This window comes from Myxocyprinus asiaticus, chromosome 18 (assembly GCF_019703515.2).
Source record: "Myxocyprinus asiaticus isolate MX2 ecotype Aquarium Trade chromosome 18, UBuf_Myxa_2, whole genome shotgun sequence".
NCBI classification, from domain to species: domain Eukaryota; kingdom Metazoa; phylum Chordata; class Actinopteri; order Cypriniformes; family Catostomidae; genus Myxocyprinus; species Myxocyprinus asiaticus.
Genome location: NC_059361.1, coordinates 9,039,925 through 9,485,631, shown reverse-complemented (window position 1 = coordinate 9,485,631; position 445,707 = coordinate 9,039,925). Strand labels below are relative to the sequence as shown.

The window sequence follows — 445,707 nt, the reverse complement described above, 5'->3', positions numbered from 1 at the left end:
AATGAGAATCTCAAGAATTTTCAAAAGAGAATGGTGGGAAGGGTTTGGGATTCGAAAACCGGTTCTGATCCATTTTTAAAAAAAATACCAGGGGCCTGAAGTTTAAACGTTGCAAACGCACAAAATGGGCATTGAAATGTACGTATGCAGTTTCCCAAGCACACATTAGGATTTATAAAAAATAAACGTCGTAAATATGTGCGCATTGCCTGTACACTTTTAATTGTGTGTATGCACTTTTTTTTTTTTTGTGGTGTGTGTGAATTGCTGACTCCAAGTAATGAACTAAAAAGACTGATTATAAACTCTCTTTTATATGTCTTTTATACAATAACCCGCATTTAGATGTTTGGAGTTAAGCACTCGAATTTGAACTGTTATGCAGTCGATATTAGGCTATATTAGTCATTTAGAGAGTGCACTTCCCGAACAAATGACTCTTGTGAGCTGCCTTTTTAAGTGAATCAAAAACACTTATAAATCAGTAAGAGCAGTTACTGAATTGATCTTATACTCTTGTGCAAGTTGTAAGTATCTAATTCGAAATGAAATAAGACCTGTTGAAGACTTACAAGCCTGAAGTGCAACATTACGCCCGTTTCGCATCACAAGCGTGATCGGCACGTGAGCAGAGCGTATTTTTTTCGACGTCCATAATAACGGATTAGAGTATTCACATCAGAAGCATCAGCAGTGCGTCTGAGAGTAGTGTGAGCATTGCCTGAGCTGCAGTGCAGTGTGGGTTTCGGCTCAGAGTCTACTTTTGCAATGCCGCTCGCGCTCAATTAAAGTAATCAAATCTTAATCAGAAGTATGGTTTATCATTTAAAACTACAGTAAACTACAACTTATGAGCCTGAAAATATGGGACAAAAAATAGTCTTATGTACTATTAAACATAGAACAGGTCATAGGGTTCAGCAATACCCACTCACAGCTGAGTTTGCTTTCACTTGCAAGCACATGCATGTGACAGACCGTGACATCGGTAGATTCAGAACTTACCTCATTTGTGTTCAGCAATGGATGATACAAGACTGATTGTGGAGGTGGAAAAGCACAAACTGCTTTATTGTTTACCTTTTAGGGTGTGTTCACACTTGTAGTTCGGTTCTGGTCCGCACCAAAAAAGAAAATGATACATTTAGTCCTGGTTCGCTTAGCGTTCACACTGGCATTTTTACACCGAACCTAAGCTACAAAACAAAAGGCAGAAGGATAAGGTCACAAACTGATTGGACAGCTTTTATGACGTATATTTTGCAACGGAACTTGCCGAACATCCAAAACAATGCTGGCCGCTGGGCTAAATGCGCTCGTTGGATTTATGTATATATATATATATATATATATATATATATATATATATATATATATATATATATGGTGGTATTTTTACCAGCTGAGAACAAATGAAGAGCTAATAAAATGTGTAAAGGAGTCAAGGCCAGGAATTCCTCTGTTGCACACTAAGGTGACCAGATTTCTGAAATGAAAAACGGGGACATTTCAAGTTCAGTGGTCAATAGGTCATTGCAATTTCATGTTACTTACTGAAAAAGGGGACAATTTGGATTTTATGTATTTTGACCATGGTGATTGTGGTAATGTGCTGAACTGTAAGAAATTATTTGGTTTAACTTAAAAAAGTAAGTAACGTGTTTGCCTTAAATTTTAGTTCATTTAAACAAAATTTGATGATAAAATAAAAGAAATAAATAATAATTTGTATAAAAAGGTATAGTAAATAACAATTAGTGGAATTATTTTTATTATTATTTTAAAATTATATCAGTGCATTGCCATTGTGCCATTAGTTTACTCGATAAAAACACAAATTCTTATATTATCTGAACACGTTAGTGAATCTAAGTTTATTTGGCAAAAAAATATAGTTAACAAATCATTGAAATAATATTTACGGTGTTGTGTATCATGCTCTATTGAATACTGTAGCCTTTGTCACAATGAAATTCAAACACGGAGGTAAAGTTTATCATTTTTAGTGGTCTAATAATAATAATAATTATTATCATAATACTATTTTACCTAACTGTTTGCGTATCTCATATGGACCTGTTTTTTCTTAATTACTATCTTTTATTTTGATCAAGTCTTATGCATTATGGTGCTCCGTTTCAGTCACTTGCTTCCCTGCAAGGCACAATGTAATCTATGCTGTAATGTACTGACTAACTATATATTTCTTTGCAGATATTTTATTATACATTTTTATGTATTTTTCCATGTTGTTAATGTCATATTCTTCTTTGAAATGTATTTCGGGTAAATATTTGAGAAGGTGCTTCCTTTAATGTGTAAATATTACACTGATTGGTTTTACAGTCCAATACAAAAATAAAAATTGTTGATTTTATTTGTTCATCTGAGGGGATTAATTTGACTACTTTTCACCAGCATGTAATAGTTTGTGCGGTCTGTGCGGGAATTCCCACATTACGAATTCAGAACCTGTTATAAAATACATAACAATATAACTTTATAACATAAATAGCTAGTATGTGCCTTACCTTTAAGTTTATAACAATGATGATAATTCTCTTCAATTGCCTGGTCCAGTCCTTAATGGCAAAATTGGCCCTGACCAATCAGTGAAGGAAGACGAATGAACTGAAGCTGCTATAGCGAGCAGCCCCCTCTGTTGGTCAAAATAAACACCACACGGTAGGCTTTGCTGCTTGAGCTAAGTTTCTTGACATGTAATATTTCACTATGTGGGCTGTTTTGAACACTCAGGAAAAACGGGGATGTTTCCAGGGACAGCTCCAGTCGGGGACAGACCACCAAAAACAGGGACTGTCCCCAGAAAACGGGGACGTCTGGTCACCCTATTGCACACACAAATGAAGATATGCTGCAAGGACGGCTAACGGCGGTTCCGATGCCTGCACCGAACTGTAATGGGCAACATAGCTCCTATGATGAGAAGAACCAGGTATGCTTGAGGATAGTATTACTACCTGTTATTGGTCCGTTTAGACGTCTTTGGTCCATGCTGCATTCATATATCAGTCGAACCACACCAGAGTTCGTTTGGAAGCAGACCGAGACCCACTATTCAGAGGTTCTCGGTCCACTTGTTTGGTGCGCACCAAGGTTCGGATGGCAGCGTTCACACTTGTTCAAATGAACCGCACTAACAGAGCAATTGCACAAGAGTTCGTTTTAATAGAACCAAACCTGCCAAGAGTGAACACACCCTTAGATGCAAAAGGTCCTCCTCATGTAAATAAAATTTCACGATGATCAAGTTTGTAATACTTATCAATAACCCACTCCTGATAACCATTTTATAAGTTATGGTCTTTATTAAAATAAATACTCACCGTAGTAATATAGAAGTCACAGTATTTTTCTATATAGAGCTGCTGCTGTGACGCTATAAAAACGCTTCCAGTGTACTTAAGCTGACACTATGCTCAAGTCTTGCTCAAGCTTGCGATGTGAAACGGGCGTTAAGCTGCATAACATAGTCTAAACTGTCTCTGGAACTGTTACATTTATGTTGTAATTTAGACCATGAGACTTCAATCAGGCAGAGCAGTTACTAACTGGTTGTTCAAATAACAATGTCTAGTTTAAGATACACATGAGTTTTGCTGTATCAATTTATACAAGAATAAAATAATGAATGAAATATATTGGGATGTCCTGATACCGATACTGGTGTCGGAATCGTGTACGATACCGCGCTCATGTACATGTACTCGTGCTCATAATAATTATCCAATACCAAAAACAGATACCACGAATGTAATTCTGTAAACATTCAGCGCACAAATTAAAACTTCGTTATGTCCTAGTATGATTATTAAACCGCGAAGAGAAATACTGTGTATAGTTTGCATGTGCTGCACGCTTCAAATGCGAGTGCTTGTGAATGTGTGGAGCCGGTGTTGTACTGGTGCTCATACCTTTAAGAGCTCCTTGTCCCATACACGGAAAAAACCATCATGAGCATTGCACGCTGTGTTTGTAGCAGATGACAGCGAGCAGAGCGCTAATTCATATTGTAGAGCGAGGCACATAGAGACTGCATATTTATTTAATTAAATAGCAGCCTTTTGTGATTTAATAATCATTTTGGATCACATAGGTGAGAAGCAGGGGTGAGTGATATGACCAAAATTCTATATTATGGCAAAAATAATTTTATATCACGGTAACGGTATCACAATAAAGTTTTTTTTCTTTCAGAAAAATCAACAAAATATTTAATTAAATATCCATGTGATGGGGTGGGCAATAAGAAAAAAATATATATATTGATTATCTTGAAAGTTTTGGTGAAGATAGACCTATAGCCTACATTTACATCTATTTTGATGGAAAATGATTAAAAAAAGTTTTTTTAATCATTTAAAACGATGGCCAAAGTACCCCAATGGTACACCTGTCATGTCCATTGCAGTGAATTTATAATATATATATACACTAAGTGCGCAGCATATAGATGGGAACTTCAATACTGTTTAAAAAACATCCCAGGGTGTTACCTCAAGAAGTTGGTTGAGAACATTTCTGCTAAATCTAGGCAAAGTGTGGCCACTTTGAAGATGCTAAAATATAACATAGTTTGGATTTATTTTGGATTTTTTTTTAGTCACAACATAATTCCCATATTTCCATTTCTATTATTCCATAGTTCTGATGACTTTATTATTATTCTAAAATGTGAAAAAAAAAATAAAAATAAATAAAAAATAAGAATGAGTAAGTGACCCTAAACTTTTGAATGGTAGTGTGTATATATATATATATATATATATATATATATATATATATATATATATATATATATATACATACAGTGGAATGCAAAAGTTTGGGCACCCCTAATCAAAATTTTTGTTGCTGTGAATAGCGCCTGATTTCCAAAAGGCTTAAAGTTAAAGATGACACATTTCTTTAATATTTTAAGCAATTTTACTTTATATTCATCTTTTACAGTTTCTAAATAACAAAAAAAGAAAAGGGCCCGAAGCAAAAGTTTGGGCACCCTGCATGGTCAATACTTAGTAACACTCCCTGGCAAGTATCACAGCTTGTAAAAGCTTTTTGTAGCCAGTGTCTTTAAATTTTTGTTTTGGGGATTTTCACACATTCTTCCTTGCAAAAGGCTTCTAGTTCTCTGAAATTCTTGGGCCGTCTTGCATGCACTGCTCTTTTGAGGTCTGTCCACAGATTTTCAATGATGTTTAGGTCGGGGGACTGTGAGGGCCATGGCAAAACCTTCAGCTTGCGTCTCTTGAGGTAGTCCATTGTGGATTTTGAGGTGTATTTAGGATCATTATCCTGTTGTAGAAGCAATCCTCTTTTCATCTTCAGCTTTTTTACAGATGGTGTGAGGTTTGCTTCCAGAATTTGCTGGTATTTAATCTAATCCATTCTTTCCTCTATCAGTGAAATGTTCCCCTGTGCCACTGGCATCAACACAAGCCCAAAGCATGATCGATCCACCCCCGTGCTTAACAGTTGGAGAGGTGTTCGTTTCATGAAATTCTGCACCCTTTTTTTCTCCAAACATACCTTTGCTCATTGCGGCCAAAAAGTTATATTTTAACTTCATCAGTCCACAGGACTTGTTTCCAAAATGCATCAGGCTTGTTTAGATGTTCATTTGCAAACTTCTGACACTGAAATGTGTGGTGAGGATGCAGGAAAGGTTTTCTTCTCATGACTCTTTCATGAAGGTCATATTTGTGCAGGCGTCGCTGCACAGTAGAACAGTGCACCACTACTCCAGAGTCTGCTAAATCTTCCTTAAGGTCTTTTGCAGTCAAACAGGGATTTTTATTTGCCTTTCTAGCAATCCTATGAGGAGTTCTCTCTGAAAGTTTTCTTGGTCTTCCAGACCTCAACTTGAACTCCACTGTTCCTGTTAACTGCCATTTCTTAATTACATTATGAACTGAGGAAACGGCTACCTGAAAACTCTTTGCTATCTTCTTATAGCCTTCTCCTGCTTTGTGGGCATCAATTATTTTAATTTTTAGAGTGGTAGGCAGCTGCTTAGAGGAGCTCATGGCTGCTGATTGTTGGGACAAGATTTGGGGAGTCACAGTATGTATAAAGCTTTAAAATTTGCATCACCTGGCCTTTCCAAACGATGATTGTGAACAAGCCATAGCCCTAACAAGCTAATTAAGGTCTGAGACCTTGGTAAAAGTTATCTGAGAGCTCAAATCTCTTGGGGTGCCCAAACTTTTGCATGGTGCTTCTTTCCCTTTTTTCACTCTAAAATTGTACAAAATACAAATAATACACTAATTTTGCTTAAAATGTTGAAAATTATGTTTCATCTTTAACTTTATGCCTTTTGGAGATCAGTTCATCTTCTACTCACTTAACTATTCACAGCAACAGAAATTTTGACCAGGGGTGCCCAAACTTTTGCATGCCACTGTATATATATATATAAATATATTTGATTTGATTTGATTTATATTCTATGCATCTTTTTAAATCCAAAAAAAAAGAAAAAGAGGCTTCTGAAGAGCCTGCTAACTGAACATCAGATTATTTTTTTTTTTTTAATTTAGCCTTCCACTGGTCACTGCAAAACTTTTTGGCAACTATATAGCCTACTATATAAATGCATGGTTGACTAAGGTGTCATTTACTTAATAATTCTGGAGGGAATTTACTTAGTGTGATCGCTTCTCTCTCCGTGTTTGCGGAGGTACAGAAGCAGCAGGTAGGAAAGCTTGATGGCGTCAGCAACACTATAAAGAGTAGTAGGGCTTTTAGCGGAGGGTCCACTTCTTACCACGGAGGCCACAGCATTTCATTAACAAGCACTTCCTCGTTTTCTCTTGGAATGTAAAGTGATTAGAACCTTAGGCACGCTCTCACTCCCACACGTTCCTGTGCACATGTGTCAAAAAGAGCACTTTCATCCATGAACGTGAGAAAATGGTGCCTTTAAATGCAAGAAGTAAATTCTTCCGCCTGAGTCGGACTTGATTTGGAGTCGTCCCACGTTCTGTGTTCATCTTTCTCTGTGTTTGTCTCCTGTTATCAGTCTCACGTGCAGCCAGGAGGAGCGTCGCGCACACAGATATTTACATATCGTGATATAGACGATAAAGAAAATTCTCTACCGGTTGACATTTTATTCCATCGCCATGATATATATTGTCATACCGCCCAGCCCTAGTGAGAAGCTACAGTCAAAAACACACAGAAACAGAAAGGGCTTCAAAGTAAAAGCTTCCGTCAAAATAAAAGCCCAATTTAAATGGAAGAAATGTATAATATAAATATATCACTATTGTATAGTTATGTAATATTCACTGTAATACTACTACTAATAATACTGTTAGTAAATCAATAGTAATTGCTTTATACTTTTCCACTGCAGTTTAGTGCCGCCTCAACGTGGGTGGGATTATAGGCTGATTGTCATAGTTGCGCTGCCTCTACTGCCGTGACATCATCTTAAACGTGACACAAACATTACTGACCATATACAATAACACGACCGCTAGCTGTTAGCTACTAGCTCATTGTGCTGCATAAAGCAGTTGTTGCATGGTGATTTTACACAAGTGTAACAGTTAAATTGGCCTGGTTGTTTTAGAAGCAAGCTTTCCAGTAGCTGGTCAACTAAATAAAGTGAAGCTTTCAAGCAGAATATAGAGTTAACGTAACAAAACGTACCATCCTCCATCATGGACTCCAACAATGGCGAGTCCAGGGCACTCTCCCTCCCATTGCTCGCCGGTCTATTCCCATAGATAGCGTCCAATTGGTAGAACCACTTCCACTTTCTTCTGTTTGAACCACTCCGGCTGTTGTGGTGATTGATGGTTCTGTAGTCACTTTTAAGTTTTTTTTTTTTAACTTATCCCTACACTGTTGGTAGATTCGGTGGTAGCCATGTGTGGCCAACAGCTGAGACAGCTTCCTGAAAGACTTTTTCGTTTCGCGTCGTTTCGTTCGTCGCTAACGAGAGGAACATCTGCACCTCGTTTATTGACCACGGCATGGTTTTGCGCACAGCCATTTCTTTTTTCAATTTGAAAGTCGCGTGAACAAATGATATTTCTGTCGCTGTTGTTAACTTTAAAATTAGCGGGTTGACATCCCGTATCGCAAATCCAGTGACGGTGGTATAGACTATTCTCTCTGACCAATCAGTGATCTGCAGGGTTTTGATGTCACATTTAGTATCGGCTCGGCTCGCTTGGAACTTCGACCGAGGTGGTACTAAAAAAAGTATCAGGTACCAGGTACTATCCACAGTGGAAAACCCCCAAAAAGTGAGCAGAGTCGAGTCGAGTTGAGCTGTACTGTGCAGTAGAAAAGCCCCATTAGTCAACTGATCTTTTATTGTTCTGTTATTTTGTGCATACACTAAGCACGCGTCTACAATTAAAGAGACTGTTTTTCTCACATTTGCAATCCAATACAATTCATTGATCATCTGTATCACCTTTTCTTTTGAAATACGTGATATGCCATGATAATGTCTGCACAACAGCACTATTGCTGATGTTGGTAGTGCCAGTCGTTTTTGTTTTGTCTTTTAGCAGTCCCCTATCATCTGATACCTCATTGGCTGCCCAGTGCTCTAAGTCTTGTCCTCTTGGGTTTGCTTGCAAAATTTTGATGTCTAGATCACTAGTCAAAGTGGAATGCATCATTGGTATGATGACCACTTTGATATCCCATTCACCTATGTGTGGGCTATGAATTACTTCTTTTGCTGCCCACTTTGCTACTTCATCTGCAAGCCTGTTGCCCTTTGCTTCTTCTGAGTCACCGGTGGCATGGCCTGCCACTTTGATTACTGCTAATTTGGAAGGCAGCTGTGCTATTTTAATCAAATCAGCTACCACATTGTGATGTGATACTGGTTTTCCATCCGAAGTTTTATAATTTCTTCCCATAATTTTGCAAAATTGTGCACTACCCCAAATGCATACTTTGAATCTGTGCATATATTTATGCATTAGCCTTTTGCCAGTTGACAGGCTCTTGTTAACGCTACTATTGTGCTGATTTGTATGGTAATGAGTATGCTTCTATAATTTGATTGCGTAGCTCTGTAATTGTGTAACCACACCAGTACACATTGTCATTTGGTTTATAGCATGAGCCATCTACATACCAGTGTCTCCCCTCTTGCAGAGCGGATGCAGAAACATCCGGTCTGCATGCAGTGGAAACCTGTATTCTCTCCATACAATCATGTGAGTCATGCTCGAAAGTTCCCTGAACCAACAAATTATGCAGATAGATTGTTGGTCCATGGACCAAACTGGTTGGTTTTAGAGTCAAATTAGAAATAGATGTTAAAATAGCTTCATAACCAGACCATCTTTGTGCAGTTATGTGTTGTGTTGAAATATTGTGCATAATAGCACCTACCTGGTGAGTTGTTTGCACAGTCAGATGATGTGAAAGCACAACTCGTTCTGCATCCTGTACCATCATCGCTGTTGCAGCCACTGCTCGCAGACAACCAGCGAGGCCCTTTGCAACTGAATTCAGAGTTTTAGATAAATACGCCACCGGGAGGTAAGAGCCCCTGTGTTCCTGGACAAGGATTGCAGCAGCAGTCCCCTTGTGAACGTACAGATGGAAAGGCTTGCTGTAGTCTGTAAGACCCAGAGCTGGTGGTTTCCCAAGGCATTACTTCAGATGTTTAAATGCCAAGTCCATTTCCATAGTCCTTTGGATTGCATCATTATTGTTCAGTGTTGTGAAACTGTCTTGATTCAATCTGCAGACATGCGTACAGTCCCCTTTTTTAGCACATGTCCAAGGTATTCAACCTTTTGTTTGACCCACTGCAGCTTCAATGAATAATTGATGCTTTTCTGCAATCCTCTGATGTTTCAGCAGTAACCAGGATGTCGTCGGCATACTGCAACAGGCATGAGTCAGGTGGCAGTTTCACATCCTGTAATGTACAGTGCACAACAGCTGAGAAGACAGCCAGCGAATCTCTGTACCCTTGTGGCAATCTCGTCCATGTATATTGTTGGCCCCCGTAGGTGAATGCGAACAATGGCTGGGTCACAGGCAAAACGGGTACACTGAAAGAACATAAATCAATTACAGCAAAATGACCATGTGTTGATGGCATTAAATTAATAATTGTTTATACATCTAGGACTATTGGAGAAAATGGTTCAATTAAATCATTCTTGTGTCAATCTTCAAGTTCCGTTAGCCTTTCTCACAGGATTTATTGGAGAATTGTATGGAGAGTGTGTTGGTATTAGAATACCTTGTTCAGTCAATTGCTCAATGATTGGCCTAATACCTTCTCCTTTTTCAATCGATAGTGAATATTGCTTACAGTATACTGGAGTGGTTACAGCTAATTTAGCTCTATATGGTTTTACATCTATAGGGCCAGCTTCATCTTTGTGCTGAGCCCATAGTCTGGTGTCAATTATTGCTTCATCATCCTCCATCAGTTGCTGTCTGCTCACTTTCTCCCCCACACCTCCTGTAGGCACAGTGACTGAATACACAGCAGGGAACATGAGTTGAAGAGAAGCATTGTTAAAAACTATTTGTGCACCAATTTTATGCAATAGATCTCAGCCCAGTAAACAAAATGTCTGGTATGATTACAAAAGTGTGCATTTTGAACAAATCTGGCAAAAGATCTTGTTTATGGCCTGATAATTTGATTAGAAATTCTGTCATACGTCTGAACATCTATGTGTTAGCCCATTTAAAATCTAGTGTTCGTTTTAACATTATTTTACCGTCTTTCCCTTTTTCTTGTGATCTTAATTTCGTGGATTTGGCTTCTTCCATTTTTATTTCCGGTGGATTGTGCGTGCTAGCCAATTCGGGGACTTTGTCAATTAATTCTTTCTCGGTCACCTCAAATGATTTTTCATATATTTATAATCTCATTCTGGGTTTCCCCATCCTTTGTTCACCACTGAATTGGCATTGTCTAAATCTATCTTTTTGAATGACCCCTCTCGTGAAATTGGATCTAATTGTGTTTTTACCTCTGACCATCCGGCCAGGTTACTGGCAAACGGTTTGGTTCCGAAACTTTTGTTATTTCTAAACATTCAATGTACGGGTGTTTTGCCTCGTATTGGTCTACTTATGTTTGTCCCATTTTGTTCAAACAACAAAAATGTTTCTTGTTTTGGTTTTTGGTATGTACAATTCTCTGATTTTATCAAAGTTCATTCCTATCACAAAGAGTGAATGCGGCAGTGAAACTCCTACTGACTGTTAGTGGAATCCGCCGCACTTCATCCACAGGACTGGCCCTTTTAACAGTCTTTAACAACAAAGATCCTCACCTCTCATGAGATCTGAATGTGTTTTTTGTGAATTTATCATTCTATGACTAGTGACACACCCACAGTTGTGTCACAGATGGATCCTGACCATCGTAGAGATACGAGTTTAACTGGAATCGTTCTATAACAATGTTTAAAAGATATCTCACAGACAGGCAGATCAATTATAAAAGAGATACCCCACTTCCTGACACCAGGACTGTTAGTAAAATACGATTCGGATGCTTTATTCTGCCTTCCTCGCAGACACTCTTCGATCAGGAGATGAATTCAATGGTGGGAAGAAATACACAGACACAGAATGTCACAAGCAGTTCTTCGATTTGGTTCTTGTCACACAAGGCTGGTTACACCCTTTACCTTGAAGCCCCCCCCAATCCTCCATATTTGGGGTTGTTTCCTCTCGCTTACAGAAGTACACTCTTATCAAGTACATTTTGTGCTCAAGACAGTGCTGAAAACATACAAAGCAGATAAGCAAGCATCAGCATAAAAAGGTTACATTGTTCCATCTGAGGCCTATTTCTCACACAGGCACCGTAACAGAACTGTAATGGGTCACGTTTTCTTTTGTGTACTAGCTTCTAGTTGTATGTAACACAGTGATGTTGTGGCCGTGGTTGTACAGGGCTTTGATAACGATGTCCATGTTCACCCAATGGCTTCCTTCAAATGGAACCACCAGCATTTCCACAGAGGCCAACAGGCACAAAGATGGTTAACAGTGCCAAAGAAAGATGCAACATCCTCATGTTTTGTGCCATTTATAAGCTACAGGAAAGAAGTTCTTATCCTTAGTTTCCATAAATTAAATGGATTGTTCATCTAAAAATCATTGAATCACTCTTATGTTGTTCCAAGCCTGTTTGACTTGTTTTGGCAGAATGTTTAGTCTCAGTCGCCATTCACTTTCATTATATGGAAGAAAGATTAAATGAAAGTGAATGGTGACTGAGGCAAATATTCTGTCTAACATTTTTTTCAGTGTTCAACAGATGAGACAAACTTATGGGTTTGGACGGAACAACATACTGTAAGGGTGAGTAAATGATTTTTGGTGAACTATCCTGTTAAATTATAAATGATAAAACTTAAACGATCATTCAGCAATCATTAAGCATTATTAGCAGTCCATGAACTGTGTAACTTACCATTGTTTGGTGTCTTGGACTCTTGAGTCTGGATAGCAGAATGGTGTAATTTCCCTGAACTTTTACAATGCTGAAATTGTGTTTTTTATTTTAAAGTATGCCATCAACTGACTAGCAGTGTAAGGAACAGGTACATTTTCAACTGCTTTCTCAAATGTGCAAGATCTGCCTCTAAAATACTCAAAGTGGGAGAGCGCAGGGGTTTAGCTTGAAAGAACCACATGAACTTTGACACCTTTCTTCAGAGTGTTTTAGTGGATAATACAAACTCACTTTAAAAACAGCTACAGATTTCTTTCTCTTCATAGATCTACTGATATTTACCCACACATTGCTTTACTTTCTAAACTTGTCATTTTATGGTCATCATTGATAGCTCAAGAAAGACAATATGATCTATTGTAACAAAGAAACACATTTTGTCTTCTGTTTTTGCAGTCTTAGTTTATTTTACAAGTCATGCATGTCATCAGTGTTGTATTGCAGTAAATAAAGAGTTGTTAAAAAAAGGAAGAATCTTTAATAGAAAATGTAAGGTATTACAAACAGTAATTACAAATGCGGTTTTTGAAACCTGATGTTTTTGTTTACATAGATTGTGTCACTCTCTCATAGTGCATTACAAAAGAGCTTATAATACAAACATAAGAGCATTACTACATAGGGGAGACCGGGGCTAGATGGCACGTGGGGAATTTGTCACAAGAGCTATTTATCTCAGTATCTATGCACTGATGAGACATTATGACCACCTGCCTAATATGCTGTTGGTCCTCCGTGTGCCGCCAAAACAGCACTGACCCACCGAGGTATGGGACACTACTAGACCTCTGAAGGTGTCCTGTGGTATCTGGCACCAAGACATTAGCAGCAGATCCTTCAAGTCCCATAAGTTGCAAGTGGAGCCACCGTGGATCAGACTTGTTGGTCCAGCACATCCCACAGATGCTCAATCAGATTGATATTTGTGGAATTTGGAGGCCAGGGAAACACCTTGAACTCTTCATCATGTTCCTCACACCATTCCTGAACAATGTGTGCAGTGTGGCAGGGCGCATTTTCCTGCTGAAAGAGGCCACTGCCATCAGGGAATACCATTGACATGAAGGGGTGTACCTGGTCTGCAACAGTGTTTAGATAGGTGCCATGTGTCAAACTGATGTCCACATGAATGGCTGGACCCAGGGTTTCCCAGCAGAACATTGCTCAGAGCATCACACTCCTTCCATCAGCTTGTCTTCTTCCCACAGTGCATCCTGGTGCCATCACTTCCCTGGGTAAACGGTGCACACGTTCACGGCCGTCCACGTGATGTAAAAGAAAATGGGACTCACCGGACCAGGCGACCTTCTTCCACTGCCCCAAGATCCAGTTCCAACATCCAGGTACTCACCACTGCTGACCGGGAGCACCCCACAAGCCTTGCCATTTCAGAGATGCTCTGACCCAGTCGTCTGGCCAGGCAAGTAGCTCAGGTCTTTACTCCTGCCCATTTCTCCTGCATTCAACATGTTGACTACGAGAACGGATTGTTTGCTTACCATCTAATCTACCCAGACCTTGACATGTGGCCTTGTTAGGAGATGATCAACATCATTCGCTTCACCTGTGAGTGGTCATAATGTTTTGGCTCATCGGTGTAAGGTTTTGAATTAAAAGTCCAATTACTCAAGTGCTTGTTTTTACAAGCAGTGGTTGGTTTCAAGCATCTAGTTCAAAACTGTCTTCGGTTAGGTTTTTCTTTCTCTTGGATGAACACATGAACACAATAAATTACACTGGGATACATCATAATAGGCTGTATAATGGCAGGTTCCTATTGTGACCCGGCTATTGGGGCATGTTGTCACAAAAGGTCAATGTGTGTTAAATAAGTCTTTCTTCCTGCACAATAACAGGGCAAATGTCCAATTGTTTTTTTTTTTTTTTTTTTATAGTTAAGACTTTAAGGTTTGTTTCTATAAAGAAGTAAATTAATGTGACAACTGGGTGTCAAACTTGATCCAAATTCTTTTACTTGATCTCTGGGCAGAGAATCAGAGGATTTTCTGGTATGAATGTGACACAGAAGAGAAATACAAGACAAGAACAATTTATTGGTCAGGCAGGGCTTAATGCTTCTAGATGACCAATCTTCAAGATCTCACACCAAAGTCCATCAAGATCGTCTGTGTGGAAGAGATGAAACAAATAAGCTGGTATTATATTCAACATGACTGTTATGTTCATTATTAATAAAGAGGGAACATGACTGACTACTGTACTGTATATGCAGGTAAACAGAACAGGTGCTATTTGATGATGACTTCTCTTTGAAGATGATTTCAATTTTGTTAATGCATGGTTAAAGATAAAAAAAACAAATAAATAAAACAAATTTATGTATGTACTTAAAGATTCAGATTCAGACCAGAAAGGTCTGGCATTTTTTTTTTTTTTTTTTACATATTTAACATGTATTATATAAGTGTAACATTTCACAGTTTGCACAGTGAAAAAAATTGTAAGAACAAATTAAAAACAAGTTGTCTACTGTAAACGTTTCAGCACATAGCTTTGAAACATAGCATGCTTTAAGAAGATAAAAACTTTTTTTCTGGATAGTGAAAAGCGGTCCTCATCTTGACAGGTTTAATGTCCTGATAGAATGATAGGTTAAACATACAGATGTTACATGTTTGTGACCATTCTGACATAGAAATTAACCCTGTGCCAACCAGAACTGGTCTTTCCCTCTACACAAAAACATGCACTTTTCTTATATGCTTCTTTGGAACCAATGTTATTGTAATGGACTACTGTAAAATGTTAAAATGTCCCTGTTAGGCTATTTATGTATCCTCACTGTTCATCTATGATGACATTACAGAGAAGGAATAGGAAAAGGTTCTTACGTTTGTGTCGCAAGTCTTGAACCTTTACTAATATGCTTACCTTTTGTCTTTGACAGCCCCTTTAACCAATTACTTGGATAACTGTTTTCGAAGTTTTTTGTTTTCCAGTTCGAGTTCATGTATTCTTGCTGTCAGAACTTCAATTTCTTTGGCATTTGCATGAACCTCCTCCAGGTTTTTCGTGGTGTTTAAGACTGAGACAAGGTTTTGTGGAAACTCATCACAGAATCTTTGCAGATCGACCAGCTTTCCGGAGATATTAATCACATCATGAACTTGCTGGTCAACATGTCTGATTGACCACTGTGCGAACAAATTTTCATATCTATCTTGAATTAATCTCATCCATTGGCCTCCATCCAAAGGTCTGAAGAGCAGAACGTGCAGACATTTTCTTCTATAGACTTTGAAGAGAACATCTGGATGGTTTCTCAGCTGAGTATATCTGTGCATCTGTTGTGCCTTTTCAGTCATGTCTCTAACATTCTGTCCTTTATACATGTCTCTGACAACTTCCATTTTCTGTAAGTTAAATATGTCTTTCGTGTGTGAAGATTAAGTCCCTTGTTAAAATTTTCCTTTAACAGCCTCACCCTTATGAAATATGATCCGCCTTTCATCACATGACACCAGGGGCGGACTTGCAATGGGGTAAACTGGGAATTTTCACAGGCGGCGACTAGCTGCAGTGGGCCGCAAAATGACGCCTCGGTGCCACCCACCTATAACTTTTGGGCCGGTTTCTCTTCCCCATCCGCCCATGCATGACAAAGTTCTCTAGCGATTGTGCAAAACAAAGGGAAGTGGAAATCTTGCTCAATCCAGCACAGATTTGACACTGTGCACAGATTAAATTACTCCATATGTTTGTGCCCCTGTAGCCCCCGTTCTGTGCACGTCAGTGCGCATGAGAGTAAGGGAACCAGCTCGCGATCATGATCTGCTCTTCTCTCTGGCGCGCGCCTGCAACAACCGAGCTTCCCTCGATATTGCGATGTACAGACCTCAAAACTGGTGTGACCAGTTTCAATTCTAGTGAGACATTTCTAGTTTATATATATATATATATATATATATATATATATATATATATATATATATATATATATATATATTTCAATTTTTAATTTTTATTGAATAATGTGTATCTATATAGTAAAAAAACAAACAAACAAAAAAAAAAAAAAAAAAAAAAACAGCGTATTGTATACTGTACAGTGTATGTTATTATTTGTATATTGTTGAGTGTAATTATGTGTATAACAGATGTTTAAATTGTGCTGTGTTAATTTGATGTTATTGTAAATTGGTATATGTCTCATCACTGTCACGACTGCTGTTGATCGGAACTGCACCCAAGAATTTCACACACCATTGCACTTGTGTATATGGCTGTGTGACAATAAAGTGATTTGATTTGATTTGATTTGATAGTTTAAAGCGTTATGAGGAAGTCAAGTCGAACCTCTCAAACAGTAGGCAGTCCTGACATGCTAAAAAGCACTGAGGTGGAAAATAAAATAATTACACATCATCACCTTTACAAAATTGTTTCAGGATTTTACATGAGTAAAAGTAACTGTTATATTTTGACAAAATGTTATAGTTTCTTATGAAATAATGTAAAGGTAGAATCTATTAGACCTCATTTTATATCAACAGTGGCAGTTGTAGTTAAAGTTTCAAGATGTGTTTTAGCTAGTATTTATTTTTTCATAAATACTATAATTTATTATTATTACTATTATTTAAGACTAGCTACACTGACCTAACCATGGTAATGAGGAGCCTTTCCTCCTGTGTAATATGTATGTTCTGTTTGAATTATGTTTGAAATTAGGAAACAAACGGGATAATAATGGGCTCATATAAGTAAATATGCTCTTCAATTTTTAAAAGGGGGAGAGAAAACTTCCTGTCGCTTTTGTTGTTGACGTCGACAACAAAAATAATGTCACTTGATGCATGTCCTTGGACTTGAAAACCATGAACAAAACTATGCAACATAAAAGGAATTGTGGAATTTACATTTCCAATGTAAAATCTGTTCTGAAGCAAAACCATTTGAGAACCACTGAGATAAAGATTCAGACAGGAGCAGTCTGGCTGCACTGTCGTGCACCTACTGTGTATGTTAATTATTAATAATCATAGGCAATTACTTTAAAGCTCACACAGCTGATTTTCATTTAGTAGTTAATTTAACATACTATGCTAACATGTAAACTAACATGCTTTAGTTATATAACGTTATAATTACATGCTATTTTTTATCATGTTTATAATTTGGTTTATTATAATACACATACTTCTATTAAAAAATGGTTTCAAGTTTCAATTATAATAAAGCGTTTGTTAAAAAAAAAAAAAAAAAAAAAAAAAAAAAACAACTTCTGTCTTCACTCCTTTAAGGGTCATTGTATCTGGTAATAATAATTATGTAATAGCCTACACCGTGATATTTTCTGAGATAGTTATAGTACTGAGAAAATCTCATACCGTTGCAACCCTAAGTATAAACCGTTGTCACATTCATTTGCTAATTTTAGTAATATTCACGGGTAAATAAAAGAAGTAAAATGTACTTAGCCTTTCCAATCTGGTGTTCCCATCATGCACCGGGCTTGAAAAATTTGAGCTTGAATGGGTTGTCGTTTTTATTGTTGATTTTAAGTTTGGTAACTTCTTGTTTTGTAAAGTCTGAAGTTCATTTTCCTACTAAAAATTACCTTTTTCTGATTAAACAAATCTGTTGATTGTTACTGTCATCGTGTTTTGTGCACCAAGTGTTCTGGTCTCCCTGCACAGCTCTGTGTTTTGTGTTTATTGCCATTTAAGCAAGGTGATGTTATTAATAAACTACATATCATGCACTAAGTATATATGGGAAAGGCTTCTGTGTGTCATGTGATAAATATTAAAAGTAATTGAAATGCAAGTGCACTTTCAAAAGCATGGCTTAATTCAGTACTACATTGCTTGAGTAAAATGTACAAAGATTAAGTAAAATTGACTTAAAATAGAATATTGCAAAGTAAACTTTACTTGGATAATTTCTAATTAGAGCCACCGAGAATTGTGTGTAGCCTTTAATTTTAAAAACATGGTCTGTTAAATGTACTTGCAATTTCTACAAGGGAATATTTTCCTAGGTTTTTATTTATACGTAAACCCACTATACATTGTTTCAGTATAGTCATTTGTAACATTACACATGTTTTTACTGTCATTTTTGATTAAGCCAATCTTGGTGATTAAAAGGATCAATTTCTTCAAAAAACATAAAATTCCATAATGATACCCCACTTTTGGACATTAGTATTTGTTCTTGGACACTGCATTATTAATATTGCACTAAACTCAATACTTAACCTACTAATTTTTCTGATGATCTTAAATCTACTACAAATATGCTGATAACAGGACACAAAGGAACCAATTATTTACTAGTATGCTTGTCATACTAGACATATTACCTTAATAATGATATTAAAACAGTAAATTAACTACATTAGTAAACAACATCTTGAACCCAATTCCAAGATGCTAGAAAAATCAAATGTTTATTACAAAATAAGCATTGCATTGTCTTACAAAATGTGACATGTAGTTTGAACAAAGTTCTTATTGGTCAGCTAAATAGAAATTTAGAGCTGGCCTGATAAAGAGCATCTCTGTCATCATTGAGTATCAAACTTCGAACATGCAAGATCAAATGTTAAAACATTTGCTGCATTATAAGCATATAACAAGCTGCTACATTAATGCATAAATGATCCTGTAATTCATTTGTATAACACTTTTGTTTGATTTGGCTCAGGCAGCTAATACTGAATATGAGCTGAAGGAGTATACTTTCTGTAAAACACCAGATATTGCATATTTTCCTCCATATAATTTATGATTGCTTTCGATTTACAGAGTTAAATATCAAATGGTATTAATTTCCTGAAATACAGACTAAAGCCAGATATGTTGCTGAAAAGGAGTGTCGTTTATCATTTCAGAATTTCTCGCTACTGACTGGACTGAAGGGTTTGGATGTTTCCTCTGCCATGAATGCCTCGATCTCTTCCACGGTTCGAGGAACACAAGTCAGCAACTCCACACCGTCAGCTGTTACTGCTATGTTTTCTTCAATACGCACCTGGATAGTGAGACAGAGAAACACAACTGCTCAGTAACTTTGTAGATACAGTGTCTAAACATTCAGACATTTATATTCTGGTTCATAATGTACAAATAATGCAAATTATTTTCTGAAAACAAAAGGAACTCTTGTCCCAAAAATGACAATTCTCATCAGTTACTCACCCTCTTGCCATGCCAGATGTGTATGAGTTTTTTTCTTCTGCAGAACACAAAGATTTTTAGAAGAATACTTCAGCTCCGAAGGTCCATACAAAGCAAGTGAATGGTGGACAGAAAGCACATAAAGACAGCATGAAAGTAATCCATAAGACTCCAGTGGTTAAATCCATACCTTCAGAAGTGATACGATAGGTGTGGGTGACAGATCAATATTTAAGTCCTTTTTTTACTATAAATCTCTACTTTCACTTTCTTCTTTTGTTTTTGGCATTTCACATTCTTCGCGCATATCGCTACCTACTGGGAAGGGAGGAGAATTGAAAGTACTTAAATATTGATCCGTTTCTCACCCACACCTATCATATTACTTCTGAAGATATGCATTTAACCACTGGAGTCATATGGATTACTTTTATGCTGCCTTTGTGCTTTTTGGACCTTCAAATTCTGGCCACCATTCACTTGCATGGTATGGGCCTACAGAGCTGAGATATTCTTCTAAAAATCTCAGTTTTCAGCATAATAAAGTCAGTCATACACATCTGGGATGGCATGAGGGCGAGTAAATGAGAGAATTAAAAAAAAAAATTTGTGAACTATTCCTTTAAGGGGACTTTGACAAACAATTATTTATAGTCAAATTGAATTGTTCTGACCCCTCCAAAGCCACGGAAATGAGCAAGGATGTCTTTGTTGATGAAGCTGCACTGGGCAGGAGAGTTTAGTGCTTTATCCAGCAGGTTGTTGATGAAATAGATTCCAGGTTCCACCGTGAGGACCATCCGCTCCTGCACCCCACAACCCATACACAGATTGTTCAGTCCCAGCTCATCAGTACGCTCAATGCCCTTATGAGGAGAAAACAATCACTCTGAAATACATGCAGATTAGAGATGAATCACAACGATCGACTAGTTGTTCAACAACCAAGTCATTTAATGAATTTTTTTCTTATATATATTTTTGGTTTGGTATTTTTAGCAGCAGTGCTTTTATTAGTGTGCTGTCCTTTAGCTGTAAGACAAATTGTGCAAAAAACTTCTGGCTGTGTCCAGCACCTGCATATTCTTCTGAAGAAGGCCAATATTAGAAATAAGTCACTGAATCATTTCAGTTTGAGCAGCACATTTTAGCACAGATTGTATCATAAATCTGTCACAATGTAATGCAGCTTTGCAAAGTCTGTTTTTGAAGGATGAGCCAGTTTAAAAACTATAAATCACACATGCAGCAAATGGCTGTTACTTATTTCAAATGTGAAGAGACTGTTCAAGTCAGAAAGGAAAAGCAATACAAAATGACCGGTTTAATTCTAAGTGTCTGAGAGAGGGTGGAAAATGGTCATCACAAACAATATGACCTCACTAACATTATAAGTTGACTTCAAGGAAAAAATTAATAAAAATGTATGACACAAAGAGGTAGTCCGAGTAAAATTGAGAAATACTTTTGAAATGACAGTGTGATGGTAAGCCTGTGAGTCAGTCTCCATCTCAGGATATTTAATGTGTCTAAAGGACTTTATATTTCCTGGTTTTAGCTAGAGTGGGCGTAAACCTCCAATGGAGCACACATCTGTGGGAGATGCTCATTTTAGTTAAGGAAATCTGTTTTAAAGGTGCACTCAGTAAGTTTTTGTTCATGTTGTCTTAGATTTACACTGACACCTAGTGGCATGGATGCAGCATCATTCAAAATCAAAAGTTTTCAGTTACAGATGCCAATGTAAAAATTCACAATTCACAGTCAGACATTATTAATTTAATCCAAACGTAAAAGTGTCCAATAACAGGGCAGTTACTGAGATTAAGCGAGTAGTATTTATCTGGTCATGTGATCCCCCCCATGAGGGGACCCTCTCCATGTTAAAAAAAAAAAAAAAAGCTTATTACTGATGTGACTGGAGTCTTTATCTCTTGTGAGTGGTAATGATTTGACTCATTTTTCAAAATTGCAATTAATTTAAGGAGTAAGACGTTTGAGGAAAAATTACTGATCCACAGATACACCTCCAATTCAGTACACTTCCTATCAGACGCTAATTTGCTCATTGCCTAAAGTCTTGACATCATTTTCTGGAATTTTCCAAGCTGCTTAAAGGCATAGTTAACTTAGTGTATGTAAACTTCTGACCCACTGGACTTTTGATATACTCAAATGTGAAACAATCTGACTGTAAACAATTGTTGGAAAAATTACTTGTCATGCACAAAGTAGATGTCCTAAACGACTTGCCAAATCTATAGTTTGCTAATATAAAATCTGTGGAGTGGTTAAAAAATTAGTTTTAATGACTTCAACCTAAACTTGTATATAAACTTCAGACTTCAACTGTACATGCTGGATTATAACATCCCTGTAATATTCAATATTTTTTCTACTTTATTTTTTGGCAGCTCGGGAGGTAGGTTGAAAAAAATGATAGAAGGTGATTTTGCATTTGAATGCAATACCTACCAAACCACATCGTTCTTGATTTTTTCTATTGTTAACAAGACATGTTAATTTACTACCTGGTTTGATTGCGGCCATCACAGCTCTGGAGGACTTGAGCACGGCTTCATAAATGGCTCTCTGGGCTGGTGTGAACTTGCCATTGGCCGGGAAAGAGCAGGTGATGTCAGAGGAGTAGCAGTATGTAAGACTTCTCAGTGGAAGGAGGCGAGAAGCAGATTTACTGGTTCAGGTAAGCGTTTTATTCTCCTTACTACAGCAAACACACACGTTCAGGGCTCTTGCACTGTTCAATGATTAACGCTCAAAACTATACAAACTACTTCACAAAAATATACTCTTGAAATAATAAACTCATGGCTTTACAATTGGCTCTCTGGTGCCCAGGCTCGCGCTCTCGCTCTCGTCTATCTGCTGTGTGGCTCTATTTATGCCGCTCTGCCCGTGCTCACTGAAATTAGAGACATGTCTTAGACATAATTTAACTCAGGTGTAAGCGCCCTTACCGCTTTCTCTCTCTCCGGAGAGATGCTTGACCACGCCCCCGCTGCCACACAGTAATATTCTCCACCCATGTCAAAAAGACTGTCAGAAAAACAATAAGACAGTAGCAAGATAAGAGTTTTCTTAAGGTGCTTTCCTTTTGACATGCCTAAGATCAGTCTTGTACAGTAATGTATTAGCAAAAGAACAATGTAATTACCGCTAATAATTGCTTTAGTTATCATGCCAAGTACTGTAATGGTGTTCCCAATCAATAAAGGTGATATTAACTGATTCACTGTGTGCTTTCTGACTTGAGAAAATATCATTTAAAAAACCTACATAAAATATATATATATTATATATAAGAATAATGTAAATCTAGCATTTGAAGCATTCTAATTAATGTAAAACAGTAGATGAAACTTTAATAAATAAATTTACATGGCTGAACTAGTCAGATTTTTACATCATTACTGAAATTTGTGTTAAAAGTTCTCCAAATACTGAAGAAAAACTGTTTCTATTTCACAGCCACCAGAGGGCGGTGTGGTACTGCTAATAAAGTCAGCAATATGCTCGTTTACTGTACTAATGTCTGGTTGTAAACACGTGTATCAGCAAAGTGCTCAGTCAGGAATATATCATTCTGTACACTGTATTAAAAAAAATGCATCAAACAATATACAGCTTTATTGACTAAAATGATCATTTAATAAAAATATGGCATACATAATTTCTGTGTGAATGAGGGATGTAAACTCTCACTCACCACATATCTCCGGCCTGGATGGTTTTGTCATTTGGAGCTCCAGCATGTCCATAATACAGGACTGAACACTTATCCCCACTATTAAAATGTCAACATTGTAACTGTTTTGTTTTATTTGGCATTTTATGCAAAGTTGTAAAAATGAAAATATTTTACCAGAATTATCAACAGTATCACTGAACGAATACCAAAAAATATCACTGTAGATCTTAATATCAACCGCACAGTAAGTCTAGCCATTCAGAGCTACTAGGCTGAATATGAAAAGCATAATTTGTCTTCAAAAGACTTTGAATATATGTAGCATACAAATCTCTTCTGTATTGGACACTTGTAGGGGAACCCTGAAGGACAAACTCACTGCCTCCATTAAACAAACGTAATGATTTTATTTCTATCTGTTTTATTGCACTGTAAGCTGTTGTGCTGTTTGTGTAATGCTCGCTAAGAACAGCAGTAATTACAACAACAAGCTCTGAGTGCTGAACGAGCGCTTTTCTTTTCCATACATGGATAATTTGTGAGTTGAGTTTAATTATTTTGTTTGTGTTTGGGTTATCTTCTACAGATATAAGTGTACGAAGTGTGACGCATCCCTCCACGTGAGTAGCAGTAATGCTGGAACAGACTGAAACACACAAAGTGTAAAGTGATTTCAACTTATCAAGATAACTTGTCAAGAGCATGTCCAGGTCATAATTCACCTAAAATCCGAAATAAATAAAATATATTTTGTATTTAGAAAATAAAGAATTGGTTACAAAGTAAAGCAGATTTATGGAGAAACTATGCTTAATTTTCATGAAAATAATGTCACCATGCACCATACAAGCAAATGTATATGTATCAAATATACATCTCATTAGTGTTAAAGGAATATTCTGGGTTCAGTACATACTCAATTGACAGCATTTGTGGCATAATGCTGATAATACACACACATTTATTACGACTTGTCCCTCCATTAAAAAAATAAAAAAGCACAAATCTGGGTTCCAGTGAGGCACTTACAATGGAAGTCAATAGGGCCAATCCGTAAAAGTTACAATACTCACTGTTTCAAAAGTATAGCCACAAGGCATAAACAATATGTGTTAACATGATTTTAGTTGATAAAATCCCTTCTTAACCTTTTCTGTGTAAAGTTATACAGTTGGGAGTCAGAGGTTTACATACACCTTAGCCAAATACATTTAAACTCAGTTTTTCACAATTCCTGACACTGAATCGTAGAAAACATTCTCTGTCTTAGGTCAGTTAGGATCACTACTTTATTTTAAGAATGTGAAATGTCAGAATAATAGTAGAGAGAATTATTTATTTCAGCTTTTATTAAAGCACCCCCACAACATGATGCTGCCACCCCCATGCTTCAAGGTTGGGATGGTGTTCTTCGGCTTGCAAGCCTTACCCTTTTTCCTCCATACATAATGATGGTCATTATGGCCAAACAGTTAAATTTTGTTTCATCAGACCAGAGGACTATCTCCAAAAAGTAAGATCTTTGTCCCTATGTGCACTTGCAAACTGTAGTCTGGCTCTTGTATGGCGTTTTTGGAGCAGTGGCTTCTTCCTTGCTGAGCAGCCTTTCAGGTTATGTCGATATAGGACTCGTTTTACTGTGGATATAGATACTTATCTACCTGTTTCCTCCAGCATCTTCACAAGGTCCTTTGCTGTTGTTCTGGGATTGATTTGCACTTTTTGCACCAAATTACGTTCATTTCTAGGAAACCGAATTATTCTCCTTTCTGAGTGGTATGATGGCTGTGTGGTTTAGACTTGTGTACTATTGTTTGTACAGATGAATGTGGTCCCTTCAGGCTTTTGGAAATTGCTCCCAAGGATGAACCAGACTTGTGGAGGTCAACAATTTTGTTTTCTGAGGTCTTGGCTGATTTCTTTTTATTTTCCCATATGTCAAGCAAAGAGGCACTGAGTTTGAAGGTAGGATTTAAAATACATCCACAGGTACACCTCCAATTGACTCCAATTAGCCTATCAGAAGCTAATTGCCTAAAGGCTTGACATAATTTTCTGGAGTTTTCCAAACTGCATAAAAGCACAGTTAACTTGGTGTATGTAAACTTCTGATCCACTGGAATTGTGATATAGTCAATTAAAAGTGAAACAATCTGTCTGTAAACAATTGTTGGAAAGATTACTCATGTCATGCACAAAGCAGATATCCTAAACGACTTGCCAAAACTATAGTTTGCTAATATGAAATAAGTGGAGTGGTTAAAAAATTAGTTTTAATGACTTCAACCTAAGTGTATGTAAACTTCTGACTTCAACTGTATAAAATTTTGCAACTTTGTTGCCATGACGCAGTAACGGCGTAAACCAAAAACCCCTTAAAACATCCTTAAAAACTACAACTTTACAGCTAAAATAACACTTTTTTTTTAGTACTTTTATTAAATTATAAGATTGACATTTTCTACCTTTTTAAACCCTAAACAAATGGACCCTTACATTGTAAGTGCCTCACCGTAACCGTGGTTCCCTATCTGTCACTCACTCGACGTTGTGTCGATGTAGTGACACTAGGGGTCACTCTTGGGAGCCCGAGACACCTCTGGTCTTTGATAAAAGGCCAATGAAAATTGGCGAGTGGTATTTGCATGCCACTCTCCCGGACATACGGGTATAAAAGGAGCTAGTATGCAACCACTCATTCAGATTTTCTCTTCGGAGCCGAACGGTCATGCTCATTGAGCTGAATTACTACTGTTCATTCACATCTGCTGGATCTGACGGCGCATTTCAGCGGCTTCTCCCTCCTCTGCACTGGTGCACTGCAGAGAACGCCCCTGGGCGCTTTGGCAGAAAAAAGAGAGTATATTTTCTGAAAGAGTTTATTTCTCTAAAAGAGCGGCACACACGGAACGTCTTTTTAAAGATGCCTTTCCGATTGTGTGTTATTCCTGGTTGCGGTCGTTATCTCTCAACTTCGGATGGTCATGATTGCTGTCTTTTGTGTCTGGGCGCGACCCACACGGAGGCAGCGTTCATGGATGGTTCATGTTCTCACTGCGAGAACATGACCATGGCAATGTTGCGGCTCCCTGCCTCGGTCCTTCTATCTACGGGTTTGAGGCCAGCACGGCTAGCACTGGGGGCGATTTGGGGACCCCAATGGGATCGCCTCCGCCGGGTATCCCCTCGCGGACCTCCCATTCCCCAGCACGCTCGTCTGTCCCAGTCGGGCTTCCGGATGAGTCCGCCGGCTCGTCTCATGGCGAGTCTGGCCTCTTGTTCGGAGCCCGCGAAGATGATGAGCTCTCGAGCGCAGCATCGGAGAGCGGGCTTGTCCAGTCGGATGCAGAAGCCTCAGCTGGGCTCCCCCCTTCGGGGACGATTGCCCAGTCACAGGCTGATGCAGAGATGACGGACATGCTTTCCCGGGCAGCCGCGAGCGTCAGGCTAGAGTGGAACCCTCCGCTCTCCCCTGAACCCTCATGGCTCGATGATTGATTCCTGGGATCGCGGCGCCGCTCAAAGCAGCCACGCCCCGCTCCAGTGCCTTTCTTCCCGGAAGTGCACGAGGGGCTGACGAAATCGTGGGGCACCTTTTACTGCCTGGTCCCGATTCCTCAGTTCCCCTGCCCTCGCTACCCTCGATGGCGGGGCGGCCAGGGGCTATACGGCGATTCCCCCGGTGGATAAGGCGCTCGCGGTGCACCTATTCCTGCAGAACGCCATCACCTGGCGCAGACGCCCAAAGCTCCCGTCCAAGCCCTGTAGGTTCACGTCGTCCCTGATGGCTAAAGCCTACAGCGCTGCTGGACAAGCCGCCTCTGCCCTGCACGCCATGGCTCTCCTGCAGGTCCACCAAGCCAAGGCGCTAAAAGAACTGCACGAGGGTAGTTCCACCCCAGATCTGATGCAGAAACTGCACTTGGCGATCGACCTCACTCTCCGAGTGACGAAGGTCATGGCGCGGTCTCTCGGGCGGACGATGTCCACATTAGTGGTCCAGGAGTGCCACATTTGGCTCAACCTGGTCGAGATGGGTGAGGCCGACAAGACACGGCTTCTTGCTGCCCCCATTTCCCAGGCTGGCCTATTCGACGACACCGTTTAGGACTTTGCCCAGCAGTTCTTGACGGTGAAGCAGCAGATGGAGGCTATCCGGCATATCCTGTCCCGGCACAGCTCAAGATCCCGCACCCCATCTGCTCGTCGCCAAGGGCGTCCCCCTGCGGTGACTGCACCGGCTCCGCCACAGCCCCTTCGGCCCGGCCCTGGCGTGGAGCCCACCGCAGGAAGCAAATGCCACCCGTCTCACAGTCGGCCGCTAAGAACCCACGGAGGTCATCGAAGCGCCCCTGAGACGGGCGACCCAGGGTCGAAGAAACCCACTCGTCTGGAGCTGGTAAGAAGACCACTCCATCCCCCAGTGGAGGGCCGGGTGGAGAATCTTTTGTTGCCTTTTTGTTTGATTTCGCCGCATGCCTAACAGTTCAGCAAAAGAGCTGTTTCCTTCTTTCCTGGGTCACAGACCCAGTGTGCACGGTCATCATCACGACTACCATTCACGGGTTTTCCCTTGCAGGATTGGCGCTTCAGCGGTGGTCTCCCTGGCCCCTGAGCGCCCAGCTGTCAGCATCTTGAATCCCGTTCAAGATGCTGACACAAAAATGCATTCTGGTGAGCGTCTGGCATCAAGATTGTTTCACGGCGGTAGACCTGAAGGACGCGTACTTCCACGTCTCGATTCTACCTCGACACAGACCCTTCCTGAGGTTTGCATTCGAGGGTCAGGCGTATCAGTACAAGGTCCTCCCTTTCGGCCTGTCCTTGTCCCCTCATGTCTTCACGAAGGTCGCAGAGGCAGCCCTTGCCCTGTTAAGGGAAGTGGGCATTCGCATTCTCAACTATCTCGACGACTGGCTAATCCTAGCTCCCTCTCGGGACATGTTGTGCGCACACAGAGACTTGGTGCTCTCACACTTCAGCCAACTAGGGCTTCGGGTCAACTGGGAAAAGAGCAAGCTCCTCCCGGTTCAGAGCATCTCTTTCCTTGGTTTGGAGTTCGCCTCACGAACGAGCACTCCCAGTCGGTGCTGGCCTGTCTGAAGGAGTTCAAACAGAATCCACTGAAACTTTTTTAGAGGCTCCTGGGGCATATGGCATCCTCAGCGGTGGCCACCCCGCTCGGGTTGATGCATATGAGACTGCTTCAGCACTGGCTTCAGACTCGAATCCCGAGATGGGCATGGCGCCGCGGGACACATCGCGTGGTCATCACGCCGGTCTTTCCCCATCTTTTCAACCCTTGGACCGACCTCTCGTTTCTATAGGCAGGTGTTCCCCTAGAATAGGTTTCCAGGTGCGTCGTGGTCACGACAGATGCCTCCAAAATGGGCTGGGGCGCTGTTTGCAATGGGCACGCAGCCGCCGGCTTGTGGAAGGGGCCACGACTGAATTGGCACATCTACTGCCTCGAGTTGTTGGCAATTCTGCTCGCCCTGCGGAGGTTTTGGCCGTTGATCCAGGGCAAGCACGTGTTAGTTCGGACAGACAACATGGCAATGGTAGCATATGTCAACCGCCAAGGCGGTCTGCGCTCTCGTTGTATGTCACAACTCGCCCGTCGTCTCTTCCTCTGGAGCCAGCAGCACTTCAAATCGCTGCGAGCCACTCACATCCCAGGCAACCTCAACACTAAATCGGACGTGCTGTCATGGCAGGTTACCCTCAGGGGAGAGTGGAGACTCCACCCTCAGGTGGTCCAGCTGATTTGGAGTCAATTCGGGCAGGCACAGGTGGACCTGTTCGCCTCCCAAGAATCCTCCCACTGCCCTCTCTGGTATGCCCTGACCGAGGCCCCCCTCGGTACAGATGCACTGGCACACAGCTGGCCCCCTGGCATGCACAAATATGTGTTTCCCCCAGTGAGCCTACTTGCACAGACTCTGTGCAAGGTCAGGGAGGATGAGGAGCAGGTCGTCCTGGTAGCACCCTACTGGCCCACCCAGACGTGGTTCTCGGACCTCACGCTCCTCGTGACAGCCTTCCCCTGAGGAAGGATCTTCTTTCTCAGGGACGGGGCACCATCTGGCACCCGTGACCAGACCTCTGAAATCTCCATGTCTGGCCCCTGGACGGGACGTGGAAGACCTAAGCGGTCTACCACCCGCAGTGGCAGACACGATCACTCAGGCTAGGGCCCCCTCTACGAGGCGCCTGTATGCCTTTAAGTGGCATCTGTTCACTAAGTGGTGTTCTTCCAGACGGGAAGACCCCAGAGATGCGCAGTCAGATCAGTGCTTTCCTTCCTGCAGGAAAGGTTGGAAGGGCGGCTGTCCCCTTCCACCTTGAAGGTGAACAGTTCAGCCAGTTGTGGCATTTCGTATAGGGACCCCTAGTGTCACTATATCGACACAACGTCGAGTGAGTGACAGATAGGGAACATCTTGGTTACTTGCGTAACCTCCGTTCCCTGATGGAGGGAACAAGACGTTGTGTCCCTCCTGCCACAACGCTGAACTACCCGCTGAAATGGCCGGACCTTGTCTCAGCTCCTCAGCATAAAACCTGAATGAGTGGTTGCATACCAGCTCCTTTTATACCCATATGTCTGGGGGAGTGGCATGCAAATACCACTCGCCAATTTCCATTGGCCTTTTATCAAAGACCAGAAGTGTCTCAGGCTCCCAAGAGTGACCCCTAGTGTCACTACATCGAAACTCCGGGTTCTGGGCTTTAACAGCTCGCTGTGCAGCTGGATCCTGAACTTCCTGTCAAGCAGACACCAGGTGGTTAGAATGGGCAGCAACATCTCCTCATTACTGACCCTCAACACTGGAGCCCCAAAGGGCTGTGTTTTCAGCCCATTCCTGTATTCCCTGTACACACATGACTGTGTGGCAACACAGCTCCATGCCATCATTAAGTTTGCTGATGATACGGCGGTGGTAGGTCTGATCACTGACAATGATGAAACAGCCTACAGAGAGGAGGTGCACACTCTGACACGCTGGTGTCAGTAGCACAACCTCTCCCTCAATGTCAGCAAGACAAAGGAGCTTGTGGTGGACTTCAGGAGATAAGACAGAGAACACAGTCCCATCACCATCAATGGAGCACCGGTGGAGAGAGTCAGCAGCTTCAGCTTTCTCGGTGTCCACATCACTGAGGAACTCACATGGTCCGTCCACACAGAGGCCGTTGTGAAGAAGGCTCATCAGCACCTCTTCTTTCTGAGATGGCTGAGGAAGTTTGGAATGAACCACCACATCCTCACACGGTTCTACACCAGCACTGTAGAGAGCATCTTGACTGGCTGCATCACAGCCTGGTACGGCAATAGCACCACCCACAACTGCAAAGCCCTGCAAAGTGTGGTGCGAACTGCCAGACACATCATCGGAGGTGAGCTTCCCTCCCTCCAGGACATATATACCAGGCGGTGTGAAAAAAGCTTGGAGGATCATCAGAGACTCCAGCCACCCGAGCCATGGGCTGCTCTCACTGCTACCATCAGGCAGGCGGTATCGCAGCACTAGGACCCGGTCCAGCCGACTCCATGACAGCTTCTTCCCCCAAGCAATCAGACTTTTGAACTCTTGATCTCTCACGATCAAAATACATCAGCACTGCACTTTATTAATCTCACACTGGACTGTCATAAATTATATTCTCTCTTAACAACACACTGGCAACTGCCTATCAACCGATAGCCTGAATGTCATTACAGTACAATACAACCTACAGTGTATTTTATGTATACTATAGATATAGTATATATTATACACTATTGCACTTGTGTATATGGTTTTGTGTCATTTATTTGATTTGAAATAATATTTAAGATTCTGCACTATTTCTAGGTCACTAATCAAGTAAGTACATTTGTACAGACATGTTCAAATTTCCTTTCTTTCACTGAAGCACGCCAGATGCTCTTTGGAACATTATCAAATCATGCTGGTAAAACAGGGATCATCAGGTTTGTTCATGCCAGCTTGAGAACATGGTGGTATTAAACAAAAAGGGGGCATACAGTACCAAATACTTGTGTTAAGAAATCAGAAAAAAGCTACATTTTACAAGTGGACTGTTAGGAAAGGGCAAACAGCAATTGATCGAGCTGCAATTCAAAAATCGAGCCCCTGCCAAATTAAATCAGTCAAATGCAAAATTAAAAGTTCAAAGCATGCATCAGAGCGTGTGTAAAGGTCACATGCTATTTAATTAACTGATTTCAGCTGATTTTTTTTTTTCAGATCAGATGGTCATGAAAATTCTGATGGGTTTGTTTTTCAATATGAGTAAATGCAGTTACTGATCAGGGGAACCTGCCCTTCAGGGTTTTATTTTCTCAAAAGACTCTGAAATGGCCATAATGTACTCTTCAACCTACACGTCACAATCAGGGATCTGTTTATGTTTCTATAAATCAAATTAACTCAAGATACAAAATGGCACCGCGGATGGCCGCCTCATGGGTAGCTCTTCAGTTCTTTTATTGTTTTTATTTGTTTGTCCTGTGTTTAGTAATATTTTTCCAGTCAGTTTTACCAGGGACAAACTGCTGAACATTAGGCAGCATATACCAGACAACCTTTTACTGGTTTTTGAATATTTGGACATTTTGCTGGGCATTTTAGTCAGAGGCACGGCAGTGTTGTTTAAATGTGCTAGGAGACGTAGGCGAGGGAGATGAGCAAGCGCGCTGGTCAGGCTCTGTTGGCGTGGCTTTCGAACAGCACTGCCGAGTATTCATCCGCACAAAGACTTTTCAAACTCTGCTGCCTTGTGCTTCACAGAAACCTGGCTGAGTGAAGCCATTCCGGACAGCGCGTTACATCTGCCGAGCTTTCAGCTGTTCAGAGTGGAAACGCAAACACGTGTGTGAACACAGAGCAGCAACAGCTGACTGATCAAATCACAGACACAGAACACAATACCTGGACACAGTTATTATTATTCTTGGGGATTTTAACAAAGCAAACCTCACACGTGAACTGCCCAAATACAAACAGCACATTACATGCCCCACCAGAGACAGGAACATACTGGATCATTGCTACACAACAATAAAGGATGCATATCGCTCTGTCCCTAGAGCAGCATTGGGACTCTCTGATCACTGTCTGGTTCATCTTCTTCCAACCTACAGGCAGAAATTAAAATAAACCAAGCCAGTAGTAAGGACTGTTAAGAGATGGGCCAATGAAGCAGAGAGGGAACTACAAGCCTGCTTCGATTGCATGGATTGGAGTGTTTTGAGGCTGCAGACACCAATCTGGATGAGCTCACAGATACTGTTACATCATATATCAGTTTCTGTGAGGATATGTGCATTCCTACTAGGACTTATTTAAAGTTCAACAATGACAAACCGTGGTTTACAGCAGAGCTCAGGCAGCTTTGTCAGGCCAAAGAGGATGCTTACAGGGGTGGGGATGAAGTCTTGTACAATCAGGCCAGGAACACACTGAACAAGAAAATCAGAGTGGCTAAAAAAAGATACTCTGAGAAGCTGAAAAACAAGTTTTCAGTTAACGACCCTGCATCAGTGTGGAGTGGCATGAAATAACTCACAAATTACAGGACTCCTACCTCCAACCCTGTGGTGGACCAACAACTGGCTGGTGACCTGTATGTGTTCTACTGTAGATTTGAAAGGCCCAATCTCACACCCCACACTCACTCTGACCTTCACTTCACACAAACACCAACACCTCCTGCAACCCCCTTCCTCCACCCTCCTGCTACTCAACCTGCACTTAAGATCTGTGAAGATGATGTGAGCCGGGTCTTTCGGAAACAAAAGACGAGGAAAGCTTCAGGCCCAGACGGTGTCTCACCTGCCTGTCTGAAAGTCTGTGCTAACCAGCTGGCCCCATCTTCACACAGATCTTCAATAGATCACTCGAGCAGTGTGAAGTTCCATGCTGCTTCAAATGCTCAATCATTATTCCTGTCCCAAAGAAACCAAAAATCACAGGACTTAATGACTACAGACCTGTTGCCCTGACATCTGTGGTCATGAAATCATTTGAGAGACTGGTGTTGGCCCACCTGAAGAACATCACTGGACCCTTTCTATACTGTCTGGTCTGGTTCAGCTATGAAATCAGACATCAGAAGACTACAAAGGACAGTTCGGACTGCTGAGTGGATTGTTGTTTGCTCCCTGCCCCCCTTCAAAAACTATACACTTTCAGATTGAGGAAAAAGGCTGGAAAAATCACGCTGGACCCCACTCACCCTGCCCATTTCCTTTTTGAACTGTTGCCTTCTGGCCGATGCTTCAGAGCTCTGAGCACCAGAACCGTCAGGCACAGGAATAGTTTTTTTCCCTCAGGCTATCCATCTCATGAACAATTAAATTGCCCCATTGAGCAATAACTATGTGCAATACACAGTTTAGTCTTTTTTATATTTATCCAACACATCTACCTCTTCTGCCATTTCATTCCTCTGAAAAAACAAAAAACAAAAAAACATTTGCATTGCAAATACAATCTGTTATGTGCACTGTACATAACAGATAACAGATTTGCATTAGATTTTCCCTACGTATGTGTATGTTTGTATGTATGTATGTATGTGTGTGTTTGTGTGTATGTATGTATGTGTATAATTATTTTTTATTATTATCGATGTCTTGCTGCTGTTTTTGTATGGTTGTACACTGGAAGCTCCTGTCACCAAGACAAATTCCTTGTATGTGTAAGCATACTTGGCAATAAAGCTGATTCTGATTCTCAAGTAAACAATCTTTAATTAGTATTGTTTGCTAAGGCAAGTATCACTATTACTACTACTATTGCTCATACTTGGGTTAGTGATTTGAACAAACCCCCTTACCCTAAGATTACATTTTGTCATGCAACTCATTCTGCATTGTTTGTGCTACAGACATAAATGATGACTCAAATCATGTGGTCTGCTGAGGAGAGGTGTGTTATTACTTTTCTAAGCAATCAGACATATGTATTTCACCTGGTGGACAATAAAACTGGCGTAAAAGTCACATAGACTTACATTGAAAGGGGGACCCGAGCCATGAATAAAAAAATATTTAATACTAAAAATGCACCCATCATGGGAAAACTGCTTCACAGTAACTCCAAATAAGCTGTGTATAATATTAAGAACCCTCCATACACTTGTAATCATAAGGCTGCATTTTCCAACCACTGCAATATCTTGCACAGCACTTCATATAAAATATTGGTCCAGAATAGCACATGCACACAGAGGACTGAGCCTAGTTAAGGGAGAAGGGGTTTTCTTTGAAACATATCCATTCTCCTGGCATCCCAGACTCTTCCTCTGTAAAGGGATATCCTGCAGCACTGGCATTACGGGTGGCATCGGTACAACATGCCAAACTCAGTACTGATCTTAGGCCAACATGCCGCCTTGCCACAGGGCTGAGGGAGACTTTCATCAGCTTTCTTCCTATAAAAGTCTTATGAGAGACAGTCGATACCTGCTGCAGAACATTTGAAACAAGACCAGTCCAATTTTTTCAGTTGAATCAATTCATTGAGAATTTATTTTAATCTGAATTTATTACCTCTTACCTAACATCTCATATTTTATGCGATAATATCTATAACTAGGACTGGAATAGAATATTAAGTACTGTTAAGTACTATATCAAATGCTACAAATTTACAAAAAGAGATACATTTTTGCCCCCACATTTTGGATTTCAGAGGCATTTTTGTCACTTTCTGGGGCATTTTTCCTCCACAAATTGCCCCTAATTTCTGAACACAGGGGGATTTAAACGAACGAGTTCCTGCATTAAAACAAAAACACTAGATGCAGCTCAATGCATATAACAGAACACAAGCGTCTCAAGACGTGCTTTCAAAAGTAGATTTTTTTTCCCCCTGACACAGTGTCTCAAAAACAGAAAAACAGCTGAATGTTTCTCACCCACACTTATCATATCGCTTCCGAAGATATGGATTACTTTTACGCTGCCTTTATATGCTTTATGGACCTTCGGAGTTCTGGCCACCATTTATTTGCATTGTATGTACATACAGAGCTGAAATATTCTTCTAAAAATCTTTGTTTATGTTCTGCAGAAGAATGAAAGTCATACACATCTGGGATGGCATGAGGGTGAGTAAATAATATAATTCAAATTTTTGGGTGAACGATCAATTCAAGTCATTTTTATTTGTATAGCGCTTTTCACAACACACATCATTTCAAAGCAGCTTTAAAGAAATTTATTCATTAACAGAAAATTAAACTGTAATATCTTTAAAGTTTTAGAGTGATCATTGTGTAGTTCAATTAAATATGATTATAAATTGTGTATAAAAATTAATAATTAAATAATTAAAATAATAATTGTATTTAGATCCACAGTGAGCAAGCCAAAGGCGACTGTGGCAAGGAACACAAAACTCCATAAGATGTTGGTTAATGGAGAAAAATAACCTTGGGAGAAACCAGGCTCACTGTGGGGGCCAGTACCCCTCTGGCTAAACAGCATGAATATAATGCCAGTATTAGTTATTTGTGTGCAGTGCATGTCATGGTTTAAAATTTGTAAACTAAGTAAGTGTTAAGGGTCAGTGTTTAAACAAAGGTTTTGTATGAATTGTAAGATGAATAACTAATGTCTTTAAAGTCCATCCTGGATTAACTGCAGAAGTTCATATAGATGCGTTGTCCTTTGTTTGTTGGCTGATGAAGGCTTTTGTTGGCATTAATTGATAGTCTATGTATTCCATTTTAAGAGTGTAGTCCATCATTAGACAAAGGTGATGCAGGCAGAGATCAGTGACTTTATTCATGAGTTCCTTTCTTATCAATATATACAGTATATACAACAGCTTTTTAAATATACAGTATTTTGAAATCTTTGCATGTTATTTACAATATAAGAGCTTATCAACTTCCCTCTAAGGGAAGTTGTTTACAATGTGAGCGGTGTTCAGTGAATGTTCAGATATTATAATGTGCTTTTATATAAATTACTTTATGAATAATATTCATCAGCTATACTTTTTTTTGTGTGTAAAATTGTATTGTTCCATGATCCACACCACCTTTTAGCTAAAATACAATGGATAAACTCTTATATTGTAAATAACATGCAAAGATTTATACACTGATAAGAAAGGAACTCATGAAAAAAAGTTCCTTAAAGACATACCCTCTCCCCCCTACCCCCTTTTTTAATTTTAATTTTAATTTTTATATTGTATTTTTTTTTTTTTACTTTTTACTCTTTTTATAGAATAGTGTGAGATCCATTTTTTGCATTAATTGGCTGCCAACCTTTTGAAACAGCCTTTATATCACAAATGTACCAATGAAATCTTAAAGGAACAGTGACTCACCTTCATGTTGTTCCAAACCTGTATGACTTTCCTTAGAACACAAAAGAAGGAATTTTGAACAATTGTACTGGTCGTTCTTTTTCATGAAGTTACAAAGAATGGGGACTAATGCTTTCGATCTTCTTTGTATTTTTAAGGCTATTTTTATTTTTTACTTTCATTTTGAAGCTTGACATCCCTATTTTTAAAATCACTTTCATGATATGGAAAAGAGCGCCAGGCAATTCTTCAGAAATTCACCCTTTGTGATCCACAGAACAAAGCAAGTCATATGATTTGGAACGACATGAGGGTGAGTAAATGACTGAATTTTCATACTGGGGGAACTATCCCTTTAAATGCTGACTAGGTAGACAGTTCACTAGAGTTTGGAACAGCGCTACTCTCTCTCTTTAAAGGACTGATGATGTACCATGATAACAAGCAACATGGTGGCGGAAGTAACATAAAGCTCTGGTGTTTTGGGGCTGTGGCACATCTGGAAAGAACATCACTGGTGGATCTATCAAACATAGGTCCGCAGAGAGGAGAAAGGCATTACACAGTTTCACCATCTGCCCTTCCTCTTAAATTAACAATCATGCAGCAACTTTCATACGCTGTAGCAAAAGTTATTGAACATCGGGCCAATTTCTTGTTTTAAACCTAGTCCTGTTGTTCAGTACCACCCAGTTCATCTGTTTAAAGCTTGCTGCTCCAAACACATGCAATGAGTAGAACAAGTTCACAGATGTGAAGCTTCATAATTCATTCTTCCAGTTAATGTGACTCCGTTTGATCAAGACTTAAAAAAATAAAATAAAATAATAATAAAATCTGTCATTATTTCCTCACCCTCATGTTGTTCCAAAACCTGCACGTATATGGGTTTGGAACACCATGAGGGTAAGTACATTTTTGGGTGAACAATTCCTTTAAACATCCATGCACAGAAATTACATCAGTTTTGTATATCAAAAAGATAAAACTTATAATGACCCACACACACACTGTCACTCAAGTCCCATGATGTATTTCAGCACAAACAGTGCCCAAACCAAGGCCGGATGCTGGTCTTCATACAGACAGCACACTACTAATGCTACTATATGTGTTTAAAAATGAAACTCAAATGCGGAAAATGCAACAGATGGCATAGAGGGATCAGGATGGATAATCTAATCTCAGCCAAGTAAATCCCAATCAAATGCCATGTTTGTGGCTGGTTAGAGTGACATTTCCCATCAGTAACCTAGGACAGCTGTTTGTTATCACGTGTATTTGCATTTTTAGGACAAGCCGTGTCGTCCTCCACTCAAATTTAATCTGGATTTATCCGCGGTCAGACTTATTTTCATCCGAAGGGATTCCGATCTAAACCCAAATGTTTTATCTGCATAAAATTATTCCACTTATTATGCAAGGAAATCTCAATAAGATAATTACAGCAAAACAGTGCCTCCAAATTCTGATGACATTCTGGAATGGGAATATGAAAAAAGTCTAAACATAAAAACTAGGGCTGTCAAAGTAAACACGTTAACACATGCAATTACGTAAACATGCTTAACGCAGTTTATTTTTAAAAATGCAGTCAGTGCATTCATTTAATTCACCAGTATAACTGTTTAGTCATTTCTAAAAGTAATTTGCAGTGTTTGAATGGCAGAACTGAATTAGCATCAAAGCTCAACAGTCATGAAATTATTGCATTTGATTAGTCATTGCATATTTGCATTGAATGCATTTTTTGTGCATTCAGATGCAATTTGAGAAATATAGAAACTGTAATTTCTGTGTAAGTGAGATATACAGTAGAGAGCTCTATCTATCTATCTATCTATCTACCTACCTACCTATTTTAAACATCTCTAATGCCAGACATGCTGAAAATGTTCTGTGAAGTCTTGTGCATGTATATATTCTGGCTTTTCCAAATTTTATCAATCGAGTTCCCAAAACCAGTTTCCTCAGGTGGCATCTTCATACAAAATGCTGTCTGTCAGCAAGACAGCTGCCTTAGGTTTCAAAACCAGCCTTGTTATTACCAAGTGTAAACAGGGTCAAAACATCTCTCTTTCTATTCTCTGGGAACTCTTTTTCTTTTTCACTTTTTTAAAAATCATTATCCCTTCTTTCTTTCCATCTCTTTTGACCTCAATCTCTCTGATGTTTCTTGAAGAATCACAACAGTAAATACAGTGGGATTTTGCGGTAATTAGTGACTCTGGGGCCTGTCCATCTGCATTCTTAAATCACCCTCAAATATGTGCTTTAACAAGGTGTCTTTTTGTTCAGACAAATTGTAATTAAAACAAATGAGGTCTGCAGTTATAATACGAGGTTACTGGCGGAGAGGCCAGCCAGTAGAGCTTAAGATTACACTGAACACGGCGAAAAAGTAAATTAGAATAAAGATTGAAACTGGATACAGGGTGACCGGCTAAGAATAACCTTGTGATGCACTGAGAACCGTATTTATGGGATTTGGCAAAAGTGCAGCAGACACAGAAACAAGGTAGACATGGTGAGAAACAAGAGACTGAAAATCATTCAAGTGATCAACGAGACATTTAAAGCCTCCTTCATGTATATTTCATATCGTGGGCTGTTTTTGGTCTGAATCATAAAGTCAACTTGAAATCAAAGGTATCATTTCGCCTAACATACTGCTTAACATTGCTTTCTTTGCAGAAGAAAGTCATATGGGTTTGAAACAACATAAGGGTGAGTAAATGATGACAGAAATTTCCCTTTTTTTGGGGTGAACTCTTTAACCTTTAATTTAAATTTATAATGATATTTGAGAAGCTCTGCACTGCTATGATTGAGGTTTTCAGCAGGATTTAAAAAAAATCAAGTCATTAGTTGTTTTTCTCTCCCACGTTGATGCCCACAGAGCCTCAGAGGTCTTGCGCATCACCTGCAGGCATCATTAATGTGGCTGAAGTCCTGATTGATATGATCGGTGTTTGTCTCCTCACACACAAACACAACAGAGCTAAAAGGCTCTCAGAGAAATGAGTAACTCAGATGCTGCATTTGCCTGAAGCTGCAATAAATATGACCACAGGAGGCAGGACACCTATAATACTAATCATCATGGAAATATTTTGATGGTGCTAGGATACACTAATCAGGTTTGACTGAAAGTCAGCACTCGCCACTGTGTCCTTCTCCCTTAAGGTCAATGTGAAAGGGCATTCACAAGCTATTTTACTTCTGTAATGTGGGGTATTTTTGAGTTATTCAACAGGTTAATCAACAAAGATAAAAAAATATGGTTTATCTACCAGTAACTGATTGGATGGTGAAAAGTTGGCGAATTGCATTGACGAACTGTACACAATAAAACATGGAATGTGTGATTACAAAGTAAATGGGTTGATTTTGGTTTCATGACAAAACATGTTCTCATGGCCAGGCTATAATCTAGTCCTATGAATTGTCACCAATTATTTAGATAATTTTCTATGGGAATAAAACAGACGCGACTCGAGGGACTTCTGTTAACATGTCCCCTTAGTTTAAAGATGTTTGAGGTTTAAAGGCCCCTCTAGCGCATAACAGCTCCGAGGGTCTGTATAAACAAAAGGCACATGAAAAAGCCAACTTTTTCCTTAAGAAAAGCATCTCAGCATGGCATCATGCAGATATTACACTACTGACTTGCTACTTCCCGAAAAAGAAGAAATTCCGCTTTGTAATCACTTTCAGGAATCAACGTATTTCCTTGTTAGCACTTATCAAACAGCAATATGACGGCTGAGATCATGTTCTGGCCAGTACTTCCTGGCAGCTGAAATTTTGAAGCTCTTTTCATCTTTATTCTGTTACATAAAAGTAAAACTCATGCATAATCAATCTTATTATGAAACTTATATAATAAATCTAATTTTAAAATGGCTAAATGCAATTGGAGGGCATCTCGCAGTGAGCAGAGTTTTATCTGCAGCAGAATGCATGAGAGACGGAAATGAAGTGGGATGACAAATCATGAGGGGACCGATCTTTTGCTTGTACTCTTTAGCTTCTTTCATCAAAAAAAAAAAAAAAAGAGTTGCAAATTAATGCAGCATGAAATAGCTCAAATGCTCAGTTTCGAGAGGCACAGATTTGAGACTGGGATGTCTCACATGAGAGAGTATTTTTAGAAGCGTGTGAGATAAGAATGAATTTACTCAAATTATACAAAAGGAATTATCTCTGAAACTATGCAATGAGGTCATGAAGTGTAGCATTAAATTAAACTTGAAATAAAAATGTTGACTTTGTATTCTTTCATAAAAATGCCTTTTCACCATGTCACCTACAGCCAAACAGCTTGTTAGACATTGTTTTAAGGCCTATTCACACCAAACCCGAATTTTTGGTAAGAATGTTTATTCCGAATGAGCTTTTGAATAGGAACAATGGATTCCCATGGCGCTATTCAGATCGGATCCGACAAATCGTCAGCCGACAACCCAGTGTTTTTTTTTAAACATTTTTACAGAGAGCAGTCCGAAAATCGGACTGCAATGAAAACTGACTGACCAATGAGATATGAGCTTTTTATCGTTGTTTCACAGTTGCTGCTGCTGCACAATCCAGTCTTCAACTGGCAAACACAACTGCTCTGCTCTTTTACTCCTCTCACGCACTAAAATTCTGAATTCAATGCAAATATGAAATAAATTAGTAGCTGTAAACACATTCTTTCTTTTAAGAATATTTAATATGCACAGTATATCACTGTGCCTGATATATTATCCTGGCTTTTAAAATAGCAGGGAGGTTTGGCAATTTATTTGGACTAAGCTCGTAGTAAAATATCACATAAAAAGTCCTTTTGCATCTAATACTTCACTACGAGTGTAGCCAAACAAATTGCCGAACCTCACTGCTATTTTTATTACAAGGATAAAAAAACACAAAGTATTCCTGTAACAGTGCCCTTTTTCTCACCATGCACAAGAAACCCTGAATTCAATACAAATATGCAATGATTAAATAAAGTCCATGAGGCTGTGTCTTCTTTTATATTATTTTTCATGCTATGCATCATATTTCATGCTATAACTGTACATTACAATGTAATGTATGTACAGTGTATATTATTTCACGTGTATTTAAATCACTGCACCTTTTGTTATATTTTTCAGGCATTCAAAAAGAAAAGATGGGTTCGGGAGTTTGTTTGGAATATATTCATAGCAAAATACATGCATAAATATAAAGACATGCAACGTCTGCAACAGCGCTCTTTACCCATCTCACTCACACAAAAAAACACAGATTCTATATTCCTCAAAATGCATTAAAAACATGTTAAAAACATAATGAAACAGTTATGCCAAATTAGGTAAATAAATGCCTTAACAGCATTAGATACAGTATATTAATCTCATGCATCGACAGCTGAATGCCTAAAGGTCCACGCAGTTACCCAGAATACTTATGTTTGTAGAAAAGTGCCACCTACTGTACAGGGGGTGAAATTGTATTTCATTTTATTCGTTTCGGTCTCCGTGTGAATAGACCTTTTGTTGGGAGTTCGTCTCGCACATTTTTCACGGATTTGATGTGAAGAGGCCTTTAGGCTACTTTAGTTGATAATGCAGCCTTTTAATGTTGGGAAATGTTAATGTAATAAAGATTACAGTGATAACTGCCAATAATAATAGATTTAAAAAGACAGAGTTACCACTGGAATACGTGGAGATGCTCTTGAGAATAAAGCTGACGTTCAGCCTCCACTGCAAACTCACATTCAGATCTGACTCTATGCTGGTATAGATTGCCCACTTTTCACCATCCAATCAGTTCTTGCTGTATAAAATCAAGTCCTGCCTTACATTTCTTTCTTGCTCAACATTAGGTTTCATTCAGAAATATGTCACATTCTGGAAGTAAAATGGTCTGCAAATGCCATTTCATGTTGACTTTTGATTTTTATTAAGGAGGTTATATATTTTTGTCAAAAGGTACAGTAGGGCCATTTATAGAAATGTTAATCTGTCTGTTACCTCCATAGCAAAATATAAATCATATTAAAGATACAGAGAGGATTCTGGAAAATAAATCCTTTTGTTTGTTATTCCACACTGTGTCATCTAGCCCAGGAAATGTAACATCACACAATCAAAGTATTTATAATCCAAAAATCTAAAAACAGGGTTGCTGCAGCGAATTTAAAATCAAATGTAGGACTTTTTAAAAACTTTTTAAAGACCTGAACAAATAAAATTAATACTGTATATCCATACAGAACACGCCCACAAAATCTCACAATAAGTCATGTCTCACAATTATTTTACTTAAACAGGCTGGGGCACACATTCAACAAGGCCTTAGAACTTGTAACACTGCTTAGCAGCAAAAAAGTTTATCTGCAAGAATGTGAAAGTGAAAGAGATTTATAATTAAAAAGGACCTAAATATTGATCTGTTTCTCACCCAAATCATATCGATTCTGAAGATACAGTATGTATTTAACCACTGGAGTCTTGTGGATTACTTTTATGCTGCCTTTTTGTGATTTTTAAAGCTTAAAAGGTCTGGTCACAATTCATTTGCATTGTATGGACCTACAGAGCTGAGATATTCTTATAAAAATCTTAGTTTGTGAAGAAGATATATTTTTATAAAAATCTTAGTCTGTGAAGAAAATTTAAAATCATACACATCCAGGATGGCATGAGGATGAGTAAATGATGAGAGAATTTTCATTTTTGGGTGAATATCTTTAAGACTTATGACAGTTTTTAAAATCAACATATTGAATGTGTTAAAAAATTCTTAGTCTTTCCTTCCTGTGACATGGTGGGCCAGAGGCTACAAGAGTACAAATTGAATTAAATCCCAGAAGCAGATTATAGTGCAACCAAAATACCAATAATAATACATGTTACGTAAATAAAAGTAATGGATTTCTGCATTACACTTGGCCTAAAACTTCAATAGAGCTTTGAGAAAAACAAATCTGCACATTATGTGTGCAATTTCATCAGGGACACAGACACTGGAATACTGGAAAATGACTTCATGATTTAATCTCAAGAACATGTCCGGGTCATATTTCACCCAAAAACAAAATCATTAAATTAAACATTGCATTAAAAAATAAACCCATTTTTGTACCAGTAAGATTTTTGCATTGTAAAATTATTTTCATGTCAATTAAACACATTTGCCCCCAAAATCTCATGGCCGTAATGCATGGAAATCTCTGAATATAATTCTGTCTGGGCAATTTTTATTTCTTTATTTTAAAATCAATTAAATTCAGTACAACAAATACCACCTTAACATATAAATACATGACAAGGTTTGACATGTTGTGCATACTGAGATGCTATTCTGTTCAATACAATTGTACAGAGTGGTTATCTGAGTTTCTGTAGCCTTTCTGTCAGCTCGAAACAGTCTGGCCATTCTCTGTTGACCTCTTTCATCAGCAAGGCATTTTCGTCCACAGAACTGCTGCTCACTGGATGTTTTTTGTTTTTGCCATCATTCTGGATGATGAGAGACTGTAGAGACTGTTGTGCATTAAAATCCCAGGAGATCAGCAGTTGCAGAAATATACAAACCAGCCAGTTTGGCACCAAAAATCATTCCACGGTCTAAATAACTGAGATCACATTTTTTCCCCATTCTGATAATTGATGTGAAAATTAACTGGAGGTCCTGACCTGTATCTGCATGATTTTATGCATTGCACTGCTGCCACACAATTGGCTGATTAGATAATCACATGAATAAGTAGGTGTACAGGTGTACCTAATAATGTGGTCGGTGAGAATACTGAGAATTATGGGGGAAAATGCATCATGTAAACAGTGACCACAATGTAAAATAACTTAATGATCCTAAAAATATTTTCTTATTTTGGGTTAAAATATGACATGGACATTTTCTTGACAGGTTTTGTGAGATTCAAGACACTGAGGCTTCTTTTGTTACTACTCTTGATTGTTCTCCCAGATCTTGTGCAGAGATGCTGAATCTCTGCCATTTTGTCCGCATTTGCTTCTGTCTGGCTGCAAGTTCTGAGGCAAACGAGTCATTTGTAGTTTGCCGTTTGTGACATCCACTGGGAAAAGTGTTTCACAGGGAGCATTTCTCATTTGGAATCATTTTATCACACCATCTGCCAACTTCACAGGGCAAAAAAAAAAAAGGTGCCTTCGTTCTGTGAGAAGTCACAGAGGTCGTTTGCATGCCCTCAGAGTCGCGCCTGCTCTGTTTCCCCATCAAACTCCTTATAACACAAGAGCGACAAGTTATCTTCTCTCAATGCTCCTCTGCCTCAACACGACACAGTCCATATCAGATGCTTTGAAGTCTTAGCCAGTGGCCATCGTGGGAGAAAGAAGTCAAGAAATCTTTGAGCTGCTTTTACATTAATTGCAGTCCATCCGAGGGACGGAGAAGAAGAGAGAGAGAGAGAAACAGAATGTGAAGACTAGGGAGTAAGGGAGCACGCCGACAGACAGAGAACAATGTGCGCAACATTAATGCCAAGCACCAAGGGGAGATCGGGGACAAACACCACTGCAGTGAGAAAATATGCAAGCATAAATTAAGCCAAACTTAAAATCAAGGATATTTATAACCGCAACATACAGAGAAAACACATCTGTGTGTGATTATTATTTTACAGAATTAATTAAATCAATTAAAAGTTACAGTCACACAACCAAGCTATGAATACACAAGGGATGGTTGGTCTTGACTCGTTCATTTTTTATTCAGACAATATGGTCATGCATTCACATTTAAAAAAAGCAAACTAGAATTCATTCTGCAAGGAGCAGGGGAGCAGTGAGTTGTGGGATAGATTTCAACGGTGCCTTTCATCAGTTCCCCGTCACCTGCACTGCCTATTTATAACTTGTAACCATAACAACAGCTATATTGCCTTACAAATACTGTATAAGAGAATCCCTGACAGAGAGCAGGATGCTTTTGCCTCGGAATGTGTTTACAACTATCTTCAAGGCAGAAAATATTAGAAGACGAACAAAACAAATCAGGAGTTCATGTGACATTTTGACTTGGTTTGAAAAGCTCCCATGAAATTAAAGGAGACTGAAACCTTGCAAAGATGCTCAGACAAGGAATATAAAAAAAAAAAAAAACAGACAAAAATCATTCTAAAAAAAAAAAGGTATCCCTTTGTTGCACTTCTAAAATATACCCCATGCTGGCAGATGAAATAAATGACAGCATCCAAGAAGCGTTAGATCTCCTTGACGCATAAGTTGAGATCATGAAATATTGTCAAAACTATAACAAACTAGAACTAAGAGGCAGGGTCCAAATTTAACATTCACCAAGTGCAGAATGTGAGTAAAAAGTAAAAAGTTGACTTATGCCTGTATAATGGTGCAATCTCATGGCATCTACCAGTGCCAGCTGAGCAACTGTAAACTATATGGACAAAAAGATGGAATGAAAGTGAATTGTGACTGTGGCTAACATTCTGCCAAACATCTGTTTTTGTGTTCCATTGAAGAAAGAAAGAAGAATTGTAATTGTCATGAAGAATTTTTATTTTTGTGTGAACTATCCCTTTAAGAGCACATCATTCATACAATAAAAAAGTAGCAAGTTCCAAAACTCTCCTGTTTTAACGGCAATTGTGCTAGCATCCTTGTCTTTTAAAGATACAGCTGACACAACTGTTCTACTTTAACAGAGAGGAATAAACAGGGCGAGATCGACGTAAACGTGGGGAAGGTGGAGGAAATGGAGTGAGAAGAGTCTACTTTGTTTGTGCAGTGGCAGAAAATGGACAGAGAATGCGTGAAAGTGGGCCGCTGTCACATGGGCAGCGAGGCAGAACGGCGCCTCTGCCCCCTCGGCATGCCACGGCTAACAAGCATTTAGCTGACAATGGGTTAAAGCCAAAGGTTTGACGCCTCCTAACTTTCTCAGCTCACGGCTACTTAAATTGGACCTAATTGCTCCCTGAGGGACCAATCCTATGGTCAAACTGTCCTGAACATGGCCCAGTGCATTCTCTCCAAAACATGGATCTATTTCACTTCACTTTCACTTCACTTTTATTGTCACATAACCATATACACAAGTGCAATTGTGGGTGAAAGTCTTGATTTCACCCACTATTTCACCCACTTGACCAGTGTTCAATGTTTTGGACTAAATGACATCAGCTTTCAGAGTTTAGAGCAGTTCAAGTTTCTGTTAACCCTGTTACTTTTCAAAAAAGATGCAAAAAATCATGTCTGCAAGAGCCATGACACAAATTAAATCTCATAATCCCAAAATATTCCAAACAATTTGGGATTAAAGGGAGAACATGTACTACAAAACACGTAAAGTCAGACGAAAATCACATTAATTATACAGGAAAACTCAACTAGATTCTTAAATTTTCTGAAGATAATGTGACTGGTGCTTGCCTCTGCAAAACTCGCCACCACGATGCTCTGTTGTTTTGGGTGGTTGCTAGGGCATTAGTAGATGGTTGCAAGGGTGGTTGCTTACTGGCCCAAATCAAGAGTCCAAGTCTCTAGATATGGCTCGGGACCCTCCTTCAATGCAACTCTATCTGGCACACAAAATTTGTAGTCTGATCACTTTGAAAAGTAATAGGACATCTCTCCTGAAGCTGCACAATTTCATATCATTCATATATTGGTGTCGATTGTTCAGATGATGAACATTAAAAATATGGCGGGCCAAAAGATATTCAGGTTGTTTAAAAAAACGTTAGACCTTCAGACAGATCACAGTTATACCCACCTTATTTTCAATAATGAAAAATTCTACATGCCGTCTAGCCTAAGGTCTATAGTAATAGTGAAGTTTGCCTTAACAAGCACTTGTTATAAAAAAACTCTTGTCATGCAAACTTGTGTTTCGTTGAGTTGACAATGCCCTCTGCGTGAACTTTGGGGATCATCAACTTTTCTAACCCGCTGCTATCATGTATGATACTTCAGCTAAATTTCACTTCTTTATTCAGTGCTTCATGGTTTCAAACCACATGACATAGCAAACACATCGATTTCTCGTCTGGAAGACATGCTACAAAACCCCTCCACTTCATTTTTCCCTTCTTGAAAATAGCTGCATCATTTTTGCCTGGAGACAAAGCCCAGCTCGAGTTTCATTTTACACTGTTCACTATTTGTTCTTGAAAATGTCTGCAGGATAAAGGAAAAAAGCAAAGTCCTCCAGGACCTAAACCAAACTTCATAACAACACACGAAGTGTTTGGAGAGACATTCATCAGCCCGCGGCCATGAGGGAAAGCAGGCACCATAAATCTGAGAATTCAAGTCTTCAAGTTTCAGTTCCTAAAGCTCTGTCTGAGCACACGTTTGTCCTACTTTAGCAGTACGTGACAGAATACAAATGCAGCTTCTGCAACACCTCCATTCAGCTGTTAAACAACTAGAACAACATTAGGATTGCTGCTGTGTATGATGATATCATTAGGACAAATTTAATCAGATTAGATTTCAGTTTTTCTCCACACGCTGTCTGTAATGTAATTTCCCTGGAATTTCAAATTTAATTTCAGTTGTTTGCTGAGGCAAGCATCACTACTACCATTGCTCATGCATTTTTAAAACCCCAAACCCCAAGTATTAAACTTTGGCACATAAATCGTCCCACACCGTTTGAACTACAGACATGAATGATATCTCAAATCATGCAGCTTGTTGGTGAGAGGTGTGTTATTACTTCAAACTTCAAAACATTCAATCCTCATTTGGCGGACGATAAAATGGGGAAACAAATTTAACTGACTTACACTGAAGTAGGGACCCGACCCATATCTAGGACCAGAATAACATAGAGACATGTATATGAACTATTTTGACTGGGGCCATTAAGGAGACAAGAACCCAAAAAACTCTAGCAAATACTTAGCAATGCCTTAGCAACTAGGGCTGTGTAAAAAAAAACAAAAAAAAAAAAAACATTCAGATTTATCGCAGTCTTAATTTGAACACTTCGTCAATCGCATAACAACCATCTCATTAACAGGCCAAAAGGAAAAGAGAGAGAAACTACACCAAAAACAAGAATCTTAAAGACCACTTTTTATTAGAGATGGGCATTTTCAAGTAATTTTGTAGTCAGCTACTCTAACCCACAAAAAACTAGTACTCGATTACTCGTAAATTAAAATGCACATTAAAAATAACATGTATGACCTGCACGTGACTGCACATAGATCAAAGATGGCGCTGGGGATGGCCGCCTCGGTTTGTTGGTGCACTTTGTTTTGTCTTGTTTTGCTTGTAAATACAAGGTTTTGTCAGAACACCAGCAGCTCATTCACTAGAGAAGAGCTCATGAACATCAGGGTCACAACTCCAGCAGATGGTGGCTCAGCAGTTAAGGCTCTGGGTTACTGATCAGAAGGTTGGGGGTTCAAGCCCCAGCACCACCAAGATGCCACTGTTGGGCCCTTGAGCAAGGCCCTTGACCCTATCTGCTCCAGGGGTGCCATATCATGGCTGACCCTGCACTCTGACCCCAGCTTAGCTAGGGTATGTGAAAAAAAGAATTTCACTGTATATGTGTGATAAATAAATATAATTATAAATTATTATAATTACATTCTGGTCAAAGATGCCCTCACCTTTGCACATTCAGTGAAACGCAGGAGGAGAGGGAAATGTGCAGGCGCGCTTGTGCTTCTCCGCTGACGTGGATCTCGCACACCGTTGCCAGGAATATTCCTCTCTAACGTACGTTCACTGAGCAACAAACTGGATGAACTTCAGCTCTTGGTGGGGAAAAACAGAGACTTTTCTTCATCTTCCGTTTTGTGCTTCACGGAAACTTGGCTGTGTGGACTGATACTGGACTCTGTGCTGCAGCTGGCAGCTTCCAACTCTTCAGAGCGGAGCACAACACGGAACTCTCAGGCTAGACGAAAGGTGGAGGAATCTGTTTTTACACTAACCGTGGCTGGTGCAATGATGTTACAGTGATCCAACAGCACTGTTCTCCTGATCTGGAATCTTTTATCATAAAATGTAAACCCTTCTACTCCCCCAGTGAGTTTGTCTTATTTATACTGGTCGGTGTTCACATTCCACCGCAGGCCAACATGCAGGATGCGCAGCGCGTGCTCGCCGACCAGATACTGTGTGTGGAGCGGACAAACCCGGACTCCTTAGTTATTGTCCTCGGCAACTTTAACAAAGGTAATTTCACTCATGAACTCCCCAAATACAGACAGTTTATTAAATGCCCAACCAGAGAGGAGAACATTCTGGATCACTGTTACACTACAGTAAGCTGTGCCTATCACGCCATCCACCGCACTGCACTGGGTCACTATGACCACTACATGGTCCACCTGATTCCTGCATACAGACAGAAATTAAAACTATCTAAACCTGTTGTGAGGACATCAAAGCAGTGGACCAGTGGGGCTGTGGAGGATCTGCAGGCATGCTTGGACTGTGCTGATTGGGATGTATTCAGGACTGCTACCAACAGTCTGAATGAGTACACAGAGGCTGTGACATCATACATCAGCTTCAGTGAGGACTGCTGTGTACCATCATGCATCAGGGTGAGTTACAACAATGACAAACCCTTTGAAAGACAATGGGACATTCCTGACACCATCCCCCGTGACACCATCGATCAGCTCCAGCCCACCCAGCTCCAGCCCTGCTCCACCTCCCCCATCACAGCAGGGGCCTGGTCCTCACCACAGCTCCTTACCTCAGAGGCCCCCTCCTCCCCCACCACAATGTTGACTCTCTTTATCATGGAATGAGACATAAACAGACTATTCAAGAGACAGAACCCCTGCAAAGCAGCCGGGCCAGACTCTGTCTCTCTATCCACCTTGAAGCACTGTGCTGATCAGCTGTCTCCGGTGTTCACAGACATCTTTAACACCTCACTGGAGACATGCCATGTGCCAGCCTGCTTCAAGACCTCCACCATCCCGTCCCTAAAAAAAACAAGGACCACAGGACTTAATAACTTCAGACCTGTTGCCCTGACCTCTGTGGTAATTAAGTAATTTGAGCGCCTTGTGGTGTCCCACCTCAAAGCCATCACTGATCCTCTCCTGGACCCCCTGCAGTTCGCCAACAAAGCTAACAGGTCAGTAGACGATGCAGTTAACATGGCCCTCCACTTCATCCTCCAGCACCTAGACTCCTCAGGAACTTACGCCAGGATCTTTTTTGTGGATTTTAGCTCCGCCTTCAACACCATCATCCCGGCTCTGCTGCAAGACAAGCTCTCCCAGCTGAATGTGCCTGACTCCACATGCTGGTGGATCATAGACTTCCTGACTGAAATGAGGCAGCACGTGAGGCTATGAAAACATGTCTCTGACTCCTGGACCATCAGCACTGGTTCCCCTCAAGGCTGTGTTCTTTCCCCTCTACTTTTCTCCATGTACACCTCCAGTCACCAGTCTGTCAAGCTCCTGAAGTTTGCGGATGACACCACTCTCATTGGGCTCATCTCTGGTGGGGATGAGTCTGGCTACAGGTGGGAGATTGATCATCTGGTGACCTGGTGCAGTCAGAACAACTTGGAGCTCAGAAAACAAGCTCAGAAAACAAGTGGTGAAAGTTGCCTTTTTATCAAATGCGCTTTACCTGTGTTCAGAGGTTTAACACACATACACATATACTGGTCTGATCAGCTTCTGAGTTTGCTTCACATTTTCTTTCCACCAATAAAAGCTGATCCTCATCTGTTGGTTTGCATGACTCAAACAAGAAACAAATACAAATAGAGGAGAATTCAATTAGAATCAAAATATTAGAAGTACTGCCACACAAAAGCACAGACGCCATTATATCTTCTCTCATCCAACACCTCGACGACACATCTACAGCTCCCCCCAACTGAATCAATTGTAACTGCGAGATATGATGAGAGATTCAGAGGGAAAAGTGTAATTCAGCGCTGCTCACGGCAGGCAAATGCGTAAATGAAAATGAATTAGCAGTATTCTAGCAGTATTTTTAATATGAGCAGCTGGTGCAGAATGAATACTCGATTATTTGATTACTCGTGCACATTCCTACTTTTTATTTTCTCATTTTGATACCTATGCTCTGTTAGACTGACTGACAGGCGGCTTATGTGCGTGTGCTCTAAGAACGGTAATGTACAATTCTGTAAAAATGCTGAAATGTGAACGTAGATAGCAGGACAAAAAAAGTGGATTTCTATAAAAATATCAGATTTGAGGTCTAAATGCCTAATAGACCTGCCGCTGTCTAGTATGTTGCTAATAGTTATCAAACAACAATAACAAGAAAATGAGAAAATCACTCACTGCTCTTGGCTGGATGACTTCAATAGGTTTAAAAATAGTTTACACACTCTAATCATTCAGTGAAGACCAGTAAATTAATTATGTTACATTTCATTACTTTTTTAAATTTCTAAATGTTTACTTGAATAATCTTTACTGCTGTTCACTCAAAACACCTTAGCAACTGCAGAGCAATGCCCTTGCAACCACCCACAACACCCAAGGATTGAGTGGTGAGTTCAGCACGTGCAATCCCCACTTCAATTTTCTACATAAAATGTATAAATTGAGTTTTTTCCACTTTGTTCAATCATGCATTCCTTCTCATTCTTATTCAGTTGTGCTCATGGAAGTTGTTGGCAAATTTTAAGACATGACATGCTTATTTACTCATCCTTGGGTACTTGTGCAGATTCCTAGTCAGTGTGTACAGTATGCAATTAAATCTGACTACTGCTGTGCTCCCATGTGTCTGGTGAAACGGCACCTGCCTTAACCTGGCCTTTTCTGTCCTGATGTTATCTCATGTCATCTGTTTGCCACAATCTCTCTCATTACGTCCAGTCAACAATAAGTCATTGGCCCCTAATGGCCACATACGACTCTATGACTACAGCAGACATATAACTGTGCTTAAAGCATTCTGTCGCATTAAAAACCATTGATGATCCCCGCAGGCATATGACATTCACGAAAAAAGAGAAAGTTAGAATGAAATAGGATGGAAATTGGCTTCTTATGGGACAGAGTGAGAGAGATGAATGCAGAGTGATGTCACCAGAGAAGGTCATATCCCAGCATGCAGTGGAGCAGAAAAGGACAATGGCTCTGTTCTTTTTTTTTATTCCCTTTTCTCCCAATTTGGAATGCCCAATTCCCACTACTTAGTAGGTTCTCATGGTGCGGTTACTCACCTCAATCCGGGTGGCGGAGGACAAGTCTCAGTTGCCTCTGCTTCTAAGACTGTCATCCACACATCTTATCACGTGGCTTGCTGTGTATGACACCACGGAGACTCACAGCACGTAGAGGCTTGTGCTACTCTCTGCGATCCAAGCACAACTTACCACGTGCCCCATTGAGAGCGAGAACCCCTATCGCGACCACAAGGAGGTTACCCCATGTGACTCTGCCCTTCCTAGCAACCGGGCCAATTTGGTTGCTTAGGAGACCTGGCTAGAGTCACTCTGCACACCCTGGATTTGAACTCATGTCTCCAGGGGTGGTAGTCAGCGTCAATACTCGCTGAGCTACCCAGGCCCCCCAATATCTCTGTTCTACAACCTACTGAGCTACTATAGCTGTTTCCTAAGTGGCATGTGACTGATTTAAAACATTCTATAGAGGTGGGAACTCCATGCATCTTACTGTACAAACAAATTTATTTGCAGAATGTCCAGGACATTTTATTTGCCCAACGGGTGTAATATTTAAGCTAAAACACAGAGGTCATGATGTGTGTTATGGTTATTGAATGGTTATTTTTTTCTGAATTCATTAGACACATTAATTTGAAAGCGTGCAGCACAGGCAGATTATATATTTAATTGAATTGCAGTCTTTTGCAGTTTAAAAATCACACTAGGACATATCATAGTTTTAATTTGATTATCTGAGCATTCAAGCATTCTTTTTTTGTTGTAAAATTTCGAGACATTCCGCATTTTATACATATAGCTAATGCCATTTTTATGACTGGTGTAACGATGTTGGCTGCTGACAATGATGGCAATGACGAAGACGATGATGAAGATGAGAACCCAAATGCAGTTTATTTACAAAAGTGAATCCAAAACCCTAACTATAAACGTGATTTAACAAAAACATGAACTTGACATAAACTAGACTTGACTATGGCTTGACTATGGCTTGGCTTGACTATGGCTTGGCTTGGCTTGGCTTGGCTTGGCTTGGCTTGGCTTGGCTTGGCTTGGCTTGGCTTGGCTTGGCAACAAAACAACATTCACATCCAATACTTGACAACTAGACAATGAAAACATGAGGGCTTAAATACAAGACATGGGAGAACATAAACCAATAAACAAAAAGAACTCATAACAAGCTAATTAAACAATAAACCAATGAAAACATGACACATGAACATGGAGGGAAAACAGAAATCACATGACAAGGGAAACAGGAACACATGACATAAAACAGGAACTAGAATTTCAAAATAAAAGACATGAATCAACAAAATACACCTGACATTCAATGAATCCGAGTTTTCCACATCCAGGAAATCATAGGGCCCTACACCGCGGTAACCGCGGTATAAGTGGACTCGGATAGCTCATTTATTATTGAAAATTAGTTCACATCCCGAGGCGTAAAGGCCGCATCACCGCGCTACCACCTCAGGTTGTGAACTCATTTTGTCTAAGGTTTACAACTCAAAAGTTTTTGTAGTTAACACAACAGCAATCTTAGAATGATAAAAACATATTTTCACTACATCAATACTTAATATATTTTATCACAGCAAAGCAGAGATGACAGCAGATGAGCAGAGAATGTATGGACAGGGGTTATTTCATGATGGTCAACTGTTGACGTTGTTTCACATTGTGCAGCTGCCGGCAGAGACAAAACAATACAATTTTGTGTATTTGACACACATCACGAGTCCCAGTTGTTACCATTAGGATGTAATGGTATGACGGTATGATGGTATACCGTGGTATTAAAAACAGACGGTTTCCATATCGTTGACTTTTCCTTAATGACGGTATTGTGTGAAAATAATTATATATATATACATTTAAAAAATCCCAAGTAAATTAATTATATTTCCACTTACTAATGGTTCATTTAATAATAATAATAATAAATAAATAAATAAATAAATAATATTTTAAATGAAAGATGAGAAAGTCGTATTCAACACGTCATGTCACTCTGTCAGACCATCGGACAGCAGCACATGAGCCCTGTGTAGAATGAAATGTCGGACTCGGAGGAGCCTCTTTTCCCCCCACCTAAGTGGTTTAAGTCTGCTGTGTGGGAGTATTTCGGTTATTTAAAAGACACAAGAGGCAACATCAGTGTTGACGGACACCCTATTTGCAAAATGTGTCACAGAAAAGTGTCGGCTCAGTCGGGAAACACTTCAAACATAAAGCACCATCTCCGAGAGCACCATCCCACAGAATTTGTGGACATTAAGAAAAAATATATAATACATATATACAAATTAATGCACAAACGTAATATTATATTTAACATTTTGGCAATATACTCCTCTCAAATTTATTGTTCTAGTCAAATAATGAACTACGGGCAATAGATGAGGTAAATGTCGCACGCCAGATGACAAGCCATCTCCCCGCGGTCTGTGTTTCAACCGCGGGGAGTCTGCATGTCATCTAACGCGCAACATTTACCTAATTTAATGCCCATAGTTCATTATTTGACTTGATCATTTGGCATGCAGATTAAACATTTTAGTAATGTATACTGTATCTTTTAAAATCTCTGATATTTTCCATTTTGTGCTACTTGTAATGTACATACAATGATACACCCGCGGGCTGCGAGTGTTGCTCAGTGATGCTGCTCAAACTTTAGGCAAAAACAGTGATTGGTGGTCATGGCAAAGACTGTCAAAATAACATTTATTTAGTGAATTTCATGATTTAAAAAAAATAAAATAAAAATAAAATGAAAATCCTTGTGTCTCATTTTGTTGGAGCTGGTCACAAATGTATCTTGTTTGGCTCAATTTGATTTAATAAACTTTTTAAAATTACATCCATTCATTACACTGCAAAAAATATTTTTCTCAAGATATATTAACTTGATTTAATTTACACAATATATTTACACAATATAATATAATGTTGTGTTTTCAGGGTAATTATCAAAATTCAACAAGGTTTATGCTTAAAACAATGCTCCCGCCTCAGCACAGGTAACATAAATATGCTTACTTTTTTGCATCACAACCTGCCCTGACTTGATATAGAGTATGAATCTGATTTGACATATATTTTACATTTTTCAATTAATTAAAAACCATTTGACTTATTGCAAACATTTTTATTTTTTTTTCACTTTTTTAAAACTTGTTTTATGATTATCTTATGTTTATGTCATGTGATTAAGAAAGTGTTCTAAAGAAATAAAAAATAAAGTAAAAGAACTTATAACTAAAAAAAATTTTCTGTGTGTTTATCAAGCATGTGCCAAACCTAAAACTAAAGGTTTATAAGATAAGCACCATAATACCATGATACTGAGGTATTTTTTGTGATGGTTTTCATATCGTGAAAATTTCATACCGTTACATCCCTAGTGTACATGTAACAAAAACGTCATGGTTACTGGTGTAACCTCCGTTCCCTGATGGAGGGAACGAGACGTTGGTGTCGATGTAGTGACACTAGGGGTCACTCTTGGGAGCCCGAGACACCTCTGGTCTTTGATAAAAGGCCAATGAACATTGGCGAGTGGTATTTGCATGCCACTCCCCCGAACATACGGGTATAAAAGGAGCTGGTATGCAACCACTCATTCAGGTTTTACGCTGAGGAGCCGATATAAGGTCCGGCCATTTCAGCGGGTAGTTCAGCGTTGTGGCAGGAGGGACCAACGTCTCGTTCCCTCCATCAGGGAACGGAGGTTACACCAGTAACCATGACGTTCCCTATCTGTCACTCACTCGACGTTGGTGTCGATGTAGTGACACTAGGGGTCCCTATACAAAACGCCACAAGGCTGAACTGTGTTACGTGAACTGGCGGTGTGTGGTGGGCAGACTTGCTGTGTGCCTCATAGCCAGCACACCAGGTCAACACGTAACCTCCCCCAACACAGTTATGAGTGTCGAACGGCCCTTTTTGGGGACAAGTCGACTACCCAGAGATAGAGACAGGCTTAACCCAGTCATGGCCTCTTTCCCCTTCTCTTTTTCCACTCCCTAAAAAAGAAGGGGGATTATCCGACTGGGCCGCCAGGTCTAGTCGGGGGGTGTCCCTCCCAAGGGGAGGACACCGCGGAGACCACACCTCGCCCCAAGAGAGGGGGGGATATTTAAGTGGAAGAATACATCACATGGTCTTTCCAACCATGTGGAGAGCCTTCAAGGTAGATCCTACCCAATGGGGGAGGAGTTACTACAACATGGAGACTGAGGGGCTCTGCCCAAGGAAGACTCAGTTTGCCAGTAGGGAAACGAACTAGCGGAAGATATAGATCGCATGGGATTAGCCTTACAGGGAACCGCCACATGCGGAGCACCTACCCCAGAACCGGGCTCTTAGTGAGCGCGTGTACTGGGCCGGCAGCGAGTCTCTCCGAAAACTCGACTGCCACAGGGCTCGGAGGAAGTCAACGAGGGAACAACCTTTGTGAACACTACTGGGAATTAACAGCGCACGTCTTCAGCTCAAAAGGAGGTGGAAGGCGCTATGTGCAAGCGATACACCCGGCCGGCTATCCCGGGCTTATCCGCTTGTGTTGCGTGCCACTACCTGGGACGAAACCGGTTCCACCCGGAGGTTGTAGAACCTTGCAAAGGTGTTGGGTGTTGCCCAGCCCGCTGCTCTGCAATGTCTGTTAGAGAGGCACCTCTGGCCAGGGCCCAAGAAGCCGCTACACCACGAGTAGAATGGGCTCGTAGCCCTACCGGGGGCAGCATGTTTTGGGCGAGACATGCCATAGTTATGGTGTCAATGAGCCAGTGGGCGATCCTCTGCTTGGAGACAGCGCTTCCTTTCCGCTGTGCACCGAAGCAGACAAAGAGCTGCTCAGAGAGTCTAAAGCTCTGCATGCGATCCAAATAGATGCGCAAAGCGCGCACCGGACACAGCAACGCCAGGGCTGGGTCTGCCTCCTCCTGGGGCAGCGCTTGCAGGTTCACCACCTGGTCTCTAAAAGGAGTGGTGGGAACCTTGGGCACATAGCCCGGTCGGGGGTCTCAGGATCACATGAGAATAGCCCGGACCGAACTCCAGGCACGTTTCGCTGACAGAGAACGCTTGCAGGTCACCTACCCTCTTGATGGAAGTGAGCGCAGTCAGGAGGGCAGTCTTCAAGGAGAGTGCCTTAAGCCCGGCTGACTGCAAAACTCAAAGGGGGCTCTCTGTAGACCCTGAAAAACTACAGAGGTCCGATGAGGGAACAAGGCGTGGCCTGGAGGGATTCAGCCTCCTGGCGCCTCTTAGGAACCTGATGATCAGATCATGCTTCCCTAAGGACTCACCGTCGACTGCGTCATGGTGTGCTGCTATGGCAGCAATGTACACCTTCAAGGTGGAAGGGGACAGCCTCCCTTCCAACCTCTCTTGCAGGAAGGAAAGCACTGATCTGACTGCGCACCTCTGGGGGTCTTCCTGATGGGAAGAACACCACTTAGCGAACAGACACCACTTAAAGGCATACAGGCGCCTCGTAGAGGGAGCCCTAGCCTGAGTGAATGTGTCTACCACCGCAGGTGGGAGACGGCTTAGGTCTTCCGCGTCCCGTCCAGGGGCCAGACATGGAGATTCCAGAGGTCTGGGCGCGGGTGCCAGATGGTGCCCCTTCCCTGAGAAAGAAGGGCCTTTCTCAGGGGAATTTGCCCGGGGGAGCTGTCACGAGGAGCGTGAGGTCCGAGCACCACGTCTGGGCGGGCCAGTAGGGTGCTTACCAGGATGACCTTCTCCTCGTCCTCCCTGACCTTGCACAGGGTCTGTGCGAGCAGGCTCACTGGGGAAAACGCATATTTGCGAATGCCAGGGGACCAGCTGTGCCAGCGCGTCTATGCCAAGGAAGGCCTCGGTGAGGGCGTACCAGAGCGGGCAGTGGGAGGATTCTTGGGAGGCAAACAGGTGCACCTGTGCCTGACTGAATCGACTCCAAATCAGCTGGACCACCTGAAGGTGGAGTCTCCACTCTCCCTTGAGGGTAACCTGTTGTTACGGCGCGTCCGCCGAAGTGTTGAGGTTGCCCGGGATGTGAGTGGCTTGCAGCGACTTGGTGCTGCTAACTCCGTTGGAGGAGACGGCGGGCGAGTTATGACATACAGCGGGAGCGCAGACCGCCTTGGCGGTTGACATATGCTACCGCTGCCGTGCTGTCTGTCCGAACTAGCACGTGCTTGCCCTGGATCAATGGCCAGAACCTCCGCAGGGCGAGCAGAATTGCCAGTAACTCGAGGCAGTTGATGTGCCAACGCAGCTGCGGACCCGTCTAGAGGCCGGCAGCTGCGTGCCCGTTGCCAACAGCGTCCCAGCCCATTTTGGAGGCGTCTGTCGTGACCACGACGCGCCTGGAGACCAGTTCTAGCGTAACACCTGCTCGTGGAAACGAGAGGTCGGTCCAAGGGCTGAAAGACGGTGACAGACCGACGTAATGGCCACGCGGTGTGTCCCGTGGCGCCATGCCCGTCTCGGGACTCGAGCCTGGAGCCAGTGCTGAAGCGGCCTCATATGCATCAACCCGAGCGGGGTGGCCACCGCCGAGGACGCCATATGCCCCAGGAGCCTCTGAAAATGTTTCAGTGGAACCGCTGTTTTCTGTTTGAACGCCTTCAAACAGGCCAGCACCGACTGGGCACGCTCGTTCATAAGGTGCGCCGTCAAGGAGACTGAGTCCAACTCCAAACCGAGAAAAGAGATGCTCTGAACCGGGAGGAGCTTGCTCTTTTCCCAGCTGACCCGAAGCCCTAGTCGGCTGAGGTGTGAGAGCACCAGGTCCCTGTGTGCGCATAACCCGTCTCGAGAGTGAGCTAGGATTAGCCAGTCGTCGAGATAGTTGAGAATGCGAATGCCCACCTCCCTTAACGGGGCAATGGCAGCCTCTGCGATCTTCGTAAAGACGCGAGGAGACAGGGACAGGCCGAAAGGGAGGACTTGTACCGATACGCCTGACCCTCGAACGCAAACCGCAGGAAGGGTCTGTGTCGAGGAAGGATCGAGACGTGAAAGTACGCATCCTTCGAGTCTACCGCCGCGAACCAATCTTGATGCCGGACGCTCGCTAGAATGCGTCTTTGCGTCAGCATCTTGAACGGGAGTCTGTGTAAGGCCCGGTTCAGTACTCACAGGTCCAAGATTGGCCGCAACCCACCGCCTTTTTTCGGTACAATGAAGTAGGGGCTGTAAAATCCCCTCTTCATCTCGGCTGGAGGGACAGGTTCTATCGCGTCCTTCCGTAGGAGGGTAGCGATCTCCGCGCAAGGTAGCAGCGTTTCCATCTTTCACCAAGGTGAAGTGGACACCGCTGGACCTGGGCGGATGCCCAGCGAAGTGAATCGTGCAGCCGAGTCGGACGGTCCGGACCAGCCCTCGCGACGGACTGGAAAGCGCAAGCCATGCACCCGAGTTCCGCGCAAGGGGGACCAAAGGGACAACGTCATCGGATGTACCGGCGGGTGGGGCCTCGCGGCGGGGTGGAGCTTGAGGTGCCACACCCCATCGTGGCCGTGCTGAGTCCGAGGACATCGAAGCACTTACCTGGCTCCTTGTGACCACCCCCGGAACAGCCTGGGACGGGGGAGGAAGAGGCCTGTCCTCATGACCCGTGGAGACTGTCACATCGGGGGCGGATTTGTGCCACAGCTGGGCGCTCAGGGCGGGAGACCGCCGCTGGAGCGCCAACCTGCCAAATGGAGTGGTGGACGGTGGTCGTGATGCCAGCCGTACACACCGAATATGTGACCCAGGGAACAAGGAAACCACTCTTGTGGAGCTCTTGAGTACTGCAGCCACTTGGGCATGCAGCGCAATTAAATGCAAAAGGTAACAAAAAGAAGATCTGCTTACCAGCTCCAGAGCAGCGGGTTTCGTTGTCCCTGGGTCGCCCGTCTCAGGGGCGCTTCGAAGACCTCCGTGGGTTCTTCGGTGCCGGCTGTGAGACGGGTGGCGTCGGCTTCCTGCGGTGGGCTCCACGCCGGGGCCGGGCCGGAGGGGCGGGCTGCGGCGGAGCCGGTGCAGTCACCGCAGGGGACGCCTTCGGCGATGAGTAGATGGGGGGATCTTGAGCCACGCCGGGGCAGGACAAGCCGGCTAGCATCCATCTACTGCTCTACCATCGAGAACTGCTGGGCAAAGTCCTCGACAGTGTCGCCGAATAGGCCCGCCTGGAAAATGGGGGCAGCAAGGAATCGTGTCCTGTCGGCCTCACCCATCTCGACCAGGTTGAGCCAAAGGTGGTGCTCCTGGACCACTAGTGTGGCCATCGTCCGCCCGGGAGACCGCGCCGTGACCTCCGTCGCTCGGAGAGCGAGGTCGGTCGTCGAGCGCAGTTCCTGCATCAATCCCGGGGCGGAACTACCCTCGTGCAGTTCCTTTAGCGCCTTGGCAGACTTGCAGGAGAGCCATGGCGTGCAGGGCGGAGGCGGCTTGTCCAGCAGCGCCGTAGGCTTTGACCGTCAGAGACGACGTAAACCTACAGGCCTTGGACGGGGGCTTTGGGCACCCACGCCAGGTGGCGGCGCTCTGCGGGCATAGGTGCACCGCGAGCGCCTTTATCCACCGGGGGATTGCCGAATAACCCTTGGCCGCCCCACCATCGAGGGTAGTGAGAGCGGGAAAGCTGAAAAGATCGGGACCGGGCAGTAAAAGGTGCCTCCCGCGATCTTGTCAGCTCTTCATGCACTTCCGGGAAGAAAGGAACGGGGCGGGGCGTGGCTTTGAGCGGCGCCGCGAGCCCAGGAACCAATCACAGAGCCGCGAGGGTTCAGGGAAGAGCGGTGAAATCCACTCTAACCGACGCTCGCGGCTGTCCGGGAAAGCATGTCGTCATCTCCGCGTCAGCCTGTGACTGGGCGATCGACCCCGAAGGGAGGAGCCCAGCCGAGGCTTCCGACTGGACGAGCCCGCTCTCCGATGCTGCGCTCGAGAGCTCATCACTTTCGCGGGCTCCGAATAAGAGGTCGAACTCGCCGTGAGACGAGCCGGCGGACTCACCCGGAAGCCCGATCGGGGCAGACGAGCGTGCTGGGGAATGGGAGTTCCGCAGGGGGATACCCGGCGGAGGCGGTCCCATTGGGGTCCCCAAATCGCCCCCAGTGCTAGCCGCGCTGGCCTCAAACCCGTGGGTAAAAGGACCGAGGCGGGAGCCTCTGGGGTGGCTCGCTTCCTTACGAAGGCGAGCCGCGACCGCAACGTTGCCATGGACACATTCTCGCAATGAGAATGTGACCATCCACGAACGCTGTCTCCGCGTGAGCAGTGCTCAGACACGAAAGACAGTGATCGTGACCGTTAGAAGGCGAGAGATAACGAGCACAACCAGGAATAACACACAATCGGAAAAGCATCTTTAAAAAGACGCGTCTTTAAAAAGACGTTCCGTGTGTGCGCTCTTTTAGAGAAATATATACTCTTTTAGAGGGGAAAAATGCTCTTTCAGAAAATATACTCTCTAGTTTTTCTGCCGAAGCGCCCAGGGGCGTTCTCTGCAGTGCACCAGTGCAGAGGAGGGAGAAGCCGCTGAAATGCGCCGTCAGATCCAGCAGAGGTGAATGAACAGTAGTATTCAGCTCAATGAGCATGACCGTTCGGCTCCGAAGAGAAAATCTGAATGAGTGGTTGCATACCAGCTCCTTTTATACCCGTATGTTCGGGGGAGTGGCATGCAAATACCACTCGCCAATTTTCATTGGCCTTTTATCAAAGACCAGAGGTGTCTCGGGCTCCCAAGAGTGACCCCTAGTGTCACTACATCGACACCAACGTCGAGTGAGTGACAGATAGGGAACCATATTAGCCACACAGTCAAACAGTTTTATTATAAATATTTTCCAGGACAAATCATTATTTTCCAGGACATTTAGGTATTTTTCTCATTTACCCTGACTTTTCCATTCCAGGTTTTCCAGGACACATGGGAACCCTGGGATAATAACGTTACTATTTTGTAAAAATGAAAAACAATCCTGGTGATGCGAGCGGAACTGCGCAATACTCTAATAAACATAAATATACTGTATGTAAATAGCACACACAGATTTGAGGTAAAATAATGATAATTTAAAACAATTTTTATGAACAATTTTCAGTATTTAATTAATTCTATTTATGATCAATATTTCTCTCACTTTGTTGGATATATTTTTAACCTAACATAGTTTCCTATGTTTTTATACAGCCTTTGCATCACAAATGCATCTATGATATCTTAAAATGCTACCAACGTACACAGCTCACTAGTTTTTATCACTAGAGGAAGTAGATCATCAAAATCTTTGAAGGTCTGGGCAAAGCCACTGTTCCAAGGACGGCTTTGAGACCTTTCTCCTCGGACGCCACTGCGGTGTTTCCTCCTAGGACAAAACCAGTCAAGGAAATCAGTCTTATCTTAAAATCCCTGACCAACAGATACAGAGAGAAAATCCCTCGAAAGGCTTCAGCTTATCAGAGCTTTTGTTTGGGGAAGACAGAACATGCGATAGAGTGTGCTGGGGGGATCGAGAGATGTCTTATCAGACAAAAAAACACAGTAACACAGCTTGAAGATCACACCTCATACAGATAAGAACAGAGAATATAGGAGAACAACACAGAGTGTGAATAGACTGGCCCAGTTTTGTGTGTTTCCACAGATGAAAAGTGGTTCTGGGCCAGACAAAAACCTACTGTTCTTGAACCAGGAACAGTTAATGTCAGGGGCTGGGGGAATAATGTCAATTGTTAATTTTGGTGCCTGTATATATTATAGTTCACTACCTTATATATCATTAAATGATATAATGTTATTTTACCAACCTACTGGTACAATAAAAATATGCTTTGCACTTTAAAATATACTGTTAACCACCATACTAACACAGGGGGTAAAACAAAAGGCCACATGATGACTTACATTTTATCAAGAATTTTGTTTGTTCTTTTTCTGGTAAAATTCCAAAAAAATTTTAGTGAAGAAAAAAAAAAAATTGGATCATCATTTAGACAACCTGCATGTATACACAAAGTTTCATGACCATCGGACATTCATAAATGAATTTATTGGCTGCTGAAGTTGATTGGCTGTTGGAGGGCATTTTTGTTGATTTGACCAAATAATAATGTTAGGATATCTATAAGCACTGTTACCAAAGAAAATATGTACAAATGTGTTCTCAAAACAAGGAGAAAGGCTCTTAATTAAAGATGGTATGCTTGTTTGTGGGCAGGTAATGTAGTTACGCCATTGTTCGGGTCTCAAGAAACATGGATCAGTTCAGAGAAAGGTCCACAGATCTTCCAACCAGAACCAGCCAATTTTTCATGGACAGGTTTAGGTTTTGCTCTAGGTTTAATCAGGACATGTGAAAAACGTTTGCTCATTTACATGCACAGCAATACACTGATAAATCCCAAAAATCAGCTAACTTAAAAAATCAGACAAAGAAAACGCTGGTTATGAATGTAACTGTGGTTCTATGACTAAGTGGAAGACTGCCAGAGGCAGCACTGAAAGCACTAGTGGAAAACTCTTACATTTGCGTTTTGACCGAGAATCAAATTAGAAAAGTTGTCACCCTGGACATGACGTGTCATTAGCTATAAAAACCACTGAACAAGTCAGCTCGATCTCTAGATCATTCTTTCGAATTCTGAGTGACCAGAGACTCTGGTGGTCTTCTACTCAGTCATAGAACCACAGTTACATTCGTAACCAGCATTCTGTTTTTTACCTTTCATTCCAAACTGCCAGAGGCAGTACTGAAAGCACTAGTGGAAGATGAATACCTACGCAGTCACGAGGAATCCCCTTGCAATGCATCAGTGCAGGTAGAGAGCACCGCAGCACACATTGCTGGCAGGGGAGTCACATTTAATGTATAGAAATGCGAAAAAGTGCAGGCTGATCCCCATGTTGCTGCTGCACAAATTTCAGAAAGCCATACACCTCTGATGCTGCCCAAGATGTTGTGAAAGCACGTGTAGAGTAACAGTGAATAGACCAGGGGACAGGACGCCCTGAAGACTTATATGCATGAGAAATAACCTGCGTCACCCAGTGCACCAGTCTCTGCTTGGAGAGCGCAGTCCCTTTGCGTGCATCACTAATGCAAACAAACAATTGGTCAGTCTTGCGTCAAGCTGCTGTCCTGTCAATGTAAACCCTCTAAGCCATAGCAATCCCAGTGGCACCACTGCTGTTGCCACTGTGAACTTCCCTAAGAGCCTCATTAAAGTAATGTAGCATTGAGTGTGGCCCACCCGAAGATGCTTCACTGCTGTCAGACTTGAACACGCTTTCCGGTGTGGGGGAGGCCAGCATAGTGTGAGAGTTGTCAGACCTATTAAATGGGTCGACTGAGTTGGGAAAAGCCTGCACTGACAATGTGGGCCTTGGTGTCACATGTGAGACTGATGACCTCATTGTAAGTTGCCACCATGTCTGGCAGGAGGTGGCGGCGGATGGGGGCTCCGACAGCGAAACTGATGAGGCGGCTTAAATGTACCAACATTCTGGTAGCGAGCAACAGGGGTCACTGTAGGTGCCCTGGGGACTGATGCTGTCCTTACATGACGGGAACGAGTCTCTGATATGAAACACGCCAGTTCAGAGCTTCCTGTGCCGCTGGTCCGAAGATTCGACCAGGTACTAGCGGCAACCATCTCAAGTTGTTCCGACAGACCTCTCGCAAAGGGGATTGGGCCAACCAAACCATGGCAGCATGCTTGCACTAGAGTGCCCAAAGCTGTGCCACAGTGGTTGGCAATGACACCCATCACCTGCAACACAAATTTAGCTAGATCCATCACTAAACAGTCAGATGATGTTGCAGTGATTGAGGAGTGCAATGCAACAAGCATGTGAGCCAAAGAATTAGAAACACGACAAATACATGCTGAAGAGTTGTATGTCCATGACAGCAGTTCATCTGTGCATCTGCACTTGACGTTGGCTCAACACACATTCTCATGAAGTGCCTCATCGGGTGACGCGATGAGCGCCGCAACACTGGGTTCTATAGGCGGCATGCTGCCAAGACCAACAGCCGCTGGGTCTTGTATCACAGCCAGTGTGCAGACCAGTTAATCAGGATGTGTGGCCTTTGATGAATTCTGTAATGCAGACACCAATATGGATGTAAAATCATGGCACTGATGCATCATAAAGGAGGCACATTGTGCACAACGCAGAAAAACATTCTCAGAGCCCACTGTTGGTTGTGGGGGGTCCAGATTAATACGAGCGAGCATCGCTTTCAATGTTCCCTCCAAGGACGTTACCACTGAAGAATACCCACCCGATTTGTCAGACACATTATCACTGTCAGAGTTGTGTGATTGGGCCGCAGGCACACTTTCACCAATCACTGATGTTGCAACCGGATTTGCGCCAAAAAGTGAGTAAGAGGCAGCCACTGACATCGCATCTAACCCTTGTTCTGCATGCATATCTGGTGATGATGGCGTGCATGATTCAGGCTCCAATTTGTCCTATGCCTCTGTTGTAGGCTCTAGCCAGGAGCAGCAGTAAAAGTTCTACAGCAGAAGACAGCTGTTCCACTTTGTGTGCCAAATCAGAAGATTTAGTTTTTTTATTTGTTTGTCATGTTGAAGTGTTTGTTTACACTTACGATCAACCATATGGATGCTCGAAGAAAGCAGCAAATCCACTGCACAAGATTCTAGACCTGCCAGTCACGCTCGACACACAGCAAGAGGCATTATGGTGCAATCAGGGCATGGGTCAGACATGGCCTCTTTAAGATGTCCACACAAAGACAAACAGGGCACTGATTATTTCCATCCATGATATCCATAACATTAGGGCATATAGAACATCTAGGTGTATCTGTACTACTTCAATACTCACCTAAGAGAAATCCAATGAGAATAAATCCAGCGCTCGTTAACGACACTCATGTAAGTTTCATGTCAAGCGAGAAACAAAAGATGATCCTGCACTCATTAAGCCTAGGTAGACAGCACTTCCTGATCACGAGCAGCGAATCCCAGAAAAAACTGCTCGCAAACCACACTCCCCGATCACTAGCAGCACTTCACGGAGAAAACCGCTCGTAATCCAATCCGTAATCATGATGACAAATCAGTTCGCGGATGTCAGCTGAAGCACTCTTCAAAACGAACTGCACAAAATCGATTCGGTCAAGCGAGAATGAAGAAGAGATCGAGCTGACATGTTCAGGGGCTTTATAGCTAAAGACACATCATGCGTCATGGGGTGACAACTTTCTAATTCGATTCTTGTTCAAAGCGCAAGCACAAGAGTTTTTCACTAGTGCTTTCAGTACTACCTCTGGTAGTCTGGAATGAAAGGAAATAGAACGGTGTTTACATGAGATTTGAAATAATCGAGTTATTCACCACTTTTGATGTCAAACCTTAAAGAGGTATGTCCACACATTGCGTACATTAGATATGCCGGTAAGAATGCCGGTAAAGGTGTTTACATGTAAATGCACTCACTGACAGATAAAAATGATACTCGATACTCACCTCTCCATTTCATACTCTTTCAGTCCGGGTTTCACACGTTCCATCACCTGTGAGGAAACACACAAATGTAAACAGTCAAATCAGATAAGAACGCTTTACAAATTATTCAATTAGTGATTCATTTAATAACTCTAGTGCTTCTGGCGCCATTCCGAGGGCTTCCCCGTTTCCTCTCCAAAGTATAATCATCTCAATGAACTCTCGCTGACGGTCGGTTTCAGAGCAAGCAGACGCTGCTGAGAGCTGTGGAATGGCTCTGAAAATGACCAGCAATTGCCTTCAAATTACACTCTGTTTCATCCATTTGATAAGAGTAATTTTGTGTTCGGTGAAGAGAAATGTGGATGAGTAAGTGTCGAGGGCAGATTAAAGGGGCTGTTTGATGATTGAAAGTTACAAGGCTTTTATTTTAATCGAGAGAGAGTGTCTGTGTGAGAGTTACACAGCACAGCATCATTGAAAGATACCCTGGAGATTGCGGAGATCAGGTCATTTCAGAGAATTTAAGTATTTGAGGTGACAGAGGTAATAATATTCTTGTAAGAATAAAATGTAAGGCCATATAAATCAAAGTCTGTTACGGATGTCTCATTTAGGATTATGAGATTGAAGTTTATATCGTTCTAAACCCGAATAACTTTCTTTCTTCCCTGGAACACAAAAGGAGATGTTCACGCAACTCTTGAAAGCATGAATAAAATTATTGGTGACAGATGCTGTCGAGCTTCAAAAAAAGACAATAAAGCACCACAAAAGCATCATGAAAGTAAAACATATGGCTTGTCCACAATATTTCTGAATACACATCTTGAATATAGAGAAGCGCAAATGAGACATGAAAGTTTCGTCTTTGAAGTTTTTCTTTGAATAATGACTTCAACTATGGTCAGTTTCTCACTCAAAGCTATCAAATGGCTTCAGAAAACTTGGAATATATTGCACAAGTCTACTTTAAAGGTGCTTTTTTTGTTCTTCTTGGAGGTTGACTGCAATTGGTCACCTTCTACTTTTGTTATATGGAAAAGAGCAGCATGAACATTCTGCCTAACCTCCTGTCAGTCTGACAAATCAACTTTTGTGTTACACAGAATTAAAAAAAAATGTGGTTTGGAGCAACATGATGTTGAGTAAATGACAGAATTTTTTATTTTGGGATGAACTGTTCCTTTAATATTGAGTTAGATAGATAGATAGATAGATAGACAACCAAAGAGAAAGAAAGATAAAAATGAAAACCGAGCACTGTTGACCACTTGACTGATCTTGTGCTAAACTTCACAGTCTCCTGAGACAGTTCACCTGGCACAGGTGAACAGGGACATGGTGCGATTTTAACGACGTCCCGTGAGAGGACGTGGATGAGGAAAGCAGAGCTGAAGCTCACGGACAAAGACACAATAACTTCTCAACACTCTCACTCTGTTCTTCCTGTCTTGAATATAATTTGTCTCATTAACATTATAAAATGTTCAGTTTTGTAATAAGCTGTCTTCTCGTTGAGGAGGGTTTAAAGATATGTAAAAAACAAAAACACAAAGCGGGTCACAAGGTCATAATTTTTACACCAGGCACTGAAGTGAAGAAACCCAATGGAATACATCAACTAATCTGGAGCTGCAAATGGAAATGCAGTTGCGAATTTCTCCCAGCAACATTGTGTTAAAATGTCATTGTGCTCACTCCATGTATTTCAACTTGTGCATAAGATAACAGATGTGCTGCATTCGATTCAGTCTGGTAACGTGCGATAAGTGTGTAATATTTACAGCGCTACAAGTTACACACATCTAAAATAATCCAATGACTCCAGGTTTTTGTGGACAAAAGAGGAGATGAGAGCAATTTCAGCATATTTGGAATGAGGCACTCATTCAAAGGCTGTTAATGCAACGTCACACAGAAAATTTCAGTTTTCCACCAACATAAAGGTTAGAATGCCCCATACAAGTTGATAAATTATTACAGAAATATTATTTGTATAATAATAATAATTATAAAAATAATAATAATTGTTATTATAATACAATTGTGATATGCAGTATTTCTGATTGCTTAATGTAGTAATAATACCTATTTTTGTTATTGTTCATAATAATAACAATATTGTTCATAATAATAACATTCAGTATTATATTATAATGATTTAATATTCAAGTTTACTGGGTACTAAAAAATAATGATGAAAAGTGGGCTTAGTCCCCATCACAAAGTGCACAGTCTGATGAAACCTTGAAGGAATTAACTGAATCAGTGTTGTTCAGTGTTCCTTTGACAACTTGTAGCTAGTCAAAGATAAACTTTTGCAATACAGAGTTTTTGTAGTTAAATAAATGTCAACATTTTGTGTGGGGGGGTTCCAAAAAGAAACTTTTGACTGTTAAATTAAAAGCTTTTGTATAACATTGTGAATAATGAGAATTACCAAAAACTCAAAAGTTAAACGTCCGGACACATCACAGTATTGAGAATGTAGGGAATAGGCAACAAAAATGTTTTGTTGTCGAATAGTCGTTTGATCTCATTTAACGTAACATAAGATCACATTACACTCTAAGGATGACGCGCAAGAGCAGCACTGCAGTTCGCGCCTGACTGACGAAGAATTACACAGATCACAGTCCAGATGCGCTCTAAACTTTCCAAACAGCTTCAGGTGATGTAGATCGCAAATTATGAGGGAATTATAATGCAAAAATACAAAATAAGTAAATAGAGAAGTACTCTCGTTGTGGAATAAGTAGAGCTGGAGCTGCCGCTCCGCTGGAGCAAAACTTGCGACTGATGGCTCGCGACTTATTGAATCATTATATATGTCACTGTGCATTTCTTATTGTGAAGAAAATTGGCAATACGCAGCTTTATTAATAAGAGAGAGTTTGTTTTTTTTGTGAGTTAAAGATGTATAGAAGTAAACAGAAAGGTGAGAGAAGGTAGTCTTCGCCCCATTATACACTGCAACAAAATACGTTTTTGATTTGTTTTTGTTTTGGCTTGTTTTCCAATCAAGATATCTAAAACTCCTTTAAAACAGCGACATTTTCTTTAGCAGCTATACTGCAGAAGAAAAATTTGTTATCTGAGAATGTTGAATATAATATTAAAAATACAAATATTTAAAAATATCTAAAAATCCTTTAAAAAAAAAAGCATATAAGATATTTAGACTTGCTTTTAGAGAATGGTTCTTGAATATAAGTATATTTTGTCTTTACTGCACTCGCAGAAGTATAACCAAGTGAAAAAATACACTTATATACAAAATACACTTATATTTAAGATACATTCTCTTAAAGCAAGTCTAAATATCTTATATGTTGCTTCTCAAGTAAATGTATCTTGTTTTAAGGATTTTTAGAACATGTTAAATGGAAAACAAGACAATTTTTTAACAATTTATAACAATAGGATTTTTTGGCAGTGAATTTCTTTACTGAATTAAACTTAAAAATTATTTTTTCCCCTTAATTCACTGAATGTCATTTAGAGGTATTTTTAAAAGATGATTTTGTCCTCTTTATTGTTAGTAAGCACGTTTAATACCACCTTTTCAGTCGGGGCACAAGCTGAATAATCGGTTAAGAGCTAATGATTAATCGTTGCAATAATCACAGAATAATCACAGAATAATCGTTAGATTAATCGATTATCAAAATAATCATTAGTTGCAGCCCTATTGTGAACTGCTATTAAAAATTTGCACTGATACAGGCACAAACGAGTTCTTAAACCTATTTAATTTACAATGTGGTCCTCTGTGGCTGCTCCCAGAAGGTAGCAATTCATAATGTGTGTACAAAAAATGGGATGATCACTTGACATTTCCACTCGACATTCACCTGGCTAAGTATGCACTGCTCATATAGAGACTGGAGGTTGTGGTACTCTTTCCGTTCCATAATTTTCATTGCTGACTGTACTAAATGTATTAACATAGATTTCAGCTTCACAGTAAGGTTCCCAAACCATACAGTTATTCCATGCCTGACAATACTTTCTAAAGCACAATTTTCTTATCAACCCCATAGCTTAGCTTAGCAAACTACAGATGTGAATCATAAGGAATTGAACAATTCCTGGTGTGATTTAGGTCCACGTAATGTTCTTGCTTCCTTTAAGGTAAGGTGTGGAATTTTTCAGAGTCAACTATACAAGTAAACCATTTGTGGGTTGATTTCCCCAAAAAGCATAACACTGTGAATTTGTGATGCTATTAAATATTGCTCCATTTGTTTAAGCATCCTGAACAGCCCAACACAGCAACACAGCCTCAACCAATAGAGTGAGTTTGGGGTGGGACTATTTGTTTGTCTGACCAATTGCAAATGTGAGGAGTATTTGGGAAACCTGTTTGAAAACAATAATTTTTGCAATTCCATTTGGTAATGCCAGTGACACAGAAATGAAACATTTATCCTTTAATGGTGCCTCTTATGCAGGGTTGGGGAGTAACGGAATACATGTAACGGGATTACGTATTTAAAATGCAAAATATAAGTAACTGTATTCCACTACAGTTACAATTTAAATCATTGGTAATTAAAATACAGTTACATTCAAAAAGTATTTTGATTAATGAAGAGATTACTTTGCATTTTATTGTCATTTGTTTCATTTAATATTTAGTCCTTTCAGATGGAAAACATTTATACAAATAAATGATGCGATCCAAAGTGCATTTGAACAGCGCTGAAACACTTTCTTATGATGTGTTACATTCATACGAGCAGACAGAGAAGTAAGTTTGAAGTAAGTTTGGAGCAGAAGAAATAGAAATAAACCTTATGTAAATTGTCAGCTTTACGCTAAGCTAAAATGCTATTTCTAGCCATTTTACATGCACGTTACCAGGCACGATCATATTTTTTTATCAAGACAAATTCACGTTGGATCATAATTTCTTCTTTTCTAGTAAGACCTTTGATATTAGGGCAAAAATCTTATTCTTGATAAGAATTTTTGTATTGTATTCCTGTAAAAATATCAAAAATCTTCAAAACAAGATCAATTAGATTGATCTTTTTTAGAAACAACACTGCATAAGATATTTAGGTTTTCCAGAGAATGTATTTTTAACATGTGTATTTTGTCTTACTGTACTGGCAGAGTTTTATAGACAAAACAAATGAAAAAAATCTACCAGTGCTGAAGAAGTAATCCAAAGTATTTAGAATACGTTACTGACCTTGAGTAATCTAATGGAATAAGTTACAAATTACATTTTACAGCATGTATTCTGTAATTTGTAGTGGAATACATTTCAAAAGTAACCCTCCCAACCCTGCTCTCATATTTCTTTTAGTAACTTTGGAGGTATGCTTGGGGTCATTGTCCATTTGGAAGACCCATTTGCGACGAGCTTTAACTTCCTGGACTGATGTCTTGAGATGTTGCTTCAATATATCCACATAATTTTCCTTCCTCATGATGCCATCTATTTTGTGAAGTGCACCAGTCCCTCCTGCAGCAAAGCACCCCCGCAACATGATGCTGTCACCCCCATGCTTCAAGGTTGGGATGATGTTCTTTGGCTTGCAAGCCTCACCCTGTTTCCTCCAAACATAACGATGGTCATTATGGCCAAACAGTTACATTTTTGTTTCATTAAACCAGAGGACATTTCTCCAAAATGGAATACCTTTGTCCCCATGTGGACTTGCAAACTGTAGTCTGGCTTTTTCATAGCAGTTTTGGAGCAGTGGCTTCTTCCTTGCTGAGCAGCCTTTCAGGTTATTTCGATATAGGACTCGTTTTACTGCGGATATAGATACTTGTCTATCTGTTTCCTCCAGCATCTTCACAAGGTCCTTTGCTGTTGTTCTAGGATTGATTTGCACTTTTCACACCAAATTACGTTCATCTCTAGGAGACAGAATGTGTCTCCTTTCTGAGTGGTATAATGGCTGCGTGGTCCCATGGTGTTTATATTTGCATACTATTGTTTGTACAGATGAACGTGGTACCTTCAGGCATTTGGAAATTGCTCCCAAAGATGAACCAGTCTTGTTGAGGTCCACCATTTTTTTCTGAGGTTTTGGCTGATTTCTTTCGATTTGCTCATGCTCTCAAGCAAAGAGGCACTGAGTTTGAAGGTAGGCCTTAAAATACATCCACAGGTACACCTTCAGTTCAGTATACCTCCTATCAGAAGCTAATTGGCTAATTGTCTAAAGGTTTGACATAATTTTCTGGAATTTTCCAAGCTGCTTAAAAGACACAGTTAACTTAGTGTATGTAAATTTCTGACCCAAAGGAACTGTGATATAGTCAGTTAAAAGTGAAACAATCTGCCTGTAAACAATTGTTGGAAAAATTACTCATGCCATGCACAGAGTAGATGTCCTAAATGACTTGCCAAAACTATAATTTTCTAATATTAAATCTGTGGAGTGGTTAAAACAATTAGTTTTAATGACTTCAACCTAAGTGTATGTAAACTTCTGAATTCAGCTCTATCTCATATATATATATATATATATATATATATATATATATATATATATATATATATATATATATATATATATATACACACACACACAGTTGAAGTCAGAAGTTTACATACACTTAGCCTGTAATTATTAAAACACATTTTTTAACCACTCCACAGATTTAATATTAGCAAACTATAGGTTTTGCCGGTCGTTTAGGACATCTACTATATGCATGACACGAGTAATTTTTTCCAACAGTTGTTTACAGACAGATTGTTTCACTTTTAATTGACTATATCACAATTCCAGTGGGTCATAAGTTTACATACACTAAGTTAACTGTGCCTTTAATCAGCTTGGAAAATTCCAGAAAATGATGTCAAGCCTTTAGGCAATTAGACAATTAGCTTCTGATAGGCTAATTGGAGTCAATTGGAGGTGTATCTGTGGATGTATTTTAAAGGCCTACCTTCAAACTCAGTGCCTCTTTGCTTGACATCATGGGAAAATCAAAAGAAATCAGCCAAGACATCAGCAAAATAAATTGTGGATCTCCACAAGTCTGGTTCATCCTTGGGAGCAATTTCCAAATGCCTGAAGGTACCATGTTCATCTGTACAAACAATAGTATGCAAGTATAAACACCATGGGACCACGCAGCCATCATACCGCTCAGGAAAGAGACACATTCTGTCTCCTAGAGATGAACGTAAGTTGATGCGAAAAGTGCAAATCAATCCTAGAACAACAGCAAAGGACCTTGTGAAGATGCTGGAGGAAACAGGTAGACAAGTATCTTTATCCACAGTAAAACGAGTCCTATATCGACATAACCTGAAAGGCTGCTCAGCAAGGAAGAAGCTACTGCTCCAAAACCGCCATAAAAAAGACAGATTACAGTTTGCAAGTGCACATGGGGACAAAGATCTTAGTTTTTAGAGAAATGTTCTCTTGTCTGATGAAACAAAAATTGAACTGTTTGGCCATGATGACCATCGTTATGATTGGAAGAAAAAGGGTTTGGTTTGCAAGCTGAAGAACACCACCCCAACCGTGAAGCATGGGGGTGACAGCATCATGTTGTGGGGGTGCTTTGCTGCAGGAGGGACTGGTGTACTTCACAAAATTGTTGGCATCATGAGGAAGGAAAATTATGTGGATATATTGAAGCAACATCTCATGACATCAGCCAGGAATTTAAAGCTTGTTTGCAAATGGGTCTTCCAAATGGACAATGACCCCAAGCATTCCTCCAAAGTTGTGGCAAAATGGCTTAAGGACAACAAAGTCAAGGTATTGGAGTGGCCATCACAAAGCCCTGACCTCAATCTGAAAATTTGTGGGTAGAACAGAAAAAGCGTGTGCGAGCAAGGAGGCCTACAAACCTGACTCAGTTACACCAGTTCTGTCTGGAGGAATGGGCCTAAATTCCAGCAACTTATTGAGAGAAACTTGTGGAAGGCTATCCAAAACATTTGACCCAAGTTAAACAATTTATAGGCAATGCTACCAAATACTAACACAGTGTATGAAAACTTCTGACCCACTGGGAATGTGATGAAAGAAATAAAAGCTGAAATAAATAATTCTCTCTACTATTATTCTGACATTTCACATTCTTAAAATAAAGTAGTGATCCTAACTGACCTAAGACAGGGAATGTTTTCTATGATTAAATGTCAGTAATTGTGAAAAACTGAGTTTAAATGTATTTGGCTAAGGTGTATGTAAACTTCTGACTTGAACTATAACTTTAAAGATTTTATTAGTTTGACTTTTCCAGGCCTGGATATCACAATTTTTAAATTCTGATATTTCCAGATTTTCCATCACTGTGATAACTCTGCCTTGAGTTTCAACTCTTTACTCAATGGTTTCCTGCCCCTGCAGTGAACTCTACATGAAATGGGTGTCTTTTATATCCCAGTCCCTCATTTCTGAGTTAAGAGATCAATTTGTTTCCATTGTGGCCATGACTCGTGTTCCTCTTAAACGGAATATCCAGTAATAATGGAAGACGCGAGATTACAGCCGTCAGATGTTTATCTTCATCAGCTCACGCTTGAACAGGCACTTATGAAGAACTATATCAGGTAATATGTGCCGCAGCCTTTACTGCTGGAAACCAGAGAATTCAAAAAGAGGAGGCCTCAAAATGCATCCAGACCTTCAACTGAAGATTGACCCAGCTGGCCAAGGTCATTTTTCTATCTGGTTTCCTTTCCATAACGCAAGAATAACCATTTTGCTGCGCTTTTACAATGTCGTCCGTAAACATGGTTGGATCCTAACCAGAGCAGAATGAATTGGAATGGAAATCTGTGTGTATTTTCTACAGTTTTAAAGGAATAGTTCCCCCAAAGATGAACCCCAAAATTCTATCATTCTATTATTTTTTACTCCATGACCAAACTTGAATGCTGTTATTTTTTCTGTGGAACACAACATTAGAATTTCTGAAAAAATGTTCAAGCAGCACTTTTCTCATAGAAAGATTGTTCATACAGACATGTCTGTCAAACTCCCCCCCAAAGAAGCTAACACTTTACAATAAAGTTGTATTTGATAACATAAGTTAATGCATTAGTTATAATGAACTAACAAATAACATTTTTTTACAGCATTTATTAATTTTGATTTATGAAAATATAATTGTTCAATGCTAGTTCAAGTTAGTTCATAATGCATTTACTAATGTTAAGGTATACAACTTGTAATTTTAAAAATGCATTAGTATGAATGTGTTGAAATTAAAAATAAACACGACTAATACGTGCTGTGAATGTATTGTTAATGTGTATTGTTAAGGTTAACTAATATAGTAAACTAATGTTAACAAATACAACCATATTGTAAAGTGTTACCAAAAATAAATAATTTATATCATAAGTTATAAAAACAAATTAGTGCATACGAACTATATATTCTAATTCTGCTGAAGTCATACAATAGCTTTGTGTAAGAAACAGACAAAAATTTTACTCATTAGTCACTGAAAATCTTCCCTTCCAGCTCTGAAATCTGTGAACCACGGAAAACATAACAGCAGGCTTGGAATTACATGAGGGTGAGTAAATGATGACAGAAATGTCATTTTTGGGTGAACTATTCCTTTAAGGCTAATCTGTTTCTTAGGTGTATTATTTTATAGAATTTAAAAATTGTGACATAAATTGATGTTTAACATGCCTTTTGATGTAATAATCAATTTTAAAGCCAGCAATTACCATCTTAAATATGATCCGAGCTTACACTTGCAGTATTAATTCATTTTCAAATGACATGCTGTACAATTAACATCTTACACACTTCAAAAGCTTTTTCATTCATTAACGGATATCAGGCAGTTATTCCACCACAAACCAGGACTATCAATCTGAATTTTTCAATTATTCTAACTCTCCCAGAGTTTCATTTATATCTACTGCTTGACTGCCCTGCACTTTCAAAAACAAACATTTAAAATGTCATGTTCTCTTAATAAATACTTCCTAACAGAGCATATTTCAAGAATTTCCTTCCATTCTTCACTAGAGCAGTCTAAGAAAAGCTTAACATTATTATATGTGTGTTGAAAACTTAATTCTTGACTTAGGACACTAACACTTGGTTCCAAAACCTAATGAGCTGCCTAGTTATCTACGGAAAAGCCAGCTTCTTAACCAAGAAGGAATCTCATAAGCAGGGCCAGACAGAATCTGCAGACTTTTTCAGATTTTCTGCACTGATCTGGGGGAATGGATTTCAACATGGTAAAAATTGGTTAATGGAGCTGAAGTCAGTGTGTTGCTAAGTTAACAACATAATACTCTCATCACTACAAAACATAAATATTGGGAAAGACAGTAAATTTTGACATAGAAGGAAGTACCTTCTATCATTTACTAGTGAATGAAATAGTTAATTAAAAATTATGAAAACACTTATATACTGTAGGTAGGCAGTTCACTAGACTGTGGAACGGAGCTTGAACTTCCTCCCTCTTACACTTAAAATGCATTACTTACAGTTTATAGCAGATGGAGTCAGGGTTCCATTGTTAATTCACCGACAGTGAATGCAGCGTTAGGACCGTAAGTACTGTGTTTTTGTTAGGAGAGTTTATAGGAGCTTTTTTTCCATCTGGAACATCCTTTATATCTTCATCTCATTCCCCCAAAACACTGAGCCAAACGTACAGTATGTGACCCACACTGAGCAGTCTGTGCCTCACGGGTTCCTATTAGTCCATGTCGGAAAGCAGCTACACACCCTGAATATCATTCCTAAAGTGTGACCTATGAACAGGCCGGTCCTCCCTGGGAATGAACCATGAGGTGTCCTTTTTGTTTTACCTCTTTATGAACTTTGCTGGAAATACGGTTGGTATAACGTAGAACTTCCAGCTCCATATCAGTCTTCAGGGAGGGAGAGAGAGAGAGAAAGAGAAAGACTGTTAAAACATCATCACAAGAATTGTGCATAAACATACACAGCACAGGTAAGGGCAAACACAATAATTAAAAATGAGATTTTAAATAAAAGCAATAAGCCAGAACAGGCTGTGTGTTACAGTGATTTTACCACAGTTAAAGGGTGTTGCTAGGCACAACGCAAAGCATAAAGTTATATAGCTCATTAGCCTCAGACTCGAATCATACTCCACACAAGTATTTTAATGCAAACCCTTCTAGCAACACAAGCTAACACAGGAATCTTGAGATACAATTTTAAAAGTTTCCACAACTTTTAACTTAACAAAAAGCATCCTAAAAATGTGGCGATTATGATTGTCAGGCAGTGAAGAGGACCCACAAGCAGAATGACGCAAAAACATTTTATTGGAAGTCAGCAAGGCAAAACTCTAGCTGGTAGGCAGAGAAAACGTGCTGACACGGAGGGATGACAGAATGGAACTGACACAAGGGGCGATGCAGGAATGGAACCACTGGAGGCCACCAGAACACGAGTAGGACCACCCAGGAAGAAGATGCAGAGCCGATCAACGCTCTGTCCAAGCATAATGGGGGGAGGGGGAGGGGGAGGCGGAGCTCTGCCGACCAGTTCCCAGGGTCTGAGGGAAATGAGGAGATGCACAAAGCCAAAGAGAAAAACAGGAAAATAATCCAACAGATCTGAGGAAAAATCCAACTGACAGAAGTTTAGTAGTAACTAACGGGGACGGAGTACTGAGCGATGCACACTAAGACAGTCCAACAACCCACTGAACAAAAGAGAGAAACATAAAGGAAAGGCTAAACGAGCCAGAGGTGAAAACAATAACGAGTGTCAGTGCGGGTAATTGTCTCCATGGAGCGCCAGCCACGCGTGACACACGAGAGTGGGGAAAATCAACACGCACACACACGGGGAGAAAACAAGTGATAGCTGTCAAACAGCAAAACAACACGAGTGACACAATCACGCACACATACACACAAAAAACCAACGTGATCAGCCCTGAATCCCAACACGACGTTCCAGGAAGAACTGACCTTCGATGCAGATTGAATTTCATCGATCAAGAATCGGTCCAGGAGTCTCACATCCAGGAGCCTCACATCCAGGAGCCTGCTGGCGGTAAAAGCACGGGTCCTGTCAATAAGGTGAGGTAGAAGCGGATCGTGGATGGTGGAGGGATGCAGTGGAGACCTGAAGAAGGGCTTAATTTTGCTAATGCGGAATACAGGGTGAATGCTCCTCAGGGCAGGAGGCAGCTTAAGGTAGACAGACAACAGACTGAGAACTTTAACAATGAGGTATGGGCTGAAAAATCTTGGTGTGAGTTTGTGAGAAGAAACTTTGAGTGGAATGTCTTTAGACGAGAACTAGACCTTCTGGTCAACAGTATATGTGGGAGATTTAGTCCGATACCTGTCCGCCCAAGTCTTAATTCGACCTCTCACCCTGAGGAGAGCTTGTCTAACCTGTCTCCATGTGCGACGGCAGCACTGGATGAAATCGTGGGCCGAGGGTACCACAACATCGGATTTACGATCAGGGAAAAGAGGAGGTTGATACCCGACGCTGCACTGGAAGGAAGAGAGCCCCGTGGATGATGCCGGCAACGGGTTGTATGCATATTCCACCCACGGAAGCCGCTCGCACCAGGATGAGGGATTCTGAGTGAACACACAACTAAGCATCCCCTCTAGACTTTGGTTGGCTCGCTCCATCTGGCCGTTGGTCTGGGTATGAAAGCCAGAAGACAAACTAACCGTGGCCCCCAACTGTCTGCAAAACTCCCTCCAAAAGTGGGACACAAACTGAGGGCCCCTGTCGGAGACCTCATCCAACAGAATACCATGGATCCGAAAGACCTTGTCCACAACAGCAGCCGCTGTCCCACGAGCTGAAGGGAGCCCCGGGAGAGGGATAAAGTGGTCTGCCTTCGAGAACCTGTCCACCACCGTCATGATGACTGGGGCAGTCCCGTGATGAAGTCAAGGGCGATGTGTGACCAGGGCCTCGAAGGCACAGGCAGAGGCTGCAGGAGTTTCGCCGACCAGTTCCTGGGGTCTGAGGGAAATGAGGAGGTGCACAAACTAGGCTGGCAAAAACACAGAGAAACAGAGTTCAATAAACTGGGAAATCCAAAAAATTAAGAGAAGGGGGGAGTAAGAGACCAGCAGAACCAAAGAGAAAAACAGGAGAATAATCCAACAGATACGAGGAAATATCCAACGGACAGAAATTTAGTAGTAACTAAACCGGGACGGAGTACTGAGCGATGCACACTAAGACAGTCCGACAACTCACTGAGCAAAACAGAGAAACAAAGGAAAGGCTAAACGAGCCACAGGTGAAAACAATAACGAGTGTGTCAGCACGGGTAGTCGTCTCCATGGAGTGCCAGCCACGCGCAACACAGGAGAGCAGGGAAAAGCAACACGTGCACACACACAGGGATAAAACACGTGCAAGCTGTCAAACAGCCAAACAACGTGAGTGACACAATCATGCACACATACACACAAAACCAGCGAGATCAGCCCCGAATCCCAACAATGACCCCGAATACCAGTAAGACGCTCCAAATGCGTCCGTCTGAGGCACACACATGTACACAGAGTGACAATTAAAAATAGTGCAGATGGAATGCATACTGTGAGAACTGGACACATTGACGAACTCAATGTAAAACAGATTGCTGTAAACTGCTGGTTTGTTCAATGATATGTGAATAAAATAAACAATAAATTAAGTTCTTAAGCTACTTTTTGTATTGTCTAACCAATGCTTTATTCAACTGCCACAATAATGCAATTTCAAACTAAATTTCAACCCATATTATATATTTAGTATAGGCCCTATGTATATTTATAAATATTTGAATGATTAAGTATTATTTATATGACTTATTATATTTGGGGACATTTCTCAGCAATTAATGATGTTTGTGATTAATTCAATTAATGTAATCAATTGCCTGCCCTAGTATATACACCGATCAGCCACAACATTAAAACCACCTGCCTAATATTGTGTAGGTCCCCCTCGTGCCACCAAAACAGTGCCAACCTGCATCTCAGAATAGCATTCTGAGATGCTGTTCTTCTCACCACAATTGTACAGGGCGGTTATCTCAGATACCGTAGACTTTGTTTTGCCAAAAACAAAAAACATCCAGTGAGTGGCAGTTTTGCAGATGGAAATGCCTTGTTGAGAGAGGACGGAGAATGGCCAGACTGTTTCGAACTGACAAAGTCTACGATAACTCAGATAACCACTCTGTACAATTGTGTCAATATGAATAGCGGGTTGGTGTTGTTTTGGGATGAGAAGGACCAACACAATATTAGGCAGGTGGTTTTAATGTTGTGGTTGATCGGTGTATATTCAAGAATGAAGAACTTCTGAAAAAGCCTTCCAAAGTGGAGACTTTTCAAAATGCTGTTTTCCGTTATGCTTGTAGACAGGTGAAATGGATGATTTTGGAGTAAGATTCTATTTTGACATAATGAACACAATTTTCAAAAGGCAATGGTTGTTTCTAAATACTGGGCATGAAATATGACAGCAATGGTGGAATGCTGGTTTGTTTTATTGTGGTTAGCTGATGTTGGTTTGATGTTTACAAGTCATGCATATATTGTGTCCGTTTATTATAACTAAACCTCCCCGGCCGGGATAATATGTTTTTTTGCATTGTAGTACAGACTGAGAGATTTTCTAAAACACTGTTGGTGTAGACTGTGGACAGGATTATTTAGGGTGAAACCTGCATTTTCAGAAATATCTGTATGTGTGTGGACAAGACCTAAGACATGATAAGCATGTCTGAACTTACAATCTTAAATATAGTCCAAACCCACCAGCATTGACGTCAGAGAAATCAGCACTTTGTCTCTTGTAAGAAAGTTTTTTCTTCACCTTCATAGGCTATTCCTGGTTGACTGTCTTCGTTTATGTCTTAACCATGCTGCTTGCATTACAGAAGCATCTTGAAATTACCTTCTCTGACTCTGCCAACGTGAAGCTAATAACACATCTAAATATATCACTGCTCTAAAACACACACACACACACACACACACACACACACACACACACACACGACTGTAACCCATGGTTACGATCAGCAATACGATTCTTATCAGGAGCTCTATTCCAAAGCACAATACTAACACAAAGATCATGAAAACCACATAAGTAGGATTCTCCATGCATATATAAATAAATATGTGGTTTGTTTTGGAGACAAAATTAAAATAAATTACTATTTATTTGTCTATACTGAGGATTGCTGTTTGGCGTTAGAAGAAAAAAAGTTGCATAATCTAATATTTCATGTGACCGCCTTTAGCATTAATTACGGCACGCAATCGTCGTGGCATTGTTTTGGCAACCTTATGCAATGTCACAACATTTATTTCCGTCCAGAGTTGCATACATTTTTGGCCGAGATCTTGTATTGATGACTGACATCAACTGACATCAACAAGCCCTCTCTGTGTTTTTAACCCCTCCAATCACCTGGCTCCATTCTGGCATGGAGAACACACTTTTTATGCTCCAATCAATTCATGATGGATAAAATCAAGTTCCATTCAACATTTTTTTTCTCGTTGAATATAATTTTCATGTCAATATGGGTTGTTTCATGTTTGTGAAAACACAATAACGTCTGCTGTCAGCACATGTTACTAAATTAACCACTCAATCCTGTGATAAGCATTAATTGCCAAAATAATTTTTAATGAACCACCCATCAGTAAATTTGTGGTCTGCTTTGGAAAAAAAGTATTTATATCTCTTAATTGATAATTGGTGTCTGGCGTTCTTATCTAGCCACCAAGCTGGTTTCCACTGGCCAGGCTAGTCTGGTTTGCTGGCTTTTGACAGGTTTTGGAAACTTATCAGCTAGTCAGGCTGAAAGACCAGATGAATGAACAATTAAACTATATGAACACCAGGCTGGGAGACCAGCTGGACAGGTTTAAACCAGCAAAACACTTTAGACTAGTCTTGATTGTTTATGTTTTGTTTTTGTTTTTCAACAGTTAAATGTGTCCATTCTGTGTGCAGGTCTTGAATATTTGCGAAATGCTTCATCATGGTGGAGCAATCACTTCACCCTATCTGGAAATCTTGGGATAATAAGTAAAGGGGGAAAAACCTGCAAAAACAAAGTTAGCAGGCGGGTGAAGCGAAACCATAATGAACCTGCTTTTCTGCTGGTAATAGAGGAGGAAACCTAATGTACACAACATCGAGAGAGGCACGCAAACCATTACAGCCAAACGCCCGGCCTTATAGAGCTGCCCAGGAGGGCTGAGAGACACACAGAGAGGGAGACAGAAAGACAGTCGGGTTTGTTTGTGGTAGATGTTGTCGTCCTTTAGTCATGAGAGAAAAGAGCTCTCAGCCACGAAAAAGAGTGCTTCTGCTTTAAATTAGCTGGAAGATTTGGTATTTCTTCCAAAAATGACTCTCTCATGGTAAAGTGTTTTTTTAAATATCATTTATTGGACTATTTTTTCCTCTCCCATTGATTCACATTACATGAGGAAAACCATAATAACAAACTGACTCTGTTCCAGCGCTGAAATTCTTGATGATGCTCCGCTAATTTAATACAAATATAAGAGTGAAAAAAAAAAAAAAAAAAGAAATAAAAGGAATTTCCTAAAGGAAATAGTATTTTTGTGACAAAGCAAACAAATGCATTAGGGGCCGTTCACACAGGATCTGTTCTTGTGTCCATCTATTTTTAATTTGTTGGACTACATAAACATGCACTGGATGGAAATCTCTGACCGTAGCGACGCATCTCTCTGTTCTTTCAGCATCTTGCACATAAGCACCACTTTTTAAGACAACAGTTAAAAAGTTATTTTAACATGAAAGACATCTGCGTTTTGTTCCATTCCATTGCGCGCCGTCTATCTTTTTTAAATGCAAGAACGCAGTCTATGTAAACAGCCCATTTTTGTGAATAAAGAACCTCATCTTCTAAAACATAAAAAAAAAAATAAAAGATGTAATGATAAACAAAACAACAAAGATGAAACAAATCGACATTCTAATGAACTACATGAAAAGGCAGTAATTGCTGCCGATTTTACCTTTGATCAAAAGAAAACGTTTACAAATTGGAATAACTGCTAACTTGTTTTGATTGTTCATTTGGACTTTAACAATGAGACAATTCGCTGTTTTATGCTTTAGCCCCATTAAGACGCCAATCATGTCTCGGCTGTACGAAGGAACGACTTGGAAACACTTGTGAAACACAATTCGTTAAAAGGTTTCAGTGTTATGACTTCTAAAACAGTGTGCTCTGATATAAATGTCAGGTCTACAGCTGTTTTTATTAAAGATATATAAAAGAGGGGGGCCTGGGTAGCTCAGTGAGTAAAGACCCTGACTTCCACCCCTGGTTTGAATCCAGGGCATGCTGAGTGACTCCAGCCAGGTCTCCTAAGCAACCAAATTGCCCGGATCCTAGGGATGGCAGAGTCACATGGGGTAACCTCCTCGTGGTCGCTATAATGTGGTTCTCATTCTCTTTGGGGCACGTGGTGAGTTTCACCTGAAACTTGAAAATATTTTTTAGAAATTGTTTTTCAAAATTGCATGAAACCAACAGGAATACAATGATTATATTTCACAACTTTGCACATGTGTAACTATATGGTTAAAAGTATGTGGACACCCAAAGGTGTTCAATAGGGTTCAGGTCTGGGCTTTGTGCAGGGCAGTCAAGATCTTCCACACCAGACTCAGTAAACCATGTCTTTATGGATCTCATTATGTGCAAAGGTGTAATGCTGGAACAGAAAAGGACCCACCTCCAAACTGTTGTAACAAAGTTTAAACCACACTATTTACAAGAATGTCATCGTATGGGATAGCATTAAGCTCTCACAGAAACTACTGGAATAGCCAAACCTGTTAATTAGAAGGGGGTGTAGATATTCTGTACTTTTGGCCATATAGTGCCACTGCATATCATTGACCCCTAAAAACATCTCATTAATACAACGATGGTCAAATCACTAATTTCTGTGGAATAATTTCTCACTAAGTGTATCAGAAGTATTTTTGATGCTGCAGTCCAAACGACTCTATCATTTAATCCATGCACATGGAGGATTGGTCTGCTACTTTTCCAGAAATGAGTTTTAGGATCAGAACACTGAATAATGGATGATACACACTGGCTGATTCCTTCAAAGGACGCCTCACGACAGATGCTGCTACTATCCGTGTTCACTCCCCACTAGAAAAAAAGACAGAAAAAGATACTAAACCCCCTTTAAATCTTCTCATTATCCAAAACTATAACAGCACTCAAGACACACTGTCATTTGCAGTCTGTACACCTCAATATCAAAATGAAATTAATTCCTATTAACTTCCAATGAAGAGGATGAAAGTGTTCTCGATCAATGCTATAAATTTGAGTTTGAGTTGGCCAGAGCCTGTTCATATTTAAAAGCATTTCACAGCATATTATTGCAATTCATACTTGACAATTATCTTAATAACCAAAAGTAATAAGACTATAACTGCAGGACATCAAATTGTGTCTAATATACAGTGGGGTCCAAAAGAGTATCTTAATTCTTGTGTGCTTCAATGAAAGCAAGGAAATTTGGGCTTTTGTACAAAGTTAACATGGTCAGGGACTAAAAACTGTTCAAGGAGAGGAAACTGTCAATTGATCCAGAGTGCAAACTTTATTTTTAAATGCTGGTAGTAGGTTAATAACCAGATAATTTTGTTCCAGTAATATTTTTCATGAAACCAAAGACCAAAGAGTACATCACAGTGAATTTTCAGAATTACACTACTTCCTGTTGCCAAAACAAATGGGGCTTTACTCTTTTTAGTAGAACATGATAAGCATGTGCTTTGATCCTGAAGGAAACTCCTGCATCACACATTTCTTTGCCTAATTGCCCGTTGTGGATGTAGCATTCCGTGACATGCTGAATAGCTTTTTGACAACTATATACAGATCTTTCTCTGGATTTACTATTTATAGGTATGTGTTTGAGTAAAATGAAATTTTCTGTTTTATTCTATAAAGTACTGACAAAATTTCTCCCACATTCAAAATTAAAATATTGTCATTGAGAACATTTATTTGCAGAAAATGACAACTGGTCAAAATAACAAAAAAGATGCAGAGTTTTCAGACCTCGAATAATGCAAAGGAAACAAGTTCATATTCATTTTTAAACAACACAATACTAATGTTTTAACTTAGGAAGAGTTCAGAAATCAATATTTGGTGGAATAACCCTGATTTTCAATCACAGCTTTAATGCATCTTAGCATGCTCTCCACCAGTCTTTCACATTGCTGTTGGGTGACTTTATGCCACTACTGGCGCAAAAATTCAAGCAGCTCGGATTTGTTTGCTGGCTTGTGGCCGTCCATCTTCCTCATGATCACATTCCAGAGATTTTCAATGGGATTCAGGTCTGGAGATTGGGCTGGCCATGACAGGGTCTAGGGTTAGTATTGTGTTTAAAAATGAATATGAACATGCTTTCTTTACATTATTCGAGGTTTGAAAACACTGAATCTTTTTTGTTATTTTGACCAGTTGACATTTTCTGCAAATAAATGCTCTAAATGACAATATTTTTATTTGGAATTTGGGAGAAATGTTGTCAGTACTTTATAGAATAAAACAAAAAATTTCATTTTATTCAAACACATACCTATAAATAGTAAATCCAGCAATACTGATATTTTGCAGTGGTCTCTTAATTATTTCCAGAGCTGTATAATTACTACATAAACATGCATGATTAATCCAAATGCAAGGAAAAATATCAAAGTAAAAAAAAAAAAAAAAAACATTTCTCAGTTGTTTCCAAGCCTTCACTGAATTATCGTTATGTATGATGCATTAATACATTTGATGCTGAAAGGTTTTGACTGAGAAGCAGATCTGAAATTAAAAGAAATAATTAAAATATAATAATTAAACAATTATTAAATAATTAAAATAACTGGAGTTGCGTGTTCGAATCCAGGGCGTGCTGATTGACTCCAGCCAAGTCTCCTAAGCAACCAAATTGGCCCGGTTGCTAGGGAGCATTGGGAATTGGGCATTCCAAATTGGGGAGAAAAATAATAATTAAAAAAATAAATAAAACTAAAATAAATTGCATAAGATGACGTTTAGTCCAAACGTGCCCATGCTGTATGTGGGTGTATGCAGGTGAGATAGATTTAGGCTATTCATTGATTTTAGATGGCCAAATGTATATTTGAACTATTTAAAATATTTTGGGGGATATATTTAATATTAAGAATACATTTATTCTAAAGACGTGATTTTATATAGGCTACTGTATACTAACTCCCTGAGCTTGATCAATTTAGCATATTTGCTAGTTTGATAAGAGGTTTTTTACGAATTGCTAAATATTTATGTGCAAGTTCAATTCACAGATATTCAACAAGGCACAACATTTAATAAACAGTTATGTGGAGAAGGATTTTTGACCAATTAAATTTCACTGTGGCCTGGGCTACTCTGCGTGATAGCAGAAATAGAAAACAAGCACCTGACCACATGTCCTGTTGCTTGTCTTGGTAAGGATAAAAAAATTACATGGAAGAGATTGTTTGTGCAACATGGAAGGTTTTATTATGTCGCATCTAGTTAGGAAAGTGTCATACTAAAATTTGACATCAAAACTATATTAATAAAAGACTTGAATAAACAAAAATAGATTTTTACCAGAGTTAGGAGGACCTTTGGCTTTATTTTTTTCAGCACATCAGCAATCTGTGAAGAAAAGCTTTCATTAGACCACGTAATTTGAGTGGAATATCATTTGTCTTTGCAGAATATCAGTAAAAATCTCCTGGATGTCGCTGTCACATACACTAATGAACTAAAAACCAATTGCCTTTGAGGTGAGATTTCCTTTTGAAAAGTAAATCCAACTGCAGACACCTTAAAAGTCAGCCAATGAGAAAATTAATCATCAATAATCTTTCCCGGCTTTACTAAGTAGAATGAGCAAAGGATTGTGGGTAAGAACACCTGAGCTGTATTATGTGCTCACAGAAGAGGATAAGAAGCATTTTAAACCCATAGGATAAATCAGAAGCAGACTATATTACCTTGGGACAGATTTCTTGGTAGAATCCCTATTTCTGCCTGCAACAAAAATAGCACCAAAGCTAAATGTCAAAGCAATAGTTCACCCAAAAATGAGAATCCTGCCATTATTTACTCCACCCGCATGTTGCTCCAAACTACTACTTTCTCCCATAGAACACAAAAGGAGATGTTCACTAAAGGCAAGGTAAAAAGTATTAGTTTTTTGATTAATCAAGATTTTCATTTGAACTATCCCGAGATTTATTCTTAAAATCCCTAATTCTACTTTTACTTTAAAGCTTACTTAAGTTTTGGTTGTGTTGATTATCATATCTGCTTAATAAATAGCAATCGAACAGCAGTTTAGACACTGTTGTTAATTATTTTATTTTTTTTATCAATATTTTCAGGATGTGTCACCAGAAGGTTACCTGTATAATTTTTAGCATTGTCTGAGAGAGAATTTCTGAGAAGCAAAATGGGCATGATAACTAAAATACACCCAAATGAATCAGAATCAAATCATATATATACAGTTGCAATCGAAATTATTCAACCTCCCCAAGACAGTAAGGATTTACAAAGGTAAGCTTTTCTTATGACCCAGAATTTTTAAACTTTACATCAGTTGAGTGACACATTCAAAGTCATAGTGTGAATATATAACCTAATATTTGTAAACAGCAGGATTTTTTTTTAAATACAGCCATGTCTGTAATTATTCAACCCCTATTGCATGTAGCTGATTCTTAAATATGTAAGGCTACACAAGTAATTGTTTAAAAACAAAATTAAGCCATCAATCTGCAATGGCACATATTTAACTTTTAAAATTTACGTTTTTCATTGTAAGCAAAAATGTATTTCTATGCAAAAAATGCAATTGAAAATAAGCTGTCTCAAAAGCTAATAGAGGAGATTATTTCATTACACAAGAAAAGTCATGGCTAAAAGTACATTTCCAAGGCACTTCAATTTCCAATAGACAAAGTTGGCAGCACCATTCATACATTTCTTAAATATGGTACAACAGCAACCTTCTTGGGGTATGGAAGAAAGCAAAACTTCACCAAGGGAAATGTTGACTTGAATATTCAAGAAGTAATTAGGAAAGACCTGTGGAGTCCTGGAAGAAGGTTTTATAGACGTATGACACTAAACTGAAAATGAGTTTTAGACCCATGGGTCTGCAGTACGTCTGGAGTAAGATGACAAGGTGATGACAAGAACGACACCATCCCCACAGTCAAGCATGGAGGTGGGTCAGTCCTGTTATGGGGGTGTTTTGTGGCTGCAGGAAACGGCTATCCTGACTATGTGACTGACACCATGGATTCTTTCAGGTATCAGGCCATTTTGGCATGAAAAATGTGATGCCTTCAGTGTGTAAATTGAAGCTCGGTGATCACTGGACTTTTCAGCAAGACAATAACACCAAGGATACATCCAAGTTGTCCAAAATCTGGGTCAGGGATAGGTCATGGAATGTCCTTAAATGGCCCTTTCAGTCCATCATTAAAATCCCATTGCAAACCTTTGTTGGGATTTCAAGGAAGCAGTGGCAGCACAGAAACCAAAGAATGTCAATGAGCTGGAAGCTTTTGCTCATGAGAAATGTGTAACAATTCTAATAGAGAGGTGTCCGAAGCCTGAGAACACTTACGTGAAACATTTATTTGCTGTTATTAAGGATAAAGGATGCTCCACAAATGATTGACTTTGGGGGTTGAATATGTTTGACATGACATTTGTGGAGAGAATTAGTTATTTTTTATTTTAAAATTTGGGTAAACTGAACTCTTTGTTCTCAAAATCACTCAAATGTGTATTAAAAACGTACTTTGTTTACTGAGGTTTTAGTTGATGTGTTTTAATTCACATCACCAGAATGTATTGCTGGTCAGCGGAGTTGAATAATTTTGATTGCAACTGTATATCGAATCAAACTATTTCTACTATCATTACTGTCCCACTATTATTGAAAATTAAAACAGAATATAAACAGTCTTTTGGGCCTCCTATGTCCTTCTGTATCGCTTTATAATCTATCTGCACTGTTTTGCAATAACTGTATCGTTTCTGTATACTGGATATTGTCTATCATTGTACCTTGCACTTTGTTGGACAAAGATGAGCCAAAACATCATGACCACTCACAGGTGAAGCGAATCACATTGATCATCTCCTAGCAAGGCCACAGGTCAAGGTCTGGGTAGATCAGATGGTAAGTGAACAATCAGTTCTCGTAGTCAACATGTTGAATGCAGGAGAAATGGGCAGGAGGGCCAAATTGTTATGGCCAGATGACTGGGTCAGAGCTCTCATCTCAGAAACAGCAAGGCTTGTGGGGTGCTCCCGGTCAGCAGTGGTGAGTATCTACCGACAGTGGTCCGAGGAGGGACAAACCACAAACCGGTGACGGGGTGTTGGGTGCCCAAGGCTTATCGATGTGAGAGGGCAACGAAGGCTATCCTATCTGGTCCGAACCAAAAGAAGGTCTACTGTGGCACAAGTCACAGAAAATTTTAATGATGGTTATGGGAGGAATGTGTTACAACACACAATGCATTGCACCCTGCTACATATGAGGCTGCGTAGCCGCAGACATTCAGAGTGCCCATGATGGCACCTGTCCACCATCAAAAGCACCTACAATTGGCAGAACTGGACCTTGGAGCAGTGGAAGAAGGTTGCCTGGTCCCATGAGTACCATTTTCTTTTACATTACGTGGAAGCCGTGTGCGTGTGCGCCGTTTACCTGGGGAAATGATGGCACCAGGATGCACTGTGGGAAGACGACAAGACGATGGAGGGAGTGTTATGCTCTGGACAATGTTCTGCTGGGAAACCCTGGGTCCGGCCATTCATGTGGACGTCAATTTGACACGTGCCACCTACCTAAACATTGTTGCAGACCAGGTACACCCCTTGTAGAGCCCACGCCTCGGCAGGTCAGTGCTGTTTTGGCGGCACGTGGAGGGACCAATAGCATATTGGGCAGGCGATCATAATGTTTTGGCTCATCAGTGTATAGTGTACAGTTTTTTGTATAATGTAAATGTAGTTGTATATTGTATTGTCTTACGTTGTATTGGATTGTATATTGTATTTTTATTGTATTGTTGTATTGCCACATATTTGCTCATGTGCACTTTGTCACTTTGAACAGCGATGTACAGTGTGCTACGTTGCTGTACCTACAACAATATCCACCAGCTTGCTGTGTGGCAATAAAAGCTTCTAGTCTAATCAATTCTATTTTTTATATTTTTTTGGAACATATAAAATTACATAGCAAAGTTACATCAATTACAAATTGATCCTTATTTTGATGTTGTCATTGTTGGAGCCAGGGAAAATGTAAAAACACGAACTACTAGCCTAATTAGGCCAGCAGAAAAAAATCCATATAGTTGACCCCTGGGTAGGTTAATGCTAAAGAGTTTAGTTAACAAAGGCCAAATAAAGTATTCTAATGCAGCCATAATAGAGACAGATTGACCTGAAACAAACGTCTGTGGAGTAAATGAAGCTTTCAGCGTCTCCCTCCATCTTGAACGAATGAAACAGCGAGAACATCCAACAAATTCCAAACATGCCAGGAGCCATACGAAAGCGCTGACACCATGACTGCATTTAGAGAGCGATGAACTGAGCAATAGATCATGAGATATTTACTCAGTCAATATGCCATTTAAAATATTAACGCTGTAAAGATGCGTTCAGTGGCTCAGATTATTAAGAGTGAGAGTGTTTATGAGAGTAGTGCCTGTACATGTAAATATTACACCAGATAAAATGAATCAGAACAAGTAGGTTAACAAACAGCAACAACAACAACAACAACAACAAAAACAGATGAGCAGCTTATTCTGCTCTACATCAATTATTCTAAAGCATTTTTAACACATTTGATGGTGTTTCTATTAAGAAAAAACATAATACACAAATAATTTCTCAAGGGTCTTGGCATTTAGTGGACAAATTAGGGTTGCCAGCTCCCCTGCGTAGTTCTGCGTTAACAGTAATGCCAATCACACCATGGGGTAGCAGAGGGAAAATGACAGAAATGGAGCCCAGAGATGTGATTCCAGTTAGAAAGATGCAATTAAGCGAGTGTAACTTCAAGCCACGCAAGCTCAATTTCATGCGTTTTTGTGTTCTAAAAGTGTTACAGCACAATGCAATAACAGCACAATGCTAGGGTGTTCTGGGTGGTTGCTTACTGGACCAAGTCAAAAGAGCTCTACGATATTGGCTAGATATGGCTCGGGTTCCTCTTTTAATGCAAGTCAAAAGGCAAAATGTATGATGAAAATCATGAGCTTAGAACAGTAACAGCACACCTATGCTCAACAATCTGCATGATTTGAGGTATCATTCATACTCATACAACAAAAGGTGCAGGCCAAGTTATACACTTAAGTAGTAATAGTAATACTTGCCTTAAAGGGATACTGCACCTGGACTTACAGAGTTTGGGCTCAAATTCAGTTAAGTGTATCTTGGCTTTGTGCCAATCTGATCTCATTTGGAGTGGATCTCACAATCACGGCTTCTTGACTCCAGCCATAATATTCAATCAGGCTGATTGCTTTTAATGACTGTAATTTTCCACTTACACTCAAATGTGTTGCTTTTCAGCACAGCAGGCTAGAATTTCAAATGAAAACACTATTGATTTATTTGCAATATTCTCACCCTCCCTGTTTTCATTTTTTTTTTTTTTTCTCATTGAACATTTTGAGCCCATTAATCTTGATAAGTGATTACTTGGCATATAAAATTAGAATAATTAAAGGCGCATGACATGGCTGCCAGCCTCAATTAAGCTTGGATTTTTGTTAAAAATATTTTACGTGTCGGTAATTTGTCTTTTTTGTCATTTTTTTCAGGTCTTCCCCGTCTGTCTTACGTGCCAAACAATAGCTCAGAGTAAACACTTTTTTAAAACACTTCCCAGTTTTATTTAATTAATTTTTCAATACTCTGATCAATGTAATATTTCACCGCATCGCCACTGTTTAATATTCTTTGTATGGTAAGAAATATAACACAATAATTCTTTACTATTTAATATGGTCACCATGATTTTATAGTTATATTAACAGTGAACTATTTATAGTGAACTTCAGCTGATCTTTCCAAGGAGCGGTTAACATTTATCTTAAAGGAATAATTCACCCAAAAATGTAAATTATGTCATCATTTACTCACCCTCATATTGTTCTGAACTCATTTGAATTTCTTTCCTGTGTGGGACACAAAATGTGATATTTGGAAGAATATCCTGGTTGCTCTTTTCCATACAATACAAGCATGTAGCAACCATTGCAAAAAAAAAAAAAAAAAGCACTATATTCCGAGTCTTCTGAAGACATACAATGTTTTTTGAGAGATCATTGCATTCCATGGAATAAGGCAAGTCTTATGGGTTTGAAATGACATGAGGTTGAGAAAATGATTACAGAATTTTGTTGGGGGGGGGGGGGGTGAACTATCGCTTTAATGTACGTATGAAATGGTTGTAGTTCGTCAACAGAATTATTTCTCTCAGTTAAATTTCCTCTTGCACCCCAACACTTTGTAGATTTGTAAGAAACTTCAGATGAACCACACCCCTTCGGGTCAATCACACCAACAGCCAAGCAACACATTAGTAGATAATCTGGCAACATCGTGTCAGACAATATCAACATCATATTGTCTGAATTTCTTTTTAAATTCTAAAATGTTAGCTCCTGTTTATTGAAGCAATAAGCCATGAGGGGGTCATGTGTTACAGTGATTTTACCAAAGGTAAAGGGTGTTCTTTGCCAAAATGCAAATTCACTGATAATCTTCACCTCCAGTGAGCTGTTTAACTGCTATGACTGGATCATTGAGTCAGTGAGTAGAACCACAGTACTTGGTCAGACCAATTCATGAATTAAACATACAGACTAGTTTTGTGAACTGGATCAACCAATTCAGTGAAAAGATCTGACTCAAAAGAATAGTGATTCGCTCATGAATTGGACATCGCTACTTCTCTTAAGTAGCGACGGCAACAATAAGATGCTATTCAGATTGTGAATAGCAACTTAAATTTCAGTCTGTTCATCACACAAATCTATCATATGGCTTTAGAAGACTTGAAATATAGCGATCAAGTCATAAGGACCACATGGTCATATTAAAGCTTCACAGGCCCAGTCTTCATTCCCTTTCATTATATATATATATATATATATATATATATATATATATATATATATATATATATATATATATATATATAAAAGAGTGATCAGGATATTTACTACCATTTGAGTTCCATGGAAGTTATACGGGTTTAATTTTTGGTTAAAAAAATATTCCTTTAAACATTCTAAGGTCTGCCTTTCTTCAGTTCTGGATTGCATATACAGTTGAAGTCAGAAGTTTACATACATCTTAGCCAAATATATTTCAACTCAGTTTTTCACAATTCCTGACATTTAATCATAGAAAACATTCCCTGTCTTAGGTCAGTTAGGATCACTACTTTATTTTAAGAATGTGAAATGTCAGAATAATAGTAGAGAGAATTATTTATTTCAGCTTTTATTTCTTTCATCACATTCCCAGTGGGTCAGAAGTTTACATACACTTTGTTAGCATTTGGTAGCATTCCCTTTAAATTGTTTAACTTGGGTCAAATGTTTTGGGTAGCCATCCACAAGCTTCTCACAATAAGTTGCTGGAATTTTGGCCCATTCCTCCAGACAGAACTGGTGTAACTGTGTCAGGTTTGTAGGCCTCCTTGCTCGCACACGCCTTTTCAGTTCTACCCACAAATTTTCTATCAGATTGAGGCCAGGGCTTTGTGATGGCCACTCCAATACCTTGACTTTGTTGTCCTTAAGCCATTTTGCCACAACTTTGGAGGTATGCTTGGGGTCATTGTCCATTTGGAAGACCCATTTGCAACTGAGCTTTAACCTCATGGATGATGTCTTGAGATGTTACTTCAATATATCTACATTATTTTCCTTCCTCATGATGCCATCTATTTTGTGAAGTGCACTGGTCCCTCCTGCAGCAAAGCATCCCCACAACATGATGCTGCCACCCCCATGCTTCAAGGTTGGGATGATGTTCTTCGGCTTGCAAGCCTCACCCTTTTTTCCTCCAAACATAACGATGGTCATAATGGCCAAACAGTTCCATTTTTGTTTCATCAGACTGGAGGACATTTCTCCAAATATAAAGATCTTTGTCCCCATGTGCACTTGCAAACTGTAGTCTGGCTTTTTATGGCAGTTTTGGGGCACTGGCTTCTTCCTTGCTGAGCAGCCTTTCAGGTTATGTCAATATAGGACTCGTTTTATTGTGGAAATAGATACTTATCTACCTGTTTCCTCCAGCATCTTCACAAGATCCTTTACTGTTGTTCTGGGATTGATCTGCACTTTTCAGCCACCAAACTACGTTCATCTCTAGGAGACAGAATGCATTTCCTTCCTGAGTGGTATGATGGCCGCGTGGTCCCATGGTGTTTATACTTGCGTACTATTGTTTGTACAGATGAACGTGGTACCTTCAGGCATTTGAAAATTGCTCCCAAGGATGAACCAGACTTATGGAGGTCCAAACATTTTTTCTGAAGTCTTGGCTGATTTAATTTGATTTTCCCATGATGTCAAGTAAAGAGGCACTGAGTTTGAAGGTAGGCCTTAAAATACTGCCACAGGTACACCTCCAGTTCAGTACACCTCCTATCAGAAGCTAACTGGCTAATTGTCTAAAGGCTTGACATCATTTTCTGGAAATTTTCTAAGCTGCTTAAAGGCATAGTTAACAAAGTGTATGTAAACTTCTGACCAACTGGCATTGTGAAATAGTCAATTAAAAGTGAAACAATCAGTCTGTAAACAACTGTTGGAAAAAATTACTTGTGTCATGCAGATGTCCTAAACGACTTGCCAAAACTAAAGTTTGCTAATATGAAATATGTGGAGTGGTTAAAAAATGGGTTTTAATGACTTCAACCTAACTGTATGTAAACTTCTGAATACATCTGTATTATCTAGCAGCTGACGAGCAACAGCAAACAATGGGAACATTCTTGAATGTCCAGTCACCCATTTTGCTGTCTATTCTGATGCTGCCCACCTCAAGGTCTGTTAGCACTCTGGATTAAACAAACGGTGTGTGTGTGTGTGTGTGTGTGTGTGTGTGTGTGTGTATTTGCCTTTGAGATTTCATTAGTTTTGTAAGATTATAGATATCTCACTCTGTTTTCTGCTCCCAGCAACACTGTTTGCCTTCTCAAATAATCGGTTTAAGCAGTGCTCAGAGGAACTTCAGGAGAAGGTCATTAACACACAGACACAAAGACAATGAGAGGAAAATAGTTGAAGAGGAAATTATGATGTATTTGTACAGAAATATGAAAACTGGGGGCCTGGGTAGCTCAGCGAGTATTGACGAGGGTCCCGAGTTCGAATCCAGGGTGTGCTGAGTGACTCCAGCTAGGTCTCCTAAGCAACCAAATTGGCCCGGTTGCTAGGGAGGGTGGAGTCACATGGTGTAACCTCTTCGTGGTCATGATTAGTGGTTCTCGCTCTCAATGGGGTGCGTGGTAAGTTGTGCGTGGATAGCAGATAGCACTTGCGGAACCTCTGCGGTGTCATGCATAACGAGCCATGTGATAAAATGCGCGGATTGACGGTCTCAGAAGCAGAGGCAACTGAGACTTGTCCTCCACCACCCGGATTGAGGTGAGTAACAGCACCACCATGAGGACCTACTAAATAGTGGGTATTGGGCATTCCAAATTGTGAGAAAAAGGGGATAAAAAAAAAGAAAACTAGAGGAAGAACAGAGGACACGAAACAACATTATTCTTTTGGTCTCAGAGAAAACAGGAAGAACTTGAGTGGTTAAAATTTTTTAATGAAATTGAAAACAGATACACTGATAGTGTTGTTTATTTGCACACACTGTCTGTGTTGTTTTAACACCTGATTTACAAAATGAATTATGCAAATCAGCTTACAGCACAAATACACTCAAAATTATTAGTGCAATTTGCAAGCGAACGACTCTTTAAAGGTGCTGTAAGCGATTTTTTCTTAGAAAGGTATGCCAAACATTTTCCTACTCCCTGAAAGATATTAATGAAATAAGTGTTGTAAGATATCTCACCTGTCTCGGTGACAGCACTAGACTCTGAAACAGCAAACAAAATTTCACCCCACACTTTCTGTAGCACTTGCCATAGATGTGGCTGTCTTGTCAGGCACTTCTTACGCACCTTACAGTCTAGCTGATCTCACAAAAGCTCAATGGTGTTAAGATCCATAACACTCTTTTCCAATTATCTATTGTCCAATGTCTGTGTTTCTTTGCCCCTCTATCCTTTTAAAAAGTGGCTTTTTTTGTGCAATTCTTCCCATAAGGCCTGCACCTCTGAGTCTTCTCTTTACTGTTGTACATGAAACTGGTGTTGAGCGGGTAGAATTCAATGAAGCTGTCAGCTGAGGACATGTGAGGCGTCTATTTCTCAAACTAGAGACTCTGATGTACTTATCCTCTTGTTTAGTTGTACATCAGGCCTTCCACGTCTCTTTGTGTCCTTGTTAGAGCAGTTGTCCTTTGTCTTTGAAGACTGTAGTGTACACCTTTGTATGAAGTCTTCAGTTTTTTGGCAATTTCAAGCATTGTATAGCCTTCATCCCTCAAAACAATGATTGACTGAGTTTCTAGAGAAAGCCGTTTATTTTTTAGCCATTTTTTTTTACCTAATATTGACCTTAAGACATGCCAGTCTATTGCATACTGTGGCAACTCAAAAACAAACACAAAGACAATGTTAAGATTCATTTAATGAACCAAATAGCTTTCAGCTGTGTTTGATATAATGGCAAATTATTTTCTAGTACCAAATTAGCAATTTAGCATGATTACTCAAGGATACGGTTTTGGAGTGATTTCTGCTGGAAATGGGGCCTGTCTAGATTTGATCAAAAATTACTTTTCAAATAGTGATGGTGCTGTTTTTTTTCACATCAGTAATGTCCTGACTATACTTTGTGATCAGTTGATGCCACTTGGTGAATTAAAGTACTAATTTCCTTCCGAAACAGCAAAATCTGAACATTATTCCAAACTTTTGGCTGCCAGTGTGTGTGTGTGTGTGTGTGTGTGTATATATATATATATATATATATATATATATATATATATATATATATATATATATATATATATATATATACACTACTGTTCAAAAGTTTGGGGTCACTTGCCTGAAATGTTTCCCATGATCTTGAAAATCTTTTGATATGAAGGCGTATACTGAAATGTTTGAAATTAGTTTTGTAGTCAAAAATATAATTGTGCCAACATATTAATTTATTTAATTACAAAACTATAATTTTATAAAAATAAAAATAAAACGTTTTTGAAATGGATGACTTGGACCGAATATTTAAGAAAAGCAGCCACTAAGTGCCCAGCATATAGATGGGAACTCCTTCTATACTGTTTAAAAAGCATCCCAGGGTGATACCTCAAGAAGTTGGTTGAGAAAATGTATTTACAAATAAATGTCCAGTAATAATGCTCTTCTCCATCATTTGAAGAATTACTGCAGTAATTTACATACTGATATATATATATATATATATATATATATATATATATATATATATATATATATATATATATATACTGTATACTGTATATTCAGTTGTGCTCAAAAGTTTGCATACCCTGGCAGAAATTGTGAAATTTTGGTAATGATTTGGAAATATGACTGATCATGCAAAAAAACTGTCTTTTATTTAAGGATAGTGCTCATATGAAGCCATTTATTATCACATAGTTGTTTAGCTCCTTTTTAAATCATAATGTTAACAGAAATCACCCAAATGGCCCTGATCAAAAGTTTACATACCCTTGAATGTTTGGCCTTGTTACAGACACACAAGGTGACACACACAGGTTTAAATGGCAATTAAAGTTTAATTTCCCACACCTGTAGCTTTTTAAATTGCAATTAGTGTCTGTGTATAAATAGTCAACGAGTTTGTTAGCTTTCACATGGATGCACTGAGCAGGCTAGATACTGAGCCATGGGGAGCAGAAAAGAACTGTCAAAAGACCTGCGTAACAAGGTAATGGGACTTTATAAAGATGGAAAAGGATATAAAAAGATATCCAAAACCTTGAAAATGCCAGTCACTACTGTTCAATCACTTATTAAGAAGTGGAAAATTCGGGGATGTCTTGATACCAAGCCAAGGTCAGGTAGACCAAGAAAGATTTCAGCCACAACTTCCAGAAGAATTGTTCGGGATACACACACACACACACACACACACACACACACACACACACACACACACACAAAAAAACACAGGTAACCTCAGGAGAAATGCAGGCTGCTCTGGAAAAAGATGGTGTGGTTGTTTCAAGGAGCACAATATGACAATACTTGAACAGAAATGAGCTGCATGGTCGAGTTGCCAGAAAGAAGCCTTTACTGCACCAATGCCACAAAAAAGCCCGGTTACAATATGCCCGACAACACCTTGACACGCCTCACAGCTTTTGGCACACTGTAATTTGGAGTGACGAGACCAAAATAGAGCTTTATGGTCAAAACCATAAGCGCTATGTTTGGAGAGGGGTCAACAAGGCCTATAGTGAAAAGAATACCATCCCCACTGTGAAGCATGGTGGTGGCTCACTGATGTTTTGGGGGTGTGTGAGCTCTAAAGGCATGGGGAATCTTGTGAAAATTTATGGCAAGATGAATGCAGCATGTTATCAGAAAATTCTGGCAGACAGTTTGCATTCTTCTGCATGAAAGCTGCGCATGGGACGCTCTTGGACTTTCCAGCACGACAATGACCCTAAGCACAAGGCCAAGTCGACCCTCCAGTGGTTACAGCAGAAAAAGTTTGAGGTTCTGGAGTGGCCATCACAGTCTCCTGACCTTAATATCATCGAGCCACTCTGGGGAGATCTCAAACGTGCGGTTCATGCAAGATGACCAAAGACTTTGCATGATCTAGAGGCATTTTGCCAAGATGAATGGGAAGCTATACCACCTGCAAGAATTTGGGTCCTCATAGACAACTATTACAAAAGACTGCACGCTGTCATTGATGCTAAAGGGGGCAATACACAGTATTAAGAACTAAGGGTATGCAGACTTTTGAACAGGGGTAATTTCATTTTTTTCTTTGTTGCCATGTTTTGTTTTATGATTGTGCCATTCTGTTATAACCTACAGTTGAATATGAATCCCATAAGAAATAAAAGAAATGTGTTTTGCCTGCTCACTCATGTTTTCTTTAAAAATGGTACATATATTACCAATTCTCCACGGGTATGCAAACTTTTGAGCACAACTGTAACTGTTGATTTATAACATCCAACTATACAATTTTAATATAATATACTATAATATAATAACATTTTTGCAATTTATATGTTACTTTAAAAAAAACTGCAGACCGTTACTTTTGAATGGCTATTAATGGCATCATGGTTTTTGCACACATTGGTTTAGTTTTTGGTTTAGTTACATCATCTACTAGCAGTGGCTAGTACTTAACTACTAAAGTTACTTCTTTTAATAATAATAAAAAAAAAAAAAAAATCTGGATGAAGAAGTATTTGGGTATTGTTTGGTTTGGGTATCAGGGGGGTCGGTGCTTCCACGCTGCAAAAACAAAATCAAGAAAAATGTCAATCTTTTTTTCTTTTTTTTTTATATTTCAAAGTTTTTGTTGCACTTAAATCACTACGATTACTGTGACAACTGGAACAGTCTGAGATATTCTAAAGGCACAATCGTTCTGAATAATCTTTAAAATTGCCTCTATAAATGGCATTTTAAAACATTTCCTAATTTACAGCTAAAAACAAAGAATATATTAACATTCCCTTTTAAAACCCCAGGACAGAGTGACCCAGTCCCTGCCATGTGCTTCATTATGCAAATGTTATGCTGGTGACCTTCACTAAATACTGTACATGTCACTACGACAACCCATCAACTCAGACAAGATGGGCGTCCCCGGAGCAGCACTGGCCTCTTTTAACCTTAACCTGAGAGAACCACTTTAACTGAGATAAATGACTTCAGAGACGTTTGAAGGAGTAAAGTTTTATTAGTTTTATTCGTTTTAGTTTATTATATTTCTCTGTGTTTCCTGGCTTTTCTCTACACCAAAATCATTCACTACCATCTACAGTTGTTGCAGGAGGAAAACTCTTAGGGTTACTTAAATTTGGCCAAAACGAGGCATCTTTTAAGACAGAATGCTTTTGCTACCTTTTGAAAAAGCCTATGCATTGCTCTGTCTCTGTCTCTCTCTGTGTGTGTGTGTGTGTGTGTGTGTGTGTGTGTGTGTGTGTGTGTGTGTGTGTGTGTGTGTATGTGTGTGTGTGTTTCTGATCCTACTGAAGAAATATAATTAGCTTCCCTGAGTCTGCAGGGTTAAGAATTGTGATGTGCTGTTATTCAGTTTATTCTGAGGATGCTCCTAGTTGCCTGTAGGATTTTAAAATGAGAATTTCCTTTAATGAACAATCTTCATAAAAAAAAAAATATTAAAAATATAAGTTAAGCACTATCAAAAGCATTTGTAGCATAAAGTCATTCACCACAGGAAATAATTTCTGTTGAAACATTAAGCATTTTATCACTTCTAGCAATGTCCCCGTTTACTTCTGTTGTAAGTGCCTTACTATAACAGCAATGTTTCCTTTTTACCTTATGGAGAAATCAAAATTATTTTTTGTGGTAACTGACATTATGCCACATATGCTGTCATGAATGCTGGTTGTGAACCTCAAACATTCCTTTAAAAGTGCAATTCAAACACAATTAACTAAATCACAATGTTTTCTGCTTTCTCTTGGACACCACCAACACCAAAACTATAACATATTGAACGTTACATTTATATAGCACTTTTCTGACACTACACTCAAAGCGCTTTACACAGTGAACAGGGGAATCTCCTCAACCACCACCAGTGTGCAGCATTCACCTGGATGATGCGGCGGCAACCATAGTGCATCAATACGCTCACCACACACCAGCTATTGGTGGAGATGGGAGAGTAGAGTTATAGAGCCAATTAGTGGATGGGGATTATTAGGAGGCCATGATTGAGAAGGGCCAATGGGGGGAATTTAGCCAGGACACCGGGGTTACACCCCTACTCTTTACGAGAAGTGCTCTAGGATTTTTAATGACCACAGAGAGTCAGGACCTCGGTTTAACATCTCATCCGAAGGACAGTGCCTTTTTACACACACCTTAGTTTTCCCCAGGAGGTCTCCCATCCAGGTACTGACCAGGCTCAACCCTGCTTAGCTTCAGTGGGCAACTTGAGCTACAGAGTGATATGGCTGCTGGCTAATATATACTGTATATATTATATACAACAAAAATACTAACAGAAACAAAATAATCTTCTTTGATCAGATTCCTTTCCATCTCAAAGACTTTGTGTTAATTTAGGAAAAAGGCTTAAAAAGAAAAAGAAATCCAGCAAATAAAATATTTGATATAAATCAGCTCAAGGCCACCAAGTGAACTTTCATTATACAGATTACATTAATCTCCATTATACAAGCCAAAACTAATGAGGGTAAATTAACAGGAACAAGGCCTATTTAGCTCCATACTAAATTACACTGTACAGTACTCCATACAATAACTCTATAAACTGCAGTTTATAGGGTAAATAACTCTAAAATTGCCAGTAAATTACTATATCGCCATACAGTATTTAATTGCAAAATGAAATTTCTGTGACATCACTAATAAACTACAGCAAATTACATTTTATCTTATGATAACAGTAACAAACTGTAAATAAATCCACTTAGGTTGAAGTCATTAAAACAAATTTTTTAACCAATCCACAGATTTCATATTAGCAAACTATAGTTTTAGCAAGTCGTTTAGGATATCTACTTTGTGCTTGACACAGTCATTTTTTCCAGCAATTGTTTACAGACAGATTGTTTCACTTTTAATTGACTATATATCACAATTCCAGTGGGTCAGAAGTTTACATACACTAAGTTAACTGTGCCTTATGCAGCTTGGAAAATTCCAGAAAATGATGTCAAGCCTTTAGGCAATTAGCCAATTAGCTTCTGATAGGCTAATTGGCTAACTGGAGTCAACTGGAGGTATACCTGTGGATGTATTCAAACTCAGTGCCTCTTTGCTTGACATCATGGGAAATTCAAAAGAAATCAGCCAAGACCTCAGAAATAAGACTGTGGAACTCCTCAAGTCTGGTTATCTTGGGAGCAATTTCCAAACGCCTGAAGGTACCATGTTCATCTATACAAACAATAGTATGCAAGTATAAACACCATGGAACCACGCAGCCATCATACCGCTCAGGAAGGAGACTGTAACGGGGTAATGGATGGGCAAGGAGGAGGCGGGAACCAGCTGAACAGTCAACGTAAAATTTAATGATATAAATGAACTTAAAACAACATAAAACATAAAGACACACAGACACACACAACGTAGCCGCATGTGTCTCTCTCTCTCTCTCTCATTCTCGAACTGGCGCCTCTGGCTTGTCTTTATTCCCCACCCAGCTGATTAGCCCTCCTCATCACAGAGACACATTCTGTCTCCTAGAGATAAACTTAGTTTGGTGTGAAAAGTGCAAATCAATCCCAGAACAGCAGCAAAGAACATTGTGAAGATGCTGAAGGAAACAGGTAGAAAAGTATCTATATCCACAGTAAAACGAGTCCTATATCGACATAACCTGAAAGGCTGCTCAGCAAGGAAGAAGCCAGTGCTCCAAAACCACCATAAAAAGCCAAACTACAGTTTCCAAGTGCACTTGGGGACAAAGATCTTAATTTTTGGAGAAATTTCCTTTGGTCTGATGAAACAAATATTGAACTGTTTGGCCATAATGACCATTGTTATGTTTGGACAGTTAGAACTGAGTAATTGGTCACTGATCACAGTGGCCAATCAAATCACACTGCAAAAAAATAAAAAAAAAAAAAATAAAATAAAATAAAAAACACATCAGAAGAGCTGCTAACCAAACAAGACCCAAAACTCATCAGATCTAAGGCTGGATGTATTAGATTAGAATGGCTTTTCCACAACCACACCAGCATGAACAGGAAAATAATTTATTGCAGCACATTTGATTTTCAAAGCTTGACAGCAAACTCACACAGCACAGTTAGTCTCAAAGATCTCTTTACAGTTCCAACTGCTTCAACAGAGTCTCATAACAGTAAGGCTTTTATAGGTGCCAAAAATTATTTTGAGTTCAAATTTATGCCTACCTGTTCTGACATTGTAAAGTTACAATGCAATGTAGAGAGATACAGAAATATACAGCATGCTGTCAACTACCACTGAAAATGATTTAAACTTAAAACAAACAAAAAACACATTTATGCACACACAATGGAAATCCATGGGACAAAGCATCCCGGAGGGTTTAAAAAACAGAAATGTGAAGCACTTTAACTTTCACCAACAGACAAGGTTAATGAGTGATATGAATCACACTACAGTAGTTGCATGCTAACCCTTATGTTAAAGTCTTGGCTATACTTACAAAACAGTGAGTATTCAACATGTATTCTGGTGCAAAACTTTTTAAAGCTCATTTAAAGTGGTAGTCTCTGAATATACAGTACTGTGCAAAAGTCTTAAGCACATAAGATGTTTCACAAAAACATTTGTCTTAAGATGGTTATTTATATCTTCAGCTTTAGTGTCAATAGGAAATACAAATTTTAGACTCCCAAACATTCCTTTTGCAAATATGTAGAATAGCATAGAATAGAATAGAAGAACAGGGACCCCTGAAACAGATGGCATGACCCCCAAAGAGCTTCCCACTGAACATTAAGTTAGTATGGGATTACATGAAGAGACAGAAGCAATTGAGTCAGCCTAAATAGATAGAAGAACTGTGGTAAATTCTCCAAGAAGCTTGGAACATCCTATCTGCCAACAACCAAGAAAAACAGTGTCCAAGTGTACCTAAAAGTACCTAGATGGTCACACCAAATATTGATTTACCTTTTTTTTTTTATGTTTACTGGACTTTGTATGACATTAATTGATCAATTAAAACTATTTATGGCATTATTTTTGAAGAAATCCTGACAAGTGCATAAAACTTTTACACAGTACTGTATGCATAAAATAATGGACAGTAATGTGTCAGATCTGTGAGATACAACCGGGAGGAAATAGAGAAATACATTCCAGTCAAAACATTAAGAGAAGCAAAAATAAACCTTTGACGACTCAAGAATCAAATCAACAAATATCATTGCATATAAAAGCAACAGCCTTAATATACATCCACATCATCAGAATGCACCCTTCTGAGGGAACAAGACCTTGTCTGAATGTGACACTCACTCGCCCATACATGTGGCGTAACTCTCCAGCAGCTTTGGAGCAAACAGGATGGATTTCTTGGATTTCTATGGCGCCATCCACATCGATGGCGCCATAGCAGTCCAACTCAGTCACGCCAAACTTCCAGTGGAAAAACGACTCCTGCAAAACAACATGTGTTACGGCACTGTCATGTAAAAGCTTTATGTCAACTATAAGTGATTTGAAGGTTGATTCCCCCGAAGAGTGTAAACAATGTGACACTGTGGTGCTTTCAAAACATTGCTCTGTCTGTTTGAGTGGTCTGACATGTGAACTTCTGGCTCAACCAGTGGTGTGAGTTTGGGGTGGGCCTATCTGTTTGGACAACCAATGGAGACGGGGGGAGTGTTTGGCGAAACCTGTTTGAAAACAGTCATTATTTTTGCAATCCCATTTTGTTATTGTACTGGAACAGAAATTACACAAATTTCACACATAAGTAACCATGTTCACTGATAGTTCTTCACTGTAACCCCAGTTTTGCACTGTACTTGGCCTGAAACTTATGTTACTCTTATGCGAGAGGGTTAATGGCTCTTTACTCTACAATATGCACCACAGTGCATATTTTCTATACACCCACCTAAATAATACAACATCAAGTGGCTCTTTCCATACATTCACAATGGATCTGGGCGATATGATGGTATATACAGTGCAATGCTAGAGATTTTGCTATACCATTTATACCACCATAGATACAGTGTATATCTGTGCAGCTATCAGTGGGCAGAGCCGCTTCGCTGTACATAATGTAAGAGTGAGCGCGACGAAGAAACGTGGAGCAATTATACAGATAGGTGTGTAGCAAACAAGTCAAGCCAAAAAAAAAAAAAAATAATAAAAAAAAAAATTTATTGAAGGGTGTAACAGAGTGGAGTTTTGCTATTTTCAGTTGCCAAGCAATGTCACATTCTGCATTAATGTCCATAAGCTGTGTCCCAAACGACACACCATACACTTACAAAATATACTATGCACTCAGTCATGTAGTGTATGAATTTTCAAAGTGTAGTATTGTCCTAAATGGAACACTTAACATTTGTTTTACTACACTGAAGCATTTGCCATTTAACAGCTGATGGAAGGGATGTTTAAAGCGCATGTGATGTGTTGCCGCTAGCTTTAGTGCATTAGCCAACCTCAGTTCAACACTTGTATCTTAAACAACGTACATATTCATACAGATTGGGATAATAGTAAAGCATTCAACTCATATTTGTAAGGTGCTGTAACCAATGAAGTTTCGCTAGCTGCTACATTCTTCATAATTTACAACTGTTTTGTCAGACCAGCAGCACAGCCAGGTAACTCCGCCACTTCCGCTATTTACGGTAAGCCGCGTGCACTGAGTGCATGAAGTGTCCAAAATTTCACACTCCGCTTTGACTGTTGAAAAAGTGCATCATCCGGGTACTTAAAGTACACTACTTTTTGCTGCATTTTTAGTGTTAACATACTACTCGCACTTCTTACACTACAAAATGACATAGAATAGTGCAGAAATGTGTGTTTTGGGACGCACCTATAGTTATCCTAACCAACCACTGGGCGCTGCCATGATGATTCTGATTGCTGCCGAACTGAATTCTGGTCCCTGTCTCCAAAAGAAGCAATGTAAAAACTACCAAAATGAGCCATACAATCTGTAAACAACAACCGTTTTTAGAGCTAGTTGGAGTAAAAATGAGTTCAGGCTCAACTTGTGCAGTTGATGGCTGTCATAACAAATTGAATAGTTACTGATATCAGCATAACTAAACTTAGGCCATAGCTTCATGTCCTCTACCCACTCCTTAAACTTTGATTGGTGAGGCACTGTTAAAAGACGTCATCGCGATTCTGTAAAGTATCTGCACTATGGATCCACATGCTTTTTGGCATTTTTTTCTTTTTTTTACAAATTTAATACACTAAACATCGAAATCGAAAACAGGCTTCCGGTAAGGATCTGGGGACACTTCCATGTTCAGGAAGAAATGTGGATAGAATTTACCTGACGTGTTGTCTCTGGTTTGTGTATTCTGGCTATTTTATAACATCTTCAAACATGACTTCAAATATCTGTTTTAGAACATTTTACTGCTTTAAATCTTTTGGTTTTAATCTTTTTGACCCGGTTTCCACCTGGTTATAAGATGCGTTTCTGGTGATCCGATCTCATGTGGTCAACCCTAAATACAGGACTAAAGGGGTCTAAAAAGGTTTTGTGATCGGATTACAGAAACCACATAAGAATGTGGTCAAAAACACATGTGTCCACATTGCAAATTGAGATGTGTTATGAGATTTTCGGTTTCTGAGATATTTCTCTGGGTGGGGCTAACATGAATATTCATTGATGTCTCCTCAACATGCGCGTGGAACTGAATGTCAGTCCTCGCTCTTCAAATCTTAACATAAACACCTCTAATGGACTATTTTGAAACAGTAAGCAAGTTTCAGTGCAAAGTTAAACTTAAACTACTATATTTCTCATTTTTGCAACAGTTGTATAGTTTGTAATATGTGGTTTTGATTAGTCTGTACGTTTTGAGCAGCTTTGCCTGAATGATTATAGCCATGTAACTCAGATTAGGCATAAACAACTGAACGTCTAGGTTACTGTTGTAACCTGTGTACTGTGGAGCCTCCACTCTCCTCTGAGTGTCACCTGCCACGACAACGTGTCCGCTGTGCGATTGAGGTTGCCGGGGATGTGAGTGGCCTGCAGCGACTTGAGCCACTGCTGGCTCCAAAGGAGGAGATGGTGGGCGAGTTGCGACATGCGGGGCAAGCGCAAACCTCCTTGGCGGTTTATATATGCTACTATCGCTGTGTTGTCCGTCCGGACCAACACATGCTTGCCCTGGATCAACAGCCGAAGCCTCCTTAGGGCTAGCAATACCACGAGCAACTCGAGGCAGTTGATGTGCCAACGCAGACAAAGGCCTGTCCAGGAACCTGCGGCTGCATGCCCATTGCAAATAGCGCCCCTGCCCGTAGAAATTCCAGGTCCGTCCAAGGGTTGAACAAGCGGCAGGAGATTGGCATGATAGCCACGCGATGCATGCCGCGGCGCCATGCCCATCTCGGGACTCAAGTCTGAAGCCAGTGCTGAAGTGGTCTCATATGCATCAACCCGAGGGGCGTGACCACCGTCGAGGATGCCATATGCCACAGGAGCCTCTGAAATTGTTTCATTGGGACCGCTGTTCTCCTGCACCGACTGAGTGCGCTCGTTCGTGAGACAAGCGGTCATAGCAACCGAGTTCAACTCCATCCCGAGAAAAGAGATGCTCTGCACCGGGGCGAGCTTGCTCTTTCCCCAGTGGACCTGAAGCCCTAATCAGCTGATGTGGCTGAGCATCAGATCCCTGTGCACACACAACAGATCTCGAGAGTGAGCTAGGATCACACAGTCATCGAGACAGTTGAGGATGCGGATGCTCACTTCCCCTAGCGGGGCAAGGGCTGCCTCTGTGACCTTCGTGAAGATGTGAGGCGACAGGTACAGATCGAAGGGGAGGACCTTGTACTGGTATGCCCGACCCTTGAAGGCAAACCGAAGGAACGGTCTGTGACGAGGCAGGAGCGAGACATGAAAGTACATGCCGCAAACCAATCTCGGTGCCGGATGCACGATAGAATGTGCTTCTGCATGAGCATCCTGAACGGAAGCCTGTACAGGGCCTGATTCAGTGCCCGCAGGTCCAAGATCATTCACAACCCACCGCCTTTCTTGGGCACGATGAAGTAGGGGCTGTAGAAGCCGCCCTTCATCTCAGCTGGAGGGACAGGTTCTATTGCATCCTTCTGCAGAAGGGCCGTGACTTCCACACGTAGGGCAGCGGCATCCTCTCCACCTACCGAGGTGAAATGGATGCTGCTGAACCTGGGCGGGTGCCTGGCGAACTGAATCGCGTAGCCGAGTCGGATTGTCCTGGCCAGCCATCGTGACGGGTTCGAGAGTGTTAACCACGCTTCCAAACTCCGGGCGAGGGGCACCAAGGGGACGACCGCTGTTTACGTACCCGCGGAATGGGTCTTGCAGCGGAGCGGGGCAGGAAGTGCTACGTCGGGGGGCCTTGTGTCCCAATCTCGCTGTATAGGGAGAGACGTTAAGGCACTAAACTTGCTCCGTGTACCCAACGTAGGACTGGTCAGCGACGGGGGAGGAAGAAAGACAGTGAGTGGCGCTCCGACCCCAGGAACCAATCATCAAGCCGCGAGGGTTCACGGCAGGGTGGAGGGTTCCACTCTAACCCGATGCTCACGGCAGCCAGGGCAAACATGGCCATCAGCTCGGCATCAGCCTCAGACTGGGCGACCACACCAGAAGGCGGAAGCCCGGCTGAGTCCTCCGCATTGGACTGAAGCAGCCTGCTCTCCGATGCTGCTATCGAGATCTCATGCTCCTCCTGAGCGCCGAATGAGAGCTCGAACCCGCTCTGAGGCGGGCTGCCTGACTCATCCCAGAACTCAACCGGGGCGCACAAGCGTGCTGGGGAATGGGAGGTCCGTGGGGATTCACCCGGTGGAGTTACTCCCATTGAAGTCCCTAAATCACCCCCAGTGCAAACCGTCGCGGTCATGTGCCTGCGGGCAGAAGAACCAGGGCAGGGAGCGGCTGGAGTGGCTTTCCCTCTGAGGAAGAAAAGCCGCGATCGCAATGTGGCCATGGTCATGCTCTCGTAGTGCAGACAAGAACCATCCACAAATGCTGTCTCAGCATGTCTGGAGCCCAGACACATAAGGCAGCGATCGTGACCGTTAGAAATGGAGAGATAACGACCGCAACCAGGAACTGCACATAACCGGAAAGTCATCTTTAAAAAGATGCTTTCCGTCAGTGCCCACTCTTTTAGGGAATATATACTCTTTTAGGGAGAAATATACATTTTTAGCGCTTAACGCGTGCTGTCGAAGCACCCAGAGGCATTCTCCGCGCTTATCTGTGCGAGAGGGGGAGAAACCGCTGTGATGCACCATGAAATCCAACAGCCGCGGAGATCGCTTGCTTTCTACAGAGGCAAATGGATTGGCAGTGGAATACATCAACACCACTCGGCTTTAATCTGAATGAGTGGTTGCACACCAGCTCCTTTTATACCCATATGTCTGGGAGAGTGGCATGCAAATTCCACTCGCCAATTTTCATTGGCCTTTTCTCAAACATCAGAGGTGTTTGGGGCTCCCAAGAGTGACCCCTAGTGTCACTACATAGACACAATGTCGAGTGAGTGACAGATAGGGAACTACAGCTATTTTTGTTCCTCCTTGTGTTATTCTGTTGTATCTTGTTATGTAATTATTGCAATATTTCATATTTTGTGTAATGTTTTTCTCAAAAATTAGTTTATTAACAGCAAATGTGTACAGGGCACCACATGGAAATATGCACAGCAAAAATTCCTGTTAGAAAAAGAAATAAGTAAAAAGTAAACTAAAATACACTCAATAAACACCCTCTGAAAACAAGTCTCAACACCTTAAGGCAATTTTACTTTGTAAATGTAGGCCTATCTTTGGTTGTAAATATGTATTATTCATGTGTAATCTGGAGACATGACCATTTTTTTCTGCAATGAGAAGCAATTTACTTCTTCAGTGTATGACTTTCACATAATATACAGTTAGCAATTTAATAAGGCATTTCTGTGCAAAATATGTAGTTGTAATAATCAAAACTGAATGATTAAAATGTTGATATTCATTGTTCTTATGACACATTCTTATTTTGTAGTGTGCAGAAGTTGTGTAGTGTTCTTATAGGCAAATCTTGCAATCATGGAGGAAGACAGACCATCAACTACCACAAGAATCTTTTAATCGGAATGTCTTCATCACCAGTAACATGTTAAATACACCTTGATTTATATATATATATATATATATATATATATATATATATATATATAGCCATATGCTTAGAGAAAAAGAAATGCTCTCACAAAGGCCCTTGGCAGTCAGTTCCAGGGGGACAAATACCGTCCCTTAATAAAAACACTAATTCATACTCATGTGATATCTATTTCAGACAGTGGCGGCCCGTGCATTTTAAGTCTAGGCCTTCAGCGAATTCATGCCATTAAGAAAACTGTTTCACAATGAATAAGACACCGTATGCCTATCATACATTACGTGGCTGTAACACGGCTTCGCAGCAGAAGGGAAGGAGAACACATGGAAGCGGGTTTTCCAGGCTCAGGTAAGACTTTTAATCGGCCACTTCAATGCTTTACAACTTCACAAACTTATCAGCTTCACAGGCATGTAGTCACTTAAACACATCAGCTTCACAGGCACATAATTAGTTAGACACATCAGCTTCACAAACACAACAGATTAAACACAACAGCTTCAGGAGCACCGTGGCCTTCCTTGTGCCAGACTCTCTCTCTCCCCTCTGCTGGTGGCGTGGCTGCTTATGTGCCGCTGTCCCCATACTCACTGGAATTAAAGACAGGTGTTAAACATAATCTAGCTCAGGTGCAAGCACCCTTACCACTTTCTCGCTCTCCGGACAGACGCTTGACCACGCCCCCGCTGCCACAGTGGCAGTCAAATAATAATAGCAATTGGCATTTTAAAAACACTTCCACGCACAAAAGCCAGAACCAAGGAGGTCTAATACAAAGAAAAAGCTAACTAATATTTGCGATTTAAATATTGCTTGCAATAAATTTTGTTTCGTCAGGGTACACGGTTACTTTTCAAAACTTGATCCGACACTGAATGCTCAAGCAGCCTAATTTACACTTAGAAAACTCCTGATGTTGCTATAACATTGCAAAAAGCACTTACCTATTTGCTTGAAGTGAAAATCAGCCCTCCTTTCTGGTTTAATTAATCAATTGCAGGATCATGCAGAACATCACAGGTTTTTAAATCCATAAGGATCTCTTTCTCAATGGCAATAACAGCAGTGACAGCCAGCTCGTCAGCATCTTGCGTTCTTTGCTTTCAAATTACATACATCACTTAAAGCATGATTGCGTCACTCAAGGCCAGCTAGAAAGCCTGGACTGGGACATATCCTAAAGACCACACCCACCAAGAACAAATAAATCAACCTGATTGGCTGATGAATCTGACAATCTGACTTTAGATGCCTGTTCACTGCAGTGTTGAGGGATTCTGTGGAAATTCTGAAGGCCTGACGGGGTGGAGCTCAGACTCACACGCTGCTTCAGCTAAGGAGCATGGCTTCGGGCATGCAATTTGTGAAAAAGCTGGCACACTTTGCTTGTAAGCGTCGAGGAATAAATTCTGATTGGATAAACTTTTTATTATTTGCTATTTGTTTATAGATGAATTAGGAGTGGAACACGATTGAAAAGACATAGGCAAAAAGGTCAGTGAGAATGAAAGGATGAAATTCTTTTTATTTATTAGGCATGTTACGCCAGCAGAAAAGGCTTTGCTGGCCCTGAGAAATCGCCACTGATTTCAGATTATATATGAGAGCAGCAGTGGCTCGTCCCACTGACAGTGTGGAACTGCAGGTAAATATGGAGGCTGTTTTCAGTTGTCCAGGTGCCAAGGCCCTGTTTTGATAAACCATTATCTGGGACACTCAACTAATCTTGTGTTTCTTTCCACATATTGCTTTGAAGCTTTCCTTTTCTTTCCAATATGAGCTTTAAGGTGCTTCCTCTATTTGTATGGTAACATTTTATGTCATGAAACTAATAAATTATAAAGCATACAATGAAGACCAGTATCAGAATGGCTTTTTCTTTGTATTATGGGGGATTTTATCATATCACCTATACTGGTGAAATGAAAAAAAAAAAAAAAAAAAAAAAGAAAAAAAAAAAACCTGTGAACGAGACTTTCAAATGTTAAACAGTCAGAACATTGTAAGTTAACACATGGATCATTAGATGTAAAGATGTTTTCACACTATATACAGTTGAAGTCAGAATTTTACATACACTTAGGTTGAAGTCATTAAAACAAATTTTTTAACCACTCCACAGATTTAATATTAGCAAACTATAGGTTTGGCAAGTTGTTTAGGACATCTGCTTTGTGCATGACATGAGTAATTTGTCCAACAACTGTTTACAGGTAGACTGTTTCACTTTTAATTGATTATATCACAATTCCAGTGGGTCAGATGTTTACATACACTAAGTTAACTGTACCTTTAAGCAGCTTGGAAAATTAAAAAAAAATGATGTCAAGCCTTTAGGCAATTAGCCAATTAGCTTCTGATAGGAGGTGTACTGAATTGGAGGTGTACCTATGGATGTATTTTAAGGCCTAGCTTCAAACTCAGTGCCTCTTTGCTAGACATCATGGGAAAATCAAAAGAAATCAGCCAAGACCTCATAAAAAAATTGTGGACCTCCACAAGTCTGGTTATCTTGGGAGCAATTTCCAAATGCCTGAAGGTACAACGTTTATCCATACAAACAATAGTATGCAAGTATAAACACCATGGGACCACGCGGCCATCATACCACTCAGGAAGGAGACGCATTCTGTCTCCTAGAAATGAACGTAATTTGGTGCAAAAAGTGAAAATCAATCCCAGAACAACAGCAAAGGGCCTTGTGAAGATGCTGGAAACAGGTAGACAAGTATCTATATCCACAGTAAAACGAGTCCTATATCGAAATAACCTGAAATGCTGTTCAAAAAGGAAGAAGCCACTGCTCCAAAACTGCCATAAAACAGCCAAACTACAGTTTGCAAGTGCACATGGGGACAAAGATCTTTATTTTTGGAGAAAACAAAAATTGAACTGTTTGGCCATAATGACCATCGTTATGTTTGGAGGAAAAAGGGTGAGGCTTCCAAGCCGAAGAACACCATCCCAACCGTGAAGCATAGGGGTGGCAGCATCATGTTGTGGGGGTGCTTTGCTGCAAGAGGGACTGGTGCACTTCAAAAAATAGATGGCATCATGAGGAAGGGAAAATATGTGGATATATTGAAGCGACATCTCAAGACATCAGCCAGGAAGTTAAAGCTCGGTTGCAAATGGGTCTTCCAAATGGACAATGACCCCAAGCATACTGTACCTCCAAAGTTGTGGCAAAATGGCTTAAAGACAACAAAGTCAAGGTATTGGAGTGGCCATCAAAAAGCCCTGACCTCAATCTGCTTAACACATCTTAATACCAGGTGGAAATGGGGCCTTTGGTTATATGATGTGAGACTTAACATTCATTTGTTTTTAATAATCGTATTTTTTGGTTTGCATCCATCAAGTAAAAAAAAAAAAAAATCCAAATAAAAATAATTAGTACTTTCATTTGTAAAGTATTTAATCTATTGGATTATCCAATACGAGGCATGGTACTTTAGTATATATACAATTTTCAGTTAAATTTCAAGCATAAATAAATACATTGCGATATATATCATTACAGCGATATGAAATTACTAATTATTTTGTGTTCACTGCCCACCCCTAGGTGTGGTGTTTGAGTTAACACATACTTGTGATCATGAAGTGTACTCTGTAGACAAAAATGACAATGTAAGCATTTAGTCATGTGGCAGATGCAGAGTAAACCAGTAAAACAAGACTTAAATAAGGTTGTTACATTAAAGCGGTGAAATAAAGGTGCCTTGAGGTGCATTGTGCTTCAATAAAAGGAGATCTGGATAGAGGTGCGCTGCATGTGAGATGAAAGTTGTTTTCTGGTGTTTAGCAGAGGCATGCATGGGAATCTTGCAATATAATGATAATTTTTGCTTATTTTTTAGCTTTTATTTCTATTTTGTTTTTGGTCTTCTTAACTCAGTGTAGTTTAGTTGAAAAGACTCGACTTTTTCCACTTTGACGGTTACTTTTAAATTAGTTTTAGTTGTTTCTGTGTTTTCTTGTTTGAGTTTTTACAAGTTTTAGTATTTTAGGGCTAACATACGTCTGAATGTTTTTGGCTGTAGTGGCGACGCTAAAAGAGAATTTAAAAATGCAACCTTTCCGAAAGGGGTTTCACAGAGCAAACTTTCGAACAACTAAATCACAGCACACTAAAATTAAAGCTAAAATATCTAGATAATAAAAATGAGATAATTGGGGGGCCTGGGTAGCTCAGCGAGTATTGACACTGACTACCACCCCTGGAGTCACAAGTTTGAATCCAGGGTGTGCTGAGTGATCCAGCCAGGTCTCCTAAGCAACCAAATTGGCCCGGTTGCTAGGGAGGGTAGAGTCACATGGGGTAATCTCCTCGTGGTCGCAATTAAGTGGTTCTCGCTCTCAATGGGGCACGTGGTAATTTGTGCATGGATCGCGGAGAATAGCATGAGCCTCCACTGCTGTGAGTCTCCGCGGTATCATGCACAATGAGTCACGTGATAAGATGCGTGGATTGACGGTCTCAGAAGCGGAGGCAACTGAGACTTGACCTCTGCCACCCGGATTGAGGTGAGTAACTACACCACCATGAGGACCTACTAAGTAGTGGGAATTGGGCATTCCAAATTGGGAGAAAAAGGGGATAAAATAATAACATTTAAAAAATGAGATAAACTGGTTGATCTGACAAATGGACTGATTGAACGTTGTGACTTATCCATAGTGTCTACAGCAGAATTATGGAGAATGCATTTTGCTAGCTGTGATGAGTATCATATCAAAAACATGAATTTTTTGCTTTGGAGTGAATTTTGAGAGTTCGTCTTCTTATTATTCTTGTTCATAAGCGGTGCTCATTGCTTATGCTATGCTAAATGGCAATTGTGTTAGCAATTGGTGTGCAAATTCAGACCTTTAATTTCAGCGTACGGTTGCGTGTGTGTCAAAGCCTTGTAATTTATTTGTTGATTGAACATAATGAGGAGCTTGTTTCTCATTCATTAGTGACAAAAGCGTGTTTATGTTGTGCTGTTTAGCAGAGAGATGCTCTGACACGTTGAATGTGGAGTGAGTCTTTGTTTAAAGGCTCTCACAAAGTGTTGTGATGTTTAGTTGAGGCCTTAAGCTTTCATGGCAATTTAACTGTAAATAATTCATGACATTAAAGCTAAAGTGTGTAATTTCTGCACCACTAGCATCACCAAACACAATTGCAAAAATAACCAGTATTCAAAAAGATCCAGAAAACTCCCTCCGTGATCCAATGGTTGTTCAAACAGATAGTCCCACACAAAACTCACACCACTGGCTGAGCCAGTGTTACTTTGGATGGGCCTCACAATGTTTTGATAGTGCCAACGAGCCACAGTGCTACACATTCAGGTGAAATCAACCTACAGTGCAACTCTGTGATTCAAGAAATAATTATAATGTAAACATTTTTTACACATTTTTAATTGCAAGCGTTTCTGGTCATTAATTAGAATTTGGTGTAAGGTTACGCATAACCTGTGATTATGTTATTGTACTGCCTCATTACACAGTCTGTGCAGAATGCATGCACAGGCGAGAATGTGAACTCTGTAATGCACTTAATCCATAAAAATAACTTGAGAACAAAAGAATCGTCCTCTGTAGATTAAATATTGTGGTTATCAGATCATGTACAGAGAGTAAACCAATTATACTGCGCTAGAGATATCACTGTGGAGTCATTTGACTTTAAATGTGGATGAAACTCACGAAAACATGTCAAGCTCACATAAGAAGCAGAATAAGAAGCCAACATTTAGGACCATGAAGATTTTTGAATTGTGACATTAAGCTTATTTTTATGACAATTAAGTTCATTCTCACTGCACATTTCCCAAATTCTCATTACTGTAATTCATTTTTTGGTAATTCCTGCTATTCTCAATGGTGAATCTCATTAGATTCACATTACTGTAACTTTTACGGTATTAAAACATACTGTAATACAATGATTTTTTGGTTTAAGCACAAATTAAAAGCAGTACAACAAATACTACAGTACCATGATGAATAAATACTTCACAATTTAAATATATCTTTACTTATTTTTTGCATTACAGTAATGGAAATAAGATTGTGGTAATGAGGACTGAGGAATTTGTGCTTAAATGTCACAAAATGGTCCTAAAATAGGCTTCATCTTGTATATGGAAAATTCTGAGAGGATAAGTCACATTTGAATTTATTATAAAATAATAGCCAATCTAAGAAGATCTGTTAACATGTGCCAATTTGCCGCATTACTTGTTAAAAAGAACTAAAGTGTTTCGAATTACACCCCTTAATAACAAGTTCACTCTTGTCTTGACTTGTTTCTGACGTGTCCCGTTTTGCATTTCCACATTCCTCCTCGTTTCTTCATCACTCTTACGTGTAAATAATAGGGGTGTAACGATTCACACAACTCATCGTCAAGTACTCGAGGGGGTAATGACATGTAAATAACAGTATATATATAATAACATGCCTGACAAATGTCTTTGGCTGCTGCATTGCTTCTTGTTGTTCCAGTGTATCGTCTATTCATTATTATAGGCTGTTATGAAATAATCTGTTACAAAATGTACAAAAGATTGCATAATCAAAATATAATGCATCTTATTTTGTCATTATGTGAAGATTCGCTGCCCAACTAAATGAAAGAATGTGCACAATGCACGTCTGTCTGTTCTTCCTTCAGGTTACTGTAGTAATCTTAGTAAGCGTGCACCGTTTTTTTTTAGTGACTGTCTGAACCGTCTATTTTCAAATCACGGTTGGTTTAACAGGAGAAGCCATAACCATAGCATTTTTAATATGCGTGTTAATTTGAAGTTCAGTTTTGAAGACGCTGCATTGTTCAATTTAGCTGCGCTCTGTCTAGCTGTTTGAAACACTCGCAGAGCGCTGAGTCCACTGCCATACGCCTGGTGTGTGTGTGTCTCCCCAAGTGTTCGCTCCTGTGGGGAAAGCCGTGATGCTCCGTATTGTTGTTGCTGTGTTGATTCATGAAGCATTCCATTCAATTGGAGAGTCAGAATTTCCACCTTTCAACTGGGGAAAGTGCAACGGAATGACACGTTATGTTGGTCTTCTAACTTGGAAACTCGTGTGGAAATCTTCAACTCCCTTTTCGTTGAGATGCAGGTGTGTGTTATTTCACGCAAACATGTCGGCACCCAGGGCAGGGAGGTTTACAGTCAGTGACAAACATTCGCTTTTATTAAATAATATTCATTAACGAGTCAAATTTCTTACATTAAGTGATAATAAAACGTGTTTAGCAAACATTTTGCAGAGACAGGTGTTCAAAACACGGTTAATTATATATATTTATATATCATAACGACAGCATTACAGCGTCGTATATCAGTTTGGCTGCTATGAGACATCTATGACAATCAGTGTACCCCTCAAAATCACAACGTAATCAATCTCAAAATTAAAAATAAGCTCCCTCTTTGACACCTTTGTGTTTAGTTGTCAGACAATTGTCATTGAATCGAATTAAGTGAGGAGTCACATCATGCATGATCACCATCTATCATCGTTTTCATGATTGATCATTGCTGCCACGTCCGAGTACCCGAGTACTCGAGTACTTGTGTCCATCCCTAATTGTCACCTTTTTGAACCACGATGATTCGTGCCAAGATAAACCATTACACCCCTAGTAAATAATGTGAAGCAGTCCTGTACACTGATAACCATGCAAATATATACTCACAAACCCAGGAGATCAGCAGTTACAGAAATACTCAAACCAGCCCATCTGGCACCAACAATTATGAATTATGAACAATTATGATTCCAATTCTGATGGTTGATGTGAACATTAACTGAAGCTCCTGAACTGTATCTGCATGATTTAAAGCATTGCAATGCTGCCACACGATTGACTGATTAGATATTCACATGAATAAGTAGGTGTACAGGTGTTCCTATTCAAATGCTCAGTGAGTATATCTAACTCATTATGCCATTAGCAAAAGTCCAGGCCTATGGTACATCCTCTTTTAGATAGCATGTATTTATGTGTTTGTGGTTAGTACCTGTCTGAAGACCAAATCAATGTCAGTGCAGTATCGCTGCTTCTGTTCTCCTCCCTGCAGCACAACCACAGATCTGGCAGGTACATCCTTCTCAGCTTTAAGGCCTGTCTTCTGCAAACAGTGCTGCCGAAACTCTCAAGAGTGTCTTTGCCCATCTAATACACTGCCATACACACATACATAGAGTCACTATGGCCATTGATAGTATTGAGGGTTTATTACATTTTAGCTAAAAACAAGTACACAAATGCAATTGAAACTTTTGAAAATATCATTCCAGTTAGGTAAATCTCATGAAACCGGTCAATAACATGCCCAGGTCATATTTCACCCCAAAATCAATCAATCAATAAATAACTTAAAATAAATACAATAAAATAATTAGAAATGACACTTTGCTTTAAGTCAGCATGAAATCAAAATTGACCCTATTTATTTTATTAAAGCATGTTAATGGTCTTATTGTGAATGATTCATCAATGTATATTTGCTATTTTATAAGAACAAAAAAACCTTGACCTTGTCATTTTTAATCAAAATGTCATAACTTGGTCTTCCGGACTGACTCGTCTTTGCTGACATATGCTAGGACGCAATGCAGTTAAATAAATATTTCAGTCAGATCAGATATGAGAGAAATTTGTTTTGAGCATACAGACATGTGCCGCTGCGTAACAAGATAAACACATTGATAACATTCATACAATCATGTCATTCATATTAGAGTTCAGCAGTTTCATAGCCAAAGGGACAAATGAGTTCTTATAGCGATTGTATCTAAACCTTGGAGTGCGAAAACGTCGACCAGATGGGAGTAGTTCAAATTCTGGATAAAGCACATTAGATGGGTCCAAAGTCATTTTCCTTGCCAGTTTGAGAACAGTTTTGTTAAATTTGGACTAGGGATGGCACCAATCCGATACCTGGATTGGTATCGGCTCCGATATTGATGTTTTTAGACAGATCGGGTATCGGTCCGACGAGCCTGATCCAAATCCGATACTGTGTATTAGTCATGTTCCTTACTGTCAAGCTCCAAAAATGACATAAAAGAACCATAAAAACACTACTAAAGTCCCCGTGAAATGCCTTGAAAAGCACAGCTTACTTTACATTGTTGACATATTTCCTACTGAAACATGAAGTTGGGGCGAGACTTGTTGAACGGCTCATGCCACTTTTTAATAAAGCTAATAAGCGCAGTCATACAGACACACACACACACACACACACACACACACATTCCTCTGTCCAACGTGCTGCTGTTAGAGAGTGAAATTTTACAAAAACTGAAAAACCTCAACCTAGTTTGGCCGATTTTTCCCCTGACTTGAAATCTGAACAGTGGTCAAACTTACCCTGTTACAAACAAAAACAGTGCATCGTGGACTTCACTAATGATGAGACAGGAGCTGTTGTGCAAGTCATAAAGATGAATCAGAAACAAGCGAATAAAATATTATGACATATCAATGTTTTGAATCACACTACACTAAATGGAAAGAGCAAAGAACACTTAATCGTGATATACATCCCAAGAAACCTCTGAAAAATGTCTGCATTAAATATAAACTCCAGACACTTTCATCGTGTCCAATCAAAAGTGATAGTCCCTATGCCCTACTCCCTTCAAAGACAATTACCCTTCACTCTGGAGGCTTCAGAGGGCTGAAAGGTGATAACGGTCAGTTACAAGTCACTTCTACAGTGATTATCATTGGAAATTCTGCTTGGAAAGACCCCACAACATGGATTGTGCTCTCTTTGAAGTGCCCTGCGAACGAACCATCAGCAAACGCACAGCCATGTGCGGTGAGCAGATTAATGGGGCGGGTGCCTTCTCATTCTAAAATGCATTTGATTGGACACAGTTTATTTAGTACAGTTTGATGTCATGAATTGACTGTGTCTTCTAGCTGGAAGAGCAAGACTGCATAATTTAAATGTATATATCTTCTGAAAATGTATTTTGTCAACCTTTAGAAGTACACTGTCATATAGATGACCCTAAAGCTAATAGATATGGACTAAAGCAGCAAAACTTTCATTTTGATATCACAGGGTCTTTAAAGTAGTTCATATGACTCGTGCATTTTATTCAAAGCCACTTGAAGACGTGCGAAAGCTCTGTGAATCACAAAAGGCTGTGTTTAATAAGTAAATATATAAAATGCACATGCAGCGCCAGCACGTTAGTGCTCTGACAACACACACACACACACACACACACACACACACACTCGCGGCTATTTTTAACCTTCAGGCGGTGCGCAATATTTGAGCGTTGTGTTTTTTACATAATAAAGAGTACCCCAATTAGTTCCACACAATAATGTAAAGATATTCAAAACTGTTTATTAAAAAAACAACTACACTGGTAACGGATCGGGATCGATATTGGCCGATACTGAGATTTCAGATATTGGAATCGGAAGAGAAAAAAGTTGTATTGGTGCATCTTTAATATGGACTGAAGGGAAGGGTGGTCACTCACACCAACTGTCTTAATTGCTGTGCGCACCATTTCAATACAAGTTAAGCTCAATCAAAAGCATTTGTGGCATACTGTTGATTACCACAAAAAAAATTTAGACTTGTCCCTCCTTTTCTTTAAAAAAAGCAAAAAACGAGGCTACAATGAGGCTCTTACAATGGAATGAATGAATGGGGCCAATTTTTGGAGGATTTAAAAACAGAACTGTGAAGATTTATAAAAGCACATGCTTTATTCTTCTGTTAAAAATTATATATTATTTGAGCTGTAAAGTTGTTTAAATCATGTCATTTTAGGGTTTGTTGAAACTAAACTGGAGGTCTGCAATGCAACCCGATGGGACCCGAGAACCCGACGGGTTTTGGGCTGGGTTCTGGTCAGTTTTTCAAGTAGGACTTTGGGTTTGGGTCGGGTTCGTGTTTTTTAATGAAGAAAAAAATAAAGAGGCTTACCGAACTTGTTTCGCGCATGTGCTCTCACTCATAGACTAGCGCGAACGGACAAGTTAGGGGCCGTTCACACCGAATGTGTTTTTGCGTGTTTATGTTCTGTTTTCTCATTGTTTAAACACATGCTGGACGAAAGTCTTTGACATTTGCACTGCGTCTCGCTTTTTCTTCAGTGTCTCGCACAGGACCGGCATATTTTAAACACAATGTCAAGTTAAAAAGAACTCAAAATTGTCAAACACATCTTGAGTCACCTGCTCTCCATTTCATTCTTTGCGCTGCGTCTAGACTGTTTTCAGCGCAGTTGTCACAAAGATTCAACATTCTAAACAAGTTCAGGCTGCATAGAGGGGACTGTTGCCTCGTTTCATATTATTCCAGATTGTTCTGCACCAGGTGAAGTTTCAGCACATAAACCTTTTTTCCATTCTGCTCTGGTGTGTGTATTGAGGGGCTGCCGTGCCTTGTTAAAATTGTGTATGTTTACTGTTTCAGTCCTGTTACGAATGTTGCCTACATGCTTACATAAAACACAGCCTATTGCAACAGTACTTGCTAGAAGAAATTAGATAGTAAGTAATTTCAGGTTTGGTCTTAAAATATGACGGTATCGTTCGGGCTGGATAGGGTCGGACCACATGGTCTCGGGTATGGGTCGGGTTTCATTTTAAGGCCTGTGCAGACCTCTACACTAAACCCCTAGGTTAGTAAGCGATTTTATCACACTAAAATTATGTGGCAATGCTTTTGAAACAGTGAGTATTTTAACATTTACAGATTGGTCCCATTCTCTTCCATTGTAAGTACCTCACTGGAACGCAATTTTTTGCTTTATTTTAAAGAAAAGGAGGGACAAGTCAAAATTAATTTTTCTGGTAATCACTATTATGCCACAAATGCTGTCGATTGAGCTTAACTTGTACTGAACCCGGAATATTCATTTAAGCCAAGTTCTTAGTCAGTTTTACCCCACTCCTTCAAGAGACTGTCATGCACACAAACCTGTCTTCAAAGCAGCTAATGCAGAGATGAAAAGGTGCATATACAGTGGTTTCCCTCCCAAAATCCTGTTCTCCACCCCAAACTACCTTGGTTACGTGCCCACTGGCTTGAATTCACATTTCGAAGGCAAATTCGTGGTTGTGTTCAAGACATTTTATGCCTGAATACTTCCAGAGGTGATCACTACTGAAAACAACACAAGTCGGATGCATCTGGAGTTTATTGATATTTTTTAAAGCAGGTATCTTGGGATGTACTGTAAAGTACAGCATGAGTAAGTGTTCTTTTTTCCCATTAAGTGTATTGTGACTCAAAATGTTGAAATATTGTGATCTTTTACTCGCTTGTTTCTCATTCATCTGCATTGGACTTGCACAACGGCACTATTTTATTATTATTATTTTTTTTATTTTTTTTTATTTGTTTTTTTACCGTAATTCTTTATTATTATTTTTTTTCCACCTTGCGGTTCAGGGCTTCTGTAGGCAATAAATCCAAAGAAGAAGAAGGAGAAGCATCAGCAGTATGGCAGCACCACAGCAGAAAGTTTTACCTCATTATTTATTTTATTTTTTAAATGTATAATCGCGCAACATTTCATGCGTTAAAGACACGCACAGGTCTTTTAGTGTTGTTGCTGTTTCAAGTGCAGTAAAGTTAGTTTTGTATTTGACATTCTTTTGACATTCTTGACAGAGAAAAAAAAAATTGAATTTTTGAAAATTTATTGGCCGTGTCTCGTTTGGAAGGATGCGTCCTCCGGAGGTCACATTTGTCGGCTGCATACGTCATCGAGGCTGTCTTGTTTCATTGACCTCTGGAGGATGCATCCTTCCAAATGAGACACAGCCAATAGCGATCCTTTTTCTTCTTTGGATTTATTGGCATCCTTCTTCTTCTTTGGATTTATTGGTGGTTGGCAAACCAGCTTAGGCGCATTTCTGCCACCTACTGGGATGGAGTGTGAGGCATTGATGAAGATAAGTTCTGTAATGTTAAACCGTGGCTGTGTCTCGTTTGGAAGGCTGCATGCTAGGTAGGACGTGTCCTTTGAAGGCTGCAGTATACCGAGTGTCCTCCTTTAAACAAGCCTCGTTTATATGAGACAGCCTTTGTAGGACAAATGGAAACGGAACGTAACATGGTTGCTATGACAGCAATCCACTCTTTAAAAAGCGCAAGCACTTTGAGTGAGAAGGGAACAAAGTCTCTTTATAAGAGAATGTATGAGGTACATTTTAGGAGAGTTATAATGATGTTAAGAGAAAAGAAAATAGATTTTACAGGTGTACTTTTAGTCTAATACTTTATTTTAATTATATATTAACATAATTATACATATTATATACTCTGCACCTATCTACTGAGGTACTTGGGAATTAACATTCCTTGCATTTGAACATCATATTTATGGGCAAATTGGCATCATTTTTTTAGACATTTCCGCTGAAGCAAAGAATTGTGGGTTATGAGTGCCCACGAAGGATACACCTCATGCATCCTCCGAATTCCCGTGAAAGAAGGTCGCATTTGAAGGCTGCATTCGAAGTTTCCTACTTGCTTTTCTGAAACGAGAAATGTGACCTCGGAGGACGCATTCTTTCAAATGAGACACAGCCTATTTATCCCTTTGGATATGGCTTTAACATCGTCTCTGAGTTGTGATGCTGCTCCTGCTGCTCAGCTGAGAGATAAAGTCATGTGACCAGACCTGCTGATCTCCCTCGACCACATGACCGCGCCTTCTGCTCACAGTTCTGAAGCAACAAGCGACTAGACCTTATTCACGCGAGCGCCATCTTTGATTTTTAATGGGAATGACAACGAGGCTGTGAGGGATAGTCTTACAGTCTCTTCAATGGCACGCACGGTATAAAGCTGTAAAAAGCTCCTAGATCACATACGATTTTCCACAACTCATATTGTCTGGAGTTTTTTTTTGTCTACTGAATGTTCTTGGAAAGATGTTTTTTCAATGTTTTGTCCGTGGAACGATCCAAAAACACTTTAAACTGCAGTACAGCCCATTGAAGGAGAGGGTCCTTGCTACAGACTGTAGTGCGATGACGTAGTGAATTTTTGTGACGTGGTTGATGTTTTGGGTTTTAGCTGACTTTTTTCCTACTTCCCATGATGCTTAGCGAGAAACAACTTCCGTTGTCAAGTAAACACAGCTGTTGTTGTGGCGTACGTCCATTCATTCTTTCGTTACAGTGTTGGGATTTTGAGGAGAGCATGTATGATTTCGTATGGACATACATCAGTCACTATATCAGTGTGATACTGAACGATAATAAATTGCAAAAAAGTCATAAAGACAAAGAAGGCGCGAACAAAACCAGCACTCTGTTTCTCCCAGATGCAGCTGAGATTTAATCTAAGCACAAACGCAACATTTCAAGCAAAATTATTGGTTGTTTTAGTGGAGAACCTGTGTTAGTTCAACTTCTGATGTGTGTGCTTGTCATCTTGTCACCCCGCATGTTCAAATCAGACAGACACACTAAGGAAGAGCTGTGAAGCTCATACTTGGGTATGTAATCACTTTTCAAGTTTTCCAATCGGACGGTTATTTCCTTTTTAAATCTGCATGTTAGTTTAAACATTTGGTGATTGACTGGTGAGAGGTGGTGCTTCGCTGTTGTCCAGGACGAATCAGGATACCGTTTTAAACCTCAAATGCTATGTGGTTTTTGACTGCTTGTGTATGTGTTTTTTGTGATTCAATCACAAAACATTTTGCACCCCATTTAAAACTATATTTAGCGCTGACCTTTGCAATCGGATCATCTGAAACATGTCTTATTACCAGCTGTAAACAGGGTCTTAAAAAGACTTCAGCCAGAGCTAGGGAATGCTGTCGAACAACTTCCGGTGGAACTTCCACCCACATTCGTTTCCCCAGTAAAACCCCCAGGAAAAAGGTGGATACGTTACACTGAGTAGTATATTACTTATTATTAAAGTATTACAATGACACATTAATTTAGTACAGCTTAGCTTCATAACCATGACCATTTTAATTACTTGACACGTTCAGTACTTGACATAGTTTTCCTCTTCGCCAACATAAAAAACTATATAAATTAAGCAAGATATTCATACTACTCACTATAAAGTGCTTCTCATTTTAACATCTTCTCAGCTATACATAAATACCCATGCCATGGGGTGTATTGTTTGTATTTGTGTATTAACATGTAGCAGTCAGACATGTTTGGATGTACGCAAAAGTGAGATTAGTTAGTTAATCTTGAGCTCAGCGCACGTAAACAAACGGACCCGAACTGGGAGCACATCTGTTACTCTGAGCACGATATGGAGTTGTGGAGCACAGTACCACTCTGAAAACACAGTACTAATGCTTTTACACAATACAGGACAGAGCAGCGTGCATACACTTTGAAGCGAGCAGAGGGATCATGCTATTCATTAATTTAATAGCCCTTTGCGGTTTAATAATCGCACAGCGTCATATGGTGGTTTCGATATTATTTTATTAATTGTGCAGCCCTAATATAAATATATATAGGCGCTATCCGTGTGTGTGTGTGTTATATGAATACATGACACAAAACATGTAAATGTGAATACGCATGTGCATTAAAACATCCTCTATGTCGCTAAAATCCACTATGGAGAGTATTAAATCCACTACTTCATCGCGCTACAGTCTGCAGCGAGGGGTACTTGGATTGAAGAGACTGTACTTCTATCCCTCACAGCCTCATTGTCATTCCCGACAAAAATCAAAGATGGTGCTGCTGTGAATAAGGTCTATTGCCCAGTGTAGAAACTGTCTTTGTCTCATTATATAGGATTATTATTTTTGGCTACTATGTTAATGATCACGTCAATGATGATATATGTATTATTATTGTAATTTTATTTCCTTGTTTAAATTTTACATTCACAAATGTAAGCCTCTCAAAACTGCAGTTTTATTTAGAGAGAGGAAACATTATATAAATACGCTAAAATTTGTTAACAAAAAAGCAATCAAAACATCTGAGATATGTTCCCCCAACATTTTCAATTAAATTATGTTACATTTAGGTAGACTTACCCAATCTCTTTCTAAATAAATAAATACTTAAATCTCCAGATATGCACAGCATGAGCAGTGCTAGGGCTAGGCTTAAGCCACAATTGTTTTAAAGTCCTGAATGTTTTAATCACCTTGTGATGTCAGAAGTAGCCTACCAGTGCTTCAGTATCAGGATGATACTAAAACATATTATATTTTAATATTTAACCTTAACAATATATTTTAACATTAGAGCTGTGAATCAATAAAACATTTTTAACTGATTAAATCACACAGTTTTCTGTTATAAATCACGATTAATCATGGCACATGGTACATTAAAACAAACATTAAAATATAATCCTAAATATATTTACTTTATACTTTGTCTAAAAAAAAAACTTGCAAGAAATTGGTTAATCATTTATTTTAATATGTACATGTTAAAATGTCCAGTTTTTTTTTTTTTTTGACACTGGTTCAGATGACTGCACTGTAAATCCTAATGCTCAAAATAATTAATTGTTTTGAGTAGGGAAAAATGTAATCATCCAAATTAGTTCAAATAAGTTAACCTTGACAGGGCCGTGCACAGACATTTTGGGAGGCAGGTGCTCGAGCGAAATACCCTTCTGCATATCGCAGTGCCGTTTTGCGGCCCGTTTGGCCCCGTTTTGTGGCTAGCCCACCAGGAACAGTCACGGTTCTCCCTATGGCCAGTCCGCAACCCTATTTTACTCCAACACCAGACTAGCTTTCTTGTTGTTAAGCTTAATGGAGGGCTATTGCCTAAGTTAGTCAGGCTGTATTGAGATGTTTTAATAGTGGTTTAATTTCACAACAGTGACAAACAATGCCGAAGTTTAGGGCAAACACTATCGTTACCTGGCTATCACTAATAAAGGCAGGTCAGAGATGTGGATGCTGCTCTGCTATAGAGTTCTATTTGTGCCACAATTCTGCGTGCACAAAATTATTCCAAAAAGTGCTCAAAAAATGTTCTGCGTGCGAAAGATGATATTTTGAGAAGGTAAAAATGTATTTTGCATGCAGAGTGGGTAGGAGGAAAAAGCAAAATTCACATTCAAATAAAATGTATTCAAGCGCAAAATGTATTTTCGTTTGCTCAAAATGAATTTATCTTTGCAAGAAGCTACATTACTTTTACAAAACTGAGTTCAAGCACGTGCAAAATAACTTTTTGTGTGTTCAAAATATTCACTTCACTTTTATTGTCACACAACCATATACAATTGCAATATAAAAGTGCAATAGTGGGTGAAAGTCTTGGGTGCAGTTCCGAGCAACATAGCAGTCGTGACAGTGATGAGACATAGATGAGACATATACCAATTACAATAAACAGATTTACACATCACAATTTAATAAATATCATATACACATAATTACACACAACACAATAACAAATAATAATATACAATATACAGTATACAATACACACAATATAGAATATTGTACAGTATACAATACACACAATATAGAATACACATACACACAATATAGAATACACATTATACAATAAAAAAAAGTATATGTTGTATATATAAAATATACAGTAGGTTGTATTGTACTGTATTGACATTCAGGCTGTCGGTTGATAGTCAGTTGCCAGTGTGTTGTTAAGAGAGAATATAATTTAAGACAGTCCAGTGTGAGATAATACGATTAATAAAGTGCAGTGCTGATGTATATTGATCGTGAGAGATCAAGAGTTCAGAAGTATGATTGCTTGGGGGGAAGAAGCTGTCATGAAGTCGGCTGGTGCGGGTCCTGATGCTGCGATACAGCCTGCCTGATGGTAGCAGTGAGAACAGCCCACGGCTTGGGTGGCTGGAGTCTCTGATGATCTTCCGAGCTCTTTTCACACACCACCTGCTATATATGTCCTGGAGGGAGGGAAGCTCACCTCCGATGATGTGTCTGGCAGTTCGCACCACCCTTTGCAGGGCTTTGCGGTTGTGGGCGGTGCTATTGCCGTACCAGGCAGTGATGCAGCCAGTCAGGATGCTCTCTACAGTGCTGGTGTAGAACCGTGTGAGGATGTGGCAGTTCATTCCAAACTTCTTCAGCAGTCTCAGGAAGAAGAGGCGCTGATGAGCCTTCTTCACAACGGCCTCAGTGTGGACGGACCATGTGAGTTCCTCAGTGATGTGGACACAAAGGAACTTGAAGCTGCTGACTCTCTCCACCAGTGCTTTATTGATGGTGATGGGACTGTGTTCTCTGTCTTTTCTCCTGAAGTCCACCACAAGCTCCTTTGTCTTGCTGACGCTGAGGGAGAGGTTGTGCTCCTGACACCAGCGTGTCAGAGTGAGCACCTCCTCTCTGTAGGCCGTTTCATTATTGTCAGTGATCAGACCTACCACCGTTGTATCATCAGCAAACTTAATGATGGCATTGGAGCTATGTGTTGCCACACAGTCATGTGTGTACAGGGAATACAGGAGTGGGCTGAGAACACAGCCCTTTGGGGCTCCAGTGTTGAGGTTCAGTGATGAGGAGATGTTGCTGCCCATTCTAACCACCTGGCGTCTGCTTGACAGGACGTCCAGGATCCAGCTGCACAGCGAGCTGTTTAAGCCCAGAGCCCGGAGTTTCTCATCTAGCTTGGAGGGCACTATGGTGTTGAATGCTGAGCTGTAGTCTACAAACAGCATTCTCACATAAGTGTTCCTTTTTTCCAGGTGGGAGAGAGCAGTGTGTATTGTAGATGCAATGACATCATCAGTGGAGCGGTTGTCGCGGTAAGCAAACTGCAATGGGTCCAGTGACGGAGGCAGAACAGAGCAGATGTAATCTCTGATTAGTCTCAAAGCATTTGCTGATGATGGGGGTCAGAGTAACAGGATGCCAGTCATTTCAGCAAGTGATTTTGGATTGCTTTGGTACAGGCACAATAGTGGATGTTTTAAAGCATGTGGGGACCACAGACAAGGAGAGGGAAAGGTTGAAAATGTCCATAAAAACACCAGCCAGTTGATTCGCGCACGCTCTGATGACGTGGCCCGGAATGCCATCTGGACCCGTGGCTTTATGGATATTCACCCGTCGGAAGGATCGGGTTACATCCGCTACAGAGATGGAGAGTAAACTAACCTCTGTAGCTTCGGCAGCGAGAGCTCTCTCCGTGAGGGCGGTGTTATTTCCCACAAAACGAGCATAAAAACTATTTAGCTCATCTGGGAGAGAGGCAGCGGTGTTCATGGCGGAGTTTTTATTCCCTTTAAAGTCCGTGATGATATTAATTCCCTGCCACATGCTTCTAGAGTTGTTGGTGTTAAACTGTCCTTCAATCTTGTTCCTGTACTGGCGTTTGGCTGCTCTGATAGTTTTGCGGAGTGCATAACTGGCTTGTTTATGCTCCTCCGCGTTCCCAGAATTAAAAGCAGTTACTGGTTCGGATACATCCGTATTGTTCTGGTCGGAACGACCTCCTCTATGCACTTTCTGATGAAACACGTTACGCTATCAGCGTAAAGCTCGATGTTGTCATCAGAGGCGGACCGGAACATCTCCCAGTCTGCGTGATCAAAACAGTCTTGTAGCATAGAGTCTGATTGGTCCGACCAGCACTGGATCGTTCTGAGGGTGGGTGCTTCCTGTTTCAGTTTCTACCTGTAAGCGGGCAGAAGCAGAATGGAAGAGTGGTCTGATTTGACAAATGGTGGGTGGGGGAGGGATTTGTAGCCATCCCGGAAGGGAGAGTAGCAATGGTCCAAAACCTGGTCCCCTCGTGTGTTGAAACTGATGTGTTGGTGGTATTTTGGTGCGATTGATTTAAAATTGGCTTTGTTAAAGTCCCAGGTCACAATGAACGCGGCCTCAGGGTGCACGGTTTCCTGCTTGCTTATAATCCCGTACAGTTCCTTGAGTGCCCGGTCTGTGTCGGCTTGTGGGGGGATGTACACAGCTGTGATAATGACCGCTGTGAATTCCCTCTGTAGCCAGAATTGTCGACACAGAAGCATGAGAAATTCCAGATCAGCAGAGCAGAAAGACTTGATAGAATGTACGTTCCTCTGATCACACCAGGATTTGTTGACCATAAAACATACACCACCACCTCTGCTTTTACCTGAGAGGTCCTTTGCTCTGTCCGCTCGGTGCACGGAGAGCCCCGCGGGTTCGATGTCTGAATCTGAAATCTCAGCAGACATCCAAGTTTCCATAAGGCAGATAATGCAGCAGTCCCTCGTCTCTCATTGGAAAGAGATCCGCGCTCTCAGCTCGCAGAGCTTGTTGTCCAGAGACTGAACATTTGCCAGTAGAATACTGGGTAGCGGGGGTCGATTTGCGCGACGTCTTACTCTGATGAGAACGCGGCTCTATTTCTCCTTTTCCTTCTGCGTTTCCGCGGCTGGGCTGCCCAGACAAAGGGCTCCGCTGGTGTGTTTGTAAACAGCGGGTCGGCATTGAGGAATTTAAAGTCTGGTTTTTGGTGTGCTATTGCAGAACCAGTGTCCAAAAGTGTTTGTCTGTCATAGACAATAAGGCAGACAACATCCAAGACAAAAAAAAACATAGAACTGTGAACAAAACAAACAAAAAACTGCAGTGTTGTGTCGGAGCTCACAACGCAGCAGCCATACTCGTCGCCATCTTGAGTCAACAATCAATCAACAATCAAAATATCATCTTGAACGTGCAGAAATTTTTTGTGCGCTCAAAATATCATCTTGCACGTTCAGAAAAAATAATTTGCACTCAAAATATCATCTTGCGCATGCAGAAAAGTTTTTGTATGCTCAAAATATCATATTGTGCATGCAGAACATTTTTTTTTGCACTCAAAATATAATCTTGCGCATGCTAAATAACTTTTTGTGCGCTCAAAATTTCATCTTGCGTGCACAGAACATTTTTGTCCGCTCAAAATATAATTTTGCGCGTGCAGAATTGTGGCATGTATATAATTCCATACTCCGCAGGGTGCTCGATTTGCGTGCGTTAACTGTGGTGGCTGTGACATACAGGGGCTCGTGCTGTCTTGCAGAATTAGAACTAAAATTCAGTTGTCAGGCATTACAACACGCTTTTAATTGAAAATGTATGCCACTGGCCAAATTTAAAAACTAAAATATAAAATTAGAAAAAGAACTAGAAAAAAAAAAGTCTTGCAAAAAGGGCACTTATCTAGTCAGAGGCAAAAGGGCAGGTGCTTGAGCACCACCTGGGGTCTATCTGTGCACATGTGAGAACCTTAATGAGTATTTAGACCTTTCTCTTTCTTTTTAGTTCACAAAATTGACACCTTTTAAGTAACTTGAATTGTTTTGTGTCATGTGTCTTTAAATTTACTGGAATTTAAATTTAACTTAAACTGGGCAGGGTATTTCTATTTCCCACCATGTAAATGTTCAAATTAAGTGTTATATAATGTGTCTTTGTGCAAGATGAATGTAAAGGGGAGTGCCTCCTCAGCCAAACCACTGTGCCCCCTCAGCCAAAATGTTGTATTTGAACAATTTTTTAAATTTAGTTATTATCTTTTAAATGTTTTACTTTTTCTTTTTTTTTTTTTTTTTTTTTGAACTAAATATTCAACTAAATTGTAAAATAAATTAAATAAATGAAGCAAATTAGTCCATAAACTATTTGTAGTGAGTAATTGAACATTTATACTGTCTGGCCAATTGACTGCTCTCTTCTAAATTAGAAAAATGTTTTCTGCCATGCAATTCAGTCAGAGCTAAGAGGCTCAAAGGAAAGTTGTCAAATATTATTTAGGTTGATAAATGGATAGAATTTCATTCACTCAAACAAACAAAATTCCATAAAATTGAATTAAGTTTTATAAAAAAATACATTAATAAAATGTATATATATTGAGGTTTTATTCATTTAAATTTGTTTAAGATTACTCAGTTAAATTTCATGGAATTTTGTTCATGAAATTGAAATGCATAAATCTGAAATACAGGCATGCATTTCGGAGTGTGCTCTCCAGAGGATCATTTGATTAGATATTTATAAAAAAAAAAAAAAAAAAAAAATGTGATTTAGCTTTTTGTTAATTTTTTATATTTGTGGCATATTTTAAAGTGCTGACATGCCGGTGTCTGGGTAGCTCAGCTAGTATTGATGCTGACTACCACCCCTGGAGTCACGAGTTCGAATCCAGGTGGTGCTGAGTGACTCCAGCCAGGTCTCCTAAGCAACCAAATTGGCCCTGTTGCTAGGGAGGGTAGAGTCACATGGGGTAACCTCCTCGTGGTCCTGATTAGTGGTTCTCGCTCACAATGGGGTGCGTGGAAAGTTGTGCGTGGACCGCAGAGAGTAACATGAGCCTCCATGCGGAGTCAGACATTGGTTAGTTAGTGCCAGATGGGCTGGTTTGTGTATTTCTGTAACTGCTGATCTCCTGGGATTTTCACACATAACAGTCTATAGAATTTACTCAGAATGGTGCCAAAAACAAACAAAAAATCCAGTGAGGGGCAGTTCTGTGGGCGGAAACGCCTTGTTGATGAGAGAGGACAACCGAGAATGGCCAGACTGGTCTATGACAGAGTCTGTGGCAACTCGGATAACCGCTCTGTACAATTGTGGTGAGAAGAATATCATCTCAGAATGCTATTCTGAGATGCGGGTTGGCACTGTTTTGGTGGCACGAGGGGGACCTACACAATATTAAGCAGGTGGTTTTAATGTTGTGGCTGATCGGTGTAAGTGCCATTGTTATCTGAACACTGCGTGCACAATTATTAGGCAAGTGAGTATTCTGATCTTATCATTATTTCCATGCAAATTTTCCAACTCCAAACCATATAAACTTGAATTTTTAATGGATTCAATCATTTTCAGGTGATATATATTTGTGTAATGAGGGAGGGAGTGGCAGAAGTGACTAACACCTTATATCAAGGTGTGCATAATAATTAGGCAGCTTCATTACCAAAAAAGAGATTTAACTGGCCCTGAAAAGTAAAAAAATTGTAAAATGCCTTTCAGACTGATGCAACACTCTTGGAATAGCTAAACTATTGATGCGTGAGCATCGGACCATCAAACATTTTGTTGCGAATAGTCAACTGGGGTGCAAAATACGCATGGAGAAGAAAAGGCGCAAATTAACTAAATTGATTTGAGAAGAATTAAACGTGAAGCTACCAGGAACCCATTATCCTCCAGTGCCACCATATTCCAGAACTGCAACCTACCTGGAGTGTCCAGAAGTACAAGGTGTCAAGTGCTCAGAGACATGGCCAAGGTCAAGAAGGCTGAAACAAATACCTGAAGACAGATTTTTCAAAGGTTTTATGGACAGATGAAATGAGAGTGACTCTTGATGGACCAGATGGATGGGCCCGTGGCTGGATCACTAATGGACACAGGGCACCACTTCGAGTCAGGCGCCAGCAAGGTGGAGGAGGGGTACTGGTGTGGGCAGCTATCATTAAGGATGAGGTAGTTGGACCTTTTCGAGTTGAAGATGGACTGAAACTCAACTATCAAAACCTACTGCCAGTTTCTGGAAAGTACTTTCTTCAAGCAGTGGTACAGGAAGAAGTCCTCAGCATTCAAGAAGGCCATGATATTTATGCAGGACAATGCTCCATCACATGCATCCAAGCACTCCACTGCTTGGCTAGCCAGTAAGGGCCTCAAAGATGCCCACATAATGACTTGGCCCCCTTCCTCTCCTGACTTAAATCCTATTGAGAACTTGTGGGCCCTTCTCAAACGTGAGATTTACAGTGAGGGAAGACAATACACCTCTTTGAACAGCATTTGGGAGGCTGTGGTTGCTGCTTGAAAAGTTGATTGTGAACAGATTAAGAAACTGATAGACTCCATGGATGGAAAGCTCATGGCAGTTATTGAAAGGTGGCTATATTGGTCACGTCATGTTATTTAATTGTCATTTTGTGTTACTTATTTGTTGCGCTTACTCTAAAAATTGAGAATAAACAATTGAGTTGGGAGAAATTCTTTTTGTAATTTAGTTGGCTAATAATTGTGCACACTAATAGTTGCCTAATAATTGTGCACACTTATATATTCCCCTGAGAAAGACAAAACTCACTTTTCCTTTGTTAAACATTCAGGTTTGAGGTTCAATAACATTTTGGATTGACTGAGAGCATTGTGTTTGTTCAACAATAAAATGAATCCTGAGGAATACAGTTTGCCTAATAATTGTGCACGCAGTGTATTTTGGAAAGAGTAATGTAATCATTTTAAGTCTCTAAAATGTAAAAAAAAAGAAAAAAAGATGGCCAGCAGATTTATAATTTAATTGAATTCACTAGAAGAACCTGCCACATAACATCTTTATTTTTATTATAGAATGTTTTTTTTTCTTCGTTGTAGGTGATCTGTATGGGGTCCGGTGGATGTTTTTTTTTTATTTATTTTTTTTATGTGGTTTATTGTGATAATGCACAAAAAAGTCAAATAAAAGAGTTTGGGCATGATCAGTGCTTATTTAGAAAAAATAAATGGGCTGAAAAACACGATTTTGTCATTCTTTCTAGCAGTCTTGGTTTTGCTCCTGCAAAAAAATCCAACAGATGTCCACATGCAGACAAAGATGACCTTTTATATGACCTTTTTAGTTTTCCTCTTTGTTTATATCTAGTTAAAAATGAATGTTAAATACTAAGCCCACTCTGTTGCCTTTTGTTTGCTCTAAAACATCTAAACTGCCTATAAACTGTGGCATTACACCACCAAACACAGGACTGAGAACGTCATGGTTACTGGTGTAACCTCCGTTCCCTGATGGAGGGAACGAGACGTTGGTGTCGATGTAGTGACACTAGGGGTCACTCTTGGGAGCCCGAGACACCTCTGGTCTTTGATAAAAGGCCAATGAAAATTGGCGAGTGGTATTTGCATGCCACTCCCCCGAACATACGGGTATAAAAGGAGCTGGTATGCAACCACTCATTCAGGTTTTACGCTGAGGAGCCGATATAAGGTCCGGCCATTTCGGCGGGTGTGCTATGTGCAAGCGATACACCCAGCCGGCTATCCCGGGCTTATCCGCTTGTGTTGCGTGCCACTACCTGGGACAAAAACGGTTCCACCCGGAGGTTGTAGAACCTTGCAAAGGTGTTGGGTGTTTCCCAGCCCACTGCTCTGCAAATGTCTGTTAGAGAGGCACCTCTGGCCAGGGCCCAAGAAGCCACTACACCACGGGTAGAATGGGCTCGTAGCCCTACCAGGGGCGGCATGTTTTGGGCGAGATATGCCATAGTTATGGCGTCAATGAGCCAGTGGGCGATCCTCTGCTTGGATACAGCGCTTCCTTTCCGCTGTGCACCAAAGCAGACAAAGATCTGCTCAGAGACTCTAAAGTTCTGCGTGCGATCCAAATAGATGCGTAAAGCGTGCACCGGACACAGCAACGACAGGGCTGGGTCTGCCTCCTCCTGGGGCAGCACTTGCAGGTTCACCACCTGGTCCCTAAAAGGGGTGGTGGGAACCTTGGGCACATAGCCCGGTCGGGGTCTCAGGATCACGTGAGAATAGCCCGGACCGAACTCCAGGCACGTTTCGCTGACAGAGAACGCTTGCAGGTCACCTACCCTCTTGATGGAAGTGAGTGCAGTCAGGAGGGCAGTCTTCAACTTTAAGCTCGGCTGACTGCAAAGCTCAAAGGGGGCTCTCTGTAGACCCTGAAAAACTACAGAGGTCCGATGAGGGAACGAGGCGCAGCCTGGAGGGATTCAGCCTCCTGGCGCCTCTTAGGAACCTGATGATCAGATCATGCTTCCCTAAGGACTTACCGTCGACTGCGTCGTGGTGTGCTGCTATGGCAGCAATGTACACCTTCAAGGTGGAAGGGGACAGCCTCTCTTCCAACCTCTCTTGCAGGAAGGAAAGCACTGATCTGACTGCGCATCTCTGGGGGTCTTCCCGACGGGAAGAACACCACTTAGCGAACAGACACCACTTAAAGGCATACAGGTGCCTCGTAGAGGGAGCCCTAGCCTGAGTGAACGTGTCTACCATCACAGGTGGGAGACAGCTTAGGTCTTCCGCGTCCCGTCCAGGGGCCAGACATGGAGATTCCAGAGATCTGGGCGCGGGTGCTGGATGGTGCCCCTTCCCTGAGAAAGAAGGTCCTTCCTCAGGGGAATTTGCCTGGGGGGAGCTGTCGCGAGGAGCGTGAGGTCCGAGCACCACGTCTGGGCGGGCCAGTAGGGTGCTTACCAGAATGACCTTCTCCTCATCCTCCCTGACCTTGCACAGGGTCTGTGCAAGCAGGCTCACTGGGGGAAAATGCATATTTGCGAATGACAGGGGACCAGCTGTGTGCCAGTGCTTCTATGCCGAGGAAGGCCTCGGTCAGGGCGTACCAGAGCAGGCAGTGGGGAGGATTCTTGGGAGGCAAACAGGTGCACCTGTGCCTGTCGAATCGACTCCAAATCAGCTGGACCACCTGAAGGTGGAGTCTCCACTCTCCCTTGAGGGTAACCTGTTGTGACGGTGCGTCCGCCGAAGTGTTGAGGCTGCCCGGGATGTGAGTGGCTTGCAGCAACTTGAGGTGCTGCTGACTCCGTTGGAGGAGACGGCGGGCGAGTTGTGACATACAGCGGGAGCACAGACCGCCTTGGCGGTTGACATATGCTACTGCTGCCGTGCTGTCTGTCCGAACTAGCACGTGCTTGCCCTGGATCAACGGCCGGAACCTCCGCAGGGCGAGCAGAATTGCCAGTAACTCGAGGCAGTTGATGTGCCAACGCAGCTGCGGACCCATCCAGAGGCCGGCGGCTGCGTGCCCGTTGCCAACAGCGCCCCAGCCCGTTTTGGAGGTGTCTGTCATGACCACGACGTGCCTGGAGACCAGTTCTAGGGGAATACCTGCTCGTAGAAACGAGAGGTCGGTCCAAGGGCTGAAAAGACGGTGACAGACCGACGTAATGGCCACGCGGTGTGTCCCGTGGCGCCATGCCCATCTCGGGACTCGAGTCTGGAGCCAGTGCTGAAGCGGCCTCATATGCATCAACCCGAGCGGGGTGGCCGCCGCCGAGGATGCCATATGCCCCAGGAGCCTCTGAAAAAGTTTCAGTGGAACCGCTGTTTTCTGTTTGAACGCCTTCAAACAGGCCAGCACCGACTGGGCATGCTCGTTCGTAAGATGCGCCGTCAAGGAGACTGAGTCCAACTCCAAACCGAGAAAAGAGGTGCTCTGAACCAGGAGGAGCTTGCTCTTTTCCCAGTTGACCCGAAGCCCTAGTTGGCTGGGGTGTGAGAGCACCAGGTCCCTGTGTGCGCATAACACGTCTCGAGAGTGAGCTAAGATTAGCCAGTCGTCGAGATAGTTGAGAATGCGAATGCCCACCTCCCTTAACGGGGCAAGGGCAGCCTCTGCGATCTTCGTAAAGACGCAAGGAGACAGGGACAGGCCGAAAAGGATGACTTGTACCGATACGCCTGACCCTCGAACGCGAACCGCAGGAAGGGTCTGTGTTGAGGAAGGATCGAGACGTGAAAGTACACATCCTTCGGGTCTACCGCCGCAAACCAATCTTGATGCCGGATGCTCGCTAGAATGCGTCTTTGCGTCAGCATCTTGAACAGGAGTCTGTGTAAAGCCCGGTTCAGTACTCGCAGGCCAAGATTGGCCGCAACCCACCACCTTTTTTCGGTACAATGAAGTAGGGGCTGTAAAACCCTTTCTTCATCTCGGCTGGAGGGACAGGTTCTATCGCGTCCTTCCGGAGGAGGGTAGCAATCTCCGCGCAAGGTAGCAGCGTTTTCGTCTCTCACCAAGGTGAAGTGGACACCGCTGAACCTGGGCGGATGCCCGGCGAAGTGAATCGCGCAACCGAGTCGGACGGTCCGGACCAGCCCTCGTGACGGACCGGAAGGCGCAAGCCATGCGTCCAAGTTCCGCGCAAGGGGGACCAAAGGGACAACGTCATTGGATGTACTGGCAGGTGGGGCCTCGCGGCGGGGCAGAGCTCGAGGTGCCACACCACGTCGTGGCCGTGCTGAGTCCGAGGACATCGAAGCACTTACCTGGCTCCTTGTGACCACCCCCGGAACAGCCTGGGACGGGGGAGGAAGAGGCCTGTCCCCGTGACCTGTGGAGACTGTCACATCGGGGGCAGATTTGTGCCACAACTGGGCGCTCAGGGCGGGAGACTGCCGCTGGAGCGCCAACCTGCCAAATGGAGTGGTGGACGGTGGTCGTGATGCCAGCCGTACACACCGGATACGTGACCCAGGGAACAAGGAAACCACTCTTGCTGAGCTCTTGAGTACTGCAGCCACTTGGGCACGCAGCGCAATTAAATGCAAAAGGTAACAAAAAGATGAAGATCTGCTTTCCAGCTCCAGAGCAGCGGGTTTCGTTGTCCCTGGGTCGCCCGTCTCAAGGGCGCTTTGAAGCCTTTCACGGGTTCTGGGCAGCTGCGAGACGGGTGGCGTCTGCTTCCTGCGGTGGGCTCCAGGCCGAAGGGGCACCAGGCCGAAGGGGCGGGCTGCGGCGGAGCCAGTGCAGTCACCGCAGGGGGACGCCCTTGGCAATGAGTAGATGGGGTGTGGGATCTTGAGCCACGCCGGGGCAGGATATGCCGGCTAGCATCCATCTATTGCTCTACCGTCGAGAACTGCTGGGCAAAGTCCTCGACGTGTCGCCGAATAGGCCCGCCTGGGAAATGGGGGCAGCAAGGAATCATGTCTTGTCGGCCTCACCCATCTCGACCAGGTTGAACCAAAGGTGGCACTCCTGGACCACTAGTGTGGCCATCGTCCGCCCGAGAGACCGCGCCATGACCTCCGTCGCTCGGAGAGCGAGGTCAGTCACCGAGCGCAGTTCCTGCATCAATCCCGGGGTGGAACTACCCTCGGGCAGTTCCTTTAGCGCCTTGGCGGACTTGCAGGAGAGCCATGGCATGCAGGGCGGAGGCGGCTTGTCCAGCAGCACCATAGGCCTTGGCCGTCAGAGACGACATAAACCTACAGGCCTTGGACAGGGGCTTTGGGCACCCGCGCCAGGTGGCGGCACTCTGCAGGCATAGGTGCACCGCGAGCGCCTTTATCCACCGGGGGATTGCCGAATAACCCTTGGCCACCCCACCATCGAGGGTAGTGAGAGCGGGGAAGCTGAAAAGATCGGGACCGGGCAGTAAAAAGTGCCTCCCGCGACCTTGTCAGCTCTTCGTGCACTTCCGGGAAGAAAGGAACGGGGCGGGGCATGGCTTTGAGCGGCGCCGCGAGCCCAGGAACCAATCACCGGGAAGAGCGGTGAAATCCACTCACGGCTGCCCGGGAAAGCATGTCGTCATCTCCGCGTCAGCCTGTGACTGGGTGATCGACCCCGAAGGGAGGAGCCCAGCTGAGGCTTCCGACTGGACGAGCCCGCTCTCTGATGCTGCGCTCGAGAGCTCATCACTTTCGCGGGCTCCGAATAAGAGGTCGAACTCGCCGTGAGACGAGCCGGCGGACTCACCCGGAAGCCCGATCGGGCAGACGAGCGTGCTGGGGAATGGGAGGTCCGCGGGGGGATACCCGGCGGAGGCGGTCCCATTGGGGTCCCCAAATCGCCCCCAGTGCTAGCCGCGTTGGCCTCAAACCCGTGGGTAAGAAGACCGAGGCGGGAGCCTCTGGGGTGGCTCACTTTCTTACGAAGGCGAGCCGCGACCGCAACGTTGCCATGGACATATTCTCGCAATGAGAACATGACCATCCACGAACGCTGTCTCCGCGTGAGTAGTGCCCAGACACGAAAGACAGTGATCGTGACCGTTAGAAGGCGAGAGATAACGAGCACAACCAGGAATAACACACAATCGGAAAAGCATCTTTAAAAAGATGCGTCTTTAAAAAGACGTTCCGTGTGTGCGCTCTTTTAGAGAAATATATACTCTTTTAGAGGGGAAAAATGCTCTTTCAGAAAATGTACTCTCTAGTTTTTCTGCTGAAGCGCCCAGGGGCGTTCTCTGCAGTGCACCAGTGCAGAGGAGGGAGAAGCCGCTGAAATGCGCCGTCAGATCCAGCAGAGGTGAATGAACAGTAGTATTCAGCTCAGTGAGCATGACCGTTGGGCTCCGAAGAGAAAATCTGAATGAGTGGTTGCATACCAGCTCCTTTTATACCCGTATGTTTGGGGGAGTGGCATGCAAATACCACTCGCCAATTTTCATTGGCCTTTTATCAAAGACCAGATGTGTCTCGGGCTCCCAAGAGTGACCCCTAGTGTCACTACATCGACACCAACGTCGAGTGAGTGACAGATAGGGAACAAAAACATCTATTTAAATTTAATTTTCATTTTTTTATTGGTTCATAATTCCTCTGGCTCAAACCAACATTGTTTTGTCATGTTCAGAGAGAGTGATTTTCTGTATCATCATTATAAATTGTTCTCCTCAAGGAAATTAAAAGGCAATCTGAAAATGGCACTCACTGTGTTCCAAAACAACCTATTGCTCTGTTATCTTTCTTTTATATCATTTCATCTTTACAGGATGTGTCCCTTTTCGTAGGGGCTAGATTTGTGGATCTTATCAACAGCCATGAACTCTAAAACAATAACATAACTCAGGTAGAAAAAAACAACGATTGCATTTGTATCACATTCCCTAATGTTGCATTACTGGTCTAAAAAGGTAATAATGGACAGATGCTTTTGAGAAAAAACTCAAAAGCTTATTTTACATTCCTTTGTCTAATGTTTCTGTGCAAAAGATAACCGCATGATTCCATCAGGGCTGAATTTGCATACAGTTACCTCGACATGCCAGGAAGGTGTGTTTTTCTTGTGGTTTTAAAGGAGCCCAGTGGCTTTGATGTTGTAATTGCATCCACACAATCCGGCTGATTAAGTCCTTTCATTCTCTCCATCAAATCTGAATGTCTTTCTCAAAGTCTGTCTGTAAATAATGCAGCAAATGTCCTTCACTGTCTTGTTTTCATGCAACTTCACATGCATTGTTTTTTGCACTGTGATGCCTTATTCTCTTCTTAAAGTGAACATGAAATCAAAATTGATCCAATTTACTTTCTTAATACCCGTTCCTGCCTTATTGTGCATGATTAGTTAGTGCACATTTTTGCTAAGACAACAAAATGCTTGTTTTTAATCTTTTTAAATGCAGTATCTTGCTTGACCTCTGAAACAACTTTGCTTCTCGGAATGTCACTAAGCACTCTTAATCCTGAAAATACTCTTTGAAAGAGCTTTTAAGTTTTTTACTCTGGTTTGAGTATTTCTGTAACTGTTGATCTCCGGGGATTTTCACACACAACAGTTTCTAGAGTTTACTCAGAATGGTGCCAAAAATAAAAAAACATCCAGTGAGCGGCAGTTCTGTGGACGGAAAGGCCTTGTTGATGAGAGAGGTCAACGGAGAATGGCCAGACTGGTTTGAGCTGACAGAAAGGCTACGGTAACTCAGTTAATTGTAGTGAGCAGTTTAGCATCTCAGAATGCATAACACGTCGAACCTTGAGGCGGATGGGCTACAACAGCGAAGACCGCATCGGGCACTTTATTACGACCATAGTGTTCCTAATACAGTGCCCAGTGAGTGTATATTAACTCATTACCAGTCATTTTTTTTTTATAATGACCCCAATTAATGCCAATATATTTAGATTGTGTTTCTATCTACATTGAAAAATTACAATACAATTTGAATAGATAATTCTACATTTTTATGTATAAAATCAGTGTTATTTGCTGTCCAGCTAAATGAAGAGTAAAAGAAAATATAAGAAAAAAAATTAATGGCCTTTGTCTTTGAGGACAGTAAAATTACATGTAATTCCGTATCATATTGGCCTTTGGCCTGCCTTCAAGTTTTCAGTATGGGCATCAGCCACAGAAAAACCCATATTGATTAAATTCTAGTATGCAGTAGTCTGACTAGAATTATACAGCTCCGATCCAGGTTAAGGTTCAAACCCTGCAGTGCAGTGGGAAATGCAGACTTCACTCTGAAGAAAGTGTGAGAGAGTGAGAGAGAGTCTGAGTGCATGAGTTCACAGCAGAATGCTTTTATCATATGTCTGCTTAGGTCTGCTCTGGATGTTGGCTGCTCTTTCATCACCATAAAGTTCTCTTTCTCTGCATCACTTAAGGTCATCACCACCTGTGGAGCCACTCAGAGCATCCACTGCTGGAACAGACAGAGAGAGAGAGAGAGAGAGAGAGAGAGAGAGAGAGAGAGAGATGGCATACTACAAAAAAAAAGTACTGTGGTGGTACAGTAATATGGTACAGCAATTTTGTTGGATAATATCTTAATCCGGCACTAAAACAGTATTCTGCAGTATTCTGCAGCCTCCTTTCCAAATGGTAACCGTTAAGAACGAAATAAAAGAACGGCTAATAACATTCTTTTTAAATTAATAAATAATAAAAAAAGCTCAAAATAAGGGACTTGCTTCACCCAAAATAAGCGAAAATAAGCTATTTAATTTTTTCATATGTGGGGGGATTTATCACCATAGAAATCATAACAAGCATATAAAATAGTTTCTTAATATTTCTTAATGCATTCCTAAGATTAAATATATCCCCGGAAATATTTCAAATATTTCAAAAATACACCTGACCACCTAAAATAAGCTGTAATAAGCCATATAAAACCGAACATTATCAAGTCAGTAAGGCCTAAATAAAAAAATTTAACTGTTTGGATAATTTAATTTAAATTATAGATCTGAAAAACAAACAAACAAAACAGACAGCATCAAATCTGTTTTAACGCAACATGTCTAACATTAATTCAGTAAAGTCTTGGAAACAATTGAGAAATTTACTATTTACCTCTAATATTTTTCCTTGTATCTGGATTTCCCGCACATGTATAGTTGTCAAAATTATCTTTAACATGTCACAGAAGGCTACATTCACAAAGAGCAATTAGGCAAAGAAATGTGTTATGCAGCAGTTTCGGAATCAAAGCACATGCTTTTATTCTCCTTTAAAGAGAGTAGCCTCATTTCTGGAGGCAACAGGAACTGCTGTAATTCTAAAAGTGTACTTTGATAAACCCTTTGGTCTTTGGTATCATGAAAAAAAAAAAAAAAGCAACGTAATTAACCGGTTATTAACCGGTTCAAAGCATTTAAAATTATCGCTTTCACTCCAGAACAATTGAAAGAGTCTTTGTTACCATTTTTGGTTACATTATTTGAACCGTTTTTAGTCCCTGATCATACTGTGTTAATACCCAGGGTAGATACTGTGCACAGTTTTGTTTTTTTTTGTTAGCATAAACAAGCTTGTACATTACAACATGCATGTTGTTTAAAGGGGGTTTAACACAATAGTATATTTTAGAAAATAGATTGGTAGCACTTTATTTAACAGTACTGTACTACATTTACGTGCTATATAATTAAAACAACTATAGTAATTACTAGGTAATAAACCTAACCCTAACCTTATCCCATATTAAGTACATGTAGTTACCTAATATTACTCAGTACTTTCTTGGGTAAGTTTACTGAAAGTACACATACTGTAAAATAAAGTGCAAAAAAGAGTGGTGTTTGCCTGTCTATCTGTTTGTCAATCTATCTCGTTTATGATTTAAAGGGATAGTTCACCCAAAAGTGAAAATTCTCTCATCATTTACTCACTCTCGTGCCATCCCAGATGTGTATGACTTTCTTTCTTCTGCTGAACACAAACAAAGATTTTTAGAAGAATATTTCAGCTCTGAAGGTCCATACAATGCAAAGTGAATGGTGGCCAGAACTTTGAATTTCCAAAAAGCACATAAAGGCACAAAAAGGCAACAATGTCTTCAGAAGTGATAAGATAGGTGTGAATTAGAAACAGATCAATATTTAAGCCTTTTTTTTTTACTTTAAAATCTCCTCCTTGCCCAATAGGTGGGGATACACACAAAGATTGTGAATCGCCAAAAACAAAAGAAGAACAATGTGGAAGTGAAAGTTGAGATTTATAGTAAAAAAAGGACTTAAATATTGATCTGTTTCTCACCCATACTAATCATATTTCTTCTGAAGACATGGATTAATCCACTGGAGTATTATGGATTACTTTTATGCTGCCTTTATATGCTTTTTTGAGCTTCAAGGTTCTGGCCACCATTCACTTGCATTGTATGGACCTACAGAGCCGAGAAATTCTTCATAAAATCTTTGTTTGTGTTCAGCAGAAGAAAGAAAGTCATACACATCTGGGATGGCATGAGGGTGAGTATATGATGAGATAATTTTCATTTTTGGGTGAACTATCCCTTTAACATCTCTTAAAGTATTTAATGTACGTAAGGCCTACTGTATATAGCCTTCACACTTTAAGGCTTTTAAACTTTCAGGTAAACTTTGTCAAGCCAATATTAAAGCTTGCCTCAACAAGTTATGTTTTCTAGGTTACCAATTAATTCATGCTGAGATTTTCAGACAAACTGTAAAAAAAAAATAAAAAAATAAAAAAACTTTAAAAAAGGCACACTGCTTCACAAAAATAGCACTTCATGTGGGCATCATCTCTCTCTACTCTTGGCAGAGTCCCAGCTGATCAGAGAGAATCAGATATTAGCTGATGATATGCAGATATATAGAGGAGGATGTGAGTATGCATGAAAATAGTCTGCATTCGCAAACACGCATGCACATATGACTCAGTGTAATACAGATGGACATACAGTATTCTGTTCATCAATACTGAAGTATGAAGCAGAGATTTGAGCAGATAAATGTAAGATAGGGTGATGTCCAGTGGAGGTGATGTCCAGTGGGTTGATTTCTCTGCTGCAGTAGTTCCTCTGCAGTGCGGTATGAATCTTTCCCGTGGCTGTCAGAACACGTGTTGCACAGCAGACGCCTCCACACTGGAAACCACCAGAGATAAAACTAGAATAACCTTGATTGGATATCTTTCTCTCTCACACACACATGCTTATATGGGAGAGAGGTTTTGTCCGTTTCAGTGTCGCTCACAGATGGGCCATGCTGCCTTTGAAATTGAGTCTCAAGGACTCTTTTGATATTAAAACATCTACACCAGCTTAACATCTCCTGTTCCTCTGGAGACACAGAAAGAAATGTAAGTGCAGCATAGTTCTAGTGGGAAGACTAGCAGCTGTACATCATCGCACCAATAGCTAGGCAACTCCTAGCCAGTCACATGTAAACCATTGCTTTATAAGTCTGCTCACAATCTATCACATTGCTGTTTCAGTGTGCTAACACGGCAACCTCCACCACTCCACCACCACCAGTTGAGTCCCGTCCTGCATGGGGGTAGGCTCCTCGCCCCTGCCTCCTATCTCCGGCAGGATATGGCGGTTCCGAGTACAAGTTCTTTGGACCATCAGAAGGGGCTTACAACAAAGAGAGACTTTACATTTCTGTTTTATATCCATCAAATAAATGTCATCTTAAATTTCACTCAAGACTGCAAGTCTTCCTGATAGAACTGAAATGTACTAATGTTGCCCTGACAAACTGCACAACGGTTGTTGCTACTATGTATTTGTAAAGCAGTACGCCTTGATTTCAAAGACCCCATGAAATTTATAACACAACGTAAGTACATGTAGCATTCTCAGCATTGCAAGGGGTGCTCCAGTATAAGCTGTTGTCTTCCACGATCAGTTTTCTCAGGTCAACAACTGTCATGGCGGAGCAACAGTTTGAAGAGAATCTTGTTGGGAAAGTTAAAATATCTACAGTTTTATAGTTAGCAACATGAATCATAACATGCTGTTTAATGGCACAGACATTTGAAGGAAAATCTGTATCACTCCCTTGAGTACCTTATATGTACATACACAGGGTTGGGAGGGTTACTTTTAAAATCTATTCGACTACAGATTACAGAATACATGCTGTAAAATGTCATTTGTAGCGTATTTAGTTCAAGGTCAGTAATGTAATCTAATACTTTTGGATTACTTCTTTAGCACAGAATTTTTCAGTAAGACAAAATACACTTAAATTAAAAATGCATTCACTTAGGGAACGTTTACAACGTACTAAAAACGGGAACGTTTTTCCTTTGTGTTTTTGAAAAGTTTCGCGTACAGACGACAACATTGTCAAAACGATCCCCGTTCACACGGAACTGCGAAAACGACTAAAAACGCTGTATTATGCATGCCAGGCCAGTAGTTGGCGATGTCACTTTGTAAAGAAACACTGCGCGCCTGCGCACATAAGCATTCTTCCACAGAGCGGTGAATGAAGATGGTGATCGCTGGTCGTAGTAGTGATGCAGTAAATCTACACTTTGCTGGAGAAGCATCAATAAACTCAAAATCTTGAGCTGCACAAACACAGTCCTGTAGTCCGCCATTGTAGTTTTTAATGTCTCGCACGTTGTTTTAGAAGTACTCACGCGCATGCCTACATACTGAACTCTCAAGATTATTCAATAAACTCTGATCATTTTTACCATCACTTCATCTCCTGCCTTCTTCTGTATTCCCCCTGCTGACTCTTGGGGTGGTAGGAGAGTAAGTTAACATAAGCTGTTGATGTTGACTGGTTTTGGATATCAGACAGAACTGTGATATATGGATATCTTCTGACAGAGAGAGAGGTCTTGTGTACACTGGATCTAACATGCATTTTTACTGCCTCATGTTTTCATTTTCTAAGCATATCATTGAATACTGTACATGGCATCACATCTCTGTCTTTAGGCTATATACATAAACGTGAGTGAATGAATTGCAGAGTAAAGGTACATAAAATAAAATTAAGTAAATAAATAACATTTAAAATACAAATACATTTTCCCCATTTGAATCTATACATTAATTTCAAGATTTTCAAATTGCAGGTTCTGCCTACTGTACAATGTTCACACTCCAAATGAATAAATTGTTGATTATTGTTATTTGCACAGACACCAGTATTCATACTGATAATTATACATCTCAAACTGATGCCTATCAATCCATCATTATTTATATAACACGTAATACGCGTGTGCATGACTTCATCGTTTTCAAAAACTTGCACCTTGAAACCCGTTTTCAAAAGTTTGCGTTTTCAGGCACCAAAACGCCATTGTCGTGTAATCAAACAGCCAAAACGCATAAAAGGTTTTCTGTTTTTAGTTGAAAACGTTGTCGTGTAAACGGCCCCTTAAAAAAAGCCTAAATATCGTATGGAGTGTTGTTTCTAAAACAAGATCAAGTAAATGTATCTTGATATTTAGATATTTTTACATGAAAACAATACAAAAATGTAAGATTTTTGCAGTATATCTTTGACCTAATAGTAAAGGTCTTTCTAGAGAAAAAAATTATGATCTAATGAGGATTTTCTTGATAGAAAAAACATACTAGTGCCTGGAAACAGGTGCATGTAAAAGGGCTAGAAATAGCATTTTAGCTTAGCATAAAGCTTAATGTTCACAAAAAAATTTACACAAGGTTAACTATTTCTACAGCTCCAAACTTACTTCAACCCCCCACAGAGTGTATACACTGAGATCTTTTTCTGATGCTATATTGAATTTCTCTATTAAAGCTAGGATGTGTAATCCAGAGAGGCTAGCAGTTAGCAAGCTAGCTTTGAAAGCATAGAGCCCGTCCTCGCTTCAGAGGTGTCTCCAAAGCCACGCCTCCTCTATCACACATGAACACACACACATAGCAGAGTCTAAGCGCCAGGAGGAGAGACGTGTTGGTGGAATCGATCGCAACGGTTTCAGATTACCTCATGTCTCATTCAGACATTACAATAATAACGAACATAACTTATTTACGGTTATTATGTTTTTGTTTTTTGTTTTTTTAAAGAAAGAAAAAACTGTTTAAAAAAAGGTAAAAATATCACATTTCGCAATAATATACTGTCATAAGTAATTTTTTTTTAAAATAAAAATTTTTTTGCATGTTAGAGTTTTCACGATGAGAGCTCGCTCGCTCTGCACAGCGTCAAGAATCCGCGCTGATGAGGTGTGATTGTCTGCGTGAACAAGTTGCGCCGCGGTATGCAAATATACAGACAGGAAGGACATTCTATCATTACATTCGGACCGAATGCAATGATTGGTCAAGAATTTTTTTGTCCTGTCCCTTCCACAGAAGATACATATATATATATATATATATATTTTTTTTTTTACATTTAGACCACTTAAATTATTGATTGCTATCAGGATGTGAAGAGACTTTCAACCAGTATAACAAAAAATGTTTCTGGAAAAGATTGTACACCCTAGCTTTAAACTCTCAAAACGAATGATTCACAATGACGTAATTTCCACCTTTTCACTCATAACAGTGTAAAAGTGCCCTCTGTCTGCATGTATTAATGTAAAACATCATAAGAAAGTGTTTCACCACTGTTCAAACGTTCCTCGGATCATATGTCTTTAGTAATCAAAATAGTTTTCTGATATCCAACTATTTAAATTGTAACAGTAGTGGAATCCAGTTACTAATATTTTGTATTTTAAATACGTATTCCGATACTCCCCAACCCTGTATATACAATGAGACAGCTTGCTTGAAATGAACTGGCCAAGCATTTGCTTCTGCATGTCCGTACTTGTGTAGAGTATGTTTGTGGTCTTACTCCAAATGCTTGAGAACATTTGGATCATAGTCCACAGCTGTGCTCCAGTTCTGCTGTGTGGATTCATGGTACTGGCCTGAGTAGAAAAACAGCTGAAGATTTCTCTCCTAAAGCCTGAATTCACAACCATCTGTGTGAGAAACCAACAGGTACAGTGAGACACGGAAACTATAACACAGCTGGGATGTTGAGTTTAAGTTTCTTGTCTACATTTTTAACGTCTTGAGGCAGAAAGAGTGAGATATAGAGGGCACTATTTTTTTTCTTCGAGCAACAACCGTGCACTTCATCTTATCCATTTTTCATGAGAACACTAATTCTAAGCACAATTTTAGTGCCAGCGCAAAGTGCAAGTGGGATTGCTTGCACTATCTGTGGCTGGACTGTATGTGCGCAAACAGTAGGTTTTTGTATGTTCATGAAGTGGCTCAAAGCACAATTTGCTATTTTCCTGAGAAATATAGTTTGTTGCACTACGACATCTGAGAACCATGTCTATTCTTTGTGCAAAGTCTAAACTCTCCTGCATTTGTAGATTTGGGATTCTACCAACAGATGATATCAAAGAGCTATCAATCACTTTTAATACTAGCCATGATTTGTATGTCAGCAGATTAATATGATTAATAGTAACAATAATAAGAATACGTTTATTTTGTATCGCGACTTTCCAAAGCTCAACAATGCTGTACAGAAATTCAACATAAAACATTAAACAGAGAAACATACAATATAACAAATATACAATACAAAACAATGAACAATGGAAGAGCAGGAAAGCAAGTTTCAAGCATCCCGTAAAAATCTGAAACTTAGGCCACGTTTCCGAACATAGAATAGGTTTTTGACGTTAATTTGGGCAGTCATATGTTATTCATCTACCTGAACCAGTTGCAGACGTTCAAAACAAGCCATTTTTGCTGCTCTGTTCTGATGAATTCTCTTTTTGGACCAAGAACATTTTGAGTTTTGAAGTTTAAAGTGTGTATACATACTACAAATGACATTTCATGATAAGAGCCCTATAAGTGGCCAATCAAAGGTCTGATATTTCATCTGTTACAGTATGATGATGTAATGATGGGGGTTTAATGTGCATCCTGCAACCTACCTGATCATCATTAATGTTTGGCATGCACTCTACATTCCTGATGAAAATGTTGGGAAGCTAAAGCTTTTGATTAAAGCATCATCTTTTGATAAAAGAATCTGGCCTTCAGTGGAGATGGCAATGGAAGTCTTCATTATTTATGATTCTGGATCTCAGATTCACTGTAATGCAGTTTAAAAAGAAAATAAGAAGTTACTATAAATGTATTCCAGTAAATGTAAATGTATTAGCGTAATCTGGGAGAAGCAAACTAAGTGGGTGCTCTGAGGCCTCCAGTAGACATCTAGATCAACACAAATCACCTTTCTGTTTTTGAATGAGCTGCAAAGACGCATAAACCATCTGTAAATGAGGATCATTTATGCAGCCAAGCGTAACGGCGGGTGATTATTGCTGTGTTTGAGTCAGGGGTCTGTTTCGCCATCCTTTACCATGTTTGACGATATTTCAACCAACAATATCACATCAGCAAACTTTTATAAATGTAATATGGGTGTAGCAAAGAAGTTTATAACTGATTTACATTCAAAATCTAAGGTATGTTCAGATGTATTTTGAATGTGCAAGTCGACAAGAAACAACATTCACAAGCTATTTTACTTGTAGGAGTGAAACAGGATATTCAATAAAGCAATAAATAAATAAATAAATAAATATGGCAGGACTGTACCAGAATGGTGTCAAATTGTTTTAGTGGAGGGGCTGAAAAATGATGTGCACTTTATTACATGTTAAAAAGAGATCAAACGAAAATATGACTTTTTTTTTTTTTACTTTTGAAATAAAGTGCACTTATTAATTGTGCACAATATGACCAGGGATGTATTGTAAATATTGATATAAATGTATATTTACTACAGAAATTTCCATAAGTTAAAGATGCACTCAGTAACTTTTGTCTTTGTGTCAACTTGGACTTACATTGACACCTAGCGGCTTGCAGCATCATTTAAAATCAATAGTTTTCAGTTTCAGATGCCATTGTAGAAATTTTGTATTCACAGTCAGCCATGATTACTTTAATCAGTAAGTGAAAGTGTCAAATAACAGGATGGTTACTGAGATTAAGCGAGTAGCATTCGGCTGGTCATGTGATTCTAACATGGCAGCCCCCATGAGCGGACCCTCTCCATGTAGAATAAAACAGCTTTTATAAGGTTACTGATATGACTGGAGTCTTCATTTTAATGTGAGTGCTCATGATTTCCTACATATATTGCAAAATTACAATTCATGTCTATAGGAGTTAAACTTTTTTAATGAGGAAAAAATTATTGAGTGCACCTTTAAGATTTTCTTAATTTCTGTGACTTTTCCAGGTCTGGAAAACACAATTTCATAAAGATGCAAGTAGTCTCTGTTTTATAAAACTATTTTGATTCTAGATTCTGATTGTATGAGCCACGTTTAAAAGCATTGTAAAATGTTAACTGGCTCTGCACAAAAAGTTAATTTTCTGTTCATATTTTAGAGTCTTTTTACAGTTTAGCCTATTATGTTATAAAATTATTGCTATAAAATATGATGTGCTTTCAAACATCATTTATCACAGAGTTCACAACTGTCTTGTCGGCTTGTTTTTAAAATGTTGACACAGTAAACATTTAAAAGCTCAGTTGCTCCAGTGGAAAAGCTCTCAAATTTGAACACTGCAAACTACTTAAAGATGTGGCCAAAAATAGCTACAGCCAAAATAAATCCAACTGACCGGAGGGTTTGCAGTGTCCTAGTGATTGTCACATAACCTGCGATCAATATTTAATGTTCATTTTCAAGCTGTCGGGTGAAATATAGAAAATTGGTCTCCTCCAAGCTCACAGGGTGGTGACAAAGATTGGAGTTAAATTTATGGCCGCGAGAGTTGTGAAGGCACAACTCATCTCTCGCGAACAGACGGATTGCTCCGTGGCCCTGACACATAAACATGAATCCTCCACCTGCAAATAAAGTCATCTACACAGACACACACTCGGGATAAATACAACAACTGAACCTTGCACTGATATATAGATGAGTGTTTGTTTAATTTCAGGCACATTTATGCAGTGAAAAAAAAATTACGAAGATTTACTTAATTTTTATTTTGCCATTTTTTGCACAAAGTTCATTTTTAATGGTGTAAAATCAAGTAAAAGACCACAACAAAAAACATGGTGATGGTAACTATCAACAGATACGTTTTTGATCATGAACAGGTAAGTCTGAGTAGAAAATGAACTTAAAACAAGAAGCTCCAAACGTAATGACAAAATCAACAATAAAAACAGTGTTAATAAATGTACAAACATTGGAACCATGCATGATCATTAATTATTCAAGCATTGTGCATGCAGGGAACACCAGCTTCAAAAAAGTTAAGTTAAATGTACTTATTTTATTTACCTGTAAAATGTACTAAATTAGCTAATAAATATGACAAGGTTTTTTATTTTTTATTTTAGGACTGATACATGATGACACAAGGTAACAAGCAATTATAAATAATATTTACTTATAAGCTAGAGCATTAATTTTTAAAAGTTTGAATTGAGTACAAATGTAGAATTAACTTAATTTCAATTTCACGCTTAAACGTACTTATTAAATGTAGAAAATACTTTTCTGCTATATTTACTCAACCACAGCGGTTGGTTTTTATTAAAACTTATACTTAATATTTATTTTGGTTTTGTGAAGGTGGTATTAAAGCTGTCTTGGTAACATTTTCCATGCTTTCATCATTTAGTATTACTAATTTTCATTTACATTTTATGTATAGTTTTTTATAGTTTACCCTTGTCCCAGACCCAGATGTTCAGTCTTAAAATATGAAAATCCATCATACAAATATTAATATATATATATATATATATATATATATATATAAGTGAAATAAACGTACTATGAAATTTGGTCTAAATGATACTGTGGTGAAAAATATTAATGAAAGAGGCAAAAATGACCTAACACCCAGTTACAAATAGACCGGAACAGAAACACTGTATATGCAGACTAATTATAAGAACATTATATAGCTAAAAAAAAACATGAAAATACATCAGAAAAAGCATATAATGGGTGATCTTCCAACTCTGGTTAGTTATTTCTGTCCTGGTTATGTGCAATGTTGGTAATGCTGAGCCTAGAAATGTCTACCCACACGGTTATTGATCATGACCACACTTCTGCAGGGTCTGTAGTCACTTTCTAACAACAATGAACTGTTGGATCTGCAATGTTCAGATATAAAACTGCCACACGGAATTCCTATGAATGTTCTAGAGCAGAGGTTTTAGACTGGTTTTGATTTAGTACCCAGGCCTTACACTCTACTTAAAAATGTTTATTGCATAAAAGTAAACAAATGTCCTAAAAATCAAACACTGATATAATTTTTATAGACCCAACAATATGCTAAATTTATTACCATGACATAGGCTGAATAGGAAAATTGTGAGAAGAAATATTTACCCAGGCAAAGGGAGGGCCTCGAAGGAAACACTTTACACTTCTGCTAATTCATTTCCCCGTAGGCAAACTGGATCTTCCTTGGGCAGAGCCCCTCTGCCCCAGTCTACATGTTTGTAGTAACTCCTCCCCCATTGGGTAGGATCTACCTTGAAGACTTTCCACATGGTTGGAAAGACCATGTGATGTATTCTTCCACTTAAATATCCCCCCCTCTCTTTGGGCAAGGTGTGGTCTCCACGGTGTCTTCCCCTTGGGAGAGACACCCCCACATTACACTTTTTTAATAAAAGTAGTATATATATATTACTAAGAACAAAAATAAAGCAATACACTTTTAGATAAATTAGAATTAAAGCCTTAAAGCAAATTACAAAGACATATTAGTCCCCACAAATGCAAGGATGGAGTGGAGAGAAATAATATCAAGGAGGAAAATAAGGATGGAGTGAAAGGAAATAAATTAAATGGACAGATCGATAACATAAGATTAAGATCCTAAAATTTGACACAGATGGTAACTGCTTAAAGAAGTAATTATATAATATTAAATGATGACAATTATTTCTGTTTGACAGAAATGTAATAAGCAATAATACTGCCCTTAAGGCAAAATGCAAAATTGAGTTCTGACTGAAACAGGTCTCTTATGATCTGTCTGGTGACAGACGAGTTTGTCTCATATGCTGAAATTCAGAGAAACCATTGTGTGAAAAACAAAATCCACATCAAAATAATTCAAGCCATTTTTCTCCATTTCAGTGTTAGTTAATGAGTATGGCCTTTGTAGGATAGCAAAGGGTATTGATATTTTTTACCAGTGAAACAATGTGTAAAGCCATTTAGGGAACACAGGAATTTGGATGGATGGATGGATGGACGGAAAGTAAGCACCAAAGGTTATTTTCATGGAAAAAATACAGTGGTTTAAAAAGCAATGACAAACAATAAACAAAAACTATCACAGCACTGTAAAAAGATGTATAAGAGATGTAAAATGTGTGGAGACTGACAGAATCTCTCATCAACACCGAATTAACAACAGGGAAAACAGAAGCATGCATCCCGCAACAATGCGGATTTGATAGAAGTTTTGAAAAATTCATGCAGACCACTACCTGCGGGCTTTTGCGGGTGGGAGCGGGACAAAACGTGAAAGTTGCAGGTGGGAGCGGGACAATATATTACATATTTTTTTGCAGGAGCGGGACAGAATCTCTCGGGAACGGGTCTGAAAAATCCATCCCGCACAGATCTCTACTTTATAATTTAGGTCCAGTACTTCACGAACACCCGCAGTGAGATTTGGGGTAGATGATGTGGAGGCAGATATTTGATAAGAGGGAGCCTGTGATACATTAGCAGCAGCCACATGGTCACTGCACACTGAGACCTAAACATTGCACAGAAATATCTCTTATTACTGTTGTCGCAAATGTAACGTCTCGGACTCTCAGGATTGCAGAAGCCGCTTCTTGAGTATGTCGTTGCTTTCGGCCAATGACAAAAATAGAAAAACACTACACATTTCCTGTGCTGTTTTGTGATTGGATGGGCAGTCTACAACCCACCCTCAATGTTTGCAACACACAGCCCTCCCCCATATTGCTTTTAACCAATGCACAAATAAAAAAAAAAAAAAAAAAAAAATATATATATATATATATATATATATATATATATATATATATATATATATATATATATATATATATATTTAAAATCATGTTTCTCAAATGTTTGATTGGGTGGGCAAGACTCACGTTTGGGTGGGCTCAGCCCACCCCTGCCCATGCCTACATCCCGCCCTGTTTCAGCAGTCAAGTTATGTGATGGCATCTTCTGTCGGCTGTTTCGAATCAGAACTTGCCAAACTCGATTTGCGGATGAACTTTTCTTTCGTGGCAGTTCTTTTCAATGTATTGGTCATATAGCTAAACGAAACTGTCTGAATCGGTTCGTGTTTCTGTCCAAATCATTCGGACAACTCAGCATTCCAGTGTTGTAGTTCATTAAATGGCCTCTCCTGTTCATTTATCTTGATCAATCGACAGTCTGTCCAGATGAGCCGCTGTAGTTACAGCAATCTGTAGTTACACAATTGCTGACTCACACATAACTCTACATACTGCAGTTTAAGGAGATATAAGCGTGGAGGGTGACCGTGTCAAAGAGTTCAGCCCAGAACCAATTTAGGATGGGCGACCTATGAGGTCACTGCAGTCTATAAACTTTAGAGAGGACTTTAAGTGGCTAATAACTCCTGCAACAGTCAGATTATTGTGGCTGCATCCGCATTTCTGCGTGTTAATTTTACTATGGGCACTTGTCCTAGGGGTTGATTTTTAATTAAAACTAAAATATTGTTATGGGAAGGGACATGTTCACTCTAGGGAGCATTTAAATCAGGGATGTCCAAACATTTTCAGTCAGGGACCAAATACAGAAAAAAATATAGTGCAGCGGGCCACATCGCTGTAATAATTTAAAAAAAAAGGGCTAGAAGCTACTAGATAATTTGTGCTTTATGGAATGCTTGTGTAGGCCCTACATGTAAATAAAGGATAGGGTATTTCACTCACAATGAACACTTATAATGGAACAGTGATGCATCTTATACAAAATATTATACTCATTTATTCAAATGTTTATCTTTTTGAGGTCCATTCAGTGGCACTGCAAAGAACATAAAGATCTGCTACTGAGTATTGGGTGTGATCCATCACAATAATCAGATTACATTTTATCACTTTATGAAGTGATGCAAGGAATTACTCTTTATAGTTATACATTTATAACTTCTGTTCTGTTCTTGCTTGCATTACAAATACGATTTTTATTTGATCAAAATTATCGTGTTTCATTTTATTTTGTAGACATGCATGTGCAAGCTGAGCACGCGAATCAGGCACAGATGTGCAAGTATATTAAGCGCTCTCTTCTACAGTATGTCCTCACTCAAATGCCACTGGAAAGCCCTTGAATAATTTTTCTTGTTTCAACGAAATATCAGAACGAACCAATTAATTACAGTATACTTCCCAGTGCTGCAGAGGACATCCTGGAAGAGTATGCTCAGTTCGCGTGTCTCTATGCGCGCTCAATAAACTCTGTTCAGCCGCTCGCACAACAGCAGTTCTACTCGGTTGTATAATGTGAAGTATCGGGACATTTTTACAAGAACAAGTACAAGAGTAAAGTATCTAACCTGATGTCAATCCTTTAATAAATGCATAATTCTTTCTGCGGGGCAATTCATCCTTGGAAATAAGGAGTATAAACCTTTTTCACACTCCGGGTTTTGGAACGCTGAAGTAAACGTTTGCAGGGTAAACTTCGACAGCGGTGAATTGTAGTGAATGGGAGATCACATTAAATATTATTTTCACTTACCCATTTGCTCCAAGACCAAAAGAAAAAATCCACTATTACGTTTGAATGACTTTCCAGAAGAGTTAAAAAATAAAGAGCGGTGGATTAAGACAGTACAATGGGAGAAGATGCCAAATGTATGTCACTCTCTCAGCAGCTGTAATAGAAACCCCCTCACAGCTGTGGTAATTCATTTTTTAAAACTAATTCCAGGGTAATATAACACAAAGCATAATGTTCTAAATTTACACTCAATATTTAAAAAATGTGTAATATAAAATAAATAAATAAATAAATAAAATGGAGAGATTTACACTGATAAATAAGGCGGAAACACGTCATCTGTTGAACTCTGCCAGTGGATGAAGCAGGTGATGACACAGAACGCACTAGTGGAGATGATGCACTGTGAAACTGGCAAAAAAACAACCTGCTGTGAATAGTGGCTGTACGTGATAGCGACATTCAGTGGCCAGAATATGAAATTCGTCATGGTTACTTGTGTAACCTCCGTTCCCTGATGGAGGGAACGAGACGTTGTGTCAATGTAGTGACACTAGGGGTCACTCTTGGGAGCCCGAGACACCTCTGGTCTTTGATAAAAGGCCAATGAAAGTTGGTGAGTGGTATTTGTATGCCACTCCCCCGGACATACGGGTATAAAAGGAACTGGTATGCAACCACTCATTCAGGTTTTATGCTGAGGAGCCGATATAAGGTCCGGCCATTTCAGTGGGTAGTTCAGCATTGTGGCAGGAGGGACACAACGTCTCTTTCCTCCATCAGGGTACACAAGTAACCATGACGTTCCCTATCTGTCACTCACTCGACGTTGTGTCGATGTAGTGACACTAGGGGTCCCTATAAGAAACGCCACAATTGGCTGAATTGTGTTACATGTACTGGCGGTGTGTGGTGGGCAGACTACTGTTTGCCTCATAGCCAGCACACCAGGTCGACATGTAACCTCCCCCAACATAGTTATGAGTGTTGACTACCCAAGAGATAGAGACAGGCTTAACCCAGTCATGGTCTCTTTTCCCCTTCTCTTTTTTCCACTCCCTAAAAAAGAAGGGGATTATCCGACTGGACCGCCAGGTCCAGTCGGGGGGTGTCTCTCCCAAGGGGAAGACACCGTGGAGACCACACCTTGCCCAAAGAGAGGGGGGGATATTTAAGTGGAAGAATACATCACATGGTCTTTCCAACCATGTGGAAAGTCTTCAAGGTAGATCCTACCCAATGGGGGAGGAGTTACTACAAACATGTAGACTGGGGCAGAGGGGCTCTGCCCAAGGAAGATCCAGTTTGCCAACGGGGAAATGAATTAGCAGAAGATATATATTGCATGGGGTTAGCCTTACAGGGAACTGCCACATGCAGAGCACCTACCCCAGAACAGGACTCTTAGTTAGCACATGTACTGGGCCGGCAGCGAGTCTCTCCGAAAACTCGACTGCCACAGGGCTCGGAGGAAGTCAACCTGGGAACAAAGTTTGTGAACACTACTGGGAATTAATGGCACACATCTTCAGCTCAAAAGGAGATGGAAGGCTCTATGTGCAAGCGATACACCCGGCTGGCTATCCCGGGGTTATCCGCTTGTATTGCGTGCCACTACCTGGGACGAAACTGGTTCCAACCGGAGGTTGTAGAACCTTGCAAAGGTGTTGGGTGTTGCCCAGCCTGCTGCTCTGCAAATGTCTGTTTGAGAGGCACCCCTGGCCAGGGCCAAGGAGGCCGCTACACCCCTGGTAGAATGGGCTCCTAGCCCTAATGGGGGCGGCATGTCCTGGGCGTGATATGCCATAGTTATGGCATCAATGAGCCAGTGGGAGATCCTCTGCTTGGAGACAGCGCTTCCTTTCCGCTGTGCACCAAAGCAGACAAAGAGCTGCTCAGAGACTCTAAAGTTCTGCGTGCGATCCAAATAGATGCGTAAAGCGCGCACCGGACACAGCAACAACAGGGCTGGGTCTGCCTCCTCCTGGGGCAGTGCTTGCAGGTTCACCACCTGGTCCCTAAAAGGGGTGGTGGGAACCTTGGGCACATAGCCCGGTCAGAGTCTCAGGATCACGTGAGAGTAACCTGGACCGAACTCCAGGCATGTTTCGCTGACAGAGAACACTTGCAGGTCTCTTACCATCTTGATGGAAGTGAGCACAGTCAGGAGGGCAGTCTTCAAGGAGAGTGCCTTAAGCTCGGCTGACTGCAAAGGCTCAAAGGGGGCTCTCTGTAGACCCTGAAGAACTACAGAGAGGTCCCATGAGGGAACAAGGCGCGGTCTGGAGGGATTCAGCCTCCTGGCACCTCTTAGGAACCTGATGATCAGGTCGTGCTTCCCTAAGGACTTACCATCGACTGCATCATGGTGTGCCGCTATGGCGGCAATGTACACCTTCGATGGTGGAAGGGGACAGCCTCCCTTCCAACCTCTCCTGCAGGAAGGAATGCACTGATCCGACTGCGCATCCCTGGGGGTCTTCCCGTCGGGAAGAACACCACTTAGCGAACAGACACCACTTAAAGGCATACAGGCGCCTCGTAGGGGGGCCCTAGCCTGAGTGATCGTGTCTACCACCGCAGGTGGTGGTCCGCTTAGGTCTTCCACGTCCCGTCCAGGGGCCAGACATGGATATTCCAGAGGTCTGGTTGCGGGTGCCAGAGGGTGCCCCATCCCTGAGAAAGAAGGTCCTTCATCAGGGGATTTCGCCGGGGGGGGAGGGCTGTCGCGAGGAGCGTGAGGTCCGAGAACCACGTCTGGGTGGGCCAGTAGGGTGCTACCAGGATGACCTGCTCCTTGTCCTCCCTGACCTTGCACAGGGTCAAGTTGGCTCACTGGGGGAAACGCATATTTGCGTAGGTCAGGGGGCCAGCTGTGTGCCAGCGCGTCTATGCCGAGGGGAGCCTCGGTGAGGGCGTACCAGAGCGGACAGTGGGAGGATTCTTGGGGGCAAACAGGTCCACCTGTGCCCATCCGAATCGACTCCAAATCAACTGGACCACCTGAGGGTGGAGTCTCCACTCTCCCCTGAGGGTAACCTGCCATGACAGCGCGTCCGCTGTAGTGTTGAGGTTGCCCGGGATGTGAGTGGCTCGCAGCTGACTCCAGAGGAGGAGACGGCGGGTGAGTTGTGACATACAACGAGAACACAGACCACCTTGGCGGTTGACATATGCTAACATTGCCGTAATGTCTGTCCAAACTAACACGTGCTTGCCCTGGATCAACGGCTGAAACCTCCGCAGGGCGAGCAGAACTGCCAACAACTCGAGGCAGTTGATGTGCCAATGCAGTCGTGGGCCCGTCCGCAGGCCGGCGGCTGCGTGCCCGTGGCAAACAGCGCCCCAGCCTCTTTTGGAGGTGTCTGTCGTGACCCTGACGTGCCTGGAGACCAGTTCTAGAGGAACACCTGCCCGTAAAAACGAGAGGTCGGTCCAAGGGCTGAAAAGACCGTGACAGACTGGCGTGATGACCACGCAATGTGTCCTGTGGCGCCATGCCCATCTCGGGACTCGAGTCTGGAGCCAGTGCTGAAGCGGCCTCATATGCATCAACCCGAGCAGGGTGGCTACCGCCGAGGATGCCATATGCCCCAGGAGCCTCTGAAAAAGTTTCAGTGGAACCGCTGTTTTCTGTTTGAACGCCTTCAAGCAGGCCAGCACTGACTAGGCGCGCTCGTTCGTGAGGCGCGCTGTCAAAGAGACTGATTCCAACTCCAAACCGAGAAAAGAGATGCTCTGAACTGGGAGGAGCTTTCTCTTTTCCCAGTTGACCCGAAACCCTATTCGGCTGAGGTGTGAGAGCACCAAGTCCCTGTGTGCGCACAACATGTTTCGAGAGTGAGCTAGGATTAGCCAGTCATCGAGATAGTTGAGAATGCGAATGCCCACCTCCCTTAACGGGGCAAGGGTGGCCTCTGCGACCTTCGTGAAGACGCAAGGAGACAGGGACAGGCCGAAAGGAAGTACTTTGTACTGATACACCTGGCCCTTGAATGCAAACTGCAGGAAGGGTCTGTGTCGAGGAAGGATCGAGACGTGGAAGTATTTGTCCTTCAGGTCGCTGCAAACCAATCTTGATGCTGGATGCTCGCCAGAATGCGTTTTTGCGTCAGTACTTGCAGGTCCAAGATTGGCCGCAACCCACCACCTTTTTTCAGTACGATGAAGTAGTGGCTGTAAAACCCCTTCTTCATCATGGCTGGAGGGACAGGTTCTATCGCGCCCTTCCGTAGGAGGGTAGCGATCTCCATGCACAAGGTAGCAGCGTTTTCGTTCTTGACCAAGGTGAAGTGAATACCGCTGAACCTGGGCGGGTGCCTGGTGAACTGAATCACGTAGCCGAGTCACGACGGATTGAAAGCGCAGGGGGACCAAGGGACAACATCGTCGGATGTACCGGCAGGTGGGGCCTCGTGGCGGGGCAGAGCTCGAGGTGCCACACCACGTCATGGCCGTGCTGAGTCTAGGGACATCGAAGCACTAACCTGGCTCCTTGTGACCACCCCCGGAACAGCCTGGGACGGGGGAGGAAGAGGCCTGTCCTCGTAACCCATGTAGACTGCCACATCGGGGGCGGCTGTGTGCCACAGCTGGGTGCTCAGGGGCGGAAAGACCACCGTTGGAGTGCCAATCCTGCAAGAAAAAACCCGTGGACGGTAGTCGTGATGACGACCGTGCACCCCGGGTATGTGACCCAGGGAGGAAGGAAACCGCTCTTTTGCTGAACTGTTGGGTACTGCAGCCACTTGGGCATGCGGCGAAATCAAACAAAAAGGCAACAAAAGATTTTCCACCCGGTCTTCCACCGGTGGAAGGTGAGTGGGTTCCTTCGTCCTTGGGTCGCCCGACTCAGGGGCGCTTTGACGACCTCCGTGGGTTCTTAGGCGCCGACTGTGAGACGGGTGGCATCTGCTTCCTGCGGTGGGCTCCACGCCGGGGCCGTGCCGAAGGGGCGGGCTGCGGTGGAGCCGGTGCAGTCACCGCAGGGAGACACCCTTGGCGACGAGCAGATGGGGTGCGGGATCTTGAGCCGCACCGGGGCAGGATGTGCCGGATCGCCTCTGTCTGCTGCTTCACCGCCGAGAACTGCTAGGCAAAGTCCTCGACGGTGTCACCAAATAGGCCAGCCTGGGAAATTGGGGCAGCAAGAAACCGTGTTTTGTTGGCCTCACCCATCTTGACCAGGTTGAGCCAAAGGTGGCGCTCCTGGACCACTAGTGTGGCCATCGTCCGCCCGAGAGCGAGGTCGGTCGCCGAGCGCAGTTCCTGCATCAAATCTGGGGCGGAACTACCCTCGTGCAGTTCTTTCAACACCTTGGCTTGGTGGACCTGCAGGAGAGCCATGGCGTGCAGGGCAGAGGCGACTTGTCCAGCAGCGCTGTAGGCTTTAGCCGTCAGGGACGACGTGAGCCTACAGGGCTTGGACAGTGAGCCTACAGGGCAGATGAGCGTGTTGGGGAATGGGAGGTCCGCGGAGGGATACCCAGCGGAGGCGATCCTATTGGGGTCTCCAAATCGCCCTCAGTGCTAGCCGCGCTGGCCTCATACCCGTAGGTAGAAGGACCGAGGTGCGACCGCAACGTTACCATGGTCATATTCTCGCAATGAGAACATGAACCATCCACAAATAATGCCTCCGTGTGGGTCATACCCAGACACGAAAGACAGCGATCATGACCATCCGAAGTTGAGAGATAACAACCGCAACCAGGAATAACACACAGTCGGAAAGGCATCTTTAAAAAGACGCATCTTTTAAAAGACGTTCCACGTGTGCCGCTCTTTTAGAGAAATATATACTCTTTTAGAGGAAAAAAGCTCTTTCAGAAAATATACTCTCTTGTTTTCTGCTGAAGCGCCCAGGGGCGTTCTCTCCGGTGCACCAGTGCAGAGGAGGGAGAAGCCGCTGAAATGCGCCGTCATATCCAGCAGAGGTGAATGAACAGTAGAATTCAGCTCAATGAGCATAACCTTTCGGCTCCGAAGAGAAAATCTGAATGAGTGGTTGCATACCAGCTCCTTTTATACCCGTATGTCCGGGGGAGTGGCATGCAAATACCACTCGCCAATTTTCATTGGCCTTTTATCAAAGACCAGAGGTGTCTCAGGCTCCCAAGAGTGACCCCTAGTGTCACTACATCGACACAACGTTGAGTGAGTGACAGATAGGGAACATATAATTTCTCCATTGCAGGCCAAATTTTGTTCTATTTCTAAAGTCTCTTGTGGGCTGCATCAGAGCAGTTGGAGGGCCGCAGATGGCCTGCGGGCTGGACTTTGGGCACCCCTGATTTAATTGGACAAAAATCTGTGTAGTGCAACATGACTCATCAATATTTTTAGTCCATTTTCTTGGAAGAGAAAAACCTGTTGATTTTAAATACGTATATTTGCTAAAGTTTAATTTTGTCAACCATTAAAAGTACACTAGCATATAGATGGCTTCAAAGCTAACAGACATGGTATAAAAGCCACAAAACTCAAATTTTGATTTCATTGGGTCTTCATAATTGTCTTGGAAAATTTTTACATTTAAATATTAATTTACACTTGTCCCATTCGAAGGTTTATTATCTGAAACTGTAAACACTGTCTCAGTTATGCTATAAAAATAGCACCCCGCCCGGCCGACACAGTAACACTGACTATGATAGGTGTGGGTAAGAAACAGATCAATATTTAAGTCCTTTTTACTATAAATCTTTACTTTCACTTTCACATCTGAAAGTCACATGTGGTGCCTGTTTAGTTTCACTTTCACATCTGAAAGTGAAAGTGAAAGTGGAGATTTAAAAATTCTCCTGTGATGCATGAACTGTATGCACAGTTGGACATTGTTAGTAAATAAATAAACAAGCGAGAATGTGAAAAGTTTTTTAATGGAGTTTGTTTTCTAAAAGCCCACAGGGCCACAAGTGCCCATAGCTGAAGAAACAGCAGAATTCTTTGAGACTGGCCAAATGCAGAAAATGCAAGAAATACATGCATCATGAAAACGACTGTATGCGACACTTTCAGAGCTGGTATAATTATATTCATTAAAAAGTGTCTTTTGGCTCTGTTATCTGTGTTCGCTTTCAAGACAGCGACCTATGTGGAAAAGAGATTGAGAGCCTCAGGGCTTTCTGCTTTAACTCTACACATGTTGGTATATTCAAAAGCCCACTCTCATTTGCATATCTAATTTTTCTCTCTGTTGAATTATTTTGATCTTTTGCTCCAATAAATCCATTTGTTTCCTTGTTCGAGAAGCATTCTAATTTATACCATAGCATAACCACAGGGCTGTTTCTTGGCTGTGTTGCGTAGAATAGAGTTTCTTCGCTGGTCTGTTTTGGTAGATTTAAACTGAATAAGTGTGGATTTCCCAGGTGGCTAGATTCTTGCAACGGGGTGGGGGGGCGGTTTCAACGACAACCTTTCGTTCAACTACTTTCTAAAGAGGCTTGAGGGAGACAAGGGCATGGGGCAGATATCCTTCAAATACCCTCATTGAGGATGTGTGTATACAAGAAATGACAACTGCCCATGAAATCAAAATAGAGTTTTGTGGCTGTAAGTCCATGTCTGTCAGCTTTGAGGTCATCTTTATGCCTATACTACTCCAAAAAGTAGATAAAATTAGCTTTTAGCAGATATACGCTAACAGACATGGACCTTAAAACTCCTTTTTATTTCATGGGATCTTTAAGATCTCTCAGCCATGGATCTCTCTGGGTCTGTCAGTGTCTCAAACATCTTGTCTATGACTTGTGATGCACTGAATAAACAACCTGTGATTTCGGTGAACAAACCTCTCTGCATGCTAGATTCAGTTCGGCAGCTTCTCTTAGCCTATGTCGCTCACTCCAAAAACCTAAGATGGTTTTTCAAAGATGTTCAATGCCACAGGAAATGTTTTGAATGCTATCCTCTTGCCGTAAGCTACAGAAATGCTCATGCAATCAGTGATGGAGAGCCCAGTTGAAGGATTTGAAACCAAAGCATTTTGCTGATTTCAAATTCCACTTCAGAGCTGCATGTGAATTATATAGGAAGTGAGTCGCTGATAAAGTGTTTACTGACAAACACATGCAAAGCTTTTGAATCAAGAGGCAATAAAAGATTGGTCAGTATTGGCATGACATAAGTGTGGAGATGAATCCATTGTCACTTATTTACACATATTTTTTAAATAAGATAAAAGGATAAAAGGATAAAAGCTTATTAAAATATATCTGATATTAAATAAATGTGCTAAATATGACTGCTAAATACATGTTATATAAATGCGTGTATGGGTGGAAGTATATTGTTTGTGTTAAAACCTTTTCATGTATCCCAGCTTAATATGCAAAGTCAGCTGTAAGTAAGCTATTTGTTGGTTGATGTTATTTGTAGGTTGATATCACTTAAAAGTGTAACAATGTGGCTCTGTTGGGCTATCAAAACATGACTTTGTTTGAGCAGCCTGTCCAGCCCGTCACAACAAGATTGGCTAAACCAAAGGTGTGAGTTTTGGGCAGGACTATTTGTTTGTAAAGCCCACTGGGGGTGTTTTCTGGAATCTGTTTGAAAACAATTATTATTTTTGCAATTCAGTTTGTTATCGCTAGTGGCACAGAAATTACACACTTCAGTTTTAAATGGCAATTAGGATTGTAATCTTCAGACACAAGTAAACACAGTTCTATCCCTGTGCAGCAGAGGGTGGCAGGTTGGAAAATGAGATGGAGTGGATGTTCAAAAGCAAAACTAATAGTTGAGAGTTTTGTAACTCTGTTGTCTGATATAATAAAACAATAATGCACAGACTTTAGTGGCTTATTGCCAGTGCTGGGTAGATAACTTCTGAATTGTAATCTGGTACTGATTACAAATTGCACAGTAATCTAATTGCTCAAAGATTGCTTTTAGATTAGTTTTGGATTACTTGTACCCAAATTCTTGTTTATTTGTTGTCACATGCATTTGATTAGGATAACATGGTACTACTGTATTTTGACATAATGTTGCTTAAACGCATTGAATAAAATGTACTTAATAGATGCAAATATGATCCTTTCTATGATTTTTGTGTGTGTGTTGTGTAATTGCTATTTGCCTGTTTCTGTGGGAAATAAAAAAGTCACTTAAGATGTTCTTACTCCAGCAGTTTTGGAATTTCAAATGCCATCCATGTGTTTTAAAAGATCATACCATTTATATTCATGCATCAACATCACAAAAAAAAAAAAAAGATTCTCAAAAGTTGTCACAAAACCAGTTTTATGTACATTTTTAAAGCCGGGTACAACAAATATTTGCAAAACTAAAACTAACTTTACTACACTAATGCAGTCGGTTTGGTATTTATGTGTGGATTAATGCTCCAGAGGTGTAATTATTGTGAGGGACTCGACATGGAGGTGAAGGCAGAATCCAAATGCAGGAAGTTTAATAAACTCAGCAGACAAATCCAAAACACAAGGCAGAGACGTAGTCGATGAAGCAGGCAAAGTAGTAGTGACAAGTAATCAGTCCAACCAGGCAAACTAAGCAAAACAGTAATCCAACAATTGGTAATCCAATAAGACAGGCACAATGGTCATAACAAGAAGGCATTGAAACAATTCAAACAGGCAATGGAAAACCGCTCGGTAAGGCAGTGAAATAACTGGCAATACTTCGCAAGGTATCTATGGAAGGCATGGCTATTTATACAGCGCAAACAGGAAGTAAACGTAGAAGAAACAGTTCATGGCTAGTATTCAGGAGAGGGCTCCCTCTGGCAGTTGGCTGAATGGATACCAGCCTCATTCGTTACAATTATAACCTTGCTGATGGCTTTTATCAGGTCTGTGTATGCAATTGCACAACCCTCCTTCCCCTTACGAAAACATTCTAAGACTTGCCGAACGTATGAAAAATGTAAAATATTTAAAAAGAAAAAGAATTAAATTTACAGCAGTTTCCAGATTAATGTTATTATGTAATCCATGAAAAAGTAACTGTAATATAATTATGAGAATTTTAAAATATAATTTAATCTAATTACAAGTACTGGATTTTTTTTTAATTTGACTACGTAATCCGAATTACATGTAGGCCGTTAATACCCAGCATTTTATTTTTTCCACCACCTGCCAAACCGCAAACACAAGATTGTGGGATATCATAGACAGTAAAGGATACTTCTATTTTGCCTTCAAAAACCAACCAGATCAAGATATCTTAGTAGTGCTGGATGTAACACAAAAATTGGCTTCAGTTGTGCCTTGATGTCATCCTACTATACCTCCAGTTCAGAGGTGTTTTTGTGCTCTGGTTCCACGCCTCTCTTTTGCTGTTCCATCTGTACTAAAATAATCATGCTGATTCACCTGCCTTTTGATTTATTCCTTTCAGAACTTTCACCATTTTCTGATTAAACATTACATTTATTTGTATGTGTGTATGTCGTTTTAGAGTGAGCGTTGAGGTTTGTAGTGTGCCTGGCAGCCTGGGGCTGTTGCTGCGGCTTTTCATCTGCTAACAGAAGTGGGCAGTGGGCACTGATTTGACTTTGATCCGATTTCACAGAGAGAGAGATACAAAGAGAGAGAGAGAGAGAGAGAAAGAGAGAGCAATCAGAATCACCAGAGTTAGTGTTCATTGTATGTGATATCACTGAGCACATTAAACCAAGACTGATTATTTATTCATTTTTACATTCTCACTCATTTTAATCTGATTTGATAATGGTGACGAAAAAGTGGATGGAAGTTATAATAATAAAAACTAACTTTGGCAGAGCTTTTCGAGGCTTCTGAGCAACTCGTGTCTGATTTTACTTCAGGACTGCATCAAACCTTTGATAGAGTTTTCAACACAACACATTACGATGACCACTAGTGGGAAAAAAAAAAAAATTATTGCATGGAAAGTCGCCATTATTTCCTCTTTCCAAGATAAAAAATTTGTCATTTACTGGTAACATTGTTGTGCTGGTGTACACAAGGCATTTCAGTAGTTAATATTGCTTTTTGCTTGTCTTTATTTGCATATGTGCCACTTGCGTTTGCGTTGCAGGCAGTGGTGGAAATGGCCGAGATTCATTGGGGGAACCGTAGCTGGGTAGTCAGGGGGCAATTGAAGATCAGGTTTCTGAAATCTGCAATCTCTCCGCAGGCAATTAGCTCGAACAAATCGAGCAGCTGAGAAATGCATTATACTATAATTTATGTGACAGGGAACATGCAAAAATGCAAATTCTACCTCAAAAGCTAACATGATCACATGGGAAATCAACATATTGTATCAACTCCATTTAGCCAAATTTCTGACAAGCGCCAGCAGACATTTTTGCATCAATTCAAATGTGATCACAATTCCCTCTAATGCTACTGATAATGCATTGCATGAGCAACCTCTGAGACAGAGGTTCTGGTCCTGTGGAAACCAGGAAGTAAACGTGTTCATATAAACAATGATGAACGCAATTCAGAGGTTGTGTTTTTGCTCTAAAATTACTTTTTTTCTCCACTGAAGGTTAGGTTTAGGGTTGGGGTTTGAGTTAGGGTGTAGAGTTAATAAAATATACATTCCTGTTGAGTGTATTACATCATTTACAGCTAAAAATACAATTTGCTTTTGGTGCCACCCTTTAGACATTTCACCCAGAAACTGAAGCTCACACATGCCCGTGTGTTCAACAACACTTCCAGCTTCAGACTGGTTTCAGCAGCAGAACTTTCGTCTTACTGTTGTCAAGACATTTTTATTTGTATAACGCTTTTCACAACACACATTGTTTCAAAACAGCTGTAACTGTAACAGAGCTCACGTTATCTTCAGACCACCTTTTTAAGAGGACATGCTGGTGCAACAACATGATCACGCTGCATGTTGTTTCCGAGAGTTCCAGTACCCGAGGATCAGCTACATTATGCCAACTCACTGACAAGTGGCATCTCCCATCAGACATTTTTACATTTACATTTATGCATTTGGCAGGATCTTTTATCCAAAGCGAGCTACAGTGCATTTAAGGTTTTCATTTTTTTATAAGTTTGTGTGTTCCCTGGGAATCGAATCCATGATCTTGGCATTGTTAGCGCCATGCTTTACCAGTTAAGATACAGGAACCTACCTGATGTCATTTTCGCATTGGCTCAAATGTGGTAACCTTCCCTTATGGCGTGACCGAAAGCGCGTTGCGTCAGCAGTGTGGGAGACGGGTTTGGATCCCATGTTGAAACCAGGAAGTACTCGCACTTGCATAATCATTGACGAGCTTCATTCAGAGGTTACCTTTTCCCCTCTAACATTACATTTTTCCACTCCACTTTTGGTTATGTTTAGGTTTGGGGTTTGGGTTGGGGGGTCCAGTTTATAATATATGCATTCCTCTTCAATGTATTACAGCCTGTACAGCTGAAAACAACTCGCTTTACAACTCACTTTGCACATGTTTTACTAGTAGCACTAGTGTTTAAGCATGAAGACATCATCAGTTGCACAAAAACACACACACATGTGCACTACGAGTGGCAGGGGAATGTTGTGGGACACAGAAGAGGTGAGGTGATATGTGCCTGAGTGAGCATGCAATATAAGCAGGGCAGCAAATGCAATGCTCGCAACTCACATCTGCTAAATTACGGCATGCAATGCACAGAGGCGCTAGTGTCATTCACTGTGGTGCGCATAATGGCACACAATTAATATAAACCACATAAATATAGCGATCCACATTGTAATCTCCATCTTATGCACGTTTGTGATGACGGAAAAGCAATGAGGTTCAACAGAACCATGAGTGAGTTTGAAACCAGACTGTAACGAACTTCACAGCAGAAGGGAAGGAGAACACATGGAAGCGGGTTTTCCAGGCTCAGGTAAGACTTTTAATCGCCCACTTCAGTGCTTTACAACTTCACAAACTCATCAGCTTCACAGGCACACAGTCACTTAAACACATCAGCTTTTACAGGCACGTAGTTACTTAAACACATCAGCTTCACAAATACAACAGAATGAACGCACCAGCTTCAGGAGCACCGTGGCCTTCCTTGTGCCAGACTCTCTCTCTCTCTCTGCTGGTGGCATGGCTGCTTATATGCCACTCTCCCCATGCTCACTGGAATTAGAAACAGGTGTTAAACATAATCTAGCTCAGGTGCAAGCGCCCTTACCACTTTCTCTCTCTCCGGACGGACGCTTGACCACGCCCCCGCTGCCACACAGACCGACGCTGCGGGGGGTGCTAGGAACAATCTCACTCAGATTTGGACTGCAGCAAACATGCCCAGTATGAAAACCACCTGAGTAGCACCTGAGTGTGCCCTTAGACAGAGTGGTAGACAGACAGAGCGTCTTAGGCTGTAGGGCAGTGCAGAACCTGAGGTGTTGGATAACACTGTGTAACAAATTTTTATTTATTTTTTTGTTCCTGGGTAGTAAGTGTTTTTTCCTAATTGCTTATGCCTCAAAAGTATAGAAAATGGCTATTATTCCCCACAAACTTTGCTTTTGTGACCAGGACAACATATTTTGAAATTTACCTATTTCCAATGAGAAATCAGGCGAATTTGTGTCTTTTCATTCACATAAAGTTAGAAAAAAACAACATATGAATCCAAAATCCTTCTTTATCTGTGGTCCGACGAAGACACTGGCTTTGACATTTGCCTCAGACAGCTTAGGAATAATAGCCATTTTCCATACTTTTGAGGCATAAGCAATTAGGAAATAACACTTATTACCCAGGAACAAAAATTGTGTTACATAGTGTAATCAAGTTACGGAGGACTGATGCTCCAAATGACACACAACCTACAACATCTCCAAAAACTCTGATCTCCCTGCAGCACTCACAAGCATGAGCAGAAGATACTGGTACAAGAAAAAAGCTATAAACACAAACCAGTGTTGAGGTACTCAAGTAGACTCAGTCTTGGACTCGGACTCAAGACCATATTTATATTGTCTTTGTCTTCTCTTTGGCTCAACCCTCTCTGGTCTCAGTCTTGAGTTGGACTCTAACAAGTGTGGAATCTGACTTTTTCCCCAAGACCATTCGAGTTCCTTCAAAAAAAAAAAAAGCCCACTTATTATCACTGGCCATTTGGCGGCTGCTTAACAGCACATATATAAGAAGAGCACTCTCGACTCGCTACTGCAGTTGTGTGTGAGAACGATCAAAATGCTCAGAGTCTCGGTGAGATATTGAAAACTGTGTTGACTTGGTCTATCCATAGAAACAAAGATTAATATTCAGATGTATCTGAGGAATTTACAAGCTATGAGACACAAGCCAGGACATCTTGTTTTTAACAGTCTGCTTACTTCTAAACTAACTTTAAAAAACACACGACGAAACAATACACTGACTGTTTCTCAATGTGCGTTCTGTTGTGTTCTTACGTTCTTGTGGACTCCTTCGAAGTCATCATTCACTGCTGAAGTTCAGTTCCAATACTCAAGAAAACAAATACTGAGAATATATAAAATTACCCGGATGTGTTCTTTATCAGGCCAAATATTGAGGATGCACTGGATGGTGACTTGTGGGCAGGAACCCAGGCCGGTACTACAGTGGCAGACAAAGGACATTTATCGTTGTGTTTTCCCTCAAGAGTTTCCCACTGTAAGCTCGCAAAAGTCTGACGGCTCGTGAGAGTCATTATACATGTCGAAATTGTATTAAAATTCACTTAACCTAGGTTGTGGCCTTTATTTAATTTTTTATTCTCGACTGGTAATATTGTTTAAAAAAAAACAAGCATAGGAAAATAATATATGAGGTATATTTGATATACAGTATGATTAGCTTAAGAGTCAGTTTAGTTGTTTACACTGTACTTTTAACACATTCATTGAGATTGCATTGCCAGTCTTGGTCTTGACTCAGACTCGACCCACTCTGGTCTCGGACTGGACTTGTACTCGGATGAGCACGTTTATGTTTAATGATTTAATTCTAAAGATAAGGGGTTATAATTTCTTAGTCTTGAGAATTTGTATTAATGAATCTATTAAATTGATTAAATAAAATTTGACATAAACAGATGAGACAGTTTGTTTTAAATGGTTAGAAAAAATATGCCCTCATAAATGTAAAAAATCCCCATGAAAATCAAATCCAGGCAGCAAATAATGCCTCTTATAGTGTTAGTTCACCCAAAAATGAAAATGCTCTCATCATTTACTCACCCTCATGCCATCCCAGATGTGTATGACTTTCTTTTTTCTACAGAACACAAACAAAAATTTTTAGAAGAATATTTCAGCTCTGTTGGTCCATACAAGTGAAAGATGACCAGAACTCAGAAGGTTCAAAAAGGACATAAATGCAGCATAAAAGTAATCCATAAAACTCCAGTGATTAAACCCATATCTTCAGAAGTGATATGATAGGTGTGGGTGAAAAACAAATCAATATTTAAGTCTTTTTTTTTTTTTTTTTTTTTTTTGTAATTCTCCACCTTTGAGGAGCCTCAACCAGTTGGTGGCTGAATGTGGACGTGAAAGTGTAGATTACCAGTAAAACATTTGTATTTTACTTTTATGCTTCTTTATGCCCTTTTTGGACCTTCTGAGTTCTGGTAACATTTACTTGCATTGTATGAATTGTATAAATCACCCAAGAATGAAAATGTTTTGGGTGAACTATCCCTTTAATGTTAAAGTTAATTTCTGACACTGCTATTGGTTGAATGAAAAGAAAAGTGACTTGAATTGTTTTTTTTTTTCACATTACAGTAATGAATATGATTTTTCCACAATTTCGTTGGAAAATGTGCTTTATTGTCATTAAAAAATGTTGTAATGCAAAAAATCTCAATTACCACAAATGATGTTTTTTTTTATTTATTTATTTTTTTTTTAAGTAAAAAACAAAAAACAAAAAAAACATGTGACATGTTCTTGACAGGTTTCATGTGATTCATCAAGACATTGCAGCAACTCTAGTATACAGTGTGGGAAGAGTCCGTTCCCACCAGCACACAGTAGATTCACACTGAATCACGCAGGCGGACACCCACACTGTTCTCTCTCTCTCTCTCTCTCTCTCTCTCTCTCTCTCTCTCTCTCTCTCTCTCTCTCTCTCTCTCTCTCTCTCTCTCTCTCTCTCTCTCTCTCTCTCTCTCTCTCTCTCTCTCTCTCTCTCTCTCTCTCTCTCTCTCAAACTCAGAGGCTCAGTTGACTGGTTGGCACACTGCTTGTGCTTTAAGAGGAGGCGCGTCTCCACTGTCACGTATTTACGCGCAGCATCAAGCGCTCATAAAGCAGTATTGTGCGAAGTCTGAGTAGATCTGTTCTTTTATCAAACAGTACTGAGGCTTGCTAAGAGCTTTCCATCCCGTAACACATACGAGCCAAACTGTAACTGCAGCGACTGCCTGGAGGCGTCGGTAGCTTTTCTTTCTCCACAGACACTCACAAGGGAAACACATATAAGATAAAAGAGCGAAGATACACAGCGCGCATCATTCTAGCGAACCGGACCAGACAGCTAAGGAATAAACGGACAAACAAGGCAACAGGAGGGCATACAAACAAAGTGCAACTGTATATTGAGCCGGAGACGAGCTGGCTGGACTGTGGAACCCGAGCTTCGCCCATTCCATGGTGCTGAAATGATCTAATCTCTCACCGAACACACGAGGAAGAGTTTGGGACGCGAACACAACAGCTTATCATCTAGACAGGTAAGTTCTGATAATAATATTGATATACATTTGATTTGTATAGCACCTTTCATACATAAAATGCAATTCAAATAGCTTCACAGGTCAGAACATAAAAATATTTAAAAAGTAATAGAAACAATAAAAACAGCTGGAATGACGGGAAAATGGTCAAATAATTAACAAATCTACAAAATGAATCAATAAATATTGTATACAATAAATAAGGAGACTTACACTTTGCAGTAAGGTTCTATACGTTAACATTAAATAATGCTCAACTCGATGAACAGCGTTTTTTACAGCATTGTTAATGTTAGCTTACAATTGTTATTGTCAGTTCATTGTGCATTAACCAATGATAATATATACAACTTTTAATATTAAAATATATTAGAAAGTGTATTACTCGTTTATTAGTTGCATTAGTATAGTGAAATGAACATTTACATCATTTATTCATGTTACTTAATGTAAAGTTCATTGTTAGTTCATGTTAACCAAGTCAATAATGTGTAATGTGATGTGATGTCAATAAACTGTAATGTGAGTGTTCAGTACATATGGTGTTCTAAAGAACTAGAGAAGGAATTAACAAAAGGTTCTCTTCTGGAATTAGGCTAAAAAAAAAATTAAAATAAAAAAAATTAAAATAAAAATTCTTCTAATTGGAACCTTTAATTTTAAGACTGCAGTAGTTAGAGTTCTGGGCTGGTAACTTGAAAGTTCAAACCTTACTTGAAGGTTCAAACCCTACATTTTTTGAGACAAAACTTTGGTTAGTCCAGGAGTACTTAACCTGCAATTAATGCATTTACTGTAAATATGCAAAATGACTAATTTGTAGATAATAATCACAAAATCACAAACATGTGGCACTTATGATCATTGCCAACTCTGTTCTTGTGTTTCTGGTTTATAGTTGACCCCTTGAAGCCAACAGTGTGTCTGTCCTATCAAGTCGAAACAGTAACTACACAAAACGTCAACTACTTTAAAGTTTTTATTGTCCAGCCAAATGTGGATTATCAAAACATGGAGGTGTGGTTCTGACTGGATTCTTTAGTGCATAAACCATGCATAAGCAACCAATAATCTAATTAATTAACCAATTAAAGAAATGTTCTAATTACTTAACCAAATAAGAAGCTTGATTTCAACACTTAAATTCTTGCAGGAATCTTAGGGACTGAGAAAATCAAAAGTTAATCAAAATCGAGATGTGTCTGCACAAAATGTATTTATCTGCATTCGAATACTAATTATACTCATTGTTTTGTTGTTCTATTAGCTCAGTTACACAGAGAAAAGTATTCTATTTTTATAGGTATTAAACGAACAGTTCCGATCTGTTCATTTAAAACACAGAGGATGGGGAGACCAGGACTAGCTGTCACACACGAAGTTTTCAGAAGGACTATATCTCAGTAATCGTAATGGTTTTGAGTCAAAGTCAAATTACACAATTGTATGTTTTCTCTAGCACTGGTTTTGAATATTGGTTTCAAACACCTAGGCCCTTGATAGCCCTGGCTCGCACAGGCCCGATAGTGGAAAAGCGGCTAATTAACTGTTTTTTGTTCAATATTTGTTGTTGTTTTTTTGTAGCCAAGACATAAATTATGTGTCTACAGAATTGACTTTCAAAAATAAACCGAAATTGATTAAATCCAATTCAATTTAATTCACAGAAACTTCCAAAGAATAATAATGCTGAATAACATGGGTGCAAGTTTTCAATTTCTAACAGTAGGCATAAATGTTTATGTCCTTCAACCATACTTTGTTTTTTGTTTTATCTTCCCCTCATGTATGACCACGTTGCATTAATTCAAGGATACATTATGATTTACATTGCAAAACCGCACTTACACTTTACAAAAAGGGCAGTTATAACATCTTTGCGAGAAAAATGACAAATTATGCTGTCAAACATGATCAGTGGTCAGCTATCTGTCCTTCACTGACGAAGCTATAATTTATGTCTATTCTTTAAAATCCTCCTGTCAGAGCTATATATCATGGATCCAGAATGAAAGAGCAATTAACAAGACAACCTTTGTCATTGAATTTGTGTGTGTATTTGAGAATGTTATTGCTCTTTATACCACAGGAGACTTAATGGAGTATTCAGCTGAAGTGAGAAATGTTGTGGATATCAAAATACTTTCATACATCCCAACTTAATATGCAGAGTCAGCAATAAGTAAGTCATTTGTAGGCTGATTTCCCTGAAAAGTACAAACACTGTAACTGTGGCACTATCAAAACATTGTTATGTTTGTATGAGAGGCCTGATCAGCCTGACAAAGTAAAATACTGCTCAATTGATGGCGTGAGTTTGGGGTAGGATCTGTTTGTCTGACTTGTAACAGTTGGTAATATAGTTGACATTTATTTGTATGGTGCCTTTAAGACTCTAGCCCTTCTCGTTTGCATATTACATGTTGAGTGTGGTGTGTGCGCTTAGAATTTGTGTGGAACAGATCTGTATCGTAAATTTGTATCAGAAATTTCTCATAAAATTCCTTAGGAGAAATAAAAATAGATACAAATATGGCTTGATTTGTATAGCATTATAATAGCAATGTCAAGGTCATGGGTTTCCCAGGTAACACAAATGATAAAATCTATAGCTTGAACACATTCTAAGTCGCTTTTGATCAAAGTGTCTGCCAAACGCATAGTCAATTGTTGACATATAGTAAGGGTAAAATTAATATTTAATCCACATTATAAAATTGATGTGGATTGCATAGCTCATTTCATTTAGTCTTGAATAAATTTTAGTTCATTTAGAAAATCTCTGACTTTTGATTGCAGACTTTGGTATCTTGGAAAATCTCAACATAGTTTGAGACATTGTTGAGATCTCTTCTGAAACTCTAGATGTAGGTCCTCACAATGCAAGTGATTGGGTACCAACAAACTGAAGCTCCAAAAAGCACATAAAGGCAGCATAAAAGTAATCCATAAGACTCCATATGTTTAGAAGCATTGTGATAGGTGTGGTTGAGAAACATATTAATATTTAAGTCCTTTTTTACTATAAATTCTTCTCCCTGCCCAGTAGGTGGGGATATGCACGAAGAATGTGAATCAGCAAAAACAAAAGAATAAGAATGTTAAAGTGAAAGTGGAGTTTAATAGTAAAAATAGTAGTGTGTGTGTGTGAACGGTCTTGGTGAGATATTGGAAACTGTGTGTAGTTTGTACAACCAGTGCTTTTTGCAAAACTCTTTTATTAAGACACAATGCCCTGAACCTCGCAATCTTTGGCAAATCTAGCAACTATCTTTTCTCATAAGCACCTATTGTAGTCTTTTTTTACTGCTTGCTATCTTCTGAACAAACTTAAAACAGCTGACGAATCAATAATAGGGTATAAAACTGAAAGGGAAATATGGAAAGCTAAAAGGGACACAAAAAAAAGTGTAATATTTAAATCACAATACATAGTGTTAAACTTGCAACTTTGATCTTTGAGCGTATCTGAGGCTGAGACCAAAGTTAGTTGGTTTATTTAGTTTTAGTTTCAGTAATACTTAAATATTTACTATATAAATTACATGCATGATAACACGAAGCTAGTGCGATAGATTCACTTACTAATCTTGTCTGTGTAAAGTTTAAATCCACTATTTCAGCTACAATGTCATGACCATGTAACGCTGGTAAAGCCAGTAAAGCCAGCATTTAACGTGCTTTAACAAATGTGAGCTTCGTATTTCTTTGGAATGCTGGACACATGTATTTCCAGTATATTTCAATGAACTGTAATGTAATGTATGATTTTGGTATTTAAAAAAACCCTGAGGAATCTGTCAAATACTTTGTGGTAATCAACATTATTCCACAAATGCTGTCGATAAATAAGTCTACACAAGTCTACATTTGCTTTCCATTTCATCTCATTGTTGTCTTGGGAAAACAATTATAAATGATCTCTTTTGTGACTTTCTGTACTCAGTTAGCATGCTGGATGGTGGTGCTGCTGGTACCGCAGGTTTCTGATGCACACAGGCTGCACTGTTAGGTTGTTTCAGGCAGTGTGTGTTTGTACAAAACGTCTCAGCACTGGCGTGCTACCAGCAGGCGGAACATACAATCACAGTCAAGATGGCTTCACCGTCCGCTATGTTCTGCAGTAAGATCCACTCCAAACTCTGCAGGGGTGCAGTGGAGTGCTGAATGCAAAGAGAGTTTATGTAAAAGACAGTCTGAATATTTATGTATAATCATGTCTTATAAGTATGACAATGTGGTATGAGTGTGGGAATATGTGCAAAATAGTGTTGGTTTGAATCTGTGTGTTTGGGATAGGTTTAATTTGGTCGCTCAAAACAAACAGAGCAATTTTCATAATGCCACAGAAAGAAAGTTTTTGAGAAAATAAACCTATGAATGGCTTACTTATAGTTATATTATAGTTATATTAATATTAAGATGGGATAGGAGAATATATTTTAACACAGAAAAAGTTACATACTTCAGCTTTAACAATTTTGGTGGAACATTTCTGCTGCAGTCAAACGTTGAACTCTGCAGTTACATTTCCCACCTAGTTTACTTTGTATTAACAAAAGCCATCATTTTTTCACTAGAATAATGTTCTAGTTTGAAAATCATCTACTGCTGCAACTCAAAATCTGTGCTGATTTAAGAAAATGTTTGGCTCAGTTCTTGTAAGGATGTTGCTTTGATCAGTTTTTGGAGTTTATACATTGTGAGAACAACTCGATACACATGTATGTCAGTAGAACCGTGTGAGGATGAACCAACACATACTCACACGGTTCTACGCCTGCACTGTAGAGAGCATCCTGACTGGCTGCATCACTACCTGGTACGGCAACAGCTCCGCCCTCAACCACAAAGCCCTACAAAGGGTGGTGCGAACTGCTAGACACATCATTGGAGGTGAGCTTCCCTCCCTCCAGGACATCTACGTATACCAGGCGGTGTGTGAAAAAAGCTCGGAGGATCATCAGAGACTCCAGCCACCCGAGCCATGGGCTGCTCTCACTGCTACTATCAGGCAGGTGGTTTCGCAGCATCAGGACCCGCACCAGCCGACTTCATGACAGCTTCTTCCCCCAAGCAATCAGACTTTTGAACTCTTGATCGATCACGATACATATCTCAGCAACGCACTTTATTAGCCTCTGGCTGGACTCACATTTTATACTTCTCTTAATAACACACTGGCAACTGACTATCAACCGACAGCTGAATGTCAACACAACACTTCAGTGTACAGTGTATTTTTATTGTATACAGTCTTCTTATTTTGTGTATACTGTATAATGTCTATTATTATTATTATTATTATTATTATTATTATTATTATTTTGTATACAGTCTTCTATTTTGTGTATACTGTATATTGTATATTATTGGTTGTATATTGTATTGTGTAACAGATGTGTAAACTGTGTCATGTGTAAATCAGATGTTTACTGTAATTGTCATACTGCTATGTTGCTTGGAACCGCACCCAAGACTTTCACTCACTGTTGCACTTGTGTATATGGTTGAGTGACAATAAAGGGATTTGATTTGATTTTGATTTGATTTGATCTGGAATTCTCTGCTAGTTCAGGAATCTCTCATGAAAGGCAATGTATTACAGGGATTTTAGGGTTCCCTATCTGTCACTCACTCGATGTTGTGTCGATGTAGTGACACTAGGGGTCACTCTTGGGAGCCCCAAACACCTCTGCTTTTTGAAAAAAGGCCAATGGGAATTGGCGAGTGGAATTTGCATGGAAATATTGGTATATAAGGAGCTGGTATGCAACCACTCATTCAGATTTTCTCTTCGGAGCTGAGCGGTTGCATTCAGTGCACTGAATTCAATTCAAACCCAGTTCTCTTTACCGTTCACCTAAAACTGCTGGATTTACAGCGCATTTCAGCGGCTTCTCCCCCTCTGCACCCGTGGAGTGCAGAGAACGCCTCTGGGTGCTTCGGCAGATCAAAAGAGTATATTCTAAAAGAGTATATTTTCTTTGTAAAAGAGCGGCACACACAGAAATGTCTTTTTAAAGATGCCTTTCCGTTTGTGTGTTATTCCTTAGTTTATGTGTGTCGTTATCTCTCCGCTTCTGATGGCCACGATTGCTGTCTTACGTGTCTGGGTGCTGCCCACGTTGAGACATCGTTCATGGATGGGTCTTGTCCTCATTGCGAGAACATGACCATGACAACATTGTGGTCGCGGCTTGCATTCGTAAGAAAGCAAGCCACCCCAGCGGCTCCCCGCCTCGGTCCTTCTACCTACGGGTATGAGGCCGTGCCAGTTAGCACTGGGGGCGATTTGGGGACCTCATTGGGAGCACCTCCGCCGGGTAAACCCCCACGGACCTCCCATTCCCCAGCATGCTTGCTTGCCCCGGTTGGGCTCACGGATGAGACCGCCAGCTTGTCTCACGGCGAGTTCGACCTCATATTTGGAGCCCAGGAAGACGATGAGTTAGCGGCATCGGAGAGCGGGCTCGTCCACTCTGACACGGACGTCTCGGCTGGGCTCCCTCCTTTGGGTGTGGTCGCCCAGTCTCAGGCCGATGCGGAGATGACGGACATGCTTTCCCGGGCAGCCGCGAGCATCGGCCTAGAGTGGAACCCTCCGCTCTCCCCTGAACCCTCGTGGCTTGATGATTGGTTCCTGGGCCCAGAGCACCGCTCACGGCTGCACCCCGCCCCGGTCCCTTTCTTCCTGGAAGTGCATGAGGAGCTGACAAGATCGTGGGGGGCACCTTTTACTGCCCGATCCCGATCTTTCAGCTCCCCCGCTCTCACTACCTTCGATGGAGGGGCGGCCAAGGGGTATTCGGTGATCCTCAGGTGGATAAGGCACTCGTGGTGCACTTGTGCCCGCAGAGCGCCACCACCTGGCATGGGCGCCCGAAGCTCCAATCCAAGGCCTGTAGGTTTACATCGTCCCTGACGGCTAAGGCCTACAGTGCCGCTGGACAAGCTGCCTCCACCCTGCACGCCATGGCTCTCCTGCAAGTTCACCAAGCCAAGGCGCTAAAAGAGCTGCACGAGGGTAGTTCTGACCCGGAATTGATGCAGGAACTGCGCTCGGCAACCGACCTCGCTCTCCGGGCGACGAAGGTCACGGCTCAATCTGGTCGAGATGAGAGAGGCCGACAAGGCACGGTTCCTTGACGCCCCCATCTCCCAGGTTGGCCTGTTCGGCGACACCGTCGATGACTTTGCCCAGCAGTTCTCGGTGGTGAAGCAGCAGACAGAGGTTACCCACTGGGTCATTGATGCCATCGTGATGGCATATCACGCTCAGGACGTGCTGCCCCCCGTGGCGCTACGAGCCCACTCTACTAGGAGTGTAGCGGCCTCCTGGGCCCTGACCAGTGGCACCTCTTTGGCAGACATCTGCAGAGCAGCGGGCTGGGTGACACCCAACACCTTTGCAAGGTTCTATTATCTCCGGGTTGAGCTGGTTTCATCCCGTATGTTGTCAGGTCCAAACAGGTAAGTTTCGGGACAGCTGGCCAGGTGCGCCACTTGCGTATAGCGCCTTTCCCCTCCCATGAGGTGAAGACGTGTTCCTTTAGACTCCCAGTCGTATTCACAAGTTATGACTTTCCTCCTTAGCCCTGTGGCAGTCGAGTTTGCCGAGAAACTCACTGCTGGCCCAGTACATGTGCTAACTAAGCCCTGTACTGGGGTAGGTGCTCCACATGCGCTGGTTCCCCATAGGTGACCCCATGTGATATATCTTCCGCTAAATCGTTTCCCTGTCGGTAAACTGCGTCTTCCTTGGGCAGATGCCCCTCTGCCCCTGGTCACCATGCTTGTAGAAACTCCTCCCCCCTCAGGTAGGACCTACCATGTGACTTCACATGACATACTTCCGACAAGACATGGTAAGACCGTGTGACGTATTTCCACTCGAAATACCCCCCTCTTCTCTGGGCGGGGTGTGGTCTCCGTGGTGTCTTCCCCTTGGGAGTGACCCCCCCTGACATTTATGGCCCCCAGTCGGTTAACAAATTCCACTCTTTTTGGGGAAAACAAAAAGAGGAAAAGAGGCCACGGCTGGGCTAGCCTGTCCCTTTTTGTTGGGCAGTCAACTTGTTTCCGAAGGACCGTTCGACACTCATAAGAGCGTTGGGGGAGGTTACGTGACAGCCTGGTGCACTGGCAATGAGGCACACAGCGGTCTGCCCATCTTACACCGCCAGTCCATGTAACACAGTTCAGAAAGTTGTGGCATTTTGTACAGGGACCCCTAGTGTCACTACATCGACACAACGTCGAGTGAGTGACAGATAGGGAACGTCCTGGTTACTTTCATATCCTCCGTTCCCTGATGGAGGGAACGAGACATTGTGTCCCTCTTGCCACAATGCTGAACTAACCGCAGAAATGGCCGGGACCTTGTCTCAGCTCGTCAGCACAAAACCTGAATGAGTGGTTGCATACCAGCTCCTTTTATACCTGTATGTCCAGGGGAGTGGCATGCAAATTCCACTCGCCAATTCCCATTGGCCTTTTTTCAAAAAGCAGAGGTGTTTGGGGCTCCCAAGAGTGACTCCTAGTGTCACTACATTGACACACCGTCTCGTTCCCTCCATCAGGGTACGGAGGTTACGAAAGTAACCAGGACGTTTTCTTGTGGTTGCTAGTTGGTTGCTTACTAGCCCATGTCAAAACAGCCCGCCCCCTAGTCTCTATGATATTTTGTCCCATTTTATGGTCCATCAGGTAAAACTTGTAAATCTAATAACTTAGAAGTTCTCTTCTCAACAAGTTGCACAATTTGAGGTATCATTCATGCCCATATACCAGCTACAGGCTATTATAGCCATTTCAGCATAACAGCTTTGAATTTGGCTTAGCCAATCAGATTTTAGAGTGGGAACTATACAATGGCTGTGTCTCGTTTCAAAGGCTTTGTGCTAGGTAGGACGTGTCCTTTGAAGGCTGCAGTATACAGAGTGCCCTCCTTTAAACAAGCCTCGTTTAAATGAGACGGCCTTCATAGGACAAATGGAAACGGAACGTAATGGTTGCTATGACAGCACACCACTCTTTAACAAGCGCGAGCGCTTTGAGTGAGAAGTGAATGTATGAAGTACATTTTAAGAGAGTTATAATGATGTAAAGAGAAAAGAAAATAGATTTTACAGATGTACTTTTAGTCTAATACTTTATTTTAATTATATATTAATACAGGTGCATCTCAATAAATTAGAATGTCATGGAAAAGTTCATTTATTTCAGTAATTCAACTCAAATTGTGAAACTCGTGTATTAAATAAATTCAATGCACACAGACTGAAGTAGTTTAAGTCTTTTGTTCTTTTAATTTTTGATTTTGATTTTGATTTTGATTTTGGCTCACATTTAACAAAAACCCACCAATTCACTATCTCAAAAAATTAGAATACATCATAAGACCAATAAAAAAAAACATTTCTAGTGAATTGTTGGCCTTCTGGAAAGTATGTTCATTTACCGTATATGTACTCAATACTTGGTAGAGGCTCCTTTTGCTTTAATTACTGCCTCAATTCGGCATGGCATGGAGGTGATCAGTTTGTGGCACTGCTGAGGTGGTATGGAAGCCCAGGTTTCTTTGACAGTGGCCTTCAGCTCATCTGCATTTTTTGGTCTCTTGTTTCTCATTTTCCTCTTGACAATACCCCATAGATTCTCTATGGGGTTCAGGTCTGGTGAGTTTGCTGGCCAGTCAAGCACACCAACACCATGGTCATTTAACCAACGTTTGGTGCTTTTGGCAGTGTGGGCAGGTGCCAAATCCTGCTGGAAAATGAAATCAGCATCTTTAAAAAGCTGGTCAGCAGAAGGAAGCATGAAGTGCTCCAAAATTTCTTGGTAAACGGGTGCAGTGACTTTGGTTTTCAAAAAACACAATGGACCAACACCAGCAGATGACATTGCACCCCAAATCATCACAGACTGTGGAAACTTAACACTGGACTTCAAGCAACTTGGGCTATGAGCTTCTCCACCCTTCCTCCAGACTCTAGGACCTTGGTTTCCAAATGAAATACAAAACATGCTCTCATCTGAAAAGAGGACTTTGGACCACTGGGCAACAGTCCAGTTCTTCTCCTTAGCCCAGGTAAGACACCTCTGACATTGTCTGTGGTTCAGGAGTGGCTTAACAAGAGGAATACGACAACTGTAGCCAAATTCCTTGACAGGTCTGTGTGTGGTGGCTCTTGATGCCTTGACCCCAGCCTCAGTCCATTCCTTGTGAAGTTCACCCAAATTCTTGAATTTCTTGGATTGGCATGTCACCATATTCTAATTTTTTGAGATAGTGAATTGGTGGGTTTTTGTTAAATGTGAGCCAAAATCATCACAATTAAAAGAACCAAAGACTTAAACTACTTAAGTCTGTGTACATTGAATTTATTTAATACACGAGTTTCACAATTTGAGTTGAATTACTGAAATAAATGAACTTTTCCACGACATTCTAATTTATTGAGATGCACCTGTAATTATACATATTATATACTCTTCACCCATCTACTGAGGTACTTCAACTTGGGAATTAACATTCCTTGTGTTTGAACATCATATTTACGGGCAAATTGGCATCCTTATTTTAGACATTTCCGTTGAAGCAAAGAATTGTGGATTGTGAGTGCCCACGAAGGATACACCTCATGCATCCTCTGAATTCCCATGAAAGAAGGTCGCATTCGAAGGCTGCATTCTAAGTGTCCTACTCGCTTTTCTGAAACGAGACAGCCTCGATGATGTATGCGGCCGACAAATGCGACCTCTGGAGGACGCAGCCTTCCAAATGAGACACAGCCAGTATTTTATGAAAAGTGAGTTTTAGAATTCTCCGAAGAGTTCATGAACTGTCAGAAAGCTGTTGACTGAACATTCTAGAATATGGCGTGTAGCTGTGTGATGTGTGCGTGTAATGTTCAAGTATGTAGCAGACAGCAGGACGTGTGCGTGACAGCTACAAGTTTTCTGCTGTGGAAAGAGCCACCTGAGAGCCACATGACAAACACCAACATAGACTTTAAAGAAACATCACACACACAAAAAGAAAAAGATAATGTCAAAAGTGCAGGAGAAAAAAAGGAAAAGTGAGAGGTTGTTTTAAAGGGATATTTTAAAATAAACATTCATAATATACTCTTCCTCATGTCGCTCCAACCCGTATGACTTTATTAATTCAGTGGAATGCAAAATAAAATTTTGAAGAATGCACTGGTTGTTTATTTCCATGCAATATAAAGAATGAGGTCTAGAGTTTTCAAGCTTTGAAAAGGGCATATACTTATATATTAGGGCACAACAAGGCTTAAGGCCCCCCAGGATAAATGGCACTTTTGATTTTATTTGACCCCAAAACACTAAACAGCAACAAAAACTACCAAAGCACTTTCCTTAACGCCTGTTTGTCACTATACAATGCAAAAATATTTCTGATCCACGAGATGTCTAAAGTTTGATTTTGAGGTATTTTGGTTACCTTGAGGTATAATTTGTTAGATGTTGCAAATGTATGTAGCTTAGGAAAATCCCTGAAATTATCACATTTATTTTTATACAAAATACTTTTTCATCATTATCAAAACCTTCAACCATTATTATTATGTTTCACACAAATTAGTACACTTTGTGACCAGAAAAAAAAAGCATATTTTCCTTTAGGTGTGCCTTTAGCCACGTTGTACCGAATATACAGTATATATTAGGGCTGCCGATTTAACATATTAATTTAGTGTGATTAATAATATAAAAAATAACGCACTGTACGCACTGTACGCAATCATTGCTTAAATGGTCAATCTGAATATCTGAATTATCATAGGCTCTATATATTATATTTTTAATTCTTTTAATTATTATGTATTATTTATATAAAATTATCTTTATTTGGGGCCTTTCTCAGCTATTTTTATTTTTTTTTTACATGCAATTAATTACGATTAATTCGATTAATTAATCGGAATGTCATGTAATAAAATTTGTCAAAACTGACAGCCCGTTCACCAGAAAAAAAATTAGTTCTTTGTAATTTCATAGAAAAGACAACCAGTACATTCTTCAAAATACCTCCTTTTGTTTTACACCAAAGAAAGAAATTAAAACAGGTTTGGGAAAACATGAGGTTGCGTAAATGATGACATAATTTTCATTTTTGGGTGAACTTCCCCTTTAATCCCCCACTGCTGTTGTGTACATTTTGTGTTTGGTTGTGTATGTGTTCATTCTCTGCTCTGATCACACTGAATTAATTCTCTGCTGGCTATAAATACACTGAGCCTTGAACGCATTTCTCTTTGAGGCCTGGAATCTCGATATTGCTCTCTCCATGAGTTGATCATTGAATCAACCCTGTGTGTACACCCCCACACACAGAACAAATGAATAGCTATAATAGCCTTCCAGAATCTAAAGAATGCACATTATCTGTGGTGTATTGTAAATATAATCTATTCAATAGAAGTTGATTGTTTGCAAACAAGGCATTAAAGGTATTCATGAATTACTAAGGCAAAGTAAAAATATTATTGAGCACTGAGAACTTACTGTACCTGTAGAATGCCTTAAAACGCTGTTTGGATAGGTAGCTCACAAGGTATTGCAACAGAGCTAGAATTATGTCAACTGTATTCCCCATTCAAACCTCTACCAAGTTCTGTACTTCACGTGAGGTGTAGACACATGTGAATCTTTCATTTAGCTTGCATAGAATCATCCAGAGCTCTTAAAAACAAGCCGTTTGATTCTAGTACTGTTTCTGACAACTTATCTAAGAGTCGTTTGCTCTTGAGAAGAAAAAATATCCACATCACCTTTAATGAGGACGAAAGGTCAGAGCTTAATTATTTATCTGGGATGTCAGACAAACCCCCAACGACTGAGGTTTAGAGAGCCAGCATGAGTTAATAATGCATGAAGCATCTCCTCATGCCTTCAAACAGTTTGTTTGCTTGTTTCTTCTCTTGGATATTTGGTCACTTTGACCGTTAGAACTTTGCTCGACCTCTGTCACTCCTCGACCTCTGTCACTCCCCGATCAAGAAACATCTGAAAATTCTTGAGAAACACTAGAATCCTAGAAATGTACAAACATAAGCTATAAATGTGCTCTGGATAAAAACAAAACTTCAAATAACAAATAAAATTACACATAAATCTCCATTTTCATAAATCTCCACCTTTGACCAGTAGGTGGCGATATGCACGAAGTATGCGTGTTGCCAAAAAACAAAAGTAGAAGAATGTGAAAGTGAAAGTAGACATTTATGATAAAAAGGAGTTAAATATTGATCTGTTTCTCACCTACACCTATCATATCACTCCTGAAGATATGGATTTAACCACTGGAGTCTTATGGATTACTTTTAATGCTGATTTATGTGATTTTTGGTGATTCAAAGTTCTGGCCACCATTCACTTGCATTGTATGGACCTACAGAGTTGAGATAGTCTTAGAATGTATCCAATATAGATTGGATAGAATTTTCATTTCTAGATGAATTATCCCTTTAAATACTAAAGGGATTGTTCACCAGAAAAACATGAAAATTCTGTAATTGTTTACTCACCCTCATATCGTTCCAAACCTGTATGAATTTCTTCCTTTCATGGAACACAAAAGATGTCAAGCAGAATGTTAGCCTAAGTCACCATTCTCTTTCATTGCATGGAAAGAAAATGCAATCAAAGTGAATGGTGACTGCGGCAAACATTCTGCCTAGCATCTCTTTTTGTGTCCTTATATACTGTATGACTAGAGCAAGATTATTATTATAATTTAACAGTAACAAAAACTATTATGCACAAAACTAAACTAAATGTGCACTAACAACCACATTTTAAACAGCCACACACTCGTACAGACAGAGCCGTGATTAGCTACTCTAGAGGAATCTGTTTTGGTACCCCAGTGAGGTAAAGCAGCTTTAAGATTTAAGAGTGTTTGTGTTGGCAGAGGAGACACCAGGAGATATTGTGCTATTAACGAGTATTAAAGAGAAGAATAGTGTAATGCGATTCACTCGGAAAAGGATTACACTGAGAAAACAGAGAGAGAGGGAAAATAAATGGTGCAGGAAGTGGAAGCCACCTGCACTGCAAAGCCTGTCAATCAACACACAGCACACCCATTGAACAATACATTTACATCACTTATAAACCTTGGTTGATGTTAATTTCAACATACATTTTAAAAATTAAAATTTGTTAATATTAATTAATGCATTTTGAACTAACATGAACTAACAATGAACAATTGTATTTTTTATAAACTACAGGTTGTAGATCTGTACTCGCTTTCAAACATTTAGGAGGAGTTTTGTCAATTTTGGTCTCATGCTAGGAATTTAAAAAAACCCAAATTATATTTGTTAGATAACACTGAACAATGAACTTATCGAACCAAAATAAAATGGCTTTATTACAATGTCTGTTACAACAACCACAATCAAAGTGTTGTAGCTAAAATAAGCCTCAGGGTGTGCACATAAAGTGTATGACTGTAATGTTTGCTGTAATACACACCCTGATGAAGGGTTTCTATTTTGATAAACGCATTTCAACATTATATCCACGAGTTCTTTGGATTCTTTATTTCATAGCATCAGTTCTCCATACCAGTGATGATAACAAGTAACACCCTTGAAGCAAATTCTTGCTGCCAATATTTTTTAATATAATTATTTAAATTATATTTAAATTATAAATTAAATATAAAAAATAAATTATATTTAAATAATTAACAATATTTATTTTTTAAATATATCTAAAGCTGAAAAGGGCAACTAAATCCCTCCCCCCTCCCCCCAGAGAGTTTCACCCCAAACTCATGCCATTGGCTGAGCCTGTGTAAGTAAAAAAAAAATATACACATGCATAGAAACACTTTTGAGGAGGCTGAAGATCAAGTTCACCCTCCAGAGCATCTCCAGTGCTTCCTTTTCAAATGTATTGTTATTTGCTGTTATTGCCATAAACTTTAAAACATTAATGTTAACTGGCATTAAATTACTGTATTTCAGCCATGACAACTGTCAGAAAGATTAAGCTTGTTAATGTGGATATGACATATTGATAAGATATTGATCTTGGCGGACTTGACCTGCTGCGCTGCTACTGCTGCTGCAGAGCAAGTAAAGAGACTTGCTACTGCTAGAACATAAACAGACATGGTGCAACAAGCATGTGTTCATAAATACAGTCTCCATGTAGCAGATCTAGACAAGTGAAGCTGGGGAGGTGGAGGGTTTCAGAGAAAACGCTTGCAGCGCTCTGTAATGAAACAGGCTTACTTGGAAACTGATGCTGCATCTAAATATCCATACTTCTTTACTGTATAGTATGCCAAAAACATTATGCCAATGGAGTAGTATGTCCGAATCCACAGCATTCATGAAGTAGTAAGCGAGAAATAGCTGGATGACCTCCTATTTCTGGCGAGATTCCAAAGCGTGGATTGACTGGACACTTAACGAGCCCATAATCCCTTGGAAGCTGATGCAACGTCATATTCAAAACACTGGATTTAAAAGGAATGGCGGTAAATCGCAAGACGGATGCCTCTTCTCAACTGTAAGTGCTTTATATACCAAGATAATTGTTCCTTGTGCTTGAATGGTGCTTGTTTAACAAAACCAGAGCAGATAGTTTTCGCGATTGTTGTTATTACTGTAACGTGGCAAGGGAGGATGGAGGATCTAAGTGCAGTTTTTAATGGAAACAAAAGATGAACAAAGTAACTCAGAATAAAAATGAAAACAAAGCACAGGGAACCCGGTACAGAACATGACAATACATGTGAAGACTGGCAAAGGAAACAGGGAAAACAAGGGCTTAAATACAAATCAAATCAAATCACTTTTATTGCCCGTGTAAAACACAGGGGCAAACAAGGGAATGAGGAACACCTGTAGAAACAATCAGGGGAAAACCAATCATAAAATGAAACTACAAAGGACTACAAACTAACAGGAAACAGGAACGTGGGAACTAAACAAGAATTTCAACATAAAAGTCAATGCAAAAAAAACAGGGAATATGTGACAATTACATCATATATTCTTGTTACAAGACAGTGCCAACGTGCCCGGATGAAGTATGTCCGAAATCTATTCATACTACTTTCATGCATACCTAAAATAATGTACTGTCTGCCGGCAGATAAGTGTGTCCTTCATTTTTTATTTTTTCCCAATGGAATGCCCAATTTATTTATGTGCTTTTTTTAAGTGTTCATGGTCATATAGTGATTTGCCTCAATCCGTGTGGCGGAGGACAAATCCCAGTTTCCTCCGCATCTGAGACCATCAACCTGCACATCTTATCATGTGGCTTGTTGAGCATGTTGCCACGGAGACATAGCGCATGTGGAGGCTTCACGCCATCCACCGCGGCAACCATGCTCAACTCACCACGCGCCCCACCGAGAACGAACCACATTATAGCGACTACAAGGAGGTTACCCCATGTGACTCTACCCTCCCTAGCAACCAGGCCAATTTGGTTGTTTAGGAGACCTGGCTGGAGTCACTCAGCGTGCCCTGGGATTCGAACTAGCGAACTCCAGGGGTGGTAGCCAGCGTATTTTACCACTGAGCTACCCAGGCTTCATCCTTCATTAAATACAGGACACACTGTGACAGTATGCGGTTTTCCGATGCAGCATGAACAAATTTAAGTGTTAGACAAAGAGAGAGTACACAAGTTGATTGGCTACCCAATTACACATCAAAGGACCTATCAGCTTACACCATGTGTGCCCATTGTCTTGATATATCACAAGTGAGCAAGCTGATTGGCAAACAGATACTGTAACAAGAGCTGCATGCCTGAACTTAGTCATTTACTATTGGCAACATTTTAGAAAGACTGCTTTACCTACAACAGCAGTGTTAAAGGAATATTCCGGGTTTAATATTAGTTAAGCACAACAGCGTTTGTTTTATAATACCGATTATTGATTGACTTGCCCCTCATTTCTTTAAAAAAAGCACAAATCTGATTTCCAGTGAGGCACTTACATTTACATTTACATTTATGCATTTGGCAGATGCTTTTATCCAAAGCAACTTACAGTGCCCTTATTACAGGGACAATCCCCCTGGAGCAACCTGGAGTTAAGTGCCTTGCTCAAAGACACAATGGTGGTGGCTGTGGGGATTAAAATCCCATTCACTTAAAATGGAATTGAATGGGGCCCAATCCGTAAACATTAAAATTAGAGCTGTCAGAATTAACACGTTAACGTATGTGATTAATTAAAAAAGTTTAACGTGTTATTTTTTATTAATCATGATTAACGCATTTACCGTTAATACAACATAAACGTTGGCAAGGGCATAACATTTGCAATGTGTCTGACCGGACCAGTGACGGCCTGTGCATTTTAAGTCTAGCCCTTCAGTGCGATTCATGCCATTAAGAAAACACCGTTTCACAATAAGACACCCTATGCCTATGGACATCATACATTATGTTGCAGCCAACTAATAATACCAGCTGACTTTAAAAACACATCCACTCACAAAAGCCAAAACTTGAAACATCAATGAATGCTCAAGCAAAGCAAGCCTAATTTTAACTGCAGCATGATTGTTTTGTGAAATTAATGTCTCCCGATCTGACATTCAAAAATCATAATTTTCTTTATGAATCTACCAAGGAGGTCTATAACACCTGGAAAAGGCAATCTAATAATATTTGCTATATAAATGTTGCTTGCAATCATTTTTTTTTCCTCAAGGGGGTCACACACCTGACGTGTATGGTGGAAAAAATGGCATATTCTAAATTTCGAAACAACTTTTTTCATTTAAGGTATGCACACCACCGCCGCCACTCTGTGTCTATCGGCGGCGCCCAGCTACGATTCTGGAGGCTGCTCAAATTTCTGCCTCACCACGGAGCGCAACTCACATATTTTCCATTAAATTAAACCCAAATCATTATCAATGGACATAAATTATTTACTTTAGCATTCTTCATTTTTGAACAAGGGAAAAACCTTGGTAACTTTTGTGTGTACTGTCTGCAACCTGAACCGCATCGACGTGCCCCATGTTTGATACCTGTGCCATGTCCTAGCCGTGACTCTGTGTGCGACCACCTCCAGGGTAAATGGTTACTTTTTAAAACTGGAACTGATACTGAATGCTCAAGCAGCCCAATTTACACTTAGAAAACAGCTGATGTTGCTGTAACAATGTAAAAAGCACTTACCAGTTTACTTGAAGTGAAAATCAGCCCTCCTTACCTGTTTAATAAATTAAACAATCTCACGATCATGCAGAACATCTCAGGTTTTTAAATCAATGGTGGTAGTGGTAGTGATGGCAGCTGACTCTATCAGCTTGATCTCACGCTCTTCCTTTTCAAATTACGTACATCACTTAAAGTGTGATTGCATCACTCAAGGCCAGGTAGAAGGCCTCGTCCGAGACATATCCTAAAGACCACACCCATCAAGAACAAATAAATCAATCTGACTGACTGAAGAATCTGACAATCTGACATTAGATGCCTATTCACTTGCACTGTTGAGGGATTCTGTAGAAATTCTGAAGGCTTAATGGGGCGGAGCTTAGACTCGCGCGCTGTTTCATCTACGAGCTCGGCTTTGGGCATGCGATGTGAAACAGCCGTCATGCTTTGCTCGTAAGCATCAAGGAATAAATTCTGATTGGATACATTTTTTGCTTTTTCCTATTCGTTTGTAGATGAATCAGGAGTGGAAAGTGATTGAAAATACATAGACAAAAAGGTGAATGAGAATGAAAGGATGAAAAAATATTTATTTATTAGGCATGTTAGGCCAGCAGAGAAGGCTTTGCTAGCCCTGAGAATTCGCCACTGGCCCGGACTTATTACACTGATGCACACATCACAACACACCAGAGACCTTCTACCAAGGGAGCCTACAAGCTTAGCATAAAACAGCATAAAGCGGCAGTACTGTTGTATCACACTAGTTGACCATTACACTCTCTCCTATGATAGAGCCGCGGAGGTTGTTATATCAGTAAATAAAAGAATCTCTGTGTAACTGGTGACATCTGCACACACACACACACATCTGCGCTTCAGTGATAAAATGAAACTCTTAATGCTATTTGATGTACAAAACAAGCCCAGATGGGACTAGTGATAAAAAGTATTTTTCAGCCTACATAAGGTGCATTTTAATTACTACAGAAGCACGTCAAGTCTTAACTATCACCAAAACACAGAATGAGACATTTTTGTCTGCAAACGCTCTTCGTGTGGATTTCAAATCGGCGCTGGCGTTGATGCCCAGATGCGAATCATGAACGCAGCTTCACGATTGCTGTAGCAAAGTGGATAGCCACAGTCTACCGGCAGATAAAGCTGCCTAGTTGGTCCTGTCTTGTGTATCTGTTTTGGTTGCCCATCTCTGCCCACATGTCGGGAGTGTGGATGCCTTCCAGTTTGCTGTATGCCTGTTCTCTTCGTCCACATCTCTTTAATGGAGGATTCCTCACGAATCTGCTCCTGACTACCACAACGCATAAACTCGCCTTCGAACACACTCTTCACGAAGTATTCCTTACGGATCTGCTCACTGCGTGGTTGGCGTGCACTCATCGACAAACACACCCATCACCTTCTACTGCAGATGGTGCCGGGATCTCCACACTTCACCTGGATCTTATAATTTAAGATTAATTATAATTTAGTTATAATTTATTTAGTTATAATTATATTGTTAATAAATCCTTTCAACTGTTCCTCTGCACTTGGGTCTCTTTGTCTTGCCTTTGTGACAGAATTGGTGCCATTTCAGTGCATCTTTATACTGTGGAAGACTTTGTTTGGAAAATGTTAAAGCATTATATTGTTACATTTTGTTTTCTTTCCTAAGATGGAAATAAATGCATTTTGACAGGATAAGAAGTGTGTATATATATAGTGTCAAATTTCAGCACTTCCAAAATCTGCGATTAATCGTGATTAACGACAAAAATATTGTGATTAATCGCGATTTCAATTTTTAATTGACTGACAGCACTAATTAAAACACTCACTATTTAAAAGTATAGCCACAAGACAAAAAACAAATATGTGTGTTAACATGATTTTAGTGTGATAAAATCGCTTCCTAACCTTTTGTGTAGTTATATACAATTGTACAACTTCGTTGCATGACATGTAATGTCAACAAACCCTAAAACCCCAAAATTACTGTAAAAATGACAATTTAAAACACTTTACAGCTCAAATAATACATGACTTTTAACAGAATAATCAATGTAAATACTTTTATAAAATTATAAGCTTCACATTTTTGCTTTTAAACCCTCCAAAAAGTGACCCCATTCACTTCCATTGTAAGTGCCTCACTGTAACCTCGATTTTTTGAAATTTTGATTTCATGTTGATTTTAAAGATATGCTGTTGTCTTTGACACATTGTCACTTGTGTCTATTGTAATGTTACTTTAAAAAAAAAAAAAAAACAGTTTGGGTTTCTTGTACACTAGTCTAGATGAATGATCACGAAGATGTGTGGTAGAAGCATATTTTTCTGTGTTAAGATGATACAGATGTTTATTTGATACCATTAATGTTGACAAAATTGTAAAAAAAATTAGTGAGTCATTTTCACACTGTTTAATGAGGTTGCGATGCAGTTTTTGCATTGTCAGGGTTCTGAGGGAGATAATGCCCTTCTTTTCACAGTGTGAATTCACCCTGTGCGCATTTACTGACAACACTCATTCATCTTATCACAGGTGTGTGTGTGTGTGTGTGTGTGTGATACAGGGCCAATTTGATTGTGCTTACTCTCTGCAATAACCAGTGAAATACCAAGACAATTTTGAGGTGGAACCAGTGATCTGAGAAGAGTTTGTGTCCATCAAGGGAATTCAGACGTGAATGCGGGGGGCAAGGTCGCGGTGAGAGAGGACAAGGAGCAACAGATCTGTAACCCAATAGCATAATGTCTCAAAATTAGCTCCTGTTTTCTCAGTAGGGCTCTGTCCGAGGCTTCAGCACCTGGTGGCGTGTTGATAATTTAAGGCCCAGTTTCGCACCAAAGTTAATTAGAATAATTTATTATGGCCTAGAATGGTTCTAATTAGCTGGCAACCTGTAGGTGTGCACTGCTGGGGAAGATACTTTGAGACTTTGTCTTCTCAAGCTACAAGTTACTTGTAATAAAGTAGTTAAACTATCATCTAGGTGCTCTGAAAAAGTGCATGATAATTGTTTCTCACCACTGTGATATCAAAAACACCAATAATTCATGACATTACATTACATTGCTTATTTCAGTGCTCATTCTGTCACTCAGTGACAGTGAGGAAAAGAATGCAGCACTTTTTTTCTTTTTTTTTTTTTTTTTTAAGTACAATACAGTATAGATTTAGTAAAAATCACTTTTTTTGTGATTTTTTTTTTAAATATTTCCCTTATGATAAACACTGTTTACTGCCAAAACAGCAACACTGTAATCCAAGGAGAAATACAATATTTCATGTTAAGCGTTTTCTCTCCCATAAAAGTCCATTATAATGCATGGCTACTACTAAGACTTGTCCTGAGTTAAATTATTTATTTAGTGATATATATATATATATTATACTAAATATAAAATACTATTTTTGACACATTAGTCATATAGCATACCATCTACAAACTGATGACCCAAATTTTTAACAGGAAGCCAGTTAAAATGGAAAAGGATTAAGTTAATTATGGGGAAGAAAATGCTTGACAGAAAAATTTTGTCTATTTTTATTAATTGCAGCTTTGTTCTTTTGGCAAAATGTCATGTTTATAAAAAGTGAAGATTGATAGAAATTAGTTTTTTCCTGGACATTGTATTAAAGCAGTTTTCATTTTAAGTGTGTTAGGGACTGTTCACATGAATGTGTTTTTGTGTCCATCGGCCCTGTTTTTCAATTGTTTTCAATGTAAACAGGGTTTAGGTGGACCTCTTTAACCTTTGCACAGCGTCTCATGCTGGAGCCCCACTGGGAAAAAAAAAGTGTTCCGTATTTAAAGCTGGAATGCCCCGTATTTGGCTGGTAGAAAGTTGGCAATGCAACTGACAGCAGAGTGTTTTTGTTAACTGTAACATCAGTCCAACATGACACATTGTGTTCTGACGTGTCTGCTTCCGTCAGTGTACCCGGATCAACAAGAGTGCTCTGTTTAAAGTCAAACCTAATTACTAGGGCTGTCGATTTAAATATTCCTTCCATCTGGAAAATTCAAGCTTGTAGTATCTGTTTGTTGGTGTAGAAAGTGGAGGCGCATGGATACAAAAACGGAGGGACATTGGAGAGGTGTGGCAACCTTGGTGTGCACACATGTTAGGTCTCCTGTGTGTTGCGGTTGTACAGAGACCAGTGGTGTCAATTCACCAAAAGCCAAGGTATGGCATGTTCCGATGATGTCATCCAAACTTACGGGACAGCGTCAAATATTTTAAATTAATTCCTGATAATATCAATACGTGCTGCAGCAGCCATCCTCAAATATCACACTGAAGCACCTATTTACACACTAAACACTCTATTGAAAAGCAGCTTCATATGACTCATTCAAATACATAGGCTACTTGTACTGGACATACTGAAGCCAAATGACAAATTGAAATGCAAGCACAGGTAGAACTACAGTAGAGAAAAAAACAAAAACAAATATGTTAACAGCACCAGCCTTAAAATATGACGCACATGATTTTTGTCCTGTCTCCATCACGTAATACGTGAACGGCTGTATTTGTATTAATATCGTGTCAAGACAGTGCAAATTTTTGTCCCATCTGTTTACACACTCATAATACACTAACGGCTGTGTCTTTATATCATTTTGCGTCAAGTGGGGCATTTAGCACATTTAAATGCTCCCCACGAGATAGGAGCACCCTGTAGAGTACGTGCAGACTTATGTGTGACACTCCTGTTCAACCCGCTCCGTACGGGACTTGAACCGGTGTCTCCGGCATGAGAGGCAGGTGCGCTAACAAGAAGGCTAAAGGCTCTAACATCAGTCACTAGTGCACCTTTTGAGGTGAGGAGAGTAAGGTTTATACACATTGCACAGCTATCTATCAGCTGGCTCCCATTACACACACCCCCCAAACCTCACTCGCATCCAAGTCACGGCACCATTGTGACGCTCCCGTTCTACCCGCTCTGTACAGGACTCGAACCGCTGTCTCTGGCATGGGAGGTGGGTGCGCTAACAAGGAGGCTAAAGGCTACAGCCTCTAGTGTCAGTCGCTAGTGCACCTCTTGAGGTCAGGAGGGTGAGGTTTCTACACATTACATCTATCAGCTGGCTCCCATTACATACGCATGTAACCACGGCTGTAGTCAAACAAACAAAAGAGACACAAAATAATTTAAAACTATGTTAATTCTGTAATTAAAATATATTCCATTGCATTGACTAGGCAGCCAAGGTATATTGATGCCCCTGACAGAGACTGTTCCACCTCTAAAAAACTAAATTGTGCCCAAGACAAAAAAATGACCAAAACGGCGATCGCGAGTGGGGTGGCCAATAGATGAAATTACTCTGACATCACCCCGCTGGAAACCCTGCTTCTGGGTTCTTACAGCAGCAGATTTCAATGGTGGAAATAGGCAGTGCTGCAGTTTTAATAGTCTTTTTAAGCTTTATAGAATGTAATAATGTCTTTTAATGTTAATAAAAGTAATTATAAAGGAATGTCTGTGGTTTACAGTGAAGACAGTATGGGTTCTTTTCTGAAATATCGTCAAAACAAGTTTAATGAGCCTGTATGATTATGTCGGACATGTAACAGGTTGATGAATACACATCCTCACACGTTTAACACACTTCTAAAGAATTTAGGTTCTTAGAAATGAAAACTACCATCAGACATACAATATATGTCTTAACTGCTTAAATTATGAACCCACATACAATAATAATATTTTACTTCAATATGATCATATTCCATATCCAAAATTAATAACAGCCATTTCTACTGAACAATATTATTTACTAAATTCAAAATAAATGCAAAGACATCATTTTAGCAGTATGACATTATTTGTATTCACTTATCATTTCACAAACAGTAGTCCATGCGCTGCGGTGGTGGAGATGGGATCTGTTCCTCTTGTTATATCGTATATGATGATCTTGATCAGATAAGATCATCCTTAGATCATATTTGACTTCATATCTGTCACAGTGAGAGCACTTTGGAAATTAAAAATAGCCGTTTGTGATCACAGTTTGCACAATTTCTTAGTAAAAAAAAAATATTTTTAATATCCACAAACAGCTGCTGTGGGTCAGTTGGGTCTAATAGAGCAGACACAATAACAAGTAGTGATGGGTCGTTCATGAATGATTCGTTCATTTTGAACAAATCTTTTATGTGACTCAGAAGAACGAGTAGTCTCAGAGAGTGATTCGTTCATTTTGTGTTGGCTGCGCATGTGCATTGCACAATCTCCGTTCGTTTGTTACATGAAAAAAGTACAGGAAACAGAAATTATTAGTTCACCTTTCAACTCTTTTGGTCCAAGTCGTTCGTTCTTTTGTCACGTGACAACCGTATACGTTATGCATTGCTCACACAGGAAACAGAAATGATTAGTTCAGCTCTCGAGTCATCTGGTCCGAGTCCTTCGTTCTGTTGTCACGTGACAGCTGTATACGCTATGCACATATGGTTGTCACGTGACAAAAGAACGAACAACTCGGACAAGAAGATTCTTTCCAGAGGTGAACTAATCTTTCTGTTTCTCATAATTTGTCCTTGGCTGCATTATCAATTTTTCCTTATTAGGACTATAATCAAAGTTTGCATAAGTAGAAGTGTTGGGGGGATTTGGATATTGAAAATGTAACATTTTAATTTAGTTCTGCTCAAATGAACGAAATGACTTGAATAAAGATTTGTTCATTTTGCTAAATAAAACGATTCAAGTCAGTAATGTGATCCGATCTTCCCATCACTAATTACAATGACGGTGACCTATGAATTTCATCATTTATGTGAAATCCTGAGTTTTTTCCTGATGCAAGGATCTGGTGGAAATTTAAAGAAGCCCTAATCTCCAATAATCTGTGGGAAACAGGGTGTTTCAACCCCACAAACAGCACTTTTTGGGCAGTTTCTGCGCAATTTGAGCGAAACGTCTATAGACAGCTGTTCTTTTCTGGGCTACCAAAAGAAACCGGAAGGGGCGGGTTGGAGTGTTTGTTTGTAAACAGTAACTCCATCCCAGCTCCACCCCTTGTCTGACTCAGGTTTGCATTAACATGTCCTTAGACAAAACCTTATAATACATTTTGGACTGACTGATGAATTAAATTGCAAAACAGATTGCTGTGAACTATAGGCCAATGATTGGCTTATATTCAACAATATATTGCCTTCTAAAGTCAATTTTTGTGTTGTCTTATCAATGATTTACTCATCTGTCACAATAATGTAATGCATTTTAATTATCTGAAATATTAAAGGGGCTTTCTCAGTAAATATTTATATTTCAAAAATATCCATATTCTGATGCATCGTGATTTTCATTTGAACGATATCGATATCGATTCTTAAATCCCAAGATCGATCTTTTACTCTATGCGCAGCCCTCCACTACAATGAGAGAAAATCCCCCACATTAGCAACCAAATTTCATGCTATGCGACTAAAATGTATATTGGCAACTGGCTGGTATATGTTTAGATTTCACTTACATGTGATTGTGTAGTATAGTGGTGGAGTATTCAGCAGCAAGCTCATTTCAGTGTGTGTTGAGAGTAAAAGTTGTTCCATGTAAAATGTGTCCAGAGACGAGATCCACGCGACACACTTGTTATTAAATGTCTCTTTTAAGACCCTTTCTTCTCTCTACAGTCAGTTGTTGACTGTCAAAAACAACAAAAAAGAAACATCTAATTCTAATCACGTGTAGCACGGATGAGATAAAGCCATTTGAGTCCCTCTCAATAACATAAGTTCATTTAAAGACGCTATTTACAGAAATGCCATCTTTCTTAAAGAGACAGTACTGGTTTTTAACACGTGTTTAACAAATCAAGGTAAAATACCTGTAAATAGTACAAATTATACAATTAAACAATAAACATGTAACAAAAAATAGTATATGCAATATATTATCTAATATATTGACTAAATACATAGATTTGTTCGTTTTTAAAAGCTAAAATGTGACCAAAATTATGAAAAACGAATAATATATCATTAGTAAAATTTCATAATGTACCTAGTTAGAAGGACCTCTGTACAATTAATAGCATTAGCTGGGATAGAATTGATTTCACATGTAAGCAAAAAGGACACTATAACTTTAATATACACATATGAATCGACATCGAATCGAAATCGGAATCAAATCAAATCGAGAGCTTGTGAATTGGAATCGAATCGGGAAATCTGTATTAATATCCTGCCCTACTAGTTATACATCTGTCTTCTGAGGTTCGGATCAAATGTAGACTCAGGTTCGTTGGTAATCAGAAACCACATTGCAGTCAATTAAATTTCATAGCAATATGTACATATACCTGTAGTTACTAATACAGTACTGACAACATAATGCTGGAAAATTAGCTTTACGCCACACTTGTTTGTTGACTGAAGAAATCACAGACCACAAATATTTTTGGCAGATGCTATTTGCACCCTGGTGCAAATAAAGGTAGATGCTATTTACACCCCAGTGCAAATTGTGGCAAATATTTTTTGCACGTCAACCCTGGTACAAACAGTGGCAGATACCATTTGCACCCCTAATTAAATACTCACAGTGTAGGGGCATCACTAGAGTGTGTTTACTGTGTATATTTAGAGTACCACAGACACACTACATCAACCCCTACCCTTAAACCTAACCCTAACATTCCTTTACAAAAATGAACCATGGTTTTATTACAGTAACCATAGTATCATCATGGTATTTTGTAGTAAAATTAAAAATTAAACATGGTTACTATATATGAACACCATATTACTGTAGTAACGCCATTGTTTATTCCATTAAATCTATGATTTCCAACAAAAAAACATCGTTATTTTCAGTCTTTGGAGAGCAAGGCTGGACTCACTCAATTCTGAAAACCAACTTCAACTGAAGTTGAACAAAAGAATGTGCATCTTTGTTTAAATATTCAGTGTTCTCATAGATGACACTATTTCTGCAAATTCTTCCCAGATTATGGACAGAAAAGAAATAGCGAGAACTTGTCATATGTTCCACGAGACACCCTCGCGCTGCGCACATGAGCACCAACAAACCTATGAACCTGTGATGGCTTTTCTTTCGTCTGTTTTTCAAAATATGATCAAGTGTGCTTCTTCACAGCATTTGTGTCTAACGGCGTTTCTTGTCATTTGAATATGTCACTTACAGGCAGGGTTGGGAGGGTTATTTTTTAAATGCATTCCACTACAGATTACAGAATACATGCTGTAAAATGTAATTTGTAATGTATTCCGTTAGATTACTCAAGGTCAGTAATGTATTCTAAATACTTTGGATTACTTCTTCAGCACTGATTGATTTTTTCACTTGTTTTGACTATAAAAACTCTGCCAGTACAGTAAGACAAAATACACGTTAAAAATACATTCTCTGAAAAACCTAAATATCTTATGCAGTGTTGTTTCTAAAACAAAATAAATCAAATTTATCTTGTTTTAAGGATTTTTAGGTATTTTTACAGGAAAACAATACAAAAAATATTATCAAGAATACGATTTTTGCCCTAATATCAAAGGTCTTACTAGAAAAAAGAAATTATGATCCAACGTGAATTTTCTTGATTAAAAATTATGATCGTGTCTGGTAACGTGCATGTAAAATGGATAGAAATAGCATTTTAGCTTAGCGTAAAGCTGACAATTTACACAAGGTTTATTTCTATTTCTTCTGCTCCAAACTTACTTCAAACTTACTTCGCTGTCTGCTTGTATGAATGTAACACATCTTAAGAGTGTTTCACCACTGTTCAGATGCACTTTGGATCGCATCATTTATATGTATAAATGTTTTCCATCTGAAAATTATTTTTATTTGCAAACTGTTAGTATATTTCTGCAGCTTTGATTCAATCTGGATGGACCAGTGCCACTCTGACCCTTATGTGGTCTCGTGCCTGGGATGCAAGTGCAGACAGAAGTAGGCCAATAAAAGGGTTATGTTCAATGATATATAAATAAAACAAAGAATATTTTGACTTCTAGAGACACATTTGGTATTGTAGAAATGCTTAACCTGTCTGCTGCCACAGTATACTGTATGATGTAATGTATTTGGGTTATCTAAAATATAATATTTATTCATAATAATATTTATAATTATTTTAATTACTATACAATAAATCATTAATTTCTCAATTAATTGGCATATCATGTTTAATTCTATTAAAATGTTAATCAATTCCATGCTATGTTGTGAATACAGTTGATACTGATGAATTCAATTCTGAACACTGCGTGTCATGCCTAACAATGCCCTGTAGCCACAAATAAGCACACCCTCCCGCTCCTTATTGCTGAAATATTTTATTTCTTTATGACAATGGGAATATTTAGCTTTATTCTGCCTCCAGTTTTATGGCAAACAGCACAGGTCATCCTGTCTCACTTAAACACCACATCCCATAAAACATCTTTTACAGTAGTTCCTATTCTTGCGTTCCATTGAATGAAATCCAGGCGTGTGCCACTACAGGAAATGTACCGGTTGTGATGATAAACAACTACTGGCTAGCATCCTAAAACCACACAAAGCAGTCCCTGATATTCAGTAAGTCGTTTGAGTTCATTGAATTATGATGTTTAAGGTATCCTTAGGACTCAAAACTTCCTCACCTGTTTAAAAACAGCATTTAATGGAATTAGGCTGCCAGACCGTCTCTTTCTGAACTTGCGCAACATCAGCAAGACAAAAACATTAATACTGGCCACATTTATGTCAACAATGCCTGTTCGGCCATTGTTTAGAAATGTGGTCTGCACAGTCACAACAAGGTCTGCGCAGTCACGATGAGTTAATAAGGAGGAAGTAGAATAAATACTATTTTTCAAAACATCAGAAGAACTAACGATACAAAAATGTGTGAATATTTTCCAAACTTTGTGCATTTCCTAGCTGTGTGTATGGTGAAAAATGGGCATGAATATTTAAATGAAGACTTTGCGACAAAACTTTAACATTTTAAATGGGAAAAAAGTTATTATATAATTCCTTTTAAATCACAATGAAATAAATAAATGTAGTTTTGTAGCTTTTAGTCCATGTCTTATGGTGTATTATACATTTAATTTTGTTTAACATACCATTAATCATTTATTATTGTCAATAATGTTTTAGAAAAAGCAAATTTTCTCCTATTAAGTTTTATTTTTGTGTATTGTTGTACTTAAAGGGATAGATCACCCAAAAAAGAAAATGATCTCATTATTTACTCACCCTCATGCCATCCCAGATGTATATGACTTTCTTTTTTTCTGCAGAACACAAATGAAGATTTTTAGAAGAATATTTCAGCTCTGTAGGTCCATACAATGCAAGTGAATGGTGATCAGACCTTTGTAGCTCCAAACATAAAATTAATCCATACGACTCCAGTGGTTTAATCAATGTCTTCAGTAACGGTATTACAGGTGTAGGCGAGAAACAGTTAAAAAAAGTCCTTTTTTTTTTTTACTCAAAATATCCACTCACTTTCAGATGTGAACATGAATCTAAACAGGCACCACATGTGGCTTTCAAATGTAAAAGTGAAAGTGTAGATATTGAGAATAATTTTCTCACCCACACCTATCATATCACTTCTGAAGATATAGATTTAACCCCTGGAGTCAAATCGATTACTTTTATGTTTCATTTATATGATTTTTTTATATGATTTTTTACAAAGGTCTGATCACCATTCACTTGCATTGTAAGGACAGCTGAAATATTCGACTAAAAATCTTTGTTGTGTTCTGCTGAAGAAATGCATAGGCTAGATATGCATAGTGCATACAGTATTTGTGCCACAGATGTGACGTGCAAATAATCTCTTTTAAGATATTTGTGAACTTCAACGTCAATTGTAAAGGCATCAAGCTGATGTGGTGAGCAGTGAAATCTGTTACGGACACACAGGAACAGACCTTGATATTGCTACAAATTATTTATCAGGAAAAGGCACTCAGGGAGACCTGGGGGATTTTAACGTGTATCAGACAGTATCAATATTCCATTGCCATACCTAGCGAGCCTTTTAAAAAATGCTTGAATGAAAAATTGAGTGACCTTAGACAGGCTTGTTGTTCAAGGTTACAGCTGTTCACTGGTTAAAACTGCATCACAGATCGCTTTGACATGTGAGTCTGTTTCATAAAAACGCAGCTAGCCTTCATGTGGAGGCTATGGTTTTGTTTGGTGCAAGGACGAACCATGAGGGGCTTTTGTTTGGATGTATAGACGAGTTTCAGAAAATGAAGTAAAAGCTTGCGTTAGATTGGAGTAAATGCTCTGCTTCAAAAGCGAGCAAGCTGACATCCTGTCTACTGCCTGCTAAGGCAATCACCTAACATTTCTTAAATAATATTAAAAAAAGAAAAAGAAAAATGGCAAAGGTTATTTGCACTACATGCAAATTGCACTAAATGCTATTTACACTAAGTGTGATCACTACCGATCTCTCAACTCCCTGACATTCACTTACCAAATCACTGCTAGGCAATTAAACTTAATACAAAATTGTATTTATTATTATAAGGAGAATTAAAGGAAATATTAAGAGTGGATATAGGGAACAGGATGGGAAAAAGTGAGACAAAAGGAGGAATGAACCTGGGTCGTCCGCATGAAAAAAGCACATCCACACTATCTTTACATACTACACCACTGCAGCAACACTTGGGGGGTGCAGTTTGTCTTCATTTTCTGTGTTTCGACTAGGGATGCACTCATACCACTTTCTCTTCCGATCCGATTCCGATATCTGAAATCTCAGTATAGGCCGATAATGATCCGATACCAGTGTTGTTTTTTTGCATAATCAGTTTATAATATCTTTACATTATTGTGGAGCTAATTGGGGGTACTCTGTAATATGTAAAGAAACACAAACCTCGAACTACACATTATTTCAATATAAATGTATAGCTTATTAAGAAAAACTTTGTTAACTAGTCTACTGGATAGTGTAGCAGCAAAATTAACAGTAATTTCAGTCTAAGTGTTCAGTAAAAAAGGCAGTTTTTATTTTATTTTTTCAAGTTTTCAATTTTGTATCTGGACTTTAAAGGATTCAGATCTTTTTGTTCAATTTAGTTGTATGATATCAATTCACTTTACATTCACAGTTATTTTTTGGAACCCATTCAACTTAAATATTGTTATCATTTGTAAACAAATAATACATTATTATTATTACTATTATTGTAATGGACTCGACCTGGAGGCGAAGGTAGAATGCATGTGCAATTAGTTATTACAATCAGCAGACAAATCCAAAACACAAGGCAGAGACATAATCGTTGAAGCAGGCAAAGTAGTCGTTACACAGGTGATCAGTATAACCAGGCAAACAGAGCAAAACAGTAATTCAAAATCGGTAATTCAGTAAAGTGGGCTTAATGGTCATAACAAGTAGGCAATAAACAGGCAATGAGAATAACACTTGATAAGGCAGTGAAACTGGCAATAATTTGCAAATAACGATGGAAAAGTATGGCTATTTATATGATACAAACAGGAAGTCACCATAGAAGAAACAGTACAGTGTCAGTATTCAAGAGAGGGCTCCCTCTGGTGGTCGGCTGAAGGGATACCAGCCTCATTCGTTACAATTATTGACTTTTAGAATTTTAAATACAACAGTAATATTTTTCAGTCTTGCACCTTTAACTTTAAAACACTCTGGTTTTATTTTGACATTCTAAACTCTCCAGGAAGTCCTGTATCTGTCTGTTTGTAGGCAAGTTCACAGTAGTTTAATTTGCTTCTTATTCAAATTCTGGTAAAATGCACCTGTTCTAAATGCATATTATAAGTGAACCGAACTATTGAGGATCTACATCTGAGATGTTGTTCATGAGTTAAAAAAAATAAAATAATAATTTCGTAAGCTGAAATAAAAATAAAAATCAACATTATTAGAAAAACTGAAACAAAAATACATTTTCATGGCTCTGAAAAACTAAAATAAAATAAAAATAATATTTAGTTTTTGTTTTTGTTGTGATAGGTTTTTAAAACTTTAAACCCACTATCACCTTAACATGAAGATGCCACTAGGTGGCGATAGCACCAGCAGATTGAGCCTATTGCCCTCATTACATCAGCAAAGACAGAGTGGGAGGGAATCACTACAGTACATCATGGAGAGAAGCAAAGCAGGTAGAAAACTAGGGTGACCAGAAGTCGGTCCCAGTTTTACGAGTTGTCCTGGCGTCCCGTCATTTCTCTAAAAAATTAAATTTTGTCCTGGTTTCAGCAGTTAGGCTCACTGATTTTTTTTTCTTTGAAATTAAATATCCTCAACGTTATTTTGCACTGAACGTTTATTGCACTGCACGATGATTTGACGATACCTTCATTCTATCAATCCGCTCAGAATCTATCTGGTTACCATGACAACGACTCACATGCTTGGTGCTCTCTGCTGCTCTCTGTCATCATCCAATGCAAATTAGAAATGCCCAAATGAAAATGCATGTTCAACAATCTGAAGAAGCCGATGTATTTCTTTGCACAACATATGAAAATGGAATTGAAATGTTTTGCTGTCACTGTAAATGTTCACTTTCCCATGTTCACTTTCCCATAGCCACAGTGTTTAAGAGATTGCAGGTCATATTCACACAGCTCTATTTTTTTTTAAAATAGTACAAGCACTTATATGTGGAAATGCGGAATTGTATTTTAACTTTTAAGTTCCAATGTTGCAAGTCATATCATTATTACACATGCAATATGACATCATATGGATAGAATAGGCTAGTATATACAAGTATATAAAATGTGGTTAAAATAGTGTAAAACAATATATAATAAAATAACATTTCACATACTAAAACATGTTATATTGAATTTAGCTACATATTTTAATACTATATATATATATATATATATATATATATATATATATATACAGTGCATCCGGAAAGTGTTCACAGCGCTTCACTTTTTCCACATTTTGTTATGTTACAGCCTTATTCCAAAATTGATTAAATTCATTATTTTCATCAAAATTCTACAAACAATACACCATAATGACAATGTGAAAGAAGTTTGTTTGAAATCTTTGCAAATGTATTAAAAAAAAAATAAAATCACATGTACATAAGTATTCACATCCTTTGCTTTTTTGTTGAAGCACCTTTGGCACCGATTACAGCCTCAAGTCTTTTTGAGTATGATGCTACAAGCTTGGCACACCTATTTTTGGGCAGTTTCTCCCATTCTTCTTTGCAGGACCTCTCAAGCTCCATCAGGTTGGATGGGGAGCGTCAGTGCACAGCCATTTTCAGATCTCTCCAGAGATGTTCAATCGGGTTCAAGTCTGGGCTCTGGCTGGGCCACTCAAGGACATTCACAGAGTTGTCCCGTAGCCACTCCTTTGTAATCTTGGCTGTGTGCTTAGGGTCTTTGTCCTGTTGGAAGATGAACCTTCGCCCCAGTCTGAGATCCAGAGCGCTCTGGAGCAGGTTTTCATCAAGGATGTCTCTGTACATTGCTGCATTCATCTTTCCCTCAATACGGACTAATCTCCCAGTTCCTGCCACTGAAAAACATCCCCAGAAGTCTAGTAAAATGAAAATTCAGAAATTGTAGCATGAGGAATTTAATTTCTGAGCAACACATAATGGCTTCGTTATTAAAAATATTACTATACATTTTGTCTTAATGGGACTATGTTTGAATCTCTGATCTTTAAATCATTATTTGATGACACTCCTTTCAAATGAAAATCAGAATGGTGTTGGAAGTGGCTGCTAATGTACAATGAAGGATTTGAGTTCTATAGTTGTCACACGAGGAAAAGGCGACAGACTCACTCTCAATGGGAACGATAATATAGTTAATGTAAGTAGAAACGCTTTGTGTCTACGTAGGTATATGTGACTGTGTGTGTGTTTGTATACTTACTTAGCAATAGTTTGGGGACACATTTTTGACCAGAAGTGAGCTAAATCTGACCTAACCTCCCTTTGGGGAGTTCTGGAAAAACGTTTCAAACACATAGATTAAATAATAATAATAATAATAAAAAAAAAACTTAAAGTAATGCAAAACATTTTCTGTTAGGTTTAGGGTGTGGGTTAGGGTAAATTCATTGTAATTACAGTTAACTTTATATAAAAACAAAAGAAGTCTATGGTATTTCCCCATTTAGATAGCTGAGCAAACGTGTGTGCGGGCGCGCGCAGTAAATTGTTAATAATATATTGATCATTTTCATATCAATATCATCATATTTTTACAATGAAGCGCAATAGTCTCACAGATGAAAATTTTGAGCATGTGCTCCTTTTACATTACAACAGTTAGATATGCACCTCAGCTAAGGAATAGTGAATATTACTAAGTAGTAAGGGTTAAAAGTAAGTGTGTCATGAGTGTCATGAGTTTTGAGCTGTTACTTTGGCCTAGCAATGTCATTGTTGTGGATTTCAGGTACATTACTGTTTATTCATATAAAGTTTATATTGTTTTATGCACTTAAACAAACTAGATATGTTTTAAAAAAATATATATATTATTTCTTACTATCTCAACAATGGTGGCCGGTGAGGTGAAGGAAATTCAGCAACAATTGATGAACGTATCGGCAATGCTGACGAAGGTCATTGCTGACTTGGAGGAGCTTGCTATGTTGATCGATCACTGCAATGGAGATGAAATTCACTGAGATGGTTACAAAAGTGGCGGATGTTGAGAAACGGATCGATTATCTGGAGTCATCAGAGAGGGAATTAGCTGCTGATCCGCTAGAGACCAAGGTGGACTTGGAGCGAGTTTGGGAAAAGTTGGAAGATATGGAGAATTGTAACCGGCAAAATAACATCAGAATTGTTGGAATTCCTGAGCGAGCAGAGGATCAGAATATGGTGGAATTTCTGGACGATGGCTTTCCGAGTCTGCTCGACATAACAGGCCATAAGCTGGAAATCGAACGAGCTCATAGAGTTCTGGCTCAGCAATTCGCTGAGGGAGACAGGCCCCGATCAATTCTGGCCAAATTTCTGATATCATCTGATAAAGATCTCATGTTATGCGACGCGAGGAGTAAAGGAAGTCTTTCTTGGAAGAACCACAACATTTTCTTGTTCCCAGACTTTGCGAATTCGACAAGAGAGAAACAAGATCGATTCAAGGAATGCAAGACACTCTTACATCAACGGAAGGTCGCTTTTGCACTGATGTTCCCAGCCAAATTGAGAATAGATGCTAAGGATTACATGTCCCCAACAAACATTGTCCTTCATAAAGTCAATGGAGTGAGTAAGTCATTATTGTTTTAGCAGAAATTCAGGGGCAAATGTTGATTTTGGCTAATATTTATGCACCTAACGCTGATGATCAGGGCTTTTTTATAGATCTTGAAGGGATGTTGCAAGCTGCTGGCACCCCTCATGATATAATATTGGGTGGAGACTTTAATCTATTGATGGACTCAATCCTTGATCATAGTGAAGCAAAAGTGTGTAAGCCCCCTAGAACAACACTGACACTTCACAGGGTGTGTAAAAATCTTGCAGATACTTGGAGACTTTTGATCCCATCTGGTAGGGACTATACATTCTTTTCATCAGTCCATAAGATTTATTCTAGGATCTATTTTTGTATATATCTAAGCCCTTCATTTTATCTGTTGTTGATTGCTCAATGGGAAACACCTTAGTCTCAGATCACACCCTGGTGAGTTTAGAGGTGTTTCCATACACGGAGAAAAAGAAATCATATAGTTGGTGCTTTAATGTATCCCTTTTGCAAAATCCTAAATTCCAACAAATGTTAAGGGCTGAAATCAGTGTTTATATGGAGACCAACAGGTCCTCAGTATCCTCTGTGGGTGTGGTTTGGGAGGCATTTAAGGCAGTTCTTAGGGGTCGGATCATACAGTATGCCTCATTCATCATAAAATCCAAAGCACGAGAAGTGGAAGGGAATATTAAAAGTGCCGAGGCAGAGCTGAAGCACCGAATGTCATCTGATGGCCTCAGAGAATTGACCTGATTGAAATACAAATATAATACTATTTTGTCACGGAAGGTGGAGTTTTGGCTATTCAGGGCAAGACAGTCATACTTTGAGTCGGGGGACAAAGCAGGGAAGCTCTGGCTAGATATATAAAGCATAGAGAGTCTTTTTCTACCATTCCCTCAGTGAAATTTGCTGGTGGTGAAATGTTTACCTCGGCCATTGATATTAATAATGCTTTTAAAGAATTTTATCTTGGTCTTTATAGTTCCACATCTTCGTCTACTGGTTAAGATATTAGAAACTTTGCGGACCCATTAGATCTCCCTAAACTGACAATTGAGCAAAAAAATTATCTTGATTCTGAGATAATCTTGGAGAAGCTTGGCGAGGTAATTAAGGCCTTGCCTACAGGCAAGTCTCTGGGGCCAGATGGCTTTGCCGCTGAATTTTTTAGATCTTATGCTACAGAACTGGCTCCACTTTTGTTAGAAGTTTATACAGAATCATTAAAGAATGGAAAGCTTCTGCCATCCATGACACAAGCAAGGATCAGTCTGATTCTTAAAAAGGACAAAGATCCAAGCGAGTGTAAGAGTTACTGTCCAATTTCATTGATCCAGCTAGACGTAAAAATATTGTCAAAAATTCTGGCTAACCAATTAAGTAAAGTTGTGACATCTCTTATACATGTAGATCAGGTAGGTTTTATTCGGGGCCACAGCTCTTCTGATAACATTAGGCGTTTCATCAATATCATGTGGTCAGTGGCGAATTATCAGACTTCATTCGCTGCCATCTCACTTGACGCCAAAAAGGTGTTTGATATGGTAGAATGGGATTATCTTTTTAAGATTTTGGAAATATACGGGTTTAGGAATACTTTTATTGGATGGATTAAGTTACTTTATAGACACCGGGTAGCGGCGGTACAAACAAATGGATTAATTTCAGATTATTTTACTCTGGATAGGGGCACCCAGCAGGGTTTCACTCTTTCCCCATTATTGTTCTGTCTTGCCCTGGAACCATTAGCAGCCGCAGTAAGAAGGGAAGATGATTTTCCAGGGGTGGTGGCAGGAGGTATGGTGCATAAGCTTTTGCTTTACACAGATTATATTTTATTATTTGTCTCCGACCCCATTAGATCTATGCCTTGCCTCCACAGAATTATTAATTCCTTTTCTAAGTTCTCAGGATACAGAGTCAGTTGGTCTAAATCCGAAGCTTTGGCTCTGACAGCTTACTGCCCAGTAACGGCTCTCCAGCCGGGCGCCTTCCAGTGGCCCAAACAGGGCATTAAGTATTTGAGCATTTTATTCCCAGCAAATTTGTCTGATTTAGTTAGAGTTAATTTTGACCCCTTAATAAAAAGGTTTTCGAGCGATGTGGGCAGGTGGGCTTCATTACTTTTATCTATGATTGGGAAGGTTAATGTTATTATAATGAATTGTATTCCAAAATGTAACTACCTGCTACAGTCTCTCCCTGTAGATGTCCCCCACTCTTATTTCAAGCAATTTGATAGCATAGTGAAGTCCTTCATTTGGAATGGTAAGCATCCTTGATTACATTTTAATAAGTTACATAGGCCGATTGACAAAGGTGGGATAGGCCTACCCAAGATTTTGTTTTTATTATTATGCATTCGGTCTCAGACATTTGGGTCATTGGTCGCTTCCACCTGAGAGAGCCCCTCCCTGGTTTTGTATTAAACAGGAAGTTCTTGCCCCTATTTCGCCATTGCAAAGCCTTTCTATCAAACTAATCGGAGAAGTTAAGTTACACCCTGTTATCTCGCATTTGCACTCGGTATGGTCACAAAAGTGTCCAGAGTGTTTAATTCGGACATTTATTTAAATGTTGCCTCAAGCATATGTCTGAACCCTAAATGATGTATTAATAAGTCCCCTTTCTGCTGGTCAGAGTGGATTGTGAGGGGGGTTACTACACTCAGTGACCTATATGATGAGTGGAGTGTTGAGATCTTTTGAAAATTTGGTTCAACATTTTGGGATTCCCAGATCTCAGTTCTATAGGTATTTATAGCTGTGCCACCTGCTCTGTATTGTTTTTGGGAGTAGCATCTCCCTCTCCGCTAAAGCGGCAGATACTCTGGGAGAGGTGATTACTGCTTTTGGAAAAGGTCATGAGGCATCAGTGTATTACTCCCTGCTAATTCAGAGTCTGGGGGTCAGAGCTTTAACTTCTATCAAGAGATTATGGGAGAAAGATTTAAACTTGGAGGGAGTGTGGGCTAGGATTCTAAAAAATGTCAAGTCTGCATCTAGAGATGCAAGGGTTCGCCTTATGCAATTCAAGATTTTACGTTGATTCTTTTGTACCCCCTATAGATTGTATAGGCTTGGTCTTAAAAGACACACCCACCTGCTGGCAATGCCAATTAGAAGATGGAGACACAACCCATGTTTTTTGGGGGTATGTTAATATCCAAGAATTTTGGTTGAAGGTTCAGAGTTTTATATGTGACGTTTTGGGCACTCAAATTTCATTTTGCCTCAGACTCTGTATTTTGGGCGATGGGGCGGTCATAAATTTGAGGTATAAACACATAAAAAATTGGGTTCTGACCAGTATTATGATTGGCAGGCAGATTATTTTAAGGGGATGGAAGTCAGATGGAGCACCCTCATTTCCAGAGTGGTGTGTGGAGAAGGGGAGGGTGGCAGCTTTCGAGGAGGTGTCAAGCAGAAGGCTGGGGGTTCGGGATTTGTTTAATAGGAAATGGGGCAATTATTTAGTGTTTTTGGGGGACTCTCAGGGAGGGGCTGTGGAGAGAGAAGTTTAATTTTAATTATATATAATTATTATATTTTCTTTTTTGTTTTCTTTTTGTTTTCTTTCTTTTTTTTTTTTTTGTGTGTGTGTGTGTGTGTATTCTTATTTGTGACCACAGGGGTGTTCGTTGGGGGTCAGGGTGGGGTTGGTGATTGGGGAGGGGGAGGGGTAATAGTGGGGGTTAAATGTTAAATGTTGATTCAGTGTATTTATGTTGTGTTTTTTCTTTGTTATATGTCTACGAATCAATTTGTATTTGTCTACAAAACGAATTTCACGCATGGGACAAGTCACCCAAAATTTTTTAATTCTGACATAATTTACTCCATGGAACAGAAAAGGAAGCAGAATATTAGTCTCAGTCACCGTTCACTTTCATTATTTGGGAAAAAGATCCAATTAAAGTACATGGTGACTGATGCTAACGTTCTGCCTAAAATCTCCTTTTTTGTCCATGGAAGAAAGAAATTCATACAGGTTTGAAACAGAATGAAGTTAAGAGACAGATAATGACAAAAAATTTTTTTGGGTGAACTATTCCTTGCAACATAAGCAGTGGCAGTCCTGGATCAGATCTGAGCTGTCCCCCACCCTACAAAAAACAAACATACAAACAAGCAAAAATTATCCAGTTTCTATGGAGACAGATAGCAGCCGATGTGAAAGGGGCAGCATGGATAGCAGTCAGAATGGATAGCTGGAACAACGCTGTAAAACTTAAAAGTAGCATAACAACAAAGAACTTAAAGTACTTAAACTATAGTCAATTAACTATTTTGGAAAAGTAGGTAGTTACACTACAATCAGCGCAAAAAGTAGCTTACTACATTGAAGCTATTATAGGGAGAATTTAAAAAAATATATATAACTATCAAAAACTATTATTTTTTTTCCACCATAAATCTACTATATTTTACAGAAATTATCTGGCACAAAAACAAGATGATTCCATTTAGGGTAAAATTAAACAAAATTGAATTGAAGAAATACATTTGTTCTAAATATAACAATAAATTTAACATAATTTATGCTTAAGTCGAAAACATTGCTGAACAGCTGCAATTACCTAATTATTTTTCTTCAAAAATGATGCAGTGATTTCTACGCAAGGGCTCAAGTGAACCAGTGAATCATTTCTTTGACCTGGTTCATTGACATGAAAAATATAACTTTTCACCATCTAGATAAATTTAAATGTATTTATTCATATAATATTATTTTTCATTTAGAAATAAGTCACATTATGGAAGTAAAATGGGTTGCAAATGCTATATCTGTCTGTCAGGTTCCTGACACTTGTTTGACACAGTGTAAGCTTGAGTTTGGTTTGAGCAAATCCTTATTTGTGGTCTCAAGAAGGTGGGTCGGTTTTTATCAGTGTTCATTGCCTCAGTAACTTATGCTTCCCATCTAACCTGCTCTGGAGCATGGTTTATTCTGGGTAACAGACTGCAACAGATACTGAACCAATGAACTGTGATTAAAGCTGCAAACGGACCTCCACAAAATCTGTCATCCACTCAGCAGGACTTTTAAGACCAGAGCAATCCATTACTGTCATAATTCACAGTCATACATCTATTATTAACGGTGGAGAGGGGTTTGTCGCTAAATTTATTAAGGCAATGAAAGATTTCTCATAATACATTAAATGACGTTTATTTTCTTACAAGACACCTCCTAGAGAAAAATGTGGTTGCTATTTTATGGCTCAGGTGACTCATTCCATGGGAGAAATACAAATAGACACAAATGAGACAATTGTTGACATACAGTACAGAGTATAGAGCTATAAAATGAATGTGGATAGCATAGCTTATATCATTTGGTCTTGGAAAAATTTGATGAGAAATGTTCTGACTTTTGATTTTAGACTTTGCCAATCTGATCACAGTCTGAGAGACAGCGTTGAGATCTCTTCTGAAACTCAAGAGGAGACACATGAGATTCCAGGCAAACTTTTTCTCAGGAGAAACCTCTGAAGGGGTAGAAATGTCTCCATTTGCTAATTTAATATTATTGCTATCTAGGAGCAGCAATTGATATAATAAATAGATGTTAATTGTAATTTTTCTTTCCTACTGATTTGTACTAAAATGAATTATGCACTTCTATACTGTATTTTTCTTACAGTGATTTTCAATGGACACAAATTTACTAAAGATGTGATTCAGAGTAGATCACCTAAAAAGAAGAGTCTTTGGTTTTGGGTTTATGCAACTTTTTTTATGCAACTTTTGTTCATCAATGGAATTTTATTTTTTATTTTTTTCATTTTTCCAGAACAAATGTGACTCAGAATCCACACAAATGAATCAAGAAGTACACTGTGACCTTTAACCTGGTGAACTTGACTTTAGTGACCATGACCTCATTCAGTCAATTTTCAAGCGCAAATATCGATTTGGTACAAAAATCGATTTTGCTGCTCCTCTGTACCATACATTAAATATATGTACACTGCAAATCAACTGATTACAATAAAGTAAACATGAAATGGTATTCGCAACACATTTTCCGCATTTCCAAATAAAATATTAAATTTTATACGCCTGAGTATCTCAAACTACTTTGCGATTCTACACACATCATGATTCAATACATCATAATGCATCGCAATTTTTTAATTGGATTGCGAATGATTGATTAGTTTCACTTTTATCTTTCATTACTCTTATCTCAGAGAAGTCGTTTTAAGAGTTTGCACTTATTTAAATGACCTGCTTCTTCCTTATTTGAGGAAATAATATTAATGCACATTATTTTAAAAAAAATTCGATACAAGTATCAAAAGTATAGATGTAATATTATAAAATAAAGAATCACAAAATACTGATATACACTTGTATTGGCACGACCCTAATATTCGATCAGAATTTTTTTTATCCACATGGAATTGATTGGATTGTGGAAAGTGGGCGTTACATACCAGAATGGAGTCTTGTGTTTGTATGGGTGGGGCTGAAAATAAGAGGGCCTGGTGATGTCATCCGAAAATGAAAGTCCTTTTAGAGGTGGAGCAAGTTATTATGTTCTGAAAAAGAAGACAAACTTTTTTTTTTATTTTTTTTTTTTTTTATAACTTGCAGCAATGTATCGTGCTCCAAACCAATCTCATGAAAATTCGTACATATTTTACGAGTCGGCTATTTCGTATGATTTCATATGATTTTGTTCTTATAAATTCGTACGATTTCATCACGTGCAAATGCCTGGATGTGTAATGCGGAAATAAGCACGAGTTCTGCGCATGAGACGTTAAGGACAGGCTGTTATGTGTGACAGAAGCATGTAATTGTCATGTATTAGATGGAAACAATGTCCAGCGACATCATTGGCTGTAGTGAAAGTCGTACGAATTCATACGAGTGCAGTCGTATGATATACGAATGATCCAAATTTAGAAAAGTCGTACGAATCCTTACGATTTCGCTGTGAGAGTGTGTTAAGTGCTCAGTAAATGTGTATTGTGAAAGTAAATAGGGTACATTTTTATTTAATTTTGACTAAGGATACATTTTATTTCATTTTTCTTGATAAACTCAATCATTTTGTTCTTGCAGAGAAAAACTGAGAGGTCACAGGAGTGTGACGAGAGTCTTTGCTTTAAATAAATTTGAATTTAATTAAAGGCGTTAATTAATGCATTAAACTGTAAGGACAGATGCCAGTTATCTGCAGTTTTTTTATTTATCAATATTTCATGCACTTGCATTAGAATTCATGATCACGTTGAGTCATCTCAAAGACAAGGATCTTGTGAGTGTCTCTCTCTGTTACCCCTGTGGCAATCACAGTAAATACTGTTTGAATGCAGTAAGAGAGTTGGGTTGTGATGGTTGGCGTGGGCAGAGTGAGGCCATATTGACTGATGAGATTGGCACCAGGCCAGTGGATTGTAATTTAGAAATCCCCTCTTGGCCGTGCCAGCTCTGAGCGGATGCCACAGGCACCACCAGATTTATGGGGCCTATTTATAAGAAACTGGAAATGTCACCACACTGCCAACTTTTACAATCTTTTTGAAAGAACCCAACAGGCGAGACAGACCCCCGAAAGACGGATGGCAATTTATATGAAAATGTACAATTTGATTGGTCTTAATTCGTTTAGGAGGTGGATTTTGTCATTCTAGAGGTGATATCGTCTCGGTTTTGTGCACTGATTCAGTAATTAATAATTAATTTGGTTTCATGCCTTGCGGCAGTTTTGGGGTGTCTGGTTTTGTAACTGTGGGAATTTAAAGCGATTTTGCACACACTGAATGCAGTGCAGTTGGAATGGAAATTACTGTGTGAAAATTACTTATCTACTTAAATCCTATTAATTTTCTGTTGCAGTTTTCAGGGTTTGTGTGTGATTGCTAGGTCGTTGCCATGTGGTTGCTAAGGCGTTCTGGGTGGTTGCTAGGTCAAGTCAAGTTATCATTCTTTTTTTTTTTTTTTTTTTTTTTGTGTGTAGCGCTTTTCACAACACACATCGTTTCAAAGCAGCTTTACAGAAAATTATGCTGATATGTCTTAAAGTCCTCACTGTCCTGTTTAAATGAACAGTGCGTTTGAAAATCCTGCCTTAAAAAAATATTGTCTTTAGGCCTCAAGTAAGCAAGTCAAAGGTGACTATGGTAAGGAACACAAAACTTAAAGTTAAAAAATTAAAAACAATTACAAATTTAATTTTAATTAAAAAATTAAAAAAAAAATTAAAAAACAAAACTTTGAGAAGTATTTACACATTTATTTATCTCCATTTTTCCAAAAAGATCAAAAGATTCTCTTGAAACATCCCCTTCACTGTACAAAAAGCAATGTAATACTTAATCTTACGTATGAAATAGTCTGTTATAGTATTTTTCAATGAACATATCATTTAAAAATACTAAATTAAGGAAAGTGAATGATGGTCACTCTGCCTAATGTCACTATTTGCGTTTTGTTTTTGTTTTTTTGGGAACGATATGAGGGTGAGTAAATGATGTCAGAATTCATTATTTATTTATTTTTTTTTGGTGGATGTGATGATATCATATAATAATAATAATAATAATAATAATACATTTATTTATATAGTGCCTTTCCAAAGCTCAAGGACACTTTACAATCATTTAAATAATATATGCTATAATATAAAAATTATATGCTGTTAGACTATACTGTTATCTTAGTGTGGGGTAAAAATGTACCTTAACCTGTTTGAAAACACATCAGCTGCTAAAACTATGCATATTTAAGCAATATCACATGAGCAAGAGTGCGATATGTCCCTACATCAGCACTGCTGTGATTCGGCCGTAGGCCAAGTGCCATAGGTAATCAGAGCAATGCTGATTTAGGGCCATATAGCACGATTGTGAGTGTGATATTGCTTATATACAACAGTTCAATGAACAAGTAATTTTTTAAAAATTAGGAAAAACTCAATACGTTCATAAAAATGCATTTGTGCATGAACTACTTTCTTACGTCACGGATCTGAATCTGTCGTTGCTATTTCAAACCAAATGATGCGTCCAAGCCTTCGTTAGTAATTCAAAAATGTCACATTAGAACAAGTATCTTGGCTTGGGCTGTTTCTAACAAGTTATTGGAGAAACAAGGGTGTGTGTGTGTGTGTGTGTGTGTGTGTGTGTGTGTGTGTGTGTGTGTGTGTGTGTGTGCGTGTGTGTGTGTGTGAGAGAGAGAGAGAGAGAGAGAGAGAGGGGTAGAGAGAGAGAGAGAGAGAGAGATGGAGCGTGTTCCATCAGTTGTTGCCAATCCCAAGCAGAGATGCTGTAGTGTGTTAGTCAGCTTACTGAAGATAATGTCATTTTCAAATTCATCCTATTTTCTTAGTGGAAAAATAGCCATCCAAGCGGGGGTATTCCTCCCTATTTCACAGTAGCTGGTGCGCAAGAGCCATTCACTATAGAAACTGAAATGTCCTCTGCCATTTTGAACAGTATGTCCTCCCTGATGTGGAAACTACTATAAGAGGTAAGCACCTTGAGTTTGTGTAATTAATTAGTCTGTTGTGTCTCTCAGCTGTGATGAGCCTTAATGCTGAAGTTGTTAGTTTAAAGCCATTTAAAGCTATTTCCTAGCTTTAGTAGTGTAGTAGTAATACGAGCGATCACGTAGTGCTGATGAATGAAAACACTGACTGATGCTGACTCACTTCACATCACCTGGCTCATATTACACACAAAAATGGTCTTTTGCCGACACCTGCTGGCTAAAATATGTAATGTCACAAAGTTAAAGGTAAAGAGACGCATATAGCTCTTAACACATATGCACTGCTCTTACACTTTAGTTTACAACGATGCTAACACAAGTAGAGTGATACAAACAGTGATGTGTCGGAGTGCTGATGGTGTGAGACATCAGTACTCATGGAATGTCTCTCGTCCAGTCAGATTTGAGGACCAGAACTAACTGCTGTATATAATTACTATATAATATATACTGTAAGTATATAATAAGTATAAGTATATAATACTAGGAATGTGCTTGAAATGCAAGCCGACAGAAGTATATTACATGATTGCCTCCTGGTATTTAAAACTGTATATCGGACTGGTATGCTCACTATAAAGTTAAAACAAACCATTTAGGGTTTTATAACAAATTATTAGGAACAAATGATCAGGAACAGCAATTGCAGCTCTGCAACTTCAAGACAGTTTCCAGAACAAGGAACAGCTCTCAGAACAACATTACAGCTTATTTTACACACCCACTTTAACCTCAATTTGGAATATTTCCATCAGGAAGGTGGTACAGGGTATCAAATGCACATCAAAATGTCCACAAAAAATTCTGATTTGCAATGATGCACTTTTTATTTGACCAAAACTTTTCAAGTTTGAGAGTGTTAAGATGTAAGATGTTTAATAACAGCTTCAGTTGCAAAAATGCTACAGTTGGAAAGTTTAATTAATGATTGATCAGTTTAAACTGCCCATTCCAAAGAATCAGTTAATCATAACTCTGATTCAAGGATCCATTTGTGTCATCATTCAAAAATGTTCATGGAAGCTGTGATTATTTTTACTACATTTTAAATTTAATTTTAGTTCTTGTATTAAACATTTTGAAGTGACTGTTTGTTCGAAAAAATTGATACTCTTACAATTTTCTTGTGCCCAAGACAGCATAAACACAAGCTTTACATCTTTAAAACAGCAACTATGTTGCCCAGAAACACTTTATAAGCATCTTTTTCAAATGGTCTGCTCTGAAAATTTTTTATTCTTTGTAAAGATATTCATGGGTTAGTGTTCATCGTAAAGCATATTTGCTCATTTCTTACATTTGCTGGATTATTGCTGAAGATCTAGAATATATAAATAGACAGAAATTCATTGAATTTTATACAGCTACACAAAAACACAGGTAACTCAATATTTTCATATTCAGTTTGCAGAAAACAAATCTTTCCATGGTTTTGATTTCTAAAAATATCTGCAGCCTCCTAAAACTGATTTTTCCAAAGTTACGTAAGAAACTTAACAGATGTGCTCTTTTTGATCACATTAAACTGGAATTTCTTCCTCAAAGTTTTGAAAGAGACAGCATCTGGTAACCTCTCGCAGATCGTCAGTTTCTCTTTAATAACTCTGTGAATTTGTGACATCAAAAAATTGTTTTTGATTTCAATTTCATGTTGAATTCAAAGTGACAAAATAATGCAGCTGGGCAGCTCATTATTTAGTTTGGCTTTACAGGTGCATCTCAATAAATTAGAATGTCGTGGAAAAGTTCATTTATTTCAGTAATTCAACTCAAATTGTGAAACTCGTGTATTAAATAAATTCAATGCACACAGACTGAAGTAGTTTAAGTCTTTGGTTCTTTTAATTGTGATGATTTTGGCTCACATTTAACAAAAACCCATCAATTCACTATCTCAAAAAATTAGAATACATCATAAGACCAATAAAAAAAACATTTTTAGTGAATTGTTGGCCTTCTGGAAAGTATGTTCATTTACTGTATATGTACTCAATACTTGGTAGGGGCTCCTTTTGCCTTAATTACTGCCTCAATTCGGCGTGGCATGGAGGTGATCAGTTTGTGGCACTGCTGAGGTAGTATGGAAGCCCAGGTTTCTTTGACAGTGGCCTTCAGCTCATCTGCATTTTTTGGTCTCTTGTTTCTCATTTTCCTCTTGACAGTACCCCATAGATTCTCTATGGGGTTCAGGTCTGGTGAGTTTGCTGGCCAGTCAAGCACACCAACACCATGGTCATTTAACCAACTTTTGGTGCTTTTGGCAGTGTGGGCAGGTGCCAAATCCTGCTGGAAAATGAAATCAGCATCTTTAAAAAGCTGGTCAGCAGAAGGAAGCATGAAGTGCTCCAAAATTTCTTGGTAAACGGGTGCAGTGACTTTGGTTTTCAAAAAACACAATGGACCAACACCAGCAGATGACATTGTACCCCAAATCATCACAGACTGTGGAAACTTAACACTGGACTTCAAGCAACTTGGGCTATGAGCTTCTCCACCCTTCCTCCAGACTCTAGGACCTTGGTTTCCAAATGAAATACAAAACTTGCTCTCATCTGAAAAGAGGACTTTGGAACACTGGGCAACAGTCCAGTTCTTCTTCTCCTTAGCCCAGGTAAGACGCCTCTGACGTTGTCTGTGGTTCAGGAGTGGCTTAACAAGAGGAATATGACAACTGTAGCCAAATTTCTTGACACGTCTGTGTGTGGTGGCTCTTGATGCCTTGACCCCAGCCTCAGTCCATTCCTTGTGAAGTTCACCCAAATTCTTGAATCGATTTTGCTTGACAATCCTCATAAGGCTGCGGTTCTCTCGGTTGGTTGTGCATCTTTTTCTTCCACACTTTTTCCTTCCACTCAACTTTCTGTTAACATGCTTGGATACAGCATTCTGTGAACAGCCAGCTTCTTTGGCAATGAATGTTTGTGGCTTACCCTCCTTGTGAAGGGTGTCAATGATTGTCTTCTGGACAACTGTCAGATCAGCAGTCTTCCCCATGATTGTGTAGCCTAGTGAACCAAACTGAGAGACCATTTTGAAGGCTCAGGAAACCTTTGCAGGTGTTTTGAGTTGATTAACTGATTGGCATGTCACCATATTCTAATTTTTTGAGATAGTGAATTGGTGGGTTTTTGTTAAATGTGAGCCAAAATCATCACAATTAAAAGAACCAAAGACTTAAACTACTTCAGTCTGTGTGCATTGAATTTATTTAATACACGAGTTTCACAATTTGAGTTGAATTACTGAAATAAATGAACTTTTCCACGACATTCTAATTTATTGAGATACACCTGTATGTGGGTAACTGACACTCCCATGTATTATTGCAGTTGGTAAACAAAAGAAATATGGCTTGCTTCACAGGACCAGTAAGGGCTAAAAGTGGATATGATTGTAGCACCAATCCCAGAGGAAATAGGCTGCGGGGAGTCGCAAAATCTGGGTCACTCATCATGAATCCCCAAACTGAAAATGCTCCACTGTCTCTCTCTTTTTTAAACTCTTTTCTTGATTCATTGACACTTGGGGTAAAATAATTGAACTGAATCTTTTGAGTTGCTGTTCTGTAATTGAAACCAAAGCTGCTTAACAGTGACACCTTAAATTAGAGCGACTTTATGTAGAAAAATAAGTTTGGACCTTGTAGCACTTCATGAATTTTACAAAACACAAAAACGGCACTATAATTTTTTTATATGTAAGAATTAGGGCAGGAAGAGAATAAGCTTGCACTGAACATTACTTCTGCAAGACTCCAAATATAAAATCCAGTTTTACTTCAGGCATTATAATTCTGAAGAAAATGTTAGCCCACCTCCATGTCTCTGATATTCTGGTCTCTAGATATGACTCAGGTCCCTCCTTCAGTGGAAGCCTATGGTATTTTTTTTTTTTTTTTTTTGCCTGTTTTACCGTCTGCCAGGTGAAAATCATAAGTCAGATGTCTTAAAAAAAAGGTAACAGCACACATTTGAGGTATCATTCATGTTGTAGCACAAATGGTGCAGGATGTGATACACGTTATAGTTTAATATTAGGGTTAGAGGATTGTTCAAATCACTAACCCTACTGTAAATATGAGCAGTAATAAAATTGATGCTCACCTTAGCAACCACCACTAACTACTGCAGAAACACACTTTTTGTCATTTGTATACAGTAAGTCAACCAGAACTGTGACAGCTGCCCAAAGTGTTTGTATATTGATGCATTTATACTGCAGTCTGCCTGTAGCAAGCCTATATGTAAAAGACTTGCTTTCATAGACTGCTTCCATCAGCAAAATGCGAAGATCGGATGTGAAGAAATGCTACACAGATCAAGAACTCGCAGTTCACCTCTGTACACCTGTGACTGGACACAAAGGAGTTTATCTCAGGTGTCTGTAATAAAGTGGAGTACAGGAATGTCAGCTTGAGAGATTGCTCAATAAAACTGTAACTAAGAATCTTGCACATCTGCTGAATATTGAACATGTTTATATGTGGCTTTTTTTATGTATCTTTAATTACTTCATCAATTGCAACCTCTATTTCTTATTAGATGTGTTTGATAAGGCTAGCATCACTATTACTATTGCTTATACTTAGGGTTAGTGATTTAATCCTTGCATACCTTGGGTCTTTAGTGACCCGGGACCAGTGTTGGGTGTAATGCATTACTAAGTAATTAATTACTGTAATTAAATGACTTATTCATTGAAAGAATTAAAGTAAGTGATTACTCATAATTTTTCAGTAAATTAATTACAGTTACTTCTGATGTAATTGTGTTAAATATTGTATAGACTAAAGAACAATTCTATGTAAAACCATAGTGAATTTAAAATCGAAATTTAATGTCTAATGTGAAAATGTATGTTTTCTAATTTAATGCAGCCCCCTTAAATATTTTGACCAGTTCATGAATAATTTATTTGATTTCATATTATTTATTTGAAAGAATTAAAAGAACAATTTCATGTCTATCCTTTCATGTCTATTTTTCATCTGGTCGAAGTTGATAAGGGTTTTAGAAAGTAATTAGTAATAAGTAATGCAATTACTTTTCAGACAGAGTAATTAGCACAGTAATCTAATTACACTGTAGAAGATATAATTAGTAGTTAGTAATTAATTACTTTTTTAGAGTAACTTACCCAACACTGCCCGGGACCTCATTCCACTGCCTGAGCCTCATAAACGTTTTGGAGTTATTCCCACACATTTTTAGTATTCCTCAACCTTTCTCTTCTGAATAATGTAACAAAAAAATAAAAATAAAGCTAAATTGCAAAAAAATTGTAATAAATGCTTAATTACCAAAAGTGTATAGGATCATTAAAGACCCTAGATATGTAATAGTGTTGACATATTTTTATGATTATTTCATATCTGTATAAGTTTACTATCACTGGACATACATTTCTTTGTTAATTACAAGACAAATGAGTACTACGTATATTCATACATATGTACGTTCATATAAATGTGCATTGATTTTCTGAGTGACAATGGTGAATTATCAGTATTCCATTATGTGTGTACACAAGTTCATATTATACAAGCTATTTCTTACTCAATGTGGTGCTGATGTGTCAGTGATTGACTTGATTTACATTAGACATTGCAATTTGATGAAGAAACCTTGAAGTAAACAATAGCAAGTGTAACACATGAACAGTATGATTTGGCTATTGTCATTTGGGTGTACTACTAAAATACATGTGTGTAACTTATTTGCCTTGCCTTGCCTAGCTCAATATGTGTTTAAAAACCAGTTGTGTCTCATGAAATTTCAGTGTGGAAGTAATGAATCCTGTTCTATATTTGTTGCATCATCTCTAAAGACCTGAGTAGGTAATAATGTTTGGCGAAACACCCATGCATTTAAGGGTTAAATAATTGTTTGTGCTACAGACATTAATTCAAGTGATTTCCTCAGTCTAGTTTGTTTAGTAAAAAGCTAATTGTTTTTTTACTATCTTTGGTTTTGAGGATATTTGACAACTAAAATAAAAATAGTTCCAATGAATAAATAGTTTCTGTTTGCCCAGTTTCACTGAATCAACACTATTTAAAGCAGCTTTGTGAACTGTTTAGCTGAACTATGCTCTTGTGTGACACCAAACAATGCAAATCTGAACTTGAAGCAAAAGTCGCGGCATCGATCTGCCAGTTCTACAGCGGCGGTCTGTTCAGAGTGTAATTAACCAAACAAAGTTTATTGATTCGCTTGTAGCTGAAATTAGTTTTTGTGCTAGAGGAGGGGGATGGATTTTGTTGACTATAAATAAAAACAGAATGGAAAGAAATTAATGAATGCAGGAAGGCCCTTACCTGTATATTTTCAAAATCAAAAACAAATCAAATCACTTTTATTGTCACACAACCATAAGCACAAGTGCAACAGTGGGTGAAAGTCTTGGGTGCAGTTCCGAGCAACATAGCAGTCATGACAGTGATGAGACATATACCGATTTACAATAAACATCAGATTTACACAACACAATTTACATATCTAATATATACATAATTACACAACACAATAATAATATACAATGTACAGCATACAATACACACAATATAGAATACACATACACACAATATAGAATACACATACAATAAAAATAGTATATCAGTTATATATAAAATATACAGTAGGTTGTATTGTACTGTATTGACATTCAGGCTGTCGGTTGATAGTCAGTTGCCAGTGTGTTGTTAAGAGAGAATATAATTTATGACAGTCCAGTGTGAGATAATAAGATTAATAAAGTGCAGTGCTGATGTATATTGATCGTGAGAGATCAAGAGTTCAAAAGTCTGATTGCTTGGGGGGAAGAAGCTGTCATGAAGTCGGCTGGTGCGGGTCCTGATGCTGCGATACTGCCTGCCTGATGGTAGCAGTGAGAGCAGCCCATCTCAGGTGGCTGGAGTCTCTGATGATCCTCCAAGCTTTTTTCACACACCGCCTGGTTTATATGTCCTGGAGGGACATTTTTCTGTCAGTTTTAGGAGGTTGCTTATGTTTAGGGCGGTATCGGCCTTTCTGTGTATCCCCCGTTTGTCATCTTAAGCTGTGTTGATGCAAGATGTGTTTTATTTTGTCTTGAGGGCAAGCGCGGATGTATTTAACACTGTAAATCAGAGGATTGCCACAGAAATGGCCATAAAACACAAGGTCTAGCGGGGAATAACAGGCAGATTGTTTTCAGGCAGAAGCCCTAAATTAACGTTCACAACAGCTGTGACAGTTCTTACGGAAACAGTCTCAAACTCTGCTTGAATTCACCCAATGCCTGTGCTGTGTGTGTGTGTTTGTATGTATATATGTGTGTGTGTGAGGGGGGTGGGGGGGTTTGGGTGGTTTACAAGGACATTTTTTTATGTTACAAACTGGTAATTACAAGGTATTATGCTATAAATGTGGTTTATGAGGACATTTCTAGTGTTCCCATAATTCAAATCACTTAAAAAACATAATAAACAATGTTTTTTTGAAAATGTAAAAATGCAGAACGTTTTTTTGAGGGTTAGGTTTAGGGGTAGGGTTAGGGTTAGGGGATAGAATCTATAGTTCGTACAGTATAAAAATAATTATATCTATGGTGAGTCCTCATAAGTATAGCTGCACCAACATGTGTGTGTGTGTGTGTGTGTGTGTGTGTGTGTGTGTGTGTGTGTGTGTGTGTGTGCTGACAGTGAAAGTTTGCATGACTTGTTAGCTGTGTGCAGTGAACAGAAGTGATTTGTTGAGTAATGCAGAACCTGTCGAGCTTTGAGTAGCTTTCAGAATGAAAGAGAGAAGTGTAGGGAAAAAAACAAACTTGATAGAACAGAAAACAGGTATGTTCCAAACCCAGTGAGCTGCCTAACTGTCTACTGCCTACTTGGGGTGTAACAGTTCTTGGTAAAGAAACAAATCATATGGTTCACCACGATAAGCATTGGCACCGCGGTTCATCTCAAGTTTAATGATGCATCTGGATCATACAGTTTGGCGAAGAAAATAAAGCGCCAAATAGACATGCGCAGTTATAACCTCTGCTAATGCACCTGTATCGCTCTGTAGACATGCTCTGCCTGTGTTTCACTTGGGTCAACTTTCTACAGAGAGAAGCTGTCCTATTAACTGTATGTATGTGAAATCAGTTGATGACATCACAGTTCTGCATGCATTAGTGTGACGTTGAAAATGGCAAGTGGAGAAAACAAGCTGCAAGATAGAGAATCCCCTACATAATTCAAGTCTCCTGTCTAGAAATTTTTTCTTTTTTGTAGTCAATCACAACAGCGATTGTAACGTTCTGTAATGTTGGTGCTGGCAATAACGATGATGAAGACGATGAAGATGAATCCATGTGCAGTTTATTTACATAAGTGATATCCAAAACGTGAATCCAAACCATAACAAACATAACCGACTTGACATAGTCTTGACTTGACTTGAATACGCTACACAAACACAATAACTGACAAAGGACAATGGTAAACATGAGACTCTGGGGTCTGAGGGTGTTTTGGGCCCTGGAGAAGTTTTGACATGTCTTGACATTTGTGCTTTTTTCAGTTGCTTAAAAACATATTAATAGCTAAAGTCTGATAACACTGTATTCAGCACAAACTGGGCTACAGTAATATGTGAACAACATGAGAGAGAATGAATGCGAGGAGACTTAATGATTGAATGTATTGTTTGTAGTTTAAGTTAAAAGAAGTAATCTGACTATACATTTTCTTTACATAAAGACTTTACTTTAGACCTACACTACCGTTTAAAAATTTATAGATATGTAAGATTTTTTTATGTTTTCAAAAGAAGTCTCTTCTGCTCACCAAGCCTGCATTTATTTGATCCAAAATACAGCAAAAACAGTGATATTGTGAAATATTTTTACAATGTAAAATAACTTTTCTATTTGAATATATTGTAAAATGCAATTTATTCTTGTGATCAAAGCTGAATTTTCAGCATCATTACTGCAGTCTTCAGTGTCAAATGATCCTTCAGAAATCATTGTAATATGCAGATTTTCTAATATGGGCATATTTACAGCACATTTTACACATTTACACCCGAACAGATATTTGCAAGCACAAGCTACGTTGATGATAATGAGGCAGCATAAACACTAGTTAAAATCTAATCTAAACATGCATATTATTTTTATATCATATTACATATCATATTGATATCATACAGCGTACAATTTAAATACCTGCTTTAGCCAAAACAACATTTAAATGTAACTAAAACTTGCCTATTAGGACATATTTCAAACTTCAATACTCTGAATACTGGCTGACAAGTCTGGAAATAGTCCAACTATTAAAATATGTCCATGTTTATATAAAATAGCATGTCAACTAATATGTAAGTAAAACTAAATGACGTACTCATCCGGAATTGTATCCTCAGCTGGATCAAGACGCTCTTCAAAATGTAAACATTCATCGTCGGATTCCTGCTCTTCTTCTGAGGAAAATGTGAACGCTTCATTACTATCCAGTTCCATCTGTAGAGCTTCCTCACCTGTGTAGTATGCCATCTTCAAAACGCGCAGGAAAGTTAATGAATCGGATGATGAACTTGATGTTTTTAAAGGCACTGTTGGGGGCGTTTACCATTTGCATTGATCGCATCAGCACATTACCGTATGAATATAGCGCGCTCTGCTGGTGGGTGTGATCACATTAGGGATAATTAGCTGAGCCAGGAGAAACTGTACATCGCTTTGTTTCATACAGATTACATTGCAGGAGAATGTTTGTTTTAAATTTTAAGACATTTTAAGCTTTCTTTAGACATACATTATATTGCCAAAAGTATTCGCTCATCTACCTTTAGACGCATATGAACTTAAGTGACATCCCATTCTTAATCCATAGGGTTTAATATGACGTTGGCCCACCCTTTGCAGCTATAACAGCTTCTACTCTTCTGGGAAGGCTTTCCACAAGGTTTAGGAGTGTGTTTATGGGAATTTTTGACCATTCTTCCAGAAGTGCATTTGTGAGGTCAGACACTGATGTTGGACGAGAAGGCCTGGCTCGCAGTCTTCGCTCTAATTCATCCCAAAGGTGCTCTATCGGGTTGAGGTCAGGACTCTGTGCAGGCCAGTCAAGTTCTTCCACACCAAACTCGCTCATCCATGTCTTTATGGACCTTGCTTTGTGCACTGGTATGCATGTTGGAACAGGAAGGGGCCATCCCCAAACTGTTCCCACAAAGTTGGGAGCATGGAATTGTCCAAAATCTCTTGGTATGCTGAAGCATTCAGAGTTCCTTTCACTGGAACTAAGGGGCCAAGCCCAGCTCCTGAAAAACAACCCCACACCATAATCCCCCCTCCACCAAACTTCACAGTTGGCACAATGCAGTCAGACAAGTACCGTTCCCCTGGCAACCGCCAAACCCAGACTCGTCCATCAGATTGCCAGATGGAGAAGCGTGATTCGTCACTCCAGAGAATGCATCTCCACTGCTCTAGAGTCCAGTGACGGTGTGCTTTACACCACTGCATCCGACGCTTTGCATTGCACTTGGTGATGTATGGCTTGGATGCAGCTGCTCGGCCATGGAAACCCATTCCATGAAGCTCTCTACGCACTGTTCTTGAGCTAATCTGAAGGCCACATGAACTTTGGAGGTCTGTAGCGATTGACTCTGCAGAAAGTTGGCGACCTCTGCGCACTATGCGCCTCAGCATCCGCTGACCCCGCTCTGTCATTTTACGTGATTACGAGTTGCTGTCATTCCCAATTGCTTCCACTTTGTTATAATACCACTGACAGTTGACTGTGGAATATTTAGTAGCGAGGAAATTTCACGACTGGACTTGTTGCACAGGTGGCATCCTATCACAGTACCATGCTGGAATTCACTGAGCTCCTGAGAGCGGCCCATTCTTTCACAAATGTTTGTAGAAGCAGTCTGCATGCTTAGGTGCTTCATTTTATACACCTGTGGCCATGGAACTGATTGGAACACCTGAATTCAATTATTTGGATGGGTGAGCGAATACTTTTGGCAATATAGTGTATGTTTAATGTATGTCTGATAAGTATTCCTGGAGTTCCCGTTCATTTTTGTGACTTGTTTCAGAAAGATGCTCACAGAGACAGAGACGGCTGAAAGCGCACCCTGTTTATTTTCTTTATTTTACAAAAGCACAAGGTTTTGTTGTTATTGTGAGTGTACACAAATAAAAGTAGACCCGTTATAGTCTCTAATGATGTCTTACACTTATCTGTATGCCCAAAAATGGCGGAGTATTTTAAGTTGTTTGCGCTGTTATGAGGCAAAAAATCCAGCAGGACGTGCCGGCGCATCCGTCGACCCCAGAGGATTAAATACATGGACAAGGGGTAAAACATAGATGAGGGAACCAAAAAAACAGACAGAACTGATAACAAGGTAATCAAATAATAAACCAATGAAAACAAGACACATGAACTTGGAGGGAAACATGAAATCACATGACAAGTGAACCACATGACATGAAACAGGAACGAAACTTTTCAAAATAAAAGACATGAAAAACGTGAATCAACAAAATACACATGACAGTGATGGTCATAAGACCTTTACAAAACAACCACTGTTTGCAAACATTGCTCGATGCGAGTGCGTATACTGGTAATACATCGATGTTTGATTTGTTATTTACCCTTACATCACCCGAGGATAGATAAGGCATGGCGTACACAGATTCGCAGGTGAGCCTGAAACTGGACACAAACACACTTCCGTCTTTAAGGAACTCAGTGCTAGTTCGGACAGACATATAACAATAAATAAAGTGCTTGGAGTGTTCATTGCCAAAGTTATGTTGCCCTACTCCTTTGATGAATATGTGGGATTTCCGCATATGATTAAAACACTCATGTTGCGTTACGACATCCCTTCTAGCATACATTTAACAGCAAGCTTTTCCTTCTATAGTGATGTGCAGCTTCCTAATGTTGAATATATGTTGAGTATGAAATACACTTTATGTTGATGCATGTAGCATAAATGCAGGTAATACTGTAAGTTAAATGTTGAGTTAGTAATTAGAGAGAAAAAATATTTTTTAGTTAAGGACACTAACGAAAAATGAACAATGGTTTTATTCAATAATACTGTAGTAGCCATGTAGTAACCATGGTTTTACTATAGTAATAATGTAGTAGCCATGACTGAAGTAACAATGGCTGCTGTCACCATTGATTTCTTGGCAGAAATCACAGTTTTGATACAACTAACCATTGTTTTACAACAGTAATACTGTAGTTTCCATATAGTAACCATGTTTTTACTATAGAATTAACCATGACAGTAACCATGTTAATTTTGTGGTTACTATGATTTTACTACAAATACTATGGTTAAACTATGGTTACTGTAGGAAAACCATGGTGATTTGTAGTGAGGGCATATTTTTACTTTGGATTTGGCAGTAATATTTTTTTTTTCTGAACATAACAAATACCGAACCGTACCGAAACCCGAAACCGTGACCCTAAAACCGTGATACAAACCGAACCATGAGAAATTTGAACCATTACACACATAGTGCCTGCATAAGCAGCTACCTTCTTCTTTTTTTTTTTTTTCCCCTTTTCTCCCCAATTTGGAATGCCCAAATCCCAATGCGCTCCAAGTCCTCGTGGTGGCGTAGTGACTCGTCTCAATCCGGGTGGCGGAGAATGAATCTCAGTTGCCTCCGCATCTGAGACGTCAATCTGCGCATCTTATCACGTGGCTTGTTGAGCGCGTTTCCGTGGAGACGTAGCGCGCATGGAGGCCCATGCTATTCTCCGCGGCATCCATGCACAACTCACCACGTGCCCCAGTGAGAGTGAGAACCACACATTATAGCGACCATTAGGAGGTTACCCCATGTGACTCTACCCTCTCTAGCAACCGGGCCAATTTGGTTGCTTAGGAGACTTGGCTGGAGTCACTCAGCATGCCCTGGATTCGAATTCGCAACTCCAGGGGTGGTATAAGCAGTTACCTTCTAAGACAGCATCCTAACTGAAATATAACATAATAAGTGACTGATTTGGGCAACCACTGACAAATAGCACTTCTCACACAGAGCGCACAATTAATTCCAATAGTTTGATATTAGCATGTTGCTAAGCTAAAGACGTAAAACTCTAAGCCTAAGAATAGAGATCACACAAAAATATTGGGTAAAATAGTTGATTTTTGTTGATACTTGGAACTATTGAATGAATTTTAAGTAGGCAGCAACTTGAGCGCCATACAAAAAGTGCTCCCAATGTAAGCACACAAGAGATTCGACTCACACTTGTTTCCAATATTGACCTGTTTCACTGATGTCACATTTTCCCCGCAGCTGCCATATTTGTGACCATCAGCAAGAGGAAACAATGGCAGTGAATGGAAAAACACCCGTAAAACGATATCAAGAAAAACCTAAAAAAAATGCTTTTGATCCATGCAAAGTCCCTGGAAAGGTGTATACAGGTCTGAGGTCAGCACAAATATGGTCAAATTTGACTTTCATGGACATTTAAATATATTTTATCCATGATTTACTTCTGTATGGCGGCGAGTCTGATGTGTGATCGGCGAGTACACACGCCTACTGGTACATCACCGTAAACATCTCTCATTCAGAAGTAATAAATGTTTGTGTTATTTTCTGCTCTGATTTGGTCAAAATATTTCAAAAAGTCTGTGATGATCCTGTCTGTATGAATGTAAGAGCTGCTTTTAACTCATGAAGAACACACAGAAAGCCACTGAGGCATATTAGTGTTTTACATAGTCTGGTGGTGTGAAAAAAGTTTGTGCTTCATGATCTTATGGTGTGTTGTTTATTGATTATCATTCGTATATACACATTAAATATATACTATATATTGTCATTATAGTGTTTTTTATTTATCACAATGTGTTACAATTATGGCATACCTTTATACAGTCTGGGTGTTATGAATAACCTTGCCCTATGTGCATTTCCAGTTTAATTGTATCTGAATCAATGGTTTTATAAATATAATTGGCACGTGTACAGATAACTGATGTCTGAATAAATGAGCAAAAAACAAGTGTTTTATCCCTGCTTCATCACTGCTTGACTTTAGTGAAATTAAGCCGTGTCACTTAAAATATAAAATTTTATTGAAAGAAAAATTACATTTTGCCTCTGGTAATTAAACAGCAGTATCACCTTTTCATGATTTATAAATAGAAACAAAAATTCAGCCGATTTTTGCTGCTTCCCACAGCGCAGCACAATGAAGAAATTTGGAATTTTAGTCACAAACATGGTGACGTGGTCATAGAGTGACATTACATGAAACAGGTAAATAGTTTGAAATTAGCATGTTGTTATGCTAATGACAGAATACTCTAATGAGCCTAAAAATACAGAGCACAAACAAATATTGGGTAAAATAGTTGTTTTTTGTTAATACTTGGAAGTATTGAATTAAATAAAAGTAGGCAGCAACTCTGAGCATCATACAAATAGCGCTTCTTAAGCACTCAAGAGATTCGACTCTTTTCAAATAGATTCCGATAGAGTTTGACATTAGCATGTTGTTAAAGCTGAAGTATGTAATTTTTTACAGTGTTAAAATACTTTCTTCTATCCAAGCTTAATATGCAGAGACAACTATAAGTAATCCATTTTTTCGAAAACTTTAAACACTGTATCTCTGTGGTGCTATAAAAATTCCTTAGTTTGTTTTGAGCGACCACTAAGATCTGCCTTTGACAATGTTACTCAACCAGTTGGGGGCGGGACTATCTGACTGTTTGAACAACTGCAGGCGAAAGGCATATTTAGAAAGCTGTTTTGAAAACATTGTTTATTTTTGCATTTCCATTCAGTGGCGCTAATTTCATAGAAATTACTTCAACTTTAAGCTAATGACAAAATACTCTAACAAGCCTAACAAGCCTAAAAATACAGAGCATATACAAATATTGGGTAAAATAGTAGTTTTTTGTAAGTTTCAGTAGGCTGCAGCTCCAAAAATCATACAAATAGCGCTCCTTATGCAAAGCGCTCGAGAGATTCAACTCATAATTCAACCCGATCTCATGAAAATTCATACATATTTTACGAGTTGGCTATTTCGTATGATTTCGTACGATTTCGTTTGTATAAATTCGTACAATTTCATCACGTGCAAATGCCCGGATGTCTAATGTGGAAGTGCGAGTTCCGCGCACGAGGCGTTAAGGACATACTTATTAATATTATGCCCTTACCCAAACCCCTTATCTAAACCTAATCGATCAGTAGAGTGGTGGTGGTGTAGTGGACTAAAAGCACTGAACTGGTAAGCAAAAGGTTGTTGGTTTAATTCTCACAGCCACCACCATTGTGTCCTTGAGCAAGGCACTTAACTCCAGGTTGCTCCAGGGGGATTGTCCCTGTAATAAGGGCACTGTAAGTCGCTTTGGATATAAGCGTCTGCCAAATGCATAAATGTAAATGTAGTAGAGTGTGTAAACATGATAGGAAGCTGTTTTGTGTGACAGAAGCAAGTAATTGTCACATATTAGATGGAAACAATGTCCAGCAATGTCACTGGCTGTAGTGGATATCATACGAATTAGCCAAATTTAGAAAAGTTGTACAAATCCTTGCGATTCTGTCGTGAGAGTGTGTTGCACAATTGATTCCACAATTGACAATTGTACTGTAGCTAAGTAAATGACAGAATACTCTAATAAGCTTTAAAATACAGGGCACACACAAATATTGGGTATTTTTTGTTGATACCTGTAAATATTGAATGAAATTTAAGTAGGCAGCAACTCCGAGCCTCATACAAATAGCTGTTCTGAAAACATTGTTTATTTTTGCAATTTCGTTCGTTGGCGCTTAGTGTCGCAGAAATGACTTACTTTTGCTTTAAGTTAATGACAGAATACTTTAATAAGCCTAAAAATACAGAGCACTCACAAATATTGGATAAAATAATTTAAGTAGGCAGCAACTCCAAGTGTCATACAAATAGCACTCTTCGTGCATATTGCAATTGATTCCGATAGAGTTTGACATTAACATGTACTGTGGCTAAGTAAATGACAGAATTCTCCAATAAGCTTAAAAATACATAGCACACACAAGTATTGGGTAAATTAATTGTTATTCACATTGATAATTGATTTTTATGAAAGTACTGAATGAAATGCAAGCGTAAATATATTTGTAGTCGACATTTTTCCATCTTGGATGGATTTATTTTACTGAGGTTGTCACAATGCATGCTAGGATTACCTTCTTCAGATATATCTGCTACCTTGGCCAAAAGAAGCTTACAAGGAAGCATTGTTAGACCTAAAACAATACTCCTTGCAACTATGCGAACACAGATGCTTCTAGCTTTTATGTGTCATTGTTTTTCAAAATGTGTTCGAGCACAATTTATAACGCAGTGCCTATGTAGGCAGTCTGCAAGTCAGCTCACTAGGTTTAGGATCAGAGCCGATGTTACAAGAGTAAACAAAATTTTAAGTACACAAAGTGTATTTCCATTAATAAAAGGTATGATTTAAAACAAATGTTTTGGAAAACCTGCTCTCAAGTTAATTAAACTTGAATTACAATTATTATGTTTAGTGCTGCAATTTTTCTGAATGTGAGGACTGTAATTTTTCAAAGAAAGCTGTAAAAACAGATCTGAGCTAGTTGATGCCTTGTGTGTGTGTCGAGCAGAGAAAGCCCCTCTACAGAAAGCCACAGATAGGCACAATACACATTGCACTGACTCTCACAGCAGCAAACTATTTTAGCTTCAAAGTCCCCAGAATAAGTATGCAAAACTAAAAATTGATTCTAAAATAATACAACTTCTAAAGCTGATGTTTTATGTCAATTCTAATAACTGAAAACGCTTGAGTGAAAGTTTAGTTTTGAAAGTTTGGAAAGTAATTTTTGTTCCAAGTTTTCATTATACATGTTGTCTTAAGCGCTGTCATATGTGGGTGGTGCAAAATGTATGTGCAGATTTAGAAATGTACAATTTATGTCCATTATTTGTCAGTAGACACCCTGGCAACATCAAATCACTATGGCGACATCCTCCAGCTACTGCAACTGTCTGTATCATCTCATTATTTGAGAGATGACTTTGGCCATAGTCTCATTTACATACTAAACCATGAATTTCTGCTTGCTCATAGATTTTCTATGTAGAAGAAAGCAGATCTGTAAAAGGTTAAATAATAGTTTGGAATTCATACATATACTAAAAAAAAAAAAAAAAAAAAATGACAAGAGAAAATAGAAATAAAATACATTTAGTGAGATGTCTACCAGTGTGGCGGAAAAAAAGACAAAATACAAGCATTTGGGTTTACACATTTCAACAGACATCTTGAAATGATAAAACTCATTTTTAGCAGTTTTGACTTGAGAAAATTAGAAAAAGTCTTTTGTGCTGTTGTGCCATTAATCCTGCAGTAAGCATGCTATTTTATTTTTTTATTTTTTTTGTACTTCCAATTTGGAAACTATTAATTTACAGTGATCGATTTGGCAGATGCTTTAATCCAGAGAAAATTACAGTGCATTCAATTGATACTTTTCATCAGAATGACAATGCTACCTCTGCATTTTTAAACACCAATCTTTACCAGAAAGGTCTGAAAACTTGCACTTATTTTAGTATATTTTTATTGGTACAGTATATTAAACAATTCTTACATTGCTTACAATATAAACAAAAGAATATTACACTTTACACTTTAAAGTAAGATTTTGACAGAATATGTTGAATATCAAAATATGTAGGAGAAAATCTATAAATTGGACCAAATAGCACTATTTTATGCTAAAAAGCTATTTTTAGAATTTTCTGGCAGTGTATTCAAATGCCTTTAGTGAGATAAATTACTCTCTCTCTCTCTCTGGGTCTTCATTTTGGTGGGGTTTCCATTCTGGTTGTTTCTCCAGTGTACTTGTTATCTTGTTACAGTGGTAAACAGTGTCTCACGTGACAGGTGACAGGTTCCATAATGAGACTCGCACATTAACAAGTCTCGTTCTGCTCCAGAATATGAATATTCTCTAAAGAACTGATATAATTATGCACAGAACAGCTAAAGACTAAAACTGACTAAAACAAAAAACCGAAAAAATTAACATTGGTTACAGTGTCTCCTCTGAAATTGGGCAAAAAATAAAGAACATTATCTTTACTCCGCCTATTTCTCAAACTCGCATGCATTGTTGAGCTAATAGCCATTTGAGTCTGTATGCATTAGTGATTACATTACTATCATCCTGTCAGATGGGTGTAGCCTCTTTAGTAAACACAAGAACATCAGTGTAATGGGCTGATTTGATTCTGTCACTCATGTTTCAACATTCGAAGGAACATGACATTAATTTGTACTCTGAAATCAGTTACACAGGCTTGCTAATTTTTAAGAATCGCAGCTGCATTTGAGATTCAATGCTATTTGAGATTAAATTATATTTTTTTGCTATTTTTTGAGCTGGTGTCAGGTAGAATTCTCAAACTCCTATTGATAATCCGAAACATTTTTGAAATGTGTGAAGTGAAACAACTGTGGAACAAGAGGGTTGAGGTGAAAATACTTTACAATTTCAAGTAATATATATATATATATATATATATATATATATATTTTTTTTTTTTTTTTTAAATAATTAATTCTGTATCATGTACTGTAATTTTCTGATTAATTTAACCTACCAATTTTTAAGTAATAGCAGAAGCTCTCTTTCTGTTGCATGGAAAATGTAAAAATCTAAATGTGTTAAAGGCAGGGGATCTGGGGGGTTCTGGGGTGGGCTTTGCCCCCCAAACTGTCCCCCTCCCCCAAGCGCAAATGAAGCAAAAGTTTGAATTGTATCATCATGTATTAAAAGTATGTTTTGCATAGGAAAGATGTATCACAGTCTCTCTCTCTCTCTCTATCTGCAGGTGTGTCTATCGTAGGGAACAACAAATTATTTTTAAATTGCAAGATGCTGGACGTTCTTCGTGGCCGGCGGAGGTTTGGAGTGTCGGTTCGTACGCTGCCATACTCTTTCTGGTTTTTACTACTGTTTGCAGTAGGAGGAGTCGTTCTCTTCATACACCTGCAAGATATTGCAGACATCGTGCAACAGCAGGCTCCAGGTGAGTACAAACCCTGAAGACCAAAAGATTAATTAACATCAACTGTTCTGACATGGAATGAATTCAGATCATGGAATTTCAGTTCAGCAGCATATGTTTGTGGTTATCATGATCTGTTTTTGCATATGCAGTGACTAACATCTGCATGTTCATGCAAATAAACCTCAAATAACAGATTAATTGTTCAAATTTGAATAGAACTCGGTGTCACAGGTTTATTGACAGGCACATAGGTTTGCAGTGGATCAGGGTAACATTTTAAAATGCTAAAAAAACACCTTGGTAAAAGACATTGCATGCAAGCTCTATGTCAATCATACCCATGTTTTATTTTAATTTTATAGTGCCACCAAATTTGTTTTGAGTCTTCAGAATGAGGTCTTGCATACTGTGCATGCTAAGATCAATGTAATTTTGCTAATTATTGATATGGAGACTTTAGAGCATAGTCCTGCACTAGATTCATTCCGATTCGGGCAAAAATTCTAGGCTTAGGACTAGTTTGCATAGTAGGCACATCATCTGAATTTTTTGGTCAAAGCTTCATTTACCAGTTCCTCATACTATATTATTTTAAACACTGATTAAAACAAAAAACAAAAAACAAAACAAAAACAAAGATGCATTATTTCCAAAACATTAATACGCCCACAAAATCTATGCATATGTGTGCATGAATGGTTCCTAAAACCTTCATTTAATTTACTTCAGAGTCTCGAAAAAATTCAATTTCAACAAAAAAGAAAGAAAGCAAAAGAAAGGAGAGGATTATCCTGAAGAACTGAGTGGATTGCAAAGCCATGCGCTCTCAACTGGAGCTCAGGAAGGCTCAGTCTTTCTGCTGGTGAATGGCATCTGATGGTGAGAATGTGAGGTTATGTAAAAGCATTCCAGATGAACTCTTGTGGTTCAGTGCCTGACTTAAGTGTCACCTTCCAGAAAATTCTTCTATTAGAGATGAAACCCTATAATGTTACGTGCCAGATTTGGTTTGTTTGGCTTGTGCAGTTGAAAGCTAAAATAGGAATGGGTCACACAGCAACAAATAATTTACTTAATCAGTATATTTGTCTTGTTTTCTGGTTAAAAAAAAATAAATATTGGTAACACTTTACAATAAGGTTCCATTCATTATCATTAGTTAATGCATTAAGTATCATGAACTGACATTGAACAATATACTTTTTATAGCACTTATTAATCCTTTTTTAATGTTAGTTATTATAAATACAATTGTTCATTGTTAATTTGTGTTATTTCATAGTGCATTAAGTAATATTAACAAATACAACTTTTGATTTAAAAAATGTATTACCATATGTTGAAATTAACATTAACCAAGGTTTTAAAAAAAGTCTGTATATTGTTCATTCATTTTTAGTTCATGTTAACTAATGTTGTTAACTATGTTAGCAAATGGAACCTTAATGTAAAGTGTACCAAAATATCTAATTTAAACAATTCTATTAGTTTTTTTAATTATTTTTTTCATATTGGCAAACATATTTTTTACTTGTTTTTTTTATTGGTAAGCCCACCTGAGAGCACACGCAGCAAGATCTTTGAATAATGCCAAGTGTTTAAATCTCAGAACATATAAACTCAGCAAAAAAAGAAACTTCCTCTCACTTTCAACTGCTTTTATTTTCAGCAAACTTAACATGTGTAAATATTTGTATGAACTTAAAAAGATTCAACAACTAAGACATAAACTGAACAAGTTTCACAGACATGTGACTAACAGAAATGGAATAATGTGTTCCTGAACAAAGGGGGGGTCAAAAGTAACACTCAGTATCTGGTGTGGCCACCAGCTGCATTAAGTACTGCAGTGCATCTCCTCTTCATGGACTGCACCAGATTTGCCAGTTCTATCAGGAAGACTTACAGACTTGAGTGAAATTCAAGATGACATTTATTTGATGAATATAAAACAGAAAATATAATGTCTCTCTTTGGCATAAGCCCCGTCTGGCGGAGAAGTTGGAGGCAGGAGATAGGAGGCATGGGCGAGGAGCCTACCCCAAAAGAGAGAGAGTAGAATACTACCCCCAAAAGAGAAGATCCAGTCAGGTACGACCAGGTCTTGTGTTAAGCGTTCATTCTGGAGAAGAGAAAAAAAAAAAAAAGAGATGTGAACACCTAGATTTGACATGGTGCACGATATCTCTGGCATGGTTGTGCAATACCTTTGCAATAGGAAAAGCCATGTGTTTTTTGTTTTGTTTTTTCTTGATTTAGTCCTTGTCCTGTGTGGGGTTTTTTGTTTTTTTATGTTTAATTTTATACTTGTCCTTGAGTGCAATTTTGGACACTCCGTCGAGGAGCCCCTGGTTGTGCAGAATCTTTGCCAAAGATGAACAACGTGGTATGAGGCCCTATGTTAGGCCAGCATTGTTGTGCAGTATCTTTGCAGAAAGGTGAACAACGTGGCATAAAGCCATACGATAATGGCGACGTTGCGTGCAATCCTTTCGTTGAAAGAAAACAACGTTTGATTATGAAAACCCTCTGAAGAGGGAAGAGATTGTTTGATTGTTATCTTTGCTGAAAGGTGAACAACATGCATAAAGCTATACGATAATGGCGACGTTGCATGCAGTACCCTTCGTAGAAAGATATTCCATGAGGCTCGAGCCCTCAAACAAGGGCAGCCATTGTTTAATGGTTATCTTTGCCAAGGTGAACAGCATACATAAAGCCATACGATAATGCCGATGTTGTCGTGCAATACCCTGTTGAAAGATATCCCATGATAGTGTGAGCTTTCCGGCGAGGGTGAGCTGGCTTGTGCAGTACCTATGCAAAGGAAACCATGCTTGAGATTATGGAAGCTCTGGAGAGGAGGGTAGACATAGTTATGCGTTATCCTTGCGAAACGATGGATGTGCTTGAATTGAATCATTGTGTATGGAAGGATGTGGTGGAAGAGAGCCACCAACCACCACCAGATAGGTATGAAAACTTACAGCTGATGGAGATTTGAGCTTGTTTGATGATTTGAGTGTTAGGTCGAATATATTTCGACACCACAGTGTTTGAGGGTTGCAGTGAGGTGGTTTCTGAACCAGTAGTGCAACATGGGGGCTAGGGATTGAGTGATGAATAGGGGAGGAAATTGAGATGTCTAGTGTGAAGCAAAAGGAAATAAACACGCACACTGGGAGATCAGAACAGAAAATAGAGGAGTACTGTGTGATTGGCAGAAGGAGGAATAGTGAGCCCGGGCGGAGTTGTAGGAAGTGAGTGTGGACCGGGCAAGTCCTTTCTGCATGAGAGTTGGAGCAGAATTTAAATGGGATAGTGAGGAGGGGCATAATCCAGCAGGAAGTCTGAGAAGGGAAGGCAGGGAATGTTTTTTTTTTGTTTGTTTTTTGTTTGTTTGTTTTTTTTTACATTGAAAAACCCAGGAATGTGTCTGGCTGAGATAATGGAGTTGTAGGAAATGCTCTGCCATGTCAGATGTCTCATAAGGGAGATGATGAGTCTAGAGGAGAATCAGCCTTAATGATTATAGTGACGACTGCGGAATTGTCGCAAAACTACGAAGCGTTTGCGTGTCCAAAGGGAACCCCATATAACGCTGCCCACGTTATATGGGGTTCTATATTGAAAAATTCATCTGGCCATTTCCCTGTGAACCATGATCCTAGAAAATATCCCCCGAATCCTACGGAGGGAGCTGCGTCCATGAAAAGGGACATGTCTTCCGGTGATTTAATAGCTGTGACCAGAGGAGGAGGTCCGAGCGGCAGCCGTCATCGATTGATATGATGTAGGAGAGGTTGTCTACGGAATGGGCTAGTGTGCGGAGGTGGGAAACTAAGGAGCGGCCTTGAGGAATGATGCGTATTGCAAAATTGAGGTGGCCTAATAGGGACAGCAGATCGCATTATGAGACCCAAACTGACTGGAGGATGACGTGCAAATAGACCTGATACTGTCGAGTTTCTTTAGGCAGGGAAGCCCATAGGGGTGGGCCAGCGGGGTGATCGATGAGCAGGAAATCGTCGAGCAGGTGTAGTACGAAGGGGAGCTTAATGTGATTGAGAAGGATCCAGTATAGGCCTTTCGATAGAAAATTACAATGTGAGGGCTACTTCTGCACCCGAAAGTGAGTCAGACAGCAAAGTAACATTTTGACTGCCATGGAAATTTAGAGGGGCCAATGGCGGACGGGGTGAATGGGCATGATTTTGAAATCATCTTTGATATCTGCCTTTTTTTTATTTACATTTTATATATATACATGGTCCATGACATGCAGCTCCAGTGGACTGAATATCGGTATCTGCTGCGAGAACACCTATCCGGCCTGTGATATCCAGAGGAAGGAATCCTACTGCCAGCTGCTGACGAGAGCTGCCCTGAAAATATATATATATATATATATACACACTGTATATATACACACACATACACATTCACACACACACACACACACACACACACACCTACGTACATTGAGTGGAGCAAAACGAAAACACTGATAACTTTAAAATCAATTAGGCATTTGGCAACATAGTTGAAGAAATAACAAAAGCATTTGGAGGGAGCTATGACTTACCAGCAGGAACAGAAATTAATGGAGCAAGATGAAATTAGTGAGCTTGATTCGGCACAGGTTTTATCCAATGATTGCCAAACCTACTTACCTGCTACTAAATGTAACATCCCCGACCACGTGCATTAAAAGTGAACAGCATCATACTGAAATGCGTTGATACTTTAATTTAAGTAATGTAGTTAGGCTGACATGACTGTTAAACTCATGAGCTTTGAAATTTTGAACATTGATAAAGCACCAATGCTTGAAGATCCCCGTAGACTGAAACATGGTCCAACCGAAGATGAAAGTGAATGATTTATGAAGACATATGATACAAATTTCTGTACTTTAATGATGCCTGAATGAGTAATAAAACTTAAATATGCCATGAAAAAGGAATTACCCCCTGTATAACCTGATCATATAGGTGATATGCATTACGCTGGTAATGAAATTATCTGATGAATAAGGGAATGCAGTGCGGAGCCTACCGCTAGATGTCAGAGGCGCGCCGCAACAGTGGTGCTTCCGAGGGAACGAGGAAGTATGTATAGATTAAGAAAACACTGTTTTCCGAAGCAGCATTAATGCGACCTTGAAGGTGCTCGGGTAGGGAACGCCGCTCGAAATGTTGAACCCAATGAAATAAGTTAATTATTTCACTAAGCACCCTTTCACGAGACTTTAGTGAAGACTATATTAACTGTGATGTCATGCTCCCTCAGAGTGCCCACATCATGAGCTCTGTCTTTCCTAGTGAGTAGGGCATAGGGATGATACCTTGTATTGGAAAGCGCCCTCTACGTGATTTAGAGCGAAGAGCGACCAACAAAATGGGGATATCTTACTGAATGGAATGAAGAGACCCTGTACAATAAGCACTGTACATCATAACATGCCTGAGTATTGATCTTAATCCCCTGATGGGGAATACTCATGAATGCAACATGGTGAATGACATGCTAGTGAACCTGACCGAGTTACCCTCATGTGATCACGCTATGGACACGTGGTTGCCTGCCGTTACTATGAGAGCGAATGCGCTGTTGACATGAAATATTGCTTTTTGATATTGATGCAGATGTGTTATGATGAACAGACAGCATAGGCAACAGAAGGCCTAGACCCATGACTAAATCTGAATGCATTTGATCGATATGATGAGAACTTAGCTTATTTCTGATGGAAATCAGCTGCTGCCTGAGCCGATGATTTTGACAGACTTGGTGAGGAGCTCACTCCTTCCGCGATGGGTCGTGCATTCTAATTGAGGATGCGGTAGCTTGATTGAGGGAAATCTCCTAAGTGAAAGAGGTATGGATGAAGATCCGGGTTTGCTGATAGTTTACTCCCCATGGGTTTGATGCGGGCAGAAGCTGAGATGAAGTGACGTTGTCATTGGGAAGGGAAGGCAGGCTTCCACAGATGTTCTGTTCACGGGTTCTCCTGTGGCCTGGAGAGGTCGGAACATGTCTATTATGATTCCGAGAGGGCGCGATCCCACTGAGAATCCAGAAATTTGCGGACATGTAATGCAAAAAAAAACCTGCTGATTCTGGATAAGGTAAGGAGCAGTGAATAAATCCGTGTCCATGGCTGTATGTTAGCTTGTCGGAGAGCAAAATGGACTCGACGTCAGACAGTGCTATAAAATGATGTTGCCGTGTTAGCACACTGAAACAGCAATGTGATAGATTGTGAGCAGACTTATAAAGCAATGGCTTACATGTGATTGGCTAGGAGGTTCCTAGCTAATGGTGTGATGATGTACAGCTGCAAGTCTTCCCACTAGAGCTATGTTGCGCTTACATTTCTTGCTGTGAGATGTTACCCCATTCTTCCACCAAGGCACTTGCAAGTTTCCGGACATTTCTGGGGGAAATGGCCCAAGCCCTCACCCTCCGATCCAACAGGTCCCAGACGTGCTCAATAGGATTGAGATTCGGGCTCTTCATTGGACATGGCAAAACACTGACATTCCTGTCTTGCAGGAAATCATGCACAGAACGAGCAGTATGGCTGGTGGCATCCCGCAGGTGTGATATTCATATGTACTGATCCGGTGCAGGTGTTGTTACACGTGGTCTGCCACTGCGAGGACGATCGGCTGTCCTTCCTGTCTACCTGTAGCGCTGTCTTAGGCGTTTCACAGTACGGACATTGCAATTTGTTGCCCTGGCCACATCTGCAGTCCTCATGCCTCCATGCAGCATGCCTAAAGCACATTCACGCAGATGAGCAGGGACCCTGGGCATCTTTCTTTTGGTGTTTTTCAGAGTGAGTAGAAAGGTCTCTTTAGTGTCCTAAGTTTCTATAACTGTGAACGTAATTGCCTACCGTCTGTAAGATGTTATTGTCTTAATGACTGTTCCACAGGTGCATGTTCATTAACTGTTTATGGTTCATTGAACAAGCATGGAAAACATTGTTTAAACCCTTTACAATAAAGATCTGTAAAGTTATTTGGATTTTTACAGAATTATCTTTAAAATACAGTGTCCAGAAAAAGGGACATTTTCTTTTTTCATGTAATCCCAGTCTGACTCGATGTTCAGTGGGGGGCTCTGTGGGGGCAATGCCATCTCTTGCAGAGTGCCCTGTTCTTCTATTCCTATCTTTTATATTTGCAAAAGTAATGTTTGGGAGTCTAAAATTTATTTTTCCTCTTGATACATTAAAGCTGAAGATATAAATAACCATTTAAGACAAATGTTTTTGTGAAACATCTTTAGCTGCTTAAAACTTTTGCACAGTACTGATATATATGTATTTTATTTCTAATTTTTTTTAAAGCAATATCACACGAGCAAGAGTGCGATATGGCCCTTCATCAGCACTGCTGAGGCTGAGAAATTGCCTCTTAAACCACAATTCTGTTAGCCGCACAGGAAATGCTCCATGCTCCCAATTTTTGCCAGTAATTTCTCTCTGCTGCTTCTCTCTACTGTTGTACACTCGCAATCGTGCTATATGGCCCTAAATCAGCACTTTGCGAGCGTGATATTGCTTATATACAACAGTTCAATGAACAAGTAAATTTAAAACAATTTGGAAAAACTGAGTACGAAAAGCTGAGTTTAATGAGTAGTCATAAAAACTAATTTGTGCATGGAACTATTTTCTTACACGACGGATCAGAACCAGCCGTTGCTTGTTCAAACCAAATGATGTGTCCAAGCCTTCATTAGTAATTAAAAAATGTCACTTTAGAACTAGTATTACGGCTTGGACTGTTTCTAACAAGTTATTGGAGAAACAAGGGTGTGTGTGTGTGTGTGGAGAGAGAGAGAGAGAGGAGGAGCATGTGCGATCATCTGTTGCCACTCCCAAGCAGAGATGCTATAGTGTGTTAGTCAGCTTTCTGGAGATAATTTCATTTTGGTCAAATTAATCCTATGTTCTCAGTGGAAAAATAGCCGTCCAAGCAGGGGTATTCCTCCCTCTTTCATGGTAACTGGTGCACAAGAGTCACTCACTAAAAAAGCTGCAATCTCCTCCGCCATTCTGAACAGTATGTCCTCTCTGATGTGGAAACTCCAGTAAGAGGTAAGCAACTTGAGTTTGTGTAATTAATCAGTCTTTTTTGTCTCTCAGCTGTGATGAGCCTTAATACTGAAGTTGTCCTAGCTTTAGTATTGTAGTAGTAATACGAGCAATCACATAGTGCTGATGAATGAATACACTGACTGACGCTGACTCACTTCACATCACCTGGATCATATTACACACAAAAATGGTATTTTGCCACCACCTGCTGGTTAAAATATGTAATGTCACAAAATTAAATGTAAAGAGACTCATACAGCTCTTAACACATATGCACTGATCATACACTTTAGTTTAGAATGGTACGAACACAAGCGGAGTGATACAAACAGTGAAGTGTCGAAGTGCAGATGGTGTGAGACTATCAGTACTCATGGTTCGAGGACCGGAACTAACTGTTTTGTGTGTGTGTTTGTGTGTGTGTGTGTATATATATATATATATATATATATATATATATATATATATATATATATATATATAAGGGCTGCCAATAATCAAAATAATTATTCATATAATGTATATAATAAATGTAATAATTATTAATTATGTGTGTATGCAAAGTTTGTGAATGAGACCTAACTCAAGTAATTGTGTAAGGACAATCAAATCATTTCTGTGAATTGCTTTTACTGAACTTCATTTCTAAAGCTCTCATCTCAGTGTACAGCCATTCTGATGAAACACAGCCTCCTCGGCCTCGTGAGGTCAAATGCGTCCTCTAACAGCTCTGTTAGCGAGAGACCTGCTCTTGAGGCATGGATCGTACGCCGCTAATGAGGAGTGCCGGCTCTTGTGTGCTGCCCAGGTGTCGAGATCAATTGCAGCCAATCAGGATCCACTCCACTTCATTGCTCAATGAGACTGGTTTTATGCAGGCACTGCCATAGTCCTCAGAACATCTGGGGTAAAGAATAACGCAAGGCGTCTAAAAACAACTGATCTGGGAGACACAGGATTACGAATGTAGTTGCAACATCTCTGGTGGAATGTGAGGAAATGATAGGACATAAAGAAACTGTAGTTCACCCGAAAATTCTGTCATCATGTACTCACCCTCATGCCAGACTAGTACTATTATTTATTTTTTCCATCTGTGGAACACAAGTTTAGCAGAAAGTTGTTATTTCCTATATAATGAAAGCAAATGAGAAGCAAAAAAAAAAAAAAAAAGCACCTTAGAATTATCATAGTCAACAAGTCATATCAAGTAATTCTATATGACTTGTAGGAAGCACTTTATAATAATAAATCATTAACAAACATAGTATAAGGCTTAACAGATCATTAGTTAATGTACAGTATATTCAGATAGTTTGAAATATGAGATAATGCGCTTGTTAGTTAAATTCATTTGTTAACATTAACATTACATAATTTTTTATAGATCATTAGTTAATGATCAAATAATTAATGAACAAAAAATTATAGATGGTTTGTAAAGATGTGTAAATAGTAAAAGCAAGCTTACATACATCAGCAAACAAAAAGCTCTTACAGACCTTGGTTACTAATTAGCTGGACATTAATGAATAGTTTGAAAACAGGAATAGTGTTTCAAGTGAGGAAATATACTAATAATTTGATAAAACATTTGTAAATGTCAAAAAAGTGCATGAGCTCTTTTCTAAGTCTCTTATGAAAATGTTTAAAGATATTTGTTAAAAGTATTTGAATTTGCATTACAAAATGCTTAACAGATCAGTAGTTATTGTTAGTTAAATTAATTAGTAAACATTAACAAGCACATGTCACAGAATGCAGAGGCAGGACCCAAAAGCAGAGTTAAAAATAAGGGGATTTATTTAAACAAAAACAAAGGCTAAATCCAACACAAACTCCCACAAAGAGGGCAAAAAACAAAACAAACAAATTACCCCATAGGGGAAACAGGTAATCCAGGGCTGGGGCAGAATGCAGCGGGGAACAGGACCGACCAGATGAACAGAAACAAACAAACACGAGGAGACTAATATAGGGAGAGAAATCTAACGGGTTAGCAGGGGACAGGTGAGGCAAATGAACTAATAAGCAAACAAGAAGACGGGGTATAACATAAGACAGAGAGACACGCAGCTATACAAAAACAAAACAAAGCCATGTGCTCTCATAAGGCAAAACACCCGAATGGCATGAGCGCACATCGCCAAGACAATAAGGCAATATACGCCCATGCCATCCGACAAACAAGATGAGAATGCGTAGCAACGCCAAACAAAGTGATGCCACGCATTCTCACACTAAACGAAACCTGAGCGTACATCACAAGGCAAATGTCACGTGATGCACACATCAGGTGACAAAAACAACACAGGACACCTGTGCGAGACTTCGGCCACACACAAACCCGAAATCTCAGACTGAAGTGACCTAACCTCAGCACAACGTGAAGACAGCTTGTGATCCGGGCGCGCAGTGCAACATGATCGTGCCGCGAGGCTCACCCGTGTTTGCGAGAGACGGACATAAACAACTGACGTGAATGCATACTGCTAAGGTGACATAAGCATGATGCACCCGCATCAATAACAGACTGACATGGAGCATGAGTGTCTGGATCCCAAAACATACCGAAACCGAACCAGACAGGAAGTCAGGACCCAGACACAATACTCCAGACATGAAACAAGACAGACCGAAGAGCGCACGGCAGGGAATACAACCGAAACGGCAGGGAATACAACCGAAACCGAGCACTCACACAAAGACAGACAACGAAACACAAGCCTGACATGGGATGGTAATGCCACAGTCCTGTCAGACCAAATCCCAGACTGACAGGACCATGACAGCACATTATTTCATATTTTTAACTATCTGAATACACACTAACTAATGATCTGTTAAGCATTATAATGCTTGTAAATTATTTATTAATGAAAGTTATTATAAAGTGTTACCAAATTGCTTGATTTCATGTCTAGTGAAGCCATTCAGTAGCTTTGTGTGAGGAGCAGATCTAAAATTAACTCTACTAGAGTTGGGATTTGTTAGGAATTTTACATTTAAAACAGGAAAACATATTTGCCAAACAGCTTAGGAAAAATAAATTAATTCAATATTAGGGTGACCAAAAATCCTGTTTTTTTTTTTTTTTTTTTTTGAGGGGTGGGGGGTAGGCTATTAGAACAGTGTTACGATGAATGCAAACTTTAATACAGTGAAAAAGACACTCTATTAGCATAACATAAATGTATATAAATAAATAAATAAAAACATTTCCAACATTCTTTTGAATGTCCATGTACTAAAATAAAATATTTGATGCCATGAGTGTACCTTCATTTGCTATTACTATTATTTTGAATGGCCATGGAAAATGAAGCAATGTGATAATTTTACCTGGTCGCAAAAAGTAGTCCGTTAATTTACCTGATGAACTTTCACCTTTTGCTGACCCTTTATGCTTCACAGAGCTAATGTGTGCTTCTAAATCACTTGCACCTTTATTAGCAACTGACACATAATTGCCGGCTTTACATATCATACAATCTGCTTCCTACGGATCTCGACCTGGACGAAAGCATGGGAATTTTTGGTGCAAATCTGTAAATTTGCACTTTCGTTTGGGCATTGTTTCCACTCAGCTGTCATTTGTTGCTACTGTCAAGCAACTGTTTGATGCCAAACACAACAGCGCTTCGCGTGTTCGTGGAGAGATTGACAGGCAGGAATTTGGTCAATAGTTGCTGCAAGCTTCTTATAATCGACCAATTGGTGTGCGAGAAGGGGGGACTTGCAAAGAGGGGTCAAAGCAATGCAAATATGCGTGCACACACAATGAAGTATTAGACCAGATGCACATCATAATGCAACTAAAGCCAAATCCCGGACATTTTCGCAAATTTAGAAATCCTGGCCGGATGCTTTAAGGTCCGAAAAAGACAACATGTCCGGGAAAAACAGGACGTATGGTCACCCTCAGTGTTGGGAAGGTTACTTTGGAAATGTAATAGGTTACAGATTAAAAATTATCCTATTTAAAATGTAATAAGTAGTGTAACTATTTCAATTACTTTATTAAAGTAATGTAACTGATGACATTTGATTACTTTTTGATTACTTTTCAAAATTTCTAACGGATATTTTCAACTGTTAATCATTTTCAAACATTTAAACCAGGCAGGGTTAACCTTACTGTAGTACTCAACACTGATTACTGTCAGACTTTCAAAATCCTTCACTTGATTTAAGATTATAATAATTTAATTTTAAATTAAACCACCACAAAATCAGACTTTAGCACCTCTTTTTACTTTTGAGATCATTCTGAGGTTAAAAACAGATTTAAAATCAAAAGTTAAATGGGTTAGTGGTAAAGTTGCTTTGGCCAGGGGATCCTGAATTTCACAACTCAGTGACCTCATGAGTCATTAATGTAGGTTATGCTACAATGCTGAAATAACTGTAATATTAGATCTGACATGGTTACCAACCTTATTCAAGGAGGAAAAACGTTAGCTATATATTTTCTGTCAAAGGGTTCATAAATAGAAGTGTGGCTGGTAAAGACATCTTTAGCTAGCTAGCAGACTAGCTAATTTGTTATGAATGGAGATTAACATCGTTAACTAAACTACTGGACATGCACCAAGCAATACAGAGCTAAAATACATCTAGAATACACATTAGTAGCATGGTGTGGCAGGCAGGAGTAGGCAATGCCTTTCCTACTTTATTTAATGACTGCTTACAGTTAACTGTAGGCTAAGTTACATACCTGCAGATGCTTCCTCAGGTTCAACATTGAAACCTTCGATGTCGATAGCATTTTAATAGTTGGCAAACATATTTTGCACTGAACTGTTATATTTGCGCCCTTTTCTGATTTCTGGATGGAAATTTAAAAATCATTTCAGCACTGGAACACATTCGCCATGGTGGCAACTCTCAGACAGGCTGTAGCCTAAAGCTTTCAGTGACAATGTGGATTGATGTAATTGGCAGACGCGGTGCGCTGCAAATTCAAACAAGAGAACCAATCAAAAGCATCAGAATAGCATCGCTTTACTAGCATAGTGCACATCAAAAACAGGGAAAGCAACAAATTAATATTATTCAGCATATCCTAGCTTTTTACAGAAAATATTCAGATGTAACCCCCTTTGTAATAGTTAACATTTTCATAAGTAACTGTAATTTAATTACACATTTTTTTCTCAGTAACTGTAACAGATTACAGTTACATTTATTTTGTAATTAAATTACGTAATGCCATGACATGTAACTAGTTACTCCCCAACACTGGTCATCCTATTCAATATATATGGGAGACTGGGGGTAATTGTTACACAGGGAAGTTGTCACAAGGGTTTTATCTCAGAAACAAAAAGATTTGTAGTCAATATGTCCAACTGAACAAATGTGGGTTTCTTTCTAGCAGTGGTTTTGCATGTTAGATTCAAACAACTAGTGCAAAACCCTCTTTTTTTTATTATTTATTATTCCCTTTTAAGTAATTTTTTACCACCAATATATTTTTGTTATTGCTTTTCAGTAAAAGCAAACCACACTAGCATATGTTAAGGCAAGGGTTAACTAAATTATGAAGGCAGATTTGTACCAAAAATGTTAAATGTTTTCTTTTCTTTGAGGACAATGTTATTTTTTAATTACATGTTCCCCCGTCACCCCCCAATGTTCACACAAAACCTACGCCACTGCTTTAATTGCATGCTCCACTGTGAGAATTTGCCCCATATTGTATGACTATATGCCCTGCTATTGGGGCATGTTGTCATAGAAGGTCAGTGTGTGTTTAATGAACAGTCAGTTTTCCTGGACAAGAACGGTAGCAAAGACTTCAAACATTTTTATTATAGAGAAATTGACTCAAATAAATCTACCCTCAGAAATATTCACTGGAGTAAAAAGTGTGACAACTAGCTCCAGTCTCTCCTATTCTCTGAAAACAAGTCTTATTATTTTACAGTTTTGATTCTCAAGTAAATTTATCTTGTTTTAATTATGTTTAGACGTTTAGAAAAGAAAGAAAAACTGATTAAGAAAATGATTGTTTTTTACAGTGCAAAATCCCAAATCAGAATTAATTTGGATAAACAGGCTCTCAAAGATCAGGTGTGACAGATATTTTTAGGAAGTTTCTTGCAAATATGTAGGAGAGATCTGAAGTCAAGCTAAATAACTGTTCCCACAGATCTCAAGTTTCACATAAATACAGAACAGAATAGTCTCAGTGTTTCATTAAGCCCTTTTCTGCTTCTACCACTCAGTTTTTCTGCTCTCTTTCTAATCATCATGCTTTACTGACTTTCTTCGACTACAACCTTGTAATCCACCGAGATGCTCTGTTTACTTCTGATCTATACATAAAACACTGAAAATTGGACAAAAGAAGCTTTTTATTTAAAACGCTCCACAAGTAAATCCTGACAATGCAAGAAATATCCAGTGACGACTGCTTGACATCTCCTAATAGCCCATCAGTTGCTTTGTGATGGTGTGAGGAATCGTCAAAGAAAGAGATTTGGATTTTTTGATTCCTCAGGCCACAGGGGTGTGTACAAAGCTTACTCAGTCTGGAGCAATGACTAAACAGTTTTGATACCGCTGCTAGAGAAATAGAAATGAGATCCTCAGAGAGTTTAAAGGGATAGTTCACCCAAAAATGTTCTGCCATAATTCTGCCTCACCCTCATGCCATTCCAAACCAACTTGACTTCCTTTTATTCATGGAAAGAAAAGATTTTTAGCAGAATGTGCACGCTGCTCCATAAAAGTGGTCTTTATGACTGTGCTATATTCCAAGTCTTCTGAAGTCAAATGAAAGGTGCAACAAGAATTGGTCATAGAAAATGCAATGGTGGAGGGGAAGCGTTTCAGTGAATTACAACTAAAAGTTTGGCCTGTTACCCACACAATGCAATCATATGACTTCAGAAAATTTGGAATATAGTGCACTATGTATATGAACTACTTTTCTGATAATTTAATGATACATTTACTTTAGTGTCTGATTTCATTGTACAGAAACCGTGAACAGCCAGGTGAATAATGTTTTTCGTGAACTTATTTCGTGTTCCACAGAGGAAAGAATGTGAACTGGTTTTAGTTCATTGGTCGCTAATTGTCTAAAAAGCAAACCCTTTAAGCAAATAGTGTTGGAATGGAAAGTTTAATTTTAAAAGGTTGTTGACCCAGGAAAACCACACAATCAGTATTGATCATAAGGTATTTAAACTCCTACTAATGGTTTTTATTCCAGTGAATTCCACTGAAACATCTCTCACATCAATAAACAGGATAAGATTGGTATTAAAAAACATTGCTGTGTTAAGTGATAGGTTAGAAAAATCACAAATGAGAGTTTTACTTGTCTCCTAGACTAGAGATTAAATTGACAAATTGAGGCTTTTGCTGAAGTCTCCTGGGGCCGGATTCACGAAAATGTTCTTAAGAAAACAATTAAGAAAGTTCTTAGGATAAATTATAAGAAGAATGTTCCTAAGTGCAATTCTTGAGAAATTCTTACAATATTTTTGACAGGCTTTGACATTGTCTGATCAGCCTGCTAATGAAGTTGCCTTGTCTAATAGTCTACAGCAAATTCAATACTTCAACACTGGTAACTTGTAATGCTAAATGCATCTATTAACCTTTTACGAAGCAAGCACCTCGCGATAATTTTTTTAAAATGTAAAGTGCGTGAGATGTGTTAGTGTAACGACACTAGCCGTCATATGCGAATTTACTTGCTGGTCTTGCTGGTAACAATGACAACTTTTAATTTGACATGGAGAAAAAGACAAGAAACTAAACCTTCAGTAGACAAGAGCTGTAGGTTCTTGTTGAGGAATTTACTGCAAAGAAAATGTTCACATTGCGAAGCTTGATAATTATATAACGTCGGAAAGGAAGAGGTGGTTTGAATTGGTCACAACATTAAGAAGCTTCAAAACAACATTCATTGTTTGAATTTGGTGATGACTTGTACATGGTTTGAAAGCAGAAAATTAAAATAACATAAAACACAAAACAGTTAAAAACGTTGAAACAATGAAAAACGTCAAACAGCCCATTGCGACTTCCATATCGACGTGATAGGATGTGTCACATTTGAAACAACCGACTAAATTCATTTATAATCTTACCTTTAAGGATTTAAGACAACTGTGAGGTCATCCTAACTATAAGATGTTATTGACAACGATTTATTTTTTCAAGAATTAGAATTTTTGCTACAGCTTCATTGTTATTGAATAAGGTATTTAGGGACTAGTTATTACATTACACAAAGCACAATGTTTTCACAATAAGCGTTTCTCGCAACGTGCAAACAAGCAAATTCAGAAAGCCAAATTGCAAACATTAAAAAAAAAGTATAAAGTGCGAAACTTACGACTTGCAAATCTGAAGTTGGGTCACAGAGAGTTTGTATTGATCCATCTTTGATCCTTAGCTTTGAAGCAAATCCAGCCTTGTGTTGACCATTGTTGATGAAGCAATCCGAGTTAGCACAAGCGGCTCTAGCGAGGAGATAAATATGGCGGACTGTGCGCTGCTCGCTCAGGTTTTAATGAGGGCAGATCTAAGCTACCTGGGTGGATCTCTTCGCCAGCCGTGGGCAGTACCTTTCCCGTTTTGATGTCATAAGGGGCTGCTCATTCGGAGACACTGTTTTATTGATGGGTAAAGGAAAGAAACAAGGGGATGGATCATATTTTGTGGCTGTCTACACACACTGGGGATACATAATTGTTAAAAAAAAATTTGAAAAAGTGGATTTTGCATAAAATGGTCCCCTTTAAACCATATGTGTGTTAACATAACTTTAGTGTCATAAAATCATGTACTAACCTTTTCTGTTTTAAGTTATAGCCAATTTTACAACTTCATTGCCATGACAATGTAATGTCAACAAACCCTAAAATGACTGTAAAAATGAGGATTTAAACAACTTTACAGCACAAATAATACATGAGTTTAAAAATTATAAGCTTCACATTTCCACCCTCACAAATTGCCCCCATTCACTTCCATTGTAAGTGCCTCACTGTAACCTCGATTTTTGCCTTTTTTTTTCTTTTTTTTTTTGAAGAAAAGAGTCAACCTTATGCCACAAATGCTGCCGATTGAGCTTAACTTGTACTGAACCCGGAATATTCCTTTAAGTTAGAAATTAAGAAGAAAATTGTAGTTCAGAATAATTTTCTTGTTATTAAGAATGTTCTGTGAATCTGGCCAGTGATCTCTGATGTTTTTCCTGAGAAAAAGCCCCCGGAATTCACACTCGTGTCTCCTGTAGAGTTTCACATGAGAAGATACCGAAGTCTGCAATCAAAAGTCAGAGATGTCAATCTGAACTCAAACATTTCTCATTATTTTATTCCAATAGCAAAAGATCTGAGCTATGCTATCCACATTAGATTCATAGCTCTTTACTCTTACTGTATGTCCAGGGGCATAACTACAGGGATGGCAGGGTGACACAGGGTGAGAGGGGCCTGCAAGGTCGACCAAAAAGAACCATAAAAACGACTGCGGGTCTGACGGGCAATGAAAATGTACCGAGGCCTCCCAAGGAGGGGGCCCAAAAGGTTTTTTGCACTGGGGCCTGTAAGAACCAAGTTTTGCCACTGTGTATGTCAACAATGAACTCATTGTCTGTCCAAAGAATTTTAGAAGAAAAAGTTGATACTATAAAGAAATATGAAAAACTATGAACTCCACTGAGTCTCTTGAGCAATAAAAAAGCAACCTTTGAGCAATAACATTTTCCTCTGGGTGCTTGCGAAGTGTATGTCTTAAGCATAACAAATTCATTCATATGGAAGAGGCGTTACGGGCTTCTCGTGTGTCCATCCCCAATTGGAAATACAAAGGAACAGTTTGTTCTGTTGTGAGGCTACAGAAGAGAATTTGATCCCTGCCACATTGATGTTCAGTACTCCCTCCATCTGTCTGTGTTTATGAAGCCTAACTTAACTTCCTCTTAATATAATTGAACTGCACTGTGATGTCCCACAGCCGAGAGTACGGGTTTTATTAAATTACCATAAACAAATCGTGCTGTTTTCAAGAATAAAGTGTTACCAAAATGTGTGTCTCAGGTTTCTCCTTCCTCCTTTCTTTTCCATGTTTTCAGCTGGCACAAATAGAGGCCGTTTGTATTGAACTGGCTGAACTGGCTTCGTTAGCTGGCGATAGATGGTGGAGCTCTGGCACGAGCTGCAGATCTGGAAGCACGCAAAAGCAGTTTTGTTCCTAATGTGAATACAAATGCAGTTGTTTTGAGAGTAAAGAATTAAAAGAGACTCAAAATGATGGAGATAACAAAGCCCTGTGTGTACCTGATGATTAGTTAGTGTTGTCAACCAAAGCAGGAAGCAGCGTTGTACTCTGACAAGTATTATGTTTGGAACTGGTCAGCATCTCTCAAAATTGTTCACTTATTATACTTATGTATACAGTAAGTATTATACACACACACACACACACACACACACACACACTTAAAATATATGCATACTTATAATTAAATTATAAAATAAAGAATTATAATTAAATGGAATTATTTTTTATAATTAATTTGATAACGTATTTTTTATTTCATGCAAAAAAAGGGGTATTTGAAATCTTTAAATAAAATGTCATACATTTTTATAGGGTATTGTGAAAAAAAAAATATGATGATGAAATATGAAAGTATTGCAATAATGTACCTCATTATACTCTATTGGTATTCTCACTCCATGAAAATCCAAAATAGTCATTACAACTTGGTTATTTAATATGTAAGCCAGTTTTGTTGAATTTCCAGCAATAATAACTACATTGTAAATATACAGTTTCCGTGATGTAAAATAACTCATACCTTGATATAATATCTTGGTGATTCCACCTACCTTTATGAGTCATCACTGTCCTGCTCACTGATAACTTTTTCTACCTCTCCTCCTCCTGGCCACGTCCATTAATACTGTCTGGATGCGAAATCGTGATTACCTCATTAACACAGACAGGTGCGTGTGCTTTTGACAGCTCTATCGTAATTGATCGTTAAAGTCAGACAGCAGACAGTGATTCTAGCATGTTGAGAACAGGGGAAGTGAAGATTGTGGCTACATTAAGCATGATTCTACATGACAGATTTTGTGGGATGCCTTCAGACTGACATACAGGGAAGATAGAGGGGTAAAGGGGCTTACACAGTGACCTAAAGCATACACTAGTCTTGCATTGGCAGGCCTTAGGCTATCAGCATATAGTCTGGTCCACTTTGTAGCTAATTCTGGCCAAGAACCGCCTACTTAGACAGGAAGATACAGTACATTTGACTGACATGCAAAGCGACCGATTGCAATATACATGAATTGCGTGATGTTTATAGTGGAGGGTAAATTTGAAATCTGATATAACCCTGAGAGAAAATATAACATACTGTTGTGTTCAAGGATATCTCATTACCACGCTACTAAGTGTCTCACACAAAACAGACGATTGACCAAAGGATGATAATTATTTTTCATTTCATAGTTTCACTGGCAACACTTTACAATAAGGTTTCATTTGTTAACATTAGTTAACAATGTTAGTTAACATGAACTAACAATGAATAATACTTGTACAGCATTTATTAATCTTAGTTAATGTTAATTCCAGCATATAATAATGCATTTTTAAAATCAAAAGTTGTATATGGTAACATTATTTAATGCACCTATGATTCATAATGCATAAACTAATTTAACGAATGGAACCTTATTGTAAAGCGGTTTTTGGCAGTAAAATTGCAATCAAAGTACATTTGTATATTTATCCATTACATTCAAATGACATAAAAATAATAATGGTTTTGTCAACCTTTTAACAGAATTTTTATACAGTTATCAGTATATTAATACTACTGCATACACAAAGGTCTTGTGAAGAAGAAATTTCAAAAGAAACATAATTTCACATCTTGTGTAATTACAGCAGGCTGGTGAGTGTATGGACTACTTGTATGTAGGCTTCTGTCTTGAGTGTACAGACACCTTGACAGGATCCTGACCGGCCTGTCGCCCGCTGACCACTGTCTGACTAGTAGGGTTCTGTCATCATTGGAACGGCCAATTAATCAGCTACAGACTGGCTATCAAAGAGCAATAAACAGGTCATATCACAAGGAATCACATTTTCCTTGATCTTTTGAGATAAAAGAATTAACTACTCTATGAAAATGTCTCGGTTACTGTCATAACCTCCATTCCCTGATGGAGGGGACGTGACATTGTGTCGATGTAGTGACACTAGGGGTCGCCCTTTGGAGCCCCAAACACCTCAGATCTTTGAGAAAAGGCCAATGAGAATTGGCGAGTGGAATTTGCATGCCACTCCCCCGGACATACTGGTATAAAAGGAGCTGGCTCGCAACCACTCATTCAGGTTTTGTGCTGAGGAGCCGAGACAGGGTCCCGGCAATTTCAGCGGGTAGTACAGCATTGTGGCAGGGGGGACACAACGTCTCGTTCCCTTCATCAGGGAACGGAGGTTACAACAGTAACCAAGACATTCTCTATCTGTCACTCACTCGATGTTGTGTCGATGTAGTGACACTAGGGGTCCCTATACAAAACGCCACAACCAGCTGAACTGTGTTAAGTGGATCGGCGGTGCAGATGCAGGCAGGCCAATGCATGCCTAGTAGCAAGTACACAATGTCATTCCCAGTAACCTTCCTAATGCCCCTCGAACGTCGCATGGTCCCTCGTACCCTGGGGTGGGGGGGACGTACTTACAATGGGAACAGGCCACGCCAGCCGCTTCGGCCTTTTCTCTTCTTTTTCTCCCACAAAAATGAAAAATCATTCAGCTGGGGCCAGATGTATTTGTGTCAGGGAAGGTGTTCTTTTCCCCATGAGGAAAAGACACTGCGGAGACCACATCCTGCCTGAAGGGGAGGTTAACATGTGGAAAATACGTCACATGGACTTACCAACTGGAAGTACCACATCTGGAAAGAAGCCGCAGTGGTAGGTCCTTCCCGGAGGGGAGGAACTCTACAAATGCGGCGACTGGTGGCAGAGCAGGCTCTGACCAAGGGAAGACACAGGTTTGCCATCAGGGAAACCGTACCATGGGAAATACGTCACATGGGGTTACCCACAGGCAACCAACACATGTGGAGCACCTATCCCAGTATAGGGCATACTAACGAAAGTACTGGGCCTGGCATCGAATTTCTCCACCGAATTCACCTGCTGCAGGGCTGAGGAGGAAAGACATCCAGGGTTCACCGGACCTGTGGGGGTAAAAAGCGCACGTTTTCCCTCTCGGAGAGGGGAAAGGTGCTGTGTGCAAGTGGTACACCCGGCCAGCTGCCTGCATACTTACCTGTTCGTACCTGCCAACACACGGGATGAAACTGGCTCAACCCGGAGATTATAAAATCTCGCAAAGGTATTGGGTGTCACCCAGCCTGCTGCTCTACAGATGTCTGCCATAGAGGCACCGTTCGACAAGGCCCAGGAGAATGCCACACTCCACTTGTACTCTCAGGGGGGACGGCGTGCCCTGGGCCTGGTATGCCAAAGCGATGACATCCATGATCCAGTGGGCAATCCTCTGTTTGGAGACAGCCTTCCCCTCCGCTGTCCCCCAAAACAGACAAAGAGCTGCTCGGAGCGTCTAAAGCTCTCCGTGCGGTCCAAGTAGATACGCAAAGCGCATACCGGACACAGCAACGACAAGGCTGGGTCTGCTTCCTCCCGACTTTCGTAAAGACGCGAGGCGACAGGGACAGACTGAAGGGGAGGACCTTGTACTGATATGCCTGGCCCTCGAAAGCAAACCGAAGAAACGGTCTGTGTCGAGGCAAAACTTCAGGTCTACCACCACGAACCAATCTTGATGTCGGACGCATGACAGAATGTGCTTCTGTGTCAGCATCTTGAACGGGAGTCTGTGCAGGGCTGAAGTAGGGGCTGTAGAACCCATTTTGCTTCTTGGCTGGAGGGACAGGCTCTATCGCGTACTTCTGTAGAAGGACTGCAATATCCGCATGCAGGAAAGCGGCATCCTCGCCTCTTACTGAGGTGAAACGGACGCCATTGAACCTGGGCGGCGCCTGGTGAACTGAATCGCGTAGCCAAGTTGGATTGTCCTGGCCAGCCAGCGCAACAGGTTGGAGAGCGCTAGCCACACCTCCAAACTCCGAGCAAAGGGCACCAAGGGAACAATCATGTTTGACGTACAATCGCATTTGACGTACCTGCGGATGGGGCCTCACGACAGGGCGAAGCAGGAACTGCCAAGCCGAGGAGTCTCGTGTCTCGAGCCTATGGCTGTGCTGAGAGGAACGCTAGAGCACTTACCTTGCTCTGCATACCCACCATAGGACCGGTCAGCGATGGAGGAGGAGGCTGAGCGTCCTCGTGGCTCGTCACAACCGCCTGAGCGTGGGTGTGTGTGTGCCGCAGCTGGGTGCGCGAAGGCAGGGAAAGCACGTCCGTAGCACCCCAGCTGCGAATGTTCGATGTACGGCGGTCATGACAATGAGGTGGAGTGGTCTGTGCACCACCTCCAGACTTACAACGGGTCTCTTCGCCCCTGGGTCGCCCATCTCAGGGGCACTTCGAAGCCTTCCTGGGGTTCTTGGCACCAGACCGTGGGACGGGGGCATCAGCTTCCTGCGGGGGGCTCTACGCCAGGGCCGAGCGGTTGGGCGTAGTCGGTGTTGCTGCTGTAGGAAGACACCCTCGGCGATAAGCAGATGGGCTGTGGGATCTTGAACCATGCTGGGGCAAGATATGCTGGATAGCCTCCATCTGCTTCTTGACCGTCGAGAACTGCTGGGCAAAGTCCTTGACGGTGTCACCGAACAGGCCAGCCTGGAAGATGGGGGCATCAAGAAAGCGAACCTTGTCAGCATCCCTCATCTCAACCAGGTTAAGCCACAGGTGGCACTCCTGGACCACTATGGTGGACATCACCTGCCTGAGAGCCCGCGCCATGACCTTCGTCACCCGTAGGGCGAGGTCGGTCGCAGAGCGCAGCTCCTGCATCACTCCCGGTCAGGGCTACCCTCGTGCAGCTCTTTCAGTGCCTTGGCCTGGTGAACTTGCAGGAGGGCCATGGCATGCAGGGCAGAGGTGGCCTGTCCAGCGGCACTGTAAGCCTTGGCCGTCAGGGATGACTTAGACTTACAGGCCTTGGATGGGAGCTTTGGGCGATTCCGCCAGGTGGCGGTGTTTTGCAGGTACAAGTGCATGAGACAGGCGGCTCACCCCAGGGTGCATGTTAAATGTCTCATTTGGGGCTTGGATGCAGGATGAGCTCTCGATCGCAGCATCGGAGGCTGATACAGTTGGATGCGGAGGACTCGGCTGGGTGTGGTCGCCCAGTCTGAGGTCGATGCGGAGCTGGCAGACATGCTTGCTCAGGCTGCCGCGAGCGGCGGGAACAAGAACCTGAGGAATCTCCATGTACCCTCTGGCTGCCCCACCATCGAGGTTAGTGAGAGTGGAGGAACTCAGAGGCCACATCTGAGCAGTAAAAGGTGCCTGCCACAACTTTGTGAGTTCCTCATGCACCTCAGGGAAGAATGGAACTGGGGCAGGGGCGTGGCTGTGAGCGGCGCTCTGAGCCCAGGAACCAGTCATCAAGCCGTGAGGGCTCAGGGAAGGTTGGAGGGTTCCACTCGAGCTCGACGCTCACAGGAGCCCGAGCAAGCATGGCAGCCAGCTCCGCGTCGGCCTCAGACTGGGTGACCACACCCAGCCGAGTCCTCCGCGTCCGACTGTACCAGCCTCCGATGCTGCGATCGAGAGCTCATCCTGCTCCCGAGCCCCAAATGAGACATTAAACTCACCCTGGGGCGAGCCGCCTGTCTCATCCCAGAACTCGACCGGGGCAAACGAGCGTACTGGGGAATGGGAGGTCCGTGGGGGTTCGCCCGGCGGAACCGCTCCCATTGTGGTCCCCAAATCGCCCCCAGCGCTGACAGCATTGTGCCCATAGGCAGAAGGACCGGGGCGGGGAGTGGCTAGAGTGGCTTTCCCTCTGAAGAAGGAAAGCCGCGACCGCAATATTTCCATGATCCTGCTCTCGCAGTGAGAGCATGAACCATCCATGAATGCTGTCTTAGCGTGGCTACGGCCCAAACACGTGAGGCAGCTATCGTGGCCGTCAGAGGCAGAGAGATAGCGACCGCATCCAGGAACTACACACAAATGTAAAGGCATCTTTAGATAGATGCTTTCCGTCAGTGCTTACTCTTTTAGAGGAAATACTCTTTCAGTATACTCTTTTAGTGTAGCTGCCGAAGCACCCAGTGGCGTTCTCTGCACTTATCCGTGCAAGAGGGGGAGAACCCGCTGCAATGTGCCGTATATCCAACAGCGTACAACACTTTGTTTCGCCAGAAGTGAATGGAACGGCAGTGAATTTCATCGACACCGCTCGGATCCGAAGAACAAATCTGAATGAGTGGTTGCAAGCCGGCTCCTTTTATACCCATATGTCCGGGGGAGTGGCATGCAAATTCCACTCGCCAATTCTCATTGGTCTTTTCTCAAATATCAGAGGTGTTTGGGGCTGCCAGGTGCGACCCCTAGTGTCACTATATCGACACAACGTTGAGTGAGTGACAGATAGGGAACCACAGGCAGAGCAGGTAATCAGCATCACAAAGAAGCAACACCCTGAGAGTTCTATTTAAAAAGGGAGGAGTTGAATATAACCACCTTTAGTTGTTTCCTGAAGTTGGTTTGCGTGGCAGGAACGTGTCTTTCTGCATGGCAGGTGCCCACGAGAAACACAATGTGAGAACATTTGTCTTTTAGTGAGCAGACACTTCAGAGAGCTCATTCTTCCTGTGATATGAAGCACAAAGCAGAGGCTTTGGTTGGCATCTTCCTATAGACTAGACGAAGACACCAAAACACAGACGAGGATAAAAGAAAGAGAGAGAGAGAGAGAGATAGTTTGTGTTTGTGTGGATGACAGAATTGGTGTGTGTAATGTATCCTCCCCCTCTTCGCTTTGAAACATAGCCGTGTGGCAGAACAGACGTGAATCGACATTAATGAGAAGTCGACACAAGCACACACATGTGATCTTCATGCTAGTCGCTGCAGGAAAGCAAAATAACAACAACAACTCATTATTATGCAGTAAAGCCAGTGGAAATTAACATGATTTCTTAATTATGTGCATATTCTCATTTCATACAAGTAGGCATATCTGTAGCTTTCCACCTAGACATCTAAATCTCTATTAGAGATGCAATGCTTTCAAGTCATGTCATATTTGTCGTAATGAATTTTAAGCGCACATGAATGCCACCACAATGTCATATTTAGCGGTGGGAAACCACTTTTTTTAAGCCCAGACTTTTTGAGTTTAGAGCGTGTCAATTAAAGAATCATGGTGGAAGCTAAATGGTATTGATCATAATAAGATGGAATTGTGATTATTGACTGTGTAAATAAGTTTGTTTGCATTGTGTGTACTTTTGATGAAAAAAGCAATAAATCATGTCAACAATTCTACTTGTTTATCAAGCAACAGACTTGTGCATTTTCTACAAATTACACATCATTTGCAATAACGTGCATCTCCATTTTGTTGCATAAGTATTAAAAATACTACTTGTGTTTGGAAGTAAGTGAGAAGTAAAATCAAGACCTAGAGATCAAGTAAAATGGGTTGTGAATGGCATTTCATGTTGCATAGCACCTTTAAAAGTAACTTCTCAAGGAGCTTTGCATAGAAAAAAAAAAAAAAAAAAAAAAATATATATATATATATATATATATATATATATATATATACACACACACACACACACACACACACACACACAATAATATTAATATTATTAATAATAATAATACAAAATGCTAAATGCAAAATGCAAAAAAATAAAAAGTAATCAAATGAAAGCTTTTCATTGCCTTTTTATTTGGGGTTTATATAGGTTGCAATCAAACAGTTTTAAGCAAACTATGACACAAAAGCGATTCTGACAAGTTAATATCATCTTTTGAAACCAACATCATGGCATAACCACAATGAACAATATGGTCAGAAGTCATATCTGTCTAACAGACATCAAATAGATCATGACATATAGCATGGCCTGTTTACCATACTGCTGTTTGCTCTGCATTTAAAACTCTGGCAAAGACCTGTAGCAACAGCTTCGAAAGATATTTGAGAAGCTCTAGAGTCTTATCAAAGTATGAATCCAGAATCCATGTTGCCCATAAGTACTTTCTTCACTAAATCTGAGATACCTCAACACTCTTAGACATGAACAAGAGGTCAAAGGTCATCATTCTCCATAATCTTCTTAAATCACTGAACTGAAGTCTTCATCTGGAGAGCAGAATCTGTCTCTCTGTGCTGCCTCGGGTCTGATCTCCTCTGAGAGAACTCAAAGATGGACCAGAAATGGCAATAAGAAACTGTCAGCTGCTAAAAGGTGATTTGCTGCTGTTGGTGTTGAAAACAGATCTGCTGGAAGAGCTGACTGATGCTTATCACCTGAATGACAGGACAAGAAAGAGAGAGAAAAACCTAGTGAGGTGACTACCTAGACTACATTTTAAGGCATCATAAGCTCCAGACACAAAATGTAGCCAGCAACTTTATGCTATCTTCTGAGATACCTTTTGTTGGCCAAATTATAATCCTGTTGTTCTCAACTAGTTTTGCATGAAGGCACAGATTTTATATTCACTGCACAAAATGATTGGTAACAATTTACAACAAGGTTCCATTCGTTAACATCATTTAATGCATTAGGAATCATGAACTTACAATAAACAATATATTTTTTTACAGCATTTATTAATTTTTTTTAATGTTAGTTAATAAAAATACAATTGTTTATTGTTAATTGTATCTCTGTATGTTGAAATATACATTGAACAAGATGTAACACTTTACAATAAGGTTCCATTTGTTAACATTGGTTAACAACATTAGTTAACATGAACTAACAATGAACATACTTCTACAGCATTTATTAATCTGGGTTAATGTTAATTTCAACATATATAATTTTTACAATCAAAAGTTGTATATGTTAACATTAGGTAATGCATTATGAACTAACATGAACTAACAATGAACAATTATATTTGTATTTTATTTAATTTCAGTGTGGATATAAGTTTATTTTTTCTTACCCTACTGGCAAATTTCTCTGAAAACAAGACTTAATATATTGTTATTTTAAATAATTTTTAAAGCATAATTTCCAATCATGTTTTTATTTAAACTGCTTAATGAGGACTTTAAAATATTACAGACATTACAGCATAATTTTCTGTAAAGCTGCTTTGAAATTATGTGTTGCAAAATAAAAATGAGTTTACGTGACTTGACTTCTCAAGTAAATGTATCTTTTACTTTTAATGTAACTGAAAACAAGACAAAAGTACTGATTAAGAATTTTTATTATTATTATTTAGTTTTTTGCAGTGTTGAACATACAGTAAAGTGTTGAGTACACAGTACTAAAATTGTTCATCGTAAAAAGGTAAAAATAAAAATGTCTTTAAAATCAACCCCTGAAATATATTCATGTAATAAAATAAAAAAGTGCATAGGCTCAACAATATACAACATTTTTATTATATTTCAATGATTTCATGCACTGTGGAGCTAATAATTCACCATTCAAACACATTGTGACTGACACAAACCTCATGTTTTCATCCTTGTATGTGAACCTGTGTTTAACGTAGACTGAGTTTCTTTTATCTTGCTCAGTAAGGTATTGCTCATGTTTTTGTATTTACAATGTTCAACCTGTTCATGCTGGCATTTACCTGATCTAACTAGTTTCTACCTAGTGATAGATCAATGTTTGAAAAATACCATAGAGTTTAATTGACATCAACAGCAAATGTAATGGGAACTGTTTTCATCTCCCTTTTAAAAGTTGATGAGCTAATTTATTTTGCTATTATGATGCTATCTTAAAAGGTAGCTGCCTATGTAGACAGTTAACATTGAGGTAGCTCACTAGGCTATGGAACAGAGCTAGTGTGTTTAGGATAGAAAAGGAGAGAAACATTTGGCACATGCACTGGGAAGATGGCCAGAGTATCAACAGCCGAAAGCAGAGTTTAGCATGAGCATCTTTATCACACATAATGTAACACAAAAGAGAAATGTGTGAGAGAAAGACACACAACAAGTAAACAAGGGAGAGCGCACAAAAAATACAGTGAAATGGAGAGATAAAGAGATACATATCTCAAGAGAAGAGAAGAGAGAGAGAGAGAGAGAGAGAGAGAGAGAGAACATAAAGAGAGAAAGAACAGTAGAGAAACTGTGGTAGATGATAACATGAGTGCTCAGGTTGTGTCTTCAATAGGGTGAAGAATCTAATTTTCTACTCTTTATGGCCAAAAAAAAAAAAAAAAAAAGCCATTAAGAGTTTCAGTTCTGTTAGCAGAGAAAATGAATTAGTCACAAAGACATTCAGGGCCAGCGACAGTTTACAATGGCATTCCTGTCAAGTCCGCTGGCTTTTACCAACAGAAGGAGCCTGGTGATCCTAAGGTTGGGAATCGGTAGGGACCAGGTGTTAGGTTATTATATCTACATCTGGGTCACTATATGATAATATTGGGATTCTCTGTTCAGTGTATTATGATTTAAAACTGTGATGTATTATGATCTTTTACTTACTTGTTAGAAACGAATAGCCACGTGTGGCCATGGTGAACTCAGCCAAAAAGGAAAGCCAGCCACAATAACACCAGGAACATAGACTCACAGAGTACTATATGTAGGGCTTTACTGGTTGTTTAGATCAGTGTTACTATCAGAAATAATAAATTATTTCTTTAGTTATTAATTCATATTTAAATTAATTAATTGAATCTAACTCATTAAAACCTCATATGGGGCTCCAGTATATGTAGTGCGCTACGTTTAGGAGCGGGTTTGGTTATTAGCAATAATTAATAATTATCAAAGATAATTTTTAATTATTAAAATCAATAGAACATTGATGAGAATCAATGTTAGCTTTTTTTAATCCTTTAAATCAACAATTATCAAAGATAATCACTAATCATTGACATCAATGAAACATTAATTAAAATTAACACTAGCTTGTTGATCATTCAAATTCAACAATCATCAAAGATAATTATCAATTATCAAAAATCAATAGAATATTAATAAGGATTAATTTTGACGGGGCACCACCCTGGAATCAGGGACTAATAACCAGATAGGATAACAGTCTCAATATTAGATTGTTTTCTTAGGAAAATCGACATCCGAAGAATATCGATTTTCAGAAAGAAATAAAACAATGAATGAAGGCTTGAATCCGAGCACTGACATCCCGTCAGCATGACACAGGTGTATGCAGAATAAACCAAAACACTTCTCTTTGTAATATAACAAAGTTTATTTATGCAGTAATATCAATTAATAATTAATACAATGCAGTCAATAAACTTCCGACTTACAACTACAAACTAAACAGTGATATGATTAGATATGGAAACTAAAATAATCCTATAACACATAAGGTGTGTGTGTGTGAGAGTGTGTGTGTGTGTGTAAGGAGGGACGCGCACAAAATGGCGGACGTGACTCTCGTGGAGAGTATGTCACGCGAGACTTCCGGCCAGGGAATATGCTCGCGAATGTGGGCGGAGAGAAACCAGTCAATGGTAGCTTAGGGACAATGCTGAGCTTTATCACGAAGCTATCTACTAGCCAAAAATGTGTGCCAGAATGTTTGTGAGGGATCGCGTGTGTGTGTGCGTGTGTGTGGTTAGTACGAGAGAGAGAGAGAGAGAATTAAGTGACGGCCCCAAAGCCGATTTCGCGATCGTGGGAGAGAAAGCAGCTGTTAGTTTATCACTCAGAAACGCGGTGGACGGCTCGTAAACCGTCCCGTGGTCTTTGATTCTTTAATGGATAAACTCAGTTTGCCGGTCTCACCCGCGATGGTGGAAATGCACAACAGCCCAATGTGGTTGGACTACAATACAGCAAATCAAATTTGTGATAATTAATACCCTGAGTATTAATAATGAGCAGACATGGAGGTCTGTAAACTGTACAAGCAATAACCTTGATACACAAGAATAACACACTATAATATTCTATCTCTGCCCAGACGTAAACCTCTTACTTGAATCGCATGAGGATGCAGAATGTGTGTGCATCCGTCCTTTAACTCAGACTCGGTTCCTTGAGGCTTGGGTGATGACGGGAGGCCGTTTCCTCGCTCTGTCGGCGGGTGGTATGACTGCTGATTCTCGGCGGGCTGGAGGAGAAATCAGCAACATCGACTTGATTGAAGATGGAAGAGAAATCTTTTCTCTCTTCATTTCTGCAGGCAAACGGATGAAGATGCGGATTGCTCGGCGGTCTCCTTCGGATCCATTAGAGTGTTCAGTGGAACACAGAGTAATCTCAACACGTACAGCGAGATGGAGATTGTATGGCCACAGTTTCAAGTCGGACGTTACTTCCTTGTGCCACAAGGCTACACCTGAGAGCAGCGATGAGCTGCGTCTACACACGGCGAGCAAAGTTGCTGGAAGCAAATCCCAGAAGCATTTCAGAGGTATTTCTACTCCTGATGATGTCATGGTTGAGGTGCGTTCTGTCGTGTGCCTCATCCAACAGGAGTTGAGAGTTCGATCTTTTAGTGAGCAAGGCTTCATGGGATTTGTATTCTGTTTTGGACTCCCTTTGATTTTGGCACGATTTTTATTAGTATAATTTATGACTTGGTATGTGGGCCTGAGTTAGGTTTTAAGACTGTGTTAGGCCTGCCTTTGTCCTCTATCTGAATACATGAGGCCCAACATTTATTAGGAACACTTGTACACCTAGGCATTTTGGCATTATGACCAAAAATGAACAAGTGCTTTGAAATTTGCAGAAAAATCAGAAGTGTTCCGTTTTGATAATTTATTAAAATTTTGCTCAGTACATCTTATTGTAATCGGTAAAAACATCAAATTGATCAAATAGTCATGTGTCATATGCTGTTGGATAGCTCTCAAACAGTAAAATACAACCAGCCTATTTGTTTTACTTACAGACAAAAATATAGCGAGTAATATCTAAGTATATTTCTTTGACAATTATGAGGTGGTTACCTTTCAAACGAGCCCACACACAAGGCACTTGTCAAAAGGCACTCATTCTGTGAAATCTCATTACTAAAATCATGTCTTCATGCTATGCATACCTTTAGTCATTGTTGTGTTTGCATGTGTAATTATTTCCTACGTGAAATTATTATGTTTTATTTGTTTGGAGAGGCTTTTGGACACATGGAGACGTTTTGTAATGCTATAACTTTTGATTGCTTTGTTGTAACAGTGCAAAATTTTCTCAGATACAGTTGACATGATTGGGAACAAAAAAATTTTGTTTCGAAGCCACCTTATTGACACCAAGAGATATATAATGTCAAATAAGAAAAATAAGACAAAAAGCAGTCTCTTAGGCTGAGTCTTAGAATGTATTGTAATCTATATCATTAAAATTTTTGTAAAGTTTTCTTTACAATGATACCAAACACTTGACCCTCCTTGTTTTTTGTGTTTTTTGTTTTTGTATGCCACTGAAACAGGAAATCTTTAAAAACACCTTCAGAGCTTAAAGGGTTAACATACAAACTGTTTCAGAAGTATAGCCACTAGACATAAACATACATGTTAACGTGACTTGATCTTTTTCTTATCAGATATTTAGTATGTACAGTAACTTGACAGCCCTCAAATACTTGATAAGAAACCTACTTATTAATAGGTCAAGCGAGTTTCCAATACAAATGTTTTCCATCATCTCACATAATCTGACATTCACAACTGCCTCCACTTGTTCTAATGCATCACATGCACATAACTTTCATACATTTACATACCTGTATTAACCACAGAAACTGACATCTGCACACAACTATCAAAGAAATGGAAGTGCAATGACAGAATCCAGAAAAGATTGATATAGTTTGTTTTGATTTTGCATGTGGTTTAGGGGCAGGTTTATATGAAACACCCTTGTGAGCATTGAAAAGCAGACATCTGTCAGTACTGAAATGAGCCAATACTATTGACAGACTGGTATCATTACATTTTTGTATTTTCATATTTACTTGGTATTGAAGTACTGGTATGTTTAACATCCCTGCTCTGCACTACGAATTTTGGCAAAAAATTCACTGCGTATCTATCTCAGCAGATCAGGCCTACCATGTTCCTTTCGGTGGCTCTATTTTGTTTTAAATATCTGCTTTTCTTTTCCTTAAGAGTAAATAAATAAAAAGTCTGTCAGTTGCTTCTTCAAGTGAAACAAAGTAATGCAAGAGCAGATGTAGCACGTCAAACTCTGTCTCTCATCTCTCTCTGGTGTGTTTGCACTGCAGATGAACTCAATGCTCTTGTTTATTTTTTATAAAAGTATAAGGTTGAAAAGACACCATACTATGACATTTTCCTCTGAAAGATGGCCTATCAAACTATTTTACTTGTCAGCTTTGATTTCACAGTGCAATGGTATGACCATATTTGTTTTGGACATGTTTCATGCTCATGTCATGGTGTTTTTGGACATGGTACCATCATTCATTCATTGATGTGCCTTGGAGTACCATGTAAATACCATGGTACGTGAATATGGCAATAATTCAATAACATGGTATAAATCAAAGTACCATGGTATTTACATGGTTTGTGAACATGTACAATTTATGTACCCTGGAGGACCATGTAAATACAATACAGTATATCAAAGTACAGTATAATGGTATTACCATCTGATACATCACTGTATTGGGTTACTGCCTCTGTACTTTAAGAAGGCTGTTCAAGGAGGCTCTGAGGGTCATTTCAACACGCTTTTTTTCCATTCAAACTTAAATGTGGTTTGTATAATGGAGCTCAGACCATGAATAACCATCCAGACAAATTGAGCTGCTTACCTCTCATTTCCCATTCTCTGTGATGTGAGCAAATGGCAGATTTGCTGGACATTTTTACTGCAGTTTAATCTCAGCTAAAGTTCTGATGGGAAAATGATGTGGATCGTGTAAGTTGTCGAAATGTGTTTTAATATTTCATTTAGGCAAAACTGGAGAGCTGCTTCTCCTAACGCACATATATGATTTCTTCCTCAGAAATTCTGCAGGAAGATTTTGTTTCAGTTTTGACTGACAGATTTTCTAGAACTTCCCATCCTGTGTGTGTGTGTGTGTGTGTGTGTGTGTGTGTGTGTGTGTGCGCGCGCGTCTGTGTCTATTTTCTTGAGGTACAAGTTTAATGTCAAAAACAGAACAATATTACAGCTTCTTTGATGCCAAGATGTGTTTTTTTATTTTTTATTAATAAATGTGTAATGAACTGGCAATACTTCGCAAAGTCAAAATGGAACAGCATGGTATTTATATATTTTAAACAGGAAGTCTCCAAAGAAGAAACGGTACAGAGTTAGTATTCAGGAGAGGGCTCCCTCTGGTGGAGGGGTAACAACCTCGGATGTTACAGAAGCCCCCCCCATACAAACAACTCTTGGTGTTCTTCTACTGGGACGTCCCCTTGGGCATGATGAAATTCTTGGAACAGGGACGGGTCCAATATGTCCTTGGCCACTACCCATGATCTCTCCTCTGGTCCGTAGCTCTCCCAGTCTACCAAGTATTGCATCTGGTTCCCTCATTGTCTTGAGTCCATGATCTCTCTGACCATATATGCTGGGGCTCCATCTACCTCCAGTGGAGGTGGAGGCTCAGAATCTGTGGTTCCAGAGCCAGACGCCGGGTGGACGGGTTTCAGCAATGACACATGGAAGGAAGGAGAGATGCGGTAATTAGCAGGAAGCTCTAAACGGTAAGTAACAGGGTTTATTTGACGGATAATTCTGAAAGGACCCACATACCTTGGACTGAGCTTCCTGCAGGGTAGCCGCAACTTGAGATCCCTTGTGGACAACAAGACACTCTGTCCTGGCTGATAGTTGGGATGGAGGCACCTCCGTCGGACAGCCTGGAAGCGTTGTGATCTGACCGCTCGCTGTAGTCGGACATGTGCGCTGTCCCACACCCTCTAACTTCGCTTAATCCAATCGTCCACTGCTGGTGGCAGGACAAGATTCTCCTGACCAAGGAAACATTGGGGGTTGGTAGCCCAGCACACATTGGAAGGGGGTTAGACCCGTAGAGGTATGAGTGAGGGAATTCTGTGCATATTTGGCCCAGGGCAGGAAATCGCTCCACTTCTCCTGTTCACGGCTACAATAACTCCAAAGATATCTGCCTATCTCTTGGTTTAGATGTTCCACCTGTCCGTTGGCCTGAGGGTGGTAACCAGAGGTGAGACTCACATTGATATCCAGTTGTTTGCAGAAAGCCTGCCAAACTTGGGACGTGAACTGTGGACCTCTGTCAGACACGATGTCCTCTGGTATTCCATAGACCCTAAAGACTTGGTGGAACAAAGAATTAGTGGTATCCATGGCAGTGGGTAAACCCTTGAGAGGGACAAGTCTACATGATTTAGAAAATCGATCTATTATTACCAGAATGGTAGTGTTACCATGGGAGATTGGCAGGTCTGTGACGAAGTCGATGGACAAGTGGGACCATGATCTTTGTGGTATTGGCAGTGGTTGAAGCAACCCCGTGGGCAGTTCTCTGGGGGTCTTGGATTGGGCACACACCTGACAAGACTTTACATAGTTAGTTACATCATGAATCAAAGTTGGCCACCAGAAGGAATTATGCACCAGGGTAACAGTTCTTTGGATGCCAGGATGTCCAGTGCTCAAGGAAGTGTGGACCCATTGGATAGTCCTCTGACGTAGAGCTTGGGGTATGTAGTGCTTGGTCAGGGGGCAGTTAGGAGATGATGGTCCATGCTGTTGTGCTCGCTGTATCACCTCCATGATGTCCCAACTAATCGATGCTATGATGATAGATGGTGGCAGAATGGACCCAGGATGAGGTTGGAGGTAGGGTGGATCATGTCTGCGTGAAAGTGCATCTGCCTTGCTGTTCTTGCTGCCAGGGCGGTAAGTGACAGTAAAATTGAATCTGGTGAAAAACAATGACCATCGGGCTTGACGTGGGTTTAATATCTTGGCTGCCTTGATATATTCAAGATTTTTGTGATCGGTGATAACCTGGAAAGGGTGGACTGCCCCCTCTAACCAGTGACGCCATTCTTTGATGGCTGCTTTCATGGAAAGTAATTCCTTATTTCCCACATCATAGTTACATTCTGCAGAGTTCAATTTTCTGGAGAAAAAGGCACAAGGGTAAAGCTTGCCTGGTGTTCCGTGACATTGTGACAGGACCGCTCCAATCCCGCAATCTGAAACGTCTACCTCAACGATGAAGGGAAAATTGGGGTCAGAATGTTTCAGTATCGGAGTGGTCGTGAAGCTTGAGGGAGATGAAGGCCTGGTATGCGGCATCGTTCCAAGGCAATTTGTTGGGCTTTCCCTTGAGCAACGACGTGAGTGGGGCTGCAATGATGCTGTAATTCCCGATGAAATGGCGATAGAAGTTGGAGAAGCCCAGAAACCGCTGTAGTTCCTTGATTTTTGAAGGTCGAGGCCATTCGGTGACTGCTGTTATCTTAGAGAAACCATTTCTACACCTGGATGGCTGATATTGTAGCCTAGGAAAGTGGTATGGGAGGTATGGAACTCACATTTTTCTACCTTGACAAATAGTTGGTGTTCCTGGAGACGTGATAGAACTGTCTTGACCTGCTGGATATGTTGTTCCATGTCTTGTGAGTAGATGAGGATGTCGTCAATGTGAGCCACCACACAATGATTCTGTAAGTCTCTGAATATCTCATTGATAAAAGACTGGAAAACCGAGGGGGTGTTAGCAAGTCCATACGGCATGACCAAATATTCATAGTGCCCCCTGGTGGTGATGAAAGCAGTTTTCCACTCAAGGATATAAGCACTGACAAAGATATAAGCACTTCTCAGATCAAGTTTGGTACAGATCTTTGCCTCACGGAGTTGTTCAAGGGCTGAGGGGATAAGCGGTAATGGGTAATGGTACTTTATGGTGACAGAGTTCAGGCCTCGATAGTCAATACAGGGACATAGACCTCCATCCTTCTCTACGAAAAAGAACCCTGCAGCAGCTGGGGAGGTAGAGGGACGGATGTAACTGGAGGCAAGGGCTTCCTCAATGTAATTTTCCATGGCGAGGGTCACGAGGCGTGACAATTCATATGCCTTGCTTCTCTGTTGGGCTGTATTGGACAGAAGTTCAATGGCGCAGTCCCATGGACGATGAGGAGGAAGTTGTGTAGCTTTGATTTTGATAAACACCTTACTGAACTCTGCATACTCCTTGAACTTTTATATGATCACCAATGGAGACCTCTACAGGTAACAGAGAATTATGTGAAACATGTGATACAGTGTTCATTGTACTCACATTTTGCCTTGACTCAGGAGAACTTGATTTCTTGTATGGGCATGCAGCGTTGAGATGACCTGGTGAGCCACAATAAAAGCAAAGGTTTTCGTTGCGTTGACGTCAGCGTTCCTCCATGAAAACGCGAGTGTAAGCAACTTGCATGGGTTTGGGTGATACAGTGGATGCCTGGGCCTGTACTGAGACTGTAGAATTCAAGGTGAAGCGAAACTGAGGCCGTGAAGCATTCTGAAGCAGGTTATCAATCTTGATGGCCATAGTTATGTATTCAGAAAGATTTGTACCTTCACCCTTGCAGGTCAGTTCCACCCTGAGTTTCAGGTTAAGCCCTTCGTGGAAAACAGTCTTCAGATCGACATCATTCCACCCATTCTGAGCCGCTAGTGTCCTGAATAGAACTGCATAATCCACTGCTGATCGATGACCCTGGCGTAGATGAAGTAGCTGAACAGAGATATCTTGGCCGCCCACTGGATACTCGAAGACTTCGTGGATTTGTTGAACGCAGTAATCAAATGAAACCTGGATTTGAGTATCTTTATCCCAAACAGCGGTGGCCCAATCGAGAGCTTTGCCGGTAAGCAGTGACATCAAAAAAGAACATTTCCTGGTGTCTTGATCAAATGATTCAGACTGATTTGAGAAAAACACCTTGCATTGTCGTAAAAAAACCCCGGCATTTTTCAGCAGAACCATCAAACTTATCAGGTAGAGCAAAGCTTACCGGTTTAGCATGGGGAGCTGGCAGTGAGTGAATGTATTGTGTCAAACATTTGTTGGCAGCTCGAAGGTTGTTCAGCTGGTCTTGGTAACCCCTTAATACCTCGCACTGGTGCGCGAATGCGGCCTGGAGCTGTGAAACTTCCGCTGGATCCATGTTAGGCGAAGTATTCTGTAATGAACTGGCAATACTTCGCAAAGTCAAAATGGAACAGCATGGTATTTATATAGTTTAAACAGGAAGTCACCAAAGAAGAAACAGTACAGAGTTAGTATTCAGGAGAGGGCTCCCTCTGGTGGTTGGTAGGTGGGTGAACAACCTCGGATGTTACAAAATGACTGACTGTGCTTAGGGCTATGCGGCACGACAGTATATAAACACTGTCACTGTCAACCAGTAGAGATTTTGCTATACTGTTTATACTTTAGTAGATATATTTGTGCAGCCATCAGTGGGTTGGACTGCTTTACGTTAATAACACATGAAAGTGATGAAGAGTTGTTATCTGACTAATTTTGCTTTGTATCCATCAAGTTCCAAATAATAATAAAATTAATATAATCATTTTAAAAAAATCATATATACATATATACAGGTGCTGGTCATATAATTAGAATATCATCAAAAAGTTGATTTATTTCACTAATTCCATTCAAAAAGTGAAACTTGTATATTATATTCATTCATTACACACAGACTGATATATTTCAAATGTTTATTTCTTTTATATGACCAGCACCTGTATATATATATATATATAGAGAGAGAGAGAGAGAGAGAGAGAGAGAGAGAGAGAGAGAGTTTTTTATTCCCACAAAATAACAATTTTATACAAAATTACTCATAGAAAAACTAAACGAAATAATCTCAGTTTGACAAAAGATGCCATGAATAGAATGATTGACAGGAACAAGCAGTTCTATTGTGGTACCGTTAGACAAAATATTGGAATCAACAAAAAATGGAAATAAATCTGTTTATCACGCAGAGGAAATAATAAAATAAATCCTCAGACTGAACTGTATTATAGAAAAGGCTTGTAAGCTTTTTTTCACAAGCTTTATCAGCAGCCAGAGAAGAGCCCATCCTAAATTAAATTAATACTTTAATAAAATTCTCCAGGGATGGAGGCAGGCACCAAGACTGCAGAAAATCCTATTTTTATGCCCTCTGAAAGTGAAACTATGATTAAATTAGAAAATATTAAGGTTATAATAATGTCGGACTGAACTGAAAAGACAAATGAATGCTTTGTTTAGAATAGAATACTAGCATTCTGCATATTGTGTACATAGTATGCACTGCTCTTTTAAACAGCATGTGAAACAGTAGTCATTACAGATCAATAAACATTTCAAACAGTAGTGTGCTGCATTGTTGTCACATGATCTCATTACAGACACCAATGATCATTTTTGAAATAAATTTGGTTATTATGCATTTATAATTCAATTTTGTGTATAATGTCTCGCATATATTCTGTGTATACTATGCAGAGTACTGTATACGTCCTGCATGGCAGAAATAGTACAGTAGTATTGTAGTATCCTATTCTCCTATTCCAAACATAGCCATTTGGAATATCATACTATTGTATATATATATATATATATATAGTTGTGCTCAAAATTTTGCATACCCTTGGAGAATTGGTAATATATGTACCATTTTTAAAGAAAACATGAGTGAGCAGGCACAACACATTTATTTTATTTGTTATGGGATTCATATTCAACTGTAGGTTATAACAGAATGGCACAATCATAAAACAAAACATGGCAACAAAGAAAAAAATGAAATGACCCCTGTTCAAAAGTCTGCATACCCTTAGTTCTTAATACTGTGTATTGCCCCCTTTAGCATCAATGACAGCATGCAGTCTTTTGTAATAGTTGTCTATGAGGCCCCAAATTCTTGTAGGTGGTATAGCTGCCCATTCGTCTTGGCAAAGTGCCTCCAGGTCATGCAAAGTCTTTGGTCGTCTTGCATGAACCGCACATTTGAGATCTCCCCAGAGTGGCTCGATGATATTAAAGTCAGGAGACTGTGATGGCCACTCCAGAACCTTCACCTTTTTCTGCTCAAACCACTGGAGGGTCAACTTGGCCTTGTGTTTAGGGTCATTGTCATGCTGGAAAGTCCAAGAGCATCCCATACGCAGCTTTTGTGCAAAAGAATGCAAATTGTCTACCAGTATTTTCTGATAACATGCTGCATTCATCTTGCCATCAATTTTCACAAGATTCCCTGTGCCTTTAGAGCTCACACACCCCCAAAACATCAGTGAGCCACCACCATGCTTCACAGTGGGGATGGTATTCTTTTCACTATAGGCCTTGTTGACCCCTCTCCAAACATAGCGCTTATGGTTGTGACCATAAAGCTCTATTTTGGTCTCGTCACTCCAAATTACAGTGTGCCAGAAGCTGTGAGGCATGTCAAGGTGTTGTCGGGCATATTGTAACTGGGCTTTTTTGTGGCATTGGTGCAGTAAAGGCTTCTTTCTGGCAACTCGACCATGCAGCTCATTTTTGTTCAAGTATCACTGTATTGTGCTCCTTGAAACAACCACACCGTCTTTTTCCAGAGCAGCCTGTATTTATCCCGAACAATTCTTCTGGCAATTCGTTGTGCTTGAAATCTTTCTTGGTCTACCTGACCTTGGCTTGGTATCAAGAGATCCCCGAATTTTCCACTTCTTAATAAGTGATTGAACAGTACTGACTTGCATTTTCAAGGCTTTGGATATCTTTTTATATCCTTTTCCATCTTTATAAAGATCCATTACCTTGTTACACAGGTCTTTTGACAGTTCTTTCCTGCTCATTGCATCCACGTGAGAGCTAACAAACTCATTGACTATTTATACCCAGGCACTAATTGCAATTTAAAAAGCCACGGGTGTGGGAAATTAACCTTTAATTGCCATTTAAACCTGTGTGTGCCACCTTGTGTGTCTGTAACAAGGCCAAACATTCAAGGGTATGTAAACTTTTGATCAGGGCCATTTGGATGATTTCTGTTATCATTATGATTTAAAAAAGGAGCCAAACAACTATGTGATCCTTAAATAGTGACAGAAAGACATGATCAGTCATATTTTCAAAATCAATGCCAAAATTTCACAATTTCTGCCAGGGTATGCAAACTTTTGAGCACAACTGTATATACACATGGTTATATGACACACAGAGTAATAATTGAAATATGTTCGTCAGGAGTTGTTTAGAAGTGCAATGTAAAGTAGAGGAAACATGCAAGCACACCTCCAAATGCTTTAGATTTGACGTGGAATTGTTTGCAGTGGATATTATACTAAGTTTTGGAAGGCAGAGTATACATTGCACGGTAATGTAAAATGATTTTTGTAAATCCAATGGTCAAATGCTGAGTGAGACCACTCCATCTTAAGTGTAAATATTGCCAACTGGCTCGTGCCTATCAGGTCAGGGTATCAATTATGAACAATTTACTGTTATTTCCCTATTAACATATAATCATGTAATCCATAAGTAAGTAACTATAATCTGATTGCAAGTATTTTAAAAGTATTTTACCTGAGTAAGGACTTGATTTTATAATCTGATTACATAATCTATAATACATGTAATCTGTTACTACTGTAATGGTGGCGGGCCCCGAAAACCAGAATAAACTTTGAAATTTAAATAATTACAAAATAATTTGGGTGCCAGACAGGTCTAAGCCTGTCAACTGTTAGAACTGAAACCCTAAAGAATAGCTCACAAAAACCACCAGTTACATATACCAAACAAAAATCAAACACAAACCACCACAAACAACTGAATGCAGTTCAATATGGTATATTTTTACCCCATCCATAACACAAACATAAGCACAATGTTCAACAAAATATAGTTATAAATAAAAAATAAAAAAACTATAGCTGAAAGTCTATTGGTGATGCTGGACTCCTGCACCTGTATTTTTAAATCAAACTCGGCAGATTTCGAGTTTCCCTTTCACGTCTAATTGTTTCTTTTCCATATATGGGCATGGAAGGGGCAGATTTTTTCCTGCACTGCCACACTACCCAGCACTGTAAATATTTATATACTATATATATATATATATATATATATATATATATATATATATATATATATATATATAAAACACATTAATATACATTTTTTGTTCACTACATGATTCCCACATTTCCAGTTGTGTTATTGCAAGGTTTTCATGACTTTTTTCCCAAGATGAGCAGAAAGGACCTGCTTTTGTAATTTCTGTTTACATTATTTTATTGTACTCTTGGTGGGCAACACCTTTTACAGTTTGTCTAATGCATGCTAGCTTTTGCTTCTCTTTTAGGGAGTTTTTCTATTTATTTTAGAGCCTGCCTTTTCCTTTTTATAGGGAGCATTTCTATGGCTATGTTCAGAATGGAAAACTAGCTTCCCACTTGAATACTGCACAGTATACTGCCTGCTATTGCTTTAAAAAAGTCAAACTAAATACATTATGCATTAGGTAAGCATTTTAAAAACAGCATGCTACTTTGCTGTCACATGACCTCATCACATTGCATGTTTGGCTATATTCATAACACTGTAACATACTAGCAGTGTTAGGTAAATTACTTAAAAATAGTAATCCACTACAAACTACTAATTATTTCTCAAAAATTATATAATATTACTTTACTGATTACTTCATCAGAAAATGTAATCACATTACTAATTACTTTTAAGTTACTTTCTAAAACACTTTTCCACTCAACAAATTCAAAATAATATCTGTATTTCTAAGTCATACACTCAGCACCTCACTATTCCCTTCACAATGACTCGTTACTGGGCCATAATTAATGTATTCTACATAAATAATATATTAGAAATATGCATAACCCTATAATGTACTTAAAAGTAATTAAATTAATTGAAAGTCAGTAACTGTAATCGGATTACAAGAATTTAAAATGTAATGCATTACACTACTTTTCCCCCACTAAGAAGTAATTAGATTACAGTAACTAATTACTTTGTAATTGGATTACACCCAACACTGCATACTAACATACTTCTCTACAATTTCTGCAGTATAGTATGTATACTGTGCACAGAATGCACATTTTCTGTATGCATAGACAACCTGGATGGCCTAATACATTTGCCAAAATATGCAGTATACAACAGAGCACACGGCATGCAATACTGTATGCAGTTGCACAATGGAAGTACACAAAATTGGTTAAAAAAGCAAAATAACCCATTTTATTTCCAAGATAATAACTTTATGAGGTCATTTTACATCAATTTAGCATACTACCTTTCAGTGTTGGATGTAATCTGATTACAAAGTAATTACTCACTGTAATCTGATTACTTTTTAGTCAAAACATAGTGTAATGTATTACAGTTTTAATTCATTTAGTCAGATTATAGTCACTGTCTTTCAATTAATTATTTTAAGTACATTACTTGGTTACACATTTCTAAAATAATATTCTTTACGTAGAATACATGTAAAGTGTGAATTCTGTTACAGTAATATGTATGTCTGTTTGCATTTCTGTGACATCTGAAAAGTAATGAGTAATTTGCAGTGGATTACGTTTTGGTGGTAACTTGCCCAACACTGCTACTGTTTGAAATTATTATTGTAACATAATGTCTATTATTTAATTTACTATTTAAAAAAATAGTAGACAATATAGAGTGTATACTGCACAGTATTCAGTAAGTAGTAAGTTAGTTTTCTATTCTGAACATACAGTAGTCTTTAATTTAGCGAGTGGCTTCTAGTTATCATCTGGTTATTTTGCATTTTTATTCCAATATATGCAGCATATACCAGTATATATCACAAATACTGCAGAGGTATTGTAGCATGCTCTTCCTATTTTCTGTCTTTCTTTTAAACACACACACATACACATTCATTTTGTGTTTTGGTCATTCAAACATTCCACGATGACAACCCCAAAGCTCCAGACCTCGCCTAACCTTTAGCATTCAGCTAACAGAACACAGCCTGTCAGTCCAGAAATCTCTATAAGGAATTCATGCTAACGAAGTGTCTCTAAATTCCGTCATCTCGTCTTTAGCGTCTGTCTCATCTCCATGTAGCCGACTGCTAAATGGCAATTCCATCAAAGGCTTGTCAGGCACAGAGACAGCAGCAACTCTGAGGGGAGTGAGGCTGCATTAATTATGATACACACAGGACTCGGAACGACAGTTAATCTTTGTCGTTTTTGCTCCTGGAGACATTTGGATGTGCTACCCAGTTTAGAGCCAGGTCAAATCACTTGACCCTTGAACACACACGCGCATAAAACCCTTGATATGAATTCCCTCAGGCCGCACATTGAGACGGACTACAATGTGCCCTCACGGATGGTTTTGCCCTGTTGAACTCTCAGGCCGAGGTTCGTACGTGCCAACTTGACCAACTATTAAGACGTAGGCTGCCTAAATGTGGGTAGTTGCAGCCGTGGAATAAGATCGTAGATCCAGATTGTGTTAACATTAACGCTAATGTTTAACGCTAGAGCTCATTCTGTGTTTGGGGAAAGAGTCGTCAGTGTTTGTTTATTGTACTGACTGCCAAAGGGGCTGCATGCGTTTGACTTAAATTCAGATGTTGTGTTAAACAGCGTTAATAATATAATTAGTGAATGCAGAATACTAAGAACTACACTGTAGACAGCTGGTTAGGCTGGTTAGCTTTATACTGCATATTTATGAATGCCATTTTATGTCTGAATATGTGTTCTTGGTAGCTCAAACATTCATTTGATAACTCACATCAGTGATAAAGTTTTAATGGCAGAATCAAGACTACAAATATTAGGCCTGCTCCAGGGTTGAGAGTGCCTTTTAAATTTCAATTTAATTCCTAACATTTGAATTGAGCTTGCAAAGACAATGCAGAATTGTCATTTAAATTTAAATGTAAAAAGGTATAATTAAAATGGAATGAAATTCAAAGAAATTCCTATGACTGCGGAAGTGTATTTTTTAATACAGTTCGTTTTTAAGTATGAATTGCCCAAAAACATGTTATCATACACACAACATATGAGGTTTTTCAAAAAAACATTAACTGATATATATAATGAAACAATATTTGAAAGATGAAATATTTTTTGGAAGAACACTTCATTTCCCAGAATGCTCTAATTTACTCAATATATTACTATTAATAGATTAAAATTTTTATATTTATTTTAAATATATTTTATATTAATTAAAGATATTAACTATAATACATTTAATGGAATATAATTAATTATAAAGTATTAAAATAAAATTATATGTATTATTATTATGTATTAAGATATATATATATATATATATATATATATCATTAGTAATATGTATATGTATTTAATATTTATTTATCTGAAAACAATATGGTGGACATTTTGTGGTGCTGTATGGTAAAATTAAAATATTTTGATGGATGGTTTATTTATCTGACTGTACTGAACTTAGTTTATAAAAAGGTCTAATAAAATGTATTCTACATATCAGGGAATAAATAGGTTAAATTAGTCAAAATTAATGGTGTAATTATTTATGTTTGAGTTGGACTATTGAAATTCCTCTGTTGTGTGATGATGTTGAATTTCTCTGAATTGCAATTCAGTAAACTCCTCTTCCTGTTCTTCCAATTCAATTCCATTTCAACATCATGAGGCATGGCCAGTTCAATTCAAATTCTTACTCATGAATTGAAAAATAGACAATTGATAAATTCTCAATTTTGCCCAGTTCTGGTTAGCACATACCAGATCAATGGTGGCCAGCCATCATGCACTCCTCCAGGACTTCTTCATATCCCAGACCATCGGACCGCTAGCTTGGGAAAGAGCATGCTGAGGTTGTTTATTCTTAAGAGATCTCGGAGCATCTCTAGTTTCTGTCTGAAATCAGTGAAATTGATTCATACCACGATCAACTGAAATGGAGCTTGCGGTTAATGCCTGGTGACAGATTCAGGCTAGCCTCAGTGTGCAGCTGTGTCTCGGGGGTGAAATATGTGCCTTTGAGTGCACGCTTTACTAGTGCCCTTGAGTGTGTACTTCACAATCTCATGTGACACAGTGAGCTAAACAAGAAGCTTACATGGCATAACTGCAGCAGCTAAATTAGCATGAGGACAGAGAACAAAACAGCACACGTTTGTTTACATTCACGTCCTATTCACTCTGAGGCAGAAAATGCAAAATTTCACTATGGATTTCAGAATGAACTGCGTTATCGGAATAAATGCTGCAAAGTAAAAATTACTGCTGTACATTAAGCATGAATGAAGAAACTGAGATAATGTTTGTGAATATTCATTGTTTAAAGAGATTCTAAGATTAATAGGGGAGACCGGGACTAGTTGTCACACCTTTTCCTCCAAGGAAAATTTCTCAGTATACGTTTGTTTTCGAAAGTCCATTTCTGTGTAGGCACATACCTTAAAGGTGCACTCAGTCATTTTTTTCTCATTAAAAAAGTTTAAATCAGTTGCCAGTTGTGTCTCACGTGCACTGAATGTGACGAGCACTATGTGAATGACGCATGGAGCTGCCACCTATGTAGAGCGTTCAAGGTTGTTCTCTTATGAGGCATCATTTCAGTTAGGATGCTGCCATAGAAGACAGCTGCCTATGTAGGCAGGAGACAGCAAGGCAGCTCACTAAGTTTTGGAACAGACCCTAAAAGTACATTTGTGACGAGGAGGAGGGCATGTCCGGGCCATGATGGTGCACGCCGGCACTGAATCAGCTGATCAGCGGGAGAGCGAAATAAAGGGGAGCTGGAGCCGCCAGTTCAAGAGAGAGAGAGAGACGCACGTGGCTGTACTGCATGTGTGTGTTTGTGTTATGTTTTATGTTGTTTTAAGTTGACTTTTACATTAAAAGTTACATGTACAGTTCAAGGATGGGCAAGGAAGAGGTGGGAACCGGCTGAACAGTAAACAAAGTTTTAATGTCAAACGTAACTTAAAACAAACATAAACAAACACAGACACACATGCAACACGGCCGTGTGCATCTCTTTCTTGAACTGGCATCTCCGGCTCCCCTTTATCTCACTGTCCCGCTGATCAGCTGATTCAGTGCCGGCCGTGCTCCATCACGGCCCGGCCACGCCCTCCTCCTCGTCACACTTCTCCCCCACCTGATTCAGGCCAGAGCGCCAACGGTCTGACTAACTCCCCCCCATCTCTGGAGGGGAGACACTGCCCTTCCAGCCGTTCTGTCAGCCGGTGGTCCACCCCGCCTCCTGTAAACCTGGGGGAGAGACGAGGGGAGGCGTGGAGAGAGGGAAAGGTTGAGCGGAGAGAAAGAGAAAAATTTGCTCGCCGGCTCCCCGGCACGATGCTGCCCGCTCCTCAACTGCTCATCCGCCCTCTGGTGGACGCCAGCTCGCTCCTCCCCCGGCGGAAGGCAATGAGTCCTCCGGCCCCTGGCGGATGGAACTGCTCCTCCCCTTCTTTGGTGGACGGCAGCAGTTCCTCTGGCTCTCTTACCCTGGCAGATGGCAGCAGCGAGGACTCCACGACAGCGCATTCCTCCTCCCTCCCGGGTTTCGGACCACTGTACAGTTCAAGGATGGACAAGGAGGAGGTGGGAACCGGCTGAACAGTAAACATAACCTTTTAATATCAAACTTAACTTAAAACAAACATAAACAAACACAGACACACATGCAACGTGGCTGCGTGTGTCTCTTTCTCTTGAATTGGCATCTCCGGCTCCCCTTTATCTCGCTCTCCCACTGATCAGCTGATTCAGCACCGGCCGTGCTCCATCATGGCCCGGCCACGCCCTCCTCCTCATCACAATATTGTATTGTATATATTTTAATGTTAGTACATAGTAGTTATTTAAAGACACCTAATATAATGTGGGACCAAAACTTGCCTCAACCTTAGCCTTGTCCTGAGAATCAGAAGATATAAACCTTGTGACAACTTCTCCATGAGACAACTAACCCCGGCCTCCTTAATGACCAACATTTGATCCATGTATATAGCTGCCCCAAATTGTAATTAAACATGGATGTTTTATTCTGTCATTGTCTTGATCCATGACATGATACAGGTCTCATTAATGTTTGACAGAAGACAGACAGGTAGAATGATACCGAACAGAGTGACAGTTGTGCCTTTGCGTCATGATATATGAGCCGCATTTCAGCGGCAGTGTGTGGACACACTCGAATGAACAAACACCACACTTAACAATTTACACTGAACAGCTGTGTGTGAACTGTGTGAAGAAAACAAGATAAAAAGATAAGTTAACTGAGTAGGAAATGGTGAAGACAGACAGACAGACAGATAGACAATAGATAGATAGATTAGCTTGAGAGTGTGTGCAGACTGAGATGATGAACTGTAGTTCAAAGCTCATGCAGGTTCTTCATCGCTCTGCAGGAGGAACTTACAGCTGCGCCATCTGAAACCATATGTTCTGCTGTCTCCACGGTAACAGTCAGGGAGTGGCACAGCAGGATGTTCATGATCAACAGGATTAAATCACACGCTTATGTAATAAATTAAAGACGGAGAGAGAAAGTGACTAAGAACGTCTGTTCTTTCATCCCAAGTGTCAAATAAATAGCTTAAAATATTATATGAAAGCGTCAACAAATAAAAATAGCTAATCTTGATTTAATTATTTATTTGAAGATGTTTTGTAGTTTACATGATTAAAATTTAGAATTAGTTTTTCTTTCATATTTTTAAAATTAAATTTGCAAGATTTAGACCACATCCACACTAATACGTTTTTGTTTGAAAATGCATTGATTTCGCTATGTTTCACCCCTCATCCACACTGGTTGGCAGTAACAGCAAACAGCAAACAGTTTCCAAACCAGACAGCATTTACATGCATGCAATGTCATTACCTTTCAAACACATTCACTCAAACACGCATGTAATTTAATCACTGTAGAGCCCTTTAATGCTCTTAGTGTGAATTTAAAGCATTACAGAAACACATTCCATTATTTCACATTATGTTGCTAAAAGACCAAAGATGAGCGGGTGACAGTTTAGTATAAATCAGAATTATTGACACAGATGGGGATGTCTAATGTGTGCTGGACATAATGAGCATGAATCAAGCTAAAAGCACAGAGATGCTAACCACTGCTGTCGGGCCTTTCACTTGTTTAACATGGCTTGACCCAACACAGTGGGATCTCAGTGAATTAGCATGTCAGCTTGATGATTAAGATGTCCAAATTTAAAGAGCTGATTAACCGGGCTGCTGCTGTTTGTACCGCCGTAATGTATAATTGAGTTAAACAGCCCTTCAGTTACACATGCTGTCAACAGTGTTAGCATTAGCATTTTAATATTACCGGTACATCTAAAGGTTGACTAAATTCACCGTATTAAATTTCAAGCTCACAAACATTAATGTAAATATTATCTTCGTTGACATGTTAAAGATTTGTTAAAAATGCAGGGCGGGTCTTGATTTTATCCATTAGGAATTAATTGGATCGTAAAAAAGTGGGTGTTCCATACCAGAAATCAGACAGGTAGTCTCATCCTAAACTCATGCAATTGGTTGAGTCAATATGGCTGTTTCACACTGGTTGGGATGCTCAAACAAACAGAGGAATTTTTTAATAGTTTTAGAGTCAGTGTTTACACTTTTTGGGGAAATCAACTTGCTGCATTTTAAACTGGGGTAGAAGTATTTTAATATAGAAAAAAATTACACATTTCATGTCTAAAGTGATGCTGTTTTATTATTTCTGTTAAAAAGAGAAGCAATCACAGCTGTCTGTCACAGTAGGAATTTCCTCAGAGCAGCATCACATCAGACTAGCGCAGATTTCCTTTTCCTTGACCTTGACTGTCCTTAACATGGGCTGTCTGACTCCACTGTGGGGAGTAAGTCAAGATGGAGTGCTCCTTAAATGCTGCTGTTTTGGGCTTTTCAGGTCATTTTACATGATAATGAAGCTTCTGCCTTGAGCACTGCTTCACATGGACACTCAAAGACAGATTAACAAAAGAGGAGAAGCTTTGATGACCAGCAATTAAGCAGCTCTTCAACGCTTTAATAGTAGTTCAGTCAAAAATGTCAAATTCTGTCATCATTAACCCATACCTCTTACCCTACTCACCCTGTTTTTCCAAACCAAACCTGTATGAGTTTCTTTCTTCTGTGGAACACAAAAGGAGATGTTAGGCAGAATGTTTTTGCCTCAGTCACTAGCATTTGGCAATATTTTCATTTTTGGATGCACTACCCTTTAAATCACTTATGACAGTGATGAATGCAGGTCTGAGATCAGAAGCAGAGGACTGCAGGCATGAACACTTCAATTTCTCTACCCAATCCTGACATTTAGATTATTGATCCTCAGCTGCCACAGGATGCTCTGAGATGGTTTTCTCTCTTTTCATTTCTCTATGATTCATATAGAAAAACCTGAAAGCATAAAGAAAAGCCCATATTTATCACTATTATTATGATTCATCATTTTTATTTTGCATTGTTCCATTACAATAAAGTTCTTTGCTAAATATTGTTTTTTTGCAAATCCCATTATTTTTTGTATATTTGGTGATTCTCATTACCGCAACAGTTTTTATGCTACTGCAGTACATTAGTTTTTTCACATGCATGGGAATTTCACCAAACACTTACATATTTGGGCCTTTAGTGACCCAGCACTTATATACACATCACAAACCGATCTACTAAATGGCCAGATGTAACATTGGTGTTTGGAGTGGAAGAGAGGAGATGCAGGAGTAGAATCTTTAAATCCTTTAGTTATAAATATTGGAGTGGAAACAAACACTAGAGTGGAAAACAAACTACAAAATTAACAATACAAAAACATGACACTTCAAGAACTGACCAAGGCTTAAAACTAGAGGGTATTTATACCCTGAGAAACTAATGAGGGAATAGAAGTCAGGTGCAGATGATGAAGAACTGATAGAAGTGATTAGGGCAGTGAATCCTGGGAAATGGAGTCTGGGGGGAAAACTTCAAAATAAGAGTCCTTGAAGAAAATGAAGAAAATGAGGGAGACAGACTGTGACACCAGATAGTGTTAAAATTTCAAAATATTTTCAAGACAATTAGAAAACAATAGAATAAAATATATGTTGATATATTTTGATGTTTTATTTTCATAAATCAAAGAGAAAATGTAACAAATCAGGACAAATCTAGAACAGGATTCATTACTTTCACACTGACATTTTATGAGACGCAACTGGCTGTCAAAAACATATTGAGCTACACAACACATAGATACACATAAGCTACACGTACAGTATGTATGTAAACACGCATATGGGATTCTGATAATTCACAATTGTTGATAATTGATTGTTGCACAGAAAATCAATGTGATGTAGTGTTTATTTGGATGAAGATAGTACTTATTCCTCATGTTATAAACAAAGAAATAGATATCCTGTGATAGTAAACTTAAATAGATATGATTATTAAACAAAGAAGTAGATGATAGTAAACTTAAATAGATATGAAATAATCATGAAAATAAAATTGATGGAAGTGAAAAAAAAAAGACACTCTTACATACCTAGGGTCTCTTATGACTATTTTCACTTTTTGTACTTGCATTATACTTTCTTTTTTTTTTTTTTTTTTTGGCTTTTTTGTTTTTTCTAGAGTCTTTAATGACCCTATGCACTTTTGGTACTTAAACCATTATTAAAAATGTTTTTTATTTTTTATTTATTTATTTATTGCAATTTTAGCTTGTGTGTGTGTGTGTGTGTGTGTGTGTGTGTGTGTGTGTGTGTGTGTGTGTGTGTTTGTGTGTGTTACATTATTTATGAGAGAAAGATTGAGGAATACAAAAGAGGTGTGTGCACAACTCCAAAAAATGGATTGGGTACAGGGGGTGGAATGAGGTCCCTGGTCACTGAAGACGCTAGGTATGCATTTTAGGGTTTAAGGCAATGCAACAAATAGGCCTACTACTATAATATATAAATAAATACTTTTACATTTATAACAATATAGCATTGGGGTTTTTTCATGTTGTTTCATTTTCAAATAATTTTTTACATTTTAAAACAGACTTAATTTTTTTTATGATATATATATACACACACACACACACACACACACACACAACACTGGTGGCCAAAAGTTTGGAATAATGTACAGATTTTGCTCTTATGGAAATAATTTTTTTTATTTTTTTATTTTTTCATTTAATTCACCAAAGTGGCATTCAACTGTTCACAATGTATAGTCAGGGCATTAATTTATTATTATTATTACAATTTGAAAAAAAAAAAAAAATGTTCAGAACTTCTTAAACTACACCAAAAAAATACTCCATGTACAGCAATGACAGCTTTGCAGATCCTTGGCATTCTAGCTGTCAGTTTGTCCAGATACTCAGGTGACATTTCACCCTACGCTTCCTGTAGCACTTGTCATAGATGTGGCTGTCTTGTCGGGCACTTCTCACGCACCTTACAGTCTAGCTGATCCCACAAAAGCTCAATGGGGTTAAGATCCATAACACTTTTTTCCAATTATATGTTGTCCAATGTCTGTGTTTCTTTGCCCACTCTAACATTTTCTTTTTGTTTTTCTGTTTCAAAAGTGGTGTTTTCTTTGCAATTCTTCCCATAAGGCCTGCAAACCTTAGTCATCTCTTTACTGTTTTACATGAAACTGGTGTTGAGTGGGTAGAATTCAATGAAACTGTCAGCTGAGGACATGTGAGGCATCGATTTTTCAAACTAGAAAGTCTGATGTACTTATCCTCTTGTTTAGTTGTACATCTGGCCTTCCACATCTCTTTCTACATTTACATTTATTCATTTGGCAGGCGCTTTTATCCAAAGCAACTTACAAAAGAGGAAAACATAAGCGAATCATCTTAAGGAGACAGTGGTATAAAAAGTGCTGTATTACAAAGTTTCACTAGCATCATAATAGTATTCAAAACAGAATAAAGTGCAACAGGAATTTTTTTTTTTTTTTAATGACTGGTTAAGTGCTCATGGAAAAGATGTGTTTTTAGTCGTTTTTTGAAGACAGAGAGTGAGTCAGCTTCACGGATGGAGTTGGGAAGGTCGTTCCACCAACTTAGTATGATGAAGCTGAAAGTCCGGGAAAGTGTTTTGGTGCCTCTTTGTGTTGGTACAACAAGGCAACGTTCCTTAGCCGACCACAGGCTTCTAGTGGGCACGTAGCTCTGCATAAATGATTTTAGGTATGCTGGAGCAGACCCAGTGACTGTTCTATATGCCAGCATCAGAGCCTTGAATTTGATACGTGCATCAACCGGCAGCCAGTGGAGAGAGACGAGGAGTGGTGTAACATGTGCTCTCTTTGGTTCATTAAAGACCAGACGTGCTGCTGCATTCTGGATCATTTGCAGGGGTCTAATTGCACATGCAGGGAGGCCTGCAATGAGAGCGTTACAGTAGTCCAGTCTAGTTATGACAAGTGACTGGACAAGCAGTTGTGGCATGTTCAGAGAGGAAGGGTCTTATCTTCCTGATATTGTAGAGTGTAAATCTACATGATCTTGCGGTCTTTGAGATGTGGTCTGTGAAATTTAGTCTGTAGTCGATAGTTACCCCTAGATTTCTGACTGATTTGGAAGGCGTTACTGTAGTTGCACCCAGCTGCACGGTGATGTTGTGTTCAACAGCAGGGTTGGCTGGAAAGACAAGGAGTTCAGTCTTGGCTGGACTGAGTTGCAGGTGGTGCTCCTTCATCCAGGCTGAGATGTCTGCCAGGCAGGCAGAAATTCGAGCAGTCACTGTGGTGTCGTTGGGCTGGAAAGACAAGTAGAGTTGCGTGTCATCAGCGTAGCAGTGGTAAGAGAAACCAAGTGCCTGAATGATGGGTGCCAGTGATGTTGTGTATAGAGAAGAGAAGTGGCCCAAGCACTGATCCCTGAGGTACCCCAGTAAGTAGCTGATGTGGCTTGGATACCTCAACTCTCCAGGCTACTTTGAAGGACCTACCTGAGAGATAGGAATTAAACCAGTCAAGCAAAGTTCCTGTGATGCCCAGCGAGGAGAGGGTAGAGAGTAAGATCTGATGGTTGACTGTGTCAAAGGCTCACCAAGAACCACAAGTGGCCTACCATCCTCCAGCAAGGAGGACAGCAGGACATCCAATTCCTCAAGAAAGTTTGTCAGCTGACCTGGAGGGCAATAGATGACAACAGCATGTATTTTTGTGGGTTGCATTGTAGTAATAGCATGGAATTCAAAACTAGTATTGTTATATAGTGAAGAGTGTGATGAAAAAGTCCAGTTGTTATGAATGAGCAAACCAGTTCCCCCACCCCTACCGGTGTGTCGAGGGGTGTGAGAGAAGGAGAAGTTGTTGGAGAGAGCAGAAGGTGTTGCTGTATCCTCTGGACGTATCCATGTTTCTGTCAGTGCCAGAATGCTTTGGGTGGACTGCGTGGCAAAGGCTGGAATGAAGTCAGTTTTGTTCACAGCTGACTGGCAGTTCCAGAGTCCCACTGAGAAAGAGAGTGGAGCAGGTGCTGAAGTGCAAAGTGGCCGTAGGTTGTGTGGGTTGCATTTGGTCTTGCATCGATATTGTGTAAACGATCTGTAACAGATAACAGGGTTGTGCTTGAAGGCATATGTTATTCGTGAAGTAGACAAGTTAGTATATAGAAGGACAATAAGAAAAGAGATACAATTACAAGATACTTAAGTGCTATGGTGAGTGGCGCCTTGTCGGTTTCCTTGATGGACTCGCGCAGGTAGACTCGCTGGTCTTTACCCAAGTAGGTCTTCACACGAGGAGGGCTTTACACGAGGGCTACCACTTCCGCTGCCGCTTCCACGTCAGCATTGAAGTCAAATATATACACGATGATAACGAGCCGTTCAATGAAAAAAGCAGGACACGCCTTAATGCTACTTAGCACAAGAAAGCTAGTCACGTGGTCAACCGAAACTAAGGGTCGCGCGAGGTGACAAGCGCAGGAACAAACACGACTTCCGTACACCGCAAATAAATTATGCTGCACTTTAGCAATAAATAATACTCTAAAACAAGTGAAGCACTGTTTATAGACACTAAAAACCATGATAGTTTTACACACACACTGGACAACCAACGCTAAATCTAGCAGTGAATTCCCTGGGACAAGTCAAAACAATATAGCACACACACCAACCCACGTTTAAGTGACGCGAGTTCAAGACAGTAAACAAACAGCACAAGTTCAAGACAGTAAACAAACAGCACAAGTCTAGCAATGAACCACTCTACAACAAAGTAAAACAGTGAAATAAACACACTTACACGCAGCTTCAGACTCCTGTAGATAGATCGCTTCTCCTGTCCTTGTTTGAGTCAGTTGTCCTTTGTCTTTGAAGACTGTAGTGTACACCTTTTGTATGAAATCTTCAGTTTTTTGGCAATTTCAAGCATTGTAGAGCCTTCATTCCTCAGAACAATGATTGACTGAGTTTCTAGAGAAAGCTGTTTCTTTTGTGCCATGTTTGACCTAATATTGACCTTAAGACATGCCAGTCTATTGTATACTGTGGCAACTCAAAAACAAACACAAAGACAATGTTAAGCTTCATTTAATGAACCAAATTTTCAGCAGTGTTTGTTATAATGGCAAGTGATTTTCTAGTACCAAATTAGCAATTTAGCATGATTACTCAAGGCTACTTTGGTGAATTAAAGTACCAATTTCCTTCCAAAACAGCAAAATCTGTACATTATTCCAAACTTTTGGAGCCAGTGTATGTATATATATATATATATATATATATATATATATATATATATATATATATATATATATATATATATATATACTGTATATATTAGATATTTCCCTTTCTGTGAAAGTCTCCTCTTCAGAGAGAACCTAGTGTCATGAAACTGAAAGATTGTTTTGCTCACATTAGCAGTTCCTCTGGTAGACTGATGTCAGAGTTTGCAGGTGACATAAAATGTTTGATATTAGAAGCACTGTGTAAAGTGTTGCTAACGAGTCTCATTTAATCTACTGACCCCTAATAACTCTTCGTACTTCATGACTGGATTCATCCAATAGTTTTTTTTTTTTTGCATTCTTTAAAAGCTTTTGCAAAGAATTTCCACCCTTCCGGGGGCAAAACGGCCATAAAAACCTAAAAACACAATTACACACAGTCCCTCCTCTAGCGTTACATCATGCACAATGCTGTTAAAAGGGTTAACTGTTAGTTCCACACAGTTTGGCCCATTATTTGAATATGTGCAAAATAGAGCAGCTTTTGCATGCCTGAGGTCAACGTTCCCATTTGTTCATTTGTGATTCATTAATTTTATTTTGACAGAGACAATAACACACACAGAGTGGGGATGCAAAATAGTTCATCCTGTTCAAAGACGCAAGACCTGTTTTCCAAACACGAGTGCAAGAAATCCATTTCATTGCCACATTCTGCCTTGCTGTATTGGTGATGAGATTAATATTGTCAGGGTATTAATGGAAAAACTATTTTTAAACCTGAAGTAAAAATCCAAGCTTTTTCGCTCTCATACACGTAAACCAGAAGCACTGCTTATGATATGAATAATACCTTTCATGAATAATGTACTTTACTGTTCTGTTCTTGCCTGCTTCCTGCAGAGATATTGTGTCCAAAGCGTTCTGCTTTGTGATGTATATCAGAAGCAGTCGGTGTTCAGAGACCATGTACACAACGGTGTTCAAGAGCTAATAATCGATGCTTCATTAAAATGAAATAAGCCTGTACTGAGGCCAGTTTCAAAAAGTGAGTTTCACACCATACAATTCACCTACAGGTTCCATTTGGCTCCTAAAGGGATTAATCACCCCAAAATGCTAATTCTTTTATCATTTACTCACCCTCATGTTATTCCGAACTAGAATGACTTTGTTCTGTGGAATACAGAATAATATATTTTCAAAAATCTCAAAGCTGGGCGTGCTGAGTGACTCCAGCCAGGTCTCCTAAGCAACCAAATTGGCCCGGTTGCTAGGGAGGGTAGAGTCACATGGGGTAACCTCCTTGTGGTCGCTATAATGTGGTTCTTGCTCTCGGTTAGGCGCGTGGTGTGTTGTGCGTGGATGCCGCGGAGAATACCGTGAAGCCTCCACACACGCTATGTCTCCACGGTAACGCACCAACAAGCCACATGATAAGATCTCAGACGCGGAGGCAACTGAGATTCGTCCTCCGCCACCCGGAGTGAGGCGAGTCACTACGCCACCACGAGAACTTAGAGTGTATTGGGAATTGGACATTCCAAATTGGGGAGAAAAGGGGAAGAAACTAAATGTAAAACATTTTTTAAAAAGAAAGAATCTCCAAGCTGCTCTTTTCCATACACTGAAAGCATCCAGTGACTGGGGCTGTCAAGCTCCAAAAATGATAAAACACATTATGAAAGTAACATGAACAATGAATATGCAGAAGTGCAAATGAGATTTGAGAGTCATATGGATTACTTTTGATGCTTTAAAAAAAAAGAAAAAAAATCAGCCCCTGGTCACTATATAGTGTACTTTCATTGCATGGAAAATAGCAGAATGATCCGCTTAACATCTCATTTTGTGTTCCACATAACAAAGAAATCCATACAAGGAAATGAAGATGGAATTTAAATTTCTGAGTGAACAATTTCTTTAATTTGAACCTCAACTTTGCTTTCTAATAAAAGTGCAACACACTGCAGTCACAGTCCATCTTTAACAGACACTAATTGTTGCACTTCGGTGAGGCATTAAAGATATTTTAATGACAAGCTCTCATTAAAAATGAAAGTCATAATTAGGCTATTTTTAACATGAAAACATTAAACAAATCTCTCTGTATCAATAATTAATTCAGGAACTATTTCAAGCGGCCCTTACATCCTGAAATTGAAGTTTTGCAGCTGTAGCTGACTCTCAGGTTGCGACAATAGATGAAAGTTCATAATCAGGCCTACATAAACATTTATAATCAATCATTTCTGAGTGCAATGATACTTCAAAAGCTTTGGAACATTTGAATCCTTGCTAACCAGTCAACAAATTTCACCTTATGACACCCATCAGTCGCTGGAAAGCCCAGACATGCTAATTAGCGGAGAAATGCATCACAAACGTCGTTACACAGCATTTAATTAGCTTCATTCACATTTCCAAATTCATTCTCGTTAATATATTTCCTTCCACTCATCTGACAGCTAGTGACGTTTAGCTGCATTTGAATTAAAAGAGATTTTGTAATGGGTGGATTCATGTTCTCTTAAACAGTATTTTTGAAACGGGTATATTCACTGCATGACTAGCGGGGGAATTCATCTGCAATTACTGGCAGCGTGTCTGTGATTTTCTGCAAGAAAACAGTAATCATCAACAGCGCTCACAGCCGCCCAGAGTACAGACTGCTCAGACCGCCTACAGAGAGAGAGAGAGAGAGAGAGAGAAAGGAGATTGTGAGATGTTAACTATGCGGAAGAAATGTAGTTCTAGTTTTTTTTTATTTTATTTTATTTTTTTGTATTTCAGTATTTTTTCAGACGCTGTTTCAGTTTTGTGACAAAATAGACATGCCACCTTTACCAACACACATGGACATATTTGATCAAAGAAATCCATACAGTTAATTTTTTTTTTCAACAGAATAGTTCCCACCCTCATATTGCTCCAAAAACCCGTATGACTTTCTTTCTTCCGTGCACCAAAAAATGAGATGTTTAGTAGAATGTTCATGCTGCTTTTTTCCATGCAACGAAAGTAGACACAGTTTTTTTGAACACTCAGGATTGCCAGATGAATGAATTGGAAATTTGTTGAGTGTGCACAGTTGTGTGTGTGTGTGTGTGTGTGTGTGTGTGTGTGTGATTTAGGTCCATACAATGCAAGTGAATGGTGGCCAGAATTTTTTGGCTCCACAAATCAGATAAAGGAAACATAAAAATAATCTCCAGTAGTTAAATCCAGGTCTTCAGAATCGATATGATTGGTGTGGGTGAGAAACAGATCAAAATTTAAGTCTTTTTTTACCCTAAATCTCCACTTTCACTTTTACATCTGAAAGTCACATGTGGTGCTTGTTTAGTTTCAATTTACATCTGAAAGTGAAAGTGGAGATTTAGAGTGAAAAAGAACTTAAAATTTGTTATGTTTCTCACCCACACTTATATCACTTCTGAAGACATGGGTTTACTACTTGAGTCTTGTGGATTACTTTTATGTTTGCTTTCTATGATTTTTGGAGCTACTCAGGTGTGGTCACCATTCACTTGCATTGTATGGACCAACAGAGCTTAAATATTCTTCAAAAAATCATGTTTTGCAAAAGAAAGAAAGTCAAACACATCTGGGAGGGCATGATGTAAATGATGAGAGAATTTTCATTTTTGGGTAAACTATCTCTTTAAAAAGGCATCATAAGTTCAGTTCTAAATGGCACATAACCCTGCCTCAGACGTTGCAGGATTCCCAGACTCTCGTTTTACTGTGACCTTCATAACCCTGTTTGTCCTGCCCCCCTCACATCTCACTTTGTGATTGACAGCTGAAGTTCCGAAAGTTCTGCGTGTTTCTGCTCAGATCAGCAGCTGTGGCTAATGTCAAACTTTGCACACTCTCGCACGAGAATACAACCGTGTTCAACTTCACTAATGAGTCTCAGGTTGTCGGCGAGGCCACGTCCACGTCCACAAACGGATTCCTTTTTTGTCCAATTTTCACAGCTTCATCCATGATCACCCATTTTGCCTTCTGCCATTTCATTTCTGGTCTCACCGGGTTTTGGGTGTGCACGCGGCACCTCGCAGAGAATATACACTGGACGTAAAAGGTCGTGATAATGAGTGAGACTTCAAGCAGAAAAAGCTTGCTGGCGGTTTGTTGATTAGCATTTTAATAAGGCGAATAAGGGGCAGGGGTGCGGGCTGATGACCTCACAGGTGACAGTCGAAGTATGTAAATGATTAATTACCCAGAATACATTGGGATCATATGCTTGTTAGGAGGAGGATGAGCCTTTCTTCCTGCAAATATATTGGTATTATCTTACCGTTGAGTCGGCGAACACCCAACACATGAGCGACGGCAATTAAGTGAGACTTAATGAGATTTCTGGAGGTTATGTTGAAGAGAACAAAGTCTAGGAAGGTTTGCCATTAGAAGAGGGACGCTGTGGTGAAGTGCATTGTGGGTTTTTGAGAGGCTGACACTGGGACAAACCCATTAGAGTTGCTCGTCTGTGTGCTTTACAGCATTAAAAAGAGAAAAGATTCAAGAATGTCTCAAGCTTCCAAAGTTTTTGGTAGCTTCTAGTTAGTTAGTGCGGAGAATTTGGGGAGCAAATGTGCTTAAAAAAACAGCTCACCCAAAAATGAAAATTCTCTCATTATTCAATTACCTTGATGCCATCCCAGATGTGTATGCCTGTCTTTCTTCAGCACAACACAAATTAAGATTTTTAGAAGAAGATAGCTCTCTGTCAGGTCCTCATAATAGAAGTACATGGGTGCCAGCACTTTGACAGTCCAAAAGTCACATTTAGTCAGCATAAAAGTAATCCATGTGACTCCAGTCGATCAATGAATGTCTTCTGAAGAAAATCGATATGTTTTTGTAAAAAATAAACGGATAATTAATACATTATTAACTTTTAAAAAGCGCTTCCTGCCAGCAGCTGAAGCAAAGAGTTCAGCCATTTCAAACTGTATCAGAGCCCTGGATGGAAGCATTAAGCAAAACATAATTTTTTATTTATTTCTTTGGGGTTTGTGGTAAAATATGACCTGAACATGTTCTTGGCAAATTTCATGGGTTCCACCCATACATTCTTTAGTGAAACACAAAAGGAGATGTTTCATGTGTTTTCATTGAATGTTAAATAAAAGTCACAATTTTTCTAATAAGAAAGAAAGTCATATGGTTTTGGAACAACTTGAGGGTGAGAAAATAATGACAGAATTTTAATTTTTAGGTGAACCTTTCCTTTAACAAAAAGGCAATTCCACAGAGAGATCAGGCCAAGTATGTGACTGGATCACATTCTCTGTCTAACCCTTGTCTGCTTAATTGCACTAATTACATTTCTGATTCCTGACTGTGCGTCAGCTAGCATGAGAGCAGAGCAATAAGAGCTTTGTAGACGTAATCCAACTTTAAACGTTGGAAATTACAGAGATGAAATCCATGAACAAGATTAAACCACTTCAATAGAAACCAATCAGTCTGAGAAGAATCCATTGATTTAAAGAAAGACTTGGCAACCGCAGAAACGAATAACAGCCTGGTGGTATTTAACAAGGCTTTATTTTTTTGTATTCACCTTAATAATCCAAAAAGTGATTTAAGTGTGTGTGTGTGTGTGTGTGTGTGTGTGTGTGTGTGTGTGTGTGTGTGTGTGTGCGTGTGTAGTTTTTAAATAAATCGTGTAAATGCGAACGTAACTGTAACAAGGTTGAATGGAAAGGAGGAGGCGGGAACCGGATGAAGTATCAAAGTAATGTTTAATGAGACATTAGACATAAAAACACACAAACATAAACGCATACAGGGCAGCTGCCTGTAGCTCTCTCTCTCTCCTGAACTGCCGCATCCCGCTGCACTTATCACTCTCCTCGGCTGATTAGCCCGATTGGAGGCCGGGCGTGCTTAGTCACGGCCCGGCCCCGCCCTCCTCCTTGTCACAGTAACAAATGAAAGTAAGGAAACATTGGACAAATCTGGTTTTCCTAATAAGCTTTGCAAAGATTTGCCATTCCAAGCGTTTCTCCTTTAATGGAATTACGGGATATAAAAAGGAACATGTTTGATGGGAACCATTTTCGTCGTAATTTAATTAGCGTGAAATAGATTTACGTTTGACGGGAAACTGTGTGTGTTCTCGCAGACAAACAAAATGAGTCTGTTAGACTTTAACAGTGGACATCTGATGAATGACATCACTCATGTCGGGATGTGTGCCATAGAATGCTTTGGAAATTAGATTTTTACATTTGTTGTAGAAAATGTGAGTGCTGTTGCCCATGCAAAACTCACCACCATGATGCTAAGGTCTTCCATGGTTGCCAAGGTGTTGCTATGCAGTTGCTAAGGTGTTCTTAGTGTTTTAAGCTCATTGCTATGCAGCTACTCAGGTTTTTTAAAGTGTTTTTAGCACATTGCTAAGCAGTTACTGAGGTGTTCTGAGTGTTTTTAGTGCATTGCTAAGCAGTTACTGAGGTGTTCTGAGTGTATTTAGGACTATTGCTAAGCAGTTACTAGCGCACTGCTATGTACTTATTAAGGTGTTTTTAGTGCATACGTTTTTTTATCACTTTACTACTGTAAGCAGTTACTGAAGTGTTCTGAGTGTTTTTAGCACGTTACTCAGAAATGACTGAAATGTTCTGAGTGTTTTTTTAGCGCATCCCTTTAAAAAATCGATTTGCAGCCAATTAGCTTTTGATTTGCTGCAAATATTTGCCAGAAGTTTGCAGCACTTCGCCGGTAATGGTGAACCTCTGGCAAACCTTTGGCAACAATGGACAATATGCCGTATGTTTGCAGCAAAGCTCATTTACATGTGAAAATGATCAGTGGTGAATTTGTGGCAAGTTTGCGTTGTTCTAATGTTTTTTAAGCACAAAGGTATTTTATTTAGCGCATTGCTAAGCAGTTACTAAATTGTTCTGAGTGTTTTTAGCATATTGCTAAGCAGTTACTAAACGGTTCTGTGTTTTTTAGCGCATTACTAATCAGTTACTGAATTGCTCAGAGTGTTTTTTAGCACATAGCTAAGCAGCTACTGAATTGCTAAGCAAATACTGAATTGCTCTGAGTGTTTTAGCGCATTAGTAAGCAGTTACAGTATTGCTAAGCAGTTACTGAATTGTTCTGTGTTTTTAGCGCATTGCTAAACAGTCATTAAATTGTTCTGTGTTTTAGCGCATTGCTAATCAGTTACTAAATTGCTCGGATTGTTTTCAGCACATTGCTAATCAGTTATTAAATTGTTCTGTGTTTTTTAGCGCATTACTAAGCGGTTACAGAATTGCTAATCAGTTACTAAATTGCTCTGAGAGTTTCAGCGCATTACTAAGCAGTCACAGAATTGCACTGCAGTTACTGAATTGCTCTGAGAGTTTCAGCGCATTACTAAGCAGTTACAGTATTGCTAAGCTGTTACTGGATTGCTCTGAGTGTTTTAGTGCATTGCTAAACAGTTACTAAATTGTTCTGTGTTTTTTAGCGCATTACTTAGCAGTTACTGAATTGCTAATCAGTTACTGAATTGCTCGGAGTGTTTTTAGTGCATTGCTAATCAGTTACTAAATTGCTCGGATTGTTTTTAGCGCATTGCTAAGCAGTTACTGAATTGTTCTGTGTTTTTTAGCGCATTACTAAGCAGTTACAGAATTGCTAAGCAGTTACTAAATTGCTCAGAGTGTTTTAACACAATGCTAATCAGTTACTAAATTGTTCTGTGTTTTTTTAACACATTAATATGCAGTTACTGAATTATTCTGAGTGTTTTTAGCACAGTGCTAAGAAGTTACTAAATTGCACAGATTGTTTTTAGAGCATTGCTAAGCAGTTACTGAATTGTTCTGTGTTTTTTAGCGCATTACTAAGCAGTTACAGAATTGCTAAGCAGTTACCGAATTGCTCAGTGTTTTTAGCACATACAATGCTAATCAGTTACTAAATTGTTCTGTGTTTTTTTTAACACATTAATAAGCAGTTGCTGAATTATACTGAGTGTTTTAGCACATTGCTAATCAGTTACTAAATTGTTCTGTGTTTTTTTAACACATTAATATGCAGTTACTGAATTATTCTGAGTGTTTTTAGCACAGTGCTAAGAAGTTACTAAATTGCACAGATTGTTTTTAGAGCATTGCTAAGCAGTTACTGAATTGTTCTGTGTTTTTAGCAATAAGCAGTTACAAATTGCTAACATTAGATTGCTCAGTGTTTTAGCACATTGCTAATCAGTTACTAAATTGTTCTGTGTTTTTTTAACACATTAATATGCAGTTACTGAATTATTCTGAGTGTTTTTAGCACAGTGCTAAGAAGTTACTAAATTGCACAGATTATTTTTAGCGCATTGCTAAGCAATTACTAAATTGCTCAGTGTTTTAACACAATGCTAATCAGTTACTAAATTGTTCTGTGTTTTTTTTAACACATTAATAAGCAGTTACTGAATTATACTGAGTGTTTCAGCGCATTGCTAATCAGTTACTAAATTGCGCTGAGTGTTTTTAGCACAGTGCTAATCAGTTACTAAATTGTTCGGATTGTTTTCGCATTGCTAAGCAGTTACTGAATTGTTCTGTGTTTTTTAGCGCATTACTAAGCAGTTACTGAATTGCTCTGGATGTTTTAGCGCATTGCTAATCAGTTACTAAATTGTTCTGTGTTTTTTAGCGCATTACTAAGCAGTTACAGAATTGCTAAGCAGTTACTGAATTGCTCTGAGTGTTTTAGTGCATTGCTAAACAGTTACTAAATTGTTCTGTGTTTTTTAGAGCATTACTTAGCAGTTACTGAATTGCTAATCAGTTACTGAATTGCTCGGAGTGTTTTCAGCATATTGCTAAGCAGTTACTGAATTGTTCTGTGTTTTTTAGCACATTACTAAGCAGTTACTAAATTGTTCCGTGTTTTTTAGCGCATTACTAAGCAGTTACAGAATTGCTAAGCAGTTACCGAATTGCTCAGTGTTTTTAGCACATACAATGCTAATCAGTTACTAAATTGTTCTGTGTTTTTTTTAACACATTAATAAGCAGTTGCTGAATTATACTGAGTGTTTTAACACAATGCTAATCAGTTACTAAATTGTTCTGTGTTTTTTTAACACATTAATATGCAGTTACTGAATTATTCTGAGTGTTTTTAGCACAGTGCTAAGAAGTTACTAAATTGCACAGATTGTTTTTAGCGCATTGCTAAGCAGTTACTGAATTGTTCTGTGTTTTTTAGCGCATTACTAAGCAGTTACTGAATTGCTAAGCAGTTACTAATTTGTTCTCAGTGTTTTTAGCGCATTGCTAATCAGTTACTAAATTGCTCGGATTGTTTTTAGCGCATTGCTAAGCAGTTACTGAATTGTTCTGTGTTTTTTAGCGTATTACTAAGCAGTTACAGAATTGCTAAACAGTTACTGAATTGTTCTCAGTGTTTTAGTGCATTTCTAAACAGTCATTAAATTGTTCTGTGTTTTTAGCACATTGCTAAGCAGTTACTGAATTGCTAAGCAGTTACTGATTTGTTCTCAGTGTTTTTAGCACATTGCTTATCAGTTACTAAATTGTTCTCAGTGTTTATAGCGCATTGCTTATCAGTTACTGATTTGTTCTGAGTGTTTTTAGCACAATGTTAAGCAGTTACTGAATTATTCTGTGTTTTTTAGCACAATACTAAGCAGTTACTAAATTGTTCCGTGTTTTTTAGCGCATTACTAAGCAGTTACAGAATTGTTAAGCAGTTACTGAATTGCTCAGTGTTTTTAGCACATTGCTAAGCAATTACTAAATTGCTCAGTGTTTTAACACAATGCTAATCAGTTACTAAATTGTTCTGTGTTTTTTTTAACACATTAATAAGCAGTTACTGAATTATACTGAGTGTTTCAGCGCATTGCTAATCAGTTACTAAATTGCGCTGAGTGTTTTTAGCACAGTGCTAATCAGTTACTAAATTGTTCGGATTGTTTTCGCATTGCTAAGCAGTTACTGAATTGTTCTGTGTTTTTTAGCGCATTACTAAGCAGTTACTGAATTGCTCTGGGTGTTTTAGCGCATTGCTAATCAGTTACTAAATTGTTCTGTGTTTTTTAGCGCATTACTAAGCAGTTACAGAATTGCTAAGCAGTTACTGAATTGCTCTGAGTGTTTTAACGCATTACTAAGCAGTTACAGTATTGCTAAGCAGTTACAGATTTGCTCTGAGTGTTTTAGTGCATTGCTAAACAGTTACTAAATTGTTCTGTGTTTTTTAGAGCATTACTTAGCAGTTACTGAATTGCTAATCAGTTACTGAATTGCTCAGAGTGTTTTTAGTGCATTGCTAAGCAGTTACTAAATTGCTCAGAGTGTTTTAACACAATGCTAGTCAGTTACTAAATAGTTCTGTGTTTTTTTAACACATTAATAAGCAGTTACTGAATTATTCTGAGTGTTTTTAGCACAGTGCTAATCAGTTACTAAATTGCTCGGATTGTTTTTAGCGCATTGCTCAGCGGTTACTGAATTGTTCTGTGTTTTTTAGCACATTACTAAGCAGTTACTGAATTGCTAAGCAGTTACTGGATTGCTTGGAGTGTTTTTAATGCATTGCTAAGCAGTTACTGAATTGTTCAGAGCTTAAGTGCATTGCTAATCAGTTATTAAATTGTTCTGTGTTTTTTTAACACATTAATAAGCAGTTACTGAATTATTCGGAGTGTTTTTAGCACAGTGCTAAGCAGTTACTAAACTGCTCTGAGTGTTTTAGTGCATTGCTAATCAGTTACAAAATTGTTCTGTGTTTTTTAGCACATTACTAAGCAGTTACTGAATTGCTAAGCAGTTACTGAATTGTTCTGTGTTTTTTTTTTTTAACACATTAATAAGCAGTTACTGAATTATTCTGAGTGTTTTAACACAATGCTAATCAGTTACTAAATTGTTCTGTGTTTTTTAACACATTTATAAGCAGTTACTGAATTATTCTGAGTGTTTTTAGCACAGTGCTAAGCAGTTACTGAATTGTTCTGAGTGTTTTTAGCACAGGGCTAATCAGTTACTAAATTGCTCAGATTGTTTTTAGTGCATTGCTAATCAGTTATTGAATTGTTCTGTGTTTTTTTTAACACATTAATTAGCAGTTACTGAATTGTTCTGAGTGTTTTAAGCACATTGCTAAGCAGTTACTGAATTGTTCGGAGTGTTTTTTAGCGCATAGGACTACGTTTTTTTCACGCATTGCATACAGTTACTGAGGTGTATTATGACGCATTGCTATACAGGTGCTCTGAGTGTTTTTTAGCACATTGTTATGCTGTTACTAAAGTGTTCTGAATGTTTTAAGCACATGCATTTACTGGTTTTCTAAGTGATTTTTAGCACAATGCTGTGTGGTTTCTGGCTTAAGTTAAAAGGATGCACCCCCAAGTCCATATGATACTCTGGATGTTGCCCGGTCCCTCTTTCAGTGTAAATCTATGGGATTTTTTTTTTTTTTTTTTTTTGTCATCCGGCAGGTGAAAATCGTAAGTCCAATCACATAGAAAATAGCACACCTCTTCTCAAAAAGCCACATAATTTGAGGTATCAGTCATGTCTGTTGCAAACGCTGCATGGCGAGTTACATGCAGGGTCAGGGGTTTGTTCAAATCAATTACTCTAATATAAGCAATAGTGTTAGTGATGCTTACCTTAGCAAACACTACAAAATATACACATCTAGATAGTCTAGATAGTCAACTTTTCTGGGAATGTGCAGCATTTGTAATAAAGGGCAGTGTGGCAGACAAGCCTCTTGTTCATCGGAAAGGAGGAAGCGGGAACCGGGTTATCAACCAAAAAGACTTCTAATAAACAAAACATAACATAAAACTGCTTTTCAGCATAACCAAAACACACACACACAGCTCTGTGTGTCTCCCTCTCTCTCTCTGGCTTCACCGGCTCCTCCTAATCTCTCTCTCTCCCGCTGATTGGGGCAACTCAGCGCCAGGCGTGCATCCTCACGGTCTGACCTCCTCATCACAGGCAGGTAGAAGCCAAATCATCAAATGAACTCTTGTGATTTTCCAAGTGTTATATTCTCTCTCCACAAAGAATCAAATACGCAACCAGAAAACAAAAGGAAATGTGCTTCCCAAATGAAATGTGAAATGTAATTAAGCCTGTGTTCCCTGGTGGATAATGAAAAAGATGCGTTTCTTTCCTGCTGCAGTCACTGAACTCGGTTCTGCTTTGGTTTTTATTTTTTGCTTACTCCACTACTGAACAAATATCTCGGCTAATAAATAAAAGGAAACACGCAGAGTCATTTCTGTGCATGATTTGCCGACACAGTCATTAGGAAAATTAACAGAAGGAAGTAAAAGCACATTCATTTAAGCTGCAGAAAATGATCCTGTGGAGATGTGTGCATTAATGGGGCTGGCAAAATAAAATTCTCTTTTTGAATAATGCTAATTCATCGCGCAGTAGTGATTACACAAATTTATGCAGCCATGGCTGTGGAATATGATTAAAAAACAATCTCACACAGTCTTGGAAAAAGTGTGTTATACACAAACATACAGAGCAAAATTAATGTAAAAACTTTTACAGGCAAATCAAAAAAGCCAGATGGACAGTTCAAGAGACAATTGGATCAATAAACCTGAATCGATCTTTGGATGTGCTTCTAAATGAATTACTCAGTTAATTCTATTTCCAAATAATCAGGTGAGTGAAATACAACTTCTTTTATGTAGTATGATGCCAGAGGAAAATTGGGTTGCTCAAAGGATGCTCTTTCATTGCTCAGGAAGCTTAAAGGGATAGTTCACCCAAAAAATGAAAGGGTCATTTCATACCCTTATGATTTACTTTCTTCCGTGAAACACAAAAGATGTTTGGCAGAATGTTCGCCTCAGTCACCATTCACTTTTATCATATAAAAAAAAAAAAACACCCTTATGAAAATCTAGAGTTCATGGCAAATTTGGCAAATTTCACATGCAAATGAGCTTTGCCGCAAACTTGCGGCAAATTCTCCATTGTTGCCAAAGGTTTGCTGGAGGTTTACCACTACTGGCGAAGAGCTGCAAACTTCTGGCAAACATTTGTGGCGAATCAAAAGCTCATTTGCATGTGAAAATAACAAGTGGCAAGTTTGCGGCTAGTTTAGATTTTTTGTAAGGGAGTGAATGGTGACTGAGACTAACATCCTGCCTAACAGAAAACATTCCACCTAGAAAAACCACCCAGAAAACCACTCAGAAGTAGAAACCGCAAAGCAATGCCCTGGTAACCATGTTTTAAATGGTTTGAAAAAAAAATAAAAAATCACTCATAAACATAAAAAATGCCCCTGAAAATCAAATACACGGGGCAAATATTGCCCTTTAATGTAAAAGTTACTTTCTGACACTGCACCAATCTTTATTTTTGTAGTTTTAAAATAACTATCTCAGTGTTCTGTTCTAAAATAAGACCTATGACACTCTTAAGATTTTTTATAACCGTAACAAAGCATTTTTGGAGAAAGCAAACTTGTAGTTGCAAAAACTTCCTGAGAAAAGTTTGCGTCACTATAGTTAGCCTCTTTTCATCTTAAGTTTTGAATAAAGCTGTTTTCGTCTACCTTTGATGCACGACTGAACTCTATCACTCTGTTAAAATTTTTTGCTCTATTTTCTTATTTAAAAAATGGCAGCACAGCGAGATACGAAACAAAGCTAACTACATGTAAATAATGGTTGACAGAATTTAATAATTTAATTTTAATTTAATTTGTTATGCTACAGTACATGGGCATTGTTTTAGGCTATGTATTGCAGCCTTTCTTAAATCATGCAAAGAGTTAACAGTAATTTACTGTAATCATGGTTGACACAAAATTCCATGTTCTTTGGAGTGAGAATTATTAGATAACCCTTTATTTAATGTAAAATTAACATAGCATTAAAAGTAGCTTGATTTAAACATGTCAAATGCCATGTCAAATTGAACCCTATTACCATAGTTATTGTAAGACAAATGATCAAACCTGGGGCGGACTGGGAAGAGAAATCGGCCCTGGATTGTACATAGAAACTGGCCCAAAAGTTGTTGAGTGCCCCCCTTTGGCATATCGCAGAGAACCCGTCCGGCATAACGTGGCGGCCCGTTTCAGCTTGTCGTGGCCCGTTCGACCCCGTTTCGTGGCCAGCCCACCGGGAAAAGTCTCGGTTCTCCCTATGGCCAGCCCGCCCCTGGATCAAACCAATATTATTTCTTTATTTATAGGAAATGTAAGTTTATCAATAACTACATACCAACATATTACTAATTAGCCCCTCCTGAGTGATAGCTTCATTTAGGCTATACAACCCTTTTACTTGCAGCTCTATTACCCACTCAGGTGCTTTTTCAAACTCTATTTTGTAGCCTGTTCACAAAGAATGCCTTTGATTGTGTAAGGAAGTGACAAGCAGTGAGCCAAAACTGACCAGCTACAATAGCTTCTCAGTTTAGACATCAGGTCTATTAGTTCAGGGTTGAAACTTAACTCTTCTGCTGGCGATACAGAACTAACAGACCACATCCAGTCAAATACAACCATGCTTGCATGAAAATGTCTTTGAATGGGAGTGCAAGACACATTTTCTTCTGTAAATTGAAGAGTGCAGTTTTACCTAACAAAGATGTCATTTTATCATTCAAGAGAGTTTTTATGGTTATCACATAGTTTAGTTGATCTAGAGCAGTGTTTCCCAAACTGGGGTACGTGAGGTGACGGGTGGTATGCGAATACAATTCTGAGATTTACCGTTCTTTTAATTTCATCACAGTCTAAAATAAACTCAGTTCATGTATTTCTCACTGGCAAAAACTTGCATACCGGGACGCAATGAGGGGGAGTTTTCAAGTTATGCAGTTATATCATATCTAGTAACCCATATCAATTGGTAATTCATTTATTCAATATGCAGATGTTTAATATAACATGTACAAAACATGTACAAATATAGCATGTTTAATATAAGGGAGTTGTTTTACAAAGATTATTGTGTTAAATATACATTTTTAAAATACCTTGTGTGAATGTTATCTATGCGTTAGAGAGGGGGTACACGAAAGGATGTTGAATGTTTGGAGGGGTATGACACTGTAAAAAGTTTGGAAGCCACTGATCTAGAGGACTTTTTACAGTGGTGATATTTTTATTATCACCAACATCCAGGTAGATATGGTCCGAGTTCATGGGACACAAAAAGTCAACCTGTACCAAAGAGACAGGAGAAACAAAGAGTTTCAGAGAAACATTCTGTGTTGAATGCAGGTCAGTTATCCTGGGAATCTGATTGGATTATCACTCCAGTCAAGCAAAAACACTTTGGTGGTGCACAAACTAAACATGAACAGATTCAGAAATAGGGAAACATTCTAAACAAGCCCTTGAGAAAAAAGGTGGTTGCATTCTGGCCCAAGTCAGTAGACGTCACCCTTAAGTCTCTATAGTCATGTTTCCATCCAATTTATGAATTTAATTTATGCGAAAAATCGGAATATCGCTGTGACGAGGAGGAGGGCGTGACTGGGCTGTAATGGAGCATGGCTGGCACTGAATCAGCTGATCAGTGGGAGATCCGATTCGGGAAAGAGAGGGACGCATGCGGCCGCGTTGCATATGTGTCTCTGTCCTTCTGTTTTATGTTGTTTTAAGTTAATTTATATCATTAAAGTTTATGTTTACTGTTCAGCCGGTTCCTGCCTCCTCCTTGCCCGTCCTTATACTGTTACAGTGGTGCCGAAACCCGGGAGGGAGGAGGGATGCACTGTCGCGGAGTCCTCGCCGTTGCCATCCGCCAGGGGAGCAGCCGCGGCCTTCTGCCTAGGGACGGAGGGGTCGCTGTCGGCCACCGAGAGCCGGAGGAACCATGGCTGTCTGCTGAGAAGGGGAGGAGCGGTTCCATCCGCCAGGGGCCGGAGGTTTCACTGCCGTCCACCTGGGGAGGAGCGAGCTGGTGTCCGCCAGAGGCCGGAGGAGCGGCTGAGGACTAGGCGGCAGCGCATCTGGAAGCTGGCGAGCAAGTTCTTCTCTCTCTCTCCTCTCTCTCTCTCTCTCTGTGTCTCCCCACACCTCCCCTCGTCTCTCCCCCCAGAATCACAGGAGGCGGGGTGGGCCACTGGCTGACAGAACAGCCGGAAGGGTAGCGTCTCCCCCCCAGAGATGGGGGGGGAGTTAGTCAGACCGGTAGCGCCCCGGCCTGAATCAGGTGAGGAGGAGTGTGACGAGGAGGAGGGCATGGCTGAGCCATGATGGAGCATGGCTGGCGCTGAACCAGCTGATCAGTGGGAGAGCGAGATAAAGGGACGGCCGGAGGCGCCAGTTCGAGAACGAGAGACGCACACAGCGCTGTGCACATTTGTTTATGTTGGTTTTAAGTTTACCATTAAACTTTGTTTACTGTTGAGCCGGTTCCCACCTCCTCCTTGCCCATCCTTTATGTGTTACAGTTGCAAAAACTATTTGCGAATAAAGAAGCATTTTCATTCCATGTGTTTAAAAGAACAAATATAATAAATTCAGAGACAGAACTCTCTGATGAACTTCAAGTTTGCTACAAATGTGGGTTAATGTGTTTCCATCGTAGTTTATTCGAATGGCGTCTTATAGAATAAAATGTGTATCCACCTCAAACGAGCATATACTGTATGTTTTTTATGCACATTTTAGAGATTGCATTCGCATCTTGGTGTTTTTATCCAGCATTTTTTTTGCAATATCCTAAATTTCCCAGGTCCCTCCTTCAATGTAAGTCTATGGGATTTTTTCCACCCATTCATTTCAAGCAGAAAAAAATCAGATTTTTTTTATGCATCTGATACAAACTTGTTTAGTTGTTTGTAGTTTAAGCAGAACTTTTTTACTAAATGTTTTACTAAAATGGGATTTTACTAAAAATCCCATTTTTAGAATCCCTATCCACACCACATAAATGTGTAGGTGGGCTTCTGTAACTTGGACCAGTAAGCAACCACCCAGAACATCACAACAATATGCTAAAAACGACTCAGAACACCTTAGCAATCGTATAGCAACACCTTATCATTGTGGTGGTGGTGACTTTTGTTTTGGTAAAAACCACTAAAATTTTCTTCAGAAAATTGATCTAATTATAATATATAAAATGTCCCTGGTTTTAAAAGTAAACTACATTTTTAACTTTATCATATTAACCAAACGAACTCCATGAATGCTGTTAGTGTCAAGTCCAGACTGTTTTCTTGCAAGACTTGTATCAGTTCCTTCTGAAATTGACACATACAAAATATAAAGCCCCTGAACAGAATTCGCTGGTGGAGACAGAGACAGAGTCTTGTGTTCTACTGTGTGTTTGAGAGAGATGGAAAGACAGAGGAGCTTTTGGGAACGAGACATTTAGCTGCAGAGCCTGGCGCACCTGCGGCTGGATCCAAACGCTTCCTTGCAGTCTCGTCTCCACGGGCTCCTTTTCAGGCCTTTATTTGGACGAAGAAACAGACTCTCTTTTCAACTGCCATCAAGCTGCTTATCCCATTAGAATTAACTGTCAGTCCAATCTTGCAGCTGCGTGCTCGTTTGTTTCCCTCACAGTCATATTAATTCAACAAAGTTCATTTGTCACCATTGTAGGCTATATGTTGTAAACTTCCTACTTGGAAAAATGCACAAGAACGCCATTTAAAGTCGGGCTTCTAACTTGTGCGGAAATGTAAAACTCAGATTTCGCCAAGATTGGGGTGTGTGATAGTTAATGATAAACATTTATTTTGATGCATACTGCACACAGAAATGGAAAGCACTGCAATGTCCAATCAGATCAGGTTTAATTCATTTGCATCTTCCGAAGGTCATGGTGCACACGTTTTCATCAGACTATCAGAAAACGAAGTTGTGTTTACAAGGTAACAGGTTGATACAATGAGTGTGGAAAAACTAGTCATGGGATTTGGCAAATTTGCCAGGTTTCATTTATCCATGCTGGTAAATAAACAAGCAAATATAAAATGTTTGTCTTGTTTCCTGCAGTTTCAAAGACACAACATGCCCTTTGAGACTTTAATCAAGACTCTATTGATTAACAGTGTTATACAACAATTTACAATATGTTTCTTGCTCAATATGCCCCCATCAAAAAACTATCAAGTAGCATTAGGGTGAATTAAAATGTAGTGATGTGTGTAAATGTGCTAACACAGCAGGATCTGAATAAACTTCAGCAGAATTATTAGAACAATGAGTTTTAAGTAATATGCAATAACAACATGACACATTCATTACTGTGGAGCCGATTAGATCCATTTGCACAGCAGCACTGCAGGAATCAAATTAAGTGATTGCCAGATTTCCATTTATACGACTTGCGTGCTATGAAGTCATACGATAGCTTTGTGTGAGGAACAGACCAAAATTTAGAGCGCAAGCACTCTTTTGGAACGGGTGACATGAGGGTGAGTAAATTATGACATAGCTCAGCCAAAAATGAAGATTATCCATACAGTACTGTAAAAAAAAATAAGAGAGAGGAATCTTAAAAATGGAAAGATGTGACATTCTGACAGATGTAAAGAATGTAGACCTAGAGCTGGCAAGCATTCCTTAAACACAAAATTCTGTCTGTTCTTTAACAAGGAATCCATGGTGCTAAATGAACTTTTTAGGGGTCCAAGCACCAAAGGTGCTGGAACCCTATCGTATTTGTACTGATTTTTTTATTATTAGGGGTCTAAGCACCAAAGGTGCCACAGATTTGCACAAAATTTGTTGTGTATCATCTAGGGGCACACATGACAAAATATTATCTAAAGCTCTTTGACAGAATAAACAGTTCTTGAACAGCGCACCGACGAATTTGATGGCAAGATATCAAAAAGCATCTCAGGCTATAATTCAGTAATGCTGTGCCCTATTGACATAAAACTTTGTGTGCGTAATTGACCCCACACTCACCACACCATACAAATTTGGTGACAACTCCACCTTTTTGTCAAAAGTTAGAATGAATAATAAATTAAACTAAATAAATAAAACTGTAATACCTTATTTTTATTTAAAGTGCCTATGAGCTATATGAATAATGCTTTTACATCTTGTGACATGTGGAATTAAAGGACCTATGCTGCTTGAACCCCGTTAATCGCTGCTTGCAGCTATATTTATTATTATTATTCTTTTTTGCTCTAAAAGTTTATGGGCAGCAAAAACCATAAGTCCTAGAGACACCAAAATGGCAGGATGGTCCCAAATCCCCCCAACTACTCAGGCGAATACACACACACCCATCCGACTCTAGGTGGTGCTATAATAAGCACCTTTACATTTTGGCTCATATCTTCGCAACCATAAGGGCTAGAATAAAAATTCTTCTTTATATTTTATTATTTTTATTATCTCCATTTTTAATTCAAAATTATTTGAATTTTCTGAAAAACCTTCTTTTGCAAACTCCTCCTAGGCCATTTGTCCGATTTGCTCAAGATTTTGCACAAATCATCTAGGGACCGTCCTGACAAAAGTTATTTTGGGATTTTTGATTTTTCAAATCATTCAAAGATATAAGCGAATTATTTATTTGGGCGTGGCCCATATTTACTTAATGGCCTATATCTTCTGAACACAAAGTCCAAACTTTACGAAACTTGGAATACTTTGATATTAGAACATTTTTAGGATGCATGCAAAGTTTCACCAATTTCGCCTATAGGGAGTGCTACAGCTAAAAATTCTTTATAACTCCACAACCGTTTTTCATATCCTTACAAAAACAATCTGACAAATCAACAAAAATGGCCACCAGCAGCCAATCAAATTTCAGCAGCTAATAACTTGCGTTGCGAATGGCCGATCATTACGAAATTTACGGTGAACTTACAGGTCGCCAAAATTAAGCTGTACACCAAATTTGGTGGTGCTATAATGAGTACATTTGCATTTTTGCTAATAACTTCATATCTATAAAGGCTAGAATTAATATTATTATTTCCTTTGATTCCTTGATTCAAGACGAGCAAAACGTATATCTCTGATTTTATTTCCGCCCCCAAAAATGTTCCGCCATTTAGAATTTTCTGAAAAAATTACTTTTTCAAACTCCTCCTTGGCCGTCTGTCCGATTGGCTTGAAAATTTGTACGTATCATTTAGGGACTGTTCTGACAAAAAAAAATCGGATTTGTGATATGTCAAATCGTTTAGAAGATATAAACAAATTGAACTGTAACAATGCCTTGTATGTGCACAAGGGTCCAAACATGACAAAACTTAAAACATATACACACCAGGATAGTCTGAGGACATGTGCTAAATTTCATAAATTTCCTCTTGTCAGCAGTAAATCAAAATATTATTTATTTCAACTGTAATTGATAGATGAAGGCTGTACTACCGATTTTGTCCACTAGATGGAGCGGAAAGTTAAGAAATTCCATTAAATCCTCTGACTTTGAGTTATTACTCTTGTAATGTCATATCTGTTCAGTAAAAATAGTAACACCTATCCAACAAATTTCTCAAGTTCAGTTTTTCCTGATTTAATATTCCAGCAATCCAAAATCTCATTTATGCATGGTAAATCAAGGATGTATTACCGATTTTGTACACTAGATGGAGCACCAAGACAAAAAATCCTTGAAAATCCTCTTTGACTTAGCTTTTTGCTCTTGTAATGTGCTGTTGTCCAGCAATCTTGTAATGTAATATATGTGCAGTAGAAATAGCAACAGCTATCTAACAAATGAAGAGCCCTATGGAATCTGTTTAAGTTTTTCCTCGAGTTCAGTTTTTCCTGATTTAACTGTCCAACAAACCAAAATATAATTTATGCATGGTACGTCAAGGATGTATTACTGATATTGTCTTCTAGATGGAGCGCCAAGACTAAAAATCCATGAAAATCCTCTTTGACTTAGCTTTTTGCTCTTTTAATGTGCTGTTATCCAGCAATCCAAAATCTATTCTTCTTATTATTATTCATCATATTCTATTGTCATTCTAATAAAATTGTAATTTTGCAACTGTGATAAAAAATCTTTTGGAAGAAATTTTTTCACAAAACTGTCCACAGCATCCACCGGATATATTGTGTCCAATTTAATTATTTTGGCCATGTCCTGGCCATACGTGCTTGGACCCTGATGATTGCAGCTTGCGGCTATATACATTTTTTTTTTTTTTTTTTGCTTTTCGTATCTGCCAAAGGAGCAGTGGGCCTTGAAAATCCCCTGACCCTCCTACACACACATTCAGAGAGAGCAAGAAGCAGAGAATAGACAAATACACTTTAGATTAAGTTTAAAACTCGCCACCCGGTGTGATTTCCCCTTCCTTTAGCTAAGGTTCATCTGGAAAATTATGCCACATTAAAGCCCATCTCATGCTAATACAACACTGTGTTGAGGGTTTAGACACATTTACCACAAGCTGAATAAAAGAGGCAAACGATAACACTCGCAAGCTCTTTTCTGCTTATTAGTTTTTATTCATTTGAAAGTGAAATGACAAAAGAGAAATCTTTCTCTCTCTCTCTTTGGCTCTCTCTTACAAGACCTCTGTAAAGTGAACATGTAGCAGTGTTCAGTGTCATTATACTTCCATAATGTTAATTATTTAGTGAAACCGGATATTCAATGAGAAAAAAAATTTAGGTCGAGAATTGATTATATTCATCAACAGTTGATTGGATAGTGAAAAGTGGGCCTTTCATACCGGAATAAAGTCAGAGCTGAATGTGAGGTTGCCATGAACCGTGGAGGACTTCTTCTCTCCTGAAACACAGCCGACAACCACTTTTGAGGATGATTTTTGACAGAGATGTCGAGAGTAAAGGATATTTTTTTATAGTTAATCGCGATTAATCGCAGATTTTGAAAGTTCTGAAATGAATATTAAAACCTTTTAAACAAAGCCTTCCACAGTATAAAGATTGAAATGCACTAAAATGGCACAATTCAATTAAAATTAAATATTTACCAAAGTCTAAATGGGAGGCTGACTAATTAAAAAAACTAGTCCCCACATAGGTTGCATATTCATTGCAATGGGCATTAAATCTCTTAAACTCTCATACTCCAGAATATTAACAATCATCCGGCAGACTGTGGCTATCCACTTTGTTACAGAAATCGTGAAGTTCACACGGGTTCATGATTCGTGTGAGGGCGTCAATGTCAGTGTCAAGCGCCGCTTTGAACTCCATAAAAAAATGGGCTGCAGACAATGTCTCATTTTGTGTTTTCATGATATTTAAAACTTGACCTGATTCTGTGATAATTACATTGTGCCTTACAGAGGCTTTCTGTCACAAGTCCCATCTGGGCTTATTTTGTACATACAAAACAGTATGTACAAAAATTTTCTTTTTTCAGAGATAAAGACTCCAGTAATATCACATGTATCTCCTATCTCCTTTCAAAACTGTTTTCATACTGTGCTCAGTATTACGTGACTGTGGCAACATTTTTGCAATACGAAATAACATGCTACATTACATGTTTAGCTGCAGTATCCTAGTGAAATGTCGAGCAGGGGGCGACAAAGCAAGTGAAATGTTGTCGTATTCAGACATGGTTTTTCAGGTGAATTAGTCGGGAACTAACCTAAACCTAACTAAAAGTGTTTTAAAAAAGCAAATTTGAGAGGGGAACAAAACAGACATCCTTACCCTTAACCAACACCTAAACCTAACCTGTAGTGTTGTAAAATGAAAAACGACATGAAAAGCAAATTTTTTGAAGCAACCACATCATCTTGTAATGCTTATATGACACTTTCGTCTCACATGTCAGCTTGCATGCTTGACTGGTTTCGAGCCACGGTCTTCCGAGTCCAAAGTCTAAGGCTGAGTTCAGAATGGCATACTACCCATACTACTCTTATTACTCCTGTCATACAGTATACATTCACTGAGCACTTTATTAGGAACACTATGGTAGTAATAAAGTGCCAGACATGGTCTTTTGCTGGTGTAGCCCATCCGCCTCAATGTTTGATGTGTTGTGCATTCAGAGATGCTATTCTGCCACACGGTTGGCTGATTAGATAATCGCATGAATAAGTAGGTGTACAGGTGTTCCTAATAAAGTGATTAGTAAGTGTATGTCTTTGGCAGAAATAGTAAGTGTAGTATGGTAATATGCCATTCCGATCTCAGCACAACACTCTATCTGGTGAGCTACTGCGAAAGCTAATGATGTTCTGAGCTATGCTATCTGCATTCACTTTATAGCTCTATACTTTTCTTACTCTGTGTCAACAATTTGTCTATTTTTATTTCTTCTCAGAAAGGAGAAAAAGTTTTTTACTTATATACAACATAATTGGGAACACCATAATGTCTCCTGAGCTGAGAAAGAGCAACCTCTGAGCAATAAATTTATATTGATGTGATTAAACTGTTGTCAGATGTGCAATACAGTGTAATATAGTATATTCTGCTATAACTTGACAAATGTGTCAACAGCCTTTTTTTTTTTTTTCCTATTGACTGATGCCATTTACTTACATCCTTCTTTGTCAATCAGTGAGACTCAGACTCTAAGAATCAAAACTAACACTAAGACCACACGCACACTACTCTAATTTCATTTGAAAACTCTGTTTTCAATTTTCTGCGGTGGAGGAAAACGCCATTCTAGTATGGATGAGAGGCTTAAATGTAGCAAAATCATTTAATTTTCAGATGAAAATGGATTATGTGGCCTAAGAATCAAATAAATCCTACTGGAAGTTACCAAAATAAGCATACTGTAGCATCTAACTGATCTTACTCACTGTCATGCTATGCAAATAAATAAAAAGTCAACACCACACACCTGCAGATCATATCAGGTAAAGTTTAAGTTGTGTGCACAGTATACAGTGTATACTGCCACATAATGCACTTTAAACATGAAGTAGGTCATCCATGTGTTTCGGGTGTACAATAAATTAACTTACTTCAAAATCAAATCAAATCAAATCAAATCATTTTTATTGTCACACAACCATATACACAAGTGCAATAGTGTGTGAAATTCTTGGGTGCAATTCCGAGCAACATAGTTGTCGTGACAGTGATGAGACAATTTACAATAAACATCAGATTTACAACACAGTTTAAAATCTAATATACACATAATTACACACAACACAATACACAAATAATAACATACAATGTACAGTATACAATACACACAATATAGAATACACATTATACAATAAAAAAAGTATATATAGTATATATAGAATGTACAGTAGGTTGTATTGTACTGTATTGACATTCAGGCTGTCGGTTGATAGTAAGTTGTTAAGAGAGAATATAATATAATAATAATATAATTTATGACAGTCCAGTCTGAGATATAAGAGTAATAAAGTGCAGTGCTGATGTATTTGATCGTGGGAGATCAAGAGTTCAAAAGTCTGATTGCTTGGGGGAAGAAGCTGTCATGAAGTCGGCTGGAGCAGGTCCTGATGCTGCGATACCGCCTGCCTGATGGTAGCATTGAGAACAGCCCATGGCTCGGGTGGCTGGAGTCTCTGATGATCCTCCGAGCTTTTTTCACACACCGCCTGGTATATATGTCCTGGAGGGAGGGAAGCTCACCTCCGATGATGTGTCTGGCAGTTCGCACCACCCTTTGCAGGGCTTTGCGGTTGTGGGCTGTGCTATTGCCGTAACCAGACGGAGATGCAGCCAGTCAGGATGCTCTCTACAGTGCAGGTGTAGAACCGTGTGAGGATGTGGCAGTTCATTCCAAACTTCCTCAGCCATCTCAGGAAGAAGAGGCGCTGATGAGCCTTCTTCACAACGGCTTCAGTGTGGATGGACCATGTTAGTTCCTCAGTGATGTGGACACCCAGGAACTTGAAGCTGCTGACTCTTTCCACTGGTGCTCCATTGATGGTGATGGGACTGTGTTCTCTATCTCTTCTCCTGAAGTCCACCACAATCTCCTTTGTCTTACTGACGTTGAGGGAGAGGTTGTGCTCCTGACATCATTGTGTCAGAGTGTGCACCTCCTCTCTGTAGGATGTTTCATCATTGTCAGTGATCAGACCTATCACCGTCGTATCATCAGCAAACTTAATGATGGCATTGGAGCTGTGTGTTGCCACACAGTCATGTGTGTACAGGGAATACAGGAGTGGGCTGAGAACACAGCCCTGTGGGGCTCCAGTGTTGAGGGTCAGTGATGAGGAGATGTTGCTGCCTATTCTAACACCTGGCATCTGCTTGACAGGAAGTCCAGGATCCAGCTGCACAGCGAGCTGTTTAAGCCCAGAGCCCAGAGTTTCTCATCAAGCTTGGAGGGCACTATGGTGTTGAATGCTGAGCTGTAGTCTACAAACAGCATTCTCACATAAGTGTTCTTTTTTCCCAGGTGGGAGAGAGCAGTGTGTATTGTAGATGCAATGGCATCAACAGTGGAGCGGTTGTTGCGGTAAGCAAACTGCAATGGGTCAAGTGAGAGAAGGCAGCACAGAGCAGATGTAATCTCTGATTAGTCTCTCAAAGCATTTGCTGGTGATGGGGGTCAGAGCAACAGGACGCCAGTCATTTAAGCAAGTTATTTTGGATTGCTTTGGAACAGGCACAGTGGTGGACTTTTTAAAGCATGTGGGGACTACAGACAAAGAGAGGGAAAGGTTGAAAATGTCCGTAAAAACACCAGCCAGTTGGTTCGCGCACGCTCTGATGACGTGGTCCGGAATGCCGTCTGGACCCGCGGTTTTGCGGATATTCACCCGTCGAAGGATCGGGTTACATCCGCTACAGAGACGGAGAGTGAACTAACCTCTGTAGCTTCGGCCGCGAGAGCTCTCTCCGCGAGGGTAGTGTTATTTCCCTCAAAACGAGCATAAGAAGTATTTAGCTCATCCGGGAGAGGCAGCAGTGTTCGCGGCGGAGTTTTTATTCCCTTTAAAGTCCGTGATGATGTTAATTCCCTACCATGTGCTTCTAGAGTTGGCGGTGTTAAACTGTCCTTCAATCTTGTTCCTGTACTGACGTTTTGCTGATCTGAATGTTTTTCGGAGGGCATAACTGGCTTGTTTATGCTCCTCTGCATTCCCAGAATTAAAAGATGAGGTCCGCGCATGAAGTGCCGCGCGAACATCACTATTAATCCAAGGTTACTGGTTCTGGTCGGAACGACGTCCTCTACGCACTTTCTGATGAAACACGTTACGCTATCAGCGTAAAGCTCGATCTTGTCATCAGAGGCGGACCGGAACATCTCCCAGTCTGCGTGATCAAAACAGTCTTGTAGCATAGAGTCTGATTGGTCCGACCAGCACTGGATCGTTCTGAGGGTGGGTGCTTCCTGTTTCAGTTTCTGCCTGTAAGCGGGCAGAAGCAGAATGGAAGAGTGGTCCGATTTGCCAAATGGTGGGCGGGGGAGGGATTTGTGGCCGTTACGGAAGGGAGAGTAGCAATGGTCCAAAACCCGGTCCCCTCGTGTGTTAAAACTAATATGTTGGTGGTATTTTGGTGCGACTGATTTGAAACTGGCTTTATTAAAGTCCCCAGTCACAATGAACGTGGCCTCAGGGTGCGCGGTTTCCTGCTTGCTTATAATCCCATACAATTCCTCGAGTGCCCATCTGTGTCGGCTTGTGGCAGGATGTACACAGCAGTGATAATGACCGCTGTGAATTCCCTCGGTAGCCAGAATGGTTGACACAGAAGCATGAGAAATTCCAGATCAGGAGAGCAGAAAGACTTGATAGAATGTACGTTCCTCTGATCACACCAGGATTTGTTGATCATAAAACATACACCACCACCTCTGCTTTTACCTGGGAGGTCTTTCGCTCTGTCCGCTCGGTGCACGGAGAAACCTGTGGGTTCAGTGGCTGAATCTGGAATCTCAGCAGACATCCAAGTTTCTGTTTGGCAGATAATGCAGCAGTCCCTCGTCTCTCAATGGAAAGAGATACACACTTTCAGCTTGCAGAGCTTGTTATCCAGAGACTGAACATTTGCCAGTAGAATAATGGGTAGTGGGAGTTGATTTGCGTGGCGTCTTACTCTGATTAAAACGCCGGCTCTGTTTCCCCTTTTCCTCCTGCGTTTTCGCGGCCGGGCAGCCCAGACAAAGGGCTCCGCTGGCGTGTTTGTAAACAGCAGGTCGGCATTGAGGAATTTGAAGCCAGGTTTACATTGTGTAATTGCTGAACCAATGTCCAAAAGTGTTTGTCTGTCATAGACAATAAGGCAGACAACATCCAGTACAAAAAACATAAGAATTGTAAACAAAACAAGTGTCGGAGCTTGCAACGCAGCAGCCATACTCTGCGCCATCTTGAGTCGGAAAGTATACTTCGCAGTATACTGCAGAATTAGTAGTAGTGTGTACTATAATGTGTAATTGCCCTGAATTTTTACCCTCACAAAAACGAAATAAAGCAGAAAAATATTTTCGAATAGACTCTTGGAATCTCTATCCAGATCTACAGCCGTAACTCACCATGATTCCATGATGCCGTTCAAGGCCAGCCTCTTTATGAGTCAGCGTCAAAATTACTATCCAATTTAACGACACGTCACTGTCAAATAAATTCCACTGAATAAGTCTTAATTTTACTGCTGCACACTGACACCTCTGGAGATGTGTTGACAATGTTATTGCTTAGAGTTCAGAGCGCACAAGACATACTGTAATGGAGTTTTTTTTTTTTGTTTTTTTTTTTATCAACATTGTTATCAACTTGTCAGATGTTTTATCCCCAAATTCCCCAGGAACTAGTAAAAGTAGGAAAAGAAAATTAAATACAAATGAGACATATGTTATTGAGACACACAATTGTTGACACCCAGTAAGAGTTTAGAGAAACAAAACCAGTCTATACTGTATATTGCTAACTGCAGAGCGCTTCCAAAACCCAGATTTATCTCTGTACATCATATCTTCTGTCAAAGTGTTATAGAGTCTCTGATAAGAGCTTTTCCATTGACGTCAATTGCTTCCAAATCAATGTGCACACTACAGCAATCCGCTAGTCTCGGATCATAAGCGTGTCTGTGAAACTCTGGCATGAAGTATATCCCTCTACAGATGTTCGACATAAACCTTGTTAAAAAGCAAAAAGTTTGACTTTCGCAGTGGGAAAGTGACGAAGCAGAAACTGTCGATGTTTCAAGCGTATCAGAGAGAGTCCATTCAAAGTCTGGTACAGGGAGGTCCCAACAAACACGAGTTTAAATGCAGTCTGGTTCTGCTGGTCCTTGGTTCTGGTAGAGACAGGCACAAGAAAAAAATCCCTAATGCTGAGAATCATTAAATCGGTGTGGGTAACCAAACGGGTCTGTTTCCGATGGGCAGAGGAAGAGAGGGTGAAGAGATGAAAGGGGAACTGAGGACAAAATTACATCCAAATGATGATGATGATACAGACGTATTTTCTCTCTCAGGTCTTCATGGTAGAAATGATCAAACAATAGTATTTCATTACTACATCTGTCATTAACCCAGAGTAAATTTCTTTTTTTGAAGCAATCGTTTACCTTAAAAAAAACTTCTGTTATTATAATGCTTAATCACCCTCATTTCATTCCAAATCCTGGATGACTTTATTTCTTTAGTGGAACACAAAGATACATTTCTGAACTATTATTACAATACTGTTTTTCATACAGTGATAGTTTATAGTGACCACAGATGTCAAGCTCCAAAGAGGACCAAAAACACAATAAAAGCAACATAATACTATAGTCCGTATGATTAGTATTTATTTTATATTATTATTATTATTATTATTATTATTATTATTATTATTATTATTATGATAGTATTTATTTTATTTTATTTTAGTATTTAAATTTTATTCCAAGTCTTTTAAGCACCATAAAACTAATAATAATAATAATACTAAACTACTACTAATAATGATAATAACAGTTATATGATAATGTTTATTTATTAATCATCTTCCCCACAGCTCAAGGTCTCTTTACATACATTTGACTTGTATTTATTTGATTTGATTTTTTGTTGTGTTGTGTTGTGTTTTAGTATTCACGCTGTATTTGAAGTCTTCTAAGGACCAGAAAAAAAGTCCATATAATAATAATAATAATAATAATAATAATAATAATACGTTTTATTTAATAAGCACCTTTCCCATATCTCAAGGTCGCTTTAGATACATATTACTTTTATTTATTTTATTTTATGTTATTTTTGTTTGGCAGAGTCTATTTGCACTAAGTGTAATAGAAACAAAAAGCATTTGTTTGCACTAAGGGCAATTAGTGGCAGGTGCTGTTTGCACTCCTAATTAGATACTATCATACAGTATTGGGGATCACTGCAGTGTGTTTATTGTGTTTATTTGGAGTCCCACAGACCTCTACCCCTAAATTTAAACCTAACCTTACCTTACTCAAATTAACCATGGTTTTACTACAGTAACATCAAAGTATATTTACAAAGTATCATCATGGTATTTTGTAGTAAAATTATAATTACCACAAATTTAAACATGGTTACTATATTAACATCATATTACTGTAGTAATACCATTGTTAATTGCATTAAAACTATGGCTTCCACCAAAAAACATGCTTACTACAATATTACTACAGTAAAATCATGGTTCCCTATCTGTCACTCACTCGACGTTGTGTCGATGTAGTGACACTAGGGGTCACTCTTGGGAGCCCCAAACACCTCTGCTTTTTTGAAAAAAGGCCAATGAGAATTGGCATTTGGAATTTGCATGCCACTCCCCCGGACAAACGGGTATAAAAGGAGCTGGTATGCAACCACTCATTCAGATTTTCTCTTCGGAGCCGAGCGGTTATATTCATTGAAGCTGAATTCATCCGCGAAGTTCATTCACCTCATCTGTTGGATTCTACACCGCATTTCAGCGGCTTCTCCCCCTCTGCACCCGTGGAGTGCAGAGAACGCCCCTGGGCGCTTCAGCAGAACAACTAAAAGAGTATATTCTAAAAAGAGTATATTTTATTTCTAAAAGAGCAGCACACATGGAACGTCTTTTTAAAGGTGCCTTTCCGTTTGTGTGTTATTCCTGGTTGCGGTCATTATCTCTCCACTTCTGACGGCCACGATCGCTGTCTTACGTGTCTGGGCACTGCCCACGTGGAGACATCGTTCGTGGATGGGTCTTGTCCTCATTGCGAGAACATGACCATGGCAACGTTGCGGTCGCGGCTTGCATTCGTAAGAAAGCAAGCCACCCCAGCGGCTCCCTGCCTCGGTCCTTCTACCTACGGGTATGAGGCCGTGCCGGTTAGCACTGGGGGCGATTTGGGGACCTCAATGGGACCACCAGGTATCCCCCCACGGACCTCCCATTACCCAGCACGCTCGCTTGTCCTGGTCAGGCGCTTGGACGAGATCACTGGCTCGTCTCAGGGCGAGTTCGACCCCTCGTTCAGAGCCCGGGAAGAAGACAAGTTATCGAGCGCAGCATCGGAGATCGGGCTTATCCAGTCGGATGCAGAGGCTTCGACTGGGCTTCCTCCTTCGGGAATGGTCGCCCAGTCCCATGCCGACGTGGAAATGATGGACATGCTTTCCCGGGCGGCCACGAGCGTCAGGCTAGAGTGGAACCCTCCACTCTCCCCTGAACCCTCGCGGCTCAACGATTGGTTCCTGGGTTTGGGGCACCGCCCACGGCCACGCCCCTCCCCCGTTCCTTTCTTCCTGGAAGTGCATGAGGAGCTGACAAGATTGTGGGAGGCACCTTTTACTGCCCGGTCCCAGTCTTTCAGCTCCCCTGCTTTCGCTACCCTCGATGGTGGAGTGGCCAGGGGGTATTCGGTGATCTCCCAGGTGGATAAGGCGCTCGCGGTGCACTTGTGTCTACAGAGCATCACCACCTGGTGCGGGCACCCGAAGCTCCCGTCCAGGGCCTGTAGGTTTACGTCATCCCTGATGGCTAAGTCCTACGGTGCCGCTGGACAAGCCGCCTCCACCCTGCACGCCATGGCTCTCCTGCAAGTACACCAAACCAAGGCACTAAAAGAACTGCACAAGGGTAGTTCTGACCCGGGGTTGATGCAGGAACTGCGCTTGGCGACAAACCTCGCTCTCCGGGCGATGAAGATCACGGTGCGGTCTCTCAGTCAGGTGATGTCCACCATGGTGGTCCAGGAGCGCCACTTTTGGCTCAACTTGGTTGAGATACAAGAGGCTGACAAGGCACGGTTCCCTGAAGCCCCCATCTCCCAGGTTGGCCTATTCGGCGACACCGTCGATGACTTTGCCCAGCAGTTCTCGGCGGTGAAGCAGCAGATGGAGGCCATACAACTCATCTTGCCCCGGCGCGGCTCAAGACCCTGCACCCCGTTTGCTTGTCGCCAAGGGCGTCCTCCTGCAACAACAACACCGGCTCCACCGCAGCCCACCCCCATGGTCCGGCCACAGCGTGGAGCCCAATGCAGGAAGCAGACGCCACCCGTCTCACGGCTGGGTGCTAAGAACCCAAGGAAGGCTTCGAAGCACCCCTGAGACGGGCGACCCAGGGGCAAGGAGACCCGCTTCTCTGGAGCTGGTGAGCAGACCACTCCATCCACCGGTGGAGGGCTGGGAGGAGTTTTGTTTTGTTTTCATTTAATTTCGCCGCATGTCGGCTGCGGTACCCAAAAATTCAACAAAAGAGCGGTTTTCTTGTTCCCAGGGTCACATGTCCGGTGCGCACGGCCGTCATCATGACCACCATCCCACCTTTGCAGGTATGGCGCTCCAGCAGCGGTCCTCCCACCCCTGTGCGCCCAGCTGTGGCACAAACATGTTCACATGGGATTGGGTCTAGTGGACTACAGGGACAAGACTCCTCCTCCCCCCTCCTCGGGCAATCTTATGGTGGGCAGCAGGAGCCAGGTAAGTGCTTCAATGTCCCTGGACTCAGCACGGCCACGGGGCTCGAGTCCCCTCGACACGGCACCTCGAGGTCCACCCCGCCACGAGGCCCCACCCGCCATAACGTCCAACGTGATCATTCCCTTGGTCCCCCTCGCCCGGAGTTTGGGCATATGACTCGCGCTTTCCAACCTGTCGCGATGGCTGACCTGGACCATCCGACTCGGCTATGCGATTCAGTTCGCCAGGTGCCCGCCTAGGTTCAGCAGCGTCCACTTCACCTCGGTGAAGGGCGAGAACGCCGCTACCTTGCATGCGGAGATCACTAACCTTCTGCGCAAGGGCTCGATAGAGCCTGTCCCTCCAGCCGAGATGAAGAAAGGGTTCGACAGCCCTTACTTCATCGTTCCGAAGAAAGGCGGTGGGTTGTGACCAATCCTGGACCTGTGAGTACTGAACCAGGCTTTGCACAGACTCCCGTTCAAGATGCTGATGCAAAAACGCATTCTAGCGAGCGTCCGACATCAAGATTGGTTCGCGGCGGTAGACCTGAAGGACGCATACTTCCACGTCTTGGTCTTACCTCGACACAGACCCTTCCTGCGGTTTGCCTTCGAAGGCCAGGCGTACCAGTACAATGTCCTCCCCTTAGGCCTGTCCTTGTCCCCTCGTGTCTTCACGAAGGTCGCAGAGGCAGCCCTTGCCCCGCTAAGGGAAGTGGGCATCCGCATCCTCAACTATCTCGATGACTGGCTAATTCTAGCTCACTCTAGAGAGTTGCTGTGCGCACACAGGGACCTCGTGCTCCGGCACCTCAGCCGACTGGGGCTTCGGGTCAACTGGGAAAAGAGCAAGCTCTCCCCGGTTCAGAGCATTTCTTTTCTCGGTTTGGAGTTGGACTCAGTCTCGATGACAGTGCGCCTCATGAACGAGCGCGCACAGTCGGTGCTGCACTGTCTGAAGGCGTTCAGATGGAGGACAGCGGTTCCACTGAAACTTTTTCAGAGGCTCTTGGGGCATATGGCATCCTCAGTGGCCGCCACACCGCTCGGGTTGATGCAAATGAGACCGCTTCAGCACTGGCTTCAGACTTGAGTCCTGAGGTGGGCATGGCGCCGCGGGACACATCATGTGACTATCACGCCGATCCATCGCCACCTCTTCAGCCCTTGGACCACTCTTGCATTTCTACAGGCAGGGGTTCCCCTAGAGCAGGTCTCCAAGTGCGTCGTGGTTACAACAGATGCCTCCAAGATGGACTGGGGCACCGTATGCAATGGGCACACAGCCGCCAGCTCCTGGACTGGCCCGTGGCTGTGTTGGCACATCAACTGCCTAGAGTTGTTGGCAGTACTACTCACTCTGCGGAGGTTTCGGCCATTGATCCAGGGCAAGCACATGTTGGTCTGGACGGACAACACAGTGAGGGTAGCGTACATCAACCGTCAAGGCGGTCTACACTCCTGTTGTATGTCACAACTCGCCGGCCGTCTCCTCCTCTGGAGTCAGCAGCGCCTCAAGTCGCTACGAGCCACTCATATCCCGGGCGACCTCAACACCGCAGCGGACGTGTTGTCACGTCAGGTTACCCTCAGGGGAGAGTGGAGACTCAACCCTCTGGTGGTCCAGCTGATTTGGAGTCGATTCGGTTGAGCACAGGTTGACATGTTTGCTTCCCGGAAATCCTCCCACTGCCCGCTTTGGTACACCCTGACAGAAGCACCCCTCGGTATAGATGCACTGGCACACAGCTGGCCCCCTGGACAACACAAATACGCGTTTCCCCCATTGAGCCTACTTGCACAGACCCTGTGCAAGGTCAGGGAGGACGAGGAGCAGATCATCCTAGTAGCACCCTACTGGCCAATCCAGACATGGTTCTCGGATCTCAACCCCCCCCCTTCTTTCTCAGGGACGGGGCACCATTTGGCACCTGCGACCAGACCTCTGGGATCTCCACGTCTGGCCCCTGGACGGGACGTGGAAGACCTAAGTGGCCTACCACCCACGGTGGTAGACACAGTCACTCAGGCTAGGGCTCCCTCTACCAGGCGCCTGTATGCCTTGAAGTGGCATCTGTTCGCTAAGTGGTGTTCTTCCTGACATGAAGACCCCCAGAGATGTGCAGTCGGATCGGTGCTTTCCTTCCTGCAGGAGAGGCTGGAGGGGCGGCTGTCCCCCTCCACCCTGAAGGTGTATGTAGCCACTATTTCGGCTCTATCACGATGCAGTAGATGGTAAGTACTTGGGGAAGCATGACTTGATCATCATGTTCCTGAGAGTCGCTAGGAGGTTGAATCCCTCCAGACCGTGCCTCGTCCCCTTGAGGGACCTCTCTGTAGTCCTTCGGGGTCTACAGGGAGCTCCCTTTGAGCGCTTGGAGTCAGCTGAGCTTAAAACACTCTCTTTGAAGACTGCCCTCCTGACTGCACTCACTTCCATCAAGAGGGTAGGGGACCTGCAGGCGTTCTCTGTCAATGAATCGTGCCTGGAGTTTGGTCCGGGTTACTCTCACGTGATCCTGAGACCCCAACCGGGCTATGTGCCCAAGGTTCCCGTGACCCCTTTTAGGGATCAAGTGGTGAACCTGCAAGCGCTGCCCCAGGAGGAGGCAGACCCAGCCTTGGCGTTGCTGTGTCCGGTGCGAGCTTTACGCATCTATTTGGATCGCACGCAGAGCCTTAGAAGCTCTGAGCAGCTCTTTGTCTGCTTTGGTGGACAGCGGAAAGGGAGCACTGTCTCCAAACAGAGGATCGCCCACTGGGTCATTGACGCCATCACAATGGAATATCAGGCTCAGGATGTGCCACCCCCTGTGGGGTTACGAGCCCACTCCACCAGGAGTGTGGTGGCCTCCTGGGCCCTGGCCAGTGGCGCCTCTTTGGCAGACTTCTGCAGAGCAGCGGGCTGGGCAACACCCAACACCTTTGCGAGGTTCTACAATCTCCGGGTTGAGCCGGTCTCGTCCCGTGTAATGGCAGGCATGAGCAGGTAAGTTCCGGGACAACTGGCCGGGTGTACCGCTAGTTGCGACTGCATCTTGCTTGGGCAGAGGCCCCTCTGCCCCCGGTCGCCATGCTCTGTAGAAACTCATCCCCCTTCGGGTAGGACCACCATGGGACCTCTCCTCATGACATACTTCCGACAAGATTTGGTAAGACCGTGTGACGTATTCCACTCAAAATACCCCCCCCCCCTTTGGGTGGGGTGTGGTCTCCGCAGTGTCTTCCCCTTGGGAGGGACACCCCCTGAAGCAGACACTTATGGCTCCCAGTCAGTTATCAAATTTCACTCTTTTTGGGGAGAAAAGAGAGGGAAAGAGGCCTCGGCTGGGCTAGCCTGTCCCTATAGTTGGGCAGTCGACTTGTTCCTGATGGACCGTTCGATGCTCATAAGAGCGTTGGGGGAGGTTACGTGACGGCCTGGTGCGCTGGCTACGAGGCACATAGCGGTCTGCTCATCACACATCGCCAGTTCACGTAACACAGTTCAGCTAGTTGTGGCGTTTTGTATAGAGACCCCTAGTGTCACTACATCGACACAACGTCGAGTGAGTGACAGATAGGGAACGTCCTGGTTACTTTTGTAACCTCAGTTCCCTAATAGAGGGAACGAGACGTTGTGTCCCTCTTGCCACAACGCTGAACTACCTGCTGAAATGGCCGGGACCTTGTCTCAGCTCCTCAGCACAAAACCTGAATGAGTGGTTGCATACCAGCTCCTTTTATACCCGTATGTCCGGGGAAGTGGCATGCAAATTCCACTCGCCAATTCTCATTGGCCTTTTTTCAAAAAAGCAGAGGTATTTGGGGCTCCCAAGAGTGACCCCTAGTGTCACTACATCGACACAATGTCTCGTTCCCTACATCAGGGAACAGAGTTTACAAAAATAACCAGGACGTTAATTTTACCCGGATCAAACCTTTCTCTCAACTCCCTGACTGTCAACGTGAGCAAATCACTGTGAGGCAATCAACTTTTATATTAATTTTTATTTAATATTGTACTGTAATTAGTATTAAAGGAAATCTTAAGAGTGGAGACAGGAAACAGGATGGGAAAAAGTGGGACAAAGGGGGGAATCGAACCCGGTCATCCGCATGAATAAAGCACATTCACACCATCTAAACACACTACACCATTGCAGTGATACTTGCAGCAATAATAGCTGTGCTATGTGGCAGGTGTTATTTACACCTAGTGCAAATAGTCACTCCGTTTTAGTATTTACACTATATTCTATATAGAGTAAATATAAGCTATGTTTATAGTGTAATATAAGTTTTATGAAGTCATTTGATAGCTTTGTGTGAGGAACAGACTGAATGTCCCCATCTACCTGAGATCACAAATCTCATTCTCCCTATAGCATTCAAATTCAAATATGTTGCCTTACGCTGAGCAACAGGTGTGACTTTATTAACGGCAAATGCCATTGAGTTTTTTTGTGTGTTAATGTGAAATAAAGTATTACAGAATGTTCATTTTTGGTTTTTCTATTCCTTTAAGATTTAAGAAATCGCCACCATTTCTCATAAAAAACAAATGCGTCAACATTTTCATCTCTTTCTCCCTGAGCTGAATAGCTAGACCTCTATTCAAGTGGTATTTCTTCTATCTCTCTTTAAAACATTCAATTCTCCTTATCACAGGCCTTTTTGCATTTTAATGATGCCTAATAGATGTGATTTCAGATGGAGATGTTCAATAAGTCGATTTCCTGGCCTGTGTGGACACCAAGTGTGTCCAATTTCCTGTTTCCTCTGTGTTAAAACAAACGGCAGCTTTAGTTTCCCCTGCTGGCTGTTCTGCCTCAGAACACACTGCTGCCTGTTAGTCACGCTCGCTGATTTCCATTTAGAAAAGCACCAACAAACAGATTTTTGTTCATAATTTGACCCTTCACTGTGCCAATCAACTCGATTCCGCCGCACTGGGCATTTGAATATCCAGTGCATTGGTCTGTGACACCTAATTATTCTTCTGGAATCTTGACATTGGTATTCTGCCTGCGTTCGTCGTAATAAGCAACGATACTCGCGCTGTGCTCTGTGGAATTGTCGAGGACTGGGAACTGTCGTGTCTCATGTAGTTCAGTCAGGAAATAAATAACTGTGACAACGAAACATATGAGACCTCATAAAGCCACTCGTGGACATTTCAGAAGGGAATTTGCTGTATTTTCAGTGTTATGATTGTTAATGTGAGAGTATGTGTGTGTGTGTTTTTGTATGGACTTTAAACTGCTCTTCAGAACATTTTGTTGATAGTTTTAGTACTTAGTAGTTTAACTTGGTTTGTTTCTCACACAGACACATCGTCACACACGAACACACACAACATGTAACCCATATTTCCATACAGACCATACAATTGTTCATACAAAGTCAGTGGGGTCCAAACCTTTATAGCTCCGAAAAGGGTGAGTAAATGATGAGAAAATTTTCATTTTTGGGTAAACTATTCCTTTAACAAACAGAAAAGCTGATTATTTTACACATTTTGTATCAGTTTCGTCTGATCATCATCAGTTATCCATAATAAACATTCCCGTGAGAAAAGAAGCAGCTTAAAGACAGTAATAAGAAGCAAATATAATTATGTGTCTATAAAACATTAAGGCACTTTAATATGTTGTGTGAATTCTAATGAATCAGTTTTCAGAAATAAAACAGCAGTTATTAGTCTTTATTACACAGTCGTTATTGACTGAAAATCTTCTCCTCAGCTATTTGTCCTTTCTGGACCTTGACAGTATCTGTCCACTTTCATTTTATGGAGAATTCTGCCGTTTGTGTTCCACAGAATAATGAAGGTCATAAGTGTTCGGAACAACTTAGGGGTGAAAAAATTATTTTTGAAAAAATACAAAAATAAAATAATAATAATAATAATAATTTTTGGGTGAACTATTCCTTTAAGCTATAAATAACCTGGAATATTACTTTAAATGCAGTTAAATCCACCAACATCATTAACAGATTTCACCAGAATTTTTGCAAGTGTTACTCAAGACTTCATAAGATGGGTAACAACCTTCCTATTCAAATCCCAGCAGTCCATAATCTTTGTACAGTATAGAATTAATTCACAGCATTTCACTTATTCAAGGTTCTCATATTCTTTCCCCCTCTAATTATGCAAATTCTCCATCCAGAGCATGACCCTGATTGGTCGCTGGGGTTTAATTAGTGACTAGTGTGAACTAAAAGCCGTCATGGGCTGCTGTGGGTTTGGGTGTCAGTTTGTGATAGCAGGTGTGATGGAGTGAATTATTAACATCTCAACTCTAAACACCCCCCCCCCCCGCCCCCCATAGAACCAGGTCAGAATCTTTTTAATATGAGCCCAGATTAATTGCGAAGGTGCCTGGACAAGGTGATAAAATATGAATATATTAATGCTTTATTAAAACGTATTTCAGGCTGTTTCTATTTCAGGCATGAAAATGAGGTGTTAATTAATACTTTGCTTTTTAAATTATTTTATTTTTTTATCACTTCATTTTTCTCTGCTTAGAAGCTGAACAAATGGCAAATTCAATTTATGGAAGGAATAGTTCACCCAGAAATGAAAATGTTGTCATCATTTACATACCCTCGTGTCATTCCAAACTTGGAACTTATCAGTCAAACTAAGACTAACTAGAAGGATGACAGTCTCTGGTCACTCAGTGCTTATGTTTTATAGTTAAAAAAATATCACTTAAGGATGTTTAAGTGACGCTCATAAGGTTTTCTATCAACTTTTGGCTCATAACTTGGGCTGTCAGTCAATTAAAATGTTTTAATCGCCATTAATCGCATAATTTTTCATAGTTGATCACCCTTAATCACAGATTTAGTGCTGAAATTTGACTCTACATTTACTTCTTTTCCTGTAAAAATGCATTTATTTATTTCTTAGGAAAGAAAAAAAATTAACAATATAATGCTTTATTAACATCTTCCAAACAAAGCCTTCCACAGTATAAAGATAGAAATGCACTAAAATATCACCAATGCAAGTAACATGAAACATTTTCCAAAGTCTAAGTGGGAGTTTGACTAATTGAAAGAACTAGTCTGCATTAATGTGCATTAAATCTATTTAACCCTTATCCTCCACAATATTAATCGGCTGGCAGGCTGTGGCTATCCACTTTGAATATGGAATTCATATGATTTGCATCGCAGACAGTAGCCATGTCCATAATGGCATACTACCCATACTACTCCTACTTCTTTTATATCTATGTATAACAGAAATAGGAAGAGTAGTATGGTAGGATGCCATTCCGAAAACTACCGTCATGTTCTGCTTAGCGCTGGCACTGCCCATGTAACAATACTTCATCTGAATCATCCAGTAATCATTAGCTTTGAAAGTGCAGTGGCAACAGGTACAGGTAAGTTTAAATTATTTGAACTTTGAGCAGAGCATCTACAGACCCTCCACGGGAGAACTCCAACAAGCTGCGCAGCAGTCACTCATAAGTGCCATATATCGTGGTTGCCTTGTAGGTCATAGTTAAGATTTGACATTTGACTGAATCTATTGTGAAATTTGGTAAATTAAGAAAAAATAAGCGTTTTAAACATTTTTAATTAATTACATGCACTAACACATTACTTTTGATGGCCCTACTCATAACTCATTACTAATGTGACTTTCAGCATCTGATATCAGACTGCCCACTGCATCACCGTCTCACCATCTGTATGAGAGCTGACTGCATGATTAGTTGCCTCTGGCAAGGCCTTGCCACGCAGGGGAGCTTATGAGTGTACACACACATTCATCTGCGGGGTCTTGCTCGCTCCTGAGCCCTACGGCTAATGCAAGAAGTTTGGGAGAGAAAGAGAGTGTCATAGCATCTGTTGCCTTCATAACTAAAGCAAGCATGGTCTAACAAATATTTAGGGTGTTCATGAGCCTTTAAGGACTCTAGAAAAGGTTCTATTTTATCCTGAAAACACAGCTGGGATTTCTTGACAGTTACAGAGAGATGCTAAACCTACTAACCCATACTGAATGTAGTCTGAGCCATATTTTATTTTACCGTGCATAGTTTTTGTTAATGGTTCTTGAGGACGAGGGCATGTCATATAACGTATCCATGTTCAGACTGATCTTACAGTGAAATCGGAAAAAGTAGGTAACTTTTCTGTAGCTAAAATCTGTGTATGCTTACTGAAATTCAAAACACTGCCCACAGTGACCAAAGCAGTAAGTGTTGTTGGGCGTATGGGCACTTGTGAGCTCCATTTTCCGGGGCGCCAAAAGTGAGTTGTTAAGTGAGTTGTTTTCAGCTGTACAGGCTGAAATACAGTGAAGATGAATGCATATTTTATGAACCCCCCCAGCCCAAACCCTAAACCTAACCATCAGTGGAGTAAAAATTTAATTATAGAGGGTAAAATGGAACCTCAAAATCCGAAATTGATTGGATGCACAGCTTTTGATGTCAACACATTTTTTCCTCCCTTTTATTAGTTGATAACCCTATTTACTTTACTTTCCTCATTATGTGTGGTTATCTGGTTAGTTGCATGTTGTTATTTAGATGTTTCGCATGTTTTGCATGTGAACTGTGAATTTAAATTCTAATTGTTTTCTGTCTCTCTCTTTCTCTCTCTTCACCTGTCCTCTGCTGTGGACGTCACCTTGTTTTCCTGATGTGCATTCGACAGGTAAGCATATCATTTTTTCCTCTAATGTGATTGACAGCTCTCTGATCCGGAGTGAATATGGTTTCTTTGGAAAGATTACTGACTGCTTCCACCGAATGATCCTGGTTATGAGAATGAATTCTGAGTCAGACACAGTCCAGTTAAAGAGGATTTGATTTTCTCAATAACCATGGAAAACATCTTCAATCACAGCTTTTGTCCTTCAAGTGAAATTGAGACATATTTAAGATTTGAAATTTGTTCCACACCTGGTTTAGGTTAAAACCAGTGTTACAGCTTTGCGGTCTGACTGCACATACTGTGCAATGGTAGAAATGTGTCAACCATCAAGTTGAGGAAGAATTTGTTGTTAAGGTTTGTAACCTGTAGCAGAGTTTAGTTGTTTACTTTGCAGCAACAAAACTTGATGACTTGATACAGATATAGATAATATAGATAATATCCAATTTATGTGTGATTATTATGTGTGCTTATCATTGATGTGCTTCGATGTGGCTTATCTAATTATATTTTAGATTTTAGAATGGACAAGCTATCCATTTTATGCTAGTTTTACTTTAACTTTTTAACTCTAGTGGTAAATAATGTTAATCTGTTTTTGCACTGATGCCAGACTTATTCATTTTTATGGATAATATTTTGGTTTATATCCATCAAATTCCAAATAAAAAGAGATAATAATCAAACTAGATGGAAATTTGTTTTTTTTCTTTTTTGTATTTATTCTTTTGTAAAGTATTAAAAAATAGGCATTTCCACATGGTTATTGGCACATTTCATTGAACTGCCATTGCTATATGGCACTATTTAAATCTATTTTGATATATACAGTTATTGTGATATAAAATTGCTCAATTTGGTCATACCACCTCCCCTTGACATAAATCCAAACCAAAGTTGCAATTAAGTTTTTACAATTACACTCGTGTTTTTATGATAAATCACAGTGTTTAGAACTTGAAAAGAATACAACTTATTTTGAAACACATTTACTTTACTCTCTTTGACATTAAAGCCAGAAAGAAGGGCAATGGATTGCCAAACGTTTACGGGTAGCCAGAAGCAACTGGCGTCTGTTTACTTCACTTGAAGTGAAGACAGGCTATTACTGAGATTTGAGATGAGCCCCCAAAAGATTGTGTTCAGACAGAACAAACCACATTATCAATGTACATAGTATTTCAAGCTAGTGCGCACAGACGTGTTTCAGAAAAGTTTGCGTGCCCGCATTCGTTTAAAGATATCAAGGCAATTACTGCAGTACCACGTGAGAAATGTGTCATCTCTACGGAGGACATATCCTCTACATTTTCTCTCATTTTTTCTGCTGGCTTTTGTTTGTGATGTGAATTGCAGCTATTCGCCCAAACTCTCAGATGGATTCAAGAAAGCAGACGTGTCATTTCAGCATAATGCGACATGCTGTCAAAATATGGCACTGCTTTATGTAAAGCAGCATTATTAACCAGTGCTGTAGGTTTTGTAGAGTTTAATAAAGAAGGACTATTTAACTCAACATCAAATAGGACAAGCAGGTTGAATGTCTGATGTGTCTATTCTTCATGTTAGAGGTCTTTTCATTTCTACTGCAGTGTAATGACAATCTACCAAAGACGAAACGTCAAATACAGTAAAATTAGCATTGGTGGTGCCACAAAAGGTACTTTATTGCACCCTTGGTTCTAAATACGTATGACAGATAATGGAGAAAGAGTTTCCCGCCTTGGGCTTGTAATATAACTGAAAGTGAGCAGACTTCAGTACTTTGGTTGTACCATGGTACAGTGATGGTACCAGATGGTAATACTATGGTGTTTTGACATGTACCATGGTACTTAATGATTATCATATTCTAATATAATGGTATTGGTATTACCATGGAACATGCCCAGAAATTGGCATATAGAAGGATATTGCCATGACACATGTGAAAGAAACATAGTAATACTATGGTACATGTCCAAAAAAATTTAAAAATATGGAAATGAATGATTGCCTTATTTATTTGCAATGGTATTTATATGGTACTCAAGGGTACTTCAAAGATTACCATACTACGCATCGTAGTACATGCCCAGAAAACATGGTAATACCATGGTACTTTTTCGTAAGTGGTAGAATTAGAAGCTTTAATTTGTCAAGTATAAACATACACAGAATTTTACAGTAAAACATGAGTCCGGTTGAACTCAAGATGGCGCGAGTATGGCTGCTGCGTTGCGAGCTCCGACACAACATGGCAGTGTTTTGTTTGTTTTATTCACAATTCTTATGTTTTTTGTCTTGGATGTTGTCTGCCTTATTGTCTACGACAGACAAACACTTTTGGACATTGGTTCAGCAATTTCACACCGTAAACAGGACTTCAAATTCCTCAATGCCGACCCGCTGTTTACAAACACGCAAGCGGAGCCCTTTGTCTGGGCAGTCCGGACGCGGAAGCGCGGGAGGAAAAGGGGAAACAGAGCCGGCGTTCTCATCAGAGCAAGACGCCGCGCAAATCGACCCCCGCTACCCAGTATTCTACTGGCAAATGTTCAGTCTCTGGATAACAAGCTCTGCGAGCTGAAAGCGCGTATCTCTTTCCAACGAGAGACGAGGGACTGCTGTATTATCTGCCTAACAGAAACTTGGACGTCTGCTGAGATTCTGGACTCAGCCATTGAACCCGCGGGGTTCTCCGTGCACCGAGAGGACAGAGCGAAAGACCTCTCAGGTAAAAGCAGAGGTGGTGGTGTATGTTTTATGATCAACAAATGCTGGTGTGATCAGAGGAACATACATTCTATCAAGTCTTTCTGCTCTCCTGATCTGGAATTTCTCATGCTTCTGTGTCAACCATTCTGGCTACCGAGGGAATTCACAGCGGTCATTATCACTGCTGTGTACATCCCGCCACAAGCCGACACAGACCGGGCACTCAAGGAACTGTATGGGATTATAAGTGAGCAGGAAACCGTGCACCCTGAGGCCACGTTCATTGTGACCAGGGACTTTAACAAAGCCAGTTTCAAATCAGTCGCACCAAAATACCACCAGCACATTAGTTTCAACACACGAGGGGACCGGGTTTTGGACCATTGCTACTCTCCCTTCTGGGATGGCTACAAATCCCTCCCCCGCCCACCATTTGTCAAATCGGACCACTCTTCCATTCTGCTTCTGCCCGCTTACAGGCAGAAACTGAAACAGGAAGCACCCACCCTCAGAACGATCCAGTGCTGCTCGGACCAATCAGACTCTACGCTACAGGACTGTTTTGATCGCACGGACTGGGAGATGTTCCGGTCCGCCTCTGATGACGACATCGAGGTTTACGCTGATAGCGTAATGTGTTTCATCAAAAAGTGTGTGGAGGACGTCGTTCAGACCAGAACAACACGGATCTAGCTGAACCAGAAGCCATGGATAAATAACGATGTTCGCACGGCACTTAATGTGCGGACCTCCGCTTTTAATTCTGGGAATGCGGAGGAGCATAAACAAGCCAGTTATGCCCTCCGAAAAACAGCAACAGATCAGAACAGCAAAACGCCAGTACAGGAACAAGACTGAAGGACAGTTTAACACCACCAACTCTAGAAGCATGTGGCAGGGAATTAACATCATCATGGACTTTAAAGGGAATAAAAACTCCACCATGAACACCGCTGCCTCTCTCCCGGATGAGCTAAATACTTCTTATGCTCGTTTTGAGGGAAATAACACCGCCCTTGTGGAGAGAGCTCTCGCGGCCGAAGCTAAAGAGGTTAGTTCACTCTCCGTCTCTGTAGGGGATGTAACCCATTCTTCCGACGGGTGAATATCCGCAAAGCCGCGGGCCCAGACGGCATTCCGGGCCGCGTCATCAGAGCATGTGCAAACCAGCTGGCTGGTGTTTTTACAGACATTTTCAACCTTTCCCTCTCTTTGTCTGTAGTCCCCACATGCTTTAAAACATCCACCATTGTGCCTGTTCCAAAGCAATCAAAAATAACTTGCTTAAATGACTGGCGTCCTGTTGCTCTGACCCCCATCATCAGCAAATGCTTTGAGAGACTAATCAGAGATTACATCTGCTCTGTGCTGCCTCTCTCTCTTGACCCATTGCAGTTTGCTTACCGCAACAACCGCTCCACTGTTGATGCCATTGCATCTACAATACACACTGCTCTCTCCCACCTGGGAAAAAAGAACACTTATGTGAGAATGCTGTTTGTAGACTACAGCTCAGCATTCAACACCATAGTGCCCTCCAAGCTAGATGAGAAACTCCGGGCTCTGGGCTTAAACAGCTCACTGTGCAGCTGGATCCTGGACTTCCTGTCAAGCAGATGCCAGGTGGTTAGAATAGGCAGCAACATCTCCTCATCACTGACCCTCAACACTGGAGCCCCACAGGGCTGTGTTCTCAGCCCACTCCTGTATTCCCTGTACACACATGACTGTGTGGCAACACATAGCTCCAATGCCATCATTACGTTTGCTGATGACACGACGGTGGTAGGTCTGATCACTGACAATGATGAAACAGCCTACAGAGAGGAGGTGCACACTCTGACACACTGGTGTCAGGAGCACAACCTCTCCCTCAATGTCAGTAAGACAAAGGATCTTGTGGTGGACTTCAGAAGAAAAGACACACAGTCCCATCACCATCAATGGAGCACCAGTGGAGAGAGTCAGCAGCTCCAAGTTCCTGGGTGTCCACATCACTGAGGAACTCACATGGTCCATCCACACTGATGTCGTTGTGAAGAAGGCTCATCAGCGCCTCTTCTTCCTGAGACGGCTGAGGAAGTTTGGAATGAACCGCCACATCCTCACACGGTTCTACACCTGCACTGTAGAGAGCATCCTGACTGGCTGCATCTCCACCTGGTACGGCAATAGCACCGCCCACAACCGCAAAGCCCTGCAAAGGGTGGTGCGAACTGCCAGACACATCATCGGAGGTGAGTTTCCCTCCCTCCAGGAAATATATACAAGGCGGTGTGTGAAAAAAGCTCCAGAGACTCCAGCCACCCGAGCCATGGGCTGTTCTCACTGCTACCATCAGGCAGGCGATATCGCAGCATCAGGACCCGCACCAGCCGACTCCATGATAGCTTCTTCCCCCAAGCAATCAGACTTTTGAACTCTTGATCTCCCACAATCAAAATACATCAGCACTGCACTTTATTACTATCACTCTTATATCTCACACCGGACTATCATAAATTATATTATTATTTATATATTCTCTCTTAACAACTTACTATCAACCGACAGCCTGAATGTCAATACAGTACAATACAACCTACTGTACATTCTATATATACTACTATATATACTTTTTTATTTTCATTGAATAATGTGTATCTATATTGTGCGTATTGTATACTGTACAGTGTATGTTATTATTTGTATATTGTTGTATGTAATTATGTGTATATTAGACTTTAAATTGTGTTGTGTTAATTTGATGTTATTGTAAACTGGTATATGTCTCATCACTGTCACGACTGCTATATTGATCGGAACTGCACCCAAGAATTTCACACACCATTGCACTTGTGTATATGGCTGTGTGACAATAAATGTGATTTGATTTGATTTTTGATTTGATATAAACCAGCAAAGGAATGTAAAACCCAATAATTAAAAAGTTCAAAATCAAATAACACACTTTAAAAATGTACACTGAGCAATAATTAAGTGAACTAGATTTTTTAAATTTTCTACAGAATTGTGCAAATGTCGGCACCTGTAACGTGGGTGTCTTGGAGAGAAAGAGAGGAGACACAGGAGTAGATTCCTTTTAATTATAAAGGTTGGAGTAGGACAATCGCTGGAGTGGAAACAGAAGAAAGGCTCAACAATAGTAAACACTGGAGTGGAACAAAAGCTGGAACAAACACTAAATCTTTAACGTTCAAACTAAGCACACCATAACACCTCATAACGAAACACTTCAAGGACTGACAAAGACTTAACAAAACTAGAGGATATTTATACACTGAGAAACTAATGAGGGAATAGAAGTCAGGTGCAGATGATGAAGAACTGATAGGAGTGATTAGGGCAGTGAATCACTGGAGGGGGGGGGGGGGGGGGTCTTCAAAATAAGAGTTCTTGAAGAAAAATGAGGGAGACAATCTGTGACAGCACCATGATGCCAGGGTGTTGTGGAGGGTTTTCAGGGCATTGCTAAGTGGTTGCTGAAGTGTTCTGTGTGGATGCTAGGTGGTTACTTACTGGCCCAAGTCAAAAGAGCCTAGAATATTTTGGTCTCTATGGGTTGGGCCCCTCCTTCAGTGTAAGTCTATGGGATTCTTTCTCCCTTTTTAAAGGGATAGTTCACCCAAAAATTAAAATGATCTCATTATTTACTCACCTTCATGCCATCCCAGATATGTATGACTTCATTTTTTTCTGCAGAACACAAAGATTTTTAGAAGAATATTTCAGCTCTATTGGTCTTTTCAGTGCAAAAGAATGGTGGCCTGAAATCTGGAGGTCAAAAAAGCATAAGTGTGGGTGAGAAACAAATAAGTATTTAAGTACTTTTTTACTATAAATCTCCACTTTTACATCTGAAAGTCACATGTGGCGCCTGTTTAGTTTCACTTTCACATCTGAAAGTAGAAGTGAAAGTGGAGATTAATAGTAAAAAAAAAAAGGACTAAAATATTGATCTGTTTCTCACCAACATCTATCATATTGCTTGTGAAGATATGGATTTACCCACTGGAGTCATATGGAGTCATATGCTTTTTGGGCCTTCAGATTTCTAGCCACCATTCACTTGCATTGAAAGGACCAACAGATCTGAGATATTCTTCTAAAAACCTTTGTTTGTGTTCAGCAGAAATCATACACAACTATGATGGCATGAGGGTGAGTAAATGATGAGAGAATTTTCATTTTTGGGTGAACTATCCCTTTAACATCCACCACGAGTTACAGATTAAAAGTTTCATTTTTAGTCAAATCTCCAACCCTTAATCTGAGGAATAGTAATAGAGATGCTTGACTTCGCAAACACCAACAATGATGGCACATAAAAAGGCAGCCATGTTCAGTTCCTGGAGGTTCCAGACACATGTGCCCCCATATTCCTGCTTGTTTGCTGGATTTTCGGCGTGCTCTTTGATTGGAGAGTGGTTATTTCGTGACAGATCCGTGTTAGATGGGAGGGTTTGCTTGCTTCGGCTGGGGAAGGGTTTGTTTGACGGGTAGAGTTTGATGTTTGTTGCCTGCAGATAACTGCAATCCTTCTTTAATTGGGTCTTGTGCCGAAACGCACCCATGCTGCTGAAGTTCAGACAGGTCATACATTCAGGAAAGCAGCAGGGAAGACACACTGCAAAAAAAAAAACAAAAAAAATAAAAAACAGTTTCTTATTCAGTATTTTTGTCTTGTTTTGCAGTACAAATCATCTAAACATCCTTAAAACAAGATAAATTTACTTGAGAAGCAAAATGACATTAGATATTAAGTCTTGTTTTCAGAGAAATCTACAACATTTAGTGAGGCTTATGCTCAAGAAAATAATTTTTTCCAATGGTGTATTAAAATGTAAATGTAGTTGTATTTTATTTTTAAGATATTAACAAGACAAAAATACTTTTACATAACTGTGATGGCATGAGGGTGAAAATGTATATATATTGTGTATATATATATATATATATATATATATATATATATATATATATATATATATATATATATATATATATATAGTTTTTTTTTTTTTTTTACAGTGCATCCAACACAAGTGCCAATCCAGAACACTCACTGCTTGCTAAAAGAGGAAACTGCATTGTCAGACAGTTCCTGTTTATAACGTGATGAGTTATAATTACAATTTTGGAAAAAGCAGAATAAACTCCAGATATCTTTTAAGATAATGTGAAGAGTGAAGTAAACAGGCGCAGTTATTACACATAGCAAGAATTTCACTTGGTTAATTGTTCACAACGTTTCTCAAATTCACTCAAAGTTGCACTCAGTAACTTTTGTCTTTCTGTCATCTTGGACGTACATTGACACCTAGCGGCTTGGATGCAGTGTAATTTTCAGTTTTCGGTTTCAGATGCCATTGTAGAAATTTTGCATTCACAGTCAGCTATGATTATTTTAATCAATGAGTGAAAGTGTCAAATAACAGGACGGTTACTGAGATTAAGCGAGTATGTCATGTGGTTCTATCATGGCAGCCCCCGTGTGCGGACCCTCTCCATGTAGAATAAAACAGCTATTATAAGGTTACTGATAGTACTGGAGTGGTCATGATTTCCTACATATATTGCAAAATTACAATTCATGTCTTTAGGTGTTAAACAATTTTAATGAGGAAAAAATTACTGAGACCACTGTTAAAGGATTAGCTTATCCAAAATAAATTTCTGTCATTATTTAATGTCCCTCGTGTCATTCCAAACCCTTATGACTTTCTTGCACACAGCTCTTCCTAATAGTGACTGGTGGCTGTCAAGCTCAAAACAACTTGTGCACTATATTCAAAGTCTTATGAAGTTATACAATAGATTTGTTATCTTGTAATCTTGCACTCTGATATAGCACTCAAATATCATTTGCTTGCACATATTCAAACTTTGCACCCGTACTTGCAAAGTACTTGTATGATACTTTTATGGTGCTTCTTTGTTGTCCTTTTTTGAGCTTGACATGAAAAGAGCAACGTGAGCATTCTTCAAATCAAAATAAATAAAGTCATACAGGTTTTGGAACAACATAAGGATGAATAAATGATTAATGATAAATGAAATTTTTGGGTGAACTATCCTTTTAAACTTCAAAGAACTTTAATCCCAAATGTTTCAAAGTGGCATCAAAAATGTTTTCCAAAGAGCAACTCTATTAGACAAAGAAAATCTGGATGTGTGCATCGTTGGCATTTACTTTTTACGTATGAGAAAATGGATGTGGCGAGACAGGGCAGTGCCTCAATGAGGAATTCAGTAATGGCAAATCTTTTTAATCATTACATCTGCAGTCAAACGGACTTCTAGAGGGAACGCTCTGCTGCCGAGGCAAGCCATGAAACATAAATGCATTTCTGCTGTGCAAACAACCTCCAGAAACATGCTCTGTCATTTCAGAATGGCTGATTCTTCAAAAACAGGATTTACTGCTAACCTGACAGCATCACTGTGGGGTTAGTTACATGAACTCTACAGTGATTTTATTTCAGATATGTCTTTGTATTGTTATCAAGATAACAAAATGTTAGTAGTTTATACCAGTATCAGAGAAATTAGTACATGATTCTCACCAATTTCAATACCACAACAAAACTATAATGTTTTTTAAAAGCTAAGTATTATTAAAAAAATTATCAAATTAAACTAAAACAGTGGCAAGTAGCCTTCAAGTAATTTTTCAGGTAATCTTTCACATAAACTGTCCGTAATAAAGAGCAAATAAATAATTTAAGAATTGTAAGCAGTTCAACACGATCACACAGGAAATCTGCTTCTGAATGTTCATTCTGAAATCGACCCCATTCTGCCGAAGTTGTATTTTTGCTGGAAAATTTCACGTTTTACTCCATTGATGGTTAGGTTCAGGGTCGGGGTTTAGGTTAGGGAATACAGTTAATAAAATATGCTTTCCTGTTGACTGTATTATATAATTTACAACTAAAAATACAGCTTGATTTTGGAACTACTCTGTGGACATTTCACCTCAACACTTTCAGCTTCAGCCACTTGGGGCAGTGGATTTGAATTTTGGTAAGCACAGACTGATTTCAGCAGCAGAATTTTGACCTCTTTTCACCAAATTCACAGTGTGATCAGTCTGAGCTGTTTTCTCTTTTTTTCAATATATTGTCATTTTAACAATATTAGCGACGTAATGAAAAGTAGAAGGCTTAATAAACTGCATTTAAACTGCAAGGCGTAATACACAGATCTGGTATTATGTCACACATCTGATTTTTACATTTCCAGGTTTGGCGCTGGCATACAGAGGTGAATGACATATTGAGATCACAGCAAATCCTTTTACAATGTTCCCTTTTGCTCTAACAGCAAAAGAGAATATATATATATATTTTTAGTTACGTTTCTATGACTTTCCAAAAGAGGAACAATTAGTGATACAAGCAGTGGATTGTAATAATCACAACTGTATTTGCAACTGTATGTAAAGGCAGTATAGTTGAAAAGTTTGAAACATAATGATGCAGTTCAATCTTGTCAACACTTATAAACAATTGTCACAATTATCATATCACATTTCTCACACAACATCAAAAAGTGCGGTTAGTGTTAGGGTTAGAGCGGTACAGTGTATTTTTATTGCATACAGTCTTCTTATTTTGTGTATACTGTATATTGTATATTTTTAGGTGTATATTGTGTTGTGTAACAAGATGTGTAAATTGCGATATGTGTAAATCAGATGTTTATTGTAAGTGTCATACTGCTATGTTGCTTGGAACTGCACCCAAGACTTTCACCCACTGTTGCACTTGTGTATATGGTTGAGTGACAATAAAGGGATTTGATTTGATTTGATTAGTTTTTTTAAAAATAACTATTGAAATTGTCTTTAGCTTTTCCTCCAGTTGTAGATTTTCATGTTTTCATAGAACAACAATGCGGAGAGAAATATGGCTCCATTCTTCCCCCAAAATCCTTTCCGGGTGTATTAAAAGTTTCCCACCGGATCAGTCACCCTGGTGTCATTCGTCAAAGAGAGATAGAGAGAAGATTCATTCCACAGTGGCTAAAGGCCAGGTTAACCAAAGATTAAAGCCCGACCCGTTACTCAGAGTGTCATTCAAAATTGCTTGAGCTGTGATGCTTTCATCATCCTGTCATTATGGTCTAAGATGACAGACCTCACTGAGGACCAAAGCCAGGGATGAGAGCGCTTCATGACTGACATTGCGATTGACGAGTAAATACAAGGGCTTAATCTCACGATCGTGCCGCAGTGAGCTTGTGTTACATTTCTGAGATCACCCTGGCAAATTCTGTCAATAGACACAAAGGCTCATCGTTTCATGACAGTATCTTCAAATCAGATTTTTAGCTCAAGTTTCCTTTGAACCAAAGTCTGGACAAAGTGGCAACGTGTCTCTGTTTTCTTGCCGAGTGCTTTGCTCTGTGACAAAAGAAAGGCCGTTTTGTTTCATCTGGCTTTTGTCCCCTTTTGATTGTTTCTTTCAGCTTGTCTTAGAGGTTCTCACACAGTGGGTTATTCTCTCTGAGCACACACAAGCACCATCCCTAAATAGTGACATTTGCTATCTTAGCCTCAGATGGACAGCCCACAAACCGTTCACTAACGGGTCTCTATAATCGCAAGATCCAATCAGATTGCTTGACTGATAGGGCTCGGCAATAAATATTCAATGTTTACAATATATTTGTGATGATTGGTTTTTATTTGGCCTTTAAGCTTCCAAAGAAGTGTATCATTAGGCTAGTTTTACAGACTTGCAAGGACATTTTTGTAGTGTTGTTATAGTGATTAAAACTGCAGTAACAAAAATGGCACATTGTTAAGTTCGATTCATTTCCGTGAATCGATTCAATCCATCCATCTCAGTTATTTGGTTATGTTTACATGTATACGTTTAGCAGAAGTTTTTATCCAAAGTGACTTAGGGGCCATTCAGACAGAACACATGTTTGCATTAAAAAAAGCTAGACGCAGAGCAACAAATGGAACAGAAAGCAGGTGTTTTGAGATGCTTTTTTAAAAGATTCAGTTCTTTAAACTTGACACTGTGTCTTAAAAACGTAGCACTCCTGTGTAAAATGAAGAACAAATATGCCAGACACGGCAGAACTGTCAAATATACAACATGATCACACGGGAAGTCGACATTTTGCTACCAAATATACATCGACCTCATTCTGCCGAGTTAATGACAAGTGCCATCTCCCATTAGACATTTTTGCATTGGATCCAGTGTGTTTACCTTCTCCTGTGGAGCGACAGATAGTAGCACATTATATCAGAATCGTTGGACACCAGGGTTCTTGTCCAGCATTGAAACCAGGAAGTAATTGCAATCACATAATCAAAGATAAGCACAATTTGAGGTTTCATTTTCCCTCTAAGAAGTTTTTACTACACTGACGGCTAGGTTTAGGGCTGGAAAAAAAAAAAACGCATTCCCATTCACTGTATCATTTACAACTAAAAACAACTTTACAACTCTCTTTTGATGCTCTTCTGTGGACACTGATGCTCACACGTGCCCTTACATTCAAAAACACTTCCTGCTTCGGTCACTGGGGGCAGTGCTTCGAATTTCGGTATACACAGATAGACTTTAGCTTGAAAACTGTCAACCTACTTTTGCCAAATTCACAGTGAAATATCAGTCATAAATATGTCAGTCTAGCGCATGTTTACATGTAAAAAAAAAAAATTTTTTTTACTGTACAGATGGATGCAAAAACACATTATGTGTAAATGGCCCCTTACAGTGCATTCAAGGTATACGTGTGTTCCCATGGGAATCAAGCCCCTAACCTTGGCACTGTTAGTGCTATGCTTTTTCAGTTGAGCTCCAGGAACTAAGTTTTGTCTATGTGAGACTAGCATTGAACCCATCTGCATCAGCAGCACAGAACCTAATGGCTCTCCAATAAAGTCTTCTACTTCTCTACTCATTCCTATTTCATTGTTATTTCCTCTTTTCCATCCCCATTTCCCATCAAATATTTGTTCTTTCCTCTGTAACACATTAAATGAGGTTGCCAGGCCATCAATCTCATTAGAAGAGAAGTCTGACTCTGATTTTTTTTTTTATTATTATTATTAGAGAATGTTATCGTATTTGAGTCAGGCTAGCAGAGTGACTTAAAGTGTGGACTCATTAAAAAATTCAATTAAAGTCTCTCTCTCGCACGAGCTCTCATATAATGGTATTAGTTCTCATCAGCGAGGGTTGCCAGGTTGACACATGCATTATTCAGATATTCAGTGCGTCAAAGGTAAGAAAAGACTTTTTATTTCAGATAGCAAAGAGAATTAGATATTGCACCACAAATAGCATCAGTCTCTTCCATTTCCCTGGCAACCTGTCGCAGTACTGACAATGAATAAAAAATACTTCATACCTACACATTCATATACATAATTGAGCTTCTATTTCTGTTCTAATTGAGAACTTAACAAGAGTTCAGTTCAACTCAGTACCTGTTTACATAAAGTACTGTATATTAAAGGGATGTTCTTGGTTTAGTATAAGTTAGTTCTATTAATAGCACTTGTCAATTGGCATAATGTCAATTTCACCAAAAAAAAAAAAAAGAAATTCTGTGATTTCGGTTACTCCTATCATGACCATGTAAAGACCGGTAAACATTGTAACACTCGCATGATATGCACATGGATACAAGAAAGGTCTTTTCATATAGAGAAAAATCTAAACACAGGAATTAACTAATAACAAGCTACTGGAAATGAATCTGCCTAGAACAGTAACCCCAGTAACTACAGCTCAAATAACACAAATTTTTGTCCAGAATAATTGGTTTCTTTAAAATATATATTTTTTAATCAGTGTTATGTCACAAATGCTGTTGACAGTTTAACTTGTTCTGAGCCCAACCCATTGCTTTAAGAATCCATTAGACATCTTAAGATGAGCTAATTCTGCACCTAACATCAGCCTCTAATGCTTCAAAAATAAAATATCCTTTGTGAAATGAGAGACTGTAGAACAACAATTTTACTGTATAATTGACAGCTGCTGTATCTGTGTGCAGTTCATGCTTCTCTGCTCTCCAAACTTGTTGTCCATTAGTGGAAATAAATAAGTATTGAACATTTTTTTATTTCAGTGTTGATTCTTCCTCCCTGGATATCTTTGAAGATGCCAGATAAAAAGAATCAAAGTTTCGTACTGAAAAACAAAAGTCATTTTTATTATTTCTTTTTTAAACAGCTGTACTTTTTTTCCATTTTATATATCTCAAGGCCATATTAGTGTGAAAACACAGTTATGATCGGCAAACATTTGCAGTTTCTTTAGGAGCCATTCAAATGATGTGAAATTCTATTGTTTCAGAAACATACTTTTGCATTGCAAGAGTAACGCTCCATCAGTCAATCTGTTGCGCAACTTGATCGCACACAAATTAGCCTGTAAATGTTGGTTATGTAATGCAAACTTTAAAATGTACTGCCTTACAAGACATGCACTAAAGCAAAAGTGTTTAGATGTCATAAGATAGCATTGTGTAAGGAACAGGGCAAAAAGTATGTGTTTTTTAACTGATAATCTGCCGTTTTACTTGTGATTTGTTTGAAAGTGAACAAAAGTCATTGTTGTTGTAGCACCTCTAGTGTTTATTTCACCAGGAAACTGCTGTGATATGTACAAAGCACCAGGTGAAAATCATTTTGCAAAAATGTAGGGAAACTTATGTGATTCTATGAGATGGATTTACATAACAAAGTTTGGGAGGAGCATGTCCATTTAACCCGACCAGCCACATTGCCAGTGTAAGCGTATATAAACAGCTGCTTACCTCCATGTTGCGACGATTCTTCCTGCATTCCTCCACCACTCCAACTCCCCCTGTCTGTTCATTAATAACTAAACTAAGGCCAGGGGGTGTTTGAGCTCGGGTCAAGTCTCGAGCCTCGAGCCCTTCGCCAGGGACAGCGAGCCAAACATGTTTACACTATCCTCACTGCAGGATTACATTAACTTGTGAACTACTGAAACCAGGTTGTTGGGAAACCGTCATTATTTTTTGCAATTTACCAAAATGGCTGCAGAGTGAACATACATACACAAGAGGTAAAATTTTAATCAACCTATCAAAGAAAATCCTCAAGAGGTCAGAAAACATCTTTACTAAGTTAGACCCCGCAACACCTGTATTATCTGCAGCAAAATGTCATATGGCAAAGCCTCAAGCTATACCTCCAAAAGCTCAAACTGTCTACCTTTGCCTCAGTAACTAACTCTCGTTCAAATTAAACACACAACTGTCTAGAGACTTGCTGTGTCTTTTCCTTTTCTCACAAACATAAAAAGAAAATGTTCCAGAGGTGAAAATCTCATAAAACGCTTTGCTTTTCTCCAACTGATGCAACATAATGTTAACTTTTGGCTTTGATGGTCTTTTACTTTTTAGTGCTTTTACAAAGTGTTTGAGTGTTTGTGCAAGGCAGTTCTGGGAGAATGGACTCTTTGGCCCCGTGGCTTAAGCAAGCACAGAGAAGAGAATTAATTCTATGTAAATGTTGCAGTGTTCCCTCAATAAAATGGAAGCCATGAAGCAGGCAAATCTACAGTCTAAAAAGTGCACTCACGCAGAATGGGGAAACATGCCATGAAGTTAATAAGAGCTGTGCTCTATTAAAATAAATAGACAATAATAAAAGCTTCCATTTGCCACATCCCAGAATGAAAATCAGGACGCAGGCAGAAGAAAAATGGCCATAAGAAAGAAAAGTATAAAGGGAAGCACAAACTTGTGACTTGTGTACAGAATGAAAGTTGAAATGAAAGTATAGTTTGGCTGGCCAAGCGTATATCCTGCTATTTCTGTGTCTCTATTGGGAGATCCATCATTTATAAATGTGCGCTATTCAGCTGACTTGACAGTGTAGTCAAAATGACAGAACAATGCTCAGAATGATATACTGACATACTGTGGTAGATGAGAGGAGATGAGACAAGAAGAGACAAGATAAGATGATACTATATGATACAATACGATATGTTATGATGAGATGAGATATACGAGACGAGACGATACGATAAGATACATTAACAAGATTAGTCAATTTTTAAAACTTTTTTCTCACATTATTCTAATTGAGTGTTAAATTGATTTACAATTTCAGCATGAATAAAATGATCCATGTTATTCCATCATGATTTGATCTTGTGTGCTTCAGTGGAAGCAAGGAACTCTGACCTCTTTGTATAAAGCAGTTAACATGATCAATGTAACAAATTTGATTATTTGATTAGTGACCTAGAGATGTTGTTCACTGTCCAGTGGGTTTGCATGGATATTGGTTTTGTCCCTCTTATGCATAGCTCATAGAATATTTGGTCTTGGAGTGCATTCTGAAATCTCTGACTTTTGATTGCAGATTTTGATATCTTGGCAAATCTTAGCACAGTTTGTGAAACTGTTGAGAACTCTTCTGAATCTCTAGAGGAGATATGTGAGATTACTGGGGTCTTTATCTCAGGAGAAACATCTGAGAAGTAGGAGACTTAAGCAAACTTCTCTTTTTGCTCTCCATGTCATCTCATTGCTGTCTAGGAGAAAAAACTGAGAGATCTCATTTGTGGGTTAGTTGTGAAATAATGACAAAGAATTGCCAATTAAGAGGAGAATTGGATGTTTAGATGTAGTGAGATGACCAGATATCAGGTACGTATTAGATGTGGAACCACATCTGAAAATGGCTCAAATTGTGTTTTTTGTTGTTTACATGCATACAAGATCTGATCTGTGCCAGATGTCTGTAAAAAGATCGGAATTGGTTAACAGTTTAAAGGCGGCCAGTGTTGTTAGAAATGGTGACCTGCATTTGAAGAGCCAAGCCCAGCTCTAAATCATATTTGAAATCCATTTGGATCCATTCCCTCGCTTCCCTTGTGCAGACAGATAGTCGCCCTGTCTGCTCTGGCTTGAGTAATTTAATGTATGAACAGGAAGCATCTCAGCCTCTCTCTCTGTGCGTGTGTGAAAGGCAGTGAGTGTATTTCAATAACCATACAAGGCGGACAGTTTGTGGATAAATAGCAATTATTGCATTAGAAGCTATATTTAGAGGTGAGACGGGCTGCCACTGACGTAAGTGTGAAATTGAGACGAACACAATTAGACACAGTGACACAATGACGCACACAAAAGTTGCACACAAACACTGCAGACACAGCACGTTTTTGGAAATTAGATTAATTTGCGCTCCCAAGCAAAGGTGCGATTCTGTCGAGCGCTGTTGGGCTATTAATGGATGTTGGTGGTGTTTCAGGTGTGAATAGGGCTCTTTGTGAGTCTGTGTGTTTGAAGATCCTGATTAGGGTGAATTTTATTAATGCGCTGATGACTCACGCACTTTGACATTTATCATCCTTCTAGAGCATTCTGGGCGATATTAGTGCATTACATGAAATGTGCAATTCTGCCTCCCTGCCACTGATATATGAATGCAGAGGGGGTACAGAATATCTTACGAAAACATGTCCAAGTCATATCCCCCAAAATAAAAACAAAAGAAATACATAAAATATATATTTTGCATTAAGAAAACAAAGCCTATTTTTGAACCAATAAGTTCTTGGGCATTGTGACATTGTTTTCATGACAATTATGCATATCCCATACAGAAATGTGATATGTTGCCATATATGAACATGTATATAAATTGATAGTTCATATATTTGGCCGTTTACTGTATGTACATGTTCAAATCCCACTATTATTTGGGAAAATATATGTTGCAATTGGCCATTATTGTAGTACTTTCAAATATATGTAGTATTATGTAGCATAAGTATGTGATTTGGTTTTGTTTCAGTGAAAACCATGAACCATAAACATACATTATATACACTGGTGGCACTGTGTTTCTTTGCCCACTCTAACATTTTCTTTTTGTATTTCTGTTTCAAAAGTGGCTTTTTCTTTGCAATTCTTCTCATAAGGCCTGTACCCCTGAGTCTTCTCTTTACTGTTGTACATGAAACTGGTGTTGAGCGGGTAGAATTCAATGAAACTGTCAGCTGAGGACATGTGAGGCATCTATTTCTCAAACTAGAGACTCTGATGTACTTATCCTCTTGTTTAGTTGTACATCTGGCCTTCCACATCTCTTTCTGTCCTTGTTAGAGCCAGTTGTCCTTTGTCTTTGAAGATTGTAGTGTACACCTTTATATGGAATCTTCAGTTTTTTGGCAATTTCAAGCATTGTATAAACTTCATCCCTCAAAACAATGATTGGCTGACGAGTTTCTAGAGAAAACTGTTTCTTTTTTGCCATTTTTGACCTAATATTGACCTTAAGACATGCCAGTCTATTGCATACTGTGGCAACTCAAAAACAAACACAAAGACAATTTTAAGCTTAATTTAAAGAACCAAATAGCTTTCAACTGTTTTTTTTTTATAATGGCAAGTGATTTTCTAGTACCAAATTAGCAATTTAGCATGATTACTCAAGGATAAGGTGTTAGAGTGATGGCTGCTGGAAATGGGGCCTGTCTAGATTTGATCAAAAATGACTTTCAAATAGTGATGGTGCTGTTTTTCACATTATTAATGTCCTGACTATACATTGTGATCAGTTGAATGCCACTTTGGTGAATAAAAGTACCAATTTCTTTCCATAAGAGCAAAATCTGTACATTATTCCCAACTTTTCCGCCAGTGTATGTTTACATATTTTGCCACATATGAGATTTCTGTATAAGGCATTTTTCCTCCAAACTGTCATTATGGTAATATATCTGGAAGTTGTTTTTATTTTGTTGTTGTTGTTGTTGTTGTTGTTGTTATTTTCATTATTCCCAATAATACTGTATTACAGTAAAAAAAAATTCTGTTATACAATAATTTATTTAGTTTAATCAGCATAATTTAAATGTAGTACAACAAATTTATAAATGTACGATGTATAAATGGGTAGCTGAGATTAAATACTTTTGGAAAGTTGACATGTCATGTGGTGACAATACTGAATACACAATTATTTTATAATAATAAAAATTATAATAATAATAATATATTTTATTTGTGTATCACCTTTAATACATCAAGTGCACCTCAAACTTCACATATCAGAAATTAAAAATCAAAGAAAGTAACTGCATTGAAATTAATCATTTAAATTTTAAATAATTTTAAAATTGTAATTATCAAAATTATAATTTAGATATATTTTATTTAAGTAATAAAATTTTATTGTATAAAAATGTCACATAAACGCACATAGCTTTTATGACCTCATATTAATGGACAGACTATATGGAATATTCATATGTTTAAAAATGAATTTGTCACAATGCAGGATCATTGAAATTAATTAGTGAAGGTAAAAAGGTGATTAAAAATGATGAAAAACTTAAGGACTTAAGATAAACACTTTCCCTTACTATATACATTTACATAAACTGTAACCTAAAATCTAATCTAATCTGAAATCTGTTTTAAAAACAACAACAACAACAACAACATGGGCATGTTATCCGTCAACTACTCTAATTCTTCACAATTTAAGTAATATATCATTATTATTTTTTAACACTACAATAATGAGAAATATTTGTATGCATTACGATCACAAGAATTTGAGGGGAAGTGAAATGTCATGAAAATAATCGTTGTCATGAAAATAATGTCTTTATTCAAAACATTTTTTAAAATAGGCTTCTTTTCTTATAAGCAACATGTATTTTTTTCCTTTGATTTTGCAGTGAAATATGACCTTGACATGTTCTTGACAGGTTTTGTGAGATTTACCCACAAGGAGATCATTCTGTCTGTGCCTTATAGGTCATATTGTAGACAAGGCATAATAATTGACAGCTTGATTTGCTCTCTATTTTCTTCTGTGTGAACAGACGGTTGAAGGTCTGATGTAATAAGCCGTTCTTGCAGCATGATAAGGCAGCAGCTTGCACTAGGATCCGTCTCTATGAGAATGTAGTGTGTCTCTGGTATCCACCCTACTGTTACTGCGTCTATTTAAACAAATCCTTCACTCGTGGGTTCTGGCAATGACAGCCCACACTCGATACTGAATCAATCACGGCACTAATTTGCCAATTAGAGCCATTATTCTCTATAAATAAACACATTGCTGGCTTCCCCTCCTGTTCTCATGGGAGTCGGTCCTGGGAATGGATCCGTCCTGGACATTGATTTGGATCGGATCACCGCCCTGGCTCCAAACACAGGGTTCACCCACGTATGGGTCTGGGATGATGTAATATGAGATGAGGTAATAGATTTTTACAAAGAACAGCCTTGAGCTACAGAGCAGGTTTGCCAAGTCCACTGCTTTTCCAGCAGAATTGGGCTACTTTTAAACTGCTGCTGCGAGTTGATTTTTTTGTACCACAGTTTGAAGGTTTGACCAATTGCACAAATTTAAATGTAAACATTTTGGGCCAATCTTATGCAAATTAAAACAGACAGGCCAATTGTGGCTATGTTTACTATACTGTGAAATTATAGGTGAAATAGTGTATCTGCAGAAATAAGGTAACTATACTGTAGGTAATACAGCGCAACAGTGGCCACCCACTGTTTTATCCGTCTTGGTTCCGGAAGTATATTTCTCATTCAATTCTTCCATAGGGATTTCCAAAAATCCTTCAAAAAAGAGTTCTAAGCCATTAACCAAACCAAACAGCTCAAAGGTGACTCACAATATTACAAACTTTGATTTGAAGAAAAAAAGTATTTGAAAACTTGACAAAAAGACAAAAGTACAAGACAGTGTACTTAACGTCTTTCATGAGGGAATGAACTACAATCCCATGAAGCATTGCAAATGACATAATTGAATAAAAAATGGTGGCAATATATAAAACTATTTAAGTGGTTTGAGAGTGTAGGGAGACCATCTTGATTGCTTCATTTGCATGTTTTTTTTGTTTTTTAAATTAAGTTGAAATAACGGTGAGTGATGGCTTTAACAAAAGCATATATGGTATCATCTATTAACATCCTCGTCATGGTAGGTCTGTCTTTAAAGGTTTATAAGTTATTGTTAATATTTATTTTACATTTTAGAGTCATAAATATCTAAACTATCATAACTACGTTTTATAAAACAAGAAATTCTATTGTGGACCTTTGTAAGAGATGAGGAATATTTTCTGTCTTGGATTCATATTAAAGGCTTACGTAATCATTATGCCGCATTAATGTTTAATGAAATCACCTTCCTCTTTCCCTGTAATGAGTTTAAAGGAATAAATAAGGAATTTGGTGGGGGGGGGGGGGGGGGGGTTCGAGTCACCTATCACTGTAGAAAACAGCATGACTCAATTTCCACGATGCAGGTGATGATGGCATCCATTTGAAACATTTAAGGAAACATTTGCAAGGCTGTTTGTATTATTCATGCTAAAAGCATGCTATAGTAGCGATACAGGCTCGGTCTCCATGCCAAACAGCGAGTGTATGTGAGCGTGTTAGATCATGTAGGCTGCCACAGGTTTAAGAGCTACAGTGAAGGTATCTGTCATCTCATGGCAAAACATGTCAGTCACCGTGCAGGCAGATGACACCCACACAAGCTCGGTTTTCACAAGCACATCAGACAGCGCAGAAATCACAGGGTATCTCGCTCACACTCATCAAAAAAGCCAGAAATAGGTTATCTAAACTTGGTAAAGTTTACTCCCAGCTGAGGACGAACAAATACATGCTGTGCTAATATTTGGCATGTCACCAACTTTTCTGAAGTTAATGTTTGTAATAGTTTGTGTAAGGAAAATTTTCTTTTGCTGTCTTCTCTCTTTTTAATGTTTGGGGAAGCTACTTTGAAACTAGCTTGCTAAACTGCAAGCTACCTTTTTGAAAAAGTAGTCAGTTACACAACTAACAAAACTCTCCTTGTTACCAGTGTTGGTTATAATCGGATTACAAAGAAATTAATTACTGTAATCTAGTAATGTAACACATTACATTACATAAATTATTGTAATCAGATTACAGTTACTGACTTTCAATAAATAGTATTAGAATTAGATTTATAGTAAATTAGATTTCGGGTTTTTTTCTCACCAAACCTTTTTGTATGTCTTCAGAACAAGGCATGAGTCACATTGAATAATTTGATAGACCACTGATATATATATATATATATAGTCATTTACATCAAAGACTGCTATCAAACTTTTAGATGGGGTGGAAATGAAATTTTTTTATTCAGAAAAAATAATGAAAATTATAGAATTTTCCTATTATGCATGTCTATACACTGTTGGACTTTGTTAGTAGATAAAAAAGTGAAAGGTGTGTTTTAAAGGAGTTTGTTTTCTAAAAAGTGCAAAAACGCTTTAATACTGTATGCATCGGCTATCTTGTCATCAGATGAATGTGTGAAAATATGGTGTAGAGAAGCACACAGCAGCATCAGTAGATGTCCCGTCACATGCAAAGAGACACATTATTGCCTTTTTAAAGTTACCATAATTTGGGGACAGCAGCAATTAGCAGCTACATGAAGCACTGGCCACATAATGGAGCTCTCACTTTTAGCATGTCCCTGAGAACTGCTGTTTGCCCCTGCAGGTGTTGACGTGACTGAAACGCCTCCTCACGTCACCTGAAAATAGACTAGAACTTTGTGCTGATTTTGAGTGCTGTCCATTGTAAGATGCAGCTATATGATTTCTGACATAAATTCTCCAAGTGCCAAGAACATAATCAGCACATCAGATCTGCGGTGGTGTATTCCTGACACGATGGTTTAGTGTTATAATGCTGCACTGAATGTCAACTTGGCCGTTATTGCTCACCAGGCAATAGCGATATTCCAGGAAATGTCACGAGTTATGTCGGGACACTGACGAGGGGTTAATAAAACCGTATTGTCAGCTGGTGCCGGTATTAAGGACGTGCCATGAATGAAATTTCGACAGCTTTGCCATTGAGATTATTTTTGCCATTTTCAGAATGTCACAAAGTAATTCTGGGAATTTCTGTAAGTTCCTGCATTTTTTGACTCCTTTTTGCAAGTTGCAAGTTTAAGCAAAAATACACTCATAGACAGGCCCACAGGGCATCTAAATCTATTTCTGCAGATCTGGAATGCCTGTTATTGGCAAAGTTTTACAAATCTCTCTCCTTTAGCGAGTTATTTTATTAACTACACTGGGGGGGGGGGAAATTACTAAATAAATACATTTTTATTATATTATATTACATTATATATAATATAATAATATCATATAAAATAATTTATATTATATTATATATAATGTAATATAATATAATATTTGTATTATTTTTTATATAATATTATAATATTTGTACATTTTATATTATTAATATAAAATAATGTTTATATCAAATTATATTATATAAAATATTATATATACGTATATGTATATAAATATATATATATATTGCCTGGTGAGCAATATATATATATTTATTTGCAAAATGTAATTATAAAATTATATATATATATATATATAATTTTATAATTACATTTTGCAAATAAACTGTCTTGTTTTCAGATTAATCAAAATTAAGAGAGCTATTTCCATTACTTTTGCCAGTAGGGTAGGAAAAAATAAACTTGATTCAAATGGAAATGCAAGTTTATTTTCCCCAAAAGTAAGCATAGAAAATGCAGGGTGGAAAAGCCTGTATGTTCCGTCTGTTGCCTATTGTTTCAAAGCAGTGAATGCGCATAAACACGACTGTTGCCATTGAAGCCCAGCTAACAGAACTGCTGCCAAAGAGGACAGAATGATATCACAATTGTGCAGTTCATTAGCATCCTACATCAGATTGGACTTGATTCTGTCAACCTGGCAAACAACAAATGCACACAGGTGCTGATTATGTCATTCCTGAAACACAATCTGAGCGAAGTGTCAGCCATCACGATTTCAGATAGAATGCATTATTTATTTCTCAACAATTATTCCATGCCACTAGGAAATTTAAAACATTTCATAAATACCTTTTATAAAAGATTAAGATCCATAAGCATTTCTGCACCATTTCACATCCCTTTCTTGACTTATATTGAGGATCGAGTGATATAGTGGTTAAAGTTCTGGTCTTGTATCCAAAGATTGTAGGTTCAAACCCTCTTGGTTTTACTGAAAATGAATAATGCCAGTCGCTTTGTCACATGCAAACCCAATGTACACTGTGACTACATTACAGTGCAGCATAACTAAATCGCTTTGGATGGAAGTGTTTGCAGAAGGATGACTTACTTTTCTAACAGTTGAACAGCTGGTCTTTAGTTGCATTTCTTGTCTAGTGACTATCTCTGTCCAGCTCCAAAAAGGACAAAAAGTTTATATAGTCAACATGACTCATGCACTGTATCCTTACACTGCTGTAGCACAATTCAAATTATCAGTGATTAATGACTTACATTTTTTGTCTGTTCCTCACAGAAATCTATTGTATGGCTTCTGAAGAGCTGAAATGTTTGTCATATTTGACTACTTTTATGGTGCTTTTATATGGCTTTTTTGTCCAAGTTGGAGCCTGATAGACTATAAACTGTTGAAAACAGCTGCATAAAGATTATTAAGAAAAATAATCTCCTTTTTTGTTCCACAGAAATAAATAACAACATACATGTTTACAACATCATGAGGGACATAAAAAAACAAGTAATCAAAATTAAGCCATAAACAGCTTTTTCTAACTGCATTTTTTAGATATTAATTATACGTTTAGTGAGTGTGTGTCTCAGATAGGAAGTAGATGGTATTTTATCACTCTGCTGCGACAGTTGAAGGTCAGTCAGAGAAAGCGGAGGATCTTTTGACATTTTTCTGATTATTAAAAGGTGCCAAGATGGAGCTAGGCTGTCTTGGAGGGAGAAAACTACATTAGACTCAATCCATCTCAATCTGAATGAAAATTTCACTTGTCTGCGCACAATGGAAATCTGACACATTCTTGGAAACCTTGCCTGTGGGTCTTCGGGCAAGACACAATTAAGACTAATCCATATCCTGTCCTGGAAAAATTATAATTCAGTTTGCTTTCGTGTTCAGATCAGATTGTGCAAATAGACAAGGAATTACAGAACACTGAAATCTCTTTGGGGACTCCTTGTCAACGTCTATATATCCAGTTACTTTATCGTATGCTATTCATTAGCATATTTGTGCTTAAAAAAAAGCTGAATAATGTCTTTGCCTTTTATGTCGTTGAGGTTTTGGCATATCTGCGCTGTTTTCTCAGTGCAGATTTCACTGTCGTAAGCTGCCTGACAACGGCAGAACACAACGGTCTAATTACCGTAGACTTGAAGAAGCTCATTAAACACGCCTCTGCTGTCCCAGTGCTGCTATAGAAGCCTTTAGGCCATCGAAAGGTTAAGAACGAAAGCAATATCAGCCCAACTGTAATTTACTTCACACTAATACAGGACACTGAATTAAGAGACGTGTATTCTCCAGTGGCATGCCCATAAATCTGTATTTACTAAAGGAATAAATAGAACAAACCTCAGCTGATTGTTAGTGATTGATTTTGTTCTGTACTACAGAAGTCAGTTAATCAAACTGAGATTGAAGCACAGTGCAGTCAGTCACCCAGATGCATGTGTGCTTAATGGGTTGTAGTGAGTCAGCAATGGCATTGAGAGTAATTCAAAGAACAAACTTTACACAAACTTTTGTTCTGTGAGATTTTCTGTGCAAAATATTAAATTAATAATGCTTCATAAGGACAATCAAGACAGACAAATGGTGGTAGAGGTTATCCACAGTAAACTGATTCAGGGTGGCAAAACCCTGCAGTCGAGATAGAGCTGTGTGTGTTTATCATAATACACTGCTAAAAGACTGACGGCTTTGTTTAGCTTTCACACTCTAAGACGCAGTGGTTTGAGTGTGATAATGGTCTGATAGTCTCTGACCTGTAGAGCAAATCATCTTTAGATTCTTTGAAGTGAGCACCCTGAAAAAACCAAGATACTGTGATTGGAGAATCCACTCTAGAGGAATCCGATTACCTGCGGTTGAGTAATCCAAGACTCACAGCACGCTAAATAAAGCCCCAAAGATCAAGTATAGAAAGAACACTAACCCCAGAACCTAATGGAGGAGAGATTAGAGCTTATTTTGTGCCCAGATGAAAACTGTTTAACAGTGTAGCATTTATGAATTGCTGGGATCTATTATATCACAGGTCCAAAAATAGATGTTTACATTGTTGATTGCCCATGCAAAATGTGCCATTGTGATGCTAGGGTTATGCAAGTGGTTGCCAAGGCATTGCATTATGGTTTCTAAGGTGTTCTGAGTGTTTTTTAGCATTGTGATGCAGTTGCTGGGGAATTGCTAGGGTGTTATCGGTGGTTGATAAGGAGTTCTGAGTGGTTTTTAGCATGTTTTGAGCTAAGTGGTTGCCACTGTTGGGGAGAAGTTAACTAAAAGTAGTGACACTACTAACTGAACAACATTTTTCATTAGCGTAACAGTAGTTCAGCTATTTCCCAGTTTTCCAGAATATTGTAGCTTTTCCAGTAACGAGCTGCATTTTTTTTTTCAACGTGTAGCATTGTAGCGTCACAAAACGCTACATTTGTTACAATGTATTGCGAACACAGCAATGGAGCTGAGTAATCAAACACGCTCACCTAAACGTCCTCTTTCTTATGTAGCGCTGGGAAAAAACAAATAATTTAAGTGAATCATTCTTTTGGACAGTTCATGTGAATAAACTAGTTCACATAAATGATTCACTGATTTCTTTAAAGGAAAATTCTGGGTTCAATACAAGATAGCTCAATCAACAGCATTTGTGGCATAATGTTGATTTCCACAAAAAAAAAATTTTTTTACCAGTCCCTCCTTTTCTTTAAAAAAAAACAGAAATTACGGTTACAGTGAGGCACTTACAATGGAAGTGATTGATGCCAATTTCTTGAGGGTTTAAAGGCAGAAATTTAAAAACAATTATTCTGTCAAAATGCTTATTAGATATCTTATTATATAAGTTGTTTAAATCCTTGTTGATTTCGTCATCATGGCAACAAAGTTGTAAATAAGTGGTTTTATCACTCTAACATTATGTTAACACACATGTTGTTTATGTCTTATGGTTATACTTTTAAAAAGTATGGTTGTAGTTGCCCAAAAGTTGTTGAGCGGGGGAGGGGTGTGTGGGTGCTCGGCCATTCGGCCCCGTTTCGTGGCCGGCCCACCAGGAAAAGTCCCGGTTCTCCCTATGGCCAGTCCGCCCCTGGCTCCATTCACTTCCATTGTAATATAAGTCCATTGTAAAAAAATGAGGAACAAGTCAAAATTAATTTTGGCTAATCACATAAACAGACTTTGCCTTCTTTTTTTAAGTGAAATAGTTCTGTATGTAGTATTGTTGCTGTATATTATTATACTGTATTTAGATTCAGTTTATTCTGTGTTATCTAGTTTAGTAGTGGATACTGTTTAAATTTATGGTTGGTTTACTGTTGTCAACTATTTGTTTAACACTTATGAAAATTAACCATGGTTTTACTATAGTAATATTGTAGTAATCATGACTGTAGTAACAATTTACAAGTTAATTCTGTGGTTATTATAATTTTACTACAAATACCATGGCTAAACTATGGTTACTGTAGTAAAACCATTATTAAATTTCGTAAGGGAATGTCACCCTCATTAAATATATAACTATTAGGTAATATTATTGAACTTATATATCTAAAAAATATATTTTGGAATAACTTCAATATAGTAGTAGCTACTTTTTCTTAGTAGCTTGCAGTGTAGCTCACTACTTTTTAAAAAAGAGTAGCTTGATTGTAGTTTAACTACTTTAATGAGTAGCTAGTAGCTTGGGAAGCTACAGTTTCAAAGTAGCTTCCCCAACACTGGTGGTTGCTAGTGTGCTCTTAAAGGGAAATTCAACCAAAAATGAAAACTCTATCATTATTTACTCACCCTCACAAACCTGTATGGCTTTCTTTTTTCTGTGTAACAAAATAAAATACAATAAATGTGAATGGTGACTGACTGTGTTCCACGGAAGGAAGTCATGTGGGAACAACATGATGATTGGCAAATGATGACAGAATTTAAATTTTTGGGGGGAACAACTTCAATTAGTGGAATTTATTGAATCGAAATCTACTGTAACTAGAATTATGGTTAATTAGTAGTAATTAGAGGGTACAGATGTACCACTGTGGTCTGAGATGAGGCTCTTGTGGTGAGTCGGTTAAGTTTATCTCTGCGGTAGAGTTGGTCTGATCACTCAATGAGCCAATCTGATGTAGAAAATGTGTTTACTGAATACAGAGACCAGGTGTCACTCCTGATCCTATTCTTTGCCTCTTTCTCTCCCAAAAAAACAGTCTAACACCCTGACCATCTGCTCCAGAAGAGTCAATACTTATCCAACTGGGACAGAGAGAGAGAGAGAGAGAGAGAGAGAGAGAGAGAGAGAGAGAGAAACTCGACTTCAGTGCTTGAATAAAGACTAGCTTTTGCCTTTTACCAGACGTGATGCAAACGAGCAGCCTACATAAGCGAGCAAAAGCTCAGACGCTCAACAGTGGTGAAAACACTTATCAACACCGTCTCTGGCGCTGAATTCTAATGCAGGGAGAGGCACCGCATCTTAATGCAACATCTCACAGAGTTGATACTGCTAAATTGGTCGCCTGGTTCATGGTGAAATGACTCATCATGTGAATCATGAGCCTACTGAGACACTTCGACCAGCAAACACACATGCAGTGCAGCCATCACGCTCCGAAAAGCTCATGGAAATGGATTTGTGGATTATATTTTTTAACAATATGAACACACGGCCCTCACACAGTTAGCTAAGTCAGTTATTCTGCCATGTGACTCAAGTTTTGTCAACTTCAAATATGCTTTGTTTCAAACTGTGCAAAAATGGCCAGAGTCTGTTGTATCACAGAGTATGGACTTTAGGCCTATGGTAAAGGTGAAGTGTGCAATTTCTGCACCACTAGTGTCACCAAATGCAATTTACAAAAATAATGACTGTATTTAAACAGGTTTCCTTAACGTTTCCCCTTTCTCCCATTGGAGACAATTACTTTTTCTGATGCTACAGGTTACGTTTAGGTTTTAGGTTTAAGGTTTAGTGTAGAGAGGTAGGCTTTATTGATTTAAAACTCAATAAACTTTAACCTCATCTGTTTGGGAGAAATGTTATCACATATTTTACCTCGGAACTGTCGCAATATGTTATTTTTAGTGCTGTCAGTTGATTAATTTTTTAATCGTGATTAATCGCACATTTTGAAAGCACATGAAAAGCGCTGCAGACAGCGTCTCATTCTGCGTTTTTGTGATAGTTAAGACTTGACCTGCTTCTGTAGTAATTAAATTGTGACTTACAGAGGCTGCAAAGTACTTGCTTTATGTCACAAGTCCCATCTGTGCTTGTTTTGTAAAAACAAATAGCATTAAGAGGTCCTTTCCCATTGCTGTTGTGTATGTGTTGTGGTGTGTGCGTCAGTGTAATGACATCGCAGAGGTTCCCACCTGTGTTTTTGCTGGTTTATGCTTTATTAACTGTAAATGCATTAATCGCAATCAAGAAAAATGAAAGCTTTAATTAATTAACTTAAATTAATTGTATGCATTAACACGTTGATAGCTCTAGTTATTTTGCAAAAATGTCACCACAGTCATGGAACTGTCATTAGATCAGGCTGCTTATATTGAGTCCCAGATGAGTATGAATTTCTTTTTTCTGCAGAACACAAACAAAGATTTTTAGAATATTTCAGCTCTGTTGGTTCTTTTAATGTAAGTGAATGGTGGCCATAAATCTAAAGTTCCAAAAAGCATATAAAAGTAGCATAAAAGTAATCCAAAGGACTCCAGTGGTCCAATCCACATCTTCAAAAGCGATATGTTGGTGTGGGTAAGAAACAGGCATGTTTTCTTTCAGAATCATCACTGGCCGGTAGAAAGAAAAAGTTGTACATACTGAGACAAACAACAACAACAACAACAACAAAAAATTTAGCATTTTATTTTAAATGAAAATAAGATGAAGATCCATGTAGAGGTGTGTTATAAATTGGTCAGAATAAATAAATACTATTTTTAGGAATAATGCACTCTAAAAAATGCTGGGTTAAAAATAACCCAAATTGGGTTTTTTTAGCCCAGCCATTGTTTAAATATGGGACAGAACACACGCTGGACTAAACTAACCCAGCAAGTTCAGTTGTTTATTTTAACCCAGCAAATGGGTTATTTATTAAACCCAAATGCTGGTTCATTTTTACAGGAATGCTGGGTTAATTTGATCTCATAAGTGGGTTAATATTTTCAGATTGTTTTATCCTTAAAAATATTGTACAATAAACTACACCAGAAACAAATGTGTAAACATGGTAGCTCCTTTATTTTTGGATGAATATAAATAAGTGCAACAAGTACATTTAAACTATTTTACAAACATTTTAATAAAGAGCATGTAGAGCAATAAAGTAACATTTATAAATAATGTTAAATACACTAGGGATTAAAAACATTAAACACCCATTGTATTATTAAAAGGACAGTTCACCCAAAAATGAAAGATCTCTCATTTACTCACTCTCATCCCAGATGTGTATGCCTTTATTCTGCTTCTAAAATTATTTATTTTTGTTCAGAATATCTCAGCTCTGTTTAGTCCATTCTATGCAAGTGAATAGTGGCCAGAACTTTGAAGCTCCAAAAAGTACATAAGGGCAGCATGAAAGTAATCCATAAGACTCCAGTGGTTAAATCCATGTCTTCAAAAGTGATATGATAGATATGGGTGAGAAACAGATCAATATTTATTGCTTTCTTACTCTAAATCTCCACTTTCATATCTGAAAGAAAAACTAAATATGTGTGACTTTTAGATGTGAAAGTTAAGATTTATAGTAAAAAAACAAAAAAAAAACTTAAATATTGATGTGTTTCTCACTTTCACAGTCATTTAACCATTGGAAGATATGGATTACTTTTATGCTGCATTTATGTGCTGTTTGGAGCTTCAGAGTTTTGGTCACCATTCAGTTGCATTGTATGGACCTGCAGAGCTGAGATATTCTTCTAAAAATCTTCATTTGTGTTCTACAGAAGAAAGTAAATTGTACACATCTGGGATGGCATGATAGTGAGTAAATGATGATAGTATTTTCATTTTTGGGTGAACTATCCCTTTAAATGTTACTTATAATTAATCTATTACTAGAAAACTATTTATGTAAGGAATGTATACAGTTTATAAAAATATAATAAGAATGAATCATGTAGGTAATATTTTTGGATTCAAAACAGCAAATGTTGCCGAAAGGAGACATTTGCATTACTAAAAAAATTAGAAAAAGTAAATAAACATATTCAGTGTCCAGTTGGCATTAAAAGCTAGCAAAGCCAAAGCTCACGAAGCTAGCGTGACATCTAATAACAGCTGATGTCAAATGAGCTACCCAGTTCTGATAATGGAATGGTATCTTTGCATTTTCTGGTGTACAGTAATGATATAGATAAAAACCCTTACACAAACCTTATTTCACAGAATAAATTCTCCAATTTGAACTCGCTGAGAACTGCTAACTCCTGAAGACGATCCAAAAAGCCTGCGTCAGGTAACTCATCAGCTGGGCTGTTCTGACACCACCACTGGGTTATACAAAAACTACCCAACAGAGAGAAAATAACCCAATAAAATGAGCCAACATGCCCAACCCAGTGTTTGGGTTGAAAAATAACCCAACATTTTTTAGAGTGTGAAAACCACCCACAACACCCTAGTTATCACATAGCAACACTCTAGCAGCCACCCACAACTCCCTAGCAACCACATAGCAAATCCCAAGGAACACCTTAGTAATGACTTAACAATGCACTGGCATCCACCCACTACACATAAGCATTATGGTGGTGAGTTTTGCACAGGTAAACACCACTCACTCTCAAAATCTAGCTCCTACCGTAAACTTGTGCCTGTTCTGATTTCATCTTCTCTCAGCTGTGTCCTCTTGCCCTATAAACACATGTAGGCTGCAGGCAAGACATATTGGAAAGCCCATAAAATCATAAGCACGTCTTTTCATTATATGTGGCCGACATTTATGGGCCGTTAGCGACTGCAGGGCAGCGCTAGCCTTTCTTTGCCTCGGTGATGAGGTTAACGCTCTTCTAATGCGCTAATGTCAGGGTGAGGATGTCTAATCATGAATTAATGCCCGCCCCAACACCCTCAACAAGGACGACAATCTCTTCTGCATCCGTTTTCACAATGTAATCTGCACTCTCGTGTGATAAATTGGGCCAGGCAGTTCATGCGATAAGTGAATAAACAGCAATACTAAGCCCCAAAATAAGAAACAGTCTGATGATAATCTGTCACACTTGGCTTTACACACCTCCCTGTTCACAAACCAAGCAAACAAAGCGTGACTCACATCCAGTGTGAAAGAGTTTATTTCTTAAAGCTGAAGTGTGTAATTTTCTTCAGTGTTAAAATACTTTCTCTTATACTGGCTTAATGTGCAGAGAAAACTTTAATTAAACCATTTGTAGGTTGAATTTACTGAAAAGTGTAAACACCGTGACTCTTCAATGCTATCAAAACATTGCTCTATTTTTCGAGCATCCTGTCCAGCCCGACACAGCAACATTTGCTCAACCAGTGGCGTGAGTTGGAAGCGGGACCATTTATTTCCCTGACCAAGGGTAGATAGGGAGAGTGTTTGGAAAACCTGTTTGAAACAGTAATTATCTGTCCATGTCCTTGGCAACTTGAACTTTTGCTGCTTTCAAGCAGAAAGGCTAGAACAGTCATTTTGCTTTGAAAAGAAGTTTCATCTCAAGTGATCAAAGGAATTATAAGTCTTTTTTAAAGGACAAAGCTTACCTGATCAGTAAGAAGGTACATTTTTCAAACAACAGATGTACAATTCATCATTAACTATGTTTCCATCCAAGGGTTTTTTTGCGACAAAAAGTGTAGCACATCAGAAAGTTTACCGATATACCTGATTGAAAAGCAAATTATCGCTAAAATTTCACAAGTGTCGACAGAATATTTTTCCGTATAGCTCTAGCGCATATACTTTATGTTGAAACTTCAAATGTCGCGAAAAACTGTTTTGGAAACACTTTTTATCGAGAAAATTGGCATTTATGCAAAAATATAGTGTCACATTACAGAATTTACCCCAATCGTTAACCTGTGTTAAACATGACGCCAAGGTATACATTAGGGGTGTAACCAGGGGCGTTGCAGTCATTTTAAAAGTGTATGTGTGGAGGGGGTGGGGGGCGGCAGCATTCAGTAGGTGGCTCGGAGGAACCCATCTTGACGGGTGAAGAAGCTGGAAAAACGTTGGTGATGCTTCCTCTGATCTGCGACTTGCACGCTTTCATCCAACAAGTTCCACTGCTTGAGCCTAGACGTCAAAAGCTCGGCATTGGACTTGGTGAGACCAAAATCTCTAATCAAGTCGTTGAGATCTTTTTGGTTGGGGTAGTATGGGTTTCTCTCCTCAGCTCCACCTCTGAAATTGTCATCTGGATCTACAACGTCTTCCTCACTCTCTGACTTGCTGCTCTCTTCTAAAGACAGCTGCTCTCTCTCCGGAGGAGTGGGTACAGGGAGCTCATGGCAGTGTGGCACCGGGGCGATGGACGAAGGAAGGTCCGGATACGTGATAGCAGGTGAATTCTTGCCAGTCTGACGCTTGGAAGGGTCCACCATGCAGAAGTAGCAGTTGCTTGAGTGGTCAGTGGGTTCCCGCAAAATTCTTGGGATAGCGAACTTCATGGCTCTCTTTTACCCTCTGTACCATCCAACAAAAATACATTTATTTCACCCATGACTAATAGTGTAAGAGATTCTCGCAACATTTTTCATATATGATATATTTTTTCAATAATATTGAAAATTGTAAAACATTTTACAATTAAAAACTTTTACAATTTTAAAAATTAACAAATTTGATAACATAAAATTCCAGGCAACAATTGTCCATCTTACCTTCCAGAGTTTTTTTGCAGTGCTCGCAGGTGAAATGAGGTGCCCAGGGTTTGTCTTGATCCCCGACAGGCATGCCGAAATATGCCTTGTAGGCCTCACACATCTTAGCAGATGCTTCAATGGAGTACTTTTTCACTCTTGTCTTGATAAGTTGGCCGCAGGCATAGCAAAATGCATCTGCCGGATGCTTGCAGATATGTATCCACTTAGGCAGCTGGAACTAAACTGAATTGGTGGGCTTAAGGCCCCTGTATTTATAGTACTATTTATATTACTGGAAAGTTCTAGAAAGTTCTAGAAGTTACTCCAAGTTTACTCAGCACTGAATCTATCTGGAATGTTCTGGAAAATAGGTAAATTTCAAAATATCACTGTCCTGGTCACAAAAGCAAAGTTTGTGGGGAATAATAGCCATTTTCTATACTTCTGAGGCATAAGCAAATAGGAAATAACACTTACTACCCAGGAACCAAAAAATATATATATATAATTTGTTACACGGTGTAGTTATGAGTTTCAATAACGTCTGTACGTTTTCATGTATAAAAAAGCGTGTCTACATATCTATTAACTTCAGCAAAATGCCTAAGTGTTCTAAGAACAGAGCAGATCTGTCTTTTTCCTACAGTTTGTCAAATGCACACCAGCATAGAGCTAAAAAAACAGGAGCTGATATTAAAAACAGCTTTACATATTTAACACAGATCTAGTAATCTGCTTAAATTGGCAAAAAGAACCGATCAAACTATTACCTCACAAACATAATGTAAAAAGCATATTGGCACTGATATAAACTCCACTCATAATGTGTGCTTTAAAGAAGGATTGTCCTTTGTTTTTTTCTGCCGTGCATTTCACATGTGATATGCCGATAAATAACTCATCTCTATATTATTAATTTAGATCAATATCAATGGCGATAAAAAACATGGATAAATGAGCATTGTTAAAAGCAACTTTGTAGAAATGAACGGAGCCGCGTTGATTAGACTGTCTGACTGATGGCCTATTACGCAAGGGTTGTTTCGGCTCATGAAACTCACCTGTGATTGGCTGAATGGTCGCTCAATCAGCCCAAAGTTACAAAACGCAGAGAATACTATATGCAAATCCACCATTTGGACTCGGTATGGGTTTAGCTTGGAAAAATGAAGGGGACAAAAATCACCTTTTTAAAGAGTGTTGGGGACGTGGCTGCTACGCCCTTGGGTGTAACGGTTAAAATTTCTCACAGTACGGTTTGCATCACAGTTTTAGGGTCACGGTTTTGGTGCGTTTCAGTATTTGCAATGTTCAGGAAAAAAAACATTTTGTTACCGCCAAATCTAAAGTAAGAATACTCTATTTAGTAACAAACACTTCAACAGGTTTGCCCTTAATAAAAATCATTGTTTTAGAGTAGCCATAGTTTAACTATGGTATTTGTAGTAAAAAAGCCAATTTATTGTACGTGAAGCATTACTCGCACTGTTATGGATTGGTCTTAACGGCATACCTACACAGATCCGATGCTGCAAACACATTTGCATCATGACACTTCCAGGAGTGCCAACACAAATATTCAGGGTCGGCTCCACGAGGGGACCCGATCTCACTTCGCCTGCTATCTGTTTACATCCTCACAATGCCAGTGAATGGATACCAAAATTGTATTGCTCCAAAAGGACATAAGGGCATCTTAAAAATAATCCATATGACTCCAGTGGTTAAATCAATATCTTCATAAGCGATATGATAGGTGTGGGTGAGACACAGATCAATATTTAAGTCTGTTTTTACCATAAATTCTCCTCCCTGCCCAGTAGGTGGCGATATGCACGAAGAATGCATATTAGCAAAAACAAAAGAAGAAGAAAGTGAACCTGGAGATTTATACTAAAAAAAGGACTTAAATATTGATCTGTTTCTCACCCACATCTGTCATATCACTTCTGAAGATATGGATTTAACCACTGGAGCTGTCTTTATGTCCTTTTGGAGCTTCAAAATTTTGGTCACCATTCACTCTGTAGGTCCATGCATTACATGGACCTACAGAGCTGAAATATTCTTCCAAAAATCTTTGTGTTCAGCAAAAGTCTTACACATCTGGGATGGCATGAGGGTGAGTAAATGATGAGAGAATTCTCATTTTTGGTAAACTGTTCCTTTAAGTGCAGTTATGGTAGCTTTTTAACTCCTTTTATTAAATCTTATATCGAAGGGGACAAGATATTATTGAGAGAATGTGATTTGAACATGTCCTAGCCCAAACTTGCATCTCTTATGCAAGCGCTGTGACTCTAGCATGTCAAACGCTACTGCTACGACAATGCCACGTGTCTAAAGAGCAAAAGGCTACAGACTTTATTGGAGAAATACAGCAAAATGGATGTTGAGATATCCACACATTTTCCCAATGCAAAATTATAATAGAAATGCTGCTGACCGGGGGCCTGGGTAGCTCAGTGGTAAAATACACTGGCTACCACCCCTGGAGTTCGCTAGTTCGCTAGTTCAAATCCCAGGGCGTGCTGAGTGACTCCAGCCAGGTCTCCTAAGCAACCAAATTGGCCTGGTTGCTAGGGAGGGTAGAGTCACATGGGGTAACCTCCTCGTGGTCGCTATAATGTGGTTTGTTCTCAGTGGGGCGCATGGTGAATTGAGCGTGGTTGCCGCGGTGGATGGCATGAAGCCTCCACATGCGCTATGTCTCTGTGGCAACGCGCTCAACAAGCCACGTGATAAGATGCGCGGGTTGACTGTCTCAGACGCGGAGGCAACTGGGATTCGTCCTCCGCCACCCGGACTGAGGCAAATCACTATGTGACCACGAGGACTTAGAGCGCATTGGGAATTGGGCATTCCAAATTGGGAGAAAAAGGGGAAAACCCCCCCACAAAAAAAAAGAAAAAAGAAATGCTGCTGACCTTGGGACTAAAGCCTATAATACAAGATTATTGTAAATTTCCCAGAACAAACATTGAGAGTAAAATACTTCAACTTAAACAGTGCCCTGACAGCCCGATGAATGAATCAATAAAAGGAAGCCGTTTATGCATCGCAGGTTGTCATGTTGATGTACCAATATCCCACATCACTACCTTCACACGGAGATAGTTGGCGACCGCTGTGCACAGAGAGGGAGGCGTGCATGAGGAGCCATGCAGGAGTAATTTAAAGCGATCAATATCAGCCAGGCGCTGACCCACAAAGTGAGGGGGTTTAAAGGTGGTTATTTTTAGCAAGAGCAACGTTTTCCCTTCATAACTGCAGTACTGCAGTGTCTTTCTCCAGAGAAGTGGGCTGTAACAATTCAAGGAATGTATGGGAAAGGAGGAAGCTGGGACCGGCTTGACAACACGTAGACATTTATTGTACAAACACTATACACTTTTCAGTGTCACACCACACGCTGCTTTTCAGCAGTCGCTTCACACTAACACGTTGACAAACACACAGCTTCAGGTGTTTCTCTCTCTCTCCCCGTCTGCCGCTGTCTCCTCTCCCTAAATACTCCCACTGCCCCTCACTGGAATGCGAGACTGGTGTGGCACACAGGTGGAACGCATTCACCACTTATCTTCCCGGCCTCGCTCTGCCCAGACGCCGCTCGGCCCCGTCCTGTTTGCCACATGGGCTAAATTAATGGATGACCTCGCATGCAGCTGAAGGAAAGTTTAGTCACATGGCCTGAATGAGGTCAGATGGAACAACTCTTCCAGAACTTTATATTTTTCATCTCTCAGGAGAGTAGAGTGAGTCACAGGTCTGATCTAATGTGAGCCGTGAACGAGCTTTGCATGTCCTGCTGCAAATCTGAAATTGTAATATGATCCTCATATGGTGAATGAGTAATGAGTGAATAATCATTTAGTCACACGACTAGCAGGCGTGGAAGGGCAGAGAGAGCAATGATTATCGCTGAGGAATATTCTGGAAAATAAATATTCAGGTTATGAGTGACAGCTGAACTGAGCAGCATTAAACTATCAGCGAGAGAAGGGGGGGGGGTGGCTGCTATGAAGCATCTTTTTAACTCTGTCACTTTTAAATGAATATGCTTGTGTTGTAATTTAAGGAAGTATTTCTATAAAAGGGTGTACCTGAATTTTAGAATTATGCAAAAAATGTCTTGATTATTTTTACAATGCCAAAAAAATAAAAAAAATAAAAAAAACATAAAATTACACAAACATTAACAACATATGTCCTGGAACAAACATTATACATCAACTAAAATCAGAGCCATGGATATCATTTTAGCTAATGTAAAAAGCCAGCTAACTAAGCCCGTGCACTGACTCCATATAATGGCAAATAAAGATGGTAAACCAAACCAGTGTGGCAGTGTCCTTTCATTTATTTGTAAGTCCAAACGTAAAATATAGAAACCATGTGTGGCCTAAATCATGGCCGTCACGTACTTAAACACTACTATGTTATTATATCAAAACACTTTTACTCTAACACATCATTTGAAAAACGATACATTTTAACACTTGTATTACAGACCCACCAACATTTACACACTTATTTCAATGTAATTAACATCCACGGTAGCTCACCTGATAGAGTGTTGGACTTTGGATTTGGAGACGAGCCTCAAGCCCTACCAAGCACACTCGAAACGAAAGTGAAAGTGAAGCAAAAGAGCCATAGAAGCAATAAGAAATTACGTGGTTGCTTCAGTAAATATGCTTTTCATGTTGAATTGGCTTTTAAAATATTATCGGTTAGGATTAGGTTAAGGATGTCTGTTTTGATCACCTCTCATTTATCTTTTTGAACATTATTGGTTATGTTTAGGTTAAAGTTTTAGGTTAGGTAGGTACATTTATGCATTTGGCAGATGCTTTTATCCAAAGCAACTTACAGTGCACTTATTACAGGGACAGTCCCCCTAGAGCAACCTGGAGTTAAGTGCCTTGCTCAAGGACACAATGGTGGTGGCTGTGGGGATTGAACTGGCAACATTATGCTTACCGGTTTTGTGCTTTAGCCCATTACGGCACCACCACCAGGTATATTTGACTCATTAAAACATCCTCTAATATTCACCTTAAAAACCTCATCTGAGTACAACATCACTTCACTCGCTTTTGGCGCCCCCTCTGGACATTTCACTGGGAAACTGCAGCCAAACATGTAATGAAGCACGTAATTTTGGTTTGCAAAAATGTTGCCATTGCCACGTAAATTCCATGAGATCAGGCTGGTAATACATGTTAGACAGCTTACTCACGACAAATATATGCTATTTTCTTTGTGTAAAAAAATATGCATCAAATAGTTACTGTTACTGATAGACATAAGTGTTTATGACCGAAACAGCAAGCACTAACAAGGTAGCTGCATTTTGAAAAATCATTAAAACCTATCTTTCACTACAGATAAGATGTATATCAACATACATTTTATAGCTCCATACTTTTACTGTATGTCAACAATTGACTCATTTGTGCCTATTTGTATTTGTCGTAAGGAATTTGAGGAGAAATATCTGAGACTGAGTTGATACTTAAATGAACTCAAAAATGAAAACTCTCTTTTTTTAGTTATTTACTCACCTTAATATCACCCCAAACCTGGGGTGCACAGTGGCTCAGTAGTTAGCACTGTCTCCTCACAGCAGGAAGGTCCCAAGAAGGTTCTCTTCTATATGATGAAAGGGAATGGTGACCACAGGCAACCACACTTCTCATGCTCTTTATTCCAAGTCTTCTGAAGCAATAGCTTTGTGTGAGGAACAGACTGAAATTGAAGTTGTTCTTTACTTCAAATCTTGCTTGACAGTCATAGTCACCATTCACTTTCATTGTATGGAAAAGAGCAGCTTGGACTGCTATAAATGAATCCTTTTGTAAGTTCCAAGGATTCAAAAGATTTGAGTGAATCATGACAAAAATTCAATTTAGTCTCCAGAGCTATGAAAGGGCAACTTCTTCTGAGCAATAAAAATATTTCTCTGGGATATCAGCACTGAAGTCACTCACAAATTCCCATCAAGCATGAAAAAATGTCACTAAATATGAATGAATGATAATAATAAATCTCTCTATCCTTCCGTCCTTTCAAACAGTCGACAGAGGGAAACTCTACTCTAATCTGTTGATTTATTCACGGAGGGCTGTGTCTCAGTTTCTCATTCAGCGAGTGAGAATCACACAGACGTTTATTTAAACAAATTAATTCTTTCACAACGTATTATTCATAAAGTTGCTCAGTGTGACTGAGCGCTGCCTCTCTCATATTTCCCACACGGGACAATAAAGTATACTCAATACACAAATACTCAATATTATGACATGTGACTCCCTTCAATTGACTGAAGCGAGACTAAATAGTCATGAATAAAACAAAGAGGCGGTAAATAAACCAGCAGCCTGTGATGCTCAGTTAATGCCGCTGAATCCATCAGAAGGAGGTTTCTCTTCCAGGTGAAGGACCACTCACGATCTCAGGGGAACAGACAGAGAGAGGGGTGGCACATTAGTCAGTAGCTCATGAGGACTGGAGCTCAGCCAGAACAGGATGTAGAGTGAGAGAAAGAGACAGCATGCTCTCTCTAAAGCGCAAATGCAAAGTTCTTGTGAACAGAAGGTGCAGCGCCACAGGAAGTCAAAAGAGAGTATGAGAAAGAGTGCAGACTTTTACATGCAGTATAAAACAAGATATATGAGTGATTTTAAAATACACTGAGACAAAACGTTATGACCTGGGAGTTATGGAAACCCTGGGTCTGGCCATTCGTGTGAATGTCAATTTGACATGTGCCACTTACCTTAACATCGTTGCAGACCAGGTACACCCCTTCATGGCAGTGGTATTCCTTGATGGCAGTGGCCTCTTTCAGCAGGAAAGAAGAGTTCTCTTCACATGATGAAGATTTCAAGGTGTTGCCCTGGCCTCCAAATTCCCCAGATCTCAATCCAATTGAGTATCTGTGGGATGTGCTGGGCCAACAAGTCCGATCCACGGCGGCTCCACCTTGCAACTTATGGGACTTGAAGGATCTGTTGCTAATGTCTTGGTGTTAGATACCACAGGACACCTTCAGAGGTCTTGTAGAGTCCATGCCTCAGTGGGTCGTTGCTGTTTTGGTGGCACGCAAAGGACCAACAGCATATTAGGCAGGTGGTCATAATGTTTTGGCTCATCAATGTACATGTGTATCATCAGGGATACTAACCTAACAGAAACAGGTGTCACTTCAGTGCAGTGTAGTGTGTATGCGTACATGTTGCTCTGAATGATCGTATTTACAAAATGAGCCCACGTGAATGCACCACAATGTCCCAGTAGAACGCAAGATTCTGGTTTTGGAAGTAAAAATCCCATTCGTTTTCTCCAGAGGCAAACTGATTTTTAAAGATAACTTATAAACCTTTAAAAATAGACCCACTGTGAGCTCAGAAGTTGTTAATCGATTGTATATGCTTCTGCTGAAGCCATCAGTCGGCGTTATTTCAACTTTGTTTAATAGCAGAATTCCTGATGAAGAACTAGACTACCCATGATGCAAATGAAGAGCATCAAAAGAGCTCAGCTGTGACCGCACACTCCCATGACGCAATCAAGTCAGTCTCCCTATACTCTATATATTTATATATCTGAATATTATGCAAAATCGTCATTCACAATGCTTTATGGGATTGTAGTTCATGGCATTGCTCAGCACATTCATTTAATTCTGGCCAAAATCATTTGAACACACATCACATGGTAAATATGACCTCAGAACTCGAATACATAGGAGAACTTGAAGGCAGCATGCGACAGGCTAGTAAGTAATTTTTATTCAGTATTATTGTCTTTTTCCCTATAGTATATAAATATAATTCATATCTAAATGTTCAACGAGGTAGATTTTCTTGAAGTAAAAAGCTGTACAGTCTTGTTTTCAGAGAATATATATTGAACTAAGTTTGTTTTTATCAACTTATAGGGAAAATATATTCTTGTTTTAAACATATTTATTTACCAAATTTGAGGATTATGCTTAAAACAAGAAAAAACTATTTGCCATTATGTAATATCTCCTAGAATATGACCTTTATTGTCATCATAATGAAATGAAAATCCCCTGTCATTTTTCCACATAGTCCATTTCTTGACTAATTACTGATCCAGTGTTAAAACAGATGCTAAGCTGTGTGTGTTTCATTAGCATTGTAGAGCAGCTCGTACGGTGTTACACAGACATCACATTCTCAAAGGACCCACAATTGTAAAGCTGTCAAACCCGAAAAATGAGAGAACCCAGAAAAAAAAAAAACCTTTCTCTATTTCATAACCTTCCTTCCATACAAGTGGAAGAGATGTTATCAGTGGGATTCAGGTTGTGATGAGGGAAAACTCTCCTGCCAAAGATGGTAAATCCCTCAGTTATCCGTATCTGAGCGGCCCATTGCTGCTCTTCGCATCATTTAGTGAGAACTCATTCAATTCACTGTCAGTCGATGAGAAAGAGCTGTAACCTGTTAATACAGTGACATGAGGAGTTGGACGCAGTTTTGGATTGTGCCAGGACTGTTCTCTTCCTGTTGCTGAGCACCTGGGGCTCAGGATATTTGGAACACCTTCTGCTGTCCTGCACATTGTTAAACAAAAACCAAAAATGGTTTCTGGAGAAACCCAAGTCCATATGAAAATGAGGGTTTGGGGTGTGGTTCATGTGGACTCGGCAAACTTCCAAGGGGGCCTCAAGAAGGCTCAAAATGATTTTATATAAATAATATAATAATGATTATTGTTATTATTATTATTATTATTATTATTATTATTATTATTATTATATTAATTATTATTATTGTTATTATAATAACAACAACAATAATTAACTTGCTATAACTTAAAAACGCTAAAAATCAAGATGTACAACATGTAAACTGATATCATCCTGTATTTCTTATTTTTCTTAAAAACTGCCTTCAATGACTGTTTTTATTGAAGAAAATACAGTTCTTGAAACTTCTGAAATCTCAAAATGTAATTGCTATTAATTATTTTAATGTACTAACGTTCAGAGTTTCTATTCATAAAGTTTTAAAGCAAGAAACACTGGGCTACAATTTGCAGTTGGGGTAAGACCATGATAATGTGTTTTTCAACAGGGGTGTGAAAACAACCCTGCCTAATTTGCAGAAAAACACTGTGCTCACGCTAATCTTCACAGACCTCTGTCTAGCACATGTTAACATAGATCATCAATTAACAAAATGGCACAGACAGAACACATTAACCAAAAACCAGACTGATGTTTCTAAACTCTTGAGTGAGAGTTCAACAGTGGCTTCCAGGTATCTGCTGTGTCTTCAAGGAAAGCAGGAACCTGTCGACTGTCCGCTCGCTTTCCCTGAAGGCAAGTTTGTTAGTCTCAGTCAGAGCACTTTTGATGTAACTGTGTCATTACCTAAACCAACGAGTAGCTTTTCAAACGAGGGCTGTGGGATCATTGCAGTCAGTGGCTTTGGGATGAAGTAGATGCACTTTAATGAAGCTCTTCCGCTGAGGTAACAAAAGGAGAAGGTGCACGCTGAGTTTACCTCAGGAGGACGTCAGGACATGGCTTTCTGTGTTTGTGCTTTAACTAGATGTGGTTTAAGATACACTTTCAACCAAGTAAAAATAAAACAGGAGTGAAACAGGATATTCCACGTAAAAATAAAAAAATTGTAGGACAGGACTTGATTTAATTTATTAGAAATTGATTGGATTGGAGAAAGTGTACACCTAAATGCACCCTTAATGGCATATCTACAAATCCCATTTTTCCCAGATTATTTTTCAGATACATATTGTTCTATGTTATTAATGCTGTAAACTTTATTATATTAAGTGGCATTAAATTACTGTTAATTATTGCCCAGATTTTAGAAAGGCTGTGTTACCGACAACAGTAGCCTAAAACAAGGCCTAAATAGCTATATGGTCTTTATGATGTTAACTAGAGTTGTTTATGATTTCATATTCACTTTAAAGTTATCATTAAATTTATAACAATACCAATAATATCATTAATGTAATAAAGATTTCAGCAATAATAGGAAATAACTATAAAAATAAGCATAAATATTGTGAATTGGGACTCCATTCTGGTATGGAACACCCATTTTTAACCATCTAATCAGTTCCTGATGGATAAAATCAAGTCCTATCCGGTTTATCTCAAAAAAACATAATGCTAAGGGATAGTTCACCCAAAAAAATCATCCCATCCCAGATGTGTATGACTTTCTTCTGCTGAACACAAACAAAGATTTTTAGAAGAATGTCTCAGCTCTGTAGGGCCTTACAATGCAAGTGAATAGGTACCAAAATGTTGAAGCTCCAAAATTCTTTTAAAGCTTTAAAAGGCACATTAAGGCAGCACACAAGTAATCCATAAGACTCCAGTGGTTAAATCCATATCTTCAAAAGCAATATAAGTGTGGGTGTGAAACAGATCAACATTTAGGTCAGTTTTTACCATAAATTCTCCTCCCTGCCCAGTAGATTGCGATATGCAGGAAGAATGCAAATTGCCAAAAACAAAAGGAAAATGTGAAAGTGAAAGTGGAGATTGATGGTAAAAAAGGACTTAAATATTGATCTGTTTCTCACCCACACCTATCATACGGCTTTTGCAGATATGGATTTAACCACTGGAGTCGTATGGATCACTTTTATGCTGCCTTAATGTGCCTTTTAGAGCTTTAAAATTTTGGTACCGATTCACTTGCATTGTGAGGACCTACAGAGCTGAAATATTCTTCTAAACATCTTTGTGTTCAGCAGAAAGAAAGAAAGTCATACACATCTGGGATGGCATGAGGGTGAGTAAATGATGAGAGAATTTTCATTTTTGGGTGAACTATTCCTTTAATGGAAGTAAAATAGGTTTGCAAGTGATGTTTCATGTTGAATTCAAATTGTCACCCTAAATGCACAAGTTACGTACAGTATTAACAAACATGCCATGTGAAAACCATTATCTGTAACATACAGTACTGTTGATAAAATTACCACCTCCAAGATTTATTCTGACAAAATTAGGACGGACAAAAAATTTCTTTGTCTTCCAACCAGCCATTTGCTAGTGAATGTGAAGTTAATTACTCATGAGGGAGACAGTAAATCTGGCTCCTAGTTTCGTGTCCTTGCTGTTTTTGGCAGCTCGATCCCGTTAGGCCTGTGGGACGCTGTTTGTCTGTGCTGCATTAATATTGATGTGGTGTTCAGGGCAGGGCCTTGTCTATGTGTATTCAAATAAATATTCTGCTTTGGATAAACTCAAGGGCATTCAGTGGCCTCTGCCATCAGCATGTCCTGCTGAATCAACACGCCAGCTTTTGAGATCCTACCTGTGAAATTGACACCTGAGGTCAGTGTATTTAGTCTGCAGATATTGAAACTTAAAGCTAAACATTTTGTCTCTAAAGGGGAGTTTGGTTCATTTGGTTGGTGTGAAAGCTGTTTTCCGAACTCTGGTGTGCACTAAGGAATTGCACCCAAGTCTGGCTGAAAACAGGTGTCTGGGGTACAATTCTCATTTGGTATGAAAGCAATCTGTTCTAATTTGTGGATGTGAACTGCTATTGATGATGGACGTAGAATTGGCCTATTTCATGAATATTCTTTCTCATTGCTGTTTGTCTTTGCAGAAATTGCCTTCAGCTCACTTTCTTCAAATGCATTCAGAGTACATACACAGTTTTGGTAATAAAGGAGATTTTCAAACAACACACATTCTTGTTTAAAAACAGCTATACAGAGCAACTTGAAAAGAAATTTAGAAGATGCTCATATGGGCTTGTCAAAAACTATTCACTGTTGTTAATATAAAGACTTAATATGCTTGTCCATATGTACAGTATATGTTTATCCTGCCCCCAGTTTAATCTGATTGGTCCATTGCTTTGAAACCATTGTTTTAAAAGTGTTTGAAATATGCTGTGTTGCATGTCCAAATGCATGTGTTACAGACCAACAGTTAAAAAAAGTAGATGGAACGTGAGAATGCCCCTAAAACCAAAGAGACAAAAACAGTGACAACGATTTACATTTTGGCTGTTTTCTCATTATAGTCATACTTGGCTGCAGCTTTTGCTGGTTCTCATGGCATTACATTGATTGCAAACATACTGCAGTTCTGAGCCAAATAAGACAATCAAACCCTGGTTCAGACCAAGCAATCGAACCAAGTGTGAAATATAGCCAAAGGGCCATTGTTGCGTCAGTCTGCACTGTTTTTCAATTGTTTTTCTATGTAAATTTGTGTTAGAATGGACGTCTTTGAGCGTCGTGCCCAAGGGTGTAGATTCGGTTTGAACGTTGGGGGGGCTGCAGTGTGACGCATTTACGTTTCCATTGATCATGGTATAAATAATGGGGGGGGTTGTGCTTGCTTGTTTTGATTATTGGGGTGGTTACCAACCCAAATGAGTCTACTCATTTTTAAAAATGAGTCTTGGGAAACCTGTGTTCTGTTTTATTAGTTGTGTTGTGTTTTCACTTTTTTTTAGCTTTTTTTTTTCGATGGGTCTCTTTGGATTTAGACGCATAAACGTCTCAAAGCACGAAATGAGTAATTTAGCATTTCTGGGACTCTCCAACAGGCCTGGCATTCAAAATCAAAATTAAAATACTATATACAGATGCAAATTCATATATATGTTAATATCTCCAAGAGGATTTTATAACACTGTCATCGGCCTATGTTTTAATTGAGCTATGTATGAGGACAGACAAATTATTCATGCAACATTTACACTAATGAGAAAGAGAAAATTTCCTGCTACTGGGGGAGTGCATACTGGGGGAGTATTTTCAAAAGCTCTGCATTAGATCCATATAATCCGGGGCTAGATATTAAATTATAAGCACATTAAAACACTCCCTGGGGTGAAGCACTAGGCGTTGTCCGGAAGGCGGCTGGGAGATTTTAATAAGAGTAAAATATTATCTTGGACATTTTGTAATAAAGGGAGTGCGCTCTTTTCTCTCGGTCTCCATATTCATTCATTCTGTGGATTTATTGCTGCTCAAGTAAGTGACACTTTGAGGAGGAGTTTCTCATTAGTTGTTGCTGCCGTCATGAAGTCAGGTACGTGATGCTTGCTAGGAGAGATAGCAATCTGTGTTGCATATGAAAATCTGAGAATATCATTTTCAGATTTATACCCAGCAGTTCCTTTATTTAAAGACACAATATTTGGAGAGTTCCCCAAGAGAAAACAGTGAAAGAGCTAAAAGGGAGAAAAATAATAGATAATTGTTTTGTAGACTTATTAAAGACATATCATTTGAATATCAGTTTCAAGACAATTTGCAATCAGTTTTAATACCGTAATCGTGCTTTTTTTTTTTCTTTTTTTTTTTAGAGTGAAACAGAATATTCAATGAGAAAAAGAAATGTAGGGAGGGGCTTGATTTTATCCAATGGGAATTGATTGAATCACAGAAAGTGGGTGGTGCATACTAGAATGGAGTCAGGTGGTTGGTTACCAAGACTAAATAACTTGTTTGGTGCAACTACAAATTTTTTCTTTAGGAAAAGAAATCAGTGAACAAACAAAAATGTAGAAATGTCTCAGCAGTTTAAAAACATTACTAAATACACCCCCCATTGAGAAGCCTGGTGTATTATTCATTGATTAAAAGAATCACCCTGATCGATTTGGACTTATCTGTTAATAATTCAGGTAATTGGGGGCCTGGGTAGCTCAGCGAGTAAAGACGCTGGCTACAACCCCTGGAGTCGCGAGTTCAAATCCAGGGTGTGCTGAGTGACTCCAGCCAGGTCTCCTAAGCAACCAAATTGGCCCGGTTGCTAGGGAGGGTAGAGTCACATGGGATAACCTCCTTGTGGTTGCTATAATGTGGTTCTCGCTCTCGGTGGGGCACGTGGTGAGTTGTGAGTGGATGCCACGGAGAATAGCGTGAAGCTCAACAAGCCATGTGATTAGATGCGCGGATTGACGTCTCAGACGTGGAGGCAACTGAGATTTGTCCTCCGCCACCCGGATTGAGGCGAGTCACTACACCACCATGAGGACTTAGAGTGTAAAATAATGTAATATATGCAGGTAATTTAGTCTTGCTGCTGTTGTAATCCGACACCTGTCTTTCACAGCACACATCCTGTGTTAAACGGAGGATCCCCTGCACGCCTGCGACTAATGCAACTCTGCAACTGATAATGCAGCAGAAAATGATGGAGTGTGCAGATAATCGGTGGTGTCAAATGAATAGCATGCCATGGGGTAACCCGTTGCAGTATAACACTGTCTTCTTTATCAGATGGCCGCCATTCGGGACGTGAGGGGAAATAAATGGCCTCTCTCTGCCGCAGAGTTAAGCGGTGAGTGCAGAGGAATTGGGCCTGAAAATTAGCATAATTTGCTCTAAATCGTCATCATCTGTACCCACATCTCTCAGGAAGTAACCTGCTGGCTTGCTGAGGGCTAAATATGCACCCTGGCAACCCAGTGGAAGAGTTCAGTACATATTCCCCTGTTATCTTCCCCTTGAGCACATAGGTCAACAGGGACCAACAATTGCTGCAGGGAACAACCAAAGAATTTATGTGATTTTCAGTTGTATCCTGACATGAAAACAAGTTGATATAAAAGCAGTTTTTGCATTCAAATTGTATTAAAATTGTCTGTGTGAGGAGAGGGTCATTCCAACTTTGCAATAAATTTTACCATTATACTGTATATTGGATTAATATATAAAACATTGTTTGTAAAGATGGTAATCATATTAACTCTACACAAGTAAGTGAATACAAACATTTCTAGCAACAAAAGCTCAACTTCATGCATTGTTGCATTCCAAAATGTGTCCGAATGCAATTCATGATATAATGCGTTGCTGCAATATAGTAGGCGTTAACATAAGTTTCTTCCTCCAAAGTCTCTTTTTCTATTTTAGTTTAGCTAATTTCATGGTGGAGCAAAAGATACTTAAAGTTTGTTAAACTGTCAAAATGCTTATATGTAGCTTGTCACCTGAATAATCTGCCAACAGGAAAATGCTAGACATTCAAACAATTTGAGAGATGTTTGTGTTTATACTGAAGTCTCTGACTTTTGATGGCAGACTTTGGTATTTAATCCTCTACGTTTCTGCTCCAGCACCAGTGATGAGGGCCACATTATTGCTGGGACCATTATAATTAGGCTATTTAATGAACGTTGGAGGTTTCTGAAGTGGCTTTTGTCTCTCACCTGTACAAAGCAGCTTTGCCTTTAAAAATTCATTCAGGTGAGCGCTGGGAGATCGGGTCCAAATGTAAATGATCCCCCCAGCACAGTGTACAGAAACGTCAGAACGTTAGACTAGCATCATGTGGAAAATTCAGGGAGATTGATGCACATTAAGCAGGATAAATATTTTGTGCATATCTAAAAAACCTGCATCAAAATCTTTATCAGTTGTGGAGTTAAAGACATAAGCCAGAATTTTTATATTTTTGTGCTGCCACTGATCTTGGAATGGCAAGCTGACAGTGTGGGGAGGGTGATTTGCCTGTGGCAGATCACAGAAAAAAGAATTTCCCTCATCATATGACAGTCAGAGTATAATGACAAACAGAGAAACTATATCCAGAGCTTCTGATTGACAATTACAGATGGCTCAATGGCTTTTCCAAGCCCTGTGAGAGCCTTCGAGCAGAATCTCCCCAAATGTCCCAATCCGAGCATTCCATAGCAGATCAGATCATGTTTGCAAATTACAGGATATCCGTGCACAAGTGCTGAACTCTCAGGATAGAGCTCCGGATGCCAGACTCATCTGTCTAGAATTGAGCCATGTCTTTCAGGTAATCAAGACAGACAGTAAATGAAGTCTAGCAGAGTCTATTATTAATTAAAGTTAATTGCCGCTTTTCATGTTCGCTGTGTGTTTGTGTGCAGTTGAGAATCTAATAAGCCTGGAGCTACAACATGCAGATAAACGGATTTCACAGTAATTAGCTTATGTTCCATTTTGCTAAACTTTATCCTGCTAAATTATTTTATTTTACTCTGAATTCAAGTTTGCCACTATTTTATGACATTAGCAAGCCTGATCTCATACATAATGTGACTGTGATGACATTTTTGCAAAATTATATTACAAGGCTACAGTTCTGGTTTGAAATGTCCACTAAGTGGCACTAACAGCAAGTTAAATTAAATTGAATTTAAGATTATTGCTCTATCAAGTTTTAAATCAACAAAACCTACCCCCCTACCCTAAACCTAACTGAAAGTGGCATAAAAAAGCAAACTTAACCCTCAGGGGTCTGAGGGTGTTTCAATGACATGACTTGACATTTGTGCTTTTTTCAGTTTCTTAAAACATATTAATGGCTAAAGTCTGATAACACTATTCAGCACAAACTGGGCTGCAATATGTAGGGCTTTACTGGTTGTTTAGATCAGTGTTACTATCAGAAATAATTAATAATTATTTCTTTATTTATTAATTAATATTTAAATTAATTAATTGAATCTAACTCATTAAAACCTCATATGGGGCTCCAGTAAATGTAGTGCGCTACGTTTAGGAGCGGGTTTGGTTATTAGCAATAATTAATAATTATCAAAGATAATTATTAATTAAAAAATCAATAGAACATTGATGAGAATCAATGTTAACTTTTTTAATCCTTTAAATCAACAATCGTCAAAGATAATTATCAATTATCAAAAATCAATAGAATATTAATAAGGATTAACATTGTCGGGGCACCACACTGGAATCAGGGACTAATAACCAGATAGTATAACAGTCTCAATATTAGATTGTTTTCTTAGGAAAATCAACATCCGAAGAATATCGATTTTCGGGAAAAAACAATGAATGACGGCTTGAATCCGAGCACTGACATCCCGTCAGCATGACACAGGTGTATGCAAAACAAACCAAAACACTTCTCTTTGTAATATAACAAAGTTTATTTATGCAGTAATATCAATTAATAATTAATACAATGCAGTCAATAAACTTAGAACTTACAACTACAAACTAAACAGTGATATGATTAGATATGGAAATAAAATAATCCTATAACACATAAGGTGTGTGTGTGTGACAGTGTGTGTGTGTGTGTGTAAGTTGGGACGTGCACAAAATGGCAGACGTGACTCTCGTGGAGAGTATGTCATGCGAGACTTCCGGCCAGGGAATATGGCTGCGAATGTGGGCGGAGAGAAACCAGTCAATGGTAGCTTAGGGACAAAGCTGAGCTTTATCTACTAGCCAAAAATGTGTGCCAGAATGTTTGTGAGGGGTCGCGCGCACGTGCGTGTGTGTGTGTGGTTATTACGAGAGAGAGATAATTAAGTGACGGCCCCAAAGCCGATTTTGCGATCGTGTTAGAGAAAGCAGCTGTTAGTTTATCACTCAGAAACGCGGTGGACGGCTCGTAAACCGTCCCGCGTTCTTTGATTCTTTTATGGATAAACTCAGTTTGCCGGTCTCACCCGCGATGGCGGAAATGCACAACAGCCCAATGTGGTTGGACTACAATACAGCAAATCAAATTCGTGATAATTAATACCCAGAGTATTAATAATGAGTGGACATGGCGGTCCGTAAACTGTACAAGCAAAAACCTTGAAACACAAGAATAGCACACTATAATATTCTATCTCTGCCCAGACGTAAACCTCTTACTTGAATCGCATGAGGATGCAGAACGTGTGTTCATCCATCCTTTAACTCAGACTTGGTTCCTCGAGGCTTGGTTGATGACGGGAGGCCGTTTCCTCGCTCTGTCGGCGGGCGGTACGGCTGCCGATTCTCGGCGGGCTGGCGGAGAAATCAGCGACGTTGACTTGATTGAAGAGGGAAGAGAAATCTTTTCTCTTCACTTCTGCAGGCAAACGGAAGATGCGGATTGCATTCCTGTGATCAAAGCTGAATTTTCAGCATCATTACTGCAGTCTTCAGTGTCAAATGATCCTTCAGAAATCATTGTAATATGCTGATTTTCTAATACGGGCATATTTACAGCACATTTTACACATTTACACCCGAACAGATATTTGCAAGCACAAGCTTTGTTGATGATAATGAGGCAGCATAAACACTAGTTAAAATATAATCTAAACATTCATATTATTTTTATATCATATTACATATCATATTGATATCATACAGCGTTCAATTTAAATACCTGCTTTAGCCAAAACAACATTTAAATGTAACTAAAACTTGCCTATTAGGACATATTTCAAATTTCAATACTCTGAATACTGGCTGACAAGTCTGGAAATAGTCCAACTAGTAAATATGTCCATGTTTATATAAAATAGCATGTCAACTAATATGTAAGTAAAACTAAATGACTTACTCATCCGGAATTGTATCCTCAGCTGGATCAAGACGCTCTTCAAAATGTAAACATTCATCGTCGGATTCCTGCTCTTCTTCTGAGGAAAATGTGAACGCTTCATTACTATCCAGTTCCATCTGTAGAGCTTCCTCACCTCTGTAGTATGCCATCTTCCAAATGCGCAGGAAAGTTAATGAATCGGATGATGAACTTGATGTTTTTAAAGGCACTGTTGGGGGCGTTTACCATTTGCATTGATCGCCTCAGCACATTACCGTATGAATATAGCACGCTCTGCTGGTGGGTGTGATCACATTAGGGATAATTAGCTGAGCCAGGAGAAACTGTACATCTCTTTGTTTCATACAGATTACATTGCAGGAGAATATTTGTTTTAAATTTAAATTGTTTTATTTAAAAGTAGACATTTTAAGCTTTCTTTAGACATATGTTTCATGTATGTCTGATAAGTATTCACGGAGTTTCACTTCATTTTTGTGACGTGTTTCAGAAAGATGCTCGCGGAGACAGAGACGGCTGAAAGCGCACCGTTTATTTTCTTTATTTTACAAAAGCACAAGGTTTTGTTGTTATTTTGAGTGTACACAAATATAAGTAGACCCTTTATAGTTTCTAATGATGTCTTACACATTAGATGTCTTAGACCCTTTATAGTTTCTAATGATGTCTTACACTTATCTGTATGCCCAAAAATTAGTATTTTAAAAATCCAGCAGGACGCGCCGGCGCATCCGTTGACCCCAGAGTGTTAAGATGAAAAATGCAATTGCTTGACACTTTGACACTTTCGGCTCACGTGTTGATTCGCATGCCCTTCTCGACTCTTATCACAGTCCTTTGCATTGCAAGTGCTACACTCGCCTCTATAAGTTGAGCTCTGGGCAATTTAATTGTGTTTGAACATGCTTGTAAATGTAGTTCGTTATGTAATGTAAACAGTAAAATGTATCACCGTTTATGTGAGGAACTGGGTGAAAAGTACGTTTTAAAGAAATTGATAATCTACCCTTTTATTCGTGATTTGTGAAGGAATAAAAGTCATTGTTGTAGAGCCTCTAGTGTTCATTTCACCAGGAAACGGCTGCAATATGTACAATATGCCACGTAAAAATAATTTAGCAAAAAGTTAATGTTCATTTCTTTTTAATGTTCATTTTTTATAACAAATCTTGTGTGCAATTCTTGTGTAATTTTTTAACCAAACCAAACCGAATTGAAAAAATAAACATTGTTTTCAAACAGTTTTCCAGAATACTCCCCCAGTCTACCTTTGATCAAAGAAAACAGATAGTCTAGCTCCAAAATCACGCCATTGGTTGAGGGCGTTATTATGTGGTTGCTAGGGTGTTTTGTGTGGTTGCGCGCAGGCCCACATAAAATGAGTCCACCCCAAAGACTGATATTCTGATCTCTAGATATGGCTTGAGTCCCTTCTTCAGTGTAACACTATGGGATCCAGACTAACAAGTGTTAAAGAGTTTGAACTTAAGCATAGCTTTCTATACTGATATCATTGGTTAACCGACCAATTACCCACAGCACTCACGTTTACACAAGTCATCAAGTGCCACATTAGTCATCTCTTTGACAGCTCTTTTGACATATTGAGTCCCGGCCATGCCCAATGGGGGCAGCGGCTCGGATATTGAGTGGACAGGTGAAGAGGAGAGAGGATGGACGGCCGCTAGTGTGCTGAGAGAGTTTGTTCGTGTGCAGGATGTAAATAAAACAGCTCAACTCAGAGTGAAGTTTTAAAGCCAACATGAAATCAGAACAGACCCTATAACCTTTCTTAACTCACGTTTCTCTTCTTTTTGTGAACGATACAAAAGTGCATGTTATATGAAAAAATTAATGCTTGTCTTCATAACCTTTTATCAAAATGTAGCTAATAACTTGCTCTGCCTCTGTAATGACTTTTCAAATTATGTCACCAATCCCTCTTATTTTTTCAACCCCTCCCCTCTAGGTTATATTCTGGTATGGTATGCTAATGCACACGTATCAAGCATTCAATTCCTGATGTATGAAATCAAGTCCTGCTCCATGTCATTCTTATTGAATATCCTGTTTCACTGGTTATAGAGGTAAAATGGCTTGAGAACAAATGTATGTTCTTAAAACGTAAAGTATAAAGTTTACAAAACTAAAATGGCTGAAATTATCAACAGAACGTTTGAATCGAGTCTGTATGTTAAGCATTTCGGGCTGAATTAATTGCAGAAGCTTACTATATTTTCTCTCCTTTTTCTCCCAATTTGGAATGTCCAATTCCCAATTTTCACTCTAAGTCCTCGTGGTGGCGTAGTGACTCGCCTCAATCCGGGTGGCGGAGGACGAATCTCAGATGCCTCCTCGTCTGAGACCGTCAACCTGGCTCGTTGAGGCTCATCCTACCACAGAGATATAGCATGTGTGGAGGCTTCACGCCATCCACCGTGGCATCTTACGCACAACTCACCACGCGCCCCACCGAGAGCGAGAACCACACTATAGCGATCACGAGGAGGTTATCCCATGTGACTCTACCCTCCCTAGCAACCGGGCCAATTTGGTTGCTTAGGAGACCTGGCTGGAGTCACTCAGCACGCCCTGAGATTCAAACTCGTGAACTCCAGGTGTGGTAGCCAGCATCTTTACCACTGAGCTTCCCAGGCCCCCCCAGAAGCTTACTACTTGAGGTCAGAGGTTCAGAACAAAGCCAAACCTGAATTTTGAGGAATATCAATACAGTGCTGCTGCACAAGCGTTGTGAAAAGCCCAAGGTTTTTTACTAACCAACCGCAGCATCTCAGCCTGTTAAATAGATTTTTGTCTTCTCATTTTGTTCGGTTAAGCTCTGACTCACTTGTTCTCTATCAGAAACAGAAAACGACGGCCACACTGCCAACCTCATCCTGAATGACAGACTTCTCCCAACACAAGGCACACATCTCTCTCTCTCTTTCTTTCTCTTTGTCTGTCAGCATCTCTTTCTCTCAACAGCCTTTGCGAGACCTGTTTTTCATGCACCATCAAACATCTCAGTGTTAAGGCTAAGATACTCCTATAGTCTACACATACACTGCTCAGGAGTTTTCAGTAGAAATCACCTCCACACACTAGAATGAATAACATACACACACGTATGGCTCGGGTCTAGCAGCTGTTCTTTTTAAAATCAACATAAAATAAAATTAACCCCATTTACTTAATTCATGTTCCTGGTCTTATTGTGAGCAATTCATCTGTGCGTGTGATTCAGAAGAAAAAAAATTATCTTCATAATCTTGAAACAACTTTTCTTTTCAGCTGACGTCACCTAGGCCACACAGGCCATTGGTTTATTTTAACCGGCAAATAGCTGTTTAGTCAGTGAGTGCATTTACATGCACAGATTGCACACCAATACGCTGACAACTTTCAAAGATCACCTTAAAAGTCCGACGACGCAAGAAAACTGAGTTTAGATGTAATTGAAATCGTCATGCGCACAACACTTGTGAACATTTGATTAGCTGTTAAGGATGGCTGTAAAGGGGTTTACATGCAATGCGAAATTGGGATAATGGGCAAAAAGGAATGTGTGCTGATCAGTTTTTCCTTAAACAGTTTATGACTTTACCACAGTAAAGGAAAGATGTTTAAGACGTTTACATGACCTAAAACATTGTTTGCTTATTAAGCATAATCGGTGTAGGATCGTGCATGTAAACACGTTCATTGTTTTAGGCTACTGTTGTAGGAAATGCAGCCTTTTGAAAATTTTAATAGTAATGTAGTAATTTAATGTCAGTGAATATAATACATTTTATGACAATAAAAGTCATAAATAAAACTCAATTCTGAATAAAATTAAGTCTGTCCTTTTTTATCTGACACAGCCTCTGATCAGATCAATATTTAAGTCCTTTTTACTATAAATTCTCCTCCCTTCCCAGTAGGTGTTGATATGCATGAAGCAAGGATGGATTATGAACCGGGCCAATGGGGCCAATGCCCTGGGGCCTCTGACTACCTGGGGCCTCAGGGGGGCCTCAGGCTGAGAGGCCCGCAATGGCGTGGCAAATGCAAAATTGATATACATAGACAAAAAGTGCTTGAATGAGTGACAGTCATGTTATCTCTCCCTGGGTCCATAATCAAAGGCCACAACAAAAAAAAAAATTATAATTATTATATATTTATATTATATAATATTATAATATACAAAAAGCAATTAGGTATTTTAGCATTTCTGCACTTGGCTTCCTTACATGTATGACACTTATGAATGTAAGGAAACCAAGAGCAGATATGCTAAAATATTTGCATGTGTGTCTGTGTGTTGTGCTGTTTCGTCATGTAAGATGACTGTGCTTTGTGATTATTTTAAATAAAAATCCCCTAAAATGTCTGCCTTAAATTTTCTGCATAAGAAAAAGTTATAGTGGCCATTTGCTAAAGTTTAAGTGCTATTTATTAGTTATCAGCTATCTATCCCTTACACAGAGCAAAATATATAGTTAATTGTGGTGGCCAAGCGACGTCTGTGGAGAGCGAGGCCGAGAGAGTGAGGCCGAGAGAGTAAGGACTGACACCTGTGGGAAATCACCTCTAGCAGCTGTTTTGTGTTTGCAGTGAAAGCGGAGAGGGATTTAAAGGGCAATCCAGACTACTGGAGGGGAGAGAGAGAGAACCGAGCTTGAGCCTGGCATGTGTACATTGTGTGTGTGAAGAAAAGCAAATTCGTTTTGTGTTAAAGTTGAAAAGCACTGAGAATAAAGAATTACATGAACTGTCGCAGTATTGTCCCATCGATGTTCTCGGGAGGGCGTATGCAAACGCGTTCTGCGGGAGACACTGATGTAAACATAGAGAGGGTGAATAACGGCTAAACTCGTCAATGTACTGTACCGCATGATCATCGAGTTAAAACGTTCCGCTCTACTGCATACTGGGAACATCCCACAAGACCTGCCGTTTTGGAGGTGCTCTGACCCAGTCGTCTAGCCATCACAATTTGGCCCTTGTCAAAGTCTCTCAGATCCTTACGCTTGCCTATTTTTCCTGCTTCCAACACATGAAATTCAAGAACTGACTGTTCACTTACTGTCTAATATATCCCAACCCTTGACAGGTGCCACTGTAACGATATAATCAATGTTATTCACTTCACCTCTCAGTGGTTTTAATGTTGTGGCTGATCAGTATATATACGACAGCATCAGCAGGCATAATTCATTTTTAGTCGATTTCTCCCTTTAGTTTTTAAAGGTTAAAGGTAAACCGAGGGAACACTTTTGGTCATTTTGAAAAGAACGTGATTAGACTGAAATCAAAAACAATCTGCCTTTGTTTGAAGTGACCTCCAAAAATGCCATTGTGTGTGTGTGTGTGTGTGTGTATGTGTGTATACAGGTTTGGGTGGTTTACGAAGTAACTTTTTTTAGGTTACAAACTGGTAATTACATGGGTATTATGCTATAAATGTGGTTTATGAGGACATTTCTAGTGTCCCCATAATTTACAGCACTTAAAAAACATACTAAACTATGTTTTTTTTTTAAATGTAAAAATGCAGAACGTTTTTTGCGAGGGTTAGGTTTAGGGAATAGAATCTATAGTTCGTACAATATAAAAACCATTATGTCTATGGAGAGTCCTCATAAGGATAGCTGCACCAATGTGTGTGTGTGTGTGTGTGTGTGTGTGTTCCTTTGTGATGTGATCATAGGTCGGTCAGCACAGATGGCCGCAGAGGGCATTAGCCCTGAGGTGAACGTCCACAGCTCACACACACTCACACGTTCTATACTTTAAATGGCCCCTTGTGTCTTGGTAAACTTTTGTATTTTGCAGTAGCTGCGCTCACTTTTCTTTCTCCCTCTCTCTTTCTCTGTAAGCATTCATGTTTCACTGGGTTTGGCATACCGCTAAACACACACACACACACACACACACACACACACACACACACACACACAAACCTTTCAACTTCATGGTTTTTGTCGGTCTGAAGAGTGATATTTTAAATTTTGAAGTCCCCATGAGTTTGACGAGATCTTTCATGTGATGATGTATTTCTTATTGAAACAGGAAGGGTTTGTCCCTTTTTTACATGTACAATAGCCCAATTGGCTTTAGTTTATGTCACAGCTATATAATTTTGGCAATTTGTATACATTAGTGGTGTTAACCACCATTCAAATGACTCAATTGCGTGGGGCCCCATATGTTGGGCGCCCTTGGTCAGACGGCAAAACACTCAAGGGGTCTGTTCTGTGTTCATGCTCGGTGGCACTGTTTTTAGCGTTTGCGGATTCGTTCACTTGCATCACGAAGGCAAAGTGCTGCAGGTCCACCCATTCACACAATTTCAAACATCTGAGGCCACTTAAACGTATTATTCAAATCTAAAAACGTGACACAGTATCACAGAAATGGAGGAGGTGACAGCATTTCACCAGATTTGCAATGAGGAACATTTTAAACTCTGACAATGCAGTGCACTATCATTGTTACTTCAAAATCATAGCCCCAGGTGAAGGGGAAGTCAACACCACAGAAATGTATTACTATTGTAAAAAAAAAACAAGCTCTCAAAGCCTCAAAATAATAATACTACTTTAGCATCATGTTAGAATAAATTTCACTAGACAATAATAAATCATATTAAAAATAATAAAAATATATTTAAGCAGACATTGCCTTTTTATTACTGTATTGTTGTATTGGTGCATACAAATTATATTAATTATATTATAAATTAAATACCATTCTAACTTGTGTTCATTTAGTGAAAATTAATTTTTATTTCATTAAACATTGTAAGACTACTTGACTACAATGGCTGTTAAGATGAATAAAAAATCACTTTTATGTAATTTCTGAACAAATAAACAATTATCAATTCAATATATGTTTCTATTATCATCAACAGCCTAAATAAATGTAGAGATATAATTTTTTGAGCCATATCACCCCACCCGATAATTTACATAAGCCCGCCCCTGTTTGTATTCACCCCTGCAAACAATGCTAAAAGCCAAATACGGAAAGTTAACTTTGTCAACCTTTAGAAGCTAACAGACATGTCCAACATTTTATAATGCTAAACTAAAAGACGAACTCCAATTTGGATTTCATAGTTTTCTTAAAAAAAAAAAAAAAAAAAAAAAAGATTCTCATGACAACAGTTTTTTGTAATGTGTCATAAAATGTGATTAGCCCGTTGCTTTACAGACAGTCTGCAGTTTGGCAGACTTTTATCTATCATTATTTCCTTTTTTCATTCTATCTCTTTTCTGGGTGCAGAACAGCACATAAAATCATCATCTGACAGCACGTTGCTACGGGAAACCTTTCATTAAAAATGTCTAAGGCCTTCATGAGAACAGATAATAAAGTAAACATGACTAATATAATTTTTTTTTTTAATGATTTTAAAAGCCTTTAAAAGATATCTACAAAAAAGCCTCATAGTTTCCATTCCATCTGCTTCATTTATTTCCTCATCTTCTCTCGAACCATAACAGGCGGATTTGTCTGCAACCCCTCCAGTGAAAAGGGCCATCCAGATCTGCAGGGGTATTTCAGTTAGTCTGTACCACACACTCAGATTCACAGAAGCTCTCAAAATTCAAAGAACAGCTGGTTATGAAAATAGGACATGGAAAAACACAACAGACTGTGTAAGATTGGAAACACACAGAGTAATAGATGGAAGAATGATGTTTGAATGGAAGGAATAAAATCAAACCGAACATGGGTGAATATTGCTGTTTGTTATAACTGAGACAAAAAAGCCATTTGAATTACAGCACTGACACACACTTCAGTGGCATAGATCACACACACATTTACTTATCTATCTAAAGGGCACATACCATTATATTGTTTTTAAATAAATCTAATTAATGCCTAAAGACGAACCTTACCATAACAGTATTTGTTTTATTTACTAATTAATTTTCCAATTAAGGACGTACCCAAAGGGAGGTTTTGTCAGATTTAGCTCACTTTTGACTAATAGTGCATGAATGTATGCAGAAAATGTAGCGGCAATAAATATTATATTTACTAAAAAAAAAAAAATGTTGTCCCAATTATATTGGGATTATTCAGCTTTTTCCAAACATATTTGATTAATCTGCAGAATTCTGGTTAAGGTTTTTAATAGGGGTGGGTAAAATTATCGATTTTCTGATGCATCGCTATCTTCATTTGAATCATCTCAATTTCGATTCTTAAATCCCACGATCGATCTTTTACTCTACACGCAACCAAAATCCTGCCACAACCCTTTACTACACTAACTACGTTTCCATCCAAGGGTTTTTTTGCGACAAAAAGTGTAGAGCATCAAAAAGTTTACCAATATAGCTGATGGAAACGCAGATTATTGCTAAAATTTCACAAGTGTCGACAGAATATTTTTCCGTTAAACTCTAGTGCATAAACTCTATGTCGATACTTCAAATGTCAAACGAAAAACTGGTTTGGAAACACTTTTTGTCAAGAAAATTGGCATTAATGCAAAAATATAGTGTCACATGACAGAATTTACCCCAATCGTTAGCCTGTGTTAATCATTATGACAAGGTATACATCCTTGAAAGCCAATTTATTGTACTGTTCTTGAAGCATTACTCGCACTGTTATGGATTGGTCTTAACTGCATACCTGCACAGATCCGGTGCCGCAAACACATCTGCATCATGACACTTCCAGGAGTGCCAACACAAATGTCTCATATCATGCACCTGTCATCGACAAGTGCATGGAGAACAAACGAATGGCCACTCTTTGCGATTAATTTAATCGTGGTATTCATCTGTTTATTTATTAAAGTTGCTTTTCCACACTGTGACGATATGAGACATAACAGATTGTGATTGGTTATTGAACTGTCCAGTATTGCTAGGTTACGGGGTTTTTTTCTAGTTCTTGCTGTGTGTGTGCAGTGAGCAGAGTGAGACGTATCACTCATATGGGCTCAACAATAAAAGTTGGGGCCTGGGTAGCTCAGTGGTAAAATTACGCTACCACCCCTGGAGTTCGCTAGCTCGCTAGTTCGAATCCCAGGGCATGCTGAGTGACTCCAGCCAGGTCTCCTAAGCAACCAAATTGGCCCAGTTGCTAGGGAGGGTAGAGTCACATGGGGTAAACTCCTCGTGGTCGCTATAATGTGGTTCGTTTTCGGTGGGGCGCTTGGTGAGTTGAGCGTGGTTGCCGCGGTGGATGGCGTGAAGCCTCCACAAGCGCTATGTCTCCGTGGCAACGCACTCAACAAGCCACATGATAAGATGCGCAGGTTGACGGTCTCAGACGCGGAGGCAACTGGGATTCGTCCTCCGCCACCTGGACTGAGGTGAATCACTACGCGACCATGAGGACTTAAAAAATAGCACATTGGGAATTGGGCATTCCAAATTGAGAGAAAAAGGGGAAAAATCCAAAAAACAATAAAAGTTAACCTTGAGTTTACTCGACTGTTTGGTCTCGTGTATCATGACACACACCATTTAAAATAATAGACGACAGTCTATTAGCCCACAATACAAAAAACATATCATTTCTGTGCACAAAGACGTTTTAAATTAAAAATAAATATACAATACTTGGAGAAAAGCTTCAATGTGCTTTTTTGGAACACTAACATATAGCCCAATTCTATTAAATTAATGTTTAGCTTACTTTTGAAAAAATGCCAGCAAAATTCCCTGTATTAAATTAAATAAATTACCAAATGAATAAAGCATTAAATAAAAAAATGTATTACCAAATGAAAAAATTATGTTGTTAGGCCTATATAATTGCCTTTTCTTTACACAAACTTAAATTAGCTTCACCCTGTTCTGTAGATGGAAAAAAGTCAGCTGAATGACATTCTCAGAATGTTCTACATTTTTTTCAAGACTATAAACTATCAGAACTCTTTGTCCAATGCTGAGTTCACTTTCAGAAAACTAGCTTTTGAACATTTTAAAACTTTTAAATATTTTAAATCTAACCTTCTTTACCTCGGATCACATTAGCTTCTTCAGAAAATGTAAATTGCAATATGACACTAAAATTCATTTTAGATGACAATCAAGTTCAGTTGGTCATTAAAAGTTGCTGGACAAATATGCGGGACATAATGCAGTTCTGATGGCAATGCTTTAGATTAGATGATTGTTCAAAATAGCCTATTGAATATCAGGAATGTATCATATGTAAAGCCTGATATTACACCGCATCTAATTTTCTTTTATAGCTGTACACACAGCATATGCACATCGATGGATGGTTCTTATACTAAGACCGAAAGTTTTCCCCACTACTTGGTGCAGGTTGCCAGCTTGAACAGGGCCATGAATATTTGCTTTCGGGAACCAGTGACAACCTGCAATAGGCGCAACATCAGGACCAATATTACAGTCCTATCAGAAGGGCAACTGCTCCCTTTTGATTGCAATTCTTCATCTTCTGATTGCATTTATTTGTGAAATTAAAATGACAGTAAGCTGGCTAATTTCATTTGCCTCAATACTCTCCCCATTTTACCAAAACTTCGAGGGGAAAAAATTTGGAACATATGGGAGGCGAAAGGTACACAATTAGCAATATACACACATTTCTGTATGGTCAGATTTCTTTTGCGATAAACCAAAACTTATGCGACAAAGTGTTTTTTAAGCATGACGTCATCACGCACACCATTTTTGTCAATAAAAGCCATTTGAATGGAAGCAGGGAGAAGACAGCAAATTTCTCATTTGCATTTTGCAAAAACATTTTTTTATGCATTTTCACTTTGTCGATAACAAAACAAAAAGTGGAAGGAAACTAGGTTAATGAGAGGAAATCACTCCATTAGCAACCAAATTTTGTGCTATGGGCTTAAATTTCTATATTTGGCATCTGGCTGTAAATGTTTAGATTTCACTCACAAGTAATTTTGTAATATAGTGGTAGAGTATTCAGCAGAGAGATCCTTTCACTGCGTGTTAAGAGTAAAAGTTAATGATAGTAATAAAAATAAGAGTAATGTATGTCCAAAGATGAGATCCACGCACACCCATTTGTCATTAAGTGCCCTTTCTGTTCTTTAAAGTCAGTTGTTAATCAAAAACAACAAGAAAATAAAAACAATTTTCTAATCAGGCATAGCAGAGATGAGATAAAGCCATTCAAGTCTCTCGTTAACATGTGCCCATCTACAGACACTCTTTACAGAAATGCCTGGTTTGGCACGTGTTCAACAAATCAATGTAAATACCTGTAAATAGTAACTAATTAAACAATTAAGCAATTAAACAATACACATGTAACAAAAAATAATATATAAAATATAATATCTCATTTATTGATTGAATACATGGATTTGTTCATAAAAATAAAAAAAATGTGACCAAAATGATGAAAAACTAATAAAATATAATTAGTCAAATTAAAAACAAAGTTCCACTGTATAATTAACAGCATTAGCTGGGAGAGAATTTCTTTCATATGTAAGCAAAAGAGACATAACTGAACTGAAATATACCCATATATAACTGAAATATACCCATATGAATCGTTATCTAATCGAATTGAGAGCTTGTGAATCAGAATCGAATCAGGAAATCTATCAATACTCAGCCCTATATTTAAATGGAGTTTTATAAACTAGGTTCGGGAGAAGCAAGGTCATTTAATCCGACCAATCACCAGAGTAAGCGTATATAAACAGCCGCTTACCTCTACATGGCGTCAAGTCTTCTGGCATCCCTCCACCTTCCCTTTCTCCTCCTATCTATTTATTAATAACTAATCTAAGTCCAGGGGGAGTATTCGAGCTCAGGTCAAGCCTCGAGCCTCGAGCCCTTCGCCCAGGATGGCAAGCCACACACGTTTACACTATCCTCTAAGCAGGATTACATTAACTTGCGAAATACTGTAACATAGTAAAATGTATTAAATGGAGCTGAGAGAACTTCACTCTTATTGGTAGCTGAAAGCATAATGAAATTAGTCAAAACATGTGTAGGGGGGTTTAGTGGAAAGGAGGAGGCGAGAACCGGCTTGACAACTTAAATAATAATTTATTAACCAAAACACAACCAAAACACACAACTAAAAAACACACAGTACAGCTGTCTGTAATTCTCTCTCTCTCGAACTGTCGTCCCCGGCCGCCTTTATCCCTCGCGCGCCCCATCAGGCTGATTGGGGACCGGGTGTGTCTCATTCCAGCCTGGCCCCGCCCTCCTCGGCTCTACACTCCTCCCGGCGTTGCCTCAGGCCGGGGAGCCCCCGGCATGACGTACATCCCCCCCACCCTTCCTCTCCGGGGGGGGGGCGTGCCTTATGCCCCGACTGCCAGTGGGTCCTCCCCGCCTTCCTCAACCTGGGAGGAGACAGGAGGGAAAAACAACAACACAAAATGGCGAGGGAAAGGCCAACACGGAGCGACAGAGAGAGAGAGAGGAGAGAGAGAAAAAGAAACTCACCGGTTCTCTGATGCGCCGTCGCGTGGTCCCCGATCACTACTCCACCCTCTCAGACGGACTGCAGCCGCTCCTCCCCGGGCGGACCGGAGTCAGACCTCTGACCCCCAGCGGACAGAACGCCCCTCCGTGTTCCCGGCGTCCCGTGGGGACTCTCCTCCGCCACCTCTGGTAGCGGCCCTACCACTCCAGGCAGTCGGGGAGTCGCTTCCCTCCTCCCCCCGGATGGCGGTCCTCTCTCGACCCCTCCGCGTTCCCGGGGGACGGCAGGGCACTCCTCCGCCCCCGGCAGTGGCTCCCTTGCTCCAGGCGGTCGGGGAGTCCCGTCCCCACTCGCCTCGTGGACGGCGGCCGTTCCCCGCGTCCGGGTGGTCGGGCTACTCCGTCCCCCGTCGGACGGCAGCGGCGCTCCCCTGGGTGGACGGCAGTGTCGAGGACCCTGCGACGGGAATCCCTCCTCCTTCCCGGGTTTCGGCACCAGTGTAGGGGGGTTTAGTGGAAAGGAGGAGGCGAGAACCGGCTTGACAACTTAAATAATAATTTATTAACCGAAACACAACCAAAACACACAACTAAAAAACACACAGTACAGCTGTCTGTAATTCTCTCTCTCTCGAACTGTCGTCCCCGGCCGCCTTTATCCCTCGCGCGCCCCATCAGGCTGATTGGGGACCGGGTGTGCCTCATTCCAGCCCGGCCCCGCCCTCCTCGGCTCTACAACATGGAAGTGACAGAATCTGATGGTTTGATTTTATTCTAAATGTTACACAGTTCTGAAAGATCAAAACCAGTCAGACAGTGAGACTGTGTGTGTGTGTGTGTGTGTGTGTGTGTGTGTGTGTGTGTGTGTGTTCATAGCTAGCAGGAGGGCAGTCACTATTGATCAAACACATTGTCACTGCTCTCTCTCTCTCGCTGTAGGTCAGTGTTGTGCTATTTTTATGAGGCTGTAATTTTTCTGAGTGTTTTCCTTCTCAGCACTTGCCCGAGTATGTGTATCAGGCCTCAAGGAATGCCACATAATCAGAGACTTTAGAGACAGAGAGATTCACCTGATGGCAGAAAGGTTTATTTTAGTCTCTGCCCATCAGTCAGGTGTGTTCTGTCATGTCCCATGGTGCCTTTGGTCACTTGCTTCTTATTAGCATGCACAGATCCAGAGGGAACCAACACAGCTCTTCTAGAACATCATATACACGACTGACACATATCACAGTTAGCATAGCAGGCTTGGGCAAAATTCTGAATTTAAAGCTGAAGTATGTAAATGTTTCAGTGAACAAATTATTTCTTCTATCTTAGCTTAATATGCAGAGACAACTGTCAGTAAGCCATTCATTGGTTAATTTTCTCAAAAACTGTTAACACTGTCTCTGTGACGCTAGAAAAATTCCTTTTTGTTTTGAGCGAACTGCTTAGACTCCAGCCAACAACGCTAATCAACCAATGGCGTGAGTTTGGGGCGGTACTATCTGACTGCTTGAACAATTGCAGGTGAGGGGCGTACTCAGAAAGCTGTTTTGAAAACATTGTTTATTTTTGCATTTCCATTCGGTGGCACTAGTGTCTTAGAAATTACATACTTCAGCTTTAACAGTTATGCTGCATTCCGTTCAGCTAGGAAAGTCGGAATGTCCAACTTCCAACTCACACTTTCAACTTGGAAACTCGTGCGGAAATCTTTAACTCCGACTTCGCCAAGATGCAGGTGCGTGACGTCACACAAACATGTTGGCACCCAGGGAGATGTGCCAAGTTAGTGATAAACAATATCAATAAATGAGTTAAAATTCCTACATTACATGATATAAAAGATTGTTTAACAAACCTTTGCAGAGACAGGTGTTCAAAACATGGTAAATTATACTCTCTTTATAGCAGACCTGTAACACAAATGCTAGCGTTGCAGCATTGTTTATCAATTGGCCTTGGATATGTCTCTGGTGACAGTCGAACCCCTGCTAAGCTAACAGAAGCATTGCAGTTTTGTTCCCTTACACGTCATCTTCCAAGCATCTGGCAATGGAATGCCTTTATGAATGGAGATCTGAGATATCAGGTAGGAATTTCCCATTTCCGACTTTGAATGAAATGCAGCATTAGCTCTCTTTCAATTCAGGAGTTTGAATTTTAATTTAATTGGCCACGCCCCACAAAGTAACATTGGCTCAACCAATAGTGTGAGTTTGGGGCGGGTCTTTAAGCTCCTAACAAAAAATTATATGGTAACATTTTACAATGAGTTTGCATTTCTCAACATTAGTAAATGCATGAGGTATCATGAACTAACAATGAACAATATTTTTTAACAGAATTAATATTGGTTACTGTTAATTTTGTAAAAAACACAATTGGTATTGCTACAGGTGCACAACACTTGCACACTAGCTGGTAAGAATGTCATTAAAGGTGTTTACATCTAAAATCCAGATAATAGGCAAAAATCTACCTGTGTCAGTCAGTTTATGCTTAAACCATTTATGATCATACCTGATAAAGGAAAACCGTTTAGTGTTAACATGACCAGAGAGGTTTTTGGCTTATTAAGAGTAATTGGTGTAAGATTGTACATGTAAATGCACTCGTGGTTTTCAGATAACATTGTAAATTTCTTTTAATTTCATTCCATTTTAATTCTACTACCATAATTCTAATTTAAATAACAATTGTGCATTATGTTTGCTACTTCAATTCAAATTCAGAATAGGCATTCTAAATTCTATTCTGAATGGCGCACAACCCTGCAGCATACAGAGCGAGAGACAGACAGCACAGACATGGAGCCCAGAATAACCAGAGGGCAGGAAAAACAATAAAAGATTAGAAATTCTGCCGGAAACTCAAGCCTACAGCAGACTGTGTGTGTGTGTGTGTGTGTGTGTGTGTGTGGCAGGTTTAAGTGGTTTACGAGGACTTGTTTTAGGTTACAAACTGGTAATTACAAGGGTATTATGCTATAAATGTGGTTTATGAGGACATTTTTAGTGTCCCCGTAATTCAAATCGCTTAAAAAATATACTAAACAATGTTTTATTGAAAATGTAGAACGTTTTTTGTGAGGGTTAGGTTCAGGGGTAGGGTTAGGGGATAGAATCTATAGTTTGTACAGTATAAAAATCATAATGTCTATGGAGAGTCCTCATAATGATAGCTGCACCAACATGTGTGTGTGTGTGTGTGTGTGTAGCCAGAATTAAATGAATAAAGAGCCAGCGGTGTTGGGGACAGGAGCAGTGCTATAATATCACACAGGGCAGAGTTGGTGTTTTTTTTAGTGTGCAGAAGGTCTCAAGTTCTTCCCTCTGACAGCTGAAAGCAGCTAACAGCTCAGAATTCTGGCCTTCTTCCCCAGTCACCAACTGGACAAGTCAAAGTCTGGTTTGTTGACCTGCCTTTGACAGGTAATATGTGTACTACTGACCAGTCAGATAACTGGTTCCAATCAATGTTGGGGAAACTAGCTTCCAAAACTATTAGCTATTCATAATTTAAGGTAGTTATTAAACTGCTGTCGAACTACCCTTTAAAAAGTGGTTTGCTACTCTACAAGCTACTAACAAAAATTAGCTAACTTTGCTATGCGTTTATGTTCAGAACAGTAATCATGTTGCAAAGTAGCATCTTAATTAGGTTTACAGCTTTAAATGTAACAAATAAACTTAGGCCTACACTAAATAAAATAAAACTAGAAAGTACCTTAATTGGCTAGTTGCATATGACGGCCATGTTTGATTTACGGTTTAGAAAGAAAGCCACTTACGGTTTCACCGTGTGCTGGTCCAGAGACAGCTAAAAATTGCATTTTATATGAGGTGTGTACAGAAAAGGGATTTAAAATGTATTGTAGTGTCGCAAGGAAGGCATGTAACGGGAGCCGGCTGATACGTGATAGCTGTGCGGTATGTGTAAACCTCACTGCCCTGGCCTCAAGAGGCGCACTAGTGACTGACGCTAGAGGCTGTAGCCTTTAGCCTCCTCGTTAGCGTGCCCATACCCCATGCCGGAGATGCCGGTTCAAATCCCGTTCGGAGCAGGTCGAGCAGGACCGGTTACAGACACATGAGGCTGATCTCATAAACAGTGCTGCTGATTCAGTGCTGTTGAATTTACACCACAGTTTTTACAAAAATGCCAAGGAAAGTGGCCGTGGCCAGCAGCGGAGTGGAGGGGAGAGGAGAGGGGGGAGAGATCCAGTTACTCAGCTTTATTTTACTACTACACAGAATCAAAGATTCTCATGACTGCTTATAACAAAATGCACAAATATTATACACTGTTTTGTAAGCTCACAATACATTACACACAAACACACTGGTCATTTCATATCTGTAATTTAATGCGCAAATAAATGTCAGGCTGTTGTGCTCTGTATTAAAGAAAATATATGTAAATGCGCTTTTGCATTTCAAAAACTTTTGAGACGTATTCCATGACAATGATTTACAAATATAAGTTCTAAGATCGGTTAACACACTCATGTTAAGGATGAATTGATCAATAGCATTTGTGTGTGAGACTATCGGTGTCAAAGTATGTCTCAAATGAGCCCCGGTCCACCTCATCACATATCTCGAAACTCTCACATAATAAATGAATGTTGCGCAAACATTCCGAAAGTTTCGCCATTGATTGAAGGCCTGTCCCTCTGTCAGCATTGCGTATATACAGTTGCAAATTAGTTTGTGATTCACTGCAAATGTTTGGAGCTCTCCACCGGTAGGGGTGAACCTGCAGCAAACCTTTGGGGACAATAAAGAGTTTGCCACAAAGCTCGTTTGCATGTGAAAATAATGAGTACCGAATTTGTGGGAAACTTGCGGCAAGTATGCCAGAAATCTCGATTTTTGTGAGGGCATTTTTATTTATTATTAGAAGTTGTAATAAAGAAAATATTGAGAGAGTGGAGTCAGGAAACAGAATGGGAAAAAGAGTGGGACAAAGGCGAACTCGAAAAAAAATCATTCGTACCATTGTTATGCCTCATGCCACTGCAGCAATGCTTGCAATGCAGTTAGTTGTACATTTCTATGTTTCCACTACACTATTGGGGTGCAAAAAGCCTCACTGTGTGGCAGGTGCTATTTACGCCTGGGTGCAAGTAATCACTCTGATATTATTTTTTGTGGTAATCAACATTATGCCACTAATGCTGTCAACTGAGCTTAACTTTTATTGAACCCGTAATATTCCTTTCAGATAGTTGCGTCTCTTCTTTTAGTTGGTTACTCACTCCCCAACACTGGTGTCAGCTAACCTTCAAAATATCTGAGCCACAAAGAGTTTCTGAAACGACCCGCAGCCTCTCCTGTCCTCATCACAGACAGAGAGACCCTCAGGCTCTGCTGGTTTTGGTCCGATAAGACGTTTTGCTGTTGTTTCAGAACTTTCCTTTTGTATCCTGAGAGAAAGTTAGCCGCTAGCTGGGTTAGCATCCAGGGCCTGTTTGGTTAGTTTGATATCTCCTTTCATTGAACAGCAGTTTAATCAGCACTCAGGTAGTCCAAGGCCCGCCAGTGTTTGAAGTGATGTGTGGCTGGTGTAAACAAAGAGAACTAATCCAGACTGCTTTCTGCATATACTATACCATAACATACACTGTATATTTTTTTGGAAGACAGTTTGCAGCATGCAACATTAAACATATCAAGCAGTAGTATGCTATAATGTTGTCACATGATCCCACTACATTCCATGTTTAATTCAGTAAGTACCATTATTATTTTGCATGTATTTAGTATGTAGATATAATTTGCACTTTTAGTCCGATTTTGTGTAAAAACAGTATGGGCCAAGGGCCTAAATTTGAGAAAATGCTAAATATTCTGAGGTCAAATTTGATACATAGATGTACAATATAAACTCAGCAAAAAAAGAAACATCCTCTCATTTTCAACTGCTTTTATTTTCAGCAAATTTAACATGTGTAAATATTTGTATGAACATAAAAAGATTCAACAACTAATACATAAACTGAACAAGTTTCACAGACATGTGACTAACAGAAATGGAATAATGTGTCCCTGAACAAAAGGTGGGGGGGGGCGCCAGCTGCATTAAGTACTCCATTGCATTTCCTCCTCATGGACTGCACCAGATTTGCCAGTTCTTGCTGTGAGATGTTATCCCACTCTTCCACCAAGGCACTTGCAAGTTCCTGGACATTTCTGGGGGGAATGGCCCTAGCCCTCACCCTCCGATCCAACAGGTCCCAGATGTGCTCAATGGGATTGATATCCGGGCTCTTCGCTGGCCATGGCAGAACACTGACATTCCTCTCTTGCAGGAAATCATGCACAGAACGAGCAGTATGGTTGGTGGCATTGTTATGCTGGAGGGTCATGTCAGGATGAGCCTACAGGAAGGTTACCACATGAGGGAGGAGGATGTCTTCCCTGTAACGCACAGTGTTGAGATTGCCTGCAATGACAACAAGCTCAGTCCGATGATGCTGTGACACACCACCACAGACCATGACGGACCTTCCACCTCCAAATCGGTCCCGCTACAGAGAACAGGCCTCGGTGTAACGCACATTCCTTTGATGATAAATGCGAGTCCGACCATCACCCCTGGTGAGACAAAACCGCGACTCATCAGTGAAGAGCACTTTTTGCCAGTCCTGTCTGGTCCAACGAAGGTGGATTTGTGCCCATAGGCAACGTTGTTGCCGGTGATGTCTGGTAAGGACCTGCCTTACAACAGGCCTACAAGTCCTCAGTCCAGCCTCTCTCATCCTACTGCAGACAGTGATGGAGGGGTTGTGCGTTCCTGGTATAACTCGGACAGTTGTTGTTGCCATCCTGTACCTGTCCCGCAGGTGTGATATTCGGATGTACCAACCCTGTGCAGGTGTTGTTACCCGTGGTCTGCCACTGCGAGGATGATTAGCTGTCCTTCCTGTCTCCCTGTAGTGCTGTCTTAGGTGTCTCACAGTACGAACATTGCAATTTATTGCCCTGGCCACGTCTGCAGTCCTCATGCCTCCACGCAGCATGCCTAATGCACGTTCACACACATGAGCAGGGACCCTGGGCATCTTTCTTTTGGTGTTTTTCAGAGTCAGTAGAAAGGTCTCTTTAGTGTCCTAAGTTTTTATAACTGTGACCTTAATTGTCTGTAAGCTGTTAGTGTCTTAACGACCGTTCCACAGGTGCATGTTCATTAATTGTTTATGGTTCATAAGCATGGAAAACATTGTTTAATCCCTTTACAATAAAGATCTGTAAAGTTAGTTGGATTTTTACAAAATTATCTTTAAAATGCAGTGTCCTGAAAAAGGGACATTTTGTATATATATATATATATATATATGTATGTATGTATATATACACTATATTGCCAAAAGTATTCGCTCACCCATCCAAATAATTGAATTCAGGTGTTCCAATCACTTCCATGGCCACAGGTGTATAAAATGAAACACCTAGGCATGCAGACTGCTTCTACAAACATTTGTGAAAGAATGGGCTCTCAGGAGCTCAGTGAATTCCAGCGTGGTACTGTGATAGGATGCCACCTGTGCAACAAGTCCAGTCGTGAAATTTCCTCGCTACTAAATATTCCACAGTCAACTGTCAGTGGTAATATAACAAAGTGGAAGCGATTGGGAATGACAGCAACTCAGCCACCAAGTGGTAGGCCATGTAAAATGACAGAGCGGGGTCAGCGGATGCTGAGGCGCATAGTGCGCAGAGGTCGCCAACTTTCTGCAGAGTCAATCGCTACAGACCTCCAAAGTTCATGTGGCCTTCAGATTAGCTCAAGAACAGTGCGTAGAGAGCTTCATGGAATGGGTTTCCATGGCCGAGCAGCTGCATCCAAGCCATACATCACCAACTGCAATGCAAAGCGTCGGATGCAGTGGTGTAAAGCACGTCGCCACTGGACTCTAGAGCAGTGGAGACGCGTTCTCTGGAGTGACGAATCACGCTTCTCCATCTAGCAATCTGATGGACGAGTCTGGGTTTGGCGGTTGCCAGGAGAACGGTACTTGTCTGACTGCATTGTGCCAACTGTGAAGTTTGGTGGAGGGGGGATTATGGTGTGGGGTTGTTTTTCAGGAGCTGGGCTTGGCCCCTTAGTTCCAGTGAAAGGAACTCTGAATGCTTCAGCATACCAAGAGATTTTGGACAATTCCATGCTCCCAACTTTGTGGGAACAGTTTGGGGATGGCCCCTTCCTGTTCCAACATGACTGCGCACCAGTGCACAAAGCAAGGTCCATAAAGACATGGATGAGCGAGTTTGGTGTGGAAGAACTTGACTGGCCTGCACAGAGTCCTGACCTCAACCCGATAGAGCACCTTTGGGATGAATTAGAGCGAAGACTGCAAGCCAGGCCTTCTCGTCCAACATCAGTATCTGACCTCACAAATGCGCTTCTGGAAGAATGGTCAAAAATTCCCATAAACACACTCCTAAACCTTGTGGAAAGCCTTCCCAGAAGAGTTGAAGCTGTTATAGCTGCAAAGGGTGGGCCGACGTCATATTAAACCCTATGGATTAAGAATGGGATGTCACTTAAGTTCATATGCGTCTAAAGGCAGATGAGCGAATACTTTTGGCAGTATAGTGTATATATATATATATATATATATATATATATATATATATATATATATATATTTAAAGCTGTAAAACCTCCAGAAAGTCCAAAGGTGAAAGGTCACAACTGGTTCTTTCCATAAGGGTCAAAATTGACCCGTTAAGACAATGGAAGGAACAATTAGTTTTAAATCGTTTCTCTTGAACCTTTATATACAAAAATACATTTTCTTGTTTTGATGGTCTTGACAAAGTCACAACATTTGGTTCCAGTACCAAAAACTATGCAGTATTTATAATGTATTCTTTACCTGTTCCGGGTCAAGAATGACCATAAGACAACAGGTTTGTTAACATAATGTACACTGGCTGCAGTAACGATCTGATCTCAAGTTAAAATTGCTGCCTTTCAGTCAAACAATATGAAGATCTCCCACTATAAATCAACTACAACGTTCCCCCGGCTTGCTTGCACAATGGCAAGCTCTCATTAAAACCCTCCATGGATCGTCTTCAGAATAATTCTTCTTTAAAGACACAGGACGTGTCAGCCACTGTTTCTGATGCTTCTGTTTTTTCAGCATGTCCACAGTCATTTAGAAAAGTGTCTCTAAAATGCATCTTCTTCTGCGGCATGTGCGAGAGAGTCAGGAATAGGTCAAGAGCTCTTTTGCATTTTAATCAGCCGCTTGCCAATTAACAGCTCTCATGAAGTTCGTCTGCACTGTAATTTATTTAGCCTGTGGCTCATTCTTGACAGCAACATTTATTTACAGACCTGCTTTCAGAAACACACATGCAGAGTCGCAAAATACTGCTGAAGTGTAAGATCACAAACAATATCACACACAAAAAGAGTTGTTAAGTGGAATCAGAACCAGAATTGTCAAATCTAATGGTTATTAACAAACAATTCTGGTTCCAATTGTATTTAAAGATTCTGGTTTCTTAAAGATTAAGTGTGTCATTTTTTGCGCTACTAGCATCACCAAACTGCAAAAATAATGATTGTTTTTAAACAGGTTTCCCAAATACTTCCTATGTCTGCCAAAAAAAAAAAAAACAGATAGTCCCCCAAACTCACGTCATTGGTTGAGCAATTTTTTGCTATACTTAAACTTAGGGTGCTTTCACACTGGCAGTTTAGTTCAAAACAGAGCACGGTTCGCATGAAAAATTGGTAATGTGAAAGCTGTCATGCGGACCGGGGAGCGCACCACAGTACCAAACCCAAGACTACCTGTAGGAGGTGGTCTGAGTTTGGTTGCAATGGAACTGTAGCGCGATTCGCGTAAATGTGAAAGCAACTCGGACTCGGGTGCGCACTCCTTCAGGAAGTAAAGTAACCTGCGCATGCGTTTTAGCCGATGACGAAATCTATCTATCTATCTATACACCTTATAAATACTATATATAAATACTTTATAGGTTATAAATATAGGGTATAAAAGGAGATGACAGTGGCGATAACGTCACCTTGGACACGAGCGTAAGCGTGCAGTGTAAACAAAGATGCAAATGAATTCCTTGCAGTCAGCTCTCTCCTCAAAAAATGCTGTTTGCAAGCAGCAGCAAGCCGCCTTCCCCTGGACATCTGATGAGTTACACCATGAAGTGTACTTATACGCAGTTGTTGTTCACTCTGCTGTGCATAATGGCACCAAAATTACAAAAAAATAAAAAGTATGATGAGTCGCGTTGTGTTCTCCATGCGTGTTTGTGATGACGTAAGATGAACGCAAATGGACCGGGGTTCAATAGAATCAAGTGAGTGTGAAACCAGACCAAAGATGCGGGGGGCACCGGGAACAATCGCACTCGGAATCGGACTACAGCAAACGTGCCCAGTGTGAAAGCCCCCTTAAAGAGCAATGTTTTCATAGCACTACAGTGTTTACAATATTTGGGGTAATCGACCTACAAAGTGAAAGAAAATGTAAAGCAAGAGACGTTTTAATCTTGTGTATGTGAGAGACCAGTGATGTTTCTCTGGGAAAGATGCTAACAGATGGGTTAATGATCTAGTAAACATGAACACTTTAATTATGAATATTTATAATCCTGATGAGGGGTGGAGAAAACCAAACGAAGGGTTCTAAAGAGGTTTTTTTGGCCGGGCATCCACAAAAATGTGGAGAACTATTACCGCAGTTGTCTCGAGTGTCAGCAGGTAGCACCAAAGCCTACTTACCGAAATCCACTGATTCCCCTACCCATCATAGAAACACCATTTGAGAGAATAGGGATGGGCATTGTGGGGCCCCTCCCAAAGAGTGTGTGGGGTCACCAGTACATCCTAGTGATGTTAGATTATGCTTCACACTACCCTGAGGCAATGCCCTTAAGGAAAGCCACAACCAAGGAGATTGCCAAAAAACTTTTCCTTCTCAGTAGCAGAGTAGGGATCCCAAAAGAGGTCCTCACTGATCAAGGAACACCCTGCACTCCACATAAGCAGGAGGCTGGCTAAGCATGAGGGAAAACGATGCCACAATCAAGAAAGAGTGTCTGGCAATCAAATGGGCTTTAGAGACTCTAAGATATTACTTACTGGCAAGGAAATTTGTGTTAATGTCGGACCACGCCCTCTCCCATCGAGATGTCCTCTTCAGTTCTGCAGGCCAACCTAGAACTTCAGAGCAATGGAAGGGGGGTACTTTTCATCATCAGAGGGCATGTGCTAGAAGGGAGATACGTTCCAGCAAGGTGGCTAGAGCAAGATGGCGCCCTTCCCATAACTACAACTCTCAAGCCACCACAAGATGAGGCCGGTGGCAAGATGGCTGACCGGTGAGAACTACAATTCCCAAGCTGCCACTTAATGAGGTGGTGCAGCTGATGAGGGTGGCGGCTTGCCCTAATAAGACTGGACTTTGTTTGTGCAAGAGCAGAAGAGACCTGAGTTGTGCACTGGAACACATTTTTTTGTTATCTACTATTGGTGAATTGAGACCTTTTCTTTTTTGTGTGTTAACCCATTAAAACACTTCATTTCTGAGAAATTTGTTGTCTTTCCTGTCGAGACACCACACAAAGATCCCAAACCCCACTGGATACCATAAAATGTTTTAATAGTATTAAACTGAAGTGATAAACTCATTACCATGGTTGCTAGATAATCTAGAGAATTTAAAGGTGCTACATGTAAGATTGATAACAAGCATTTGAAATGGGTACTGCAGTCCAAATTCAAAATATTGAAGAGTTGTTTGCCCCACCCCAGACTCGAAGCTTATGCGAGTTGCCAGAATGTTGACACACAAATTAGCCAACTCAGCATCCGTTTTAAAGGATTTCTGGGCTTTTAGCTGTCTCCATCTTCCAAAGGCATCTCCAATATTTATCCTTGTGTTACTACACCTCTGGTCATGGTGGTTTTTAGATGGATGGCAAGGCTTTTTAGGTCAGATGGAATCTGTTATCTCTGTTCCAGTTCATTTGCTGGCTTCCATGGCTGCAGCACACAGTGTTGTTTGCCTGCAAACTTGTTCAAATCTGGCAACCCGGTGGTGTCGAAATACTATTGGTGAGTGGGCAGTGGGCGGGATCACACAGGCCAAAACATAAACAGAAATTCCTGCCCGGAATGGAAACTTCAAAGTAGAATATACTGGCTGTAGCATTGTTATCGGAGAAGCCAGTATTTCAAATTAGCGTGATTCCTAATTCTCTAATGACATATTATGGTAATTTTATGATTTAGTACAGTAAAAATATTACATATAGCACCTTTAAACACAGTTAACTTACATGCTGTTGCCTTGCAGCCACGTAAAATTCACAATCAATAGAATTAACATTTCATATTTGTGTAATTACAGTAGTAGTGTGTAAAACTGGAAGCAAACTCTCTCAAATGAATTTTAATCCAGTTACATTTCTATGAATGGTGACAGATTAAATACGCAAGAAATAATGTTGTTTAATCAATTTTAAAGTTAATTTATTAGTAAAGTTGTATGCAAGCAAATTCTAAATTTTGGTCTGTTCTCACCCAAAACCGACAATATCACTTCAAAAGACATGGATTAAACCACTCCAATAGTATGGATTATTTTTATGATGCTTTTATGTTTTGTTTTGCAAGCATTGACTTGCTTTGTATAAACAAAAACACCTCATACTGTGTGTGTGTGTGTGTGTGTGTGTGTGTGTGTGTGTGTAGTGCAGCTGTATGCTCTCACTTGAACTCTGGATTGGACTGATGTGGAGTGACACACACACTTCCGCAGGACACGAGATGCTCTCCACACACTCTTTCACACATGGCACACACACTCACAGAAGTACACAGCTAATTCAGTCACACAGACACAGACACACACACCAAATACACACTGGCACCATCACATGCAGTCAAGCCATGTCACATCGGCCCAGTGGCTAACCACCTGTCCACACATACACACACACACACACAACATGCTGGAGGGAGTTGTATTTCTTTACAACACCAAAACTCAATTCTAGGGTTTTATTTGAGTGAATAATGGTGTAGTTTAGGGCAAATGCAAGCATACACTGTATGGTCACCTACACTGCTACTAAGTTATGACTGAAATTGTGTCTCTCAGACTTTGATCTGTCCTGTGACAGACAGGTTTGACTCAGCTTTACTCCAATTCAGATATAACTGAGTAAGACTATTTTATATCCACATTTGAATGGACAAATCTATCTGTCTGTCTGTCTGTCTGTTTGTCTGTCTGTGTACTCTATTACATGTGTGAAGCATGGTCACTTGGTCAAGGACAGTTAACACAGAGAAAGATTTAATTCATTCATATAAAATGGTGCAGATGTAATGTAAGAACACATCCTGTGAAAAACGTCTGTTATCATCTTTAACATGCTATGCTAATCTCTCTCTCTCTCTCTCTCTCTCTCTCTCTCTCTCTCAGGTGTGAGGTTCAGCAGTACCACTCCATCAAAAGAGGTGAGATACAATGCTTATATGAAAGTGTGTGTGTGTGTGTGTGTGTGTGTGTGTGTGTGTGTGTAAGCACGTGCTTGTCTGTGTTTTGTGAGCGAGTGTAAGTCACTACAGTTATTGTTACTTCTGTAAAATCATAATATCACGGAAAAAGGTCGCATATCACCCCAAAATCAAACAAAGAAAAACCACAAATTCTTATCATTGCCTGGATATGTTCTTGACAGGTTTAGTGATATTCGCCAATAAATTAATATATGACATATTAATTGATCTTTATTACATTTTCAGAATCTTTCTGTCAGTTTTTAGTGACAGTGGTGATATATACAATATTAACTTCTGTAATAACTTTTGAGTTTCTGTGAGAAACATGGTTTACTATAGTAAATACTTAAGGCATAAATAACCCCAACATTTTTATTTCTCATCATTTAATCACCCTCCTGCCATCCCAGATGTGTATGACTTTCTTTCATCTGCTGAACACAAACAAAGATTTTTGGAAGAATATCTCAGCTCTGTAGGTGCTAGTGAATGGTGGCCAGAAATCAGAAGGTCCATAAAGCAGATAAAAGTAGCATAAAAAACTCCAATGGTTAAATCCATATCTTCAAAAGCGATTTGATAAGTGTAGGTGAGAAACAGATCAATAAATAAGTCCTTTTTTACCTTAAATCTCCACTTTCACTTTCACATCTGAAAGTCACATTGGGCACCTGTTTAGTTTTATTTTCACGTCTGAAAGTGAAAGTGGAGATGTATAGTAAAAAAGGACTTATATATTGATCTGTTTCTTACCCACACTTATCATATCACTTTTGAAGATATAGATTTAACCACTGGAGTCATACGGATTACTTTTATGCTGCTTTTATCTGCTTTTTGGACCTTCAGATTTATGGCCACCATTCACTTGCATTGAAAGGACCTACAGAGCTGAGATATTCTTCTAAAAATCTTCATTTGTGTTCTGCAGAAGAAAGAAAGTCATACACATCTGGGGTAAACGATGTGAGAATTTTCATTTTTGGGTGAACTATCCCTTTAAGACAACGCAGATGTTCTTGTAACCTGTAACCTGTGTTTGTACCAGTTTACCATCTTCAGAGCAGATCCGAATTCAGAAATTAAATTAATTATAGATTAAAATGCTCTTCTCGTCTCCTCTAATGCCCTCTTATTGCCCCGGGGGAAGGGGCAGATTACCAGGCTGTAACCTGCTGTCACTAATCAAATGAAGGCTGACTCATAACAAACTAATCACCTCGTTAATACTGGATTTATGATTATTCAATTCATTGACTTTATTGCACCTTAATGAATTCAACTGAGAAGTTAAAATGATATTTGCTTCAAGCAACGTCTTTTTGTAAATCAGGTGACGTGGAGAATTAAGCAAACATCCTCTTCAATTACTGGATTAAAGATATGCATAATATGTCATAGAGTCAGTCTCTAATGAGAGAAAATTCATCCGTTGGTACAGAGAACAGTGTAATAGTGCCATCTGGTGGTTGATTGAAGTACAACTAAAAAGAAAATGACTCCCAAAATATTCCACATAGACTTTTTATAGTTACAGACCGATTTAACAACCAGGCTGAATGTGTTAATTCAAGTAAACGGGATAGTTCATCTGAACATTAAAAAAAATTATTTCACCATTTACTCACCCTAATGTTGTTCCAAATCCCTATGACTTTCGTTCCTTTTTGGAACACAAAAGGAGATGTTAGGCAGAATGTTAAGAACCGATAGCCTCAGTCACCATTCACTTTATTTGTAAGGGAATTTGAATGAAAGTGAATGGTATCTGAGGCAAACATTCTGCCTAAATTTCTCTTTTTGTGTTCCACAGAAGAAAGAAAGAAAGAAAAAATGAGGTGAAAAAAGACATTGCACCAGGATAATAGTTAAAGCAGTTCTGAACTTCTCGCTTCTGCTTTTAAACCCTCCGGAATGCTGGCCCCGTAGACTCCCATTGTAAGTGCATGTAAGTAACTATTTTGATATCATTTATAATTACTGCTTTCTCTTTCTCTCTCTTTGAAATAATCACACCCAGTTCAGTGAGAAGGTGAACAGCGTCTCCGCTATTAATGGCAAAGTTACCCAGCAGTCGGCGGAGGGCATCGTCCACCCCATCTCACCAATGCAGCTGCCACACTCTCAGGGGCCCCAGCAGGCTGCCACTACAAGGGCCCGTGAGCCCAGCCTGAGCTCTCCACCGATCACCAAACTCCAGCGGAAGCTTTTAAAGACCAGTCCGGGGGTACAAGGAGTGACAAACTCATCAAACTCCTTCGCGTCCACTTCAACGCTGTCTAAAAGTCCACAGCCAAAGTTCGTCTCAATGCCGGAGGGCCTGGCAGAAGTTCAGGAATCTCGTAGACGGCTCATACGGGAGGTTTGCGCAAAGTATCGGAGTAAAATTTCTCGAAAAATAATGCCACACCACGTGGCCCGAATTTATGTTGAAGACAAACATAAACTGCTCTACTGTGAGGTGCCCAAAGCTGGGTGCTCAAACTGGAAGAGAGTTCTGTTGGTGCTGGCCGGTATTGCCAACTCCACAAATGCAATCGATACCGGGTTCGTTCACAACACCAATCAATTGAAACGTCTCGACTACTTTGACCGGAAGAGCATCACTGAGCGTCTGGAAACACACACCAAAATCTTGTTTATCCGAGAGCCCCTGGAACGACTGGTGTCTGCGTACAGGGATAAATTTGAGAGCCCGAATGACTACTATCATCCTGTGTTCGGGAAGCACATCATCGCCAAATACAGGGTGAACGCCTCGAAGGAGGCTTTGAAGACCGGAAACGGTGTCACCTTTCAGGAGTTCATCAAGTACTTGTTGGACGTCCGCCGGCCCGTGGGAATGGACATCCACTGGGAGCCGGCAAATCAGCTTTGCAATCCTTGCCACGTGGAATACGACTTCATCGGAAAAGCCGACACCATGGGAGAAGACGCCAACTTGTTCTTGCGAAGTATTGGAGCCCCAGCAGACCTGGAGTACCCTACACTCAAGGACGGGAACCCGAAAGCAGTCAGAACTTCCACTGAGATTATGCAGTATTATTTTTCAAATCTGACCATATCTGAAAGGCAAAGGGTATACGATTTCTACTACATGGATTACTTAATGTTTAATTACTCAAAACCCTACAACGATTTGTACTGAAGTTGTTTCTTTTTACATCTGTTGGCTACCTGTGCAGTGCGCCATCCATTGTCCAATCAATGCTAAAATCTGTTCAGAGTCTCATTAGACTTATTCACTCATTGGGGTGTGCTTATTTTCCACCACTCCATAGTCTTGTCATCTTTGTACACACCACACAAGAATCACACTGCATACAGTCATTTTTTAATCAGTATTTTTGTTTTATTTTTCCTGGAAAAATATGTAAACATCCTTAAGACAAGATAGCCTACATTTACTTGAGAAACAAAATGACCTGATAGTAAGGCTTGTAAACCTAATTAAAAAAAATAATATATATATATATATGTATGTATGTATATATATATCTGAGGTAATGCGGTGAGAAAAAGAAACTTATGTCAGAATTACCTTCCAAAAAAAAAAACAACAAAAAAAAAAACATTCATGTCTTCACAGAACTCCTAATTACAAGTTGTAAATTGGGAACTCTATGAAAGCTCTTGTGCCCTTCAAGTGGAGTCAGAAATATAATAATTACGAGTTCTGAGCAAATGAATGACTCAGCAAAGTCATATTTACTAGTGGGAATGTCAAAATTCTAGATGATACATGAGTTTCCGAGTTGGTACTTTTTAAGTGGCGTGTCTACACGAAAAATGATAAAAACCAATGGTTCTGTACTTTATTTAAAAAATATTCATTTGTTATATATGACAACATTAGTCAACTAATAACTCACCCTTCGTGGTTTGTTTTAAGCAAATTAATTAATCACTTGTAAGATACCATGCATTAATAAAAATATATATGTTTTGTATAATTGATGCAGGTTTATTCACTTATGTTTATTCACAGGTACAACAGAAAAAGAGCTTTTGTTGTCATCATAAACAACAAAGAAATATAAGGATTGGTTTTTACGTTATAAACATTGCCATAGAAACAAATAATTTCTCCGTCGAGGACGTGAACAACTTCGAGCAGAATCTCCGAACTGTTATCGAGTCATTTCGATAATTAATGTTGTGTTCACATCCTGTCCGAATCACTGTAATTACGAGATGGCAACTCTACTCGGAACTGTTCACATCCTTGGACCTCGGAAGTTATTTGTTTCTACTGCAACACTCGTAATGCCAAAAGGGCTTTGTTGTTGATAGCAGCAAAATATTTAATCTCTACTTTAATTCACTTCTATATGTTCTTGAACAAAGACAGTGCTACAGGTAACAATGGCATAATAAAATGGCATGCCAAACAGAATAATGTGTTCACTACCTTTAACTGTTAAGGCTGCTGCCATATTGGTTCTTTTTACATGACGTTTCGACTGTTGAGTCGGAGCTTACATAGAATTATGATAATTATAAATCTAAGAAGTCGTGAATGCTTTTTGCAAGATTGGAATCTCTTAATTACAGTAATTCATTGACCTGAATGCACCATGTTTCAAAGGGTGCTGGATTTTGGACCAATAACATTTCACTGTGGGCAGGGTTACCCAGTCCAGTGCCACAGAAATAGAAACCAGGCGACCAACAAAATATCAATTTCATATGTCTCACCTCTGATTTACATGGAAGGGGCATTCACATTGTACAAAAGGGTCAAATTTGTGATGGTGAAATAATTCTTTCATCTAGTTTTCATTCTATCATAGACAAAACTCACTTACCTTTAGAAACCGCACTCTATAACTCAGCAAAATTAACTACACTGATATAAAAAAAACAATAAAAAAAAAAAAATACAAAAAAATCTATAATCAATCTATAATTGTAAAAAGGGCATTTAGAAGACTATATTTTTTATATGTATTTGTAAAACAGCTTTAGATGTGGTCAATGCTTTTGTGCAAACTCATCCCTGAAGCCACTAATCATCTGTTCAGTAATATGTTTGATTTCATTTGAGTATGTGAAAAGATTGTGTGTGTGTGTGTGTGTGTGTGTGTGTGTGTGTGTGTGTGTGTGTGTGTGTGTGTGAGTATGAGAGAGAGAGAGAGAGAGAGAGAGAGAGAGACTTGCTTGTAGGTCAACCTGAGTGAACCTGAGTATTTTTGTTTATTAGAAATCAAACTGAGCAGATTTATGTTGTATGGAGATATAAGGAATTGTATGTGTGGTGAGTGTATAATCTGAAATACTGCTGTCACCTTTGTCCCTCGCACTTCCTTTAGAATATGTTTCTACATATATAGATCTGTATGATATCACACATAAAGTAACTGGTGAATGTATAACTGTTGTTGGTGCAAAACTGTACAAACCTATATGATCTATAACCCCTTTGCCTTATTTAACACTGCCAGTTTTTCAGGAAAAAGTGAAATCTGCAGGTGCGATTCGCCCTGCGAAGTGTCAGTAAATTTGTCTTTGGACTTGCTGTCTTCATGTGTCTTCATTTTTATGATTGCATAATTGTCTTTGTTTGACAGCATAAAGAGTTTTTAGAACATTAGACTTGTGTGACATCAGCAGCACATGGGTCATTCTACAGTAAGTGTTGTAAACCATTTCCGAGCAATCCCACTGTTCATAAATAAAAATAAAATAATAGGGTAGGGCTAAAGGCAACCCTTAAGGAAAATGAAAAAATAATAATAATAATAATAATAAATCTGGTCACAAAGTGTTTCAATATTGAAAAAATTTACAATTCTTTTTATCGAATATTGATGGAACAAGATCATTTGTGTAAAAATAAATAATAGTGAAAGGTTGTTTTGATCATTTTTTTTAAAAGGCCCCCAGGTGATTATAGTTATATAGTGTATAATTAAGGGCAATACTAATAGGGCAGAATTTGTCAAATTATGCAAATACTTTTGAGACAGCAAGATGCTTTTTTGAGTAATAGAATTATTATTATTTATTTTTTTTCAAATTAACCACTTCAGAAAAGGGTGCACATTTTTCTGTTCATTTCAATCACATTCAGCATTTCTTAACGTGAAGTATTCTACAAACAAAAGCATCTCCATTGTTATTGGAGCCCACTTTGAACATTCCTCATAATAAATCTGTTACCACTTATTACCACAAAAAAAAAAAAAGGGGCCTTTAGCCCCTGCAACAAGGGAACTTTTAACCCAAATACTATCCCTTCACTTATTGGACAGTTATTGAAAATCTTTTGACTGAATCACCTTTAACAAAACTGAAAATGACAAATAATGATTATGTAATTTACATTTGTGTGTGTGTATATATATATATATATATATATATATATATATATATATATATATATATATATATATATATATATATATATAAATAATTTCAGAGATTCTAATTAGCTATATAAATTTGCAACATTTTGAAAGTTATTAAATGTTCAGATCAGGGATACTCAAATTACATATGGCATGGGCCACTTAGAAATTGTTGGGTGACCAGGGGCCAATAAATAAAATGACCTACTATACTTCACATATTTGGTCACCTTATCACCTCACCTTTAGTAAATGAGTCCTAATTGCTGGTCAGACAATTTAGTTTTCCCAGAACAATGTAGTTAGTGTTAAATTGTATATAGGATATGCAGGGTTGGGGATTAACGGAATACATGTAACGGGATTACGTATTTAAAATACAAAAATGCAAGTAACTGTATTCCACTACAGTCACAATTGGTAATTAGAATACAGTTACATTCAAATAGTATTTTGATTACTGTAGAGATTTTAGTCCTTTCAGATGGAAAAGATTTATACATATAAATGATGTGATCCAAAGTGCATTTGAACAGCATTGAAACACTTTCTTATGATGTGTTACATTCGAGCAGACAGAGAAGTAAGTTTGAAGTAAGTTTGGAGCAGAAGAAATAGAAATAAACCTTGTGTAAATTGTCAGCTTTACGCTAAGCTAAAATGCTATTTCTATCCATTTTACATGCACGTTACCAGACATGATCATATTTTTTATCAAGAAAATTCATGTTGGATCATAATTTCTTTTTTTCTAGTAAGACCTTTGATATTAGGGCAAAAATCGTATTCTTGATAATAATTTTTGTATTGTATTCCTGTAAAAATATCTAAAAATCCTTAAAACAAGATAAATTTGATTTATCTTGTTTTAGAAACAACACTGCATAAGATATTTATGTTTTTCAGAGAATGTATTTTTAACATGTGTATTTTGAGTTTTTATAGTCAAAACAAGTGAAAAAATCTACCAGTGCTGAAGAAGTAATCCAAAGTATTTAGAATACATTACTGACCTTGAGTAATCTAACGGAATATGTTACAAATTACATTTTACAGCATGTATTCTGTAATCTGTAGTGGAATACATTTCAAAAGTAACCCTCCCAACCCTGAGGATACGTAAATCTGATTTATACACAAATGCACAAATTAAAATGTGTGGCTGTAGTTCATAATTTCTTTGTATTACAGGCATAATTGTGGTCTCTTTTGAAAGTGGATGCTTGGAAGTTTCCAATCCAAAAGTCAAAAATAATAAAAGTCATGAAGATAAAAAAGAATTTATGTTCAAGTAATCAGTTATTTATTTCCATTACAAATCTTTATTCAATAGTATATGATACTGACCTTGTTGACGCAATGGAGATAAAGCCACATGTCTGATAAAGTTATATGTCAAATTTGAGGATGATAACTTTAAACTCTTAGTATTATGAAACATTTTCCAAGACCATGTCATGTCATTATGGCCGTGTATAGCATTACCCATTAGCATTAGAGCCATAAATGCAAAATGAACTTTACAAATGACACATTATCTACTGCATATATCTTACTTCCAATTGAGTGGAAGTTGTTGTTGTATCAGCTGCTTTTACTGATTTCATGTGGATTCCATTCATATAATGAGGTAGAAAGCAGATTATTTACATATACAGCGTGCAGCAGATGACAGCTGTGTAGCACTACTGCAGTGACTTTATTGACAGTCCAGAACTACATATAACATATCTTTTCATAATCATCTATTTATTTATGATATGTCTCATCAGTCAAAACCACATTTTTGGAGGCACTGAGGTAGGCATTATCACTGTGTGGGGGGGGCGTGCAATCACTGCACCTAATCACATCCTCCACAGATTTAACAATAAATGCATTATTAATAAAAAACAATTATACCCTTTCTTATATGCTGAAATTAGAACTTTCCTAAACCCTGACTTATTAAAATTGTTTTATTTATTTTTATCTTTTCGATTATTTGTCTCCTTTATCTTATTTATGTATACATTGTGGTTGGTTTATACATATTTGTTTTTCTTCCTTCACCTGTAATTGTCTTTATGACTCAGTAATTGTATTCATACATTGTTTGATCTTACTGAACATTTATATAGAAAACAATCCACAGTTTTAGCACCATTTGTGGACTTTTCGGATGGTCCTTTACCCACCATAGGCACATTTTCCAACTTGTATCAATGTTAAATTAGCGATCTGGAACTATTTCACCGTGACGCCATCTGACCAGCTTAAATACGGGACAAATCGCATCCCGTATTGATTCGATACAGGACGCATAATTTTATCTTTAAATACAGGACGATCCAGGTGGCAACCCTAAGTATGTCCGACTCCTCAGTATACCTGGATGACCAACAATTTCTGGCGATATTTTGAAGTGCAGATCGAATGGACACTTTACGATCCAATAATCCCTCGGGAGCTCAGGAAATGTCACATTGAAAACACTGGATTTAGAGAACGGTGGTGAACCGAGGAGAAAAAAAAAAGTATGGCAGTGAAATGCGAGTCAGACGGCTCTATTGATCTGTAAGTGCTACAATATATACACCAAGAAAGTTGTTTCTTGTGCTAAAATGGTGCTTTTTTTAACAAAACCAGAGTAGATTATTTTCCCGGTTGTTGCTATTATGTCATATATTTGGGTCACGGGTCAATACCCACATCCCGGAATCTCTTTAATACTAACATACATACTGAGAGAACTTACAGGCCGAGTTTGGAATGGCATACTATCATACCACTCTTACTAGTTCTGCCATAGACAGATATGGCAGAAGTAGTAAGGGTAGTATGGGTAGTATGCCATTCCGAACTCAGCCACTGTTTTACCGGCCGGCAGTACACGATTTCAGACACATGGCATTTATTAACTTATTCTATGCACATATTTAGCACGAAAAAATCAAGTGAGCGCCCCCTGTCTTCCTGGGTGAATTGAATTCGCCACATGAGAAAAGTATTATCACTTCAGATGGCGTAATTCAGTTGAAAATAGACAAATAATAATTATTTATGAAGTGTTACATCGGCGGGCCACTTATAACCACATGGGGGCATGACTTTGAGGATCACTGTTTCGGATTAAATGAACTCAGAATCAACGTTAAACATTGCAAATAATGACCACATGTATCAGGAATTTTTTTGTAGTGCATTTAGTGACAAATAGGTGTTTAGGAAAGTGCGGTGGAAGTTTTTGTTACTATTTAATGATTTAGAAGAAAAAATAAAAAGAGCCTTTTACCCATGGGGCCTTTGGCCACATTGTTCCCTATACATTTATTTTAATCAAATTTGTTATCAATGTCAAAACAGTGATCAAGGTGTTTGATGACTTATTTTAACAATAGGCAAAAAGTAATATAGGCCTATATACAGTATAATAAATATTTTACTCTGGACAGATCAAGGAAAAACTCTACATCTGCAACCACACTTTTGGAGTGCATTGAATTTTTACCAAAGAAATTAAAATTTCATGGAACTTTCTTTTACCCAAAAGAGCCTGCATTGTAAGTTGCTTCGGATAAAAACATCTTCTAAATGCATAAAGGAAATATAAACGCCTTTGGTGTTATACCATATAGAAATGTGCAGTAATGATTTAAAAGTAATTACCTTCTGAAATTCAAGGAAGAATAATGGTAAAATGCTGTCAAATGTCCTGTTTATTCAATTTCACTCAGAACAATTTTTAGACATTTCTCAGTTATAATCATCATATAGTGTTACATTATACCAATTAAATATTAAGTTCAAGACACAACAAAGCATTTTGGATAAGGTTTTACTAACACTGCACAATGCCCCGCATGTTTGAGACATTCACCACACTTGATGATTTGACAACAGCTGCTTTAGATGATTATGGTGTCTTGTAACTTGAATCTGTAAGTAAACCACAACAGATCCTGAGGATACTGACACATCTTGCTGCATATAAACAAGGCTGAGAATGCATTTAATTGGATTAATTACTCTTCAAACCATTTGAGATATTTTATGATGCAAGGCATCATTCAAATACAATATATACATAACAGATTCTCTCCCTAATAGCAAGCGAACAGAATGAAGAATGGATGAGTATGGTGAAATAAACTCTGACCCCCCCTCCCTTTATGGAGCTTGACAGGCATGATCACTACATACAAGTATGGGTTTGGAATGACATGGCGGCGAGATAATAATAACAGAATTTTCATTTTTTGTGTGAACTATTACTATATCTGAGTAAATGCCTTGAGCTCATTTCAGCAGCTTGAGTCAAGACACCACAGCTAAAATTCACACCAAACTTACTTAAGATAACACAAGACACACATCACTGATTAGATGGACGACTATCTGCCCTGATGTAAGAGAGAAAGACAGACAGAGAGAGAGTAAGAGCTCATTTACTGCTGGAGGGCTCAAAGCCACACTGAATTCAAACTCAAGTGCTGCATGAAAAACTTTCTGCCAGTAATGAGACGAACAGAGACATGGAGAGACGGAGCAGAGATGGTGCCAGGGGGTGAAGTGTCCCACTGAAGAGTCATGATGCCCAGCAGTCTGATTCTGTTATGTCTTCTGTCTAGTGAAAACAACTAGATTCCATTCTGGAGTAACTTTCTCTGGAGTATGAATTAACACATAAAGGAATATTCCGGGTTCAATACAAGTTAAGCTTAATCGACAGCATTTATGGCATAATATTGATGACCACAAACATTTATTAAGACTTGCCCCTCACTCCAGCCAGGTCTCCTAAGCAACCAAATTGGCCCAGTTGCTAGGGAGGGTAGAGTCACATGGGGTAACCTCCTCGAGGTCACTGTAATGTGTGGTTCTCGCTCTCGGTGGGGCGCGTGGTGAGTTGTGCATGGATGCCGTGGAGAATAGCGTGAAGCCTCCGCGGTAACGCGCTCAACAAGCCACGTGATAAGATGCGCGGACTGACGGTCGCAGACGCGGAGGCAACTGAGATTCATCCTCCGCCACCCAGATTGAGGTGTTACTACGCCACCATGAGGACTTAGAGTGCATTGGGAATTGGATATTCCAAATTGGAGAGAAAAGGTAGGAAATCCCGCCCCCCCAAAAAAAAGAAAAAAAAAAGACTTGCCCCTCATTTTCTTTAAAAAAGCAAAAATCTGGGTTCCAGTAAGGCATTTACAATGGGAATGGGGCCAATCCATTAAAATACTCACTGTTTCAAACGTATAGCCACAAAACATAAACAATATGTGTGTTAACATAATTTTAGTGTGATAAAATCACTTACTCACCTTTTCAGTGTAAAGTTATAGCCAATTTTACAATTTCTTTGTCATAACGATGTAATGTCAACAAACTAAACTTTGAAAATTATGATTTAAACAACTTTACAGCTCAATAATACATTTTTAACAGAAGAATTAATGTAAGTACTTATTTAATTAAATTATAAGCTTTACATTTGTGCCTTTAAACCCTCCAATTCACTTCCATTGTAAGTGCCTCACTGTAACTTCGATTTTTGGCTTTTTTTTTTTTTTTTTTTGGCTTTTTTTTTTTTTTGGCTTTTTTTTTTAAGAAAAGGAGGGATGAGTCAAACATGTTTTTGCGCTAGTAAATATTATGCCATTATGCTGTCGATTGAGCTTAACTTGTATTGAATGTATGGAATATTCATATAAGAGAAAATGTCTTATAATATAAATATATTACACAAACACGTTCACTAACCTTTCTAAATGAGGACATACCATATTCAATGTTTTTGTTTTTTGTTTTTTGAATTATTATTTTTTTTTATTTATTATTTCAACTGCTTTATTGGTTTATGTTTATTACAGTGATGTCAAAGCATTAAGTACATGTATTGTTTAAGGAAACTTAAATAATTATATAACAATAATGAACAGGATTTAAACTGTGGTTAATTCAAATAAATAAATACAAATAAATAAAATACTAGACTTAACCAAACCATTTTTTTTTCTTTCTCTTTTTCTTTTTAGAATAAAACCTTATTAATAATTTTTTCTATTGAGGACATCCCCAAAGAGAGGTTTTGTCAGATTTAGCTTAATTCTGGTGTCAGGTTTATCCCCAAATGTTGTTAGATTTGTAGGTAGTAAATCCACATTTGATCACTTTAAATTGAAAACTGACCTCTTTAAAACCACAATATATGTAATTTATGAACATCAATGCATGCATTGTGCTTTGAGTTGCTGCATTTTTGTCATTATCCTCATGGAAGAGAAAAACTTTTCTTTTTTTTCAGTGAATGCCTGTGACTCAAGGGTTAAACAAGTGCAATGATGCACTGTAGCAAAGATGCCAAATTTACTGTCACTCTCTCAGCGGCTGTAATAGAAACCCCCTCGCAGCCATGCTAATTCATTTTTTAAAACTAATTCCAGGGTAATATAACACAAAGCATAAAGATATAAACTTACATACAATATTTAAAAAAAAATTATCATATAAAAAAGTTAGCTAGATTTACACTGCTAAATAAGTTGGAAACACATCATCACAGTCTGTGAAAAAGGCCTATTTTCGAGCCATGTGTTCCCTCTGGATTTTCTTATGGGTTTTTATAATGGCAGTTTTAGATTTATGAGTAAAATAAGGTCTGTGGTAAAAAAAATGTAATAAAAAAAAAATATATATATATATATATATATATATATATATATATATATATATTATTTTTTTTTAATTACTTGAAGATACTTTTTCTACAACCTAAAATAAACAGTCATCCCGCAAACTTTAAAGTATGTTGCTTCAATGCGGCTTCAAAAATCACGTTTGAGGGATGACTGTGTGTAAGTTATGTTGTAGAACAAAACGTCCAAGTATCTTCAAGTAAGTTTTACCACAGACCTTATTTTACTCGTAAATCCAAAACTGCCATTATAAAAACTTATTGGAAAATCCCAAGTGAACCCATGGCTCGAAAATGCGAACTTTCTTCAGGGTTTTTGGACTACAACCTGTTGGTTTTCGGGATATTGAGCAGAATGCGTTACATACAATCATTCTAGTTCATTACAAGTTGTTTTTTTTAATAGCATGAACAAATGTCCCTTATTGACAGGTATCACTGAAATAGGTGTCGTTGCTAGCACAAGCTTTTTTATGTCCAAAAAAAAAAAAACAATATTATGTATGCCAGCCTAAGGTTATCTCCCAGCTAAACCAGCTAAGACCAGAAAACCATTTTAGGTTGTTTTAAGATGCATTTTTTTAGCAGGATTTGTCAAAATAAATAAATGAATAAATAAAACATGGTAGTACCTTAGTATTTTTGGTAAGTTTTTTGTTCATAAAGAAAGGCTCTTTCATTGGGGCATCTCTCTCTGGGAGGTTTGGACTTCCTCTAGTCCCATCAGTCACTGCGACAAGCTGCTGTCGGGGGCAGAAATGTCCCCATCAGACCGCAGGACAGAACAATCCTGGTTAGGATAGATGGGTCTCCCTTACAGCACTAAATTAATACTGGAGTCCAGAGAATTGCTTTTAGAACAAGGAACTCTTAAAGAGCCAATCAGACAGCAGTTATCAGAGACATGCCCACGGCCAGAGAGACTGAGAGAGACAATGAGATACAGCTGCATCAGAATTCCCATATTTTGAAAGTATGTAGCCTACTGAATTTGATGAAGAACTTCTCGGCCATTAATAAAGTACATTCTTTAGGTATGCAGGTGTGAAGTATGAATATATTGCCTTACATACTTCATCCAGAAATGTTGGTATTGTCCTGTGACCAGTATGAAAGACATGCTATTAACAACCATGAAAATAATTGACACTGGTATTGTTAAACAACTGCATAATTCAATTTAATTACATTTATTTAGGAGATGCAGTTGGCCATTTGAGTAGGTCAGGTGTCATTTGAGTATTCTTCACTTAATGTCTTCTGAATATGCTTTTAGCAAGAAACAAAGAAAGAAAGAAAGGAGAGTTTTTTTTCTTTTTTTTTTTTTTTTTTGCTCTAAGTAAAGTGCATTTGTGAACAGACAGTAAGTGAAGGGAAACTCTGAGGCCTCTGGCAGAGTAAATCCGCCTCTCGCTCAGACGTCAACCTTCATATGCCTGAGGGAACAGAGACCGGGAGGAAAAGCTTGAGATAAAGGAGGTGGAAAGGGTGGGGGATTAGCTGAAAAATATACAAGGATGGAAAGATATGCCCAAGGCATGGCCTTTGTCTCTCTCTTAAAACACACATGATTGAGATGGTTTCAGAGCAAATGCAAAATTCCAACAGTGACAGAGACACACAAACAATCTCAGCACACACGAACTTCAGGAATGATTAGAAAACGCACTGGCTGCATTATACTCCGCCACTGAAGTTATCATGAAACCATTTTACTTACAAAATGTGACATATTTCTGAGAGAAACAGGATATTCAATGAGAAAAAATGACAATGTGTACAACATGTCTGCTATGGCGTACCATGGCAAGTCAATAAATGCTTTTCAATGTAGTTTTGTGTGTGTGTGTGTGTGTGTGTGTGTGTGTGTGTGTCCTAACATTGTTGTTGTGTTCTGTTGACAGCTACATAAATTATTATTTTTGCAACTGGAAACTGGAAACACTGACACCATTTAAAACATGAATCACGAAGGTAGAATATCTTACGGAATTGTTTCCTAGCTTTGTTTGTGCAAAATTGTTCTACTGAACTAACCAAGATCAGTAATTATAGTAATATATCTCACTGTTTACATTGGTCCTGCAACTTAATGAAGGGTGATATCACTGCTCCATTTGACAGGTGTTTTTATTTCTGTTTTGGAACACTATTTTTCTCTCTTTCTCTCTATTTCCCTCTTCTGGTGATGTTTGGTATGTACAACCTGAGACAATACAAGGGAAGAAGACAGCCCACTCGAATAGATATGAAAGGGGGAAATTGTAACACTAAATATGGTGAGTGTAGTCCCACCTTACAGCTAAAAGAGTTAATCACCTTGTTAATATCGACATTGTCACTTAACTTGAGAATGTGCATGCTCATTAGCTGGACCAGCCTAAAAATTGTTGTCATGTTTTATTGCGGATTTGAAATACACTAATAAGCCACAACATTAAAACCACTGACAGGCAGGCCCAGCTCCACGGGGGACCTGGCCCACCCAATCATGAACTTGGCCCACCTTGAGAACTACACCTACACCCACTCCTCCAACTGTTCGGCCCACCTGGAGGGTCCTATGGCCCACCTTACATCTTAGAGCTGGAGCCAGGCCTGCTGACAGGTGAAATGAATAACATTTATTGTTTCGTTACAATGGCACCTGTTAAGGGGTGGGATATATTAGGCAGCAAGTGAACAGTCAGTTCTTGAATTTCATGTGTTGGAAGCAGGAAAAATGGGCAAGCGTAAGGATCTGAGCGACTTTGACAAGGGCTAAATTGTGATGGCTAGACAACTGGGTCAGAGCATCTCCAAAACGGCAGGTCTTTTGGGGTATGTAGTGGTTAGTACCTACCAAAAGTGGTCCAAGGAAGGACAACCGGTGAACCGGCAACAGGGTCATGGGCACCCATGGCTCACTGATGCTCGTGGGGAGCGAAGGCGATTTCACGCGTCGTTGCGTTGGGAAACGTGTCAGTGCTCAATTCATAACACAACGAAAGTACGTGCTGCATTATCAGCGTTGCTGCAAGGGGCGCTAGAGCGGATTTTCTTCTTTCAATCAACAACTGTCATGGCAGACTCGGACAGCAATTTGAGTTGAATATTTTCAAAAAATATATATGACTTTTTGTCCCCAGTCCATTCAAACGATCTTGTTTTTTCTCTGTGACTCTCCCCACTCCTCAACTATCGTCTAATCTACCACAACCGGGCTGCATCCAAAAACGTAGGCAACTGACTTGCTGCCTAATCAGTTAATGGCTTAACTGACAGCCGGTTTGAATTAATGGAACTCTAAGGAACTGGTGTCCGAACAGTTTGAAAAGCACCTTATTTTCATCCTGCCTCTGAAGGCAGCATTTTCCTGGTTTCGGACATGGATCTATAAAATACAGGTTTCGGACACAGCACCGGTTTCGTGGTCACACCTAAAAAATCTATTGCCTTCTTGTGGTCTGAAGTTCGTAACCACTAGAGCAACGCAAGAGTATTGTACGTAATGTATGTACAAAGGAACCATGCGCTGGCCAAGTGCTCGCATCTGCGTTTGCGTACTTGCATGAAGTATGATGCAGCCTTAAGACTCAAAGCACTAGGCCTACCTGGGTGGTTTAGGTTAGGATTAGGGCTAGGGTTATAGTTTCTCAGACTAAACAGATAGCTCTTTCATGCTGAATATTACTGATTCATCCAATCAGATATGGCTTTCTTTATGAATATACATGGCTCTTCCCCTGAGGAAATTCACTGGTGGGACAACATGATCACACGGGAAGTCAACATGTTATTCCTGAGAGTTCCAATACCCTAGGATTGGAAATATGCCGACTCACTGACAAGCGCCTTCTCTTATCAGACATTTTTGCATCAGCTCAAGCGTCCATTGTGGCGCTACTGGAAGCGCATTGCATCAACAGCACGAGAGACCTGGGTTCGGATCCTGCGTTAAAACCTGAGGCCTGTACCATGAAGCCAGTTTTGGTGGCTAGCCAGGTAAGTTTTAGTTTAGTTTGCCTCAACCCCAGGTTTTAGGTACCATGAAAGTTAATCAGCATTTAGCGGTGTTCATTGCCATATCAACTTACGCTACATGGCTAACCTGCTCTGTAGCAGGTTTCGCTCTGGATTACAGATCACTAACAGATGCTGAACCAATCAGCTCTGAGTAAAATGACATCCCTGATGCAATCAAGTCACTCCCCTGTGTCTCTTCAAGCACACTTTAACACGTTAAGAATTTTAAGACTAATTCTAGGTTTCCTATTATCCCATATATATTTACAAAGTAGTTTGTTCCATTATCTAAAAACACTTTTTGGTATACTAGCTGGTAGATTTTGAAAAAGGAAAATACATTTAGGGAGAATATTAATCTTTATTGCCCCTATTTGTTTTGTAATCAGTAGTAGTCTATATTTATTTGTAATAGTTTTGAATGATATATAAAGTTTTCAATTCAAATAAATATAAAAGCTTTTATATTTCAAATAAATGTAAGTTTTAAATATTAATAAGCCTGTGTGTTCTTTTTGTGGGCCTATGTGAATTCACTTATGCATTGATATACCAGCTGTTTTATATTTTTTATCACATTAAGAATTAGTTTGCAGCAGTCCTCTTGAGCTCTTATAGCAGCCGCTGTTTATTCTTGTTGTGTAAATGTCTTAAATTGCTTCATAATTTTACAGTTATCCCTTGTACTGTGTAAATCATGTGTTTTAAGTCTTCATGATTTCATGCTAAAATCTTGAGAAGTTTAGATGCATTTACATTTTTTTTTTTACATTTTTAAAACAATGTCTTGGGCACAGTTCAAATGAATTTAATTCTTATTTTCATAATCATCAGCTTTCAGCAGAGAGGTAAATCCTCTAGTGAGAAGTGAATCGCATTCTCTCGCACGATTGGTTGTGCGCTGCAAACGTCACTCATTCATGTGTACGAGCGCATAATCTAATCTTAAAGTCAGGATCGAAGCATGAGTTGACAGAGAAAGTTGCTGAGCTGCATCATGGTACCATGGAATTTGTCAACCTGAAACCAATCCTGAAACCCTGAGTTCATTCAGTGACCTTCATGGTACAGGCCTCTGCAAGTAATCGCCCTACAACACACACACCGCTTTGGCCACTGGGGGCAGTGTTTCGAACTTCGGTAAGCACAGACCAATTTCAGCTAAAGAAAAGTCAACCTTCTGATTTCGATTACACTGAGTTCAGTCTGGCCTGGAGAGGTTACAAAGATGGCCGCAGAGCCAACTTGCATGGCAAAATACAGTCATCTCAATGGGAATCTACACAATTGTGAATTCCGCACGATAAACTTCTGGTAGAGAAGAATTTCCCCATGTGGATTTTAAGTTAGGAAAACTTTGACAGGCAAATTCGCCCCTTGACCAAAAGGAAGTTGCTTGGTTTGGCAGTGACCTCTGTGTAGGCAGTGCTTTGTTCAAAGCTACACTAAATTTTCACAATGGACGAGGATTTAATTTTAGCAGTGAGCTTCTTTTTAAATTCACTCACCCAGAGCCAGAAGTGCAGCATTAAAAAGAGGCTTGGCAATTTGTTTTTTGATGGTTTCACACGCACTCAGTATCCACCCATGCCTTCTAATTGTGAACGCACCTTTAAAGGGACTTTGGTACAACCCACTTCTGTGCTAATTGATGTGGTTTGAGCTAATTAGTGAGTACAGGTCTTACAGGTTACTAAGAGACCTTAAAAACCCTCAGTTTATAACTTTCCAGTAAAGGGGAGTATGAGTGTTTGTGTGTGTAAACTTATTTATGGAATTCTTGTTGCGTGAAAGCAGCGTAGAAGAAATGAGTGTGGTTATTGCATGAGTGTGTTTATAGTATGGCCCCATGGTATTTGGACACAAAACACGGCCTCACCTATTTCTGAATGTCATTGCATTAGATAATAATAAAGCTAGTGTCATTTATTTTAAAGAGAAAAAAACAAGCACACTTTTCCAGCAAAACGTATCCAACAAACCACAAGAAGTTTGTTGAATGATTAAAAACATTGAGTGAAGTTTAAGAATTCTGCTCTTGACTCTCCTATAGACTTCTTAAAATCTATTTGGGAGACATTCAAATTCCAACATACACACTTTCTGCCAGATCCTCCACCATTCGTAAACTGTGCAAAGAAGAATCAGTCTTTTAGTTCGATGATCAGATTCACATTTTTTTATAAATAGCACAGTTCAATCAAAACTTGTAAAAGCATCAAAATTCCATAATTTCCAATACAAATGTTGGATGGAAATCCATAAGTGATCTGAAAAGAAATCCAATCAAAAGATATTTTACACAACTCTTGTTTTTATTAACATGTTTGTAGAATCTAAACTCTGCCCTTCTGAATTTGAAATTTAACATGCTATTCATGTACATGTATATAGTCTGATCAATAATGAAAATGCATCTATTTTACTTTCTTTTCTAATTTAATACAAAAGTGTTAATTACAAATAATTTTATCAGCATAACAATTTAATTTGAATCAAGTTTCTTTGTAAAATGTACATGAATTTAACACTTAGTATTTGGTATATCCCCTTTCGCTTTAATGACAGCATGCACTCGAGTTGACATGTACAAAATCTATTGATCCATGTTATCCAGCATGGTTTGAGAATGTTCCAGAGCATGTGCTTCGATCGAAGGAAAGAAATCTGAGCTTTTGTACAAAGGTGTTAACATAATCAATACTACAAATTTGCTTATTTGATTACCTACACCTAGAAATAGTGCTGAATCTTAAACTAATATGTTGGGTTCAATACAAGTTAAGCTTTATTGACAGCATTTGTGACATAATGTTGATTTACCACAAAAATAAATTTCGGCTTGTCCCTATGTTTCTTTAAAAAAAGCACAATTTTGGGTTACAGTGAGGCACTTACAATGGAAGTGAATGGGGCCAATTCGTAAACGTTAAAATACTCACCGTTTCAAAAGTATAGCCATAACATAACCAGGGTTGGGGAGTAACGGAATACATGTAACGGGATTACGTATTTAAAATGCAAAATATAAGTAAGTGTATTCCACTACAGTTACAATTTAAATCATTGGTAATTAGAATACAGTTACATTCAAAAAGTATTTTGATTAATGAAGAGATTACTTTGCATTTTATTATCATTTGTTTCATTTAATATTTAGTCCTTTCAGATGGAAAACATTTATACAAATAAATGATGCAATCCAAAGTGCATTTGAACAGCGGTGAAACACTTTCTTATGATGTGTTACATTCATACGAGCAGACAGAGAAGTACGTTTGAAGTAAGTTTGGAGCACAAGAAATAGAAATAAACGTTATGTAAATTGTCAGCTTTATGCTAAACTAAAATGCTATTTCTAGCAATTTTACATGCACGTGATACCAGACACGATCATATTTTTTTATTAAGAAAATTCATGTTGGATCATAATTTATTTTTTCCTAGTAAGACCTTTGATATTAGGGCAAAAATCATATTCTTGATAATAATTTTTGTATTGTTTTCCTGTAAAAATACCTAAAAATCTTTAAAACGAGATCAATTTGATTTATCTTGTTTTAGAAACAACACTGCATAAGATATTTATGTTTTTCAGAGAATGTATTTTTAACATGTGTATTTTGTCTTACTGTACTGGCAGAGTTTTTATAGTCAAAACAAGTGAAAAAATCTACCAGTGCTGAAGAAGTAATCCAAAGTATTTAGAATACGTTACTGACCTTGAGTAATCTAACGGAATATGTTACAAATGACATTTTACAGCATGTATTCTGTAATCTGTAGTGGAATACATTTCAAAAGTAACCCTCCCAACCCTGAACATAACATGATTTTAGTGTGACAAAATTGAATGTAACCTTTTCTGTGTAATCTTGTATCCAATTTTACAACTTCGTTGCCATGATGACGTAATGCTGTAAAACCTAAAACAACTGTTAAAACAATGATTTAAGCAACTTTGCTTAAATAAAACACACGTTTTAAGAGAAGAATTAATGTTAGTGCTTTTAAAAAATTATAAGTTTCACATTTCTGCCTATAATCCCTCCCAATAAAGATTGGCCCCATTCACTTCAAATGTAAATGCCTCTTACCACCACAACCTCGCTTATACCTTGCGTATATATATATATATATATATATATATATATATATATATATATATATATATATATATATATATAAGGAGGGACATTTCAAAATTATTTTTTGTGGTAATCAGTTTTATGCCACAAATGCTGTCTGTTGAGCCTAACTTGTATTGAACCCGGAATATTCCTTTAAACATTTCTTTGTTTTATGTTATGTTCTCAACATCCTAAAACTTTTTTATTTACAGATCCCAGATTTCCAGTGTGGTCCATAATAGTATCTTTTTTGGATATCAGTAGTGTCACCAGTCAAACACAGTATGTAGAGTTCAGTGTGTATCATAACATTGAATCTGACCCACCCATCTTTTTCCTCTCACAGACACCGTGGTAAAATCCATAAATCAAAGTAATTAACTGAAGGCATCTAAAACACCTAGGGCCACTTTGTTAGCTGTTTAAATCTTTAAATTTACAACATCTTCTGCATACTAGTGCAATTGAACATACTGCAGGGTTATTATATTAATAACGGAACAGTCTTCCTCTCTGGTTTGTATGTCCTGAGGAACACAAATTCTTGCTGCAGGGCGAGTTTTGTTCTGCTGTGCTGGGGCAACCAGGAGGGGCTTTATCTGTTGTGTGTGTGTGTGTGTAGGTTGGTGGGGGGCTGATACCTGGAGGATGGCTCAGGTTTCCTTTTTTTTTTTTTTTTTTTTTAATCAATTAAGCAGTAGTTGTCCTACCTGTAAAGTAGCTATTCTATTCTATTTTGTTCTAGCTTTCCAGGTTGGAAAACAGACAGAATTGTTTTTATGGTTGCCATACCTTCTATATTCTATTCTATTCTATTCTATTATAGCTTTCCATGTTGGAAAACAGACAGTATTGTCTTTTCTGGCTGCCATACCTTCTACATTCTATTCTATTCTATTCTATCTTTCCAGGTTGGAAAACAGACAGAATTGTTTGTTTGTTTTTTTTTTATGGTTGCCTTACCTTCTACATTCTATTCTATTCTATTCTATTCCATCTTTCCAGGTTGGAAAACAGACAGTATTGTCTTTTCTGGCTGCCATACCTTCTACATTCTATTCTATTCTATTCTATTCTATTCTATTCTATCTTTCCAGGTTGGAAAACAGACAGAATTGATTTTTATGGTTGCCATACCTTCTACATTCTATTCTATTCTAGTTTTCCAGGTTGGAAAACAGACAGAATTGTTTTTTTATGGTTGCCATACCTTCTACATTCTATTCTATTCTATTCTATTATAGCTTTCCATGTTGGAAAACAGACAGTATTGTCTTTTCTGGTTGCCTTACATTCTACATTCTATTCTATTCTATTCTATTCTATTCTATTATAGCTTTCCAGGTTGGAAAACAGACAGTATTGTCTTTTCTGGTTGCCTTACCTTCTACATTCTATTCTATTCTATTCTATAATAGCTTTCCAGGTTGGAAAACAGACAGAATTGTTTTTTTATGGTTGCCATACCTTCTACATTCTATTCTATTCTATTCTATTCTATTCTATTCTGTTATAGCTTTCCAGGTTGGAAACCAGACAGAATTGTTTTTTATGGTTGCCATACCTTCTACATTCTATTCTATTCTATTCTATTCTATTATAGCTTTCCAGGTTGGAAAACAGACAGTATTGTCTTTTATAGTTGCCTTACCTTCTACATTCTATTCTATTCTATTCTATTATAGTTTTCCAGGTTGGAAGACAGGCAGAATTGTCTTTACGGGTTGCCATTTCTTCTAATTCTATTCTATTCTATTCTATTATAGATTTCCATGTTGGAAAACAGACAGTATTGTCTTTTCTGGTTGTCTTACCTTCTACATTCTATTCTATTCTATTCTATTCTAGCTTTCCAGGTTGGAAAACTGACAGAATTGTTTTTTATGGTTGCCATACCTTCTACATTCTATTCTATTCTATTCTATTTTAGCTTTCCAGGTTGGAAAACAGACAGAATTGTTTTTTTATGGTTGCCATACCTTCTACATTCTATTCTATTCTATTCTATTATAGTTTTCCAGGTTGGAAAACAGACAGAATTTTTTTTTTTTTATGGCTGCCATACCTTCTACATTCTGTTTTATTCTATTCTATTATAGCTTTCCAGGTTGGAAAACAGACAGTATTGTCTTTTCTGGTTGCCTTACCTTCTACATTCCATTCTATTCTATTCTATTCTATTATAGTTTTCCAGGTTGGAAAACAGGCAGAATTGTCTTTACTGGTTGCCATTTCTTCTAATTCTATTCTATTCTATTCTATTATAGATTTCCATGTTGGAAAACAGACAGTATTGTCATTTCTGGTTGTCTTACCTACTACATTCTATTCTATTCTATTCTAGCTTTCCAGGTTGGAAAACAGGCAGAATTGTCTTTACTGGTTGCCATTTCTTCTAATTCTATTCTATTCTATTCTATTCTAGCTTTCCAGGTTGGAAAACAGACAGTATTGTCTTTTCTGGTTGCCTTACCTTCTATATTCTATTTTATTCTAGCTTTCCAGGTTGGAAAAAAAAAAAAAAGCCAGAACTGTCTTTGGTTGCCATTCCTTCTAATTCTATTCTACTCTATTATAGCTTTCCAGGTAGGTAAAAAGCCAGAATTGTTTTTGGTTCCCATACCTTCTAATTCTAGTCTATTCTATTATAAGTTTCTGGGATGGAAAACAGACAGAATTGATTTTTCTAGTTGCCATATCTTCTACATTCTATTTTATTCTAGCTTTCCAGGTTGGAAAAAAAAAGCCAGAACTGTCTTTGGTTGCCATTCCTTCTAATTCTATTCTACTCTATTCTATTATAGCTTTCTAGGTTGGAAAACAGACAGAATTATCTTTTCTAGTTGCCATACCTTCTACATTCTATTCTATTCTATTCTATTCTGTTCCTCTGCTTGGGATACAGCTAGAAGTCTCTCTCGTTGTTGTTTCTCCAAACTCACACTGGTGGGCGCCATACATCACGAAAATACTCCGACAGCATCCGTCTTGCTTACGAGATATACGGTAATTACAGGTCTCAGCGCAACATCAATTATTCAGTTATTTACACGCAAATAAACAAACATTCGGATAAATAGGCTAATCAGCTAGCCCATGCGCGCACCTGCACGGGGAGAAGGGGGAAGTTATGCACATTTTGGCACAGATAATGGCCAACGCAACTGTCTTGTGTTTGTCTGTAGTAAAGAAATTAAAATGTACTGTAACATTCCGTTCCTGTGATTTAAAACTGAGGTTCTGTGAGCCTCCCCTCCTGTTTGCATGGGAAATCTTGGCGGCAGACAGCTCCATCTAGCCGTGCGCAATAATTGAAATGGCGCATATGGCTGCGGGCAAAGGCTGTGAGGGCGCACAATGAATGCATGTCCTTAGACGTCATTTGCTTTTAATGGCCTCCAGGAAATTTGGCATTACAAGGAAAGAGAGGGAGTGAGGATTGAACACCACAAGGATATAGATCTAGAATTTTGTTTAGGCTATAGAAGAAAAGAATATGCTTTTATTGCCACTTTATCAACTAGTTCAAATGCGCCTCGTGCTTTAGAGAGACTAACTGATTCGGAGAAGGAAAATGTGTTGCCTCTGTGAAAGCGCCTGAGGGAATATTACATCAGACGAAATGACAGAGATTAAAATCAGCCTTTTCTGCTTCTCCAAAAGTCTCTGGAACGGCGTGATGACACTTGCCTGATGCGTAAACCGTTATACGATGAACTTTAAACCCTCACCGGCTATTTTGTTTTTTACTTTGGCGGAAAATACGAAAAGAGCACAACAGTAAATGATTACGAGTAATCGAGGAGGGGATATCAGGTTTTCATCAGTTCAGATGAGTCTGGTCGGGCTTGAGTTAATTGTCCTCTAATCCTGTGGCCCCAGAGGCGTTTGCGCAGCCCGGAGCGAGAATTCTTCTTTCGGCTGTGCTCTGTGATTTACAGACGGATTATTGTCTTTCGTCTGGCCATAAGCAAAGCAGCAGTTTCATTTTGGCCAAAAAAGAAAGTCAAGAGGCTGATATACGCAGCAGAATCTGAGTATTAAGAAATAAGAAGATCTAGAGGGGGAAGGAGCGATCTGGTCTCCCGGAGAAGGTAAGGAACAGTCCTGTGCGCTTTTGCGCTTGAGCTCAGAACGCGTCCAGACAAAAGCATCTTATTATAGAGCTTTAAAGTCACAGCGACCCTTTCCAGTGCATCTATGACATGTTGTTTAATGCTGTTTGAAGGGATTTTCACTCTGGACAGGAAGATAATAGATAGGCTGGATCGTATATTGGATAGAAACTTGAAAGAGAGGGAGAGAGAGAGACAGAGGAACGCAATCCTTCATCTGGGAGCCGATTGAACCGGACTCGGATCGCGATTCGGAGACCTACGATGTTTGAAACGGTACAATTTCAAATGGAATATAATCTAAATGTAGAGTAGATGATTCATGCATTATTGGTGATTTGTGTTTTTGAATGAATGCTATAGACCAAAAACGCGGCGCGTATTGAAAACGCTCCGCCGCTTTTTACGCATTATGTCGTGTGTGTGATATTTTAAGGTCTAATGATTCTGTAACGTTATTAAACGCCTCTAGGCATCGAGATATGCGTGTTATTATGAGTATATGTCTCATACCTGCGGGTTTATAGCGATGAGGACGACGCCATATTGTGAAATGATCTGAATTTAAGTTTTAACCCGTAGGGCACCGACCTAAAAACTGTTCCAGAGAGCAAAACTGTAACATTTCTCTAGTATGGATTCCGTCATGAACATTTCCATACATTTCTACGCTAACCTGCAGTTTTCTTCTCTCCATATTTGCCACAATAAATGTAATTTTGACCGAAATCACTTTAAATGTTGAAAACTAGCTGTTTTAAAAGGCTTTCTGCCAGGTTACTAAGAGTCTTTGGGAGTTTTAAAGGATAACTAGGGAATAAATAGTTTTATTTTTTAATGAAAATAATCTAATGACTGCTACGTGTCCCAAAGTTTGATGTCTTGTGGATACTAGCACCATCAAGTAAATACAGAACGTTCCCCTAACGTTAGCATAGGGTTTGTTTTTTTATATATATAAATAATATAAGTATAAACAAAAATTCCGAGATTGTTTTAGGGAGGTTTTTCATAACCAGGGTGCGGGGTTTGACCCTATAAGCCTTGAACCCCCAAAGAAAAAAAAACAAAAGGTGCAGGTGTGTGGAAAGGTCTTTACATTAAGTGTGAAGGCCTATATATAGTCTACTTTTCAACGGGGTTCAGCAATGATGAAAGTAACATTACAAGTTACTGTGCGCTACTTAGTCGATTTTAAATAGTTCGAGTTTTTCTGAGGTAACCATAGCAACAGCTGCTCCCGCGCTTTCCATTGTAGCCTACCAGGCGGAAGTTCGACAAAACGTTTATCATTTTATTATAGATTTACATATATAAAAAAAAAATATCACAAACTGTTAGTTTATTATGTAAAAAGTCTGTTAGATAACTGATGTTAAGCTAACTGTGCAACAACTATAAAAGTTTCCAGAACGCTAATGGGAACCAAAAATTGTTAGCCATTGTAGGCCATGGAGATATTTGGGGTCGTTGACACTGAGTTTGTTTAGATTTATTTCTTCCTATTAAAGAATAATTCTCTACTAATGTCCCACATAACAGGGAACTTTCCAACAACTTTGGCTAACATTATTTAAAGGTTGGGAACAAATGTTGTAAATACAACATTAATGGAACATCCTTATAACGTTATTAACCTTAAATAACGTTCTACTAACGTTTTCATGTTCCCACAACCACACTGTAACATTTGGAAAATGTTTTAAGAACATTAATTTGCTAGCTGGGGTGGACCGGCGTTTCCTGTGACTTTAACAGTGTAATAGTATACTTTTACCTGGACCTTCCTATTGAGAGAAAGAGAGACACACACAGAGAGAGAGAGAGAGAGAGAGAGAGAAAGAGAGAGAGAGACACACACACACACAGAGAGAGAGAGAGAAAGAGAGAGAGAGAGACACACACACACACAGAGAGAGAGAGAGAGGCTGATGCACTATATTCCCCCAGCATTAATATCTGGGCTTTTGGTTACAATGCCCTGTGGCTGTAGGAGATGAGCTTTATATGCCAAATCTTCTTGAGTCTTTTTTTTTCTCTAGTGGGATCTGTAATGTATCGTCTTGCTTGTGTATTAAATGAGCATTACTGCTGAAGGCATGTGGCAACACCCTGGAAAATTCTGCCGTCTGCCTCAAGCGCATTGCCTCAAGCACTGGAGCTGAATGCAGCCATGGACAACTGCCTCCTGTTTACCATGTATGGTTAAAATTGCAGGCGCACAAATGGGCCACTGCATGGAAGAACTTGTCCTTGTAATCCCTTTGAACTCTGCGTTCACAATGGAGCAGTCTTTCTTATGACAACTGGAATATGTTAAGTCGGATTTCCATCAAACAGATGTGGCCCTGCGTGATCCGGGTATGGTGAGGTAAAGAAGTATGGACTTGTATAAACACGCCTTTAAGTTTGGACACTTGTGAGCAGTTAAAAAAAAGCTAACTTGTATCATTGATTCATTGCTAAGTTAAATTCAGGAGGCAAATAAAAGTATTCTTCCCTTTTGATGGCAGTACAGTAGAGCTGAAGTCCATATGCTGATGTCAGGTCAGTGTGCGGATGCTCTTTGATTCAAATTAAATGGCTCTTGGAGATCTGGATTTTGGCCAATGCGTAACCTCACCCTAATTGCTTCTCATGTACGGACATACTGTTGGTTTAGAGTTGTGCATGGAGAAAATGCACAAAAAATTGTGAGTTCTGCACTGAGAGTGCTTTAACAGTTGCCATTTGTGCATTGGAAGTGTATTAACATCTGTTTTTTGTGAGGGTAGAGAGGGATTCGGTTTGTAATGTAGGGTTGTTAAAGTGATTTGGCACCTTAGTTCACTAACACTGGGATTTGTGGTTGGAAGTGATGCCTGGTATTCCACGTGAGCGTGCACAATGCCCTCGTTTCCCAAACGCTCAGATTGGTTGCTGAAGTGTCGGAGGAGATCACGTCTAGCACATAACACGACCTTTAATTAGAAACTTGCAGGTTTTTTCCCATTCCCATCCCCGGAGGCAAACACCTCGCATCTCTCGCTCGCTCGCTCTCTCTGCAGCATTAATAAACATCCTTGTATCCTGCCCTCGGGCTGCACGAGTGAAAAGATGCAAACATACTTCATTAGAGCTGTGGCAATAATTTGTAAGCTAAATATGCGATGGGGCAGATGAGAAAGCGATCTAATAAGACTTGCACTGACGCTTAAGGTGGGAGAGACGTTAACGCAGCGTGAAGGCGCATCAACATCCTCATTGCTCCATGGCTTTCCCGTTTGTCTGCTTCCAGGAAGGGAGAAGCATGTCACGTCTGTCTCTGACCCGGTCTCCGGTCTCTCCTCTGGCCGCGCAGGGGATTCCGCTCCCGGCACAGCTCACCAAAGCCAACGCGCCCGTTCACATCGACGTGGGTGGACACATGTACACCAGCAGCCTCGCGACCCTCACCAAATACCCAGACTCACGGTAAGACCCTTGGCCTCTCCTCTCCTCTTTCAGAAGTGTAAAGTCAGCAAAGTGTAATGATAACAATGAAGTTGCCAATGTTTTATGTGCAATTTTGCTTTTTTTTTATTTATTTTTTAGGGTGGGCAAATGTAATTGACTCTAGTTTGGCCATATTTGTTTAATTAAGATGTTTCTAAAACTGTTCTAATAAAAATCTTTGCTCAAATAAAAAGATATCATTAAAAAAATATTTAAAAAAAAATGGGTAAAAAAATATTTGTATACAGTGGGTTCAAAAGTTTTTTTTTTTTTCATTTAAACCTGGAAATGATCAAAGTTTTAGAATTTTGACAAAAAGATTCTGCATATTTTTAGGTCAATCAAATGTAAGCAAATGTTACTTTGAGCATGTTAACCTCTTTTGTACATACAGTCAGGTTACATTGAAGCACACAAGATGCTCTTTGGAACATTCTCAAATCACGCTTGGAATTCATGGATCATCAGGCTTTGCACAAACTTGTCTATGCCAGCTCGAATGCATGATGTCGTTAAACATACCAAATAAATGAAATTTTCAAATTCATCACAACTTTCAATTAAACTTCACTCAAATTATCATGCTTATAACATGTAATTTGAAATATATATATATATGTATGACATTAGAAAATTTCACTTTTGGTCTTAGACTTTTGCACCCCACTGTATACAGTATATGGTGATGGTGCATTGGGTATTTAATTATAGGTTTTCCTTGATTAGTATAGATTAGAAGGCATCTTACTCTCATTGCATCTGATTGTCTGTTTTGATGGAAGTCTGATTTATTCTGAACTTGACTGTGGACAGCAGTGACATGATCTCATCCAGAATTGGGACTTTATTAGGAGAGAGACTGAATAAAAAAAGTCTAGAGCACTCTCATTGCTTTCATCATTTGTTTTGAGTGATTAATTCTGATTTCTGAACAGAGAGAGAGAGAGAGAGACAGAGAGAGAGAGAGGGAGAGTCGAATAACTTATAGAATAAGGAGCCGTTTAGAATGTTATTTAATTTTACTTGATCAGATGGTAAATTATTGATATCTTAATTATTGTCACTGAAATACAATATAACAACTAAAAAGTAGATTTCTGAAAATATGATTGAGTTTTGAACAGTTAACTTTGTTCTAATAATTATTTTCTTTTTTTTTTGTATTCTTTTGTATTTAGCACATTTCTCAGCCATTTTTGCAATGACTTTAAATCAATTGGTGTCAAGGTGATTTTAGTGAATTTAAGTTCATACAGGTGTCCTAGCAGAGTAACCACAAGTGAAGTTCTTTACATTAACTATGAACATGTTCTAGGAATGTTTGACAACAGAAAGTGTCGATTTTTGTCTACATTTTGAACACTGTTTCTATTGTTTTTTATTTGTCAAATCTATAATGCTTCTTTTTGTGAAATGCTTAAAGTTTGCTTGTGCTAAAATTAATGACACTTTCTCAGTGACACTTGCAACTGTTACTGTTGTCAAATGCAGTGACATTCAGACATTAAAGTGTGCCTTAAGTGTCTAAATACTTTTTTGTAGGGATGTCCTGATACCATTTTTCTGAGAATGAATATGAGTACTGATACTTTCTTTATGGTACTCACCGATACTGAGTCCGAGACCCTTTTTTATTATTATTATTATTATTTTTAAATAACTTTACAATAGTGATTTATTTCTGTCAGCCATTTTTCCCTTAATTAAATTGAGCTTTTATTTTGAAGTGTTTCTGTGTTGATATGACCAAGTAGCTCTGATGTTATGCTGGTAGCTTTCCACTCTGGAAAAGCCGGTCACTACATGACTCATAGTGATTATTAAACAGCAAAAGGCTGATATTTAATTAAATGAATATTTAGTCTGTATGTGCCTCCCACTACAAAGTGAATTGTCATGAGTTGAGGAGCTCTAAAAGTGTGTCTTTATGTCAGCACAACACCGGCTCCACACATTCACACTCACATTTAAAGCGCTGCACATGCAAACTATATATTTATCTCATTATATCGCAGCTTTTGCTGTTAAATAATCTCACTAGGACAAGACGTGTTTTTAATTTGTGCGCTGAATGTTTACATAATGACATTCTTGCGTCAGATGGTATTGGTTTTTGGTATCGGAGCATTTTTACGAGCACGAGTACAAGTACATAAGCGCGGTATCGGACACGATTACAATATCGGTATCGGGACATCCCTAAATTTTTTATGCCACTGTAGCAGTCTTTATAAAGAAATTATAGTACTGTTTACTATATTTATTATCGTAAAAACAAAAAAACAATCTGAACGACTTTTTCTGTTGAGCAGATTCTCTTTTCTTCATTAACTGCACATGACTGGCCTTATGTAACCCACTTTTATTTTACATTATTATATTTCAAAGAGTGACCAGCCCCACAAATTAGCGCACACTCTTAACTACTCAACAAACTAACTAATCACACTGACAAGTGGGAAACCCATTCAAAGACACAAACATTAAGCGCACGCACACACCAGCGCACAGACAGTTAAACGTTCTCGGGGCTTTACGCCTCAGAGGCCGAGGTGACAGCTAAGAGAGTCGAGTTAAAGAAGTTTAAGTTGATGATGTCTTTTAATAGATTGATCAGTTAATAATGCAGCACGGGAAGAGAAACTCGCTCTATAACTAATGTGTGAACATTCGTTTGCCTGTAGCACGGTGTGCAGAAGTGACAGGACATATGAAAGTTTCATGCCCAGTCTGTGGGGTATTTCTGACAGAGAGCAGTAAGATAAGGGCAGATGTAAAAGGATGCTAATGAGCATGCGGTGAGATCAGTACAGTGTTGTAACCAGAGTGTGCGGTAATCTTTCACACTGTGGAGTTATCATAGTTGAATAGAACTTGTAGAATAGACAGACGGACAGATAGATAAAACCTAATATACAGTCTAAATCTTTTATTTTATGTATATTTTTCTGTAAATGTGTACCTTTACTAGGTTCTAATGCTTAGGCAATGTATAGCCGTTTAACCACGTCAATAAAGCGAGATAGATTTACAAGGTTTTTTACTCTTGAATCTAGATAGACATAGATAAATGACAAATAGATGGAAAGATAAATGCACTGTAGGACAGAAATATTTGGTGAATTTCCATTTGCAACCCATTTTAATTCCATACTGTGATGTGTTTCTGAGTGAAACAGGATATTCAACAAGAAAAAAATTGACTTTATTTCAGCAGTTGATTTAATCATGAAAAGTGGGTGTTTCATACCAGAATGGAGTCAGACCTGAATGTGAGTTTGTTAAAACAATGTCTGATGTTCATGGCATAGCCATGAAGTTTTGGTATTTTCGTGCAAGCATATGTTAAGTCTAGATGCAAGTGGGTTTGGCACAATTATGCGCGCAAAGCGCTAATGGACTGGGTCAAGTGCAATTTAATTCTGAGGTTCTTCTCCGGTAGTTGTAGCATCTGCGTCCTATTATATAGTCCATCTCCTCAAGCACCAGAGATATAAACAAAGACAGCATATTCAGAAGAAGTTGGTAGTGTAAATATGGATTGTATGCAATAAATTAGAAGAATAGAAATATGGATTTACCTCTTTTGTGCATTAACAAAAGAATGTCAGGCATATTTCTCTGACAGTGACACGCTTATTTTACACACATGGAAACTGTGGTTTTTGTCAGAATTTGGATGTATGCTTCATTAAATCATAGAGAATTGAAGTATTATTAATCATTTTCATCTATTGACACAAATCATGGCTAGTATTAACAGTGATTGTATCGGAATGCACTTCACTTCGAAATTCATTTATTGATACAAAACAAAATTCAACCAAAAATATTTCTACATTCAAATTACACTTCAATCTAAATGAAAATATAATCAAAATAACAGAGGTAAAAAAAAAAAAAAAAAAATACCAAATACAAACCTTTTATCCTCTCCAACTTCTTCCACCTGCCCTTTTTGCAGTGACTTCAAAATCACTCTACGACAACAGGTGGAAAAATACCAATACAAATTAGATCATAAATACAATTGGAAATATAATCATAATAATTTAAAAATAAACGATGACATATAGATAGTTTAACACAAATATAATACATTGTTGTTTCATAATATCGTTATTGTCAGAGTTTGGACATGAACTTTTGAAATGTCTTAGCACAATGACCTATTTCTCAGGAAAATAGCAAATTGTGCTATGCATTACCATACAGTACACCCACATTTTGTGCGCATACACCCACGGATAGTACAAACACTCCCACCCATGACAACTTGCACTAAGAATGAGCTCTTTCATGAAAATTAGATGCAGCGCATGGTCTTTGCGCGTAGCGCTGCGCTTTGCGCACTCACGAAAATAGAGCCATATATACAGTAGCTATTTGGCCTTAGTGATGTCAGTGGAAAAGAAAAGTCATTTCAGAGGAAGAGCAAGTTTTTTTATGAAAGATTATGAAGAAAAACTATTTTTTCTTTGGATTAACATGCACTGATGAATTGTTCACAAAGTAAACATAGTCAATTTTGATTTTATGTTAACTTCAAAGACAAAATAGGCAAAATACACTCCAATTAAAGAATCTCATCTGTTTCTGACAGTTATAATACAGGTGTCATTGTCAGACTCGTGTAGTGAGAGTGTTTGTGGGGTCTGGTAGACAGAGAACTCTCCTCAACACAGGTTGTAAGGTGCTGACAGGAAGTGCCTGAATGAAACCTCATGCTCAAACTTTCTCTGCCACACTTAGACAAAACCAAACCCAAACCAGCAATCACTCCAGTTTTACTCTGAGAGACAGATTCACCTGCTGAAGGAGATGGACGGAGACAGTGAGAGAGAG

At 39.5% G+C, this 445,707-nt stretch overlaps 2 protein-coding genes, 1 long non-coding RNA gene and 1 pseudogene across 5 annotated transcripts in view; 2 read left to right on the top strand and 2 right to left on the bottom strand.

Moving 5' to 3' along the window:
* Positions 1-14,539: 14,539 nt before the first annotated feature.
* Positions 14,540-16,031, bottom strand: LOC127456490 (uncharacterized). The gene is made up of 2 exons (XR_007899846.1): positions 15,398-16,031; positions 14,540-14,631 (listed from the first exon to the last, which is right to left on the bottom strand). It is a non-coding gene; the product is annotated as an uncharacterized LOC127456490 (long non-coding RNA).
* Positions 16,032-18,924: 2,893 nt separating this feature from the next.
* LOC127455835 (xaa-Pro dipeptidase-like) lies at positions 18,925-194,309 on the bottom strand (annotated as a pseudogene).
* On the top strand, positions 174,286-417,628 carry LOC127456481 (carbohydrate sulfotransferase 8-like). Its single transcript, XM_051725000.1, has 4 exons — positions 174,286-174,716; positions 238,591-238,788; positions 412,036-412,070; positions 414,136-417,628. Exons 2-4 carry the CDS (start codon positions 238,635-238,637, stop codon positions 415,261-415,263), a joined length of 1,317 nt encoding a protein of 438 aa, XP_051580960.1. The 5' UTR covers positions 174,286-174,716; positions 238,591-238,634; the 3' UTR covers positions 415,264-417,628.
* Positions 417,629-436,503: 18,875 nt separating this feature from the next.
* The window catches only part of LOC127456415 (BTB/POZ domain-containing protein kctd15), a 35,189-nt gene continuing 25,985 nt past the window's right edge, over positions 436,504-445,707 (top strand). The window contains exons 1-2 of one of the 3 annotated variants that reach the window (XM_051724893.1): positions 436,504-437,367; positions 440,666-440,841. In XM_051724893.1, the coding sequence (XP_051580853.1) occupies positions 440,678-440,841 (164 nt within the window). In that variant the 5' untranslated portion in view covers positions 436,504-437,367; positions 440,666-440,677. Of the gene's footprint in view, positions 437,368-437,488; positions 437,665-439,456; positions 439,760-440,665; positions 440,842-445,707 lie in introns of those variants that run through there. The other 2 variants (XM_051724892.1, XM_051724894.1) reach the window with 2 other exon arrangements.

What these genes read in the sequence shown, in the direction of transcription:
- LOC127456481 (XM_051725000.1), top strand. Translation starts at nt 238,635, where the DNA reads ATGCTGGACGTTCTTCGTGGCCGGCGGAGGTTTGGAGTGTCGGTTCGT. An exon ending in CGTGCAACAGCAGGCTCCAG is followed by an intron (nt 238,789 to 412,035) that starts GTGAGTACAAAC and finishes TCTCTCTCTCAG; the next exon opens with GTGTGAGGTTCAGCAGTACC. An exon ending in GTACCACTCCATCAAAAGAG is followed by an intron (nt 412,071 to 414,135) that starts GTGAGATACAAT and finishes AATCACACCCAG; the next exon opens with TTCAGTGAGAAGGTGAACAG.